Genomic DNA, 513,375 nt, shown 5'->3' with positions numbered 1-513,375 from the left:
GATGAGGTGTTGAGGCCCAGCAGGGGCAGTTGATGCCATTGTTGGTGAAGGTGATGGTCAGAGGGCTCTGGCCACTGCCATAGTTTGTGACAAACTGAAGAAATAGTAAGGGACACAGAGATGGATGATCAAAATCCACTCTCTTCAGGACTCCTGGGATGGAGGTGGCCAATTCCACAGCTCAGAAGTCCATCCTGTACCCAAATCCTTCCCACCTGGTCCCTCAACCTCTTAACCTCCCTTTCCCCCACCCCAGTGAATGCCCCCAAGAGGGAGTCCAAGCAGGTAGGGCAGAAATGGGGAAAGGGCTTGCTGGGGGAGACTTTGAGGGAGATGGGGCAGGGAGGGGTGGGGTGGGGCTATCCCACTGCACCTGGTATTGAGCAGCTGGTGGGGAAATGACCTGTAAACCCTCAGAGGTTAGGATTTGGAAGGATCCCCTTGGGTCAATGTCCAAGTTTGACTTCCCAGTGACAGTCGGTTGTGGTGCCTACCGGTCCTTGATATGCCCTGGGACCCTGATTAACTGCATCAGCTCACCGAAAATCTATTCATGAGGGAGATGCCTGGGTTTATGAAAGCCAGGTAACCCTAGGACCACCTGTCAGTGGCCCAGTCCCCTGTGGGCAACCTGCAGAGGTCAGAGGTCATGCTTTCCCTTCCCCAGCTTCCAGGCAGGCTCTCTTTTAGAGCCCAGGCCAGTTCCCATGTCTGCCCTGGGCTGGGAAGCCCTGTATTTTTCCTAAAGGCAGCCCCCCACGCCTCCTCCCTTGCTGGGGGAATGGAACTTGAATCTACCCACCCCAGAAGGTGATCTGCCAGCAACCCTGGGCAACCATGAGACTCCAGTATCTCACCTGTCCTGCTGGTTGTTGTCACCCCCAAAGGCAATTTCTCTCTTGTCAGCTGTGGACCAGACACAATCATATTTGGGAGGAGACAGCTGCAGGGTGACTGGACCCCCATTTCTAGAGCCCACTTTCTGAATCATCCAGCAGACCTGCCCCCCGTTGCCACCCTCCTGCTCCTCTTGTTCCCCCACAGTCCCTGGCTCAGGGCGAGGCTTCTGGGCAGGCGTCCATAGCCCCTGTCCAGCAATGGGTTGACCATCTGAAGAGTAGAGGAGGACCTTCCCAGTCCTCTCACCTGGAGAGAGGACAGCTGACCACAGGCTCTGGGATCAGGTCCTGCCTAATAAGCTATCCATCACGGGGCAGCCCTGGCTGCGGAGATGGATGAGGAGGACAGACCCGTATCCCATCAAAGTGGACGCCTCCAAAGGTGGTGCCCAGCTCAGTGTGGCTCAGACCAGACTCCTGGGCGGTGATAGTCAAGCCCTGATCTGCTTCTCAAGAGGAAGAAACTTCCCTTGGGGTGGCCCTCAGGAGGCCAGGACCCAGCAGCCTCCCTCAGCACAAAGGAGGCTAGACTCCCAGCCTGCTCCTGCCCTGGCCAGCAGCCTGCCACTGGATGTCACTGGAATCCCAGGACTCTGGTGGGATTGCCAGCCCTGTACTGTAGCGAGAAGAGGTGGCCTCAAGGGGTATGTGGAGGGCTCACTGGGCGGGAAGCTCGTGTGCTTTCCTGTCAGGAGCAAGATATGGACACAGGGCCCCACTCCTTCCCTGTCTCCTGACTTCCACATCAAACCCCACTGGTTTCTGCAATGACCTAAACCCCACCTGGACCAGGGGCAGGATGACCCCTGTGACTTCCCCTCTGGGCACTCATAGCAGCTGGACTTTCATGGGAGATGAAGGGCATCCACAGACTGGCCAAGCCCATGTCAAAGAGGATCATGAAATCCTGCAGGGGCGTCCTCATGCTGATCTCTCCATAGTAATACATCTGGGGAAATTCTCAGTAAGGGAGAGCTGGGCCTTGGGCCCCCAGTGACACATAGCCTCTCGGCTTCACCTTCCAACAGCTCCCTGAGAGCCTGGCTCTGACCCTTATAGATGACCTCCCCATTGTGTGGAGTCTTTAAGGTGTCTTGCCATCAGCCTACTTCTCCCCAAGGGTGGAGCTGTGTCCCCCCTCAGACTGGGGCTCCCAGAGGACAGGGCTGTGTCTCCCTTCAGACTGGGGCTCTCTGAGGGCAGGGGTTGTGTACACTTCCTACTGGAGCAGGAGAGAGGAGGCAGTGTGGGCTAGGGGAGGGTCTGGGTAGGATTGTTGGGGATCAGGAGGGCAGGGAGAGACCCTAGGGGAAAGCTGTAAGGTAGTAGAGTGTGAGACACTTAAAACAAGTGAGCCAGGTGGGGCTGAGGGACCTAGTGTGTGCCCGAGCTTGTGCTGGTAGGCACTGAGGCCCCAGGGTCCCTGGGTGTCCTTGTTCTGGCCAGAGGCCACCAGGAAGTGAGAATAACTTCAGAGCTCCTCCTGGTTTCAGCTTCCCCCATTCCCCACGTGCCGCCCATCCAGTCACAGAGGCTCCCCTGTGCCCTGCTCAGTCCATGTCAGGCCCTCTCATGCAAAGGCCTTTCACACCAACCAGGGGTCTCATTGCGTTAGTGGGTGAGGAAGTCAGTCTGGCAGGCCCTGATGAGGGTTCTTCTCAATGCAACTGACTGGAATAGGCATAGGTCAGAGTGCAGTTCAGCTCTTGGGCTATGCAGGGCTTTATATTTGCGTGTGCATGTGTGTCTGGCTTGGGATACAGAATGCTGAAAGGGCCCTACATTCACAGCTGTCTGGGATGTGCACACTCAAATATACATACACATGGAGCCCCGTGCTTGCACGTATGTGTGCTCCCGTCCAGCCACGGGCTGGGGCATCTGTGTTTCCATGTGCACAGTCACGCCTTCGTCTCGGCAGGGCAGGAAGGAGGACCTCTCCAAGCTCCTTGCCCCTTCTGCCCTTTCCTCCCTTTCTTCCCCCACACCATCCTCCCCTCTCCTCTTCCTCTTCCCTCCCCACCCTCCTCCTCCCCAACAGGGCTACCGTCTCCCCTAATGCCTTGCTGAGTAATAGCCCAGGACCCCTTCTCAGGGCAGCGCTTGGATCTGGAACAGGGGAAGCTCCTACATGAGACTGAATCTGCCAAGGCAGGAATGACGACAAGTGGTCTGATGTCAGCACAGACATTTGCCATTGGCCCAGTCCCGACTGCCCTGTTCGTGGGGTCATCCTGTGGATCTGCACAGCTGCCCTCGACTTCCCCACCCCCACCCCAGAGAACGTGGGCCCCACTTAGCAGTGGGGGTGAGGAACTTCCAAGGAGTCCCTCCTGTCCTGGACCAGTCTCTCCATTAGTCCCCCAGGTCTCTCTAGAGGGGCCAGGAACCCTGCTCTATGCCCCTGTCCTCCTGAGACCCTGCAGGGGCTGGGTGGGGACAGCAGGGGATTGAGTGGGTAAGACAGGCCATGGGGAGGAGGAGTTCGGACTGAGCTGGACTGGGCCAGAGACTTGGTCTCTTTCGGTGGGGCAGCGGGGAGTGTGGAGTTTGGGGACTGGGTGCAGGGAGAGAAGTCCTGTGTCACAGGCTCAGACATATCAAAGGCCGGAGAATCTAATCACCAGAGCTGGATAAGGAGGAGGAACCCAGCCTTTTCCAAAAGTACCAGACTAAACACTGATAATGGATCCAGGAAGCTGTAGGTTCAACCCCTTCACCACTCGAACCCCATAACCCTGGCCTCCAATGCACGTGATTATGGTCCCAGGCCCATGGAACCGGGGCTGGCCCCGGACCCAAGCCTGCCAAGTGTAGTTTGGGTTTTGGAGAGGTTGACCTTTGAGTGACATGTGCAGCCTCCCAGAGATTTTAACTCTGTTCAGGGCCCTCATGTTGGACATGTGGGGCAAGGTGGGGGCCAGGGACTGAGGACAGGGAGCTGGGGAGGGGCAGCATCTGGAGGGACTTCCCTGGGCAGGTACGGGCAGCCACACCAACTCTCCCCAGCGTCACCCCCTGGGGATGGCATTCCCCAGGCCTCCAGCCCATATCTGGCTCTCTTCCCTGCACATTCCTACCCCAACAGTAAAAAGCATCTCTCTCTGCAGAAAAGATAAGGAGCGGGCCCCAAACCTCAGAAAATAAAGCTGTTCACTCAGCTTTCTTCATGCCCTTCAAACTTCTGCCCCAGTCCCCTCCCCACGAGGTCTTCCTTGACAAGGTCCTCCTGGCCGCCCGACTCTCCCCGTGCCCTCAAGCCATCCTGTACACGCTCACTGTACAGGAAAGCCAAGGCCTGGAGCAGGAAGGGAGTACCCAGTGCCTCACGGGGTGGGGGTGGGGGTCCTCATGCACCCAGCAGTGATGGAAGACAAGAAGGGGCCAGAGGCCTGGACACTCCCCAAAGCCACCCCTATTGCTTTCCTGGCTGAACATCCCCTTTTCCAGATTTTGAGGCTGTCTGAAGGGGTCTGGCTGACCTTGGCCCAGCATCCTGGCAAGTCTGGGCATCCTCTTCCACCCCACCCAGATTCCAGGAAGCTGAGACTGCTCCTTAAGCTCTGGAAGGGTTTCTGAGGGTCTCACCTTTGTCCCTTTGCAGGAGAAGGTGTTATCGCTGCTAAGTGCTACCTCAAGGCTCCAATGACTTGCCCCCAGGGACTGTCTGCTTACATGGGCCACCCCTCCATGCTGACCCCCGCCAGGTCTGCTCTGACAGTAACACCCCCTCCCACTGCTGCAGCCTCCCCTCCCCAAACCCCAAGGGTCACTGGTCCGGCAGAGAGCAGACACCAATCACAGGCCCAGGAGTAGCACGGTGAGGCCTCTGCAGGGCCTGATCTGGCCCCTGGGAACATGAGGGTGGTGGCGCCCTCAGCGCTGAGGTGCCCCGAGGCCCCTCCCTTCAGCCTCTGGCTCCAAGATGGCATTCCCCAGGCCTCCAGCTCAAATCGGCTCTCTTCCCTGCACGTTGCTACCCCAGCAGTAAAAAGCATCTCTCCCCGCAAAAAAGATAAGGAGCAGGCCCCAGACCTCAGAATCCTCCCTAATCTTTCTTTTCCTTTTCCCACACCCCACTCCCCCGTCGTTCTCATTGCCAATGCTCTGTTGGTTCTACCTGCAGAACACATCCCAAATCTGTCCTCTTCTCTGCTTTCCTGCTGCTGCCAAAGGGCTTCAAGCCACCAGCATCACTGCCCTAGCTTACAGCAGCAGCCTCCCAACAGGTCTCCAGCACGTGCTTTTCCACCCCTTCCTGCCTGCGCCCCTCTCCACGCCGCAGCCAGAGCCATCCTCTAAACCGTCACATCTCCTCTGCTCCAAACCCTCTGATAATGAATCCGATCACCTCCCCTGGTCCACAGGACCCTGTGTGTCTGGATCCTCCCTGTGCCCTCATCCCCAGCCCTCTTCTCCACTTCCCCCATGTCAGCTATACCAGCCTCCTTTGACCCTTTCACTATTCCTGAACCCCACAGGGTCTTTGCTCTTGCGGTTCCCTTTGTCTGGAGCTTCCTTCCCCCAGCTGTTCACTCAGCTTTCTTCATTCCATTCAAACTTCTGCTCCAATCACCTCCCCAGCGAGAGGTCTTCCCTGACAAGGCCTGCCTGGCCATTCAATCACATTACCCCTTCTGCATTTTCTTTACAGTTATCTCTTCCCTGAACTTTTTGTTCATTTAATCAATTTGCTGGTTAATTGACTCACCCCCAGTAGAGTGTAAGTTCATGAAGACAGAGGCCTGATTTGTCCTGATCACAGTGCCTGGCAGAGCACATAACAAGTGCTCAATAAATATTTGTTGAGTGAGTGGTTGGATGAATGCCCACAACTGGTCTGAGCCCCACAGCCTCCCCGATCCACATGCAAGCACACAGCCCCACTGTTCCACCTCTGCCTTCCTGACCACCACCCATGCAGCAGTTCCTCTCCCCTCACAGCCCAGTGCTTCCCTTCCCAAGCCCACTCCCCCAGACTAATTGCTAGGGTCCACTCCCATTCCCTCCCCCAAACCTCTTCACCCTTCATGGTCCACGTCCTTCTGGAAGCTGCCCTGTATCACCCAGCTGTTGCTATGGCAACCATTACAGAGCTAAGCTTGGGCTCTGTGCCAAGCACCCACCGAGTGCTTTACGTGCATCTTTTTATGTAACACACAGTAACATTATGAGGTAAGTGTTATTAGTTTCCCTTAATTGGTGAGGAAACAGTTTCAGAGTGATTGAGGGCTCTGCCTGAGGTCACACAGCTATGAAATGACAGAGGCACATGTCCCATAATCCTGTCTTATGTGACAGGACTTCTCCAAATAGACTGTAAACTTTGGGGAGTTGAGACTTTGTCAGGACTTAGCCCACACAACCCAGCTTTCGTATCCTGGACCTGCTGTATCCAATCTTTGCTTGGGAAATCAAGGCCCCTATACTTGTATGATTGTGCACCCCATCCCAATGCTGATATATATATATTGATACATCCCTTAGACCCCATAGTCTCTGGGGGAAAGGAGCTCAATAGGAAAGAGGCCAGCACCAGCCCATTGCACCAGAGAGGCAAGGGTCCTCTAAGAACACCCAGGAACTCTTCCCCACCCACCCAGCCTGGTGCCTGCCGCCCTCTACGTCTTTCACTGCCTCTCCCACCCCCTCCAAGCCCTCCCCTGACTCAGCTGCCACGCTCCTGAGCCCAGGCAGCACCCAGCCAGAATTAATGGCTGCACTGCACCACGTGCCTTTCCCCTGGAGTTAGAGGCCCCACTTTCCCATCTCCTCACCCCCACACCTGGTCCTGGCCACTTTCTTTCTGGGGCCCTGTCATCAGAGGGGAACCAGGCCAGGGTAAAAGGGTGGAAGGAGGCGACAGGAACCAAAGGACCATGCCTCCCCAGCTAAAGGAGCAAACCAGAGGGAGAAAAAACACCCCCTACAACCAACAGGCACCCCCACTGCTCCCCCACCCCTCACCTCTCATTGACTCAGTCATTATGTTAATAATCCCTTAACCAGCATATCAACAGACTGCCTCTGGAGCCCGGTGATGCTCTCCATGCCCGACCTCCCCAGCCCCGCTCCACAGGTTCCCACCGGGGCTGTGAGGCTGGGATGTCCATCCCCAGAGAGGCTGAGAAGGGTCCACCTGGTGAGCACGGCAAGGGGCTGGGAGGCTTCCTACCAGTCACCAGCAGGCAGAGTGAAGCTTCCAGAGGAGCCAGGCTAAGGGCTGAGGGCCCCCAGCTGCCTTGGCAGCAAACCCTGGAGACCCACGGCCTGTGGAGAACCTCCTCCCAGGCCCTCCTCTCTGCCACTCCCAGCCCCCATTTCTGCTCTCCCATCACCTCTTTGTTCTTATCAGCAAGAGCTGGTGTCTCTAAATTCCAGGACAGACCCAGACTAACAACAAGAAATGTCACCTGAATGGACAGTTTGGACTCTGATTTAAAGGACTCCAATACCCAAAAGGGGTTGGGGGCAAGGATGGAAGCAGATGTTGATACGGAAAGACCTGACAGTTTCAGGCCAGCTGTCAGGTCAGCCGGAAGGACCAGGGAAGGCAACGGGAACTCGGGCTGCCCTAATGAAATATAATGTCTGGACCAAGGAAGGCATTGGGCTGAAGGAAAGTGAGGGTCCATCTGGACAAACTAGAGCACAGAGGGGTGCACACCTTTCTGGTTATGCTGGGAAGAACTGTGTTCAAGTGGAAATATCTGCCATTTACTGAGCACATACTACTGGCCTGCTGCCAAGGTTCTTGCTGGGAAGACTATTCTCCTATTTGATCTGCACAGAGATTTCACGAGGGAGGGACTGCTATTATCCCCATGTCACAGATAAAGAAACTGAAGCACAGCGATCAAGTTGTTAGTAAGTGTGATGCCAACTGTCAAACTTGAGCACCCTTGGCAGAGAGACTAGACAGCTGAGTGTGAGTCTGGGAGCAGAATTAGGACCCAGGGAGAAGCAGTTTAGAGTCATCATAAGACATGGGGGAGGGAGGTCCTGTGAGGTAATGACCTCCCCATTTCAGGATGTGTGTGAGCAGGAACCTGATAAAGATTCTGTTGAAGGGATCTGTGGATGGTCCTAGCTCAGCTGATCTACAAGATTCCATACTGGACTCTGTGATTCTGCAGAGCCCTGTAGGACCCTCAAAGGGCTGCTCAGCCCTACCCTGGCCTTTCTGGAGTCCCAGGGTCCCTTATTATAAGCCCCCTTCCACCTGTATATGTATGACTCCCCTTTAAGGTATTGGTCAGACAGCCCCCCTGAGCTCAGGGAGGCTGTGGCCTGGCCTGAAACCTCCTGTGATGCTGAAGTGAAGGGGCAGTAGAGATGGGTGAGGTCAGGTGTCCTCCACACACCCACATACAGAATGGGAGTCAGTCAGCCACACCTCAAGAGTAAAGGGCTTAGGGCCAGTGAGTGGGTGGGAGTGGGGCAGGCCCTGGGGAAAAGCGGGTTCACCTTGTTAATGAGGCAAGGCCCTGGCCTGGAATTTAAACAGATTCCTGAATGGGAGAGCCAGAACTTGGTCCTTTCTGACCTTGGCCGGCTGCTACGGGAGGAGCACCCAACACATGCTCGCTGCAGCCCACCCTAGAGCACTATGCCCCTTCAGGCTAGGTCGGGAGCAGTAGCAGGGGAAAGACACACAACTGGCATGCAGCGCCAGCCCAAGCCACCAATTAACTTCATGGCCTGAGGCAAGCCATTTCACCTCCTGGCCGGTTTCCTCCTCTGCACAGTGGTGATAACAATCCGGCCCAGTGAGCCTGAAAGAGATAAATGTTCTGTGGCGCTGGTGGAAAGCCGGCTGTGTTTATACCATTGTAAAGTGCTATTATTACCCAGGGGTGGGCTTGGGAAGGGCCACCCTGGTCTGACCTGAAATGTCACTCCTGGACAGGATGCTGGCTCCTGTCCTTTCCTGAGGGCAGCCCAGGGGGGTGGGCAGGGCCTGTTTCTATAGCAGAGAACTGAGCAGTCAGCAAACATTCACTGATGTTGGTGATGATCTCTGGACGAGGATGGTGATGGAAACAGATTCCGTCCACACACCACGCCCTGGTGTTGGCAGCGCAGGCTCAAACAGCGGAGCCGCGGGTGCCCTCCTGGGCTTCCCTCCCACCCACCCCTTCCCGCCAGGAAAGCTGTCCACTCACACCCCACCCGCCCCACCCGAGGAAATTCCTGCAGTAGACCTTGTGGGTCAGAGGCCGTTACCTGGAGAGGGATGGGGAAGGTGGGTGGCCACACAGGGCTGGGAGCCAATTCCTGGAGCTTATCTCCTGGAGCCCCCAGCCTCACAGATGTGCACACTGAAGCAATTATGACTTGCTCTGGGGGAACCCCAGGGGTCTGATGGATCTGGCAACCCCAGAGAAGGAGGCTAAGAGGTCCTTCTTAAGTGGCTCAGCAAAGGAGCAGCAATTGCCCTGAAGTCTCAGGCACTGAGGAGTTGGGACTTCCAGGTGTTTTGTCCCCTCAGGGACAGTTGGGGTGTTAACACAGCTAGCCCAGGTCTGTCTGCTTTCCAAAGTGGTGTCGTGTTCAGCATCTCATTGGCCCCCTCTCACATCTAGATAGAGTCACAGTGATGATACAGTCAGTAGGGAGGAGCCTGAGCAGACCCATGGGTCACTGACGTGGCCAGGACCCCGGGGCCTGGGTCTGGCACGGCCATACCTGCCCCCCATCTTGGCTCTCCTGTTTGGAGAGACCACCACTCCTGATCGGGGACCAAAAGGAAGAGCAGGGCTAGTGTAGCAGGACATGTAGTGAGCAGAATTGAGCTACCCATGGAGCTGCAGAAAGGACGCCATTTCCCTACCACAGTGGGAAAAGTGCAGTGCATCCAGCTTGTAGCTGGTGACCCCTCTGGTCCAGAGATCAAAAGGAGATGGAGAAGAGGTTTGGTGCCAGTTCTGGGGCTGCAGCTGCTGTGCCCCAGGCCCCTGCCAGGCCCCAGGTGAAGGGCCTCTCACATTTTATTGTAGCCAGTGCTCTTCACCCATTTCACTGACAGCAAGTGACACCCAAGGTCGGGGAGGTCTGGAAGCTGGTCAGTCCAGCCCCCCCACACAGGGGAGGGGGCACCCCCAGAATTGAGGCCCTGGCAGTGGTGTTCTGGACAGCAGTGGGGAAGGAATTGGTTGGGTCTGCCCTGGCCTGTGTCCTTGGTGAGGAGTACGGGTCTGCTCACTCCACAGGGCAGGGAGCTGGGCACAAAGAGTGACCAGAGACCAGAAGGCTTGTCCCTAAGTCTTGGAGAGGCCCTGTTCCTTCTCCTCACCTGGGCCCTGATGGCTTATCACACATGCTGTGTTTCCTCTAGATTAACCACTCAGGCATTTGCGACAGAAATGGAGTCTTGGGGTCAGGGAGGCTGGCGAGAGGAGAGGCAGCCTCAGGACAGGGCAAGGGAGCTCCTGCAATGAGCGCAGGTGCAGCCCTGTGCGGCGCTGGCCCACCAGGCAGGTGTTCACATGTGGTGGCTGTTAGGGCCCCCCCACCATGGTAAGGTAGAGGAACCAGAGTCCATTCCTGGGGGACAGTTCTCTAAGTGTCACTTTGCAAGCCAGATTTAGTTACACGTCACACTGTGCTTTTTCCTTTTGCTGTTCCTGGGCTTTCAGTCATGTCCTGTTTAAAAGGCTGTAGCCTTGGCCTGGCCACGATTGGGGCACCAGAGGAAGATCAAGGGTCCACTTAGGTCAAGGTGTTGAAGACTGGTGCCCACTGAGACCCACCTGCTGGCAAAAGGGTGAATCAGTGAGGGGTTCCAGAGAAGGTGAATCCAGTGTAGCCTACCCACAAATCCCCACCACTCACTGCTAACCTCAGAGTGTCAGGGTTTTATTTCATAAGGGCAGTTTTCCTTACAGATCCCTTTGTGTATCTCGGACTTCAGCTGTCCTGTCACTTTCTTTTGATATAGGATCCATCCCAGGCAACTTTGAAGTTCTGGCCCAGGTCCTCTTGGAAAAAAAAAATGGTCACAGACTTGTCCCCAAAACCACAACCACCCCAAACTTCCCAAAATGAAGACCCTGTCTCTGTTAGGCCTCCCCTACTCCCACCCCAGAACTGTGCCAGAAAACACTCCCCAAGAATTGGACATCATCCAACAAGCCAGAATTTAAAAATAATTATATTAATAATAAATATGTCAAATTACATTTAAAACAATAAATAGAAAAATAAATTGATAAATAAAATCAACAGGTACAAAATGTTTCAAAATTTCAACCAAAAGATACACACAGACGACAGACAAATGGACATCTGGGCAGGTGCTAAATGCAATCACAGGAACCCTTCACAGTTTACATCGAGGCTCCCTCCTCCTCATGGGGGCACCCTCTCCTCTCCCCAGTTGAGACCGGGAGACTCAGCAGCTGGTCTCCCTGGGGACTCTGGCCAGGGCAGGGAAGCATCTGGTCCCACCTCAATTCCCTTCTGCAAAGCAACCCTGAACCCCGGGGTGGCAGGTTCAGAGGACACAAGCGGGAGGCGGGGCGGGAGGAGGGCCCTACAGAGGCAGGTCAGTGCTGTTGTGCCGGGTTTTCCTGGCAGTGCCATCGTCTCGGGGCAGAGCCCTCTGCAGGTTGGACATGGCCACGGTCTTTTTGAGGTCAATGATGGCATAGGAATCTGAGCTGCGGGCAGGGTGGGTGGGGGGCACGGGGGCTCGGGAGACTGAGGGGTTCTGGAGCCCCGTAGGGCGGTCTCCACCCCAGCCCTTCAACTCCACCTGGATGTAGTTGAGCTGCCTTGGGGGATCGGGGCCTGGTCTGCGGAAATCAAAATTAAAGACCCTTGGGGAGCCTCGGCGGCAGGTCAGCGGCACAGGGAAGCTGTCGCGGCTGCGGAGGGCAGCCCGGGTGCTGGTGGGCTTCTGCAGTGGGGTCTCATCCTCCTCACCATCAGGGAAGCCATTGGAGGAGGGTGTGAGCCCATCCCTTGAGTCTCCGTCATCCCCCGCCTCCTCCCCCAGCTGCTGGGTATGGCCCTCCCACACGGGGGGCAGGGAGGGCAGGTTCTCATAGTGCAGCAGGGCCGCCCTGCGGTGGGCAAGGCCATTCCAGCCCGGCTCCTCTGGGCTCAGTCTCCAGCTGGGCCCGGGCCGCAGCCCCCCGCTGGTGCTCTCATAGGTGCACTTGGGCTGCGCCGGGCACTCGGAAGTGCCCTCGTTGTTGTTGTGGGGGGGTGGGTCATGCAGACCGGGGCACAGGCCCTGGCACTTCATCAGGTGCCGCCGAGCAGGGGTGGGGCCCAGCACGAACTTCACTTGGCCCGGCTGCAGGAACACCTGCGGGTCCTGTTGGTCGGGGCCCCAGGCCTGCTGGGGGAAGGGCGCCCGGCCCTCGGGCAGTGGCTGCAGGCAGTGCCGGCTCCTGCGGTGGTCCTCCTCACCGGCTGGCGTGTTGACATAGGTGTGGGACTGAGGCGAAGAGTCCACGTGAAGCAGAAGGGTCCAAGGGCAGGGGGAAAGAGAGAACAGAAGGGCCAGGATGAGGGAAGAGAAGCCCAAGGAAAAAGAGCTGGCATTTCCTCCTCTTCCTTGTCCTCCAAACCTTCCTGGGAAGCTGCCTCCCTTTCTTGGGACAGTGAGGGATCCTACCAATTCTCTTCCCCTCCCCACAGTCCTTACTGGGAGGAGGTGCATGTTCCTGAGGCCCCATACCCACCAAGACCAACGGGGAGGGGCGGGACAGCTGCTTGCTCACCTGCTCATCAGGGGCAATGAGGGCATGGGTGGACTCTTCCCCAAGCGAGGGGTGTTGCAGGCTACTTGTCGAGGGCCGCCGGGGTGCTGAGAATCGCGGGGCCTCTCCCGGGCAGACAGGAAAGCCATTGGAAAAGCTGGAGACATTGTAGCCTAGAGCTGGGCATAGGGGAGACCAGCTCAGGTGAGGGGTCCTTAAAGCACCCGACAACCACATGCACGCAGGTTCAGCATCCTGGGACTTCTCCATTAGTAGGGGGCTCCCTGGGCCCCCAAGGGGGAAGCCCCATTACCTCTCACCTCCCTGTTCTTCAACCCTTGCCTTTTCCCTCAAAGCTCAGCTTGAACCCACTTCCCCATTACAGCCCTATCTGAAACATTGAAGGCACATCTTTTTGTCACTGGACTGTCCTTTCACCTCATTCTAGCTCTGCCAGTGAGCTTGAGGGAAGCAACTCAAAATCAGGGACTGTGTTTCTATTTCTTCTGCCCCCCATGGGACAGCCAGTGGAGTGCAGGGCCCGGAGCAGGTGTTCAGTGTGCCCTCAGCAAATAAGCGAGCAAACTGTAGGAGCCACTCCCAAAAATGGCCATGAGCAGTAATGCCTGCCCCCACAGTCAGGAATGGTATATGGGTATGTCCCAGTAGACAGAAAGAAGGAAGCTGAACAGCTCCAGGCTGCTGTTTCCATGGAAACCCAAGGTCTTCCTGTTTGCTTCCTGACCATCAGTCAATGTAAGGCCCGGGACTCCCCAGCCTCAGCTTGAGTCACCTGACGGGCTCAGGCCAGGACTCCTCCATCCCCAAGTGTCTGATGATGGATGATGGTCCTGGAAGCCTGGCTCCACCAGCCACCCTCCACCTGCCTGCCTGGCTCGTGCCTCCGAGATGTGCTTCCTGGTCCTGTGCTTGTGTGTGCGTGTATGTGCGCACGTGTGCGCCAGGTATGAGGATGGGGTCTCCTCACCACTGGGAGGCTGGGGGGCCCGTGGGAGGTCGAGCTCAGCTGGGTGGCTGTTGCGGGTGATGATGACTGGCTCTTCCATCACGTTGATGCTGTTGCACTGCATCAGATCCTGAAGCAGGTTGAAGATTTCCTCGGCCCGGGAGCACTTGAATGCAAATATTCCTGAGGAAGGAGAGAACAAAAGGAGGCTCTTCTGCCCCTATGCCCAGTAGGGAATGACCAGAGAGGATGAGCAAGACGCACAGAGGTAGGGAAATGTCCCTGAGCTCCTGCAGGGGGCAGGAGAGCCCCCCTCCTCAGCACTCTCCCGGCACACTGGAAAGGGCTGCCGGAGGAGCTGGGCCCTAGCCATTACCATTGTGTTGAGAGCTAATACTTCAGCTTCATTCCTCTGAGGTTAAATCATTTTCTTAAGAGTGTGGGTGTATAAGGGTGAATGGAAGAGGAGTAAAAATCCAAGTGGAAAAGGCTATTAGTTGAAGCACCATTCCATTTCACATGCTGCTCACATCTCCCTCTTCCTACCACCCCTTGCTCCCCAGAAAAATCAGCTCCACCAAGGGCACCAGCCCTCAGCTCTATGACCAACAGCCTCTAAGCTCTTTGAGGGAGTCTGTCCTGTTCATTGCCTGTTCACTAAGCACTTAGCCCAGGGCTTGGCCAGAGTGAGCATCCACTGTGTATAGGCCCCTGACCTCAAAGAACTTAAATTCTGGTGCGGAAAGGATGGGCTCACCAGCTGAAGGACAAATACAGCAAGGCAGTCATGCAGCTCCCCACACGGCCAGCCTTATAGCCCCCTAAACTCCAATGCAGCAACTCGCGGTCACGGGACAACAATGACTGGGCTGAGTACCTGTGACTTGGGGTTCAAAGATGCCCCTGTGGTGTTGGGCCAGCCTGCTTCTGTATCCCCCATTAACAGTGGGGTCCAGGACTCAGGGGAGGCTTCTTGGGGTGTGTGCATACATATATCCACAACAAAGATAAATAAAACCAGGCTGGGAAAGGGACAACTGAGATCAGCGGGAGTTGGGTGGGAAGGATAGAGGGGAGGGGAACAAAAGAGATCTACGCTGGCAAGCTCTGCTGAGGGCTAGAAAAGGCTGGGAAAGCGTGGAGTTTTAGAAGAACCTGTGTTGGGGCCTAGGGCGGCCCTTCTGGGATCCCTAGTGTGAATCAACTACCGATGGAAGCAAGGAAGCCCCTTCTTCCCCTCTCCGCCCAGCCAGTGTACCTGCTCCTGCCTCATGACCTCCAGGGGTAAGGTGCAGGGGGAGGGCAGCTCCCCAGTCAACTCGACCTCAGAGACTCACTGCTGCGTGGGCAGCCTTGTCAGAGGAGCCCCTTCCTTCCATCTCTGGATAAACCCCAAACTGCATTTAACCCAGTCCCATGTGGGGGTCCTTCAGGGCTTATTAGGTCTGGGTCCTAGAAGATAAGCCCAGCCCACACCACTCCTTCAAAGAGTCACGGCTGGCTCTAGCCTTGACTTCACAGAACAAGCCACCACTCCCTCACCTCTGCTGCAGGGAGGGAGGGAGGAAGAATACCTCACCTGCCACTGCCCACAGGTGACGGGAGACAAAGATTAACTGCATGAAGATTACTCAGTACATGAGGGACCCGAGTCCTGCCTCCCCATACCTGTCATTCCCAAGCCACACAGCCCCAGGGCAGCCAAAACCTGCTGCCTGACCTTTCGTTATTCACACGGCCCAGGGTGTATGACTTGGGGCTCAGAAGAAAGTTTGTTCCTACTTAGAGGCGCAACTGGGACTCTTGAAAGTGAGTAACAAAGGGAGGAAGAATCGCTTGCTTTCCTAGGCAGGCTCTGGCCTGTAAGTCCCAGTTTTTCCCTTTGGGCTCTGCAACAAATGTCCCCACAAAGCGACCCAGGCCAGGGTTGCAATTACTGAAGAGAAAGAGCACTGGCCCGGGAGTCCCCTTAGTTCTGCACTAACATGCCATGTGCTCTTGGCCATGACCCTACCCTTCTCTGGGCAACACCCGCAGAGGCACCAGACTTCTCATGGTCCCGAGCTATGACTTCCAGCGCCAGAACCTGGCCCAGATGCACAGGCTCTATCCTGGTGTGGGGCAGGGGCTGGGACTCACCCTGGCCCGTCTGACACCGGCGGCCACTCTCAAAGGAGAAGAGGTTGGAGTCGTAGCCATAGCGCCGCAGGCAGAGGTAAGGCCAGCGGACAGCCTGGCGCCGATGCAGGTGCAGCACCAGCTCGCTCTGAGTCAGCTCCATCACTCCAGAGCCCAGTTCCACCCCCTCATCATCCACATTTGTCACCTGGGGGGCAGGGGACAGAGCATCAGTGAGTGAGTCCAACAAGTGTCTGGAGGGGCCCCTGAGCCACTGGGAAGCCGGCCGATGCAGCGCTGGAGCTGAGGGACCAGGAGGTTCACCTGAGTCCACCAAACACACTACAGAACGTCACGTGATCACTAGAAGCTAATTAAGCAGTTCCACTGACCCACAGCAGTTTTCTGGGCCTCAGTTTTGTCATTTGGACAGTGAGGGAAGGGGTGCTTAGTTGACTTCCAAGGTCAGACGGTTAGATGTTAATGTGGGAAAGGTTTGACTTGAAGTTCAAAATCTTAAGATCCTGGGAGAGTAAAGCCCCAGGCAGAAGAAACCTCCACCACCTCCACCAGCTCCCAAGCTGTAGGAGCGAGCCCAGGGCTCCCTCTTGTGGTGAGCAGAACGTTGTGCCGGGGAGGAGGGGGCTCCCTTAAGGGGACGTGAGGGATGCACAGGTCCACTGGGCCTGGCCTTAGCTTCCCAAAGGAAACAGCTAACACTAACATAGTGCTTACACCTGTTAAGCACTGTTTAAATATTTTACGTATGTTAACTCACAAATACAGATGCCCACTGTTTTTTCCAAAAATGTACGTGAAGTCATAAATTTATACCAACAGGAGTGAATGTTCTAAAAGCATGATTTTCGCTACTGTTATGGCATTTCCTCATTCTTGGGAGTACCAAGAGCCGCAGAAATAGAGGTGGCCTATGCCGAGTCCTCAGGCCACTTCAGAAGCCCTGATCTCAAGAAGTCTTAATAAAGCCGCAACCTTGGCCTGTCATTTCACCTTCTCTAGGGAGGCTGAGGCAACTCGGCAACTGAGCCCAGGAGGTCATGTCGGGAACTCAGAATAGGATGGGGCTGTGTGTACCTTGAACTTGGTAGGGTGGTTGTCTGGGACGCTATCTTTGTTCAGGCAGCTGCAGCAGCTCCCCATGGTGTCAGAGCAGCCAGCCCGCCCTAGGGAAAAACATAAGGGATAAGAAGGTCATCAGGGTCAGCTCCAAAGAGCCCTTTTTGGAGAACTCTGGCACAACCACCTTGCTGTGATCATCTACTCTGTCCAAGGGACTTTATGACACAGTTACTCGGTCAAGAAATTCCTACTCTCAACCCAGGGCCAGACACACACTGGATAAACATTAATTCAAGTTAGGATGTGTTAAGGATCCTAATACACCCTAAGGGGTGGGGAGATGGAGTGCTTCTCAGAGGTAACAGTTAATCTTGAGCAATATGTACAAATTTGAGTGATGTACTGAAAGGGAAGGGAAACCTGGGCAGGAAAAGCTAAGGGACCCAGAAGTGATCTGCATCAGAAGAACTGGCCAGCCTCGGGCCCTCATACAGATTCAGCAAAGAAACTGAACCTGGGGGTCCCAGACACGGGTCTGTACCTTTCTCCCTTTTCCTCCTTTTCTGCCTCACCCTTCCCACATCATTCAAATCCTCTTTTCCTCCCTCGCCACTATCTCAACATTCACCTCAAAGTTACCTTTTTGATGTTCTTTCCATGTTACATTATGGTGGTACATTATGGTCAAAAGATATATTCAGAAAATTGAACATTTAGAAGAGCACAATTTTTATAACCTTAATTAACTATTTCTTCATAAAAAAAAAAAAGATGGCAGATTTGCTCCACTTTGCCCAAAGAGGAGAGCAGAGAGGACTTACTACATGGTTTTTCCCTCTAGGATTATAGCACTCAGATTATATGTCACAATTTGGGCCTGTGCCTAGGATGGAGAGGGTACCACCAGACTTGAGTGACTTAAGGGAGCAAGAAAATACATGGACCTTTCCCAACCAGAAGTTAAGAGGCTGCAACTTGCTGTAAGAAGCGAATCGGTAAGATTAGATATATCCTTCCAGAACTCTCACTGAATGTGAAAAGGCTTGAACAATCCTGACCAACTTGGGAAACTCCAGAAAAGTGGCTCCTATACACAGCTCTCACCTCACCCAGGCCATTGGGGAGCTGACCATGGGAGGGGCATGGGGAAGGACCCCCACTTTATTTCCCCCGTTCTTGGTGGGGCATCATGGCAAGCAGTCTGCAGTCACCTGGATCCTCTGGGACACATCTGGGGCTCACCTAGGACAGGAGACAGAGACCACAGGTTAGTGGAAACCTTCTATCCTCACTGCCAATTGTTAATGAAACTGACTTGCTGTTAGTCCTTCTCACCTGGATATCTGTTCCAAGTCCTAATGGGACAGAAATACCAATGGAGAAAGTGAGATCATGGCAAAGGGACTACACACTCCAAGCCCCATAGCCCCTGAGAGGGAGAGACTCCCTTGGCATCAATGGGTCTGAAGTCCAAGGCAGCCCAAGACCTTTTAAATTGCATCTAGACTCCATCTGAATCCTGTTAAAACCAACACTGGAACCACCACCTTCCCTTTGCTGAGAACTTTAACTCTTCAAAGAGCTTTCTCAAAAGGACACTGTGATGTATCCTTAAGTGCATGTAAGATTCAGGAAACCAATATTCTTGTCTGTTTTGTTGCTACTAAGTATTCAGGAGACTCTGCCAAGTCAGTCCCCACCCCCTCAACTTAACCAGCAAGGCCTTAGTTTTTAAAGGAAACATCTGTGAACTCTGGAACTTCTAGCTTAACCTCTAGTGGTAAGTATGTAGACAATATCACTAAAATCAACATTTTCCTCTTCCAGGACAAGCTCCTTCAATCTCATGTTCTGAAGTGTGGTAGTTTTATTCACCAAACTCTAAAAGGCCTAAAATTTTAGCATAAATGCTAGTAATACACCAAAATTTCAGAGATCTGTGTCCTAGGAGGACAAGCTGACAAGCCAGGACCCTGGAGATCCTTGAAATCCCACTATCCTGCTCTAGAAAAACATCATTTCCCAGGGCCCCTTGTGCTCTGCATCCTGTGACAACTTCCCATGTGAAAGGACCCCCACTCTCTTGTTTCAGCTTATTCTCTGGAAGGAGGAAGCAGGCTGAGGGAGGTGTGCACATCCTAAAGACAGATGGCTGGGAAAATCTGGGGGCTTGAGCCTCCAACAGGAAGTCTGGCTGGGGGTAAAACCAAGAACTACAGGGTGCAAGATGGAGGAAAGCACCTTGCACCTTTTTCTGTCTCCATTCTTTAAGATACCAGGACATATCATGACAGCCTAATGAGGGGGTTTACATTGGGTGGGACTGGAGGAGGGGGCTCTGATCTGGGTTAGGTGTGGTTAGGAGGCTGGAGTTTGCGGGGGGCTCAAAATGTATGAGGGCTCGGGAAGCCTGAGCAAGTTTCTTGAATTTGAGCACGGTGCAACGAGAAAGATCGGAGGAATTTCAGGGAGGTGAAAGCGTTTGGGAGCATCCAGGAGCGAACGGTGGCTCCGTGGGCCTACCAGGGGAAATCGCATGAGTGAGGGGGCTCTGAGGGTTCCAGGACCTGCGAAGGTGTGTCCAGGGGGCTGGGGGTGGGATAATTCTGAGGAATGAGAGGCAGATTAAGGATGCAGGGTTGTCAGGGGAATTTCTAGACACCAGGAAGGAATGCAGGGGTCGGGGCCGCGCGTCGTCCCTGGATCCCCGCCCCCAATCCCGGCGCTCCACCACCCGCCCGCCCCGGGCTTCCTCGGGAAGGAACGGAGACTGCGGCGCGGCCTCGGTGGAGCCACCTCGTTCCCGCCCCGCAGCGCCCCGACTCACATCGCCCCGCGGCCCAGGCAGCGCCGGGCCCCGCTCCCGGGTCCCGCTGCAACAGCCGCCGCCCACCAGGAGATAATACCGCCCTGCCCCGCCCCGCCACCGCGGGGTCGGAGGTCACCAGCAGCACCAACGAGACGCTGCGGGCGGGCCGACAGATCGGGGCGACCGCCGCGCAGCCTAGAAGGTCCCTTTGGAGGACTTTGCAGTCGGGAGCAGGGAGCATGCGCAAACACCAGAGGGCGCTCCCAGCCCCCGCTGAGCGAGCCTGGCGGGGGCGGGGCGGAGCCATGGCGGGGGCGGGGCCGAGGGAACCAGACGTGGGACGGGAGGTTTCTACTCCCCGGATCAGTAAAGGGACGTGGTCCGGCAGAAACACATATCATGAGGGAGGAATCTGAAGGGACGAATGGGAGAAGGGCAGACAAGTGATCCTGGAAAGGGACGAGGGACCAAGGGGACGGAATCGTTGGGGGATGGGGACTCATCGAGGAGTGGGGCTAGGAGGCCAGAGGGCGGGTCTCGAGGGACTTGAAGGCTCCGAAGGTTTTTCCGTTCTGCGAGTGGCTGTGGACCCGGCATCACGGCTCCTCCCGGGTGTCGGCTAGCGCCCGGGGGTGTGTATAGGGGTGGGGCACGCGGTCCCAGCGCTAAGCCCAGGGGAGTGCGGGGGCTGTGAAGTCTGCACCTTTTCCACCCCGTGATCCCACAAATGCTTTCCTGCAGGCTGCAGCTCCAGGCCCCTCCCCGAGCCGTCGCGCGCTACCAACCCGCAGGGGCGGACAGGGGCCGCGGGGGGCGTGGGAGAGGAAGAGCCGTGCTCCCAGGACGGGCAGGGGCGGGCGCTGAGGCCTCGGGGTGGGGACTGGGAGAGGGGCCTGAAGGCGGGGTCTGTCCTGAACTGCCCGGACACCGGCGCGCAGCGAGGGTGAGACCCCAACCGAGTCCCGTCCCTCCGCCCCTAAATTCCCTACAGCCACACTGGGAACCCCAGCAGACCCGGGAAGCACACCACGTCCCGCCTCGGGAGTGTGCCCCGCGGAGTCTAAGAAGAAACTTTGGGGATTTATCGACAGGGCACTTGAGGCCAGACACTTCTCCCCTTCTCCCTCACTGTCCTGAAAATCTTCCCACCCCTTTACCTCCTCAGTCCCTAGGGCCCTTCAGGCTTTGCCCTTCAGGGCCAGGGTGGGTTGGGAAGGTCCAGCCCGGTTGCACCTGTGCCAGCGCGGGAGAGTCCCTTATTTTATTTTTGCGGGTGTGTGTGCTGGGATTCTAGAAGGAATCCAGCATGTAGTAAGGTGGGGTCCAGTGCTAAGGGGAGGTGGAGTTAGGCGACCCTGGCAGGGATGGAATGGTGAGTTGTGAGAGCCGATTTCTGAGTGTTGTTTCTATGTGGTACAATTTCATGCAAACTCGAATCAGATGCGCTTCTTTCTGTGCCCACCTCCTCTCCCAAGCACCTCATGCTGCCTGGAGCAGGGGCAGTGCTGTTAAGGGCAGTGGTTACTCCTGGCCCTGAGTGTGAACAGCCCATCCTGGCTGTCTTCCACAGGAAAGCTGGCTGAGGGACAGAGCAGGAAGGAAGCAGATGGGTGTGGAACCAGGAAGCAGCAAAGGTGGCACAGGACATCTGAAGGGGGGCTTAGGGGTGCTCAGAGCTGGGAAGCAATGTAACTGTTATAGTCCAAATCCTGTCCCCAACCCCAAAGCTGGGTCTCTTAGAGAAAAAGGAGTTTGTCATGGCCCTCCAATGCCCAGATGCCATCAGAAGCCTTCCCAGCTCTCAAAGGCAACCTCCTAAAGCTTCCCTTAGCTTTCTAATGTGACCTTGGGCAAGTTAATTAACCTGTCTGTGTCAACCTAAAAATGGGAAAATAGAAACTCCCCCCATAGTATTGTTGTGAGGATGTGTTACACTATGTGAAATATTAGAATTGTCTCTGGTGCAAAGTAAACTTAGAAAGGTTTGCTGTGGTTATTTTTCTTCCTAAGGTGCTGCGTATACCTGCCCAGAGCTCTGGTCCCATTCTGCCTTTTTCATCTGTCTTATCCACTAGGTAATGATCTCCTTGAGGGCAAGTCCTATCCATTTTAGACTTCAGTAGCCACCTCTCCACCAAGGTATTGTGGTCGCATCCGGGCTTGGCCAGAGGAGGGCCAAAGAGATGCACTTAGAATTATCCAGTGAAATTGCTGCCATAGATAGAAGCTCAAGATTTTCCTCTATCCTAGAGGAGCTTATAGGCTAGATGAGGAGCTGGGGGAGACAGAGGGAGCAGAGAGGAACATGAGGTGCTAAATCCAAGGGCATGGATTGTACTTGCTTTTGGAGTTCAGGGAACGGAGAGCTGGTATGAGCTTGAGAGAGTGAGGGCTTCCTGGTGTAGTGGTCCTTTTGCTTGACCCAAGCCTACAGCTAGAAAAGCAGATCCTGTGTAGGGAGTGGTGAGGAAGCAGGCTCACTGGGGTGCTGAGTACCCAAAGAAGAATGGTAGCATTAAGGCTGGGGAAGTGGGAAAGAAGGCCAGTCTGCTGAAAAACTCACCAGAAAAGCAAAATGCCCTTTCCTTCCACCATAGGGCTCCTCTTTCCTCCAACCCAAACTTGGGAGACCCCAGAGTTTGAGCTTCAGAAACTCTGAAGCTGAAAGACCCAGCCTCAAGATCTAGTCCATCCACTAACTAGCTGTGGGATTTGGCTTAGCTCACCAAGCCTCAGTTTGGCTATGTGTAAAACGGGGACAAGACTACCACCTAACTTAGCTGGGTGTTGGGAGGATTGAAGAAGGTAATACTTGTAAAGCACTTAGCACTCCCTAGCCCATTGTAAAGGCCCAGTTGGTGGGAGGTGTTCTTGTTGTTTTCTGGGTAGACTTTGGGACCAATGTCAGTACTGAACCCTGGCTGGCCCTGCGGAGGGGAGAGCCACACCCCTGGGGAGCCAGGTCCATCAACCAACTCAGACAGCAATCCCGGCCCCCCGCCAGAGGAAGACCCTGAGGACACCTCTGCTCAGGTGGTAGGAGTCCTGCCCTTCCCTCTGAGGCCAACATGCTGTCCATCCTTTGGACCTCCCATTTCAACCATCCTGGAGGTAGTTCGCTTTGTATCTGACCTCTTGCAGCTCTTTGAGGGAATCCCTGTCCCTACAGCCCCCTCAGGATGTGGGGGTTTGACTTTAAACTTACTCACATGATTACACATGACCTCTCCTAGGGGATCTGTGTTGTCAAAGCAGACCCTCAGGGTTTGGCCCTAAGGAGTGTGTGTGTGTGTGTGTGTGTGTGTGTGTGTGTGTGTGTGTGTGTGTGTGTGTGTGTGTGTGTGTGTGTGTGTGTGTGTGTCGGGGTGGAGGAGGGGTATTTTCGAGCATAAGAAGGGAATCTATGTTGGGGTGTGAGGCTTCCCTAATCTGCCTCAATCAGACCACAAATGTAGGGGTGGATCTGTTGTCCTTGGTATCTTGAAGGAGGATCCTCCAAATAGAGGGGGTTGGCAGTGACGAGGGGAGGAAAGAAGAGGAAGGTAGGAAAAACTTAGCTTTGTTCCTCTCCTTCTGCTGTGTCTCCTCAGGATCCTGAAGTTCTGGACGTTGACACCAGCCAAGCCTCCAAATGGCCTGGGCTTCGGAGCCTCCTGCAGCGGCTTCCTCCACAGGACAGGGACGTGGGTCTCCCTCGCCCTGCTCCCCTCTCTCTGCACCCCCCATCTGCCTCCCTCTTACTATGGGAAGAACCTTGGTCCAGAAGTCAGGGAACATGGATTGAAGGCCTAGCTTTACCATTAAGTGGGAGAGGTCATCCCCCTCCTAGCCTGAGACTTCATATCTACATAATGGATACAGTGACCTCTGCTCTCCCCACAAGAGCAAATGAGAAAATGGACATGAAACCGATGATAATGGAATGTACAAATGTAGAGCATATGGTTGTCAAGTATTTATTGAGGCCCCATGTGTGCCTAGCCTAAAGGCTTACAGTTTGATTGGGGAGAACACATGGGAAGTGACTTTGAGCTACACTGGGAGCAAGGATCTATTTAGAGGAGCAAGGATCTATGGTGACCACTTGGGTAAAGTTAGAAAAATAAGCTGGGCCCCCCCAGCAGGCCAAAGCAGATCTCACAATGGTTATCTTGCTTTGTTTTATTCCAGAAGCCCTCACCCTACTCTGTCTAAGCCCATGGCCCCTGTCTCAGCCTCATCTATCTTAAGAAATAAAACACTTGTTGGGCTCTAAAGGCCTCAGCCCCCTCCTGCCCTTCGCGGGCTGCCACCACCCCGCCTTCTATGGCGATCACTCCCCTACTTTCCATGGTCATCTTCAGCGTGGGGATGCTTCCTGCTGGAGGAGCTAATCGAGAGCATGTGACTCCTGGCTGACCCTCAAGCTGGACCTGGGCAATCGGAAGCTCCTCCCCCCTCCCCCGCCCTTGCAGTGTTCTCCCTGCCTACTGTCCCCACAGCGGCAGCTGTTGCAAGGACACAGCCTTGAGAGAGTAGGTGTTGCTGAGACCATCTGGATGGTGTACACGACTGAACCAAATTAAGCCTTCTATATAAGCTTTTAAAATTCTTGCAGGTGGGTGTGGAGAGCTACTCATCCTGCGGCCACCCAAGACAAGCCTCAAAAGTAAGTCCCTTTCTTATTAAACCTGCCACCTACCAATCTGGAGTGGCCTGCCTCTTTCTTCAGTCTTTTCCTTGCTTTCTGTGCACAAGGGTCAGTTCGCAAACTGACACTTCCCTAAACACTATGGTGTAGTTTTGCCTGTTTTAGAATGTCGTTTCAATGGAATCATTTATTAATTTTAATGAAGGTTGGTGTTTTTGTGTCATGAAAAGAAATCTTTCACTACCCTGAGGAGTTCATTCTCCATATTTTCTGTCACCCTCTATCATCTTTTATAATCTCTGTGGTTCTGCCCTCCATATTTATTTATTTTAAAAAATTTACTTATTTTCATTGAGATATAGTTGGCATATAAGTTATATTGGCTTCAGTTGTACAAGATAGTGACTCAATTATATACATTACTAAATGCTCCTCATAATGTGTAGTTGCCGTCTGTAAACATACAAAGCTATTTGCCTTCCAAATTTAGGATGACAGCCTACCTGGGGTTTATTTGTTTATGGTATGAGATGAGGGTCAAGTTTTGTTTTTTCCCCATGTGAACACTCAATCTGCTTATTGGAAAGGCTCCTCTTCCCTAGCTCTTCAGTGCCACATAAATCACAAGCCAAGTGTCTATGTTGACATTAGTTTCTAGTCTTTTCCTCACGCTATCTATCTCTGCACAAATATCACCCGTTCCTAATCACTGTACTTTTATAAAAAGTCTTGATATTTACTAGGGCAGTATTTCCATATTATTCCTCTTCGGGAAGCTATTATTGGCCCTTTCGTTTCCATATGTATTTTAGAGTCAACCTGTCATGTTCTATCAAAAAAACACAACCCTATAAGGATTTTCATTTAATTGCATTGAATCTATAGATCAATGTGTGATTCAACACTGAATCTTCCAATTCTTTTTTTTTTTTTTAAGGATACAGCTGTTAGAAAGAGAATATATAGGATGGGGGGACCTAAAGTAATTTCTTTCCTCCCCAGCTTTATTGAGATATAATTGACATATAAGGTGTATAACATGTTGACTTGATCTACTTATATATTGCAAAATGATTACCACCAGAGATTAGCTAATCACATCTGATCACATAATAATCATTTTTGTGTGTATGCATTGAGAATATTTAAGATCTACTCTCTTAGCAACTTTCAAATATGTAATACAGTATTATTAGCTATAAGCACCATCTGTATATTAGATCCTCTTATAACTGGAAGTTTATGCCCAGAAAGTTTGTTTTCCAATCCTTCAATATGGCATATGGTATATATTTATGTGTGTGTGTGTGTGTGTGTGTGTGTGTACTCAGATGCATAAATTTATTTAATTTAAATTAGTGAGACTAAGCATCTTTTCATATGCTTACTAGACACTTGGATTTGTTCTTCTGTGAATTATGTATTTATATCCTTTTCCTTTTTCCCAGTGGGTTGTCTTTTACTTACTGGTTTGTAGGAACTCTTTGTATAATGTAGATATTAAATTGTCATTTGCAAGATTTTAATTCTTGCATGGCTTTCAAATGGTTTCCTATTCTATTAATTCCCTTTTGACTTTGGTTAAATGATCTTTTGCCACAAACAATTTACAATTTTACATAATTAAATGTGTCTACTTTTTCTCTTACAGCTTCTGGCTTTCTGGGCTGCTTTAAAAGGTCTTTTGGAATAGGTATTTGTATATTCTGAGTATTATTTACATTCATGCTTTTACATCATCTGAAATTTATGTTTTAGTTGGCTGTGGTGAGAGTATGCCTCATTTTCTTCCTGGAGGGATAACCAGTCGAGTCAGCAGCACTTACTAAATAAAGTGCCATTCTTTTCTCACTGAGTTGGAATTCCACCATTGTTATATATTAAATCAAATCTATATTGGGATCTGTTTTTGTGTTTTCTTCTGCTTCACTGAACTTTTCAACATTTCTTGACTCTTCTTGGAAAAGTGTTGGCCGGGGTCAGAGTTCTGGAAAAGCCCATCTTCCCCATGTCCTTGACCAGACCTGAAGGGTGGGTGGCCCAGATTACTGCATACACCTGGCAAGACTCCCCACCCCTGCATCCACAGGGCTGTTGCTGCATTGTGTTTATATACACTTCTCTGTGCCCTGCTTTTCTCCCTGCCAGCCTTGCCAGTCACTCAGCCCCACCACTACTCTGCTGCAGCCGCCAGGACTAATCTCATTACACACTGTATCCCTGTTTACGTCCCTAGTCAGCCACCTCCCTAAATCGAATCCCCATCTGGCCCTGCTTCCCCTTCTCTCATCCTGTCTCCCACCGGCCTGCTAACCACTGAAACCCTCCAAGAAGCCCCCCGAGCTCAGGCGCGGGAAGGGCCCCAGGGTTTGTCCTTTCTTTGTCTTCTGTAAGCAGTTCCTTCACCTTGTAGCTCTTCTGGGAAGCTGGCTCTCCCTGAGGACACGGCTGGCCCACCACAGCTCAAGTGGTGGCTGTCTTCTCTCCCTATTCCTCCTGCCGCTAGGCCAGGCAGTGGGATTAAGTGACCCCCTTGCTCCACTTCTAGAATGTGTTCTTCCCTCTTCCCTCAAAACTCCCAGCTTTAAATCGTGTGGTGTTTACCAACACTGCTGTGGCGGACATCTACTGACCCCTGGGCACTCCTTCCCATTCCTTGAAGAGTTTAGCCCCTGACTGACTGCCCTCTCCGACACCACTCTGGCCATAATTCTGGACGTGTTCCATGTCCATATAGATGGGCCTTCCCGCACCCTGACCTTGCTCTGCCTGTGACCTCGCCCTTCGCTTGGCCTCAGCACTCTCCACCTTGGTCACACCTGAGGCTTTTCTGTTACAGTGACAGGCCTCTCACCTTTGGGCCTGCTCTTTGTTGGCCCTGCCTGAGATCCAGGCTGCAGGCGTCCCATCTCCACTCACCTCCCTGTTCCACTTGGGAGAGTTATCAGCAAATCGAGCCCCGAAAGCCAAGGGGGCTGTGAGACCAAAGAAAGAGGCTGCCAAATCCAGCCTGCATTCAGAGAGGTTTATTGAGGGAATTTATCTACAGAAGCTTGTCCTCGGCGGCTGCAGGACACGTAAACTTTGTGTTTAGGAGACTAATATATGGAAGGAGAAAGAGTCTGTGTGCAGGGGGACCATCTGTGTGTTTAGTCAAAGCAGGAGCTGACATTTTAACCTTATCCTAAGATCTTATCTGAGGAATGCTCCCTGTTTGCAGTACATACAGGATGTGGGGAAGGGGGAAGGGGAGTCAGTGGTCATCATAGTGGATTTGTCAACATGGTTTTACTCTTGCTCACAGACACCTGCCCTGACTCCTCATCTCCGTTGCTGTGGGCACCCCCTTCGCACATTTTGTAGTTTGGGTTTTATTTCCCCTAGTTTTGTCAGAGATGCCCTTTTGTTACAGTACAGGAATCATTGATATGAGATCACTTACCAGCGACTCTGAATGGGATGTGTGCCCCGGTTACCTACTGCTGTATAACTTAGTGGCATAAAGCAACAGCCGTTTTATTTGCTCATGATGATGTGGGTTAGCTGTTTGGCTCTGATCAGTTGGGCAGTTCTGCTGGTCTCATTTGGGTCCATTCATGAGGTGGCGGTCATATGGTGGCTTGGCTGGGGATGAATGACCCCAGATAGTTCGTCTGTAACAAAAATAGGCTCATAAACACAGAGAATGGACTGGTGGGGACCATAGGGAAGGGGTGGTTTGATATCTTGATCTGGGTTTGATGGTTATATGAGTGTGAATACACATGTCAAAATTCATCAAGCTGTACACCAAGGTTTGTGCACTTTATTGTATGTACCTCAAATAAAAAGACCTATATATGTAAATATAAATAAAAATTAATTTAAGAAAAGCTAGTTGGCCTGGGGGTGTTGGCCATCAGTTGGGACTGTCCCTGCACAGAGCCTCTTGTCCTCAATAAGGTCGGCTAAGTCTTCTTACCCTGGCAGGCTCAGGCAGTGAGAGAGGAAGAGAGGAAGCTGAAAGGTTTTTGGGGACCTAGCCTCAGAACACCCACAAAATCAAGTCTGCTGTATTCTGCTAGTCACAGCACATTGCAGTGCCAATGGGGATTTGAGGGGGTGGAGAAATAGATCCCATCTCTTAGCGGTAGTTACAGTAAAGTCACATTGCACAGGGATGTCCATACAGAGAGGGAAGAGATTTGCGGCCATTTTATTTTGCAGTCTACCACAGTTTGTTAGCTTATGCAGCTGGGAGAAGACTTAGCAGTTTGCTTGGTTGATTGACTAAAACTTGGACTCAGTGGTGGTCTCCAGTCGGTGAAGTTGAGGTGCTAGCCCTTCCCTGGAATTGTGGAGAAGAAGGAATCCAAAAGCATAGGGAGGGAGCAATGTGAGGGTGATTTGTCACGTGCAACCTGCACATTGCCTCCTCACTGCATCCCCTGAGAAGTCCCAGAGGATGCACCCAAAACGAGGGCATTAGAAACACCTCAGCAAGCCCTGTGCTGGCTGTTTCCATGGGCCAGGAGCAGTGGGGCGACCCACCCCTGAGACGGGCTCCCATATTTCAGTAGGAAAGCCGGAGTCCTGGAGCAGGAAAGACCAGCTGGCAGCATTCCGTCACCAGAAACACTATGGACATTGGGGAACGGCAGTCACAATGGTTTGACTTGCCTGGTTTTTGAGGGTGGCTAATTGACTAAGGAGTCTCTAGGAATAAAATAGTTGGGGAGCCTATTAAAATATTTCTTGATTTATAGAGCAGACACACAACAGGTCAGGTGAGCAGAAACCTGACTTAGTCCCTGTGATAATTCACATTCTCCCAACCCAGTTTCTGAACCTAAGTTCACAGATTCTGAGCCCCTTAATGGAATTGAGGCCATGGGCCCCTTGAGATAGGATCTTGCAAAATCCTATAAACATACAATGTAACTCTTCTCCAAAGCTTTCCTTAAAGGGCCATGCAGCCATTTACTAGAGTAGCCGTGTCTTGGGGAAAGGGACATTCTCAGACTCTTTGGAGATTTCTAGATAATGGTTTTGAATGGCATTAATTTCCGGGAACTGAAAAAGCTAGTAGGGGCTTATGGTGGTCAGATGATAAATGGAACTTTGGCTAAAGTCTAAATCACAGTGAGCCAAGTAGGACCATAGACCTCTCCTGTGGCTATTTCTCTAGGTCTTGAATGGATACCTGGCCAGTGGCATAATCCTCACCTTTGCTCTATTGAATAAAGACCATTATGGTATGAAGGACCACAGGGAAGGATTCCAGAACTTCCCCTTCTTATCTAGGTAGGAAACCAAAAATGGTGTCATACATTTGGGGAAACTACAGGAATGATACTGCCTGCTTGTCTCCATTTAACTCACCTGTTTGACTTGTACAAAAGGCAGAATGGCTTTTAGAGAATTTCTGTAATTTGTTGTAAACATAACTAGTTACTCAATTGCAGCTACTGTTACAGGTGAGATATCTTTATGGGGCAAATTAGCATAGCCTCTGGTCCCCCCAGTACAGCATTATTGGTCTGACAAATGATATTTTCTCTGTAACAACGTGCAAGTGTTACCAAAAGTGATTTAATATAACTTTTATGTCTTCGAATGCCCCTTCTAATTTATTTAAGGATAGTTATTGATGGCTAATATTACAATACAGTCTATAGATTACAGAATTTTGAGGTAGAACTGTGGTTGAATCTAGAAAAAATTGCCATCGTTTAGAGATGGCGTAGGGACTTTACATATCCTTTTTTGGAGGAAGGGTGAGAATGTTTTGTTTGAAGGACAGTTGCATCTATTTTGTTAAGCAGAAGCATAAAGTTGTTTTGTTATAATATGGAAATTCAAATACAGGTAACTGGGTAGATATGGATGCTGAGCTATGGAAAGGGTGGATCGTGTCGATCGTTACTGCCTTTCAGCTCCTAGCCACCTTCTGTATTTTGCTCTGCCACGTTGGAACTGGAGCTCTGCCGCATTTCTCCTGCCAGTTGGTGTCCTGCCAGCTTCTGTCAGTAGGGGGCACTAGAGGGAGACTGGAGGGCAGCAGTTGAGACCTGTCTTGGGCACCTGCTGGGTCTTTTCAGAATCACATGATCCAAAGGACACATCACCCTGACAGGAGCTGTTGGTTTTAGTCTCCTGCTTGTTTTGGGAGTTCCAGCTCCAGCCTCCCCACAGCCCCTGATGTCTTCACCCCCACTGAGGCAGCGTCTCTTCTCTGGGGAGGCCAGAGCCTCAGTTCGGAGGAGCCCTCTTCTAAGCTCCTGGGACAGCCAAGCTCCTGGGACAAATGTCTAAGCTACAGCCAAGACATTTAAATCAAGAAGGAACGAAGAAGGCAAAAGACAGCCACAGCGGCTGGAAACCCCTCTCCTCAGAGGTCTGAATTTCACCTCCAAGAGGGCCTCTCCAAGCTTTTGGGATCTTTCTTTTGTTGCTTCCTGGAGTGGCACATACCTGTGTGACCTCAGTGTCCCATTGTTTGCTTTTCCAGTGCTCCAGCCCCTGTTTAACCAAAGTCCTTTTTTACATTCTCTCTGTTAACATAACTAGTGTGGTATATATTTTCTTGACTGGACCCTGACTGATACAGTTAATTTCTGGACAAAGGGAGAAAATGCCAACTTTACTGTATTAAAATCAGAAGTCTAGGACACTGTTTTATAAATTTTTGCATATCCACAAAACTGAATGAGGACTCATACAAAATATTCAATAAATGCTTGAATAGAGAATATTGAATAAATCAATGTGCCCATAAAAGATGTCCTTGGAACCTGGCAATGTTTCCTTCTTTATGTGGGGAAAAAAATGTGTGGGAGGGTCTCTTTGAGATGTGATTAAGGATTTTGAGATGGGGAGATTATCCACGTGGGCTCTAAGTGTGAACACATGTATCAGTACAAGAGAGGTGCAGAAGGAAGTTTGACAGAGAGGCAAAGGTGATATGAAGATGGAGCAAAGGGAGACTTTGAGATGCTGGCCTGGGGGATTGGAGTGAGACAGCTCAAGGCCAAGGACTGTTGGCAGCCATGGAATGAATTCTTCCCTAGAGCCTCCAAAACTGGGAGACAGTAAGCTTCTGTTGTTTTAGCCATCATGTTTGTAGTAATTTGTTACAGCAGCCACAGGAAACTAGTACACAAATACTGGATTGGATCAGATGGTTCTTGGGAGCACAGAGTGCAAAAAGCTACAGCCAAGACATTTAAATCAAGAAGGAATGAAGAAGGCAAAAAACAGCCACAGGATGACCCGGGAGACACTTCTCCTAAGGAAAACAGTCCTTCTGGTGTCACACGCCAGTGGCTTCATCAGACAGGCCAGTGTTCTATCTGTTTTGTTTTCACTGGGGCCCCTCATTTTCAACTCTTTGATTTATTTCATATTATAACTTACCAACTACCTAAGAGGATTTGATGTAGCTTATAGGAAAAGACAGTTTTAAGTAAATGTGAAATGAGAAGGAAAGAACTGAAGTCACATTACAGTACTTGTCATTCATTCATTCACTCATTTATTCAATCTTATACTCATTTTAAATATTCTACCCACCAAGTTAACATACCCAGCACTGTGCTTGATTTGATAAAGATGCTCCTCATGATGCAGGGTCAATAAAAATTGAGAAACTGAAATATACCTTAGCAGCTTGGTGTTTGGGCTCAGCATGGGCTCAGCTACGAAACTGGTGGTAGGTCAAACACCAGACTGTTTATGTTCTAGTTCCCACTCTGCTACTTGTCTTGCTACTTGGCCTCAGTTTCCTCCAACAGCCTGGATACCTGAATGACTGTATGGAAGAAGGCTGTTCAGCTGCTCAATACTGCTGCATAACACAAAAAGACACTTCTGTGTATGAGCCTGTCAACCAAAAAAGGCAAAGTTGTAAAATAATTAGTTGTGTTCATTTGGGGGTCTTAGGGATTGCAGTCTGGGAGACACAGTCTAGAGAGCAACCCAATTTATGCTCTGAATTGCTGACAAAGTTTAGTTTTTTAAAGATAATTAGCAAGAAGCATATTCATTTACATAAATTGTTTTGAACATTTTATGATTGGAGCTGGCAGAGAAGTTTGTATGTTATTCAGTTTCTGACTGGTTCTAGAGCTAAGCCAGGTAAGAGTCCATATTAGTCCGTAATAGACGGTTGTTGGGAGCCACACAAAGACAACAAGATGGCCACAGTTCATGAGGTTCCTGCTTCACTTCCTGGAGATTAGCTGCGAGCCCGCGCGCGCCAACAAGGAAGCCCGCGCGCGCCAAGAGATACTCTTCTCCCCCTCCTTCCCCATTATCATATACCAATCAAAATGTAACTCGCTGCGCCTGCAGCCAATCCCCTGCTTACAAGTATCCTATGGCCCACTCTGCCCCTGAACACTGGTGTATATCTACCCCCGTTTTACAATAAAATTTGAAGGCTTGATCAGAATACTGTCTTGCCTTCGCTCTTCTCTCGCCCCCATTTTCTTTCAGGTCGGATCCCCCTCGTCCCCACAAATAACTAGGTCCCGCTGGACGGGACAAGTGGCGCCCAACGTGGGGCTCGAGGCGCGGATCCTTCGCAGGCGGACCCCCGAGTAAGATATCGTCTGGCCAGACCCCTTCTTGATGAAACAATAGGAGACGCCTTTCGCCGCTCACGGAGGTCGTCGTCCCTGGTGAGTACCGGCCGCCTTACAAGAAAATGGGAACTAGATTAAGTAAAGAAGCGGTCTTCATAAGAGACCTAAAAAGTTCACTTAGGGAGAGAGGAGTTCGAGTTAAAAAGAAAGACTTGGTAAAGTTTTTTATTTTTGTTGATGAAGTCTGTCCGTGGTTTATCATTAATGGCCCCGAAATTCATCCAAAAAAATGGCAGAAAGTAGGTAGAGATTTAAATGATTATCTTATCAAAAACGGCCCTGACTCTGTTCCTGTTTCAGTATTTTCCTATTGGGGTCTTATCAGAGATATTGTTGAAAATACTGACCCTGATAAACGTCAACTCTTGTCAGTGGCAGAATATTGCCTCCGCCCCCTATCTCGGGCGGCCTCAAAATCGTCTCTTTCGAGTGATCCCCCTGCCCCAAAATCAGCTAAATCCCCCTCCCCTAGCCCGACACCATCTTTGCTCGGTGCCCTCCATGAAACCCCTCCCAAATGTTGCATTTATCCGCCTCTCCCTCGAGATTCGGACTTTGTCGATACACAAAAAGTTTTCCCAGTCGTGACTAAGAGCCAAAATGGCGAACCTTTAGATCCGGGAGACGCGGCCGAACTAGAAGACGAGGCGGCCAGGTATCACAACCCAGATTGGCCCCTTGCCGCCCCGTCGCTTAACCCCCCTTCTTACACACCCCCAGTTTTGAAAGGAGCCTCTTACACTCCCCCTATTCGGCCTCCCAATGTTTGCGCCCCGGCCTTTTTGCCCCCGTCGGCCCCTCCGCTACCCCCTCCGGCTCCCGGTCCTGTTGGCCCCCCTACCAGCACTGAAGACCTAATAGCACAGATAGTAGAACAAAGAATAACTTGCCATCTCCAAAAATTAGTTGTCTCCCAACCAGTTCGTCCCGCATTATATTCGCAAAGGGGCCTCTCTAAGAAACCGCTTACAGCCACAAAACCTAAAAAACAACCTAAAAAACTGCTCTTTCCTGTTCTTACCCGGGCCTCCGCCCGCTCTGGCCCCACCTCCACAACACATAGCCCGGAAGAGGGCGATCTTGAAAGCGATAGCGAAGACGCCCCTGCTGCTCAGGAAATAGAAAGTGAGGGAGAAGAGCAGGCTGAGCCAGAGCCGGCCGAGCCTGCCGATGGCCCTAGAGAATTTCACAAAATCCATTTCAAAAGCTTAAAAGAGCTGAACGCGGCCGTTAAAGCTTATGGCCCCAATGCCCCTTTTACCCTTTCTGTTCTTGATTCGCTGTCTCGAGGAGGACATTTACTCCCAGGTGAATGGCTGCGTATAGTCCAGGCTGTGCTTACCCGTGGTCAGTTTTTAACTTGGAAGGCAGATTTTGCTGACCGTTGTCAGACCATCGCTGCTGCCAATGTAAAAGACCCTCATTCCCCAACAGCGTCCTGGACTTTTGATAAGCTTACGGGACAGGGCAGATATATCTCTGAAACCAGGCAGCAGCGCCTTCCCCTTGGTCTTTTATCTCAAGTGAAAGATGCCGCTTTGGGCGCTTGGATATCACTCCCTGCTTCCGGGACTGCTAACACTCCTCTAACTAAGATCACTCAAAGCTCGCAAGAAGACTATAGCGAATTTGTTAGCAGACTGTTAGAGGCCGCCGAAAGGACCCTTGGTTCCGCGGCTGCCAATGATAAGATTGTAAAACAGCTAGCCTATGAAAACGCCAATTCGGCATGTCGAGCCGTCCTCCGCGGTAAGACTCGAGACAAAACTCTTGATGAAATGCTGAGAATGTGTAGAGATGTCGATCCTTTTACATCCAAAGTCCAAGCCCTTTTAGCTGTAGGTGCCGCTGTTCAAACTCCCCCGGCTTCTTATCCTCCTTCCTTCCCCAGGGGCGCACCGCCTATGCGTAACTGCTTTAAATGTGGACAGCCAGGCCATTTCGCTCGCCAATGCCCTACCACAGCTCCTCCTCCTAGAGTTGGGTCAGTCCCCGGTATTTGCCCTCGCTGCCATAAGGGGCGGCACTGGGCCAAAGAGTGCCGTAACAATCCAACAAATCCTTTTTACAGTACCACAAATCCTTTCACCCCCCCTTTTCAGGGAAACGGGCTGAGGGGCCAGCCCCGGGCCCCCCAGCCAATTCCATTTCAGCCGGCCTCGGGGAACAGCCTAGCTGTAGCACTCCCGCCCTCTATCGGGCCACACCCGGGAGTGCAGGACTTGACCTCTGTGCCTCCTCCTCAACAATATTAACGCCTGAGGAGGGAATTACAATTATTTCCACAGGAATTTATGGCCCACCTCCCAAAGATACTTATTTTCTAATTTTAGGGCGAGCTTCCACCACAATAAACGGCCTTATTGTCCACCCTTCCTTAGTTGACAATGACTATACTGGAGAAATAAAAATTCTTGCTAGTGCCCCCCAGTGCCCTGTCAGCATTATGAAAGGTCAGCGCCTTGCGCAGGCGCTCCCCCTCCCTTTAAGTACATCTCACCCTGCTATTCATAAGCAGCGAGGCTCCTCTACCCCAGGTTCTTCAGACTTATATTGGATCCAAGCTATTACTAAAGAACGCCCCACTCTTAAACTTAAGATCCAAGGAAAAGTATTTGAAGGAATTTTAGATTCGGGGGCCGACTCTACGGTCATATCTCAGGCTTCATGGCCCTCCAGCTGGCCCTTACACGCTTCCTTGACCCATCTACAAGGAATTGGGCAGTCAAGAAACACCTTACAGAGCTCACAGTTATTAAACTGGGAAGATGAAGAAGGAAATACCGGATTCATTCAACCCTTCGTAGTTCCTGGGTTGCCGGTAAATCTTTGGGGAAGAGATATCCTTTCTCAAATGAAGGTCATCATGTGTAGCCCTAATGAAGTTGTAACACAGCAGATGCTTTCACAGGGTTACCTCCCTGGTCAGGGGTTGGGCAAACTAAAACAGGGAGATCCCAACCCGATACTGGCCACGCCTAAGATAGACCGCTCAGGTTTAGGGTTTGAAAAACATTTTTCGTAAGGGCCATTGCTCCTCCTGCACTCCAGGCAGACAAGATTACTTGGAAAAGTGATGTTCCTGTCTGGATCGATCAATGGCCCCTTACCACTACAAAATTAAAGGCAGCCATAGAGTTAGTGCAGGAACAGCTGGCTGCTGGACATATTGAACCTTCTACATCCCCTTGGAACACCCCAATCTTTGTAATCCAAAAGAAATCAGGCAAGTGGAGGCTCCTACAAGACCTCAGGGCGGTTAATAAGACTATGGTCTCTATGGGCGCATTACAACCGGGAATTCCCTCTCCAATAGCCATCCCTAAAGGGTATGTCAAATTAGTAATTGATCTAAAAGATTGCTTTTTCTCCATACCTTTGCATCCTGATGATTGCAAACGTTTTGCCTTTAGTATACCCATTACCAATTGTGTAGGGCCTTCTCCCCGGTTTCAGTGGAGAGTTCTCCCACAAGGAATGGCCAACAGCCCTACTCTTTGCCAAAAGTTTGTAGCCCAGACTATAGACCCCTTTAGGTTGCTCTTCCCCACTTTGTATATTATCCATTATATGGATGATATTCTTCTTGCCGGTCCTGACCAGCAACAGCTCTATGCGGCCAGTCAACAGCTAGTCACTGCCCTCCGAGATCGAGGACTACAAATTTCCCCAGAAAAAGTCCAGGTCCACCCCCCCCAACTATTTTTAGGCTTTGAATTATTTTCTAATAAAATCCTCACTCAAAAAATTCAGTTAAAGAGAAGCTCCTTAAACACTCTTAATGATTTTCAGCGTCTGCTAGGAGACATCAACTGGCTCAGGCCTTATTTAAAGCTGACCACCGGAGAGTTAAAGCCCTTGTTTGATGTCCTACGTGGAGACCCTGATCCTTCCTCCCCCCGCTCGCTTTCATCAGAAGCACAAAGGGCATTAACCATTGTAGAGCGGGCTATTTCTGAACAGACCATTAGCTACTTCTCTCCACATCTAAGTTTGTGGCTGCTCATTTTCCCTACCCCCTTCTCCCCTACAGGAGTCCTTTGGCAAAACCATCCACTATTTTGGGTTCATTTGCCAGCCTCCCCCCCTAGAGTCTTAGCTACCTATCCTCAATTAGTTGCTGCCCTCTTACGTTTAGGCCGAGAGGCAGCTCTCAAGTTGTTTGGGAGAGACCCTGAAGTTATAACCCTCCCATACAATACATCTCAATTACAATGGCTTATTCAACATGATGATGATTGGGCAATTAGCTGCACCTCCTTCCATGGGACAATAGATAATCATTACCCTGCAGACAGATTAGTCCAGTTCCTTCAAAAGACCCCGGTTGTCTTTCCCAAAAGGACTAAAACCACGCCAATTGCTGGGGCCGTAATGGTGTTCTCTGATGGGTCCTCCTCCGGTATAGCCGCCTTCAGTATTAATGGGCAAGTTACTCGAATACAGACAGACCTCTCTTCTGCACAACTTGTTGAATTAACTGCAATAATCAAAGTTTTTGAGCTTTTAATAGATGCCCCCTTTAACCTTTACACTGACAGTGCCTATGTAGCAACCTCTGTTCCCCTATTAGAGACAGTGCCTTACATACGTCCCTCTACAAATGCTTCCCCCCTATTCGCAAAATTGCAAAAATTAATTCTAAACCGCGATGCCCCTTTTTTCATCGGGCACATAGCGCTCACACTGGCCTTCCAGGGCCGCTTGCCAAAGGCAATGACAGAGTTGATCTGGCGACTCAATTAGTAGCCTCTGTCACGTCAGACTCACCCTTGGCTGCAGCCCAACGGGCTCATGAACTACATCATCTCAATGCTCACACTCTTAGACTCAAATTTTCAATCACCCGAGAACAGGCCCGCCAAATAGTCCGGCAATGTCAAGGATGTCTAACTCTCCTCCCAGAGCCTCATAACGGAATCAACCCCCGGGGGTTGGTTCCAGGAGAGATATGGCAAATGGATGTCACTCATTACCCTCCCTTTGGTAAATTAAAATATATCCATGTGTCTGTTGACACATGTAGTGGTTTCCTATGTGCATCCTTGCAAACGGGAGAGGCAACTAAAAATGTTATTACCCATGTTCTCTCATGCCTGGCATATCTACCACAACCTAAAATCTTAAAAACTGACAATGGGCCTGGATACGCCAGCTCTAGCTTTAAACAGTTCTGTGCGCAGTTAGGTATTAAGCACATAACAGGAATTCCCTATAATCCCCAAGGCCAAGGCATTGTTGAAAGAGCCCACTTAACCCTTAAAAACATGTTATTCAAACTTCAGTCGGGGGGAGAAGTACTCTATCCGAAAACAGGTAATGCAAAGACACTCCTAAATCATGCACTGTTTGTTCTTAATTTCCTTACTTATGACTCCGCGGGTAAAACCGCTGCTGATCGCCTTTGGCATCCCTCCACGGCAGATAATTATGCACAGGCTATGTGGAGAGATCCGATGACCAACACATGGCACGGGCCTGACCCTGTGCTCATATGGGGGAAAGGACATGCTTGTATATATGATGCTAAGGCACAAAATGCCCGATGGCTCCCAGATAGGCTCATTAAACTTCTAGACACAAATAGAGGCAAAAACAATAATAATTCCAGTCCAGGGCATATTAACCCCTGAGAAGCCTTCCCTTTCTGTTTATTTTCAGGAGGCAAAAATGAAGATATGTACACTATTGACCCTCGTCATGACCTTTCGCCCCGTTTGGACCCATCAGATTTTCAATTTCACCTGGACAGTCACCAGTGAAGCAGGAGACGTCGTTTTCAGTTCTTCCACTTTAGCAAGTTCCCCCCCATGGCCTGTTCTTGCCCCTGACCTCTGTGACTTGGCCGCTGGAGCTTCTGCGGCCTGGGGGACCCCAGACATTTACTTTCCTTTTTCCACCTCCCCTGAGACCTACCCTGAGGGACAATCTACCACCTCTCCTGGGTGTAACAACACCCCTAGGAGAACCTACCTCAGAGAAACAGAATTTTATGTTTGCCCGGGAGCTCATAGAGATCGAGCCCTTAACTATAAATGTGGATATAGAGACTCCTATTTCTGTGACTCCTGGGGGTGTGAGACTACAGGAGATGCTAGTTGGAAGCCTAGCTCCACCTGGGATTATATAACTAAGTAGGGCTTGGGATCCCAAGCCTAACTCAACTGTTACCCCAGAATGTCAAAGCACCCAATCCACAAGGGGGCGATGTACACCGCTCTCCATTGCCTTTACTGACAAGGGAAAAAGGGCCCCTATTGATGGATGGCTCAGGGGACATGAATGGGGGCTAAGGCTTTATGTTTCAGGAAAGGACCCTGGGCTCACTTTTAAAATCAAATTAATTCGATCCATTCCAAACGCCAACAAGCACGTTGTCCTTGGCCCTATTGCCCCTAAGGCAAGAGACCCAAGACCTTCTAACCCTTCTCCCCTGTCTACTAGTACTGTTTTCCAGGCCTTGCTCCCCCCAGTTTTACCCTCTACAGGCGAAATCCTTAAAAGCCTGGCTAATGTGACTGCAGAATCCCTTAACTCCACTGGATATAGCGAGTGCTGGTTATGTTTCTCCCCCGTTCCCCCGTTTTACGAAGGGATAGCAGTTTTAGTAAATACCTCAGCAGACCTCATACTTACCAATGACTCCAGCAAGACTCGCTGGTCAGACCCCTCCCGTTTTTCAGAGACCTCTCCGGGTCTCACATTGACGCAGCTTTCGGGAATAGGCCTCTGTATACATAGCCCCCTCTTGCGTCTACCCCCTCAGCTAATACCCATTTGTAACGGCTCCTTCTCACCCCCGCTGTCCTATGAATTCCTTGTCGCGCCCAACGGTACTTATTTTGCTTGCTCCTTTGGCATAACGCCCTCTGTTAACCCGCGCTTGCTAATATCTAACAATGAATATTGTGTTTTAGTCATGCTCATGCCCAAGATTTCCATACATCCCACCGAAGACCTCCTTCCATATTACTCGGGCTCTACTCGCACTAAGCGTGAGCCAGTAACCGCCATTACCTTATCTGTAATATTAGGATTAGGAGCAGCTGGGGCTGGAACAGGCATTGCCTCCATAATTACTTCTAAACAACAATATTATGCTCTTAGTCAGGCTATTGATAAAGACATACAAAATCTGCAAGAAGGTTTAGACAGCCTGAAAGAATCTGTTGTCTCTCTCTCTGAGGTAGTGCTCCAAAATCGCCGAGGGTTAGACCTCCTTTTCCTGAAAGAGGGAGGCCTCTGCGCTGCTCTTAAAGAAGAATGTTGCTTCTATAAAGACAAAACAGGGTTAGTGCAGGATAGCATTGATAAAGTTAAGAAAAACCTAGAAGCCAGGCAAAAACAAAGAGAAAAAGATGAAGCCTGGTATAAAAACTGGACCTCTGCCACCCCTTGGTTAACTACTCTGATCCCCACCATCCTTGGACCCTTGGCAGGATTCTTCCTTTTAGTGTCTCTTGGCCCTTGGGCTTTAAGAAAACTGACAGTTTTTATTCGAGAGCAGGTTGACCAGCTCGTCAAGCCAGCGGTTGCTGTTCATTATCACAGACTTACAGCCTGTGATGAAGAGTCTTACACCGAGCCAACCAATGCTCCCGGTCTCCGGTTCTCAACTTTACAGGCGCCTCAACCATGGTACCATCGATTCTGGCACCGTACTTAATGTGGCCCATATGCTGGTCGGCCAGAACCAGACATACCCCTAACTATGAGGGTATGGGCATCGAGATGAGTGCGAGACAAAGTACCGCAAGGGAGGGTTCTTCCTAGAACCTCTCTGGTCCTCCCTGAGAATACGCCTGGCTTGCATAGAGGTTGGTATCCATATGTACATAAAGCCTTGATATATTAAGATCAATTTGGCTTTTAGCTCTGCCTCTCCTCCCTAAAAGATACCGAGAGCATTTGCGAAATGTTACCCTGCTGGAGGAGCCAGGCCTCTATTCCCTCACTCGATTAAGGCCCACCTTTCTGAAATAAATAGAAAGGGAGGAGATGTTGGGAGCCACACAAAGACAACAAGATGGCCACAGTTCATGAGGTTCCTGCTTCACTTCCTGGAGATTAGCTGCGAGCCCGCGCGCGCCAACAAGGAAGCCCGCGCGCGCCAAGAGATACTCTTCTCCCCCTCCTTCCCCATTATCATATACCAATCAAAATGTAACTCGCTGCGCCTGCAGCCAATCCCCTGCTTACAAGTATCCTATGGCCCACTCTGCCCCTGAACACTGGTGTATATCTACCCCCGTTTTACAATAAAATTTGAAGGCTTGATCAGAATACTGTCTTGCCTTCGCTCTTCTCTCGCCCCCATTTTCTTTCAGGTCGGATCCCCCTCGTCCCCACAAATAACTAGGTCCCGCTGGACGGGACAGACGGTGGTTTCAGGAATGTGGTTTGGCAACAAGCTATGTCTAGCATTCTCCTGAGAAATGAAACTACCAATGTGTGCAGAATCCATTTCCTTAATGGCCTCCCAGCCCCATTTTTGTTGTTTCCCTTAGCCATACTAACTCCATTTTGATTTTAGGTTGTCACATTTTCAAGCCTTACATATTTTGGGGTTAGTAGCAGCAAGCTTGTCCTAATTAATACAATGTTCTAGGGCAATAGATTAGTAATTTCTGGAGTTTATTCTATCTCCAGTAGATTTCAGTGGAAGGCCAAAGGAACCTGTGATATTTTGACTGTTAAGAAATATCTATTTTTCTTACTCCTGTTTCTTCAACAGAGCTCCTAAAATTCTTAGAATTTCCTAAGCACAAGAGCAATTGGAGCATCTTTTGTTATTATATTTGGTCTTTTGTCCTTGGTTTTTGAAATAGCTTGAGAGCCACAGAGACAAAAGGAGTGTCTTGTTATTCATAACAAGCCCTTACAATCATAGCTGAATTCATGTTAATGAGGTGACTTTTGGAAAGTGCCTAATGATGGGGGCCGATTGCCAGGGGAACTAACCACTGATTAGAAGGTCAGAACTTTCAGCCCCACTACTGACTTCTGGGGTGGGGAGAAGGGCTGAGACTGAGTTCAGTCACCAATGGCCAATGATTTAATCAATCATGTATACATAATGTAGCATCCATAAAAACCCAAAAGGATGGTGTCTTGCTGGAGGGGAATTTCAGCTCTGGGCAAGTTCACTCTGGATTCAGTGAGACTGAATAATGACAATGGAATGTTGGGGGTAAAAGGGTTAATACCAAGCTTTATTTTCACAGTGGCAGGTTGAGCACCAGAATCACATCTGCATCCAGGTAGTCTGCAATCCATCTCTGTCTCTGCCTCCAGGAGCTGGGTAGGGCAGAGCACTGGGCGGAACTCTTTATATAGCAACACAGAGAATCATGGCTCATTGCTAACACGTGTGTAAGCACTAGCCTACACAGTACCAATTACATAACTGCACGTGCACAGTAGGGTCAAGTGAGGATCATGGCCATTTGAACTTCCATTTTCCCTACAACCTACCCCTCCAGGATTCTTGCCTCACAATCTAATGCACCCTGCATCTTCCACAATGATCCCTGTAAGAGAAAGCAGGAAAATTGTAACAACAACAAAAATAATAATAATACCTGTCCTCAAGCCTGAGGAGATCAATTGCCACCAAGTGGTCATTCCAGCTGTATTTAAACCAGTTCTGGTTCATGATTCACATTTTCCACGGGAGGCCAGTAGTGAAACTGATAGGGAGCTTTTTGCACACCCAGCAAGCAGCAGATTTGCTAGGGTGTGTGCCCAATCCACAAAGACATTGGAGATTAACCTTAAGGGCAATAAGACACATGTTTTAATGACACCAACACAGGCAAATCTTGTCCATCAGGTAGTGCATGCAAGAGAGGGGTTCTGTGATAGGACTATGGCAGGAAGGAGGTCCCATCCAGGTCTAGTATGCCATACCTTTACCCCTCTCCCTGTGGGGGTTACTGGGGGTGTATGCACTGGCTATAATGATAAAACAAAACTGTCCCATAAGATGCACTTACCTTGTAGCCATTTAGGGTACACTACCGTGATCCATGGGGGCCACTCCGCCATTACTCCAGGAACATACAGGAGGCCAGCCTCCAGGCCTTTTCCCCAAGGTGCCAGGAGAACCAGACTTTGCTAGTCCATGTGTCAAAATACCCAAGGCCACATACACTGAACAGAGTCTCCAACCAAGTTTATTGCATTTGGTGTTGGTAACAAGATATTATTCTGGTGGCCAAACCCTGCCTTCAATTTCTCCTTAGTTTGTACTTGCAGTATGAGGGAGGCAGCAATGTGTGTTAGTGTGTTTACGGGGCTCAGTGTCCTTTTCTGGGGCTTCTCATTCAAACACCATAGCACTGTCCATAAGTGGACTGACCATCCCCATAGATTATTGGTGTCTGACTTCAGGCCAGATTTCAACAAACCATTGTATCTCTATCATGCCTGCTGAAGTGGGATTATATGGTACAAGAAACTTCCATTTGATCTCTAATTGTTGCACCTATCTTGTAGTACATGTCCAGTAAAATGGTGTCTTGATCACTCTCAGTTACCTGTAGTCAGCCATAGGATGCAAAGAGATGCTCCAGGCCTCTTTTGGTCATCTTCTAATCTGCACAGTGTGTAGGAGAAGCAACCAGAAGTCCAGTATCTGTGTCCACTCAAGTCATGGCATACTGGTACCCTCCTGACATGGGCAGAAGCCCAGTATAGTTTACCTCCCACTTGAGGAGTATCAGCCCCTTAGTTATCACCGGTTGCTGTGGGACTCCGTGTAAGTCCCTTTTATTTATTTTATTTACTTTTTAATTAAGGTGTTATTGATATACACTCTTATGAAGGTTTCACATGAAAAACAGTGTGGTTACTACATTCACCCATATCATCAAGCCCCCCATACCCCATGGCAGTCACTGTCTGTCAGTATAGTAAGATGCCACAGAGTCACTATTTGCCTTCTTTGTGCTACACTGTCTACACCATGATCCCCCCCACACCATGTGTGCCAATTATAATACCCCTCAATCCTCTTCTCCCTCCCTCCCCACCCACCCTCCCCCACCCCTCCCCTTTGGCAACCACTAGTCCCTTCTTGGAGCTGTGAGCCTGCTGCTGTTTTGTTTCCTCAGTTTTGCTTCATTGTTATACTCCACAAATGAGGGAAATCATTTGGTATGTGTCCTTCTCCGCCTGGCTTATTTTACTGAGCATAATATCCTCCAGCTCCATCCATGTTGTTGCAAATGGTAGGATTTGTTTCTTTTTTATGGCTGAATAGTATTCCATTGTGCATATATACCACCTCTTCCTTATCCATTCATCTACTGGTGGACACTTAGGCTGCTTCCGTATTTTGGCTATTGTAAAGTGCTGTGATAAACATAGGGGTGCATATGTCTTTTTGAATCTGAGAACTTGTATTCTTTGGATAAATTCCTAGGAGTGGAATTCCCGGGTCAAATGGTATTTCTATTTTTAGTTTTTTGAGGAACCTCCATACTGCTTTCCACAATGGTTGAACTAGCTTACATTCCCACCAGCAGTGTAGGAGGGTTCCCCTTTCTCCACGTCCTCACCAACATTTGTTGTTGTTTGTCTTTTGGGTGTTGGCCATCCTAACTGGTGTGAGGTGATATCTCATTGTGGTTTTAATTTGCATTTCCCTGATGATTAGTGATGTGGAGCATCTTTTCATGTGCCTGCTGGTCATCTGAATTTCTTCTTTAGAGAAGTGTCTGTTCAGATCCTCTACCCATTTTTTAATCGGGTTATTTGCTTTTTGGGTGTTGAAGCATGTGAGTTCTTTATATATTTTGGATGTTAACCCCTTGTCAGATAGGTCATTTACAAATATATTCTCCCATACTGTAGGATATATTTTTGTTCTGCTGATGATCTTCTTTGCTGTACAGAATCTTTTTAGCTTGATGTCATCCCATGTGTTCATTTTTGCTTTTGTTTCCCTTGGTATTAAGTCCCTCTTAGAGCAGACAGTGCACTCCTGCTGGGCTCATCAGTCCAGGCCCTGCTGAAGGGCTACAGCCCACATTGTCTTTTGCCCCGGATGCAACAAACATTTTTGTAACCATTGAATCACATCAGAGTCACGCTTTCCTTCTAGCGAACATACCTGGGCCAATTCATCTGCTTCATCAACTCATGGGGATGCCAGCAGCAAATGGTGTCTGCTCTTTTCCAGAATTTTGACGAGAATTCAGTAAGTTGGTGAGTCCATTCAAGCTACTTGCAGGGGCCCAGCCTTAACTGTCTATGGTCACATGGCCATCCATCTCACAGGGTCTTGACAGGTCTGTCACACTCAAGGCCTAGAAGGCCTTGGCCCATTTTTCAGCAGTGAAAGAAAATGCACGTCTCATCCTAGGCCCACCTGATGCCCATTCATAACACATGGTAGAAGGGCTTCATCATTAGTGCCATGTGTGGGATACACACTCTCCAGTAGCCTAAAGGCCCCAAAACTCTTGCAATAGTGTGATGGTGTGGGGGTAGGAAAAGCCTGAATTTTATCTGTAATCACTGCTTCTGGGATAACTTTAGTCTTGCCCAACCAGACAACCCCCAAGAATTTGACTGACAAACCAGGTCCCTGAAACTTGGTGCTGTTCACAGCCCACCCTTTCTCCTGTACGTGTTGCAGCAGTCTAGGTGCTGCACAATGTTTGTTGCATGCAGGACTTCTGGTAAGAAAATAAGCTGTAAGCATGATACCATCAATATAATGGTACAGCTGCACCATTGGCAGGTTCTCCCATGCTGCAAATCCTGGGCTCCAAGTCCATGACAGACAGTGGGGCTGTGGAGGTGCTCTCGTGGAAGGACAGTGACAGCCCACTGCCATCCTTCCCATGTGAAGGAAAACTGTTCCTGACTGTCCTGTGCTGTGTTTATGGAGAAGAAAGCATTAGCAAGATCCACAACATAATATGTCTGTAGTTCATGACTTAGGGTATTCATGAGGGCTGTACTAGAGGGCACAGCAGCCTGCAGAGGGGTGTGCCTTACTCAGTTCTCTGTAACCCACGGTCATATGCCAGGAGCCATCTGGATTTTTTACCAGCTACACCAGGAGATTAAAAGGGCTATTAGTAGGCCTTATAATGCCCAGTTTTCCAGTTCCTGGAGGGGTTCTCCAATTTCTTTATGCCCTCCAGGGAATTTGTATTGCTTGGCATTAGACACGTGCTGATGCACAAGAAAAGATACAGGCAGGTGCTTCGCATGTCCACTCAGAACTGCCTTTACCACACATATCCTCAGTCTGAACTCACCTGCAGTGGTCTGCAACCATAGGCCCTGGAGGATATCAATCCCCAAAATATATTTAGAGTTTGGAGAGATATACACAGTATATTTCTTCGGGTATAGATGCCCTATTCCTCACAGGATTCAGGCTTGATTAACTCTGGTGGCCTTACCTCTGTATCCAACTATAACAGCGGGGGTCTCTGAAACTGCTCAGGGTTGCCATAAATCAGTGAACATTCAGCTCCTGTGTCTGCCAGAGCTGGCATGTGTTGAACATTCACTGGGTACCAATGAATTGATGTTTGAGCAAGTGGCCTCTGGTCCCCACCTGGTGCCCCGAAGCGGGTGCCTTGACCCTCCACTCAGTAAAATTATAGCCCAATCTCCTTCGTGTGTGGGTTCAGGTGAGGATGGCTCACTGTCCAGCAGGAAGTCTTGCAGGCTCACAGGCTAAGACTTGTGGCTTTGTCTCCATTTCTTGATTCTCAGCTGCTGGAACCACTGCTCTGGCTTCAGTTGTTACCACAGCTCCAATAAAATTCTGTTCAACTTCCCATCAAATTTCTCTCTGTCCGCTCCTGCGCCTCTCAAATCAATCCATATCTGGGTCCTTATGACGTTCACGGGGCCCTTTAAGCCCTTCCTCTCAGTAGGGGACTGCACTCCCTTCTGTGCCTTCATCACTTCAGCTTCCCCCAAATCTGCCACAATATGGGTAACCTCATTTATTGGCTGCCCTAAGTGAGGGGCAAGAATGGCTACTAAGGGCCCAAAGAGGGTTCAGGGAGCAATTTGAAGCACCATACCCTTATCTCCACCATAAACAGCTCCCCGTTTGGGTCATAATTTACTGGGTTATAAATGGTATTTTTCATGCCCAACTTCTGTAACACTTGTTAGAGCTTGGCACGCATCTGCCATCTAGTGGGGAAGATGGTAAGTCACTGGATTGGGCTGTATGTACAGTGTGAAGTGTGGCCATCAGCCATTTGAGAAGGGAATGGGTCCCAGGGGTCTGGTGTACATTCTGCACTGGCTGTTGCAAGGCAGGATGAGTTGTCAGGGGAGCCAGCTTTCCCATCTCTGATTCAGACAGGAGGATACTCTCCACCTCTATTTTCCAAAGGTGCAGGAGCCAGGCTGATATGGATTCTGAGGGTTTCTGCTGAGACTGGAAGCCCAAATCCACCAGCTCTGCCTGTGTCTAGGGGAGCATAGAGTGCACTGTGCCCTGGAGAGCGGGCTGTACCTCTCCTGGAGGAACCTGCAGTTGCTTTCTCTTTATTCACTTGGTTACAGCTGGGCAGGCTTTCAATACAGGAGGGTTGGGGCCTCCAGCACCACCTCTGCCTCCTCATTCCCCTTCAGTGTAGCCTCCTCCACTTCCGGAGCTGACGGCAGCTATCTTGCTCCACAGAGCATGTCCTCTGCTACATCCTTTACCTTCTGCACAGTGTCTCTCAGGAACGCTATCTCAGTGTGGGGAAATGGAAGCTCCTGTGGCCAAGATCCTCACCTGACCCTAAACTACTTGGTTTTCTAATTGGCCTACTGCTAGGCTAGTGCTTGCGCATCCATCGGCAATAAGCTGATATTGACTGAGTCACGATCTAAAGAGCTCTGCCCAGTGCCCTGGGTGGAGGCAGAGATGGAGGAGGATTATGGACCTGGAGACAGTTGGATGCAGATGTGATTCTAGTGCTCAACCTATCACCAGGAGAATAGAGCTGGGTGTAACCCTTTTACCCCAAGAATGTTCCATTATCATTTCTCGGTCTCACTGAATCCAAAGTGAGCTTGTGTGGGACTGAAACACTCAGTCAAGACAACTGGCTTAGCCAGCAGGATTCATTGTAGACCAAAGAATGGAAAAGGCTATCCTCATGGGAGGGTCACTTCAGCGGGATACCCCTATGAAGGGGAGACATTTGAGTGTCCCCCAGTGGGCGTGTGGTCTGAGGTGGCTGGCCTCCTAGAGGAATGGACCCTGTCCCAGGACTTGAGGTAGGTGGAGCCCACAGCATAATAAAGAGGTTCTTTAAGAAATAAGAGTAGCCATTGGGCAGCGGGAACCATGGTTTGGCTGTTTCTCACAGTATTAAAAATATCTACAGATGAGAGGAATGTGCTTCCGCAAGAGATATGAGAAATGGCAGCACAAGAAGGTGAACAGTGAAGGACTGAGGATTTACTGAAGAATGAAACGGCATTGATATGAGAGGAGACAGCTCGAGAATGCAAGCTATAAGGTGCTGTGGAGGAAGCAAAAGATTTGTTAGAAAATGAAACAGTGTTGCTGCAACACACTGTGGAAGAGGTAAAGGCCGTGAAGGAGAAGGACGTACCCCTGCGAAAAGCACAAGAGGCAGTGTGAGAACATGAGTCACGAGTTTCTGTGGAAGAAGTAAAAGATTCTTTGCAGAATGAGACAGTGGTGCTGCAAGGTGCTCTAAAGGAGGCAAAGGCCATGGAGGAGAAGGATGTACTCCTGAGGGAAGCACAGGAAGAGGCAGCACAAGAATGCCAGCTGTGAGGTATGGAGGTGAAGGTAAGAGAGCTGTTGACTGAGCTAGCATTGCTGTGAGTCACTGTAGAAAAGGTAAAGGCAGAGGAGGTACTCAGGGGAGTGGAAAGGAAGGTGCCATCAGCCCTGGAAACAGAGGAGGAGCCTGGGAAGGATGATGGGATGGTGCTGGAGGCATGGACCCCTACTCTATTGAAAGCCCACAGAGTTGCAGTAAAGAAAATAAAGATGCAGCAACTGTGGGTCCTCTGGGAAAGGTGTGTCCCCCTCCCCAGATCATGGAGCACTCTATGCCCCACCCCTATACTCAGGTTATGCTGGTAGATTTGGGCTTCCAATTTTGGCAGAAGCCCTTGGAGTAAATATCAGCTTGGCTCTTGCATCTTTGGGATGTAGTGGGAATGGAATTGCTCTGTCTGGATCAGGGATGGGAAAGCTGGATTCCCTGACAGTTCATTCTGCCTTGATGCAGTGATTACAAAATGCACACCAGACCCCAGAAAGTCATTCCCTCCTTGATTGGCTTATGGCTGCACTTCACCCTGTATGGTCCAATCAGGGTGATTTATCATCCTTTCCTGCTAGATGGCGAAGATATGCTGAGCTCCAACAGGTGTTAAGGGAGTGAGGCCATGAAAAATGCCATCCATAGTCCAGAGAATTATGACCCATATGAGGAGCCTTTTACTGCATGGATGAGAAATATGGTGCTTCAGACGGCTCCCATGTCCCTCTTTGGGCCGCTAGTGGCCATTCTTGTCCCTCACTTAAAGCAACCCATAAGTAAGGTTACCCATATGGTAGCAGACCTGGGAGAGGCTGAAGAAATGATAGCACAGAAGGAAATATGGTCTGCTCCTCAGAGGAAGAATTTAAAAGACCCCTTGAAGGTCACAGGGACCCAGATGTGGGTCGATTTAATAGGGGAAGGAGCAGACAGAGAGAAATTAGGTGGGAAGTCAAATAGAATGTGTGTTTGCAAGACTTCCTGCTAGTGAGCCAGCCTCACCTGAACCCACACAGAAAGATAATTGAAGGACTCGGTTTAACTAATGGGAGGGTTGAAGTACCTGACTTGGAGGGGACCAGAGGTCACATGTTGAAATATCAGTGCATTGGTACCCAGTGAATGTTCAACACAGGAGCTGAATTTTACTGATTTATGGCAACCCTGACCTGATTTTCAGGGACCCCTGCTCTTACAGTTGGATACAGAGGTAAGGCTATCAGAGTGAAACAAGCCTGAATCCTGTTGGGAATGGGGCATCTACACCCGAAGGAGTATACTGTGTGTATCTCTCCCATCCCTAAATATATTTTGGGGATTGATATCCTCCAGGGCCTATGGTTGCAGACCACTGCAGGTGAGTTCAGACTGAGGATATGTGTGGTAAAGGCCGTTCTGAGTGGACATGCTAAGCACCTGCCTGTAGCTCTTCTTGTGCATCAGCAAGTGACTAATGCCAAGCAATACAAATTCCCTGAAGGGCATAAAGGAATTGGAGAACCCCTCCAGGAACTGGAAAAGTGGGTATTATAAAGTCTACTCATAGCCCTTTTAATCCCCTGATGTGACTAATAAAATATTGAGATGGCTCCTGGCATATGACCATGGATTACAGAGAATTGACTAAAGTCATACCGCCTCTGTATGTGTCATCTCCTCTATTACATACCTGATGGATACCCTGAGTCATGAACTAGGAATATATTCACTATGTTGTGGATCTTGCTAGTGCTTTATTTGCATTGAAATAGAACAAGAAAGTCAGGAACAATTTGCCTTCATGTGGGAAGGGCGGCAATGGACTTTCACTGTCCTTCCACAGGGATACCTCCACAGCCCACCGTCTGTCATGGACTTGTAGCCCAGGACTTGGCAGCATGGGAGAAACCGCCAACAGTGCAGCTGTTCCATTATATTGATGATATGCTAACATCTGATTCTCTTTCAGATCTAGAAGGTGCAGCACCTAGACTACTGCAACATGTACAGCAGAAAGGATGGGCTCTCAACAGCACCAAGGTTCAGGGACCTGGTTTGTCAGTCAAATTCTTGGGGGTTGTTTGGTTGGGGAAGACTAAAGTTACCCCAGAAGCAGTCATTGATGAAGCCCAGGCCTTCCCTATCCCTGCAATGTGGCGTTGTTACAGGAGTTTTGAGTCTTTTAGGCTACTTGAGTGTTTATCTTGCACTTGGCACAAATTCTGAAGGTCTTATACCATTTCGTATAAAAGAGTATCGGGTAGGACTGGGATGAGACATTTGTGTCTACTTTTACTGCTGCAAAACAGGCAGCAAAGGCCATATAGGCCTCAAGTGTAATAGACCCATCAAGGCCCTGTGAACTGGATGTCCATGTCACTGAAGATGGTGATGGCTGGGGCCTCTGGCAGCGGCTTGAACAAACTCACCAACCTATTGGATTCTGGTTGCAACTCTGGAAAGGAGCAGAAGTATGGTACACCTTAACAGGGAAACAGTTGACTGCCCTGTACCATGCCTTGCTAGCTACAGAACCCATCACCAGAAATGCCCTGATAAAGTAATAAATAACCACCTATCCCATTGCAGGGTAGGTATGAGACTGGACCCAAAAGCCGTGGAGTGGCATGGCATAGATGCCTACACTCACTAAGTGGGGTGCATACCTACAGCAGTGTAGCACCCTCTTTGCTAGCCCCTTGAGTGAAGAACTCCAATGCTTATTGGGGCCAGTGATATACACTAGTGAAAGGTAGGAAGAATTTACTTTAGAGCCATTAGTAGCAGAGAGCCCTTATTGGGAGGGAAGAACCCCTATACCCAAAGATGCATGGTACACGAATGGCTTCAGCCATGGGCAGCCCCCAAAATGGATGGCCGTAGCTTTCCATCCTAAGACTGAGACAATATGGATGGAAGACAGTGGGGGGAAGAGCAGTCAGTGGGAAGAGTTGTGAGCAGTGTGGCTTGTGATCAGCCAGGAGCCCTCCCAGTAGTTGTCTGTTACTGACAACTGGGCCATCTATTGGGGCTTGACTCTGTGGCTTCGCACATGGTACCATGTCAACTGGTTGGTTGGTCACCAGCCCCTTTGGGGGCAAGAATTGTGGCAAGACTTATGTGCCTGTGGTCAGACTAAAACGGTTACAGTATATCATGTGAAGGTTCATTTGCTGCTGGGATCCCCAGGAAACAATGAAGCAGATGAATTGGCCCAGGTATGTTGGCTAGAAGGAAAGCCTACCTCTGATGTGGCCCAATGGTTACATCAATGTTTGTTGTACGTGGGGCAAAAGACAATCTGGGCTGCAGTCTGTTGGTAGGGCCTCTTTTGACTTTTTAAGAAGTCAGCAGAGCCTAGCAGGAGTGCACTGTATGCTCTAAAAAGGATTTACACCAAGTCCTGCAGCAACATGGGACAATAGCTAAGGGGCCAATATACCTCATCAGGTGGCAGGTAGACTATATTGGGCCTCTGCCCATGTCAGAAGGGTACCAAAATGCTATTACTTGAGTGGACACAGATACCGGACTTCTGATTGCTTTTCCTATGGATTGTACAGACCAGATGATGACCAAAGAGGCCTGGAGCATCTCTTTGCAGCCTATGGCCAACCACAGGTAATTGAGAGTGCTTAAGGCACCCACTTTATTGGACATGCACTACAAGAATGGGTGCAACAATTGGGAATAACAGAGAAGTTTCATGTACCATATAATCCTACTACAGCAGGCATATTAGAGAGGTATAATGGTTTGTTAAAATCTGGCCTGAAGACAGACACCAATAGTCTAGGAGGATGGTCAGTCCATTTATGGACAGTGCTCTGTCATTTGAATGAGAAGCCCTAGAAGGGAGCACTGAGCCCCATAGACATGCTAACACATATTGCTGCCTGACCTATATAACTGCAAGTACAAACCAAGGAGTAATCGTTGAAGCTGAACTTTGGCCACCAGCACAATATGCTGCCAGCACCAACTGCATTAAACCCTGGGGACTCCTTCATGTGGTTGTAGCTTTGGACATTTTGACACATGGATCAGTGATGGCTGGTGCTCCTGGCACCTTGGGGATAATGCCTGGAAACTGGTCTCCTGTGTAGTCCTGGAGTAATAGCAGAGGGGCCCCCAAAGATCACTGTAGTGTCCTAAAGTGAGAAGGTAGAAGCATCTTACTGGGGAGTTTTGTTTTATCATTATGGCCAGTGCATGCACCTCCAGTAGCACTATAAATATAGACCCCTCAGTAACCCCCACAGGGAGAGGGGTAAGTGTATGGTATTTATGTATTATATATTTATTACCCCATTCCTGCCGTGGTCCTATCACAGGGCTGCCCTCTTCATGCATCCTCCCTGATGGATAAGATTTGCTGTGATAGTCCCATTAAAACTTGTATCTTATTACCCTTCAGGTTAATCTTCTGGTGTGGACTGGGCACACATCCTAGCAAAAAACTGCTACTCACTGGGGTGCATGGAGCTCCCTATCGGTACCACTACTGGCCTCACCTGGGGAAGTATGAGTCATGAACTCATCAGAGTAGAACTGGTCTGAATACAGCTGGAGAAACCCCCTCAGGCTTGAGTATTATTACAATTTTGTTACCTGTATCAGAATTTTTTTGTATCATAATTTTTGTTATTATCTGTATGTTATCCTCTGTTGCTGTTGTGGAATCTGGTTACAATATTCCAGTTTTCTCACACAGGGACCACTGAAGACAATTGAGGGCATGTACACTGAGGCGAGAATCCTGGAGGGGGTGGAGTGTGGCAAAAATGGCAGTTCCTATGGCCAGGATCCTCACCTGACCCTAAATTACTTGATGATGTAATTGGCCTACTTCTAGGCTACTGCTTTCACTCAGACAATAAGCTATTACTGACTGAGTCACTATGTAAAGAACTCTGCCCAGTGCTCTGGGTGGAGGCAGGGATTAAGGAGGATTACAGACCTGCAGACTGTTGGATGCAGACGTAATTCTACTGCTCAATCTATCGCCGGGGGAACAAGCTGGGTAATAAACCCTTTCATCTCAAGAAGGTTCCATCGTCATTCCTTGATCTCACTGAATCCATAGTGAACTTGCCTGGGGCTGAAACCCATTGGCATGATACCTTTTACTCCAAAAATGTTCCATTGTCATTTCTTGGTCTCACTGAATCCATAGTGAACTCGGGGCTGAAACCCTCAGGCAAGACACTCAGTCTTCAACAACTCTCTCACATCCTCCTCAAGACCTCTCAGCTCATGCTCTCATGCTACCTCTTGTGCTTCTCATGGGAGTACATCCTACTCCTTCATGACCTTTACCTCTTCCACAGTGCGTTGCTGTTACACCATCTCATTCTTCAAAAAAATCCCTGCCCCCTCCACGATACCTTGCTGCTCGTGTTATCATGATGCCTCTTCTCATGCTTCTCACAGGAGTATGTGCTTCTCATTTATAGCCTTTTTTATTTTTTTAATTTTGATACCATTAATCTACAATTACATGAGAAACATTATGGTTACTAGACTCCCCCCATCATCAAGTCGCCCCACATACCCCATTACAGTCACTGTCCATCAGTGTAAGATGCTATAAAATCACTACTTGTCTTCTCTGTGTTGTACAGCCCTCCCCATGCACCCCCTCAACATTATGTCTGCTAATTGTAATGCCCCCTTTCCCCCTTGTCCCTCCCTTCCCATCCATCCTCCCCAGTCCCTTTCCCTTTGATAACTGTTAGTCCATTCTTGGTTTCTGCGTGTCAGCTGGTGTTTTGTTCCTTCAGTTTTTTCTTTGTTCTTATACTCCACAGATGAGTGAAATCATTTGATACTTGTCTTTCGCCACCTGGCTGATTTCACTGAGCATAATACCCTCTAGGTCCATCCATGTTTTTGCAAATGTTCTTCTTATGGCTGAATAATATTCCATTGTGTATATGTACCACATCTTCTTTATCCATTCATCTACTGATGGACACTTAGGTTGCTTCCATTTCTTGGCTATTAATGTAAATAGTGCTGCAATAAACATAGGGGTGCATATGTCTTTTTCAAACTGGGCTGCTGCATTCTTAAGGTAAATTTCTAGGAGTGGAATTCCTGGGTCAAATGGTATTTCTATTTTGAGTTTTTTGAGGAACCTCCATACTGCTTTCCACAATGTTTGAACTAGTTTACATTTCCACCAGCAGTGTAGGAGGGTTTCCCTTTCTCCACATCCTCGCCAACATTTCTTGTTGTTTGTCTTTTAGATGGTGGCCATCCTTAGTGTTGTGAGGTGATATCTCTTTGTGGTTTTAATTGGCATTTTTCTGATGATTAGCAATGTGGAGCATCATTTCATGTGCCTGTTGGCCATCTGAATTTCTTCTTTGGAGAAGTGACTGTTCAGATTCTCTGCCCATTTTTTAATTGGATTATTTCATTTTTGTTGTTGTTGAGGTGCGTGCTCTGTTATAGATATATTTTGGATGTCAACCCCTTATCGGTTATGTCATTTATGAATATATTCTCCCATACTGTAGTATGTCTTTTTGTTCTATTGATGGTGTCCTTTGCTGTACAGAAGCTTTTCAGCTTGATATAGTCCCACTTGTTTATTTTTACTTTGTTTCCCTTGCTTGGGGAGCAACTTCATGAAGAAGTTGCTTGTGTTTACGTCCAAGAGATTTTTGCCTATGTTTTTTTCTAAGAGTTTTATGGTTTCATGACTTACATTCAGGTATTTGATCCATTTTGAATTTACTTTTGTGTATGGGGTTAGACAGTGATCCAGTTTCATTCTTTTACATGTAGCTGTTCAGTTTTGCCAACACAAGCCTTTGAAGAGGCTGTCATTTCCCCATTGTATATCCATGGCTCCTTTATCATATATTAATTGACCGTATATGTTTGGGTTAATATCTGGACTCTCAATTCTGTTCCACTGGTCTGTGGGTCTGTTCTTGTGCCAGTACCAAATTGTCTTGATTACTGTGGCTTTGTAGTAGAGCTTGAAGTTGGGAAGCGAGATCCACCCTGCTTTATTCTGCCTTCTCAGAATTGCTTTGGCTATTCAGGGTCTTTTGTGGTTTCATATGAATTTTAGAACTATTTGTTCCAGTTTGCTGAAGAATGCTATTGGTATTTTGAGAGGGATAGCATTGAATCTGTAGATTGCTTTAAGCAGGATGGCCATTTTGACAATATTAATTCTTCCTATCCATAAGCACAGGACGTTTTTTCGTTTATTGGTATCTTTAATTTCTCTAATGAGTGTCTTGTAGTTTCATGGTATATGTCTTTCACTTCCTTGGTTAGGTTTATTCCTAGGTATTTTATTCTTTTTGATGCAATTGTGAATGGAATCGATTTCCTGATTTCTTTCTCCTAATTCATCATTAGTGTATATGAATGCAATCGATTTCTATGTATTAATTTTGTATCCTGCAAGTTTGCTGAATTCAGATATTAGATCTCATAGTTTTGGCATGAATTCTTTATGTTTTTTTATGTACAATATCATGCCATCTGCAAACAGTGACGGTTTAACTTCTTCCTTACCAATCTGGGTGCCTTTTATTTCTTTGTGTTGTCTGATTGCCATGGCTAGGAACTCCAGACTATGTTGAATAAAAGGGTGGAGAGTGGGCATCCTTGTCTTATTCCTGATCTTAAAGGAAAAGCTTTCAGCTTCTCTCTGTTAAGTATGATGTTGGCTGTGGGTTTGTCATATATGGCCTTTATTACGTTGAGGTACTTGCCCTCTATACCCATTTTGTTGAGAGTTTTTATCATAAATGAATGTTGGATTTTGTTGAATAGTTTTTCAGCATCTATGGAGATGATCATTTAGTTTTTGTCCTTTTTGTTGATGTGGTGAATGATGATGATAGGTTTTCAAATGTTGTACCATCCTTGCATTCCTGGAATAAATCCTACTTGTTCATGATGGATGCTCTTTCTGATGTATTTTTGAATTTGGTTTGGGGTATTTTGTTGAGTATTTTTGCATCTATATTCATCAGGGATATTGGCCTATGATTTTCTTTTTTTGTGGTGTCTTTGCCTGGTTTTAGCATTAGAGAGATGCTGGCTTCATAGAAGGAGCATAAGTCCCTCCTGTTCTACTTTTTGGAAAACTTTAAGCAGGATGAGTATTAGGTCTTCACTAAATGTTTGATAAAATTTAGCACTGAAGCTATGTGGTCCAGACATTTTGTTCTTAGGTAGTGTGTTGATTCCAAATTCAATTTTGTTGATGGTGATTGGTCTGTTCAGATTTTCTGTCTCTCCCTGGGTCAGCCTTGCTAGGTTGTATTTTTCTAGAAAGTTGTTCATTTCTTCTAGGATATGCAGTTTGTTAGCGTATCATTTTTCATAGTATTCTCTAATAATCTTTTTTTCTGTGACATCTGTAATTTTTTTTTCTGTGGCATCTGTAGTGATTTTTCATTTCTCATTTCTGATTTTGTTTATCTGTGTAGACTCTCTTTTTTACTTGAGAAGTCTGGCTAGGGGTTTATTTATTTTATTTTCTTGAAGAACCAGCTCCTGCTTTCATTGTTTACTTTATATTGTTTTATTTTTCTCAATTTTATTTTTTTCTGCTCTAATCTTTATTATGTCCCTCCTTCTGACTTTGGGCCTCAATTTTTCTTCTTTTTTAGTTTCATTAATTATGAGTTTAGACTGTTCATATGGGATTGTTGTTCTTTCCTGAGGTATGACTGTATTACAATATACTTCCCTCTTAGCACGGCCTTCACTGCATCCCACAGATTTTGCATTGTTGAATTATTGTTGTCATTTGTCTCCATATATTGCTTGTTTTCTGTTTTTATTTGGTCATTGATTCATTGGTTGTTTAGGAGCATGTTGTTAAGCCTCCATGTGTTTGTGGGCTTTTTCATTTTCTTTGCATAATTTATTTCTTGTTTCATACCTTTGTGGTCTGAGAAGGTGGTTGGTACAATTTCAATCTTTTTTAATTTACTGAGGCTCTTTTTGTTGCCTAGTATATGATGTATTCTTGAAAATGTTCCATGTGCACTTGAGAAGAATGTGTATCCTGCAGTTTTGGGTGTAGAGTTCTGTAGATGTGTTAGATCCATCTGTTATAGAGTGTCGTTCAGTGCCTCTGTGACCTTACTTATTTTCTGTCTGGTTGATCTGTCATTTGAGTGGTGTATTGAAGTCTCCTAAAATGAATGCATTGAATTCTATTTCCCCCTTTAATTCTGTTAGTATTTGTTTCACATATGTAAGTGCTCCTGTGTTGGGTGCATAGATATTTATAATGGTTATATCCTCTTGTTGGACTGACTCCTTTAACATTATGTCATGTCCTTTGTCTCTTGTTACTTTGTTTTGAAGTCTACTTTGTCTGATACAGGTACTGCAACACCTGATTTTTTCTCCCTATTGTTTTCATGAAATATCTTTTTCCATCCCTTCACTTTTGATCTGTGTATGTCTTTGGGTTTGAAGTGAGTCTCTTGTAGGCAGCATATAGATGGATCTTGCTTTTTTATCCACTCTGTAACTCTGTGTCTTTTGGTTGGTGCATTCAGTTCATTTACATTTAGGGTGATTATTGATAGATACGGACTTACTGCCATTGCAGGCTTTGGATTTGTGGTTACCAAAGGTTCAAGGGCAGCAGTACCTGCAGGGCCGTCTGCACATCCCTAGGGGGCGAGGCGGTGCGGGAAGCCACCCGGGCTCGCAGGTCTGTGAGAAATTCCAAGCGGGCAGGTCGGCGAGTTAGAACACAGGCGAGGGGGTGGGTGCGGGGCCCACGAGCCTCCTCCCTTCGGCCAATCAGCGGCCGCTGCGGGCACCTGTGGGGCCGCACTTTCTGGTCTGCGCTGGGCGGGGGAGGACGCCGGAAGCGGTGTCTCCTCAGCTCCAGCCGGACTCCTTAGGAGCCACGGCGCTGCGGGGGCGCTCTGGCTGTGGGGCCACTGAAGGTGGTCTGATGGGCATTTCCATGCTGACACCTTCGCCACCACCGCTGTGCCCCTGAGGCCCGCCGGTGCCCATTAACGGGGTGCTCCGTGAGCGCGTGAGGGCCCCAGGGTGGGGGCAGGCGGCGGCAGCCCCTCAGTATGGCCCCTGGGGGGTCCCTGTCCGACTCTGAGCGGCAGCGGTGGCTGCACCGTGGAGCCCGCGCGGCTCCCGAGAGCCCCGGCCCGGACGCGGGGCTGCGCGGCGGGCGGCCGACTCCAAAGTTGAGCGCAGGCTGGCGGCGTGGGTGGTGGCGGCTCCTGACGCTCCAGCTACACTTGGTCCAGGCGCTGGTTCAAGGTAGGACGGGGCGCGGGCACGGGGTCCCCCTGAGGTGCGGGCCGGTGGGTTTACTGGGATGTGGTCGCCAGGTGGCGGGTTCTGTGAGTCTGCTGCTGTTTTTTTCCTTCATTCTTTCTTTGTTGTTATATTTCACAAATGAGGGAAATCATTTGGTACTTGTCTTTCTCCACCTGGCTTATTTCACTGAGCATAATACCTCTAGCTGCATCCATGTTGTTGCAAATGGTAGGATTTGTTTCTTTCTTATGGCTAAGTAGTATTACATTCTGTATATGTACCACCTCTTCTTTATCCATTCATCTACTGATGGACACTTAGGTTGCTTCCATATCTCGGCTCTTGTAAATAGTGCTGCAGTAAACATAGGGGTGCACATGTCTTTTTCAAACTGGGCTGATACATTCTTAGGGTAAATTCCTAGGAATGGAATTCCTGAGTCAAATGGTATTTATATTTTTAGTTTTTTGAGGAACCTCCATACTGCTTTCCACAATGGTTGTACTAGTTTACTTTCTCACCAGCAGTGTAGGAGGGTTCCCATTTCTCTGCATCCCTGCCAGCGTTTGTTGTTCCTAGTCTTTTGGATGTTGACCATCCTAACTGGTGTGAGGTGATACCTCATTGTGGTTTTGATTTGCATTTCCCTGAAGATTAATGATGTTGTGCACCTTTTCATATGTCTGTTGGTTTCTTGTTTTAATTTATTTAGAAGGGAAAAAAACAAGAATTATAAAATTGTATTACTGGCTTTATAGCACATAAAATAACACATATGACAACTATAGTGCAAATGAATGGGGGAAAGAATAGAGCTATACTGTAGGAAAGAAACAGTAATAGATGGTGAGCTGAATGCACAGGAAGAAATCAAGAATAACAGAACTTGTAAATACGTAAGCTAATATAAAAGATACTATAAATATATTTCTCCTTTCCTCTGTTACTGTCCTTAATTGATATAGGATTATATAAAGCAATACTTGTAAAACTTAATTGTGGGGCTTATATGTACAGTGTATATGTGACAGTGATCACACAGGAGCAAGAGGATATAGAGCTGCACCAGAGCAAAAGCTTTTGCATTTTGCTGGAGTTAATTAGTAGTAATCTGACATTGATTGTGATAAATTAAGATGCATATTGTAAACCCTAGCACAAACAACTAAGAAAATAGCATTTAAGTGTAAAGTTAAAACATCAGTAAAAGAATTAAAATGGCATACTATAAATATCTGTTTAACAGAAAAGAATGCCATAAAGGAGAAACAAAGCAACAAAAAGACATGAGATATAAAAAATAAATAGCACTATGGCTGATGTGAATCCAACCATATAAGTAGTTACCTTAAATTTAAGTAGATTGAATACTTTAATCAAAGGCAGGTATTGTCAGACTGATTAAAATACAAGATCCAACTTTGGGGTGTCTATGAGAAACACACTTAGATTCAAAATTACAAATAGTTTGAAAGTAAAGGGTGAAAAATATTCATACAAACAGTAACAATAAGAGAGGTTGAATGACTCCATTAATATGAAAGAAAAATAGACTTAAAGCAAAATTATTATGAGATTCAAAGAGGGACATTTCACACTGAAAAAAGGGCCAATTTCTCAAGAGATATAAAATTATTAACATATGTTCAATTAACAACACAGTCCCCAAATAACTAAAGCAAAACCTGGTAGAACTGGAGGGAGAAATAGTTCAACAATAACAGTTGAAAATTTCAATACACTGCTCTCAAAACTGATAGAACAGCTGGTCAGGAAATTAGCAAGGACATAGTCAACTTGAACAATGCTGTCAATTTACTTGATCTAACAGACATCTATAGAAATCCCACTCACTAATAACAGAATACATACTTTTCTCAAGTGCACATGGAATGTTCTCCAAAGTGGGTCATATGCTATACTATAAAAAAGTCTGAATGATTTTAAAAGGGTTGAGATTACACAAAGTATGTGGAATTAAATTTTAAAATTAGCAACAGAAGGAAATCGGGACCTTCTCTAATATTTGGGAATTAGACAACACACCTTTAAGTAATTCATGGGTAAAAGGGAAATTAGAGCTGAGGTAAACAAAAATACAACATATGAAAACTTATGGGATATACCTGTGGCAGAGCTTAGAGGGAAATCTATGGCTGTGAGCATCTTTTTTAGAAAAGAACAAAGCTCTATAAGCTAGGCTTCCACTTTAGTAAAGTAGGAAAACAAAAGAGCAAATTAAACCCAAATCTATCAGAATCCCAATTATAGACTAATAACTATGCTTTTATGAACATAGTTACAAAATGCTGCACAAAATAAGGATAGATTTAAATCCGGCAATATGTAAAAAAGTGTACTCTATCATGACACAGTGGGGTTTATTCCAAGAATACATGAGTGATATAATTTTCAAATGTCTGATTAAAATACAAGATCCAACTACAACCTACAGAATTATTCAAGTAGCAGAATAAAAGGGGGAAATCATTGAATTGATTTAACCAATATGGTAAATCATTTGACACAACTGAACATACATTCATGATTAAAACTCTTAATAAAATTAGAATAAAAGGGAACTCCCTTAATCTGTTTGTAATATCAAAACCAACCAAATCTGAGGAATGTATTCAAACTAAAACACAACAAGGGGCATTGCAAAGTGGCATGTCAAGAGAATGACAATGAAATAAAATAAGCAAACAGGTATCAATGATTATATTGGTTTTCTCCTCTGCATAACAGATCACCACAAACAGCAGGTTACAGTGACACACTTGTTTTCCCATGTTTCTGTGGGTCAGAAGACCAGTCACAACTTAACCTGGCTCCTCTGCTTGGGGTTTCACTGGCTGTGTTCCTAACTGCAGGCCTGACGGGGGAAGAATCCCCTTCCAGGCTCACTCAGGTTGTTGGGAGAACTCATGTGCTCAAGGTGGCAGCACTGAGGCCCCTGTTTCCTGCTGGCTGCCAACCAGGGGACACTGTCGCCTCCCGGAGGCACCTACAGTCATTGCCTCCCCACCCTCTGGCAGGCCCTCTGTCAACAGGGAGTGTAGTTCAAAGCCAGCAAAGAGTCCCTGGGTCCAGCCTGCTAAGTGACACCTTGTACAGCAAAGCATAGTTCTGACTGACATCCATCACCTTTGCCCTCTAACATCCCAATCACGGGAATGCTGCTCTGTCACCCTAGCCGTGTGACAACCTCATCAAGGACGTGATGTGCCGTAACTCTGCCACATTATACTGGTTGGAAGCAGGTCACAGTGCCCACGAAGTCTTAAGGGGGAGGATAAACAAGGGCGTGCATGTGGGGTCACCTCTGAGTGTGTCCGCCCTCTGGGCCCTGGTGCTCCCCCTGCCTCCCTCCTGCAAAATACACCCATCCCATCCCACGGTCCCCTGCAGTCTCATTCCATTAAGGCAGCAGCTAGAACCCGAAATCTCATCAACTAAAGCAGGTCGCGGTAAGGAAGAGACTCCTGGTTGCAGTCCATGAAGTACAACGCCTGCAGGACGAGTCCTCTCCACGCGTGGACCTGTGAGACCAGAGGCCGTGTCTGCCTCCAGTGCACCCGACTTACATGTGTGGGGCCGCCTAGGAAAGCCGCTGTAAGCATTCCTGTTCAACGAGGGGGAAGTGGAAGGTGACAGGAGTCCCTGTCTGTGGCAGTTCTGAGTTTCAATTGGGAAAACCCCAGCCAGAGTTCCCTGTTTAGCTTTTAAGGACTGAGAATGACCCACACTCTCACCTCCACAGAGCTGGATCTGGGAAGGCCACATTCCTTCCTAGAGGGTGGCAACCTGCCAGCTGTTATTTCCCTGACAAATCCTCACTGGCGCTCGGCTCTCTGCATCTTGGGGCCACCTTGTGAGCTATCCTTCTCTCAGGGATGGTAGCACCTGTTGGCAGCTGGGTATTTTCCCAGGCTGCTTCCTGCTGGGCGCATGTGTGAGTATGATTGCCTCCGTTCCTTTTTTACCTTCTCCTTTTCAGTCCAGGCAACCGTAGTCCCTAAAAACTTGAGGGTCTTTTGTAGACAAAATCCACATCTGTGATCTTTTTGAATCCATCATTTCTCTGTGTTGGCTCTGCTGAGATATCTGAGGGACAACAAGATTGGTGGGGGCACCTTTAAGCTCTTGAGAAGCCCTGATCTCTAACCATTTGAGCTTCCACAGTATGTCTGCCACAGTGATAGGGTGATTTATATAGAAGACAGACAAAGAAGGGAAAACAGTTATATTGGAATCTTAAAGAAGAGAAGAAAGAATAAGATAATGCTAAAACGGTTCATGTAACTTGCTTTCCTTCTTGAAGGCAATGAGGGACCCTCTAAGGAAGGTGAAGCACTACGTAGGCTGCTCAGGTAATGGTCCTATGGTCATAAAAATAGAGCCAGATGGGAGAGAAAGAACAGAAAAAACTGGACCTTTGTTCTAGCTACTTGGAGTCACATTACATTGAGAAAATATATTGAGGAAGTCTTATATTGCAACCTGCAGCTGATGTATAAAAGGCATAGGAGAGAATGTAATGAAAGAAATATAATGAAAAAAACCTTTTCTTCAGTAAAGGGAAGACTTTGGTTTTTGGATGGGTAGGATTCGTGCAATGTAAGACAGCAGGAATTATGAGAATATACAAATAGTTACATACAAATATCACATTGCATATGACATTTTTGGACCACAGGATCAGAAACAAAAGAAAAACAATGATAATACAAATTGCCCCTGGCTTTCAGAAAGGAAATAGAAAAGCTTATAAATATATAAGCTTGTAAGTTTATAAATTTATAAACTAAAAATAGTTTGCACATCAAAGGACTGGAACCAGGCAGGAAACGGATTTCTTATGTGTAATACCAGAAGCCAGAAAACAATGGGAAATAAGGAGGTTAAGAACACAACAAGCTGGGTGCTGCAGAAAAGGCAGTGTCAGAGAGGAGATTTGGGGTAGGAGGTGGGGGAGAGATGAGGGAGAAAGAAGGAAATGAGAGCAGAAGCCTGAGGAGTCGATACTGGGGAAAGGGATTGCCAACGAGGCTGTTGTTTTCAAACCTGCCGTGTGTGGCATGATTCAAGGTTCTTATTGCCTCACCCTCATTGGTCTAAATTACATTTTGAAAATTTTGGAGATATGTATATATATTATGGGGAATTTTTCTGAAGCACATTGATTCTACTGGAAGGTTCGATTCAATTCTCTTTTACATTCCTAAGCATATTGACAGCTGTAAGGAATATAACTGGGTCACGTACACCAGCAGGTGGAGACACTGCACTTAAGACATTCCAGGCAAGCTGTGGCTTTTCTTCTCTTTCACAGATCTGAACTGGGAACCGCCAGCACTCCTTCCTAAAGGGTGGCTACCCAGCCAGCTCTTATTTCCCCAACTATTCCTTTTATGTTTCCAAAGTGTGACGCAATGTGAAATGTGGTATTCCTTGTTTTAGAAGCAAAGAGGCATGAAATGGAGCAGGACTTAAAGGCTGCTTTTGCCTGAAGACAAGGATCTCAGTTTTTCACATGAGCTAAGTTAAGGTAAGAGATTGCTGCTATAAAATTGTACACTTAAAAAAACAAAACAGGGAGGGCTTTGCAACACAGAGAAGACAAGTAGTGATTCTACAACTTACTATGCTGATGGACAGTGACTGTAATGGGGTTTGTGGGGGGGACTTGGGGTAGGGGAGAGCCTAGTAAACATAATGTTCTTCAAAAAAAAAAAATTAATTAATTATCAATTATCAAAAAAAAAAACCTTCACCGTTACTGCTCTGGAGCATGCCAGCCTCCTCCTTCACTTGAGGTCTCCTTATTTTCTCCCATTGTCTAATGCATTCTTGATACTTTGGAGTGAAGTTTTATTTTCTAATTTATATTTTAAAATTACCACAAGTATATATATAGTTTAAAAATTAAACAATAGAGATGTATTTTAAGAAAATGTGAGCTGTTTATGTTTCCATTTACCTCAATGGAACATATCCATATCCATATGTAGTCAAGAAAATATCCATATATCCCTATTTTATTAGGTGGTTTTAACACAAATGGACTCTGAATTATGTTAAATGCATTTTTAAGGTGGGGGGAATCATAGGATCAATGCATTTATAAGGATTAAAATCATACAATGTTTTTTTTTCATTGACCAAAATGAAATTAAATTAGACATAAATGCAAAAATATTACCAAATATTTAGTAAGCAAAAAACAGACATCTTCTGAATAAAACATGGGTCAGAGGAGAAATCAGATGATTAGAAAGCATTTTGAGATGAATAAAATAAAACATAACATATCACAGTTTATGCAATGCATCTAAAGCAGTCTTTCAATTGATTAATTCAATGGACATTAAATGCTTATACTAGAAATGAAGAAAGGTCTCAACTCAATTACTAAAAATTCTGCCATATGAAACTGTAAATAGAATAGAAACTCCAGCCCAAATTAAGCAGAAGAAAGAAGTGATAAGATCAGAGTAGAAATCAATGTCATGTAAATCAGAAAAAATTATATAGAAATTAAAGAAAGAAAAATATAATTCCTTGGTACCGTCACTGAAGTTGACAAAACTCTAGTGAGACTGATCAGGAAAGGAAGAGAGAAAACACAACTTACAAATATCAGGAATGAGAGAAAGGCCATCACAAGAGGTTGTTTAGAAATTAAAGTTCTAAGAGAAAGGATATTTGATAAATGTTATCCTTATAAATTGGACCACTTAGATGAAATGGGAAAACTTAAAAAATACACACACAACTACCAAAAGTCACTCATAAAAATGGAAACCCTCCAGCAGCCATAAATCTAATGAAGAAACTGAATCAGTAGCTACAGTTTCCTGTAAACTCCAGACCCAAGCGTTTTCACTGGCAAACTCTTCCAAGCACTTAAAGAAGATATAACACCATTACGTAAATTGTCCCAGCAAATAGAAAGGGAGGGAATACACCCTAACTCATTCTGTGATGCCATTGTTATCCTTTACCAAAATCAAAGACATTGCAAGAAGAGAAAACTATAGGTCAATATCCCTCATCATCATAGATACAAAAAATTCTGTACAAAATTTTAACAAATCAAATCCAATAATACATACAAAAAATAATGCAGCATGACCAGTGGAATGAATGTGAGGTACGCAAGTTTGCTTTACCGTGCAAAAATCAATCACTGTAATTCACCTGGTTATCAGAGAAAAACAACAGAAAACATTATTCACCCAGTTAATGCAAAAAATGTATTTGACAAAATTCAATATCTGTCCATGACAGAAATTTTCAGAAGCTAAGAATAGAAGGAAACTTTCTCAAACTGACAAAGGCATCTAGGAACCCTACTGCTGACATTGACCTTACTGGTAAAAGAGTGATTTCCCATGAGTTGGAGACCAAGGCAAAAATTTCTGTTCCCACTGCTTGTAGTCAAATGTCATTCCAAAGATTGTACCCAGCAAGTAAAAAACAAGAAAAAGAAATAAGGGGGATGCCAGCTGGAAGGACAGAATAGAACTACCTTTATTACAGATGACACGATTAGCTCTTATAAAATGGGGATTGGCTAGCTAGCGTTTTCTGTAAAGCGCTACATAGTAAACATTTTAGTCCTTGTGGTCTAGGAGACAAAATCAGGGAAATTAGTAGATACTCTCGCTGCAGTTCTGTCAAGCCCCTCGCCCCTTCCCCCCCGGCCCGCCCCCTAGCCCGCCCTTCCCCCGGGCCTCCTCTGACCGCGCTCGGCTTCCGGGGCGCGGGCCACCAGGAAGGTTTCCCGCGTGTCGCGCTCTTCGGCCTCGGGGTCCCTGAGGAACCTGGTGTAGACGGTCTGCGGCGCCCGGGCCTCCCCCTCCGCACGGCTGAGCCGAGACGCGGGGTCAGGCAGGAGCCCGCCGCGTCCGGGGAGGCAGCTCCCCGACCCCCTCTCCGTCGCTCCCCAAGCCCGGGATGCAGCCGCTCGGGCTCCTCGCCCGGGTGGCGGCCCCGCGCTCGGCCTCCCCTGCGACCCCCTCCGCCGCCCCGCCCCGCCGCACTCACACCCCGCCCGCACTCAGCTCCCCGCCCTCGGCCGCCCGGCCACCGCCGGTCTCCGGGGCTCGGGTCCCGCAGGGTCGGGGGACTCAGGGGCCTCGCTCCTCTTCTTCCTCAGTTTCTGTCCCCGGGCGGGTCGCTGGGGGTCGGGGGCCAAGAGGAGGGAATGGGGGGTTCCGAGGGCTGCCCAGCGCCCTGTAATCCCTTGAGCCGCCAGAAATAACCGCGGGTTAGAGGGAGGGGAGCTGTAGCCTCCTCCGTGGGGTGGGCACCGTGACCCCTCCCAGGCGCCATGGCCGCCTCCACTGCTGCAAGCCCAGATTCCTCCCCCGGACAGCCCAGGCGCTCCAAATACCCCTTTCCTAAAGACCCTCCAGAGAAGCCACCCCCGGAGGCGGCTGAGGGGGGCCGGTGGCACTCGCAGATCCCCTGCGTGGGATTCCTGCCTGAGCAGGGGTCACTTACCTGCCTGGGGCGCTGCCGGACCTCTGGGCTCCGCCGGCCTTCCTCCTCAGGTCCGCTGAGGGCAACGAACGGATCAGTCTGCCTTCCTTCCTCCTGCCCCGCCCCAGCCCCTCCACCTGGGCCCCCCAGCGCTGAGACAGGCGAGGTGGTAGCGGTGGGGGGGGGCTTCCGGACCTGTCCGAGGCCCACACCTCTCGGAGGGTGACATCCTGCAGCGGCATGGTGCGCCTGCCTCTCCGCACTGGCCCGTCTGGCCGCCCCGCAGCTCTAGCAGCCTCCCTGCCGCCCTGCTAATCCAGGCTCAACTTCGCCCCACCTTCCCCTGGCTCAAGTGGGTGACAGCACTGTGGGAGGTGTCCTGCCCATAACCCCCATGCCCCCAGGTCCGGCCCGCTGGGGAAGAAGCTGGACTCCCACGTTCTTCTCAGACCTCCTGCAGTGGGAAGCATGGCATCCACCTACCAGCGACCCCTCCCTCACTGGCCTCCCCACACTCTTGTCCCCCCCACTCGCCCCCCTCCACTCCGCCCACCAGCTTGGGTTAGAGGTATGAATTTGTAACTTGTCAGTGGTCAGTGGGCTGTGGGAAGAAAATATTGGATCAGATCCTGTATTTATTTTTCATAAAAATAAAAGAATTAGGGTTTATCAATATTTAATATATGTGGTTCAACAGAACGTGTATATACAGTACTTTATAAAGAAATGTGCCTATATGGAGAAGACAAGTAATGACTATAGCATCTTACTAGGCCAATAGACAGTGACTGCAATGGGGGGGCCTGAGGGCTTGACAGTATAGGTGAGTTTTGAAACCACAATGTTGCTCATGTGAAACCTTCATAAGATTGTACATCAATGATACCTTAATTAAAAAAAAAAAAAGAAAAGTGCCTATATTATGGGTGTACACTTAAAGATATTTTTTTACTGATAAGGGATATACTTTTTTAAAAGTTCAGAGACCAGGGATATAGTGCTAGTGTGGTTAATATCATGGGAGATGTTTGAATAAGTGCTGGGGAAGCCCAGAGGAGCTGCCCAAGCAGGGGTCCTGGAGTCTTCCTGAAGCCTGATGTAGAATTTGAAAGACGAGTAGTTCTACAGGCAAAAAAAAAAAAAAAAAAAAATTGGGATGGAAAGGGAACAGCAAGCTAAAGGCCTAGAAGTTGCAAGTAGCCAGATGTGTTCAAAGGCCCAGCACTAGGAGGGAGACAGTCATCTCAGGCATGGGTCAGCTGTGAGCCCAAGACCTGAGCTCAGCCACTTAAGGGCTGAACGTCCTTGGGTGACTTACTTAGTCTCTCTGAGCCTCCATTTCTTCATTTATAAAATGGACTTGATAACAGTACCAACCTGGTAAGGATATCGGGCAGATTAAGTGCGATGACAGATGGAAAGCTGCGTTCCACAAGCACTTGATATTCGGAAATTATGTGCCTCTTTCAGAACATGTCCACTTAATCTCCATCTCCTTATCATTTACAAAACAATTTGACACATTATTGGGGTTCATTTTTGAATGAGTGCATTCTTTCTTTGATTTGATTCTCACCAGAGTCCAGTGAAATAGGCAGGACTATCTCCGTTTTATAGGTGGAGAAACTGTGGCACAGGGAGGTGAAGTGGCTGGCTCAGTATCAGCCAGGTCATAACGTTGCTGAGCTAGGGCTTGAATCTAGATCTGTAGAGCTTTTGCCCCTAACCCTGCATGTTTTGTACAGTCACAAAGGTTAGAGATGGGTTTGAATGAAATGTTTTTGTTTTTCTTCAGTCTCTTAGTTCACCTGGTCCAGATTTGCCATTATTAATCTTTCTAAATACCATGTCTTCAGCTGACACTTTAACTCAAAAACATTCTTTGGCTCCCTACTGCCTAAGGATCCAGTTTAAATGTGCTGGGTTGGCATTCAAGGCTCTTCCTAATCTGACCCCAGTCTGCTTTTCTAACTACAGGGCTGTCCCAAAACCTACTCTTCATCCAGCCACATAGGTTTACTCACTGCCTTTATACTTTCCTCCATGCCTTCACTCAAACTATTCTGTCCTGGAATGCCCTCCTGATTCCATGAATCCCATCCAACTCCAAATAGCCCTCAAGTCCCCACCTCCAAGATTCCTCAGTTCTCACCTGCCTCTGAATATATAATAATAATAGTATTTATTGTCCACCTACTATGTGGCCTTTGCTCCCATTCTCTCTTTACTCTCCCAATAATACTTATGAGACAGACATTAACACCCTGGCATTAAAAGTTGAGGAAACTCACTGGCTTGGTCAACAAATATTTCCTGGACACCAACTATGTGCCAAACGGTATGCTAAGCACTGGATATCCAGTGATGGACGAAAGGATGTGGTCTCTGTGCTCATAGAGCTTACATTTTTGTGATTCTGACAGATGGTATAGACATAAATCCACAAATTAGTTATGCTGATCTCATTGTTATTAATTGTAATAAATGCCAAGAAGGAAAAGAACTGGGCTCCATGAGAACAGCAGGTGGGATCCAGTCTGGATTTAGAGGACAGACAGGTCTGTCTGAGAGGGGAATTTTTAAACTAAGACCTGAAGAATTTCAAAGACCAGAAAAGAGAACGCTGTCCCAGGCCTCAGGCACAGTTTATGCAAAATGTTTCCAGGCAGTAGGCGCAGTAGAGCAGTACCACTGCCTTGACCACAAGAGCGGCCCTAAGATCCTACATGGTTTCCTGAGTATTTCAAACCCTAAACAAATACATGAGTAAGAACCGCAGGCCCCTGGGACTCTGTGCTGACCGGCAGGCTGGAAACCTAGATGGCTACATGCTAAGGCAACTCAGGGTGCAGGAAAACACTTCTCTGGATCTCTTGCTCAACATTCTCACAACCAAAGGTCGTGCCCCAGACTGCAGGAGAGGTGTGGGGTGAGCTGGAGTGTTAGACACTGCTTTGGAGTGTGGGGCAAATTTGAACAGCAGAAGGTCTTACATGAAAGAAAAGATAAATTCATTCCTCAGATCTTGCTTCTCAGGTTGCATGAATGTGATAAATGTATAACCAAGTGTCCATTTTCTTCTTTTCATGTTCTGAAGGTTCTCATGAGTTAGCACAGTATTCAGAACAGCTGCACATGGCAGCTGAGGGACATTTTATAATACCATAAACCATTTGTATAATAGTTAAATTTATATATATGTAGGTCTGGCCATAATGTGTGAAGCACGATAGCCGTTCTTCATATTGGCAACTAGTGGGACACCAGATGCTGTTTAGGGAACAGTCTTGTTTTTCTAAAATATTTAGTAAGATGGAATTAAAATTTCTAAGACCATTTGAATGCTATTACATTTTTGCTGTTTATTAATATAAAACTATTTGCTATACATTTTAATACATGATTTTGAAAATACTAAAAGAAATCTCTTTGGAAAATGTGAAAAATAATTTTAATTTAGAAGTTTGGCATTTACTGTTACTTTTGAGGAGAATGTATTCAAATGTTGCATGCTTTGAATGCAATTATATTTGTTTTAATCCTCTGAGAATTAGTACAGATCCAGGTCAGGAAAGGAACAGAAAGTAGCAAAGTGAAACTCAGAAAAGAATACAAAGAAACTTCAGGGTTTTGGTGAGGCTAGACGGGTGAAAATGTGTGGGGAACTTAGAGGAAGTATAGACATTCAGATTTGGGTCGGGGTAGATTTAGGATAGGGCATGAAGATTTTGGTTAAAATGAGGGTTGCTTTAGGCATACGATTCAGATGGGGAACACAGATCTAGTACCTGCTGATCTGACACAGTATAAGGCTTTTCTCTAAGGAAAAACAGGCTCGGGGCTCAGTAATTACACCTTGTTTTGTTCTAAAAATGACATTTCAACGCTAGATCACTGGCATTAGTCACCATATTCAACTCCACATGAATTTTAGCTGTTTTGTAAAATAAAATCCATTTTCAGAAGATAAAGATTTGCTACCATCAACGACTATGATGCTGGTAAATAAGGACTCCTACCATGTGCCAGGCACCGTGCTCAGTGTTTTCAGTGCCATTCACAGCACACCTGCGTGGCTGTGGTTCACAGAAGTCAAGGAGCTTGGAACCGTACCATTGACCCAGCAGTTACTATGTACCTGGTATTTTCTTGGGTTATCTGTGATCCCTCTCGAAACTTTAAAAGGGAGGTGGGCCCATTACTCCACCTCTCTATGCCTCTGTTTTCTAGCCAGTGAAGTGGTGACAATAAAATTGTACCTGATTTTATGGAAGTTGTTGTGACAATTAAATGGATTGATACATGTAAGTGCTTAGCACGGTGCCTGGCACAGAGCAAGTGTCTCATCCATGTCAGCTGTCCTCTTCTTCCTCAACTTCTATCCCCAGGTGGGTACCTTTATTTCACAGAAAGGAAACTGAGGCCCAAGCCCCTAAGGAACTCAAACCCAGGTCTCCCTGGCTCAGCCTATGTGGTGCAAAGGTGAAAAGGGGGGACTTTGGAGAAAGCCTGAAGCTAGGCTTAAGAGTTGGAGATTTGCCCAGAAACAGACTCAAGCATCCACCACATCCCCGCCGGGTGACCTTGGGCAAGCTTTCCCCCTGGCTCAGAGCCTCTTGCCCTGCACTTCAGTTTCTCAAGCTGGCAAAAGAAATTTGCATCCCCAAAGGATTCATTCAGGGGGGTTTCTCAGAAACTTGGGATTTCTGCTGCCTGAAGGTGCATCCAGGCTCTTGCAAAAGAGGAAACAGGTCTGAACTTTGGAATGGCCAGTTTCAGTCCTCTTTATTTTGTTGAGGTTGTTTGGGGCCTCTTTCATTCTTCACGGTTCTGTGGGTGTCACATGGCCTCTGGCAGACTGCTCTAAAAGGAAGTTCCTTCCAGGGAACCCCAGACTTCTAGCACCAGAGCCCTAGTCTTACACTTGCTTCTCAGATAAGGCAATGGAGGCTCAGAAAGGGTGAATCAGTAGAGAGGGGCTCAGAGGCAGGCAGTGATCCAGGCCAGCTGTCCGAGCCCAGGGCCCTGGGACCTCACTGCCGCAGCTCTCCGAGGGGGTCCTCAACTGTTTGCTGGTGACGCCCTGGGTGGCTGCCCAAGTGGACGATGGGATCTGAGCTCAGTTTTTACCTTCATGGAGCTCACAGCCTGGGAGATGAGGGTTTGGTGCGGGCACAGAGAATGAAACAAGGGCACTGATGTGTCCTCTAGAAAGGACAATGTGACAAAAGATGCTGCTGGGGACATCCTGGCTTTTCACAGAATCAGTATGAGTCTGAGCTGGAAGGCCCCACAGGTCATGACCTGTGGCCTCCTGTAGAGTCAGGAATCCTCTCAAACCTGTTATTTCACACCTCTAGGCACAGGCTGCTTACTGCCTTCTGAAGCCATCATGCTACACGGGGATAGGAGACCAGATTCATGCCTGCCCACTCAGCCACAGTCACCAGGTGCAGGGGACCCATTAGAGAAAGGGCTTAACCAATGTGAGACGTGGATGAGGCCTGGAGCCAGAGAGACAGGCAGGGGTTATGGTATAGAATGAGGGCTCATTCAAACTATTCATCAAGCCCCTACTGTGTGCCAGGCACCATTCTAGGCACTTGACAGATGGTAGTGAGCAAAATGGACATCCCTGCCCTTTTATCATTGACATTCTAAACTCTCATGCAGGGTGTTTGATACAGTGTAAAAAATAGCAGGAAAGGAGGAAAAGGTATAACAGTATTTGGAGAGAGGTCTGCAAGGTAAAACAGAGTGATCAGGAAAGGTATCACTGAGAAGGTAACACTTGAGTGAAGATCTGAAGAGGTGAGGGGTGAGCTGCATCAATATCTGGGGGAAGAGCTTTCCAGGCAGATGGAATAGCAAGTACAAAGGCCCTGAGGTAGGAGTATGCTCAGCCACATTTGAGGACTAGCAAGGCTGGTACACAGTGAGTGAGAAGAGAGTAATAGGTAAGATTATGGAGGTGCTGTGATGGGGGCAGGGGAGTGAGGGAGTTCTGCTCTGTGAGAACTGGGGACCATGGGAAGGTTTGAGCAGGGTTTAACAAGAGCACTCTAGCTTTTGTGTGGGGAGCAGATTTAGGAGGACTAGGGAGGCAAGGAGGCCAGTGTGAATGAAGGCTGTTGCAGTCCTCCAGGCAGTGGCTAGTCAGAAGGTGGTGGACATGACAGGCTACCCAGGCGCATTGGGCGTGGGGCGCGAGGGATCAGAATGACACCAGGCTTCGGTCTGAGCGACTGGAGGGACAGAGATTCCATTAACTGGGATGAGGAGGACCGTGGAGAGCCAGGGAGGTCAGGAGTGTGGGATATGTCCTGTTTAAAGTGCCAATTAGACATCCATGTGTGATGTCACCAGGGCAGCTGGATGTAAGGTCTGGGCTAGAGATACAAAGTTAGGAGTCATCAGCCCCTCAATCCTGGTTAGAGCCGAACACCTGGCTGCAATGACTGAGGGAATGAGTGAAGTTACAGCTGAAGTTGGGACTTAGGACCGAGCCAGAGGGAGGGTTTGTACCACAGTATTAGGAGGTTCCCTGGAGTTGAGGAGGGACCAGCAAAGGAGCCTGAGACGGAGCAACAGGGAGAAAGGAGGGACTCCCGAGTGCTGGGGGAGGGAGGGAGCGGCCGTGTGGACGCTGCAGGAGAGGGTGACCATGGGGTCTATTGTCCAAGCCCAGACACTTGTGAGTGAAAGGGGCACAGTTCACAATCACATCAGAGCCACAGACATAAACCAGGGCTGTCCCGGTCAGGCCAGCGTGTGCGGTGCCTGATGGCCAACGCGTGAGCAGGGAAACTGCTCGCTGGCCACGGGCCCGTTGGTGGAGTACAGCAAGGGCAGTTTTGGACAAGTGGGGTGGTGGGTTTAAGAGAGAACCAGAGAGGAGGGCCTGAAGAGGGTCGGGGGAGCAGGAACAGGGGTGGTAGCTATAGGGGGAGTAGATTCAGGAGGGAGGTTGTTCTTTTTGTGTATTTTTTTTTAACTTCTTTTGTTTTTAATCATTGTAAGCTGAAGGGACAGGGGAGAAGTGGCAGATCAATCAGCGGGTGCAGTTTCTGGTGAGGTTGATAGGTGGTGGGAGCTGGGGGGTGAGAGGGAGTGAGCTGGCCCAGAAAGTGGGTGGAATGGAACGGACGTCTGGGGGTCAGTGATGGCACAGTGACGATCAAGTCTAGTGGCAGAGGAAAAGTGGATACGGTCACAGGAAAGAAGGCCAAGGAACTGAGAGGCTGGGCGTTGGCAAGGTTTACCTGGCTACGGAAATTCAAGGTTTACATCAAGAATTAGGACAAGAACATGCTGGAGAGTCAGTGAGCCGGGAGCCAAAATCTTCATAGAATGTTACAAGCTGATGACAGGAGATTTGAAACTGAGCTCCTTCTTACGGGTAGGGAAGTAGGGAAAGTGGTCTGAAAGCATCTTGGCTCCAATATGTCTTCTCTCACTTAATAATAAAACCCTGATTTGTAGCTGAGCATTATGGACATCCAGAAAAGGCTATTTTCCAGCTTTCCTTGCAGCTATGTGGCCAAATTTTGGCCACTGGGGTAAAAGTGGAGGTTTGGGTTCCACTTCTGGTAAGTGTCTGTTACAGGAAGGGTGTACCCTTCTTGGTCATTTCTTCCTTCCCACTGGCTGGCAAGAGGGCCTCATGGCTGGAGCTCTAGCAGCAATCTTGGACCATGAGGTAACCTTAGGAGTTTAAGTTGTGACTATGGAACAACTAGCTAGAATCCTTGATTTGAGGGGAGAGAGAGAAAAAAAGGAGACAAACCCATTTCAAGTCACTGTGACATGGGAATCTTCCATCACATGTTCTTTCTATCACATATTCTCACATCAGATCAAACTTAATGCTAATGGCTACACTTAGAAAGTTACGTTTGGTTCATACTGAAGAAAATATTTAATGCTAGTTAGCATTGGTGTTGCTAAGGAGCCTTTGAAGGTTAGTGAACAGGATGTGAGCTGATGGGAACTGTGCATTCAGAAAAGGTGTGGAAAATAAAAAATAAGGAGAGAGAGCTAAGGTGAGGTTGTATAGTTCAAGTGTAAATATAGATTTGCTGAAGATTCGGATCAATGACAACATCTAAAGAACTGGGTCTGGAAGTCAGGTTTCAGGAAGACTGTGAGATCAGTATTAGGTTTAACAAGCAGTTCAGGAAATTGATTATGGTTAGTGTCAGGTTGGGGTGAGGTTTGGGGCTGAAGATTACAGCAGAGTTGGATTTCAAGTCAGAAATAGGAAGAGTGCAATGACAGGGTGAGGGGTCACTGCAGGGGTCTGAAAGACGTAGGAATGGACAAGTAAGGGCTCGGGCTATGCCTGGTGCCAGGATGGGTGTTTGAGGCAGAGGCTCTCAGGCAGAGCATTTGGACCCAGTTGTCACGATGACCGAGGGGAAGGGGAGGGCTGCTCATGGTGTTTGGAGGCAGGGGCTTGGGGCACTAGATACCTTATAATGTGGGGAAGTCACTCTCCTTTCCCAAATGCCACGCCCTCCTGGGAAACACTGAGTCAAAGCAGGATGGGGGAGAAGGGAGCAGTTAATCGGCATTAGGTTTGAATCCCTGCTGCTCTCTTCCTGGGTGGTCAGAGCCCTCAGTTTTCCCATCCATAAAATGGGATGATGGTAGAGACCTCGCAGGACTATGAGCAGATTGGTAACAAAGTTTGCAGATGGCCCAGCACAGGGCTGGCTCAAGGGGCTGCAGCTGGAGAGAGAGATCCTTAGACTCTGGGCCAAGCTGAGGACACAGCCAGGTAAACTGAAGTGCAGTCTGGGTTTGGGTTAGTTTGGGGCTGTGGTGCCCAACCATGGCCGTGCATGAGAATCACTCAGAGGACTTTGAAAAATGCCGATAGTTGTTCTTACCTTCCAGAAATCCTGAGTTATTTAGTGTGGAGTGGGGCTTGGCAGCAGTAGTTTTAAAAGCTCCTTGGGCAGTTAGGGTCTTTTGTGGGGCCTGGAACTCTCACTCTTTAAATTGCTCTTCCCAGTAAAGCAATGGTTCTCAAAGTGGGGTCCCCAGACCAGCAGCATCAGTGTCACCAGGGAACATTAAAAGATGCAGATTCTCAGACCTCACCACTGACCATCAGAGGCTCTGGGGTGTGGCCTGCAAATCAGCATTCTAGCACATCATCCAGGGGCTTCTGAAGCCCAGTCAGGTCTCCAGGAGGTCCTCAAGAAAAGATGGATCTGCTTCATCCTTGAGTAGTTCTCCCCACCTCTCTCAATAACGGAGCCAGGCCGCATGAGCTGTGGAGGGAACTCCCGGGACTTTGTCCACCCTGATCACTGCGGTCTCTCCAGGGCTCTGCCCAGAGCCTGTGTTGAATGACTGAATGTGGAGAGAGAGAGACAGAACTGTCTCGGGTACTGTGAACTTGGAAGGGAGATCCCGTCTTTCTCTTATTCTGTCTTGGTCCCACAAAATGTGAGTCTAGTGTTTCTAGTGTTTACAGATACAGATTTCTGGCACAACTTGGCTCTTAAATACCTGTCCCTCCACCAGGTGCTCAGGGGAAGAGAGAGGGATGCCTCCCACCGCTGATGGAGCACGCTCCCTGGCCCTGGGTCAGCATCCATTTGTGTGTCTCCAGTGTGGTGTGTGAAGGCGGTATGAGTATGCCACTTGACAGGCAATTTACTAGCTTTCTTTTTTTTTTTTTTTTTTTTTTTTTTAATAATTATTTTTTATTGAAGGGTAGTTGACACACAGTATTACATTACATGAGTTTCAAGTGTACAACACAGTGGTAGAACATTTATATACATAATTCTAGGTTCCAGCTATCACCCTACCAGGCTGTTACAATATCTTGACTATATTCCTTATGCTATACATTACATCCCGGTTACTAATTTATTTTACCATTGGAAGTCTGTCCTTCTTTTTTTTTTTTTTTTTTTTTTGTGAGGGCATCTCTCATATTTATTGATCAAATGGTTGTTAACGACAATAAAATTCTGTATAGGGGAGTCAATGCTCAATGCACAATCATTATTCCACCCCAAGCCTAATTTTTGTCAGTCTCCAATCTTCTGAGGCATAACAAACAAGTTTTTACATGTAGAACAAATTCTTACATAATGAATAAGTTACATAGTGAACAGTACAAGGGCAGTCATCACAGAAACTTTCGGTTTTGCTCATGCATTATGAACTCTAAACAGTCAGTTCAAATATGAATACTCATTTGGTTTTTATACTTGATTTATATGTGGATACCACATTTCTCTCTTTATTATTATTATTTTTAATAAAATGCTGAAGTGGTAGGTAGATACAAGATAAAGGTAGAAAACATAGTTTAGTGTTGTAAGAGAGCAAATGTAGATGATCAGGTGTGTGCCTGTAGACTATGTGTTAATCCAAGCTAGACCAGGGCAATAAAACATCCACGTATGCAGAAGATTTCTCTCAGAACAGGGGGGGTGAGGTTCTAAGCCTCACCTCTGTTGATCCCCGATTTCTCACTTGATGACCCCCCTGCGACTGTGCCTGTCTTAGGTTGTTCCTCCCTTGAGGAATCTTACCCGTCTCTGGCTAACCAGTCATCTTCCGGGGCCATACAGGGAAATGTGAAGTTGGTAAGTGAGAGAGAAGCCTTATTGTTTGAAAAAGTTAGCTTTCTTTTTAACTTTTTCTTTCAAAACAATTTCAAACTTGCACATACATTGCAAGAATAGTACAATGAGCTCTGGAATACCCTTGGCCAAAGACCCCATTCAAATTTTGATAATTGTCCCAACCATGGCTTTTATAGGTCCAGGCCCATGCTTTGCCTGATTATTAGGTTTCTCTAGTCCTCTTCACTCTATGAGGGATTGTCAAGAGCAATTTTGTCCTATGTAAATTTAATTTATGGGCAATTAATGTGATTTATGAGTTGCTTCAGGATCCAGCTCCCATGTAGGAGCCACTCCCTGGACATTGTCTCAACTGAACCCCCAGAGGCTCTAGGGGTGAGCAGGGACTACTGATGGTGAAAGGTGTTAGGGGACAGAAGTCAGTGCAAATTAACATAAGCTCAAAAGGATACTGATTGGCCCCAGCCAGCTAGGAGCATTCTCACCTCACACATGGCTGTATCTGGGGGCTCAAAAGGTGACCTCAAGTCTCTTTCTCACACTCTCTGCTTTCCTCTGTGTAGGTGGAAAAGGCACCTCTGATAGCTCCCTGACCACATCAGTTTCTCCAGCCAGGGCCGGACTGGCTGCACTGGGGTCACTGGCTCACCCCTTGATTAATGGGTTTAGTCCAAGAGGATGGGGGTACTGACTGGCCAGCTCCAGTCATGTGCCTGCCTCTCGGGGTGCTGTCTGTGTGGATGGCCCTGCCCTAAGGGAGAATGGTAGTTCTCCCAGGAAAAGGGGTTCTCCTCTCCTGATCAGTTGGCAAGTAGTCCACACAGGGAGCTATTGTCAGAGTCAGAATAATAATAATACTGGCTATAGCAGTAGTGGTAACATTTATTGAGAGCTTGCTGGGTTCCAAGCAACGTTCTATGCACTTTTTCTGTATTAGCTCGTTTAATACTCACAACCATTTTATGCAATAGAAGCTACCTTCATACGTTTTACATCTGAGGCAATTTCACAGAGAGGTGCAATCCTTTGTCCAAGGCCACACAGCCAGAATGCAGCAGAATCCGGGGTCCCACATCTGCAGGCCTCACTCCAGAGCAGGTGCTTGTGGGCCCAGGAGCACCCTCCGCTGATCTCCGTGAAGCAGAACCAGGTCCAGGCCGGGACTGTCACGAGGTCCTCTGGCCCTTCTGTGCACCTGTGAGCCCCAGGGAAGAGGGACACCTCAGCGCAGATAGCTTATCAGAAGTTTGCCATTTTCCCCAGATCGGAGAGCAGAGCCGCAGGGCACAGAGATCTGAGTGGGTGAGTTTAGAGCAGTGGTGGTCACCCTGGCTGCCCACTGGAGTGCTTACCAGAGCTTTAAGAAACCTCAGGGCTCAAGCTGCACCCCAGACCAATTAACCAGAATCTCTGGGCTGGGGCCCAGGCATTAGTAGTCTTTAAGGGGAATTCAAAGTCCAGCCAAGGTGAGGAACCACTAGTTCAGTGGTCTTGTGGCTTGGTGGAAATAGCCGGGGGCTGAAATTCACCCTGGTTTGAGACTTCACTCCATCACTGCAAGCCGTGAGACTTTGTACCAGTCACTTCTCTAAGCCTTAATTTCCTCACCTGTGGAAAATGCCTAAGTTCCTCTGCCTTACACAGAGGTCGCGAGTGCCGGATGAGACGATGTCTGTGAGGTCCCTAGCAGAACTGGCACTCGGCTCTCTCCTTACGGGGACCACCCAGGACGGCAGAGCTGCGCCAAGGACTCACCGTCATTGGGACGAGGCTGTGGAACAGAATTTTGGGGCTACTGGGTCCCTGGGACCCCAGGCCCTCCCACATTGGGTTTCTGCCTTCATCAGGGGGCTTGAGGCTTCTGAATGGGTGGAGATTGGTGGGGACTGGGTAGGGTGGGAACTGGCAGTGTGAGTGCACTGACCTAGCTTTACCAGCAGGTGGCGACAGGAACCCACCCTCTGGAGGAGGGCAGCGGCCGGGCGGGAGAGGACTAGGAAGAGCACAAAGGTATTAGAGGACTTTTTGAGTACTAAGTATGTGCTAAAGCCTTCTTTTCTTTCATTTCCATTTACTTCGTGCAGTAGTCCTTTGGTAGGTGCCATTACCCTCCTTTGTGGGGTGAAGAAAGTGAGGTGGTTCTGGTACCTGGCAACCAGGTGGAACTGAACCTACTCAGTCTGACTGGATTAGTCTCTTAGCCACTGAGGTGATAGAAGATCAGAGCTTCAAGGGCCTTTGGACCCAGGGCACTGAGGAGGTCGTGTGATTCCTAAACTTGTCTGATGGTAAAAATCACCTGAGGCTCTTTTAAAAAACTTCCAAGGTCCTGGGTCCCAGGCTGAGCCCTGAATTAGTATCTACCAGGTAAAGAGGCCTGGGAATATGTGTGGTTAACAAGAGTCTGTGTTTGGAAACAGGGCTCTGCTCTCAGAGAGGGAAAGTGACCTGCCCAAGGTCACACAGTCAATGCCCTCCAAGCTCCTAATACCCTCAAATCCAGAAGCCTGACCCCTGACCATCCCCTGCAAAAAATATGAGACAATATACCATATGATCCAGCAATTCCACCTCTGGGTGTATACCCCAAAAGAATTGAAAGCAGGGTCTTAAAGAGATATTTGAACACCCATGTTCATAGCAGCATTATTCATAATAGCCAAAAGGAGGAAGTAACCCAGGTGTCCATCAACACATGAATGGGCAAGCAAATGTGGTCTGTACATACAGAATATTATTAAATCCTAAAAAGGATGGGAATTTTGACATGCTACAACATGAATGAACTTTGAGGACATTATGCTACGGGGCATAAGCCCATCACAAAAAGACAAACACTGTGTGTGTGATTCCACTGATGTGAGGGACCTAGAGTAGTCAAATTCACAGAGGCATGAAGTAGAACCGTGGTTGCCAGGGGCTGTGGGAGGTGGGATGGGCAGTTAGGGTTTAATGGGCCCAGAATTCAAGCTCAGGAAGATGAAAAGAGGTCTAGAGGTGGCTGGTGGTGATGGTTGCCCAATAACATGAATGTACTTAGTATCATTGAAGTGTACACTGAAAAGCAGTTAAGATGGCCAATTTTATATTATGTGTATTTTACCACAGTAAAAAAAAAACAACTGAAAAAAGGAAGGTGAATCAATCTGTGCCCAGCCCTGGAGGGTGACTGATGAGGAGATGGAAGGTAAGTGTGATTTTCTTCATCTTTTGAATGCTTTGTGAATAAGTATTATCTGGAATTTGAGGAGTATTGCCAAATCGCCTCTGTCCTAAAAGAGGGTTGTATTACAAACAGATGAATACACTTTTTTCCCAATAACTTCACTAACTTTGGGTTTCATTATTTATTTTTTCTACTTAATGGGTGAGAGATAGTACTTCATTATTGTTGAAGTTTGCATTACAATTCATTAGATCTGAAGTGGAAGGTTCAGAATTTACCGAAGTCATTAATAGCCTCAGAATGATTTTACCTGCCATGTTAATTCCCAATTTATAGATCAATATAAAACACTTGATTTTGTTGTTAAAGCAAATCAATAAAACCACTAGGTCTGTTACCAAGAAGAGAAAGTGGCTCCTGCTTGAGTTTCTGCCTTGAATGTTCCTGCTTCTTCGGGAAGTCCAGGTTCTCAAATGGAGGTGAAGGGATGGAGTTGGGGGCCACATATGTAAAAAATCTTGATGATTTTGCTGTGCCACCCGCTGTTCCTCCCGGTGGCTGTTCTTATGTGACCCCTAGGTCGCTGTCCTCTTGCTAGAACAAAAATAGTCAGTGAGAATTTGGGCACAGATGTCCCCTTTCCCCCCAGCCCTCCAAAAAGAGTCCTCTAATTGCCAGCTCAATTTCTCCTCCATCTCTCTTTCCTTCCTAGAAAAAAACAGATTCTTCTGTGTGGGAAAAGCGGTAATGGCTAAGTCAGACTGGGTGTGGAGGAGGAGCATCATTTATTTTTGGTGGGAGAAGGAGTTTGAAATGACCAGCATAGAACAGCTTTAGGTCAAGAGGAGAGAGGAGAAGAAAGGGGGTTTTAATCAGCATGGCTGTGAACTGTGAATCTGAATCCCTCTAAAGTCCTTTGAGAGGTGCGACTAAAGGATGAAATTGCTTGTTAATTACTTTATGCCACTGGGCTGTGTTTCTTGGGTCATATACCTTTCTGAGACTGATCCATGCAGACTGTGTTTTATTAGGGTTCCGCCCTTGTCAGGGAAGACGTGGGCACACGCTGTTGAGCCTCCGACACCCTGACAGCCCTGCCACCCCATGTCAAGGCCACACCCAGGAACCCGTCACCACCCACATCTAATCTGTCTCTGAAATTGTAATTCACGTGTCCCCCTTTCTGATGGCAGTCTTCCCCTGTCGTCTTCCCCCACCACACCTCCCATTTGAGCCCACTGGGACTTCCAGCCCACTGACTCCAGTTCTGCCAGAGCATCTTTTCCCTTTCCTCTTGGTGATGGCACCCACTTTCTCCTTGGAGGAAAACTCATTTTTTCTCCCATATGGATAATATGGTTCAAATGAGGTGGACTCTCCCCTCCGCACCTCCAAAGGTAGGCACATCAGGGCAGTCCTTTTTCAGACCACTGGCCAGAGCGATTGGTCAGGGATGGGCATGTGGTCCCAGGCAGAGCAGGGAGCACCAAGCCCAGGACTGCTGCTGGGATGCCGGAGAAGGACGGTTTCTTCCTGCTCATTTGGCTGGCAGCAGAAAGCCTGGTCTTGCTGGGGGCCTTCCTGGGGTCGGGAGCCTGTAGGGTAATGAGAAAAGATTACTAGGAATCTCCTAATAATCTTGTTGGAGTATCTGGAACTAGCCATTTCTGAAATGACCCTGGGTTTTTCAGATACGTGAATCAATATCTGAGATTGATAAAATGCAAGCCAGGGTTACATTTTATAACCTGAAACAGACCTGACTGTTCCAGTGTCACTCCAGCTAGGCTCTAGGTCAGGGTTCTCTAAATGTGGTTGCTCATCAGAATCACCTGGGAAGATTTTTTTCCTAAAATCTTTATGTGAAGGATAACATAGATACAGAAAAATGCTTAAAACATAAATGTGAAAGTTAATGCATTATTGTAAAGCCAACTCCTGCATAGCCTTGATGCCAGGGTTCTTGTTCATGGAGCTGAAGAATGAACTTCACGAACAGTCAAGGTAGGAGAGCAAGACAGAGGCTTTTATTTTGAGAGAAAGCAAGAGGATAGAGCTGCCGTTGCCTAGGGGTTTTACAGGCGGTTGAGAGACTAAGTGCTAGGGATGTACACCTGCTAAGTAGTCCCAAATACCTTTGAAGAAACACTAAATTTCTTATTAGTCTTCCTGCTTGTTCAGAAGAATTTTACTGCTCTGATTTCCTCCCGGGATAGCAGCTTCCTGGTCTGGGAGCATATCACTCAAGACTGCCTGCTTTGCTCCCAAGGTGGGCTGAGTTATTGTCTTACTTTTTAACTAATTGGGTTTCAAGATGGAATCCTTCCTGTTTTTTACTATGTTGTTTTGGGCTTGCATGCTACATTGCCCAAGTTGCAACAAATCATTTGTTTAGAGCTGGAGGAAGAAAAGCTAAGGGCTGTGGGGTTTTCAGGGCCTGAGTGATGCCCATTCCAGTGGGTAGTGAGACTGAGGTGGACTTAGTCCAGTTTTCTCCCCTCTTTCCCTCTGCTTCTCATGCCCTCCTCTGCCAACATCTCCTGCACCTCTCTGCGGTTCTACAACCTTCCATTGATGCAGCAGCTAAGCCTTCTCTCTCCAGTCAAACTTCAATCTTGCTGGGCACTCCCAGTCATAGTGGAGGCCTGCTACTGCCTGGCCCTTGGGCAGGAGGAGGTGGCTGACTTGCCACTCTTCTGTGTCCAGCGGAGGCAGGAGGCCCTGGGACATGGGGGTACTTGCTTGGTACCTCCCAAGCTCAAAGAATGTGCCTGTGAGAAGGTATGTGGTCTCCCACCCCATATTCCCCGTCCTCTGCTCTTTGCCCTCTCAACTCCTATGGAAAGGACTAGCTTCTGGAACTCCAGAGGGAAAAAGGGAGTTGGGGATTGACCATTAAGCAAACTTTAGGAAAAAGGAAAACGTAGTTTAGGAACTCTTGGTGGGGCCCACAGTGGATGTGGGCTTGACAGGGGTGTGGAGAGAACTGTTAGGTTGGGGTTGGGATGGAAGAGCCAGAAGGGAAGCTAGGAGGGTGGTGCCACCTCTGACCGGCCCAGCATCCCTGCCCAGCAGTGCAGGGAGCTGCTGAGGCCAGGTGAGTATGGAGTGTTCGCAGTGCATGCAGGAGAGCGGTGCTGCTGGCACCAGGCTTGTTTTGTCTGCCAGGCCTGTGGCCAGGCCCTGATAAACCTCATCTACTACCGTGATGGGCATCTCTACTGCAGCCATCATCACGCACAGCTGCTGTGGCCTCGTTGCCCAGCTTGTGACCAGATACAGCCCGGTTAGGAGGGTCTAGAGGGGAGGTCTACTCAGGGTCCAATGTGGCTGGATATAAGGGGATACCTCTCCTAATACTGTGGAGTCTGGAAAGCCAGGAATCAGCCTGGTACCATTGTGTTCCCTGTGCTCTGACTTGAGCTCTGGGCATGTGGGACCCATGCCTTTGTACCCTCCCCCATTGGAAGCCAAGTCCCCCAAATTTTCTTGGGCTGAGAGAATTTCTCCGGAGCAGGAACTCTTGGACAGACGGTTATCTCAGTATGCCAGGTGCCCAGTACCGTGCCTGATCATGCAAAGAACTCCCTTAATGCCAGCCTAAGAGGCAGCGTGGAACCCTGGGTTGGGAGTCCAGGAGACCTGGGTCACACTTATTCAGGCTGTGCCACCTGCTAGGCTGGGGGCTCCTAGCCAAGCCAAGCAGCCCTCCCTGCGTCGGAGAGTGGTTGAATAGATCAAATGAGAATGTGGAAGTGCTTTAGCGTTAACTGGGTTTAAGGCGCGGTTACTGGATGAATGAATGAGTGAGTAAATGAATGAATGAATAAGCCATTCTTCCTCCCTCTCCTAGCTGATCTTCTCCCCACAGCGCACCGAGGCGGAGGGGCTGCGCTGGCACGAGAACCACTTCTGCTGCCAGGACTGCGCCAGGCCCTTGGGCAGGGGACGTTATGTCCTGCAGGGGGGTGGATGGCCCCTGCTGCCCCAGCTGCTTTAAGAGTCGCTATTCTGATGTCAGCTCGAGCCCGGCCCCGACACTGGAGGGTACGGCTTCCCTTGGTAAGGGAGAAGGTGCAGATCAAAGGGGAAGGGGGCGGCGGCTAGGGCTGGGCTGAAAAGAGGGGATTCTCCCGGGCTGGGACCCTCGCCCCGGTCGCACGCCGTCCCGTCCCTCCGGCAACAACCCCGTCTCCCCCACGCATCCCCCAGACCCGAGCCTCGGGGCCCGCAGCTCTCACCGCGCGTCCCTGGCCGGAGCGCTCCAAGGGCTTCCCGAACCCACCCCGGGCCGCGGTTGGGGCTGCAGCTCGGGACTCGCTTCTGGACTGGGGACGCGGCCGCCCTCTGTTGGGCGGAGGAGGGGAGGGGTGGGGGAACCCAGGAGAGGGCTCGCGGCGGCGGCGGCGGCGGGGCGGGAGGCAGAGCCCTAACTGGGACTGGCTTTAGGGGGTCGCCCCGCCCGGATCTGGCAGAGACTCTCAGCTCTGAGATGGGCGTTTCTAACTCGGCCCCCAACAGGAGAGGAGAGGCTCGACAGAAGTGAGAGAGGGGACTGCGCCAAGCTGAACGCCGAGACTTTCTCCCAAGCAGCCCTTCTCGCCGTTGCGGAAAGCTCGGGTCTGCAAACCCAGGGGGCGCTGCGTGGATCGAGGCCACAACAGCAGTGTTAAAGCTGGGGGCAAGGCGGCGGCACCCAAAGGATGGGAACAGGACTGTCTGGAGACGCCCCTTGATCTCAAGGAGGACGCCTCCTGCCCCACGTGTTCCTTTTCCTCTGACTTTTTCTTAGGCTTTTTCTTAGGCCAGCGCTTTCCTGGGCCCTGGCCGACCCCCGGAAGCCTCCAAGCTGAGGACAGCGACACGTCCAGGAAGCACTGTGCCATTTGCTAGTGGCGCAGTCCAGAGATGGGGACGGTGTGTGGGGGGTGATCTGTAAGGCGGTAGAGCGAGGCACTCCTTACCCCATAAAAATCCTACACTGAACGCAGTCAGGGACACCACTGGGAGAGGCGTCGAGATGAGTGCTTCCTCTTAAGCTGGCACATTCTACGGCTTTTTACCGGTACTTTCTTGGTGAACCCCATTCCCCAAAACTACGCACCCCATGATAAACAGGCTCCTCCCAACTTCTGAGCCAATGATGAGGTCACTCGGAGCCCACGTGTGACGGTGACCAGCTTGGCAAGCCGAAGGCGTGGAGGGAGCTGGAGGTGGGACCCCACCAGGGGCCTGAAGAGAGGGGCGGCAGCCCCTGCCCTGGCAGAGTTCGGGACGCAAATGCTCCCTCTTCCGGGCATCACACCCCACGTCAGCCACGGCTCCCTCTGTCGGCCAGGAGCCGACGGAAGTGCGAGGCCGGAAGTTGCGTAATCCGCCTGCGCCGATAGGGTGGGTCGTGAGCGGCCTTGAGGAACCAGGAGGTGCTGTCATGGCTTCTAGTGGGGTTGGTATGAACGCTGCCGGCTCGGCAAATGAAGCTTCTGAAATTCCGGACAACGTAGGAGATTGGCTTCGAGGCGTCTATCGCTTCGCCACTGATAGGAATGATTTCCGGAGGTAACCCAGGCCCGGGAGCTTGGTCCCTCTCTTGCCCCCCACGCTCTTTTATATATATATATATATATACACCTTACGTATTAACCTTTCTGGCTGAGGCTGGGGCCCCTGAGTTTTTTACACTCTCAACATGTGGCTTCTTAGCGGCTCTGGTTGTTTTCCTCAGCTTCTTGACTTGGAGAGTTTAGTGCGGCAAAACCAGTCTTTTCAGTCACCAGGTTATGACTAGAGAATTTCACCCTGACCCAGGGGGACCCGGGAAGAGGCGGCGCCAACACATAAACAGACTTTTCGGCCCTGGACGAATGCTTAATTGGCCTTTGCTTAATCTGATCCTGCTCTTAACTAGGCACAAAAACATGGGTCCTGGGCAATCTACCGTGTAATGATCAACGCTCCTGCAGTTCTAGAACAGTGTGTTTTTTGTGGAGGTGGTTTTACCCCCACTAGCTTTAATTAAGACAAGTGACACAGTGATCAGATGGTTAATATAATACATTCTTTTTCTAGGAACTTGATCCTCAATTTGGGACTATTTGCTGCTGGAGTTTGGCTGGCCAGGAATTTGAGTGACATTGATCTAATGGCACCACAGCCAGGGGTGTAGCCAAAAAGGTAAGCACGTAACCACTGTTCTGCATCTAGGTGCTGGGATAAGCAGTAAATTATATCGACTGTTCACAATATACAGTGAAGAGTCTTGACATAAACCCCTTGCCTATTGATAAACGTGTTTTGAGATGTTGCAAGGGATTTGAGTCTCACAAATTTCCCTCCCAGTGAGTTTACATTCTAACACTGCCTGTTGTCCTGTCATCTGATTGCAGACACATGGAACCTGCCCTGTACTCGAACCTTCCAAAAACAACCTCCAATCTGTGACCATCACAAGATTTACCCTGATGGCAGCTGAAGTTTGATTCACAGGACACCTTCCCTTCCCTGCCTGATTTCCTTTTCTTCCCCATGTCCACTCAGAGCTCCCTTCTCTGGTCAGCAGTCAGGCTGAAGCTAAAGGGTTGTCTTATATTCTATGAAGTTCTGTACATAGTTCCTAAGTTTCTGTAGGGGGTCATCTTTGCTCTTGCCCTGAGGAATAACCCAGTGATATTTTAACACATACTTGAAATAAAAACAGCACACAGACAGTTATTTTATTCTTTTAATAAGAAACTTCTTACAAAAACAAGGTGTAAAAAGTCAAGATTTACAAAAATGATAGAAACATGATTTGTATTTCAGAGATAGGAACAAGCCCCAAATATGGATTGCAACAGAGGTGGTTTGTTTAATATTAAAAGAAAAAAAGAAATGGAAAGTGTAGCCACTGTATGTCGATGTTAACATAGGATGAAGCTTATTCTTGAGGAATTTCCATTTTTGAGTTGCTGTTGCATAGCATTTTAGTGTGCCAGGTGGGTTTTCCAGGCACTGGGGTGGGGGGCTTTGTCATTGTAATAGATGTGAGTGAGCCTGGGCAGTGGGCAGTAAAGTGCTTGAGGAAGCTTCTTCCTTCACAAGGAAATAGATGTTTTCTGACTGTAAAATTTATGCTGGGGCCACTGCCCAGGAGTTTGGGGTCCTTTGGAAATGGAATATGTAAGGAACTGGCATAGAGTCAGAGGCTTAGAAAGATGTAGAGATAGTTTCCCCTTGACAATTTTTTTTCTACTTTATTCAACTCTAGAAGGCTTTTTAAAAATAATGTTTTTCTGTCCTGTATGGAACAGGCATGAGATTAAAGGACATGAATTGGAAAGGATCAGTGGCCTAATTGTTAGAGGTGACAGATGTTGTCTCTGGCAGTCTCTTCACTAAAGTAAGACAAAATAGTCCTTGACCATGCCAGCATAAATCCCTGTTAAGAAAGCTGTTGGGGAACTTGATTACTTATTTTTTAATTTTTTTAAAGCACTATTCCCTTGTTAGTATTAATCAGGTAGGCCCCATCTGTTCAGAGGAAGCTTGTTTGAATTCAGGCCTGTAGCTAGCTTAACATGAAACCAGGAACCTTTAAGAGTCTACACTAGGACCACAGATGATCTGATAGGTTTATATCATACTGAGCATTAAGACAAGAAAGGGTCAGAAACGAGAGCAAGGCTCAGGTTTCGTTTAAAGCATTACCCCCTGAAATGGTGATCAGGAAGGAAACTTTTAACCCATAGCATAGATTCTAAGCCCCTTCAGACCTGCATCAGATACTGCTAAGACAAGATATACCAGCACCTCCTGTTTGTCTTAGGAATGAAACTTCTATCCTTCAAGTCTGCTACCCAATCTACTCAAAATTGTGAACAGTTCTATTTGATAGAATTTCTTAAAGATGAAAATCAAAATCTGGAAAAAATCAAGGCATGGCAGTTTTCAAAAGCATAATTCAAATTTCATGCAAAATGCAATGTTTTACCTTCAAGTGATAGTGTTTACTGTTGTTTGGTTTATAAAACCATAATGCTGATACGGTAAAGTTTCATTTTAACCTGGCTTAATTCCTCTAAAGTGATAAGAATTTAGCAAATGGAGCCACCAAATCTACAATTTCCAAAAATTTTGATGAATAATCATTGTTTCTGTAAATGAATTCCATTTACAGAACTGTGTTCATTCCAACACAAAACATTCTCTCCCCAGGGGAAGTTAGTTTTATATTCTGTCACATTGTTTCTAGTCCTGGTTAGTTAACACAGTATTACGAAAATTTCTTACACTATCTATTTAGATTTTAATTGGAAACATGCTAACAGAAGTATGGAAAGAATCCACAAAAATGACCATTTGCCTCAGTGCTGGAGTGGTTGTGGTGTATTTAGAGCAATGTGTAGATTGAATTGAGTATACAGAAGTTAAAGTCAAAGCTCTAGACTAAGAGAACGGTTAGTTTAAATGTGGAAGATTAAAAACTCACATTCGTATTTAGAAGGCGCTTTTGAGCTTTAGTGCTGACCTAAAAAAGAATCTGAGCCACCAGGGAGATGCATACTTACCTGGTGAAAAACTAAATGGCCACGGGGTTTTACTCCAAAGATACAACCTCCTCGCCAAATTAGGCCAGGAATTAGGCGGAGGGACCTAATTATCAAATGTGCTTTGAGTGGTGAGCTTTTTAAACACCCTTTGGTGAAGTCTCATGAGCCCAGTGAAAACCTTAAGGTCCGAGTAAAAGGAACATGCTGTAAACAGCCCTGCAGGTAAGCAGACTGGGTCTTAACCCCTTCCACAGCCTCTTCACCCCATCCCAGTCAGCATAGACAAGGGGCTGGGGGGCTGGGGGCAGGTTCTTTGAGCCTTCTCTTTTGGATATTACACAGTGCACTGGCTTTCCAGTGTGAATCTAAAGATTCACATACGGGATTGCATTCTGCACTGCTTTCTGAAATTTTGTGCAAAAGAACTTAAGAACTAATGCAAGTATGACTTCAGGAGGAACCATTTTTGTTTGAGTTCTACCCAGCATTAAAAAAACTAACAGACCTTTCCTGAACATTTGTGCTCTCCCAACCAGCTGGAAAAGCAACCCTTCCCCTCATAAGATCTAACCCCAGATAGGGATATAGTATATGTTTAGGAAGCAGTAGCCCCCTCAGCCTGATTTGAAAAGGCCCAAGTTAACATCTGGAAAATAAAAGGGGTGGTGAAAGAGAATGGGGTACATAGTCTGCCTTGAAAAGCAGCCCTTTGTTGAATAATCACAAATACAAAGATTGGGACATTACAGTAAAATTTCAGAATTTGCTGGTAAGAATAATTTGCTTTCACACACGAGACATGAGATGCTTTAAAAAAGTGACACCAAATGTCCTTTACACTATACAGACCCATTTGCCCCTTGAAATGACAAGAAGGAATCCTTTCCCTTAATCTTTTCAATTCCATGCAAACCATAATTGAGTACAAGGCACCAAATTTTATGAATTGTATAAAATTAGTTAACAAAGCTTTGTAAGTAAAACAAACTCCATTTCTCCCTCCCTGCCTGCCCACCCACATCCCACCCTCCGCACCCAACCAAGTTTTCATTCTGCACTACTGTTGACCTCTCTCAGGCTTATGCTGGGCCTTGGCTAGGGCCATGGCCCACTGCCAGCAACCACCCCACTAGTTCTTACACTTGGCTGGCACTGTAAGCTTAGCCAGAGTAGGGAACTCATACAATCACTGACTCTAGAAGCCTTGCCATTAAAAGCAAAAATAAACTCTGCTATTGAGTCCATAGGACACATTAACACTTCTACAGTTTCCAATTTTATTCATGACATTTTAAGAGACATCTGGAAATTCTTTACAGTGTGGCACTGCCCCCCTTAGCCTGACAGGCTGGATCAAAGCTGACAAGAGCTCTACCCACCATTCAATAAGAGCTTCAGTTCTTGGCTGTGAGGCATTCTTAAATTGTTTTTATACTAGCATGGATGCTCATCTGAGAGGCAACCGCAAGTATGAGGGTCAAGGTAGACTGAGGTAAAATCCTTTCTGAGGGCTGGGGTGTATTCATCGTGGCTGGCTACAGCAGAAGGTAAACACACCAGCCAACTACAAAGGGTTCCTGCAACAGGACCCTGTAACTACTTGTCTGTGAGAGAAGCAGGCCCATAAGGTTGTTACGATATCTTGGGTTTGATTTGGCAGCATCCAGTTAACTTCAACAGGGTTCTTATTTTCCTCCCTTTAGAATCTTTCAATTTAAAGTAAGAAGCAACTAAGAAATTCCATATGTAAATAAATTCCAATTTGTTTATATGTAAATAAATTAAAGGCAAAGGGACATTTCCCTCACAATAGCCATTGGCTTAATGCGGCAGGGACTCTTTCCTTTAATAAAATTCTTCAGAAATACTAACTTCACAACAGCGTCTAGTGCTGCTGCCCCTGGGTACCTGACGTGTCTAACCGCAGGGGCATCTTTCAGAGTGTGCAGCTCAGCGAGGACTCTGATAGTGGTTTCAATTCCAATCCATTTTTTAAAATTTTATTAATTTGGTACAGGGGTGCTCAGAAGTACTTATTTACAAAGTCCTTAGACTGCTTAATAATCCTTAATACTATTTGGTATAAAACTATTTCTTAAAATTAAATTTGAAGATATTTTAATTTTCCATTCTATGCTTATTTTTCTTAAGTATTTCCCCCTCAATAGCCTGAGGGATGAAGTAGATGCTCTTTTAGTTCTCCATTTGTAAATTATCTTTTTTTAGAATTATAAATATAGCATTCAATGAAAGATGATGCATTTTCATTCCCTTTTTACTTTCCTTGGTTTTTTCGAGTTAATGGGCTTTTCTATTGAGACAAAAAGTCATTATCAATCATGTCAGCTTAAAAATGTTAATCTAGCAAGTATAGACAGTATCAGAGCCTCTGGCAACACGGGCAGCTGTGACACTTCAAAACAGTGTCCAGGAGAGGGTGGGCCCAGGTCAAGCTTGTACAAAGAAGCCTGCAGTAGACAATATAAACCAAACAGCATAAAAAATGCCATACGCTATCGCTTCCAAATAAAAGCTAAATATTAAAGAAACCTCACAGTGTTGGAAAAAGCAAGTTTTATTCAAAATATAGTCACTCACCCTTCCTTACCAGGGTGAGCCATTTTCTTTCTGAATTTCCCATGTCTCAGTGCTGTCTGGCGGGTCCTATGGGAGAGTTCATCTTAAAAGAGGTCAACAGCAAATGCTACAAACAGATCTGTTTGGGAAATGTGGCTCATCAAATCACTAAAGCTATGACCCTCTTTTCCCAACTTCCCACCCATCCTCAAACTCCTTTCCACATCTACTCCCTTCAAGTGGTAACTGTACTTCTACCTGAATTGATATGTTAATAATGATATACTCAGTCAAAAGATGAGCATTCATAATGACAGGGTGAGGCAGGCTGCAGCAACCCTACAATGACAGTTATGGTTTGCATTCACTTTTACTGGCAAAGTCTAAGCAAAGGATTAAGGAGGGAAGTTCAGTGGTGCCTGCTGGGAGGAGGGTTTCCATCTTGGCAATTTCATTCCACTTAGAAACTAACCCAGTTTAAAAAGAAAGATGTATTTTACTAGCACTGGAGTAAAGGACACGGGATTCTTGCTTTTTTCTCTGATGGACTGAGTGTGGGTGGGCAAAGAAACCGTAGGATTATCAGATTTGGGAGGAAACAGGCCAAGGCCATCAGCAGTAAACTGTTTGGACATACAGGGGGCATATTTGTAAACCCTAGGAATGCAAAAGCTCCCAAACCTTGTGTTGATCAAGAATGTTCTAACCCTCCAGGTGCTAGAAAGAAGTTGCAGGTTAAGAAAAGCTGCACACTGCACCAAGGTAAGAAGGGTGACAGACATTCAGATGAACCTTGGACCACCAGCTATCCCTGCTCACCCTCGACTGCATTCTGAGAATGCCTCAGACAAGTGACCTAAAGACCAATTCAAACCAAGCCATGTGCTTGCCCTAGACCTGAAGCAGGTGTTTGCTAAATAACTGGGCTGAGCCAGGAGTGCCTTTAGGCTCAGCACACAACAGAGAACATGTCATGTACCAGTTAGCTGCTTTCCCTTCTGAATTGCTCCTTTAGAATGAAAGGACGTTCATGGCCATCTCAGAAGATGTGGAATAATTAAATGACAGCAGCAGCCAAGGAGGGTAAGGCAGGTGAAAAAAATCTCCCATTATGCATGGGGAAATTTTGCTCTCTGAATCTCATTCCCCTCTTCAACTGCTCTTCCCTAAAAATGGAAGTCTGCAAGTTTTCAACCCTTGAGGGTTACTTCATTTGTACGAACAAATCCTTAGACTTCACCTCCTGCCTTGGAACCAATCCCATTCAGCAAGCTGCCAGCCCAGGGTCCCTCCTCACGTGCTCTGTCCGGGGCTGCTCACATCAGGAGGGCTCTTCTGGAGGTCTGCAAGGAGGTCCTGATTAGCAAGGGAATCATATAATGGAAAGAAAACATGGCCGCCCTCCTGGCTGGATATGATCAATTTCCTCCCTTTCCTCCACCCAGATCCCTCTATATTCAGAAGCAACTGATGAAAGACTCTTCATAGAAGTTACTCCTTTTGATTTGTTTTATCAAAGGAGGGAATTTCAAAATCCATTCAAACAAAAGTGACTATAAATTTTAAGATAGGACAGGAGTCAGCTGGCACTTTCTGCTCTAGACCCAGTGAGGCAAACCTAGTAATCTGTTCCTGCAGTAAACCTTATCTCCTAGAAGAGGGAAGATATACAGACACCAATAGTTTAAAAGCAAGCCAGTCCTTGATATGTGCCTCCCATTCAGGGGAAGGTCCGTGATCTGCCCTTATCGTTGTTGCTGGACTGCACCTGAGCTTGGAGTTGGGTTTCTGAAATTCTTGCATTGCCCTGAACTGTTCTTTGAGTATAAAAAAGGATGTAGGCTTGAGTTTTGCACACTTCTTCAACACTGCATACATTCAGCTTTGAGTCATTGCAGTGGACCCAAAAACCTAGGAAACCAAAGGAAAGAAAGAGAGAAAATAACTATCCAACTTATATTTCCAATCAGCAGGCAAAACCAGGAGATGAAAGAAAGGCACAGAGGAGTTTGAATAGAGCCAACCCTTGATTACTGGTGGTGGTGGGAGGGACAAGTGAATGAAACCAACAGACCTCCCTGTAACCATTAACTTTTAAGAAAACGCACTAAACCTCATCAAAGTACTGCTTCCAATATCAACTGACTAATTTTTGTCCTACTTTTATTCAGGTTTTTTCATTTCTCATTAGGGCCTTGTACAAAGATAGCCAGGAGATGGCAGGCTAAGAGATGGAAAGAGGAGAAGGAGGAGAGGAGAAATGTACACAGAGAGGAGTGACAAAGGAAAATTTAGAAGGAATGAAAGGTGATTTGTTCACCAGCTCACTCCAGCCGACCCCAGGGCTGAGGGACTCAAGAATAGTATACCACTGAAGACACAGCTGCAGCCCACCTGCCTCAGGGCAGTAGCCAGGAGGCTCTGCTCTAGGGTACGAGGACTGAAAGCTCCCCATACCTCCCAGGGTGAGGGAGGTGGTAAGGACGTGGTAAGCGCTCAGGAAGTGTCCTCAGCTGTATTATGAGCTGAGGCTTGTGAGATTCACACAGTATCTTCAAGGGGTCACACAGGTCCTATAGTTTCTGCATAACCAAGAAGAAAACTGAGGACTGCAGTAGAAGAATTAATAATAGTGATAACCTCTAACCATAATTGAGCATTATGTGCTAGGCACCAGGCTAAGCACTTTCACATGTGTCAGTGCCTGTCAATTCTTGGGACAATTACATGCTGTTACTTAGTGATATAACTAAAATTTGAACCCAACTTTTAATTCTTTCCATTGAATTTTAATGTATGTAATATCCCCCATAGATGAAATAAAAGGAAAGCAGTGAAATGTGGACAAACCAACCCTTTTCCGTGTTCCCCCACCCCACAGAGTAAAGCGCACGCACCTCCCTCTGTGTTGTAGCAATAGGCTGTGTAGTGTCCTGAGCCAAACCCTTTCCCGTGATGCATGACCACTGCGGAGAGATCATAGGCAAAGGTCTCTTTGTCAAGAGAGGAGAGCATGTCCCTGCAGCAGTAAGGTTCCATGGTTAATACCTGGTCAAAGACGACATGGACCCCAATCTTCTCTCGATGATTACGGCCAGACCACCTAGAACATGAATATAAACTTCTTACTAATAAAAAATGGCATATGCTATCAGAGTTGGATAAAACAATGAACTGAGAAAACTTTTCACATCAATAAAACAGTCATAATCAATGTCCACATGTATTTCCTGTGAATGTTCCATGGTATGCTGTGAAACTAGAGATCCCTAAATAAGCAATTCATGCAATAATCTTTCTGTAATTTACTGCCTGCCCTACTTTTCATGGATTATCTCATATTTTATTCTGAAGATGACTTTATAAAAGCCCAAGTGAGACTAGAAGAGTTTCAAGCACTGACACCGAGTATAGGCTATTGGATCACACAAGGCCACGAGAGTGGAAGCCCAGTTCTGGGTCCCAACATCAGCCTGCCTTACTGGGCATGATGCATTTAATCTCCACTGAAAGCAAAGGGTCTCTAGGCAACAGGCTTTCCCTCCCAACACCAAAGACATGCGCCCTCACCAAAGCCTTTGAAGCAACTACTACCCAGTTTACAGCCACCTGGGATGCCCCAGCACAAGCTCACCTGAATCTCTTAAGGTGCAGCCGGAGGACCTGAGGTAGTCTGTAGATCATTAACTGCTTTCTAGCTTCACTCAGAACAAGGGGTTTTGGATTGGATTTTCGTCGTTTGCCTATATGGTTTGGGAAGGTATAAGACATAGATTGTGAGGAATCTCATTCTTTCCTATCTATGCAGAGACAATGACTTGCCACTCAATATGCAAGCTCTGTATTTCTCAGTATTTGAATCTCAATTTTATTTGGGGGCAATAATGTGACCCTCTGTAAGAATACATTTCCTAGCCTCACATGCCTGCATGGTGTGGTCATGGACATTCTGGCAGAGATGAGTGGAATGACTGTGTGGCATGGCTGCATCCTTTGTCCCTCCCACAGTTTGCAGCTGCTCGAATTCCCCTTGGACCAGGAAGTAACCTTGAGGATGGAAGCCTTGAAGTAGGATAGTAAAGCTGAAAGATGGAAAGTGTGGGTCCCCAGGGACCATGCAGCCACTGAGCCAGACTCTGAATGTCTTTCAGACTTCTTTCATATTACAGAAAAAACTTAACCTCTTGTTTTAAGTCACTGTTATTTGAGTTGACTTACAGACAACCAAACCTAATCCTAATGCATCCACTTTCAAATATTTGCAACTTCTAAAAATTGGTATAGTTGAGGATGATATACTCCTGGTATCAGGGATTTATTAATGGAATATAGTGAACATATGATTACTTCACATGCAACAACATGCACATGAAGTAGATGTATATATTCGGGTTCTGTGTCTTTGTATAGGGGTTTATAACTTGAAGTATGATGCACATAATGTAACTTCAGCTTTTTCTTTTCATCAGGTAGGCCTAACTCTGTTTCCTGCTCATAGCTAGTTGTATGCTATTGGACAAATTATCCAGAATTCTGAACCTCAGTTTCCTCACCTGTAAAGTGGGAATTAATGCATGTATTTCAGGCTCAGGAAAAGGGTAAAAGGACACATTACTAGAGGGCAGAGTTTTTAAATGTTTTTTTTCCAGCATGGTTTGCTTGTGGTACATACAAATATTTAGGAAAAAAACTTTGCTCGTTTTATATTTTTATGCTGTACCTAGTTTATGATTCATGTTTCTTGGATAAAAGCACACTGCTGGACCTGCAGGACAAGGCTAACAGGCTGACCAAATTCACACAGTCCAAAGCAGAACCAATGCTGAGAAGCTTTTGTTTCTAAAGCTACTGAATTGTGGGGGAAATGCTTTTCTAAATTACAGCAAATAAACAATGGAAATAAAGTTTTCATAATTTCTATCAGAAGCCTTCTCTGTAACCATTTACTGATGACTGCTGTCATTATATTAATTAAACTGGTGAATGGATGTGAATATAAAATTAGGGGCCTACTGTGGTGCCTGCTAATTATCTTTGAGCTGTTCATATCCCTCTCAGTGTCTGAAGAGCTTGGCATCTGATTCCAAGTCCTGTATACCACTCATGAAAGGTAGCAAATCACAGCCAGAGATGATGTATCATGGAGCTTTGTGACAACAGGATGTGGAACTGTTGCTTCTCATGATAGATAGCAGCAGAATGAGTGTGTCATAGAAGCTTTTATTGGGACTGGCAGTCACAATATGTGGGGGCATGAATAGAAAGGGAATTCAAAGAGGTGCCCGGCTTTATTTTACATTCCTATTCACCAGCAGGTTTTTGAAAATTATTGCAGCTCCCTAGCAGTGACTGCCACTCTCAGCAGAGGGAGTATGTGAGCTAAGATGAAGACAATATAGAATCCGGCTTTGTTCTCTGAAACGAAATTCACAAAGAAAGAGGAATTACTGATTCAACTGAGACCGATCAGTTCTGTCTCCATTTGATTAAGCTGGCCGCACAGAGGTGGAAGACTGATAGTTTTGAAACTTCACAAGCACAGATCAATGCATCTCATCCCTTCACCACAGCTTTCCTTCCCTGTTATTATTTGAACTGGCCTAGAGAAATCCTGGTAAACTGGCAAATCTGGCAACTAGAAAAACCATTTCTTGCAAAAATAAAAGTATTCCTTGCCTCATCTATCATGTCTGAGAATGATGGAGTTAAAGCATCCATCTGTTCCTTATAAGTAAAAATCTTCATGAACACTATTTTAAAATTTTATATTAAAAGCAAAACCTACAAGTCAGGCCCCCTTTGACTCCTGCTGTGACTGATGTTAGTTGTTATCTTGGGAGGCATTTGAAAGTATGGATCCTGAAACGGGGACCCTAAGAATGTGAGCACTTAGCTTCTTCCTTATAAGTAAAAAGCTTTATGAATCACTATTCTAAAATACCAAACAGATACTGCTCTAATATGAAAATTTAAGTTATATTTCAATATGAAACAGGACAGGTGAGTCTACAGTTAAGTACAGCATTTCAAATTTTGTTTTAAAATGGCCAAGTAATATCAAGAATGACTTTTGATTTCTGTCCTGAATCTTCAGCGAGAACAGGTTTCCCACAATTTACTATTTTAAAAAGCTATATGCAAATATATTAAGGGCTACCATAAAATTGTTGTTCCCAAAACTTGCAGTCCAAACTATTATATAGCTGCAAATTAATTTCTAGATCTCTACAGTTTGGAAATTATAGTTTCCAAATCTTTATATGGAAAACACCCAAACATGAGCATCCAAGTATTTGCTCTGCATTTCCTCTGTACACGCCAGGTCCGCAAAAACATTTGTTAGTGTGCCAAGACAGAGGGGCACTGCGTAAAATGCCCACATAACCACAGGGAAAGAGTTCCACTTTAAAATTACGGCTGTGATAGGGAAATACTTCCTTATGACCCCCTCTAAGATGTGGACTTTTCAGGCATGTGAAGGAACAACAAATACAGAAAATAACTATGAAGCTACCACTGAGCAATGCACTTTAGGACTGGCTTTCTCCTTGCTTTCTCTGTGTCGTACCAGTCTTTTAGCTTCACCTCTGACAAACTTTAAATCTACAAATTCAGTATAAAATTTGTGTTATAAAATATTCACACTTTTCTTGATATCACAGCCCTCAAACAGGCTATGCCACCTGAATTTAGACTGAACCACTGTCAGACTCTATATTCATGAATTTAAGCAGGACCCCTGGAGCACTAAGAAGCCAAGTGCTCACATTCTTAGGGTCCCTATTTCAGGATCCATACTTTCAAACACCTCCCAGGATAACAACTAATGGCAACCTCCTTGACAACAGGAGTCAAAGGGGTCCAACTCTTAGGTTTTGCTTTCAGTATAAAATGCCCACATACTTATTTTCAGGAAAATGGAAGAAAAAAAAATCTTTAAAAGATGAGTTTGAATCACTCAGTATCATCAGTGCTATTTTTGACTAATAGGCAAAAGAAGCACCTTAATCTGATATTCCAGTTGCATGCTCCCCCTGTCATGCACCCCCAGCACTCACTGTTACACTGGTCACAAGCGTAGATTCTCCCTTCCAGAGCCTCTGTCTCTGTGAACTTGGCCAACATCTCAGTGAGCAGGCACTCTGTCTGGTTCAAAGGGATAAAGCCCTTTTCTATGCAGTGATAGCGTTCAGGGAATTCCAGGGACAGATCCCAAAAGGGCTCAATGGTATTGGATTTGTAATTGCATGATACACATGTGACCTAGAATGAAGAGATTGAGTTACAGGTTATATAACTTCCATGCTTCCCACATACATTTTTCCTTCCTTTATGTAAGACACATAACCAAAACTAAGTACAGAGTTTTCAAAAGATACTTGATTGCAATACTAAAATAATAAACATAACTTTAAGAGAATTCGACCATAGTACTTGTGGTATATGTTTCTAACTTTGACGCCAGCAGGAACTGGGGAACCACCAGCACTGAGACTGTTGCCCACTCCTTTCCTTCTTCTCTCCCAAAGCAAGCTCTGCCCTTTAGTGCTGCAGGAGTACATCTGGACATTATTGTAGAGTTACTCAGGAATCAGTCTGAGATGGAGATTTGCAGTTCCTGCCTGCTTCTCTCATCTTCACACTCCTCCCATCCCATCCAACTTGCCTCTCTCTTTTTGCCCTTGTTTGTTGCAATATCCCCCTATGCAGATCCCTGTGTCAGAGGAACCTCAAAGTACCTTATGATTAGACCTCCACTCCCACTATAACCTTCGCAGATGCACCTTTCTTCCTATGGACCCTTAGGAGATAGGAGAAGTGCTGATAAATACTACCCTTCTATATGCTAAAAAACAAAAGCCTAAATAAACTTTCTCTTCCCATCTCACTCATCATTCTTTTAACACTCTACATACCAAGACACAAAACTCTATTGGCATAGTGTTGAGGTTAACTGAAAATGTCTTTAGGTGCCCACCTTTTTAAAAATTCTTCTGCATATTCTCACAAAGCCTTATCTACGAGTCTTCCCTTATGTTCCTACATGGCCAAAATTCCAGAAAACAAAAGGTAATGGGGAACACGAGAAGGCTTGCTTAAGCCTTTCACATCCTCCTAGCCACCTCCATGCCTTGTACGTAAAGAATGCCTTGGAAGGAAGACTGCTCTTTCAAACTATCATGAAACCAGAGTTATAGGCAAACAATTCAATTTCCAAACGCTGATCAAAGGATGGCATGCCAACAATGGGTACTTAATCATGACGACTTTAAGACTCTTACATCACCCATATCATCAGTAAAAGTTTAAGACATTCACTGAATATGAAGTGACATGGCAAGTTAAACTAAAAATCTGCCCAGAAAGACACAGAGGCAAGTTCACCAGCAAGGCCATCACAAGTACAGTACAATGGAAGGTACACTGGCCACCTCAATCATGCCTAAGTAGAGAAAATGTTGGCTACCCTAGTCAGCCCAACAACCTAGGCAGGCACTCACAGGAAGCTCAACTCCAACACAGAAGCCTCCCTCCAAAGGGATGCGCAGTCAGCATTAGGGTGGGTACACACCTACCTGACTGAGTAGCTGCCCATGAAATATGGTATTCACCACCTTTAAGACCTGTTTGGTGAGCTTCCTCTGGGAGAAGGGGATGAGGATCCGGCGCGTGGTCCCCTCAGACTCGAGTTCCTGCTGAACTTTGTGCAACAGTTCACAGAGAAATTCCTGCGCATCCTGCTGGTCGTAGCCACGGAAGGCAGGGATCACGCTCCACACCGAGTGGAGCATGGCGAAGGGTGACACCAGGGCCCACTTCCCGGACCACATGACTCGGAAGAGGGTGTGCAGTTCATGGCAGAGGGAAATGTGCTTCGAGCTCGGCTCCTTGTTCTGGATGAGTTCTAGGCTCCTGCTGATGGAGGCCCCGCCGTTCAGGTAGAGGCCCTCCCGCTCGCACGACTTGGCCCGGTCGCTCCTCGCCGCCAGCTCGGTGGCCGAGCTGCTGGCCGGCCTGCCCGAGAGCGGGGCCTTCCCGTTGGTGGCTTTGGGAAACAGTTGTTCCGTTTTGGAAGGGTCGAGGTTCAGAAAACACTCGCGGAACTTCTGCAGGTGGCTGAGCACCTGGAGGATGGAGTTCATGTAGCAGGTGTTGCCCAGGTTGCGCAGGCCCGTGACGCCCGGCGCCATGGCGGGCGCGCGGCGCGGCGTGAGGCGGCCCCCGGCGGGCGGGCGCGGCAAGGCGGGCCGCGGGGCCGCGGCGCGGGGCGCGTGCAGCAGCAGCCGCGCGCTCTTGCGCGGAGGGGCGCTGGCCAGCTCCTCCAGCAGCCGCCGCTTCACTTCGCGCCGCCGCTGCCGCGCCTGCTCCTTCTTGCGCGCCAGCGCCTCCTCCTGCCGCCGCTGCTCCAGCTTGGCCCGGCCCCGGGAGCTCTTCTCGAACCAGAGCCGCAGCGTCTTGGCCAGCAGGCGCTGGCGCCGGTACCACAGAGCCGTGAGCATCTGCGGCTGTCCCTGAGGGGCGCGCTGCGGCGGGACCGTGTCCTCGCCGGAGGCCATGGACCGCAGCGTCCTCCCGCGCCTCACCAGTGGGTCCTGCTCCTGGCCCCTGACAGCCAAGAGGGAGCTTCTCAGCAGCTTCAGGTCCCCCTCGGGGTTATCATTGAGCACGTAGTCCTTGCACAAGTAACAGAACACGTAGAGATCCCGGACCTCCATGGCTAATGGGTGTCCCGTCTCTTCGAAGTGTTTCGTGGCGTGATCCTCGATGTACCGGCCGCAGGCCACGTGGGAGCACTTGAGACAGGCCCACACCGACTCAGTGGTGGTGCACTCCCTGCAGCACCACTTCTGTGGGTTCAGGATGGAGTGGTCCTGGGCCAGTCGCAACCGCCCTACATGTTTGCATCTATCCATGTCTTAGAGAAGTCTCCACTCTTTCAACCTACACGACAGAGGCCCAAGGAGAGTGAGAGAAAAAAAGACCTTTCAGCAAAATATTTTCCTACAGAAAGTTTTGCAACTGGAATTTTCAACTCAATCCTCATTAGTTTCATTCAAAATTGGTTCCTTTGCAAGTTAAAAAAAGAAAAGCAAATTTGGTATAGACTGAGAATTACAGAAAGACAAACTCCTTGAAAGGGATGAATCATAAAATACTATGGGGTGGAGGGGGAGCTTAGCACCAATTTGAAGCATTAATTTTTCTAAGCCTGTTTTAATTCTGGAATATCTGATTTTTATGTGAGGCTGATTTCTGTTCCGTAGGAAATGTCACTACCCTTATTTCGTATTGCACCCAACCAGCCATGAGGGGAAAAACACCTGTATTCTGAACCATTCCTGAACTGAGCTGTTTTAGGAGTGAAAGCCTCTGTATCTCATACTGACCAAAATCCTGGTTGTATGCAGAAAGGGACAGGGGAGAGAAGAGGAGGAGAGACATAGATAGTGTTTCAAGTGCCAGAAGAAGAGATGAAGACCCTCAAATAAAAAGGTAATCTTAGGTGGCTTTCAGTGTATTTAGAAGCAGAGGTAACAGGATAAAATAAAAGACCTCTACAGTACAAAGGATAATTTTTATTTTCTTGAGTTCAAAAAACCTGGCTAAGAAGGTAGATGGTCAATAACATTTTATCTGTCCACTGTGGTCTGAGTTTTTTGCTTCCCCCCCAATTCATATGCTAATATTTTAACCTCTCAGGTAGGTGGGGTTAGGAGGTAGAGCCTTTGGGAGGTGCCTGGGTCCCGAATGGGCAGACCCGCATTGAATGAGTCCTCAGGAACAGGATTAGTACCCTTATAAAAGAGCTCCTTCACTCCTTCTGACATTTGAGGACACACCACAGAGTGAGCCATATGGCTATGTACCAGGAAGTCCTTACCAGACACGCAATCTGGTGCCATAATCTTGAACTTCCTGACCCCTGAACTGTGAGAAATGAGTGTTTATTGTTTATAAACTACCTTATATGCTATTTTTGTTACAGCAACCATGAGGAACTAAGACAAGGTAGGTGTCTTTTTTAAAAGAACATTTACATCTTGGAAAAAGGGTAGGAAAACTGTTAACTTCTTTACTGAAAGGATAGGTAAGTAAAGAATTAGATCTAACTCTAAGAACAAAAGTCTACTGGCTACCGGTATTACAGTATTTAACCAGGCTACCAAGACAAAAGAGAAACAGCAAATCTTCTGGATGATATATGTGAAAATGTTTTTTAAAACGGTGATAACATACTCAGTTTAAATTTTTTTTTATTTTTTGGTCTTCCTAACATTGCTTCTTCAACACTTTTCACTAAAGAAGCCTAATGGGAAATTTCTTCAAGGGAAAGAGGCTAGGCAACTATTTTAAAAGAGAACTTTTTATTCTTTGGGACCTTAAGAAGTTTGTTTTTTTTTCCCCAATACCAATATTTGCAATTCCTTAAAGATAGTTGCTCTTATAAAGTGAACTTCCTTCACCTCTATTTTTTTCTCCACTTTCATTTCTGTGAGCAAATGCAGTTCCGTGATTATGAGGTTCCACACCCAGAGAAGTTCTAAATCCAATGAGCTCTGAGTAGTTCCTTTACTTGGTTTTCCAGATGTCCTTTTTGGCCTGTTCCTATTGATTGCAAAACCTATAGATATACCACAGGACCAAATCAGAGATCCTTCCCATTTCTGACTGCCCATTACAGATGGCATAGGCCATGTACCCATATAAGAAAGCCTGAAATCATACAAAGGAAAGACTAATCATCTTCAAAAAGAAGGTCATATGTTAATTTCTTTCTTCCTTTCCTTTTTTTTTTTAATCCTTTATAAAGATGTTCAACTCTTAGTGGTCAAAGGTATTTTGTCAGAATTACTCTCCCACACAGTACTGAAATAACCATTTCTGTTTACTTATTGTAGGGCACAGCCAAATTAAACCACACAGACATTAAGATGACAATGTCTTAATAATATTGAAATAATATTTATCAAAATAATAAATAAATGAATTTTCTTTTTGCTGCTTATTGCCAATCAAGAGTTCAAGTTGGGTGCATGTGATGCTTACAGTAATTTACTGGGGACACAAAATAATGAAAGAATGAAGAAGGGAAAATCAAGAGATGGGCAATCCCCAAATTTCTCACTAATATATTTTTCAAAATGTAGTTCCTGAACCACCTACCAGAATCAGAATTCCCTAGGATATGTCATATGTACAGATAACTGGTCACAACTCCAAACCTGACAGATCATAGTCTGGAGTCGGACTAACATTTCCATTTTAAACAAGTTCTACAGATGATTGATTTGTACATTAAACGATTAGAGCCACTGTACTCAACTGGTAAATTATATAGGGGTGAAGAACTTATAGAAATCAAGGAAAGACTTATTTCTCAAAATCTTCCACTAGACCAACATTGTCCAGTAGAAGTTTCTGCAAACATTCTTTGTCTGCACTGTCCAATGTTGTACTAACCAGAAACATGCCTGCTGAGTATTTGAAATGTGGCTAGTAAGACTGAGGGACTGAACTTTTACTTTTATTTCATTTTAATTACTGTAAATAGCCACATGTGGCTAGTGCCTGAAGTATAGTTATCACAGACTTCAATATACCAACAGGACATACTATCTTTAGCTCACTCAGATTTTCTTTTTGTTTTCTTTCCTCTGAGAGATTCAGTACTCACTCAATCATACCTGAATTGCCCCTTCTTCTACTCAAAATCTGGCAAATCCCCATGTTAGCCAACAGGGGCTTTGATGTATCCTCAGGAATTTAATTGCTCCTACTGAGATCTTATCACATGAAACACAGCACAGCTTCAAATTCTACAAAGAGAATCTTTTTGTGAATAGGAATATAGCAACATAACACCCTGAACACTGGTGCTTTATGTAGTCAACTCCTGGGCTAGAAAAAATATGCTGGAACAACCAAAAACCAAAATAGAAAAACACCAAAAAACCATTCCACACCCTTTCCATGGAGGTCTGTCAAATGGAAAGGGCACTCTGGAAATTCTTTCTTCCAATTTCATTTTCTGATCTATAAATCTGCTGATCACGCACGTCCTTTCCTGCACAGCCCTTTTCCCATTACAAATCTGTTGTGGTGACTCACTAACCTACCATATGGTGTAGTAAATCCATTCAGGAAAACACAGGGCTACTTTGCACCTCAGCACACTGATTTAAGCTAGGCAGAGTAGCTTCTCTAGAGGAAAAACGTATCTGATCATGAAATGGAAATCACCCAAAAGTGACACAAAGAAAAAAGCCACCTTAACCAATACACAAACTACAAATAAGGAGAGCACAATCTGAAGTATATTCAGTTCAAGAAGGACAATGTGTTTAACTTACCTCTCATGCACACTCTGACCGCTTAAGAACAAGGCCTAACACCCACAGGCATAAAGAGGAATTCTATTTTACATTTTTTTGACATGTATACCTTTTCCTTCCTAATTCCCAAAGGTCATAACGATCCTAACATTTTCACTTAAAACATACATCATCCAGTGTGACATGAACCCAATATCCAAACGAGATAAACATGTCGTGTAACTGGGAAGGAACATGATGTGCCTTAACAGTTCTCCATCATTCAGTAGATCAGCAACTTTAAGTAAATGTTCTGCACACCCTGGATATATATGCATATGGGGAAAGTAAATATAACAAAATATTAGCTTTTGCTTTATTACCATAGTTTTATTTCTAAAATCTTAATCAGCTGAAGCTAAAACCATAATCCAATATTTAAAAGCATTACAGGATAGTTAATATAAGTAGAAATTAAATTAAAAGAAGGTAATGAATTCTTCTCAATTTTTGCCTTTTGTTCTGATGAGAAACTTCTGGATTTTTCACACCATTTTTTTTAAAAGTCTCTGTATAAGAGACAACTGAACATTACAATCATCTTTCAAAAATCTATAGCTTGAAAGCATTATTTGCCTTTTAATTGGACTATTCCAATTATTCTCAAATAGGCAATTTCTTAGCTGATCTCAAATGCATAACTGCATCTCCAGAAATCACCAGAAACTGAGGAGAAAATCAACAAAAACAAAATAGAAAAAAAAACAAAAACAAAATCTACTTTGGGCAGATTTCCATTTCTTCTCTCTCTCATTGTATTGATTTCTTCTCAGTTCTTAACTAAAGACAGTGGAATAATCCTGCCTGGTCTTGGTGAGACCAAGTGGCATAAATTCCAGCTTCAGAGAGAAGAGACACTATGGTAACATGCTGACAGCCTTCATTTACATAAAAGAATACTAATTACGTGGTATCATCAACATCTGCGATTCTGCTCACTGCCATATGCGGCAGCGCAGGGTATTTTAACCCTTCAACTTACTAAATGTACCCTAAATTCATTACCACAGGGCATGCAATGGCTGCTTGAAGAGACACAGTGAATACGTTTTTACAAATAATGTGTTAAAAATGAAATTTATTCTCAACTAACATTTTATGTCCAAGAGATATGGGAAAATTAACATCAATATACAATTAAGTAAAACATTTTTTAAAAACAAGGTAGAAACCACATGTAGATATAGTTAACCCAAAAGGGAAGAATGCTATATTTTAGAGTACTATGCAGAGCTTTAAAAGGCTAGATTGTAAGTACGATGAAACCAGCCTTTTGACTTTTTATATTATGGCTAAAATAAAAACCAAAAATAATAAATAAAAAATAATGAAAACAATGTAGAGTCACAGACTGAGAAGGGTGAGGTTAGGGAAAGAAACTGTTCAGAAGTCCTTTGCTCAAGGCAGTGTCTGTGTGAGGAATGGCTGAATGGGTGGGGGGTCCTCACGAGCCGCTGCACTTTCTTCTTCCCCTTCATTACCACTGTCCCTCTTGTGGGGGGTGGGGGATGGATGGAGTGAAACCCTATAGATCAGAGGGTGGTCCAGAGACTCCTGGAGAGGCTGAGTTCTCTAAGAGGGGTCCTGAAGCTCAGACTACATGTGTTCTTCAGCTCTCTGACCAGGGAGCAGGAATGGCTACTTAAGCAGGGGCTCTCGGCCAGAGACGATGGAGCTTGTGCTGGGGTGCTAGCGTGCTGGGGCCTTGGGAGGTGTGCAACACTCATCCAGCATCAGTAATCAAGTGCTGATGTTCAAGAATGACTTTGTCTAATCAGGAGTTACAACAGCTTTAAAGTTATGCCCGCATGATTATGCCTCTCTCACTTGCATTAGGATCTACTTTCTTCAATGAAAAAGAAGTAGAGTTCATCTAGGGAGTTGGGCCTGGCACATAACCGTGGTTTGCCCAGGGAAGTGGGCCATGCCTGCTACCAAACAGGGAAATGACAAAGAAAGAACAACCAGCACAGAACCAATGCTTTTCTCTGTACCCAACACCAGCTTCTCCAACCATAGTAAGAGCCAGAATTGGGTCTAAGCCCTCTGTACCTCCAGTCTCTGCTCCCTTTCATTTGCCTCCTTCCTCTCTAGCTACATATATGCCTAAGTCTTTCCTGTCGAGAAAGACAGACAGACACAAGGTTGCCCTTCCTTGACACTATTTTTAGGTATTCCTCCTGCCTATTTTATTTCTGGCAAGAGTAATGTACAACTTCATCTTCCTCACAACTCACTTCTTGATACATTCATTTCATGGAACCTATTTTCTCAAAGGTCATTAGCAATCTCCTTATAGCTGAGTTCAACAGCCTGCATTTTAGGCTACTATTGTCTGTTTTTTTTCCCTACGTTTGCAATCACAGCTTCTCTGTTTTCATGTGTCTCTCTTCCTTGAAATGTAGACTTTCCTTTAGGTTCTGTCCTCAGCTCTCTTCTCGGTAGCTTCATCTGTTTCATCCTGAATGTCAAGTATCATTTCTATACAAAATAATGTATTTTAGTTTTCACATGTACTTTTAAAAAACCATACATAATTTACATACCATAAGATTCACTCATTTAAAGCATACAACTCAATACTTTTTAATATATTCAGAGTCCCACAAATACTTTCGAATATAAAATCTTACCACTTCATGCAGGGACTGTCTCAAGTTGTATTTTCACATTCTGATACATTAATAGTACACTATATTAATGATATTTGCAAGATAATGCTTCTGAACATGTTTTGTGTTTTTTTTCTTTGTTTGGTAGCAGCAAAGACCAAGTACCAAGCTATATTCACTGTTTCATCCAGACCTCCTGGTGATCAAGATACCAAAGATGATGGATAGTGGATAAGGAGATGCCATCTGTGGAACACAGCAAAGCTAGCTGGCCTTCAAGGCTTCTCTTGCCAAAGAGGTCTGTGCCCAAAACTTAACCCCTTTTCTAGGAAGATAGTAGACTGGGTGCAAGGTGGTCAAAGAAGACTGCTCATATTAAATTCAGAGAAGTTCTGACTACACTGTGAGAGCACACATACACGCTCTCAGAAATGTCACCTGTGACTCTGTGCAGAGAAGTGGCAGCCAGGAATGGAGGACAACCAGGTTGGCTACATAAGGATTTTGTGGGATTACTTCAGAGTTTAGTAGTTTATGCTGCCTCCATATCAGAGGGGCTTATGGGCTCCAACCTGGGGTGTTTTACATGATCTCCCTGACAAGGGAGTGTTGAGGCAAAGTCCAAACTAAAGTCTCCCTCTTCTACTTCACTGCTACATGTAAAAACTCTATCACTGACACTGAGATAATCAGGTTTTACCTTTCAAAAATCCGACAACAGGAATCAGTTTGTCCCTGTAGTATGCCTCTAAAACACTGTGTTCTTTATAGCAGCTAAGCAGTTAGTCACCAAAAATATATATATATGTCAAGGTTTGTGTATATATATATATATATATATATACACACACCCCAAAACTTCTTGAATTGTGCCTTTTAAATATGTTCAGTTTACTGTATGTAAATTACATTTCAATGCAGATTTTAAAAATTACACAGACACACCCAAAGAACAATTTGCCCCTAATGAAATAATGGATCCAGGCAGCAGCTCCTTAAACTAGTAGGTGGAAGCTGACAGGTAATTTTATAATGGACGGATAAGCCGACAGCATCTGCTCCACTGACCAACTTTACACAAAAAGCAGCACAACCAGACATTATAGGCTTCTTGATATGATGTAATAAAAGGTTCATAGCAGCTTTGCCTATCAAGTACATTCGCTAAAAGAATTGAACCTGAGTACAGAGAAGCCTTTGACTCTAACTACCAAGTTATGGGAGATATGCTACCATAAGGCTGCAATTACCCAAATCACCAGAGTATGACAAATGCTAGAGGATCAATGATCTGGAGTCTTTAGCAAATAAGTGACATGAAGAAAAACAGGGGTGGATGGGTGGATGGATCTGCTACAGATTATAAAAACCCTAGAGACATATCAACCAAATGCAGCTATATAAAGATATTTTCAGGTAATGGGAAAAAATGTTTTAAAATTCTGTCTGTTTCTAGCTATCCCACTGTATTTTTTACAAGTTCACTGAGGTATATTTGACATAAACTGCACATATCTAAAGTGTACAATTTGATAACTGTTGACATGGTATACACTTGTGAAATCGCCACAACCAAAATAACACAACCATCACCTTCAAAAGTTCCTTCAAGGCTTTACATTCTTCCCTCCAGGCTCCTTCCCCAGTTGGAGAAATTTAAACACAGACTAAGTACTATGATAACATTAAATAATTATCAGTTTGATGTGACAAGAGTACTGTAGTTGTATTTTTGTTTAGTCTTTATATATTAGATATATAACTTAAGTACTATAGGTGAAATCTTACAATGTATAAAATTTGCTTTAAAAGATTCTAGAGGGAAATAAGTGGCAGGAAGATAAATAAAACAAGATTATCAAAACTTTCATAATTGCTGAAACTGGTTGATAGGCACTTGGAGTTTATTATACTGCACTCTTTATTTTTGTGTATGCTTAAAAAGTTCCACAAAAGGTACAGCATTTCTCAAGTACTGAAAGAAAAGAACTGTCATATCGGAATCCTGTATCCAACAAAAATGTCCTTCAGGAATTAAAAGGCAGTTAGTACATTCTCAGGTGCAGGAAAACTAAGAGAATCTGTCACAGGCAGACCTACTCTGAAAGAACCAAAAGAAGTTCCCTAAAAAGAAAGGACATGATAAAAGAAGGCATCTTGGAATACCCGAAAGGAAAAGAAAAAATAACACAGAAAATGTTGTTAAACAAAATGCAGTTTCTTTATTGTTGTGAAAAAAAAAGTTCTACAAAAATTTTTAAGACAAAAAAGCAAGTAACATATTCTCTGACAGCAAACGAAAACTTTGAGACACAAACCTATCACCAATTAGACAAGTTATGAAGACACCTTTCATTCCTATCACACCTAGTTTCACTTAGAAATGCATGCTCCCTACCCGATTAACACACCAAATCAAAGCAGTGCAGTTTTTCTCAGCAGTGTTAGTCCCTGAGATTGCCTGTGTGGTCCTGTAGAGCTCAAATATACCCTTTAGAATTGGGCGGCAACTTCTCTGAAGCACCCACATACACACACCAAACCAGCCCTCCCCCACCAGCAAGTATCTTTCAGTAACGTCCCCAGATTTTTGCCCACAAAAATTTATTGAGTTTCTCTGTCTTTTAGGGACAGAAAGCCACTTTAGTCAGTCTGTTGAAATGTTCTTGCTTAGTCTAATCTTTTCTCTCTGCAACTTCCTCCTTTATTAGGAAAGAAAAACCCCCAATGTTTTCACAATTCTGCTCCTTCCTCACCAACTCTGATCATCCACATGGCAAGGAGACCTTTTTAAGTCTCAGGGCACTCTCGGCAAACAGTAGCATAACATTTTATTTTTGAAATTCCAAATATTTTTGTGTTTCTCCGACCCTAGTGAGATAAAGGTTACTCTCAGTCCACGTGATGTTTGGCAAAACAAAACTGGGCCACAAAGATCCAATACAATATTCACAAACATGGATCAACAGCTGTTTTCCAGATGAGACTTTGAAATATGTTTTCTTGAAGAAACAATGTTATGAATAGCACTTGGTCCAGTCAAAAAGCCTACTGAGCCCATCAGGTATCTACACTATAGTACTAGAATGCTAGTGCTACCACTTTGGAAGCTAACTACCAAATATATTATTCTGAGAAAATTAATTCAAAGTTTCAATTTGATATGCTAAGAATTGCTTTCCCAGCTGCAGTCCAGGCAGTGAAATTGGGAATCTCCCTCCTTCCACTTTCCCCACATGGCCTGAAGAGGGCTTTCTACACATGGCCATTTGTATGGAAGACACATGTATACGTTAGGAACTGCCTGCAGAGAAAAAAAAGGAACAATTTCTGTGAATAGAAAATAAATCTGACCAGAATTTACAAAAAGGATCATCAGGATTCAATGACAGTGTTGGTTATTTCTGCAGCTTTTTAAGGAATGGGAACCCCATCTTCCTGATTTCCTATTTCTTAAAATGATAGCACTATATTTAATCCTGTGCTTTTCTCAACAATGCACCAAAGCACATCTTTCAGGACAGAGGCCCATCATATTTTGCATGAATGGAGACACAACTGGAAAGCTCTTTATTTCAAGAGCAAAGAAAACAAATGTCCAAAGATAAACGACCATATATAAAGGGGGTATTTGTTACATACATACAAAAGGAGAACGCTGGAAGCTAGAGACACTCAGGCACTTTAATAGAGATTAGGTAAAATAAATTACAAATTGGCCATGCAATGGAAACCACCAGTTGTTTTTTGCTTTGTTTTTTAAAACAGGCAGGTCCTGTGTGTACAACGATTTAAAATACAGTATGCAAAAAGAAAAGGAGCACAATGGTATATATAATATACCATCATGACTGTTAAAAAATTATACACATCTAATTTCTCTCTTATATGCAATTAAGAGATTAAATAAACTGGTAATACCAGATGCCCTGTGGTGGCAAACTGGGGGTGGAGACTCAGTTATCAACCTTTGTGCCTTTCAGGAGAAAAAACATCATGTGTCATCTCTTTTTAAAAAAGATATGGCGCTGAGGAGACTATTTCAACAGTTTTAACATTTCAGACATCAGCAAGATGCCTGAAGATAAGCACAGAGCACACATAACTTATGGTTCATTAGGAAATAAGTTTTCGAGATGGGAAGTGTGATGAGATTTATGGTGTATAGAGAACCTAAGGAATTCTATCCTAGCAGCACTCATCATTGCAAAAGGAACCCCGCGCCCCCACCTTTCCATAAACTTACAACGAGCAAAGTGCAGCCATGTTCAGCTTATTGCAGAGTGGCAATACAGCAAAGCCTCAGATGGCCAAGTGCCAATCACTTGAAATTTCATATCAGCCAAGGTACCAAGGTAATTTCTACTCTACTTCCCCAGGGGCCACAGCTGAAAATTTCCCATAGAAGTGAATTCCATGGGCAGACTCTTCTTTCTCAACTCTCAAGAGATATTCCTTTCCTTCGCGGAAGAGCTCCTAACATGATTCCAGTTTACTGCTTAGCCAAGTATATCTCTTAACACCCAACCAACCTCTCTGAAGGAGCACGGGTGGTAAGAGTGTGTGTGTGTTAGAGACAGTGAAGATAATGAGCCTAATGGTGGAGGACCCCTCCGCCACACCATTCCAAGTACAAAAGGTACACTATAAGTCTTGGTTTCTCAGTCTGTAAAGTTGGGGAGCAATCATACCTACTTCAAAGAGTTGTTCTGAGGAAGGCCCAAGTGAGAGGGCCATGTAACTGCACTCTGAAAGCGACTGGCTCTAAACAAAGTACTGGCTGATTTGTACCCCTTGTCACCCATCCCTGAAAACTGTTAGTTTTGCCTCCGCAGGGCCTAAAGTTAGTTAGGCTGGCTAATCTAGCAGCTTACGGTAACTGACTATCTGGTCTTGAATTTACCCAGATAGTTTCTTCTAATAACGCATTCATAATAAAATATTCTTAAACAAGAAAATAGAGCACACTTTCATATTAAAAATGAGAAACACCACTATATTTCCAAAGCAAATTAAAGGGTATTTCTAATATTATCTATTTTTCTTAGGTCTTTAAAAGTCCAATTAAGATGTCAGAAACAAACGTATAACACCATAAAATGCAACTGAATTAAAGAAGCAAAAATCAGCCTCAGCTCGCTCTCCAATGGGGTATGCCCACTGAATACTTACAGGTCCAACAGAATGTGCTGCGTGGCGAAAATGTAAAAGGGACCTTCTTTCAAATAAGGCATAGAAGGCATTTCAAAGACGTGAACTGTGCATGAACCCTCATCTCTTGTATAAGAATAAAGCAGAAGTACTTCTGGGAACTCAACTATAGTGAGCAGACACAAGAGAAAAGAGGGCCAGTGCACACTCAGGCAATGAATTTCATGCAGCTTAAATCCCACAATCCCAGCCACCTCTGCTCCTATTTAAAAGATAGTAACCCTCCTGGCCTGCCAGCAAGTCCCACCATTTGGATTAAGACATTGACATCCTCCTTAAAGGCAAAAATACTCTTCTAATGGAAACACACAAAGCCAATCAATTGCTAATAACTAGGTGCATATTAATTTACCATAGCAGGAAACAGAAAGCAGAGCTCCGAGGGACAGGACACTGCAGAGGTAAATGCAATGCAGAAGAAATTATAGCAGGAGAGGAAAGTAGGAATTGCTGCCTGAGACCCCACAGAAGTTTGACTTGTGCCTGTATGGCAATGGACCCAAGGAGTGAGGCCCCTAGGAAAATCTATGAGAACACAAAAAATAAACCTCTCTACTTTCATAATTTTTTCCAGCATCTCTCCCACGTGGCCTGTGGTAGCTATGCTGCGCACTGTACATACTCATCAAGTTATAACAGCAGTGAGGTAAAATGAAACAAGGAATATATGTAATTCATGAAATATACCTTTTAATATGCGTAAGTAAAAAAGTAATTATTCTAAAGGTAAACCTTTCATTTATGAACATGTGTTGTCTGAGCCTGACTTCTCAGTAAACATCAATTTGTTATTTTTAAGTTAATGGTCGCTAACAGCCTATAGCCGAAGGTAAATAAAATGCTAGCAAACCACCTAAATCAGCTGCAGCCATTTTATCAAAAGATATACATCATCACTATACCTACCACTCACACAAGAACTTACCAGAACTAATAAGAACTAAACTGCTTTGAAGGTGCTATCAAAAGAAATCCATCCAATATTGGTAGAAACAAAATAATAGGCATTACATATTTCAGGAGATCAACTAACCTTTGCGTATTTTTTTTTATTGGGTTGTCCTTTTCTTATTAAATGATCAGGGTTATCTATATATTCTGGATACAAGGCCTCTGCTGGTTACATGTGTTGTAAATATCCTCTCAGTCTGCAGCTTATCTTCTGTTTGAGGTATCTTTTGTTGTGGATAAGATTTACAGTCAATGCAATCACATGCAATTTATGATTTTATATTTTATTAAATCCTTTCTTAACTCAATGTAATAAAGATATTCTCTTACAGTTTCTTATAAATGTTTTAAAGTTTTACATTTAGGTTGTTAATACATCTGGATTTCTTTTTTCTATTCTATTCAGCTGAACTATTGATTAGCCCTTTACCTTGACCACACTGTTCTACTACAGAGATAAACTCTGCAAATCTTGTTACCTTACACTGGCCCCCTCTAATTCTTTTTTTCAAAGTTGCCTTAGCCATCTTTGCCTCTTTACTGTATGAAATTTAGAATGAGCTTTTAAAATTATCAAAACAATCCTTCTGAAATTTGGATTGGTATTGCACCGAATTAAAAAAAGTTATTTGGAGAAAATCAACCTCTTTATGATAGTGAGTCTTCCCATCCATGAACATGGTATCTCTGTTCAGTCACATCCTTCAGTATGTTTCCTCCAAAAGATTTACATACTTCTTGTTTAGGTATTTCCTAGGTACTTTATTATGTTTTTGTGGCTGATGTTAATGGGTATTTCTAAAAACATACATTTGCTAAATGGCTATTTCTAGTGTCCAGGAATGTGACTCATTTTTATATTGGGTTGAATCATATGAAACTACTGATATTTGACCATTTTGACCTACAAACATGCTAATTTCATAGGTTCAACCACAAGGTTGCTGGTCTGACATTCAGCAACCTTGCAGAATTCTATTACTAGCCCTTATACAGTATGGAGTCTCTTAAGTTTTCTCTGGATAACCAAATCTTCAAATACAGACAGCTTTGCCTCTCTTTTCTATTTGTATATTTTTCTTTTTCTTGTCTCTGGCATTCACCAAGAACTCCAGTTCATTGCTGAACAGTAAGTTCATAGTGGACACTGTGCAGTGTTCCTAATTTCAGAGAGAATGGGTCCACAGTTTTACCACTGTGACATCTATCATAGTAGTTTTTGGTTCACTTTGAGTTAAGGAACTTCCCTTTTATTTCTAACTTGGTAAAGAGAATTTTAATCAGACTACTATTAAATTCTACCTAATGTTTTCTTCTGAGCCTATTAAGAAAATCATATGACCACTTGTCCATAAAAAGTAATAATTGGATTATATCAATGATGGATTTTCTAATGTTAAACCATCCTTGCGTACAATAATAAAAAAACCTATTTGGTCACAATGCCTTTTTTTCCCCTAATACAATGATACATTCAGTTTGCTAATATTTTATTTAGAATTTTCACATCCATATTCAGAAGTGTGATTGGTCTTTTATTCTCTCCTATTGTCCTCTGTTTTTGTAACAAGATTATATAATTCTATTTCTTCTCTGAAACAGTTTAATTCTTCCACGGTTTATCTGTTCCATGATCTGGTAAAAATGACCTGCAAAGCTGTCTCTTCTAGGTATTGTCTAGGATTGCTATAGTAGTGGATATAGCTAAGTTCACAGCAACACCCATAAATCCTGCAGTGATCACAGCTCTCTAAACCTTGGGAAAGTTTGTCTTGGTTATCCAGTGTCTACTTTAACCTCTACAGAAATTCCATGTTGGCTTATCCTTTTGCAAATATTCAAATAAATAGTAAGTTAATGGTAGAAAGAGAGAGAATAGTGGAGTAAACAGAACAGATTTGCAAATAATTCAAATTTTTGCAAGCATTATGAAGCACTAGTGCCTGCTAGCCAGGAGATTGTTATACACTGGTGCTACTTTTATAGACTGGCTGAACTTGAAAGTATGAGTGTAGGGAAAATAGAAGTTCCATGGCCAGGATTCTCATCTGACCCTAATCTACTTGCCAACTGTGCACATGCACTTGGCCTACTGTGCAGGTGCATGCTTGCACACAGGTTGGCAATAAGCCACTATTGCCTGTGTTGCTATATAAAGAGCTCTGCCCAGTGCTTGACACAGAACCTGGAGCAGAGAGAGAGCCTGGAGCACAGGCAGAGATGGAGATGGACTTGCTGCATGCAGACTTGCCAGAGGCAGATAGGACTCTAGGGCTTGACCTGCCACCGCGAGAACAAAGCTTGGTATAAACCCTTTTTCCCACAACTCCATTGGTGTTATTAAGTCTCACTGAATCCAGAGTGAACTTGCCCAGAAAGGGGAACCCACCTCCAGCCCAAAAGCTACAGACAGGCACCTCCAAATAAGATAACCTACCTATATTATGACTATAAAAAGCACTGCTATTATTTTTTAAGAAAACTAACCATTTCCCTTGATGATTAGCTTTCTTGAGCTTCTAAATCCATACTTGAATTGCTCCAAATTAAAAATATAAAAAGGAAAAAACCCCACAACTACCAACTGTAACAGCTTGCCACCACCCATACGACAAAGTCCAAGTTCCTTAGCCAGACCTTCAGAAGTATTCCACACAATCTGACCCCAAATTAACTTACAATGTTGTATCATACCCTTCCTTTGCATGCAAACAACACAGACTGGTCTATTCACCATTTCCTCAAAAGTCCTGAGAACATTCAATTCTTTGAAACACTATCTGTCTCCCCCATAAAAATGATACACAGCCCAGCTTGGTCCTACCACTTCCACAAGGCTTTTCCTGACCGTCCCACTGCACATTGACTTTCTCTGTCAAAGAACGCCTCATTGCCCACAGCCCTCAGTTGTTTATCTGGCTTCCCAACCTCACTCCTTAAGGCAAAGTCTGTCCACTGTCTACCTACCACTCCTTACCCAGGGCTCTTGATATAGAGAAAAACTAAGAACTTGATCCCAAATCTTTCCTGAGAAGCTTTTTAATCATGTTAGCCACCAGTCTTGATTTCTAATCTTAGGTGAGCTCTTTCACTTTGATGGTTAAACTGGATGGCTTTGCATTAAGCAGAGTTGATTATCTTTTGAAATTCTGGGATACTCACTTCACCTACTCTTCCTCACTTTTGGGTCCTTTGCAGGACACTTTACAGGACTGTCCCACTTTTCTAGCTATACATGTATGTACTGGTAAATGCCTCGGTCCCAATATAAACAAAACTGGGTATGTGCAGGCAAAAAAGTCAAATGTTTAAAAAGAGCTGTCTTTCTAGACAATTCACACACATGGTGTGCTTCTTCAAAGAGAGAAAACAAGCACAGTAAGGATGCCGTTTTTGATGGATCCCAACAAAATTACATATTCGGAAGGAGTTAGTATTTCAACTGGAAACTCATGGTTATTATGAGGACTGTGTTGTTTGCAGACACCAGCTTCCATGAAATAGCAGTTTTGACAACAACTACTTCATCCATTACAAATTAATTTAGATATTTACTGAGAGTCCACCTGTGATATACAAAGCAATAATATGCTTTAGGCAAAGAAACCCGTCAAAATAAGGTTGGCACATCATAAAATCTCAAATAACTCAAATGATCGACTATTTTGATTTCTTAAAATGCTAGAATAAACATAATTCAATGTTTTATTCTTTTGTGACTGAAGATCTTGTGGTATTTCTAGCTCCTTATCTGCCCTCCTTTTTGGGTGTGGGGTTGTACAGTTGCCTTCGACTTGTATTCTAGTTAATGAAAAATTTAGATCTATGTTTAGGGAAGTAAATTTTTGTTTACTGAGCATAAAATGTTCCCTCATTAATTCTCATAGTTGAGAAAATGATTAATAATCTAAGAATTGTAATAGGTGATAAATGCTTAAGCAGTGACATGCAACATTGCTCCAAGGGTTCTTCCATACTTTAACAATGTAAGAGTTTGGAAAGTAACTCCAGTTTGATATTCAAAAGAAAGTGCAAAAATTTGCCCATGAGGGGTATCTGGGGGGGACTTGGTGATGGAGGGAGTCTAGTAAACATAATGCTCCTCGTGTAATTGTAGATTAATGATACCAAAATAAAAATAAAAAATTTGCCCATGAAAAATTTATGAAGGCTTCTCTCTCACTAGTTCCCATTGTGAGTAAGAATTATTTTATATCTGCCACAATTACAGGTGAGAATTTGGGCTCAAATAATGCAGAAATGAACAAGATTACCATAGCATGGGTGTAAGGAAAATGTAAGAAATAGTAGCCAGACTTCTATACTCTAGAACGGGCCAAGTGATGAAGAATGGGCTGACAGTTCATTTGTAAAACCCTATTTAGTAACCTTCCCCAGACAATTCAGTGTCTGATTTTAAAACTGTCTTGGCAGTGTCTCCTAAAAAGTTATTGTAGAATTCTGCCCTCTTGACAAAACACTGCTAGTGATGCCAAAATAAGCACAGAACTACAGAAATATGTCGAACATATTAGCAGGTCCACTGGCATATCAACAAACAGGGTTTTAAAGTCCAATGTCCACATATTTGAATAGCTAAAAATATTGAAACGTGCTTGTACATCTAGAAAGATCTCAAAGTGGGCAACTAATGGAAATGGGTCCTGTCTTAGGTTTTCATGAGTTTCTCTGTAGTATGGAGCATTCTTGGGTCTTCCATGTCCTTCAGATATCTGACCCTATGATTCTCAATTTTGTAATTATCTGCTTCATTCCTTTTACCCTCATACTTATCTCACTCTATCATCACATTGAATACTGTGTAAGAAGGCTCCCATGTTATTGAGAAAATGTAAACAATGGTTACGCAATAATGATTGCAATAGTCATTAGTAAGGTTCACCAAATAACAAGTATTTTTCTTTACAACTTCTTTAGGCCTAAAAGAGCCAGATACTACTAGTCTCATTTCATATACAAGGATCCTGAGGCTCAGCAATATTAGATAACTTTCTAAAAAACACAGTTAGAAAAACAGTTGATCCAGGATTCAAATTCTGTACTTCCTACCTTCAACTTTTCTAATACTTGACTATATTCAAGATAGGAAGGAAAAATGGTAACAGCAAAAATGAGGAGATGGTGGCAAGGGAAAGAAAAGACATGGTGGTGATTCTTGGGGAGATGTACCATCCTAAGACCAAACCACCACTAAAATCTGCAATCTGAGTCCCTACCCACCATCAGAGGGGCAATCCTCACATTGGAGAACACAGCTTACTACATGGTTTCTGTGTCTTACACTTATTTGGTATCTCCCAGGGTGGCAAAGGCTTAATAATACATTTTGGATAGGTGGATAAATAGATGGAAAGATGACGAATACACATTGAGCATGGAAGGGAAGTTTCAGCTAGTTTAAAGAAATGTTCATTCCATTAACACGTCCACTACAAGATTCTGAAATGCATCCTGAAAGCCAACTTGGTAGCAATTTAGTTTCGCTAGGTCACTCAAGTGTGGAAAATGGAAGGCACTGGGATATACAAACAACTGCTGTTTTAAGAACCAGAGAGAGCAAGCTAACAAAAGGTGAGCAAAGAAAAAGTGTATAGAATTATATAAACTGAACAGGTAGGAAGTTAATGAGAGTAAACAGAGTAAGATGGTAGGCAGCTTAAAAAAGGTCTTTTGGCTCACAGAGAACACTATGTCTTTCTTTACAAAGCAGTACCCAAAAACCCTAAATAAAGACAAGCAAATACAAAGTTTTTCCTATTAAAAACAAACAAAAACACAAAACCCATTCTCTCCATTTCTATGAGTGACACAATCGGTTTCCCACTTACCCAAGAATGAAAAGCTTTGCCTCATCAAGGATTCCTTCTTTCTCTCTGCTAGCTATAAACCCACATCAAGCCAGACACTCCATTTCTTAAACATTTGTCCTTCACAATGGAATATAATTTCCACCCAATCTTATCTTTTCCAATAATAACTGCTTCAAAATTGCCCTCAGCACCTGACTACTCTCTGCTTTACATTTAAGACTTTTTTACTACCTGGCCCCTATTGTTCCTTCCCAACAATTTCTGAGTATTTCCATATGCTCCTTCCAATGAAGATAAACTAAATTACTCATTGTTGCCTCCCAAATGCTAAAAATACTCTTGCCCTCTTGCCTTTGCTCATACTGCTCCCCTCTAGGAAGGGCCTCTATGCTCTCTTCTGTTTGTTCACTTGTTCAGTAAATACTCTGACTAACCATTAGGTATTTGGTTGGCCCTGGAAAAAATTCACAGTCCCTGACTTCAAGGAATTTACCATCTATAGAAGCTTATTATTTCTTCAATTCTAGGTTCAAGGCTTATGTACTTACGAAGTTCCACTCTGAGCAACTACTGCATTTATAGGATGGACACTTATTAAATCTACCAATTATTAGTACTTTTAATTTATAAATCTTGTATTCTCAACCAGAAGGTAGGTCACTTCAGGGCAGCTACCATTTCTTCATTTCTCCAATGCCAAGAAAAAAGCATTAGACAAAGATACGATGAAAGAAATAAAATTATGGACCAATATCCCTGATGAACATAGAATGCAAAATCCTCAACAAAATATTGGCAAACTGAATTCAAAAATACATCAGAAAGATCATCCATCATGACCAAGTGGGATTTATTCCAGGGATGCAAGGATGGTACAGTATTTGAAAATCAATCAACATAATATACCACATCAACAAAAAGGACAAAAATCACATAATCATCTCAACAGATGCTGAAAAAGCATTGGACAAAATTCAACATCCATTCATGATAAAAACTCTCAACAGAATTGGTATAGAGAGTAAGTACCACAACATAATAAAGGCCACATATGACAACATCACAACCAAAATTATACTTAACAGCAAAAGCTGAAAGCTTTTCCTCTAAGATATGGAGCAAGACAAGGATGCCCATTCTTACCACTTTTATTCAACATAGTACTGAAGGTCCCAGCCATGGCAATAAGACAACACAAAGAAATAAAAGGCATCCAGATTGGTAAAGAAGGTAAACTGTCACTATTTGAGATGACATGATATTGTACATAAAAAATCCTAAAGAATCCACTCCAAAACTACTAGATCTAATATCTGAATTCAGCAAAGTTGCAGGATACAAAATTAATACACGGAAATCTGTTGCATTTCTACACACTAACGATGAACTAGCAGAAACAGAAATCAGGAAAACAATTCCATTCACAATTGCATCAAAAAGGATAAAATACCTAGAAATAAACCTAACCAAGGAAGTGAAAATCTATACCCTGAAAACTACAAGACACTCATGAGAGAGATTAAAGAAGATAGCAATAAATGGAAACACATCCTGTGCTCATGGGTAGGAAAATATTGTCAAAATGGCCATCCTGCCTAAAGCAATCATAGATTCAATGCATTCCCTATCAAAACACTGACAGCATTCTTCAACGAACTAGAGCAAATAGTTCTAAAATACATATGGAACCACAAAAGACCCTGAATAGCCAAAGCAATCCAGAGAAGGAAGAATAAAGCTGGGGGGATTATGCTCCCCAACTTCAAGGTCTAGTACAAAGCCACAGTAATCAAGACAATTTGGTACTGGCACAAGAACAAACCCATAGACCAATGGACAGACTAGAGCCCAGATATAAACCCAAGCATATATGGTCAATTAATATATGATAAGGGAGCCATGGACATACAATGGGGAAATGACAGCCTCTTCAACAACTGGGGTTGGCAAAACTGGATAGCTATATGCAAGAGAATGAAACTGAATTATTGTCTAACCCCGTACACAAAAGTAAACTCTAAATGGATCAAAGACCTGAATGTAAGTCATGAAACTATAAAACTCTTAGAAGAAAACACAGGCAAAAATCTCTTGAATATAAACATGGGCAACTTTTTCCTGAACATATTTCCTCAGGAAAGGGAAACAAAAGCAAAAATGAACAAATGGGACTACATCAAGCTAAAAAGCTTCTGTACAGGAAAGGACACCATCAGCAGAACAAAAAAGCATCCTACAGTATGGGAGAATATATTTTTAAATGACATATCTGACAAGGGGTTAACATCCAAAATATATAAAGAACTCACATGCCTCAAAACCCAAAAAGCAAATAACCCTATTAAAAAATGGGCAGAGGATATGAATAGACAATTCTCCAAAGAAGAAATTCAGATGGCCTGCAGGCACATGAAAAGATGCCCCACATGGCTAATTATCAGGGAAATGCAAATTAAAACCACAATGAGATATCACCTCACACCAGTTAGGATGGCCAGCATCAAAAAGACTAAGAACAACAAATGCTGGCAAGGATGCAGAGAAAGGGGAACCCTCCTACACTGCTGGTGGGAATGTAAACTATGTGGAAAGCAATATGGAGGTTCCTCAAAAAACTAAAAATAGAAATACCATTTGACCCAGGAGTTCCACTCCTAGGAATTTACCCAAAGAATACAAGTTCTCAGATTCAAAAAGACAGATGTACCTCTATGTTTATTGCAGCACTATTTACAATAGCCAAGATATGGAAGCAACTTAAGTGTCCATCAGTAGATGAATGGATAAAGATGTGGTACATATACACAATGGAATACTATTCAGCCATAAGAAAGAAACAAATCCTACCATTTGCAACAACATGGATGGAGCTAGAGGGTATGAAACGCAGTGAAATAAGCCAGGTGGAGAAAGACAAGTACCAAATGATTTCCCTCATTTGTGGAGAATAACAACAAAGCAAAACTGAAGGAACAAAACAGCAGCAGACTCACAAACTCCAAGAAGAAATTGGCGGTTACCAAAGAGGAGGGGTGGTGGAGGCCGGGTGGGGGGGAAGAGAGAAGGGGATTGAGGGTTACTATGATTAGTACACATGGTGTGGGGGGATCATGGGGAAGACAGTGTAGCACAAGAAGACAAGTAGTGACTCTGTGGCATCTTACTATACTGATGGACAGTGACTACAATGGGGTATGTGGGGGGACTCAATAATATGGGTGACTGTAGTAACCACATTGTTTTTCATGTGAAACCTTCATTAGAATGTATATCAATAATACCTTAATAAAAAAAAAGGCATATGAACCCCTGTGTTTATCACAGCACTATTTACAATAGCCAAGATATGGAAGCAACCTAAGTGTCCATCAGTAGATGAATGGATAAAGATGTGGTACATAGACACAATGGAGTATTATTCAGCCATAAAAAGAAAACAAATCCTACCACTTGCAACAACATGGATAGAGCTAGAGGGTATTATGCTCAGTGAAATAAGCCAGGTGGAGAAAGACAAGTACCAAATGATTTCATTCATTTGTGTAGTGTAACAAAGCAAAACTGAAGGAATAAAACAACAGCAGACTCACAGACTCCAAGAAGATACTAGCAGTTACAAAAGGGATAGGGTTGAGGAGGGTGGGAGGGGAGGGAGGGAGAAAGGGACTAAGGGGGACTATAATTAGTAATCACAATACAGGTAGGTCACAGGGAAGCCAGTACAGCATGGAGAAGACAAGTAATGACCCCATAGCATCTTACTACGCTGATGGACAGTGACCGCAATGGGGAGGTGAGGGATGGTAACATGGGTGAATGTTGAAACCACAATGTTGTTCATGTGAAAACCTCAGAATATTGTATATCAATGATACTTTAATTAAAATAAAATAAAAATAAAAACAAAAATCATTAGGAATGATGGGGGCAATTGCAAATGAGGAAGCTATAGTCTTTTGTTCCTCAACAGACACACTGGATTAACAACAATATATGGACCAAAATACCATTGTGAGAACTCTAGAGATCAGTTGAGAAGCTATAGCATACAGCATTGTAAAATCAAGAGATTCCAGCAAAAGGAAAATTCATAGTATTTTGTGTGGTCATTCATATCCCTCCCCTTTCACAGCATAGTGCCGAGCAATGAGGAGGAAACCTCCTCAAACCAGGACTCCTTCCTATGGACAGAAACAAGAGTGGACAATGTACCCAATGTTCTGGCTTGTCTGGAGTCTCCCTGAGGGACTGATTTCTGTCTCATGTGACTCAGAGCACTGACCAGACTAGCATCAGAGTATCAAAGCCACTGAAACCTGAGGCAAGCAGCATATTACAGGTGTAGTTCTGCAAGCAGACAGCAGGGAGAGCAAGAAATCAGCCCAAATCACTCTGGGCTAAGTATAGTGAAGGTCTTTCCATGCATAAATCTAGTACACAAAGAGTGGGACAGGTGGTTGTTTCATCAAATGCCAAAATCCTAGTAAAAAATTATAAGGATTCAAAGAAACAGGAAAACATGACCCAACAAAGGAACAAAATAAACTCCAGAAACAGACTCTAAATAAATGCACATCTATGAGCTACCTAACAAGAAATTTAAAATAACAGTCATGGAGATATTCAATGACCTAAAAGAAAACACAGATAAACAACTAAACAAAACAAAGAAAACAATGCATGAACAAAATAAGAGTATCAGAGATAGAAACTATAAAATAAGAATCAAATGGAAATTCTGGAACTGAAAAAAACATAACTGAAATGAAAAAAATTCACTAGAGGGGTTTAATATCAAAGTGATAAAGCAGAAGAAAGAATTAGTGAACTTGAAGACAGGTCATTTGAAATTGAGGAGCAAGAAAGAAAAAAAATGAATGAAGAAAAGTGAAGGAAGCTAACAGACTAATGGGAAACTATTAAAAGGACTAATACACACACCATGAGAACCCCAGAAACAAAAGAGAGCAAAAGGGACAGAGAGCTTATTTGAAGAAATAATGGCTGAAAACCCCCAAATCTGAGGAAAGAAATTAACATACACATTCAAGAAGCTCAAGACTCCAACTAAAAAATTCAAAGAGAACCACAGCAAGACACATAATCAAACTGTCTAAAGTCAGACAAAGATAGAGTATTGAAATAAATGAGAAAAACAATTTGTCATATACAAGTGAGCTTCCATATGGTTATCATCAATTTCTCAGCAGAAATGTTGTAGCTAGAAGAAGCGAGTGGGAAGGAATATTTAAAGTGCTGAAAGGAAAAAATAAAATGGCCTCTATTCACAGATACATGATCTCATATGTAGAAAATGCCAAAGGTTACACACACATACACATGCACACACACACACACATACGCAAAGCAAGAATAAACAGATTCAGCAAAGTTGCAAGACACAAAATCAACACAAAAGTTAGTTGTGTTTCCATACACTAACAATGAACAATCCAAAAAGGAAAGTAAGAAAACAATTTCATTTACAAAAGCATAAAAAAGTATACAATACTTAGGAATAAATCTTACCAAGGAGGTGAAAGACTTGTATACTACAAACTACAAACATTGCTGAAAGAAATTGAAGAAAACACAAATATATGGAAAGACATCTCAATTTCATGGATTAGAAAATAGATTCATAGATTCTTGTTAAAATGTCTATACTATCCAAAGTAATCTCAGATTCAATGAAATCTCTATCAAAAGCCCAATGCCATCTTTTTACAAAAATAGAAAAATTTACCCTAAAATTTATATGGAATCTCACAGGACTCTGAATAGCCAAAACAATTCTGAAAAAGAACAAAGTTGGAGGATTCAGTTTCTGAATTCAAAACCTATTACAAAGCTACAGTAATGAAAAACAGTGTGGTACTGTCATAAGATAAATAGACCAATGGACTAGAACAGAAAGCGCAGAAATAAACCCTCATTTATACGGTCAAATAATCTTCACCAAGAGTGTCAAGACCTTCAATAGGGAAGTCTCTTCAACAAACAGTGCTGGGAAAACTAGATATCCACATGCAAAGGAATGAAGTTTAGGTCTTATCTTACACCACAAAAAATAACTCAAAATGGATTAAAGACTTCAATGTTAAGACCTAAAATTATACAACTCCTAGAAGAAAATGGGAAAAGCTTTATGACACTGAAGTTGGCCATGATTTCTTGGATATGTCACCAAAAAGCACGGGCAACAAAAACAAAAATAGACAAATAAGACTATATCAAAATTAAAAACTTTTGTCCATCAAAGAACACAATCAAAAGAATAAAAAGGCAACCTTCAGAATGGGGGAAAAAGTTTTAAACCATATAGCTGATAAGGGGTTTATACAAGAACAACAAAAAATCAAATAACTCAGTTAAAAAATGGGCAAAGGACTTGAATAGACATTTCTCCAAAGATGATATACAAATGGCCAACAGTATATGAAAAGATGCTCAAGATCACTGATCATCAGATAAGTGTCCACCAGTGGATGAAGAGAGAAACTGTGGCATATACATACAATGGAATATTAACCTTAAAAAAGAAAGAATTCTGACACGTTACAACATGGATGAACCTTGAGGACATGATGCTAAGTGAAATAAACCTGCCACAAAAAAAAAAAACAAATGCTGTGTAATTCTACTTATATGAGATATCTAAAATAGTCAAAATCATAGGAACAGAAAATACAGTGGTGGGTGCCAGGAACTGGGGAGACGGGAAAATGGGAATTGTTGTTTAATGGGTATAGAGTTTTAGATTTGCGAGATGAAAAGGTCCTGAAGATGTTACATAACAATGTGAATATACTTAACACTATTGAATTGTACACTTTAAAATGGTAAATATGGTAAATTTTATTTTTTTAACATTAAAAAAAAAGAAAAAGCATTAAAACATTTTGTTCAACACAAACAGACCCTCAGAATCACAATCTCATATGGAAGATGGGAAATAAACACGGAGAACCTGGATAGGCAAGGGCTTTTCAGTGTTGCAAACACTGAAAGCTTTACTAGCAGGGTAAACTACAGTTCAACTAGTATTTTCCTGAACAGGCTTCCAATTGATAGGATAGATGCCATCATTTGGGAGTTCACTGTATTCTATCCAAGGTAATTTATCTTAACTTAACAGGACCTAAACCCACCAGTCCAGATAAATGAATTTCCCAACCACTAATCTTCAGACCAATATTACCAAATATTGCCACTGCTCAGGGTAATACTCCTATCTGTTTTATTATTGCAAAACACTGTTCTTTATTAAGAGATGATATCTCACAATGTTCTTGGTGTTAAAAGCCCTTTCCCTTATGGTGATGACAGCAGATGTACGTGTGTGCAAGTGTGTATTTTACAGGTGCAGGAAACTTTAAAAATCTGGGATCTTTTGTTTTAGATAAAGTCCTCTTAGGACAAGGCCTTAGAGAGCCTTTTAACCTTATGATTCTATGATTCTAAATGTCACAGTTCTCTAGAAAAGGGCTTCCCATAGTAATTGCCAACATTAGTATTGGGCTCTCCCACCACAGTTTGCACCAGTTTTCTTTTGCATAGCATTATTTCCCTAATAAAAGTACTTTGTTTCATTTTGTTTCCTACAACTTTGAAAAATAGTTATAGTACATATTTTTAATGTCATGTGTAAGTAAACAGAGGCACTACAGCATAGTGGTTGAAAGGCCAAAACAAGCTGCCAGGGTTGGAATTCTAGCTCTGTTCTTACTATTGTATATGATCTTGGGTAAATAATCTCTGTGGGCCTCAGTTTCCTCACAAATGAAATGAGAAAAATAGTTGCTACTTCATAAGGCAGTTTTAAGGATTAAATGAGTTAACATATAAATGCTTAGAGCAGTGCCTGGCACTAGAGCTCAAGAAAAGATCATTATATAGAGTAATCCTGAGACTTGCTCCAGATCTCAAGCTGACACTGCTAACAAAGTTAGGACTAAGACTAGCTTAACTGTTAAGATTCTTCTACTTGACCCCTACAAAATCCCCTTCCCATTGGTCAAATACTATAAAGGTAATGTAAAAATTATTACTTTGGGCTCTTATTAGTCCATTTTCAAGTAAAATCCAGCTATTTAATCCCTCACAATCTACTCTTGCCATTTTAATGCTGTAGGTCTGTTTACAATTTAAAATTATCTCCAGACCCCTTTTTGCTTGCACAGCTTAAAACTTGATACACTTAAGGCTTTAAGAACTTGTAATACTACCAATTATAATAAATAAATTAAATTAAATTAAGTAAAACAAAAATAAAGCCCTGTTACTTTCAGTATCTTCTCTCTGAAGCATGCATTCTGGAATTCTCTGCTTTGCATTCTTAAGTAGCTGGTGTGCATAGGGATAATTCAAGCAGAATAGGAAAAGGAAACACTATGAAGACATACTAAAGCAAAACTTCAAATGATACAGCACCACTGGGGACTCAAGAGAAATCACAGTGGCAGACAAACCTAGGGAGTATCGATGAACACCTAGAATATATCTTTCCAAAGAGAGGATGGCAGGTGAAAACTGCACCAAAGTTCATACACGGAGTCTGCTGCTACAATCCATGGACCGGTGTGGGCAGCTGATGTGGACTGCTGACTAGATAGCATTTGCTGGTCAGGGGCTGTTATCTGCAGCTACAAAGCCTAAGGGGTGGCTCTCTACATCTGCATTCTTCAACTGGTTACTTATCTCACTGCTAAAGTGACAATTGGCCTTGACTTATCCATCTGCCTAAAAAATAAAAATAGAAAGAATCACACACAAAGGGAGAACACATAAAGGGCTTAATAAAATTTGCAATGAGCCATAAGATAGGTTATCTCTTTTTCATTCCTCTTTGTACCTTACTACAGAAAAGTCCCTTACCAATCAGAGAACCCATTAGATAAGTTTTTATGAAGTCTGACTGTAGTTGTGTGTGTGTGTTTACCCTGAGCAGCCACTCTTCCTTCACAGGGCCATGTACTTCAGGAGAAGCTGGCCTCAGCACTAGCTCTGCAGAGACGGGAGAGGTGGGGGGTCCTGAGAAGTCCCAGCCAGTTCATGCAAGGTACTCCCTGGCAATGGTCACTAGTCCAGCAGTGGACATGTGGCCCCCTAGGCTTGCCAATCAAATTGAAATAAAGGCATAACCCATGTGTAGGGGAGAGGTATTATCTCAGTGTTGGCATCTGTTGGTTGTCTCCTTCACATCGGTTAAAATTTTCCTATTTTTTTGTAGGCCAAATAATTTTGTATTCTATCCTGTACATTTTTAATATTATGAGACTCTGAGTCTTGTTTAAATCCTATGGAAAAATCCTATGTTGCTATTTTTGTTTTAGCAGGCAATCAAGCTGGTTGGATTCAGGTTACAAGTTCCAACCAAGCTTCTGTGGGGTATGAGTTAAATGTCCATTCCACATTCAAAGCCTTTGCAGAGCTATCCAGTTCTGTCTGGCATGAGTGCTACCCAGTGGCCAGTATAGGACCTGGACAAAGATTTACCTCAGTTCATTTCTCAAAGTTTTGGTATGCTATTTAGGATCAGATCCACGAATGTGCCACTTTGGGGATAAGCCTAGAAATTTTGGAACAATTTGCATGGGGTTGCTTTCCGAGGCCCTCCCTCTCCAGTGTCTCCCAGTACTTTTCAGATCTTTGTAGTTCCCCTTTCTGTGCTCCAGCCAGAAATCTGGGGCTTTTGCTAACCCATTTAACCATGTATTTTGGGAGCTAGGCAGTAGGAAAACAGAAAGAAAAAGCGATGGGAGTTTGTCCCACCTTTTTAGGACTATAGCTTCTCCGACTAGAGAGGGAGGTCCCCCTCCCTCAGAGTTCTTAGGCATCTGTGGGCCCCTGCTGGCTCTCACCACCAGCACCAACACCACAGGGATTACCTAGAGACTGGGGCACGAGGGAATGGAGAGAAATTTGTTAAAGGGGGGAGTTTCCACCTCTCTTTCTCTGGGTGTTAGAAATTTTTTTTCACACTCAAGTCAGAACTAGAGGGCTTATCCTGGAGCTCTCTCTTTCTATTCCTGGTGCCTACTTCCAGGCCTGTGCTGCACAGAGTCCAGGCCAGGCCAGAGAACACTAGAAATAAAAAGGGAAACTCCCAGCTGGATGATGGTACTTTAAATCGCGGTCTCCTCTAATCTACCTGCTACTATGGACTTTTCAGAGTCCTCAAATTGCTGTTCTGTGTGTTCTGTCCAGGTTTTTAGCTGCATTCAGTGGTGGAATATGCTTAGTCTTATCCAGAACTGGGAGTCTCCAGGGGTAAATATTTTTAAATTTAGTACTCATATATTATTTTAATGTGTTTTATGAAATAACAGAAAATCCACAACTCCATGGCTACTTTTTAGGATAAAGTTCAAGTGGGCTTTTAAGTTAGAAAAAAAAACATAATTTGGTTTACAGAAAAATATTAAGTAACCGTACAGATTTTACTGGAATGTGGCAAAAATCACGACAGTGTAAACAGATGTCACAAATTTGAGAAATACTGTTCTAATGGATAGAATCCACTTTATTTACTTCTAAATAGTTCTATTTTTATAAGTTTATTAATTCTAATTATAAATTAATATAAGATAAACTATATATGAACCTGCTTTACACTTGCTTTCTGTTAACTGACCTTGTAGTTGTTTCCTTCTGGCTATTATAGTCTACAGAATACTGGGAAAGAATAAGGAAGGTCACTCAGGGACCCGTAAACAAAGCTTTCCTCAGGAATATGGGTCTGAGGGACTTTGAAAGGACAGAAGGTAGAAGGGAGTGTTATATACATAAGCAGTAAATGAAAAGCTATGGATTCAGAAGCTATTTTCTTCTTTTAGAAATTTACCTAACACAGCCTAGCGCTTAAGAAACCCTTCCTTGGTCTTCCCAAAATACCCTCTTCAAAGCCAATATTATAGCATGCCTAAATGCAATCCCTGGTTTCCTTTGTCTACCTTATTAGACTATGAAGTCCTTGAGACATGGAACAATGACCATGTCATTGTCATCTCTGTAACCCAGGCATCACACAGAGATTTAATGTAGATCATCAGTAAATGAGGATACAATAGATGGATACATCTCCTGAAACCATGTTTAATACAGACACAAAATCATAATGACTTCTGTCCCAATAGAAGCAGCTGCTATACTACTTAACTACATTAATGTCAACTAGGAATGTAGCAGATATCTTAAAGACTACAGATAAGGACAAAATGCAAGTGTGTGTGTGTGTGTGTGTGTGTACACGTGCAGAGACGCACATGGGATGTGATAATGTGTTAGGGGACAATGTACAGTACCCTAAAGGCTCCATCCATATCTAGTGCAGAATTGCTGCCCCATCACTCAGGCTTTCCCCTGGCTGCTGAACAGTCAAATCTGTCCCTAGTTAGAGAACTGTAAAACCAGAGGATAATTGTCCTATGGTGAGAAACCCTTCCCGCTTCATAATGGGTGTAATCGATATTGCCTCTGCCCCAGTGTTGTAATAAAAAAAGATTTGCATGATAATAGGTATCTAAACTTATTCACTCCAGATGCTTTACTCTCTTAAACAAACTAAAAATGTTCATATCACTGTGTTCCCTACCTCAATGATTAAGACTTTTTCCCCTTTACCATATCCAGTCTATCCCCAAACCTTACTCATTCTCTCATTTGAATCTCACTCTATTTCTCTCCATCACATCTTTACAAAGACCAACAAGGCCATCTGACCTCATCACCCCTTATTCTCAAGCTCACGTATTCCGCTTTAGCCACTAGCCTCCTCACTGTTCCTCCAACACACCAGGCACTCTCTGATCTCAAGGCCCATGCAAAACCTGTTTCTTCTGCATCGAATGCTCTTCCCTGGATCGGAATGGCTTGCTTTCTCACTTCATTCAGGTATGTGCTCAAATGCTACCTTCTCAGGGAAGCCCTCGCTAGTCACTCTATATAAGATTGTTCCCCACTTAACATTCCCTTATCCTCATTCCCCTTCCTGATTTATCTTCCTTGCAATTACCACAATTTAAACATAGTGTATATTACTTGTTTATTGTCCTTCTCCCCACTAGACTATAAGCTCCACGAGGACAAGGAGTTCTGCCTATTTTGGTCACTGCTGAATCCCAAGTGCTTGGAACAGCACCTACCAAACAACAGGTGCTAACTAATTATTCTCTTACAGAATGAACAAAACGACTTCCATTTCCATTGCCTCTAATGTAATTTGAACCACCATCAATTCTAGCCCACAATACTGGAACTACCTTTTGATAAGTCTTCCCTCACTCAGCCTAAAATCCAAACATATCATTATCACTGCTTTGGGCATAAAGCCCAACTCTTCATCACGGCTCCTCGAGTCTTTCATGGCCTGGTCCTGCACACCTCTCTAGCCCATCCCTCTTGCCTCATGCTGCAGCTTTGCTCCAGCTGTTCCTAATTAGTTTTAGTTCCCCTAATGAACTGCTTTCTCTTACTTTCAGGCCTTTCCACAGCTATTCCCTCCCCTAGAATATTTTCCTCACACCCCTGGTCACTCACTCTTCCCTTAGCCCAATTCTTACTTATGCTTCCTCTAGGAAACCTTCCACTGCCCTCCCAGACTGAGTTAGGTGTACCTTGCAGGCACTCTTAGAGCACACATGTGTGCCTTCCCTTCCTCAGCATCTACCATGTTGCCCTGTAATTGCCTGCTTGATTGTGTCACAGCTATAACCAACCTGAGGCAGACATGGTGTCAAGAACACAGCAGGTACTTAATAAACTTTGTTGAAGGAAAGAATGAATGAATGAACAAACAACTTTCTATTTTAGTGTTCTCTTTGACAAATTATTAATACTTATGTGTAAGATTCCTTCTACATACCTGCAAAAGGGAGAAAAATATCCTGATGAAAACTGAAAAAGCAAAAGTAATTTTTAAATTGAGGTTTGAAAACACCAATCTGATCAAACAAAGGACTTTAAACCATGATGCAAGGATGCACAGATCAACTAGAATACCAACGGAAAGAGCTGCAGACAATATAAAAAGTTAGGAAGTGTTTAAAATAACCTGTACCTAAATGTTGTATACCCTAGAATACTTAATATATTGGCCAATGCCACAAGCTACTAGCTCCATTTATGGAAGACTTGGATGAATTAATGAACCTAGGCAATGATCATCAATGGCTACTAACATCACACATAAAAAGATAACAAGACATTATGTATCTCCTGATGGAAATATACACCAACACTTATTAAGTACTTCTTCCCCAAAAACAGAACCTGAATTTAATTAGTCTCTAGATTTAACTATAAATCTGTATAAAACATAGTAAAGGACATAATAAAGGTTAACTGACACTACTGGGATATTCACATTGAAGGTCACCAATATTCACATTGAAGGAAACTCTACAAGAAAAATGACTCAGTTTCTTTAACACATGGATTACAATGAAAAAGCAGGGGAAGGCAAGAGAGAAGGAAGCAATCAACTAATAGCAATGTTTGAACTTTATTTGGATCCTGAATCAAACAAGCTATTTTTTTTTTTTTTAGGAGAGCCAGGGGGACTTTTATTAGATATACAGTGAGCAGACAGACAGAGCTCCTGGCTTATGCCAGGAGGGGACAAGAGAGCCGGGGTGATGCACTGTCTAGGGGATTTATAGGCAGTTGAGGACTTTTGGGAACTGAGGGCTTAGGGTGTGGACTTGTACCACCTGCCCTGCCCACAAGGTGGGCTGGGTTATTGTCTGTTTGCTAGGGCTGTTTACAGTGAAGTCACGGGTTATGCTGAGATACCCTTGCGGAACACTCAAACATTCCAAGCCAAGTTGCTCCGGGCCTTTTGACCTTTAACTGATCTCAATGAAGATGTCTATATTCTTAGTCTGGTATCTTTACCCTAGAGAATTAGTGTGACTTTGACTTTGCATAATGTTGAACACAGAGTTCAAACAAGCTATTTTTAAAAATCAAATAATTGGGGATATTTGAATACTATTAGAGATTTGGTGATATTAAGGAATTACTGTCAATTTTTATATGTGTGATGATTATTGTGGCTATATATTTTTTTAAAAAGAATTCCTACCCTTTAAGGGAACATAAGAAAATATTTATGGAAGAAACAATACCTAGGATTTGTTTCAAAATAATAAGGAGTAGGGTAAAGAACAGGGATGAGGTATAGATAAAGCTTGAAACTCTCCATAGTGTTTTTTAGTTTAGCAAAGGGCAGCCAGTTCTTTTATCATATCAATTTTATGTACTTAAAAAAAAATAGTATGTGTACAGAATATAAAAATTTCAAGAGTAAAAACTCTCCATCTGCTTTCCATCCCTGATTAATCCTTTAGAGGTAACTATGGTTAACTGAGCGCCCTACTGGGGCACACTTCCAGGAATATTTTATGCATTTAGAAATATAACTTTCTGATATAAATTGGACCCCATCATCTACATTATTCTACCTCCTGTTTTTTTTTTTAACAACATATCTTGGACATTTTCCCATATATCTGGCTTTACCTCACTCTTTTTAAAGACTATGTCATATTCTATGATATGGACAGCATAACTCATTTAACTAACTCCCCTACAAGTAAAAAATTATGCTGTTTTCATTGTTTTATTATTACAAACAAGGCACCATGGATATTCTTGGGCATATATCATGACAGACTTATGCAAGTGTGTAAGTGAGATAATTTACAGAAGATGAATTGCTGTGTCAAGGGATGTATATGCATTTAAATTTTAGATAGATATCATCAAACTGCCTTCCAAAAAGGTTGCATAAATTTACACTCCCTTATTCACCTCCCACCAGTATTTGAGATTGCATGTTTCCCCAATACTGGGGATTGACACATCTTTAAGCAATTTTCAATCTGACATTTGAAAATTACATATATACATTCATATACTGTTTGTTTCTATGTCTTTAATTATGGTGACTATTGATCTTTTTTATTCTCTTTATGTGAACTGTCAATTGATGTCTTTTATACTAGCTTCTTGTTTTTTTTAATTGATTTGTGAAAACCTTTATGTGCTAATACAATCAGAGGACTTGTTTCCAACAAGGAAAAAAAATGACCCTCAGGTAATAGATTTAAAATTACTAAAGATTAGTTTCAAAACATAAATCTATCTTGCCTACCAAGAAACAACATAACAGAATGAAGACAACTTTGTGTAATAGTGTATAATATGATTACAGGGCATTCAGACAATGTCAAAAAAACAAAGAAAAGAATACCGAAGACATCTCAGTATTCATAGCTCCAAGAAACCATGAAATTCACCTGCAATGTTGTTAAATTACTACTTTACCCATGCACTTCTCCCTACCTTTCTCCAGTCCTAGATATGGCACTAGTAGTCACCTGACTTGAAAACTTCACATTCTCTTTAACTCCTTATTCATGTCACAGTCAAATTAGCTACCAAAACCTATGAATTTGTACTCAGAAAGGAGAGTACCACACTCGTGTCTAGGTTCTTTGTTACAACAGCTTATTTAAGAGAATGGATTCAAATGCCGCCACCCCAATGGCTTCTAAAACTTAATTACCTTCCCCATTGCTACTGCTGCCCTCTCCACATTAATCTAGGCCCTTAACACTAATAATCCTGAATTACTACTGCTTTAACTGCTAGTTGACCTTGAGGCCTCCTATTTTTCTAGATCTACTATGACCTTAAATATTATCACTGCATTAAACAAAAAAAAAAGGATTTTCATCCAGTACTGCATTCCCCTGCTTCAAAACTCACAATAGCTATCAGCCTAATATCCAATAGATAGTTGATACACATGTAGTATAAACCTTATCTTAAACCTGGTATTACCTTTTACTACATCTGTGACTTTAAATTTGTTTCCATATTCATTAAAATGAGGTTTAACATCTATATGCCTTACAGAGCTGATGTGATGATTAAATGAAATCATTTATGTGATAGTGCCCAGCATATAGAAGGTGCTCAAAAAATAATAGGTGAATAACACTAACGTGAATTTTCTAACATCAATAAAACATGAAGGGATTTTTAAATTAGAGAAAAGACCAGGTGCCTAACTCAATTCTTGGTATGTTGCATGCACTCTATATGTTAAAACCTGATTTTCCAATAAAACATGGCAGATTGAAAACACTTTTAGCTCCGGGTAAAAAAGGGCATAAATTCATCAGGTCAGAAAGAATGGGAGATGACACAACAGCAGATGAAAGCTATCATCAGTATTTTGGAATCTGCAAAGTAAATGGAGGAAAGGAAAGTGTAATAGACAAGCGCATGCTAAAACTTCAATGCTGCCTACATCAGGGAGAAATAAATAAGCAAGCTGGTTAGAACTTCAGAATCTGGAAAGGCTCAAAGATTAGAGGCTCCACATGCCTTCTGAAGATGGAGGCAAGGTGTGGGATTAAAAAAAAGAGAGTATCTCTCAGTTTCACCCCCATCAACCCTGAGCAGCCAAATGACTACATCTCTTCCACCTTGGCAGAAAACGGGGGTTTTATTTGAACCTTAGACATTGTGATCTTTGGTACACCAGGAATAGCTTAGAATAGGGTGCCTGACAGGTGGCAATGGTGAATAGGCAACAGCCATTTGGTACATTCTAATTTAAAAAGCTCCTTTCATACCTTCAATGATGGTAAGGACACAATGCTCTCCAATTAAAAAAAAAAGAGCTTCTGTTAAAGTGTATCTTAAAATAACCTTTAGAGATGATTTTTGGTCATTCACATTTTGAATGTCAGTTTCTTTTTCCATTAATATTCTAATGGTATTCCAATTGTCTGCGTTTGGAAATGGCTGAAGTTAGTGAGCGATGTGATAGACATCCAGCCCATGAGCAGGAGTCTGATGGCTGCATTAGTTAACCTTCAAGTCATTATTAAGTGACTCAATCTAATGAGCCAAGTAATCTCTTTCTGTATAAAAGTCTATTAAACAAATTACAGGGTCTTGGGAGCAACTCACCAGGCAAGGAAAATCTCATGCATGTGTGAACATTTTTCTACAAATAATAAAAAACAATTAGAATAAATTTAACATCAGTTGGCATTTAATTCTTTTAAAGTTAAATTTCCTGATAGAAGTGGAACTAACTTTGAAAACAAAACAAGATTAAAATAACCACAACAAGGTGACTGGAAAGGCCCACCTTTAGGTTCCAGGTAAGACTGTAAAACTCCTAAACCATTTGGTGTGTTTTAATAATATAAAATCACAAAATGTCAAACATTTCCCACTCTGTCCTCAGCACTCAGACATTGAGAAACACCAGGCAATGTTCAGTAGCTACAGTGGCTATCATCAACTCTGAGGTTCCCCTGAAGAGAGAGCTGTGACTAGAGCAAAGGACTCAAAGTCTGGAATAGAAACTCCATGAGGGTGGAAGCTTTTTTGCTTTTATTTTATTCATTGACTTTTTTCTAGCCCCTAGAACAGGGCTACCACATAGTAGATGCTCAATTAATACTGTCAAATAAAAGGCTATCCTGAAAGGTCTTTTTGGTCCTCCTAAAGTTGGGAACAAACAATATAAAGAACATTCCAAATTTGGTACATATCAGTGGGGGTCATTGGCAAGGTTGCATGGTGTTCCTATTTAAAACCAAGCTGTCCTTTCTCCAGTTTTCACAGCTCCTTATACTCTAGAATATACCCTCTAGCATAATTATGAAAATGGAACAGAAGTTTCACTTCTCTAGCTTGGGAGACACAGCCCCAGTCTACCAGGATGTCACTAGAATGGAGGAGCTGTGCGGTGGGCACTGCCACCACTCAGTCCAGTCACTAGACAGGGCACTAGGACTTTCTGGCCCACACTGGGGTCATTGTGATAGATCAATGTAGAAACAAACCCCAGTGCTCTCATTGCAAAGCTAGAGGAAGATTTTATATTTTTGCAAATCTTAATGTCTGGATTAAGGAAGACAGCTAGATTCTCCTGTTTCTGTATTTAGCTGGTTGCACATTATGCAGCCTTTGAAAAACTCCACTGCATACTTGTAAGCAAGTAATGTTTTAATACTGTTATGACCATAGTTTTATTCATAAATCTCACAGTTTTGTTCATAAGAAAGAGTCTCAGGGGCCCTGGACCACCCTTTAAGACACTGTTGTAAAGGACATATATACTAAGAGCCATAACTCTGATCAACATTCATAAGGGATTCTCATAAAAGGATATGGAGTTTAAAAAAAAGATGCAGAGAGAAGAAAACATCACCAACTATACGTAGCCACACCTTACAGGAAAGCAAAGACATTTCATCAGCATACTTGCTACTTTAAATGTCACATATTCTTTGTACTTTACTGTATTTCAAAAGGAAATGAAGTGCTGCTATTTGAAAAAAAGAAAAGCCAGTGCTTCCATATGACAAGACAGATCCCAGAACAAAAACCACATACTATAACTCCTTCCAGTTCCTATATAAATGTCGATTGTTAATGTACATTTACTCTTTAGACCATCATTTATAAGTGACATTCTAATTATAAGACCCATAAGTCACCTTTCTCTGGCTTTTTCTTCTCGTACACAACCTTCTGCTGACTGTCATTCAAATATTACTTAACAGGACAAAAGAACAATTTCCAATTACCAATCAGTTCCAAACTGCTGCACAGTTCAACCTTCCTGTCTGCATGCTTCCACCAATAGCAGCTAAATGGAAATCTACAAATCAACTCACTCTAATCCCTTCTAAACATGTACATACTGTCCCTTAAGTTCAGGTGGTTTCTGTCTACTACAAATGATACAGAATAAAGCAAGAGAGATGTATTCATTTAAATAAGGTCAAGAAAAAAAATTATTTATGAATAATCATCTCATCATTTTTCCCAGACTTAAGACATGTGATTTCAAATTTTTCTTCCCACAAGCAAGCAGAAATATATTAACTATGGTCACTTTTTCAGGAGATATTTGGCTATTGTCATATTTAAATTCACACCCACCTTAGCAAACCTTATAAGCATTTATTAACTAGGCCACACCCACTGGCCAATATCATAGGCTCTGGACCACAAGATCTAGGTTTGAATCCTAAAGCTGCCACTTGCAATGTGACTTTGGGCAAGTTATCTGTGACTCACTTTTCTCAGCTTTTAAAATGAAAGATAATAAGAGTATCTGCATCATAAGTGGATGACAGAATTAAATGATAATGAATAAATGAGTATAGCACTTAAAACAGTGTCTGACACATAATAAATACTCAGTACAATTAATTTCTGTTTTTATAAGTTAGTATCTAAAACAGTCATAGCAGATAGAATAGTTCATAATAATCTAGTAGAGCCTCAGAATATAGGAGGAAAATATTAAAAAGAGATGACCTCACATGATCATCTCCATAGATGCTGAAAAAGCATTTGACAAAATTCAACATCCATTCATGATAAAAACTCTCAAACAAAATGGGTATAAAGGGCAAGTACCTCAACATAATACAGGCCATATATGGCAAACCCACAGCCAGTACCATACTTAACAGTGAGAAGCTGAAAGCTTTTCCTTTAAGATCGGGAACAAGACAAGGATGCCCACTCTCCCCACTTTTATTCAACATAGTACTGGAGGTCTAAGCCATGGCAATCAGACAACACAAAGAAATAAAAGGCATCCAGATTGGTAAAGAAGAGGTTAAACTGTCACTATTTGCAGATGACATGACATTGTACATAAAAAATACTAAAGAATCCACTCCAAAACTACTAGATCTAATATCTGAATTCAGCAAACTTGCACGATACAAAATTAATACACAGAAATCTGTTGCATTCCTATACACTAATGATGAACTAGCAGAAACAGAAATCAGGAAAACAATTCCATTCAAAATTGCATCAAAAAGAATAAAATATCTAGGAATAAACCTAACCAAGGAAGTGAAAGATCTATACCCTGAAAACTACAAGACACTCATGAGAGAAATTAAAGAAGATACCAATAAATGGAAATACATCCCATGCTCATGGGTAGGAAGAATAAATATTGTCAAAATGGCCATCCTGCCTAAAGCAATCATAGATACATTGCAATCCCTATCAAAATACCAACAGCATTCTTCAACGAACTAGAGCAAATAGTTCTAAAATTCATATGGAACCACAAGAGACCCTGCATAGCCAAAGCAATCCTAAGAAGGAAGAATAAAGCTGGGGAGATTATGCTCCCTGACTTCAAGCTCTACTACAAAGCCACAGTAATCAAGACAATTTGGTACTGGCATAAGAACAGACCCATAGACCAATGGGACAGACTAGAGAGCCCAGATATAAACCCAAGCATATATGGTCAATTAATATATGATAAGGGAGCCATGGACATACAATGGGAAAATGACAGCCTCTTCAACAACTGGGGTTGGCAAAACTGGATAGCTACATGCAAGAGAATGAAACTGAATTATTGTCTAACCCCGTACACAAAAGTAAACTCTAAATGGATCAAAGACCTGATTGTAAGTTATGAAACTATAAAACTCTTAGAAGAAAACATAGGCAAAAATCTCTTGAATATAAAACATGAGCAACTTTTTCCTGAACGTATCTCCTCAGGAAAGGGAAACAAAAGCAAAAATGAACAAATGGGACTACATCAAGCTAAAAAGCTTCTGTACAGCAAAGGATACCATCAGCTGAACATCCTACAGTATGGGAGAATATATTTGTAAACAACATATCCGACAAGGAGTTAACATCCAAAATATATAAAGAACTTACATGCCTCAGCATCCAAAAAGCAAATAACCTGATTAAAAAATAGGCAGAGGATATGAACAAACAATTCTCCAAAGAAGAAATTCAAATGGCCAATAGGCACATGAGAAGATGCTCCACATCACTAAGTATCAGGGAAATGCAAATTAAAACCACAATGGGCTATCACCTCACACCAGTTAGGATGGCCAGCATTGAAAAGACTAAGAACAACGAATGCTGGTGAGGATGCGGAGAAAGGGGAACCCTCCTACACTGCTGGTAGGAATGTAAACTAGTTCAGCCATTGTGGAAATCAATATGGAGGTTCCTCAAAAAACTAAAAATAGAAATACCATTTGACCCAGGAATTACACTCCTAGGAATTTACCCAAAGAAAACAAGTTCTCAGATTCAAAAAGACAGGTGCACCCCTATGCTTATTACAGTAGCCAAGATATGGAAGCAACTTTAGTGTCCATCAGTAGATGAATGGATAAAGAAGATGTGGTACATATACACAATGGAATACTATTCAGCCATAAGAAAGAAACAAGTCCTACCATTTGCAACAACATGGATGGAGCTAGAGGGTATTATGCTCAGTGAAATAAGTCAGGCAAAGAGACAAATACCAAATGATTTCCCTCATTTGTGGAGTATAACAACAAAGTAAAACTGAAGGAACAAAACAGCAGCAGACTCACAAACTCCAAGAGTGTAGCACAGAGAAGACAAGTAGTGACTCTGTGGCATCTTACAATACTGACAGTGACTGCAAGGGGGAATGGTGGGGGGACTCGATAATATGGGTGAATGTAGTCACCACACTGTTTTTCATGTGAAACCTTTGTAAGAGTGTTTATCAACAATACCTTAATAAAAAAAAAAGAGATGACCTTTAATGTCCTTCCTTCTTAAAATAGGTAATGGTCTGTACCACCTAAGTGTTGACAAGTCATGGAAAAGACATCAACGACATTTTCAAAACTATTAGGATTCTGTGAAACAAGAAACTCAAGAAGATTTGTCCTTCAAAATAGACTGAAGGACTTTTAACAAAAAATTTGACATACCTATCTAGAAACAAGAGAATTGTGCATCCTGCTTTGACATAGATACTCTTATGGGTAAGATGAAATTATCATAGACTGAACATAGTTGTTTATTCATTCATACCTGTAAGTATCATATACACCATAACCTAGGTAGAAGAGCTGAAGGTATATAACCATTCTCACACATAATCTAGCAGCATACTCTGAGAGAAATGAAGCTTGAAGCCAAAAGGAAACTTTCATGAAAAATTTAAAAACCCTTCTACTAGGGTTTACCTTATCTGAGATGATTTAACTCTTGGAGTATATCAGGAAAAGATTCAACTATGGAGGGGTGGTACATAAAAATGCCAACTGGATATATGTGAGAACTACAGCTAACTTTGACTAAATACCTACTATGTTCCAGGCATTATTCTAAGTTTTCTTATAAGAACTAACTAATCCTCAATATCACTATGAGATAGATATTTTATTCTCCCCACTTATACCCAAGGAATTGATGCACAGAGAAATTAACTTGCCCAAATGTCAAGTTAATAGTGGCTAGTCAAAAACAGTCTGGGTCCTACTCACATTTTCAGCCACTAGGCAAAGAAGGTTGCACAAATACACATCATATACTTATACACTCTGGGAGGGAGCTAAGATACAGGTAGGGGGTTCTGGTTATCTCTAATGTTTGAATTATTGATAATAAGACTGTATAGAATAGTGTAATAAAAAATTTTCATATCTCATAAATGGAGTCACATCTTTTATTAGGCTTTCTGTGGAACTCTATTTGATTACCACTTGGCACACAACCTACACTTGCCTAAATGAATGTGATTCCCCACTAAGCTTAACATCACAGCAGATGGCAGTGTTTGGAAAGTGAGAAGAGGTGGTTAATACTCTTGACAGGTAGTGACAGACACCATTTCTATCCAACCATCAGGAATCTTCCAGATCTACCCGCAACTTCTTTTAGTATGGTGGCTACTCTCCAGGTCCCATCTTCATCTTCATACATGGCTGTGTCCTCTTTTAGCTCAAGTTAATTCATACTACTGAACAATTCATAATGGTAAGAAGGAAGAAGGTGGTGAAAGGTCAGAATGGGGATAAGAGAGAGCTAGTGACTCGGGGACAGTAGGACAGCTTGGAGAATAGTCAATGATTCTGTAACATCTTTCTATGTTGATAGATAGTAACTGCCCTGAAGGGGGTGAGGATTTAATAATATGGGTAACTGTTGAACCACTGTGTTGTACATCTGAAATCAATGTAAGATTGTATATCAACGACACTTCAATTAAAAAAAAAAGACAAAGTTAATGACTGATCACATACTAAGAGTACAGCGACCTATGGCAGACTGGCCATACATAAGACCATGATGAATGGTTTTCATTAATAACTTTTTATCATAGCTTTATTTCTTACCCATTAAACAAGTTTTTTCTATCTTCTTCCATATTATTCCACAATCATTGGTTAGGTTTCCTCTTCTCTATTACCTATGGGGGGAAACAATCTGTAAGGTTGAGCTAATATATGGCAAGACAAAAGCAATTTCATGAATCTTCTTCATAAATTCAAAAAAGGATCAGCATGTTATGATGCAGTTTAGTGAACTCCCTACAGTCCTCATAATTCGTGTAAAACAGTGAAAAAAACTGTGACTTTTTTTTCAGCTAAGGGCAATCAACAATTCAGTTCCTTGTGAACAGACTGATCCATAAATGGAACATATAAAGTTTACTTCCTGAAAAATGCACTTCTGCATTTGTTTTAGGATTTAAAAACTTGCACACAGTCTTTGCTTATAACCTGAAACTGTCACAAAAAACAAAAACATATTCATGGTAACAAAAATACTCAAATATCAAAAGCTAAAATTATTCTTGCATAAGTGAAATTTACAGTGAAAGATGCCAGGAGGTGACTCCTTCGTTTTAGGTGGGATCATGACTTTTGGGCAAGCACCCTGCTTCTTTAAAAGCAGCATACATTCTACACACAGGACTTTATATTAATCAAAGATGCCTGGAATGTAGGACTGGACAAATTACATGTATAATAATTTTTTAGGTTTCTGACACTTTATTCAGGAAGCAGGACTCAATAAGCTTGAGATTAGTAAACTGTCAGTTGCCACATAACAAGATAAAAGTTCTCTATTTTGTTATCTTAATAACTAACACAAGCATTCCCCTTAGAAGGAACATTCTTTGTGAAAATATGTTCCCCCAGTATGGGTCCCCCACCTCTCATGTCCTCCAGTCCCCTTGGGGTGAAAGGTTCCCTGCAGAATCGCTGTTGACATCCCAAAATGGTTGTCAAGAAAAAGAAATTGTTTGCTCTTCATTAAACAAGAGGAAGAATTTATTATTTTACCTTTGAAAAGGACAGAGAGAATCATGAGGAGAAGGAAAGGAAGAGAAGAAAAGAAGAGTTAGTATAGAGGAGCAAAGCTGGGATTAGGTAGCAGTGAAGTTCTCAGGTCAAGGAAGGTCTGAAAACATTTTAAGAATGGGGATGCCTTACTAGGGAAGCTGCATTAATGCAATGTAAGGCTCACCCCACTTCTATTTTGCTTTCTTTATTCAGTTAGGTGTACTAGACCCATAAATACCTTGTGCTAACAGGGCCTTTCTGAAAATCAGAGAAAGAGCCAAGTGCATACTGGAGGCACAAGGCAAGAAAGTGAGGGCCCAGGAGGCAAAAGCCACTGCAAGATGATATAAGCCACAAATATTTTTAGGAAGAGCTTACAGATTCCGAATGGTCTAGGCTGGAGGTTTGAGGCAAATCTGTCCAGAAAGCTAAGCTGACATTGTATGGATAGGGGTTTTTATATCCATAAAATTTTCCTCTTTGTTATCCAAATAACCCTATTTTCAATATAAGAACACAAAAAGATTAAAAGTTAACTTAATTACACTTAAATCCAAGTTATGTGAATTAATGTTGGATGCTCACCAAAAGCTGACTACAATAATCAGTTTTATATGAAATAAAATCTAGATATGTTACTACATAGAGTTGAGGCTTCAAAGCCCTATGAAACAGCTATTAATTTGAAGAGTAATGACTTCAATAATTATGATGGTGATCTTGAAAACAGGGAAATCATAAGTCATCTTAATTCTGAAAACTATCAATAAAACTCTACACATTCAAATACATTCCCACTTACATCATTTAAACTACTGCAATATAACATTTTTTTTGCAAAATAAATGTATCTACACATATTCCAGAACTTTTTGTTGTTGTTGTTATCATTAATATAAAATCACATGAGCAACATTGTGGTTAATAGATTCCCCCCATTATCAAGTCCCCACCACATACCCCATTACAGTCACTGTCCATCAGCGTAGTAAGATGCTATAGAGTCACTACTTGTCTTCTCTGTGCTATACTACCTTCCCCGTGCCCACCCACCCCACGTTATGTGTGTGCAATATACTTTTGAAAGGAGGGGAATGGAATTACAGATAAATAAAACAAATCACTACAAGCAGGAACAAACTAAAAGTGTGGATGACATCCATTTAGATGGTCATTTAATAAAGATTATATATTTAAAATATTGTTTATATATTACATATATCAAAATATTTTAATATATTATACACATTTTATAATATTTTCAAAAGTTTAAAAAGTTGACCAAGAGAATACTAATACATTTAAATCAGGAAACAATTCAACCAAGATTATACCTTTCCAACAAGGTCAGTCATGTGGCACACTCCAAAATACAATCATTTATTATTCTAAACTGTATTTTGTAACTGCGTTCCCTTGTAAGTTCCTGGAGAACAGCAATAGCATCTTGTCTTACTTAGTGAACGTCAGTGATACCTAAAAATGTTCCTCTTCCTTACTAGGTGCTCAGTAAATATTGATAAAAGAATAAGAGGCTGGCTATTAAACAAAGAAAAAAATTCAAGTCCATGTGTTATTGCCATTCACATTTTAAGGCACTAATGCTGTAGGCTTATTTCCCACCACCCATTCACTCTGGAATTTTACTATCAATGATGTCTTGCTGGATTTAAGTGTCTTCTTTGACCCAGTCACATTTTTAGCCTATTCCAATCTGTAAGCTCATGTAGGAAAATATCTGATAACAAAAAGTCTCAGGTATACAGATAATCAGAAGATTCATGCATGAATGCATGCATGCAACATGTGCTTTCACACATACCTCTCAGCTGCCTCAGGATAGCCCTGAGAGCAGAAAAGGTAGGTATGATAACCTAGGTAGTTCCTTCTAATGTTGATTGTTCTGGAGTAGAAACAATGTTCTCATTGTCACTGCCAAAGAACCAGTGGCTCAGAACCTGAGTTAGATGCTTTCTCTGTAGTTGGATAGAAAGTCTACAAAATAACATACTTTTAGGTTGATGTCATAAGTAATTACTTTAACCATAAATGATCACTCATATCTAATCAAAGAAAAAACAGCCAAAAGCCTTGGAAGATACAAAGGCAGAAGACACTCTTTCAACTAAATATGGAAAAATTTTTCATGCATCCAAAACTAAATAAAGAAACCTCATGTAAAATTTTAAGAAGACCACAATTAAATCTCTGTTGGTCACTAAGTTAGGAAGCCCATCGTAGAGTGGTAGGAAGAGAGCTGGACTAGGTTCAGGAGGCCTGGGTTTCAGTTCACACTCTGCCACTAAGGAGCCATGTGGTCTCCAGTCCCACTAAAATTTAAATTCCAAAATTTTGCAGATATCACACAAAGTAAATAATAATGCAAAAAGAAACATGTTACATTTCTGTGCACAGCATGGACAGCATGAACAAAAGTTTCAAGATCTGCTGACTTTACTGTTCAAAGATTCTAAGTTCTTAGTTTGCCATCGGTTTTATCCACTAACAGCTCTGAATAATGGCATTAAGTTCAAATTTAGGATCTCTGCACAGAAACTGAAAAACAGACAGATTTATGATTTTATGTGAAATACAAAGGGTGCTAGGATTGCATTTACATACTCTGACTCATCTGGGTGGTAAATATAAGTTCACTTCCAAATGAATTGAGCTGTTTATATAAATATAAGCTGTTTATTAAAATGCTTTTTCACCATTAGACAGAAATGTGGTCCATGGGTTTATGAAGCTCTGTTATACAATATAAATGAAATGACAACCTAGACTGTGAGCTTCCTGAGGACCAAGACTGTTTGTCCTTCATTTTTGTGTCCTGTTGACTTAATGTATGTTGTTGGTTGAATGAATCACTGATAGAGAGGACCTCCCTCTTTTACATTTATTTCAGATTTTACTTCTTAGGCAATGTGTATTCTAACATTTATAAAGTATTTTCAGTTGAAAACTTCACACAGCAATTACCACTGTAAACTGCAATTTTATCACCTCTCTACACATACACTTTTGTATTAGAACAAAACATTTCATATTGTAAGTTGGTCATGAGACGGTAGTACAGCATGGTGAATATAGTTAATAATTCTGTAACATCTTACTACATTGATAGATGGTAACCGCACTAGAGGGGGTGAAGATTTAATAATATGGGTAACTGTTGAATCACTGTGTTGTATATTTGAAACCAACATAAGATTGTATATCAAAGATACTTTAATAAAAAAGCATTTCAGATTGTTGTAGCCTTCTTAAATAAGAACAATTTGGGATCGATATGATGATGTGTAAGAGATCCAGAGGCTCAGACTGAAAGGTGGTCAAGCCCCACATTAAGAATCTTCTTCCCTAAATGCCTGTGTGGAAGTTAGAACCAAAATGATTTTAGGAATGCATCTGCCTCATTGATTAATTTCCACATCTAATAAGACACAAGATGGGTCTGTTAATTTATAAGGGACATAAGACCATGGGAGAGTGAAAAAGCCTTAGATTTAGAATCAGAAGGCTTGGGTTTAAGGTTATCCACTTACTAGCAGTGTGACCTCAGACAACTCACTAATGTCTTGGGACCTCTACATCCCTCACTTGGAAATGGATATCACGTCAGCTCTACTCCCTTCCAAGCATGCAATGAAGATCAAGTAAGAAAATGTCTGTGTGAGTGCACTATAAACTGACAAGAGCTGCACATGGGTTAGCTTTTCTTTCCTTGCTACCAAAAATAAGCAAAGACTTCAGATCATTATTCTGGTAAGAAGAGACACTGATATTTGAATATTCCAGGGGCTTGAGGGGCATGTTAGGATAAAAGAGCCTGATCATTCAGGTAGAGCTTAAGAATCCTAAAATGTGTTTGGTATCTGGGTCTTTACTTTAGTTAAGTAATACCCTGGTCTTAACTAACAGCTTAATAAGGAATAAAGGGCATAAGCTCTTAGCCAGATTGGGAATTCCTTCTCACCAAAACCTAAAATAACCTAAAAGCAATAGCATAATATTTGCATTCTCCCCAATCACCAAGATAAATATATGCGAACAAAAACAATACCAAATCCCATTTACTTTGTAGGAACAGCAATGCCAGCCACAAAAATGAGCACACACCAGAGCTGCTATTTCATCACTGTGCTTATATCTAATCCTGCTTTTAATATTCCCCACATACCATAAATATTATGAATTGGTTGAGTTCAGTCTGCCAGCAAACATTCAAACTGTTTTAAAGTATTAATTCTGTCATTACCAAGCACATTTTATAAGTATTATACAACAATTTTGTCAGCACAGAGTAATAATTTTAATGGGAAGAGGACATTTATAAACAATTTATTACACTCCTACTAGATACCATGCTGTGTGAGGTGTTTTCACATATATTTGTTCAATTAATTTCATGAGATTAAGAATCAGCAGCATTTCACAGATAAAGAAAGGATATTAATTCCTAGTAGGACCCATCTCCTAGCTCCTAGCCTCAGTTTCCTCACCTATCTCACATAGTTGTTGGAGAGTTATGATGTGGAAAGTGCTTGAAGGAGTCAATGGCTTAATAATGTTAACTATTTTTCTTGTATTATCTTGTATAAAAAAATATACATGTAAAAAAATTGAAGGCCTTTCATTATTGAGCTATTTTTGTTTTCAGGTTTACAATTTAAACACAATAAAGAAAACCCAAATCCTAACTTTCGTGATAATAGTTAGGTTAACTGGATAACGTAGGGTGGGGCATAAGGGAAGATCAAACAGAGAACTTTACACTTACAGGATGGTTACCCCAGCTTTTGTTTTACTAGCCTTTAAAATAAACATGTGTCTTAAAGTGTATTTCACATATGACACATTTCACAATAAAAAATAAAAGTTAATATATTTCTGAAGTATGATGATGAGAAAGCATTGTTTAACCTCAGACGCAGGGGAGAGAAAAAACAATGCTCTATCATTCTGAGTGTTCTAGGTTACTGCAGATGATGTATGCAACAGCTTGGCTCAGTCATTGAAAAATTTCCATTGGATTCCACTCAACCCTAAGGGACATTATTTTTCTTTGCAGGTCAGTTGTTATAAAGGGTCTCACTGATTCATTGGGAACACCTCTTTATGACTGTGAAATCTGGAGGTTGTAAGGAAGCTCAGAGGGCTTCTCTTCCAACATGTTTACTTTCCAGATAAGGGAACATTAGACACCTTAGCTTCCAGACAACAGGATTTCCCCACTCTGTTCCCAGCTGTTACTGCTAGTCACCAATGTGACACAAAGGAAGGGGCAGAACCCACTCTTTCAAATGCTTCACAATAGCGACTACAGAAAAGGTAAATTTATACCAAACCATCAGGAATCTGTTAAAGACCTAATATGTCCCCCAAAGGATATTACTGAGGAGTCCAGAACTCAGTCAAAGAAGGCACTCTGAAAATATGTGTATAAGTGGGTTTATTCAAAAGTATAAAGCAGGGTTTCTGCCCCCAGGATTTCACATACAAATAAAAATAACCAAAGAATTCTATGTCAGCATATAATGAGTTTGGTGATGTTCTGGGGCCAAATTGTACAAAGTTCAAAATATAGAAGGGAAGGGGAAGTAAGGCAAAAGATTTATGTAGCATGGAGTAAAATGGAGAAGGGGTCTTAGAAGACTTGAGAATTACTAAACATTAGTAAAGAAAGCATGGTAGGATTTCTCCAAAGAAATCTGATGACATTTTTTTCAACACCTGTTTCCTAAACAGGCATTCCAATTTGTTCTAAATAATTTTACCTGATGTAATTACACTCAGGAAAGAGTTTCCACCCTCCCCCTCAAAGAACTTTTGATATCCACTGAGAAGGGAATAGTAGGCAGAAAAAAAAAACCTCTTAAATGCTAAATATAAATTCTTCAAAGCAGAAACATCTTTAAATGGTGAGTCACAAATTTTCTCAAGTTTTAAAGTTCGCCAAAATAAAACTACACCCCAAATAATAACAGGAAGAAAAATATAAAAAAAACAAAATTCTGTAACTGCAACTTAAAGCCTATACAAAATTAATATTTGGGTAACATAAGCAAAGGGTAAAGGGTTCTTGTTTTCATTTACTTTAATGAGATACAATAGGACCATACTTGTAATGAAAAGAACACAGAAGAGACTCGGTTCTATTTCAGATAGATAAGTGAATATAAGTAACCCACTTTTGCTCACTGGTCTCAGTTTCCTCATCTGTAAAGGAACATAATGGTCTAAATTTCTATTATTCTCTCTGTAAACTTCCCAAAGCCATTCAGATGTCATTCTCTTATAGCAAGTTATATGTAGGGGTTAATCTATGAGTAGCAAAAAGATAAAATGAATTTGTTATATACAATTCTGCTACTGTAGCAAACATTTGCAATTGCCACAAGCCATTCACCTAGGAAGTCTTATACTGAAACAGAGCATCAAAGAGATAAGCCTGGATTTTCAGTGAAAGATGATGTATTGAACACCTGCACTTACTTCTCTCCTCCCTCTGTAACTCCATTAAAATGGCAGTAAATCTGCAAGTCAGGAATAAGAAACAATTACAACAAAGTTTCTGGAACCTGATAAGCAGCTGGATAAGTTACTGGATTTAGCAGGGTAAAGAAAGTAAAAACTAAGAGCATGTTAAGAGGAAGCCCAGAGGAAAATGAACTGTGCTAGGATATAGCAGAAAATCTCAGAATGCACCTGAAAGTGGAGATAGCATGGAGGGCTTTAAAAAGAATAGGGTAGCAACAACATGGATGGAGCTAGAGGGTATTATGCTCAGTGAAATAAGCCAGGCGGAGAAAGACAAGTACCAAATGATTTCACTCATATGTGGAGTATAAGAACAAAAGAAAACTGAAGGAACAAAACAGCAGCAGAAGCACAGAACCCAAGAATGGACTAACAGTTACCAAAGGGAAAGGGACTGGGGAGGATGGGTGGGAAGGGAGGGATAAGGGCGGGAAAAAAGAAAGGGGGCATTACGATTAACATGTATAGTGTGGGGGGGGACACAGGGAGGGCTGTGCAACACAGAGAAGACAAGTAGTGATTTTACAGCATCTTACTATGTTGATGGACAGTGACTGTGAACGGGTAGTTGGGGGGGACTTGGTGAGGGGGGGAGCCTAGTGAACATAACGTCCTTCATGTAATTGTAGATTAATGATACCAAAATAAAAAAATAAATAAATAAAAGAATAGGGTAAGAGTTCTACTGCAAAATTCCCACCCTGACCCCAAGAAGACCAGAGATCAGAGGATGGGAAGTTTATTATCTGGAAATCAGAAAGACTCTGGACTTAAGCATAAATAGGGGCAGGCCTACCAGTCTAAAAAGATTGTGAGTGAGGGAAAGTTGATACCCTGAAAGGTAGATATCCCCAGCTCTTTCCCTAAATGCTGCAGCCAGGTATATAAGTCAATGATTGGGGCATACTCTCTGGGGAAGAACATAGCCAAGAGAAAAGCACCTACAAATACTGACTGCTAGAGGTGATCCCCCCAAAAAAAGTTGGGTCCCTGGTATAATGAAGACCAACAATTAACTTTTGGAAGTCCCCACTCCAGCAAACCCAGCTTTCAGTTTTTCAGTGGCTGGTTATGGAATAAGAGTAAGACAGCAAAGGCTATACATTTAAGGAAATCTCCTAAATGAAAGATCAAAACAAATGATTAAGTAAAGATATTTTAAAGAAACAGAGATGCTGTGGGAGGCTGAAAAACAAATTAACTCTAATTAACATACTCAAAGAGGAGCTATTCCACCCACAAAACAAAAACAGAAGACTATTAAAAAGCAACATTCAGAGAAAAGGACTCTTGAAAATTAAAACATATCAGAAACATAAAACTAATTAAAAGCATCAGAAGATGGAAGTTCAAGACATCTCCCAGAAAGCAGAACAAAGAGACAAAAAGTTGAGAAATAGAAAAGATGGGAAAATTAAAAGACTCATCAGTCTATACATTCCAAACACAAATAATAAAAGTTCCAGAGAGAAAGACTAGGAAAACTAGAGGCAAAGGGAGAAGGAGGTTGGTTAGAACTTAAGAATTCAAGAAAATCTCCCCAAACTGGAAAATCTGTCTCCAAACTGAAAAGGCCCTTGGTGTGCCCAGTAAAACAAGGCCCATGGTAAAGCAGACTATCATAAAACTTCAGAACATTGGAGACAAAGATAAATAAGATCCTAAAAGCAACCAAGAAAGGAAAAAAAATCAGCATCAGAATACCATCAGATTTTCCATTAGCAACAATAGAAGATAGAAACTAAGAGAGTAATACCTGTTAAACTCAGAGAAAATATTATCCAATTTAGAATTTTATACCCAAGAAAAGTATAAAGCAAGTATGAGAGAAAATGAAGACATTTTCATACATGCAGGTTCTCAAACAAATTTACATCCCATGCATCTTTTTCTTATGAACCTTCTAGAGGAATTGCTTAATTAAAGAGTAAAAATGAAGGAGAAAGATATGGGGGTCCAGGAAACAGGAGGTCCCAACATAGAGAGGTGAAGGAAATTCCTAGGTCATGTAAGAAGGTAGATCTAAGGATGACAGATGTGCAGGTCTAGAGAACAGCCTATACAAACTTAAAAATAGCAGTATGTAAGCATATTATTTAACAACTAGAAGAGTAGAAAATCAAGGTCCCTGAAAAGGCAGAATGTTGAGGAGAGGAAAAGCAAGTATTCTTTTTTTATACTATCTACATACTTTATACTATATACTTTATAGTATATACTATATACTTTATACTATAGTTTTAACATTGCTAAATATTAAATTTCAAAATATTCTTGAAAAGGTTAAAAAGAATATCTTAAAATCACATCTAAAAACATAATTTTCCAAGCAAGATTTCTGCGGGGGAAAAAGCAATTTTCAAGACACACCAAAATCAAAGTATTTGAAAACTCTATACCTTAGCATACAGTGCGACTCCGTTTGAGAAAAATTAAGAACAGGAAAGGTTTTGCTGATAGATGGGACTCTAAGGTTACAACCACAAAACCAGAAGAAAGTGAGAAGGGAAAGGAAAATTTTTAACATATTATGGTATTTTTGGGGAAAGATCATGGTTTATGGCTTCATCAATCACTTCACAAATTAAAATTCCACTTAGTCAAGCAGATGCTAAACCAAAGTCAAAATAGTAACTTGATTGCCTCACATTTGGGTCAGAAATGAAAACACTTAAAAACTGTATTGTTTCCTCCGGAAAGGAAAGTTCAAATAGTGTGAATTTGTTGGAACAAGTCAAGGAGCATTTTTTGTCAAGAGTCACTTATCCTTCCTTGAAGACTGAAACAAATACTGGGATTCATGTGCAAATCTGAAATAACTGTATCCTAAGTTTCTCTAAGATCCTAAGAAGTGGCCCCTCAATTAGGAAACATGCTTTTCTCTCTTCTCAAATATTTTAAAATTTAAAACATATTTTCTATTTCCCTTTCATGCAAAGATGAGGAATATAATATGGTATTTATTCATCATATTTAATACATCTACTTATATTCAAGGAGTGTTAAGATCATAATTATTCAAGAGTCGGGCTCTTCAAGGACAGACAAGTAGAGAAGCTGTTGCCTATTACTCGGTTTTCTGACATCTAGGGAGACTGTACAGGGGAAATAGCTGGATCTGATATTTTTAAAATAATATTCTATTGATTTCTGACCAGGGGAGATTTTTTAAACCAATGTGACAAAGCACTTTCCCCCAAAATCTATTCTGGTAAAAACACTTGCTCTCACAGCAGCATAAATGCAGACAATGAGGACAGATGATCAGGTGTTTTAATGGTGGCCTTCTCTACGGCTTTCAAGTTGAATGCTTAAAAAAGTCTCTTGGAATAGGGAATGAAACAATACTTGAATCATCTGCAAAAAGTACGATGTTCTGTCCTTTTTGAAGTTTGAGAAAATACATTAATACCTTACAAAATACAATGCTTAAACAAAAGTTCCTCCAGCTTTAAGAAAAACACAAACACTGTTCAGGTCTACTCTCTTAGCAATGCAGCAAGAGAAGAGATCTTTAAAGTCCTCACCACAAGGGAAAAAAAAAGATTTGTACTAAGAATGGTGACAGACATTAACTAGACTTACTGTGATCATTTCACAATATAGGCAAATATCAAATAATATTATACACCTGAAACTAATACAATGTTATATATCAATTATACCTCAATACAAATTTTAAAAAATACTATGTTCATTCTTTCATGCTTATTTCACATTAGGGAAACAACTAACTAGAGTATAAGGAAATGTTCAAACTCACTAGTAATGAGAAAATACAAATTACAATGAAATAGTACTAAATAGAAAAAATTAGAACTGTTTTCAATAGCAAATGTTGGGGAGGGTAGGAATGCAATGACTGTGAGGTATAAAATGGTGGTACACCATGCAGCAGCCTGACAATACTCGTGCTACAATGTCACTCCTGAGTCTGTATCACAAAAAATCCTCAAACATGTCCATAATGACACATACAAGACTGTTATTGGTAGCATTGTTTATGGTAGCCTAGGCATCCATCACTATGGGAATAGATGCACAGAACACCAAGCTGCAGTTAGAAGCAATTAAGCTATGTGTACATCCAAATACATATACAGTTCTTAAAACATAGTGTTGAATAAAAAAAAGTAAAAACCAGAGTAAGGTTTACAGCATTTTTTACAGGAAGAATTCTTTTTTTAAAAAAATTTTTATTAAGGTATTATTGATATACACTCTAATGAAGGTTTCACATGAAAAAACAATGTGGTTACTACATTTACCCATATTACCAAGTGCCCCCCATGCCCCAGTGCAGTCACTGTCCATCAGTGTAGTAAGATGTCACAGATGCCTTCTCTGTGCTACACTGTTTTCCCGGTGACCCCCCCACACCATGTGTGCTAAACATAATACCCCTCAATCCCCATCTCCCTCCCTCCCAATCTGCCCTCCCACACCCCTCCCCTTTGGTAACCACTAGTCCCTTCTGGAGTCTGTGAGTCTGCTGCTATTTTGTTCTACAAGAAGAATTCTATAGTCAAATTCTACAACAGTGTGGTATAATGAACAATTTAGGAATTAAAAAATATGTATGCAAAAAAAAATCACTAAGTATTTTAGAAAGATGCATATAGAATCAAGGACATATATCAAACATAATAGAGAGGGTACTTGTGGAGTGGGTGAAGAAAATAGACATGGGAATGGGAGATGAACAAAAAAGCCTTTATACACCAATGATAGACTGTGCTCACATCACAGAGTATGAAGTCCAAATTCAGAATATTTTTCATTCATGCATACATTTATTCAGTAAAGACTTACTGAACACCTCTTAAGTGCCAGTACTGTGCTTAAACATAAATTTTCTTGTTATTTCCACTTGATTTTAGTTTTTTAAACCTCAAAAAGATACATGTTTTAAGATATGCTTTAACTGGAAGTGATAGGGAAAAATAATTCACATTAGAATATATTCTGTAAAGTGAGAAATTCATTGTTCTTCAAGGTTTTATACATTTTTTCATCAAATATAAATACACTTGAAGTTCTATAAATGATAAACTTAAAAGTTGAAACACAAAAAGAAAAGCCCTACAAGTTACATTGTCACATCTCAGCCCACAGGTAAAACACCTTTTCTCTTGGGGTTTCAGAGGTAGAACAACTCCTTTCTTGGAGGATAAATTTTCTACATTATTTGTTCTATATAATTTTCCTCCCAAAGAAGACCTTTCATCTGTTCAGAAGCCCTTCTCAACAGATTTCTGTTTTCTAAAAGATTTCACAAGCAGACTGCTGGCTGCCACTGTAGGTGTTGTAGCTAATATGCTCATTACACTGCACTGCTAACAAAAACTGATTAACATATGCAGTGCAAAGTGACGTATCTATTCCACACCCACAGACACAGAAAATGATGTTCTCCCCAAATTACCTACTCCCCTCTTTTTTAACAAACCCCAAATGTTAACAAGTATACAGGATACTATTCCTAAACAAAACCAATAGTAACTTGTGGGATATCATGTCTAAAGCTCTAAAGTTGTAACTCTCAGGATTTCAGCTTTTGATATTAAGTGTTAGAAGCATCAAAGGTGAAAAATAGGAAAGGATAGGCCAACCATCAATACTACTAGGAAAAAAACCAAGCTACGTGATCTGTCAGTGGGGTCAGCAGGCTTATCACTGCACATGCCAAAAGACAACACATTAATTTATTCAGGCTTACAAAAGATAACGTATTTTTACTCTATCATAATAGCTAAGACTGAACACTTACTATGTGTCACTCTTCTAAACGCTTTGTATGCATTATGTAATTCAGTTCTCACAACAACCCAACGGACTAGTGCTATTAGCATCTGCACCTTATAGATCATTTTTCAAATCAAATGCAGGCTCATTATCACTGCCTTTAAAACCCTCACCAAATGGCTTCAACTTTCACTGTATCTCCTCTTTTTTCTGCCATTCCCGACCTCATTTCTGACTCAAAAACTTGACTGATGTATCTCATAAGAATGGAACAGTACTCTGGCCAACCCCCTGTTCCTTTCTACTACAGAAGATTCCTTTATGAAGATGTTCTCCGTTAACCCCTTTAACACAAGCTTATTAAAACTAAACACTACCGAAGTATATAGAGTAAAATGTGAATACCTCGCAGGCCAAACAAGGAACACCTCAATGACAGTCCATACAGTTTACAAAAATAGAACTATTCTGTACACATTGTTCTATAACATGACTTTTTTCTGTAACATAACAATGGACATCTTTCTATATGAGCAAAAAGAGATTCACTGCATTCTTAACAGCTTAATGGTATTCCACTGTATAGACCCATCATACATTATTTAACCACTCCCTGACAGAAATAATTTTTTTGCTATAACAAGCAATGCTATAAAGAAAACTTTGTACTCATATTTTTCTTGCAAGCATATGAATATTTCTATAGGGCAGATTTCTAGAAGTGGAACTGCTGGATCATAGGATACACACATTTTAAATTCTAATAGACATTGCCAAATTTACCTCCAAGGAACTGGAAACTTATATTCCCACCAACAGTGTGTGAAAATTCCAATTTTCCCACATCCTCACCCACTACTGGCTATCATCAAGTTGTTTAATCTGTCATCTGATAGGTAAAAAGTGATAATTACATGTTTTATTTTGTATTATTTAAATGATTAAGATTACTGAATTTATAGCTTAAATAGATTTTGAATTTATTATTAGTTATAGGCTAAGCTGAACTGCCTACAGAGAAAAAAAATTTCAAGCAGCACATTAACAGTGTAACTGGGGAGACTACAAGGTTTAACCAATCTGGGATTTTGGTGGGAAGCAGACAATGAAACCAACCACAAATGAGTTTCACTCTTTAGTAAAACACAGTTATCTTTCACTTGAAATGCACTGTTATTGGTTCTTCAAGCTCTGCCATACATTTCAGAAGAAACTTTTAAAAGCACATATTCAATTCCTTAGTCACGTATTCGCTTTCTCATCCTTACTTATACACTTCTCTGTATGAAGTCTTCTTTAATGAAATTTTACTTTTCTATACAAAATGTTGCTTATTAATCTTTTAGATGTTAAAGCACAAGAGTATAATTAGAGTTCAGCCATGAACATCCAATATAACTAAGACAACTGATATAAATGGTCATACTAGAATGTGGAAAAAGGAAAATAAGAGAAGTAAATGTTCACAGCGGCATCCATAGGAATCTTCTAGGCACTCTGGATTATGAAAACAAACACTAACACAGCCCTACATGCTCTGCGAATGCTTACATAAATGAAATATCCTCTGTTCATGAATACCAATTCACTGTCAAGATTTGTGTGATTACGATGCTATTAGCAATGATGGCTGAACTGAGGTATTCACACATTTTCTTACCTGGTTTTCTATGTGGCCACCTCCAGATAACAATTTTTGTCAGGGAGACTCTAATTAGCACTAACAGGGACTCTGACCTTACTATCCTGATAAATTAGTGCCCCTAACTGCAAAGATAAAATACCACAAATTATCTAGCATTCCAGAAAGGTTTTAGCTCAAAACTGCTAAAATCAGTAAACCCCTCTTCACCCTTCCTTTAATTCTCAATTAAAATTTTTATTCTTCACAGAATAAATTGCTCCTTAAGACTTTACTTCAAAGTCAAAAGCTCTTGCTACTTTAATATGCCCACATGGCCTATCCAAGTGAGCATGTGACAGATACGCTACATCACCTTTCCCATGTCAGAGACTGGCAGAAAGAGACAGAGTAGGGGCAGAAAAGGGCAGGATACCAATGTGATAAAGTGCTAAAACCAAGCTATAAATTACTTTTGGTCACTCAAAGCTGCATTCTGAAAATGCTGCTGCAAAAGCAGGGCCTACCCTTCCTTTGGAGGGATATGTGCGTCACATGGAAGCATCTTCCTAACTTCCCAGAGGACGTTTCATTTAGTAACAGGGCCACCCTCCTCCCCTCACAGAATTTCCCCAGCAAGAGAAGCACTGGTTGGGTTCTAAGAACAGTGATAAGAAGCTCTGTATGCTGACAAGGGGAGAGAGCAGCGAAGACCAGTTTCCTGGGCATGAAACTATGCCAGACTGCCCTGTTAATCCTCCCCAAATCCCACAGTGTTGGGGTGGGGGTGGGGAGAGAAAACAATACAAAATTGAATCAAGGACAGTAGCTTTGGATTACAGGAGGCTGTAACATTCCTACTTGAGCAGAGGGCAGGGGCAAGACGTACAAAAGCCTATATGTTTATAAAAACACAACACACAAAAAAATTCTATCCCTGATCCTTCTCATGTGGTAACCAACATCTGCCCCCAATCACTTGCCAGCCCAGGCTGCGCAGAAGGCATAGAGTAGCAGGCATTTTCACAGTGAGGCTGGAAGAGATGCTACTAGAGTGTAAATTACTAATTAGCTCAATAGAAGACAAAGAGAGAAAATACCTGTCACAGAATGCTGTTTATAACTTGACATATAATAAAAACAACCCTGAAAATTTCAGAAGAGCGTCTTACTTTTCAGACTTCTATTAACATGTAAATGGCAAAGGAACAGTATTATAGTCTTTAAAAACTGCCCATGTCTCAGAAACAATAATGCATGACTGGAAAGAATGCTTTCCAAATAATTTGTAATTTTCCCATCCTTATGAAAGCAAAATGTTTTTAATTATTACAATCGGCTTTAATAAGGAGCTATATTTCATAGCTTTGATGATCACTTAGAGTGGGGGAGGGAAAGAAACCTAGAACTGCTGAATTTTTCAACTGTCAGAATACAGAATACAGCTTATAGTCCTTTCACTGAAATCAGAGAGGCCTCATTCTGTAGTTAAATCTCTTTATATGACAATTGAAAAGACTCCCAAAATTTAGGTTTATTTTGGGGGCAGGTCATAGAACATCAAGATATTTATATCCATCCCCATACGATAAGGCAAACCTATTTGCATTATGCAACCAATGTTCTTAAGGTGATACGTTTTGTACTTGCATCTTTTCCAGCCCCTGGAAGCTACATGAGGATTTTCAAAACACATATTTCACCTAAATATTTCTCAGTCAGGGTGTTGAACAGTTCCATGGTTCCCTTTTTCACATAATAATCGTCCATACAGCATCAATAGCTAGCATATGCTGAGGACTCATGAGTGAGCGAGCACACCGTGGCAGGTGCTAGGGAGGTCCTCAGCAGGGGGGTACGCCACAACAGTTTTTGCTGATGAAGGAGGGGCCTACAAACTCATTATTCAGATTAAATACACTGAAAACAGTAAGCCATAAACCCACAAAATTCACTCTAAATCCAATCTTGAGATTCTTTTGCTTCACATGGTTAACTAAAATCAAACACATACCAACTTACTGATACACTCAAAACATTCTTCCCTTTTCTTTTTAAAATTAAGGTCTTCATATCAATTTTTTTTTCAAATTTTCTTGCTGAAAAATACTCAAGTGAGAAAAAAATGATAAAGCAAACAGGGCAAAATGAAAACAACTGGTGAATTTGAATAAGGGTATACACAAGTTCCTTGTACCATTTTTGCAACTTTTCTTAAGTCTGAAACATTGTAAAAAAAAATCAAAGTCATGAAAAAATACAGTATTAACAACATAAGCTCTCTCATAGAATTGTTGAGTTTCAAAGAATTCACCTACTTAGCTCATTCTGAGTATTTAGTAAACTCTAATTATTAGTTAGTTTTTTAAATGAGTGGATCAGGTGTACACAACACATGAACCCCTCTGATGCACGATGCTGATAATGGGGGTGCGTAGAGCTATGTATATGCAGGGGCAGGGGGTATATGGGAAATCTGTATTTTTCCCTCTATTTTACTGTGAACCTAAAGGTGCTCTAAAAAAATTAAATCTTAATAAGAAAAAAAGAGGACCAATCTATTTAAAACCAAATTAAGCATGTATAAATGTACTTAGTATTATTGCTTACACAGGCACACATAAAGATAGTAAAAAACCCAGCAAGAGTCTAAACAGATGTTGCTTATGGATATGTGCACTGAAATCTGAATTCATTTTCCTCAATGGGCAATAATCTTTCAACTGCAAATCAATACGGTATATAACAAGTCCAGGACCTTTTTCTAGCTAAAAAGGTAGACAGGTAACCATTTAATCTGCAATGCAGTTAGACATTTTATTGGGTTTGGGGTTGTTTTGTTTTGTAAATACAATTTTATAATGAAAAGGACAGGAACACGTAAGAATCCTGATGTAATCTTTGCATTAGACATAGCCCTTAAGGTGTCTGTCTGTCCCAGGTTCCCCATCTGGAAAGGAACTGAGGAAAGGTTAATAACAGAACCACAGGGATAATTTAAGGACTGGCCAACAAGACCAGTTAAGGGATAAAATAAACCAGAATTGTTTAATCTGGAGAAGAGCATGGTAAGGGATCTCTTCACAAGTCAAGTAGAGGTAGAGTACAGACTGCCTACAAAATGCCAAGGACCCAAACCCATCTCCACCACTTGGTAGAATTCTACCTTATGGACTAAAAAAAAGATGAGATGTATCACTTAGTTACTACTTGACACACACACACACAAAGAACAGTATTATCTGTACTACAATATTATCAACTATCAAAGCAGTAGTTGTAGAAATGTCTGAGTATAACCTTGGCCAAGACATCCAATCTCAAGGAGCCTCTATTTCATCATATGTGAAATGGGAATAGTAAATAATGCAGACCTCACAGGACTGCTGTTGAGGATCAAATGAATTATACTCTGCAAAGAGTTTACAACAGTGTCTGGCACAAAAGCACTATCCATGGGTAGTACTATCATTAAATTTACGGAGAACTAGAATCTGCTGAATACTATAGTAAGCAGATATTTTTACTCAAAAATTGAGAAGGGGCAAAAGAAAACAAACACAACTATAGCATTAAGGGTGTGCTGGTTAGATAGAAGGCAGACTGTCCTTATAGAGAAAATAATTAAATGCTGGAAAAGAATATCTACAAAGGTTGCTGCATTACCTCTAAAGATTTACAAAAACAGGAAAATTTTTATCTACCTGGGATGATTTAAGTGGGATATTGACTGAAGTTGCAGGGTAAACTAGAGGTCCTTTCAAGGTCTCTTCCCATCCAAAGAGTCTATGATTAATCAGAAAAAACATTTAATTATACACAACCCATCATTCAAATCTGAATATATAAGCTTAAAAGTTTTTTGCTTAGCAAATAAGATTATAAAGAAAATAAAGCTGAATTGAGTAAAATTCTATTTGATGAACAAATGAAAATAAAGCTTCAGTTTATCATTGGGGAAATTATTAACAGTATCATTTGAACTAAAAGATTATCCATTTTCAGTTTTAGAAATATCAACTGAGAAGTAATCATTCACAGTGAGGACTGGTGATTTAGCACACTGTGGCAGCATACAGAAACAAAAACAGGACCGAGATTCTTCGGTGGATCTTATACCTATATATTTTTTCTTCATCAATATCAAGACTAAAATAATTTATGTAAAGATACCAAGTATGAGACAATTACATTATAAAAATGGCACTACCATAGAATACAACCTACTAGTAATGCCATACACATCTAGAAAGGAAAGGAATATGCACACACATCTCAGAAACAGGTGCCTCACACCAAAGTTATTCAGCTTGAAAGTTAACATTTCAGGCTATTCCTCTTGAAACTTGGCAACAAAAATAGTAATTTAAAAAAATCTTCTGCTAAACTGCTAAATCAATATAGTCACCTTGAGCACCTGCTTAACAGAATCCAGAATCCATGAACAAAGCAGCTGAATCCAGAAAGATTTAAGATTCTAAATTATTCACATATATTAATAACCAATGTTTGTTATCCACTAATCAAAATTTAATGTTTGCTAACTGTTACAAATGCCATCTACCTAATCTTTGCTATTTGTACAAACACCCACAAATCAGTGGCAATCCAAAATTTACACAACTTTGAAAAAAAAGCATCTTTGTGTATCTTAACATACACTAATGAAATAACCTCAAAAAGAATCTAAAGAACAGTTTGCATTTTTTTCTTAAGTAAATTACTTGCTATCCTTTGGCACCATCAAATGCAAGAAAGCAATTGTCCGTATTCTCAGCTAAATGTAAAAGCTTCAGAATAAAAATCATCAAAATACTCAATAAGAAAAATCTAAATTCTGTCCCAAACTTCTTATCTTGTTTTAATTTCCAAAAGTGTCTTAAAAATCAAAAACTTCTAGAAATTTAATATTAAGATTGCAGTCTTTATTCACAACTGCAAAACAGGAGATGCAATGGAGCTGTCCAAAGCTCCAGCTTGCATTATCATAGAGAGGTTTTTTTCATGATAAAAATTACCCATACATTCATTACTTAGCCTAAAAGCTAAGTCTCACTCCAAACAATCCTCCACTCTTCTACAAACCTCCCTTTCTTTATTCCATTTTGTTAAATGGGTGAGTTACCTACTACAGTATAAAATGTCCCACACAAAGCTAAACGCAGTTCAGGAACTCAAAGCCCTCACAGCCCTGATTTACATCTCTTCCCCAACAAACTTTCCCGGTTGGTTACTTGCCTTTCTCTGAAATGTCTCAATATTCTCCAGCCACCAAAAACTAGGCAGAAATCTGGTCGATGAATCAAAACAAAAAGATATTCATCTTTCTCCATCTCAACAGTGGGCTCTCCCACAAACATGAAATGCTGTGGATAAGGCACTCTGCCGGGTGCTTGTCAGGTACCACACTGCTACCAGACGACACTACCACACAGGCACAACCACAGTGTAAATAAATACAACTTATTTTCCTATTATCTAGTACAACACTAGTGAAATGCAGAGGTTTTCCGCATGCTGACGCTTTATTAATCATACATGAACAAAATCAAATCAAAACGGGTCTCAGCTTTTCAAAGTGGTTGGGAAGTTGAATTAAAAGCAATTCAAGGTGGAAGCAGATTCAAGATTCCTTGAAGAGAAAAAGAGGTTTCTGGAATTTCCTGCTTTTACGGACAAAAGGATTCATAGTTTCAACACACAGTTCTCAACAAAGAATTCCTCTCCCGCACCCCCCCACTCTTACTTTTTAGTTTTTACCCCATCTCTAGGTCTCTTTTCACTCACCATGGTTCCTCCTCTGCTGCTCCAAAAGGCTCCCTACACTTGATCCTTCGCTACAGCGTCTGTGCCCTGACCCAAGCAGACCTTCTGGAGCATCTCCCCACAACATGCGCTTGTGATTCCCAGCCCAGTGCGGTCTACCCCAGTTCTGCATCCAGCAGACTCCCCCAGCTTCCCTTAACCCTGTTCTCTTCCCTTACTGCCCATCCCACCCTCCTAGGTTCCATCTCTGGGGCCCATCTCTGTCTTGCTCCTCTCACCCTCCACCTACAGTCCTGTCTCTTCCCCTCACTCTTTCACCTTGGATCTTGCTGAGCCTCATCAATTAATACGATTCACCACTTACCCTGTCCCAGACCGCCATCACTTCTTACACCTTACTCTCTTCTCCTGTCAGCCTTTCTGGTCCCCGAATTGTCTGACAAAAGCTCCATCTCCCACCTCTATCTCCTTTCACCCTTCCACCACACTTGTTCCTAACTCCACCTAGTACTAGTACAAGAGTCTCATTCACACTCCCTCACTTTCAAGAATTTACACCCACTGCCCACCCACTAACCCATACCTTTCTCAGAACGTCTCAGCTCCCAACCCTCAGCCGGTCCTAGTCCTTCAGCTCATCTCGCTCTACACTAGTTCACACCCTTGTCACGTCTGGCTCTTAATCACTCTCTCTTCTACTCCCAACTATTACCCCAGCTCTGTCCTCCCTTGCCTGCCATTTCCAACTCTTACCCCAGCATCCCTCACCGCACTACCATCCCCTGAGCAGCTTTCCCCTTCAGACCCCTGCTCTCACACCTACCCCCAGGATCCCTCTTGCCAGTCTTGGTCTTCCTAACATCATTCTCTGTCCGGCTTCCTTAATACCCTCCCTGGTTTTTTGCCTCCTTCTACCTCCCGGGCTGGCTTGTTCTCACTCCTCCTCTCCCTGCCTTCTAACCCTTTCTCCCCGTAATCCTCATCTCCTTCTTACACCCGTTCCCCACCTTTCTTCCCCTCTCCCTCAAGGCTCCAAATCCAGCCGTCGCGCACCCGCCAAAATACAGCGCCGGCGCGCCCCGACTGCCGGCTCTCGCCTCCCGCCGGCCCCCGCCCCGGGCGCCCCCGGCCCGCCGGCGCCGCGGTCCCGCCCCCTGCCGCCGCTCCTCCCGCCCGCGAGGCGCGCGCCGCCTTTGTCGCCCCTCACCCGGTGTGTGAGGATTTTGCTTCTTTAAAGGGGAGGGCCAGTGTGCCGGTGACTCCTGTCCCCGCCTCCGAGTCTCAGACTGGGCTCCCTGGCCGTCGCGTCCTCCCCGGCCCCCGGGCCCCCACCCCCTGGAGTTACCCCCTTTGCTGCCTCCCCACCTTCTCCGCCCCCGCCCCCGATCCCCCTCTATTTACCGCCATCATAAGCACGCGCGAGCTGTCACCAAGGCGCGAGACAGCCGGACAGGCTCCGCCCCCTGCCCACCTATTGGCCCGCCCGCCCGGGGCCCCGCCCCCGGGCCCCGCATTGCGCCAACGGCGCAGCGCTGGGCCCCGACCCCGGCACAGACAACCTCTCCCAGGGATCGTGCCGCGGGCGCAAAGTTTAGGGTTAGCCACAAACGCGCGGCCCACTTGAGCTTGGCGTAAGGGGCGGCGGCGTAGAGAGGCATTGTGAATCGCGGGTCGAAGTTTGGTTGAAGCACAGGAGGGTAAATAAGGAGGTTTCCAGACAAAGAGACTCTTAAAGGTACAGACTCTTATGGCTGTCCCTCCTCCTTAAAGGGCCAGAGACCCTACCGAGCCCATCTCAGCCCCCATCTCCCCAGCCCTTCAGCCCGCGAATCAGTAAAGGAATTTTACATTGGTTCCCCGCACTTTTTGGAACTCCTTTAACAGCTTTCCCCCCTGTCAATGGAGAAAGCCTTTCTCACTACCCCTTCTGTTTTCGTTTTCTTCTGTTTAAACAGAAGTTCTGTCGAAACAGTTATTTTTAACTGTGGCGTTCTGAAAAAAGCGGCCTCCGAACCGTGGGGTTTCCCGAGGCAGCGTTTGCAAAAGTTACTATTGGCTCCCAGACGGGTGAGTCCGTGTCTGACTTTTGTCACTGATGACCCAGGCGGGATTCGGCTGTTTTCTATAAATCCCCCCAAGGAAGATGTTCGCCGCCTTAAACTAAAGAAGTTCAGCAGATCGTGGGGATGGAGACCTAGGGAAACAGAAGAACGGCTATCCCTACAAGTCTTCTCTCAGAAAGGACTACCGTTCTCAGAAAAAGCTGCCTTCCCGAGCAGCCTCTTGGGTTGCATGGTCCTGACAGAACCTGCGGGGAGTGACGTTACTCCAAATAAGACCAACACTTAACATTTCCCAACAGATGGCTAAAGCAGGTCAAGGCTTACATTTAAATATAAGCATAGGAATAGAAACGTGCGCTATTAGCTGCTTTAGTTCACGGCTGCATACTTGTAAACATAAAATAGAGATGCACAAAAGCCAAAGAAGGTGGCAACAGCATGTGCTCGCACGTAACTATAATGCCTGGAGACAAGCGCAATTAAGTGTAAGAACACATCCAAAGGGAATTAACTTGGACATTTTAAAGAGGTTTGATGGAAAGAGAGGACTTGGTGATTAATTGATGGTGATTTGGTGAGAATTTAGTATGTGACTCAAGAATTCAGAGATCTAAAATTTAGCACTCCCTTTGTTTTCCATCACCTTTAACATAATTCTCTTTAAGGGATTCTTACCTTACATTGTAACTCCTAAATGATCTATTTTCTCCCCTTAACTCCCCAACCCCCCAAGAAAATTCTTTGAGAATAAAGATTGTATCTTATTTAATGTGAATTCTCTAACAAAGTACCTGACACATAACAGGTGCTGAAAGTGAAGGATTTTGGAGCCACTTAAGACTTCTTCAGGAAAGGATGCTCTCAGAGAGCAATCCAGGCGAAAAGATTCTCAGTGCTGTCACCATGTATTAGATGAGTAGTTCTCAAAGTGTGGCTTGTGAAGTCTTGGGGATCCATGAGACCCTTTCAGAGGGACCCCAGAGATCAAAACTATTTTTCATAAGACATTATTTGACTTTGTCACTCTGATGACGTTTGCACTGATAGGTAACAATGGGTAAAATTCTGCTACCGTAACACAAATCAAGACAGTGGCCCTGAATTGTACTATCAGTATAATTCCTTGATGAAGCACTAAAACTTATATAAGTAGACATCTTTTCAATAATACTATTCTATGTGATGTATGCATAGAGCTCCTTACCTAAGTACAATGTTTTCTTGAGGAAAAGCACTTCGTGCAATTCTCTGAATTTTGTGCTGAATTAGAAACCTTTTTGCATGGAATACCATTTTTACTTGAAAGAACAGCTAACAGATAAACTATAGTTATTCAGTCTTGGGTTTCTGATATATATTCTCAAAAATAAAGTCAGGCTGACAGCATTTGTTAGCAAGGATCAAGCTCACCCTCTCAAGCAAAACTTAGAATTTTTAAAAACTTGTATCCCCCACTGTGAGCTTAATAGCTTCCCAAAACTTTTCTGATGAAATTGGGTAATATTAGCAAATACGATTTTTGATATTATATAATAAAATGTGTCAACATGAAAAGACCTGTAGTATCTTCCAAATGACCAATGCATGATGCTACAAAATCGAGCTTGATAAGAGATCCCCTCAAAGTGCAAAATAGGCTGATGAATGTTAATATGTGAGTATCTGAGATTCCACATTGCAACAAACCTTTAGCAGAGCTGTAATGTAGTATCAAAGACTATCCACAATTATCTTAAGAAATTATTATACTCTTCTCCTTTTCCAACTACACATATCTGTGAGATTGAATTTTCTTTGTATTCTTCAACCACAACAAATTTCAACAGACTGAAAATCCACTGTCTTCTATTATGCCAGACATTCAAGAGATTTGCAAAAATATAAAACAATGCCACTTTTCTTGCTAAATGTTTGGGGTTTTTAAAAAATTATTTTCATTAGAATATTTATGTTAGTATGTGATGGGTTTATTGTTATCTTTAGATGAATAAGTACTTTCATTTTTTCATTATAAGATTTAATAAGATAAATATCAATAGACAGAACCTACATAAACAAAAGCTCTTTGGGGTATTCAGTAATTTTTAAGAGTATCAAGGAATCTTGAGACTGAAAAGTATGAGAATTGTGTATTAGATGGAAGAAGAAAACTATTTTAGGTAACTCAAACATGAAAAGGCTATGCAGAATAGCTAACAAAAAGATTTTATTGTAGCTTCAGAGCTAAGAGCTTCAGTGGTTCATCAATGAGGAGTGGTAAATAGAAACAGAAACACTGAACTTTCTTTAAAGACACAACTGATTACAAATGTGATCACAATATACATGGCATAAAAAAAAAAACCAGTTCAGACACGTAACTAGGGCTTGGGAACCAAGGGAAAACAAGGATAGATGTGTTCCACAAAGAAAATTAGTCATTTCTACCCCATTTGTTTTTTTTAAGCCCAGCCTCTTTTCTTTCATTGTAGAAGAACAAGTAAAATCTCATCACTATGAGTATTAAAAATCACAGTTCCGTGCCCCAGAGATGGTCCATACAACTGTGCTCACTGATGTAGTTTATGGAGAACATACCCGGACAACGAATACTTTCCTTGGACCCTCTCTCCACACTATTGCTTCTCTCTTACAACTACATTCTTCACACTGGGGGAGAATTTTAAATTGCCAGCAAGCAGTAAGGACCCCATAACTCCCCTTCTTAAAGATCTGAACTAAACACCATTCAGCAGCACCATTAAAAAGATGCAAGAGCAAAAAACAGCAGTGGACTCACAGCCTCCAAGAAGGGACTAGCGGTTACCAAAGGAGAGGGGTGTGGGAGGATGGATGGGGAGGGAGAGAGGGAGGGAGGGAGAAGGGGATTGAGGGGTATTATGATTAGTACACATGGTGTGGGAGGCATCATGGGGAAGACAGTGTAGCACAGAGAGGATAAGTAGTAACTCTGTGGCATCTTACTACACTGAGGGACAGTGACTGCAGTAGGGTATGGGGGGGCTCGATAATATGGGTGAATGTAGTAACCACATTGTATTTCATGTGAAATCTTCATAAGAGTATACCAATGAGTGCCTCATATCAAATTTACCGAGTATCATAATTCTTCCAAGTGGTAAAGATACCTCAAGACAAATGCTGGGCATAGAAGCCACAGGGCATAAATATGCAAAGAAGTAAAAAGCTAACTTTTTCAAACAATAAGGCTTCTCTCTCACTTACCAACTTCACATTTCCCTGTATGGCCCCGGAAGATGACTGCTTAGCCAGAGACGGGTAAGATTCCTCAAGGGAGGAACAACCTAAGACAGGCACAGTCGCAGGGGGGCCATCAGGTGAGAAATTGGGGATCAACAGAGGTGAGGCTTAGAACCTCACCCCCCTGTTCTGAGAGAAATCTTCTACATACGTGGATGTTTTATTGCCCTGGTCTAGCTTGGATTAACACATAGTCTACAGGCACACACCTGATCATCTACACGTGCTCTCTTACAACACTAAACTATGTTTTCTACCTTTATCTTGTATCTACCTACCACTTCAGCATTTTATTAAAAATAATGATAATAAAGAGAGAAATGTGGTATCCACATATAAATCAAGTATAAAAACCAAATGAGTATTCATATTTGAACTGACTGTTTATAGTTCATAATGCATGAGCAAAACCGAAAGTTTCTGTGATGACTGCCCTTGTACTGTTCACTATGTAACTTATTCATTATGTAAGAATTTGTTCTACATGTAAAAACTTGTTTGTTATGCCTCAGAAGATTGGAGACTGACAAAAATTAGGCTTGGGGTGGAATAATGATTGTGCATTGAGCATTGACTCCCCTATACAGAATTTTATTGTCGTTAACAACCATTTGATCAATAAATATGAGAGATGCCCTCACAAAAAAAAAAAAAAAAAAGGACAGACTTCCAATGGTAAAATAAATTAGTAACCGGGATGTAAGGTATAGCATAAGGAATATAGTCAAGATATTGTAACAGCCTGGTAGGGTGATAGCTGGAACCTAGAATTATATATATAAATGTTCTACCACTGTGTTGTACACTTGAAACTCATGTAATGTAATACTGTGTGTCAACTACCCTTCAATAAAAAATAATTATTAAAAAAAAAAAAAAAAAAAAAAGAGTATACCAATGATACCTTAAAAAAAATGATGTAAGAGCAGAGATGGCATCTCCTTGCCTACAAAGCACTCTTCACATTTAGTCTCCCTTGAGTCTGTCAATAGCCTAGGAAATATGGAAAATAGGCATGATTATTCCCACTTAACAGAGGAAACCCAGAGTTACTTAACAAGTTTGGAACAATGACTAGCACCCAGCCATCTCTCCTAAAGCAGTATTCTCTTCCTTTTAGTAGGCTACCTTGGAATACCTGTCGCTTCTACTCTCTAGCCTTGACTTTCCTACATGACAGAAGATTTCCAATAGTGAATTCTGCCCTTGGGACAATCTAGGATATCTAAATGTGCTCCCTAAATTCTCTTTTCTTAAGCCTCCAAAGAAAATTCAGTAAATTTAGATTAACCTTAAAAACAGGTCTGTGCCATCTGATGAGGCAAGTATGTGTTGGAAAGTAAGACAGAGAATGCTAGCTAATTAGGGATCTTTGCCCTAATAGATCCAAGAATTTTTTTTAACTTGCTGATTTCATCACAGAAGCAAGGAACTATTTCTCTGCCTCATCAATCACATTTATTCTAAAAAATGAAAATATGATTATGCCAAATCAGATCACAACAGAATAATTTTCAGATCCCACAGAGTGTGTCATAATGGGAGTAGAACTCCTAGGGCCGCAAAGAAAGCTATAAAAATTGCTTTATACATACTTACTCCTATTTGTTTCTAAAAGGCTGTATGTATGTGTATGTAAAGACAAGAAGGGGGAATCTGTAGAAAAGATATGAGCAGGAAAATAGTCCAACTTCCCAGAAACTGACTGAAAGGCCTGAAGGGACTGACTACAAAACTAAAGAGGAAAATCTTCCAGATGAGGGGTCCAAAACACAGGGGAAGGCCTTGCTCACAGTGTGCCTGCCTCATCTTTGTCACCTTGCTGTTTCCCTTCAGGATCTGGTCTCTCTTTAGAGAGATTCTCTTATGGATTATGGATCTTTGAAGTACCCTAATGAACCCTATAAATCCTATTCCCACAAAGCTTCACATATACACAAAACCATGTCCAGTTTCAAGGCATTGTAGGCTTCTTGAGGCTTCCCTCGGCGGTTGACAATCTGCAGTAACGTTGAGAATCCCTACTTTAGAGTCCTAGTCTGCTCAAACTCCAGCACCAATTAATGACAAATTCCCTCATTAATCACAATACACAATCTGGTAGGGAAAGAACAGGAATGTTTTTCTTTTGCTCTGATTTTTGCTTCAGTTCCTAGGCAAAAAGATGAAATACACAGAGAAGGGACATCCCTAAGAGGAAATCAAGTCAAGGCTGCAAGACCTCTGGGAGGGATGGTGTACAGATATGAGCACTGAATGATGGTTGATGGTCAAACTAAGTGACCTAAAGGGTCCCTTCTAATCCAAGTGACTGATTTGGCACTGTTCTACACCATGGCAGAAACTCATACTGTGGGAGAGCCCACTCTCAAGAAAGTCACTGCTCAAAGTCCAAAGACCCCCAGGAGAGGGCCAAACTTGTAATACAACTGGTTTCAGCCACTCCACTGGCACTTATGATTGGGGCTTGTGCCCAAGGAGCCCAAACTGCAGCAGACACAGAGATGGGGACTGTGGCAAGAGAAAGGCCATGTTAGCCTTACAGGTATGGGCTTGCAGGCGGCGGGGCCTCAGTGCTGCCTGACTTGAGATCTACTGTGACTGTCTGTCCTCAAAATGTTCAGCCCATAGCCCTTCCTATATTTTAAGAGTCTCAACTTTGACACCTGGAGAACTTGCTTAGGTGGGACTTTCTAACTGCTCCCCTTACCCTCCAGGATTTGAAGCGAAGTATTTCCCTCCTCATCCTGAAGCCTCAGGAATGAATACTGGACACACGAGGTTGGGGCAGCCTGGGGGTGGGAGGACTGGCCAGTCTCTAGGTATTCCTCCACAGGAGCAGTGGCACCAATAGATGGGGGCTGGGAGGATGGTGCAATGTGACTACTTGGTACTCATGATCTGAGGAAAGCCAGCAGGAGGCAGCCTAGGGACAGGCGTACCAAGAATCAGAACAGCACAGGAGAGACAAGAGGAAAGCACAGCCAGAGTAGAAACCACCAGTGGATACAGGAAATGGACTAGCCACAAAGTAGAACAGTGTGTCCCCAAATCCCAGTATGTGCCTTCCGCCTCTACAGATTTTGCCCTTTGCAGATATCACTGTACTACAACTTAAAAGTTCCCTTTAAGTGGACTCTTGTGAAAAAATTACTCTCACTCTAAGGGATAAAAAGTTATACCTTTCTCTAACATACATTGGAATAAGACGTAAGTACTAATATAACAGTGTTTTCCACATTCCACCTAAAATCACCTGGCACTAAACTGAAGCCCAGGTGCCACACTTTAACAGATGCTGGTAGCTAGGAGTCCTCTCAGTCTGATTTCTGGTCCTGACTCCAGCCTCATCTCTTGGCATGACCTCTCTGGAAGCTACCACCACCCCAACTTATAGGGATTGGCCCTATAGCTTCCCTGCCCAACTCTGACAGTCACAGCTGGCAGACTTCTATGTGGCCCTGGCAAAGGCACCCACTAAGGTGCCATGTTAGCAGCGTCCTAGAAAGTTTCCAGGTTCTAGTCTTTTGGGGGTAGCTATAGATGGGGAGAGGGTTAAAGTATCTGGAAGCAAAGAAAGGAAGGGTAGGAAGACAGTCTCATGTAAAAGGAAGAACATTAGATCTGAACCCAAAAATATGGCATCTCCATTTACTAGCTGAGTTTAATTTTTTTCATTTGTAAAATAAGGATAACAATGCCCTTTTTTCCTTAAATTTATACAAATGCTCAACTTTCACTCAACATAAACTTTCAAAAATTATACACTGACAGTCCAAGACTACTCTTGAAAGCCCATTCAGATTTGCACACAAAAACTGGTGTCACGTGGACCCTTCCCACTAGTTACCAGTTTGGGTTTGGCAACTTGGCTAGTGGAGCTCTATTTGTTAAACAAAGAAACGTACCACGTTACCTGCCTTTCTTGGTGATAAACTTTCTTTTAAATTGATACAGAGGATAAAGATGGATAAAAGTACCTAAAATGGCAGTTCTTAAAGCTTGATCTAGTGTTCACTGGACTTAAGGTTGGTCAAACATGTGCTCAAAATAAGGGAAAAGAACAAAAATGAAGAACTCTGGAAATGTATGAGCCAAAATTCTGTCTAAAAGGCAAAATATGGTTAGGGAGTTTATTTTTTAGTTTTTAAGAACAGAATCCCTCCTTATAATGCATAAATCTAGACTCATATTTACCACACTCAATTTCTCTATATGTTCAGGAACACATTATATTCTAAAGGCTGTCTTATCTCATAAAAGATTTGAGGCAGCCTATAGAAAAATACACACATGAATCTGGACAAGAGTAAATACAAATCAGAAGGCTAAAATATAAGATCTGCACATTTTATTGTGTGTAAATGATATCTAAAACATACCTCAATTTTAAAAAGCAAAAACAAAGAAACAAAAAACCAGGGGGAAGTGAGAACAAAAAAATGCAGATGACAGATCCTGCCCTTTAACGTTGAAGTGCACTTCCTGCCAGCCAAAGCAAACAGGGTAACACAACCACTACCTGATCCCTGTTGCAGAGGCCTTAGATCTGAGCACTCAGATCTCCTTAGGTGCCTGCAGTGAGGGACAGTGTCCTTGAGAATGGTATGTATCCACAGAGATGATCTCAATGTTAGCCTGACTCAACAGTCCTGCAGCCAGAGTGGGACAGGCCAGCAATGTAGGTCAAAGGAGCAACTTGGAGGCTCAAATGAGAAAGAGCTCGGGAAACTATGGAGCACAGCACCAGCATCCATCAACTGTTCTAAGGCTTAGCACTGGCACCAGAGAACTGGACAGGCCTGCTGCTGAGACAAGAAAAGGGCTGGGGAACTGACTTCCTAGTGTGACTAATCCAGCTAACCTGAAAACGGCTCTAGCATCAGCCCTGTCCCAACCCAATTCATAAACAAACAACTTAGTTACAGGGGGTGCTTTCCACAAAACAACAGCAAGAGCACCCTGGGGCACATCCATTGAGCTCCGTGTAGCACAGGCCACTAACTGGGCCCTGCACCCATTTTTCTTTCATCTTTTAGTCACAGAACCCCATGAGTTTTTAACTGGGCATGTTATCACCCAAGTAAGAGGCTCTGTGTCCTGGCAATCCTTCAGCAAAATGCAACAATAGTGATTTGAGTAGCTCCAGGTCATATCCTTTAAAAAAAGAAACTGCTGTGTTCTCTCTCTTTCCCCAGTAGAATGTGGACACACGGTGGATGAGTCTGCTTTGACCTTGTGGGCAAGAACAACACCCTAGGGATGGCTGAACAAGATAGAAGGAAACTGACTTCCTGATGACCTTGTAGAGTTAAATCTGCTCTGGACCTTCTGATTACCCTCTGGACTATTAGAAGTGAGAAAAATAAACTTCTACTAAGAGCCACTGTTCATTAGTTCTCTTGGTTACAGCAGCTTAGCCTGTGGCTTAATGGAATTCACAGCAGCATGGAAAGATGTCAGAGAGACTTTAAAGGACTCAGGTAACACCCAGAAAAGTCAACTCACAATTCACTTCAGCGAATAGATCAGACAATGATAGCCATCACAGAAGTTGTGCCTCCTAACCCTTCCCCAGTAGAGGCCCAACCACACCCTTTGAGTAGAGGAAGAGGCCTCTATTATAGCCTGGCTCAACCTGTCCACTGAGGACCTAGGCCAAATCCTCAATAGTTGATACAGACCCCTTTTCCCACCAAAACTAGTCAGGGACACCCCTGTCCTACCTTTTCCCCCAAAGCAGGAAAGCACCAAACTTCTCTACTCTTCATAATTACCATTCTTGAGGACAGGCCAAGTCCAGTAAGGCGTGCGGTGAAACAGCTGTTGGGGGGCTCTGTGTGAGGGTCAGGGGAGGGGAGTTCAAAACCCCAGAATAAAAACCACAGCTGGGAACTGGGGGGAGAGAGAAGCCTCCTTGTCTGCCCCAGGTTTCCTCAGTTCCAGAGGCCTGAGGGTCCAGCACCTGCTCCTCCTGTGGAGACCCCTGGTGACAGAGCTCAACCAGGCAGCTGCCAGCCACTAACGAATCCCAGCCACCGGCACCTGCTGCTGCTTGCGGATCTTGTTGAAGAGTTCCATGTATTGGACCATGGTATCTGCTGGGCTGTAGACCGCATCGTGTCTGTTCCCAAATACTGCAGGAGCTCCTGGTGTGTGGCTGCCTAGAAAACTCTGGAGGAATTCGAGCAGCAGGCTCCAGCAGTCGCCAGCTATCACACAGGGACCATACTCCACCTGGGGACCAAAGAACTGAGAATGAGAGTCAGTTAGGGCAAGGGCAGATCTTCTTCTCTTGCATCTTTTGGTCCCCGTTCCCACCTTCCTGGGTAGAGACACACAGCTTCTAGCACAGTGTTGCTCCACAGGAAAAACATTCAACCCAAAATCCAGGGATTCAACACACCCACCACCATTCCCTTTAGCGATCTATGGCACTCTCTTCTGGGAGTTATCAACCCACAGCCCTACCCACAAAACCAGAGGGCAGGTCTAGGCCCCTTTTAATTATCTCAGAACTGTTACCTTAGTTCCTACTATGCTGGGTGAAGATTCAAGGAAGACTCGGGAAATTTGAGAGAGAAAATGAAAAGAGAAAGTGAGAGTTAAGAGTGTGTGTGTGCTTCCAATTGTAAAATAAATAAGTAACCGGGATGTAATGTATAGCATAAGGAATATAGTCAAAATATTGTAACAACTTGGTATTGTGATAGCTGGTACCTAGAATTATCATGTATATAAATGTTGAATCACTGTGTTGTACACCTGAAACTAATGTAATACTGTGTGTCAACTACCCTTCAATAAAAAATAATTATCTACAAAAAAAAAAAAAAGAGTGTGTGTGTGTGTATGATATGAGCACACACTGGGGGACCAGCAGAGGACAATGGAGACATATAATGCTTCTAGGTCTCTTCGAGGCCAAACATTTACTCCCAAGGCAGATCCAGCCTAGGCTCTGACCTGAAGAGGTCATTTTCCAACCAATGTGGCAGGGGCCAGAGGACATGGATCTTAGACATTCTCATTCCTCTCTGATTTTCACTAGAGATAGCAGAGATAAATTATTGATAACTATAAGGAGAAACAAAGAAATAGCTGGGGTGTGTTTGTACCACAGAGTTAGAAATGTGGAGGATAAAAAAATGGTGGGTTCCCTGTGGGTCTCAGCAAATGTAAGGTGTATCACAAGTCAAAAAGGGTCAGGAAATCTTGACCCTAGAGGTCCCTGGAGTTTCAAAGCAGTTCATTACCATTATTGCCCTTTTACCTCCACCTGCGATGCTTTCTAGGCCTTACCTATCCCCATGTCTCTACTTTTTAAGTCTCTCCTTAAATGCTACACCTGCCCAAAGTCAGCAGGGCTCTCACTGGCCTGAATTCCCAGAGCAATCTGTGCCTTTTTTGTGGCATTTCTTAAAGACTAACTTCAAAAACAGTTTGTGTGTTTCAGCCTTGCTCTCCTAATAAATCATAAAATTTCAGAAGGCAGGCCCTGTAGCTTACCTAATTTTTATCACACACAGCAGATTGTGGACTTGCACTGGTCTCAAAGCCAGCTATTGTCACACTCCCTCTTTGTCACTGTCAATAAACACCTCCAGAGGAGATCAATGCCACACCCCTCTCCACCATGAAAGCAAGCAGACAGCATGACAACTTAAAGCATACTAAGGAGAGGTGTTTGACATAGGACTTAGGCCCCACCTCCCAAAAGGTTAACTGCACTGGAAGTTGCCTGGTCTGCGCCAGTCCTTCCTGTGATAGGGACTGGTCCCTGCACATCATAATTCACCTGCCTCCCTGGACTCTCCCCTCCTAGTTTCCAGCACGCTGGCCTTCCTAAGCTTTCTACCTGTTGTGAACCCAGCTTCCCTTTCCCATCCTGGGCTAGAAAGTCCATGAATGATTTAAAAAGGGGTACAAGATGCACGGAGAGGGAGCACAGATGCTGTAGAGACAGGGACCAGGTAGGCACAAATATTGTCTGTTTCCAGGGAGACATAGAAATCTTCAGAGCCCTCTACTGAGCAGCCTCTTCAGTACATCTTGCCCCTATTTCACCAGGCTCTTACCTCCACGGAGATGCCTCGGGCACTGGGCCCCATTGTGACTGTGCCCACCTTCACTAGGAAGTCACAGTACTGGTAGCGGGTGCCCCGGGTCTCAATCTTGCTGGCTTTGGCACTCTGGAAAAAGCCCTTGAGCTTCACCATGAGCACATCAAAGTTGGTGTCAGCAATAAGGCAAGGGCCATTCTCAAAGAGGGCGAAGCAGCTCAGGGGGTATTCTGAGTTGTGCATCACGTACATCAGCTTCCCAGTCTGACCTGCGGGATAGAGAGCCCACTCAGCACCATGGCCTTCCTCAGCAAAACCCAGAACAGAGGCAAACACACAGAACAAGGCCAGAAGGAGATCCACCTCACCAGTCTGGAGAGGGCTGGGCGAATCCCTTCACAGTGGCCTTTTCCAGAGAGGAACAGCATGTGGTGAGACTGCTTACAGGAGAAAGCAGGGAGCACATGGGGAACTTCAATAGTGATGATAATGGTTTAATTTTAATTATGTGGAGTGATGGGCTCACAAAGAGAAGCTTAATCATGATGACTAACAACCCACACAGACTTTACATTTAAACTTTTGAATAATCATATCCTACACACTGAAGAAAATAAAAGCAACAGCATTTGAGTATGCCAAACGAAGCAGATGCTCTCTTCTTCTGTCCATCCCTACCTTCCTTGGCCTCCTGCTGTTTGATAGAGAGGAAGTGGCCCTACAGGAGCAGCAAAGGGGAGTATCTGAGCATGAGGCTGGAAAGAGGGCCAGAGTCCCACTGTGACTAAGTCCCATATTACATGCCTCCTGGAAGCCTGGACTTCATCCTGAAGGCAGTGATGAACTGCCTTCATCACTGGAGAATTTTAGGACATCAGCTTCTTGGGAAGCAAGCAGCACACCAGAGCAGAAAGAACGCAGAATCTGGACTTAAAGAATCTAGCTTCAAGCCCCAGATCACCCTTCCAGTCCCTGAGAAGTGAGTTTTCTCACTGAGTACTATAGATTTTCTGTTAGAAGGAAGAACAGGTATGCATATTTGACACAGTGGAAAATGGAAGGCAAAAAATGGAAAGCAAGAGTCCTCTCTCATATGTTATAAGAGTTAATGGATAGAGTGCCACAATCCCAATTACTTATTAAGTACTTAAGCTAACCCCAGCACAGCACTGCATGGGGGTTTAAGAGGCATACAAGTAGAGGACTTAGCCCTTGGCCTCAAGAAGCTGGCATCTCTCTAGAGACAGGTGAAGACTTTCAAAAAGACAATAAAACAAAAGTCCTTACCTGGGATAGACCAGAAGTCTTTTGGAAGGAAGAAAGACTTTAAGAGATCAAAGTGGGCGAGTCAGCAGGAAAAATTTTCATGGAAAAAATAGGACCTGAACTAGGATATGAAGAGAGGGTAGATTCAGCCACGCAAAGAAGGAAAGAAGACATTGTGGGCAGGGAGAAGAGTATAACAATGGAAAAGAGTAAGGAGACAGGTTGGGAAGGCTAGGCAGAGCTGGGGATGTTGTGGCCTGTGGAAAAGCTGGGGCTCCTGTGGCCAGGATCCTCACTGAACTTAAACCACCTGATGTAACTGGCCTGTTGCTGGGCTGCCGCTTCCACACCTGTAGGCAATAAGCTATTACTGCGCTATATAGAGAGCTCGGCCCAGTGCTCTGGGTGGAGGCAGAGATGCTAGTGCTCGACCTACCGCCTGAGAACAAGCTGGGGACTAAACCCTTTCACCCCAAGAACATTTTCTGTCGATTCCTTTGGTCACACTGAATCCATAGCAAACTTGCCCGGGGCTGAAACCCATTGGCAAGACAGGCCTCCATTCTGCTGCCACTTTCTGAACACAACAGGCTCTGCCCAAACCTTTCCCAACATCCCTCCTGGCTGGTTGCTGCCAACTGACACCTTTCACCTCCTGCTAAATCCAGTTCAAAACATTTTAACTCTTAAAAAGAAAAAAGACATCGAAAGCTGATCTGTCATTCTGTTCTTGTGCAAACTCACTATAATTACATGGTTGATTCATACTATGTGAGTCTGCAGGTGCTCTTATTGTTTTGAACATATTTCAAAGTCAACTAAGATTATTTTTTAATGAAGACAGCATTTCCAGTTGTTTACAGACAATACTATTTTTTTAATCACAACAGAGTACTTTCACATCCACACAAACTTTGAAGCAAGCAGAACCAGTGTTACTGTCCCCCTTTTACAGCTGAAGAAAATGAAGCTAATGGGTTCCATACCCATAGCCTTACCATCACCGCCTGGGAACTTGTTCGAAATGCAAATTCTCCACAGACCCCCATACCTACTGAGACAGACTGGGAGGGGGGCCCAGTCATCCCTGTTAACAAGCCCTCCAGGTGGCGCTAACAGTAGCCAGTGTGAGAACTCATCCGAGGCTCAGAACAAACAAGCAGCAGAACCGGACTCCAATCCAGGCCTTCTGACCTCGAGTTTATTGCTCTTTCCATTCTACCTCCACCACCTGCCATGGATATGTTGTCTCCCCAGCTAGACTGTAGCAACTTGAAAAGTAAAGTTCTGGTCAGGAAAACAAAAGCCCACACCAGGCAGTTTCATAGAAATAGTATACCAAAATATATAAAGAGCTCCTACACCTCAACACCAAAAACACCAAATAACCTGATTTAAAAATGGGCAGAGGACCTGAACAGACGTTTCTCTGCAGGTGAAATACAGATGGCTAACAAGCACATGAAAAGATGCTCCACGTCGCTAATCATCAGGGAAATGCAAATCAAAACCAAAATGAGATAACACCTCACACCAGTTAGAATGGTCAACATCCAAAAGACAAGAAATAACAAGTGTTGGCAAAGATGTGGAGAAATGGGAACTCTCCTACACTGTTGGTGGGAATGTAAATTGGTGCAGCTGCTGTGGAAAGCAGTATGGAGGGTCCTCAAAAAACTAAAAATAGAAATACCATCCAACCCAGTAATTCCACTTCTAGGAATTTACCCAAAGAAAACAAAATCCCTGACTTGAAAAGATAAATGCACCCCTATATTTACTGCTGCATTATTTACAATAGCCAAGATATGGAAAGAACCTAAGTGTCCATCAATATGTGAATAGATAAAGAAGATGTGGAACATATACACAATAGAGTATTATTCAACCATAAAAAAGAAATCCTGCCATTTGTAACAACATGGATGGACCTAGAGGGTATTATGCTCAGTGAAATAAGCCAGGCAGAGAAAGACAAATACCATATGATTTCACTTATTTGTGGAATATAAAAACAAAGCAAAAACAGCTGTAGACTTACAGACACTGAGAAGTGACTACAGGAGAGGGACTGGGATGAGGGGGACAAAGGGGCACAAAAATTCTTAATCACAATATAAATCAGTCATGGGATGGTAGTACAGCATGGAGAATATAGTCAATGATTCTGTAACATCTTCCTATTTTGACAGTAACTGCACTAGTGGAGGTGGGTGAGGATTTTATAATATGGGTAACTGTTGAACCACTGTGTTGTATACTTGAAACTAATATAAGATTGTATATATTTTAAAAAAGTAGTATTCTATCTCATCTCAACATACCAATGTTCTGTTTTCCAAATGCTTTTATAACCATTATGTCTTGATTCTTCCATCTTCCCACTGAAGGCAAAACAAATGGTAACACTGCAATGATGACGTAACTCAGTTGAGTTCGTAGCTACCATTTATGAAATACTGATTACAAGACAACCTCAGCCAGCCTGCAGATCTATCTCACTGACCTTGGCTGCCAAGCGTAGAGGCAGCTGTGTGGTATGTCTCACAGTCCACACAAAATGTTCCTTGCTTCTCAGCCCCAAGCATGTCCAATTTCCGGGTGAGAAGCTCCACGGTCTGCTGAACACTCTTGCCCTCAGCCACAGGCATCTGGGACACACTGGAAAGGAAAGGATCAAATCATCAGTATCCAGAGACACATGCTCTGACTGCACCACTCACTCACCCACAGAATTCATCAGGGCCAAGAGTTACGTTAGTTAGACACCACCTACCCTGACCCGCTCATTTTAGAGAAGAGGAAATAGAGGCCCATAGTTACTGACCAGAGGGCAGGTCTCAGGGCTCTCACACCAGTGCAGAGAACTTCCTATCTATCAAACCAGTATTTCCGCAGCGTGGCATGTGGAGCAGTATTCAGGAAATTTTAGGTGGCAGGCAAACTGGGCATTCGGTAACATTGAGCTGTATAAGAGCGAAGGGATTTCTTTTCTGATTCTTTCAGTTCTGACTCTTTCAATCTGGGGTTAGCATGTTTCCACAAACTCTCTTAACACCCTGAACGTGCCCTGTCTGATACAGTAGCCATGAGTCACATGTGACTATTTACATTTAAACCAATAAATTAAAAACTTCTTAGCTGCACATCCCACATTTCAAGGGCTCGGTAGCCACATGAGGCTGAGGGCTAGTGTATTGGACAGCACTGATATAGAACATTCCCATCAGTGCAGAAAGTTCTGTCAGCCCCAGGATCAAAGAGAAAGCAAGCCTCAAGCTTCTAATCTTTGCGAGTGAGAGGCAACAGTATGTACAAGTATTTAACCAAAACAATAAAGCAAAAAATATTATTTCCAAGATTTCCTTCTATGGTGAGTGAAACTGGCTTCCTCTTTAGAATGTTGGGTAACAATCCCCAAGCAGCAACTCATGCCAGGCAGTGTCCAAAGGCCTTTAGATAAATTAACTCTTCAAATTCCCACAATAGCTTGATAAGATGTGCCAATATATCTCCCAGTTCCAAATGAGTAAACTGAAGTACAGAGGGGTTAATTATTCACACAAAGTCACACAGCTTCATGTGGTATGGGCAGGACTCAAAGCCAAGCAAACTGGCTCCATGTCCCCTGCTCTTATCTACTATACCAGACAGCTTCCCAAGGGAAGTAGTTGCCTGTTAGAAACACTTTCAACCAAAATAAATATATTTAAAACAAAATATTAGTAAATAACAGTACAGGTTGTATTTAGTTATATGAAAATCATAGTCTGAATTTTGGGAGATAAATGCATTACCTTATGATCAATCAATTATAAAAGTATATGAATGAACTAGAAAAACTGCAAAATGAAACTATAAAAGTAGAGACTGACAGTTGCTAAAAATTGTCACTATTTTCCAGAAAAAGCACTGATTAGCAATGATGATAATATGCCTTATTCTGAAATATAAGAGAATCCCTAAACTGGTGCTACTGGGGTCAGAAGTCCTAGGAGTCTGAAAATACTGGTAAGGGTATCAACAGAGAGAGAACACATTCCCTCTGTCTGCTTTTGCTATGGAAAGAACAGGGGCTTCCTCTGTGCTGCAAACTTTTCATTCCCATCCCTCACACATCTCCCCTACACTAGAGGACTTAGAGGAGGCTCAAGTATAGGAAACAAAGGTGCAGTCACCAGCAAACAGGCTAGAACCTGGGCTATCAGGAGCAGTTAAGTTCCCACAGAGAAGCTGATAGCCACTGACTTCAGATATCCTGGCCTCCAGCCCACTCTGATTGGAAAGATGCTCACACTTACTGATAAAGAAAAGAAAAAGTCTTGAAACCAGCTCTTTTGGAACTAATGCCTCCAAGATCATTAGGCCCATACCTTGCCCTGCCACCCTAACATATATAACACGTTAGAGACAAAAAGTCCATAGTAACTAGACCAACCATGTAATTGCACATAGTTGGAAACCGGTCCTGAAGAGGTGACATGCCTGAACCCCAACCTCCTAATTGCCAACAGCTTTTTTTTCCCCTCTAGACCCAAGCTAGAACCAGACACAGGCTGGTCTAACCGCATTTAGTAGTCGTAGGGAGATGCAGGCGAAAACCTAAAAAAGATACTATCTCCTGGTTGCCTATCCCCCACCCCGTCCAAACCGGCCTGCTGACAGATCCTGGTCCCGACAGCCTGTTTCCGACTCTAATGTTCCATCCCGGATAGTACTTTAGCCTGTTAGGCAGATATACCAAGGAAAAAAGGAAGGAGGTACAAAACCACTGATGGGTTCCTGGGATAAAACCTTTAACCTGCCGCCTTCCAGGAGGAAGGGGCGCGTCTCCGAGGAAACAGACCCAGAGGATACACGGCGCTAACGCTGTACCCTCACCCACACAATCTTGTTCAGCAACTTGGGGACAGCAACCCTGGTCCCGGGCCTCCTCCCCATTATAGTCCAGGCTCCGAGAACCCTTCATGACCCCAAGCCCCGTCCCACAAAATCCCTTGTAGTCGTACCAAGTCACTCCCATGGTGACGGGCCAGGAGGATGGCAGGCAACAGGCAAAACGCAGTGCTCTCTAGCCGCCCACACTAAGTGAAGCCCTCTAAGGCAAGTTTCGTTGAGGGACGTACTCCGGAAATGACGTGATGACAGAGCGCCCAGTCAGCATGTTCACACGGGGCAGAGGCGTGTCTAGGCGCCCCTTCGGTGGCGCCTCCAATGACGTCACTGACCTACCCTAGTTGGCCGGCGTGCAGCTCGGGAAATCCCTGTTTGGCCGGGCACCCAGGGCCTACAGCCATGACTAGGAAAGCGTGGTTTGGACTTCCACCACTTAAAGAAGCCAACGTTCAATACGATGAGTTTACTCGGGGGTCCAGTTCCAGGCCCCGTGAGCCCTTTCTGGGGATGGGGCGGTGCTGACAGCGTTCCTGGCCTCCGAACGCTGGGGGGCGCTGTGATCTCCGTGTGACCTTTTGGGCGTTCATTGCGCAAGCGCGCTCAGGGTTTTTTTGGGTTTTTTTTGTTTTTTGTTTTTTTTTTCATCTCCGTCCGCACGTGTGAACTTTCCTGGCAACGTTTTCGAAAAAAAATGCCCAAATTCAAGGCGGCCCGCGGAGCCGGGAGTCGGGGAAAACATGCGCCCCTGGCCGAGCAGATCCTGGCTGGGGACGCGGTGCGGGCAGGGGCCCGGGAAAAGCGACGGGGTCGCGGAACTGGAGAAGAGGAGGAAGAGTACGTGGGGCCCCGGCTGACCCGACGGATTTTACTGCAAGCGCGACAGCAGCAGGAGGAACTCGAGGCCGAACACGGGACTGGGAACAGGCCCGCGGCTCCGCGAGGGCGAACCACGCGGCTAGGTGAGCGGCGGGCGTGGGTGCGAGGGCGAGGGAGTGGAGACTGAAAGGTGCTCGGCAGGTGAATAGCTCGGGATTTTTAAAAAGGGGGTCCATATTACACCCTTGTAAAGGGAATGGAGTGGGAGACCCACCCCTGGGGCGGATTTAGGGTGGTCAGAGCCCTCCATGCCCATTCCTAGTTGTAGGCACTCATTTCTAGACACCCCCGAAGTTAGGCCAACACGAAGCGATTGCTCCCGTCATTGAGTCCTCCTAGCATTTATTCATTTCTTCTAAAAATACTTATGAGATGTCTACATGCTTATTGTGCCAGGAATTCACGATTTTTGGTTAAAGAGATAAATAAAATAGGTAAAAGCCTGACTTCAGGATCTTACACTCTAGCCCAGAAGAGAGACAACTAAATAGACAATTAGAATAATACATTCCATGATGTATAGTTCTTGTGGTAACACTAGCGTTAGTCTTGGGGGTCAGCCTGCCCAGATTGCACATTTGTGCTGAGACCTGACAATTGAGTGGGGAATACTCTGAGCAGAACGAACAATATTGTTTAGAGGCCAAAAAGGGAGATTAAGTAAAAGATGGCCAAGATTTTCATATTAGAGTGGGAATGGAGTATTGACCTACGAGTTGCATCATCCATTTCTCAGATCTCATCTTTCATTTGTCCTGAGAGCAAAGTTTGACACAATTGAACACTGGCTTCCTGGCTTCAGTATCATTACTGGGCTTCTAAGACATCACATTCCTGTTTCACTGCTTCCTCACTTCTCAGTATCCTTTGCCGGCTCCTCTTTTGTCCCCAGCTTCTTATCATTGAAGTGCCCCCAGGGAGCTCTTCACTTCTCTGGTGCTGTCGTCAGTTTCATGGTTTAAATACCATCTATTTGGTGACTGCTCCCAGGTCATATTTTAGCTCTGATTTCTTCTATGAAACCCAGATTCTTATTCAGCTACCTATTTGGCATTTCCAATTTGAAGTCTAATAGACATCTCAAATTTACCATATCCAAAACAGAAATTCTACTTGACCAAACCTTCTTCTCCCAATATCTTCCTCATCTGTTAATAGCATGGTTTCCTTCCATTTGCTCAAGACAGAAACCTTGGACTCCTCTCTTTCTCACTCCACATGATTCGTTAGGAGATCCTCTGGACTCTCCCTTCAAAATATATCCAGACTCAGGCCACTTTTCACCACCTTGTTCAAAGCACCAAGATCTTTCACCTGGATCATTGCAGTAGCTTACTAATCAGTGTCCCACACCCCCTGCAGTCCATTCTCAGCTCAGCAGCTAAAGGAGTAGTGCCAATATGATGGCCCCACTGCCAGTGTGACCTCTTCTCCACTTCACCCTTTGCCCTCTTCATCCTCATAGGCTTCATTATTCCTTAAGTGTGGCAGTTTCAGGCCTTTGCCCTGGTTGTTTCTCTGCCCTTGTACACTTGTAGGCTTTACTCCTTGGATTCTTCACCTTCTCAGAGAGACCTACCGTGACCACTCCATTAAAAACTGCCACACTCTCACCTGTCCCCCCACTTCCATCTTCTCTCCTCTGCCCTTTCTCTTTTTTCTTGGCATTTCTCTTTTAAGCTAATGTATATTTGCTTATTGTCTGACTCCCTCGTTACAATGTAAGTTCTTTTAAGGGCCGAAGGTTTTGTTTCTGGTGTTTGCTAATACATTTTCAGCACTCACATATAGTAGGCACTCAGTGTTTGCTGAATGAATGGATTAATGAATGATAGTGAGGCAGATAGGAGACAGTTCTACAAGACTTGGAGGCTGTGCCCGGGATTTAAAACTGTGCTAAAGACAATGGGAAACTATTGAAGAATATGGAGACAGTACTGGTCAGGGGTTGCTAATTAATCCAGACACTAGATGACTGAGGATCTGGGCTTGGACAGGGCTGTCAAGGATTTGAGAGTAATTCTGTTCAGTAGAGTCGAATAGGACTTGGTAATTGGTTGGGTGTTAGGGGTGATGGCAGGTAATGAGGCAGGCATGCCTCCCAGGTTCTGGCTTAGCATTGGGCGGATGGGTGCCATTACTTAGTTGTTCAACACAGTAGGATAGACCTAGGAGGAAAGAGAGTGAGTTGGATTGATGACAGGTGAAGTTTGAAGTGCCTGTGGGTCATCTAAACACCACTGTTAGAGGAGGCAGCTGGAGTCAGGGTCTGGGGTGAAGGGAGATCCACCTTCAAGTACAGATTTGGGAGTTAGCATGTGGAGACCAAATGTCTGGGCCCCCTCCCTCCCCTTACTTAGTTTTTATCACACACTGACTCTTTTTTTAACAGCCTGTTCATATGTAGCATTTTATCTCTTCACTTGGATTATTAGATCCCTTTCAGATGCCTAGCCAGCTGTAGCCTTCCAATAGTCAGTTATTCAAAGTTTGGTCCATTGAGATCTGAACTCCATTTCCTGGCTTCAAGGCCCTTCATAGTCTGGCTTCATTACCCATCTAGCCGTGTTTCTTGCTCCTGCCTAACAGACACTCTTAGAACCAGGCCCTGTTGCCAGTATTGTTACCCATTTCTGGAACAGGCTCCTCCAACCCCCAGACAGCCTAACCATCCTCTGTACTCCATTTTCTAAGTGCTTGGTAATTACCATCTCCACCCCTCATTGGGCATATAATCAATCCTTACCCTGTATGTAGAATAGAGGTGAAGACTGCATATTCTAGGCCCAGACTACCTGCTTTAGGCAAATTACTTTGCTGTGCTTCAGCATCCCCATCTGAAACTGGAGATAATAATATACCTATTTCTTGGAGTTATGAGGGTATTGTGTTTAGAACAGTTCCTGCTACATAACTATAGTGTATTAACGTTGTATTTATTGGCATCATTATCTCATTGGTTCATATGTGCACATTCTGTTTCTCAAGATTGTGAGCCTTGAGGACATGAAGGTAGTATGTACACCATCTGTTTGCACGCATCTGTACCTACTACAAGCACATATGAGGCCTGTATCATACATGATGGCTAAAATCACATTGACTTCTAAATCCCTCACCTATTGCTTTCCTTGCTCATCCATTTCATCTCCCCTCTTCTAGGTCCCGGAGTGCCACAGGATGGATCAGATGATGAGGATGAGGAGTGGCCCACCCTGGAGAAGGCTGCCACGATGACAGGGGTGGGCCACCATGCAGAGGTTATTGTAGACCCTGAGGACGAGCATGCCATTGAGATGTTCATGAACAAGAACCCTCCTGCCAGGTAGGGCTGGCAGGGCCTGAGATTTGGGAGAGCAGGTCTGGGTAGCAACTGTTCACAGGGAAGCATATGCCCTGGCAGAATTTTGATTCCCTACCTTTGGGAAGAGCGTGAGCATTGCTAGTTGTGGGGCACCACCTTGACAAAATTGGCCTGTCCTCAAAGGACCAATCTGAGTGAGAGTGACCCAGACTCAAAATAACCTTTCCCTGCTTTGTCTCCCTGTTCCGGAACTGCCTGGATTGCCTGGGGAGACATCTACAGGGTCTTTGTATATCCCTGGGGAGATCATCCGATTGCATTTGGTCTTGATATGTTCTGTTTTCATAGTGGTCAGCTCATTTCCTTGGCCAGATCTCTTTCATACCCTAAGCCTCATTTTATCCAGGGTGTTTCAGCCTCAGTGCTGTCAGCATTTTGGGCTGGATAATTCTCTTTTGTGGAGGCTGCCCTGGGCATTGCAGGATGTTTAGTGGCATTTCTGACCTCTACCCACTAGATACCAGCAGTGACCTTTCCCCAGGTTGTTAAAACCAAAAATGTCTCCACAGAATGTCAGGTGTCCCAAGTTTGCCCCCAGTTAGAACCAGTAACTTTTTTCTCATCTGTAATAAATGCTAGCTCCAAAACACTCAAGCATTTACATTGCTCTAGGCAAGCTCCTGAGCCCATGGAATTTGGCCCAGGGGACAGGAGGCTAGGATAAGGGCCCCCAACTGGTTCATTCTGACCCAGTGATATTAACCTGATACTGTGCTCGGTTCTTGAGGTTGTTTTGGGTCAGTGCGTCTCTCATTGCTGATGGCACTGTGACAATACAGGCCAAGAGTAAGTCCTGTGGTAGCTTATGTGAGACCACAAAGTGAAGCAGTGAGCCCCTCTCCTGCACTGAGGCCCAGCAGCTGACACAGGTGTCACGGGTGTGCTGGTACTTGCGTGCTTGTCCCACCAGAGCACCTCTCGGGTTCTCACTCAGCGCCTTATAACTGCTTTTGAACAGAGGAGTATGACAGGCTCAGCAGAGGGCTTTGCAGCTTGCGGGAGAAGCTATGGGGACTCCTGACAGAGACAGGAGTCGAGTCCTGTCTTGAGAAATGACAGCTGGCCTCTTCAGAAAGCAGGCCTGACCCTAGATGGATTGAGCAGTCAGGGGCACATTGTTGTGTGGTACCGTACCTGAACTTCAAAACCTGAAAGACCAGGGTTTGACTCTTTTCCCCTAATTAAGAGCTGTGAGGCCTGGGGTGAGTTACCAGACTCTCTGACTGTCAGTTCCCGAGTCTGAAGGTGGCGAATACCACCACCTCACAGAGGCACTGCAAGGACAGATGTGATAACATTGGGAATGTCCCACACTCAGTGCCTCGCACTGAGAAGGCCCTCAGAAAACAGGCCATTTTAAATACCCTTTAGCATCTTCTAAAGGCACCTTTAATATGCCAAAGCCCAATGTAGTGATAATTCTGAATTCATACAGTGAGCTTGTTTGATATACTGTTTAAGGAGGCTGAGAAAAATATCATGAGTCTTAGAAATATTTCCATAAGTTTTGATAAAGTGGGGGAAAGTTTGTGCCATCATCTCTGCCCAATGATCCCAGCTACTTGAAATCTGTATCAAGATGTGTTTGGCACTGGAGAGGTCAGACTGGAATTTTTTTATTGGAAAGCCCTCAATGTATCACCAGCATATGATGGTCATATTTGTGATAGGCAACACTTCCTCAGCACTTGCTATGTACTAATAGTTCTAAGTAACATCTGTGCATTGATGTGTTTAATCCATGTGTTAACTTTGTGAGGTAGGTACAATCACTATCCTTATTTTACAGGTGAGGAAATTGACGCATAGAAGGGCATAGTAACATGCCCAAGGTCACACAGGGAGTGGAAAAGCCAGGGGTGGAAGCTAGGCAGACTGAGTTCAGAGTGCTCGTACTAACCCACACGTGACGGTCAGCTTTGTCCTCAGCTGAACTGAATGGTTTTCAGGGCCTTTGCACTCTGCAGCAACTCTGTGGTGGGTGGGTGGCCCCTGAAGGGGACTGAGCCCACACAGCCTGGCAAGATCACAGGTTTATTGGTGCTCACAAGGGACCGTGGGGAGGCTGAAGCTTCCTGGGCTGTGAACACAGCCCCCCCCTCACCCTCCTCTTCCCTGTGCACCTCCCCTACTCCTAGGCGCACCCTGGCTGACATCATCATGGAGAAGCTGACTGAGAAGCAGACCGAAGTTGAGACAGTCATGTCAGAGGTGTCAGGCTTCCCTGTGTCCCAGCTGGACCCCCGGGTCCTGGAGGTCTACAGAGGGGTCCGGGAGGTAAGGGCTGAGAGGGGAGCCATGTTTACCTATTACAGACATGACCAAGCAGTACCCTCTCAGGGGCTATGGGCTCCCCCCAAGGCTTTGGGTGCCCATCTCTCACACAAATAAGGCATAGTGGTGCGCAGTCACTTAACCATTTAAGAGGCAGTGTGTGGGTTCAGAGTCCTTCTCTGTCACTTAGTGATCTGGTGCTTTGGGTAGGTTACTTAACTCTCTAGTTTCAGTTTCCCCATCTGGAAAATGAGGATGATAATAGCCTCTCCTTGCAGGGTTGTTGTGAGGATTGAGTTAACATATGACAAGCACCTGATACAGCAAGCAGTATGCACGGTAATGGCCATGACGATTTTACTCCCTTGTCCCCAGGTGTTATCCAAGTACCGCAGTGGGAAGCTGCCCAAAGCATTTAAGGTCATCCCCGCACTCTCCAACTGGGAGCAAATCCTCTATGTCACAGAGCCAGAGGCCTGGACTGCAGCTGCTATGTACCAAGCCACAAGGTAGAGCTGATGGCGGGAGGGCTGGGCCTGGAAGCACGAGCCTCGCCTGCCTTTGCCACGACACTCCAGCGTTGCCCCAGAGCTCTCCTGTGCTTCTGCCTGTCGTCATACTCCCAGCTTTGCCTTTTTCATGTTTGGGGGCCAGGACCCTGTTGAGAATGTCCTGTGATGAGAGTCTAGGGCAGAGGCTTGTAACTAGTAGGATATACAACCCTGGTGTGTTCGCCTCAGCAGCGTGGGGCTCCCCAAGGAGGCGAGGTTCCTCGTGACAGCAGGTAGAGAGGGCTGTGATGGCGAGAGGAAGGGGAGTAGCTGAGAGCTCTGGCTCTCCCGGAGACAGTGTCTACCCTGTTGGGGGTATCTTATAGCCCCTTCACTTCCCTCTCTAAACTGACTTGGGTGCTCACTTCTAGACACCCCTCATTTCTCCTGCATGTCCCATCCAAAGTGATATTTGCAGGGCCAACCCAAACTCAAGTGACCTGTGATTTTTTGCCCCCCAAAACCAGGATTTTTGCGTCTAACCTGAAGGAACGTATGGCCCAGCGCTTCTACAATCTTGTCCTGCTCCCACGGGTGCGAGATGACATTGCTGAATACAAACGCCTCAATTTCCACCTCTACATGGCCCTCAAGAAGGCCCTGTTCAAGCCTGGAGCCTGGTTTAAAGGTGGGAACCCAGGAGGCACTTAAAAAGGAAGAGTTGGGAGCTCCTGCAGGTGAAAGCTGTGAGCCTGATTTGGGATGGCTGTCTCTGGGGCTGGCGGGGTGGTGGCGGGGGTGGGGAGGAGGTGCTTCCTGCTATAGCTCCTTTCTCACCCTGGGCTCAAAGTGACGGCTCCTCTTGACTCTCCCCAGGCATCCTGATTCCACTGTGCGAGTCAGGCACCTGTACCCTCCGGGAAGCCATCATCGTGGGGAGCATCATCACCAAATGCTCCATCCCTGTGTTGCATTCCAGGTAGTGTTGGTTGGGGGGAGGACAGCTGGTCAGTGGTTATCCAGATGGTGGAATCCCAGGACTTGGAGAGGGATGGGAGAAGAGGGGGAAGGAGCTAAGAATAGCCCTGAGTTTGTGGCTTGTTTAAGCCAGTGGGTATTTCATTACTCCCACCAGTAATGTACGTTTCACAACAACAGGGTCCCAGTGCCTGGCACATGATAGGTGCTTAGTAGTTGAATGACTGAATGAATAGGAACATGGGAAGAGTATGTTAGGAATGGAGATCCCGAGACGTTTGGACATACTCCAGTCAGGTACTGAGACAAGCAGCCTGGGCCAGACATAAGGATTTGGGATGAATCAGCTGAAAGCTGGTAACTGGACTCAAGAGAGTACAAAATTAGGTAGGTGGGAAGGTGGGAAGGTGGGAAGGTGGGAAGGCCTGAGATGGCCCCCTTAGGAATGCCACAGCGAGGCACAGACGAGAAGGAAAGGGAGAAGTATAATCTTCAACATTCCCCCCATCCCCCTCCACTAGTGCAGCCATGTTGAAAATTGCTGAGATGGAATACAGCGGTGCCAGCAGCATCTTCCTGCGACTGCTCCTGGATAAGAAGTATGCGCTGCCCTACAGGGTGCTGGACGCCTTGGTCTTCCACTTCCTGGGGTTCCGCACGGAGAAGCGAGAACTGCCTGTGCTCTGGCACCAGTGCCTCCTGACTCTGGTCCAGCGCTACAAGGCAGACCTAGCCACAGATCAGAAAGAGGCCCTCCTGGAGCTGCTCCGCCTGCAGCCGCACCCACAGCTGTCCCCCGAGATCAGGCGTGAGCTTCAGAGCGCAGTCCCCCGAGATGTGGAAGATGTTCCTGTCACCATGGAGTGAGGACACAGCCTCTTGTCCTGGTCTGAGGTGCATGGAAGGACACTGGGGTCCCTGTTGGTGACGAGAGGTGACACTGAGCTTTTACAGCTGAAGACCCAGTCAGGACAGTGAGAGGTCACAGGCATCTGTGGTTCCCTGGCCCCTGACTGGGAAGACTGAGGGTCTGGCTTGCTCCCTTTCCCATTCTAGGCCTTTGTTCCCACTCAGTCCCGAGACTGACTTCAGATCCCACAGGCCAGCCTTCCTGGTCCCCAGCTGGGGCTTGAATAGGTATTCCCCTCGGTCTGTTGTGTCATGTCACTGGGATTTGGATAAAAACAAAGGCAGGTATTTACTGAAATTCTGTGTTTTGATGTGACCAGTGGAGAGCTTTCTGCTTTTTCTTTTCAGCTGGAGGTGGGGGTTACTCTTCCCCTTTCCTGTCTAGGAGTGATTCTTATACCCAGTATCCACAGGAGTCCCCCTTATTCTACAAGTTACTTTCTCCAGGCTGTACCCACCCTGTTTGCCCCTCTGCCTTCCTTTGACATGGGTCACTTTGGGAGACTGCCAGCAACCAGGTCTTGTCTCAGATGGAATTGCTAAAGGAGAGAGCCCTTAGAGGGAAGTGTAGATTCAGAGGCAGGAAGGGTCAGAGTAAGGTCGGGCCCAGGCATGATTAGATCTGGGGTCACTACCAGACAGGTTCACTTCCTAACCTTGACTAATGAAAGCTTCAGACCAGGGGTTGGCAAACTAGGGTCATATGTCCATTTTCTTATGGCTCATGAATTAATAGTGTTTTTATAACTTTAAATGGTTTGGAAAAAATTAGTATTTTGTGATAGGTGAGAATTATACAAAATTCAAATCTGTCTGTAAATAAAATTTTGTGGGGACAGCCATGCCCCTCCTTACTTTCTATAGCTGCTTTTATGTTGCAGCAGCAGGGTTGCATGCAATACTGCTGGAACCCTTACTGTTTGCTTTTAGAAGTGTGAATTTGTTCTGACCCAGTTACTACATTTGGGGATTTGATCATAAAGCAAATTTTATGTTTATATGTAGTTTTGTTGTTGAGAAGCACTAGAAGAAAGCAGAAAACTAAGCTGAGCCAAGCCAGATAATACATATTCTTGAACCGTGTATACCTCAAATATGCATATACCTCAAACATGCTTATGCCTTAACCAGGCTTATGCCTCAGACGTACCTCACCTCACCTTGTGGGTGGGGAGCATCCCCACATCTCATGTCTCAGCTCACCCTCCACATCCTTCTGACTTCTTTTTCCACAAGCAAACCTCAGGTTTTTTTCAAGACAACTGCCATATTTGTTATAGTGTTGATGTGTTTAACAATTATGTAAAAGCTCTACTATCCACTTTCCTCTTTTCTTTTTTTAAATGTTAAGTTTTTGAATATTGAGCCTCCAAACCCCTTTTTTCCCATAAGCCCTGTGGTTTTTATTGCGCAATTTTGCATGGTGCAGTCATTTTTGGAACATGCACGTCCCATTATAAAACAGAACTGACTATATCTGGATCTGAGACCAAATGGCCCACAAAACCTAAAATGTTTATGCTCTGGCCCTTTATAGAAATAGTTGGATGACCCCTGCTTGACACCACTAATTCCCACCCTCCTTACCTCATGCATTCAGATATGTATGGGCTTTTACCCATACCACCATCCCATCCAAGAAACCAAAGCCAATTTTATTCCAGAATCTTTATTAAAGTAGCATGATGGTCCCGGGCCACCAGCCTGGACCTTGTGGCCTTAGGAAAGGCCTGTGTTAACAGGGCTTGTTGCCTCCCTCTCCAGACGGGGTTTGGGCACCTCCAGGTCATCCCTGCTTCATCCCCCACTGGATGATGGAGCAGAGGGCCTAAGGGAGAGGAGGGCATGGCCCCACCCCAGGCTGTAGCAGCTCCTTGGCCACAAAGATCCTCTAACCAGTAGCAGGGGGAAGGGATGCAGCAACCTCCAGGGTTACCACCTCTTGTGGGGTAGATGGGCCCCACCACACCCTCTTACAGTTGTATTCAAAGCAATAAATTAAAACAACCTCTTCCTTCAGCACTAACCCCCCTCAATCACACAGGAGAAGCTGAGCGGAAAGCAAAGCAAGGAATTGGTTGGTTCTTGCCCCTCTGACAGAGGCCTGGGCCCCTCCCTCTAGGAATAACTGTGAGCACAGATTATGCAGGGACTTCCAAAATGTGCTGAGAGGTGCTGTCCAGACTATTTCCCCTCACACGTATCAGAATATCTGAACTGTCCTCAGAAAGACCCCAATCCAAATGCAGTAATTCTAGAAGGTGCAACACCTTTTCAAGGCACTGGGGCATTTTGGCAGTTGAGAACATGAGAGCCCCAGATATGGCGGGGAGCCTCAAAAAGGAATGCTGGCACATATATTTTACCTACTTGAATTTCAGTCCTGACCAGCTTGGCCTACACCCAGTTAGAACTGGGAGGAGCCGAGCTGGTCAGATGCAGGAAGAAAGAGAAGCCTGACTAGCCACTCAAACCTGGCTGGCCAGGCCCCTTAGTGCACACTGAAGGGACAGGTAGGACCTGACCCCTCTGGCCTTTCGAGGGGTGGATAGGAAGGAGCCCCCTCGGGCTTCAGATGTGGCGCGGTTCATTTCTGCAGGCAGGGAAAGGGGTGGCAGTGTCCCCTCCTCTGCTGTCAGTGGCCACGCGAGGGGGCCTCTCCGGGGCTACAGGTGGATGGCTGTGACATCTGTGGGAGTGCTGGTCTGGCTGGGCCCCTGGCTGCTGGAGCCCCTGGGAGCTTTGGGCCCTGGGCTGGGGGAGGTGTGGGCAGCTTCCCTGAGGCTCTCCCTGAGCGCAGCTTCAATCTGCTCCTGACAGGCCCGCAGGCAGTCCTGGGAACATGGGGGAACAGTGAGAGGGGCTTGCTGGGTGGAGTAGAAGGAGGACGTCCCCTTTAGGACCAAAGGTCCACTTCCCTCCCCCCACAGCATCTGGAAGCAGGTGCAGGGGAAGGACTCCTCCCAGCACACGGGGAAGTCTGGGGAGGTTAGGCCACAGCCCAGCCCCGGGAATCCGCCTTCAATTCTAAGAAACTGGCAAGAGGATGTGGCAAGAGGGTGTGAGAGCAGCCCTGCATCTGACACCAAGCCCCACTCCCACTCCTGCACATCTGACAAGACAAGGGTGCTCAGGGGCAGTGCCCTTCAGCCCACCCGAGACACTTGATCTCCAGACCAAGGCAGGAAAGAACACCACAGAGGCCCCAAGGGTGGGGCACCTGACACCAGGAGTCAAGACTAGGTTAGGGACGGACACCTCCCCCTGCTGGAGGCGCAGGGAACAGTGCTGCCTCCTGGATTAGCAGGCTGCCGCCCAGCTGCCCAGCACTCACCACCTCAGTGCCTGTGATCCCTGCCAGCAGCTCTGTGAGCTCGTCCCCAGATGTGGAGCATGCACCCAGGCCTTGCACTGCAGCCCCGATGCTGCCCGTAGCAATCATGGATGGCGGGTACATGGCAAAGGTGTAATCTTGGAAAGAGGGAGAGGGAACCATGAGGCAAGGAGGGCAGCCAGCAGGGACTTCCTATTCCTCAGAAAGTGTCAGGCAGCATGAACAGAGCAGGAGGCATACTGGGAAACCCCAGCAGTAAGTGGGTAAGACAGTGGCAAGGGAGAGAGACAGGCAAGGGCCTCTTTCCTAGAGGATCAAGGTAACAGCAAACCCATAGGTCAGGTCCAGGGTGGCCCATAAGCGATCCTGGTCAGGGGGCAGAGAGGAAGCCTCTCTCTCCTTGATGTGGAAACAAACCTAGGGTGAACCTGGGTTCTGCCACCAACTTAATCACTGAAACCTTGGGCAGCCTCAGTATCCCCACCTCCATACTGAGGGTCTCTTAAGATCCCATCCAGCAATGATTCTGTTTGCTACTTTCCTGTATTGAGAATGGGGCTCAGAGGGGATATAATTTTCATAAATTTTGTGCTGAGTATAAACCAGAATCTCTAGTTGCCTCTCACCCTTCCAAATCTTCTGACTTTCCTTATGTAGCAAAAATATGTGTAAAGCTCTTACCTGTAGCACAGAGGGCCAAAAAGGTCTGGGCATGCTTTTTGACTAGGGCCTGTCGGTCATGGGGCAAAGAGAGCCGGTGCAGAATCAGGGCCAGGAAATCATGGGCAATCACAGCAGCCAGATCCCACTTGAGCTTCCCGAGGACCAGAACCTCCCAGTCCTGGAGATGGGGGAAGAGGGGTGGGGTCAGTGGCTGGAGGTAAGGGGAAGGAGTAAAACAGAAGTCTCCTGGGGAAGGTAGCCCATCAAACTTGAAGGTCAAGACCCCAGTACTGCTTCTAGGTTTAGGGACTGGCTCTGTGGAAGAAGGGGCTCAGGGCAGGGAAGAGCTGAGAGCATTTGCTAGGAGCATCCATTAATCGATGATTTACTAGATGCCAGAGCTAAATGCTTTACACAACTGTCTCTCCGATCCTGTTTGGTCATCTTTCAGGGGCTAACAATCCAGGCCTTCTCCTGTCTCTGGAGGGCTCTCAGCACTTTTCCAGCCAGGGTTGAAAGAAAAGACTGCAGCAGCAGGTACCACCAGCATCACCATGAACTTGGGGCTCCTCTGGATAAAGCAGAGAGACTCCATAATCCCAAGGGTTTGTGAAAAGGGACATCACCACTAGCCTCTCCAATTCTGCATCTCAGCCAAGTCCACACCTCTTGAAGAAACCGGAATGAGCATGAGGCCACACCTCCTGTGACACAGCCACTGAACCAACCCAGGTTCCTCAAAGAGGAGGTTACCCAACCCAACCCACATCCCCTTGGTGGGACTTCAGGGGTGGGTCCTGAGATATGGTGCCCTACTGCATCCCCTTTAGCCAGAACCCATAGTGCCTAGGGCCATTTGAGTCTCAGGAAGAGACGGTGGAAGCCAAGCCTGATGGGATGGGTACAAATGATCCCTGAGGGACCAAACCTCTACCTGTCCAAGGCTATGTCCTGGATGGAGGCTGGGAGCCCCACCCCAATCTATGTGTCTGGGGCTCCTATCATTGGCCCCATTTTTGAGTTGCACACATGAGGATTTCTTCATTGTTTTATCTCAGGAAGGAACTCATGGGTTTGACCCTTTACTGAGGCAGAAATGGCAACCCCACCCAGCCTCTTCCAGGCCTCTAGTCACAGCTGTCCCTTTCCTGGCCCCTGCCTAGGTGGCATCCTCCCAAATCAGCACGACCCCACAGACAACAAACAGCCTGGCCTGGAGCCAGAAAAAGTTGGGCAGAGAAGATAACATTCTACTCCCTGCACTTCTCACAGTGGTCAAACTCATAGCTCAGAAGTAATCAGAAAGCACCTAGCTCTAAGGGAACACCTGAAAGGCAACATGGAGTGGGGTACTCCCTGTGGGGAAGCATGGGGTCCTTTGTGAGGGAAGGCAGACACCTTCCCATGGATCCGGGCAATGCCTGAGCTCGGCAGAGAATACAGCTCTGGGAGCAGTTATCGGCAGTGGCTAGTAGCTCCCATCACGAGACCCTCGCCTTTTAGGCCATCTGAGCTCACTAGAAGAGCCAGATCCTCCTCATCCCCTCAGTGCCAAGCTGAGGCAGTGCCCTTCTGTCCTTCTCTGGGCCTCAATCTCTGCTGCACACGGTTTGGACTGACTGGAGTTCTCTGAGGTTCCTTCCAACTCTGACCTTCTAGGAAGTCATCTGTGCACTCCACCCCCAGCTCAGTCAGCAGTGGGGGAAGAGCACTTTTGGCCTTTTCTGAAAAACTCCCCTCACACAACGGCACACAAACCATCCCAAGCTCTTCACAAAACGGAAGTCCCCTTATACCTTCCAGTCCAAACCTCCCCAAAAACATCTTGCTCACTGGCCCTGGAAACCAGCTCCACCTTCAGACTTGCCAAAAACTACCAGATTCATCACAAAGAGCTGTGGGGCCTCCCGGATTCCCAGCTCTGGCCTCCTACTCCCATCTCTGAGAGCTACTTGGCAGGAAGAGGAATCCTGTTCCTCGACCAGCAGTCGGGGGCCCCAGTACCCTGGCTTCCTGGCCAGCCAATCACAGCAGCCTGCATGCTGCCCTCCTCCCCGGGAGATGGGGCCCAGAGACTCCTCTCAGGGTCAGGAGAAGACTTGGCTGCTGTACAGCAAGGTGGAGGAAGGTGCCAGCTCACCCACCTCTCCCTCCAGCCCCCAGGAGATGATCTGCGTGCCCTGAAGTTTAACCTCTTCCAGATCCAAGCAGCCCCTCACGTCCTCTACAGGCTCAGTGGGGAAGGAGAAGGGTGACTCTTCTGCCCTGCCTCGGGAAGAGCCAGGCCCAAGTTCCCAGCAAGAGGCCCAGGGAGCCACTTCCCAAACCACAGCAGCTCCCACAGGGTTATGAAAGACCTTGGTCAGAGTGGGTGGGCCAGGGGAGGGGGCATCATTATCACATCGGAAGCAGCTGCAGTTTGGCTAGTCCGTCGCTCAGCTCTGGCTTTTGGCTAAGGGGGGAAAGGGAGAGATGATTCCACCAGGCCCAAAGCAGCTGCTCAAGTTCCTCAGAATGAGGACAGGGACTGGAGAATTAGGAAGAAGCTGTCTCTTCTGGGATATAAGGTGAAGGAAAGAAGGTGAGATGAAACTCCTTGGCCCTTCCTTAGAGCAATCAGGGCCCGACTTTAATCTGCTCTGGGAGGCTTTTCAATCAAAGTCCACACTGGGATAAAGACTCAACCAAGGCAGCCCCCCTCCCCCACACGAAGCACATTCCACTCCCCCACTCCAGTGGGGGTGTGCAGGCATGTCCCGCTGCCAATAAATAACTCATGGTGGCTGTGTAAACCCAGAGGCAAAGTACTAGTGAGGGTAGACATGCAGTTTGACTTGTTGCTATCTAGGGGAAAGACCAGGAAGGAGTGGCACCCCCTGGAGGTCAGGAGAAGGGGATTTAGTTAAGGCCGGCAGCTCAGGCCTAGGTTTGAAGCCACCCTGACCATCACAACGCACTGCCCCATCTTTTGTCCAAAATAGCCTCTGCTACCCTCCGAGGGGTAGAAAGCCTCTGAAGTCTTAGATTTCCTTTTCCTGGTAAGTGGGAGGTAGTAGTACATTTTGGGGTGGGGAGAATTATGCACGCACCCGCAGCTGGCGGGGAGAGACAGAGTGGTCCGTGTAGATGCACAGTTTTTCGATGGTCAGGGGCGTAGTCTCCCGCAGCTTGGAGGCCAGCAGCATGCAGACCGCACCCAGGAGCTGCAACTGCGCCTTGCGGGTGGGGACGCAGGACAGGTAGCGATCCAGGTAGTTCATGGCCAGGGGAAAGACTTCCTCCTCACAGCGCTGCTCCTCACACACCTGGGGGAGGGCGCACAAGTCAAGGCTGGGGCAGGGGCACGGGAAACGTAGCAGCCTAAAGGAGGGAGGGGTCGCTGAAAGGAAGTGGAATGCGGAGCAAAAATGGGACAGGGGTAAGAGCACTTACAATGGCAAGGACTAATACCGAGGAGGATGCGCCTTCCCCAAGGTGACGCCCCCCATTTCCTCTGCGTTGTCTCCTTCACCCTCCCCAGGGCGGGAAGGGGGGAGGTGAGGGGGAAGGCCAGAGATTCCCTTCCTTGGGGATTCCAAACTGAGACTGCCCTCCCCCCACGGGGGTCCGGGAGAGTCACCCACGATAGCCAGAGAACAGGGACCTTACCCCCATTACCACCACCCACTGCACACACCCAAAGGGAAGGGAGGAGACTCCAGCCGCTGCCTCCCGCACTTTTCATTTTCCTGACTGCCGGAACAGCGCGCGCACCACCCCCACCGTTTTCCCCGCCAGAACCCCGCGACAGACACAGGAACCGGCTGCGGGGCGGGGGCGGGGGCGGCCGAGCCCAGGTTTTTCCAGGCGCGCTCTCCGGAGAGGATCGGGCGGGGGAGGGAAGCAGGAGACGCGGAGAGAAGCTAGAGGAGAGAGGGTGGCCCTTGTCCCGCTTTCCCAGTCCGAAGAGAGGGTTAGTTAGGATGCCAAACGACTGGCAGTCAGAGTCAGGGTTGGGGAAGGGGAAGGGAAAGGGACGCCACGGAGGCAGGCGGCTGGCTAGGGTGTCCGAGCGAAAGGCCAGGCCTCGGGGGTCTGGGGCCCCTAAGCATCCTGCTGATTGTTGTTAGGACCAGATGTCCCGACAGGGCGGCCCCGTAATGTCCGGAGCCGGGGGCACAGGGGCAACGGGGGAAGGGACACCCGTCCGGCGATACCTCCAGCATCCAGTACGCCAGCATCTTCCGCATGTGCGGCTTGATCTCCCTTTGCACACACTGGAAGTAGGAGGCGCGCGGCACGTAGCGCTCCTCCAGACGGAGCAAGCTCTGCAGGACACGCTGGTCCCCCAGCAGTCGTGGGTCCGGGCCAGCCCGGGGCGCGTGCCGGGTGCCCTCGCAGCACAGCAGCTCCATACTCGGGCAGCGCACGGGCAGGGCGGGAGTGAGGGTTCACGAGCCAGAGCTCAGGCGGCGGGCCGGAGAGCGCTGGGCGCGGGTCTGGTGCTGGCGCTGGCACTGCGCGGCGGAGCCCCAGCCCGCCCGCGCCGGCGCGCGCGCCGCTTCCCTGACAGGCGCCCCGCCCCTCGCGACGATGTAGCAACCGGGAATGCTCGAACGTCGCTACGCTGGGAGGGGCGGGGCCTCAGGGCCCGGACGGAAAGGGCTGGCGGGCGCTCCCCGGCTCGGGCGGACGCATTGGTCGGCGCCGCGCGGGCAGCCGGCTTCCGGGCTCTCCGGGCCCTTCTGGTTGCCCTGGGAGAGAAGTTTCTCGAGGCGGGCCTTTTCCCCACCAGCGAGCCCTCTCATTTTGTTTCTCTAACTCTAGCGGCCCGGGAATGAGCTTTTCTCCAAAGATAATACATTCATTCGTCAAACCCTGTTTCACCCGCTGCTTGCTCTGGCGACTGTAAATCTTAATAGCTAGTTCTAGTGAACACTGTTCTGAGCACTTCCCGTGTAGTAATTTACTAAATCCTCATGGAAATCCCACGAGTTTAGGTGTACTCATTTTGGAGATGAGGCAACTGAAGCCCAGTAACTACAACAATCACATGGTGTAGCCTGTGGCAGAGCTAGGATTGGGAAGCAGAAGGCTGGTTCCAGACTCTGTGCTCTACACCTTCGCTACTTCAACTCTGATCCCCTGCCCAGCAACCTGGGCCTCGCCTGAGTTGGGAAGAAATGCAGACTCACCGGCCCACCCTTGACCGGCTGGATCAAAATCTGCATTTAAACAAGGTCCGAGGTGATCCAATACGCGTTAAAGAGCAGGGCTGATCCAAATCAGTATATTAACAGAAATGCAACAGGGCAGAAAGGCCACGGATTCAAGGCCTTACCTGGTCATTAAGTTGGCTGTGTGGCCTTGCACAAGCCCTTGAATCAGCCTTAGTTTCTGTTTGAGGAAAACGTGGATGGAGAAAAGATCCTCTCTGAAGGAGTTTGTTGCCCAGACTATAAAATCTTCCAGTTTTCATTTCTTCTACCTCCTAAGCCTTGGGTTACCTTGTAGTTTCCCCAACGCTTGGATTTCACATGACCAGGAGACTGATCACAGACTAGTAACATTCCAAATGGGAGGAGGCCTTGGGGAATCATCTCTGCCTCTCCTGGGGTCCTCCTGAGGGAGGAGCCACTAAGGAAGTGAGTTATAGATATATAATATATTATATATATATATTATATATATATATATATATAATATATATATATATAAAACATATATATATATGACACTTATGTAAGAGGCAAGTTCAATGCTAAGCATTTTCTCAATGAATTGTTCTTTTTTAACATAGATTTTATTGTTTGCATGTCAGGGAAATATTCACTTGCACTGTAGAAAACTTTACAGGTAAGACACAAAAAAAGGAAATAATTACTTGCAATTTCACTATCCAGATATAACCCTTTAAAATGTCAGTGTTTATTCTTCTAAAATTGTTCTGTGAATAAACATTTTTGTCAAAATAAAACCATTGCAAACTTTCATAAGCTGTTTTTTTCTCTAAGAAATATACTGTAAATGCTTTTCCATGTCATTAGATATTCAACATTATTTTTAATGGCTACATAGTATGTCCTTGGACTACATAATATGTCCTAGGACTACACAGTATGTTCTATGTAGTATTATAGTATGTCATAAAGTACATAATTTATTTTACCAAACCTGTATTGTTGGAAAATTAAGTTGTTTATAGTTCTGCCCTATTAGAAATTTAGAAACAATACTGTAAAATATTTTTGTGCTAATATGTGCACACTCATTATTTCTAGAAGTGAATTAATTTCTAGAAGTAGAATTTCTCAATCTCAGGTTATCAAACATTCTAATGCTTTTGATACAGTACTTATTACCAAATTTCCCTGCTGAAAGGTGAAACCAATCTAATGAACAAACATGAGATACCTGTTGATTTTTAAAAACTCTACCAACTGGGGAGATTAAAAATGGTTTATTAGTAATAAGTATATTTTTTAAATCCAAGAGCTGTTGTGTAGATGTGAATGTGTGCGATGTGCCTTGTCTGATCTCATAAGTCCTTTATTCCTATCTTCAAAAACAGAAACATGAAGTTTCTTTATCTAATTAATCATTGCATCGTACTTTTTCATTACAGAGAACAATAAATGTAAAATGATAAAGATTCGGTATGAAATTATGGGGAGGCAAAGACATTGAAGTGCAAAAGGCTTTTAGAGCATAGGAGTACTAAAAAATATAGTTTCTGAAGTACATAACCAGAAAGCAGTTCTGTCCTGTAAGAAGGTGTTTCTTTGCCTTCAGAATTACTGAGTGGGAATATTCAGGTAAGATTATATATCTTTGATGAGTAAATCATTATTTTCAAAATGTTTTCCAGTTTTATTGAGACATAATTGACATATACATCAATTATATTAGTTTAAGGTATACAACATAATGATTTGATATGTATATGTTGCAAAATGATCACCATCCATCATCTCACATAGTTACAGGTTTGTTTCTTGTGATGAGAACTTGTAAGATCTACTCTCTTGGCAGCTTTCAAATACACAATAGCATATTGTTAACTACAGTCACCATGCTGTAAATCACATCCCCAGAACTTATTTTATCTTATAACTAAATGTTTGTATCTTTTGACTACCTTCAGCATTTCTCCCACTCCCCCACCACCACCTCTGACAGCCACCAATCTGTTCTGTTTCTGTAAGTTGTTTTCTTAGATTCCACATATGAGTGAAATCATACAGTATTTGCTTTTCTCTGGCTGACTTCTTTCACTTAGCATAATGCCCTCAAAGTCTATATATTGCAACAAATGGTAACAAATGGCAGGATTTCCTTCTTTCTTTTCTTCTTTTAATGGCTGAAAAACATTTCATTGCATATATACATATATATATGACTGTATACATATATATGTGTGTGTGTGTGTATATATGCCATATTTTTATGAAGAAAGAAAACTGGAAATGTGAAAAGTGGCTTATTACTAAATAAATGAAAAATAACCTTTTTCACTTTTTTTCTTTGTCATATGTTTAACAATTTTTTTTAGTGCATTGTTTGCCTTTCATTTTTGGTTCATGGTAGATTTCTCTTCTGTTAACAAATAAAAGGTTTTCATTTTTATGTAGCCTTACCTACTGATATTTTCTTTAATGATTTCTATCTTTGAATAATGCCTTCCCATCCTAAAGTTATACAAGTACCAGACGAAAATGTAGGAAATATTTATAGATGATTTTTTTATCAGCCAGGGAGCTTGTTGGAAATGCAGACAGACTCCTTGGCCCTGCCTCAGGGTTTTCATTCTTCCTCTCTGTGGTAAGGCCCAAAAAATCTGCATTTTCAGGTTCGTACTATAAAAGTTGGTTTTGTTTTTTTAATGTGTAGATTGTTACTTTTTTTTCAGTGTATCATATTATTCAGTGTATCATATTAAGTGGGGCTCTGGTCTTATTTTTGCCAAATTAGCACACAGAATGTCCCATGGCACTGATTTAACAGTATGTTCTCTATTTTACTCACTTCTCTGTTGTAAGTACCCCTGAGCCTGGTTCTTTTGTCTTAGATGACGCCTTATTTGGGTCCTTCATTGTCAAAGACTTTCACTGGGAACTGGCTGTCAGAATTCCTGCTGCTTTTGCCTAAGCAAAATCACCTGGTCTTTACCCCAATATCAGACACAAAGGTGCTTAAAAAAAGATACGAAAAGCTCATTTAGTCTGAAATAACATAGTTCTCCACTTCTACAGAAAACGGGCCTTCACTTACAGCAAGAGGCATGTAAATTAGATAGCAGGGAAAACTCCAGTTAGACAATGATATGGGAAGGAGGAAGGAGTAACAATCTTCTCTGCAGACCTCTAAAAACATGACAGGACCTCTCATGGCCCTCCCCATCTCCTCAAATCCCCTCTCCCATCACTGGTCAGCCTATTAGCCTCTCTGCTCAGTTTATTTACTCTTCCTTCCAGTTCCAGCACAGGTCCAACCTCCTGCAGGAAGCCTTCCTGGAATAATCTAGCTGAAGAAAGCAACCCTCTGGCCTCCAAACTCCTGAAGTTCCTACTGCACATGCCTGGCTGGTTCTGGACCTACTCTCTCTCTCTCTAGCCAGGGTGTGAGTTCCTAGAATCCACATGTATTAAGATCTAATGTGCCACACACTGGGCAGGGTATTTATAATCTACCATCTCACCCTCTAAGAATTATTTTCTGATGAGAAAACTGAGGTATGGTGGAATTAAATAACCTACTAAAGGTTTATTTAGCATCTCCCAAACTGTCCTTTTTAATGCTATATTGTATTAAATAATCTCATTTTCACATCAACCTATGAGCAATATACTGTTATCCTCCCTGTCCCCTACCCCCCACAAACTTATTGATAAATAAACAAACAAGCAGAGTGGCTAAATAATTTGCCCAAGGTCACATAGGTCACATAGCTAGTAAGTGGTTAAAGGCAGGATTCAACCCAGGCAGTCTGGCTGTTGAGTCCATGCTCTTAACTACTTCATTCTACTGCCTCTTGGGCTGTTCCATGAGCCTGTATTGACTTATTAGCATTGACTGATTGAGGAAGGGCACAGAGCCTGCCCAGTCCTGGAAGCTGGGGGTGAACCTGCTAAGGGAGCTCCTGGTGAGCAGGGCGTTTCCAGGGTTACATCTGCCTCACCCCCAGCTGGGACTGCCATGCCCAGAGCCAAGTCACCCTGGACCTTCAGGGCCAAGGAGCTGGTCAGCTACAAGCCAGCTGTCCCCCAAGGAGGCAGGTGAGCCCAACACAGGGCCAGGGCAGAAGAGTTCCTTGAAGATTGGCTGATTTGCCTGGGAACCTCACCAATCACCTCCAGCTCAAAGGTATAGGGGCTCCCCTTGTTTTGTTTTGTTTTGTTTTGGTATCATTAATATACGATCACATGAGCAACATTGTGGTTACTAGATTCCCCCCATTATCAAGTCCCCACCACATACCCCATTACAGTCACTGTCCATCAGCGTAGTAAGATGCTGTAGAGTCACTACTTGTCTTCTCTGTGCTGTACTGCCTTCCCCGTGCCCCCTTGTTTTTTATTAAAATAAAAAATAAATAAATAAAGCAATGACCAGGGCCAGAACTGGGGAGGAGTTTCTGCCCAGGTGCATTCAATTAGGAAAAGTTACTCAATGAAATGGCACATTAGAGGAGGGGTGGGAATGGAATGTCACAGTCTAGCTGAAAAGCCCCGAGGAGGAAGGAGGCCATGCTTTCTCCTTCCTCCCACTCCTCCTCCTCTTCATCACTGAAATCAATGTTCCATCTGAGAACTGAGGGGGGGAAACAAGGTGAAGGGTGAGCCCATCACCCCGCGGTCTGCATTCTATGGCTCAGTCACCTTTAGACCCATTGAGATGACAGGCAAGGCAGCTGTGGGTCTGGGGAAAGGCCCTGGAGTCAGGCTGCTTGAACTTAAAGCTGGGCTCCATGCCTTACAACTTCAGGGGAGTTACTGGAACCTCTCAGTCTGTTTCCTCTTGTGCCCAGTGAGGATAATAATAATAACAGTTTTATCCCACAGAGGGGTACTAAAGACTAAATGGGCACAAAACCTGCCGTGTGTGCCTGGTGCATAGCGAGCATTCAAAGATAGTTTCTACTGCTGCTGTCATTATTGTTCTCTCTTTCAAGAAGGCCCTTTCTGCTATGGATGTGCACCCAGCACCCCTCAGAGAAAAGCAAAAGTTTGAGGGGCAGAAACCGTCCTATAGCAAACTTAGATGATCCAGCTCAGGATGTTAAGCGGGTGGTCAGCAGGGTGGTGGTAAACACCGCAGGGCCCGGGGCCCATCACCCTGCCACTCTGCACTCCCCCACTTGGGCAAGTGAACTGCCTCTCTGTGCCTCAGTTTCCTTTTCCGAATAAAGGGATGATTGGAGTATCTCCCAAGTGGCTGTGAGGATGAAATGGGCTCATTTGGGTAAAACACACAGAACAATCCCTGTTCCATGGTGAGCCATTAAAAAAAAATTGTGATTGTGGTACTTAAAAGCACAAACGTTTTTATGTATTTGGACCATTTATGAAGATAAATGTAATGCAATGGATGTGGAGGCCTAGAAAATAAAAAATGCCAGGCATTACTTGAATGGTGGTGAAGATTTGGCAAATTCTTGCTTCAGAAAGGGTGTTCCAGCATACTAAAAGTGGCCTGATGTACCATTATTGGATTTCCTGATTTTCTGAGAATTGGGGAGAACTATATGAATACCGTTTCACCCAACTTTTTACTTTGAAATATTTCAAACCTGTAGGAAACCTGCAAGAATCAGAGGGCGAACACTAACATACCCTTCACCTAAATTGATGCATGTTTTGTTGAAACATTTGAGACCTAATTACAGATATCATGACTCCTCATCCCCAAACATTTTAGTCCAGGTCTCCTAAGAATGCAACAGTCTCCCACACAACCACAAAACCATGATCACAAACTAGAAAACTTACACTAACACAACACCATCAACACAGTTCCCCAGGCATTCCAGTAATATCCTGTTATAGCTCTTTTCCTTCTCAACCCAAGATCCGATCAAGGACCAGGTTTTCATTGTTACCCTAACTCTTTAATCTCCTTTTACTCCAGAACAGTTCCTAACCCTTAAAAAAAAGTCTTTGATAACATTGATCTATTTGAAAGCCAATTGTTTTACATAGTGTGCTCCAATGTCAGACTGTTTTCTCCTGATTAGATAAAGATTAAATAAATGATGTATCCAAATGTATATTTTCTAGCAGAAAAAAAATCAAGCATTAAACCAAACTGAACGTTATTTTGATTCTTCTTTAAGGATTCAGGAGACACTTCAGGGCTTACAGTATTCCAGGTCACTATTTTCCATGTGTTGTACCATATTTCAAATCAGTAATTTCACAAGTTTTTAAGACTTAAAAGTTAACTGAGGATAACTCTTCCAGTGTATATAATACCTAATTTATAAGCTAGGTCCATCCTTGCTCCTCTAATACATTAGGTACATTCTAGAACATATTAAGAACTTTTAAAGAGTGAGAAATAAATGCATAGAATAGAAATTTTCACATTTTCTTCCACTCTGCAGTGGAATATCCTACACCCAGAATTTGCCATTACTGGTCCATCCAGCTTCCAAGACAGGTTTCACTATTGATCAAGAAACCTCCCCACCAAGCCTAGATGGGCCTTAAAAATCTCAACAGCACGCCAGGCAGTGCCACCAAGTTAGAGCTGGCACATAAGTACACCTGTTCTTGCTTCTGTTTTACACAGGAGGCTGCCTTCTCAGCAACCCCACCTGGGTGTCCAATAGGCACCTTTAAAACTTAACTTCTCCAAAACTGAGATCCTAATCTTTCCCCCAACCAACCTGCTCCTCCCACAGGCTTCCCCCTTTCAGCAAATGGCAACTCCATCCTTCCAACTGCTCAGACCGAAATACTTGGTGCCACTCTTGACTCCTCTCTTTCAAATCCCACATCTATCCATCACCAGAGTATAGAGACTCTACTTTCAAAATAACTTCAGAATCTACCCTCTTTTCTTTTCCTCCTCTGCTAACTCCCTGGTCCAAACTCAGTTCTTCCTTGTCCTTACTGGTCTCCCACATCCAACCATTACCCATTTCAGGTTTGACTCTATGTCCACAATACACCTGCAATCCTTTCTTCAAGTTTCCACTGCTAGCCCCTGGCACGACTGCATCACCTGGACTACAGTGGCAGCCTCCTGATGGGTATCTCGGACCCACCCTTGCTCCCTCCAGTGTAGTCTCAACCCAGCAGCCCCCTAGTGGATCTCCATGTCACTCCTGGTGATTGCCAAAGTCCCTGTGATGCCCACAAGACCCTGCAGGATCCACACTGCCTACCATTTCTCACTACGCTCTCACTCACTTTACTCTGGCCACATTGGTCTCCTCGTTGTTCCTGGAACACACCAGGCATCCATGGTGCCTTTATATTTGCTGTTCCATCTACCTGGAATGTTCTGCCCCCAATATCCACCTGGCCCACTCCCTTACTTCCTTAAGTTTTAGCTCAAGTCACATTCCTCACCTCACCTCTCCTGGCATCTGCCCCACCCCAGTCCTACCTAGGCCTTTGCACCTCTCTCTTCTGTTTACCACTAATCACTACTATACTGTATACTTACATATTCAATATATAGTTTGTTCCCACACCACTCACCAAAACAGAGTGGTGTCTGGTTCATTGTAGGTGTTCAAAACATCTTTTTTGAATGAATAAATGAATGTTGGACATTAAGAAAAACACCAGCACAAGCCATAGGATAAATGGCAACTCATTTGTGTAAGGGGCCCAGCGGGGAGGGGTGGGCCTGGGCATAGTGGACAGCACATGTCCCACCCCAAGCCAGGAGGTGCCGATCAGCTCCAGCCTTTTGCTACACCATGGTAATGAGTGTTGCCATACTTTCCCTTTGTTTCCAAGGCACACATAATGTCTATGGACAGGATCTGGGGGCAGGGAGCAGTTGGCAGCCTCTGGCACATAAATTGCTGTGAAATGAACCCTCAGGTACTGGCCTGAACCTGCCAAGTTGCTCCTTACCATAAAATGAGAATACAACCCACTTATTTGCACACTTGATTTTCCTCCCTCTTTCTGACTGCCCGGATTCTGTCCAAATGAGGCTTTCTTGTCCTGAGATTTCTTACTCTGAGATTTCTGTTCCACAGCTAAGGATGAGGTGAGCATACAGGCCTCAGGTGTGGATGGGCAATCTGCTAGAGTAAAACCCTAGCAAAGACAGATATGTCTTTAGGCTCTCAGCTGGGAAGCAAGGAAGCCAGCATTCTTCATTCTAGGCTCCAGATAGCCCAGGCTTCGGTTTGACATCATGATTAAGTAAAGTGGGCTCTAGAGTTAGACTGAAATCCAGCCCTGCCATTTGCCAGCTGTGTGATCTTGAGCAGGTTACTTAACTTCTCTGTCCTAGGCCACTCATCTGCAAACTGTGGATAGTAATAGCACTTAACGTCACTGGGCGAGTGCAAGGGTTAGCATGGGAAAAGCATTTTGACCAGGCTCATAGTAAGTGTCAATAAAGGCACCTGTCTGTAATCATTACCAAACCATATTTATCAAGTGCCTTTCCTGCCTCAGGCCTCCAGCAGCTTTAGGACGTCCTGAAAAATACCGGACACCAGTCAAACAGGAGAAGGCTCATTTTAAGAGCCTCATGTCTACAGTGGATGACTCTGATGATCTAGCATCATGGAAAACTCATGAGAGGGCATTAAGACAGAAGACTTTTGCCTGGGTATTTGTAACACCCACCAGAAGTAGGCAGGGTGGCTATGTGATGGGAAGGGTAGGCTGCACTGGGAGTGGTGGTGGTTGGTGGTCCTGGTCTGCTGATTTCCATGAGACAGCCTTTGGTGGAGTAAGTGGGGCACAGGAAGGGAGAGGCAGGGAGGGGTGTATCCCAACTGTGGGGCAGGTACCCATGGTAGCACACCAGATAATTTTTAAGTAATAATAATAATAATAGATTGCACTTGCTAAGACTTGTTCTTAGCCAGGCACTGAGAACTTTACCACATTTGTTCTCTGAGGTATAGGTGCTGTTATTATCTTCCTATTACAGATGGGAGCAGAGAGACAGAGAAGTTAGGTTTCGCCGACCTCATACAGCTAGCAAAAGGCTGTCCTGGCTTGGGCTGCCCGGAAGCAGACTCCGAGACAAGGATTTAAGTGAAGTAATTTACCTGGGAGATGATTCCAGGAAACACCCAAAAAAGAGTGGGGAAAGGAGATGGGAAGGGAAGGAAGCCAGCAAAGACTGCTTTATTGAGTAAGTTACCACTGTGGGCAAATGGAACTCAGCCCTGCTGAGGAACTCAGGGGCACAATGGGAAGCACATGCCTTGGAGTGACTGCACCGGGGTGGGGGGGAGGGAAGTGGGGATATTTCTCCAACAATCCCAACGCCCATGGTTGAGGGCTGCTGGGGATGGACGAAGGGCCTGGAATTAATGACCCAACACTTCCAGCCTTCCTGTGGGAGGGCGCAGGGGCCTCTGACAGCCCAAACAAGCCATCCAGCAAAGTCACAGGGCTGGCGCTCGGAGGTGGGGTGGTGCACTCTGGAATGGGGCGTGCCGTGGGCATCTGAGTGGAGACCGGCAGTGTGTGTTACATTGGCAGAGTCAGGATTCGAACCCAGTCAAGAGCCAGCATGAGCCTAAGCCTAAATAAATATTTTCAACAGTTTTGCGCTCATTGTAAGGGGGTGTGTGTGTGCGTATACATACCAGAATATTAAACCTGGGACTTCATAAGTTTCCTTTTAAAATAAATTCACTTAATGAGAAACTAAATTTTAAAAATATTAGATGATAGCAGAGGAAAATGGATGTGGTGGTTGTGAGGGTAGCATGTAAATGACAGACAACTGGGAATTCATGGAAGAGGATTAAAAGGGCAGACTTTGCATCTGAAAACCTCGACTTGAGTCCCAGGATCTGGCTCTGTCCCAAACATATACATACAATCAGGCAAGCACCTCAACTCTGGGAAACTGTTTCCCTGTCTGTGAAAGGGGAAAAAAACCCAAACTATTTAGAGGGTGGTTCTGAGACTAGACAAGATAACGGATGAGTTAAAAACAGTGAGTAAACCGTGCAGTGCTAAGCAAATCTAAGGGCTAATTCCAAGGGCTCCCGTGGAGAACCAGAAGGGGTGGGGACTCCTACTGTAACACCCCCCATGCATCATCACCACCCCAACTGCCTCCTTGCAAACAACCCAGCTTTTGTTGAGGAATCAGGCGGTCATGTTTTTCAGGGGAGACCAGACAGTCATATCAGAGGTTGAATCTTTTACTGTAAACCAAATCATGGTAATTCCACAGCTGGCTTAGGAATGGCACTCGCCATATTCTAGCCAATAAGATGAGAAGTAAATCTGCTAAGGGGCTTCAATAAAGGGGGTACAAAGGAAAAAAAGAGTCATTTCTGCCCTGTGTAAGGATGAAGATATGCTAATATTTACTGTATACTTACAATGTGCCAGGCACTATTCTAAGAGTTAAAAAAAAACACACTAGTTCATTTAATCCATATAATATGAAACTTCTTAGATAAAGTACTATAATCACCCCCATTTTCCAAAGAGATTGAGCAATTTACCCAACATCATAATAGCTATGGGATTTAAAACCAGGTTTAACTGCAAACCCACACTTAACCACTGTGCTCTGATGCCTGAGGCAGCTGCAGCCATCTTGTAATGATGAGAGAAGGAGCTGTTACCAGAGAATGACACAGCTAGATCAGAACACATTTTATTCCCTGATGATATTGCTGAACTGCTGAATTAACCAGTCCTGGAAACCACCAACTTCTGGACTTTTTGTGGTGTATGAGGTAATAGATTTACTTATTAATTAAGTTACCTTTACTCCCCTAGTACAAGTCCTTTTTCTACTATCACACATGAGGAGACAACCTTCAATAGCAAATAGACAAAGAGTTCTAACAAAAGTTTAAGAAAAAATTTCAATCTTACACAGTCTTTCAGAGAATATAAAAAGAGGGTTCACATCTCATTTTCAGTATAACTTTGATGCCAAAACCAAAAAGACAGTATGAGAAACAAACAAAAAGAAGAGAATCTATTATGAACATGAATGAAAAATCCTAAGCAAGATATTAGCAAATTGATTCCAGCAAAACATATATATAAAGGGTAACATAGTATGATTATGTTGACTTCATACCAAAAATGCATGGTTAGTTTATTATTTTGAAAAATTATATATAATTCATCACACTAAAAGATTAAAGAGGAAAAAAATCATATGATCACATCAAAGGATGCCAAAAAAGGCATTTGATAAAATTCAACATCTATTCACAATAAGAAAAAACTCTTGGCAAAGTAGGGATATGTGGGAACTTCCTTAATCTGATATAGGGCACCTACTAACACCCCACAGCAAACATCTTATTTCATAGTGATGCATCAGAAGTGAACCAGGCAAAGTGCCAAACATCCGGGCCAGTAGGCAAACTTCTAGGGCCTTAGCAAAGGCTGGGAAAGACCAAGAGGTGCTGGTTCTTGTCTGTTACCAACCTGGCTAGTCCTTTCCTGAGATGAGCAAGGCTACCAGTTCCCAGCGTTCTCCAGGTAGGACCGTCATCTTCCCACCCTCTTTCAACTTGTACGTTTTTATGAACAGCACCATCTTTCTTCTGAGTCCTCAGATTTCAAACCCTGGTGCCATCTTGGATTCCTTCCTTTGGTCTCCTAACTCCAGTCAGTTACCTGGCCCAACAGAACCACTCCCTGAAACTCACTTAGATCCCCCCTTCCTATTCATCCAGTAGGTTTTTAGCAAATTTCTCAAAAGTTGCCACCAAAGTAAACTCTTTACAGCAGACAAGAAAGAATGCATCTCTCTGAGGGATCTGGTAGCAAAAATCTAAAATTGCCCTCTGCTAACCTGAAGTTTATTTGAAGTCTAATATTCTGCCTAATACATGCTTATATACACTTAGGATTCTGGTCCATAACTGTTGTAATATCAAAAGTAATGGTTTAAATTACTTAGAGTTAGGAAAATTAAACTCTAAGAAAGCCATGTGTCAGTATAGCACAGAGAAGATAAGTAGTGACTATATAGCATCTTACTACATTGATGGACAGTGACTGTAATGGGGTATGGGGTGGGGACTTGACAATGTTGCTCATGTAATTGCATATTAATGATACCAAAAATTTTTTTAATTAAAAAAAAAGAAAAGAAAAAAGAAAGCCATGTGTAACATTAAGACTGGCAGAAGTTCCAAACCCTCCTTCGAAAGGCTGGGCTTACATGACTATTGCAAAAGCCTTCCTAAGAGCCTCTGTCCTCACACTGCTTCCAGATAGATCCAGATCAATGGCCCAGTGCCATCAGATTAATCTCTCTTAGACACTCCTTTCATCTCCAGTCCAAGGACCTGCTTATCGAGCCAAATTTAAAAGTCAACCAGCCTGGCTTTTAAAGTTCTCCTTCAAGAGGCCCCAGCCACCCCATCCAATTTTATCTCAGCCGGAGCACTCCAGTCCACCTCAAGGCCTTATCTTCCACCACTGGCATCTGCTCCTTTCTCCAAATCCAGCTCTTTCCTTCAAGGTCTAGCTCCCGGCCCACCAGTTCCATGAAGCTTCCAGGGCTGTAGGATTCAAAGATGGGGGAAACTCATAGCCAGAAGGATCGATGATGCCCAGGGCACACAGCCAGTTAAGGATTGTTTTAAATTATTCTCATTGTTTCCTGTGGATAAATCCTGTTTTCTCCAAAAGACTAGGAAACTCCTGGGGGTAGATACACATCTTTTTTCCCTAAAGTTGGTTAACCTGATGCAGGAGGTACTCAGCATAAACATCTGTGCCCCAGTTGCAGACTCTCTGCTCAGGCAATTCCCCTGCATGGAAGGTCTTCCCCCTACATTTTCTCAGCCAGCCATACTTCCAAACTATAGTTTAAGGTTTCTCTAGTGGGAGCTTATTTACTTTTTCCTTTTAAAATTGCCATTAGTGTTATTACAACTGAGCAAAAACATAGTTCTTGGAAAAGAACCATTATTTCCCCCAAACTCACAATCCATGCCAGTGGCTCATTCTATTTTTTTCTTCTTCTTCTTCTTTTTACATTCCCTCCAGGGGAGTTTATATCATACCTCCTCTCACTCATTCATTTACTTCTCAGATCTTTATTGAGACCCTATCAAATGCGAAGATACTTCTGGGGCCATGAAAAATATAAACATAAATAAGATAGTTCTTTTCTCTGAAAGAGAATACAATCTCCTGGGAGAAATAAAATGTGATTTGCTTTCCTTCTTAATAATTTACCTTTACTTGATTCTTTAATTGACTCAACTATGTGGGTTTTCGGGCTTTGACTGAAACCAGGAATTGAATCTTTTAGTTTGGGCATCTAGGTAGAGTAAGAATAGGTCCCAGTTAGTACTGACTGTCCTGGTATACTTACTAATGGTGCACCCTTTCAAAAGTATCCCGGTTTGGTAGAACAAGTGTTGGTGAGGATGAGGAGAAAATGGAGCCCTCATAGCTGCTGGTGGGAGTGTACAATGGTGCAGATGTTTGTAAAATGGTTTGGCAGTTCCTCAAAACGTTAAAAATAGTTACTATATAACCCAGCAATTCCACTTCAAAGTATATATCCAAGAAAAATAAAAACATGCACCTATGCAAAAACTTGTATACAAATGTCAGAGCATTATTATTATTCATAATAGCCAAAAAGCGGAAGCAATCCCAATGTCTATCAACATAGGAACAAATATAATGAATATAATGTGGCTGATCCATATAATGGAATATCATACAGTCATTCATAAAAAGAAACGCAGTACTGATACATGCTACCACATGGATGAATCCTGAAAGCATTACGGTAAGTGAAAGAAGCCAACCGCAAAAGGCCACACATCATATAATTCTATTTATGTGAATTATATGAATAGGCAAATCTATAGAGACAGAAAATAGATTAGTGGTTGCCTAGGGTAATGGTAATTGGGAGTGACTGCTAATGGGCACTGAGTTTCTTTTTGGGATGATGAAAATGTCCTAAAACTAGATCACGGTGAAGTTGCACAACTCCATAAATATACTAAAAAAAACACCGAATTGTGCACTTTATATAGGTGAGTTCTACGATATGAAAATTATATCTCAGTTTTTTTAAATGCATTCCAGTTTGGATAATAAATTATATGGTCACCTTCTACCTAGGGAGGCCTTACCATGAGTGACTGAGAATATAGGGTCTTTTGAGTTAGATGTGGGCCTGAATCCCACCTCTCTACCACTTCCCTTGTGTGACCTGAGAAAAATTATCTGATTCTTCATCTGCAAAACAGGCTAGTAATGCCTACCTCAGACACTTGTTGTAACGCAAGATAGTGCATGAAAAGTGCTGGGAGCCCCCCAACCCCTAGTTCAAAGTACTCAACTTCCAGTAGGTATTACACTCACCAAAGTCAGATAGAGGGTAGATGGACAGATGAATGGACCAGTGGACGGAGCAAGCCTGAAGCAACTCAAGATTCAGAGAGCAGATTACACCCATTCCATAAAATGAGATATTCCCCTCAAGAAGGAACTCAAGGAGAAGCAGACCCAGTTCCCAGCTACCACCCATTCTGCTCAGTCATTCCACACCCCTCACTAGTGTTCTGAGCCCCACAGTGTGCAAAGCTCTAGGCAGAGTTTCTTGGAGAATAATGAGGGAGAAGTCAGGATCCCCACTTTGAGGAATTTCCCCTCAGCAGTGGGAGGCTGGACACGTGTGCAGGAAGAAGACCATGCAAACAACCCCAGACAGACCAGAAACACCCCTGGTCTCTGAGTGGCTCGAGATAACCCAGACAAGGCCAACTGTGTCTCCCCTAGAGATGTGGCCTCCACTGTCTCCCATCAGATGCTGAGGTATGTCAAACAGTCCCATTGATGCCTTAATCCAAACATTCCACAACTCCTTCCCTGGCTGCTCTTCCCCCACCGGCCCCAAGAACTATGAACATCTTCCAGGGCTTATGCCAGGACTCTTGTTCTCTCTTCTCACACACACCAGAGACCTCACTCTATTCCTTCAGTCTCAGCTTTCATGCTTCTCCAACTCTCACCTCCATCCCAAATTCCCAGCCTATCCCCACCTGGATGTCACAGATGCCTTGAACTCAAGAAGCTCAAAACCGGTCCCTCCTCTTTTGTATTTTGTGTCAGTTAACCATGATCCACTGAGTCACCCAAACTAAAAATGCTGATAACATTCTTTCTCAGCTCCTCCTGCTCCAAGCTTCTACATTAACCTGTGAGCAGATCCTGTTACCTCTGCTTCCAAAGTGTCTCTGGAATCTGGCCCCTCCACTCAATGCTCAGGCGCTCCCTTCTAACACTTGGACTGGTGCAGTACTCTCTCTTCTCCCTGGTCTCTCGACCTCCATTCACCCTCCCAAACCTATGCTCCCCACTACTGCCCAAGCACCCTTTCAAAAACTTCAGGAATGTACATGTGCTTCTTTTGCTTCGTAAAGCCCTAAAATCCCTAAGTCTACAGGATAAAATCCAGACCACTTATCTGAAAGGGACATGCAAAGTCAGCCCTTAAAAAAAAATGCCGCCATGATCTAGCCTACACTCCCCCTCCAGCCTTATCTCCCTCCCCCAACACACACACCCTCCGCGTACCTATACTCCAGCTCCACTGAATAGTCCAGCATTGATGCTTTTGCTCGGCTTACACACTCCTTTCTGCTTAAACCCCCGTGCCCACCTCTCTTGAAATACTCCATGTCCTTCCAGGCCAGCTCAGATACCACCTCCGCAGACACTTGCCTGAGTTCCTCCTGCTGAAGTCTGCAGGAAACTGTGGGGTGAAATAGAGTGGCTGCCCACAGAGACACTCTGACTATTGACCAGAAAGGGGACTTGACCTTGGCCGAGTCGCCACATTTCAGTGCCTGGTCCTCTGCTTTGCATTAGAGGCTTGTTCTTTGAGGCTGCCTGGAGAGTAGACATAATCTAATTGTTTCCAATAAAGGCCACAGAAATTGATATACAAAACAGAAAAACAGAGCCACCAGGTGATCACAAATACCAAGCCAGCTGATCGGCCCATGTTCTTCTTGATGTGGGAAGCAAACTCCAACCAGAAGGCCGTGTGGTGAACGCAGAGCCAGCCTGCCCTCAGCCAAGGCACCCGCTGTGTGCCACAAAAGACAGCATAGAGTAATAGCTGGCAGTGGGAGTCAAGTTACAGAACACGGGCTTGAAACCAGCTCTACCACTTACTCTGTGACTCCAGACAACTTACCTAGACTTGGTTTCCTTGTCTGTCCAATGTAGCTAATGATCTCCTTTAGCTGTTCCCTCAGCCTGAACCACTCTTCCACTGGACATCCACATAGCACTCTTCCCCCAGACTTCCCTCAGGTCTCTGCTCAAGTTTCGTATTTTTAGGCTTTTCCTAATCATTCTAGATAGAACAGGAACCCCTGCCCCCACTTCTAGCACTCTGCATCCTCCTCCCCCCGCCATACCCCCAGCGTCTGGAGGGAACAGTCAATAATTACAGCAGAATGGATGAATGAAGCATCCCTGCCCAAGGAGTTGTGAGGATGTTAAGTGTTTAGAACTGTGCTTGGCCCATGTCAAAGATCCGTAATTGTTAACCCTGTTAGGAAGAGCCTCCTACCAAGGGCCTGCCACCTGTGGGCACTCAGAGTTGGGGACTCAGGGGGCTGAGAGTCTGGTTAGAAAGATAGGTGAGAGCTTCAGGAGAGAGGCTTCTACTCCAGCATTTGTGTGTGTGCGTGTGTGTGCACGCACGTGTCTTCTCCTAGAGAGGACTTAGTGTTAGTGACGCAGTAAGGTGTGAGAACCTGCCTTATTTGGTGTGTGGTTCAGCACTGCTAGCATGGAGGGTGCAGGACAGGATGGCAGCAGGAACGGGGGCTGGACAAGAAGACAGAGCAGATCATGAAGGGTTCTGGGGCTGCAGTAGAACTTAAGTTGTGCCCCAGAGGCAATGGAGCTATTAGAGGGTTTTAATCTGAATTAGAACTTGAGTACGTAAGCATTTGAAGTTTGGGGAGGAGTAAGTAGAGAAAGCAGTTAAGAGGTTCTTGCAAAAATCTAGTGAAAAATTCCAAGGGCGGCTTAGGACAGTAGAAGAAATGCAGGAGAATCTCTGTAAGGCTGTGGCCATTAGGATGGTATTGGAGAGGTAGTCCTGGATGACGCTGCGGATTCTGGCTTCTGCAGTTTGATGGAAGGTGTTTCCATTTCCTCTGATTAAGAATTAAAATGGAAGAACAGACTTAGGGGAAAAGGTTCTAAATTTCACATGGTGTTTTTGAAGTGCCCATAGACATTCAAGAGAAGTCCCATGCCAGGTGTTTTACAATAGGGGCCATATGTAGTTCTCACCATGTGCTTGGGATGCCTATTGGCTATTGTCATTCTCACATCAATCATTTAAGGGAGGCACCTCTACCCCATTTCACAGGTAAAGAAACTGAGTCTAAAATACAATGTCCAGAAACTCCTAAATCCACAGCCAGCAAGGGATCAGCTTGGATGTGAACTTCAGGTCGTGCCTGACGACTTACTCTCCACTCTCCACCTTAACCTTGAGTCCTTGAGTCTGGACATCTGGACGTTTGGAGTACTGCTTCTGCAAGGCCTCGGCACAGGCGGCCGAGCCCTCAGACTGGATGCTGCTACCTAATGGGGAGAGTGGAATGCAGAGAGCACCCACATTTAAGGGTTAGGTGGAGAACAAGGTGCCTCGGAAGGAGACGAGTCAGGGAAAACAGAACTCCAGAAAGTAAGAGACACCAGATCACAACACTGTCAGGGGTTGGCCAGGCCGGGACCCCTCCCTCAGCCAAGTAGAGTCAGACTTGCGGGCCCAAGCACCCTTTCACCCCTACTGAAACATTCTTTCTTTAGATATGTTAACAGCGGCCATGGTTAAGGTTGTGCCTTCCTGGCTGTGGGAGCCTGTGTGTCTCTTTAAACAGTTTGCATATCTTTGCTCTGACCCATTATATACCAATTTTATAGTTTACATCAGAGAAGACAATCTTAATTTCAGTTTCTGGGAAGTTTCTTCCAAAACTGACCTCCTGCAGTGTGGAATGTAGCAGAATTCTTTAGGCCTTTAGACTGAGACATAGATTAAAATACGGCTCTGCTTCATGACCTTGGCCAAATTAAGGAAACCTCAGTGTTCTTACCTATAAAGTGGGGAAGATATAAGCTGCCTTGTTGGGCTGGTATGAAGGTAAAGGAATAATACCTACAATGACATAGAGTTTATTATAACATGCTGTTATTATTACATGGTCTCCATTTACTGCTGGGCTTCATTCCTGAACCTGGTGTGCTTGTTAAGAATTCTGATATGCCTGGATCTGGACATCAGAATCTCTAGAAGTGGGGTCCAGGTTCTGCCTGTTTATCCCCAGGTGATTCTGAAACACAGCCAGGCTGAGAACCACAAGTCCTCCTCTAGCTAGGAATTATTCTCTCTTCCCCTGTTTTTCTGCAGACCTTCATACTAAATTTATCCATCTATCAGTAAACTGCCTGTTAGCAGGCAGGCCTGTCCATACTATGGTTGGAAATTCTCAGAGAGCCACCCCTCTAATACATTGAATGTGGTTATTTCCAAATCAACACTCCATTGAGTCATGCCTCTTCATCCATTAAAATAATCTCATTTTCAGAAGGCAACCCAGAGCTTTCTAATTTATTAATATATTACTCATTTGCAGTTGCCCCCCTTACGCTCTCTACATCATGAATAGTTGAGAACTCACTCAAATTCTGGGGTGAGGCTAGAAGAAATGGAAAGAGAAACAATTTAGCACTAGTTCACCCAAGCCTCCTCTGGGTATTACTAACTGCTCCATAGTTAGTAACAACAACAAGAATAGATAGCAATTACTTTGTTGGGTGTTATTCAAAGTATTTTACATAGATTAATTATTTTAGTCCTCAAATTCATTGTTATTCCTACCTTACAGAGGAGGAAACTGAGGCAGGTGAAATGACTTGCCCTAGGTCACACAGCCAGTAAGAGGTAAAGGCAGAATTTGAACCCAGATGATCTGGGTCCAGAACCAAGATTTAATGACAAGCTAAGGAGACGGGCTGGGCAAGCCCCCAGCGGCCCAGAATCAGACACCGCAGAAGAAGGCCTGACGCTGTTCCCAGGCCTGGGCAGGAGTGAGGAGAAGGAGGGATGAGTCCTGGACAAATCAGACTGGGGTCACAGCTGACCACAGGCCAATGGCTTCCTGGATTCCCTGGCAGAGAAATGAGCAACATGAAAGGGAAATTCCTCCAGGAAAAGAAAACATTTTTGAGGGTTTTTTGCCTCATCTCTGATTTCATACCCATGGTTTCTTTGCTGATTCACGGAGGACATTTTGAAAGGGGTGGGATGGTAGAGCACTGTCACATCCCCACTCGCAGAGCAGCAGAGCGGCCAGGGCTGGGCAGGCTGGGGGCTCCTGGGCAGCCCAGTTCCCTGCCTCTGGAAAGCTGACACCAGACAGCTCCTGTTCTAAAAAGAGGTCAAGAGGAAACAGCTTCTATGACTCGTCTTCCCTAACTTTCCAAGTCTCTTCAGTGAGTGAATAAGCATATAGCACATGGTTGAATGATCCTTTACTGAAGGCTTTGGAATCAGACACCCCCAGATTTGACTTCCAGCTCTGCCACTATGACCCTCAGCAAGAGATGAAACCTCAATTTCTTCATCTATAAAATGGGGATGATTGTTTCAGTCTGCAAGCTTGAGGTGAGGGCCAAATGAGGTAGGAGAGGTGAAGCTCTTGGCACCCAATGGGCATTCCATAAATGGTACCTCCTGTGTGCCAGGCACTGTGAGCTTGGAAATCAAATACCTCTCAACCCTCTAGGAGTTCACAGTCCAGTAGGAGGGGAAATAGAGATGTAATGAATCAACACAATGGATGGCTGCCTGAAGTGAGGCCAGTTCCCAAGGCTAAGGACACAGAAAGGAAACAGACCAACTGCCAAGCTGGGGCGGGGCATATCAGGAGGTTCCTGCCAAAGTCCTAGTCCAGGGCTTCTCAATCACCTGCACAGGAATCACTGGGAACTTTGTGAAAATGCAGATTCCTATTCAGCAGTCCTGGTTGGGCGGGGTTGGGGGGGCTGTGGGCCGTGGGCGGGGGTGGGGGAGGATTGTGGTGCAAGAATCTGCATTTCTAACCAGCTCCCACACCAGTTACAGGACCATGTGTCCCACTTTGAGTCCATTGTGAGGCAGTTTTGAGCTGTTCTCACACATAGACTTTTCTATTATTCTTTGTATCCATTTTCGGGCAACCTGTTCAAAGTGACTTGCAAAACCTATTAACTAGGCAGCTACCTGAGGCCCTCCCCGGTGACTCTAATGCCCATGGGTTCATAGCCTTGAAGGTTATGAGCAAAGTTATTTATTGGCATCTTGCAGCCTTCTGCTTTCTCGCCAAATCATCCAATTGCTGCAAATGTTTTCACATCCAGTATTTTGTAATGAATTCCATTTAAAAGGTCATAGACTTACAAGAAAGGAATTTAATTATGAGTCTTTTATTAACATAACCCATCTTCATTCCACCTCAAGTGGTAGGAGAGGGAAGTTGTACTGGAAAAGATGAGAATTTCTTGCAGATTTGACACAAAATACTGATATCAACAAAGATAACATTTAGCTAACAGCTAATGGAGTAACAAGAGTCGCCAATTAGGTTATTTAGATGAATCACTGCGCCAGAAAACATGAGATGCCTTAAAATCTTACGGCTCTTATAGGGAGGAAACTGATGGAGGTTTTTCCCACAGATGACAAATACCCTAATATTTACATGACATTACCAATAATGACTTGGGAAGCTGAAATAAACTTTTCTAAACACTCGAGAACAACAACTAAGCCTTGTAATGAGCCATGCTAGAGGAACACTAGATTACCTTTTTTATTTTCTCTACAGAATATATCACAAAACCACTGTCATATGGCAGTACAGCCAGAGAGGATGCAGCCAAAAGTTGTCAGAACAAGGTATTCTAGAACAGTATCAAGCCATTAACACAGATATTATGTTACTTTTCTGGATTTTGTGCTATTTCAGCTTTAACAGTTTTCTTTAATATGTTGTGATTTCACTTCAAAATCTAAATAAATATTCACTTTTGTATCTTTAATATTTGCGCTTTTACTTTTTTGTTCTTAAAGAGGGCCTCCCAGATTGCATAAGCTTTAAACGCAACACAGTCTGGATCTACGCTGGGTATACTAGAAAGCATGTGGGCTTGGGGGTCAGACCCAAGCTTGAATCACAGATCCGCCACTTGCTGGCTGTGTGCTGTGCGGCCTTTGACACATTACTTAACTTCCCTGAACCGCAGTTTTCTCCTTTACCTAAAGTGAGATGATAATACCTGTCTTGCAGGCCTGTTGGAATTTTAAATAAGATACAGCATGTAAGGTGGTCATTATGTGGCCATCTCCATGACCTTATGGTAAAGAGACAATTGACACAGTGAGAGGTTCGTTTGAGGTCACACAACTGAGGAAGATACACTTTAGAAAGACTCTAGATTTCAAGTTTTGATCTCTTTCCTCTCTATCTTCCACCGCTTTCAAAACAGGAAGTAAAACGCAACCCTGTCTGAACCCTGAGCCCAGTAAATCTAACTCACCCCTCACTCATTACCAAAGAGAGGTCACAGACTTCTCCCCGCACCAGCACAACCTGCCTCCCCGTGGGGCAAGGGGAATGAGCCACCCCTCTGACAGTGTGCCTGGGAGAAATAATGAATCAGATGAAATTAAGAAACACTTGGTGTTTTGTGGAAATCACGTATTTGGTTTCCAGTTTTGTGTTCCCTTTTTTTTCAGCCAATTCAAACAACCCTATGATTCTTCTCTTTTTCCACGTGTTGGTCTCTTTACAAGCATTTTCTCATTTCATCCTTACAGTGGCCCCACACAATAAATAGATGTAACCCCCATTTTGTGGATGAAGAAACTGAGACTCAGGGAAGTGAAGCACCTTGTCTGGATGGGAATCCCAGTCGGTCCAATGTCAGAGCCCAGCTTTTAATCACTAGGCCATGTTGCTCTCCTGCCAACTGCCCGGGCTTGTATTTTCTGTACAGGGGGATTGGGACTTAGGTGTGTGCTAGATTGAGGAGTGGAGAATCAGAGCACTCTTGTGGTTACCTATTTCCCTTGAACCCTAGCATTGCCCAGCCTTGCCAAACTACTCCTGTTTCTCCTAAGCCTGCCCTATTGACACATGCTTTTGCTCCCAATACTCTTTGCAGAGCAGAGTTAATTTGCCTCTCAAGGGGCTATAGGGTGGGCATCAGAAGACCCTGGTTCTAATCTGGCTGGGCCACCATCTCACCCTTAGGCAATTCAGATGATATCTCTGAACCTCATTTGCTACGCTTTAAAACTAAGAGACGGAAGATACCTCCAGGATCCTTTGCGGTTCCACCATTCTCTAAGTGAGCTCCTCCAGTGTACACACATGCAGATAATTGCAGCTGCTCTTGCTGATTTTCTGAAAATTCCCTTCCAAAGCAACAGCGGCCTCTGTTTAGAGTGCATGAAGAAGGTTGCAAAGTAGACGTGGCAGGTAACATGATGTGACCACAGAGTTTAAATGGCCCTGGCTCTGAATCCTGGCCCCACTAGGCTCTGGCCACATGGCCTTGGGCAACCCCTTAACCTCTGGAAGTTTCCTGTGCCTCCTCTATACAGTGGGGCAACAGTCCCATCCCCTAAAGCTGTTGTGAGGATAGAAGCGATGGGGCCTGGAAGCGCCCAGACCATGCTGGGGACTCAGGGAATGAAGCCCATTGTGGTCGTAACTATGCACCATATACTCTGTCCTACTCGTCTGTTTTCCGCCTGGGACACAGAACTTGAAAAGGCTAACTTCAGAGGCAGACGGAGCTGGAGAGGGGCAGAGAAGCAGGGGACATGGGATGCACTGGATGATATGACTCCAGATGGCTGCACATGGCTGCGCTGGGGAAGGGAATGTCTCACCCTCTGCCCAGCCCCACCCACGTGTATCTGGGCAATGTCAATGAGATGTTGGGCTGGAAAATGCCAGAGAATACTGAAATATCCAAAATGGGAATTACAGATATGTCTGAAATGCATCCCAAATTTTCTGTCTCAGCAGGCAATGTCAAATCCCTGGGCTAAAGCCTAGAGTCTGTTCTTTCCTTCTCTCCACATTGGCACCCTGCCTAATCAGAATTTCATTCTCCATTCAAGCAGTCAACTCAAAGCCTCCAATTCTTCTAGCCTCTGAGAGCTCAGTCCATCTGCTCTAAATCCTTTAAAACAAACAAATAAACGGATACATGAAACAACATTCCTACAATTTCTCTTTCTAAAAAATCTTGGCATTTATTTATGATAGTGAAAAAATGGAAACAACTGAAATATCCAACAATAAAGGACATGTTAAATAAATTATAACCTCAGAATAGAACATTATACTGTAATAGAATAATGTACTATAATAGGATATTGTATATATTATGCAGAATACTGTATTACATATTATGATTGAATATTGAGAGCAACCATGGATACAGGACTGACACAGTGGTGGTTACCAGTGCGAGCCCAGGAGGGGAACTGACCTGGGTTTGACTCCCAGATCCACCACATAGCAGCTGTGTGACCCTGACAAGCCTCTCTGCCTTAGGTGTCCATCGGAAAAATGACAACAATAATAAAAAGAGCTCTGACGCCACAGTCAGATTTCCTGCCTGAGTTAAATCCTGGTTCTGTCACTTCCTACAGCTTCACAATCTTGGGAAGGCTAACTAAAGCTTCTGTTTCTCAGTTTTTCATCTGTAAACGGGATCTACCACACAAAGATTTTTGGGGTAAGAATTACATGAGATAATGCATGTAAAACCCTTAAAACAATACTCAGCACAACTAATATGACACTATCATTCTGCCACTGGCATGCCACCTCTCACCCTCCAAGTGATTTCTAAATATAAATGCACATCCAAGGTGCCTAGAACACACCACCTGGACAGGAACACCTGAGGCACTACAGATATGCAACATGGACCTGCATCTAGCCCAGGTTCTAACCCTCTCCCGTCCAGCAGAAGTGGCTGGGGCTGCCAGGCTCACTTTAGTAGGAAAAACAACAGCCTGAGCTCAGGGTCTGGTGAGTCTTGTGATGGTGCACACAGCCCTTGATCTTTACTGGAAACTCAGTGGCTGTCTGCAGAGGGCTCCTGATGGAGGGTCCCAAGTGCCGTTGTTACCACTCAACAGCAGCCCGACAGAGCTGGGGTCACAGAGAGGCAGCCACCTGTTGAACCACAGCATGGTTCAGTTTCCATCTCAGTTCTTCCTCTGGGTAAACTCTGGTACTATTATCAACTTAACCCTGAAAAGGGGGTTAGGGGACTGGGTGGTCAATCTGCTGCTTCTCTTGACCTTACTGTCAATTTCACACAGTTCTTGGTTTCCAACAAAATTAGGGGAATCCATGCTGCCCATTTGTCTTTTCATGGAGTTCAAACACACGATTCCCATTTGAAAATGATGGCCATCTTTTATATGTGTATGATGCTTAACCATTTTAGAAAGTGCTTTCTCCTCAACTAGCAGATTTCATCTTCACGAGAACACTGGGAACTGAATTGGAGAAACTCAAGGGAGGGGAAGGGCAGGTCAGTGGAGGTTCAGAGCTTTGCCTGGGGAGGTGAGCTCCAAGCCCATTAGCAATGGCATGACCTCAGCAAGGGCTGCCTGCCCCTACTTCTCAGCCTCTCAGGCTCCAAAATATGACCTACCAGTACATCCAGAGGGGCCTCCACTCATGCAGGGCCCTCAGGTAACCAGTGCCCTAAGACAGAGGCACATCCCACACAGCCAAGTATAAACTAACAGTGGGAGACACAGCTCCTGAGTGGACACGACAGAGGCATCCAGGGACTCCGGTCGTCACATTCCCTCCTTATAGGCCCTTCCCCAGGGGCACCCAGAGGGGACTCAGGAGAGGGTTTGGCAAGTAAGGGAGCAGAACTAAGGGAGACAAAAACTGGGTTTGTTTGTTGGGTGCATGGACTGGGAGTAGTGACTTTTTCTAAAATAAGAAAAATCCCTTGGCCAGGCCAGGTTACCTCTCCATTCTCCACTGCACTCTTACCTTTCCCCCCCACCCAAATATCAGGGCTAATGGACCTTTCTTGGTAGCTATGCTAGTTTCCGGGTCCAGTGACAGGTCTCACTGATCTGGAGGCCATGCTGTCTCGAAGGTAACTGCACACCTCTGCTCCATCCATTCTGTTTTGATTCCATCGTCCATCTCTCAGAGTCTTGCCCCACTTTTCAGCTCTGGGTGGAAGTGAGGGAAGCAGGGAGAGATGCATCTCTGTGGCTGTTAGATGGCATGATCTTATTCTGATTTTACATATGAGGAAATTGAGGAAGTTATGATAAGCTGTCTTTTGTATATGAAAGATGTCAGACTACATGCTCCTTGGAGTAGAGAGCCTGCCAGACTGACCTCCGTGACACATCCTGGCCCCACAGCATGGAGCACAGGGCCTCCCCATCAGCAGCCTCCACAGGCTTGCTGGCTTCAATGCCAGGATGCCTGAGGCTGCTGTTAGCCCAGGGCTACAGGGCAGCTGTTCCTCACACAGACTGGTGGCCAGGAGGTTATGCTGGAAGAACTGTGGAGAGCTGTAGAGGCAGAGCTGTGTGGACGCAGTCACATCTTTACCCAGGCCCCCATCTGAAATGTGCAGAATGTGCAGAATGACTCACTGGTGAGGGGTCTAGCCTGTGGCCCTGAGATGAGAAAATCTCAGGGTCAGAGGGGGATTCAGAGGCACCTGACCAAATTATTCACTTTCCCCACAACCCTAGTTCCCAGAAATTTACATTTCAAAGACCAATAGAATTTCCCCCAAAATTTTGGAGACCAAAAAGTAAGACTGTTACCAAGTAAGGTTATTAGGGAAAAAACCTAGGGTCTATATATACCGTATTTCATTAAAAAGATTACCTGAACACCAAGCCCTTAGAGGGGCTCAGAATAAAGGACAGTATACTTTCCAGGGCATGAATTTAGTTACATAAAAACCCCAGGACATCTTCTGAGGAGAACTAGTTTGGAATCACAGCCCTGGACAGCCCCCATGATCCACACAGCACTTGTTAGAACTTTGCCCATGATTGGAGCTCACCATATTTTCAAAATAACCATTAAGATTTTTAAAAATGATTAATATATTAATTATTCCTACAAAAATAAAATACTAGACTGTTAGGGGTAATGCTTGGAAAGCCTTTGTCCAGCCACTCCACCCCATGACAAATTCTGCATTCATCTCCAGCACCACAGGCACTGAGGTCATATAAGGATAGTTAATATATAGAGTGCCTACCACAGGCTGAGCACTGCTCTAAGTGGCTCACACATATTCACTCAATTACCTCCTAGTACTACCTCAGTGAGCTGGTACAACTAAAAAAGCACAAAGAGTAATTTGCCCTCGTAAGTGGTTAAATTCAGATTCTAACCCCAGCGTGCAGGCTCCAGAGCCCACCCTCTTAATCATCACACCTGCTTGTTGGTAAGGCTTCCTTACATACACAGTTCAAAGGCAAAAAAGATTCATCTTCTACTTCCTTCCTCCTCCCAAGGCCCATGCCCCAATCTCTCCCTCCATTTCTATTGGACTACTGCAATGAACCTAACTGATACCCTTGCCTCCATTCTCTCCATCCAATGCATGCCCTGCAATCCTTCACACATTTGTTAGGTTAAACTTTTTCTCATTAGAAAAGTAGTTATACTCAGTGAAAGAAAATTTGGAAAAGACAGAAGGAGAAAGAATTTTAAAAATTCAACCTCTTCATAGTTTTACCAACCACCCACATCATCTCTGTTAACAGTCTGATAATATTCCCTCCAGTTTATTTTGTTTTATACACAAGGCTGTTTCTTTTCATATGTGAAATTTAAAACAAAAAACAAAAAACTTGGCTCCAATCATACTAAATCTAAAACTTTCATGAAAATTATCTCCTGGGCATTTTTCATGTTATGAAACAGAACTGTTAATGTAAAGTTAATCTCTAATCATATTAGTGATTGCTCAAAACTTTCCAGTAGCTCCCCCGATGCCTACCAAATAAATTTCAAATTCCTTAGTTTGGCATTCAGCCTTCTATAATCCATTAGGGTGTTTTAACTCCCATTTTTCCATATCCTGGCCTCTGCCCCAACACATATTCTTAGCTTATGGGATTTCTATTGCTCGAACACTTCCCACACACACACACTCTGGGCCTTTGCTGACACATGTATTCTAGATTTTAGAGGACACACCCAATTTTGATTGGTCTATGCTTAAATCAAATTCTTATTTCCTTCCCAAATGTATTTCCAACTCCTCCACCCCCATCATCAAGCCCCACCATCAGTTGCTCAGGGCAAAAATCTTGTAGTCATCCTTAACTTCTTTCTTTCTCACACAACCCACATCCACTCCAATGGGCTTTGCCTTGGAGTATCTCTAATGAATCCGAACCCTTCTCTGCATCTGCCCCATGACCTCCCGAATCCAAGCTGCCTCTATTTCTCACCCATGCTAATATAATAGCCTATATATGGACGTCCTGGCTTCACTCTGGTCTCCATGTAGACTGCTTCCAATGCAGGATCCAAATGGTCCTTTGAAAAAGTAAATTAGAGCAAATGATTTCTTGCCTTAAAAGCATCTAATGGCTTCCCATCACACTTAGAATAACACCAAATGTTAGGCCCTGACTATCTCTTTGACCTCATTTATACTACTCCCACTTTCCTTTCCTCTCCTCCAGCCACATTTGCCTCCAATAGTACCTCAAACTCAAGAATCCATTCATCTCTGAATACTTGCATACCTGCTATTTCCTTTGCCCAGAAAGCTCCTCTTCTAGAACTAGTGCTGTCCAATAGGATGTCCAATGTATCCGTTGAACCCCTGAAATGTTGTTGGAGTGAATTGACATGTGCTTCTGAATTAAAAATATACACTAGATCGCAGACTTAATACAAAAGATGTCAAATATCACAATAATGGTTGTTATATTGATTATATGAAGACATAATATTTAGATGTATTAGGTAAAATGTTATTAAAATTAATGCCACCTATTTCTTTTTGTTTTTTAAATGGGGCTACTAGAATATTTAGAGTTACATATGTGGTTTGCATTGAATTTCTGTTGGACAGAGCTGCCCTAGACCCAGGTTCTCCACCTTGACTGCACATCAGAATCACCCAAGAAACAAAAAATACTGGTGCCTGGGTTCCATCTCCAGAGATTCTGATTCAGGTGGGTTGGAGTGTGGCCTGGGCATGGAGATCTTTTAAAGCTCCCCCAAGTGATTCTCTTGTCCAGCCAGTGATGGAACCACCACAGCTCTAGATTTACTTACAGCTCCTCACTCAGGTGCCTCATAAAGGCCTTCCCTAACCAGCCCAGTTAAAATGGCACCATCATGCCCAGGCATTCACTCTCCATAGCCAGACCCTGCTTTACCTTTCTTCATAATTTTTTCATTGTCAGATGTTATATACTCTTCTGTTTATGTGTTATGGTAGGGTTCTCCCCTCAGAGCATAAGCTCTCCAAGGACAGAAAGTTTGCCTATCTTTGCAGTATTTGTAGAACCTAGAACAATGCAGAGCAAGAAGAAGGTGCTTAATAAATATTTGTTGAATGAATAAATGGATGTTCAGGTCATAGAACCATGAAGCTGAGGGCCCAACTGCTGGAAGGAGCCACCAGATATCAAGACGGCCACTTCTCAGCAAGTCACCATAAATACTGGCCATGTGCTGGGCATCAACTAGCTTTCTTATTCTCTTTCCCTCCCACACCCCCTCCCCATTAAAATATTATGTCTAGAGTATACAATTGATGTATTTCTGGAAGATGATTGGACAATAAGTACCAAACATTTAAAAACTACTCATATTCTTCTAGGAATCTAGTCTAGGGAAGGCAGAGGAGGATACAAGCATTTATACATACTTCAATAATCATCCCTAGATTATACAGAACTTTTAAGGATATTGAGAAATGCTCACTATATTAAGTCAGAAAGAAAAAGAAAAGAAATGTGAGTAGAGAAAAAATGATTAAGATGGTTAAAAACAAAAACAAAATTTTAAAACCTGGCTTGAGAAGATGATTTCTAGCATATTAAAATATCAATGCATGATTGGGGGGTGGGGAGCACTGACATGTTCTATCTCTTGATGCTTTGTGATTGTCACATGACACCTGTAATTTGTGCTCTGTTTTATGCTCAGAGGGAAAAACTCTAAAACATTATATTGGCCATCTCTACATAGTGGAATTATGGGTGATTTAAAGTTTTTTCTTTAAAAAGTTCTTCATCTCCTATAATAGCATGTTATATTTTTATATTTAGATAAAAAGTAGAAAAAATTTAAACCTCATTCATATTAGAAATGATCATGCCTTACTACAGGTCTTTGGAAAGCAATTTATCACTAGGTATCAAGGACTTCAAAAATTTCAAACCAGACATAGAAAATATTTGGAAAAATCCACAGCAAATCAGTAACAGTGATCAATTCAGTGGAGTCCATCTGGGGAAGGGGGGGAGGTATTAGAAAATTTTTACTTCATTATTTGGTATATTTCTGTAGAATCTACTTATTTAATAATGAGCACCTGCTACTTTCAGAGTCACAGACATACACATATATACACACAAAGAAAATTACTAATAGAAAATATGAATAGGCCTATAAGTATAAAATAAATTGAATCCATAATTAATTACCATCCCAAACAGAAAGCACCAGCAAGATGGGTTCACTGGTGAACTTTATCAAATATTTAATGAAGAAATTATACCAACTCTCTACAGTCTCTTTCAGAAGACAGAAGCAGAAGGAATACTTCCCAACTTATTCTTTGAGGCCAGCACTACCATAATACCAAAACCGGGCAAAAACATTACGAGAAAACTACAGAGCATATCTCTCATGTATATAGATGCAAAAATTCTCAACAAATCCTTTTATTAGTAAACTGAATCCAGTAATACACCAAGAGCAAGTGAGATTTATCCCAACATGCAAGGCTGGCTCAACATTCAAAAATCAATTAATGTCACTCACATCAACAGTTTAAGGAAGAAAAATCACATGATGACATCAAAAGATGCAGAAAAAGCATTTCATAAAATCCAGCACCCACTCATGATAAAAACTCTCTCAGCAAACTAGGAATAATAGAGGGGGAATCCCTCAACTTGATAAAGAATATCTACCAAAAGCCTATAGCTAATATTATACTTAATGACAAGAAACTCAAAGTTTTCCCACAACTATCAGGAACAAGGCAAGCATGTACCTTCTCACACTGTTTTCAACATTGTACTGGTAGTCCTACCTTATGCAATAAGAAAAGGAAATAAAAGGTATACAGATTGGGAAGGAAGAAATAAAACAGTATTTGCTCACATATGACATGTTTGTTTATATACAAAATCTGAAAGAATCAACAAAAAAATCCTGGAATTAATAAGCAATTATAGCAAGGTCTCAGGATACAGGTTAATATACCAAAGGCAACTGCTTTCCTATATACCCACAAGTGGAACAAGTAGAATTTGAAATTACCATTTACATTAGCACATCCCCCAAAAAGAAATATTTATTTATTTTTGTTAGATGTATATACTTAGGTATACAAAGTATGTTCAAGATCTAAATGACATAAACTACAAAACTCTGACAAACTATACCAAAGAACTAAACAGAGAGATATTCCATGTTCATGGATAGGAAAACTCAATATTGTCAAGAGGTCACTTCTTCCCAACTTGATGTGTAGATTCAACACAATCCCAATAAAAATCCCAGCAACTTATTTTGTGGATATCAACAAATTGATTATAATGTTTGTATGGAGAGACAAAAGACCCAAAATAGTTACCTTAATATTAAAGAAGAACAAAGACAGAGGACGGACACTACCCAACTTCAAGACAATGTGGTACTGGTAAAAGAACAAATAGGTCAATGGAACAAAATACAGTGCCCAGAAACAGACCCACATAAATATCACCAACTGATCTTTGACAAAAGAGCAAAGGCAATACAATGGAGCCAAGATACTCTTTTCAATAAATGGTGCTGGAACAACTAGACATTACAAGCAAAAAAATGAATCTAGACATAGACCCATACCCTTCATAAAAATTAACTTAAAATGGATCATAGATCTACATGTAAAACACGAAACTATAAAACTTCTATAAGCTAACATAGGAGAAAATCTAATTGACCTAGGGTAAGATACAACACAAAAGCACAATCCATGAAAGAAATCATTGATAAGGGGTCAAACCATCTTCTCTGCAAAAGACAATGTCAAGAGAATGAGAAAACAGACTACATAGTGGAATAAAATATTTGCAAAAGATACATCTGACAAAGGACTTTATCCAAAATATACAAAGAGCTCTTCAAGCTCAATACTATAGATATTAACAATCTGATTTTAAAATGGGCAAAAGTCCTGAACAGATACCTCACCAAAGAAGATAAACAGATGGTACATAAGTATATGAAAAGATACTCAACATCCTATGTCTCCAGAGAATTGTAAATTAAAACAAAAATGAGAAACCATTATACAGGGAACACCTCACAGTCCTCCGGTATGTCTCTCTCCTTTATTCTCACACTACTGCCACACTCACAACATTTCTGATACCACGTGTGTGGGGTTTTTACCAACACCAAACAATTCGGTGACACCAGCTGAGTGTCCTATAATTTAATTCAATTCTGGCACTATCTACCAAGAGATCCACAGGTATCAGTCCCATGTGACTGCCCTCCACTTCAGATGCCAGTTTTAAGTAGTAGGGCCCCAGGTTAGCCTCAACTTTAGTCTAACTTGTCTACAAATCAGAGGTTCCCATGACTTCCTCCCCCTGGGATTTGATTAATTTGCTAGAGTGGGTCACAGTACTTACAAAAATATTTACCAGTTTATTAAAGGATATGATAAAGGATACAGATGAATAGCCAGATGAAGAGATATATAGGCCAAGCTCTGGGAGGGTCCAAGGGCAGGAGTTTCTGTCCCAGTAGAATTGGGGTGCACCACCCTCCTGGTATGTGGATGTGTTCACCCACTTGGAAGCCCCCCCAATCCCATACTGTTCTAATTTTTATGGACAATTCCTCACATAGGCATGATCAAGTATTGACTCCATTTTCAGCCCCTCTTCCCCTCTACAGAATGGTGAGACAGGGATGAAAATTCCAGATTTCTAATCATGGTCTTTCTAGTAACCAGCCCCTATCCAAGAGACACTCGGGATCCTACCCTGAGTCATCTCATTAGAACAAAAGACATTCCTACAACCCAGGAAATTCTGAGGGATTTAAGAGCCCTGGGTCAGACTCCTGGGTCAAAGACCAAATATTAAAACAAAAGATGCCTCTAGGGCTGTTATCGCTTAGGAAATTACAAGGGTTTTAGGATCTCTGTGCCAAGAACTGGGGACAGAGACAAATATATATATTTTTTCTACTATCTTACACCACTACATAGCTATTAGAATGGCCAATAGTCAGAACACTGACAACACCAAATGCTGACAAGTTCATGGAGCAACAGGAACTCTCATTCATTGCTGTTGGAAATGCAAAATGGTGCAGCCACTTTGAAGACAGTCTGGCAGCGTTTCATAAAACTAAACACACTCTTTCCATATGATCCAGCAACTGTTCTCCTTGGTCTTTACCCAAAATGAACTAAAACCATGTCCACACAAGACCCTGCACATGGATGTTTACAGCAGCTTTATTCACAACTGCCAAAATGTGGAAGCAACCAAGATGTTCCTCCATAGGTGAATGGATAAACTGTGATATATCCAGACAATGGACTTCTATTCAGTGCTTAAAAAAAAAAGCTATCAAATCATGAAAAGACATGGAGGAAACTTAAATGCATGTTACCAAGTGAAAGAAGCCAATCCGAAAAGGCTGCATACTATATGATTCCAATTACAGGACATTCTGGAAAAGGCAAAACCATGGGAATAGTAGAAAGATCAGTGGTTGCCAGGGGCTAGAAGGGAGGGAGGGATGAATCAGCAGAGCTCAAAGGACTTTTAGGGCAATTAAACTATTCTATATTACAGGACAGTGGTGGCTACATGTCATTATACGTTGGTCAAAACCAACAGAATGTACAACACCAGGAATGAACCCTCATGTAAAACCATGGACTTTGGGTGATAACAATGTAATGATGTAGGCTTATCAATTATAAGAAATGTACACTCTGGTGTGGAGCTTCAAGAATGAGACTGGTAGCAGGACAGGTTGTGCATGTGTGGCAGACAGTGGATATATGAGAACTCTCTGTACTTGCCACTCAGTTTTGCTGTGAACATAAAACATGAAGTTTATTGATTTAAAAAATCAATATTCAAGTGTAGGAATGCACAAGGATTATTTATAATAGGAAGAATTTGTCAATAACCTTACAGAGCAATGGACAGAAATGGCTATATGAATTACATCCCACAACCACTCAGTTATATTTACGAAGCATTTATAATAAGCAGGGAAAACGCTGAGAAGTTGAAAAGAGCAGGTGTACGTAACAGTATGAATGGAATGACAAAATTATTCATCGCAGAAAGACAAGGAGGATAACATACTGAGATGTTAGCACTGAGTTGTCTTTGGGTTTTAAATTTGGTTTTTACAAATGTGTATTTTTTTGTATTGTAAAACCCATGATAGAAAACCTAAAAATACAGAAATGTATAGCAAACAGAAATCACCCATAAGCCCATTATCTGGAGCCAACAGAGGTCTCCTTCAAAGACTTTTCCCACAATTGGTGATTTTCTTTGCTTTCTGTGTTCTAGTATTTGCAGATTTTTTAGTATTTGTAGAAAATTCAATATACTTAAAAAAATCCTTTTCAGGCATCCATCCTAAGCCACCATCAGCTTCTCCACGGCATCTTACAACACCTCCAGTTTGCATGGATCTCTCATTCTTGTCTGTACTCTGCTTTGTGTCTGTTTTAGCATGTGACATAGTTTACTCAGCACGCTTATTAATTGTGCACTTGCATTTCCTTCACTCCTTGCAGGCAGGGCCAAGGCTTACCCATTTTTATATCCTGTTCCCTCCAGAACCTAGCTCTCTGTCTAGAAATGTATTGATTAATGTCCCTGTCATGTTCCCCTGGCATGTCCCTGCCAGTACCTCACCTGCCCCCTGCTCAGCTAAGATGATGGATGCTCAGAGAGGATCTGTCTTCTTTTAGAGGAGGTGGATGGCCTCAATCTCCCCCAACTTTTCAGCTTGAATGCCACCCCACCTCTGCCTCCCACAGACCAGGACACAAAGAGCAGGGCATTTTCTCCTAAGGGCCCCAGATATAATGCACCTTTGTATGGAGCAGCAACCTTTGCACCGTCTCCAATTAGTACTTTCAGAGAAATCCGTTTATCAGATTAGCATAGTTGGCACTGACATGCAGAATCTGACCCTGGGACAGAGCTACAGAAAAACTAAGATAGAATGGAAAGGGGGTTGCTGAATGAAGATCTGGTGGTGGGGAACAGTGTGGGTTTTCTGGTAGAAAAGGCAGAGTAGGGGTAAAACAAGAAAGGGGGCAGGGTTTGGGTTAGGGCAGCCCGTACTTAAGAGGCCATTAAAAAAATTTCGCCTGCTTTACCAAATAGTTTAGAGCCAAAGGGTGAGCTGAAAACTAGGAGCAGCATGAGAGTCTGACTGGGCACCAAGAACAGCACCATGGTGCTCTGAAGATTAGATACAGTCACCTCTAAAGGCCCTCCCTTCCAGTCTGTCATTTTAGGATTTCGGGTGACCTTTTCTTTTCTGTCTCTAATGATGACAATATGCATAATTCTACAGCACTTACATTGTGCCAGTCATTGGTCTATGCTTTTTACTATATTAACTTGCTTTATCTAAAAGCCAAAGGAGGTAGATATGATTATCTCCAAGTTACAGGTGAGGAAACCGGCACAGAAGGATGAAATAACTTGCCTGGGATCCCACAGGTCCAAGTGGCCACGCCAGAGCATGAGCCCATCAGAATCCGTGAGCCCTCAGCCAGGCTCGGCTGGCCCCCTGAGTGCTAGCAGGGCACAAGGAGAGCTTCCCTTCCACTCCAGTCCCGTGGGAGCTCTGCTCTGCCTTGTCACTGTTCCTTTCTGTTCCTACCAGAGGAAGCAGAAGGCAGGACACATCTCTAGCACAGAGGTAATTTTTACTTGCCTGCAGGGGCACTTTAGAGGTGATCAGTAAACAAATTCTTTAAAAAAAGAAAAGGACATTTCCCCATCCCTGATGGTGTAGCATTCAAAAGCTCCCTCCTCTGCCATCATTTTATCCAAACCACCCCAGTGCTGAGTTTAATTTGGCCTTGCAAACAACTTCTAAGCAACTCCTGGAGCTGGGAGAATTCATGTATTTAAAAAATATTTACTGTATGCCTATTATGCACCAAGCACTGAGGTAGGTGCCAAAATAATTTTTTCTTGGCTGGAAGGATTACTAAAGTGACAAGATGGCAGAAAAATTTGAGGGTCTCATGGAGCAGGGATGGAAGACATGGGACTACTGAGGTGATTCCCCTCTGTTCCATGGCCCAGGCCTTTACAAAAAGCAGCAATAGGAATATGTAATGAGCTGTTGTCAAGAATGTCTTTGAGGCAGCTATGGCCAAGATTGGGTAGAAGTCCCTTTTTTTAATCATCCTGGATACACAGGAAAACTACAATTCCCAGCTTCCCTTGCAGGTAGGCTGGGGCTATAGCACAGGATCTGGCCAGTGGAATGTGGGCAGCAACGATGCAGCTCTTCAGGACTGGCGGTAAAATGCCTGGCACAGTTTCTAAATTCTCTCAGCTAATAAGAATAGGATAAACTAGTGGAGGGCTTCCAGGCCCTGGAGACTGTGTCGCTACGGACGTAAAGAGACTGGATCCCTGAGTCACTGCTTGAAAGTTGCAAAGTGAGAAAAGCTGTTTAATTTTATGTAACCCAGTCTGCTGTGTTGGGAGAATGATGGATGATGGTTCTGGTCTGTTGAGTGGAGATGGAGAAATGAACTTGTCTGGGAAGCTTTGCCTGACTTGCTCACCCTTCTCCTCACAGGGCTCATCTCTTCTGTAGGGCCTCCTGAAGCACCTTGTATAAATTCCTACAATGGCACTTCTGGTGGGATGTTTGAGGGTCAGTCTTCTGTTAGATGGTGAGCTCCTTAAAGGTAGGGCTTAACAGAAGCCCATCATTTAGGTGCTCAAGAAGCTGAAATAATTTGGTGGGGAGAAAGGATGAAGACTTTGGCTTTGGACAAAATGTTTTAAATTGATGGTAAGACACCCAACTGCTCCTACTCTGCTGGCATTTTAAGAAAGGGATTCAAGATTAGGTAAGAAGTTAAAGATGATGTGGGATGTCAGAAAGTGTCAACATTTAGAATTCTAATGCAGAAAAGATCCCCAAGATCAAGATCATGGCAACAGGCACAGTGCCAAGCTCTTTTCATCATTATTTTGCTTCATTCTCAGAACAGCCCTATGAAGTAGTTACTATTATTCCAGCTTCAAAGATGAGGAACCTGAGGCTTAGGAGAGGTTGTGTATGCATGGTGTGGGGGGATCACAGGGAAAACAGTGTAGCACAGACAAGGCACATAGTGAATCTGTGGCATCTTACTACACTGATGGACAGTGACTGCAATGGGGTGTGAGTGAGGACTTGATAATATGGGTAAATGTAGTAACCACATTGTTTTATCATATGAAACCTTCATAAGAGTGTATATCCATAATATCTTAATAAAAAAATTTTTTTAAAAAAGGTTGTGTATGGTCATACACTGGTAAGTTGAGGCACTAGAATTCAGGAAAAACCAACAGCAACACAAAAATCGTAAACAACAAAATGTTGAATTACTATTTATTGAATACCTCAGATAACCTAGTATTTTTAATACATTTACATCTCACAACCACCCTATAAAATAGTATTTACAAATGCAAAAACATAGCTCTGTTAACCAACTAAGCTCTTAACTACTACGGCTTTAAGCAAGTGTTTAGGGACACTCACTGTTAAATGGCTAGAGCAATAATAATTTGCAAAAGAGTTTTCGGTTTGCAAATCTCATTTGATTTCCACAACATGGTGAAGAGGGATGGGCAAGGCAAAGGGTTTTTACACCCAACTGAAAGATGACAAATTTAAGACTCCAAGACACAATCAAGACTAGAATGGAGGTCTTCTGACTTCTAATCCAGGCCTCCTTAAAAGCCTAGATAGAAGAAAGGAAATAATACATAGAGGCTGAAATTTAAATGAATAAAAAAATATACTAAATGAAAGGAAGCTGATGCCAAATATTAACATGACATAAAATAGGCGCTAAGGTAAAAAGCATTATAAGAGATAGTTACTACATAATGATTTGAAAATTTGCTACAATACGAATTTGGTAGAAGAATAGACTAATTCTAAATCTACATACCCCAAATAACAAAGGTTCAAGATATAAAAAGCTAAACTTGACAAAACTTTAAGGAGAAATCGATAGATTCACCACTGGGGAGGAGAATCTAATCTTTTTTAGTAATTGATAGATCAAGCAGACAAAAACAGTATATGTATATGTATATGTGTATACACATCAGACTTTTAAATAAATATATATGTGTGTGTGTCTACGTGTGTGTATTAGATAATACATATTTTTAAGCATACAAATTTACTACATATTAGGTCATAACACAAGTCTCAAAACATTTAGTGTTATAAAGACTACAGTAACTGACCAAAATGCACTAAAGTTAGAAATCATCATCAAGAACAACATGAAGTCTCACAGATGGATATTTTCAACCACATTTCCAAGTAACTTGCAAGAAAAAAATCTTATTGGAAATTTTTTAATAACTAGAACTAAATTAAAATGAAAATACCATATTGAAAAACTTACAGGATGCCTACCCTAAGACCAAGCTTTTCCATGCCTAGGTTTCTACCTAAGAGAAATGAAAGCTTATGTTTGTCCACAAAAACTTGTAAAAGGATGTTAATAGGTGCTTTATTCCTAAGAGCCAAAAAACTGGAAACAATCCAACATCTATCAACAGAGAATGGATAAATAGTATATATCCATCCATACTATGGAATACTGTTGACAATAAAAGGAAAAAAATTAATCAATACATACAACATGTGCTGAGTGAAAGAAGCTGGACACAAAAGAGAATATACTATATGACTCCACTTAGATGAACTTCTAGCCAAGTATAGTTGTAACACCGATTAGCTCTGATGGTAAAAGGGAAGTCGATCCAAAATGGTCCCAAAGAACTTTCTAGGATGATGGAAATGTCCTATATCTTGATTTGGATGATGGTGTTTACATTTGCTAAAACTCATAAAACTGTAGACTTAAGATCTGTGTTTTAATGTCCCAATTAGAAATGTAAAGAAAATTTAACATAAAAATATTAATGCAATTTGTAGCATTGACATGAAAAAAGAAAACTCATAATATTTCACTACATGTTGAAAAAGCAATTGACAAGATTTAACAATAAATGAGAAATAGAAACTTAATCTGTTAAAAAGTACCTACAACAACCTATAGCAACCATTATTATTAGTGGGAAACCATCAGAAGCATTTCCTTCAGATTCAGGAACAAGTCAAGGACACCTGCTATTCTTGACATTATATTGGAGGTCCTAGCAAAAGCAGAAAGCAAAGAAAATAAATTAAAGGTATAGAATTAGAAAGAAACAATGTCATTGTTAATAGATTATATGATTGTCTAGATAGAACCCCTTCCAATCCAAAAATTATTAAAATTGATTAGGAGAATGACAAAGTAAACAAATTTCAGAGTATTTGGGGTTTATTAGCAGAATGACCCAGAAAGGGAGACACAGGAAGTGTCCATGGAATCATTGATGCCGTGTTTCTTAAATTGCGGGGTAGGTATATTATAGGTTTAGTTTTATTACACAGCTTCATGATTATATATATATATATATATACATATTCATATATATAAGCATTTATATTCTTTTGTATTACATAATTCATAATTCAATTTAAGAATTAAAGTCTATTTTTACTTCCTATATTACACATTTATTAGTTGTTTTATTCTTTTACAATGAAAAGGTAAAAATGTCTGTACTTAGATGAACAAAAGATTAAAGAAACTAAAAAAACGAAGCCAATGAATGGAGGCTGGAATTTCAGAAGGGACTGAAGGATAGGCTGGTGGGTGGCAGTGAGGGTGGTTAATAAGGCCAACTCCAACTAGAGTCAGGACAAGGGCTTAGTCAAGGACTGAGTAGAGGCTGGTAGATTTGGAGGCAAGACTGATAGCAGTGACCTTTAAGAGGGCAGTTTTTATAGTCTGGCAAGAGGCAGAGCCCAAAAGCAGAGGGTTAAATCATGAATGAATAAATAGCAAAAAACTGGAAACCACCCAACGGACTAACAATAAGGGCCTGGTTAAGCAACCATAGTACCATTCATAGAAGAAATGATGCTGTGCCCATACAGAGACAGGCCTACAAAATTAGGTGACGTAAAAAAATCTCAGGACACAAAATAGCATTTGTGCAGATTACAATTATGAAAGGACGTGCGTGTGTAGTGAGAAGCAGATAGGATTGGACATGATCTAGTCATGTTTGAGGATGCTCTTTTAAGGCTACGGGATTTTTGGGGGGGGCAGGGGGAATGCTGGCAATCGGTAAACAAAAACATGCAATGCTTTTTTTAAAAAGAATAGCTGTTGGAGAAATGGAGGCAGCAAGTGGAGGTCACTCCGTGGAGAAATGTGACGGTGACAGGAAGGAATGAGATGGCATAGCAGCTGGAGGAGTGTGAAGGGCTTGGGGCAGCAGCTGGTGGCAGGGAGAAGAGGGGGAGCCTGTTTCCTTTATTGCCTTTATTTCTTTTTTTAATTAGAAAATTAATAACCCTCCTTTTAACAAATTACAGTCTAGAAGCGTGTTGTGTGTGTGTGTCTTGTGATGGAATCAGGCCCACCTCCTACTCTCTGCTCTTAATAGTTGAGAGGGTACCTTTCCAGACTTGCTATTATTAGTGGTTCATTGGCTTTTAATTACAGATTGAGATATGCTAGTTGAAGGACTGCATTACAGAAAGCAAGGGTCAAAACTCTCTCCTCCAGAGCTAACTTCTGTTGCAGATCTGGAAAGAGTTCTTCCAGATGTTTTTGTCTGTGTGCATGTAAACACTTGGGTACATTCATTTATGGCTTTATGGCTGGTTGTTACAACAACAGGCACATTTTCTACCTATCCTTAAGCAGTTTCACTCTACAATGTCACCAGAGATTAACCTCTGGCTTCTGAAGAGCTGCCTAATATTCCATAGCATATAATGGTAGGTAAGCTTCAGAGAACACAGGCGTTATCTCTTTCCCTACAGCTGGCAGGGAAGGAGAATTAGAAACCAAAGATTCAAGATGGCAGGAGGCATTGCTTGGAGGGGACCGGGCATCGAAGTGAGGAACAAGCAGACAGAGGGGGTCTTCTTTCTGCCCTCTTAAATGGTAGTCCCATCCAAATCTGGTTATAAACCACAGACGACTACAGGCAGAGAAGTGTGATTTGAGTCCCAGTGATAAGGCCACCGCTGGGGGCCCAACTTCCTTGAGTGACCTGTTCTTCCCCCAGCAGTGGCTAGGCTGAGCCCACTTATCAGAAATCTTCAGGGGAGCCCCAGAGCAGTGGTTCTCTGAGTGTAGTCCCTGGGCCAGCAGGAGCAGCATCCAGTGAGGAACAAATGAGAAATGCAAATTTTGGGGCCCCACCTCTGTCCTACTGAATCAGAATCTCTGGGGGGTGGGGGACACAGTAACAAGCCCTCCAGGGGTTGCACAAATATGCTCACCCTTGATTGAGTACCTTTGTTCTAGAATGTGCCTTTGAGTATGATTCAGCACCCCCCACCCCATGCCCTTTCTCCTAGGACACAGGGAGGAGTTAGAGCTGAAGGGGGATGGGCTGGCCAACTCTGTAACTGGTCTTAGAGGCTATAGGTGAAACTAGGAACCGAGGTAGGCCCACTTCCATCTCACAACCTCCACTTCTAAAAAAAATTTTAAAGCACCACAACAGAAAGAGAGGGTGGCAGCACAAACCCATTGCTTTCCACTTTCCCTTAGCTGTGTCCCCTCCCCCAGGGCACTGCCCTTTGCTGGAAGGACGGAGGGCAGAGTGGGGAGAGAAGCTTTGAAAGTTGGGGAGGAAATGGGATGTGGCTTCAGTGTGGCTGCGTTGGTGGCGGGGAGCTGGAGGGACAGGATAAAGGAAGGGAGAGAAGAGTGTCCTCATTTCACCCAGCTGCTTCGGCCTGCACCTGTTCTGCTGAGGCCTGAGGAAAGACATCAGTAAATGAAACGCAGCCCCACCCGGTCTAGAGGGGCCTCTTTCCACACTGCCTTGGGGCTGGGTTAACTGACAGGAAAACTGTGAATGGGTTCAGGTGGCTGAAATGAGGGGCTAGGGGAAACAGCTGGGCTCCTCTGGGGGGTGGAGCAACTGTCTTCTGTCACCCCCAGGCTCTCAGAGTTTGGGGCAAGGGGTGGGGGCGGAGGGAACCAGGTCAGTGCCCGCTGAGACTGAACTGAACCGGACATCAGACATCGCTGGAGCAGAAATAGTGCCTGGCTGAGGAGGTGCCCTGTTGTTAAACCCTACAACATTCCACAACACTCTTTAGTTGCTCTATGGGCAATAACCTTCATTTAAAAAAAAATAGACTTCATTTTTAGAACAGTTTTAGGTTCACAGAAAAATTGAGCTTTGAAAATTGACAGGAAATTTTAAGTTTCCTCTTGCTCTGTCTGCCACAGAAACACACCTCAGCAGTTCATCCAAGCCATCAATTGGTTAATCAAGCGAGCACTTTATAAGCACCAATGAGGGCCATCAACGGCAAGTTTCAAAACTTAGGAGAATCACCAGGTAAGTTTATTTAAAAGGCAGGCTCAGGTCTCTCCACCACACATTCTGACGCAGGACGGCTGCTGTGGGGCACCGGGCCCCACTCTGAGAAACTCAGATTTGGCGGAAGGTCCAGGGGTCAGAGGCTCCTGTGGGAAGGCAGGAAGCAGTGGACATAAAAAAATCCGACCACCATCTCCCACCCCTACTCGAGCACTGAGAACAGAGTACGGACCAATGTAAACTGAGGCAATGGGGGAAGATGGGTGCTCACAGGTCCTGAAAATTTCAGATGGGGAGGCCACCAACTGGAATGTTCACCAGCACTGAGATCCCACTTCAGCAATCAGTTAAGACTCAGGGTGAGGAAGAAATAAGCCAGGAAAATGTCAGAGAATCATCTTGTGAGGCCTCAAGCAAGTTTAACCTTTCTGTGCCTCCATTTCCTCATCTGTTAAATGAAGCCCCTTATGGTCCTTTAAGGGTGCTATGTGTAGAGCTTAGAACAGTGCCTGGCACACAATAAGCCCCAGGTAAAGGAAAGTTGTCATTTTTAGGAAAAGATGTGGCCCTATGGGCAGAGTGGAGTGGAGGGGGCCAGAAGAGAGCCCTAAGGCTTGGAGAAAGCGAGTGGTCCCCTGAGGATGATGAATGTGGTTGGAGTACAGGGACCCCATAGGAGGAAATGCAGGATGAGGTTGGAAAGATGAGGTGGGGGGTGTTATGGGTTGAATTGTGTCCCCCAAAATGATATTGCTGAAGTTTTCACCCCCAGGACCTCGGAATGTGACCTTACTCGAAGCAGAAGTTCTTGCAGATGTAATTAAAATGAGGTCACATCAGAGTAGGGTGGGCCCTTAATCCGACATAACTGGTGTCCCTATAAGAAAAGACACAGAGGGAAGAGGGGGCCGTGTGAAGTCAGAGGGAGATTGGAGTGATCCAGCTACAAGCCTGGGAACACCTCGGGTTGCTAGAAGATCAAAGAAACAGTTAAGGATCCTCCCCCACAGGCTTCGGAGGGACAGAGCCTGCTGACACCTTGATTTTGGACTTCTGGCCTCCAGGGCTGTGAGAGAACACATTTCCGTTGTTTTAAGCGACCCAGTTTGTGGCCCTTTGTAATGGCCACCCTAGGAAATGGATATACAGGTGTTTGGATTCCATGTGATGGGCAACAGGGAGCCACTGTGGCGTCTTCATCAGGGAAATCATTCTTGCTGGATAAACCAAAGGCACTTCAGGATTCATATCAAAGCCTTCTCCCTATCTTAGCTCCTTTTTTAAAGGGATTTTGCTTAAAAGGCCTTTGCCCACCCTTCAAAAATGTTGACGTCATGAAAGACAAAAAATTAAGGAACCATTTCAAGAGACTTCTAGAGATAAGACAACTAAATAAAACCTATGATCCTGGTCTTTTTTTTTGGCTGTAACGCGTATCATTGGGACTACTGTGGCACATGTATGAATAAGGTCTGTAAATGAGATACTAGCATTGTTTCAGTGTTAATTTCCTGGCTTTTATCATGCTACTAGAGTTATGTAAGAGGAGACCTTATTTTAAGAATACACCCTAAAGTATTTAGGAGTAAAGGGATAATATGCAACTTACATTCAAATAATGTATGTATTTGAGACAGAGAGATAGATGGACAGAATGATAAAGCAAATGTGATAAAATGTTAACATTTCAGGGAATCTGGGTGAAGAGAGCATGAGGATTTTTTGTACAATTCTTGCAACTTTACCTGAAATTGTAAAAATACAAAGGTAAAGGGGCAAAAGTCTATTGGCCAATACTGTGGCTCTCTTGCTGAGCTTTCTCTAACCTTCTGAAGTTTCTGGAGCCCAGTTCTGGACACCAAGCTAAAACAATGAGTGAGAGTTTTGAGAACTTCTGATTTCTACAGGTTGGGATTCTACTTATCCTCTTGGTGATTGTTGGCTATTTAAAATGTGGTTAATGTGGAATTATCTATGTTACAAGTTATTTGCAGAAAATCCTTTTCTCTTCTTCTCATGCGCAGTATGCCCCAGAACTGGAAAGAACCATACATATTTAATCCAAACTTCTACCAAATTCATTACATCCTTCATTAATATCCTAAAACAGGTGAATCCAGGCTCTTTTTAAAATCTTTAAAGATGGGAATCTCACCCTCTCTCACACCACATTCCATTACAGGTCAGTTTGGCCATTAGAAAATTCCTCAACCTACCGAGCTGGAACCTACCTTCCTAGAGCCTCTACCCACCAATCCTGGTCCTATCTTTTGGATGGTGTTACAGCACCCTCCTATGCCCTATGATCTTAGTTATTCTCCGCTGAACCAGTCTGGGTTTGTCAATGTCCTTCTAGAATGTAAATGCAATAATCTAGGTCCAGCCTGACAATCAGAAAGCAGAGGGAACACGACCTCTCTAGGGCTGGGTGTTCTTTTCACAGCCTAAGATGGAATTTTTGGCAACTGCATTACACAGTTGACTCATAATGAATTTGGACTCAAACCACAGTTTTCTCTTGTGAACCAAGGTTAACTGCAATTGGTTTCAGCAGTTATCACCATCCAATGTCACATCATGTATCTGAGTCTGCTCAGTATCAGTTTCTGCCCTATAGGATGTCAGGTTCATGAAGGTAGGGGCTTTTTCTTGTTCTGAATCCCCTGCGCCTACAAGTCAGGCCCGTAGTAGACATTCAATAAACATATGTTGAATAAATGAATTCAGTGTACCTATAATGTATAAGCCATATCTCACTTACCCTGTACCTGTGCAATTTATTTCTAATTCACACCCAGTCTATTAACAAGAGGAATTTGAGATGACTTGTTTTACAGACGACTTTTTGTTAACTAAAGAGCAAACTTTCTTCTTGTTGAAATTTATATTTTATTAAACTTACATCATTAGTTACAGCCTGTTCAGATCTAATTCCTGGCTCTCTTAACCAACATATGGGTTAAGCCACCAAGTGTCAAGCCATTCGTTCAAGAATGACTCTCCACGGCAGTCACACTGGTCCCCTTGCTATTCCTCACACTAAAGAAGGTTATAGTCCTAGGAGTGTGTCCCAGCCAAACAGTCCCTCTTCGGCTGTTCCCTCTGCTGCACACCCACCCCTTCCCAGCTACACTGCCAATTCCTCACCTTCAAGTCACTGTTCAAATACTACCTTCTTCTCAGTGAGGCTGACACTGGTCATGCTATCTAAAACTGCAAAATGTCATCCTCTCCAGTACCATCCCCTGACCCAGCTCTCCAATTTTGTTTTTTCCTCAGTGCTTATCACATTTTAATGAGCTTTATAACTTTGATTATTTATTATGTGTATTGCTTGCTGTCTGTCCTGCCAGTCCTGCCCCTGCTACACAAGAAAAAGACCTTTTGTCTGTTTTGTTCACCAATGTATCCCAAGTACACAGAGCAATGCCTGGCACATAATAGACACTCAATAAATACTTGCTGAATGAGTGAACAAACAGCTACTCTGGACCCAGGAATGTGACACCAAGATGAATAAGACACAAAGGTGCCACTGCTCACACACAATCCAAGTTATGTCCCAAGTCAATGGTAAAAATAGGCAATGGGACAGACAATCTGCACCTCTTCAAAATGGCATCAATCTATGAATCAGCTCCTTCAGGGTAGTCTTTCAATCAGTAAAACAGAGCACAACAAAACACCATCCATAACCCTATTTCAATCAATATTTTAATGGCATTGGAAAATGCTCATTTTCTACCCAACCAGGTCAGTGGGGGACACAAAACTGTAATACAGCACATGATCTCAATTATAGGAAAATAGCTGTCTATACAGAAATTAGACTGGAAATAAATAAATCAAAATGTTAACAGTGACTATTTCTGAGTAGTGGGACTATGGTTCATTTTCATTCTTCTTTATATTTTCAAAGTTTCTCCAATAGGCAATATTTCTCTTATAGGGAGAAGAATTCAGTATGTGGATACTTATCCTTGTTGTTATACCATTATCTGGACCACTTGCCACACATGTCCTTCCTAAGGCACTGGGAACGCAGGTGACACCTTCCTAAAATTGACTCTGTCCTCAGAAAGTTTCCAGTCTAGTTAATATCAGTAGTAAAAGCACACACATATTCATTTTAATCTTAAAACAACCCTATGAGGAAGGTACCATCATAACCTCCAAATTAATGAAACTGAGGCACAAAGAGGTTAAAGTAACTTTCCCAAAGTCACTTACCTGCACCTGGCCATGAATGTGAGCCCAGGCAGTCCAGCTCCAGAATGGTTGCTCTTGACCACTCCACTGTGCTATCAAAACTCAAACTGGCAGCTCCAATGAATGATACAGAAGGAGTGGTGGTGATGGCTATAATGGGGAGGGGTGGGAGCTAACACTTAATGGTGCTTGATACACATTACTTCATTTAGTTTTCAAGACCACCCTGGGAAAAAGATAACTATTTCATCTCCTTGTGACACCCAAGAAAACCAAGACTCAGACACAAGGGTCTGAGCCTCTGCTGTGGTATTTCAAGCTTACTAACTCCTTTGCCCTTCAGTTTCTTCCTCTATAATGTGGGGATAACAATAGTTCCTACCTCTCACTGACTGTTGAGATGTATTAAATGAGAAAACAGTCCCCAAACCCTCATCTGGGTGCCTAGCATATGTCGAATGCTTCGTAAATGTTAGTTGCTGCTACTATGATTCCTGATTCCTGAGTTCACTCTTTCAGTTGTAACAGGTAGCCTTGTTAAGTGAGCAAAGGAAAGGAATGAATCCTGAAGGAAGCCATCAGGAAATGTCTGATGAATGAGTGGAGTCACAGAGGAGCGGGTCTCTCTGGGAAGAAGAGGGCAGGGGCACGCCCTGGAAGCACAGCCAGCCAAGGTCTGCTCCTGTCCCTCACCCTGGCTCTCCCCGCACGGCACCCTGCTCCTCTCCGGCGATTCTCTGTCCCTCCCTCACTGCGGCCTCTGGTTCTCTCAGCCTCTCTGCCCTGGGTCCCTTGCCTCAGCTGTTTCCTTAATCAGGGCCCCACAGCCTCTGCAGCAGGGAGTGGAAGTCCCTGGCCCTGGGATGGCCCCTGATAAACAGCTGGAGCCCTGGGTTGCAGAATCTGTCATCTCCAAAGGGAAAGCAGAAACAAACCACCAGAGCCAGGGGGACGGCTGATAAGTCACATTGCTACTGGGGGCCCCCCACTCTGTCCTCTAGCCTTTGCATCTGCGACCTCCTGTTTGTGCTTCAGGACCCAGTGCGACAACCTCTCTTCTACACAAAGCCTTCCTTGACTGCACTCCCAGTGCCTCCGCCCCTTGCAAATTCCCACTGCACAGAGCACAGAATCCATTCCTGCCCATTTATTACATTAAGCAGAAACTGCTGAGATGTTGGGGTCCCGACCATCCCAGAAGCTCTAGAAGGCAGACATTTTGTCTCATGGACCTAGCACGAAGCTTAGGAAACAGCCATGGGAATCCTGCAACGACTGAGTAAACTATGAGTGGACTATAGTACACAGACATTCAGAAATCTATGTGTTGACAGAAAAACTATTAAAATGTTATTTATGTAAGTAGAAGTCAAGGCCTGGAAATTATTTTATTTTTCCAGAATTATAATTCGCATTTTACATTTTAGCTATAAGATGTTCACTTGAAAGGCCATTTTCATTTCATTTGAGAGAGCTAAGAATGCCTAGCTCCTTTAGTTTGGTTTTTTTTTTTGGTATCATTAATGTACAATTACATGAGCAACATTATGGTTACTAGACTCCCCCCATTATCAAGTCCCCTCCACATACCCCATTACAGTCACTGTCCATCAGTGTAGTAAGATGCTATACAATTACTACTTGTCTTCTCTGTTTCATACCGCACCCCCGTGCCCCCCACACACATTATGTGTGCTAATCATAATGCCCCTTATTCCCCCTTATCCCTCCCTTCCCACCCATCCTCCCCAGTCCCTTTCCCTTTGGTAACTGTTAGTCCATTCTCGAGTTCTGTGAGTCTGCTGCTGTTTTGTTCCTTCAGTTTTTTCTTTGTTCTTATTCTCCACAGATGAGTGAAATCATTTGATACTTATCTTTCTCCACCTGGCTTATTTCACTGCCTAGCTCCTTCAGTTTTATAAACCCGAAACAAAAATAAAAACATGCTTTCAAAAATACTTTAACTACATATTAAATGTTAAGGTTTTAAAGTCACTTTGATTAATCGTTGAGATATTTCAGTCATGTTCTAAAACGTACAGATTTGATATTCCTGTGTTTTCAAACAAAGTACTCCATACTTCTAAACAGTTGTTGTAAATTGCAGTCCATAACTGTATCATGCATTGATGGTATGGATTTGTTTTGTGTAATGTCAGATATTTAAGTAAATTTACATAGCATAAAAAATGTTATGTAAAAAAGGGAAATGCAACATGCAAAATGACCCTCACTTTGTAAAAATAAAAATGATGCATATGAACAGTATCCTATGATCTTATTTTAAAAGAATAAACTAGGAGTATATATATAGACAGGGGAAAAGGTTCAGAAGGTTTTTTCTGTGAGATGGGGCTTAGAGGTAGAGTGGAATTTGCACCTTTATTTTCTTCCTTTCTATGAAGTCTTTTAACAATGATAAAGTTTTACTTTTATACTTACAATCTTTTTACCATTCAATTTAATGCATTTAACTTTAATGAATAATATAAAAATAAAGAATTATTTAAATAGCTGTTTAAATAACTGCATGAAAATAAGGATAATAAGTAAAATAAAGAGATAAGATATAATAAATAATGAAGATATAAAACTAGAAGGAAACACACAAAATGTACACTAGGGCTGCCTTTGGGGTGGTAAGAACTATGAACAATTTTTTAAACTTTTTCCTATTTTCACATAACAGCAGCAGACTCACAGACTCCAAGAAGGGACTAGTGGTGACCAAAGGAAAAGGGTCGGGGAGGGTGGGTGGGGAGGGAGGGAGAAGGGGATTGAGGGGTATTATGATTGGTACACATGGTGTGGGAGGGGGTCACAGAGAAGACAGTGTAGCACAGAGAAGACAAGTACTCTGTGGCATCTTACTACACTGATGGACAGTGACTGCAATGGGGAATGTGGGGGACTTGATAATATGGGTGAATGTAGTAACCACAATGTTTTTCATGTGAAACCTTCATAAGAGCATATATCAATGATACCTTAATAAAAAAAAACTTTTTCCTGTTTTTCTATATTGACCAAATTTCCTATACTGAGCAAGTATTCATTTTATAATTTTTTAAAAACCTAAAAACAATTAAAGTCTGAATAAATGAATGCATGACTTTCCCTGTGGCCACATCTGAGCCAACATGCAGGAGACTCCTGGCTGTCTCTCTGTCCTCCCTGGCTTCACTGTGGGAATCAGGTCCTCAGGACTCTGTTCACAGATGTACACAGTTCGAGCCTTCCTCTGCAGTGCCCTGCTCAGATCCGGGCACTTGCGTGGGGTGATGGCCCAGAACAAGAATCCCTGGCTCTGGTCAGGATGCTCATGGCTCCTGCCTTGCCCTCACCTCCACCTCCCAACCCTCCAGACTCCACCTGTTCAACTCCAAAGATGGCTCAGCTCTCCCTCCCTGTCCCCCAATCTTCCCTACCCTCCCTTGCCTTGGAACGCCCACAGCCCAGAAAGCCTCTACCCTAAGACTTCCCACTCACGGTCTGCTGTTCTGTTTCCCCTCATTCATTTGTTGGACCAGCATTTATTGACTGCATCATATGCACTGATGGAGAAACAAGTACCGAAGCCCAAAGGCATCAAGCACAGAACAGTCATTCTTCATATGGGTCACAAGAGTGAAAGCAGCGTGGAGGCCAACGACGACACAGTGCCTGTCCTCAAGGAGCTCAGCCTAGTAAGGACAAGAAGCTGTGCCACACAGAATATATGCCAGCACATGCTCTCCAGGAGGCGGGATACGTGGGGGCAGCGGCCAGGTGGATTTAAATTGGACCTGGAAGAATGGCCCAGGTCATACAGACAGGGCTTGAAGGGAGGAGGATAGAGGGCCTTCCCAGAAGTGGGGCCATGTGAGCAATGTAATGACAGCACGACACCCAGGATGTGTCAGGCATTCTTACCAGCAAGAATAAGATTATCAAGGTTGGTTGTGGGTCGGACGGTTGGTTTTGAGCACAGATGCTAAGAGAACCAGCGCACCGTAAGTGGAATTTGTTCTCACAGGCCCTGAGAAGCTGCTGACAGTCTCTGAGCAGTGGTGCTGTAGGAATGCACAGTAATCCAGGTGGCGCTCATGAAGGTCTGGAGGTGGCTGGCAGCCAAAGGGCAGGGGAGAGGCGCGGAGGGAAATGGCAAACCTTGTACAGAGCACGTCCTTAAAGGAAGAAAGGCACACACATAGAGTGCTGACCGTGAGCAAATCACTATTCTACTGACTTCAATCCTTGAAACAGTCCTGTGAGATGAGATAGCATGGCCCCACAAATTAACGTGCCCATGGTCATCTTGCTAGTAAGCAGTCCAAGCGATTAGAATCACATCGGCCTGAATCCAAAGGCCAGAGCGCCCTTTCCCAAATTACTTTCTTCTGTAATATCTGTTATATTCGTCAGCATCTGGCTCTAGGTTGCTTTGGTACACACTAGAATGAGTGCATGAAGAAATGAATGAACAAATGATTGGATCCCAGGCTGGCAAAGAAAGCTTCTGGGCACACATAGAAAGGGTGGGGGTGATGAGATGTAAGGGCAAATGGAAAATAAAACAAACCACTTCCTCTGGGGCTGGGTCACAGTTTTTAACAGTGTGTAGCAGGCACACACTGTCTGGCACGAGCACATCCACACAAACACACAAAGAGCTATTTATTTACTTCCTATATGAAGGGTAAATAAAGATCAGATCAAAACAGTCTCCCCCAAACCACCAGGGGGTCTTCCCCAGGTGTTGATACAGCACTTGGTGTAGAGAAGTCACAGGTGGTCGCCTGTTCGTGTCACCCCACCTCCCTTTATGCATGTGTGGCTCTGGTTCACCCTGGAGGCCTCACGTGCAGTGGGGAAGTAGGAGGGGGAGGATAGAGGGCAAGGCTTCCTCACCCCTCCTCCAGGGTGGGCAGGGCAGCAAAACTCACCAACCCACCCAAAAGAGTCAACAAGTGGTATGGCATGGATGCTGGCCCAAGAGCTGGCACAGGGTGCTGGAGGCCCCTGCTGGGCCAGGCACTCAATCCTTCTTGTTGCCAGAGGGCTGGGGGAAGGGGGCACCTCTGAGCAGCTGATATATACCAACCCATGTGAAGGCATAGTCAGTCCTCATTATTTGTGGATTGTGTATTTGCAAATTTGTCAACTCACTAGAATTTATTTGTAACCCCCGAACCAATACTCATAATCTTTCCTAGTCACTCATGGACCTGCATAGTCACCCGACATGCATGTTCTCAGCTGAGGTCGAACAAAACATGCTCTGCCTTCTTGTTTCAGCTCTCATGTTGTAAACAAGTATCCTTTTCAGTCTATTTAGTGCCACCTTTTCTGCATTTTTGGCCTATTTGTTGATTTCGCTGTGTAAAACAGCCCCCAAGTATAGGGCTGATATGCCTTCTCGCTTCCTAAGTGCAAGAAGGCCATGATGTGCCTTACCGAGAAAATACATATGGTAGATAAACTTCATTCGGGCTTGAGTTCCAGCACTGTTGGCCAGCAGTTCAATGTCGACGGGTTAACAGTACTAAATAAGGTGACTTTAAGCAGAAACACACACAAAAACAAGGAAAAACAAGGTATTATACTGATCGATTAGTTAAAATGTTGTGACTAGAAGCTCAAAGAAACCAACCCTGCACTCCCCCAGGAACGACGGTTCAGTAATCATTAATTTAGTGTTCGCAAAACCTTGTTGGAACCTAACTACGATGAATAATGAGAACTGATTGTACTCCAATATTATGATTGGGCAGTAGTATCTCTGGGTACCTGAAAATGCCAGTTTGCATCCACTCATTTATGCACCACCCAACATCTATTGAACACCTGCCAAGAACAAAATCCGACACTAAAATATGGAATGCAGGCAGGACCCCTGCCTGCTCTCTGACTGCAGAGATAGGGACATGTGACTCTCAAGGTCCTCTTTATTTATTTGGCATAGATCCCTGGGTTTATATACCAGTGTTAAGCCTAAAACTTTTGCCAATGTTTCTGTCATACTGGCAAACACCTGTATCGAAATAACAGCAGAACACTTACTGTGTTCTAGGCACTGTTCTGAGTACTTCATGAACACGAAGCCCCCTATGATCCTGTAAGAGAGGTGCTATTATTATCCTCATCCTACAAGTAGGAGCACTGAGGCACAGAGATAGACCTGGACCACACAGCTACTGGGCAGTAGAGACACAGGGGTTTATGTCACCACCAGTGACACGAAAGGGAAGAAGACAGAGTGCATCCGGGAAGATCTCGGCCCTCTGATGAGCAGCGGTCCTGCTTCTTTGCCACGCCCCTGGCATTGTTCAGTAGCAAGAGAGCAGGAAGTGACACTGGGAGACAAGAGGTCAGGCGCTAGGCCATGCTGCAGGGAATAACGAGAGAGACCACGACTAGGCAGAGGGGCTGGGATCCACCGGGAAAGCAAGCACGGAGTCAGGGCGGCCCTCCTAGGAGGCAAGGGCATGGTGCCTCTCTTCCCGCACTAGCTGGGGATATTGCAAAGCCAAGAGGGGCCCAGAGAGGCACCTCAGAGACCAAAGGCCCCACAGAGGAAGTGTCCCCACACAGATTTCCACTTCCACACCACCTCCCTTCCTGGGGCAAAGAGGTGCAGTTGGTGAACTGGGGTCACAAGTAGTGGGAGGAGGGAGCCCACCAAACTGGAGTGCCGGAGGGACAGTCAGGGTGGGAGGAAGGGGGGAGCAAAGACATCTCTCCTGAGTGTGATGAGAAGTCACAAACCTCACCAACTGAGAAAAAGCAGATTCCACGCCTGGTACATGAGAGAGAAGTGAAACTGAACTCCAGTGCCTGCTCCACCCCCTCCCCACTGGCACCCCCACCCACCCCTGGCTCACCCCCTGCTCTGCCGCCCCAAGACAGCAGGCGGCTCCAAGGCCAGGGTCTGCCACCTGTTTTCACGGGCTCCCCTTGGGCCTCTGAGCTCTGAGCCACAGGGCTGGCTCTCAGCGGTGATGGCCTGGTCTGTCCTCTATAGGGACGAGGGAAAACAGGGCTTAGAAGCTCCATGAGGTAAGGGACTGTGCCTGTCCTGTTCTGTTCTCTTTCATCCACACTGAGCACAGTGCCTGGTACATCCACGGTAGGCACTCAATCAGCAGACACCAAATGGGTGGGGGGGGTGGATGGATGGATGGATGGATGAGGAGCAAGCACTGGACCAGAAAGAAGACTGCTTGGCGGCATCCAGACACCTAGAGATTCACATTTCCAGAAAGGAGAACCGTTCCCTCAGTTTTGACAAAGCTTGACCTCCTGCTTCAACTCTGCTCACTGAGTTTCAACTCCTGCTTCAACTCTGCTCCGAGACATAGACGGTCTGGTCCTGAGCGCTCTGGAACTCTCCGTCTGTCTCTCACCCTCTCCGTGTCTCCATCTCCTGTTGCCGGCAATGAGGACGACCTCACTGAAGTGTGAAAACGGAGGCCCCTCTCTGCCATCCGAGGAGAGCAGGACCTCCCCCGGGGGTGCACGCAGCGCTCTGCCGCGTACCTCATCTACTGTGCTCCTTGGACAAGGGCTCCATTCAGACCTCCGAGGGGCTGCAGGTCAGGGTGAGGGAGAATCAAACCCTCCGCCTTTGACCAGAGATGAGGCAGTCCAGGGAAGACAGCAAGAGCCAGTGGGGTGCTGGCCCCTCTGCCCGAGGCCTCCCCAGAAAGAAGTCCATAAGAGAACCCTTCTCCCAGCTGTCCCCCATGGGAAAGCCATCAAGACCCACACAACACAGGTTCTTTTGGTCCCTGCCCACCTAGCTCCTGTGCAGAGATTGCTCATTGCCCCCAGAAGCCCCTTCCTCTTCTGGTGCCTTTCATACTGGAAGCCCCAGCATGGATGACCCTCAAACTCCCTTGTAGCTAAGTGTGGCAGGTGACCAACTTTTGGCCAAAGGGATACATGACCTGGCAATTTTTAGATCATGTGTCCTTTAAAAGAAGGGCAGTGCCCTCTCCTTCCCCCTTGTCCCTCCTCACTGGCAGGGTCATGGACCCAGGAGACACGGTGGTGCGTTCCCTCAGCATCCATGGGCATGGGGGGAGCCACGTCACGGGAGGACTGGGTCCTCAACAAGTCCAGCTGTCAGATCACCCACCCACACCTGTACGTGAGAAATTTCCATTTTGTTTAAGCCCTTGATTTTGGGGTCTCAGTTGCAGCAGTTTAACCTCCCCCAGTGCCTATCACAGTGCATTCTTTAGGGCAAGGATGCCAATGGGTAAAAGGTGTGCGAGAGAGCTTTCCTCACCATCCCTGTCCACAGCCCTAGAACTCCCTATCACCTAAGGCCACCAGGTCTGCTTTCCCAAGTGTGGGAGAGGGCCTTCCAGGTGGGGAAGATCCCTGAACCCCACCCCAGCTAATGCAAAATGGACACAGGAGGTGAAATGTCTTCCTCAGTCCCAATACACAATTTATTTGTCACTCAAATTGACCATTTGTCAGCCTATCAATCTCTTGTGAAATGGGGCTCTCCCATGCTCAGGGAACAACTGCACCTGGCCAGGCCAACCCTGTGCTATGGAGAAGACAGTGGACGAGGGACAGAAAACGCCTGGGCTTCAGATCTGAGCCCATGTCTCCTCTTTACTCTGTATCAGTGATGTAAGCCTGGACAAATCTGCTCTCCTGGCCTCAATTTCTTCCTTTATAAAATGAGGGTAATAATAATTGCTGATGGGTTTGTAGAGGTAATTCAAGATTATACACTCGTAAAGTCCCTAGCAGCATGTCTGGCACACAAAAGGTGCTCACTAAACCCTGGCTGTTGCTACTATGGAGATCAGCGTAGGGGTATGGAGGACATGGCTAGAGGACGCCCTGAATGTCCTCCCCGTGGGAAGGGGTGGAGGAGAGAGGCAGAGCTGGAGGCGATACCAGGGGAGGGCTCAGAGATGCCCACACTGGGTGAGAAGGCGGAGGGCACAGCTGTGGTGCCTATCAGCTGCCTCCAGCTCGTATGATTCCTGTGCCCATCTCACAGTGTCCCCACCCAGAGCTTCTGTCTGGGTTGGCCACCCTCACCACCATTACCATTACTGCCGCACCGTCAGCTGCTGTTTCTTGCCTCATCTTCCTTCCTGCCCCCGATAAGATAGAGGGCCTGGGAAGCAGCTGCCTTGCCCAGCAGCCTCCCTTCCCTTGTAAGCTGGAGCTGCCCAGGTTGGTGGTGCAGAGCCCAGGCTCTGTGGACAGACAGGCTGGGTTCCATCCCATGCTCCAGTCCTTAAGAGCTGGTGACCTCGGCAAGTTATGTGGCTTGTCTAATCCTTCAGTTCCCTCATCTTACAATAAGGACAGATAATGGGGCTGCTGAAAGGAAGGAATGAGATCACGCATGGTGAGCGCCCAGCACAGTGTCTGGCATGGAGCGAGTGTTCGATAAATGTTAGCTATCTTCAGGGCTGGAGTCTAGGCATGTGACCCGTTCAGTCACACAGAGGCCTGTGCTTGGAAGGGCCCCACATGTGCTAATGTTCTGTTGTTACCATCTTGAAATTCTTATTTTTGCATGAGGGGCTCTGTAAATTACGTAGTCAGTCCTGGCTATTATTAGCATGCATTTCTGAGTCTGCAGGCTCAGGGGATGGCTATGCAGGGGAGGAGATGCCGAGCAGTCTAATGTGGGACATCAGAGGGCCTGGGGGATCTCAATGGAGTCAGTGAAGTACAGTGATGTGGGGCCCTGCTAGGTTGCCAGCAGTTAGAGACTGAGAGGATAGGAGACTCCCATATACTCCCTCACCGGGTATTGAGGTTTGGGGGTGCCCTCCTTTCAGACAGCCGGGCCAACGGGCAGCCTCTGGTGCCTACCACTATTCTCCTCTTCCAACCATCCTCCCACCAAGGGCAAAGGTGCCCAACATACCTCAGGGCAAACACCTACCCATCTGCCTCTGGATTTGATCCCCAGTCTGCCCAGGACAGAAGCCATATACAAGCTCAAGGGTATAGGAATTATGTCCAGAGACCCGGCATCTTTAGGATGTGGTAATACCACATGGTGGGAACTGGTGCTGCCCTGAAGCCCCTTAGTACCCAGGTCCAGCTGAGTCTTGCTATCCAGGCTGGAACTGATAGGGGAGTTACACAGAAGAAGTGGTGTTAATCACTACTCCTGGTAGCCCAGCCCCAAGAGATGGGAAATACCTGCTCCTTCTATCTCCTTGATTTTAAAACCCCATGTCTAGAAAGCAGTCCAGGGTGTGTGGGCAGACTTGAACCCTCAAGAGATATGAAGGGGTTCCTTGGTGCTAGGGGTTCCCCTCGGCACTGTGAGGAGAAACAACCTCCCAGAGCTGTCATAAGCCACCTCAGGAGGCACCCCTTGTACCTGGGTCTCCCCTATAGGACTGTGAGTTCCCAGAGAGCAGGGCCCTCCGTGAGGGCTACCCAGATGTTTGATGTTTGCAGACTGCTCCTGAGGACCCGTGCACACCCTCCTGCCCAGCCACCCAACACTGCCCCAGGTGCTGCTGCAGCTCCCCGGACTCGCCACGACAGCCATCTCTCTTCTGTTCCTGGGCCTTCCAGGAGTATCCCATGTGGGAGTCTGAGGGTGGCCCAGCATGGCAGGTGGAGCCTGGCCCCGGATGAGGCCCCTCTCCATTCGCCTCCGGCCACCTGTCTGAGTACTCACTCCCTTCCAGACAGCTGGAGGGTGGCCCCAGAGCCTCTGGTAAGGGGGGGGTCGGTGTGGGAAGGCTCTAAGGTTGCTAAGCCAAGGCCAAGGGAGGCCCTTTTAGCTGAGGGGGGTGCTGACTATGCATGTATGGGGGTGGGTTGGGGCAAGGCACTTGGGAGAAGTGGGAATTGGGGGTGGGATCACAGAATGGAATGTGAGTTCATCCTCCTGGGGGCACAGCTGTTTATGTTGATCTTCCCGTCAGCTGTTGCATATTCCTTATCTTGGGGCTCAATCCAGACTCCACCCCCTTCTCTGTTGCTTAGCTGGGGAAGGCAGATACTGTGGGACACAGTCCTGCCCCCTGCTCTCACCACCTCAGTTTCCTGCTGCTCTAAGCTGAAAAGGGACAAGAAGAAAGCAGGCCCCCAAAAGAAATGCCTGCCCCACCCTTCACGTCCACTCTGTGCCCTTCCATGGGTAACTGAGTCTTGACAATGAGTCATCTAATATCAAGACCTACCCCCAACTGCCATGACAACCTTAGTCACCCCAGAGTTGTCTGGATGTTTCAGTATTTTTGGTGCCACAGAACTTGAAGGACCAACAGCAGTGGCTTAGCTGGGAACCTGGGGCAGAGGAGCAGCTGTCCCCTCCCTCCCAGGGCATGCCAGGCTCTCCTCTGGGCTGTCACACTGTACTCCCCATGCCAGCTTCTTACTTGGCACCTACTGTCCCCAGTGTGATGCTATGAGAATAATAAGACTGATTTTCTATATACTTATGGAAACACGACTCATGACCTGTTTTGCATTTTTTCATGTTATTACAGAACTGGAACATTTAGAAAAAGGGAAAAAAGTAGAAAAAAAAATCACCCACAGTTCTCCTGTCCCCCAAAACAACCCCTGCTAAACATTTTCGTATATTTTCTTCCAGGCTTTTTTCTTTCTAAATGTGTGTGTATGTAGGAAATATATAGTTGTAAGTATATTTAAAATACAATTTTGCATCCTGATTTTTTTCTGAATGTTACCATATGAGTAATTTTTGTGATACCACATATTTTTGTAATTGACATTTTAATGGCTATCTAATATTCCATTACGTATATATGCACACACACTATGCTTAACCATGCTTTATTGTGAGGCATTTCATTGTTCCAAATTTTTGTCACTGTACACAGCACTTTGGTGACAGCCATCTTGGACAAAGGTTGTTCTAGATTTAGAATTATTTGAATCAGGATAGAGCCTGAAAAGTTGAACTACCAAGCAGAGGGTCAGCATGTTTTGGAGGCATCTGACTGTGGTAAGTACAGCCAACTGCTTTCTGAAGGGAGGACAAGGCCATGAGCAGAGCAAAGCACATGCCCATTTAGACCCACTATCGTGTACAGACACCAATGTTAGATATCTTTTTAGGCACCTAAGTTATGGTACCTTTTGCAGACTATTCTTTTTTTGCTGCTGAGCATCCACTCCCCTTTCCAAGAGCACTGCCAATTCCTTTGGGGAGATTCCCTCTCCCCTAGTGCAAATCCAGGAGCCAGCTGCCTGACCTGCACCACAGAAACCAGAGGGGCCATTCCCACCATGCCAGGCCCAGGCAGAAATGACCTGCCAGCTGCTGTCACATCCCTGTCACTCTGCCTGACCTTCCAGCACTTTGTCAGTTTCTGCCAATTTCCAAACCTGGTTTTTCAGCCTTTCTGGTGAGTCTGAGCTCCCAAACTTCTTCCCATAAATTCCCTTTGCCTTATATTGGACAATCTGTTTCTGTCGCTAACAGGACCTTGAGACTACTAACTGATAGCTCGCCAACTCAGTGTTTTTCAAATTGTAAGTCAGGATGCTTTAGTCATGAAGCTAATCATGACCAGGATTTTTTAAAAAATGAAACAACAGAATAAAGAAGAAAATATCAAAAGCACATCTTCTGGAGTAAGGGTAAGTACTGTTTAGTGAAACATGTTTGTTTTATGTATACATACACGTGTGTTTTGTATGCATGTGTATAAAATGGGGTAAAATGAAAACATTTCTAGTTCTGAAAAACATTGCCCTAATTGAACTTAAGTTACTTGAGAAGAAATGGAGCAGTCTCTCCTAGATGTTTTTTCTATTTCTTCCCAAATCTTTTGTACCCAGGAAAATGTATTCCCTTGCCAAGAAAAGGGTATATTTCAAGGTCTGCCCACTATTTTCTCCTGATTCACAGCCTGACATCTCTTCCTACCCTTTAATTAATGATAATTATAATGGACATCTTTTCCTCCTTGTCTTTAAATTTACGTTAATGCCACCAAGATTCTGCCAGCCACCCAGGCTGAAATATTCTGAGGTAGTCCTTGATTACTTCCATTCACTGATTTTCTGAGCACCTACTGTAGCTTAGTAGGAGAGAAGGTTTGCCAGCAGCAAAGGGCAACATACAGCAATATACGTCATCTTAGAAGTATGCATGGTGCCTAGCAGATGAAGGGCAGAGCAATTTCACAGGACAGATGATTCTTCATACCTTCCTACCAACTAATTACTCAGTTCTGTCGCTTCTACCTTCAAAATATTTTGCCAAATCACCCCTTTGTTTCCATTTCTACTGGCGTCACTCTAGTTTCAATCCTTGTTATATTTCATGTCAACTTCCTCTTGCCAATTATATTATTCTACCACTGTCCTAGAAATCATCTTAAAACAGTTCTGAGCCTGTCACTTTCTTGCTCCAAAGTCTTCAGTGGCTCCAAGACCTATTAAATAAAGTCCAAAATCCCCAACCCAACACTGTTGATTTGGCTTTTTCACCATGGCCCCCAAATGTCTTTCCAGCTCTGAGTCCCCTTAGGCCAGCTACCCTCTAGACCAGTCCACAAGGTTCTCCCTTTCCAACTGCACATCTGTCTGAGGACAGATTTTCTTCATATACATCAACCAAACCAACGGACTCCAACAGACTGAGGCAGACATGATAACCCAGCTGTCTTCTATTAAGCCAGCCATTAAAAAGCTTTGCAATAATGTAAAACAAGGCCACACTAATTTGTTTTTGTCTTGGAAGATACAGTTAATATTTTATTAAAAAAAGATGCTATGTTAACATGCAATGAGGTTTTTATTGTTACTTTAAAAGAAATTAATATTTTTAAAATTTCTCATTTAACATTTTGATTAGATAGTAAGCATTAAAAGCGACAACCTTCAAAAACAAGCTCTTTGGGATCCTCAATAGTTTTTAAGGGGACCAAGTTTTCCGAAGACAGGAAGTCTGAGAACTGCTGCCTTAGGTCTAACAGGCCAGTTTGAGCAGTCAACAAAGGGTACCTGAAACACCTCAAAAGCAATTGTCACTTCCTCCAGAGTCCCACAGCACTGTCATGCAAACTTTTCTTGTGGCCCAGGGAGCCCATATGGGAATCCACACTGATCCTAAATGTGGGATTACCTATCCTAACCCTATATATATATATCTCCACTGGAGGAGACCACCAACCAACTACAGAAACCTACCTATTGTTTATATAATGTTACATTGTGGTCCCTTAACCCTAAGCTCAACAGAATGTTCAGGCAAAGACATGGCCCACAGTTCCACTGGAAACTGGCTATGCTGGAGATTCTTAGACTACAGATGTTGGAGGCTATACCACCGGGCTGAGCCAGGAGTCCTAGACCTAGGCAGGTCTGGCTCCAGGACAAGGTATAGGCACGCACCCCAGGCCAGGGCAGCTGCCCATTTCTGGGTACAGTATCTGGAAGGTGAAGTTTGCAGGTCCAGAACGAGGACTCAGCTTAACCACCAGCTCCAGAGGTGTGACCTCAGCCACTGCCCTGGTGCCACACCCTGCCAGAGCCTTAGTCTGGGGGAGAGAAAGGAGAGGAGAGGAGCATTGGAGGGGGAGCTAGAGGAAAAGCCTGTTTGCACCATCACCTCAGTTGGGGCTGCTGTGGTCAGGTTGATTCATCCAAGACTCCCCAGATAGGTCAGGGCCCCAGCCCCACCTAGCAAAGCTCACACCACCACCCACTCCTGCTTCCTGGGGCTTTTGCGACACCTGATTTGTCTGCTTGCTCCTTCCCTTCCACCTTGCTTTGCTTAGTGGACAACCCTGAAGCTCTGGCCAGGAGCACTGAGGGATGGAGGCGGCTCTGGGCTTGCCTGGGGGACTTGTATCCACACCATCACACCTCCACGCAGATGTGCATGTCATACACAAATACACTCAGAGGCAGCTCAGAGGCCTACCAGCCCGCTCTACCTGTCTTGGCACTGTAAGGATAGTGTCTCAACAGGGAACCTGGTGTCATCTCATATTCCCCCTGATGGGTGGGTGCAGCATGCATGCACACACACACATACACGCACATGCACACACACACAAAATGTGCATGCAAAGTCTGTCCCAGGTCAGAGTACTTGCAGCCACCAGGCTCTCAATACTGACTAGCTGTATGACCTTGGGCAAGTTACTTAATATCTGGGCCTCTATTTCTTCCTCTGTAACATAAGGAAATCTCAGAGGATTTTTGTGAGACATAAATGAGAAATGAGTTAATAAATATGCATATTTATTATAAGCTTCCTTATCTATAAATGGCACTTACAACAGTCCCTGGCACAGGGTAAGTATTGTGCAAACATACGCTATTATTATCCCCAACATCTTCTCTGCCATGTGCCTGGGAAGCAATGAGATGTGGAGAAAAGCCACACCATCAATCCTACAAGGAACACCAAAAATGACTTCCAGAAGGGGTGTCAGAGGAAAGGCAGGGAAGAAGCAGTAAAGCGGAAAGACTTTCTGAAGACCACCCAGGAGGCACAAGCTCAAGTCCAGGGGTTGGGAAGAGAGTTTTGAGTTAGAACCCAAGAGGCCAGGCCCAGGCAGAAAAAGACTGTTTCCTTGAAGACCAAGAGACATGACAGAGACCAGCCTGGGCCTAAACATGGAAGTCAAGTCCTTTCCAAGAAAGGATAGAGGCTGCCCTGCCTGAGCACCACCAGGGACTACCTGTTGGGACTGTTGGGAAAAAAGAGAGGGCTGAGGAGAAACTAGAATATTCTACACCCTGGCCTATGCTCAGCTACCCAGTACATCTGAGTGTTTGTAACCCCAAGATCCTCTCTCTCTCTGATGAAAATAGATCCCACATCTGAACAGTCTCCAAGTGTGTGGTTCTGCAACAGATATGGTTTAGGGAAAGGGAACAGAGCTGGGAGGAGGGGACAAGTGGCCTTGCCGCTCAGGGGGATGGGGTTGGGAGGAAGCAGCACTCCTCTCCCCACAGTCCAAAGACAGCTTGTGAGAGCCACTGCCAGAGGGGAGTTATAAACCCTCCCCTGGCTGCTATTCAGGGCTGAGTCCTCAGCACCCAGCAGAGTGAGCTTAATAAGCTGGAGTTAGGAGAGAGTCTGTGCAGAGGAGATAGACGCCTTCCCAGGGGCCCTCTGTGCTCCGTCCTCCTCCCCTGGCCTGCCCCCTCATCCCATGGCCCGAACACCTCCAGCTGGAGCCCAAGGTCTGCATCTGTCTGAGGCCCTGCTCCGGCTTCCTTTCCCAGAACTCAGGGCCCCCACGGACGGGGCAGGAGGGGCAGCCTAGAGGGATGCAAACAGAGAACAGGAGGGAGAGGGAGCTGGAGCAAAGCTGGGGCCAGAACTGGGAGTTTCTGGGTCAGTCCCAATTTCAAGTACAACTGTCTGACCACAGGCCAGAACTTGTGGGCTGATTTTTATTTTAGGAAAAAAAGATGAAATGAAGTCAGAGGTGGGATGGTGAGGAAAGAAGCCAGAGCTGCCTCCTTATTTCTGGATAGCCCCCATGCCCACCCCAAGGAGCTGAGTCTGGGAGGTGATTATGATGATGGTATGAAGACTAAGGTATGGCTTGTAAGGACTTAGGGCGTTTGGCCCCTGGCAGTGCTGTGTATTATTTCATGAGTCGACTGAGGAGTGTGGGCTCTGAAACCTCAGCCCCTTACTCTGTGCAACCTCTCTGTGCCTCAGTTTCCTCATCTGTAGAAGCATAGTAACAGTGGCTCCCTCAAGGAGTCGCTGTGAGGACACAGAGAGATAATGCTCGTCCTAGAGTGAGCATTCAATGAACATCAGCCACTATTAACTCTCACCACGAGCAGGTGAGGTAGGGACTATAGTGACGCCCGCCTGACAGAAGAGGAAACCCGGTTCACATGGCCAGGAAGGAGTTAAGCTAGACCTCAACCAGGCAGTTTCTCTACTGAGCACAGGCTCTCTTGACTACTCCAGGAGAGAAAGCACAGGTTAGTGGTTATGTGCACAAAATTTAGAGTAAAATGGCCAAGTCAGACCTCCTGCTCAGCCGCTGACCAGCTGTGTGACTGAAAGCCAGCTGTGTAACCCTCCGTGCTTTGGTTTGCTCATCTATAAAATGGGTATCCTGCCTCTTAAGGTTGTTGCGGGGAGTATGTGAGTTACTAAGGGCTGAGAACAGTACTAGCTAATGACCTTTTTCTCTGGACCCGCCCTCCATGGCGCCCTCTGGCCACAGTGCTTGTAACTGCACTCTCTGTCCTTGCTCATGCTGGGCCTGGCCTGCTGGGTTCCTGAGGCCCCAGTGGTTCTGGGACTTTATTTTTTTGTTTTTTATTTTTTGTTATTATTATTATTATTTTCTCATTTCTCTTTTTCTGGGACTTTCTAAGGGTTTGAAAGGGCAGCAAGCAGACCTGGGCCAACAAACTTGGGACACCAAGCAACCCCCACCCCTCTCCTTCCTAGAGACATACCTGGGCCCCTGCTCTCTGGCCTTAGGAGTGGATGTCCTGGGGGAATTTCAATCAGGGTGTGAGAACTGGTCAGGCCACAGAGGGCAAATAGTTTCAGAGAGGTGTGGCTTTTGAGGTCTTTAAAGATGACATGGATATCATGCCTTTGAGAAGTATAAAAGGCCATGTCACATCAGGTACCCTGTCATGCCCATGAGAACTGCCGGCCTTGCCCTCTCCTCCCAACACATGGGCCCTTCTATCTCAAGGGCAAAAGAAGGTCAGGGAGAGGAAGGGAGGGGATCCCTGACCTGGGAGAGGGAGAGTACCAGGGGCAGAGGCCTGCCTGTCTGGTGACCTGAGCCCGTAGGAGACCTATGAGCACATTTATAGGGGTTGTGCTGGGTCAAAAGTGGTTCTCTGGGCCCTGGTATGTTAGACAGCTGGGCACAGGGTCCGGGAGAGGCCCCATGAAACTAGTTGGCAGCTGAAGGACCAGGTGGCGCTCTTCACCAATCCGGCAGCCCCTGGAGCAACACACTGGGCAACAGCCCCACCTGGTGGGCAGATGGGGACGACCATGGGCCAGAAAGCGCAGGGGAGGAAAAGGATGACGTGGAAGGGGGCAAGCAGGTGAATAATCACAAGGCAGGTTTAGAGTGGAAGGGGCTATGAGGTCTTCTCTCTAGTAGAAGCCCCTCGTAAACATGTGCTCTCGACTCCCTTAGATGAGGAACTCATTTCTTCTGAAGGGGATCAGGTAATTACTCATTGAAAGTTCTTACACTTTTTGGAAATCTGCTTCCATCAGTCCCCTGACCCTCTACTTGGAGGCTTCCAAGGGTAACCTTTCAAATATTCGAACACAGCTACTATATCCCTAAGTCCCCATTTGCTTCAGCCTTCCAGCGTTGACTTCAACCTTTCACCCACTACATCTTTTTTCCACTCAATTATCCCTTTTTAATCTATTAACTTCCGAGGAACTTCCAATTCTATACCCAAGCCATCCCCTCCCCACACTAGCAGCAACATTTTTAAAACGCCTCTGATCTCAACCTCATGCTGTTCAGGGTCTGATATTTTGGGGGGTTGATGCTCTGATTTGGGGGTCAATTTAGATGTCCAGAGCACAGGCTCTGAAGTCTGAAAAACCAGTGTTCAAACCTGGGGTCTGCCACTTACTAGCTGTGTGACCTCAGGCAAGTTTCTTAGCCTTCCTGAGCCTCACTTTTCTCATCTGCAAATTGAGGATAGAGGTATTTAATACCTGGAGTTGTGGTGAATATGAAATGAGATAAGGCAGGTGAAACACTTAGGACAGCTCTTGGCAACACCATTCAGCTCCTAAGTGGCCATTATAAAACCACATTCCTCTGAGTTTTGGGCTGTAGGGAGTGCTTTGGAGAAGAAAAGGTGAAAAGGCAGAGAGAAGGGAAAAGGAGACTTTATGAAGTTAGGCAGCCTTTTCCAACCAGCACCAATCCCAGGTGAAGTCCAAAAATGGCACCTTGTTCCAGCCCCATTTCTAGGGGTGTCTCTGGACAATCCCTCTCCCTACCCCCACTGTAATGAGCAGGCCTTGACAGCTCTTAGAAACTGAGAGGGTTTAAAATTTAAACGTCTTTGGGGGCAAGAGAAACACACCAAAATAAATATACCTACCACTCAGAGGAGAAAGGGAAACTTGGCAGGGGCCCCAGAACTTTCCCCACCCCCGGCCCTCCCTAAACTTCCTCTTGTGGTTTCTCAAGAGTACAACCTGTTCTCCCCAGCCAAGAGAGTGCCTGGGGCAGGGGGCTGGGGCATGCCAAGGGTTCCATCACACCCCACCCTAGATGATAAGGGGAGGAAGGGGTATATGTGACAGAGCCTGGAGGTCTGCATAGTTCTGAACTTAGTTTCTTGCTTACTTGTTATCTTGGGGTGGCTTCCTTCTACCCTCAACAACCATGCCCCCCCCCCAACACATACCCCTCTCTTAAAGGCAGATGCACAGGACAGTTTGACTGCAGGCAGACAGGGACCACTTCAGGCCTCCCCAAATTTGCACAGAAGGCTTTTGTGAGAAACCTAGAGTTTCAGAAAGGTGAGGGGAAAATGACGGGAGCCCACAGAACCCCTGTCTGCAGCCCGCATGGCCTCAGTCGGCCAGCAGTCATGGGGTCAAATACACACATGCAACTGTAGGCTACAGCAGCTGTGGGGAAGAGAGGCAAGCATCTTAAGACTGCTTCCACTTCCTGACCATCTTCTTTACTCAACTACCGAGATGGACTATTCCTCTTGAAATCCAAATTAGGAGGGTCTCTGCTATTCTTCAGGATTCCCAAAAAAGAGGTGTCTTGGTTTCCCACATCCCCAGATGCTGGCACATCAAACCTGGGTAATAAAACACACACACACACCATGTCCCTCCAACAACCCTACTCTGGGCCTGCTGGAGCTCCTTATAAACAGGACTAACACCTATGATCAGCTAAAAGGTTGCTCTCCTCTGTATCACCCAGGATACAGGCCTACAGACTCCCTTCCAGAAAATCCTAGCTCTTGGCTCAAGCGCACTTTCGATGTGTTCAGTCAAGGAGGCAGGCTAGCCAAGTGACCTGGGTTTAATTCCAGCTCTGCCATTTATTTTTGGTGTCCTCTAGCAAAACTACTTCTCTTCCAAGTTTGTCATCCATATAATGGAGATAATCCTAGTATTTACCTAATAGGACTGGTAGAAGGGTTAAATGAGACATTACCTAAAACTGAAGAGTACCTGACAGTACTCTAGAACATCAGCCAGTATTCTGAACCCTTGAGGGAAGAAAACAGGAAAGAGAAAGCTCTTGGGACCACAGAGGTCATGGTCTCAAGGACTCAGCAAAGGCTGGGATCCTCCTGAATTCTCAAAGCTGCTTTTGATTCTAAATTCCAGGGCGGTAGGGTGGGAGAAGCTCTGACTACCTAGCCTGTGCAGGCAGATATGGCCACAGCAAACAGGTGTTGACTAAATTCATAAATTGTTGTGTGTCATCTCTCAAGGAAGTAAAAGAACAGTAGAATTTCCAGGAAGGCAATGAGAGATCCAGTTCTCTTCACCCATGTCTGGTCCCCAAGAGAACTGAGGTGGGGGTGATGGGGAGTACAGATCAAGATTTGCTAGATGAAACAATCCTAGAGTCCAGAGATGAGGAAAGGGGTGCCCCACATGTGGGAACTGTCACATCACCCCGGGGGTGGACCCTCCCAGCTGCACACAGCTGGGAATTTCTGGGTTCTTGGGGACTAGCCCAGAAACTTCTTTCCCTGAATTCATTCTTTTCATTCTCACCTCTTCTTGGTGCCTGGACAGTGGGTTAAAGAGAGCAGGTACTGCTTCTGGGTCCCCACTCTATCTCAATGCCCAATGCCACAGTCAAGGTTCAGTACAGCTCTGCAGAATGAATAAGTGCCCCCCAAAGTTTCTCCACTCCTCTGCCTGGTGACTATTCATCATTCAGAACCCTACTCAAATGTCGTCTCTGAAGCCTTCCCAGCCAGCCCAACTTGGCATGGTACCTTTGCTGTTCTATGACCGCCTTCCCACACCCCATCCACAAACTAGCTATTGATTAATAACATCATTGCACCCTCAGCATCCTACACAATTTCAGACACTCAGTAGGTGGTCAATGCTTGTAAATGAATACATTAATACTCCCTTAGTAACAACAACCAATTTCTTCAATTATTCCTCCAGTTCACACAATGGAAGGCACAGAAGAGGCTAAGGCCATCGCTGGTGCACCCATCTGACACCAGAGGGACGAATACGAGGGGTCCCTGTTTCCAGCCCTGTCCTCTGGCCTCTCACCACCTGGCTGGCAGCAGGACCCGAAGGCTCCCTGCTCGCACTGGGTCTGCCCTCCTGTTCATCTCCCACCCCTATCTCTTGAGGTATGAAGGACGACGGCAGCCCAATGAAGCCACAAGTCTGCTTAGAGGGTGGCTGCGCAAAGGGCTCAGGGCTTTGTGGAGGCTCCTCTGCCTTTCAACTACGTGCAGAACAGCTCGTTCAGACAGAAAGTGAGCCGAGCTTTGGGAGACATCGGGGAAGTAATGGGGAGCGCGGTTAATTCCTTAGCCCTCCCACCCTGACCCCCTACTCCGGCGCATCCAGCGTGAGCTTGGAGGCCCCAGCGACGGGGGTTGATGCTGACACCCCATCTATCTTGGTTTCCCAGACCTCGAGCCTACCTCCTTGGCAGGTGAGCCCCCGGAGCATCGACTGTGGCAGCAGACTTTCTCTCCCACCGCCGCTGGCTTGTTTTTGGGAAGGTCGGGGTCGCCACCTCCAGCCACCACCGAGAGGGGCGTGCACACCTCCCGTAGGCGCCCAAACAGAACCAGTCTCCACCCCCGCAGGCGCGGCGTGTTTACAAAGTCCGCGCCGCAGCGCGGATCCCGGGTTTAAAGCTGGGCAGGAAGTGGGGAAGAGGGGGCGGAGGAGACAAAGGGGCTGAATTCTCCGCTCAGCTAAGGTTTGGGCCGCAACTGGTCGTGGCGCAGCCCTGCGGCTCACCCTGCGTTGCGACCCCAGCCTGCTGACCCCGGCCACGTGCCTTAGGTGAGGGGCCGCGGCGCCTCCCGGGCCCAGGTGCGAGCAGCGGGGCAGGCGCAGCGCAGCTTTCCTGACTTGTGCCTTCTGGGCTTTTGCGGCTCATCCACGCGCCACCCAGGAAATTAACAAAAACCTTAGGCGCTGTTTCGTGACCTCTTACTATATGTCTGGCACTGTGACAGACGGTTTGTGTGTATTAGTTCATCTTTTCACCTGCTATCAAATCCACCCCAGATTCACAAAAGAGGAAACTGAGGAACGGTGAGGTAATGTGTTCAAGGCCCCACAGCTAGCGAGTGTTAGGATTCAAACACAGTATCTCCGTCCTGCCAGGCACCCACAAACCTGGTGAAATGAGGCACGGTGCGGCCCCAGTCCCAGCAGGAAAAGACCCCACCCAGAGCGGCTGACGGGTGAGTGAGCCACAGAAAACCTGACACTGCGTGGACGCAACGCCCCGGGAGTGAAGCGGACAGGGGACAGCCTCCCGCCGCCTGCGCCTCCCGGCTCGCCTGCAAATATCTGCGGACAGAGCGGGAGACGGCAGCGGGACGCAGTGGAAGACCTGCAATAGGTAGTTGCTAGGCTTAGTTCCAAGTGGGCCATTGGCGGGCTGAGGGGCCGTCAGCCCAAAATAAAGGTTTTCCAAAATGTGCGGTCTTGGAGAATCACCTGGAGAGCTTTAAAATACAGGTTCCCCGGTCCCTTCCAGAGAGCGAATCACCAGGACTGGGCGGTGGGAGTGGGCGATGGGCGGGGCAGGGCTCACTCAGGTGTTGCTAACAAATCAGGCAACTTTGGAGCGTTCCAGAGGTGTGCTCTTTATGAGAAACGATTTCATCTTGAAATAGGTGTAAACCGAGGATGCGTTTTCCTGGCCAATTCCGAGGCTCGCTGGGGTCCTAGGAACCGTTAGCTCTCAGGTCACAGGAGCCGAGGTCCTCAAACTCACCCACTACCCCGCAGGGATTTCGAAATGCCCAGAGGGGTGAGTTCCGCCCCGCCCCTTCGCGCCCTTCCCAGTCCAACGACTACATGTCCCATCCTGCCCTGCGCTCGCGCACACTACGCAAAGCAACATGGCCGATACAGCGGCTACTGCCGGGGCTGGCGGCTCCGGAACGGTAAGGGTGCGAGGCGCGAAGCCGAAGCCGAGAGAGTCTGGGCATTATGTAATTTTCCCTTAGCCTGGGCAACAAGCTCATACGAAATCCAGCCCCACTATGAGCTCCGAGTGGAGGAGGGTCTTTCAGGCCGTACATCCCCCCTCCTTGGGACTTGGCGGCGGCCTTCTGAGTTGGTAGACCTATGTACCTAGTGGCTCCTTCCCTGTTGGGGTTTGGGAACCCGGAACACCTTCTGATTGGGCCGAAGACCCCGTTTTCGCCTTCTTATTGGCCAGCCAAAGTTGGGAGGGATTCGCGTTTCAAAATATTTAGCTTTCCCACTTTTCTGTGCCTCCCTTGCTCTCTTTTCCTCGGCGTAGTTTGTAGTTGCTTTAATTTTCCTTGTTAGTGAAATGGTGTGGAGATGGGAGGAACGAGAGAGATTTTTCTGGGATATAGGCATGAATTCAATCCCATCATGCGTGTCTGTCTCTTCAACTGTATATTCTGATAATCTGCTGAAGAGAAAGTAAAAAACAGCCCGTTTGTGTTACGGAGTTTTAAGATTTTGGTAGAGAGAAAAGCGATCTCCGTATTTAGAGCCGCTTGGATGCTCAATGATTACTCAGTTGGCCAAGATCTGTAAGTCTGAACATCCGAGGCTACCACATTTTATTAAGCACTGATAAATATTTAGCATTGACAATATGGGAACTATATGATTGCATCCTTGCCTTGTGGATGGATCTCTCTCTTTCTGGCCTGCTGATTCACAGAGATCAGGAAGTAAACAGTCCACTAACCCTGCTGATAACTACCACCTGGCCCGGAGGCGAACCCTGCAAGTGGTTGTGAGCTCCTTGCTGACAGAGGCAGGGTTTGAAAGCGCCGAGAAAGCATCTGTGGAAACACTAACAGAGATGCTGCAGAGCTGTAAGTACCAGGATACAATAGGCCTTCTTCGAGTCAGCCAAACATCTGTTCTGCATCCTGCGTTGTGATAGTGTTAGAGCAGATTTAAGAAAAAGAACATCCTAAAGTGACTTACAGGTGTTAGAATCAGATAGACCTGGTTGTAAGTCATTGTGCTGCCACTCAGTAGCTTGGGCAAGTCACTAAACCTGAACCTCAGTTTCCTCATTTGTGAAATGGGGTAATAATTAGTACCTCATGGAGTTATGAGTATAAGTGAGATGTAGACATAAAACATTTGATGCTGGGAACATTTTAAGTTCTTGATGGCTTGTAGGTGCTGTTAGTATTACTGTTCTCCGTGCTCAAAGAGTTTACAGTATTGTTGGAGAGCAGGATTAATTCCCTTGAAACAGATGCAACACATTAGATAATTAAATACTATCTTATGTGATACAGAGAGTAATTACAGAGATGAGAGTGAATACATTTTATAGAATGGGGAAAAAAGGACAGTTTTAAACGGAAATGTCTTGGGGTTTAGGAGCCTGGAATGGTCTCACATAGGCTTTCTGCGTGTATAATATATTTCCCTGTTTGGACCTTTTTTGGGTGGGAGCTGGTAGGATGGGATGAGGGATGGGGTTATTTAAGGTGTTTTAGGGAAAGGAGTCAACACCTATCAATGGAAATGAAAAAACGGTTTAAGCAAAGGAGAAGTTGAACTGCACTACAGACTGAACAGAGAGTTAGCCAACTCGGTGGGAAGCTCTGGAGTGGTTATTGCCAAGCAGAGTGCCCCACCTCAGGAGCAGAAGGCCCTGCCTTTGTATTTAGGTCTTGATCAGTCGGTAGAAGTGAACTGTCCCAGGAAGGGTGTGATCTGGGGTGAGGTGACTCTGCAGCTTATGTTTAGAATTTTTAAGTACCATAGTTTTCCTAAAGCAGCAATCTCAAATTTTTTGTTCTTAGAAACCCTTTAGACTCTTAAAAATGGAGGACCCTGAGGAGTTTTTGTATATGGGCTTTATATAGAGAGACTTTTGCCACCTTAGAAAATAAAACTGAGGAAATTTTAAGCCATAGTAATGCACAAGCACATGTTCTATTATCTGTAAGAGCCGTGATATCATCACAGGTCATAGAGTCTCTGGAAAACTGCATGAGAGAGTGAGAATCAAAAAGTCAGAGTGTCTTAATTTTATTCTGAAAATAGTTTGACCTGTGGACTTTGGAAAGGTTTTCAGGGACACCCAGAGATTCCCAGACCACAGGTGGAGAACTTTTGTCCTAAAGGAATGGCCAGTAGTTCCCAACAGATGAGGATTCAGTTCCTTAACAGATCTTGGAGTTCAGTGTTTAAAGGTCCTTAGAGTTGAGGGAGTTTTTTCTCATACCACCAGACAAGAGGCCTCGTTTCTCTCAGAAGAAATGGTTGCCACTGACAGGGGTGGAGCTAAAATAGTTGTGTATGAAAGCTATGAGTATTAGAACTAAAGATTTGGAAATAGTGTAAAAGTCTGCCACTTCTAGCAAAAGGAAAACAAGGGTGGATGGCTTACACTGACGGCCTGTCAAGGCTTGAGCAGCTCCATGTTGTCAGTCGCCCTGGGTTGTGTTAGGATTTGTGTTAGTTGTAAGCATCGGGCACATTTGTTATACTTGTTGACTACAGTCACTTTGCCTCTTGGGACCCCAATCTTAGTCTGGGTTCAGAGCGCCATCTCCATATACTTTTCTACATTTTGTATACATACCTTTGACACCCTAGGACCTGCTGGCATGTAAGAAAAAGTCCTATTGGATGAAGATATCTTAACTGCCACCTGACTTATTTCTAAGATGTTCTACCAGGATTCTAATTAGATTACCCCCACAGTACACACATGCTGCCCACCATGTCCCTGTGTGGTGGCAGTGTTAGTGACTTGCTCAGCGTAGCGTGGCAGGTTGGTAGTAGGTCTTCAGTTAGACAACTCCCTGTTACACAGAACTTGCTTTTATCTTCTGAATCTTTAGGCCCCTACAGCAGGGGTTCCTTACCTTTTGGGACCCCTTTTACAAATCTGATGAAATCTGTGGATCCATCCCCACAAAAAGGCTCTTTTGGTCTATAAAATTTAGCACAATTTCAGAAATCTCACGGAACTGCCTATCTGCCTCTGAAACATGGCCCATTCATGGAGCCCAGTTTCACACTTCTCCTTTTCCCTGAAGGACTTTAGCATGACTCTAAAGTAGAGGTTCAGCTACAGGCAGAAAAAACAAAAACTTGCCCACCAGAGAATAAGACTTATTATTATTTTTTTTTTGGTCGCAAGTATATGTAACATAAAATTTACCAATTTAATTATTTTCAAGTGTACAATTCAGTAGCATTAAATACATTTACAGTGTACAGCCATCAACACAACCATCAACACTATCCATTTCCAGAACACTTCATCATTCTAAATAGGAACTCTGTATCCATAAACAGTAACTCCCTATTCCCCCTTCCTCTCAGCCACTGGCAACCTGTAATCTACTTTTTCTCTTTATGAATTTTCTTCTTTCTGGGTACCTCATATAAATAGAATCTTAAAATTTTTTAGTTTTTGTGTGTGGCCTATTTCACTTAGCTTAATGTTTTCAAGGTTCATCCATGTTGTAGTGTGTCAGAACTTCATTCCTTTTGAAGGCTAAATAATAACCCATTGTCTGTGTAGACCACTTGTTTATCCATTCATCTATTGATGGGCACTGGGTTGTTCCCACCTTTTGGCTATTGTGAATAATGTTGCTTTGAACATGGGTGTACAAGTATTTGTTTGAGTCCCTGCTCTCAGTTCGCTTGGGTATATATCTAGGAGTGGAATTGCTGGCTCATGTGGTTATTCTTTATTTAACTTTCGAGGAACTGAGAATAAGACTTTATGCCTTTGATTCTTTCCTAGATATTTCAGAAATTGGGAGGAGTGCCAAGTCTTACTGCGAGCACACAGCCAGGACCCAGCCCACACTGTCAGATATTGTGGTCACACTTGTTGAGATGGGTGAGTACACCTCCAGTTTCCAGTTCTTCAGTGCAGCTGAGTTGGAGTTACAAGAGAGAGAGAAGAGACTCCCAGGATCAGCTAAGTATTCTGAGGGTTCTTGAATTCCCTCACAAGTCTTCTAGTTTGCTTTGAGCTGGACAGAGTTATCAAAAGAGGATTCCCCTGAATGCATCTAAGAGACCTGCTAACTCCCTGTTGAGGGTTTCTGCTGGAACTTCTACTGAATGGTAGCAAAGTGCTTGCTTGAGCTGGGAGTTTAAGCTCTCTGGCCACAGCACTACCTGTCCCCTTCTGTGTTCACTATCCAGTGGTCTGGGCAGTGATTTTTGTTTTCCTCTTTCTTAGGTTTCAACGTGGACACTCTCCCTGCTTATGCAAAGCGGTCTCAGAGGATGGTCATCACTGCCCGTAAGTGACTTTGAACTGAGTCCTCCTGAATGCTCAATTAATGCTTGGGATGAATGAATTAAAGAGGGCAGGGATCAGTTTGTAGCTACTTGTTGTTGCAGGCTCCTTTCCATTATTTGGGACTATTTATAATAAATTCTTTATTTGGGCTAATAGGGTTAGGATGTGAAGTTCAGTCATCAAAAACGTAAATAGTTTCTGAGGTGTTGCTGTGGTTGTTTATACATCAGCCCTCGAGGAGCAATCGATACCCTTTGAAAAATTTTAAAGTTCTTGTTCTTCCTTAGATCAAGAGTCAACAAACTATGGTGTGTAGGCCTAATGTAGCCCAAGCCCTGTTTGTATAAATAAAGTTTATTGGAACTCAGCCATGTTTATGTATTATCTGTGATTGCTTTAGTGCTTTCATGGCAGAGTTGAGTTGTTGTGACAGACAGTATGGCATGCAAAACAATGTATTTACTCTCTGTCCCATTACATAAAAGTTTGATGACCTTTGCCTTAGGTAAGCTGAATGCTAAAAATTGAGTTGGAGGTAACTAGTTTGGTCTAGTAGGACCTGGGGAGAATTTGCTAAATTTTTTTTTCCTATCACTCTTTTCATGCTTACATCTTTAGGAACTTCTCTCTCAAAGTAGCATCAGAATGTGCCATTTTCAGTCCCTCTAGCTATCATTAACCCACACTTACTTCCCCTGGCTCAGTGTTTGTTACCTGGGTTCTGTGAAAAGAGTTAACAGTCCACCTAACTTACTTATTTGAGCCCCTCAGCATGCCCTTTTATATAGTAAACTTGTCACAGCCTCCCAAGAGGCATGCTAGGCAGATAGTCACAGATGGAAATGTCACTCCAGGTCATCCACCCAGGCTGGGCATTGTGGGGAGGACCTTCTCAAGTCCTCAAGCCATTGAAAGTCTTTTCTTGAAAGAAATACAAAGTGTGCGTTATGTAGATCATTGAGGTTCATCATTTGCTTTAAGAAAAGGAGATCTTGGGTAGAGAGCCAATATCCTGGGTGGAAGAATAACTGATTGTGACTCTGTTGCAGCTCCAGTGACCAATCAGCCAGTGACCCCCAAGGCCCTCACGGCAGGGCAGAACCGGCCCCACCCGCCGCACATCCCCAGCCATTTTCCTGAGTTCCCTGACCCCCACACCTACATCAAAACTCCGGTGAGTGACAAGCCACTAGGGGGGCTGCAACTGATGGAACAGCAGAGTCAATTCCTACTGACTGTCAGACTAGAGTCCTAAAGTTTGTTGGTAAAAGAACTCAGAAAGTCTTTCCTCATTGAAAAACAATTTGGCAAAGGAAAATTGTGTTCTCCAGTTTGCTGACAAAAATATAGTTAACAAAGAAATCGAAGCCAGTCAACAAATAAAAAAATAAAAAGAAATCGAAACTGGTGTGATTTTGCCTATCTCACCAAAACACTTAAGTACCTAGCCACGCAGAGAAAAGACAGAGTCTGCAAAATGTTTGAAGTAATTCTTGGTGTAATTATTGTTAACTTGTGTTGTTTTTTGTATGCTTTTCTGGGTTTTCCAAATTTTCTGTAATAGAATAGAGTTATTTTTGAAATCAGGGAAAGGAAATACCCCACAATGTCCAGATTATTTAAAACATACTTGTTGAAATCATGAAATGGGACTTACCATAACTCTTCATTCTAGGTCTGTTATGAGGACAAGTTGAATTGTCCTCCATGGTTTGAATGTGCTCTCGTTTGCCAGACAAGCAGCCTCACCTTCCCTTGGGAAGGTCTGATGTGCATAGGAGTGTCCCGAGGCCCTTCCACACCCTTCCTTTGTCCCTGCCTCCCCACCGTGTCCTGGTGCAGATAAAGCGTCATGCAGGCTGTTGGGGCAAGTCCTCCAGGACATTCTCCACACCTCAGGACACGGGGTGGGGACAGGAATAGATGGTCACCCACCATTGCAATACAGCCATTGCCTTTGACCAGTGGTCTCTGTGTTAGTGTCCTGGTGCTGTTGTAACAAAATGCCACAAACTAAATGGCTTAGAACAGCAGAAATACATTCTTAAGTTCCCAAGGCTAGAAATCCAAAATCAGGGTGTCAGCAGGCTCCCTCTGACACCTCGCCCCTTCCTAGGTTCCAGTGGTTTGTAGGCCGTCTGTGGTGTTCCTTGGCTTGTAGATGCATCACTCTAGTCTTCGGTCTTCACATGACTTTCTCTCTGTCTCTGTTTTCATGTGGCCATAAGAGCATCAGTCATATTGGATTAGTACCACTTTACTCCAGTAAGACCTCCTGTTAACTGATTATATCATTCAATGACCCTATTTCCAAATAAGTTCATATTCTGCGGTGCTGGGGGTTAGGACTTAGTATTTCTTTCAGGGGGACACATTCAACACACAACAATTTTGAACTCTCTTATTGTGTATTTCTGTCAGTCAGATATTAAGCACATATTCCAGTATCTGTTTGCTTATTTACAGGAATATTATAATATAACACTATGCTAAAATGATGTACATTACAAGATAATCTGACCCTTATTAAAAGTTCAGGAAACCTGTTCACTCCTTTTTAGTGGCAACTATGTGATTGCCTCTGCTTTTTATTTTTTTAAATCTTGCTTTAATACTTGGGTAGAATAGTTAAGTTGGAGATCTGATTCTAAAATCAGTTTATTCTGATACTTTAATAGCTCTCATGCTGGAAAATTATAAAATAGGTGGCATCACTGGATGCCCTTAATAAATCATAAAACTAGTTTTTTTATTGTCATCTACCAATTATTTGAATAATTTTGTTTAAAATTTTCTATCAAATACCCAGCTTGAATATCAAACAATTGTCTTAAAAATAATTATTTTTAACAAGTATCTTCAAAATCTACTCAAATTCTTTACTTGGGGAAGATATTAACCACGTCATAAAATTCTTTAAGCATGGATATGGGAACTGTGTAGCTGACACACTTGAATGAACAGTAGAAATGTTTCTGAGCATCTCCTTTAAAAATCCTATCTACATCATGAAGAGTAGTTACTTTTTGGTCATTGTTAAAGTGTCACCTTTAACCATTATGATTTAAAATGTTTTGGCTGACTTCTCATTCTGATTAATTTCAGTCATTTTTTGCTCCATAAGGTGATTTCAAAGAGCCCACAATTTGGATTGGGGGGAGTGTCAAGTGTGCCATATTCTTCGTCACTTGCACTTACGTTAATATCTTTAGCCTGCATTTCCTTGAGGGACTTGTTTGGGACATGTCCATTTTGTGAGGGTTGGTTTAAGAAACAAGACAGTACAATCTGAAATTTATACAAGCAGCCGCTCGCATACTGCAGGATGTCACATTGCCCTAATGGAACCAGTCGTCCCTGGGAGGGCTTCCCTGGCGGATACCCACTCTTCCTTCAGTGTGCATCTCTAATGCCTGAGACCAGCTGTCATGAAGCTAAATGAAGGCCCGTGGTCAATTGCTGTAGTAAATATTTGTGTGTTTCTTAATTTGGGGGATTAAAAATAAATACAGATAATAGTTACATCATTTTCTTTCTGGCCCTTCCATTGTCCTTGGGGAGCTCTGCCTTAAATGACGGTAGGGGGTCATTTAAGGCATGAGAGGACATAGCAACAGCAAGGCAGGCACCTGAGGAGAGCAGAACAATCCATCGGTATTACTCCAGTGTCTTTGCTGTTCTCTTTTTTAGACATACCGTGAGCCTGTGTCAGACTACCAGGTCCTGCGGGAGAAGGCTGCATCCCAGAGACGAGATGTGGAGCGGGCACTCACCCGTTTTATGGCCAAGACAGGCGAGACTCAGAGTCTTTTCAAAGATGATGTCAGCACGTTTCCATGTGAGAGTCTCCCGGTGTGGGCCCTGAATTGCCAGTCAGATTATCAACTGTCTTCCCTTTCTCTCTGCATGGTAGGGAGAAGCGACTAAGCTTTGTCCTTGTCTGGGTTACAGCTTATTCTTCAGATTTCTGGCTGCTTTTCCCAGATCTTTAGGGCCTGTCCCTACCTGATGACTCCAAAACAGTAATGACCTCTGTTGGCATTTGCTGCTTGGGGTACCTTGAATTTAGGCTACTTCAGGGGTGACTGAGCCCTGGCATCAGTGAGTCTCATAGGGTAAAAGTGGCAGCCCCAGTAGTAGAAGGGACACTGGCATCAGGGGGCAGGGCAGTCCCAGAACACCTGCCAGGCTTTGCCCTTCAGGATGTCCTCTCTCTGGTACCACCTCTGCAGCTTTTCCAGAGGTGAACAGGGAAGACTAGTTTGCCTGATTCAGTCAGCATGCTCCTATTGAATGCTCAGGTGTGGCCTTGGAATACTAGCAGGTAACAGTTATTAAGTGCCAGACGCTTGTACTCATCATTTCCCCTGCATTATCTCATTAAATCCTCTCTTGAGCCTAGGAATCGGGAACTATTATCACCACCATTATAGGAGCCGGGGATTATAGACAAGAAATGAAGTAACTTGCCCAGGGTCACACAGCTAAAAGATAGCATTCAAACCTAGCTCTTCCTGATTGCAGGCCCCCACATGCGAGCCTCAGTTACAGTAATCTTAACTCCTGATAATCACATTCTACCAGAGAAGTGTGCAGACTTTCTTTTAACTTACATATATATATTTTAAATCACTTTCTCCTCCCAGCCTCACTGCTTTTTGAAAGAACTAGAGCACTCATTTACCTGGAGTGCCTCCAGCTCAGTGGCTATGCACACATGCAGAGGGTCCAGGCTGAAGAGATCTGTGTCCTTGCTCAAGAGATGAGGCTGGCCGGGGTTAACTGACCCAGGACACAGGATCATTGAGCTGATGCTTTGCTAGGATTCAGCCCCACTTCCGTGTGATTTTAGTGGTATTTGGTAGAAGTGGGCTCTGAAGTCATATTGTCTGAGGTCATATCTCCTGCTGCTGCTTTCTGGTGCTTGAAGAGCTCATTTAGCCTCCCTGGGCCTCAGTTTCCTCATCTGTAAAATGGGGTTGGTAATTGTACTTAGTAGGCTAGAGGCAAGGATTAAAAGTAACAGGCATAAGGCGCTTAGGATGTTGCCTGCCCACAGTAAGTGCTTGGAGCATGTTAATCATTATTGTCGTTCTGGGCTGCTTACTGATCTCTCATAAGGCTCCAGGCTGCAAGGACTCTGACAGTGGAACTGTGCCTCTCTTCCAATTCCCCAGTGATTGCTGCCAGACCTTTCACCATCCCCTACCTGACAGCTCTTCTTCCATCTGAGCTGGAGATGCAGCAAATGGAAGAGACAGATTCCTCGGAGCAGGATGAGCAGACAGACACAGAGAACCTCCCTCTTCATATCAGCACGGTGGGTCCTGCCTTCTGCTGCCTCAGAGTACCCCCGAACTAGCCCATGCTGCCCTCAGCCTGTCACCCTGGGGATTGGACATGCGTACCTCAGGTCTCTGGCTTTATATTAGGGACTTGCTTGGTGAGCTCCTGATGATCCAAGTGTACAGGATCACTTGAGAGACAAGCCTGTGTCCTGGAGTTTCATTCATCAAATCAGCGAATATAGAATGTGCACCTGCCAAAGCCAGGCACTGTTCCAGGGGCTAGGAGATTAGTGGGAGACAAAAGAGAATTTCCTGCTCTCATGGAGCTAAGGAAAGATGATAAATTAGGAGATAGGAAGTAGGTATAGGTGTGGGGGAATGTAATATTAGGTACAGGTCCAGGGGGGTGTGACAGTTGAGTAAAGACCTGAAGGGATTAAAGCTTGAACATATCTGGGAGCAGAGCATTCTTTGCAGAAGGAATAGCAGATGCAAAGGTCCTGAGGTGGGAGCTGTTGGGTTGAAGAACAGCAAGACATCAGCATGGCATGAGCGGCATGAACAAGGTGGAGAGTAGCAGGGATGAGGTCAGAGAGCTCAAAGGGAGTCATATCTTAAAAGCTATCTTAAGCACTTGGGCTTTCTTTCAGTAAGATGGGAGCCACTGGAAATGCTGAGTAGAGGAGGGTCAGGATCTGATGTACGTTTGTTAACAGGATCAGTCAGGGTGCTGTGTTAAGAGTAGACTCTAGAGCGTAAAAGCAGAAGCAGAGAGACCATTTAGGAGGCTATTACAGTAAATCGAGAGATGGTACTAGAAGCAAATGTTTTTAAGACATGGTCAGATAGATTATTTGGTCAGATTCTAGATTATCGCCAGAGCAGAGTGAACTAATGGAGTGGATATGAGAGAGAGAGTCAGAGATAAATGCAAGGTGTTTTCCCTGGACAACAGAAAAGATGGAGTAGCCAACAGGCAGAATACGGAAGACTGTTGGGTCGAACAGGTGTACAGGGCCAAGCCAGGAGTTCAGGTTTAGGTGAGGTTAAGTTCGAGAAGCTTATTAGACATCCAGATGGTGAAATCAGGCAAAGTGGTGGGTGTATGAATTGTACTTTGAGTTGCTGTTAAAGCTAGAGATGCAGATTTTGGGGTCATCTGTGTGTAGCTAGTTTCATGCCAGGAGACTAAATGGGCTCCTAGGGAGGGAGTGAGGATAAAAGAAAGAGAGGTGCAAGGCCTGAGCCCTGGGCTCCCCACTGTCCAGAGGATGAGGGAGGTGAGTCGAGTGGGGACCAGCCACAGAGCTGGAGCTGAAGAAGCCACAGCCAGAGAGGTGGGAGGGCCCTGGAGAGTGCGGAGTCCTAAAGGCCAAAGGAAGGATGTGTTTCAGGGAGAAGGGAGCGCTCAACAGTGTTGAAGGTTGCAGTTAGTTCTGGTGACATGAGGACTGAGAATTTGCCCATTAGATTGGGCAGTTGTAAATGTGATGTGTGACCTTGACAGAGCAATTTCAGGAAGAATGACAGCAAGGGCCTGCAGTGAATTCAAAGAGAGTGGGAGAAGAGAAATTGGAGTCAGTGACAGACTCATGCTGTCCATTACAGAAGCCACCAGTCACATGTGCCTGTTAAAATTTAAATTAATGTAAATGAAATAAAACTAAAAATTCAGTTCCTTAGTCACATTTCAATAGTCACCTATGGCCAGTGGCTCGAATACTGGGTAGTGCAGATATGAACATTTATACCATCATGGAAAGTTCTGTTGGACATGGTTATGTAGATAATTGTTTCAAGGAATTTTGTCTGAAGGAAAAGAGAGAAATGGCGTGTTAACAAAATAGGGAAATTAAGGAATTAAGAGAACTGTTTTTTTAAGATAAAAGAAGATGTTTGTGTGCTGATAGAAATTATCTGGTAAAGAAGGAAAATTGGTGCAGGAGAGAGAGGCATCTGAAATGATGTTCTTCAGTGTGAGAGGGCACGGGATCTAGTGACAAAGTGGAGAGCTTGACCTTATTACAGACTCCGCACACCCAGGATAGGAGACCAAGCCTGTGCAACAGAGATGCAGGTGGCTGAGGAGATGTGCCCATTGGGACTTATGGATGCCCTTTTCTGGCTATCAATGTGTTGTACTTGGCAAGTAAAAGGAGGGTAAGACCCCACTCTTGTGCCTGCACCTTGGGAGAAAGGGCCAAGTGGTAACAGAACTTCTGGAAGCACTTAGGCCTGTCACGCTAACAGGACCCTTAGTGTTGGGTGCCCATATTGATCCATCCTGGCCTTGGCTTTTAAGCAAAGAATGCCGAGTGGGCATTATTGTTGGACCAGGTGTTCCTCATGTGTAAGGTGTGAGGCACCACATGGCACCCACAGCTCGGTGCCCGGTGGGGAGTGTCAGTGCTGTCTCTGTTACTTGCTGTCAGTCTTCCTTGCTGGAGCACCATTCCTTTCTTTTTTTTGAAAATTAAGTTATTGATACACAATCTCATGAAGGTTTCACATGAGCAACATTGGTTTCAGCATTCACCCATATTATCAAATCCAACCCCCCAACCCATTGCAATCACTGTCCATCAGTGTAGGAAGATGCTATAGAGTTATTACTTGTCTTCTCTGTGCTATACTCAAGCACACATTTCTTTAATGTTGAATTATTCCTTTCAGAATTAGGGCTGGGAGTCCATGGCTCTACATAAAGCAAAGGAACTTGTTTTTCTACACTTCTGTTTTGTACTCAGTTAATTTGGTCTGAGATCTGGTGACCTTAGGAGGTTCACCTTAGGAGGAGGAATCTTCTAAGCAAGTGTCACCATCCCTTTGTAAGTACAAATAGTTAAGGGGCTCGCAGATGTGTTATCTGACACTGACAGAATGACATAGGCGAGGTTGTGGCAGTGAGTGAAACAAGGCAAAGAGGATGCCGGGAGCTACCGGAGGACTCCTGGATCCTGAGAGGCCGGGGAGCAGTGTAGACCTGGCCCTTGGAGTCAGGCTGGCCTGGCCTCAGTGCCGGGTGTGCTACTTCCAGATATGGGGCTCTGGCTGCCTTACCTACCATCTCAGTCTGTTTGCTCACAGTACACATAGGAATAGGAACACCTACCACCAGGAAGCAAGGAGCCTAAGACAAAACAAGCTAATGTATATCAGGTGCCTGGCACCTGGCAGTTCATGGCACCCACTGCTCCCTCAGGCTGTTTCAGGCTGTACAACCACATGCTCATCTGTAAATAAATAAAAAAATAAGACTTCAAGTAAAGGATTCTAGCAGCAGTTTGTGTACAATCGATTGGACTTGTTAATGTGATTTTGTTGGACTGGCAAATACAATCTTATGTTTCAAAATTCAGAATATAGAGGAGGATGTATGGTGACAATTCTCTCCCCTCCTTGTTCCCTGTCATCCACTTTCCTCCTACAAAGCAGCCACTGTCACCAGTCTGTTGTGTATCCTTCTGGAGACATAGTTTTTTATTGTTGCTTTAAATACAAACAGCAGATCACAAACTGTTTCCCCTTGTTGCTTCCTTATCCGTCTCCCTTGGTGATCATTCCGTGTCTCTGCAGAAGCAGTTGCTTGCTTCTTCCCTCCTCACAGCCTCACCAAATTCTACTGGATGGACGGAACACTTGGATTACCCAGTCCCCAGGGGACATTTAAGTAATTTTCTATCTGGAGCATTACAGACATTGTTACAGTGAATTAAGTAACTGGGATTTTTAATTATTCTTTCATCTGTAGATGGCAGCACATCTCCTAAGGACTATTGCCAGTAGTTACTTTGTCTAACCTGGTTCTCCATCTGCTTGAACATAAAGGGACTATTCATTTTTAATTGGTGTGTAATAGAATTTTTTTTCTTCATGCCTTTGAGCTAACTGCCTTCTGCAGACAATCCCAGTGTCTAAACTTTTGTTCTTTTATGAGCAATGTGTCATTCATTTACTCAGGTATTTATTTAGTTCCTGGTATGTGTTAGATACTGTTCTGGGTACTTGGGATACATCAGTGATCAGAACAAATAAAAGATCTGCCATTTAAGAGCCTATGTGCTGGGAGTGTGGAGACATGGCATGAATGTAATATATAAATAAGTCATTACATAGTACATTAAAGATGAAAGTGCTACATGGTGTGGCAGGATAATGGGGAAGACAGTGTAGCACAGAGAAGGCAAATAGTGACTCTTTGGCATCTTACTATACTGATGGGCAGTGACTGTAATGGGGTATGGGGGGGACACGATACTATGGGTGAATGTAATAACCACATTGCTTTTTCATGTGAAACCTTCATAAGAGTGTATATCAATAATACCTTAATAAAAAAAAATGAAAGTGCTATTGTGGCAGATGGGTAAGGGAAGGTCCAGGGTAAAGGGTGGAGGTTTCAGTTCTAAGTAGAGTGCTCAGGGTAGACATCACTGTAAAGGTGATGAGCAGAGACTTGGAGGAGGTGAGGGAGTGAGCCGTGTGGATATCTAGAGAGTGTTCTGGAAAGGGAGTAGCATGTGCAAAGGCCCTGAGGAACAGCATGGAGGCGAGTGTGGCTGAGGTCAGATCAGGTAGGACCCTGTAGGCAGTTTTAGGAACTGGATGAAATGGGAGTTGTGGGAGTGTGTGGAGCAGAGTAGGGACATACCTGAGCTGCTTCAAGGACTGCCAACTGTCGTGACAAGAATGGAGCTCAGGGGGAGATGAGTCAGGGTGCTGTGGCGGTTGTCTAGGTGAGAGATAGTGGCAGGGCCTAGCAGGTGGTTGCATTAGAGGTCGTGGACGTGGTCAGATTCTACCTGTATTTTGAAGGAAGGGCCAGTGGTTTCCCTGAGAGGTTGGTTGAGGGATGTCAGAGAGAATAAAGCAAGGATGACCGTGGAGTTTGGGGGCTTGAACAACTGGAAGGATTGAGTTTGCCGTCGCCTGTGAGCAGGAGTCTTGCAGGAGGGCTGTTTATGCACAGGGGAAGGTTTCAGGCACGTTAAGTTTGAGATGCCTGCTTGACACCCGTGGAGGTGCTGAGCGAACAGTTGGCTGTGCAAGCGTAGAGGTCAGGAAGAAGCAAGAGGCACACACGGGAGTCACTGGCTTGGAAATGGCACTGGAAGCTGTGGGCCTGGGTGCCACGCAGGGTTCACTGGAGCTTGCGCAGGTTGCCTGAGCCTAGTCTTCCCACGGAGCTCCTGACAGACCCTTCTGCTTCCTCCTTTTTTTTTTTTAACAAACCTCAGCCAGTTGGATACTTCACTTCTTTTATCTACTCCTCTTACCCCTCCCCTTCTCAAGGCTGCCACCACCTGAAGGAGGCAAGAAGGTGGCATTTCTACCAGCTCTGTTTGGGGGAAGAGAAGCTGTTGTCCCAGACTCAGGCCGCACGCCTGGCCTTGTGAGACAAGTGAGCCGAATGGAGGGAGCCTTGGTCCCCTCCAGCAGGGGTCCCACGGCTGACTTTTCAGCACCCCTGACTCTGTCACCTCCATCCTTATTATCTCCGGAAACACTTAAGGCACAATCGAAGTGAACCTTCAGTGACTTTGAGGGTCAGGGTAGGCTCACTTATTTCTCTACACTTGGTGTAAAGAAATGATAGGAGGGACTTCGGGGGTGAGTTACTAAATGAAGCCTTAAGTTAAGAATGGTTGGAGCCAGATACCTAAGGCAAGTCTGGTTGGAGCCAGAGCTTGTGTTTGGCATGAGCTGGGTTGGTCTTGGGGCACTCACTTTCAGGAGAGCCTCCAGCAGTTCCAGATGGCTGCAGGCCACCTGTGGCCCTCCCAAGTTGGGTTAGGGTGTTGGAGGGATGGGTGCACAGGGATGGAACTGGGGCTTTGGAGAGAACAGAATTGTTGGGCAGTGAGAAAAGGCTTGCCAGGGAACCTAGAGGGGAGCCAGTTTCTGGAGGCTCAGTAAGCCAGAGACCAGTGTCCTCAGCCTGGGCCTGCTGTCCCTTGTGGAAGAACCTGCTGTTCATTTCATGCCATCTGATGTCAGCACCTACTCTGGGGTCTTTTAACATCAGAATCTCCCTGATGAGGTCAGGTCCTCTTGCCTCCTTACAGAACAAAAATCTCAGTGAGAGAACCCTTGGCCTGTCACCAGGGGGCGCAGCCCAACCAGTCCCTTCTGGCACTGAAAGTCCCTTAGGGCCTGAGCTTCTGGATCCAGTTCTTCATGTGATCTTCTCCCCTCCCCTGCAGCTTCTGCTCGTTTTAAAGAACTTGGAAAATAGAAGAGAGTGTAAATAAGGAAAGGGGAATCAGTCACCTGTATTACCTGAACCAGTTTTAAAAATTTCAACTCACTACTTTTTTCTATATCTACACACAAAGGTGATTTGTAAAAATTTCTAAGTGGGATCATATTGAATATATGTAAACTTATAAACTTTTCTCTAAAATCACTTTCCTCAAAAAAGAAACAGTATAAGACCTGACCCACAGGTTGCAGGTGGAGATGATCTGGGATGTTCCCATGTTGGTACCTCGATGGGGGACCCTCAGGGCTCAACAGGGGTCTGGACTCCACTGCAGTGTGGTCATTGGTACCATGTTACAAGTAACAGATATTTCAGAATTAGGGGGGAAATCTTTTGTGATTTCCACAGATTTGGCCTAGGAGAGGCCCCGAACACGTAATGGTTGTCACTCTGTGCCTCTCAGTCCTACAGGAAGCATCGAGGGTCACTTCTTCTTCATCTCCCCACAGGCTAGGCTTCCTCTTTGAGCATTTAAATTTTAGCCCCTCACTCCCTCCCCCTCCCGTCTTTCTAACTCACATCCCTGCCTTCTCAAGAAGTTCCAGGTTTTGTGTTCTGTGCTCCACTGTATCAAAGCCATTGCTGTTGCTGTCCTGTGATAGCCAGCCACCACCTGGACCTCATTCTGTCTGGAGCTGAGATAGGCACATGGGAGAAAAGGTGCTCCCTGGGCTTCTAAAATGTCATAATGAAAGGGATGCCAATAGTAGTTCTTATTAAGGGCATGATCTCTTTCCTTATACCATTGGTGTTGTTTTGCTTTATTTCGGCTTCTGCTCAAAGGATGATTCTGGAGCCGAGAAGGAAAACACCTCTGTCCTGCAGCAGAACCCTGCCTTGTTGGGAAGCCGGAACGGGGAGGAGAGCGTCATCGATAACCCCTACCTGCGCCCTGTGAAGAAACCCAAGATCCGCAGGAAGAAGTGAGTTGGAGGCTGGGGTGCAGAGGTTTCTCCGGCCAGCTGAGGTAGTCGCCCCTGCCCCTTGGCAGAGAAGAGAGGCTCGCCAGTGGGTCTGAGCCTTGGGGAAAGTCCCTCTGGTGAGAGCAAGTATTTTCCCTTTCCTCCCCTTGCCTCCCATATGAACCTCTTGTTGCAGAGAGGTTGGGCATTGTGCAGCCTAGGACCAGCCCTCACAGCCCTGGAGTTGTTCCCCCTAGAAGGGGAGCAGGTGGGACCCCCACCAGGCAGGCTCCATGGATTCCTCTCCTTTCTAGGTCCCTCTCGTGAGCGGAGGAAGCCTGCCTTGTACAGAGACACGGACACCACCCTCACTCACCCTCCAGGGGGAGTTAAAGACCCTCAAGCGAAGAAGAGAGGGTGGCCTCTGTGTGGTTGAGCCAGGGTGTGACAAAGTATGATTTTAACAGCAGACTCTATATCATAATTACCTGTTTTCACTGGATGTTTGGGTTGAGGAAGATACTCTGGTAATAATAATGAGGCTTTCTTAATCAACCAGGCCATACTATGGCGCATGGGAGCACTGGGATATGATGTTTATCATAGGACTTAATTCCTGGGAAACCTGGAAGATCGTGGAAGATGGCAGGAAAGAAAGGGTCGGTGCCTGCTTTGCTTACTGCCAGAAGACTTGTTTGCCTAGTTTGTATTTCAGAATATGTGGAGCCCTTGTATTGATGCAAACAGTTTGTGGCACCAATTTATTGTCCCAGAACCTCATTATTTCTCTCATCTGGGCTCCACCTGCCCTGTTGAGCTGATTGAAATGACTTTGCTCTTTCTCAGTTTAGTGGTAACAGGGAGCCCACACAGTACAGGACCTGGGGTTGACGTCAGGGGGCATGAGCAGACACGTTAACGTGGAGGAGAATGACACACGCATGCAACATGGATTCTCTCATCAAGACAGCTCCCTAGTGCAGGGCAATGCTCTCTCCTGAGAGATTTGTCATTTATTGTTTACCTCAGGAGAATGTTTGCTTGGGAACCACTAAGCCCGGCCCCATCCTGGAAAAAGGTTTTTCTGAACAAGGGCCTAGATCAGTGGCTTAATCATGGAATCACCAATTTTGAACTAACTGGAAGAAGATTTGATGGGGGCATGGGGTGAGATTTTGAAAACGGCTTGGCCTTGTATTCTGAAAGCTGAGAAACCTGACCGGCCCACTGGAAGGCTGGTAGGGACAGAAGGCCATGTCTTCACCTTACAGCAGAGGTGGGCCGAAAGCAGCCTGCCAGCTAAGCCAAGGTCTTCTTCCAGAAACACGTCTGAATCTGTTAACCTCTTTGCCTCCTGGGGACGGAAGACTTGATGTATACCCTACAAACCAAAAAACAAGTGTTTACAGAAGGTGCTGCGTAAGCTGAAACCCTTTGGTCGCCAAAGGAAAAGATTTAAAAACCAAGGCCAAGGAAGAAAAATGCCAGCAACCCGGAAGTTAACACAGGATGAATAGCGTTCCCTGGGTTAGCATCCTAAGGCCCATCCTGAACTTACACTTGGCTTCACAGTCATACCTTCTGTGTTCTTGGAGAATTTGGTGACTTGACAGCAGGTTGTGTTCCTTGAGCCTCCCTGTTCTCTAGGACACTCATCCCATTGCCTGGAAGGGAAGAGCTGCTTGTCAGTAACTAACGAGGGGATGTTACAAAATTACATTTCCCCACCTCTGGATCCAGTAAGAGTTTTCCTTGTTTGTAGTGACCTGAAATTCTTCCAGTTGAAAATAGTCAGATTGGTCCTGTGCTGACCTCAGAGTTGGTGATTTGGTTCTTGGCGGTTTTTAGCCCGTTGAGTTTAAACACAGTCCCAGGTTTGAGCCATGATGGATGCAAGGCTGAACTGTCCTCAGGGTGCTCGTCCCAGGCAACACGTCTACAGTTGCTCTTTTTCCATTTACTCTCCAAGCAGCTGTTGAATGCTGTTATGGGATGAGGTGGGGTTTGGAGAAGAGTCGCCATTCCCTCTGTTGCGATTTCAGAGGCTGTACTACTGTGATTCTGCCCTGGATGAGAGCCCGTGGCAGATGGTGAGACCACTTGAAAATTGACATGACTATTGTGTAAAAACTGTGCATAATTCTCAGTGTATATTTACAAATTTCTATTTTGTATAACTTTGGGAGACTTCGTAGAGGGAAGAAGTAATAAAGCCAGGTTAAGGATATGATTTATGAGCTCTTAATAAAGGTCATAATAAAAACTTTGTTTTTAAAAATGCGTTTAGATTCAAATAGCTACCACCACATACATTCAAAACAGAATTGTATGCTTTGAACTTAATCTGTATTCAAACATTACAGCAGTAAGACTGTAGACAGATAAGTAAGTTTTTTTGTTGGACCAAGTACCCCCTTAAGATAAATTCTAGCCGAAATAAGCAGGCAACGAGAGGGAACAAAAGGCCAGGCAGTTTATTTGAGCACAATTCCCGGGTGATATTCCTCAGTCTGAAACACAGGCCGGGGAAGTCACACTCAGCAGGGCAGGCAGCGAGTTTTTAAAGAAGGTAAGGGGAGGCAGAGCTTAGATTTACAGCAGTGCAAGGATTGGCTAGCCTAAGGCACATTTTTCAGGTTGGGAGGGGGCAGCAGCCGGGGACTTTGGCACATCATCAGTGTCCCACGTGCTCACCCCTCCCCCCAGAGCCTTCAACCTTACACTCCCCAGGAACTGTCTAAAACTTTCTATTTGAGAAACTTTCCAACAAAATTAGAGAGGAAAGTACATACACTTTCCCAATATACCCTTCACCTGGCTTCAGCAATCACCAACATCTTTTCTATTCTGTTTCATCTATTTCTCCCACTTTTTAGAAGAGAAATCCAAGACCTACATCATTTAATTTTTTAAAGCAAGTTCAAGATCCATGTCACTTAATTTGTAAATATCCCATTATGGATCTTGACAGAATTTTTTTTTTTTTAATTGTAGATCCACAGGATGTTGCAAAGAAAATTGTCACTAAGTTCCCTGTACCCTCCACCCAGTTTCTCCCAGCGGTAACATCTTGTATAACTAAATGCAATACCAAAACCAGGAAGCTGGTACTGGTTGTGATCCACAGAGCTTTGTCATACCTCACCATCTCCCGTGTGTGTGTATAGTTCTATGCAGTTTTGTCGCGTATAGATTCAAATAGCTACTGCCACATACATTCAAAATATCAGAACATTTCCGTGACCACAAGGCCCCCTCTCTTTACAAGCATGTCCACCTCTCTTCCCCATCCCAAACCCCTGACAGCCACTGCTCTCTTCTCCATATTTATAATTTTATTTAAAGAATATTATATGAACAGAGTCATAGAATTTATAACCTCACAAGATTGGCTTTTGTCACTCAGCAAATTGTGAGAGAACTGTCCAGGCTTTTGTGTGTGTCAGTCTTTCTGTTGCTGAGTAGTATTCCATGTCTGCTTAGCCAGTCACACTTTGAGGGACATCTAGGCTGTTTCAAATTTGGGGGTGTTACAAATACAGCAGCTATGAACATTTGTGTATAGGTTTTTGTGTAAACTAAGTTTTCTCTTCTCTGCAGTAAATGTCCAAGAATACAGTAGCTGGGGCCTATGGTAGCTACATGTTTCATTGTAAAAGAAACTCCAGGTGGAGTTGGCTGTACCATTTTGCATTCTACTTACACTATATGAGTGATCCAGTCTCTCCATGTCCTCACCAATATGTGGGGGTCAGGGTTGTTTTTTGGGTTTTTTTTTTTTTTAGCCATTCTGATAGCTGTGTGGTAGTATCTTATTGTGATCTTAATTAATTGTGTTTACATAATGGCTAGATTTTGAACATCTTTTCCTGTACTTACTTGATGTCTGTGTATCATCTTCAGTGAAATGCCCATTTGAGCCTTTTGCCCATTTTCTAATTGGAGTGTTTGTTTTGAGATTTCTTTATATATTCTAGATATAAGAACTTTGTCAGATGTGTGGTTTGCAAATACTTTCCCATTCTGTAGTTTGTCTTTTCATCCTCTTTACAGAATCTCTTGCAGAGTAAAAAAGTTTTAAGGTGGATGAAGTCCAGTGGATCAATGTTTTCTTTCATGGATTGAGTTTGTAGTGTCAGGTCTAAAAACACTTTGCCAAGCCTTAGGGCCTGAAAATTTTTTTCTGTATTTTTTTCTGATTTGATGAATTTATGTTTTATGTTTTAGTCCTTGTAACTGTTTTGAGTACATTTTCATATAAAACTTGAGATTTAGGTTGCGTTCTTTATTTTGCCTGTGGATGTCCAATTGATGCACCACCATTCTACTTGTCCATTGAATTATGTTTATGTTTGTATCTTTGTCAAAAATGAGTTTTTTTGGGGGGGAGCATATTTTGTGGGTTGATAGACTTTTTTTTTAACATAATCACCATGTCATACTTAACAAATGAACAATGATTTCATAATATCCCCTAATATCCCTCCAGCCCGTATGCAAATTTCCTAGTTGTCTCTAAGATGTTTCTGTTTTTAATAATTGACTTGTTTGAATTAAGATCAAAACAAGATCCACACATTGCAGTCAGTTTTAAGGTCTCAGTGTGCAATAGTTACTCTGATATTTATTGAGGAACCCGCCCTTTCCTCCACCTCCCACCTCCCACCTCCTGAGTCGGCAGCCCAGTTCTGGCCTTGGAGATGAGAATTCTCAGCAGGCTTTTCCTTTGTTCCTGACTAAGAGGCAGTTAAGTGGTCATCTGCAGAGTTAACTGAGAAACCAGTAACAGAGTGGCCTAGCTTTCAGGGGAGAAACAGGCTTGTTTTGAGCTTTGTTTTTTCTGGAATCCTGAAGTTGCTCTACTTAGAGGCCATGTGGTTCAGTAAAAGAAAGCTTGGTGACGTTTTTATTTATAGTCCCACAGCTTACCAGCTGCGATATCTTGGGCTTGTCACTCCAATTTTAAACCAGTTTCTATAAAATGGGATAATTATGATACCCCATCAGGAGGATTTCATAATAATGTAACTGTGTGTTATAAAATACAATGTTGTTCCATTATCAGACCTTTTTTTTCTTTTCTGTTACATTTTAAATTACATTTAAAAACTAATACTAATTATGAACTTAATATGAACTTAAGTGTTTTACACATGTTGACCCATTTACTCCTCACAGTTACCTCAAAAGTGGATTTTCTGACTGTCCCCATTTGCAGCGGAGGACATGGAGGCCCGGGGAGGTCAGGAACTTACCTGGGTCCCCTTGGCGGCTGAGTAGCAGAGCTGCAGTTTGTACCCAGGCATCCTGCGCCAGAATTCATGCTTTTTACCTTTCATGCTATTGCTTCACGACTGTACACACCTCTGTTCCTCAAATGCACTGAGCCCTGCTGTGTGCCAAGGTTCTCACCACACCCCCTCTCTGTCCTGGGCCTGCGGGTGGAAAAAGGGAGCTAGAAACAGAGCCAGCAATGGGGAGACAGGCTGAGGCAGCTGATTGCTGCTCTTGTTCAGTCCTTGATGAAGCAGATGAAGGAACACACATTTTTATAAAGGATTTTGATCAGTGTATGAATAATGGATGGACTACAGACTAACGAGGAGACTAAGGCTTTCCTTCTGTGTATGCCAGGCTCTGAAGATACCACAGAACAACGCGACCTTTGCCCCAGGGAATTCATTCTAGTGGGCAGGCATAGGAAAAAAACAAAACAAAAAGCCCAAAGTTTTGCAGATTGTGGATAAATGCTACGAAGGACACAAACAGGCGTCTGCTTAAAGGAAGAAGGCTGTTCTCATCACTGGGGGCCTTCATTCATGCTCTTCCTCCCATCACCTTCTAAAATCCATGTGACCAGCCTCCATATCTTCTCTCCAGATGACACTGATCCCTTCATTCATTCATTCATTCAGCAAACATCTATTGAGAAACGATGTGCAGGAGCTGAACCAGATGCTGGGATATAGCACACAGTATAATAAAGTTGCTACCTTCTATGACATGTGGTCCAGTTGGGGGACAGAGAGCTCACAAAGACATGTAATGTCAGGTCGTGAATGGGGATCCTGAAAGGAAAGCAATAGTGTACTTCGGGTAATTTAAGGAAGGTTTAATAAAGGGATTACCTCCAAAGGTATGGACAGGGTATGGGGAACTCCACGGGTAGTGTAGTACCTGGGTAAGTAACCGAGAGGGCAGGGAGCAGCTGCCAGACCCTGAGGAGAGGCCTGTGTGAGGCCTTCTGCCCAGAGCTGAGGCCTTGGGTCACTGAGCATGCAGCAGCCCTGCAGGGAGGGCGCCAGAAGGGAATTAATGCAACCTCCCACCTTCCCATATCCTGCCCCGTCTCTGCTGAGAGGAAGCCAGAGTGCGAGGGGCTGTCCACACGGGCAGTACAGGTACCCCGGGGAGGAGGCATGGAGAAGGAGTGGATCTGGAAGTGCAGATGAAGAGCTGGGTGCCCAGAGGTGCTACCTTAGTGAAGGTGGAGAAGGAAAGCTGTCTTTGAGCAGGGCCTTGGAGGCAGTGATGGGCCAGCCATGCAAGAAAGCATTCCAGGGAGAAGGAAAAGCAAGCCACAAGCTCTGGGGCAGGAGTGTGTGCCCCACAATGGGGAGAGGCAGGATGCCCGGCAGTGTTCGGAGAGGAGTTCGGGAGGGTCAGGGTCCCTGTGCACAACCTCGGGGGCCTGAGTAAGGGTTCTGGGTGTTACTCAGAGTGGGATGTGAAGGATGACAGGAGCAGACTTCGCTTGTCAAAGGATCACGTGGGCTGCTGGGCGGTGTTCTGGCTGGAGGGGGCACGACACTATTTGTCCTCAGTTCACGTAGTTCGACTTTTAACAAACAGGATTCAACCAGGAGCACAGTCAGCCACCCCGACCCTGGAAAGTTATTCCTGGCCCCTAGAGAGCCCATAAGCCTGTGAGTCACTGCTCCCTGCAGACGGAGCTCTGTAGGAAGGGTGAGGGAGGAAGCCACTCAGATAACTCCCTTCCCCTGGGGCGTTTGCAGGGTTGTCAGGGAGACAGACACACACACAGAAGCCTGTGAACACCACGTACTGAGACAAAGGAGCACCTGTCAGTACAAGGTCTGGACTTGAAGACTTGAGGGCTGAGGGCTGTGCTGAGATCTGAATGGGGTGGGGTTCCCAAGTGAAGCTTCCAGAAGAGGCGAGTAAGGGACATGGATGGGAGGGCTGAGATGGCCTAAGGGAGGCTGGGAGGGCAAGTGACCCAGCCCCAGAGGACTTAGCACACTTAGTGGCCAGATGCCCATCACCTGGGAGTCCCCTGTGCTCCTCCTGTTAATGTCTTTTCTTTTGAGGCTGGTTTGATGTCCACTGTAACCAGCCCTTGCAAAGATGGTAGAGCTCCCGTCTGTGGCATGCGCCCTTGGATACACCCTGGCAGGGAAGGCCGGGTTCAGGCCGTGTCTGCCAGCTCCACACCAGGGTTGTCCCAGGAAAGGGGTCATTTGAACTGGTTCGGTCCTGGTTGGAAGGGCTCTGCCCCAGTTCCCTTACCCATGTGAGTTCTTGATGATCTGAAAGGCTTTTGAATGGAAGGGCCAGGGTCCTCTCAGCCTCTTAGAAGTAGCTGTGGCGTCATTATTTTGCCACCATGAAAGAGCCCTGGGGCCCCAAATTCTAATTTTATTTCTTTGGACGCTGTTACGTATTCATTTATGAATTTTCTTCAACCATTGATAATGGGTTTATTATTATTCTGTTTTACTCAGGTTCATACTGAAACAAGTTTTTAATTCCTTTAATGCAATTCACAGTGCCCAGGTGCAAGTCGGGGGGCAGCTGGCCTGAGGGTAAAGATTTCCCATGGACATTCTCACTCCTGGAAACAAATTCAAGTTATTTTTTCCTCCTCCTCTTAGAGCCAGTGGCTCACCCTCAACTCCGTTTTATTATGAGCTTTTCTTTTCCTTCTTTACTAAGAAGTTATTTAATTTTGAATAGATGATATACGTTCACAGTATAAAATTTAAGATAGAAAGGTATGAGTGACTATAGCATCTTACTATGCTGATAGACAGTTACTGCAAAGGGGGGGTGAGGAATTGATAATATGGATGAATGTTGAAACCACAATGTTGTTCATGCGAAACTTTCATAAATTGCATATGAGTGATATTTTAATTAAGAAAAAAAGAAAAAGAAAAAAATATGAGTGATAACTGAGAATCTCCCTCCTCCTCTGTTTCCCAGACTCTGAGTTCTCTTTCCCAGAGACTATCAGTATGTTGGTATCAGTATTACCTTATATATTCTTCTGGAAGACAGTCAATGCCTCAAGTGTAAATGCTTGTATGTACTCTCTCCCCTTTCTACACAATGGTTTACATGATATAAACTATCCATGCTTTTTTTCTTATGTCTTTTTTTTTTATTCAAGTATCATTGATATACAGTCTTATGTTTGTTTCAAATATACAACACAGTGGTTCAAAAGTTACCCATGTTATTAAATCCTGACCTGCTCTAGTGCAGTTTACTATCTATCAAGGTAGTAAGATGTTACAGAACCATTAACTGTATTCTCAATGCTGTACTACTGTCCCCGTGACCAGCCTATATTGTGATTGTGAATTATTGTGCCCCTTGATTCCATTTCCCCTGCCCGCCACACTCCCCAACCCCTCCCTCTTAGCAACCATTAGTCCCTTCTCGGGTATCTGTGAGTCTACTGCTATTTTGTCCCTTCTGATTTGCTTTGTTTTTATACTCCACAAATAATTGAAATCATTGTATTTGTCTTTCTCCGCCTGGCTTATTTCCCTGAGCATAATGCTTTCTAGATCCATCCATGTTGCTGCAAATGGGAAGATATCTTTTCTTTCTTTTTATGGCTGAATAGTAGTATTCCATTGTGTTTATGTACCACATTTTATCCATTCGTCTATTGGTGGACACTTAGGTTGCTTCCATATCTTGGCCATTGCAAATAGTGGAGCAAAACTATCCATCCTTTCCTCCCCCACTTCTCAGTGTATCTTTTGGCAATGGTTCTATGTTAGTAATAAAAAAGCTTCTAAGTTCTGTTTCATGGCTGCATAGTGTTCCATTGTATGGCTCTACCATAGCTTATTAAGCCAGTTCCCAGCTGATGGACATTTAGGTAGTTCCCAGCCTTCTGCTATTGCAGGCATGATGCAAAGAGTGGCTTTGTAAATATGTCGTTTTGCTATGTGTGCCTACTAACTGTGGCAGTCATCAACCACTTCTCCTCAGCTCTCCTGAAGTGTAGCAGTTTACACTCTGGTGTCACCACCTGCTGACTTATGCATTTGCCTCCTCAATATCTCAAAACGTTGAGGTTTGCCAGTGTGATAGAGAATGGTATCTTGTTGCAGTTTTGTTTGAACGTCTTTTCCTGTTATTGTAACAAGCAAGTGTGTGTGTATCAGCCAGAATCGGGGACTTCATCACCATGCAGTGTGATGATGCCCCACCCAGGTGCTCCTCAGGTGCTCTGCCATCACTGAGGAAGGAACACAAGCTCCTTCTGGGCTGGGACTTTAGGAAGAGCACCCCAGGGCTGGTGACATTTGAGCTGGCCCTTGACGTTGACTAAGTCAGTCAAAGGAAGGAAGGTCATTCCTAGCAGAGAGAACAGAGACCACAGCATATGAGATCAGCCAGGCTGAGTGGGAACAAAGGCTGAAGATGGACCCCACGGGCCTCATTGGCCTTGCCAAGGACTTTGCGTTTTAATCCTGTGAGGATGAGGGTTCAGATGAGAAACCAAGATGTATTTTGGAACAAATCCATTTACTGAGCCCTTGCTACCTGCCATTTCACAGAGATTAAGTCTGTTAATCCTCACGATCGGCTAATGAAGGGGTACACTTGTTATCCCCATTTACACACATAACATCTCATTTATGACTGGCACTATTGTTTTCATTGCTTAACAGAAGAGGAAACAGAAACTTAAAGGTTCAGTAACCAGTGCTAAGTCCCAAAACTATCAAGTGGCTAAATGGCTGGGCTTCAAGCGCTGCTCTCTCCTAACAACTGCCTGCCTGCCTCCGCACATTATGTTCATTTCTTGAATGTGAGGGATCCAAAGGGGACTGAGCCTTCACAGGGAGCAAAGGATTTTCTAAGACACCAGACCCCCTCCCAGCAAGCAACCTGTGATACCAGCTTCCAAGGTGTCTTCTGAAGAGCTCTGTGCACACTGGGCAAATACATGCTATTTATTTATTTTTTACACAATTGGTAGCACATCACACATACTCTCCCGTGTGTTTTTTCCCACTTAATATCTCTTGAAGTCCATTCCATATTGGTTCATAAAGAGCTTCCTCATTTGTTTAAATGACTTCAGAGTATTCCATTGTGTATCTTAATTTATCACCGTTTCTCTACTTGGAGAAACTGAGAATATTCAGAAGATGCAATGCTGGAATGGCATGATGCCATTTTGCTGGCATATCAGTAGGCTAACTTCCTAGGAGTGGAATTTCTAGCTCACAGTATTTATTTCACATTTTGGTAGCTACTGCCAAATGCCCTCCATAGAGTTGTACCATCTCGGCCTCCCTCCAGGGAAAAAGATCCCATTGCCCTGTACTCTGGTCAACACAATGTGTGATCAAAAGTTTGATTTTTGCCAATCTACTAAGTGAAAAATGATATTTTAGAATAGCTTTAGTTTTCATTTCTGTTAGTATGATATGGTGAACTTTTGCATGGGTGATTTTAAAATACAGTGATCCCAGCACCACATCACTGCTGAGGCGGGACCAAGTGTGGTCTCTGGAGCACGGCTTTCTCCTGTCCCTGAGGTGCTGTGGGCACCAGCTAGTTCTTTCAATTCAGGAATTGTCCTGGTGTGTGGGGAGTGAGCATTCCTTCTGAAACTCTGCATTGTCAGGGGGAGAAATACACCCTGTAAGTCATCCCAACTGCTCCCTACAGTGTCAGAAGCTGCCCCCCTCCTTGACCACCCTCCCCTGAAGATCCAAATAGAATTGTAGTTTTTCCTCCCCTTTCCCCATGTTCCTTAGGCGAGAAACATTCTAGAGAATTGTCCTCAGCTACAAGTGTTCCCAAGTGGGCCAGTCCCCAGAGGAACAACAGAGAATACATGTAAGCAAGCCCAGCCCAATTTTGTACTCCCCTCAACCCCTTCTGGTGCAGGACGCTGCCCCACAAGCTTGTCAGTGGGCCTTGGGCCCCAGCTTGATCACCCAGGTGACAGGGCCAGCTGCAACCTTCTGGAAGGTCTTTCAGCCAACCCAGAGGATGGGGAGCCTGTCCTCAAGGAGCCCAAGGCTAGCCCTGCTGTGCCCCCTGAAGTATTTTGTCCCTTTCTCAGAGGCCCTCACTGCACAGCCCGAATGTTCCAGGTCTCTGGTCTCCCCTGAAGTCTTCCTCTGGCTTCACGGAATGCTCTGGAAACTCTGGGATCCTGCATGTCCCCAGCTTGTACAAGGGATGCCTGCATGCTTCCCAAGCTCTCAGAAGCCCCCAGGCCTCTTCTTGCAGGGCCTGGCTATACAGCTATCTCCAGCCCGTGCATCTGGACTGGGTCAGACTTGTTCCCACCCCAACCCCCAGCTCAGCTCTCACTTTCTTCCCAGGACCTCTGTCCCTCAGAATAATTTTATATGATCTAAAAAGAATAATAATACAAATAGCTGGTATTTATATAGCACTTATTATATGACAGATACTATTTTAAATATTGATACTAACCTAGTATGTTAAATGGACACAGTACAAAATTCAAAAGGTACAAAAGGATAAACAGTAAAAACAAAGTCTTCCTTCTCATGCCAATTCTTCAGCTGTCCCATCCCCGGCCCCAGAAACAACCACCAGTGCTGGTCTCCTGTGTGTCCCTTCAAAGCTCTTCTATGAATAGGTCAGCTCACAGGGATGTGTTCTTCCATCGTTGTGACACAGGCAGTGCCATATAAAACCCATGTTCTGTATCTTCAGGGCTTTTTGTTGATTTGAGATTCTTACTCCCTTCCTGCCTCTACTGGCTGAGTGTGGTGATGGGGTGAAATGGTGACTGCCTTTGGAGCCCCGTCAGTCCCAGGCACACAACTTGAGTAACTTCAAGTGACTGAGTTGCCCTGAATCTCACCTTCCTCATCCATAAAGTGGGCTAATGCTGCAAAGGTATTAGAGAGATGTGATATTGTTGGAGGGCAGGGTGTCTGGGGATGTCTTTCCCTGCACGCTAGGTGAAACCTCAGCCCAGGCAGGGGAGGGTTCTTGACTCTGATCAGGAAAGAATTCTCAATCAGGTCAAACAAATGCCAGCAAGAAAGGGATTCATTAAAGCAAAAGTAGAAGTGAATGTCAGGTGCTGCAGGCAGTAGAGAGCAAGGAAGAGCAGAGGGAGGAAAGGGAAGTTCATGGAACTCCTGCTTGATGTAGGGCAGATCCCTGACCAGCTCCTAAAGCCTGGGACACCTGGTGCTCAGTGTCCACTTGATCTGCACGGCCTGGGGATGATATCCCTACCACACCAGACGCTGGGAGAACTGCAGAGCGCTGGATGGAATGTAATTATATTCCCTACTGGTCTGGAATAAAACAGGGACAGAAAAAAAGGATTGTGTTAAGACTACAAAACTGACAAAGGCACTACTGGAGGTGGAGGTCCGTGAGTTCTTGTCTTTATCATGAAAGAGTTCATAGATGAAGTACAACAGGCTTATGCAACAAGAAAATTTATTTGGTAAGTCAGTGCACACTCAGAGGGGAGGGTGGGCCCCCTCAGAGACAAGGTGTGCTTAAGTGTTTAGGGCTTGGGGTTTATAGGGCCTTTTGGGTAGGGGTTGGTATAAGGCATGATGTACACAGGTGATTAACAATTCCTTTGAAATTTTGTCTTAAGAATAGGGTTATTTAGGTGACCGTGTTGATCCAGATCTTAGCAGTCTTAACCCACGTAGGTTCACTGACACTATGGAGGTCTGTCTCTAGTCCTGGTTACAGTTACTTAATTGATTAAAGGGCTGGAAGAAAGGAAGAACAGCATATAGATTAAGTTAAAGAATAAACTGGGCCTTTTTCGTATGCTAAGTAGAGTTTACAATGGCATCACCCTTGTCCCATGTCCCTGCTCTCAGTATCAGAGATGATATGTGTGACACTCACGGCTGGTATTGACCTTATTCCCAGGGGAGTAACTTTCCCCTCCCCGAAGAAATGTGGTCACCTGATGGTAGGCAGGGGCCAAGCACTTATCCTGAGGGTGAAAGTGACATAAGGACACAGGAAGTGTTAGTGAGGTCGTGGCCTGCCCTTTCACTGGGTTTCATAGATGCCTCGGGGGAGGGAGAGGCGAGAGTGAAATGGGAGGGCTGTGTTCTTGACCTTTGTTTCCAATGTTAGCACTGATAAGCTCCTAGCTCTGCCCTCTTTTGAAAGTGTGCATGAGCACCCTGAGCACCCCAGGAGAGAGCAGCCCTAGAAACATCCTGGGCCTGGACACTGTAGAGATTTTTGCTGTCAGAAGACAGCTAAGCCTGAGCAAACTCCGCTCTGAGGCCTGTAGGAGCCATCACTACCCTTGAGTCTTCCCCCCCTCACCCACCCGTGGGCCCTGACAGTAGCTCAGGCCCACTCCCCATTGGAGCATCTGTCCAGCCATCCAGCCCCTCTGTCCAGCTCCCACCGTCATCTTCTTTTTTTCTACATCCTGGCTTCTTCCATTCACCCGTATTCAGAAATAAAGCCCATTGTTAGGTTCAGCCTGATAGGAGCAAAGAGTTAACAAACCCTATCCCTGCAGGAAGCTAAGGGCACAGAGCTGCCGGATAATGTCCACTGTGAGTCCCCTGGAGGCAGGCGCAGTGTGGGGCAGCACCGGGAGCCCTGGGACCCCAGATCGGCGGAATGGCTCAGCTGCCGCTTGTCACCTGAGGTACCTGGTTGGCGGAGTTATTTTTACTTAAAAACTTTGAGGAAGAAGTTTTATAGTTGACTAAGTATAAATACATTAGGAAATAAAATGAAAAAAAAATATTCATAAAAAGTAAAACTTCAAGGAAATTTTGCTTTTTAATGGCAGTTTCAGGCTTTGCTCCTAAAGCTTGAGGAGGTGGGACAGCATGTTTGTCCACTTTGCTATTTGGAAATCTTGGCAGAAAAATATTAGAAGGACTAGTCTAATGAATGGTTCCTCCATGAACCAGGCGGTCATGAGCCAGTTCCTTTTATCCTGCAGTGGATTATGGCAGCTTATAACAAAAACAATAAATGATAAAAATACATAATATTTAAAAAGCAGGACCAGTAGAAATGATAGTAAACAAATCAGTTTGGGGGTAAGGAGGAAGAGGCCCAGGGATAAACAAATAAATATCGTGTACGTCAGATGGTGATAAGTACCAAGGAAAAAAATAAAGCAAGGTGATCAGAGTAGGAAGGAGGAAAGGTATTGCCTTTTTATCGAATAGTTAGAAAGGTTTGGCTTCCCCAAGACGATAACATTTGGAATGAGACCAGGTAGCTGGAAAAAGCCTTCAGGATGAAGAAACAGCAAGTGTAAAGGCCCTGAGGCAGGAGTGGACTTAGCATGTTAAGGGGTACGGTGTGGCCAGCTTGAAGTGGAAACAGAGTAACAAGGGTTAAGTCAGAGGTGAGGGATGAATGGATCATGTGGGGTCCTGTAGCCTTGTGATTTTTCCTTGAACCAACTCAGGCCTGCTGAGCTGACCTGTTAGCTTATGAAAGAGGGAGAGGGAGTCTCCAGGGCCACTAGGTCTCTCTCTTTCTCACCACTCATGTGACTTCTTGGTGTTCCAGTTTCCCCACCTGTTAAACTGGGATAATACTTGTTCTTCAAGGATTGCAAAGTAGGAAGTTTGCCTCCCAAACCCTCTCACCACCCCCGTGCTCAAGCATCTCAGACCCACTTGACCAAAGCCTACTCCCAAGTGGCCATCACATTGGGACTTCAGGGAGACAGAGCTGAACCTAGTAGATTGCAGGGTTTCTCAGCTTCACATTTTGGGCTGGATTGAGGAGGGTGCTGCCATGTACTTCGTAGGACATTTAGTAGCATCCCTGACCTTCATATACTAAATGCCCTTGGATCCCCCCAGGTAGACAACTAAAAGTCCTCAGACTTTGCCAAACGTCCTCTCAGGAGAAAAATTGCCCCCAGATGACAACCACTGAGCTAAAATTAGGCACCAGGGTTGCATGTGCAGGCAAGAGGCTGGTGGGAAAGAACTGGGGGCAGCAGAGATTTTTACCCCATGCAAATCAGAATATATCTTCAGCTATTTCTATTGTTTCATTTCCCTAAGCGTAGACCACAGAAATGTTCTAGAAGACAGTGTTATGTAGTATTCAGCACTCCAGAGTCTCAGCACTTGCCTAAGAATCCTGGCTCTGCCCCTTGCTAGCTCTGTGACCTTGGGCAAGTTACTTAGCCTTTCTGTTCCTCCATTTCTTATCCATAAACTGAGGATAACAAAAATACCTACTTCCTAGGGCCTTTGGGAGGATCACATGAAATAATATGTGTAAATGCTTAGAACATTGCCTGGTATATAACAAGTTGTTGCAGGACAGGTTCCCTGGGAGACTGAGATTTGTGTGCAGGAAGTTCACTTGGGAGTGCCTTCCAGATGCACACCCGTGGGGGAAGGGAAGGCAAGGAAGAGGGCAGGGCAGAGGGAGAAGCTGCACTGCCTGCATTTGCAATAGAGGCCATGGGGAATCCTGAGGGGTGTGATGACCCTCTGAGTTGTCCTGGGTTGGGGGGAGGGACCTGTGGGAAATGTAGGCTGCCCCCAGGGAGCAGGCATGACTGTGGGTGGGAAGGTACTCTGGTGGAAGGGATGGTCCCGGGGAGGAGCTCTGATGGGAGCAGGCAGCTGCACTCTCTCAAGCCACAGGGGCGGCCAGAGCTTCCATCCTGCAAAGGGAAAGGGATCAGGGTGGCAGTGTGAATGCTTATTGGCCAGTGTTATGAGGACAGATTTAAATAGAAGCAAAAGTGCTTTTAAAATACAATGGACCCCCAAGGAATTACTCCCAGCCTAACAGTGCCCCTGCCCAACTCCTGGTACCCTGTTTGTCCTAAGCCTGCAATCTCTTCTTACTGTGTCCCCCTGAAACCGAATCCAGAGAGGCGCTGTCACACCCACCCCAGTCACGCTGCCTGTGAGGCGGAGGGCAGGGGCAGCGTGCACAGTTCGTCTCCTCACAGTTACTCCAGCCCTGTGGCCTACGCAAGGTCACTTGGCCTGTTGGGACTTTATTGGTAAGCTGGGAGTGGTACTGCCTACCCAGAGTGGGGCTGGATGATTAAATGGGATACAGCACAGCAGCAGTTCTCAGAGTGTGGTCCCTGGGCCAACAGGACTGGCAGCCCCACCTGGGAACTTGTCAGAAATGTGAATTCTCAGGCCCCACCCAAACCCACTGAATCAGGAGCACTGGGAACAGTCCCAGGAGTCTGTGTTTTGACAAGTCCTCCAGGGCTCAAATTTGAGAATTATTGGTGTACCGGAGAGCACTTAGCTGTGTGCCTGCCCTCTAGGAGGAGCTGTGTCAACTTCTGCTGCGTCTGGATCTGAACCTGAGCTCCACTTGCGGGGCTTGAGGTCAGGCATCTGTGATCAGAGCGCCACCTGCTGGTTGCAGTTGTGCACACGCAGGGATCACACCCAGGGACTCAGGGCGAGACCCAGGAGCAAGGACCGCAGCGCTGGACACCACGGAAAGTTATACAGATGTCCTCTCCTCTCTCCCCTCCACTCTCCCTGAAGAAATCAGGTTAAAGTGAATGTCACGGGCAACTTTAAATGGCCAAAAGATAACAGCACGGTGTGTGTTTGAGTCAGCAATAACAGGTACTCCTGCCGTGGGTCTGGGTGCCGGACACTACAGGAAAAGCAAGCAAGCAAATGGCAGCCCTCCTTCCTCTCCCCTACTCGTGCACGTGCTCCCCCTGGGGCCTCAGGGGCGACCGCAGCCTTGACCTGGTCACAGGCCAGCAAGAGGGGCCAACCCTGGTGCTAGGACAATGGTGTCCCAGGTGGTCTCCTGCTCATGTGGCCACCCAGCTCTCCTGGGTGGGAGAACTTTGTATTCTCCTGCTTTATATTCCAGTTGAGTGTGTGTGTGTGCGTGTGCGCATGTGTCGTGTACTCAGCTGTGAGCCTTTTACGTGGCTCCTCAGCTTGTACTGAGTAGCATCCCCCTAGCAGTGTTGAATTGAATTAATGGAGTTTTGTGCTGCCCTTAGGTATTTGGAACAAATGCTAGAAAGTGTTGAGCCAAAAGGCAGGAAACATAGGGTAGTAGAGAGGGTGGGGGGAGAGGAAGGGAGAGCGAATGAGGGAGAGGGGGAGAGAAAGCAGAAGCCTACCAAGCCCTCTCGGGTTGGCTCAGAAAACAAACTATGTAACAATGAAAAGAAGTGGCAGATGTACTTCTGCAGTGAGGGAAGAGGAAAGCAGTGGGGAGGCCTAGTCTGTGGAAGATGAGAAGGAAGAATCCCGTTGTCAGGAATGAGAAGGGAGCGTCCCACAGATCGGGTGCTGGCTACATCCTGCTCCTGAGGTACACTGGAGTGGAAGACATTGAAGGCAGCAAGTCTGTTGGGTCTGCACCCTGTGCTTAGATCCCTCCCAGGCCTTGAGAACCCTGGCTGGGGAGCAAACTGTTTAATGAAACAAGACCCAGAACACTAAGGCTTTCCTTGGGAGGGAGGGCTTCCAGAAGGGAGGGTTCTTGGCAAGGAGGGGCAGATATCAGGTGGGTCCTGACTGGCTCTGTCGCCCTGGTGCTTCTCATTCTCTGTCCACATGTGGCAGGTTTCCCCTTGGTCCCTGTAGCACAGGTAGGATGGGCAGGAACAGCAAATACCGTTGCTGAGGACTAAGGGAGATCAAAGGGGAGGCCAACACAGACCATGAAGGGGAGCTCACTTAGATGGTTGGGGCTGGTGGCCCTGGGCGGCTGGCTCACTCCCAGGGTGCACAGACCCTGACCTGATAAGGGGGCTGCCTGAGACCCCGCACCCTAGCCCTTTAGAAGGAGCAGAGCAACCCCACCTGGTACACCCCCCTCCCAGCTCCTGCCTCCACTCAGCAGGCAGTGTTTCAGCCCACCAGGCAGGAGCCCCTGCACGGCATCCTGACACCTTCATGATGAAACCTGAGAGGTTCATCCCTAAAACCATAACCTTGTGCAGCTGAGAACCTCAGCAAAGATCAGGTTACACACATCTCGAAACCAGAGGGTTATGTGATCATAGGTCCATGAGGGAATGGTCTTGTCCCTCAAGGAAATTAAATAGTGCTTGACAGTATTTCATTAAATACTAACATGTATTCATTCAACACACACGCATTCAGTGTCTGCTAGTGCAGAAGCAGAACTAGAGGCGGGGGAGACCGTGATGAGTAAGACAGGCAGTGGAGCTTACAAGCTGCTTGGGGAAGATGTGGGGCAAGTAACACTAATGACAGGGGGGCCAGGGGGCCATGGAGTCTTTAGCATGGAGCTGGCATGGCCTAGCAGGTGCAGGGTGACTGAGCTGAGCCTGAATGATGAGGTAGAACCAGCAAGGGACAAGGGTGCAAAGGTGTGGAGGGAGGGGTCCCTGAGCCGCATAGAGCTTTGATTTAAGCTGGGCCTTGAAGGGTGAGTCAGCCGTGAGGAAGTAGAGGGACAGAAGCAATGAGGCAAGAATGAGTATTTAGGGGTTTGGGGCCATTGGTCTGGCTGTTCTGGGCTCCCATTATGTGGGAAGTTAGTAAGGGCAGAATAACCTCTTTTGGGGGAGCTGATTTGAGTGGCTGACTAGACATCTTTATGGAAATGTCCAGGGGGGTACTTTCAAGTTAGAAATGTGGTGCTTGGGTGCAGCTGAGAAGGGGTGAAACTCAGTTCTCCAGAGAAGCTATAGAGAAGGAAGACTTCGGAAGACAAAGCCTGGACGCAGAGCCCTGGTGGAGGAAGGGAGCCAGCCAGGAAGACAGGAGCCAATCAGAGTACAGAGTGCTCCTGGAGCCGCTCAGAAGCCAGGGCTCCACAGTAGGAGGGTGAGCGGCTTGTCTGTACCAAAGGTCAAGGAAGCCTCTAGTGCTCTGAGAACTGGGCTAGGAGCACAGGATTAGCCCTGAAAATGAGGGCGCATTCATACGCATTGCCCTGGGCTTGCTTTGTTCCTCTCCCAGAAGTGCACCTTCTCTAGCCTTCCTGGCCAAATCCCCCCAGAGGCCCCACCAGCAGGTCTGCAGCAGCTGGCCATCCTTGGAGCAAGGGGGCCCAGGTTCTCTGCCTGCCATCAGTGGCCACCCACCCTGCACAGCTGACGAATGACGGGACGCCAGCATTGCCTTGGAGCTGTGGAGATGAAAGTAGCCACAGGGCCGGCAGGTGGGGTGGGCAGGCAGGGGCAGGCTCAGCGCTGAGGTAGCCTCTCCCTCACACCTCCAGGGTCCGAACTCACCTGTCCTGCAGCTTCCGCAGATAGGAGCGTAAGGCTCACCGGGAGGGAGAGCAGCCCCTCTCCTGTAGTAAGTGGGGCCCTGAGGAAGGCTGAGCGCCATGCTGGAGTTCTCAGGGCCCCTCACACAGTGCTAACCACAGGCCCCGGGCTTCCAGCACAGCCTGCCCAGGACCTGCCGCAGCTGCTGCTTGGGCCAGGCTGGGCCTCCCCGGAGAGGTGGGGTTCTGGCTGCTGGGGCTTGGGCCATGCCCAGGGAGCAGCTGGGAGGCTCCAGAAACCAAGGTGTGGCCGACCTGATTCGGGAACACCCATGCTACCCACATCCATTAACCTTTTCTGGCTCCCGGTTAGCTTTACCCTCCTCTGCCCTCCCCCGTCCCTACTCTGATAAAAGGATATGAAGTTTGGGGGCCTTATGTCTGGACAAAGGGTGAAAGGGTAACAGCAGCTGCAGCTAAGGGAGGCGGCAGTGATGAAGTTTGCAGAGTGTGGAGGCAGCTGGGCTCTTCTGAGCCATTCACTTTTTTTCTTGGAGTCTTAATTTCCTCATTTACAAAATGGAATTTGGGGCATTTGGAGGCCGGCACATTTTAGAGGACTGTCATGAATAAACGGGGGAATGAATGAACTTTCTAAACCCTCAAGATTAAGTAAATGTTGGTAGTTATACCATCAGTTTTCACCGTTAAGTCCATGGAGCCCAATTTGGGGGGAATCTGTGGAGTGCCGAAACAATGTGGGAAAATCCATGTGGGGCATTACTCTGGGGTGAGGACCCACAGCTCTCATCAGCTGCTTCAAGAGGTCTGGGACCCAGCAAAGTTTAAGACCACACATAGGACAAGTCCATCCCCGTCGCTTTTTAGAGGAGTTAGTCGAGACCCACATATTGTCAGAGACAAAGCTAGCCATGGAGCCCTGATCCCCCACCCTCTATTCCCAATGTTCCCCCATGTCGGGAGAGGGCAAAGGAGAGTTAGGAGGGGCCAGGGAGGGACAAGTAGCCAGAGGCAGGGCTCCAAGTTCCCCAGGAGTCAGGGCTCCTATCGTCACTGTCATCAGAATGAGGGCACCACTGCAGCGGGCAGGGAACTGTAAGTGACAGGAGAACGAGGAAGCCCCAGGATGGGAGAGGCCCGGGAGGCCCTTCCTGGAAGCACAGGTTGCTGACTAAGTGAGTCACCTTCCCTCTCTCCCTTTCCCAGCAAGCCCCCACAAAAGACTTAGGGGAGGAACTCAACTCTGGCGCTGCCTGTGAGGACTTCTCTAGTTGTTTCCTCTCTGGGAAAAGTTGAAGATGCCATGTCAAAGCTTCATGGAAAACTGAAACGCCCCACGCAAATGCAGTCATTACCCCAAAATGCAATTTATTGAGCAATGACAGAGTGCTGGACATGGAGGGGAATGCTCTGCCTAAATCAGTATAAATGCCATCACTTCCAGGCCTTCTCTGACCACCAGGTTAAAGTAAATCCACTCTTCTCCCCCAGCCTCCAGTTTTTCTCACACTCACCGTTCCGTTCCTTGCTAACATATATTATAATACACGATGTTTCTGTGTGTTCTTTTTATTCTTTTTTCTCCACTAGACATGGGCAGTTGTGTCTGTTGATTGTTGTACAGCCATGCTAAGCACAGGGACTGTGACCTAGTAGTCACTTAAAATACTTGTTGAATGTATGACTGTCTTTAATCTTCACAACAGCATTATGGGCTCCTTGTATGGAAGAAACTGAGGTTCCAAGAGTCAGAAAGACTTGCTTAAGGACAGTTTGTTAATACCAGACTTCAGCTCTGCTCCTTCCCCTTGAAAGCTCTGGGGAACAAGAGAACCTAAGGGTCAGAAGAGAAAGTTTGGGCCCAGCGAAATGGCTCCCACCCTGTGCTCTGCCTTCCCCAGCTGCGCTCTCCCAACCTCGCATCACACCCTGGTAACTTCGAGTCATCAGTCCACAGCCACAGAGCTGGAGGCCAGCCCAAACTGACTGGTTTATTTCCTAAGCTGAGGGAAAGCCAGTCCTTCCCCACCTACGCCAGAGCAATATACAGCAGGGAGTCCACATCCCATCTCTCAAGCCTCAACATAGCAGATAAAGTAGTGAACTCTTCTATAAAACAGTGTATAGAAAATACATATATATAGAGAGAGGCCAGGGCTGGTGCTGGGGGAGATGTCTACCTCTTAAATGCAGGTAACTGGAGCCTGCCACATCAGGGCACCTGCCCACTCCTGGACTCTTCCCCTGAAGTGCTTCACCTGCTGCCCCCACAGCCTGGGACTTCGGCTGGTTACCTCAAATCCTAAAGGCCCAGCATCTTGCCCTCAAAGGCAGCTTCTTCCTGGCTGCCTCTATAGGCCTGCTCCTGAGGTGGGTCACTCCCTGTCCTTCCTCCTTACCGAGGCAGCCGGGCAGACAGACCAAGGAATATTGTTTTCTGATATCTGTGGCAACCATACATCATCCAAACCAGGACTTTTTTTTAACATGAAAGGGGGTCTGACTCACTGGCAAACAGGCATAAATCTGGAACGCCAGGCAAAGCATGAACGGTCACCCTACCAATAGGTGTCCCTTGCTCTGAGCTACTGCTCTTGACTTTCCAAAACACGTTCCCTGTTGGTAGCAAACATCTCTCAGACCTCTATCCCCATCTCACCTGCCTCCCACCCTCCTAGGCCTTCCAACACCTCGACTACATATTTCAAAGCCTCAATAGTATTGGGGTAGTTAGCAGGGTTGGGAGGGGGGGTTGGGAATGATGCCCCGTCCAAACTCAAATGGGTCCTGGCTATGTACGGACCTTGGTGTCAAGCCCCAGGCCTTCTGGCTCCTTGGGTCCAATCCCCCAAATCATGGCTGCCTGGGTCTGAGTAGAAAAGCAAGTCTTAGTCTTTTGTCTCCTGGCCCAAACTTGACAAGACTTTTCTCTTTAGGCTTCCCTGTAGCTAATGGCCAGAGCCAGGGAGAAATGAACCATCAGTACCCCCACCCCCACCTTTGGCCCATGCAAACTTCTCTAAATGTTCTGTTTGCATATTCCTGGTTCCACCTCCTGTGGCATTTATGCTACGAACCCCAGGATCACCTCTTGGAGTGGCAATTGGTGGAGGCTAAAGAATCAACCTGTAGTACCCTGCACCCCTACCCAGATGGGGCTGGGCCTCAGCTCTTTGTGAATGCCTGGCAGGCGGGTGCAGCCTTGCTGATAGGTTCCCATTCAGAGTTGGTGGCCCACCCCTTGCTTGCTTGTAAAACTGCTTTAAATAAGTCTTGAGAGAGCAGACACTCAGGCTGCAGGCCTTTGAGGTTCCTCCTGTCTTCCCTCCTTCCCTCCCACCTCAATCAGCAGTCCACAGCCATGCCAGTGCTTTGGGAGACAGAAGCCCACTCTTGCTGCAGTTTCTCACTCATTGTCCATCTGTCTGTGTTCGAGGAACAGAATCCTCATGTTTGAGTCAGGTTGCCTAATGCCTGCTGTGTCCCCCCTACCCCTACAAAAACAAATGCCCAGATCTGATCCCTTGGAGTAGAGCTGAGAGCAACGTGGGCTCAGGACAGGGCCTTCCAATGGGCCCCTGAGTAGGTGTAGGAGATGGGATGGCGGGTCCCAGGCCTCACAGTGAACGTGTTGATGGGGCTTCCATAGTGGGAGGCATTGTGGGGAGACCTGGGAACAGGAAGGAGAGACGTGAGGTTAATATTTGCAGCTGGTTAACCAGTAGCTCTCCCATCTCCCCCAAGGCACAAGAGGAAGAAGTGGCTCAGGGCTATGGTATCTGCCACACAAGTCCTGGTGCACAGGGTGGGACCCCCAGTCTACCAGTATTGCATCACCAGACACAGGGCTCCCCAATCTGTCGAGGCCCCGCTGGTCAGAGTACATGCCTAATACCCTTCTACTCAGAGCTCCTCACTCCTTGCCTGGGTCTGGATCCTTCTCTGTGTTGTTGAGAAATCCCTGCATCCAAGGATCACCCAGATCCCCCCATCCCCTCCCACTCCCCCACCACACACAGTTAGCCTGAAGCCCTGGGCCTCCAGTGGGTAGGAGAGAGAGAGAAGAGGGGAGCCTGTCTCCCACCTCTCTCTGCTCTGAGAACCGGAGGGGAGAAAACCAAACGTCCCCTGGCAGGTGGCCGTGGCCTGCCTGGTCAGCTCCTGCGTGCTCCGAGGGAAGAGGCTGCACTTCCCCTGGCTTCCCGCCCCGGGTCCCTCCATCAGCCCGCCCTGGGCTCACCTGCCGGCTGGCGGGACGCAGCCGCAGTCGCCGCCCGGCGCTTTGTACTTGGCCTCCCCGCGGCCGGCGCTCTCCACGGCCGACCTCCGCGCGTGCAGGCCGCTGGGGGGCGGGCGGCCTGCCGAGTTGACACGCCGCATCTCCGGGCCCCCGGACGCTGCGAAGGGCCCCCCGGGGGGCGGCCCGAGGCAGTTAGGGGAGCTCAGGCTTCGGCCCGTGCTGCCGCGGGGCAGCCCGGGGCTGCGGTGGGGCTCCCCCACGTACAGGCGCTTCTTGATGAGCGAACGGCCGCCGCCCAAGGGGCGCTCCAGGCCCCCGGCCCCGGCATAGCGCGCACCCGCCGTGCCACGAGGCGCCGAGGCCGCGGAGTCCGCGGCCGGGAGCTGCCCCAAGTCTGGGAAGTTTTTACGGGGAGGGGATCCCCGGCGCCCCAGATACTGGAGCGCCGGGGCCGGGGGCTCGGGGTCGTTGCTGAACTCGGGCGGCGGTGGGATGAGCTCAAAGCTGAACTTCTCCTCCTCCTCCTCCCGCTTGTAGGAAGGAGGGGGTGACGAAGACGACCTGGGCAGCAGGCAGCCCTGGGGCGGGTTGGAAGACGCTGGTTGTTCCCGGGCCATAGGGACCGGAGGCTCCACCTTTGTCCAGCAGTCCCTGCAGCCTGGCGCTGTGCCCTCTGGGTCTCTGCGGGGCTGGGGCTTCCACTGACCGGGTACAGTGGGCTGTGCTGCTGAAGCCAGCTGGGTGTCGTCAGTCTCCTTGGGTAACTTGGGGACCACAGTGAAGGAGTTGGGTCGGCCCTCGTTGTAGAAGATGCTGTCAGAGCCTGCCTCTGGCCGGCTGCTGTGCCCACGGAGACTCCCTGGCAGGGAGGACCGGCCCAGGGCAGTGCCTCCGGGCCTCCCCCTTTGGGCCCTTTGCCTGGCTGCAAGGAGCAGGGCCATCGGGGAGCCTGGTTCCACCACCTCCCCGGTTACCGGATGTCTGAGCAGTTTGTCAGCAGTCTGGGCTGAGGCTGGGGGTTTGGCTGGCAGCTCCTGGGGCTCCTTTACCTTCACAGGCTCTCCTGATCCTGCAGCCTCTTCTCTGGTGAACCTTGGCATCACCATAGCAACCTCTGGGCTGGGGCTGTTCTGGCTGCGATGGGGCTTGTAGAGAAATGTCCTGTCTTCTCCTCGGGGGGTTATCTTTCCTGGGAGTGCTGGAGATAAGAGGGCTCCCTGTGTAGGAGGCTTACTGGCCTCTGTGGGGCGCTCTTCTGCCATTGGCCGGAAGGGCACTGCAAGTTTTTGAGGTTCTGGCTTCTCCCACTGCCCAGCTGAGAGCAGGTTCTTCTCTGCTGTCAGCTGGGATGATGTGATGGGCACTGTGGCTGCGGGTGGCATGGCAGGCCCAGCCACCACCTTGGGGGGTGTGGCTGTCCCAGGCGCCACTTTGGGGGGTGTGGCTGTCCCAGGCTCTGCTTTAGGGGGTGTTGCTGGCCCTGGAGTGGTCTTGGATGGTGTGGTTGGCACGAGGCTGGCAGACAGAGGTGGCACATTCTTGGCCATCGGCTTCGAGAATTTGCCATTCTCAGCCCTGTTTTCAAAAACTCTTGCCCCTTGTAGCCGAGGTTTGGGAGGCAGAGACCCTATGCTTGGTTTGGCTTCCTTCTTTGCTGATGAGGAAAGGCGGGCCTCCAGCTCACTCCGGATCTTCCAGACACTGGGAGCTGGGGGGTCTTGGGGGAGGTAGTCCACGGGGGGTAGGGTCAGGCCGGTGGTGGCCTCCTTTTCTGGCAGGCTGCAGGGACTCTTCTCAGGAACACTTAGGGGGACCTCCTTCCCTGGCAGGCTTGGGAGAGCCTCCTTTTCCCGAGGGCTGGGGTCCTTGTCCTCCTTCCCCTGAGAGGTGGCCCTCAGTCCTGGCCTGTGACTGGAGACTCTGTCCTCCCTCCTGGAGCCACACAGATAGGCTGCCAGCTCGCTCCGAAGCTTTTCCATCTGGCTGGGATCCCGCCAGTCCACAGGCTCGGAAGAGGCTGTGTCCTCTGGGCTTGGGGGGTTGGGTTTGGGTTTGGGAGCAGGAAGGCTGATTTGGGGGCTTTTTGTAAATCTAGCAGGTGGAGAAGAGGCTGTCTTCTCAGCAGAAGGCAAAGGAGGGGCAGCTGTGGGGAGAGGGGGTGCTGGTGGAGGGAGCAGGGGTGCAGGAGGGGGCAGAGGAGGGGCTGGGGGCGGAGTCTCAGCATGTTTGTTTGTCCAGGATGGGGACTGGTCTCCCCTTGGGCTGGCTGGTGCTGCAGCCTTGGGCTCCCTGGGGTGCTCTGGCTCAGGGGCCCCATCCGGGTAGATTTGGGACACAGGGCGGATGTGGAAGCTGGGAGGTAGTGGGAGTCGACTGGGGGCTGTTTTGATGGTCTCTTCTTCCTCTGCAGGACCCCCCTCTGCTTCCTGAGCTGGGATGGATGATGTCCTAAGTGGGGTTGGGGGAGGCACCTTGAATGAGCGGGGGAAAGTGAGGTGGGGCTCTGGCTTATGTCCCAGGGGGCTCCCCCTTGGCTCAGCAGGGCTCCGGGGAGGGCTGGTCCCGGGGGCCTCTGGCTGCCTGCCGTTCAGGGCTGCCTCCGATTTCCACTTGGTGACACCCCCAGAGGGAAAGAGGCGAGTCCCCAGTGTGTGAGGATACACTGGAGCTGGGGGTGCTGGGGCTGGCAGAGGGGGTGGAGGTGGGGCCAGAAAGGCCAAGGGTGGGGCAGGGGGAATGAAGTCAGGAGGGGTGGGTGTGGAGGGGGGGGACAGGGCCCCCAATACTGGTGGTGGGGTTGGGGCCATGCTGGGCAGGGGTGGGGGTTCCAGCAGCAGGGGAGGTGGTGGGGGAGCCATGGAAGGTGGAGGTGGTGGTGGGGACTCCCCTTGAGGTTGCAAAATGTCTGGCGGTGGCCTTGGGGCTGGGCCTGGGGGAGGTGGCGGGATAAGTGGGTCCTGTCCATAGTGTCCAGGCCTTAGGTCCCCCACAGAGCTATATAATCGGAGGTTGCCGTTGACCATTGAGCCGGTGCCTGAAAGAAGGGAGAGGGAAGATGAGGGGGTAACGAGGCAGACCGGCCTTACCAGTCTGTGTGCGCCCGAGAGAGGAAATGGCCAGTTTCATGCCTTTCCTCCTGAACACCTAGTAAGGGAGCAGCCATGTCCCCAGTCCCCTGAGTTGTCCTGGGAGGGACCCTCTCCTTCCTGAGAAGAGGCCCTTCCCTTCCCCAGCACAGTCTCTAGGGCCTATAATGAATGTCTCCACTTGCTCCAGAGAGCTCTCTGCCCTGCTCCCTCTGAGCTTCTGTCAGCTAGCCCCGGAAGAGTCGCAGTTCCCACTGACACGGCACTGGGGTGACACTGTCCACTTTGGTCCCGCCCTTGTATGGCCCCTTTACCAAACTTTCTTTAGTTATTCCCTCTGAATGTGCCGTCTGTTCTTTACAGGGGGCCAGAAAGACCAGGGTTCAAATCCCAGCTCCACCACTTAGCAAATGTGTGATCTTGGACGCCCTAATTAACCTTGCTGAGCCTGTTTTATCATCCATAAAATTGTCATAATATCAGTGCTTACTTACCTCATAAAGTTGTTATGAGGATTAAATAAGAGAATTCATGTAAATACATGTAAAGGGCTTATCAGGGTGCTAGGCACTTAGTGAATAGTAACCACTCTGATTACTACAACCTGTGCTTAACTTTTCTGATTAGGTAAGACAGGGATAGTGGGAGAGAGACAGAAGTCATGCATCAGGGTCAGGGGCCTGGAGACCCTCTCAGTGAGGAATTTGGGTGGAAGACCTGTGAGGGGGGTGCAATTTGTAAGAGCAACTCCTGCTTTATAAAAACCCTGGCTCTACCAAGAACCCAGCTTTCCACCTTGCAGAGAACTTCTGGAACAGATTCCAGCCTGCTGGCTGGAATGGCAGTACGTGGAAAGATGACCTGGACAACTGGGCATTAGAGAAATGCTGAGCAACCCTGGCCCCAGCAGCTCACATCCCTCCCTTCTTGGATCCGGTCCCCAGCCACCCTCCATAGAGTCTGCAGACCGCCAGGATGTCCTGGCTACTTCTGTCTTAGGGGACTCTGTCCTTCACCTCCTCCTTTGCTTCTAGCACAGAGTATAACAAACCTGGGGATTGTGCAGCTCTGAAGAGCTCCTTCTAGCTGTCTGACTTCAAAACAAAGGACAGAAGTCATTGGGGATGGGAGGGACTAACATTCATTGAGCACCCAAGTGTTTATTAGGAGCTGGGATACAGCAGTAAAAAACAAAACAAAAAATAGTCCAAATACTGGCTCTCCTAGAGCTTATGTTTCAATGGGACAACGAGGCAGATAGTGAACGTAATGCCTAAGTACATTATTGCCACATTAGATGATGAATAATGTGGGGGAAAACCCAGGAGGGGTGCTGGGAGTACAATTTGAATAGGGTGGTCAGAGACAACCTCACTGAGAAGGTGACATCTGAGCAACGAGGGAAAAGGGAGGGAGAGAGCTGTACATATGCTGAGGGGAAGAGTGGTCTAGGCAGGGGCACTGCAGTGCAAAGGCCCCGGGGTAGAAACATGCCTGAGTATTAAAGGAGCAGCAAGGAGACTGGGATGGCTGGAGCGGTGTGAGACGAGGAAAGAGCAGATGAGGCCAGGTGGTGCCAGCCTCTGGCAGTCCTGGCAAGAACCTTTTCTTTGAGTGACATGAAAAGTCACTGGTGGGTTTTGAGCAGAGGTGTGACAAGAAGTGACTTTTGTTCTATCCAATATTTCATTTACTCCCCCAGAACTGGAATGGCCTTTCCTACTGCTCATTTGAAGATCAGAGGTGCAAGGGGTCAAGTGACTTGCCCAGAGGTGGGATTCGAAGCCAGGTCTGTCTAACTCCAGGGTTCTTTCTACCACTTCATGCTGCCCTTGTTCCTGCTCTGACCTTGACCCCTCACTAGCCCTCCCCTACTAGAAGCAGGCTTTAGCCAACCTGGCTCTCCTCAACTTCCACCCCCTGCAGCCAGTGGCCAAAGGCCTGAGGACTCCAGGAGGTGGGCCGGATGCTTGGGCCTAAGTAGGAAAGAAAGATGGACAGCCCAAGGCCCTCTTACCTGTCACTTTGTCTGCAAAGTCTTCTGGGACAGAAGGGGTGGGCACAGCAAGTCCATGGTTCTCCTGGGCACTCTGAAAGAGAGAAGAGACACCAGGGAATGGGGAAAGACAGATAATTCTTGCTTTGTGAGACCATTTTGTGCTTGAAAATGCAGTGATGGTGACAGTGGCACAACCTTGGGAATATACTAAAATATAGAAGGGCTAATTTAAAAGGGTAGGCTTTAGGATACAGTTGAGACTTTTTATTCAAAGTAGTTATGGTCTATAAAGTTGCTGGGAACACTGAATTAGCCAATACTTAGTCCATGCCCTGAGGGAAATAGAGAACTACATTCCTGCAAACCTGGCCTACAGTATTTTCACCAACCGATCAATACATAACTGCTTTATGTATGTTTCTGTTTAAAAACACCTTATTTAATATGTATTGTTGACTCACTAACATTGAACTCATGGCCAACAGCACTGTAACTCAAGCCTGAACAAAGCCTATCTAACACATGCATTTTCTCACCGAGGCACATCATGGCCTTCTTACGCTTAAGAGCACTGTGCTCGGGAGCCATTTTAAAACAGCAAAATTACCAACAAAAAGCAAAGAAATAAGAAACGTGACATTAAACAGAAAAGGACATTTATTTACACTATGAAGGCTGAAACAAGAGGCAAAATGTCTTGTTCCACCTTAGTGGGGACCATATGCATCAGGCAACTGAAATTTTTCACCACTCTGCACATGTCTGTAAAGTGTCTCGTGTAGTGCTTTGGGGGTTATGAATACATTTTCATGAGTACGCAAATCTGCAAGTACAGAATCCACAAATAATGACAATTGGCTGCATGTGAATCATATCTCCATCAAAACAAAACAGAACACACAAAATATGCCGTGACTCCCCATGGATGTCCACAAGTTAAAAGCCAAACCCCTCAGCCTGGCCTCCTTCTCACTCCTGGTTTTCATTGGGTATTTCCAGAAAAATAAATAAATAAAAAGCAGTGAAGTAGAATATTTATAGCACTTCAGATACCCTTCTGATCTCTAAGCTTAACAGGCCATAATGTGTTTACATGGCTGTCAGTTTGTACACACTGTTTTGCATTCTATTTTGTTTTCCTGAACACACATTTCCACATGTCAATAAAGTCCACACACCTGTGCTTTGAAGAGCTGTAGAGCATTTCACAATAGCTTTCAAGGTCCTCAACAACCTGGCCTCGTACTTCTCAGCCAACTTTTATTTCCCACTCACCTGGTATACCCATCCCACATTCTTTCTTTCCCCCATCCTTTCCACCCATACACAGAGTTCACATTCATCCCTGATGCTGGGTTTTGGTCAAATGCCCCTCTTTCCACCCTCCATTTCTGACAGTAATAACCCTTACTCTATGCTCTAAACACATCCTCTCAGTCATGCCACTCTCTGAGAAAGATGCTCTCCCCATTTACCAGATGAGGACGCTGAGGCTCAGAAACCTGTGGTAAGTTGTCTATAGTCACAGTCAGGACTACCACACCCAGGTCTGCTGAGCTCCCTCCCCTTGGTATTTTGCCTCTAAAATCTCTTTCTTCAAGGATTAGTGGAGCCCCTCACAGAGGATAGTAGAGGGGAAGAGGCTAAGACCATCAGTGTTGGAGCCAGACTGCCCGGATTGGCATTCCAGATCTACTACCTACCAGCTGTCCGATGACTGTGCCAGTTGCTTAAGCGCTCTGTGCCTCAGTTTCCCTGCCTATCAAATGGTGATATAAACAGAATTTACCTAGTCCAGGGAACTTGTGAGGAATAAATAATAAAATACACAAAAAGCACTTAGCTCCTGGCATGTAGTGAGAGCCTAGTATATGTTGGCTGCTTTTATTACCCAGGAGCCCACCCTGAAGCGACACCCTTCCGAACAACCCCCAGCCAAGCACCACAAAGCAGGACTCAGGTTTGCTCTCTAGGTATTCCACAACTTCCACCAATGAGATGTGGTTGCCCCTCAGAGCCCAGGGGCCATATCCTATGTGAATATGAAGTTGGACACCTGGTAAGCCAAGTAGTTAGTCGTTGATGGGTTGATGGCGCTAACTATCTGGACTGAGTGGCCTAATGGCTTAATAAAAGAAGGGGGATTCAATGCAGATGCTTCAGAAGCATCCATGAAACTGGGTTACCAAGGGCAATCTCAGAATTACTCTTTGGGCATTTAGTGATAACAAACAACTCATTCTGTTTTTAAAGAATTCTGAAGTCTGAATGGCCTTGAGCCACTGTCTTTCTCTGCTTCAACTAGATTCACATGGCTACTGCACAGCTGTTTGTCACATCTCTCAGACCCAGTGATTCTGAGTTGGGGGCAGGGCCAGGGCCAGTCTATCTGAGGAGTGTCTCCCAGGACACTCTGAGATGCGGCATGTGCATGGGCTCACACACACACATACACACGCGCACGCACACACCACTGTCTGATAACTTCCATCAGGTATGTACACTGATTTTGAGGAGATGGAGGCCAGGCCTTCAAAAGCCAGGGTTGAGACCTCTGATGACTCTTTTCAACATAATTGGAAGGTAGAAAGACTTCGCGATTTAGCATCAAAAGTCCTGGATTCCATTCATGCTCTGAATTTAGCCAGGGCAGTGACCCTGGATGAGCAGTGGTGATGGTGATGTTAAATTGCCATTTATGCACCTACTGTATACCAGTACTAAACTAAAAGCTTTACCTATGTTATCTCAGATCCCTCAATAGAGCCAGAGTGCAAACCTAGGCCCCTGACTTATCTTTTCTACACAGCACTGAGACCCATTTTCTTCATTTATACAATGGAGAGAATATTTCTTACTGCAGGGCCATTATGAGGATGAAATGAGGTAATATGCCTAACTCAGAAAACCAGTGCTAGTTGAAGGATTCTGCCTTCCAATCCTCTCCTCCACAAAGATGAAAAATCTGTGAATAATTAAAGCTAAGTTGCTGGGCATCCTAGAAGCATCTGCTGGGTCACCCTGAGTACTTAAGAATAATTATGTTTGGAGGAGGAAGATGGACAGACTTTATGGGCCAGACGTAATACACGGCCCACCCCACCCTTTTGATCTTGAAGAACTCTGGAAACACATAGACTCCCAAGACCACAGGATGGAAATCTGTCCCCTGAGTGGCCTTGGAGCAGCAGACCAGGCAGAATTCAGGCTTTTCAAGTTCTCCCTATAGAAAAGGGGGTCCCAGGCACACCCACCACCTCACTGTGTGCCTGAGATGGCTCTCCACCGCCCGCCACCCTAGGGATAGGTTCCAAAGTCCAGTATTGAACTGAACATGGGCGCATATCCCAGCTCCGTCCTGCTCACACCCACTTGGCTCCATGGCTCATGCGGCTGTCACTCCCATGGTGCAGATCCAGGGAAGGCAAACACAAACTCTTTTTGACATTCGTCCTAGAAAAACAGACCTGGAAGGTGAGCTACCCTCCCTCACTATGGAAACCCAACGGCTGGCACTGAGGGCACTGCTGGATAGTGACATATTTCAGTGAGCAGGTGCACAGGTATAGACAGGGAACATCCCTTCGGTACTGAATTTCCTGCCCTGCTTCCCTGAGCCTCAGGGAACTGAGGAAAAGCCTCCTTAAGAGGGCTTGAAGGTGACTCAGAAATGTAATGCGTGATCCTGGGATGGGGGGAAGAGTGTGCCATGAAGGACATTAGCAGGACATCTGCCAATAATCAAATATAAGCAGTTCAATAGATAATAATATGGTAGCAACATTAAATTTCTGAATTTGGTTATTGTGCAGTTTCTGTTCTTAGGTGACACGCTAGAGTATTTAGGAGTAAAGGAACAGATGTCTCAACTTATTTGCAAACAAGATAAGGGAGGGAGGGAGCAGATAAAGCAACAGAGCTGAATCTGGGCAAGGGCTCTACAGAGTTCTCTGTAAAATTCCTGCAACTTTTCTGCACATGGGATTATTGGTTAAAAAGGAAAAATTACTTAATGTCATTGAGCTGTACATTTTTAAGTGGTTGCATGGGTAAATTGTGTTTTGTGTACCTTACAATTTTAAAAAGTTTTAAAAAACAAAAGATAAGAACCATCCAGAAGACAAGAAATAGCAAGCGTTGGTGAGGATGTGCAGAAAGGTAACCCTCCTACACTGTTGGTGGGAATGTAAATTGGTGCAGCCACTGTGGAAAGCAATATGGAGGTTCCTCAAAAACTAAAAATAGAAATACCATATGACCCAGTAATCCCACTTTTAGGAATTTACCCAAAGAAAACAAAATCCCTGATTGAAAAAGATATATGCACCCCTATGTTTATCACTCCATTATTTACAATAGCCAAGATATGGAAGCAACCTACGTGTCCATCAATAGATGAATGAATAAAAATGTGGTACATATACACAATGGAATATTATTCAGCCATAAAAATTCCTCCAAAATTTGCAACAATGTGGATGGACCTAGAGGGTGTTATGCTCAGTGAAATAAGCCAGGCAGAGAAAGACAAATACTGTATGATTTCACTTATTTGTGGAATCTAAAAATAAAACAAAATGAACAAAACAGCAGTTTTGACATTGAGTCATAGACACTGAGATGTAACCAGTGGTTACCATGGGGAAGGGGTTGGGGTGGTGGGGAAGGGTGAGGGGGACAAAGGGGCACAAATATTCTCAATCATAATATAAATTGGCCACGGGGATGGTAGGACAGCATGGAGAATATAGCCAATGATTCTATAACATCTTCCTATGTTGACAGAATAGGAATCACACTAGAGGGGGTGAGGATTTAATAATATGGGTAACTGTTGAACCACTGTGTTGTATGCTTGAAGCCAATATAAGATTATATAGCAACGATACTTCAATTAAAAAAAAAAGACAAGAACATCAAAAGAGAAAGTCTGTTGAGGGTGACGTAGAGCTTTGTCCGCCCGCAGGACCTCCACACCCATGTCCCGTGCTCCCCTCCCCAGGACTCCCAGTCTTAACAATAATAACAGCTGCTATGTTCCTAGCACTTACTCTGTACCAGGTACTCTTTCTGGGCTTTCCAACTCTTAACTCACTTACTTTGTACAACTTGATGAGATAGGTGCTGCTATTGCTATCTCCATTTTACAGGTAAGGAAACTGGGGCACAGTGGTTAAGTGACTCGTCCAAAAGCCCACGACTAGTTGTATATCATTGTCTGTCCAGGCACCTGGTCATCACCCACACAGCCAGCTTGTCACCCAGTTCTGCCAGGCACTTCCTGGGTCCCTCCCTTCTGACCACCCCTCAAGCTCAGCCCTCCTTCAGTCCTCAGTGTCTCTTACTCAGACAGACAACTGCCATCAACTCCAGACACTTCTCTGGCCCCTGCAACACTCCCATTCTTCAAACCTGATGCCTGGATGCTCTTTCTGAAATGCATCTCAGAGCAGGTCAGTTCCCTGCTAGGAATCCTTCCATTGGTCCAGAGGATGAGATTCAAATACCATCACGTGGTACTCAAGACCTTAAGCTGTCCCTCGGCGGCTCCTGCCACTTCTCCCCACAAGCTCCACAAACGCTGGACTCCAACTTGTGCTTTTCGTCTCTCCCACGCGAGTGTTCCTGGGGACCTGACTCAGGAGCACGTGGGCTCCTTGCAGCAGGGGCCGTCAGTGAGGAAGAGACACTACCCCTTGGAGGGACTGTTTGGAGGTTCTGGGGGTGGGGAAGTACCTCGAAAAAGCTCCTAGATGAACCAGCTGCACCCCCTCCCTCCCCTCAAGCACCACTGCAGCTGTCTGGGATTCATTCCTGCAGCTTCTCAGGCCTCCACAGCTGTGCTCTTGTTCCTACTCTGCCTAGGATGCTCTTTGCCCAGCAAACTCCTAGTTACCCCTTTAGCCCCAAGTTAAATGCCCCTCGTCCATGAAGCCCTCCTTGGCAACCCCAGCCCGGGTTCACTTCTCTTCCTGTGTGTTGCTCACCCTGTGTGCATAATTATTACAGCTGGTGTTTGATAGGTGCCTTCGATGTGCTGGCCCCATTCTAAGTACTTCACATGTAGCAACCCAGTTAGTCCTCAGAGTGACCCTAGGAGGCAGGTTGCTTTTATTTTATAGAAGAGGAAACTGAGACACAGAGCGGCCAAGTAAACTGCCCAAGGTCACACAGCTAAGTGACAGGGCCAGTACGGGAACCTCGGAGCCTGCCCTCCTGCCACCACGTATCTGCCCTCACACTTCTCTTCCAGCACAAACTGAGCCTACTGTAGACTGTCGTCTCTGCTGCCCCAGTCAGCCTCCTTGTGGGTCAGCTGATGGCTGATTCTCTGTACATACCTGGCACAGACTGGGCAATTCAACAAGTGTCTGTTGAGCGATAAATTCTGGGAATGAGCGAATGGGAGGTAGAAAGAATACAGGACAGGGAGGTGGGAAACCTGTGCTCTGGAGCCAGGCCCACCACCGACTAACCCAGAGCCAAGTCACTTCTCCCTCTGGGCTCCCCTGCCTCTCCTTCTCCTATAAAGCCTCAACAAGGGTCACTCCAACTGTGGTGCTCTGTGGGCCCAGGCACATAGAGTGTCTTGTCTGTGACTCGGCTCTCCTATGCCCTGTGGGCAGTGGCCTGGACACTCGGAGCCACCCCTCCATGGCAGGGTGTGAGGGTCAGACATCTACCATTGTCTCTGGCTTGTTCTCTGCCTCAGAGAGGGGAAGGGGCAAATGGGGTAAAGGAAAAGGAGAGCTGGGAGGGAGGAGTTCGTGCTGCTTTTCTCGGAGCCACAGGGTGAGGCCAAGCGGGCAGGGCTGAGCTTGAGGAGACTGCTGGCCTCAGACATGGGACGCTGACTGCCAGGCGGCGGGATTGCTGGCAGTGCTCCGCCCTCAGCATGCTGGCTCCAAGAAAATGACAGACCCTGGTGCCCCAGGGCGCTGTCCAGAGGTGTTTGTGTGTGCCTCAGACATACTCAGGGAGAGGGGCGTGTGGCCCCTTGAGAATGGCAGCCCACAAGATGGGTGCCCCAACCTGTGAGCAGTGAAACCGAGGAGGAACATGCAATATGAGCATCTGACTGCTTCTGCTGGACGCCAGCAGGTGCCTTGGTCTTGGGGCCACTGGGCAGCCAGCCACAGCCTCAGCCACACCAGTCCCTGCCACGCTGCTGCGCAGCAGTCCCTGCTCAATGCCTGGGGCAGAGTTCAGCCCTGGCCCTGCCAGGTGGGGCACTTCACATGAAACTGGGCCTCAGCCACTCCCTGTCCCCACACCCGGTCAACACCCAGAAGCTAAGATCATTGGTCTCCTCACTCACAGAGGGGTGCAAGGCAGCTCCCCAGCTCCGTAAAGCAGTCCTTTAAAACCCATTGCAGCCGAGTGTGTTGAGAAGTTACCCAGCCATGATTAGTTGCAGGGGAAGGCTAGGGCCTGGGACACAATTCCAGGAATCTTTATATATTTTCTTCCTTATACCTATCTCTGTTTCTCAGTTCTTAACAATGAACTTCTGTTTCCTTCACAATTAAAAAACATCTAACACAATAGTTATTTTTAACAAATTCTTGTGATCCAATAGAAAGACCATGAACTTTGGAGTCAGGCAAACTGGACTGGCAATCTTAATTTCACTCCATCAGAGCAATCAAAGCCACACCTGACACATGGTCAGCACCCAGTAAGTGTGCCCCTCTCTGGCCCTCCAAGGCTTAGTTTTCTCATCTGTAAAATGGAAATGATCCCACTTCTCTTGGGTGTGTTGTGAGCCACTACACACCTAAAGACCCTGGGCTGTGGTAGCACTTAGGGAAGGTCAAAGCTCAGAGGTTAGCAGTGGCCCAAGTCCTTGGAGACACTGTTCCAGGCACAGCCCCTGGGATGTGTCTATCTTCTTGGATCTGAAGAGATGGGTGCTTCCCTAGGGTTGGGGTCAGGTTGCTGGGAATGCCCTAGTGCCCTTTGACTACAAACATTTCAGAGAAGGAGGGAGGGACACGGTCATTTGAAGTTGAGGTCATCTGTCACTTAGTTGTAGGGGGTTGAAGCCCGATGCTAGCCCACGGCTCGGGGCTGAGGCTTACTGCGCTGACGGCTCCAGCCCTGTCCAGTGGCTTCTTCATGCTGGGACGGACACATCCTCATGTCTGGGATTCCGCAAAACCCAGCCAAACCCCAAGGGTGGGTCACCAGGGGTTGGGCCAGTGGACAATACCTGGCTGACCTTGGGCACAGGCCAGCTGTAGTCTTAGCTGCGCACTGCGGAATGCAGACCTCCTCACCAGATTCCTCCTGGAGCCTGCTTGTGGCAGCTCAGGGTGGGGCGCGGAGCTGCAGGGGGGAAGGGAGGCGACCCTGAGCCACAGCCAGAGCCAGGTATGCTTGGCGGCACCACTGTGGGCTGGGTATGGGACCCCAGAGTAAGAGCCGCAAGGAAACCCCTCCAGGCACCCAATGTTCCCGGCTGGATGAAGTGTAACCAGTTGTCTCCCTGGCTTTGAAAGTCATGTGAGGGAAGGGGGTGCTGGCCATGGGGACGAGATGGAGGATCAAGAGGGCAGCTGTGTGCTCCCCACTGAGCAGCTTCTCTGGAGTTGGGAGCCAGTGAGCATTCACCCACCCTGGCCTCCACCCTCTGCCAGGGCTCATACCCACTCCCAGGGGCCGGGGGCCATCTTCCACTGTATCTACCTGCTATCCCAGAGCTGCTCTTCGACTGGGCTACCAGGGCCTGCCCTGGACTCAGTGCTACGGTGAGCCCTGCTTTAGTTCTCTACAGGGTGGGAGTTCATGGGGTCAAGGGGACACGCCTTTGGAACCCACCCCCACCCCCTTCTGGACCTTGGTCCATGTACCAAGGCCCCGTGAATTCCCTGCTTAAATGGCCATGAGCTCACCTCTAGAGCCTCTTCCCCTGGCCTCCTCCTGCGGACAGCTCGAGGTGGGGGACATACATCTCTGAGCCCACAGGGTGGCCGAGGGGTGACTGGAGGTAGGATGAGGGCATGGACAGAACTTTGGAAGTTCAGGCTGAGGCCCTCACTGCGAGGGAGGGAGCCATGGTGGGGGTGGGGAGGTCCCTCTCTACACTCACTGCAGGCCTGACACAGAGCCCCTTCACCCTAAAACCCTTGCAGCTGAGGTCAGCCACATGAATCAGTCAACAGCCAATAATGACTACCTTGCCCAGCTCACCCTAAGGAGCTCAAACCCAAACCCCAAAGGGAGCCCGGGCCTTAACTTCAGATATGAGCTCCTGGGGCAGGGGATGGACTAGGAGGCAGAAATCCAGCTGACTTAGAGCTTCCAGGCAGCAGAGGATCAGGGGTGGGTCCAGGGCAGGCTGGCTTCCCGCCCTAAGCCCAGCCTGCCACCTCCTCAGGCAGAGCCAGGCCAGCCTGACTCAGAGGGTGGGGCGACCCAGGGAGCTCTCGCCACCTGGGGCACCCCTGGGGACCTGTCCAGCCAGTTTCCCCATATTTGCCACATTGGCATTTAATTTTCAATTCCGCACAAGCATCACCCTGGGACGGTTTGATTCAGACCAGGGGAGGGGGAGGGGGAGGCCACTACAGCTCTTCCATGGACGCAGCTTTTAAAACTAGGTACAGGCTTGGCTTGAGTCCTGGGCCTGGATTCCCCTCGGAGGTAGAAGTGGGGTGAAAGGATCCTTTCCCCACTCAGCCCAGGCCCACAGTGGCGTGGACAGGCCTGGCCTGGGATGGGGTTTCCATCTACGCCTCTGTTAAGCTATGACCTGGGTAGGACCCCCCACTCCCTGGGCCTCAGTCTTCTCATCCTGATGTGCAGGAGGTCCCACCCAGCTCTGAAATTTGGTGACTCTGATCCAGTTCCTCAGAGCTCACAGAGCGGGAGGCAGGGTGGCTCTGGCGGCTGGAACGCTGCCCTTCTCAGAGGTGGAAGCAGAGCTCAAAGAGTGATCTGTGTGTTGTGAGGGGCCTGGCTTCTCTGGGGGCCATCAGGTTGCTGACCCCACCTCCTGCCCCTTGGGGAGACCCTGGTGGACCATCGGGTGGAAACCTCACTGATGGGTGAGGCCCAGGGGCAGGAAGGCTCACTGGCAGAGTTGGGACTGGGCCAGTTACCTGAGGATCAATTGGATCCCGTCCCAGTCACTGAGGGATCCTGAGGTCCTTTTTATAATTGGCCTTTGGCTCCTGGCTGCCAGAGAAAGTGTCCCTTAGTTCTCTGCACTTTCATCTCCAACAGAGCATAGAAGCTCCACAGAGGGGACAGAGGTACCTGCTGGACCCCCTCATCTTGGCCTCCCCTTTTGCACCCACCCCTTGCAGGCTCATGTCATGTTCCAGAGATGGCCCAGGCCCAGAAAGAGTTCAAGGAAGAACATGGACCTCGCTGGGCCTGTCGCCCGGTTTCTCGAGCACTGCCGCCTTGTGCCTCCCCTGCCCCAGGGTGGCGTGGCCTAGGAGGTGCCCTCTGAGTGTGAGAAGGGAGGACAAGGAAGGATGAGGCCCACTAGCTAGGATAGTGCCAGGCAGGGCTTGGGCACTAGCCTAGTTCCCTACCCACCCTGACTCGGTGGGTCTGGGGAGCAGGTGTTCACATGTGTGTACCTATGTGAACCCACACACATGTGGAGATGTGTCCTCCTGCTTCTCCTCATTTTAATGGCATCCTATTCTAGCTGGAAGAAAGCAGAGGACCTGGCCCAGAGCCTAAGGGAGAAGAATCTGTCCCCTCAACCCAGGAGCAGGTGATGAAGGATGTTGTGGCTGCTCTGTACTTTGTAACCTCAGTCAGGAGCACAGGGATATGGGCCATCTGGCCAAGGGCTCCTAATCTAAAGGTGCATCAAAGGTGGGCTTCTTGGGTCCTGAGAGCCCTCTGCTGAAATTGTAAGCAAAATTGCATATATGTGCAATACTGCATATAGCTTCATCGTGGTCTCAAAGGAGTCTACAACCCAAAAGAGGCAAGAGAGCCTATGTCTAGCAGGTCCCAGTGCTGGACAGGGGTTCACAGAGGCAGACAAGGGAGATGAGGGTGGTTCTGCAGGCTGGTGTGAGAGGAAGAGAAGAGCTCCTAGGGTGGGTTGAGGGAGAGTAGGACAGTCTGAATGGGACTTGGATCCGGAAGCCTGGCTGAAGGGAGGCAGGGGGTTCAAATCCCAGCTCTGCCACTTACAAGCTGTGTGGCTTTAAGCAAGTTACTTCCCCATTCTGTGCTTCTATTCTTCCATCTGTAAATGGGGATTAATGACAACACCTTCTGGATAGGTTTGCTCTGTTGACTGTTAACATATTTAACATATACGAAGGCACTCGGCATAGTGCCGGACACACCATAACTGATCCATACGTGTTAGCCATGATCACATGGTCATGCCACTGGATGGGACCTTGCAAGCCTCTCTACCTGCCTTTGCCCATTCTGCCAATACTGAAAGGAAGGAGTGAACTTCACCTTTCTGGTTCAGTTCCTGCCTTTGCCAGATGAGGCTGGTGTGGACCTGAGGAGGCCCCTTTCCATTGTCAGCTCACCACATTTCCTTCTGGTGCCCTCACCAATAAGAGGGTATGAGAAGCCCCCATCACCTGGGACTGGCTCTGAGGCTTGCCTGTAAGGACTGCTCCCAGTAAGCAGTGTTGGAACTGTAGGCCAGACCAGCCAGCCAAGCCTCCCTACCCTTCTGCCCCGTCTTCTGCCAAGCATGCCTGGGGTCTGCACAGTCCCCCAGTCACGCCCTGGTTGGCTCAAACAAGGACACAAACCAGAGGGCAGAAAACCTGGGAAGAGTCCTGATTACAGAGGTGTCCAAAGTGGGGGTGGGGGTGGGTGGGGAAAATACATGATATCAGCCAATCAGAACAAAGTCAGCTGAGCTGCACTAAGCCTTTAGTTGCTGGTTCAGATCTGAGGGAGGGGCCAGGACAGCAAGAGCCACTCAAGGGGCCACGCCATTTACTTAAGATATTTTAACAACCAAAACAGGTCTTGGTGTGTCAGCCCCAGGCCCGCACTGCTCTACTTCTGAGTATGTGTGTTACAGGAGATAAAGGCAGAGAATCTAATTCACCTCCGGCAGTAGAATAATCTCAAAATTATTTCATCTGTATTTATGGGGGCAATGACCCCTGGAACTGTTTTCTGCATCTCTGGAAAAATAGGCAGGGGCTGATTCATTTGCTTTATACCTTTTTGCTAGTGGTGGTGTACTTTCTGTATTTGTCTAAAATGTCCACGAATTGCTTTTCTAAGGAGAAAATTAATTTTTTTAAGTTGTATTCCTAGAGGTCTGTGTGCTCAGCCCCCCACATACAATGTAGTCCTTGACGATGCAGCAAGGAGAATGTTAAGACTTGGTCTCTCCCATCTAGAATCTCTAGGTCTGGTTGGTGAGGTTGGACAAGCCAGACAAAATTGGTATGGAGAGAGGGAGGTGGTTGTCCCAGGCAGTGCTGGGCAGAATTTGCCAGGGACTAAGGCGAGGGTGCCACGAGGTCTAACAGGCCCCTGTGAACTCAGACCTGGATTGGTGCCTCGTCGGCCTAGGTGGTACAAAATCCTCGTGGACCCCGGTGACAGTACTGTCCCAAGCAGTATCCGGGTCTGACAGACAGGAGTGAACCTAGAACTTACAGAGCTGACTGTTTAGGATCCAGACCTGGGCTGTTCAACATAGTAGCCGGTGGCCACAAGCAGTTACTGGGCACTTGAAATGTCACCAGTTAGAAGTGGGAGGCATGTACTCTAAGTGTAGCACCCCAGATTTTGAAGACTAATGAGAAAAAGAATGTAAAACATCTCATTAGTTTTTGCATTGATTAAATGTTTATATGATCATCTTTTGAATATACTGGGTTAAGTAAAATGTATTACTGAAACTAATTTTTATTAGTCTTTTTTGCATTGATTAAATGTTGAAATGATAATCTTCTGAATACATTGGGTTAAGTAAAATATATTATTGAAACTAATTTCACCTATTTCTTTTTACTTTTAATGTAGCTACTGGAAAATTTTAAATTACATATGAGGCTCATACATTTTTATTGGACAGTGCTGGGCTAGACCGTCCCAGAAAACCCAGAACTCTCATCCCAGGAAACAGAACCAGTTCACAGGGCGTCACAGTCTCTCTTCCTTGTCAAAGAACAAAAGCCCAACGACAGGCTCCAGAGGGAGTTTGGTTTAGTGCAGTTTCAGACACACGAACTAATCTGTTCCAAATGCTCTCCACCCAAGGATCACTGCTATTTGTCCTTCAAGACCACACAGGTGTTACCGCTTCCAGGAAGCCCTCCTTGACTACCCACTGTGGCTGGCTCAGCTGCCCCTGCTCTGGCCTATGTTCTAATAGTCTGCTTACTCATCTGTGTCCTGCCTCAGGAGCAGCAATGCTGGCTCAGTCATCTCCACATGCCAGTATCCAGTACGGACCTGGCACGGAGTAGGCAGCCGTCAGTGACTGTGGAATATGAATCCTACTTGGCCAGAAATACCCATCACTGTGTCACCTCTGCATAAAAGTTCCCCATAACCTCTCCTTGGGTTTTGACCCAGAGGAGCTGAAACCCCTAATCCCAGCCTTTCTGCCGTGAGTCTCAGTCATGCCTTCTCCCCGTAGCTGCCCTTGGTTGGCAGCAGGAATGAAGGGAACGGATAGAGGTTGAGGCTTATGTCCAGCTGGGGCTGCCTCCCCAGTGCCAGACAGGATGGCCCGTCCAGAGCAGACCTTTAGACTCAGAGCAGAACTGTACTCACCAGTGGAAGGAAGGTCAGCAGGGGCCGGACCCTAGGCCGGGCTTTCACCGTGGCTGTTCCCGACTCACTCACTGTGTCAAACCGATTGTCTCCGTAACAGATCCCATCTAGAGGAGACAAGTGAGGGAGACCATGAGTGGGGCTCAAAGGCCTGTGGGCCCGCCGAGTTCCCTCGGCCCTGCGGTTCCCATGAGGAAAGCCAGACCTTGCACCTGGCTCCTGTTTGACTCGGCTCAGCACCCGCGATGGGGTGTGCGCTAATGCGCACACGAAGGAGGATTGGGAGGCGCTCCAGGGGGCAGTTTCCTGGGCTCCTGCAGTGCTCCTGGCATTAAGCCTCCCACAGACATCTCTCTCCTGATCCTTCCTTCCAGGACAAGTTGTCCCTCCTTTTGGGGCCCTGAGAGCTTGGCCCTAGCTAAGCTTATCTCTGAGGGAGGGAGGAACAACACAAGCTGGCTTTCCTCTCAAGTGTTTGACTTTCTAATCTGGAACAAGCAGAGCAGGTGAGGGCACCTGCTGTCCCCGGTGGCCCAACACCAGCCTCCGGCCCTCCTCTAAGTCGGGGTTCCCTTAGCCCCGAACTACAGAGGCTTCCATGCAGGGTTCCATTTGCTGCCTCCATGAGGGCAGAGCAGGAGGAGCGGGACAGCAGGGTCCATGTGACATAGTACAAAGCCCTGCTCTGCCACTGACTGTCCATGCTGCGTAACCTCTCCAGGCCTCAGTTTTCCCATCTATACAATGGGAGTGCTGACCTCATAGGACTGCTGTGAGGAGTGAGCGTGGCCCACAACTAGTCAGTCCTCAACAAACCTGAGCTTTCTCTGTACAAAGATGATTCAAGGACCTTTCTCTTCCTCCAGTTACTGGGTCTATGCTCTGGACTGTTTCTATAGTAGTGAGGAAGGTGTGAGAACTCATTCATATTCTCTCAACCAATTTTCCTCTATTGATGAAAATTTCACATCCTGTTACAGGCTCACACTGTCCCCTCCTAAAGGCAAAGGTCACTGTGGACCTCCTACTGTGTTGGTCATGAGCAAGGAGGGCTTTCGTCCATTTAACAGGCATGGACCATGCCCTCTATAACAGAGGGGGAAGAGAAGAAAGGTCAAAATCCTCGGCTTGTGGTGGTCAAGGTCCCTGCTCTGCGGCTGAGCTCTGAACTAAAATCCTCCTATCTGGAACATTGAACAAACTGTGATTACCTTTCCCCTGGCATGTGACTTTAGGGGAAAATTCCAAGAAAGCCAAATGATTTAATGAAAAGAGACAGGGATTGTCCAGGAGGTCCTGGAATCAGAATATATTTACCCAAATTCCTACATGTACAGTCACAGCTTCTAATGAGAATCTGGGCATTGTATGTGACATGGAGGCTCCTGGATACGCCCCAGGAGCCGCATGCAGAGCGCCTGGTGTGCTGTCCTACCAGGCAGAGAGCCGGCTGCTACATTTAAGATTCTCCACCTTTCAAAAGGGGCCAAACAGGTGAGTTCTCCATGTGCTCTGCTCCTGTGCACTCCACTCCTGGCAGAGATGATCGCCCACGTACCGCCGCCAGGCTCCACACCTGAGGCTGGAGACCAAGATGCCAGGGGCCAGGGTGGCAGTGTGGTTATAAGAGTGTGGATTTGTCCCAGTCAGTGCCAGTTCAAAGTAGAGATGACTGGATACACCCAACAGCTACCACTAAATTCTACCAGTAAAGCCTGCTTGATACTTGCTGGCTTCTGAGAGTCTGTGTGTTGGCACCAGGATCTCCTGGGACATTCTCTAGATAGTGCTGTGTGGTCTCCAAGGCCCTAGACCCGAGGTGACAGAGCTGATGGGCCCTTAGCAGGACTGGGCAGGGGGTGGGGTGGAGGGGCAGTATTAACGCAGGCACTGCATAAGAGGCTCACTCCCAGGTAGACCTTCTATTTCATTTGATCTGTACTAGTTTTGGTGTCTAGAGCGCCTCCTCCCCACAACTATCATGATATTAACGGCTACTGTTCTTGTGAGCCTAGGAGCTTTAGAAATGAGCAAGCTGACAGGGTGACCATTATAATAGTAGAATAATATAATAATAGGTAAAATTTACTGAGCAATTTTAATAGGCCAGGCACTGTTCTAAGCATTTTGCACATTGTTAACTCACCTAATTCTCAAAACAGCTCCATGCAATTGGTACTATCATCATCCCCATTTCACAGTTGAGGAAACTGAGGCACAGAGTGGTCTAGTAACATGCCCAAAGCCCTAAAGTAAGTGATGACACCAGGGTCCCTGCTCTGGGGCGGAACTCTGAGCCATTACATGCTCTGCTCTCAAAGTGGGGAATCCTAATCCTGCCATTTATAGGACACGTATGGGAGGATGGGGGTGCAAGGGCCAGGGTGCTATTTGAGGGTAAGGGAGGGTTGGCTGTTGCCAAGGAGCAGTGCTGGGGAGAGGCAGGAGGTGAAGCAGCTTGCCCTCGGCCACACCCAGGTCAGGGCAGAGCCAGATCTAACCCCCACGCAGGTGCTCTAACCATCGCACAGATCCCATGACTCAGCGCTGACTCCCAGGCACTGTCGTCTCAGTTTGGGGTTGTTTTCATCAGAGGAAACCTTTCTAAGAATACAGCTGTCCTCTGGAAAAGCTGTCGGAGGTGAACAGCTGTGGATGAAGCAGGGTGGAAGGCCCAGGGGGCTCCCTCCACATGGGGACACCTCTTGGAAACCCAATTTGATTTCCCGGTTCTGAGAGGTGTGCCTCAGAATCAGGGATGGGAAATGTGATGACAGAAGCAGAGTCAAAGTGATGTGATGTCAGAAAGACTCGACTGGCCCCTGTTGGCTTTGAAGATGGAGGGATGCCACAAGCCAAGGAATGCAGGTGGCCTCTGGCAGCCAGACAAGGCAAGGAAACAGATTCTCCCCTAGACCCTAGGGAGGGACAGTCTTGTTGACACTTTAATTCTAGCCCAGTGAGACCAGTGTCAGACCTCCGACCTACAGTACTGTAAGATAACACATGTAGGTTATTTTTAGAAAAAAGAAAAAGAAAGGAAGGCGAGAAAGAGGTGTGGCTAGAACCTGACAGACTTTCCCTGGCCCTTCAGACCCGGGCTCGGTTACTGACTGGCTAAGGCTCACCAGCAGCTGAGGCAAAAGTGGCCACCACCACAAGCTAGGTCCTCCAGGGTTCAAGGTCAGGACTTGGGCTTTCCCAGCCTCAAGGTCAAGGTCCAAAACTAAAAAGAAAGACAGTAGAGCCCAGCCTTGGGGATTTTTCCTTTGGAAGTACAAGAACTTGGCTTAGATCAGTGTCAGGGATGCTAGAATGGGCCCTCCTGAGAAATGTCCCTTCAGTTGAGGAGATAAAGGAGGGCCTGTGAGGAAGGGAAAGTGAGGAGGCGAAGGGGTGACAGAGAGGATGCTGGGAAATTTTCCCTGAGGCCACAATGAGACTGTTCAGTTAGAAAAAATGGGTCTATCCAAGCATCTCATCCTCCTGGAAGCTTGGAAACTCCCTCTGTGCCTGCCTTCCTACTTGATTCCTTCCCCGCTGGAAGAGTCCTGGGAGTCTGGGGGGCGTTAAGCCTGCCGCACGCGTCAGAGAGGCAGCCGGGGAACATCCAGGTGAAGTTCAGAAGGCAGTTAAGTGGAGAGAGCCACCAGGAGCTTCCAGAGAGAGCGGGCACCTGCAGGAGACCCTGGGGGCACTTCCAGCAGCCTGGAAGCCTTGGGAAACCCCACGTGCCGGTTCTGAGCAGAGCCTGACCCCCAGGTGGGCCACAGCCCCACCAAGATACAAACTCAAGCCTCTCTGTCTGGCAAATTCATCTAAAAAGTACCACAGAGATAAAATAGGAGGAGGTCCCTATCTGCCTCCATTTACCCAAACCTGATCATTAAAACAAAACAATCTCAGCTCCCCACCAGATGTAATCCTCTTTCTGACAGGACTGTATCCTTTATATTTGGGCACATTTCTCCCTCACACACTCACAAGAACGAAAGCGTCTCTGCTTTCACTCACACTTCCTCAAGGATTCGAATTCACGTATGAAAATACCATTTAATATCCCAAAACCCAGTCCAAAAATAATTATTGGTGCCACACCTGTTTCAGCAGGAAGGCCGCACCTCAGATGTCCAGGTGGGGACGGCAGCTCCCTTCCTGACCCCACCGTCTGCTTGAGGGACCTTACACCGGGGCTGAGGCTGCCTGGGCTGAGACTTGGCCCCAAATCAGAGACACCTAGGTAGGCCACCACTCCTCAGCTGGGAAGGGAGGCAGGATGGCACGGGGTCTAGACTGTGCATGGGCTCAGAGCCCAGACAAGCCTGGGTTCCATCCCTGCTCCACAGCTTACTGAGGGTGGGGCCTTGGGCATGTTACGAGACCTCTCTGAGGCTGTTTCCTCATCTCTGCAACATGAGCACTGGTCTCTACTGGGTGTTGGTGTGAGGCTGAATGAGACTAAGTGTGCAACAGGTCAGCATAGCACCTGGAAGATAATTTGGGTCCAATAATGGGGAGCACTGCTTAATGTCATCATCTCTGGGCTCTCTAAGCCCCACCTTACCTCACTCCACCAGGGGTTTGGGCTCTGAACTGAGTCAGATCATTTCACTGGCAAATTATGGGTCAACAACTGTCCCCATGGGGGACAGCCATGGGGAGGTAGGTGGCCCTTTGCTCTCTAGTCCTTGAGTGGGCGGGGCTGGCCCAAGACTGCAGAACCGTGGTGGTGCCAGGGCCCAGATGAGGCGCACAACTTGCAGTGCTGGGCTCCAGGCACAAATAATGCAGTGCCTTACACTGGCTTACACAGGGCTCGCTGCCTCTCCAAACAGGCTGACCTGGTTCTCTTGGTCTGGGGCTGTGTGTGTGCATGTGTTACATATGTGTGTTACATGTGCATCTGTGTGCACATATGTAGTAAGTGTGAATGGCCAGGTTTGGGGATTCTCCCCAAACTCCCACCAGGTCTCTGGCATTTCTTTTCTCATGGAGTTCTGGGCTGGAAGCTTGGTAAAAGGCAATTCCTCCCTGAGCCCTGAAGCTGCCCGTGCTGCTCTGCGGAGGCTGAGGTGTGGGATGGTTATCCAGCTCTTTCCTAAATCCTAGACAGGTCCCAGCTGAAGAGAAAACTAGTAATAAAACCCAGTATGTCTAACATCTGCTAAGCATGTATTATGAACTAGGCACCATTCTAAGTGCTCTTTACACTCCCAGGCATACCAGTGGGAGGTACTCTTATTATTCCCTTTTGCAGATGAGGAAACAGGCTCAGAGGGTTAATCCCATGCCCAAGATCCACAGCGGGTAAGTAAAAGGGGCCAGGATTGAAGCCCATGAAACCCACTCTAGAATCCAGTTCCCCCTGGTTAGAGCCAGCACAGCAGAGAACTGGTGCAGATATCCAGAATTTCTTCACTTGGTCCCCTGTTTTCCAGAGTGAGACTTCGAAGTTGGTAAGACTGCTTGGAAGAAACAAGTGGCTCTACGGATCCGATCCAGGGTCACTCCCCAGCTCCTTCATGTAATACCTGAGGACTTAGGGGCACTTTCTCAGGCTCTATTTCCCCACCTGTCAAATAGGGATAATTACTCCTATTTTGCAGGAACTCCCCAAATTTGGGGGGTGAAAGAAGCAAACAGGGGGAGAGGAGGGAGAGGACGGCTGGGGTGAGGGTGCCGGGCCTCCAAATGGCCCCAGTATGAGTCTAACCGCATTCCAGGGGCTTCGGTGGGGTGGGACTTTAGCTGGGGGAGTTTGTCACCTTGACCCAGAGTAACCCAAAACCCAAAAATAGACCCCTCCACATCTACCCCACTGAGGTGGGCCATCCACTAGGGGAGCCCTAGCCTTTCATGGAAGCAGCAGGGGGCCCCAAGTGAATGTAACCCACAAATGGCACTAATGAGGCCCTTCCTTGCTAATTAACAGGTCCACATGACAGAAACCTGAAAAGGCCAGTCTGTCCCAGCAAGCCCCAGCAGGCCTGACCCGTGCCTGAGAGAGGCCTTTGTCCAAGGGCAGAGGAAACACATAGGTTGGGCTGGGCTGGAGTGGGGAGCCACAGAGCAGAGGACGGGGGAAGAGAAGGGAGAAACCTTGCGGGTGGGTACTGGATGGGGACAGTGCAGCTAAGAGGGCCCTCTGCCCCCTAGCTGGGATGTGCTACTCAGAGTATGGTCTGCAGACCTGCGGAAGGACTTCACTGGGGAACTTGGCAGCAGAGCAGTCTCCGTCCATCCCAAATCTACCACATCAGAATCTGATCTTAACAAGGTCCAGGTGATCGGATGCATGTTAATGTTTGAGCTGCCTTGAACTGAAATGACTTTGAGACATTGAACCTGTCTGAGCTTTCTGAGTCTGTTTCCTCCATTAAGAAATGGAATTTTTAGTTTTAGCACAGTGTCTGGTTCAATAAATACTGACAGTAATAATGATGAAGATATTATCATTATCGTTGACTTATTGGCTGGGAGAGGAGGGGCACCCTGTGGCTGGTCTGCAATGGTCAAGCAAGGGCCTGGCTTTCTGGATTTGAACTGCAGGGACAAGAGCAGCTTATATAATGGGGCAGTAGAGAGGGTGTGTATGTGTACTGAACTGCCAGCAAACCACAGCACACCTCTAGGGAACAGGACTAAACAATTTCCTTCACACCCCTCAATGCACAGGTCAGCTTGCGAGTAGCTCCGTGCCAGCTGGGCTCTGGCCGGAAAAACGTGCTTGGGTAAAATCGTAATATTTCCAGAATATCTCGCCTGGCTTTAGTATATCTGCATTATCAATAGGCATTCAGAGGTGGAAAGAAATATGGCTTTAGTGCATTTGCATCATTCCTCAGGGGTGGAGAGTCGTTCATCTCCATATCAGTGGGTAATTACCTGGGCAAGGAGGGCTTCTCTGTACCAGAGAGGGGAGGGGAGGGCCGGTTTTGCTTCTGCAGGAGCAGGAAAGAGAGAAACGGCCCTGGACTGCAGTTTGTAAGCAATAAACGGATTTTAAACTTTATTTTTCCCTTTGACTGATTTCAGTTTTTTGGGGTATTTTGCCCCAGGATTTCCTCTTCCCGGACTTACAACACCCCTCAATGCACAGGTCAGCTTGCGGGTAGCTTGGTCTGGCTGGAAAAATGTGCTTAGTTCGGGGGTTCACAGCTTCCTGCACCTTAGTCTGGCCTGGGACACAAGGTCAGGGGACCCCAGAAGCAGTGATATCAGAACCCCTAGGGAGAACTGGGTCCTCCTGGTAAGGATCTGGCCACAGTCCCCACACATTTATTTAGAACCTGCAGGAAGCCCTAAGGGGAAAGAGAATATCCCAGCTCCATCTGGGGAAAGAAAGCTCAGGATTCTTAAATCTTCCAGTACAGAAGAGTCACCTAGGATGTTGAAAATCTAGACCCTAGGCCCTAGCCCGGGGATTCTGACTTCCTGTGCCTGAGGTGGGACCCCAGGAATCTGCATTTTAAGTAAGTATCCTACATGGTTGTAACAAAGGTGATTTATATTTGAAGGAACAAGGCAAGAAAGAGAGTCCCCCAGCAAGCAGGGCATCCCAGAGCCGGGGTGAGGTGAGGTAGGGTGGTAGCAGATAAAGAAGCATAGTTCAGTAAACCTCAGAGGCAAGGTAGGAGTCCAGAGGGGCTCGGCAGCCCTGTCTCCGACTCCTGCAGCCTGTCTCTTATCACAGGATTTGTAAAGATCCACGTCTCGGCTCTCTCATCCATTTCAAAACAATTGTGAGGCCTTTTAAGACCTTTGTTGGGCTGGGGGAAGGCAGGAGGCTTAATTAGGATTGCAGTTGAATTAAATGAAGCCCTCCTACTGGTTACCGGAATAAATGTTAGGGAAATTGCTTAAAGAAAAATTTCCCCCCCCAAAAATTTGCCCGTCACCACCTTCACATGACTGTTTGCATTTTACCTGCTGTACCCAGCCTACCCTTGTGCAAACAGATTTTTACATGGCTGTAGCCACAGAGCAAGCCTTTCCTCCTTAATTCCCTAACATGCCCCTGCATTGATTTCTCCCACCGCCACACACAGCTGTTCTCCAAAGGCTGGATACTGCCAACATCTCAGAGAATGTCAGACTCAGGGACCCTGTGGAACTCTAATCCTAACCCCTTGAGACCTTTAGACGGCCTCTTCATGTCTCAGTTTTCTCCTGTCTACAGCAAAGTTAGGAAGAGGAAATGAAGCAGGCAAGGGCAGGAAGTGCTCAGAGCTGGGAAAGACCTGATAATAATAAATTATTCAGGAGTCAACACATTTTTTCCTGAAAAGGGCCAGCTAGTAAATATTTTTGACTTTGTGGACCATACATCTGTGCTGCAGCTACTCAACTCTGTTCTTACAGCATGAAAGCAGCCCTAGACAATATTAAATGAGCATGGCTGGCTGTCCTAATAAAACTTTATTTACAAAAACAGGCCATGGGCCAGACTTGTGCCAGGGCCATAATTTGCCAATCTTTGCTTTAGGGCTTTTCTTTTTAATGATCTTCAAAGTTTGTAACTGCCATATACAATCTCAAGAAGCAATGCTGTGGGCAGTCTGGACACCAACCCCACTTAACAGAAGGAAAAACTGAGGCCCAGAGAGTGGCTAGCTCCCACATTATTGATTGAGGCATGACTCTAAGGCAGGCCTGGTATCTCTGTGACATCACAGAATCCCCAATACTAGTCCCTCCCATTCCCAACCCCAAGCACAAGTCCTCTTCAGCAGGGAGGAGGACCTCTGCCACACCCACTGGCACCCTGGGGAACACCCCGGAAACAATGAGGAGCCATCCTGCCGGATGCAAGTCTTCCACCCCTCCAAGTGCAGGGTGCAAGCAGGCTGAGTCAGCTGGAGGGCCAGCCCTGCCCTGGGGAATGGGAGGAGCTGCCTGGGTTGCAGCTCTGCCCAGGCTGGTGAAGGCTGCAGCTGGCTGGACGTGACAGGGCACCGTCACCGGAGGGATTGATCCCTACCAACAGTCTTCCTGGGCACAGGCAAAAATGTCTAAGGCATGTCTGACGTCTTCCCTTGTATGCTGGGGGAGGTGTTCTCAGGCAGATGCCCCTCAAGTCAAATTCACACTTGAATTACCTTACACAAAGTTAGCAAGCTGGCTAACAGTGTGGTCTGGAGCCTGACTGCCTGGGTTCAAATATTAGCTCTGTCTCACGAGGGAAATTTTGGGGTAATGGAAATGTTCTACAACCGAATTGTGGTGATGGCTATACAACTCTCTGTAAATTTACTAAAAATCACTTAATCGCACAATTAAGAAAATCCTGCCTAAGCCATTTAAAGCTTTGTGTTCTTGGCCACATTACTTAACCTCCCTGGGTCTCGGTCTTCACATCTGTCATACAGGAATAATAGTACCTGCATCATAGGGTAGATGAGGATTCAATGAGCCAATAACAGAGGACTTTGGAACCTAAGAAGGGGTCAATAAATGTTTGCTACACTGGCAAGGAGAGATCAGGCCTCACAGAGTTATACTTGGCAGCACACGTATATTTATTTCTAAGTTCCTAAACCAAGTCTCCAAACTGCTCTGCCCCAACTAGCCTTTGAGCCTGTTATTTGCTCTGCAAATTCTGGATGCCCTTGCCTCTCAGATCAAATGCTAGTTCCAATCAGAGGTCATCTCTCTTCTCTGCTCCTTGTGCACTTAATCTTTCACAGCACAGGCTCAGAAAGGGCTAAATGGCAGATAATTAGCTCTGCTCACCCCTGGGTCTCAGATCCTTGGGACAGGGAGAAGAGACATTTTGTTTGTCCTGCCCCTGTCCAGGTGACTTGTGTCCCAATTGTGACAACCTGGGCATTGAACTGAATCCAACAGCAAGGGCTGAGACAATCACAACCTCTATGGGTCCTGGCAACGTGGCCATAAAGATTGGTGAAGGTAATGGGGTGGCAAGGCAGGTTTGCCAAAGCAGGGGTGGGTGACCCTCCTTAGACCCAGAGCCTTGGATCACACATAACAAGTGAATTCCTGTTTCCGTCAGTTACAGAGGGTACAAACTGTGCAAAGCTGCAGTAATAAGGTGACCCACAGCCAGAGCTCCAGGGCTGGGCAGGCATGGTGTTTTCTGATGCCTGCAGAGGTTACCACAACGTGCAGTCAGGAGGGGCTTCCTGGACTTCCATTACCCATCTCCAGCTCCTCTGTCTGAGCCCTTAGACAGCCTAAGCCTGAGGCTGACCTGGCAGAAACCTGTGACCCCAACAAGTGACTGTGTCTTGCGCAGGCTGGTATCCTGCTACCAGCGGCCCCTGTTAATATTGCCTGGGCCTTTCCTAGCACAGCCCGGTGTGTGGGCATCCGCAGAGCAGCCCCTGCTTGCTCTTTGCCTATGATCCTGGGCCAGGAGAGGCCGGGGCTGGAGACTGGGGGAACCGAAGAACTGAAAGGGTGACGGCTGAAGGGACCATCCCGTACTCCTCACTTTAGGAGAACACTTCTGATTCAACCGTACTGCCAGGGAAGGGGGGACACTGCAACCCCCAGGAAGCCTTTCTGGCAAATTATTCGATGCCATAACCAAACACAACTTCCACCCAGGAGGGAAAACAAACGCCTCAGAAGAAGGACTAGGATCAGAAGCGGGGCGGCAAAGGTCCCCGCACTTCTCTGCCCCCACGGCGCTTTCCCGCAGACGCCCCGGTGCGGCGCCGCCCTCCTATCCCGACCCAGCCAGTTCGCAGGTTCCAACGTGTCCCTTCCCCTCCGCGCCCGGCCGCGTCCCCGCCCTCCCGGCCCGCGGAACTCTCGGAGCCCGGAGGAGGCAGCGCCGCCCGCAGCCCTCGGGGCGGAGGTGCAGCCCGCGGCAGCCCAGCGCCCTCCCCGCGGGCGCACTCACCGAAGTCCCTGCGCCCCTCCGCCGGGGCCTCGTGGGTGAAAATCCAGGGGGGATTGGTGGCGTAGAGGGAGGTGCCGGGGGGGTTGGCATGCTTCCTGCCGAAGAGTTTGCTGAAAGTGCCCTGCACCGTCTGGTTCTTTCTCATGCTGCCGCAGGCCGCGCGGGCGCCGGGGAAGGACCTGTCCGCCCTCGCCCTGCCCTGCCCCGGACGACTGAACCCCGCACCGGCTCCCCAGGGGCCTCTACCAGGCCATGTCCCCCGCCGTCCTCCGCGCCCGCGCACCGGGCGACAGGTGCTGCGGGCGCCGCCGCTCGCCTGGAAATGCGAGCTACCTGGGCAGGTAAGAGGCTGCGGCTGGGGCGCGGCCCCGCCCCGCGGCCGCCACCGCGGCTGCCGCCCCGCCGCCCAACTCCCCCGGCCGCATTCCTGCCTGCCTCCTTCTACAACAGGCCATTGTCGGCACGGCCCCGGTGGGCTGGGGACCTCGCCCAGCCCACGCCCAGCCGCGGAGACGAGCCGCCCCTCCCCCAGGTAGGCTCCTGGCCCTCCTCCTGCAATCTCCTCTCCCCGGGCGGGAGGAGGCGGGCAAGTCCCCTGCCTCTGCGGAGGTTCAGGTCAGGAGCAGGTCAATACGGGACCTTTGGAAACCACTCCTGCGCCCAACACCGGGGACTTGAATGGTCAAAGCTAACACGCGGAAGGGTTCTTTGGGCCCTCAGGAGTGGGGGCTGTGGGCCGCCAGTGGATATATGGAAATGCCCATGAGAAAGAAAAGGAGGAAAAGCAAAAAACTAGTATCCTTTCTGATGACAAGGGTGGAAAGCCTCCTCCTTGACAGAGCTCCCGAGGGAAGGTAGGATGACTAAATCTTGGCATTTTTTGTACATCAGATTATTATTTTCTCTGAAATTAAGTGAATGTAATTTTTAAAGACTTATGGTCGAGTCCACTTAAGGGTTCATTCAGTTCACTGTCCAGGGAGACCAGCTGTGAACCGCCGCCCTAGCTGGGCCTGGGAAGGCGGGGCCAGATGAGGACCTGGGAGACTATGAAAGGTGCTGGAGGGGTGGGGAGGCGAGTGGAAGCAGGCCGAGGGGTGAGATTTTGATGCTTTCTGGGCAGCAGGAGTGGAATGCTGGGGGTACTGGTGGCGATGGGGTCACAGATAGTTGGGGCACATCCCCTTAAAAAGGCCAGGTGGTAAGGTCAGAAACCTCCCAAATTGTCCACTTAAAGATGACTGGTTAAATAAATTATGCACATTCACACATCCTTTTCCCTGGATTCAATTATTAACACATTGCCACATCTACACGCTCAACCTCTCTTCACACACACACACGTGTTTTTTTTAATACATTTTTATTTTGCTGAAGGTTGAAAGTTGTCTGTATCATGGCACATCTCTACCCCTACCAATGCTTCTGTATTCATTGCCTGAGAATAGGATGTTCTTCGAAATGACCATAATACAAAGTTATCACACTCAAGAAACTTAACATAGAGACACTATTACTCTCTAAAATATAATCCATATTAAAAATTTCCCAATCATCCCCTAAAATATCATTTTAGGTTTTTTTCCCCAATCCTTAGTCAAGATGCACACATTGCATTTGTTTTTCATGTCCCTTTAATCTCTTAATTTAGCACAGTCCCTTGCTTTTGTCTTTCATAACAGTGATATTTCAGCAAAGTCCTCTTTACTTGCTCCAGAGTTAAGAGACAGAAAGAGTGGGGCCTCCAGGGCTTGTGGCTGTGAGATCATTTTTTCCCACCAGGAGGGGAGGGACTGAGGAACAGGTGGTGTGAGGGTGAGGGGGGTAGACTGGACCATCTTTAAAAACACTGTGTTCCCCAAATGATTTTGGTTGGAGTCACACCTGTGGTCAACCCTGCCCCACCCCACTCACCACCATGGCACTCCTGGAACCGATTCTTGGTTGTTCAAGGAGTATTCGTGAAAGCTCTCTCAGTTGCCCAGTGCTGTGCTGAGGGTTTGGAGTACCTGGGGATACAGGAGAATTATAGAAGTCTTATTTCTACCACAGAGGATCTTCGGCTCTCATCAGGGAGCTAAGGTTTACAATGATTCAGGTGGTGGGCCCTGATGACAAAGTTCAGAACAGCCATTGCAGTCATTAATACTCACAGAAGGAATTCAGAGGAGGGGTGGTCGTTGTGGGCTGGAGAAGTCCAGGAAATCTACTTAGAAGAATTGCAATTTGAGCTGGCCCATGAAGGATGACAAGGATGTTAACAGAGAAGGGGAGGAACCTGTTCTAGGGCATGTGCACATACCCGTGCCATCTAGCCCTCCCCCCTCGTATCAACACATGATTTCTCCCATTGTCCCCACAGGAAGGACACAAGAGAAGCTCTGATGCCACATCGTGCCCTAGACCTCATCACAACCCACCCAAGAGCTCTAGACACTCAGTCACAAGATAGGGGCTTCTCTCTTGGAGACCTCTGCTGCATGAAGTCCCTCCCACCTTAGGTAGCTCCCAGGCTCTTACACCCTGAACCAGCCCCAGCAGAACCACCATTGAGCCGCTTCATTCATACGCAGCTTCCACTATATGACTAGTGTTCTCGAGAACGGCTGTGTACCCAGCTCTGGGCTGTGAAGGATCCAGATAAATCAGACATGGTCCCGAGTTCAGGTTGCTTTAGTGTCTTTGGGGAGACAGGGAGACATATGGAGAGGGGAAGACTAGGGAGGTAAATGAAGAGGAGACTAGCAGTGGGACAGCAATCCAGAGGAGATGCTTTCAGGGTGGGCTGGAGAGTCTCAAAAGGTCGTCAGAAGGTGCAAAGGCCCCTGCAGAGACTCAGGGTGGTGGATCTGGGAATTGGGGGGTGGGGTGGGAGGTCACAGCAAGGTTGGCCAAGGTATGACAGCCTTAAAAAGACCAGCTGGTAAGATCAGAAACCTCCCAAATTGTCCACCTAGAGATGACTGGTTAAATAAATTATGGCACATTCACACAATGGACTAATAATACAACTCTAAAAATTAATGAGTCAGCTGACTGTGTCCTTATCTCTAAGATAAAGTGATACACTGTTGACAAAATGTTGTATGTAGTATGCTACCATTTGGGGCAAAATATGTATGATCTTATTTGCTTGTACTGGCACAGAAACTTTGCAAAGATACGTCAGAAACTAATAAAAGTGGTTACTAGTGGTGGAGGTGGGGGGAACTGAGCAAATGAGGGGATAGGAATGGAAGGGAGTTTTCACTTGCTATTTAAAAATTTTTACTTTAATACTTGCTATTTAAAAATTAAAGAAAAAATAACTAGGCAGGAGAGTTTAGTCTAGAAGCATGGTGCATAAACCAGCAGCATGTGCATCACCTGGATCTTACTTAGCAATGTAGAATCTCTGGCCCCATCCCCGACGTTGGGCAACCTCTGTGAACCTGTTTGTTCATCTGTAAAACAGGCTATTAATTTAAGGTGGTTATGAGATTCAGTGGGCTGATGGATCCAGGCACCTGGCAGAGGCTCTGTGTTTAACAGGATCCCTAGTTGATTCAGGAACATGTCTAGGTTTGAGAAGCTGTGGCCTAGAGGCAGTGGTCACCAGGATCAGGCCCTGGTGACTGAGCAGGCAAGGGTGACAGCGGGGTCTTAAGGATGTTCATCTAGCAGCTGGGTGAGGATGATGAGGAGAAATGTAGGCTTTGGGATGGACGTGAGAAGCCACTTAATGGATGGCTTAATTGATACAAGTTGGTCAATTGATACAAGCAGGAGGGAGTGGGGGGCAGGAGTTCCATGCTGGTGGTAGAAACAAAAAGGGCAAAGTTGTTAATTTGTGGAACATTTCTAGGGAGAGAGGAAGGGCTTGGTAAACAGCTTGCATGGGGGAAGTAAAAAAAAACAAGAACTCCAACACTGAGCCATTTTCCTGTCTGTAGCATGGGAGCAGTGACAGCACCCATCTCTGGGGTGATTCAGTAGATACTGCATGTGAAGCACCAGCACAGGGCCGGGAAGGAACACAGGGGGCACTCCGTACGTGTTCATCAACTTCTCTCCCTTTCTGGTTCCCTTTGCTTTGTGGGTTCATTTTGTTTGGAGACAGAGGAAATGGGGAAATGAGGGTGATTTCTGACACCAGAAGGGCTTGAGCTGCAGAATCTGGATATCAGGGCTCTCTCTGCCCTCACACCACCCATTTCACCCCTATTCCATTCATGTTTGGGTGGGCCAGAGGAGTCTCAGGAAGGCTTGGGCTTGGCGGGGAGCAGCACCCCCCAACCACCTCCCCACCAGTTTCACCCTGTTACCCTTTGAGGCTGAGACCCCTGGGGCAAGGCCAGGGCCTGATTCTCTGTCCAGCTCAGCACCCCATACCCCACTCCACCTAATAGCAACACTTCACACCTGCTCCCCCAGTAAAAGAAAGCCAGACAACAGGCTCCCCTTAAAACAGCCAAAGCCCCATCCTTTAATTAAGTCTCGGCTTGGCAATTAGCAACTTCTGAGAGCAGACTTTACACGTGGGGTAGGATAGACGTTGTAGTCACCGCAGTGATGCAGCCAGGCCTTTGTGAAGTGCATGGCCCTTCCTCCTGCAAAGCCAAGTGCTCCTGGCTGGGAGAAGGGCAGGCTGAGAAGTCCTGAGAGTCACCTTTGTCCCCACCCTAGGTCTCCTCAGCCATCTCTTTAGGGTAAAAGTCAGAGCTCCCATCATCCCAACCCACATGCTACTGAACTGCAGCTCCTCTTTCCAGCCTCTCACTCCAGGCTGCAGACAACTGATGCCAGACCAGCCCCTGAAACTTTCCTCCGGCCTGCAGGGGAGGATGGGCTCTGGTGCTCGCTCCCTCAGCAGTCCTCTGGACTGGGCAGGTGTCAGGAGATGTGCGCAGGCTGAGAGAAAGTCCGGCTGATGTGGACTCCTCCACCCTGGGAGGGGGTTCAGAGAAAGTCACTGCCGTTGTCTGAGAGTGTGGGCAGCAGTGTGTTCTGGTGCTGGGGACACCCGTTCCCCTTTGTAACCATGGGCTGTGTTGATGGGACCATGACACAGTGGGAAGGATGCTTGCTGGAGAATAGGTTTGAATCCTGACTCTGCTGCTTAGCAAGGGTGTGACCATGGCTGAGTTATCACCTCTCTGAGTCTCAGTTTGTTCATCTGTGAAACGGGGGCTATTAATGTAAGGCTGTTACGAGATGCAAGAAGATAGTGGGTTAAGGTACCCAGAGAGTCTGACTCACAGTAGATACTTAGTGCCTGCGTGCTCCCGCCCATTCCCTACCCTGATTTTGGGCATGGAGAAGCTAACAGAGACCAGCAAAGGCAGAACAGAGGTCCTGAGAGGCTGCGAGAGGGCTGTGCCAATTCAACAAAGAACCTCAAGAGGGGAAATTCCCCGGGGACCCAGGAAGCAGGGTGGGGCAGGGTCCACAAGGTCTCCTTGAAGGCCAGGCAAAAATAGCCCCTTGCAAAACATATCCCACAATCTGAAACTGTGTGCATGTATAAAAAAAGAGGATTAAGTATGAATCTACAAGATTCCATGTAGATCACAGCTGTAAGTAAAGTGTATTCATGAATGGCCAGGGGTTGGAAGGAAACAGGACCCTTGAGAAGGTTCAGTTGGAATGGCAGGACTACATGTGCAATTTTTTACTTTTTAGTAATGTGCTGTGTTTGTTGGTAGATCATTTAAGTTAAAACTTTACAAATAACAAAGAACATAATTTAACATGGAATGCATTTACTTTTTTTTAAAAGGCACTGGAGGGGGGCACCTGGATGTTGGTTCTAATGCCACTTCCACCACGCACCTCCTGTGAGAGTTCGGCGCCTAACTGAGCCTCAGTCTCTCCACCACTAGGATGGGATGGTGGGACCCAATGCTCAGGTGTGGTTTCACACCTGGTTAAAAAGCTTGTTGGCTGGCAGAGCGGAAGCAGAACATTAAATGAAGCTGTCTGGCACTTCCTGTGTGAGAAGGCTACTTCTGGCTAAGGAAAGGGATGATAAACGGGTGGCATCAAGCATTTCCCGGGCACAGCCATCTCCTCGGCACTGGGCCCAGTGCTTGGGCAGCAGGAAGTTCTGACATTCAAGATGAGTCTGTCTCTTCTAGGAACTGCACTGCCCCCCCCCCCCACAACTCATGTGCAGAGACCAGCCCTAGAACTGGACTTCTAGCCCTGGGTGCATTTCTGTGTGAGTCCTCCTGGGTCTGGCTAATCTCTCCCTCTCCCTGAGAGCTGGAAGGAACACCAGCCACATCTACCATTCAGTGAGTATCTCTTTCATGACCGGCGGGCCCGAGTGGATTGCACGCATTAACCCACTACTGTCAAGTCAGCCCTGCAAGGGAGGGAGTACTACACCCATTTTATGAATGAAGAAGAAAGACTTCAAATGATGTTTTCTCATAATCTATGGCCAATCGGTTCTGTTCTCAGGAATACACCCCAAAGAAACCTTCACCCAGTTCCTTAGGGCACACACAAATGTGATGTCATGGCCCTGTCATCCGTGGGGATGAGGAGTTGAAGACTCCTGGGGGCCCTGGGGAGACATAAAATGTGGTGGGCACAGTCCCTGGACTACACAGCCACAGGACGCAAGAAACTAGACACTGGTATGGCAACAGGGATCTTAAAAAGAGTCAGAAGTGATCAGAGCAATCAACAGAAACAGCTCTAAACACAGTGCCATTATGTAAATGAAAGCCACCTGCACACAAAACAACTACATGTATATATTTATATGTATTTTGCAAGAACACCTATGAACAAGAAGATGGTCATTAAGCACATTAGAATGTTTGGCTCCAGCTAGGGTGGGTGGGGAACGTGGTTGGAGACTAGAGATAAAGGCAGGGACGGGGGTGGGGGGTGGTAATACAGCAAGAGAGGAGACTTCACAGGCCAGTGATGATAATGCATCATGAGGTGAGGTGTATAAATAACTCAACTATTTGTACTTGAGGGCCAACAAAGGAAAAGGAAGTAAGGATCAGAGAGGTCAAGTAATCTATCCAAATCACACAGCAGGTAAGGAGGGATAGAGAGAATGTCCAAGTAAGCAGGCCTGCTTAGAGCCAGGCAGTGGCAGGACACTTGAAACCATCTGCTTGCACCTCAGCAGCAGAGAGGGCAGGAGGGGCAGAGGCTGTGTGTGTGGCAAAGTGCCAGGGGGCTTGCTGAATCTTCCTGAGTCTCACCAGCTCTCCTCATCCTTCCCAAACACCCGTGGAACACAGTGCAGATACAGATCACAGTCTACCTCCTGGGAACTTTGATAATGAATGAAATGAGGTCATGTGTGGAGTGGCAGAGAAGTCAGAGAAAGGGGGGCTTCCAGGAGGCAGGGCTGCGTCAGTGTCACCTGTAGTCTAGAAGTCCTCCAGGCAGGAGGCAGTGCTTTCAGCTCACCTAGTCCTCACAACCAGCCTTCTGGGTAGATTGTGTTTCTATACTCGCTTTGCAGATTGCAAACTGAGGCACTGAGAAGGGAAATGCTGCAGCTGAGAAGTAGCAGAGCTGGGATGTGAACCCAACAAGAAGGGGTTCAGAGGCCCTGATCTTAACCGTTCTGTGATTTACAAATGAAGTAAGACAGATATGGCTTGACTGGCCAGGCCTCCCTAAAGGAGGTCTCCCCAGCCACTATCCCCTCTTAAAGCTCCCCCAGTGAGGGTGGCACAACCTGGGCTGAGGACACTCTTGGCAGTGCCCAGTCCTGTGGTCACTCAGGAGGATTCCTGCCTGAAGTCCTTAGGTTATGACTTGATTCCCCCTCCTTCAAATATCCAAGATGGAGGGACCCAACATCTTCACTGTGCTCAGGCCCAGAGAGGGGATAGGGCACATTTCAGGCCACCTGACCTGACAACAGCCCTGCACCTCATCCCCTTCGGCTGAGACAAGGTGTAATGTGTGCTAAGTCATGGTGCCCTGCTGCCCCGGGCCTCTACCACCTCCTGGGCTCCTCCTGACAGCTCCCCAGGCCCTGGGCTGGGAGCCAGGCCACTCTTCCCAGAGTCAGAGATGCTGGCCACTCTATCCTGAATGCCATGTTCCCACCTGCCCTCCCTCTCCCAAGCAAGGTATCATCGCCCCAGAACCTTGATGACCCCCGGATAAGAGGCTGGCAAGGCAAGCCCTGACTGCTGGCTCCTCCCTGCCCTCATCCCTGACAGCGCCCCCTCCTGGCCCCTCCAAGCCTCCTTGGAAATTAGGGGTCATTACCATCAGGGTGTGAGATCTGAGTAGAGCTGCACAAGTCATCAACACGCCATCTCCCAGCCTGTCTGTGGCCCCATAAACAACAGTGCTGACACAGTGCCAGTGAGGAAACAAGCTTGCCAGCCCAAGCCGGTGTGGCAGAGGGCAGGAAGTCACCAGCTTGCTCTCTCCCCCTCTTGCTGGTCCCCCCTTTCCTCGCCACCACTCACCCCAGAGAGAAGCCCAGGTCTCTTCTACAGGAGGGATTTCTGAAACATCCCTGGAAGGTATCTACCGAGTCTGGTGTTGGGGAACTGGGATGCTACAGAGGCGGGGGAGGGTCTGGTTTTTGAAGGTGGGGACAGCCCATTCAGCCACCTACCCATCAATCCAGTTACCCACCCACACATGATAATAGCTAATATTTATTGAGTGCTTGCTCCTTGCTACGCACTGTCTTAACTGCTTTGCCCAACCCTATCAGATAGGGCTCTTTAGCCCACCCATTTTACAGATGAACAAACAGAAGTATAATTACTTGCTCAAGGTCACACAACTAGCAAAATGGTAGAGCCAGGATTCAAGTTCAAAGAGTCTGATGCCTGGGCCTGCAATCCTCTATAGCATACCACCCACCACCTATTCTTTCACTATCATCTATTCAGCCACTCACCCAGCCACCTGTCTATTCACCTATCCATCCATCCCTTTATCTCCTAATCCACTGTTTGAAGGAAAGAGAACAGCATATGCAAAGGCTCAGAGGAGAGAGAGCAGGGCATGTCTAAGAAATTAGCCACTGCACAGAATGAGAGGAAAGAGCAGGAGATGAGGCTAAAAGGTGAGCAGGGCTCAGATCGGAAGGGTCTGTCTGACTGTCCATGCACGCTTCCGTCCCTCCATCCATCATCTCTGTAATTTGGAAGGAAGGGAGGGGAGGGGAGGGAAATGGAGAGCTGGCTGGATACATTTCCTCCCTGCCAGCGATTTCTTAGGACATGTTGAGGGTCTGGGGGAACATTAGGACTTCTGGAAGTACCTGAATAACTAGGATGATTTCCTCCTCTCTCCACTTACCCCCCTACCCACAGTTCATGTGTGCTGGGAGATCACAGGAAGAATGATATATAGAGCAGGTCAGTGACACTTCAGCCTCTAGCCCTGCGCCTTGTCTCCTTAGGGAGACAGAAGGAATTGTGTTGTCTAAGAACCACCACAGTGCCCCTGCCCACGTAAGTTCTCCCCACCTTGGCCTCCTCAGAGTCCCTTGCAGGTGTCCCAGGGAGCCCCTGGAGCCCCTGGTTGTATCTCACCACCAAGGAAGGCCCTGGTCAAGGATGTCCCAGGTGGGACGACATCATAGGGCTGCATCGGTGCCACCGAAGTTTGATTGGCAGGAAGGAGGAGAAAGGCCCCAACCCCACCCATCTGTGTGGCCCGGAGCTTGAGGGCCTCTTACAAAAGGCTCTGGTGCCAGTCCCACGGCCTGTCTTACTCTCCAACTGCAGTGCCACCGTCATCCCCCTGGGAAAAGGGACTAGGAAGTGGGCCACTATCCAACTCCTCTGGTTCCTCTGCCCCTTCACTTCCTAAGATGCTTCCTGCAAATGCTTTTGCACATCCCATCTTCTAGGCAGTGACAGATAAAGACAGCTAAAGTTTACTGAGCTCTTGTGACGCTGAGGCCCTGTATGTAGGCTATCCCACTGAATCCTCATGGGAACCCTACAAGACAGACTGTCTTGTTATTCCTACTTCATATGTGGGAAACTGAAGTACAGAGTATTATTATCAAAAGGTCAGGCACCTAGCCCGGGAGGTGGAGCTGGCATTTGAACTCCAGGTCCCCATGCTCCAGCAGCCTCCCCATCTGCAGCCCTCTGAGCCCCTCTCCCCTCCTCTGCAGGCAAACACACTCTCAAAGGTGCAGAAGAGCACATTCAAAACTGAGGTGTAGCCGCTGGATGAGGCTGGTGATAATTGCTACTTGCGTTGTGCCCATGTCTCATCACACTCCCCCCACAAGCTGGAGGAGTAGATAGCCTTATTATCTCCATTTTGCTGATGAGGCAACTGAAGCTCAAAGGGGCTTAAGACCTGCCCAAGGTTGCCTGACCTGTAAGGGCAGAGGCAGGCCCTGAGCTTGGAGCTGCAAACTCCAAAGTGCAGGCTCATTCCTCTGCTAGCTGCCGCACCCAGTGCCATTTGCTTTGCAGCAGGACACAGGCCTCCCATCAAGGAGTGAGGTACTAATGGTGGAATGTCAGGCATGAGCTAGGCTAGCGGACGTGCCAGTCAGCCTGGATTATTTGAGAGGACAGAGTGTCTTCCCAGAAGACCTGTAGTAATACCACAGAAAACCCGTCCTACTCAGAAAACCCCACTCTCGAGTCACCCTCTTCCCATTGTAAATCCTGGTATAAGAGACAAAAACATACACTTGTATATCTAACAGGTCTCGGAGGGGTCTGCCTGTTGGGGGGGGTCATGGACAGAGGGTTCCATTCAGGTTCCTTCTCTTGGCTGTAGCTCCAAACCCAAGTGAAAAGAGGGTAGTGAGATTCAGGAGGGAGGGGAGGGGCTCGTGAGACTCCCTACCCGCTCTGTAAGCTTCACTGCTCCCTGCGGAATGGGAGGCTTCGGGGAGGGCTGCAGGGAGCAGGTGGGGTCTTCCTCAGCCAGCAGCCCAGGCCCCTCCACCCCGGCATCACGGACCGCTGGTGCTGACTGGCCCTTGTTGTGGGGCTGCCCTGGGCACTCTGGGATGTTTAGCAGCATCCTGGCCTCCACCCATTGGATACCTCCAGTTGGGACAACCAAAAATATCTCTAGGCTTTGCCAAATGTCCCCTGGTGGGAAAAAAGTCCCCATTGTGAACCGCTTCTCTAAAGTCACACATGTATCCACACACAAGCACAAACAACCATTAGCCCCCCCGCCATGCTCCCCCCCACCGCATATGGAGCGCACTTGACAGGAAGGACATCTCAGGATGTGACAAGATGATAAAATGAAACCCAGAGCTAACCTGAGAAGTATGCAGCCCGACCCCACCCTCCCTGTAGAGCTGGCCGGGCGGGCCCGGGGAGGGGTGGGTGTTCTCAGCCCTCTGAGGTTGGTCCCTGGAGGCTGGCAGGCCTTGGAAGGGGCAGGGCGAGGCTGGAGCTGCCCGGGCTTCTTCCTCCCCTGCCCCTTCCCCCTTCTTCCCTCCCTCCTCTCCCCCCTCCTTGCCCTACGTCTCCTCTTCCTTCTTTCTCTCTTCCTCCTCCCTCACCTCTTCTTCCTCTTCCCAGGGACTGTCCCCCTGCCCCAGTTTCTCAGAGAGCCTCATCCCTGGGGGGGCTGGGGCCCTGGGTGGTGGGGCAGCAGCAGCTGGGCATGGCCGACAGGCCGACCCAGGGCAAGAGGGCCCAAGCCTGGGCCTGGGCTGGGGCAGGGAGGGAGGGAGGTGTTCCTGTCCTGGTGCCCCCACCAACGAGTCACTAGGGGCCTTCGGCAAGGACATGCCACCTCACCAACTTGGATAATGCTTAGATGCCTCTGAGCCTCAGTTTCCACATTTGGAAAATAGGAGTAACGTCCCAAATGACTCTTAAGAGCTTTGGCCGAGCTGAGCGCAGATGCTTGGCACTTGGTACAAGCTCAATCCTCTTAGCAAACTGTGTCGCCTTTCCTTCTGTGGGGTCTCTGGTCAGACCCTCCAGCTATCCTGAAAGCACCTGCCTCTCTTACCCCTGACATCAGCCACCCAAGCCCGGAGCGCTGGGGCCAGGGGGTCAAGACTGAAGGGCAGGGGGGATGTGGGGCCTCTGAGGTTCCCTCATCTCCACGGCCACAGGTGAGCCCTTCTGCAGTGGCACTAGGACCTGAACCTCATATCCTCACAATCATACTTACTATGAAGAAACCGAGCACTTCTGTGGCCCAGGAAAGGAAAGTTCTGCAGGTCAGGCTGTCAGCCTCAACACCGAGGACAGAAGTAGTCGCAGCTCATTCTCACTGCCTGCAGGAAGCGCTGGCAGGCCTATGGGCATTTTTGGCTCTCCCAGCTGGGAGGGGATAGAGTGGGCAGAGACCAGGGTGTTGCTAACCCTGCCACGCACAGGACAGCCCCGGGACAAAAAGAGGTATGAGCACATGATGTCAGGGGTGCTGAAGGCGCGAGCCCTGCTCTATGGGGCTTCAGATTGGTGCTCCTATTTGCGCTATCTTTGTTACTTGAACACCCAGAGCCTGGCATGCAAGAGGAATAGTTTAGAATGAATGAATGAATGAATGAAACAACTAATGTCACATCTTCAGCTCTGCTAAGAGATGGTAATTCATAGAATAAATCTCCCACTGTGCCACCCTGAAGAACCCAGAACTCAAACTGAGGATTCCCTACTGTGTTCCTGCCAAACTGGAAATCTGGCTTCCTGTCTGTCCAGTGAGCCTGGGGCCTGTGGAGGGCAGCCCTGGCTACTTTCCTGCTGCCCAGCACTCCTGACAGGAGCTCAGGAAGTTGACAGAATGAAGGCACAAATGAATTGGCAGGCCCAATCCCCACAGTGCTGTCGACACCAGATGCATCAAAGAGTATAGGCTCCGGGTCTGAATCAACTACAGATGGAGCTAATAATAACACCTTTCTTAAAGGGTTAATGTGAGGATTAGAAGAGATAATCCATTTAAAGAGTTTGGTGCTGTGCTCCTAAGAAAACCATTCGATTACCACCATCACAGCCCATTTCCAGTGCCTGCCCCTCAACCTGTAATCCTATGCCCCAGGGCTGAACCTGGAAATCTGGGAAGACTCTTGTCTGCCAAACACCTGTTCGCCCCTCTCTCTAGTTTGGTTGTGTGTCAGCACTAGGTTAAGCCCCGAGGACACAGAAATGAGTGGGATGTGGTTCTGACCACTGGGAGCAGTTTGCAGGCTGTTAGACCATTAGCAGAAGCCCCAAAGAACCATGAGTTGGGACCAGGATGAGGACAGCAAAATGTAAGGAAGCACTCACAGTGCCCTGGCAGGACTCTGAGAGTTAGCACTTCCTTAAAATGTATGTGTTTGCCTTGCCCTAGTCCCAGTCCAGCAAAGGACCACATCTGAGTGCCTGGAGGCACAGAGAAGGGTGAGACGGGGGCAGGGGCTCTAGCATCAGAGGCTTCCTGGAGGAGGTATCAAGAGAGCTGCTGGCTTGGAAGAGTTGGAAGAATTTCAAAATGCAAAGCCGAGGGCACATGTATTCCTGGTAGGGAACTATGGGAGCAAAGACTGCCCCGAACAAAAGCCTTGGGCAGTTTGAGTTGGGCAAATAGTTCGTAAATTAAATGCAAAGAAGAGTACATTATGACTTGAGTACTGGCTGTTTCTTTTGTAAGATGGCAGGGGCTCAGCTTCCAATAATTCTGTAGCAAGGGGTTCCCTCCCAGTTCCCTGAGGCCTGGAGGGCTGTGAGGCCGGGCGGAGCAGGAACAGTTGTAGCTTAACGGGAGCAGAACAGAGCCAGCCTGACACACAGGCACCTTGTCCTTTGGGTTGGACTGTCCTAGCCATGAAGGTACCTGGTTGCTGGTGTGGGATCAGAGGCGAACAAGACAATTCAGTCACAGGACGATGTGATAAATGTGGCCATGGGGGACCCCTCCAGGGGTGGTGGACTTCCAAGGCCCATCAGCCAAGAGTTCTGGTTATGAAGAGCGGGCATTGTTGGGTAGGAGACACCCTTTGTAACAATGAGAGATGTTCTAAAGTAGAATGGTCTGACTGGTTGGAAGGGGAACTACCCCTTAAGAGTCCAGTTCAGTTGAACCAACATTTAGTGAATACCCACTAAATGCCTTGTTCTGGAGTGAAAGAAGGAATTGGATTTTGGAGGCTGTTATGTCCAGGGTAAGGGTGGAGAGCACTGCTCCTAAGGAGCTCCTGGCCAAAAGGGAAGACAGGGTCTCCCCGATGGATGGGAGGCCGGGCACGCCAGGCTGGACGAACAGCCTGAGCAAAGGAGGGCAGCCTGAAGGACAGGATGTGACCAGGAAATAACAGGCAGGTAGTTAGGCCAGAGCACAGAGAGCAGGGAGCCCCATCTTTAGAGGTCTGCCTTCTAGGTGAGGGATCTTGGGCTTTATTTTCTAGGCAGTAGAGAGAGCAAAAGATAATATGAGGAGGCAGCCATTCGATCTGCCATTAATACAGAAGGATTAATTTGGCGTGAGTGTGAAGTACAGGCTGGAAAGGCACGAGACTGGGAGGCAGGAGACTGGGTAGAAAGCTGGGATGGCCCAGCAGGAGAGAGGACGGGGCCTGATGGGAACAGTGAGCGCGAAAGAAAAGCAGACAGCTTCCTGTGTAGCTACTAGAATTTCTGTTAAATATGCCTCTTAACTGTTCACTTACTAGCAAAATGGCCTCGAGTGTCAGAGCTGTAAATTATCTTAGAAGTCACTCAACACCTTTATTTGACAGAAAAGGAAAGGAAGGCTCACAGAAGGGGAATAATTTGTCCTAACTTGTCCTGTCGCTTGGGAAGTGCATGGCAAAGATAGCACCAGAAGGCTTGTTTAACACAGTTACTTAGATTTCAAGAAGATGGTACATGAAACTTGAGGGAACGGAGTTTTCGGTAGTAGTTGAAGATGGGCATATGGTAAAACTAAACTCCAGATCTCAGCTTTTGAACTTGCTGTGACTTTGATCAAGGGACTTAATCCTTCTAAGCCTCCACCTGTCCTTAAATAGTAGTACCTATGTAAAGGTTCTTGGGTTGTAAAGTTTATAAACATTTAGCACAATGCCTGGTTCCGTAAATGTAGTGGTTTTTTTTTTTTTTTGGTTATTGTTGTTATTGAGATTCACAAGTGCCTCTCAGATAGTTAACCTTTGTCTTACATTGACCTTTCATGTGAATTATATACATTACGATAGGAATTCCTTTACATGTGAGTTTGCTAGTGCTCCTAGCTAACTCTCACGTGTGTAGCTGTCCTATCCACCCACCAGTTAGCCTTCAAGGAATGATTCCCAACTCCTCACTTGCACTCTCTTCCCTTGGGTGTCAGAATGAGAAGTTTTATTGTTTCTGATATTTCAGCATCACTCAGTGTATGATGACCTGTTGTGTACAGGGCTTTTTCTAATTCTAGTACATTCCCCCATTCCTTCCTCTGGGAAAGATGTTTTAGTCCTAGGGACAAAAGAATAAAAAGGTTATCTCACCTCTGGGAGGGAAGAACCCCCTCCCCTAAGGTTCATCTCCCTGGGCACCCATTTCCCATTGACGATACCAAGTTCTAGCCCAAGAAAGTTTATTACAAAGTAAAGAAACGAAGTGTGAGAAGTGTCACTCATCATAGAATTGCGGCAGCTCATTTCCCAGGATTACTCGATGGTCCACACCAGCAGCTGTAATAGTGACCAGGTAGATGACACCCCTACTAGAGCCATCCCTGCTCATGGCCAGAGCAATAGCTGCAGAGGATTTCAAGTTGGAGAGAGGGAGAGACAATGGCTTATCTTCAAAGATCTTTTCATTTTCATCTTGTCCACACGCCTATTTTCACTTTCAGACCTCTAAACCCATCTCCTCGAGATGAATATTTAGTGGTGTTCACTCATATGTAGGTTCATGTGCGGCATCTCCTGATGTCCATGGTCTCAATACTCCCACCCTGATTGATTTGAAATGCAGCTCAGAAATCCTTGAATATTTAACAGTTGGCCCCCATGAGCTGGCCCGAGTTCCAGCACAACACTGGTTCTTACAGTAACCAAACATGTGTCTTAATTTGGTGTACTCAGAACAACCCTGGTTTATGCTTTCTGTTCTGAAGTCCCATCTAGTTTAGCCTTTCTCCCGCCCGTTTTGCTCTGAAAAGTGTCCCAGTTTGGACATTAAATTAAAAGGTCACCCATGTATTCCTTTTCTTAACTTTACTCCCTTCCCATGTTAAAAAACCCTCCCCAGGCACCCTTCCACTTGGCTAGTTACCATCCGTGGTGAAGCACCTGCACTCCTCCGGGGACATGCCTGGTTTATATGCTGTATCCACATAACCGTAGATGTAGGTGCTGCCAGAGCCACCAATGGCAAAGGGCTGTCAGATCAGCATTCCTCCCAGGGTGCCATATACCTGGGGGAGGTATCCTCAGGTCAGACTGTAGAAGCATCAATCCGCTCCCTGCCACTGAGACAATCAGGTGGTCTGCACACTCTGCAGTGAAGCCCCCCTAGTTCATGGCCCCACCAGTTGAAACTATACTTGTTTTTAGAGGCAGTGTCTTTAGAATTTATTGCTAGAATGATGTGTAACCTCCATCTCCCTCCATAAGGGAGCGGGGAACCCCAAGGGAAGCAGTGCATTAGGAGAGACTCACTTGGCCCCCTTCACATTGTCCCAGGCAGGTACCATAAGATGTGCAGATAGGTCCTCCTGGTATTTATAAGCGATATTCTTCAGCACGTTTGCAGCAGCCAGAACAAGAGGAGGTTCTTCCAGTTCCAAGCTAAAGGAAATGTTAGTAACAGAGGTCAACATAAATTCCTGACCTTTCACCCTCCTGTGCCATTCCCATTATCCCTGCCAGGTGACACCTGAAACTGACAAGAGTTCAAACCCCAGCTCTCCTCCCACAGGTGCAGGGGAACTAGAGTCTCACGCCACTGATTGGTAAGAAGATTTCAACTGTACCCCTCCTTTACTCTGTCCCAACTACCCTTTCCCCATGGCCTTGTGACATAACTCTGCTGCAGGGGCCCTGCCCATGTGGGTAAAAGCTTCACTTCTACCCCAGTGACCTTGGCTTCCCCCTTGGTAACCGCCTCGTATTATGGTGGGCCACACCATCATTTTCTGCCTCATTATTTATGTGAGGACAGTGACTTACAGTTCTCAAATCATTTTCACGTGTTATCATTTAATTCTCAAAGTAACCATCTGGCGGGGGAGGCGAGGTTGGTCCTGTTCATTATCTCCAGCCTACAGACGCAGAAACCAGCTTTGAGAGATTCAAGTGCCAGTTCAAAGCCAGGGAAAGCAGGAGCCCAAACAAGAACTTTTCATTTTGCACTGCAAGGCTCTTGGAACAGGACACTGTACAGGGGCTCCCTGGCTGGGGGGCGCTCTAGTAGGTGTGCACTGAAGACCCCACAGCTTCATACCCATGGAGCTCCAGCTGGTAAGTGGCCATGTCGGCCACCGCCTGGGCATCAGCAGCCGAACCAGAGAGAGTACAGTAGATGAGCTGGTGTAGGGGGGACAGCTTGTCAGACACTCGGTTTACCACAGCCTCTCTGTTGGGAAGGAGCCAAGAGTCGTCAGCATTAGAGCTGCCAGAATTGTTGAGGTTCATCATCCAGTGTTTCTCAAATTTATTTGGCTAGAGGGCAGCCACAGACATTTAATGCTTAGGTGAAAACAGGAAGCAAAAATTCATCTCAAATAAGCAAAACACTGAAAATAATGATCAAAATTAGATTTATTTTCAGGCTTAGACTTCCTAAGAACAGAAAACACACTAAATTAAGAATTCTGTTCCTTTTATCAATTTTCTTTGCTATTAACCATCTGGAGGAGGTTACATGTTGTATGGAACATAAAGCAAGTCATATTTATGATCTAAGCTCATATACTTATTTTGCTTGCGAGGAAACTGGCCAAAGGGAGGAAGACAAAATTGGTTCAACGTGTGATGGATGAGAAACCAGAATATCTGCTTGGCAGAACTATATTTTCTCTATCTAAACATAGATGTAAGGAGGCCCCTCAAATCTCTGTCTCCTATCCACTTCTCAGCCCCTATTCCTTTATACCTGTGCACTACAGGGACAGGCCACATAAGTATTTGGGCCCCAGATTCTCCCCCATGAATTCAGAGACTCAAAGCACCCACCCAATATCTTATCATAACGGTTATAAAGGTTATATATTATATAACCTTTCTGAAAGGTTAATTCAATTTCTCCAAAGCTCTAGTTCACCAACCAGTCTCTTCATAAATGGCAAGAAAAACATGTATTTGGGGCCATTAGCGTCCTTCCAAAAGCATGCACCTTCCCCAGTACTTACCCGGCAGACACTTGGGAATCAGAGCCCACCACAATGCCCCATCAAACTCTACTGCCATGATGCTTGTCTGCAGAGACACAGAAGGTGGGATGTCAGTGCAGGAAGACAAGTTACAGATGAGGAAACACTCCCAGAGAGGGGAGATGACCGGCTCAAGATCCTACAATAATTCAGGCCAGAGCTGAATCTCAGTACAGGATTTTTTTCTCTATCTTCCCATTTTCTCTGTCACCTCTCCTAGCTGCAAGAGAATGTCGCAGCATGGCCATGGCACAACACAGAAAGAACTGTATCCCTAAGCCCCAACCTTCCTAGGTGAAATCCTTTCATTGTAAGGAAAGAGGTGGGGATGAGACTCCGAGAGGTTGTAGGTTTGGCTTGAGGGCACCTCCAAGCACCAGTAAGGCAGCCACATAAGTGAATCACCTCCAGTACAGGCACTTGCTGTGTGTCCAGATGCAGTACAGTGCTGACGCAGAGCACGTTACTGTGACCTTGGGAAACAAGCTCATGTCTTTTTTTGGCCCAGAATCCTCCAACCCTCACCCCACCCCTTAATCTGAAGCAAGGTCTTTCAGTTTATTGAACAACAGAAAACATGGAGGGGGTCGATGATTAGCAGGGCCACATGTCAAGGAAGGAGGAAAGCAGCACGGAACATGTGAAATGGTTTAAAATAAAGGTTTCATTTATGGATTTCTCATCAAGAGGTAAATAGATATCTCAGTAGCCAGGGAACAAGATCAATACCAAGAGAGGATTTGACTAGGTAGTTTACGCTGACCTTTCTAGGTCAAGAAAATAAATTAAGGAAGAGCAAACGTCTCTTACTCTACTGTTCAGTTGGGAAGAGCCATAGAGCTCCTTGGTTCAAATGAGGAAACAGCCTCAGAGAAGGCAACTGACTTGTCCAAGGTCACAGAGAATTAATAGCAGACCTGGGGCTAAAGTCCTGGTCTAGCTGCCCTCCCTTGTTTTGGCTTCCACTTCCTACCTTCCACGGCTCATCTGGCAGTAAGGGACTTTTTCTACTTATAAATGGTTTTATTGCTCTTTCCCACCACCCCATAAGTTACGCTGGCCCCCAGGGATATCACCCTGAGTGTGCTTTCTGACGTACAGACTTATCATGAATGGAGGGCCAGAGAATAGTGACAACCCCATCTTAGAGGTCATTCCTCAGAAACAAATCTGCCCCCAGGCCAAGCGTGGTGGCAGTAAGTCTGGGAGGTGAAGCCAGCCAGCCTTGGGCTGCCATCTTCCCCAGGTACCCAGGTTGGGCACAATTCCCCATCAGGTGCTGGGAGTGGGTATCGAAGACTCAGGGAAGGGAGAATGGCAGCACATTGGCCAAGCAGGAGCCTTCCTGGGCTGAGCTGGGCCAGGGCACCACATGCTCACATGGAACCCCCATTATCAGGGTGCTGTGAATTGCTCAGTGGCCAGTTTATCAAAGGTCTGTGTGATGAGCTGTCTTGTCTCAATCAGTGCCCGTATTACACTCTCCCAAGGGCGGTCCTACTTCGCCCAGGGCACCATTTCCTCATCTCTCTGCACCTTCTCCACCCCTCCCTTGATTTAACCAGCCCCTCTCTCTAGTCCAGAGAGAAGGCGAAAGCGCTTTAGAACAGCTTCCCCTTGACGCTTCCAGCTAAAAGCCAAAGTACCCCTTCTCCGCCAGCCTCACTTGTCCAGTCCCTTCTCGGACCCCTAGGTGATCCCCTGCAGAGTACAGACGCCCTGTACTCATTGCAAGCTCCGGCTACTACAAACTACCTCCTCACTCTTGTTAGTCTCCGCATTTACTTCCAGGCGCTTCTAGGGTACCCCGTCGTTCCACCTCCTCCACTCTTCTGCTAACGCTCAAGCCCAGTCTCATTACCCCAGTGTAGACTTCTCTAGCCCGAGGTAAATCCCCGGTTGGTGCTCCGGTCGGCAGCATCTCTGCGCCGCGCTCCTCCTTTGGGGCGCTGGTTTCCGACCTGGGACAGCGCGCTGCGCGCGGCCTGCAGCTCCGCCCCTTCTCCACGCCCGCCAGGGGGCGCCCGGGTTCTCTCCGCCAGGCCTGACCCCAACCGCTGACCCCGGCCGCTAACCCGAGTCTGGCATGTCTGCCCGGAGACGGGTGACGAAAGAATCCGCCCCAGGCTGGGGTAAGCGGGTTCCGACAAGTGAATCTTTGCAGGAGGCAGCAAGGAAAGGAGGGACTGGTGCGTAAGATGGACGAAGCTGCTTCCCAGAGCCTCATATCTGAATTCAGTGCCGTCGCCCAGAATAGTCTGGGTTGGCCACTTCCCGACGTGGGCGGATCTAGCCAGCCTGCGGCTGCTTTCGTTTTCTTTTCCCTTACGCGGCTCCCTTCCAAGTAGCGCGACCAGAATCGACCGGTTCCCGGGACTTCCCGAGCGCCCCGCCTTGGCCCGCCCATTTCCTTCCCCAGCCGCCCTTTCCGCGCCCTCTCCAGCTTACAAGGGCCTCCAGCTCGGCGGGGACGCCAGGGAGCACCAGGCCTGGGCGCGACTCCGGGATGCGCGCGCGCGCCAGTGGCAGGCTTAGGGTTCCCCGCGCCTAGCGGGTGCCTCTACCTCTCCCGAGCTTCCCTGCCGTGGCTGGGGACAACGCTGCTGCTTCTAGCCGACTGGGTGCGGCTCCGGCCGGAGCTGCCCAGAATATTCTCCTTGTTGGTGCCCTCCACGCTGCCGGGGCTTCGGGTCTGGGGGGTGGACCTGAGCCGCTGGGCTGTGCTGGGGCTGGGGGCCCGCGAGGTCCTTAGGGCGATGAATGGCTCCAAGAGCGGAAGCGCAGGAGTCCTGGGCTGGCTGGCTGCTTCGGAGTCCCTGGCGGCAGCGCTGCCGGTACTTGCCGTGTTCCGAGAGCTGGGCTCCTGGGGAGTCCCCAGGGACTCACAGCACTGGGGATGTCGCCTCGACGCCTTCGCCCTCAGCTACTTTGCAGTGCTGCCCGCAGCTGCTCTATGGCGCAGGCCCGGGAGCCTTTGGGTACGCGGAGGTCAAGGGGAATCTGCAGACGCGGTGCGCCGGCTTCTAGGCTGCCTGGGCTGGGAGATACGGCGCCTGCCGCTCGTTCTAGGCCTGTTGGTCCTTTCCTGTGTCGGTAAGGGGAATGCAGGGGGAGCAGGAGGAACACTAGGGGACTGGGTAGGAATCAAGAGTAATGGTCAGTGAGATAGGTTAATGTGGGTTCTGGAAGATGTGGGTCAAGGGAAGGCCATCCAGCTCGGGTCTTGAGCAGACCTTTCCAGGGTAGACCTTTCCACTGGACTCAGTGCTGTCAGGCGTTGCTTCATTGGCCACCCAGTTCTTTCATTGGACTCAGAACACATCCTATGATCTCCAGCCTCCCTAATTAAACCCCTAAAGGTCTGGTGGGGCCTCAGGGTTGTGAGTTCCAGGATGGCCTGCTGAGGTGCAAGGTTGTGTCCCTTGTGTCCGCTTTCTGCTGATGCCCTCCCTGATAATGGCCAAGCATGAAAGAGAGGGGTGGCCCAGGAGCAGTGGGGTTGGAACCGCCCTGCTTAGACTTGATATTTGTGCCTGACCCATCTCTTCTATCCCTTCCCAGGGGAGATGGCCATTCCGTTCTTCACTGGGCACCTCACCGACTGGATTTTACAAGATAAGGCAGCCTCTGCCTTCACTCGAAATGTAACTCTCATGTCCGTTCTCACTTCAGTCAGGTCTGTGGGCTGAGGGTGGAAGGCTGAGAAGTGGGGACCCTGTGCACTTCCTTGGGGATGCCTAGGACCTTCTCTCTGTCCCCTGAACACATGCTGACCCCCTTGTCTCCATCTCTAATGTAGTGCTGGAGTTCATGGGTGATGGGATCTACAATGGCACCATGGGCCTCACGCATAGCCACTTCCAGGGAGAGGTGTTTCAGGCTGTCCTGCAGCAGGAAACAGAGTTTTTCAAAGAGACCCAAACAGGTATCTCATGAAATTCATTATATATCCATGTATTGTTTGTATCCATATGCATACATCTGCTTTTACTTATAATCTTCGTCTCTCTCTTTCACACACACACACACACACATTCTCATTTCTTAAACCTCAAGAGCAAAATATTGTATTTTATCTTCAGAAAAACTTAACTTTTCTATCCAAGATTTTTCCGTAAACTTATCTCTGTATGTGTATTTAGACAGAAACTACAGAATTTCAAACCTGGAAATTTTGAGATCACAGAGTCCAACTGCCTTATTTTGCAAAAAAGGAAATAGGCCTAGACCCTAAATGCTGAAGCCTGTATAGTCACTCTTGGGTAGAGGTGAATTTGGGGAGAGTGAATCTGTCTCTTGATTCCCAATCCAGTGCTTGGCACAGTTTCCTGGACAGCCTTCTAGCAGCACTCTCTGTTTTTCCCCTAGCTCTATTAAGTGACGGGCGTGAGCTCTTCCTGCTTATGAGTATGGCATGGGGTATATAGGCTCTGAAAGGAACAAAAATCTGCCAGAGCATTAATTCACATGGGCGTCAGTTAAAATGAAGGCCTTTGGCCTGGCTCTTCCTCTCTAATGTTATTCTCCCTGCACTGAGATCCCCATCGTCCCATCCCCTGACCTTGTTTTCTGCAGAGTCCTCAGAGCATGGGGACACCCTTTGCCAGCACAGCTCAGCTCACTGCTTGTCCCTCCCATCAACTCCGAGCCTCTCATTCACTCCACTCTCTTCTCCCCAACGCCTGGCAGGTGCCATCACATCTCGGGTTATAGCGGACACGTCCTCCCTGAGTGAGTCTCTGAGTGAGAAGCTGAGCCTATTGCTGTGGTACCTGGTGCGTGGGCTGTGTCTGCTGGGGCTCATGCTCTGGGGGTCGCTCTCCCTCACCATGGTCACCCTGCCTCTGCTTTTCCTTCTGTCCAAGAAGCTTGGAAAATGGCACCAGGTACGTCCAGGGAGTTGCCTCGATCTACACAAACCCTTGTCTCTCAGACACAATGGACTCATTCCTCATCGATTCCATATCTTCATGGGGCGCCCTATCCCTGTCACCTGTGTCCCCAGATTGCTCAGTGCTGAGCTTCATATTCTCTGTGTCTTCTCTTCTAACTTCTGCCCATAATCTGTCTTTAAGAATATGATCACCAATCTCAAGAATATGATCCCCTGTTCCCCTTCTGAGTCATTGCATTCCCTCTGTATCTCTTTAGTAGCCAGGAAGTATAACCACGCCCCTTTCTCTTTTCTCTTTCATCTGCTTCTTTTTACCTTTAATCTCCAACCACATAACTCAGGTACCAGTGCCCTTTACAATTTGCCAGCCCTGTGTGACGTCTCTTGTCCGTGTCTCCTCAGGTGCTGGCAGCACAGGTGCAGGAATCTCTGGCAGAGTCCAGCCAGGTGGCCATTGAGGTTCTGTCAGTGATGCCTACAGTCCGGAGCTTTGCCAACGAGGAGGGTGAGGCCCAGCAGTTTAGGCAAAAGCTGTAGGAAATGAAGACACTCAGCCAGAAGGAGGCCCTGGCCTTCGCTGTCAGCCTGTGGACCACTACTGTGAGCACTGGGAGATGAATGCCTTTTCCCTTGTCCCTATACACCTTGACTCCATTCCCTTCCCTGACCCTGCTCCACACTCCTCCACTGGGCAGTGGTTGGTCTGGTGTTCTCAGCTAGCAAACTGAGGCTCGATAAGCCTACTTGGTGTTCCTGCCTGCCTCCCCCTTTCTGGGCACGCTTGATGCTTCCTTTTACTATGGTACCCCAAATCCACCAAACCTGCTTTTTAGCAAGATGCCATGTCTTCCAGTCCTAGGGCCTCTCCTGGAGCACTCAGGGAGCCATAAATCCCCACACCCTGGCCTCCTTCATGCTCAGAAATATGTGGATGTGCTAGTGAGGGCCATGGGAATAGCAGAAGCCAAGTATGAGGGGCATCTGTGATGTAACCGAGAGTTAGGCCAGGAATCAGAAGGTTCTGGCTTGATGCTGCCATTTATTTACTAGCTCAGCACCCATGGGCTAGTAACGTACCTTCTCTGAGGCTGTTTCCTCATTTAAAATAATATGAGTAGTATAGCTTTGTTTATAGGGCTCTTGATATGAATATCAGATGACATTACATTGAGGAAAGCCTGTGGTGAAGAGCAGAAAGCTCCCGACAAGATGACGATGGGGATGAGGATGATGAGGGCTTCAGCTGTGTGACCTAGTAAGACTCCATGAGGTCTCTGATTCATTCTTCTTTTCTACCTGTTGCTCTTCTTGCTGTAACCCAGGAGAAAGGGACTTTATATCTCTTTCATGTGAATGATTCTTGTTCTTTGCACCCACTCTGGATTTTCCTTCCCCAACCCCTTTTCTCTCTGGTCTCTGCACAGATCTCAGGGATGCTGCTGAAGGTGGCGATCCTATACATCGGTGGGCATCTGGTGATAAGTGGGGCTGTAAGCAGTGGGGACCTTGTCACCTTTGTTCTCTACCAGGTCCAGTTCACTACAGCAGTTGAGGTGAGGCCCTCCCAATGCTGTTCCTTCCCGCCTCCCATCGCACGTGTGTCACTTCCCTCTGCTCTCCACCCTTTTCGCATCACAGCCCTGGCAAGCAGATCAGGCCTCCCCGCCTCACTGTTCATCCCAACCCTCTAGGTACTGCTCTCCACCTATCCCAATATACAGAAGGCTGTGGGCTCCTCAGAGGAAATATTCGAATACCTGGACCGGATCCCTCGCTGCCCAGCCAGTGGTGTGTTGATTCCCTTCAACTTGAAAGGCCTCGTCCAGTTCCAAGATGTCTCCTTCGCCTACCCAAACCGTCCAGAGGTCCTCGTGTTGCAGGTACAACCTACCAAACCTTGCATTCCATCAACTTCATTCTCAACTCTGTCATCCGAAATTTTCTTCCTGCCATCAGCTTGCTTAACAGTGGGTGCAGACAGAGCCTTCCTGACCCTTCAAAGGCAAAGATGAACATCATCTCTTCAGTAACTTGGCCTCAAACTCAAGAACTAGTTTGGATTTTAAGAGGAATGGGAGAGGCAGCTCTCAGGGAGAGGCTCTCACATTCTGGTGAGTTGCTGAAGAAGAATCTGTGTCTCCAGTTTTCCAGCTTTCCTTTTTCTTTCCATTTGGGGTTTGGAATATGAGTTTCTGTTTTCTCATGGTCCTGGTATCAGGCGTGTGGCCTAGTGCTGCTCAGTCTGCTCCTGTCTTCTCTTCCATCTCTACTCCTTAGGGAGGCATTGTCACTGAGACAACAGCAGTCTGTGCACGTGGGAAGGTAGGAGTTGCTATTTCCCTCTATTTGTGTCCTTTCTTCTCTGGGGTAAGACTTCATGCTATGTAACAAGACAATGACAGTCCCAAGTTAGAGGCCTCAGCCTGCTGCTTATTGTGTGATTCTCTAAACGTCAGGGGCTGATGTTTACCCTCTGTCCTGGGGAGGTGACAGCACTGGTGGGACCCAGTGGGTCTGGGAAGAGCACAGTGGCTGCCCTGCTGCAGAATCTGTACCAGTCCACCAGGGGGCAGCTGCTCCTGGATGGGGAGCCCCTTCCCCAGTATGATCTCCGCTACCTGCAGAGACAGGTGAGCAAGAAGGTGGCATGGGAGGTTGGGGAGCATCAAGTTAGAAGAGCATTCTTACTGAGTGCACTGAAAGGAGGGTTAGGGGACAATAGGAGACCCTGGCCGAAGGGGTGGGTGTGGCAGGAGAGAGGGTGTATGATTTTGTGATATGAACTTAATAAAGACTTTGGGTCTTCAGTCTCTAGGTAACCTTACTTCTGTGTTCCTTATTCTATGACTCACTGTCATATTCATTCCAGGTGGCTGCAGTGGGACAATAGCCACAGCTATTTGGAAGAAGTTTTCAAGAAAATATTGCCTATGGCTTGATCCAGGAGCCAACTATGGAGGAAATCATAGCTGCTGCAGTGGAGTCTGGAGCCCATAGCTTCATCTCTGAACTCCCTCAGGGCTACAACACAGGTGCCCTCTGTTCACACGCCATCCACCCATCTTCACCTTTGCTGAAACCCTGATAGGCTTGCATCAGGCACCTACTCAGCAGTTCTTCCTGCCTCACTGACTTCAGTTTGAAGTTGTAAGATCGTACTCCTATGACTCCTTCACCCTCCCATGCTCAGAACTCCTTTACTTCCCAGAACCTTCCCCTTGCAGCTGCATCATCCATCCTTGGTGAGGGGGAATGCATGTGCACGTGGGCACACATGTGCTCACCCAGCTCTCTCCTTGGCTCTCGTCTCTGCAGAGGTGGGTGAGGCTGGGAACCAGCTGTCAGGTGGTCAGCGGCAGGCAGTGGACTTGGCTCCAGCACTGATCCGGAAACCTTGGGTGCTTATCCTGGATGATGCTACCAGTGCCTTGGATGCAAACAGCCAGTTACGGGTGAGTGAGTCATCTTCTTAATGCCTATATCCCATCCAATCTTCCTTGCTGCACTCATCCTGTTATGCTAACATCAGTCCTTGCAGTTCTCAGTTCCCATTAGCTTCTCCCCAAGATGCCTAGAACCAGTTAAGAGATTATATACAAACTGAATCTCTGAAGCCAAACATAAGGAAAAGACCATCCTAACAATGTTAACATTGATATTAATTGAGCTTTTACTATGTACCAACATGCTGCTAGGCCCTTCACATGTACTGGCTCACTCATTTCCTCATCCTGAATGTGTCTGAGTGGGGCACTATTATTATCCTCATTCTACAGATGATAAAGTGGAAGCTAAGAGGAGTAGTATAACCTGTGTCATTCAACTGTTGAGTAGCAGAGCCTGGACCTAGAGTCAAGTCCACCTGACCTGAATGCTCATGCTCCTTACCACTAAGTTAAATGTCTTTAAAACAGAATATATAAATCCCCACTCCAGAGGTGAGAGACTACTCGATACCCTTCACCCTTCAGGGGTTTCACTATAGGGCTCTAACTTTTATTTCACTGTTGCCACCTCATGTAAACAGTCTTTAACAAATCAAGGTTTGATAGAGAAGCACTCAGAATGAGAATCTTTGATCCTGGGGTTGCTGGCAGAGGCGGCAGCGGTCCTGGCAAGGCTGTTGCAGCTCTGGGCACACAGATGCCCCCTGAGCTGGGAGTGGTCCCCAGCTCTGACAGAGTCTCTGTCTCTCCTCAGGTGGAGCAGCTCCTGTATGAAAGCCCTGGGTGGTGCTCTCGGTCTGTGCTTCTCATCACCCAGCATTTCAGCTCAGTGGAACAGGCTGACCACATCCTCTTTCTAGAAGGAGGCACCATCTGTGAGGCGGGAACCCACCAGCAGCTCATGGAGAATAGGGGATGCTACTGGAACATGGTGCAAGGCTGCTAGCGGGTCAGATGCTCTGGAATGAAACACTTGTCAGACCTGCACGCTCCATCTTTTTTTCTCTTCTCTAGAGTGGAAAATTTGGGAACAGAGATCTTACCAGAGCTGTAAAGCAGGCAGCTACTTCTAGGAGGAGTGACACCTAAAATTAACTCCCTTGGTAATGCATTAAAGTCTGCCCATGAGTGTTACCCTCTCAACAAGCTCCTCTTGATAATGCAGATTTCCTGGAAGAAAATAGGATTGATAACTCTTTAGTGTAAACTGGGTTTAGAGCCAGGGTTGGTATGGATAGCACCCTGAAAATGAGGAGAAATATTTAGAATATACCAAAAGGGAAGATCAGCTACTTTCCAGTAGGACCAGAGGCATATGCTGGATCCTAAATGCCCTGTGGGTTCTGATACTGGTAATAAAATCAGTTTTGTACTGTGGTTTCTTGTGTTTTCAGTGCCCTAAATGGCTCACCGTTTCGCAGCACGCTTCTCAGGAATCAGGTGTCTTTCCCTTCAGCATCCTCAATGTTTCACAGCCCCAAGCGCGCCATCTTCCCTTAAGTTTGCCGTTGCACCCTCCACTTAAAACAATCCCCAGCATCTACCCCCAAGGATGAGCCCGACAGGGAAACAGCCCCCTCCAAGGCACAGCCACTGCAGCTCGGAGCCCTGGCCCTTCTGCTGTGTAAGATGGAGGGTGAGCGAGGCTGGAGGAAGCGCAAGCGCGTGAGCTGAGTCGCTCAACTTCACCAGCTCGCCCGCCCCAGTCCTTTCCTGCAGGGTTCATCCGGCTCAGAAGTGGCACCTGCAGGGGTCACCTCAGCGCAGTGGGCGGGGTTGCGTAGTAAATCTTTCCCATTCAGGAGGGACCATGGCTATGACGTTAACAGTTGCAGGGCAGATTAGGCCAACACGGGTTGCAAGGAGGCGGGGTTAGAGGAGTTAAACTCGGCGGTGCTCAGTGGAGCAAGAATTATGAGAGGAGGCGCGGGCAGAAAGGACAGTGCTTGTGGGTGGCTACAGGTTAGGGAGACCGTTTAACGGGGGAGGCCTCTGAAGGACCACGTCGTAAGAGTCAGAGACCGCGCCCGGCTCCCTGATGCCCTCTCCCCCCCACGCTGCGGGTATATTCTGTGGCGGGCTACCACAGGACCTGTCCTCAACACTCACTGCCCGCGCCGCCCACTCCCATACTCCTATTCCTCCCCTACTTTAATAAAATGATGCGCATATGAACACCCCCCCTCCCCCCGCGAGGTGAAACTGCTCCCAGCCGCTTGCAGACGTTCCCCTTTCTGCCTGAGGCTGCGCCTTTCGCTGACAGGACCCCTAGCCACTCGGTAACGGTTCCCAGAGGATGCCGGCTGTTGGTGTATCTCACTCCAATGTCATCGCCAAGGAGGCTTTCGAAGTCGCTCCCTCGTTTTTATTCCTTTCTTTTGACATTCTATCACCATCTGTTTCCCCAACCTCCATGGGGCAGGGGCAGAGGCGACTGTCCGCTCCGTGATACTAATGGTAGTCAGACAGCCTCCGGCTTCTTCTCGGAAAGGGCAGGGGGATGTGGAAAAAATTCTGGTCCCTCCCCTTAAGGCTGCGGGCTTTCGCTTTCACTTCCTCCTCATAAGGCGGACAGATCTCCGGGTGCGAGACGGCCATGGCGCTGCTGGAGGTGTGCGGAGCCCCCCGAGGGCAGCGGGAGGACTGGGCTTTCCCTGTCCTGGGAAGCCAGCTTCGCTCGGAGCCCGGACACTACAGTTTCTCTGTGCTATCTCCGGAGCTCGCCCTCCCCCGGGGAATGCAGGTCAGGGCTGTAAAAGAACTCGGTGGAAGGCGAGGAGCAGGGCACAGAAGACTGGAGGGTCGGCCTGCAGAGTGCCCGGAGGCGCAGGAACGCGGAGTTGGGGCATCCTTTGGTTGAGGAGAGCCACATCCCGGGCCCGCGCCAGGAAAGAGGCCACAGGGGAATCGGGGCTGACCACCTGGGGGTTTGTAAGTGCAGATTAGGTAGAGTTAGAGGTGCGGTGGGGGCTCCCATCGGAAGACGAGAGAGCTGACCTGCCTGGTCTCCATCACACACACATCTCCAAGCCTTTTCCATGGGGCTATCCCGTGATATAGGGGCTGTATAGTGCATGGAAAACCTATGAACTTTGGCCATTAGCCTCTCCTTAACCATTCACTACTTGTGGCTGGATTAAGTCAGTGTAGGTCTCTCAACTTCCCTCTGTAAAATGGCATAGTAGTAATAAAACGTGTTTTGTGAGGGTTAAATGACCAATGAAAAGAAAACACATTATAAAATCACCCTTAAAATTTTTAGTTATGGTAACGTTCTTTCATTTCTTTCGTGCTGGATGAAGGAAAAGGTTGGTTCTTTTCCTTTCGCCAAGCCATTTCCTTGGAGAGACTGGTTATTAACTGTTCCATTTAGTGATGGTTGGAGAATTTCTGCCTGTCTCCTCACTCCCCCGCTCCCTAAAACCCTTCCCTTGCAGTCTCCAACTTCAGAAGTTTTCAGAGCCCCTTCCTCTGCCTTTTCTCTTGCATTAGCCCACCGAATTCCTCAAGTCTCTGGGTGGGAATGGAGAAAAGAACGATAAGATTGAGATGGCCCATGGCACTACCACGCTCGCCTTCAAGTTCCAGCATGGAGTGATTGTGGCGGTGGATTCTCGGGCCACATCCGGGAATTACATTTGTGAGTATGTGTGCTCCAGCAAGCGGGTTCCGCGGGGGGCTGGGCCCTCCTCTCAGCAGGAGCCCAATGTCTGCACAAAAGCAGAAGCAGATAATGACGTAGGAAACACAGGGAGAGCTGTGGGGTCATTCCTTTCCTCTTGAAACACCGTCTTCCAGGCACCATAAGGGCGAACAAGGTGATTGAGATTAACCCCTACCTGTTGGGCACCATGGCTGGTTGCGCGGCGGACTGTCAGTACTGGGAGCGTCTGCTGGCCAAGGAGTGCAGGTAGGTGAGGTCTCTCATCCGCCTTCTAAGCCTAGTGGTCAGTTCTGGATCCTGGGTCCTCCACATCACTCCTCCTTACCCTTTCCCCCTGTTCTAATGTAGCATCTTAGTGCTAATGTAGTATTTCACAAAACAGCCTTTTGATGATTAAAACAACAAAAAAAATCCCTTCTCCCAAATCTCATCTTGAGCTCCTGCCACTAAACCAGATAATCTCTCAATTATTTAGCGCTGACATCATCCACCCTGGTTGGATAGTAGCATTTACTACGATTTCTTTATGTGGTTTAGGTTTAAATTCCAAATCTCTCCCTGATCCTGAGATCCTACAAAGCCAATCCTTTCAAATGCTTTCCTCCTCAGTCATTTCCTACCCATTGAGTGGGCTGCTCAGAGAGCTAGCCTAGTCCTGACACCTCTAAGGCCTCTCCCCCCACCACCTTGTCTTCACCCAGGCTGTATTATCTGCGGAATGGGGAGCGTATCTCAGTGTCAGCAGCCTCTAAACTGCTCTCTAACATGATGTGCCAGTATCGCAGCCTGGGCCTCTCCATGGGCAGTATGATCTGTGGCTGGGACAAGAAGGTGGGTGCCCTCCATTCTCCATATTCCACCGCTGTGGATGAGAGGTCAGTTTTTTCATCATACCTTCCCCTCCCACTCCCTCCCTTAGAATTCTGGGTTATAGAACTTGTCCAGCATCTCCAGGGGCTATTTCTGGTCCAGATGTGGACCACTGTTTCATAAGCTTGTCCTTTTCAATGAAATAGTTGATTCCAAGTTTGTTTTTTCCATTTTCCCCTCAAGTTCTATAATTATTACCAAAGTGCTGTCCTACTTCAATTATTCCTGTGGCAAGTCTTACTCTCTTGGTCACTTTTTATGGTTCATACTTGAACCTGTATGTTACCAACATCTCCCTCTCCAATTCCAACCTGGAACTTTCTTGCATCCTACAGGGTCCTGGACTCTACTATGTGGATGACTGTGGGACTCGGCTCTCAGGAAACATGTTCTCCACGGGTAGCGGGAACACCTTTGCCTATGGGGTGATGGATAGTAGCTATCGGCCAAATCTTAGCTGTGAAGAGGCTTATGACCTGGGCCGCAGGGCTATTGTTCATGCTACCCACCGAGACAACTATTCTGGAGGAGTTGTCAATAGTAAGAGACCAGTGCTCCCACCACCATGCCTGGCTCCGGAAGGGCTTCTGAGATTGGGTGACTCGGGGGAGGTTTTCAGTCAAGTCCCAGTAATAAGGGTTTCCTTCAGTGTAACATCATAACAGTGACTGGCTGAAGGGAAAGGTGCATCCATGTTCTTTCTCATTGGCCCACAGTGTACCATATGAAGCAAGACGGTTGGGTGAAAGTGGAGAGTACAGACGTCAGTGACCTGATGTACCAGTACTGGGAGGCCAGTCAGTAGCAGTGGCAGCGGCTGGGCAGGCCTCCCCTGGGAAAGCCTGGCTGACTCAGGGACCTGAACCAATTTTTGCCCCGGGAGAAGAGGGCCCTCCCTACCTTGAGCCCTGGGGGAGAGAATTGGCAGCTATGGGGCGGGGCAGAGTTTACCCTTTTGTGTGTTCTCTCCTTCAAGGAACACTCACCTATGGCAACCTTCTGGGTGCCCACTAAGCACAATAAAGGAAAACGGTTACAAATGTGTCTGTGTTCTGGCTGACTGGGCTTGGGGCTGTGGCTGTTGAGGGGAAGGGGGCAGGAAATAAAGAGGGGCTTTTCCTGAGAAGACACTCAAACCCTGCCTAAGAAATGGGCCTCACCAAATATTTCTCCTGGGTTTTCCTTCCACACTCATCTCTCTAGGGCCTCAGGAAGGCTGATCATTGTTGTCTGCAGACACTTATTTCCAATTTAATTTAAGTTGGAGTGCTTTACTTGGGGACACAGGTAGAGACTTCTGTGTAGTCCACTGTTAAAAGTTTGGGGGTCTGGGAAAAGGGTACCTATAACAGCTGGTTCTGACTTTGTAGAGTCAGATGAAAAAGCTTTCACCTCACATGTATGCGGTAATTGCAAACACAGTATCATTTACCTGAAATAACAGTTTAGGGATATTGGATATTGAATACAAAGATGGACTGTAGGGGTTCAATTTCGTGATGCAGCTCACTCAATTGTAAGATGACAGGACCATGACCGAAGAGGAAGAGGAGACGAGGAGGACGCCTTGATGTGGGGAATATGAGCAGAAAGTAACCCGGTGAGGAAAACGAGACCGACTTAATGAGATCTTCTGAATCATCTGGAACTGCCTGAAGGAATATGGATGATGTCACCTCTCAAAGGAGAGTTAATCAAAGGAAAAACATAAAAGTGGGAAGCAGCTGAGCATGGAGTAATATTCATTAGAGAGAGGACTTTAAATTCCCAGAATGGACAGGGTTGGAGAAATTGTAGTAATCTCCCCCCAACCAACTGTTTTGAGCTTGAAGTGAATCATTGGTAGTCACACCAATAACATTTCAAAAGGGTGGTTTGGAATTCAAGTGATCCTCCCTCTGGGAACTGTGAGTTTGGGAGGCGGTTTCAACCTGAAGAGTTATTTCTGGAGTAAACAAATCTGCATGTTCCACAGATAATCTCTGAGCTGTGCTGAGGTCAGATGAAGACAAAGGCACAAGGCCTTCTCAGCTCAAAATCTGTAAGTGGAAACCTGCTCAGGCTCTGGTGCAAGTGGCTGGAGCCTTCTATGTAGGAGAGGTCCTGTGTGTTTCTCGCTCCGAATCTGGCTCTCTTTTTACCCCAGGACCCTAAAACTGGAGCTCCGATTGGGGAAGGAGGCAGTTCTCAAAATAGGCTCAGAGTTTGAGGTATTAAGAGTTTGCCATAAGAAAATCCAGTGGCTCTTTAATTACAAAACATCCCAATCCTCGAAACAGCTTTATGCTACTTAATGACAATTAAAAACTGCGGTAGTTTTCTACCCCAGAGCAAGCGTTGCTAAGGGTAAGCGACGCCCTGGGGCCCTGGGAAGTGCGAGCAGGAGTCGGCGGGGCTGGGCGGGCTGCAGGGGGCGCGCGCCCCCTGCTGGTCGTCCCGCCCAGCACAGTCGCAGTGGCCGAGGAAGCGAAAGCGAAAGCGAGCGCCGGTTCGCCGTGGCTTGGAAAGAGTCGCCAGCGCTCAGAAGGGGGAAAGCAAGTACATACCGCGCGCGAGCACTTCAGAGGTCGGACCTCACCACTTAATGCAACGACCTCCGAAGCCGCAGTGCCGGGGCCGCCGCCGGTGAGTTCGTGCGGGTGGGAGCCTGGAGCGCTAACAGGGACCACCCCAACCTGCCACCCCTTCCGAGCTCCCTGCTTCGCGTCCCTGTGAACAGCGGGTAGTGCCAGGGAGGAGAGTCCTGGGAAGTTTCTTAAAGGATGTGGCTCCAGATGGTCAGCCTCCCCAGCTCTCTGACAGGCAGAACGCCTTCTGTCCTGGGAGGGACGTGCTGATGAGCAGGGGGTCCAGGGGATCTTTACTGGTAGGGTTGGATAAAATTAAAATCCGATGGACAGGTTGGGCGGAGTGGGAGTGAGGACAAGGATTGTGCTCCGCTTCTATAATTTTTCACTTTTGACCCATAGCTTTCACCATGTGGCTCCTGGACCGGAGACCCTGGGCCTCCCTGCTGCTGGTGGTCCTGGCCTTACTCTGGCTGCTTCACGGCAGTCCGGGGGTTCTGCTTCCCCGAGGGCTTCTGGGATATATGGGAACACTACTGCCCCTGCTCTGCCTGGGGACCACCGTTTCTGTCCCTGCGGGCCCTGGTGACGGGGCCCTTGAGTGCTCCCCCAGTCAGAGCAGCTTCAGCCCCTTGGAGCTGGCTGCTGGTGGGGTATGGGGCTGCAGGGCTCAGCTGTGCAGTGTGGGCCGTGCTGAGCCCCCAGGAGAGGGACCAGGGCCAGGAGAACAGCAAAGCCTTGATGTGGAGGCTGCCGAAGCTCTCCAGGCCAGACCTGCCTTTCCTCTCTGCCGCCTTCTTCTTCCTCATAGTCGCTGTGTTGGGTGAGTTAGGACAGGGTGTTGTAAACTGGAGGTGGGAGGAGGCCCTGGTCCCAGCACATTCACCTGTTCTGCTTCCTGCCTCTTTCAGGTGAGACATTTATCCCTTACTATTCTGGTCGTGTGACTGACATTCTGGGAGGTGATTTTGACCCCAGTGCTTTCGGCAGTGCCATCTTTTTCATGTGTTTCTTCTCCGTTGGGAGGTAGGTCATGGGCAATTGGGCCCCTTTGCTAGTCCCAAATCTTTACAGGGGCCCTCACTTCCTAACTCTGTTTTCAGGTCCTTTTGTGCACCAAGCACAGAACATTTAAACTGAACTATGCATGGATTTGTTTATTCACTCTTCTATTTCATGCATCTGTTCACTCATTCCTTCATTCAGTTTTTACCCAATATCTTCGAAGTCTAAATGACATTAGTATAGATACATGTGTGAATGAGGGTGGTACAAAAGGAGGGTGGGTGTCAAATGGACGGTCTCTCGGTCACCTCTCAATGTTTTCATCACCATGAGAAATTCCATGTGTCTTTTCTGTCTTCTACCTCCCACCCTAAGTTTATTTCCAAAATTATCCTCGTGTTGGGGTGGGCATGTTTCTCTCTCCTGACCCCTTTTCCCTAACTCATCTTGCCAATCTTGAAGAACTTACTCTGGGGCTTATCACTTCTTTCCAGCAGCTTTACTCTTTGCACTTCATTTGCCTGTCCCTCTTTTTAGACATACCCAGGAGTCTGCTGTCTACAAAAAAACTAACTGCTTGATAGGGTGGAGACTGGGAGGCAGGTACCTGGGCTGAAAAATTTAAGGAGGGTTCACTCTCTGGGGTGTGCAGGTGACTCCCTTGCCACAGCCTATGCCAGCCGGCTTTGTGAGACTGGCACCTTTTTTTATGGTTGCACTTCATTTAGAAAGTCTCAAGAACCAGTTCTTCATTATGCCTGCATCCCATCTTTGCTGAAATCAGTTACTCAAAAGTGAATTTCTTACTGATCAAGCCACTGCTTTAAAAAAAAAAATCAGTCCTCAGGTCTCTGCTTCTTTAGCATTTGGCATTCATCTCTTATTATTGATCTCTTTCTTCAGTGAGCTTTTATGAAGTCCCTTTCTACTTCCCAATCCACCCTACCTCTTCTGGAGACCTTTCCTCTTCTGGGCCCTTAAATATGGCCTTTCCTTGACTCAGTTCTTTGATTTTTAAGAACATATTTCCTTTTGGGTTCATTCAGTTCATCCCTGTGGGTGACGCCCAGATCCATATTTCCATGCCCAGCTCCAGCCTTGTAATCCAGCTGCCTGATTGCCATTTCCATCAGGTGACCCATCCACATCTCACACTCCAACACACAGAGCTCCGAATGCATCTCCCTCCCTCCTGGTCTCCCTGGAGGTGGTTCCCCCTTCTTATTCCCATGAAAGCATTCGTATCCTTAAGTATCAGCATGCTGATGCCTTTCTCACAGTCAAACACTAGCCCTGTCATTTCCTACTTTCAGAATGTTTCTCTTATGGCTCCTTTCTCTAAATTCTCACTGTGATCACCACAGTTCAAACTCTAGTCATTTTATGTTTGACCATGCCAACAGCCTTCCAAACACAGTAATTTGTATTGGATGTCCATATTTTGTAATATACCCACTTTCTATGCTTTCACATTTTTAACTTAAGTTTTATCAGAAAAATTTGCTTGGTCTAAGAGGAATTCCTAACTCCAGGGACAATAGAGATGGGAAACAGCATGATTCTAGGGCTTCAGAGAATGGGAGAGTGGGGAGTTCATTACTGCAGTTCCCACAGTAAAGAATCTGGGCCTAGGAAGTAGGATTCTGGAGGCAGGGAGGAAAGAGACCAGGACAGAGTGGAAGGCTGGGTGGGCAGCATGGAGCGAGGCCAGGTCAGAAGTAAGCCATAGGCTATTTATTTTCACACCTTTTCATTTCTATTGTGTTCAGCATAGTAACCCACAAATGCTCATGCATTTGTACTTGTGATTTTGTCCCCTCACCATGTCTCCTTCTTCCTGTTTATTCCTGCCCCTCTTGTCTCCGTGTCTCTCTTATTTGTTTCTCTTCTGACTCTCATGGTATACTTTTCCCAACTTTGTATTTCTTTGCATTCCATGCTTTCTCCTCTGCTTCTCTCTCTCCTTCCTTTCTTCCCTGCCTCTCTCTCCCCCCTTCATCCTCTGGCCCCTCCCTACCCTTCAGCTCACTGTCTGCAGGCTGTCGAGGAAGCTGCTTTCTCATAACCATGTCCAGAATCAACCTGCGCATCCAGGAGCAACTTTTCTCCTCCCTGCTGCACGAGGACCTCGGTTTCCTCCAGGAGACTAAGACAGGTGGGGCCTGGAGTCCAGGTCTGGGCTTCCCCTGGACATCCCTTGACCCGCAGTTGCCCTCCCCTGCCAGGGCCTGGAGCTGCTTTGCCCTCTTTTGGGGCAGGGTGGCAAGGCAGCCTCTCCTGGGCTTCCTGCAAGTGAGGGAGGGTGTTAAGAGGAGGGCCTGTATCAGAAGGCCAGGTCAGGAGGGAGTCTCCAGGGGTCCTCCACTGCACGTGGTTTCCTCACCTGTTCTGTCCTCCCCAGGGGAGCTGGCTTCCAGGCTGAACTTGGATACCAAACTAATGAGTTGCTTGCTTCCTTTGAATGCCAGTGTGCTGTTGTGAAGCCTGGTGAAAGTGGTGGGACTGTATACCTTCATGCTCAACCTGTCACCTCGACTCACCCTCCTCTCCCTGCTCAAGTTGCCTCTTGTAATATCCACTGAGAAAGCAGGTATGTATGGATGTCAGGGAATCCCCAGGGAAGAATAAAGCTTTCCTAGAGGTCTTCTCAGCCTTTAAAAGCAGCAATCTGACAGGCTTCAGAAGGTCCCTGAGCCCTTGGACTTTATGCGTGCGTGCGTGTGTGTGTGTGTGTCTGGGTTTCCCCCTTAATATCAGCAGAAGGAATTTAGATGGAGTGTGGAGAGAGTAGAACAGGCAGTCAGAAAGTCCCAAGTCTGAATGTCAGCTCCACTTACTCTCTTTTAAAAAAATTGTGGTAAAATATAGACAACATAAAATTACCACTTTAATGTCATTTCACTGGCATTAGAACATCCACATTTGCTGTGTAACCATCACCACCATCTATCTCCAGAACTTTTTTACCTTCTCAGACTGAAACTCAGTACCCATTAAACAATAACTCCCTATCTGCCCCTCCCCCCAGCCCCTGGCAACCACCATTCTACTTTGTGTCTCTGTGAATTTGACAGCTTTAGGTATCTAAGCGAGATTGTACAGTATTTGTCTTTTTTGCGACTGGCTTATTTCACTTGGCTTAAGTCTTCAAAGTTCATTCATGTTGTAACATGTATCAGGATGTTCTAACTTTTCAAGGCTGAAGAATATATTTCATGCTGCAGGGCCCACATTTTGTTTCTTTTTATCGGTTAATGGACACTTGCGTTGCTTCCACGTTTTGGCTACTGTGAATAATGCTGCTGTGAACATGGGGGTGCAAATATCTGTTGGAGTGTCTGCTTTCAACACTTTTGGCTATCCCCAGAAGTAGAATTGCTGGATTGTATGGCAATTCTATTTTTAATTTTTTGAAGAGCCAACATATTGCTGTCCACAGCAGCTGTATCATTTTACATTCCCACGAGCAATGCAAAAGGGTTTTCTTTTTTTAAAAATTGCATCTGTAGTACTTATTTATTTTATAATTGGAATTTTGTACCTTTGGGCCACCTTTATCCAATTCTCCTCCCCCCCACTCCCCACTGTGGCAACCACAAATCTGTACTCTTTGTCTATGAGTGTGTTTTATCTTTTACTTCCTACATATAAAATGAGATCATACAGTTTTTCTTTCTCTCTGTTTAACTTACTTCACTTAGCATAATACCCTCAAGGTCCATCCATATTGTTGCCAATGGCAGGGTTTCCTTCTTTTTTATGGCTGAGTAAAATTCTGACATGTGTACACACACATACACATACCCCGTTTTAAAAAAAATAATAGCCACCCTAATTACTAATGGTTGTGAGGTAATAGCTCATTGTGGTTTTTGCATTTCCTTAATTAGTGATATTAAGCACCTTTTCATGTACTTCTTGGCTATTTTTACATCTTTTTTTGAGAAATGTCTATTCAAGTCCTTTCGTTTTTAAATTGGGTCGTGTTTTAACTGTTGAGTTGTAGGAGTTCTTTATATATTCTGGGCATAAACCCTTTATCAGATATATGATTTGCAACTGTTTTCTCCTATATTGTGGGTTTCCTTTGCACTCTGTTGATGAAGTCCTTTGAGAACAAAAGTTTTAAATTTTGATGAAATTCAGTTTATCTGTTTCTTTTTTTTCCCTGTACTTCTAGTGTCATATCCAAGAAATCATTGTCAAATCTAGTGTCAGGAAATTATTCCTGTGTTTTCTTCTAAGAATTTTGTTTTAGGTCTTTTAGGGCCACACTGTGTGGCACTGAGAGCTCAGTAATATTTTGTTGCCTCTCTCCTTCCCTTTCATTATCCCTTCTGGAAAGAAATGTAAGGAAGAGGGGAAGAGGACAGTTTGACATTTGTAGGTAGATTTGGGGAGCATCCCAAGGGCTGGAAGGAGACATGGGGATCTGCTGCCTTTGGCTGAATCACCCCCTATGTCGCCGGCCCCACCTTTCCAGGAAGTGCTTCTGGAGATCCAGGACGCAGTGGTGAAAGCAGGGCAGGTGATGCGGGAGGCAGTTGGAGGGCTGCAGACTGTGCGTGGCTTTGGGGCCCAGGAGCAAGGTCTGTCGCTATAAAGAGGCTCTTGAAAAACACCGGCAGCTGTGCTGGTGTTGAGACCTGGAACATGCCCTTTACGTGCCCCTTCAGAGGGTGAGAAGGCTGAGGGGCTGGGGTCGAGAGGACAGGGATGGCGTGGGGAAAGCAGTGGGGAGCCTGTAGCTGTTCTGTGGCCGCTGGGGTGCTAGGAGGGGAAAGGATGGGGACTTTCTCAGCCTCGCCTTTCTCTCCCCGCCCAGATGCTGAACTTGGCGCTGCAGGTGCTGATGCTGAGCTGCGGACTGCGGCAGGTCCTGGCCAGGGACCTCACCCGCGGTGGGCTGCTCTCCTTCCTGCTCTTCCAGGAGGACGTGGGCTCCTACGCGTGGACCCGTGCTTGCTCTTTTATTCCCCTCTGTCCTTCTCTTTGGCCTCAGGGCCTCAGGCTTTATTTGTTCTCCTTAAAAATAAAATACAAAGCAAAGCAAAACCCAACTCATTGTGTCAGGGAGTATTTCACATATATGCAAGGAAAAAAAAGGACAAACTGTAACAAACCCCATGTGCCCATCACCTGCTTTAACAGTTATCAACTCATGGCCAATCTTGCTTCACCTGTCCCCCTACCCATATTATTTTGAAGCAAATCCAAGGTATAGTTTCATCGGTAAACATTTCAGTATCTCTAAAATATCAACATTAAAAAATAGAACTGCAAAGCCATTAATACCTGAAAAATTAATAATGATTCCTAAAATTCTTCAAATACAGTCAGTGGTCAAATTTCCACTTGTAGTATAAATGTATGTGTTGCACCTCATACATATCTGTGGTGGCATCAGTCATTGATGCTCAATACCCCGATCCACTAAATTATTAGGGATTGAAAAACACTACCATTCCTTCATTTATTAGGTGAAATACATCCATCAAGGTAAACTTCCCCTCATGTACTAATTCAGGCCAAAAAATTGAATGAGACAAGAAGGCACTTTATAATGTAAAATTCGTCATGGACACTTGAGAACTTTATTTAAATTCTAAATAGCATAGAAACAACTCTCATGAAGTAGAAATTAAGGGAGATCCAGAGAAAATATAAATATATTAGTTGGTGACTTTAATTCACTTCAGGACTAGACAGGTAAAGTGGACAAAAATTAAGTATCAATATAGAAGATATTAATAGCATTATAAAAAGTTAGATATTATGGATCTGCATTAAAATTTCTTCATTGAAAATAGAGAGCACATCTTTTCAAATGCCAACAAAACTTTGATGAAATGGACCACATATTATGGCACATGCCAAGTTCCCAAAAGTAGGAATGATATAGATACTATTCTCTGACCATAATGGGACAAACCAAATAATAATAAGAAAATCAAAAAAGATAAATGTTCCTCCACATGGAAACTTAAAGAAACCGTCTCTTTCTTGTCCAGAGGAAAAAAAGGTAACTGAAAAATTTCTAGAAAAATGATCATTAAAAATCACATATCAAAACTTGTGAGATATAGCTAAAGCAGTGCTCAGAGGAGGATTCAGGGCCTTGATTACTTTTATCAGTGAAAGGAAAGAATGCAGCTAAGTGAATTTGCTGAAAAGAACAACAAAATCAATAAAATGAAAGCGGGAACAGCTAAAGAAAAGAGCAGAAATTAGAAAATGGAAAAACAATGTATTAATTCAAAGGTTTTACAATTCTTCAATAAAATAAATCACTGAGAAAACTAATCAAGAAAAAAGTAGAAAAGCTGCAAGTAAAGTAAATGATGACAAAATTAATACAGGAACAGAGGAAAATAAAGTATTTTTTTCAATTTTATGGAAATAAGCTTGTTAACTTAGATTGAATAAATAATTCCTTGTGCAGTACAATATCTATATAGAATAGTCTCCATAGATGAAATAGAGCAAATTTTAAACTCCAGGTCCAGATATTTAGGGCAATGTAAAAAAGAAAAAGATAATTCCAATCCTAATTAAATGGCTCAATAGCATCAAATGCATTCCTTTAATAAAGTTAAGTGTAATATTGATGTTAAACTATGACAATGAACAAAAAATAAAAACTATGGGTAAATTTACTTATTAGTATTGATGCAAAAATTATACAAAAATATTTCAAAAAGAAACTAGCATAAATCAAAAAAACCTCAATTGGGATCAATTTGAGTTTGTTCTAGAAAACCTTCTGAAGTTCATAATTATAATTTCAGTGGGTATTTCTTAGGAATAAGAGTTCATATGAACAAATTAGCAGACCAAAAGATCACCAACATTCCAGAATTAGACCATAGACAAAATCATCAGGGTAGACTTTTTTACTCTGTCATGATTTCCTAGGAGAATAAATTATTCTGATTGGGCCAGATTCCAGTGCAGGGCTTGTTTGCTAAGAGTGGGGGGTTACAGTTCATTAAAAGGTTGCATAGTTGCATTTCACCTTTCTTTTCTGAATCCTGTTTTGCCATTTTGATCCAATCATTTTTCTTCTTCCTGCATTATTACTCATACGCTTGGGAGTTCTTAATCCTTCCGGATTGCAGTTGGCTAGTGGTACAAGTGGGAGTTAGGAAGGAATGTGAAATCTGGCTTGAGGGTCTCATGCTTCAGAGAGGCTTGCCATAAAACCCTCTATTGGGCTATTAGGGAGTTGACCAGCTATTCATAGAGTAAGCCTTTGATTTACAATCTGATATTACTACTTATGGGTAGAGCTTTACTGAGTGCCTCTCAGCATATTGGTAAGACAAACCAAGCAAAGTATGTTTTCTCTTAGGGAAGTGAAGAACTAAATAAAATTCTGTTCACCTCTTTATTCAATGGAATGCAAATATTTACTTATTGTGGATAAGCTGAAATTTTTAAGTGATTCCAGATAAACTTTTGTTTTACTGTTTATCTCCTTTCTGTTGTCCACTTGTACTTAGTATTCCTATTTCTAAAATTCTCTGCTTGTTAGGCCACTTGTGTAAAACACCCACTTTATCACAAAATCTTTCTATACTAAGTCATAATTCGCTTATCTTGTGTGTCCAAACATTAATTGCCTTTGTCCTGACTTTACAGTGCTTGGTATCCCTGTCACTCCATGTAGGTGATACATTTCTTGAGGACAAAGAATATGTTGGTTTCATGATTGCATGCCCATAATATTGGGTGTGGATGGCTCTATGCTAAATAAATAATGCACTTACCACTCTGGTGAAAAAGGAAACTTCTCTCCATAGTTGTCAAATATATTTTCTTCCAGCTCCTTTTTAGCAGAAGTTCTTGCCTTGTCCTAAAAGTGAGTCCACTGAAGCCATATAACTGGAATGTCCTCATCCCCCTTTCTCACTCCAAATCTCCCTGTTCTCATTCTTGTATCTGAAGAAGTGTTTCTTTTTATTGCCGAGTCTGACAATCTCTCTCATTCTTTGGATTCCAGTAAGCATTTTGTGGGTAATTTATCTTTTCTTCTTTTTTATCTTGAATTTCTTCTATCTACATATGTCTTCTGCTTGACTCAGAAACTTGTTAAGGTCTTTCATATCTTAAAGTGACTTTCCCTTAGTGGTGCTTTTCTCTCAAATGAGAGTCTCATCTTTTCCTTTGTTTTCATTTCCAAAATTCTCGATGGACTGTTTACATCTGCTGCCTTCATTTCTAATTCACTCTACTTTTTTGAAATACAGCTTCTACCTTTAATGTTCTATGTCCCATTGAAGGTTACTGGTGCCCACTAATTTTAAAACACAATAAAACTTTCTTATATTTCATCCTCTTGAATGTTTTTGCAGCACTTTATTATTTTGAGAATCCTCTCTCCATGTTTTTTGGTGGCTTTCTCTCGGTTGACAGGAAATCATACTCTCCAGGTTATTTTCAGTCTCTTCTGTTTCTTCTCTGATGGTCCCTGAGGTGTATGATTAGAGTGCTATCTACTTCCTTCTTTTTCACACATTCTCTGTTGGCAATGTCAGTCCCCCCATAGGAAGGGAGAACTATTGGTTAGAACAGGCCAGGGACATTGCTAGATGAGGACAGATAGCTGGATAAAGAATAAACAATCTGTCTAGTTCTTCTAGGACCACACACTATGGAGAGGTTTTCTATTCTTCTTTTTCTCTCAGCTCATTTCCCACATACCTAAACTACTGTCAGCGATTCTCCAGGTAGACAGTTCTTGAGTGGCATAACACAACTCTGTGAAAGTATTCTACCCAGCAACTAATGATACAAAACTCTTCTATCTTGATTGGTTATCAGTGTGAGGACTTTCCAGTCCTGGGGAGGATAGAAAGGTATTTTAATTCTTAATGAATATATTTTGACTGAGTTAACAAGCCCCATTCTGAAGAAGCTAACCATTTTACTGTCGCATTTTTTTTCCTTCCAGAATGGGTTCTGGGTGGGTTCCTTGGGTGTTGATTCTGTTAGTGAATCTAATCAGGCTGGATTCCTCCATGGCCCGAGGCAGAGTCTCTCCAGGTAGGAAGAGCATGATTTTTTTTCAGGGGTGTATGCCAGCACTGGCACGGGGAGGAAGGGCTTTCCCCCTAGGTCTGGTTTGCAGACCAGACTGGAACTGGCTTTTGGCTTCAAAGGGTGTCAGCGTGGCGGTGTTCTGGTGAAGGCTCTCCTGGTTCTCAGCTGGCACTTTCTCCCTGTGTCCTCAATGGTAGAGGGGCTGGGGACTTCTCTGGCGCCTCTATTATATGGGCACTAATCCCACTCATGAGGGCTCCACCATCAAGACCTAAGCACCTCCCCAAAGCACCTCTTACTAACACCATCACCGTTAGGGGTTAGAGTTTCAACATACGAACTGGGAGCACAAACATCAGGGTGTCAGCGTGGCGGTGTTCTGGTGAAGGCTCTCTCCTGGTTCTCAGCTGGCAGTTTCTCCGTGTCCTCAGGGACCATAGCACTGTGTGCTCTACAAATGAGAATCATACTTTGTCTTATTTATGAGGACTGATTAAGTAACTGGAATACTAAATTACTTTGGAGAACATGAGCAGATTAATGAAGAACGTTGTATGAAAATATATAGCTCAAACTAATCGCTAGTAAAATTAGTAAGGTACTTTGAAAGTAGAAAATTGTAGCAGACAATGGAGATGGTTTCCTTTGATTCCACTTTGTGGAGAAAGGGGAACCCTCCTACACTGCTGGTGGGAATATAAATTAGTTCAACCATTGTGGAAAGCAGTATGGAGGTTCCTCAAAAAGCTCAAAATAGAAATACCATTTGATCCAGGAATTTCACTTCTAGGAATTTACCCTAAGAATGCAGCAGCCCAGTTTGAAAAAGACATATACACCCCTGTGTTTATCACAGCATTATTTATAATAGCCAAGAAATGGAATCAACCTAAGTGTCCATCACTAGATGAATGGATTAAGAAGATGTGGTACATATACACAATGGAATATTATTCAGCCATAAGAAGAAAACCGATCCTACCATTTGCAACAACATGGATGAAGCTAGAGGGTATTATGCTCAGTGAAATAAGCCAGGTGGAGAAAGACAAGTACCAAATGATTTCACTCATATGTGGAGTGTAAGAACAAAGAAAAACTGAAGGTACAAAACAGCAGCAGAATCACAAAACTCAAGAATGGACTAATAGTTACCAAAGGGAAAGGGACTGGGCAGGAGGGGTGGGAAGGGAGGGATAAGGGCAGGGAAAAAGAAAGGGGACTGAATGCACCAATAAAAAGACACACGAGTGCCAGAATGGATGAAAGAAAACAAGACCCATGTATATGCTACCTACAAGAGACTCATTTCAGACGCAAAGACATACACAGATTAAAAGTGAAAGGATGGAAAAAGACATTCCATGCAAATAATAGGAAAAAAAAGTAGGAGTAGCAGTACTTGTATCAACAAAATAGATTTCAAAACAAAGAAAGTAACAGGAGACAAAGAAGGACATTACATAATGATAAATGGGTCAGTCCAACAAGAGGATATAACCACTATAAATATCTATGCATCAATATGTAATAACAAATACTAGCAGAATTAAAAGGGGAAATAAATCACAACACATTCATTTTAGGAGCCTTTAACACATCACTCACATCAACAGACAGAAAATAAATAAGGAACCAGAGGCACTGAATAATAGATTAGATCTGATGGACTTAACAGATATCTACAGAACATGGTATCTACAGAAAATCTTCCACCTAAAAGCAGCAGGATTCACATTTTTCCAAGAGTACATGGAGTGTTCTCCAGAATAGATCACATAGACCACAAAAAGAGCCCCAATAATTCAAAAAGATTGAAATTGTATCAAGCAGCTTCTAAGACCACAATTGTATAGAAATAAATTGCACAAAGAAAATAAAAAAGCCTACAAAAACATGGAGTCTAAAAAACATACTTATGAATAATCAATGGATCAATGAACAAATTAAAACAGATATCAAGCAGTACATAGAGACAAATGAAAACAAAAATTCAACAGCCTAAAATCTGTGGGATGCTGTGAAGGCAGTTCTAAGAGGGAAGCACATAGCAATACTGGTCTACCTCAAGAAACAATCCCAAATAAACAGTCTAAACTCACAATTAAAGAAACTAGAAAAAGAACAAATGAAACCCAAAGTTAGTAAAAGGAGGTACATAATAAAGATCAGAGCAGAAATAAATAAAATTGAGAAGAATAAAAAAATAGAAGAAAGAAACAAACAAACCAGGAGCTGGTTCTTTGAGAAAATAAACAATATAGATAAACCCCTAACCAGACTTATCAAAAAAAAAAGAGAGAGTACAGAAAAAAACAAAATTAGAAATGAAGGAGTAATCATAACAGATGCCACAGAAATACAAAGAAATTATTAGAGAATACTATGAAAAATTATATGCCAATAAATTGGACAACCTAGAAGACATAGACAAATTCTTAGAAAAGCACAACCTTAAAAAAGCAGAAACAGTAAATCCGAACAGACCAATTACCACCAAGAAAATCAAACTGATAAGCAAAAAACTCCCAAAACAAAATTCCAGGTATACAGATTCACAACTTAATTCTACCAAATGTTTAAAGAAGAGCTAATACCTATCCCTCTTAAAGTATTCCAAAAAGTGGAAGAGGAGGGAATATTTCCAAGTTCATTCTATGAGGCCAGCATCACTCTAATACCAAACCAGACATAGACACCACAAAACAAGAAAATTACAGACCAATATACAAAGAGCTCATGCACCTCAACAAACAAAAAGCAAAATCCCAATTAAAAAATGGGCAGAGGAGCTGAACAGACACTTCCCCAAAGAAGAAATTCAGATGGCCAACAGGCACATGAAAAGATGCTCCACATTGCTAATCATCAGAGAAATGCAAATTAAAACCACAATAAGATTATCACCTCACACCAGTTAGGATGGCCACCATCCAAAAGACAAACAACAACAAATGTTGGCAAGGATGTGGAGAAAGGGCAACCCTCCAACACTGCTGGTGGGAATGTAAATTAGTTCAACCTTTGTGGAAAGCAGTATGCAGGTTCCTCAAAAAACTAAAAATAGAAATACCTTTTGACCCAGGAATTCCACTCCTAGGAATTTACCCTAAGAATGCAGCAGCCCAGTTTGAAAAAGACTATGCACCCCAATGTTTATCGCAGCACTATTTAACAATAGCCAAGAAATGGAAGCAACCTAAGTGTCCATCACTAGATGAATGGGTAAAGATATGGTACATATACACAACAGAATTTTATTCAGCCACCAGAAGAAAACAAATCCTACCATTTGCAACAACATGGATGGAGCTAGAGGGTATTATGTTCAGTGAAATAAGCCAGGCAGAGAAAGACAAGTATCAAATGATTTCAGTCATCTGTGGAGTATAAGAACAAAGAAAAACCTAGAGGAACAAAACAGCAGCAGACTCACAGAATCCAAGAATGGACTAACAGTTACGAAAGGGAAAGGAACTGGGGAGGATGGGTGGGAAGGGAGGGAGAAGGGGGAATAAGGGGCATTACGATCAGCACACATAACAGGGTGGGGGGCACAGGGAGGGCTGTACATCACAGAGAAGACAAGCAGTGACTCTATAGCATCTTACTATGCTTATGAACAGTGACTATAATGGGTACGTGGTGGGGACTTGATAATGGGGGGAATCTAGTAACCACAATGTTGTTCATGTAAGTGTGATAGGGACAGCCTTTGTCTTCTCACACGTTTGTAGGCAGAATGGGAAAGCACCTTCCCCCATGTCTGAATGAAGCATGGGGAAGCACCAGCTTGAGAACAACAGGTGCAGTCCTTGGACGTTATCTGCCCACGAAAGCATATCTTGTCCTTGAAAACGAGCCAGGATGCCTCACGCTGAAAACAGGGAGACCTTGAGGATGTGTGAAAGCACCACCTCTGCTTACTGGGCAGATTCTAAGAAAAATCAACAAAGTGTTCTCGCCTGTGCCCCCTGAGAAGGGAAAGATGAGTATAGCACTTGGCTGAGGTCTGAGAAAGGCAGTAGAAAAATAAAGGAGCTGTGGCCACATCAGGGCTACAGCCGTTGTCTGTCTGTCTGTGTTGTCTGTGTTTTCTGTTCACCCCCATTTCACCTGTGCGAGCGGCTTGCTACATCTGGAGCCCAGCGTGGGGCACGGATGACCCCACAGTGGGGCAGGACCCCACAACCCTGAAGAAATTGGAGATAGGACGCCAGGGGTGACTTGGGACCCAGAAGGGGGCCAACTTCGGGTAAGCTGACACTGCGATAGTTGAACTTCTGGAAGAAACAAGGAGTACTAATGGGGAACTCTCCCTCCCTTGAGAGGGAGTATCAACAGCTCATACAGGGACTTCTGCATTCTCTTGGCATAACTGCCAAAGACAAGCTGTTGAAAGATTTATTTGCCAGGGTCCGGAAATAATTGCTTTTGGTTTCACTTTCAGTCAGAGGTGCAACTAAATAATGAAGCCTGGCATAAGGTTGTTAAAACTCTTCACCAGCCTCATCAACAGGGGGACACGATGCCTGCTACTTTGTGCTCCCTTTGTAGCTCTGTTTCTCAAGCTTTGCAAGTGTTAGAAACGGACTCTGAGAGATGCTTGCTCTGCTGTCTCTGATAAGTGTAGTCCTCTATATGATGATGTTCTGCAGGTTTTGAGTTTGCCACCTCCCCCTGATGAAGGTGGGGGTGAGTCTGATCAGGAAGACAATAGTTCTAGTGTGTCTTCTGCCTCTCATTCTGATATTCAGAAGGTCACTTGTATATTGATGGAGTTTATAGAAAAATTGACAGTAGCTACCACTCCCCACAAGCTTTCACCCTCTGTTCTGCCACTTTCTGCTTTTCCCACTTTTCTTCCGCCTCCGCCGCGCTGCCGGCGGCTGGACGCTCCTTTACCGTTCCCAAGGGTCCTGGTCCTGGTGCTTGTGATGAACATCTCCTGCCACCTCCTGATTTTGTCCCTCCTTCTGCCTCTCATCATACATCCACTAGTTTTTCTGTCTTCCCAATCACTAGACGAGCGATCCCTCCTAACACCCAATTCCCTCAAGGAGGACTTGAGGTAAATTATCTCCCAGTAACATATAAGATCTTGAAAGATTTAAAACAAGCTGTCCAAAATTATGGCCCCCGATCTCCTTTTGTATTAGGCCTACTTAACACTGTTTCTGCAGAAAATTTGCTGCTACGCTTGGATTGGGAAAATATCTGTAGAACTGTTTTGGAAGGGTCACATGGTTACAGTTAAAAAGTTGGTGGTATGAGGAAGCTACCTCACAAGCTAGGAGGAATGCAACTTGGCAACCTCCTGGTCCAGTGGAGTCTGAACTCACCGGGATCGGGCCTCATGCCTTCTTGGAAGCTCAAGCTGGGCTTAGTGATTTGGCCTTAACTCAGGTGAAGTCCATAGTGTTAAAAATCATGGATGAAAACTGAAATCTCAGGAAAGATAGCCCCTTCTTTCAAAAAAACCACCCAAGGTCCTTTGGAACCATATACTGATTTTTTACCTTGTTTAAAGGATGCTGTTTTCTGCAGCTTAGGAGATAGTCCTGCAGCTAACATGCTTCTTCAGGTATTGGCGTTTGAAAATGCGAACCCGGAGTGTCAGAAAGCACTTCACCCATTAAAAGCTAGTGGTGCTCCGGTTGATGAATTTTTAAGAGCCTGTGCTGGCATAGGCAGAGTTGCTTATCAAGCTGAAGTTCTTGCTGCTGCAATTCAGAAAGGTACTCCTAAACCAACTTGACTAATTGTGGGAAACCTGGACATATAAAAACAGACTGCAAGAGCAAAAAATATAATTCCTCACAAAAAAGCGTCTAAGATGCCTTCAGGGTTCTGTAGACGCTGTGGGAGAGGGAGGCATTGGACTCAGACATGTAGATCCAGCACTGATACGGATGGCAACCCTCTCCCCCCACCAGGAAATGGTGGGGCGGGGCCTCAGTCCTGGGCCCTGCAGAACAACAATACAGGATCACCTCCCTTCCCTGTCAGCAGTGGGGTGGCCCACCAAACGAGCAATTTTCTGAATTAACGGTGTCCGATCTTTGGGCAGCCACCCTCGGCAGTGCGCCGCTGATCTTAGTTCTGCTCAAAATTATACTTTATCGAGGGGTGGAGCCAAGAAGGTGGCGTGAGTAGGACAGTGGGAATCTCCTCCCAAAAACATATATATTTTTGAAAATACAACAAATACAACTAATCCTAAAAGAGAGACCAGAAGACACAGGACAATAGCCAGACTACATCCACACCTACAAGAACCCAACGCCTGGTGAAAGGGGTAAGATACAAGCCCCGGCCGGTGGGACCCGAGCGCCCCTCACCCCAGCTCCCGGCGGGAGGAGAGGAGTTGTAGCGGGGAGGGAGAGGGAGCCCAGGACTGCTAAACACCCAGCCCCAGCCATCCGCACCAGAGCGCAGACACAGTGCATGCGTGGAGGGCTGGAAACTAGGGAAACAGGACAGTAAGACCCGTGAGAGGGTCCTGAAGCCAATGACCCTGTGACAAAGAAAAGTGAGTGCTTTTTGAAAGTCTTAAAGGGACAGGGATGCCACAGCTGGACGGAAACATCCCAGGTCACAGTCCAGCAGCTGGAAATTCCAGGGAACTCCGGGCACACTAACCCCCTAGGCAACAGCTCTGAGACCCCTCACGGAGGTAAACAGCCAAACAGCCCCCTGTCCACTACCCCTCCGGCGCCCCGCCATAGCTGAGCAGCAGCCTGAGGCTGGCCACACCCACAGCAAGGGAGCTTCCTCCATACCAGCCCGGCAAGATACAAAGACCCAGTCTACACGCAACTGCCCAACACAAGCCACTAGGGGTCGCAGTTGTCCCAGTAAAGAAAGGCCAGGAGCCAAGTGGAAAGCTAATAGATGTGTCAATAGCCCTCCACTGCACCTATCAACATGAAAAGGCAAAAAAAATTTGATCCAGACAAGACTAACCCAGACAGCTCTGGCATCTCCTACATCTTCCCCTGAGAAGGAACCTGGGGAGATAGATTTAACCAGTCTTCCTGAAAAAGAATTCAAAACAAAAGTCATAACCATGCTGATGGACTTGCAGAGAAATATGCAAGAACTAAGGAAGGAGAATACAGAAATAAAACAAGCTCTGGAAGGACTTCAAAACAGAATAGACAAGATGCAAGAGACCATTAATGGACTGGAAAACAGAGAAAAGGAACACAGAGAAGCTGATGCAGAGAGAGATAAAAGGATCTCCAGGAATGAAAGATTTCTAAGAGAGCTGAGTGACCAATCAAAATGGAACAATATCCGCATTATAGGGGTACCAGAAGAAGAGAGAGAAAAAGGGATAGAAAGTGTCTTTGAAGAAATAATTGCTGAAAACTTCCAAATAGGGGAGGAAATGGCCTCTCAGACCACAAAGGTACACAGAACTCCCATGACAAGGGATCCAAGGAGGGCAACACCAAGACACATAATAATTAAAATGGCAAAGATCAAAGACAAGGACAAAGTATTAAAGGCATCCAGAGAGAAAAAAAAGGTCACCTACAAAGGAAAACCCATCAGGCTATCATCAGACTTCTCAACAGAAACCCTACAGGCCAGAAGAGAATGGCATGATATACTTAATGCAATGAAACAGAAGGGCCTCGAACCAAGACTCCTGTATCCAGCACGATTATCATTTAAATATGAAGGAGGGATTAAACAATTCCCAGACAAGCAAAAGTTGAGGGAATTTACCTCCCACAAACCACCTCTACAGGGCATCTTACAGGGACTGCTCTAGATGGGAGCACTCCTAAAAACAGCACAGAACAAAACACCCAACATATGAAGAAGAGAGGAGGAGGAATAAGAAGGGAGAGAAATAAAGAATCATCAGACCATGTTTATAATAGCTCAATAAGCGAGTTAAGTTAGACAGTAAGATAGTAAAGAAGCTAACCCTGAACCTTTGGTAACCACAAACTTTAAGCCTGCAATGGCAATAAGTATATACCTTTCAATAATCACCCTAAATGTAAATGGACTGAATGCACCAATCAAAAGACACAGAGTAATAGAATGGATAAAAAAGCAAGATCCATCCATATGCTGCTTACAAGGGACTCACCTCAAACCCAAAGACATGCACAGACTTAAAGTCAAGGGATGGAAAAAGATATTTCATGCAAACAACAGAGAGAAAAAAGCAGGTGTTGCAATACTAGTATCAGACAAAACAGACTTCAAAATAAAGAAAGTAACAAAAGATAAAGAAGGACATTACATAATGATAAAGGGCTCAGTCCAACAAGAGGATATTACCATTATAAATATATATGCACCCAATACAGGAGCACCAACATATGTGAAACAAATACTAACAGAACTAAAGGAGGAAATACAATGCAATGCATTCATTCTGGGAGACTTCAACACACCACTGACTCCAAAGGACAGATCCACCAGACAGAAAATAAGGACACAGAGGCACTGAACAACACACTAGAACAGATGGACCTAATAGACATCTACAGAACTCTACATCCAAAAGTAACAGGATACACATTCTTCTCAAGTGCACATGGAACATTCTCCAGAATGGACCACATACTAGGCCACAAAAAGAGCCTCAGTAAATTTCAAAAGATTGAAATCCTACCAACCAACTTTTCAGACCACAAAGGCATAAAACTAGAAATAAACTGTACAAAGAAAGCAAAAAGGCTCACAAACACATGGAGGCTTAACAACACGCTCCTAAATAATCAATGGATCAATGACCAAATCAAAATGGAGATCCAGCAATATATGGAAACAAATAACAACACAAAGCCCCAACTACTGTGGGATACAGCAAAAGCAGTCTTAAGAGGAAAGTATATAGCAATCCAGGCATATTTAAAGAAGGAAGAACAATCCCAAATGAATGGTCTAATGTCACAATTATCGAAATTGGAAAAAGAAGAACAGATGAGGCCTAAGGTTAGCAGAAGGAGGGACATAATAAAGATCAGAGAAGAAATAAATAAAATTGAGAAGAATAAAACAACAGCAAAAATCAATGAAACCAAGAGCTGGTTCTTCGAGAAAATAAACAAAATAGATAAGCCTCTAGCCAGACTTATTAAGAGGAAAAGAGAGTCAACATAAATCAACAGAATCAGAAATGAGAAAGGAAAAATCACGATGGACCCTACAGAAATACAAAGAATTATTAGAGAATACTATGAAAACCTATATGCTAACAAGCTGGGAAACCTAGGAGAAATGGACAACTTCCTAGAAAAATACAACCTTCCAAGACTGATCCAGAAAGAAACAGAAAATCTAAACAGACCAATTACCAGCAACAAAATTGAATCGGTAATCAAAAAACTACCAAAGAACAAAACCCCCGGGCCAGATGGATTTACCTCGGAATTTTATCAGACATACAGAGAAGACATAATACCCATTCTCCTTAAAGTTTTCCAAAAAATAGAAGAGGAGGGAATATTCCCAAACTCATTCTATGAAGCCAACATCACTCTAATACCAAAACCAGGCAAAGACCCCACCAAAAAAGAAAACTACAGACCAATATCCCTGATGAACATAGATGCAAAAATACTCAACAAAATGTTAGCAAACCGAATTCAAAAATAAATCAAAAGGATCGTACACCATGACCAAGTGGGATTCATCCCAGGGATGCAAGGATGGTACAACATTCGAAAATCCATCAACATTATCCACCACATCAACAAAAAGAAAGACAAAAACCACATGATCATCTCCATAGATGCTGAAAAAGCATTTGATACAATTCAACATCCATTCATGATAAAAACTCTCAACAAAATGGGCATAGAGGGCAAGTACCTCAACATAATAAAGGCCATCTATGATAAACCCACAGCCACATCGTACTGAACAGCGAAAAGCTGAAAGCTTTTCCTCTGCGATCGGGAACAAGACAGGGATGCCCACTATCCCCACTGTTATTCAACATAGTACTGGAGGTCCTAGCCACGGCAATCAGACAAAACAAAGAAATACAAGGAATCCAGATTGGTAAAGAAGAAGTTAAACTGTCACTATTTGCAGATGACATGATATTGTACATAAAAAACCCTAAAGACTCCACTCCGAAACTACTAGAGCTAATATCGGAATTCAGCAAAGTTGCAGGATACAAAATTAACACACAGAAATCTGTGGCTTTCCTATATACTAACAATAGACTAATAGAAAGAGAAGTCAGGAAGACAATTCCCTTCACAATAGCATCAAAAAGAATAAAATACCTAGGAATAAACCTAACTAAGGAAGTGAAAGACCTATACCCTGAAAACTATAAGACACTCTTAAGAGAAATTAAAGAGGTCACTAACAAATGGAATCTCATCCCATGCTCTTGGCTAGGAAGAATTAATATCGTCAAAATGGCCGTCCTGCCCAAAGAAATATACAGATCCGATGCAATCCCTATCAAATTACCAACAGCATTCTTCAATGAACTGGAACAAATAGTTAAAAAATTCATATGGAACCACCAAAGACCCCAAATAGCCAAAGCAATCCTGAGAAGGAAGAATAAAGTGGGGGGGAATCTCATTCCCCAACTTCAAGCTCTACTACAAAGCCACAGTAATCAAGACAATTTGGTACTGGCACAAGAACAGAGCCACAGACCAATGGAACAGAACAGAGACTCCAAATATTAACCCAAACATATATGGTCATCTAATATTCAATAAAGGGGCCATGGACATACAATGGGGAAATGACAACAGATGGTGCTGGCAAAACTGGACAGCTACATGTAAGAGAATGAAACTGGATCACTATCTAACCCCATACACAAAAGTAAATTCGAAATGGATCAAAGACCTGAATGTAACTCATGAAACCATAAAACTCTTAGAAAAAAACATAGGCAAAAATCTCTTAGACGTAAATATGAGTGACCTCTTCTTGAACATATCTCCCTGGGCAAGGGAAACAAATGCAAAAATGAACAAATGGGACTATATCAAGCTGAACAGCTTCTGTACAGCAAAGGAAACCATCAATAGAACAAAAAGGTATCCTACAGTATGGGAGAATATATTTGAAAATGACAGATCCGATAAAGGGTTGACATCCAAAATATATAAAGAGCTCACACACCTCAACAAACAAAAAACAAATAATCCAACTAAAAAATGGGCAGAGGAGCTGAATAGACAGTTCTCTAAAGAAGAAATTCAGATGGCCAACAGACACATGAAAAGATGCTCCACATCGCTTGTCATCAGAGAAATGCAAATTAAAACCACAATGAGATATCATCTCACACCAGTAAGGATGGCTACCATCCAGAAGACAAACAACAACAAATGTTGGCGAGGTTGTGGAGAAAGGCGAACCCTCCTACAGTGCTGGTGGGAATGCAAATTAGTTCAACCATTATGGAAAGCAGTATGGAGGTTCCTCAAAATGCTCAAAATAGACTTACCATTTGACCCAGGAATTCCACTTCTAGGAATTTACCCTAAGAATGCAGCACTCCAGTTTGAAAAAGACAGATGCACCCCTATGTTTATTGCTGCACTATTTACAATAGCTAAGATTTGGAAGCAACCTAAATGTCCATCAGTAGATGATTGGATAAAGAGGATGTGGTACATATACACTATGGAATATTACACAGCCCTAAGAAAAAAACAAATCCTACCATTCGCAACAACATGGATGGAGCTAGAGGATATAATGCTCAGTGAAATTAGCCAGGCAGAGAAAGACAAGTACCAAATGATCTCACTCATATGTGGAGTATAAGAACAAAAGAAAACTGAAGGAACAAAACAACAGCAGAAGCACAGAACCCAAGAATTGACTAACAGTTACCAAAGGGAAAGGGACTGGGGAGGACGGGTGGGAAGGGAGGGATAAGGGCGGGAAGAAAAGAAAGGGGGCATTATGATTAGCATGTATAGTGTTGGGGGGGCACGGGGAGGGCTGTGTAACACAGAGAAGACAAGTAGTGATTCTACAGCATCTTACTATGTTGATGGACAGTGACTGTGAACGGGGATGTGGGGAGGACTTGGTGAAGGGGGGAGCCTAGTAAACATAATGTCCTTCATGTAACTGTAGATTAATGATACCAAAATAAAAAAAAATTATACTTTATCCCCTGGGGGAGGAGTGTACAAATTATCAACAAGCGTCTTTGATCCCATCCCTCCAAAGACTGTGGGACTGATTATCGGCTGTAGCAGTTCCACCATGAAGGGATTATTTGTACATGTAGGAGTGATAGATGAAGATTACAATGGAGAAATTAAAATTATGGCAAATGTTTCCCAAACACTACACGTTCTCCCTGGAGAGCGTGTAGCCCAATTGTTGCTTCTTCCTTATGTAACCTTCCCAAAGATAGAACAGTCCTGAAGTGGTGGTTTTGGTAGTACTGGGAAGAAAATTTTTTTGGAAACATTAATTAATGATCAGAGACCCACTCTGATCTTAAAAATACAAGATATAGAATTTCTAGGACTAATTGACACAAGGGCTGATGTCTCCATTTTTTCTTTAAGTGCATTGCCTACACCACGGGACAAACAAAAAGTACAAATCACCTTATCTGGGTTGGGAAGTACCCGAGATGTCTTTCAAACCTCCTCCCCATGACATGTGTCAGGCCAGAAGGACAAACGGCTGTTGTCTCTTTTTATATAATGGATATCTCCACCCATCTATGGGGCCGAGATGTACTTAAACAATTTGGAGTTTTTCTTAATATCCCATTTTTGTCCCCACAAGCCAAGAATATCATGATGAATATGGGATTTGATCCTTTCACCTATGCTGATCCACCACAAATAAATCTCACACAAAAACCTTTAAACTAAAGGCCCTACCCACCTGTTTCCTCGAGTGTTACAGCTAGAATGGGTCCAACATAGACCTGTCTGGGTGGAGCAGTGGCTGCTTCCAAAAGATAAACTCGAGGCTCTAAAATCTTTGGTTCAGGAACAGTTGGAACTTCAACATATTGAACCGTCTGTCTCCTCTTGGAATTCACCAGTATTTGTTATAAAAAAGGATAGTGGCAAATGGAGGCTTTTGACAGATTTAAGAGAAGTTAATAAATGTATCAAGCCTATGGGTCTTCTACAATTAGGAGTGCCCTGCCCCTCTATGGTCCCTAAAGACTGGCCCTTATTAGTGATTGATTTGAAAGATTGTTTTTTTACCATCCCTTTACAGATAAAGAAAATTCACTTTCACTGTTCCTGAATATAACCATGACAGACCCACAGCCAGATATCAGTGGCATGTCCTGCCTCAGGTATGCTCAATAGCCCAACCTTACGCCAAGAATTTGTAGACAGAGCCCTCTCACCAGTTAGACAAGAATATCCTCAAATTCTCTTATATCATTACATGAATGACTTTCTTTTAGCCGCACCTACTGTATATCTATGCAACAGGAAGCTTATCAATATCTATCTCAATTGTCCTTACATAACTTATGTATAGATCCTGAAAAAGTACAGCAAAGCCTTCCTATACATTATCTTGGATACATCTAGGTGATGCACAAATCAAACCTCAAAGAACTTCGATTACACGTGACAACTTAAAGACCCTGAATGATTTCCAGAAACTTTTAGGTGACATTAATTGGTTACGTCCCTCCTTAGGTATCCCTACCTATGCCTTGCAGCATTTATTTCACACTCTAGAGGGCGCTCCACAGCTGGATAGCCCTTGCTCCTTATCCCCTTTGACTGAACAAGAACTCCAATTTGTTGAACGTGTTTCAGAAGCCTTTCTTTCACACCTAGACCCCTCGTATCCTCTCTCATTATACATTTTCCATACTCTTCACTCACCTTCTGCTGCGCTAGGCCAACCTCACGGTCTTTTAGAGTGGATTTTTTTTTTACCTAACAAACAAAACAAATGGCTGGTGACATATTTTGATAAAATTGCTTGCTTAATTCTTAAAGGTTGTCATCAGTGTCGTCAACTTCAAGGTGTCGATCCTTCCCAAATTATTTCTAATTTATCCTTCTCAGAAATTTCTCAGTGTCTTGAGTTCCACCTCAATTGCCAGATCGCCTGTGATTTTCAAGGTACATTTGACAATCATTATCCTCCTAACAAACTATTTTTCTTTTTAAAGATTCACCCAATGGTGCCTCTCACCATCATTGCTTCAATCCCAGTAACAGGCCCTACGCTTTTCACTGATGCCTCCAGTTCTGGAAAAGCTGGATATTGGTCAGAGAATAAACAGAAAATTGTTTTCTCTCCATATGCCTCCGTACAATAGAGCAGATTGTTTGCTATTTTCTTAGCTCTTCAAGATTTTCCCTGCCCTTTTAATATTGTCAGTGACTCTCAATATGCTGTTTATACTGTGTCCCTGTTGCCTTTTACACAGTTGCCCCCTTCATTTTCTTCACAACCTACTTACTTCCTTCCTGTCACTCTTCTGTGCTGTCCAGTCACTTATTCTCCATCGCCTTTCACCTTTTTTCATCACTCATGTTCGGTCACATTCTTCTCTTCCCCTTAGTTATGGAAATGCTAAAATTGATTCTCTCCTAATAGGTACTATCCAAGCAGCAACAGAAGAACATGCCCTGCATCATACTAATGCCCATGGTCTACGTTCTCGGTTCCATATCACGTTCCAACAGGCCCGTGATACCTTCCGCTCTTGTTCTATTTGTCAATCCCTTAACACCCCTTCTCTCCCACCAGGATGTAATCCCTATGGTCTTTAAGGGAACCATATCTGGCACATGGATGTTTTTCACTTCCCTCCCTTTGGGAAGCTGCGCTATGTTCACCACACCATTGACACTTTTTCTCATTTTCAGTGGGCGACCCCTTCATCTTCTGAAAAAGCTGATGGACAGTATTGTTATCCTGCTTTGCTGTTATGGGTCTCCCCTAAACTTTGAAGACTGATAATGCCCCTGCATACACCTCTAAAAAGTTATCCACTTTCCTACAACATTATTATATTCAACATATTACTGGCATCCCCTTTAATAGTCAAGGTCAAGCCATTATCAAACATGCCAATACAACATTTAAAGATTATTTACATAAACACCAGGGGGGAGATACAGGAGATTCCCTTATTACCATGACCCCACGGACGCTTATATACAAAGTTTTATTTACTCTCAATTTTTTGATCACTGGGATGCGCTCCCTAAAGGTTTGGCAGCAGAAACACATTTTACCCCCTCAACTACTCATTCTTCTGTTTACCAACCTGCCTTTTACAGGACTCTGGAAGGACAATGGCTCCCCGGACATGTTTTACATTGGGGATGTGGTTATGCTTATGTTTCCATAGGAAAACAGTGTGAGTGGCTACCTAGCAAACGCCTGAAATTGCGCCATGACCAAACATAGTAGGGATGAAGATCTTTTACAAGAATTATAAGACCTCAATGTCAGGGCTCAGATCCATACTAGGGGAACTAGACAGGTTTCAGTCCCCACCTGGGGGCAGTTAAAGAAGCTCACCCAAGAAGGCAATGCATTGTTCAACAAGCAGGCCAAATGTGGACACCTTCGTCCCTCTTTTTGGTGATGATGGCCATTGTCACATGTCAGGTAGGCGCAGATCATGTATACTGGGCCTATATCCCAAACCCCCCTCTTTTCCAGGCTGTCTCACGGGGAGACCCTGAGGTTTTAGTGTATATAAATGAAACACAATGGATGCCAGGACCTTTTGACCTTCTTTTGACTGCACATCCCAACGAAGAGGGGAAACCCGCTGAAGGAAATAACAATTCTTGTTCTTTCCCCTTAGGGGCAGAGGGTATCCCCCTCTGCATTGGAAAGGGATCTCATTGTCTTCAAACGTCACATGAAGCCTGGGGTCTCAGATATAATCATTCTTATCTCACTGTGAGCACCTTTTTGTTATCTGTAAAAAGCTTTAAAGTAGGAAATAGTACCACAGAGAGACACCCCCCTACACTTGTCTCTCTGTGCCTGATTCCTGAAATAAATGCTGAGATGTGTCATTTTACATGGATCCGATGTAGAGGGCATAACCCCAAAATATTAATATCCAGTACAGAAGCAAATAATCAATCTTTCTCCATTATTGATTGGAGTCCTCATGGTGATTTTAGAACAAAATTTTCCCAAATACCTCTCAAGTGGCATAAAGAAAATCATGGCATTTCTGCCCAGGCTAATGAAACTATTATTTGGCATGAGGCAGGGCTGACTCCCCCTCTGCCTCATTTGAATGAATCGGTGATGGTTCAAGGACATATTTGGAAACTGCTTGCAGCCCTTGAACCTAGTAAGACGTGGAGAGGAAACGGTTTGTTTTCTTCGGTTTCACCAGCAGTAGACTAGGAGACTAATTATGTTATGAGAATAACTCCATTAAAGTACCTTTACATACTAACACCACTAAAAATATTCAGGCATACGTACGATTCCCTTTTCTCCTTCTAGTTCCGTGAACTGGCACCCAGAGAATGGATCTTTAAATTGCACCTTGGAGGTTCAGCTTTTTAGTTGCATCAGTGCTTCTCTAACTTTAAATTCTAGTTCACAGAGACTTTATTTGCTTCGCGCATGGACAGAACTCTGGCTCCCGGTGAATCTCACCCGCCCTTGGAGCAAGTCTACTGGAATAACACAATTATACCAATTAGTCACTAACCTCACTCATAGAACAAAGCGCTTTGTAGGAATGCTTATAACTGTAGTTTTAGGACCTACAGCTATCACTTCTACAGCAGCAGTAGTAGGAGTAGCTCTACAAGAAAGTCTCCAAACAGCAGATTTTGTGCAAAATTGGCATTACAATTCCCACTTATGGCAGCAACATGATATTGATATTCAATTGGAAACTGATGTTCAAAATCTTAAACAAACAGTCTCCTGGCTTGGAGACCAGATTCGTGTACTTACTACGCAGTCCTTACTGAGATGTGATTGGAATTCCACTCAGTTTTGTGTGACCCCAACCCCATATAATACGTCATCAGAATGGGCTAAGATAAAAGATCTTCTTTGGGGGCACAAAACACATCCGCGAAAATACGAGAACTTGAAACCCAAATAATCAATACCTTTACCTGAGAACTTCCCAAATTAAGTGGAGAAGATATTTTTAAAGGAATAGCTCAAGGGCTCTCAGACCTTAACCCTATATCACAGATTAAAGGTGCTTTTGCTTCCGCTATGCTTAGCTCAGGAACTTTGTTCTTACTAATATGTTTCTGTCTCCTAGTCTACTGCTGGTGAAACCGAAGAAAACAAACCGTGAACCAAAACGCTCAACTTATGTCTGTCTTTTGACATGTTCAATCTCAGCCATGCAATATTTAAGGAAAGGAGGAAGGCCTTTGTCTTCTCACGTGTCTGAACGCAGAATGGGAAAGCACCTGCCCCCAGGTCTGAATGCAGCATGGGGAGGCACCAGCTTGAGAACAACAGGTGCAGGCCTTGGACATTATCTGCCCACGAAAGCATATCTTGCCCTCGAAAACGAGCCAGGACGCCTCACCCTGAAAACAGGGAGACCTTGAGGATGTGTGAAAGCACCGCACTTGCTTACTGGGCAGATTCTAAGAAAATCAACAAGGTGTTCTGGCCTGTCCCCCCTGAGAAGGGAAAGATGAGTATAGCACTTGGCTGAGGTCCGAGAAAGGCAGTAGAAAAATAAAGGAACTGCACCACATTGGGGCTACAGCCATTGTCTGTCTGTGTTGTCTGTGTTTTTTGTTCACTCCCTTTTCACCCGTGCAAGCAGCTCGCTACAAAGTGTATATTAATGATACCAAAAAACAAACACAAACAAACAAATAAATAAGAAGGAACAAGCTAAAACTAGTACTCCTAAATCATGTGACGTCACCAATACTGATCCAGAAACATGGCCTGGGGTACACACACTATCAATAACACTGGGCATGGATACTCTTCCTGTCACTAAAACTCCAGACACAGCCCATCAACTCACTGAACACAAGGGCCCTAAAATACCACCATCAGGACTATTGGTGGCTATGCCCAGATGTGGGATGAGTTTATGTGGCTTACCCCAGGTTATGGACATTTGAGCCCCAGGTCACCCTTATGTTGGGTGTTGAAAAAGAAAAAAATCACTCTAAACAAAACCAGCACAATTATACCAAAAATCTGGGATGGATATTGCTGAACCTAGGCAGTCATTCTGTCACATTAAGGGATGGCAACTGGTTTGGGGCTGACTGATTGCACTGCCCAGGTATATACTAGGTAGCCCCAAATGGGACCCATGGTTATGTGGCCCAGATCTTTGCCCGTGGCCTCCACCTAGGTGGTTGGGCTGCTGTACCCTGGGTTTTCCCTGGGCATAGGGGAGAATCAACCCCAGTGTAACCACAGTTGCCAAAGTCCCTCTCTTTTAAGCTAGATGAGCACAATCTATCTTTCACTGGTATGTATGATCATTTGGCCTCTTTGCTCCACACATTGGCCATGGAGGATTTATAGCATATATAAAAGCTCTTATGAAATTTATTCAACAAGCCTTAAGTGAGAGCCAACAAAGCCTGTCCTTACTGAACACTGATGTGTCCCTAAGAGCTAAGCTGTCCTCCAAAATGGGATGGATTTCCATATTATTAGGGCTTCACAAGGAGACACCTGTGCCATTATCCAAGCAGAATGTTATGTATTTATACCTGATGAGTCTACTTTATCATCTTTATTAAGGACATTTACTGAGGACACAGTTGAATGCCCTAAGTGATCCAACACCCAGCCTAAGGGATTTAATAGATCAGTAGTTTGGATTATGGGGCTCCTGGTGGAAAAAACTGTAGCTGATTTTGGGAGTCATTGTCCTAATCTGGGTTTTTTTCTTGCACACACCTGTGCTGTTGCTGCAGCATATGTCTCCATTACAGCCAGACAGTTGTCAAAGGAGCCCCCTCTGTGCTGGTGAAACCCCTTGCTGACCACTCAGGGCACAATGCAAGGGGCAGGGGAGGGGAGGGAGCATATGAGATTATAAGAGCCAATCACAAGGGATGGAGGGTAGAAGGAAATCATCAAGAAGACATGACCACGAATTGATCTGTGACCCAGGCAACTGGAGGCTCCTCACCCCTGCCCTGTCCTTAAAATGTGGGTTCTGCCTGCCTTCTCTGCTCCTAGAAGCTGCCTGAAGCTATAACCTTGAGATCGATGCGGGTTTGATACCATCTGGACTGTATACATGACCGAACCCAGTTACAGATTCTATGTAAACTTTAAGATTTGGTGGGTGGGTATGGAGATCTACTCATTTTGGGCTGCCCAAGACAAGCCTCATCTGTAAATTCCTTTGCTTATTAACTTTGCTACCTATCATTCTGGAATGCCTGCATCTTTGTAGGTCTTTCCCTGCCCTCCAAGTACGGGACTATTTTCAGATTATACCTGAGAAGATCCCAAAGAGCTGTGAACCAGCATACTTGTATGTGGAATCAAAACAAAAAACAAAAAGCAGAACTCACAGATACAGAGAACAGGTTGGTGGTTGCCAGGGACAAGGATGGAGGGGGCTATGAAATGGGTGAAGGTGTGCAATAGGTATAAATTTCCAGTTATTTATAAATAAGTCCTGAGGGGTCATCTACAGCATAGTGACTATAGTTAACAATATTGTATTATACATTTGAAAGTCACAAAGAAAGTAAATCTTAAAAATTCGCATCAACAAAAAAAATTGTAACTATGTGTGGTGACAGATGTTAATTAACTTATTAAAGTAGTGATTTACATATATAAAGATACTATATAAATTTACATAATGAATACAGTAAAAAATATATACATGTATATATATCTACACACTATATACATATATATATGTGTCATCATTATGTTGCACATCTAAAACTAATACAATGTTATATGTCAACTATATCTCAATAAAACTCTCCCAATAAAGAAAAGTTCTGGATCTGACTGCTTCACTGGTAAATGCTATAAAACATTTAAAACATTTAAACGGAAGCTAATACCAACCCTTCTCAAATTTTTCCAAAAAAAAAGTAAAGAAGGAACTCTTCCTAACTCATTCTGAGGCCAGCACAACACTTAATGCCAAAGCTAGACAAAAACATTACAAAAAACTATACCCCAATATCTCTTATGATCACTGATGCAAAAGCCTCAAAAAATACTAGCATACAGAATTCAACAGTATATTTAAAGGATTATACACCATGAGCAAGTGGGATTTATTCAGGAATGCAAGGATGGCTGAACATATGAAAACTGATCAATGTAATATGCCACATCAACAAAATGAAGGAAAATAACCTCATGACCATCTCAGTTAATGTAGGAAAAAGTGTCAGTCCCTCCCTGCTTCTGACCCACAGATAAGGGAGGAGACACAACGAGATATCGAAGATCTGAAAGGACCAGCCAGGGGACTCGAGACTTAAGAGCACAAGAGTGATGCTGAGAGGGCACCCTTCATATTTACCTAGCAAATACATGTTAAGAAACTGTTTTGGTCTTATTTGTTCTGTTCTTGATCACATATCAGGAATTACAGGAAAAATAATCAAGTTATATATGAACATACATTTGTTGTCAGTAAAAAGCTTTTATTAAAACTTATCAGCAACATTTGAAACAAAAACCACAAAATCATTTTCCTTAGTTTACTTAATCCTATGTAAACAATACCTGTTCTTCTGAAATCTAGTTCTTTACTAGTTTAGGGGTAATAAAACAGTTACTATAAATGGCAAAAGACTTACAAATGACAATGGTGAAAGAGCTGATGAGAGCTTACTATAAGACAGTTGACATAAGAAAATTTGGATATTTCTGTAACACAAAACATTCAGTAACAAAGTTTAGCATCATTCCCTTTGACAGTGCTTTCCAGGTAAATATATACCAGTTAAATAAGCCAAATTAGCCAAATATTTTCCCTGATGAGGAGAAAAAATTCCTCTGATGTGTTCCAGGGGCCCTCTAGAAAATATCAGAGTTAACTAGAGGTAAAAGCATCTTTTTGAATTTGATTTTGGGAAGTTGTCAGAAAAACTTTCTTTGGCACTTCCTTAAATAAGATTATAGGTTGCCATGAAGCAATACTTATCCATTTAGCTAGAATGACAACAAAATACTTCAAAGGCAGATACAGGTTACACAGTTGTTAGCAAAGTTTAGCTTTTAGTCCTTTTAATATTGAGATCTCATTTTCCTAAATACTTAAGACAATTCATTGAGACTTTAAGCATGAGAAACTGCTTTGATAAAATTAGAAAACTTTCTAAAATTTTTCAACATTAAGCACAAACTAACAGTTTGAGAAAACTTGTCCTTTTCACTGAAAACAAAATTCTAATTTGCTGTTAATGCTAAAAAATTGCAAAAAGTTTTCTAATTCTTCCACAAAGTTTCTACAATATTTTTTTTACATTTAGAGTTCATCCTCCTTAAATAAACAGCTGTACTTCAGAATAATTACTTTCTTTTACCCTCAACAAAACAAATCTCCATTCCTGATACTTTGTCTTATTAAAACACACATCTTCATTTTTTTCTCAAGATAGCGGCATGCGTAGGGCAGCAGAAATCTCCTCCCGAAACCATATATATATTGAAAATACAGCAAATACAAGTATTCCTAAAAGAAAGACCAGAAGATACACTACAACAGCCAAGCTACATCTACATCTGCAAGAACTCAGCATCTCGCAAAAAAGGGTAAGATACAAAGCCATGACCTGCTGGAACCCAAGCACTCCACCAACCCCAGCTCACAGGTGGGAGGAAAAGAATCAGAGTGGGGAGGGAGTGGAAGCACAGGGCTGCTAAATAACCAGCCCTAGTAATCTGCACCGGGAGCACAGACACACATTGCATGGTGTATTGGATATTAAAGAAACAGAAAAGTAAAATCAGAGACTGAGACTGCGAGCAGGTCCCCACAGGCGGCTCCCCTGGGACAAAAGAAAAGCTGGCACTTTGAAAGTCTTAAAGGGACAAGGGCTTAACAGTTGGACAAAATCATCTTGGCACACTCAGCCCAGCAGGCTGGGAATTTTAAGGAACTTCAGGCGCCCTGACACTCCAGGTGGCAATGCAGCTCCAAAGCCCCTCACGGTGATAAGCAGCCTGACATTCATTCCTACCTGCCGGAACTGCAAGCAAAGCAGCTGACCCACCATTGCTGCGGACCAGCCAGGGAGCAGCCCTGCCCACAGCAACCACACAGAGTTTCCTCCCAGTGCACAACTAACTAGGCCAGACCCAGAGGCTGCTGCCTATGCACAGCTGCCCGGCACAAGCAGAAGAAGCCAGTGCAGGGTACAAAAGGTATGTCCCCTGTCACGGCAGCTCAGGGTATTGACCCAGAGACTGCTGCCTGTGTGCAGTTAAATGGCACAGGCAGTGGAGAAGGACAAGGTGAGCAGCAAGCAGGAAAGGACTTTGTTCTCCCAACTGACACATGCGCCACTTGCCAGCGATCACGTCCATCACCATAAAAAGACCGAAGAACCTAGTCCAGTCCAAAATCACTCAAACACCAGAGAGAGGGCCTGGTGAGACAGATATAACCAATCTTCCTGAAAAAGAATTCAAAATAAAAGTCATAACCATGCTGATGGAGCTGCAGAGAAATATACAAGAGTTAACAGATGAAGTCCAGAGGGAAATAATAACAGAAATGAAACAAGCAATGGAAGGACTAAAGAGTAGACTGGATGAGGTGCAAGAGACTGTTAATGCAATAGAAATCAGAGAATAGGAATACAGAGAAGCTGATGCAGAGAGAGATAAAATGATCTCTAGGAATGAAAGAATATTAAGAGAACTGTGTGACAATCCAAATGGAACAATATTTGCATTATAGGGGTTCCAGAAGAAGAAGAGAAAAAGGGATAGAATAGAAACTGTCTTTGAAGAAATAGTTGCTGAAAACTTCCTCAAGCTCAGGAAGGAAATAGTCTCTCATACTATAGAAGCCCACAGATCTCCCAACACAAGAGACCCAAGGAGGACAACACCAAGACATAATAATTACAATGGCAAAGATCAAAGACAAGGACAGGGTATTGAAGGCAGCCAGAGAGAGAAAAAAGGTCACCTACAAAGGAAAACCCATCAGGCTATCATCAGACTTCTCAACAGAAACCTTACAGGCCAGAAGAGAATGGCATGATATATTTAATGCAATGAAACAGAAGGGCCTTGAACCAAGACTACTGTATCCAGCAAGATTATCATTTAAATTTGAAGGAGGGATTAAACAATTTCCAGATAAGCAAAAGCTGAGGGAATTTACCTCCCACAAACACCTCTACAGGGTATTTTAAAGGAATGCTTTAGATGGCAGCACTCCTAAGGCTAAATAGATGTCAACAGAGAAAATCAAATCACAGCAAAGAAAGCAGACCAACCAAAAATTAACTAAAGGCAAAAAATAAAATCAACTATCCACAAAAGCAGTCAAATGAAACACAAAAGAGTACAGAATAAAACACCTAACATATAAAGAATGGAGGAGGAAGAATAAGAAGGGAGAGAAATAAAGAATCATCAGACTGTGTTTATAATAGCTTAAGAAGAGAGTTAAGTTAGACAGTTAGATAGTAAAGAAGCTACCCTTGAACCTTTGCTAACCACTAATTCAAAGCCTGCAATGGCAATAAGTACATACCTATTGATAATCACCCTAAATGTAAATGGAATAAATGCACCAATCAAAAGACACAGAGTAATAGAAACAGATAAAAAAGCAAGACCAATCTATAAGGTGCTTCCAAGAGACTCACCACAAATGCCAAGACATACAGACTAGAAGTGAAGGGATGGAAAAAGATATTTCATGCAAACAGAGAGAAAAATGCAGGTGTTGCAGTATTTGCATCAGACAAAATAGACTTCAAAACAAAGAAAGTAACAAGAGATAAAGAAGGACATTACATAATGATAAAGGGCTCAGTTCAACAAGAGGATATAACCATTATAAATATATATGCACCCAACACAGGAGCACCGACATATCTGGAACAAATACTAACAGAATTAAAGGAGGAAATAGAATGCAGTGCATTCATTATAGGAGACTTCAACACACCACTCACTCCAAAGGACAGATCAACCAGACAGAAAATAAGTAGGGAGACAGAGGCACTGAAAAACACACTAGAACAGATGGACTTAGCAGACATCTACAGAACTCTACACCCAAAAGCAGCAGGATACACATTCTTCTCAAGTGCACATGGAACATTGTCCAGAATAGACCACATATTAGGCCACAAAAAGAGCCTCAGTAAATTAAAAAAGACTGAAATCCTACCAACCAACTTCTCAGACCACAAAGGTATAAAACTAGAAATAAATTGTACAAAGAAAACAAAAAGGCTCACTAACAAATGGAGGCTTAACAACATGCTCCTAAATAATCAATGGATCAATGACCAAATTAAAACAGAGATCAAGCAATATATGGAGACAAATGACAACAACAGCACAATGCCCCAACTTCTGTGGGACACAGCGAAAGCAGTCCTAAAAGGAAAGTATATAACAATCCAGGCCTATTTAAAGAAGGAAGAAAAATCCCAAATGAATAGTCTAAATTCACAATTATTGAAACTGGAAAAAGAAGAACAAATGAGGTCCAAAGTCAGCAGAAGGAGGGACATAATAAAGATCAGAGAAGAAGTAAATAAAATTGAGAAGAATAAAACAATAGAAAAAAAATCAACGAAACAAAGAGCTAGGTCTTTGAGAAAATAAACAAAATAGATAAACCCCTAGCCAGACTTATTAGGAGAAAAAGAGAATATATACACATAAACAGAACCAGAAATGAGAAAGGAAAAATCATGAAGGACACCACAGAAATACAAAGAATTATTAGAGAATACGATGAAAATCTACATGCTAACAAACTGGATAACCTAGAAGAAATGGACAACGTGCTAGAAAAACGCAACCTTCCAAGAATGACCAAGGAAGAAACAGAAAATCTAAACAGACCAATTACCAGCAACAAAATTGAAGTGGTAATCAAAAAAATGTACTCAAGAACAAAATTCCTGGACCAGATGAATTCACTGCTGAATTTTATCAGACATTCAGAGAAGACATAATATGCATTCTCCTTAAAGTTCTCCAAAAAATAGAAGAGAAGGGAATATTTCCAAACTCATTCTATGAAGCCAGCATCACTCTAATACCAAAACCAGGCAAAGACAGCACAAAAAAAGAAAACTACAGACCAATATCCCTGATGAACACAGATGCAAAAATACTCAACAAAATACTAGCAAACTGAATTCAAGAATACATCAAGAGGATCCATACACCATGACCAAGTGGGATTCATCTCAGGGATGTAAGGATGGTACAACATTTGAAAATCCATCAACATCATCCACCACATCAACAAAAAGAAGGACAAAAATCACATCATGATCATCTCCATAGATGCTGAAAAAGCATTCGACAAAATTCAAAATCCAAAAGGATTCACGGGAGGGGCGGAAGATGGCGGCATGAGTAGAGCAGCGGAAATCTTCTCCCAAAACAACATATATCTATGAAAATATAACAAAGACAACCCTTCCTAGAATAAAGACCAGAGGACACAGGACAATATCCAGACCACATCCGCACCTGAGAGAACCCAGCGCCTCGCGAAGGGGGGTAAGATACAAGCCCCGGCCCGGCGGGAGCCGAGCGCCCCTCCCCCCAGCTCCCGGCGGGAGAACAATAGGCAGAGCGGGAGGGAGACGGAGCCCAGGACTGCCGAACACCCAGCCCCAGCCATCCGGGCCAGAGTGCAGACACAGTGCGTCCACGGGGGGCCCTGGATGCTAGGGAAACAGGGCAGCAAGAACAGTGAGCGGGCACTGGAGGCCGGGCGCCGGAGGACATAAGAAAAGCGCGCGACCATTTTTTTTTTTTTTGCTTTTTTGCTGTTTTGTTTTGGCAAGCGCTTTTTGGAAGTCTTAAAGGGATAGAGACCCCAATACTAGGGAAACAGGGCAGAAAGACCGGTGAGCAGAGGCCTGAGGCTGGCACTGGAGAATAAAGAAAAACGAGCGACCACTTTTTTTTTTTTTTTTAATTTAAAAATTTTTTTTTTTTTTTTTTTTGGTGGTCGTTGTTTTGTTTTGGCGGGTGCTTTTTGGAAGTCTTAAAGGGACAGGGCAGGTCACTTAATCCAGAGGTAGGGAATCTGGGGATCTCTGGGCACCCTAACCCCTGGGCTGCAGGGAGCAGGGAGGCCCCTTACGGAGATAAATAGCCTCCCAGCAGCTCCTGCTCCAACGCGACTCCACCATCTTGGAGTAGCTGCCCGCGCCAGGCCACGCCCACAGCAACAGCGGAGATTAACTCCATAGCAGCCGGGCAGGAAGCAGAAACCCTGTCTGCGCGCAGCTGCGCAGCACAAGCCACTAGAGGCCGCTGTTCTCCCAGGAGAGGAGGGCCACAAACCAACAAGAAAGGAAGTCCTTCCACCTGTCACTCATCCCAGCTCTGCAGACTATTCCTATCACCATGAAAAGGCAAAGCTACAGGCCGACAAAGATCACAGAGACAACACCAGAGAAGGAGACAGACCTAACCAGTCTTCCTGAAAAAGAATTCAAAATAAGAATCATAAACATGCTGACAGAGATGCGGAGAAATACACAAGAGAAATGGGATGAAGTCCGGAAGGAGATCACAGATGCCAGAAAGGAGATCGCAGAAATGAAACAGACTCTGGAAGGGTTTATAAGCAGAATGGATAGAATGCAAGAGGCCATTGATGGAATTGAAATCAGAGAACAGGAACGCATAGAAGCTGACATAGAGAGAGACAAAAGGATCTCCAGGAATGAAACAATATTAAGAGAGCTGTGTGACCAATCCAAAAGGAACAATATCCGTATTATAGGGGTCCCAGAAGAAGAAGAGAGAGGAAAAGACATGGAAAGTATCTTAGAAGAAATAATTGCTGAAAACTTCCCCACACTGGGGGAGGAAATAATAGAACAAACCACGGAAATACACAGAACCCCCAACAGAAAGGATCCAAGAAGGACAACACCAAGACACATAATAATTAAAATGGCAAAGATCAAGGACAAGGAAAGAGTGTTAAAGGCAGCTAGAGAGAAAAAGGTCACCTATAAAGGGAAACCCATCAGGCTAACATCAGACTTCTCAACAGAAACCCTACAGGCCAGAAGAGAATGGCATGATATATTTAATACAATGAAACAGAAGGGCCTTGAACCAAGGATACTGTATCCAGCACGACTATCATTCAAATATGACAGTGGGATTAAACAATTACCAGACAAACAAAAGCTGAGGAATTTGCTTTCCACAAACCACCTCTACAGAACATCTTACAGGGACTGCTCTAGATGGGAGCACTCCTAGAAAGAGCACAGCACAAAACACCCAACATATGAAGAATCGAGGAGGAGGAACAAGAAGGGAGAGAAGAAAAGAATCTCCAGACAGTGTATATAACAGCTCAATAAGCGAGCTAAGTTAGGCAGTAAGGTACTAAAGAGGCTAACCTTGAACCTTTGGTAACCAGGAATTTAAAGCCTGCAATGGCAATAAGTACATATCTTTCAATAGTCACCCTAAATGTTAATGGGTTGAATGCACCAATCAAAAGACACAGAGTAACAGAATGGATAAAAAAGCAAGACCCATCTATATGCTGCTTACAAGAAACTCACCTCAAACCCAAAGACATGTACAGACTAAAAGTCAAGGGATGGAAAAACATATTTCAAGCAAACAACAGTGAGAAGAAAGCAGGGGTTGCAGTACTAATATCAGACAAAATAGACTTCAAAACAAAGAAAGTAACAAGAGATAAAGAAGGACACTACATAATGATAAAGGGCTCAGTCAAACAAGAGGATATAACCATTCTAAATATATATGCACCCAACACAGGAGCACCAGCATATGTGAAACAAATACTAACAGAACTAAAGGGGGATATAGACTGCAATGCATTCATTCTAGGAGACTTCAACACACCACTCACCCCAAAGGATAGATCCACTGGGCAGAAAATAAGTAAGGACACGGAAGCACTGAACAACACAGTAGAGCAGATGGACCTAATAGACATCTATAGAACTCTACATCCAAAAGCAGCGGGATATACATTCTTCTCAAGTGCACATGGAACATTCTCCAGAATAGACCACATACTAGGCCACAAAAAGAGCCTCAGAAAATTCCAAAAGACTGAAATCCTACCAACCAACTTTTCAGACCACAAAGGCATAAAACTAGAAATAAACTGTACAAAGAAAGCAAAGAGGCTCACAAACACATGGTGGCTTAACAACACGCTCCTAAATAATCAATGGATCAATGACCAAATCAAAATGGAGATCCAGCAATATATGGAAACAAATGACAACAACAACACTAAGCCCCAACTTCTGTGGGACACAGCAAAAGCAGTCTTAAGAGGAAAGTATATAGCAATCCAAGCATATTTAAAAAAGGAAGAGCAATCCCAAATGAATGGTCTAATGTCACAATTATCGAAATTGGAAAAAGAAGAACAGATGAGGCCTAAGGTCAGCAGAAGGAGGGACATAATAAAGATCAGAGAAGAAATAAATAAAATTGAGAAGAATAAAACAATAGCAAAGATCAATGAAACCAAGAGCTGGTTCTTCGAGAAAATAAACAAAATAGATAAGCCTCTAGCCAGACTTATTAAGAAGAAAAGAGAGTCAACACAAATCAACAGTATCAGAAATGAGAAAGGAAAAATCACGACGGACCCCACGGAAATGCAAAGAATTATTGGAGAATACTATGAAAACCTATATGCTAACAAGCTGGGAAACCTAGGAGAAATGGACAACTTCCTAGAAAAATACAACCTTCCAAGATTGACCCACGAAGAAACAGAAAATCTAAACAGACCAATTACCAGCAATGAAATTGAAGCGGTAATCAAAAAACTACCAAAGAACAAAACCCCCGGGCCAGATGGATTTACCTCGGAATTTTATCAGACATACAGGGAAGAAATAATACCCATTCTCCTTAAAGTTTTCCAAAAAATAGAGGAGGAGGGGATACTCCCAAACTCATTCTATGAAGCTAACATCACCCTAATACCAAAACCAGGCAAAGACCCCACCAAAAAAGAAAACTACAGACCAATATCCCTGATGAACGTAGATGCAAAAATACTCAATAAAATATTAGCAAACCGAATTCAAAAATACATCAAAAGGATCGTACACCATGACCAAGTGGGATTCATCCCAGGGATGCAAGAATGGTACAACATTCGAAAGTCCATCAACATCATCCACCACATCAACAAAAAGAAAGACAAAAACCACATGATCATCTCCATAGATGCTGAAAAAGCATTTGACAAAGTTCAACATCCATTCATGTTAAAAACTCTCAGCAAAATGGGAATAGAGGGCAAGTACCTCAACATAATAAAGGCCATCTATGATAAACCCACAGCCAACATTATATTGAACAGCGAGAAGCTGAAAGCATTTCCTCTGAGATCGGGAACTAGACAGGGATGCCCACTCTCCCCACTGTTATTTAACATAGTACTGGAGGTCCTAGCCACAGCAATCAGACAAAACAAAGAAATACAAGGAATCCAGATTGGTAAAGAAGAAGTTAAACTGTCACTATTTGCAGATGACATGATACTGTACATAAAAAACCCTAAAGACTCCACCCCAAAACTACTAGAACTGATATCGGAATACAGCAAAGTTGCAGGATACAAAATCAACACACAGAAATCTGTGGCTTTCCTATATACTAACAATGAACCAACAGAAAGAGAAATCAGGAAAACAACTCCATTCACAATTGCATCCAAAAAAATAAAATACCTAGGAATAAACCTAACCAAAGAAGTGAAAGACTTATACTCTGAAAACTACAAGTCACTCTTAAGAGAAATTAAAGGGGACACTAACAGATGGAAACTCATCCCATGCTCGTGGTTAGGAAGAATTAATATCGTCAAAATGGCCATCCTGCCCAAAGCAATATACAGATTTGATGCAATCCCTATGAAACTACCAGCAACATTCTTCAATGAACTGGAACAAATAATTCAAAAATTCATATGGAAACACCAAAGACCCCGAATAGCCAAAGCAATCCTGAGAAAGAAGAATAAAGTAGGGGGGATCTCACTCCCCAACTTCAAGCTCTACTATAAAGCCATAGTAATCAAGACAATTTGGTACTGGCACAAGAGCAGAGCCACAGACCAATGGAACAGACTAGAGAATCCAGACATTAACCCAGACATATATGGTCAATTAATATTTGATAAAGGAGCCATGGACATACAATGGCGAAATGACAGTCTCTTCAACAGGTGGTGCTGGCAAAACTGGACAGCTACATGTAGGAGAATGAAACTGGACCATTGTCTAACCCCATATACAAAAGTAAACTCAAAATGGATCAAAGACCTGAATGTAAGCCATGAAACCATTAAACTCTTGGAAGAAAACATAGGCAAAAACCTCTTAGACATAAACATGAGTGACCTCTTCTTGCACATATCTCCCTGGGCAAGGAAAACAACAGCAAAAATGAGTAAGTGGGACTATATTAAGCTGAAAAGCTTCTGTACAGCAAAAGACACCATCAATAGAACAAAAAGGATCCCTACAGTATGGGAGAATATATTTGAAAATGACACATCCGATAAAGGCTTGACGTCCAGAATATATAAAGAGCTCACACGCCTCAACAAACAAAAAACAAATAACCCAATTAAAAAATGGGCAGAGGAACTGAACAGACAGTTCTCCAAAAAAGAAATACAGATGGCCAACAGACACATGAAAAGATGCTCCACATCGCTAATTATCAGAGAAATGCAAATTAAAACTACAATGAGGTATCACCTCACACCAGTAAGGATGGCTGCCATCCAAAAGACAAACAACAACAAATGTTGGCGAGGCTGTGGAGAAAGGGGAACCCTCCTACACTGCTGGTGGGAATGTAAGTAAGTTCAACCATTGTGGAAAGCAGTATGGAGGTACATCAAAATGCTCAAAACAGACTTACCATTTGACCCAGGAATTCCACTCCTAGGAATTTACCCTATGAACGCAGCAATCAAGTTTGAGAAAGACAGATGCACCCCTATGTTTATCGCAGCACTATTTACAATAGCCAAGAATTGGAAGCAACCTAAATGTCCATCGATAGATGAATGGATAAAGAAGATGTGGTACATATACACAATGGAATACTACTCAGCCATAAGAAAAGGGCAAATCCAATCATTTGCAGCAACATGGATGGAGCTGGAGGGTATTATGCTCAGTGAAACAAGCCAAGTGGAGAAAGAGAAATACCAAATGATTTCACTTATCTGTGGAATATAAGAACAAAGGAAAAGCTGAAGGAACAAAACAGCACCAGAATCACAGAACTCAAGAATGGACTAACAGGTACCAAAGGGAAAGGGAATGGGGAGGATGGGTGGGTAGGGAGGGATAAGGCGGGGGGAGAAGTAGGGGGGTATTAAGATTAAAATGCATGGGGGGGTAGGAGAAAAGGGAGGGCTGTACAACACAGAGAAGGCAAGTAGTGATTCTACAACATTTTGCTATGCTGATGGACAGTGACTGTAAAGAGGTTTATAGGGGAGACATGGTATAGGGGAGAGCCTAGTAAACATAATATTCGTCATGTAAGTGTAGATTAGTGATACCAAAAACAAAGCAAAACAAAACCAAACAAAAAAAAAAGGGCAGTTCCTGTGTGGTAACCTCCAATGAGGTCTACACAAGGGTATAAAGGGCATATAAAAGTGTAGGCAAAGGGTCTGTTTGTGTTTATACAGAGGATCAAAGCCTAATTGGGCTACCCTGAAAATGAACTAAGATACGATATGAAAGAGAACTTCCAACATCAGCATTCTCTGGAAGACTCATGCCAGAAGATGATCATCAAAAAACCCCAACAAAGATCCACGCACTGCTACAGCTGTAGATGCACTCATCCCACCAGTTCCTGGACTTGCCATGGGAATGAGGAAGGAGATATCTAAGCTGGCCTGTGCATACAGTAAAACAACAAATTTGACTGGATCTATACTGTTGGAACTCAACCAAGAATTTGGAGAAGTGCAAATTGTAGCGCTCCAAACTCTTACAACTACAGACTATTTACTGTTAAAAGAACATATGGCATGTGAACAGTCCCCAGGAATGGGCTGTTTTAATTTGTCTCATTTCTCTCAGACTGTTCAAGTTCAGTTGGACAATATCCACCATATCATAGATAAGTTTTCACAAATGCCTAAGGTGCCTAACTGGTTTTCTTGGTTTCACTGGAGATGGCTGGTAATTACAGATATGCTTTGGTTATGTAACTATATTCCTATTATGTTAATGTGTGTGCGCAATTTAAGTAGTAGCTTAAAACCTATCCATGCTGAAGTTACTCTACAAGAAGATATGTCAAAGAAATAATCAATCTTCCCATGTTTTCTTCCGCCTGCTACTTCTATAGCTTTTCTTCTTCCTTCCTAATTACAACCCTTAAATAGAATTCGTGCCTCATATCAAATTTACCGAGTATCATAATTCTTCCAAGCGGTAAAGATACCTCAAGACAAATGCTGGGCATAGAAGCTACAGGGCATAAATATGCAAAGAAGTAAAAAGCTAACCTTTTCAAACAATAAGGCTTCCCTCTCACTTACCAACTTTACATTTCCCTGTATGGCCCCGGAAGATGACTGGTTAGCCAGAGACGGGTAAGATTCCTCAAGGGAGGAACAACCTAAGACAGGCACAGTCGCAGGGGGGCCATCAGGTGAGAAATTGGGGATCAACAGAGGTGAGGCTTAGAACCTCACCCCCCCTGTTCTGAGAGAAATCTTCTGCATACGTGGATGTTTTATTGCCCTGGTCTAGCTTGGATTAACACATAGTCTATAGGCACACACCTGATCATCTACATTTGCTCTCTTACAACACTAAACTATGTTTTCTACCTTTATCTTGTATCTACCTACCACTTCAACTTCAGCATTTTATTAAAAGTAATAATAATAAAGAGAGGAATGTGGTATCCACATATAAATCAAGTATAAAAACCAAATGAGTATTCATATTTGAACTGACTGTTTATAGTTAATAATGCATGAGCAAAACCGAAAGTTTCTGTGATGACTGCCCTTGTACTGTTCACTATGTAACTTATTCATTATGTAAGAATTTGTTCTCCATGTAAGAACTTGTTTGTTATGCCTCAGAAGATTGGAGACTGACGAAAATTAGGCTTGGGGTGGATTAATGATTGTGCATTGAGCATTGACTCCCCTATACAGAATTTTATTGTCGTTAACAACCATTTGATCAATAAATATGAGAGATGCCCTCAAAAAAAGAAAAAAAAAAAAAGGACAGACTTCCAATGGTAAAATAAATAAGTAACTGGGATGTAATGTATAGCATAAGGAATATAGTCAAGATATTGTAACAGCTTGGTAGGGTGATAGCTGGAACCTAGAATTATGTATATAAATGTTTTATCACTGTGTTGTACACTTGAAACTAATGTAATGTAATACGGTGCATCAACTACCCTTCAATAAAAATAATTATTAAAAAAAAAAATTCAAAATCCATTCATGATAAAAACTCTCATAAAATGGGTACAGAAAACAAGTACCTCAACATAATAAAGGTTATATATGACAAACCCACACACAACATCATACTTAACAGTGAGAAGCTAAAAGGTTTTTCACCTAAGATCGGGAACAAGGCAGGAATGCCCACTCTCTCCACTTTTATACAACATAGGACTGGAGGTCCTAGCCATGGCAATCAGACAATACAAAGAAATAAAAGGCATCCAGATTGGTAAGGAAGAAGTCAAACTGTCACTCTTTGCAGATGACATGATATTGTACATAAATTACTCTAAAGAATCCACTCCAAAACTACTAGAACTAATATCTGAATTCAGCAAAGTTGCAGGATACAAAACTAATACACAGAAATCTGTTGCATTCCTACATACTAACGATGAACTAGCAGAAAGAGCAATCAGGAAAACAATTCCATTCACAATTGCATCAAGAAGAATAAAATACCTAGGAATAAACCTAACCAAGGAAGTGAAAGACCTATACACTGAAAACTACAAGACAATCATGAGACAAATTAAAGAAGATACCAATAAATGGAAATGCATCCCATGCTCATGGATAGGAAGAATTAATATTGTCAAAATGGCCATCCTGCCTAAAGCAATCCACAGATTCAATGCAATCCCTATCAAAATACCAACAGCATCCTTCAATGAACTACAGCAAATAGTTCTAAAATTCATATGGAAGTACAAAAGACCCCGAATAGCCAAAGCAATCCTGGGAAGAATAAAGCAGGGGGGATCTTGCTTCCCAACTTCAAGCTCTACTACAAAGCCACAGTAATCAAGACAATTTGGTACTGGCACTAGAACAGACACACAGACCAGTGGAACAGAAGACAGAGTCCAGATATTAACCCAAGCATATACAGTCAATTAATAAATGATAAAGGAGCCATGCATATACAATGGAAAATGACATCCTCTTCAACAGCTGGTGGTGGCAAAACTGGAGAGCTACATGTAAGAGAATGAAACTGGATCATTGTCTAACCCCATACACTAAAGTAAACTTGAAATGGATCAAAGACCTGAATGTAAGTAAAGAAACCATAAAATTCTTAGAAAAAAAACATAGGCAAAAATCTCTTGGACATAAACATGAGCAACTTCTTCATGAACATATCTCCCTGGGAAAGGGGAAAAAAAAGCAAAAATGAACAAGTGGGCCTATATCAAGCTGAAAAGCTTCTGTACAGCAAAGGATACCATCAACAAACAAAAAGGTATCCTATAGTATGGGAGAATATATTCATAAATGACAGATCTGATAAAGGGTTGACATCCAAAATATATAAAGAGCTCACACACCTCAACAAACAAAAAGCAAATAATCCAATTAAAAAATGGGCAGAGGAGCTGAACAGTTCTCCAAAGAAGAAATTCAGATGGCCAACAGACACATGAAAAGATGCTCCACATCGCTAGTCATCAGATAAATGCAAATTAAAACCACAATGAGATATCACCTCACACCAGTAAGGATCATCACCATCCAAAAGACAAACAACAACAAATGTTGGCGAGGTTGTGGAGAAAGGGGGAACCCTCCTACAGTGCTGGTGGGAATGTAAATTAGTTCAACCATTGTAAAAAGCAGTATGGAGGTTCCTCAAAAAGCTCAAAATAGAAATACCATTTGACCCAGGAATCCCACTTCCAGGAATTTACCCTAAGAATGCAACAGCCCAGTTTAACAAAGACAGATGCACCCCTAGTTTATCGCAGCACTATTTACAATAGCCAAGAAATGGAAGCAACCTAAGTGTCCATCAGTAGATGAATGGATAAAGAAGATGTGGTACATATACACAATGGAATATTATTCAGCCATAAGAAAAAAACAAATCCTACCATTTACAACAACATGGATGGAGCTAGAGGGTATTTATGCTCAGTGAAATAAGCCAGGCGGAGAAAGACAAGTACCAAATGATTTCACTCATATGTGGAGTATAAGAACAAAGAAAAAACTGAAGGAACAAAACAACAGCAGAATCACAGAACCCAAGTATTGACTAACAGTTACCAAAGGGAAAGGGACTGGAGAGGAGAGGTGGGAAGGGAGGGATAAGGGGAGGGGGAAGAAAGGGGGCATTATGATTAGCATGTATAATGGTTGGGGGGGAGACACGGGGAGGGCTGTGCAACACAGAGAAGGAGTGACTCTAAAGCATCTTACTACACTGATGGACAGTGACTGTAATGGGGGTTTGTGGGGGGGACTTGGTGAAGGGGGGAGCCTGGTAAACATAATGTTCCTCATGTAATTGCAGATTAATGATACCAAAAAAACAAACAAACCAGAAGGAACAAAACAGCAGCAGACTCACACGACCCAAGAATGGACTAACAGCTACCAATGGAAAGGGACTGGGGAGGATGGGTGGGAGGGGAGGGAGAAGGGGGTAAAGGGGGCATTACGATTAGCACACATAATGTAGCAGGTGGGAGGTGGAGGGGGTCACAGGAAAGACAGTATATACAGAGAAGAGAAGTAATAATTCTATAGCATCTTTCTACACTGATGGACAGTGACTGTAATGGGGTATGTAGGGGGGACTTGGTAATTGGGGGAGTCTCGTAACCACAATGTTGTTTAAGTAATTTTACATTAACGATACCAAAATAAAAAAATTAAAAAGGAAAAAGACCTACAAACCCAACTACCCCAACATAATACACTTTCAATCAGCAAAATAAAAACAAATAAGCAAAGCATCTGTCATAGATAGAGCTCCAAGAATTTTCTAACAAATTTAGTTTCACTTTATGGTATCAAGACTGAATGTGTTTGGTGGTAGATCTGGATTTATATTCTACACATTTATTTAGTTTAGGAGAGAAAAACCTCAGAAAATAAACAACAGGCGATCGACCACACCATTCTATTTTAAGTGAAGCCAAAGTCCAAGAACTTTTGGGGGAGAGAGAATATTTAAGACTTTTCCCCTTTTTCTTAAGTATACTTAAGTAGTTAAGAATAATTTGTGTTCTATATTGCCATAGCCCTAACAACCTCTAGAATACATTACAGTGGGGCGGAATTGAAAATGATCAGAGGGAAAATCCCGACTTGAAAACGGACAGGCAGGACAATTACAAACCTAAAAGAATTTTGCGATTAACTTCATGTCTTCCCTCCCTCACTCCCCACGCGCTTCCTCCTCTCCGTCTGTGTAATGAGACTCACGACAAAATCTTTTTTAATATAGACACACCCTCTGGGTTGAACTGACATAATCGCCCCACCCCACCCTCCCCCGACACGCGCCCCGCTTCTCCCATGGGCCGCTCCTCCCTGCGCGCCCCGTCCTCTCCCCTCTCCCGCTCCTAGACCCTCTCGGGGTGGAGATGCAGCAGGGCGGCAGCTGGCTCTCCGGACGGGAGCCCGGAGAAGGGAAGGCTGCCTGAGGGCCGTGCGACTCCGGGGGCCCAAGCCGCAGGGGACAGACCGCGGGGGGCGCGGCGCGGCGGCGGCCGCGGGCTCCCCTCGCCCGTTTTCTCTTTCCCCTTCTCTGGGTTTCTGCCACCACAGCCACTTCCTGTTTCGCAGCCCGACCCCCACAGCCCGACCATTAGCTCTGCCCGCGGCTGGGGGCTGGAGGCCGGGGCAACCCTGAGGTTAGGGCAATCCCCACCACGCCCCGTGCGCTGGTCACCTGGGCGCCGGCGCCGCCCGCACGCCGCGATCCTCACCTGTGTGCAGTTGATTTCACAGCAGTCCGCCACCCGGGTCTGGTTCTGGTAACTCTCTATCAGCGATCTCTTGCCAGATGGGATCTCCTCCTCTAGTAACATCTGCAACTCTGCCATTTCCCACCCTCTGCATCGCTGCCTCTCGCGTTCAAGACACAGAGGCAGCAAGGTCCGCCGAGGCGCCCAGTACCTCACAGCCCCGATTCGAAGCGCCCACCGCCCCACTCCTACTATTGCGGGCAGGCACCTCCTTCCCTTCCTCCGCACTCTCTCCGCCCACTCCCTCCGCGCAGCCTCCTCAACCCCGTTCTCTCGCGAGTCTTCATGCCTCTCCCTCCTCACGCAACCACGGAATTTTTCTCTTTGACGTCATCTTCCGGGAGTTGTAGTCTCTTACTGACCCGGCTTCCGGTCAGGAGAGCAGGTGTCCAGGGAGCTCCGAAAAAGAACCCGGACTAGTGTACTTAAAGAACAGGGACAACGGAGAGTATAAATTTAAGCCTGGAGTTTCCCGACTGCTCCGGGAGACTGCGCCACCGAGAACGCCGTGAGAGTTGACCGAACTTGATTTTAGGAAAAGGTCAGTGAATAAGAAATGCAAATTCTGATAAAGAGGCTAGAATATGGAAAACAACGAATCTTTACTTCTTCTCTGTTCTCAAATAGAAAGAGGCTCAGGCTTTACTTTCTAAACTTCCACCGGCCTCCATTCGTTCAACGTTTAACAGACATTACCAGCTCTGTGCCAAGCAATGTACTAAACATTGAGGGTCAAGCTCAGTGAAGGTACTGTTGTGTACCATTAAAGATTTACAATTTAAAAATAAACATACATCACTTCTAGTGCTATCCCACCCTCCTTTTTCTTTGACTCTTTGCATGCATTTCCCTACACTTCTGAAGTTATGTACACATTGTTTCTCTACGTTGTGTAAGTCGTCTTTTTTTTACATCAACTAAACTGCTTTGGAATAGTCTAAAACGCCCTATATTTCAAGTTTTTAGTTTCAACAAAAGTATTAAGTGTTTTTGATATGAAGGGCTATGAAAAGTCCAAAGGCCAAAAAGTAAACTAAAGATCATTTAAAAATCTGTATTTTCATCTTTCCATATAGACATTTAGAATCACAGTAACTATAGGAATAGCAACATGACTTGGCTAAAGTTTTAAAAATTAACCCTTCAATAGGTATATAGATACTGCAAATTGCCTTTATTAGGGGCCATAAAATGTTCTTCCTCTACAAGGAAAAATTTATGTTTCCTACCTGTAAGGGTAACTATGCACAGCCACCAGATTCCCAATCAATGATTCCAAGGTCTATAAATAAATTATTTACTCTCCATAATCTGCAATAGACCTGATAGTCTTTAATACTTACAATTATTACAAACATTATTTCTTATTGAAAGGTGAAATATTTTTGAACTTGGTCTTCACAAGAGCCAGATATTACCGTGAAAAGCACTAAGCTTGCTTATACCTAAGTATTGCTACCTTTCAACATTTCCAAAGTGGTTAGAAAGGTTAGAAAGTGGTTAGAAAAGCTGCTTTACTATTTCAAAGTACTACCAGATTTCTTTCATGCTCACAACTCAGAGATACATGACCATGATCCTTTCTTATCTTTACCAAATAAGGCAATTTAAGCTTAGATTAAACAATTTAGCTAAAGGCACTGAAAATAGTAATCAAGTGCTTTCACTTCTAGATCACTGGTCTTTCCACTATTCACTTAAAACTGTTAAAATACTTGTGATTCATCTAAAATCCATCCAAGAAGTTATCCCTCATACCCTTAATGTGATAGAGTTGAATATGCTACCTTTGTATTTTTGTTTTTAAAAAAGGTAGTTTCCCTGATAATTATAGTCTGTAATCAAACAATATTTCTTCATTAAAACCAAATGGTTTTAACAGGTGCAGGAGATAAAGAGTTGCAAACTTCCAATGATACAATAAATTAGTCACAGGGATTAGAGTACAGCATAGAGAATATAGTCAGTAACACTGAAATATCTTTGTAGGTTGACAGCTGGTAACTACTTTTATAACAGTGAACATTTAGTAATATGTGCAACTGTAAAATCACTACGTTATACAATTTTATGTTAATTTTTGTTGTATGGCTATAAAAAAAACTTTAAAAATGGGATTTGTGAGGACAAACCATAAAACACAGTATCATGCTATAGTTATGGGCTGTCAACATTTTTTTGACACAGTTCAAAATAAGAAATAACATTATACAAAATGACCTAGGACATAGATATCTGTGCTGGTATAAAAGTTTCATAAAACTCAATATGATACATCGATTCATGATAAAAACTCTCAACAAAATGGGTATTAAGGGCAAGTACCTCAACATAATAAAGGCTATATATGACAAACCCACAGCCAACATTATACTTCACAGCGAGAAGCTGAAAGCTTTTTCTTTAAGATCAGGAACAAGACAAGGATGCCCACTCTCCCCACTTTTATTCAACATAGTACCGGAGGTCCTAGCCATGGCAGTCAGACAATACAAAGAAATAAAAGGCATCTAGATTGGCAAGGAAGAAGTCAAACAGTCACTCTTTGCAGATGACATCAAATTGCACATAAATTACCCTAAAGAATCCACTCCAAAACTAGTAGATCTAATATCTGAATTCAACAAAGCGTGGGATTCAAAATTAATACACAGAAATCTGTTGCATTCTGATACACTAACGATGAACTAGCAGAAAGAGCAATCAGGAAAACAATTCCATTCACAATTGCATCAAGAAGAATAAAATACCTAGGAATAAACCTAACCAAGGAAGTGAAAGACCTATACACTGAAAACTACAAGACAATCATGAGACAAATTAAAGAAGATACCAATAAATGGAAACGCATCCCATGCTCATGGATAGGAAGAATTAATATTGTCAAAATGGCCATCTTGCCTAAAGCAATCCACAGATTCAATGCAATCCCTATCAAAATACCAACAGCATCCTTCAATGAACTACAGCAAATAGTTCTAAAATTCATATGGAAGCACAAAAGACCCCGAATAGCCAAAGCAATCCTGAGAAGGAAGAATAAAGCAGGGGGAATTACACTCCCTGAATTCAAGCTCTACTACAAAGCCACAGTAATCAAGACGATTTGGTACTGGCACAAGAACAGACCCATAGACCAATGGAACAGACTAGAGAGCCTAAATATAAACCCAAGCATATGTGGTCAATTAATATACAATAGGGGAGCCATGGATATACAATGGGGAAATGACAGCCTCTTCAACAGCTGGTGTTGACAAAGCTGGACTGCTACATGTAAGAGAATGAAACTGGATCATTGTCTAACCCCACACACAAAAGTAAACTCAAAATGGATCAAAGACCTGAATGTAAGTCATGAAACCATAAAACTCTTAGAAAAAAACATAGGCAAAAATCTCTTGGACATAAATATGAGTAACTTCTTCATGAACATATCGCCCTGTGCAAGGGAAAAAAAAGTAAAAATGAACAAGTGGGACTATATCACAGTAAAAAGCTTCTGTACAGCAAAGGACACCATCAATAGAACAAAAGACATCCTACAGTATGGGAGAATATATTCATAAATGACATATCCGATAAGGGGTTGACATCTAAATTATATAAAGAGCTCACACGCACCTCAACAAACAAAAAGCAAATAACCCAACTAAAAAATGGGCAGAGGAGCTGAACAGACAGTTCTCCAAAGAAGAAATTCAGATGGCCAACAGGTACATGAAAAGATACTCCACATTGCTAATCATCAGAGAAATGCAAATTTAAAACCACAGTGAGATATTACCTCATGCCAGTTAGGCTGGCCAACATCCAAAAGACAAACAACAAATGTTGACAAGGATGTGGAGAAAGGGGAACCCTCTTACACTGCTGGTGGGAATGTAAATTAGTTCAACCATTGTGGAAAGCAGTATGGAGGTCCTCAAAAAACAAAAAACAGAAATACCATTTGACCCAGGAATTCCACTCCTAGGGATTTACCATAAGAATGCAGCAGCCCGGTTTCAAAAAGGCATATGAACCCCTATGTTTATCACAGCACTATTCACAATAGCCAAGAAATGGAAGCAACCTAAGTGTCCATCAGTAGATGAGTGGATAAAGAAGATGTAGTACATATACACAATGGAATATTATTCAGCCATAAGAAGAAAACAAATCCTACCATTTGCAACAACATGGATGGAGCTAGAGGGTATTATGCTCAGTGAAATAAGCCAGGTGGAAAAAGACAAGTATCAAATGATTTCACTCATCTGTGGAGTATAAGAAAAAAGCAAAAACTGAAGGAACAAAACAGCAGCAGAAACACAACCCAAGAATGTACTAACAATTACCAAAGGGAAAGGCACTGGGGAGGGAGAAGGGGATTAAGGGGCACCATAATTAGCAACCACAATATAGGTAGATCACAGGTAAGACAGTATAAGTACAGAGAAGACAAGTAATGACTCTATAGCATCTTACTATGCCGATGGACAATGACTGCAATGGGTTGGGCGGGGACTTGATAATGTTCATCAATGTTGAAAACACAATGTTGTTCATGTGAAACCATCATGAGATTATATATCATGATACTTTAATTAAAAAAAAAACTCCTATTATCTAGTTTACTACTTCTGGTGTGGTGGACAGAACATGGCTCAGAAGACCTGGGTTCCCATCCTGGCATGACCCCTAAATGAGCTGGTCCTATCAGCTCTCTGAACCATATTTCTCTTCAAATAAAAAGTTGAGTTAAACACTCTCTAGAGGCTTCTAGACCTAGAGGACTCACAGTTTTGATTTTTTTTTTCCCTACTAGTTTGTCCAGTGATATCCTACCTCTTCTAAGGCCCACCAGATCACACCCTTAACTATCATCCTCATACAAGTGACAGCCTACTAGTGGTATTGCAACATCTTCATAAGGCAGTTTGTCTTCTCGCCAAGCATCGTCAATGAGATCCAAGATCCTTCCATTTCTCTGTACCTCACTGTCCATTCTCCTGCAGCTTTGATCTTACCACATCTGCAAGCCAAAGAGGTTATTCCTAAACACAAAGTCTGAGGAGATGGCGTAATCCCGCACCAAGACTCCCCACGCTTTTAGCCTACATGTGTCTTTTGGCTTAACATCACTGTAGGAAAGATGCATCTGGGTCGGTGACAACTTATTTATATGATCACAAGTTCTCCCTTCTGCCCTCACTCCTACCCCCACCCCCAGCTGATGGATGCTTTATAGGGTATTTTGGACAGACCTCAGACATAGCCCAGTGTCAGAGTGTGACAGCGTGTGTTTGAAGGTTTCATTGAGAGGCCACAGTACATCTAGAAGGGAGCTCTTCTCTCCTAACTTGCACATTTACCTTTCTCTGTTGGGGACGCCTTTGTCAAGTCTGATTCATAGCTAAGACTCCTCTCTGTCTCCTCTAGCCTTTCCTGCACTATTTTTACAAAAATCTCCAACTGCCTTGCCTCTAATCTTGTCATTCTTAGGCCCAGGAGCTCAATGAACATACTGATAAGATAATGAACTGGGCTATACAAGTGACCGACTACAGATCTGACAGACATATCCTCAGTTGAGCTTGTAAAGGAAACTGCCTCCTTCTTTAAATAGTGCCCAACCTGAGCTCTGGAAGGAGCACCTCCAAGTCAACAGTGGCAGGACCCCATGCTGCTCATGTCTGCTTCCCCTTGGGGTTCCTTCCTCTCCTTCTTAATGCCTTACTCCCATCAATGCTGGCCCAAGTGGTGGGGATGCTTGCTTCGCTCCTTGGCTTACTCCCCATCTTTTTCCTACCCAGTTTGGAGAGTACCTCAGGATACCCTGCTTCCAAGTTTGGGTTCTGCTGCATCATCACAGGCATCAGCCTACTGTACTCCCTGCTATAAAGCAGCCATCCTGACAGCCTGGAAGCCAACAGCACCAAAGGCACTCTAAGTCACTCCCAGATGCCGAGACTAGGAAGATTCATACAAGACAATCCTGAGGGGTGGGGTACAACTTCTGCATACAGGCCTGTCCTTGTTCCCAACAGTATGATTGCAAGACAGGCCTAATACCTGGGTAATAACTATACAGTTTGGGGTGGGGAAGAGTTTTACCCCCATGACAAGGATCCAGGCGCCCAGCTACTTCTGTCAGCAGTGAACCAGGTGAGGCCTGTTTCACTCTAGAATTAATCCAGGACTACCCAGTGGATAACTCAAAATAAACTGAAGGATCCTGTCTTTAGGAAACTTACACATAAGCTCTTACTCTCAGTTCCTTATATTTTCGGAGTCCCTGTCCTAACAGAGACCACCTTTTTCCTGCTGCCAGTTCTTGTTGCTCTGTTCCCTGGGATACCCACCTCACTTTTCTCTGTGATCAAAACCAGGCGATTTTACAATCACACACAGATTCTACCTCTGTGAAGTTTTCTCAGATCACTTCAACTTCACAGGTAGGCTCCTTGTGGACTCCCCTGCAGGGTGTGACCCTGGGGTGTGTACTGATGCTGCGGAGTGAGGTTAGCTTCTTCAGAAGTGCAATGCCAGCGAGGCTCTTTGTTAGGAGGAAAGGAGCGCTGGGAGGCTATTCCTAGGTGTCCACTGCAGAGACACAGACCTGGGGCTTGAATGTAGTGCTCTTTGTCCAATTCCAGGGTGCTGTAATCCAAATGATGCGTCCCTTAAAGTTGCTCTCCCCCAAGCAGTGTCTGTTGAGCCTTTACCATCAGCGTTGTTCCTCAGGAAGCACCGGCCTTACTCTGGGTGGGGCATGTCATCGCCTGGGAGTATGACTTTGCCCATAGCATCTAATTGTTCAGAGGCACAGTATGCTCCTCTCTGAAGTAAGGGGGTTGAACAGTATGAATTCATCCCATGTTTATTAAGTGCCTATTATGTCTAGATCTATGTCAGGGGTTGAATTTACAAACATGCAATGTACACATGGCTGCTGCCCTTATAGGGAGGGCTATTGACTGTTGGGACAAAGAGGCATTAATTAAATGGTGAAAAATATGTCATATGGGGCCTCTCACATATGCCTGGCCATTAGCAAATAGATAATGAAACAAACAGTCTCCATTTTGATCTGCTATCATTAACAAATATATCATTTTAAGTTCTGCCCAGTGTTCCTGTGGGGAAGCACGGAGCACCCCCAGGGAGGATTGTGGGGACTGGGAGAGGAGCAGGATGGGCCCTGGGGACGCCCACACCCAGGGCCTGGGGCGGGTGTGAGGGGCGGGGCGGGTGGAGGCCCCTTCCAGCCCTGAGGGACACTGATCTCCTCCCAGCCCCGGTGTTTCCCGGAGTTAGTGGTGGACGCTGCGGGCCCCTTATGCTCCTCCTGTGTCGGGGAGCTGGGCGGGCGGGACACACACCTCTGGAGCCCTGCAAGGGGTTCATTCATGTTCTTACACTTAGTGATTTTCTACTCAAAGAGGCTCTTTATGTTAAATAATCCAGATTTCAAAATGCCTTAGAAATAATGACCCTTCAATGGATAAAGGTGTGTGTGTGTCTCTGTGTGCGTGTGTGTGTGTGTGTGTGTGTGTGTGTGTGTGTGTGTGTAATGGTCTATTCTTCAGCCATGAGAAGGAAGCAAATCTAGCCATTTGTCACAACGTGGATGGACCTGGCGGGCACTGTGCAGAGGGAAATAACTCAGAGAAAGGCAAATACCATGTGGACTCCAAAAAAAACAAATTCATAGAAACAGAATGGACATTTCTAGGGGCTGGAAGGTGGAAGGAATGGGGAGATGTTGGTCAAAGGGTACAAACTTTCAGTTACAAGATGAATAAGTTTTGGAGATTTTGTGTATAGCACAGTGATTCTAGTTAACAACACTACTTGAACGTTCACAAAATAATGTTCCTTGTTTCTCCAAACTTTTTTTTTTGAAGCGGTTATTTAAAATTTTTTATTAAGGTATATTGATACACAATCTTATGAAGGTTTTGCATGAGCAACATTGTGATTCCCACATTCACCCATAAAATCAAGTCCCCCTCACACACCCCATTGCAATCACTATCCATCAGTGTAGTAAGATGGTAGAGAGTCATTACTTGTCCAGACCTTTTAAATATTGCAGACGGTTCTTCCCTGTCACAGGTATACTTGGGGTGGTCCGAGCCCCACCCAGTGCCTCTTCCCGTATCCCCCCTCCCTCCTTGAGCTAGCTCATGGGGCCCCTTCCTCTAGACTCCCAGCCTTCTGGTTTCAGCTTCCCCTGGGGCATGTGTATTCTCAACCATCTTCTCATTGGTCTTTCCACACTATTATAAGTAATGATGACCAGGAAGGAAGACAACAGGTTTATCATGTATTTCTAGAACAGCTGTCACCACAGATTGCCTGGAAGAAAAACCTGTGCAGTGTGAACAGGAATGTTCCTATTTTCCTGAAAGGAGACACATAAAGTCTGTACCTTTGCAAAGATTCTAGGCTCTGTTCTGCTTTGAAACACTTCTCATTTCCTGGAGCACCCGTTCCTAGCTTATCTGCCACTACGCCATCACACACTTTCTCTTCTCTCCTACCCTCTTAGCATTTAATCTTTTTGGCAAAAGAGTCTTTCAAAAGCAAGTTTGAGTAGAGTTACCATAAATGAGTGCGGTATCTCCACAGTGAGTCATAACCGAAGTAAGAAAATGGTGTCATGACAAATTAGCTTTATTCTGGTTTTCCTTGTGGCTTATTGATGGTGGCCGTGCAGCCCTTCCACGAACAGCCCTGGAGCTGTGCTGGCTCAGCGGGGATTCGGGGATGACTTCAGGGAGCAGCTTCCTGTGTGTGTTACTGTTTTTCTTCTATTGACTGATGTGTGGAGGAAAATTGGGAGTGAAGAACAGTACATTTCTTTGCTCTTCCTTCGGTAAATTGCTTCTTACAAGAGTGATTTAAAGTCGTGGAAAACAAAAGTTCGCAGTCTTCCATGGAAAAGGAAAGAGGGAGATGGTGGGAAAAGGATGGTTAAAAGGGTGGGAAACGTTTGTAGTGAGGCAGCCTCTTGGTGAGCTTACATTTGCATAGTACGTCTTGCTGCTCTCTGTGTGTGCACGGATGTATTCTTTCCCGAGTTTTCTGCCAACGTTCCAGGCATAGCAGAGGCTACAAATCTTTTGCAAATTGGCATATCCTTTTTCTGCTCATGTAAATCAATAAGGAGCAATTGTTCCCTGTTCTTGGACAGAGGCCTCAACTCCATATTGCTGTCTGTGCACTGGTGAAACGTAATCATCTCAGAACCCTGGTACAGACTTAACTGGGTGTGCATTGACAGTGCCTTGTTCCGACTGGGCACTCAATAAATAATAGTTGAATGATACCCAGAACATCACCTCAAAGCTGAGGACCTAGACCAATCCTGTCAGTTCTTTCCACGTCCTTTGGGGAGCACCTGGGGAGGACTTAGCTCTCTGTGTGCATCCCAGGTCTTTGGATTTTATTTCCTTTCTATAATGGGCTGGTTCTGTGAAACAGTAAGCCAGACGTTCAGGCAGGACATTAGGTGGGGCTGGAACATTCTGGAAGAGTAGAAACTTGATGAGGGAGGGGACAGCCATTTCTGCAGCTGCTCTGATATGGGGTGTGGGTGGTCGGCCTGGCTGACTGTGCGGCAGGAGGGAGGCACTGACTTGAGCTCCCTGCTCTCTTCCACCTCTGAAAGGGGCTCTTTCCTGACCGTTTGGCGGACAAAGAGGAGGGTTGCTGCAAACCATGTGGCTTTATTGAAATAGATTGTTGCTGGGGACTTCCCCTTTAAGATAAAGCCAGATAGTGGAGCTGTGTTATAATGTTTCAGATAATAGAAAACCCATATTCACCTGGCTGATCCGCCTCTTTGTTGGACTCATGAAATGGATTTAAAAGTGTGGAAGAGACTTTGTGATGGTGGTTGGTTGGTTTTCCCCTTGATGTAGTAGCAGCTATTTGGGTTCAATCCTCTGCTTTTGTCATACTAATTTTGGTTATTTTGTGTCTTGCCCCACAGTTGTGAACTAGTAAGACATTCTTGAAAGGAGTGGAAAGGGAGGTGCTGTTCCGAATGGCTTCTGGGAGACAGTCTTGGTCACATCACTTTACTTAAGGTTTGCTCTTTTTGTCTAGTCGTAAGGACAGGAGAGAGGGACCCTCTCAGTGATGCCGGAGTTCTTGTTCACGAAACCGAAGAATGAGCTTCAGAAACAGTCAATGTAGGAGAGCAAGGTACAGGCTTTTATTTAGAGATAAAGGGAAAGGACAGAGCTCCCGGCTCAGGCCAGGAGGGGACAAGAGAGTCCGTGGTGGTGCGTTGTCTGGGGGTTTTATAGGCAGTTGAGGATTTTTCGAGAACATGAAGAAAACTTTGGGGTGTGGACTTCTTAGGTGTTCCCTGAATATTAAAGATTAACTTAACGTAATGAATTTTCTGCCTTGAATTCTCTCTGGGACATTGGCTCCTTGGTCTGGGATAACATCAAAAGGCTGCCTGCCCAGCCCCCAAGGTGGGCTGAGATATTGTCTGTTTGTTAAAGAATCCTGCCTTTTGAATTTTCTGGGTGCTAAAATGCAATCTTATCTTTAAGATGGAGTGCTTCCTGCCTTTTACCATGTCGTCTACCACTGGGTCTGCATGATAAGTTAGTTGCTCAGTTTGCAAAATCACCTCGTCAGATCTGAAGGAGGAAAGACAGCACATAGGCCTGGGCCTTTCAGTATGCCAAAGTGAATCTTACACATGGCTACAAATGATTAGCATCACTGAACATGTGCCACTCTTCCCCGCCTGGGGAACATCAACTGATCTGTGGAGGTGATCATGTGGTTTTTGTCCTTTTTGTTGATATAGTGGATGATGTACAATAATCTATTTTTGTTAGACCTTTGTCTTAAAGCTTTTGTGAATCCCTCAACTCCTAATAGTCCTATTAATGCGTAATCTTTGCCATAAAATACAGTAATGTAGACTTTAAAGATTATGAAACAGTTTATTTGTGCTTTCCCAAGGACGATCGTTTGTTAGTCTTTGCTTTCTCCTTTTCCAACACCGTCTTTATGCATTCACTAACTAGTTAAGTCAACAGTTCTTCATATCAGTTTTGTGACTCAGTGTGTCACAACCAATTGTAAGGACTGTTGAAGTAATTAGCTAGTAATTTCTGGTAAAGGTCCTAAGCTTTGTGGCTGACCTACGAGCAAAGAGGAGGTGAGGTGATTCCTGTGAGATTGCTGTTCCCCTGTATGCCTTCCAGTGTGCTTTGGGTGGGGCACAGGGAGTGGAAGTAGAGCGAGCTGCTGATGGGGGTGCACACGGTGGTGTTGGGTCTCGGCACAGGGAAATGGGGTTGCGCAGCCTTGCCTGTCATTGTGTGTGTGTGGGTTTGTGCATGCACGTGTATGGAGAATCGCTTGGCCCTCGTGAGGAACTCCAAAGAACCGCAGCTTATGCTTTAAGAAAATGATAATTACCATGAATCACGGCCATGGATTTGCGAAGGGACTGCTCAGTGTCTAATTCTAGAACAGGAGAGAGAGGGCCCAGCTTAGGGGAGCCAGGATCAAGGAGGCTGTGTTGGAGGAATTGACCTTTACGAGTTGAACCGGATGTGTTGAGATGCCCAGGAGGCAACACCTGCCAATGAGACGAGTGGAGACCCCAGGCCTCCAGAGCAGGAGTTCTCATCCCTATCTGTGGACTTTGTGACAGTGCAGAGAGCTCCGCCTTCCCTTTCAGAGGTCCTGATTCTGCATTCGCAAAGAACAGTCTACTTCCCCACCCCAAATGAACCTGATGTACATGCTGGGGTTGATTCCACGTTCCTTCGAGGGCTGTGGAGGGATAAGAGGCATCACAGTTTCATCACTGGGCCTCTGAGGGAACAAGCAGAGTGTCCCCCGTGTCCTCTCCCACGCGCGCATTCAGACACAGGCAGGTACATGCACACTGTCATGTAGCATATGTTTGACTATAATCAGGTCTCACGTGTAAATGTAGCTCTAAGAAATAAATACTGAAATTTTTAATGTGCTGTCTCAGTAGTCAAATGTGTTATTCAGCTCTGCAGATTAAAGTGCTTGTTCTTGAAGCCTTAAACTCCTAATAGTCGTTGTGGGGTCTTCAAAGAGTGCCTAACTCCTCTCTAGTGAGCTCTGGTATTACTTGGATGTTTTCTAGTGTTGTTTTTTTGTTCTTCATAGGATTGTGTACCAGGAGGGTGGGAAGGAGAGGGAGGGCGACAGTTCCGACCGTGGTGTTAATTTTCACGTGGCAGCTGGGCTTCGATGTCCCCTCTGCATAAGGGGCATCTCGTAGTCGTAGCCAGCCACTGGTCGATGCACACTCGATGAAAAATGTGCATGCACGGAAGACGTCTATGATAGGCAAAAACAACAGAAAGCACAAAATTAATCTTATGACAACTGCACGTGGTATACCTGTAATAATTCAGGAGTGTTTCAAAGTTACCAGACATCTATCTCTTTTATCTGTAAAAACATTCAACAACCTCGAGGCCTCTCTAATGACACTCACACCTACATTAAATCAACACTGGGCAGAATAAGGCATAAATACACAAGATGACTAACTGTTTCAGCTATGGAACCAAATCATGTAAAACCTCAAGGATTTTAAAACCTACACTGGCAGTTATTCCAGTTTTGTTTCTGTACGTGAGCTGCCAATCTGCTGAGTTGGCAGTATGTCCCTGTTACCTAAAATTGCAAAAATATGTATTTTCCCTATCAAATAAATTTGTGAAACACTTTGAGAAATGTATCTCTCTCCCAAAAATATCAGAACTCATTCTAGCATGACTTCTAGTCACACTAATTAAGAAATCTTATATGTAATATTATTTTCCATCTAGAGGATCTTTATAAAGTACAGATAGATTGAAGGTTAATAAGGGTTTTGTGGGTAATTGTTACAGCCACTGAATACTATGGCACTCTTTTTGAAAAACAGCTTAATCCATTTTGTAATATATTTGCAATATCGAATCATGTACACTTGAAAGTAATATATGCCAATTATATCTCCATGAAAAGTAATTAATGGCAAAGAAAGTAGCTTCAAAGGAGATATTTACTGTGGTATAGTACACTAAATCATCACTTAGCAATTGAGAAATAAAGAAAGCATCGAGGCAATACAGGGTAAATCTGAGTGAAGAGTGTGATGGAAGTATGCATTTCTAATCCACTGCTATGAGCTGTCACACATTTTTAGACTTCCCAGTTCTTGCTAAAAAGAAATGCTCCAATTCCACTTTGAACAATATTACCACTACTGTAAGAAAAGTTAGCTTCCAGATTTATAAATTTCACTGGCAACACAGTGTTCAAATAACCTGTATGTGGTATGGCAGACAAATGTTTATAATTTTTTTCTCTCTCAGCCAAGTGAAGACATAGGATAAAGTTACCCTTATCAATTAGGGCAACAGAGTTAGCATACGGTTCTGTTACAAATGTTATAGAACCTTTTTCACATGGGATTATGTACTTTGGATCAAAACAGAACAGGTGCAAAATAATGAAGAGAGTATAAAAAGAAAATCCCTAAAATTAATATTGGGTTAGTATAACATTTTCTAAATTGCAAAGTTGTAAGAACTGAATAGTCCCAAGAAGTAAGAGGGCATTTTAGGACAAAATCAATTTATGAGAAGATGCTGTCTAACAGTGCATGGAGTTAATCGAGTTCCCCCTCTTTAAGCCTCGGAGAATACATTGATTTGACAGTCTCTGCCTCCAAAGCCTGTCAAGTTCTCCTTTCTGCGAGATTTAGAGAAGACAATTTGACCACAAAATTTCCCTGCCCAAGTATATTTCCCATCCCAACCCACTGGTAGCAATACAGAGACTTAGATCTTTTTCTTTCACTCACTATGGGAAGGCAATTCTCTACCCGTTGGAGATTGGTAACCTGATATGCCAGGAGTGATCTTTATGTGGCTTCTAGTCTACTTTCACATAAACTCTCTCATGCACAGTTTTGAGAATGGATTTTAGAAAATTCATGTCTAGTTACCTCACATCTTCCCCTTCCTCTAAAGTACAGAGGCAGATAGTGCACTGCTCATCGGTGGCTTCCTGAGTCGGTGCTTCGCCGGCTTGTTGGTGGGGCAGGTCCCTCTGTGAGAGGCGATCGGGTGTCACCGTGTTAGTGGGATGACATTATTGAACAACTGAGTAAAGTCTGTGTTTATTTGACAGACAATGCCAAAGAAAACTACACATTCGGCCACAACTTATCTCCCAGGTATAACTGTGATGAGTTAATGGATGAGTTAAGTGACTAATTTCAACTAAGTTATTTTAAGACTTAAATAAGCAGCATCAAAAGGAAAATAAAAAGTAACTAGTTCATTACTTGGAAAAAGTACTATTTTTAATACACTGTTAGGATGATTACAAACTCTATTTTTGTCCCATCATAACACATAGCCTTTACTGAGGAATTTTCAAATAATCTCCAAATAAATTAATCCGATGACATAGTCTTTAGCTTAGACAACTGAAAGGACTTAAATTTAGTGGTAATAGCTCTTTAATACTCTTAGAAAACAGAAGAAAAATACAGTGATTTTTCACTTTCTTGTTACTAGTCTGCATAGCATAGTTGTTTGTTGGAAGAAATCTATATAACATGTCTATTGCACAACTTCTATAAATAATACTATAAATTGAGGGTACAATGTAAGAAATGTAGGTTAACTAAATGTCAAAATAAGTGGCCAGTTAAATTACAGTATAAGTTATTCAAGAGAATATGGGTGGCATGTGGGTGCTGATCCAGAATGAAAACATAATGCCCAAAAATGGTGCGCTTGTCATCCTCTTTGTGTTATTTTTAAAAGTGGAAGGGAAAATATGTACAGATGTACATTAGTAATGCCTAAAAATGCCTAGATTATGTAAGAAACCCTTAACTATGATTTTTCTTCTGGGAAGAAAAACTTGGGTCTTCAGGGTAAGAAACCTCAGAAGATATGTTTTTAAACTTTCAAATTTTTAAATATCATATGCATGTGTTGCTTTAGTAATAATGTAGCTGAATTCAGAGGTCCATAATACTAAATCTTATGCATTTCAATAATGTAGACATCGCACAGAATAAATTCTTACTTTTTTGTATTTATGTGGGTATGTGCATCTCTCGATCGTCTCCTGAGATGCTCCGCTGTTGTCATCTTCTGTTTCTTGTAAAGGTTCCAGTATCTGAAGGTGAAGAATAACTAGTATTAAAAGCCAGGATGACTATTCCTTGAATAGCACTGTCAATACTGTAAAAGCAATAAAGCTCCATATTTATAAACCTGCAATATAAATACAGTGTTTGCAGTATGTTAAGGCAAATGGTTGTCTGTACTTCTTTTCTCAGCCCGCTGAAGTGGTGCTACAAAGTCACCCTTACATTGCTCAGTGACTCCTACTGCCCACCTCTTGCTTCTGTGTCCTCTTCTCATGTTCTGCCTTAAGCCTAAACATAGCTTCAGGTTTGTCCCCAAGTGTCATCTCCTTAATCCTGGAATAACTGCAGCCCTGTTTCCTGCTTTCCCTTCACAGCCAGGCTTTTAAAGCAAGCAGTTTATATTCACTGTTCCCACATTTTTACCTTCCTCCCTGTAATCTAAGAAGGACACCATCCCCATCCTCACCAATAACCACTCTATAATGCATTCAACATTTTCCCAACTTTGTATTTTTGTGGTGAGACACTAACGACCATACTTTTTTGACATTGTTCTCATTTTGTTTCTTCTCAACTCCTCTAGCCAGTGCTCAGAATCCTTTCTTTGAAGAACAGGACTACCTTTCAGATATAGTATTATCACTCTCCAAGGTTTTTTCAATTTGTCAGTCTATACATTTTTTTGTGGCAATCTAATCCTCTTCCGTAGATTTGTGTTTTATGACAGTATGTGGCTCATATATATTGACAAATCACAACATATCTTTAACTCAGGTATCAGTTTATGGTTTTGAGGTGCAGACTATAAACTTAAATCCCTAGTGGACATTCTACCTTGAAACCCCCTTATCACAGATTCAGTATGTCTGAAACCTAACTCACCTAACCTCTTGCCTAAACCATAATCTAATACTCTGCAACTCAGTGAAAGGCACCAAGCTAGCATCTAGGAGTCATCCCAAATGTCATTCACATGTGTCTCATCATTACTACACCAGCTGCCACTGTCCTTGTTCAGGTGTTTATCAACTTTTACCTCTTCTACTATGTCTTAACTAACTAGATTCCATGCGCTCACCTTCACGTCTATTTTTCGAAACAAGTGAGGAGGTGGTCTTTCTAACTACAATCTGAGTAAGTCACTCCAAAAGCATAAGTAAGACCAAGTCATTTCGCTTTCAATGGTTCCCGAGTTCCAGTTTCTTGGCAGGGCAGCTTTATTTCCTGTTGCTGAGTGATCCCCACTCCTAAGATCCAGAAATACCAGCGTATTTGCAGTTCTTTGTGTGTATGTTATTTGAGATCTCTTAACATGCTGTAATCACTGCAAGAGCATCATTCTCAATTCCAAAACCTGCTGATAAGTCACATGCATAATAAAGCATCTCGGAAGCCTTTCCTACAGTACATCCACCTCCCAAGGTGAAGCCCCTCCCTTCTCTGTCCTACTTTTATAACTAGTATGTATTATGAATTGCAACCTCAATGAATTTACACCTTAGATTGGTATCTAGAAAATGTTTATCTGCTCAAATCAGATACAGAGAATAAGTACAGTCCTTTGGCAGATGAGTAGAGTAGAAATGCATAGGAACAGACCAATTACCCCTTGTGAGAAAATCAAGCTCATGTCCCACTGACAGTGGATCAAGACTGCTGTCTTCGTACAAAAGAAAAAACTTGTAATGACGAGAGAGAAATACAGTACATTTTACAGTGCAAATACAAATACAGATTTTAATCTATCTAATACATTTTTATACCACAATTTCTATTTACTAATTCTGAAATTCTACTAAAACACCTATAACAAATACGTTGAGAATATTTGCAGTAAAATAAATTAGAAAAAGAATACTTTTAAGAAGAAGAATATTTCAGCATTTTGAAAAGTTTTTATTTTACCAGTATAGGAAGAACTAGTACAAATACGAAGTCAAGTCGAAGTGCTACATGGTGATGGTCCAGGTGGGGATGCGATGCCCCAGGTGCCTCAGCGGCCGCAGCCCCTCCGGCTTCAGGTCCCAGGCCCCTGACCAAGGATGAGAGCGCTTTAGCTTGTAACCATCTCTGCAGTGTCTTATGATAATCAGTAGGAATGGGGGAGTATGTTTACATTTTTTAAAGTTACCTAAAGCTTCTTAACTTACACAGCTGAGACAAATTTAGCCCCTAAGATATAACTAACAAAAATCTCAAATTCAATTCAGAAAGTAAAACTCAAAAATTCAATTTTGTCATTACAAGGAGCAAAGCACTGTAGTGAGTTTCATTCACATCCTACAAAGGAAACAAAATGCATAGGTTCCTTCCAATCTAAAAGTCTGATTCTACTTGAGGAGCACACAAATTAGGTGTTTCTGTTTGTTTGTTTATGTGAATGTTACAGATGCTCCCAAGACTTTTGTTTGTTGAATAGTGTCTCTGCGTTGCTGGCTTCAAAGATAATTACAACAACAAACATATCTGTACCTTACAATACAAGGGTAAACAAAATTTTCTAAAGAGGAAAACTGTTAAATGCCAAATCTCCGTTTATTTATTCTCACTTTATGTTCTGCCTCAAAAGCTGCTGTAGACCAAGATCTCAAAGACTTCCTAAGGAAAATGAATTTCATAGAAAGTTAATGCACATTTAGTTCCATTTCTCTGGTAAGCACCGTAAGACTAGGAAGGCACAAGCTGGTGTTCTCTTGTCAGTAGCCAGGGTTAGAGGCAGTCAAGCAGATGTAAGTGCTAAGAGCGGGGAGGGTGTATCAAGAAGTTGTGAGAAGCAGGGTGTATTTAGCGAGCTGGCTTTCATGGCAGACACCCCTGAAGGACAACGGAACAGCTTACTCCTGTGTGACAGGGCCCCCTGCCCCAGAACTTAAGTTCCCTCTGTTGCTTCTCCAGGTCTCTAACTTGCCCAGAGGCAGTGCCTCACAGCTAAACTGAATTCAGTTTCTCCACAGCACCGCCGTGGGTGGCATTCCACTATAAAGCATTGATTCTGGCCGTTTGAGCACAAGCTACTGAGCATATCCCTGAAACAGACAAGATACTGATGGAGCCGATCTCTCTGGAGCCTACCGAGGATGTAAGGACATAGTCCCAGGCACAGGATGTCCGGGTCCACTGTAGGGGTGCATCCTGTGTGTGTGAGGTCGGGGGCGCTCAGGTCCCAGCCTGGAAACAGAACACAGAAAGACCACTGGAAATACTTGAAGAATTGGTTATTTCTTAATGTAGAAAAAATAGCCTAGTATTAATATTCAAATGTCTATAGATTAGTCATGAAATTCATTATCTAACAACAAATTACAAAAATGTAACATAGATTTAATGATTACTAAATCAAGGAATCATAACCCCACAAATTCTCACTGCTCATTTCTTACAATACCTCCAATTCAAATTTATCCAAGGAAAAAGACAATTTGAATGTTTTGTTGTATACCTTCTTTACAGCAGGTATTTTAAGTAAAATAACAGGAATTTGAATGGAAATAAAATTGTTAAAATTAAACACCTCAGCAAATGCTATAGGAGCAAGTAAGACACATCTATAAAGACGTAAGGCAGGAAAATGGAAGTGTCTTATTTTGCTTTACTTTTATATTGTGACATTCAGCCATTTTAAAAGATAAATCTTTTAAGAGAAAAAAACGTTAACCTTGTGCATTTATTTCAAACACATGCAAGAAGACGTTCCACATCTGGAAACTGATATTAGCTCCATTCACACTCTTTATTCTGTATTCCAGCTTAATATTTTCTCTCTCGAGTCAGTCAAATTTACAAATAGAAGCACAGTTCTGAACAGAGTACTTCAAAAAAAGTTCTAGTGATGCCTTTTTATACTCCAATTCTTATTTCCTATTAGCTTGTAACACATTTTCAAATTTTGCGTGTTTAATCTTTTTTTTTTTTATTAAGGTATCATTAATAGACAGTCTTATGCTCAGGTTTCACATGAGCACCGCTGCGATTACGACAGCATCTTTAATCTTAACAATTTAGAACAGGTAATCTTCTAGATACTGGAAAATATTAATGTTACATTGGCAACTTTCTATATAAAGGGTTACTATATTACAATGGCAACAAGAACCAGAGATTCTGGATATAATAAAAAATTATACAACTAAAGGAAGAAGTCACAGAAGTGGTAGATCATTAATTATTTCAAGAGATTTGCAAACATCTCTGTAAGGGCCAACTACTTCTCTGTAGGCGATACCCAACTAGGTCTTCCTAAGTAGTTACTAAGTCTTTGTAATACTCAGGTTAGTCTCCGTAATGTGAAAGAAGCCACAGACGCCACAGACAAAATCAACCACATGAAGATGCTGCGGGATTGGTGCAGCTGTACTGGCTAAACGCATAAATGAGCAAGGGAAGCTGTTTTCCTGTTAAATTGTATTTACAAAAACAAGCAGGCAGGATATGAAGCACAGAATTTGCTGCCCTAAAGTAGAAAACCAGATACTTAATTTTCAAAGAAAAAGCAAAAAGTTCAGTTGGTCTTCCCATGTTAAGGTAATACAATAATATTTAAATTAATAAATAAACTAAGGTAAAAAGACATTGAAAAAAGCACAGCTGGAAAATGCTAATACTCTTCTTCCGTCTGGCCGGTAACATATAATAAGTCAGAGCATATATTTGAGCACTGTATCTTGTTTCTCAAGATCATCAATTTTAACATTAGCCTTTACTATGGAAACTGAAAAAAGAAATGAGACTGGTTTGCAAAAATAAATGACCCTTTGTTGCATCCTGAAAATGGTTTGGTTTCGTTAAATAAATTTGTTTGGTCAACTTGTTTTGTCAACACCTACAACTCAGGGTAAGACAGAGGAAGATTTTGGTTAGTAAAGAATAACCTAGTGAACTGGTGGTTTAGTATACTTAAATTGCTTCTACTGATTTTATAGTGTTATAAACCAATGGGAATAGAAGGAAAAGGAATAATGTGTGATTATCTTTTTAAAAACATGAAACAGACATTGTATGCTGCATCATCATCCTTCGGTCTTCCATCCTCTGCGCAACTTCATGACGATGCAGTCTCAGTCCTGGAGGTGCAGTGCCTGGAATGTAATACGGAATTGGCTGGTTTGTGGCATGAGGATGCTGCGGGATTGGTGCAGCCGTGGTGTCTAAATTAGTAGGGGGTGGGGGTGCCACGGGGTGAGGTGGGGGTGCATGACAAGACATGTTAGAATGGGAGGCATGCACAGGGTGAGGAATAACAGGTGGAGACTGAGCCTGAGCAGGTGGGTTTCCGTAGGAGTTTGGGCCGGCAGAGGCTTCATGACGCCGTCTTGTCAAAGCAGCATCTGTAAGGAAAACAGAGGCATCGTGCAGTTGAGCGTACATTGCTAGTATAGATTCCTACTGTATTTTAGAAATGTATTAGCATATGTTTAATTTTTTATGTGTGCTTTAGCAATGCTTGAGTCTTCTCTGTTCTATTTGCAACCTATTTTCTTCTTTGAGTAATCTTAGATATCTTCCCATGTCAATGTACAGTTTTACTTCATTCTCAGCTTCACAGCAGTCTACTATAGGAATGTACCAAAATTTATCAAAGAAATTTCCATTGATGAAAATTAGAAACAACCCGAATGCTCCAATAAATATCTATCTGTATGATCCCTCTCATGCTAGTCTTCTTTTGTACATTCACGTGCACGAGTGCGTGTGCAAACACACACACACACACACACACATCATTCATGGACAGTGTTTGTAGCATAAGTTTCCTGTAAGTAGTTCTGAGTCTCAGAAAATAATTTAAACTCAGATACCAGTTGACAAAAGACCCTGCCCAAAAGGTAACCATAATTAATACACCTGTCACCAGTACACAGGAGTCCCTGAGGACCCCCACTACCACTCAGTCCTCACATGCCAATCTGAGAAAAATCTTGTATTTATTAGGCACTTACATTTCTTCCCAGAAATACCTATTCACCTTCGTAGCCTATTCTCCTTTTTCTTGCTGATTTATAAGTAGTTCATATACAATGGAAGCTTTTGTCATAATAAGTGTAAACATGTTTCCAAACTGTCTTTTGTTAATTTTATTTTGCCATACACAGGTTTGTTGGCTTCTGTGTAGTCAGCTGTATTAATTACACATTTATAAACATATAAAGCTCACTTTCCTTTATAATTTCCCAGTTAAGAGCAGTATAGAGAAGAAAGGAACTTGTAGTCCTTCTGGGCAAGACTGTGGAGACGTCCTTTTCTTGCTGCTCCTCTCCCCCCGCCCCAGGCCGTTTTCCCCACACTTCATTAATACGATGACAGGAGCATGTCTGCCGGGAACCGGCCGTGGACATCAGCCCTTCACACTGATGCCTTCACCCCATTTTTTTCATTCTAAATCTTTATGTGTCAAAGTAACTGTTGGAAGATCCTTCTGCGGAATACACATCCCTCTTCCTCTACAAAACATGCATCTATTTGAGGTAGAAAATATGTTTATAGATTTCAGTCTGAATTTCATTTTATTTGGAAGAATTTCTTGGTAGTCTGGTGTAGGCTATGGGCAGTCTCTAGTTTCATTATAGAAGGATTTCCTTCAAATTGTAATTCTTTGGTTCATTCAGCTGGGGTAAAAGGTAGGTAACCATGAAAACATTCAGCCATATTTTCAAAGGAAACCTTGCTATCAAGTATCTTAAAGAAAGTTTCACTGAGCTCAATAAGTTGTGAGAAAAGTTTTAAACTAATTTTCTAAAAGTTGTTATCGAATCAATATTTTACTCCAAGATATCACAAAGCTCTGTATTTCTTGGTGGTAAAAATGATCACAAAAAAGCAAGTGTGTCTGTTTTACCAAGGTCAGCTATCCTTCCTCAAATTTACAGCATTTTTCCCAGTTTCACTTAAAAATTTTCTATTTCTATATTCATTATGCAAGAAGTAATATTCACAAGTATAAAATTTCAAAGTTTCTTTTCAGGATGAATCAATTTATTTAAGTCTTCAACAATCATTTCACTTCTTTCAGCTTTATTGAGGTATAAGGAACAAAATATTCCTGTGTAAAAAATAGTTTTCCATAAATAAGTAAATAAAGAATGAAGACATGTTTGGTAAATTGAAATCTCTGTAAATAAGAATGTGATAGTGCCACATTCTTAACATATATATCATATAATTTCAGGCAGCAGTCTTCATTGAGATTTTCCTGAAAGCCTGAATTCTTTAGGAGCCTCATATGTACCATGACATTTAAATATGGCAGTAGATCATCTTCTCCTGGGCCATAACAAGTGATTTGTTTTTAATGCATTAAAAAATTTTTTAATATCGAATGAGTCCTTCTATTATATGCAATAAAGCAAAATTCTCCTGCACTCCAGGAACCCCTAATACCACAAATCATTCCTACATAATGCAGACTGTGTGTTAAAAATCTTATCTTCTGAAGACATAACCACCAAACCAGAGCCTGTCTGGCTGCCGTTCTAACCTCCAACGTCTCTTCCCTTCCTATGGTCTCTAAACTCAGACCCAACAGAATGTAAGAAATAAAATTCTAATCTGTGTAGAATTAATGGTGTCATAATAACCTGATTTCTGATTTCCCAAATCCCCTTGATCAGTAATGAATTAGAACTTTCAGACAATCCTAGAGACTTAATTCAAAAAAGAAATCACGGGCCACTAAATTAGACCATCGTTGCAAGGGCGATAAGATAAATAACTTACTTATTACATATGATATATCTGAACTAGTGAATTAGTGCTGAGCAGTGTGAAAAAAGCATGGAGTCAAATGGGCCTGAGTGTGAATCGTGAGCCTGTCTAATCCCGAGCAGTGTGACCCTAGGAAAGTCATTTAACCTTTCTCACCTATTAAGTGGAGCAGTCACTGCCCTGCATCGCTGTTGTTAGAGAAGATGATAATCTGCTAGGTATGAAATGCACAAGTTGTGACTATGCTCTCTGCCCCATGCCCATAGTTATTTTGGAGGTATGCCCTTCCCTGCCCGAAGACATGCAAAAGTGCCCCCAGAAGGCCTAGCACAGTGTTTCAAACTCATCTAAAAGACAGCATTCTTTCCTCAAACTATTATGTGGGAAGCAGGTAAAAATATAGGTGAAATTTTTTACTTAAAAAATAAACACAGGAGGAGTGGAGTACCCACAGGTCTCTCCTCCCCACCCGGCCCGTGTGCCTCCTGAGGCCTCCCCGCAGAGTCCGCAGGGTTCTGGAGCAGCACCGTTCCAGTCTGAGCTCTAGAGTAGCCAATACCAGAGTTAACCTGCTCCTGTTTGGCTCATAGGACCCACCTAATCTCTTCTGGGCCAAGGTACCAATCAGGAATCTCATGGTTACTTACAAATAATAGAAAAATCCAATCAAAACTGGCCAAAACAGTGAAGGGAATTAATGGGGTCACATAAAAGGATCTGGGTGGAGGTCCTTTGGGCTCTGGTTGAGAGGTCTGAAGGCAGGTGGCAAACCTCCCTGTCTTTCTCCTGGGCTGCCTTCCCATACACGTCCTCTCTTGTCTTTGCTGATTCTCTCCGGGGGAAGGTCTGTGATCTGAATTCTGCTACAGAGTGTCTCTATTCTAAATCTCAGTATATTGGTTTTCTCCAAGCTTCCGGGTCTGGCCTATTTGGGCTAATCTCATGAACCCAAATAAAGGTAACCCGAGAACTAGATTTAGGAGTCTGTGGACTTGGATAAAAAAAAATTACCAGTTTTTTCTCATCTCTAATTGCCTCCTGGCATTCATACCACCTTGTTAGCATCAGTTGAGAGGTTAAATATTACAAGTGATTTGTATCAAAAAAGAAGGAAAATAAGTTGGTTACTTTGAAAACATAAATTATAACGGACTCAAAGTCAGTTATAATTCTATAACTCAGTGTATCATTATATCATTTTAATTCACTTGGATTCCAAATTTTTTAAATAACTTGAGCAAAGTTACAACTAGCATATGAGGAAATGACCATCACCAAAAGCCTATAAGGAACTATTTTCTATATGCTGTGATATATGTACAATAATTCATTACTACAGTAGCTTTATTTCCTGCAACATTTTCAGGACTTTATCTCAGCCCCCATGTCAACATGTTGTACAAGTATATGTCATTTAGGGTGAAATTACTTCAGAGAAAAGATTGAAAACCTTTGCGATGAAATCCAGTCAGTGGGTGGACTAAACGACCTTCATGGTTGCTTCCAACTTGGATGCTTTAATTTTACAGATCCAGTTATTTGAGGATTCTGGGCAACCCTAAGACTCAGGAGATGAATTTGAAAGCACAGCAAGAGCGCTGCGGACTGCTGCGGCCATGACGGAAGTGAGAGAGATGACCCTTATCTGTTCAGAAAGAACTTGCCCTCATTATCTTCAAATATCTCAAATACAAAACTAAGAGTGAGAGAATAGGAACCACCACTGAAAGGAAGGAAAGGGAACTGACTGAGATACATTACAGTTTGGCATCTTACTACCAAAACCCACGTTAGGTACCCTAAATTCGTGAGGCACCCATCTGCTTGCTTCTACGATTCTAACCAGCCCTGTGCAGCCCCATTGAGGAACCTGGTTGAAGCTAGATGGCTTGAGTGCTTCAAGGTTGGAAATATGCAATGTGCTAAGTAAGGATAGGATGTGAACAAAATAGGCGAAGGATGTTCTACAAAGCATTTAAAAGAAATGCAGCCAGCAGAACTGCTTCTCTCAGGTTTATTCTATACAGGAACAATCTGGCCTAGAACAGTGTTCTTCTCCTAATCTAGGGAAACACAACATAAGCAAATCTGTCTGTCCAAAAGGTCGTCATCAATATAGTTACAGTAACACGGTGAGAAGGGCATTCAAGTAGTCAATTGCTACCTAAGAGATTAAATGTGAATCCTGACTGATCCGGGTACTAACAAACAAATAAGCGGTTTCCACAGCAGCTGCTCCGATTTACATTCCCACCAAATATTCATAAGGGTTCCAGGTTCTCCACATTCTTGTCAACACTGGTCATTTACTCTTTCCAGTGTTTCGGTTTTTTGTTTCTAATTATGATGGGTGTAAAGTGGTTTTCATTTGTATTTCCCTCGTAATTAATGAGGTTGTTTTCATGTGCTTCCCATTATTTGCATATCTTCTTTGGAAAAATATCTATGCAAGTCCTTTGCCCATTTTTAAACTGGGTTCTCTTTTTACTGTTGAGTTGTGCAAGTTCTTTATATATTCTGGATACTCGAGCCTTATCAAATAAATGATTTTCACATGATTTTCTCCCATTCTGTAGGCTGTCTTTTCACTTTCTCAGTAATGTCTTTTGATGTACAGAAGTCTTAGATTTTGGTGAAGTCCAATTTGCCTATGTTTTCTTTTGTTGCTGCTCATATTTTTGGTGACAGTCCCTGATCTCTTTCAGTTGTGCTATGATACTTCAATAACATACAGCACCTCCAATATGAAATCTTAGTCTAATAGAGACGACTTTCCTCACATATGATGTTCAATCTAAGATCACACTTTTGCTAACATAGCTAAAATCCTTAAAACAATACTTTTTGTAACAAACGTAATGAAAATTTCCTTCTCCCCAGCCCGTTTTTTTAAACGTACCTCCTGTATAAGTCCCAGTCATTCTGTTGCTTGTACGAGGAGCTGACGTCTCTGACCATTCGCTGCTGTCGTCAGTTGATTCACTGTCAGAGGCCTGCTCAGAGGCAGGTGACTCTGAGTAGTTGTGAAGCGAAGGGCTCGTGCTCGGAGATTCCGTTGTTGAACTAGTGAGCGGTACTGCAGTAGGTTCTGCAGAATGTAAAATAGTTATTTACCATTTCAAAACAAATTAGGTAATGGACTATATTTTAACCTAAGCTAACATTTTATGGTATTTAAAACCAACTTTAAAACTATGAACTCTAGTAAGTACAACATATAGTTTTACAAAATGCTTTCATAAATCCAACACGTGCATATTCCAATAATTCAGGTTATTAAAATAGTTTTTTGAGTAAACACTATGGAAGTTTTGTGAACTTCTACCAAGCAGAAGAGAGGAAAAGGAAAGAAATGTGCTTCCGCTATGTTCATATACATTGTCACAGGCTGTAACAGGGTTAGAAACTGTCCTTTCTTTGGTACAGTATGGATTCTAGAGTCAGACTGCTTGAAAAGCAGTTTTAAATTCACCACTGACAGTATGGTCATGGATAAGTTACCTAAGCATCCCTCACTTTTTACACGGCTTTTTGTTTATTTTCAAAAAAAAATGCAAATATTAATTCCATCAGTGTTTTATAATAAAAGTGAAAAACTTCTGTAGTAGGAAGTAAATTTGAGGCAGACATTAACTTCTGAATGAGCTATATTTTAGACTCTGATTATAAAATGGCTGTTTAAAAATTAAGAAGAATAGAAATAAATCTGTCCAAAGCACAGTCACAACAATTTGATTGAAAAAGAAGGGATTATCTTAATGTGTTTCAGATCGAGAATACAATGTGTTCTATACAGTGCAGAGCGGTAGGCTGATTTCTGAAATGCAGACAGTACCTGTTGTCCTGTATGGGAGACTACTCTGGATGCTTAAACATATTTGCTACGTATAAAAAGGGCAGGGAGGAACCTCTGTGTATTTGCAAATGACTTATCTTAGTTTCTCAACCTTGGCAGTATTGACACTTTTGGCTGTGCAATTCTGTGTAGGGGAAGGAAGTGGGGATACAGGGTGGGCTGTCCTGTGGATTGTGGGGTGATCCGTAGCATCCCTTGCCTCTACCACTTGGGTGATGGCAGCCCTCTACCCCAAAAGAGAGACCTGAAAATGTCTGCAGACATTGCAGATGCCTCCAGGAGACTAAATGGCTGCCAGTGAGGAAGCAGGGGACCCAGACGCTTAAGCTTTGGATTTATTTTTAATAGGTTAGAAGCTTTCCACTGAGAGAAATCAGTGGGAGAAGGAGGCATCTACTTATCACTGGCATTCTTTTAACGTGGTAAAATTATTCTGCCTGAACTAATTCCAGTGGGTTAGAAGGCTGTTCTGTCACCTTCTCCTACTTACTGGCTGGTAGGTGTCGCATGGGAAAACACACAAGAAGTTTCCAAAACAGTTGTCATATATTTAATTAACTCTGAGCAATGTTAAATTATTCCCTATTATATTAACCACTCTCTTACAGATAATTTGTGGTGCTTCAGAATAAAAAGCAAGACACTGCTGAATGAAATGCACTTGGTAAAAATAAGGGATCTTTTCATACACATAATCCCAGAGCCCTGGTGCTCTGAGAGTCATGATCACCCAGACTGCAGAGCGTCCGTGGGAGCCGAGTGCCCACGGCCTCTGACGCTTCCTCCCTCCCTAATGGATCCTTTCTCCAATTTATAGCTAACTCCCAAAGCAAACAAATTTATATATGACTTGCCTTCATCCTTTAAGAAAATCATGACTGACCATTCTGAGATGTAACTGATAATTCCTGAAGATAATTCTCAATATGTGGGGAAACTTACAGATGTATTCAGCTAGTCACACGTGCTACCGCGTTCCCTCACCTGTTTCCAATTCTAGTTTGCTTCCTCAGTTCTGGAGTGCAGTTCTCAGCGAAAACAAAACGCTAAAGCTGAGCAGCACAGAAGGGAAGAGGAATATTATACTAAAGGGTAGCAACTTTTAAAAGTAAATTAGTTTGCTGCTATTTTGTTCCTTCAGTTCTGCTTCCTTACTCCAAGAAGGGACTAGCGGTAACCAAAAGGGAGGGTTGGGGAGGGCACGTGGAGAGGGAGGGAGAAGGGGATGGCGGGGTATCATGACTGGTGCACATGGTGTGTATGGGGTCACGGGGAAGACAGTGCAGCTCAGAGAAGACAAATAGGGACTCTGTGGCATCTTACCACACTGACGGACAGTGACTGCAGGGGGTATGGGGGGAGGCTCGATAATAAGGGTGAATGTAATAACTACATTGCTTTTCTTGTGAAAGCTTCATAAGAGTGTATATCAATGATAACTTTAAAAGAAAAAATAAATTAGTTATTTCAAATAAATAGTATTAACCATTTAAGTCAGTCATACTGGCTTTCTGCTGTGTGTAGTTAAAAAGTGCCATTTCAGTTCTTCACAGCAAAGTCAAAGTACGACAATAATATTAGAAATGAAATTAGCAGGAAAGTATGAGGATCGATTAAACTACCACTTGTCAAAATATTTTTTGTCCAAGAAGATAACGGCCAAGTAATGAAGCAATAACCAGAAAGCACTGTAGGCACAATTTGCAAACCTCAGTTTATGTATCAATTTATGGAATCAATTAAAAAATAAGATTAGGATATTTGACAACTTCCCTGTACTCTAATAATGTACTACCAGTAAGCAAGAGTAGAAGTATCTAACATTTTAAGATATTTCATTTTATCAAATTCTCCTCATAGTTGTGCGCTGCTGCTCCTCCAGCTTACCGTCGTCATCGTCGTCAGCAGTGAGGTCCACAACCTCTGCTGGATTCGGCCTGAAACGCTGCATTGCATCGGAAGCCCTGCTGCAGATGCTTAGCTCCTGTGGCCGACGAGTAGGGGAGCTTGGACGTTGGCTCCAGAGGTATGTGGAGCATCCAAGCGTTGAAGGAGACCTTAAATGACATCAATATTAAATTAGTAAATATAAACAAAGAACAAAAATATTAGTTACCCAAGAAATCATAAGCCTTTCTTTCAAAATGCACAGTAAAGACCTTCATGCAAGGTATCTCCATAGAAATAATGTAACAGAATTCAAAATCATGACTAGCACAATGCCCAGCACTCAATAAACATGCTGAATGAAATGTTCAGCAAATGTTCTCCACAATCAACTGACCTCAGGATGTGAGAAATGATATGCCAGACTAATCACTGGTGTAAAATACAGGATTCTGGATCAAGAATGCTGCACTCTTTTCAATGGTTATTTTGAATATACATCTGGGGTTATAATCAAATGTTCACATTTTCTGTTAGTACCTGAAATTATGCACAGCCGTGAAGTAACAAAACTATCAACACCCTGAACATTTAATAACATCTGCATGATCTTGTATATTTAGTCCAGATTGAATTTGTGAAACACAGCTTTGGGAGTTCTAAACCAAGCTATGTTTCTGGTGCTGCCCTAAAAGAGATCGAAGGCACAGAGAAATTTCCTGGGATCAGCAGAGGCGAGGAGAGCTGCAGCTCGTTGACCGGTTTGGGAGCCATAACAAAACATCACTTGTTTGCGCTGAACATTTTTATCATCTTTTTATGATGTGTATGGCATTGTATTGTATTGTTACTTGCTGTAGGTTTCATTTTTTTTTTAATTTTAAGGGATTGTCTGTAATGATCTAGACTGAGGGTTCAGAGGAATAGCATGTAGGATACACAGTCAGTCCTAAAGCTCCCAGAGAAAAATGAGTGTTTTAGAAAGGTGGGGCTTATGAAAATGTCTTTTTCTGTTTTATCCAAACTGAAAGTGAAACTGACTGTGAGCTTATCATCAGCTTGTGTGGAAAGGGTGAGCCAGACCCACTGACATGCAGTCATGGGGGGCACAAGCTCGACCCCTCAGGAAAGAACCCCAGCGTTCAAACTGGGCTGTGGATGGCCTCAGCAAGTGTACAGCCTAAGAGTTCATAAAGAAGTTCAAACTCTAAAATGAAATCCTTGAGTTATCAGGAGTAAAAAAATTAATTCCTGAGACAGTGAAGAAAGGGCAGCTCATTCCAGCAAGGACAGTACAGGCTGAGGCACGAGAGTAAACAAATGTCTCAGGATCACAATGGCTTTGAAGGAGGACGGAGGTCACCGTGTGAAATCCTTGAGAAACAAACCCAGAGTCTGTGATGAGAAGTCTGTCATTCATGAAAAGCTGTTAATAGCTACCAAAAGTTCCAGGTCCATTTTGTAGTACTTTTGTGAAAGCTTCATAGGATGTCCTAACTCCAATTTAGTGGCATCTGTCAAGTCTTGACAGCAAAGAATCTGAAATGCAGATGCAGTGTCTCTAGGGGCCAGCTAAACAGTGACAAAGCTAATACCCCCAGTAACAGTAAGGGAAGACACGCGTCAGGAGCCCTATCCGTGTACTATGGTAAATGTATCTGCTTAAATATTCAGCAGCTCCATGGCCAGAAAGGTATCCAGTTCCACAAAGAAAAGGAGATCCTTAATTTCAGCAGTTCTTGTAGCTCATAAAAACTGAGTCACTGTTGTACCAGGCACTGTGCAAAGTCACGGGATAATGGGGCACAAACTGGGGAGTGTCAGTTTTTCTCAGTGTGTGAAAATCCTTTAAAACTTAATCTGGGGATATATTCTAGAGCGCTCTCTTCCAGGCCATGAGAAGCAGCGCTTCAGTGGGACAGTGGCAAGTGGAGAAGCACATGCTCTAGGTGTGTTTTGACATACTCCAAAATTAGAATGTCTGTTTTTTCAACCTATAACAACACACATTAAAACATCATCAGCAAATGCATTTCTCAATTCATTCCAACACAAAAATTGAGATTAATCCAGAGCTTAGTATGATGAATCAAATGGAAGAGGGACAAATGGAACAGAGGGACTCTTACCAATGTCTGTAATCATCTAAAGCACAAGATGAATGCAGTGTCAGGTTTTAGTTTAGTTTAGTTTCTTGCAGGGGGTGTCAAAATGATTCCCAAAGGACAATGTCATTTCCAGTTATTTATCAGAGCAAATGAGGGTTTTCATTCATTTTTTGGCAAAGGGGTTAGATGAAATTACTGAGTGAAGGTCAAAAGAATGTTTCCTGCTATGCTGCCCTAACATAATAGCACAAACTTCCCTGGTAGCACTGCGATCTTGTGATGAAACAAATCAGAACAAAAAGTCCTACTTCAGCATCAATACTCCTTTAAAGTTTTCTTCACTTTTAATTTTAGTCCATACCCAGTATTCATGCATTATGAACATCTAAACTTCAAAGGAGCTCATGAATTCCCTTAATCAGAAAGCAAACTGAATTTTGTAAAACACTAAGTGAAATTACCTTTTACCTCGAGCAAAGACTCTTAACTCTGACTATACACTATTTTCAGAAATAGTCACCCCTATGATTCTGGCACAACTGGTGGGGGATACAATCCAGGCAACAATGTATCTTTATTTTATGATCTTTCCAGGGGAGTGAGTCTACAGTAACCTGGTTTGAAAACCACTAAAATCACTTATCTGGTATAAACATACACAAACTAAATCTCAATAAAAGAAAAGAAAAGAATGGAAATATCTGCAGCATAAAGATGTTTAAGTTTACATTTAAAACTTCAAATGTTAAATTCTTTCAATCTTACTGATGGCTTTCTCCATCTGTCACAGTCTCCACTTCAGTGTCGCTCAAGGTGACATCAGTCTCTGCATAGTCACTGTCCGTCAAGGTGACAGCAATCTCTGCACGGGCAGTGACCTCCGCAGTGGAGGAAGCTTCCTCGATTTCATCGATATGTGCTAGAAACAAAAGGAAAAAACTTGTAAAGGGCGTCTGCTTTTCAACTAATTGATAGACAAAATGTTTTACTTTGAAGACTATGAAATTCGTTACAAACATAAAAATCCTATGTGTCTAAATGAAAATTTCTAAAAAGCAGCTCAACACACATAGTGAAAGCAATACTTACTCTCTGGATCTGTACATCTTCACGTATTTCCTCTTGTATGATTTTTGTTTATAAATTTAATAGTTTCCATAAGAATTTGTATGATCCTATATAGTGATATCAATCCTGCAATTTCTAAAGGTGTTCAGATCTTATGTGCTCGTATTCTTTAAGATATTAACCCTTTAGTTCTAAAATAGGGTACATTTGTTTTGTGTTTTTTCCAAAGTTATTTTTAACAAAATGATATGTAATTCTTCTAAGAAATACACAACAGCTTTTCAGTTTTATGCTATGAAATCTGTAATATCTGGGGCATGTGTTCTTTTCCAAAGTATTGTAAGTTTAGAAACTGCTTCCTTATTTGGATGATGGGTACATATTATGTTTGGTTCAGTATGTTTCCTTAATGATTTACTTCATCTAGAACTTATTTCTGTTTTATGGTATCAGATAAGATTGTAAACAGAATGCACTCTTGTTCCTCCGTGGCTAACTGGCTATCACCAAACCACTTACTGAAAAACCCTTTCATTTCCCTCATTAGGTTTTGGTACCTCCCTTAAATATTCTTACATATTTTAGATTACATTTTGAAGCCATCTATTGATCTTCTTCGATATGCAGTGTGTCAGGGTGATTCTTTATTTTTTTACATAGCTTTTCTGAGGTGTAACTTTCTACTTTAAAATTCACATTTTTTTTGTCTTACAGAGATATTTCTGTACCCATGCTCTTGGCCAAGAGATCAAAGCAACCCAAATACCCTTCAATGGATAAATGATTTTTTAAAATATGGTATATACACACAATGGAATTTACCCAAAGAAAACATCTTCTCAGACATATGCACCCCTGTGTTTATTGCAGCACTATTTACAATAGCGAAGATATGGAAACAACTGACGTGTCCATCCGTAGATGAATGGATACAGAAGACGTGGTACATATACACAATGAAATACTACTCAGCTTTAAGAAACAAATCAATCCTACCATTTGCGACAACATGGATGGAGCTAGAGGGTATTATGCTCAGTGAAATAAGTCAGCCAGAGAAAGACAAAGCAAATGATTTCCCTCATTTCTGGAGTACAACAATGAAGCAAAACTGAAGGAACTAAATAGCAGACTCAGAGAATCCAAGAAGGGACTAGTGGTTACCAAAGGGGAGGGGTGTGGGAGGGTGGGTGGGAAGGGAGGGAGAAGGGGATTGAGGGGGTATCATGATTAGTGCACGTGGTGTGTAGGGGGTCACGGGGAAGACAGTGCAGCTCAGAGAAGACAAATAGGGTCTCTGTGGCATCTTCCCACACTGACGACAGTGACTGCAATGGGGTATGGGAGGGGACTCGATAATAAGGGTGAATGTAATAACCACTTTCTTTTTCTGGTGAAACCTTCATAAGAGTGGGGAGCTTTATCAATGAGAACTTTAAAAGAAAAAATTAATTAGTTATTTCAAATAAATAGTATTAACCATTTAAGTCAGTCATACTGGTTTTCTGTTGTGTGTACTTAAAAAATGCCATTTCAATTCTTCGTAGCAAAGTTAAAGTACAACAATAATATTGCAAACTAAATTAGCAGGAAAATATGAGGATCGAATAACCTACCACTTGTGAAAATATTTTTTGTCCAAGAAGATAATGGCCAAGTAATAAAGCAATAACCAGAAAGTCTTGTAGACACAATTTGCAAACCTCAGTTTATGTATCAATTTATGATATCAATTAAAAAATAAGATTAGGATATTTGACAACTTCCTTGTGGTCTAATTATATACTACCAGTAAACAAGAGTAGGAGTTTCTGAAATAAAGAGATATTTCATTTTATCAAATTCTCCTCATAGTTGTGCGCTGCTACTCCTCCAGCTTACCATCGTCATCATCGTCAGCGGTGAGGTCCACAACCTCTGCTGGATTCGGCCTGAAACGCTGCATCACAGCGGAAGCCAAGCTGCGGGTGCTTGGCTCCTGTGGATGACGAGTATGGGGGCTTGGACGTTGGCTCCAGGGGTATCTGGAGCGTCCAAGTGTTGAAGGAGACCTTAAATGACATCAATATTAAATTAGTAAATATAAAAAAGAACAAAAATTTTAGTTACCCAAGAAATCATAAGCCTTTCTTTCAAAATGCACTGTAAAGTCCTTCATGTAAGGTATCTCCATAGAAATAATGTAACAGAATTCAAAATTAGGACTTGCACAATGCCCAGCACTCAATAGACATGCTCCCCCTACTTTACTAGAAATCATCTCAGCTCCTGCAGGAACCCTTCTGGCTGCCCCGGTGGGCCTGGGTGCACAAGGGTCCCTTTCAGGCTCTTCTGTGTCTTTGGGCATCAGGAGGAATCTCCCTCTTCACATCCCCTGATGAGGTATAGGGTTTGTTATATTCAGGAGTCCGTTGAGAGGTGGGGAGCTTTATCAAAGGCCTAGGAGACATAGTTGGATATTTACAAGATTGTCAGTGTGTTTTATCACACTACTTCACTGAAGAGCTCTCAGATTCCACTGACAACATCCCTCTAAATAGGGCAAAATGGCCTTTTCCGCATCAGGATATAAAGTTGCTGTCATGAGTCATTTCACTGTTCTTATAAAACATTTTTCTCTACCCATATACCAGATTTTTACAAATACAGTAAAAATCACAGAACGTAAGCCTACTTGAAAACTTCTATAAACCAAGAACTTGCCTTACTCTATTATCTTCCTACTTTTAGCAACATATTTGATCAAATTCAAATAATTTCTTCAGAAGTTACTATGGTGAAAGTAGATAAAAGGATTAGAATTTGAAAGACTTTCATTCATCAACAGTGTTTTTTCTCCTGTATTCACATATTAAAGTAATTATATTCAATATTTTCTGCACATCTAGATAATTACAATGTTAGATGGATTACTGTAAATCATGAAATAGTATGAATTCAGTGCTGTATCTAATATCAGCCATCGCAGCCTGCCTGGCGTTCAGTAAGGTCGGCAGTAAAGGAGGACCACAAAGCTGGGTGAACATGTGGGCACAGCCATGAGGAAATGACAAGAGGCAGCCAGCCAGGCAGACAAGAATCACCACAGGTAAATGCAAGAAAACAAGTCACAATGATAAGGCACAGGTACATGGGACTTAAGATTCAAGAGAGACCCACTAGGATGCCTATAATAACAAATACAGATAATAACAAGTGTTGTTAGCAAGGATGTAAAGAAACTGGAACCCTCACAGACTGCTGGTGAGAATGTAGAATGGTGTAGCCACGAATATTCATAAACTTTTTAGTCATAATAGCCAAAAAGTGTAAGTAAGTATCTGTCAACTGATGAATTAATAAAATCCAATAGGATATTACTTGTTTATTAAATGAAGGACTGATTTAAACTACAACATGATACCAACCTCAAAAACAAACCAGTATACTAGTTTACTTAGTATACTAAGTAAACAAAATTGGTCACAGAGATCACATATTGTAAGAGTCCCTTTAAAGCCAATGTCAGATTAGTGACTGGCTTGGACTGGGGCGAATAGGAGGATTGAGCTGTGTTAGCCAAAATGTGTAGAGCTTATTTTTGGTGAACTGATAGTGTTTTAAAACTGAGTGCAGTGATGGTTGTTCTGAATCGTACACTTAGAAAGGCAGGGTTGTATGGTATGGTATGGTTGCACAACGAGGTGAATGTACTTAATGACAAACTCTGCGCTTAAAAATGGTTAAAATAGTGTATTTTGAATTATGTGTATTTTACCAACAAACGAAAAAAAACCCACCTTGGCATATTTAATACTGTTGTGGCATGTTTCTCAGAGGACATGAACTAACACACACTCCATTTAAAGGACCAAGTTTTGCCATCTCTCAGATCACGTATTTTTGGCAGGTACTTGACTTTCCAGTGAGTGAAAATTTTTCCTTAACCTATTTATTGTATATTGTACAAGTCCCTTTACTAGAATTCAAGTTCCAAAAAAGCAGTAACTCTAAACTGGCTCTTTTACCAATAAAAAGCCATACTTTAAAAAAAAATACACAAGATAAATAAATACCACCATGTCGGACATGTCAGACCTTTAAAAACATTTTGAAACACTGTAATTTTTTCAGATATTCTGAATACAGAAACCTAAACAGTAATTCAAATTCATATTGTTTGCATTTATTTTCTCATCGTTTAGTTCACTGGAATGTTCAAAATAAGGAATATTAATTTCAAATAATAACTACAAGTTTTATGGAGAACTGAGCAGGACAGAAGTGATAGGGAAAATTTGAACTCAGGTGATTTTTCCTTTTTGTAAATCAATCTTTCATTTTTACAAGAAAGATAAAATTACCATATACTCTAAAACTGCTAAAAAATGCTTTTAAATGAGGTAGTTCCTGTACCAACTGATAGAAAGTACAGATAATTTGTAAAATAATAGTGCAAATAAATGTTATAATAGGATTCTTTTTTGTAAAACAACTTATGTTGATATACGATGGGGACAAACAAAACATACCCTTAGTTTGGGATTGAAATTATAGGGTAGAAATTGACAGCACTGGGTTGAGAGCTTTCATCTTTTGCATTTGAGGTTTCTGTATGGTTTGAGTTTTTTAGAAAGCAATCATTTACCACTCGAAATCAAAGTACAAGAATTTCTTAAAGGTATTAAAAATGAGAACGGAATATACTTTCTTTTTTCCAGTAGGACCGAACTTTGTTAGTAACGGATCACTATACAAATCAAACGCATGCTAGTATGACTTTTACAGGCATCTTGGTGAGGCATGAAATCCCTCCTTAGTAACTAGAAATGACCAGCAGTCTCTGAAAAGTGTCAATACTTTTTGAAAGAAGAGGGAAGCTGAATGAAAGAAGAGGGAAGAAACTGACAGATGGCATCTGACTGTTGTCCAATTTGAATGGACTTGTCAAATTTGAGAGTTGAAGAAGGCATGTTGTTTCTGAACTTACTTAAATTTCATTCAACTGTTTCACAAAATCTTTCATCACCATAATTAGTGTTGCTGGGTTACCTGAAAAGTGTCCGTACAAAGTAACAAACCTGGGTTAACTGAAAAGTGTCCATACAAAGTAACAAACCCATACAAGGGAAACAAACCTCCGCAAGCTCTCGGTCTTGATCCTTAAGTAATCAATTAGCCAACTTTGAAAGCTTCCCGTTTACAAACTACTCTCAGAGAGGAGTTCCCGCAACGTCCAGCTTCCACAGCTGAAAGTCAACTGAACTGGCTCGAGGCCCCCTCCTCGAGATTGGAACTCAGGGCTTGAGAGTTCTCTCTTCTTAAAGAGACAGAAGCCAAATTAAAGATTCACATTAAAAAATTAATTAATTTATTTTTATTTTGATATCATTAATGTACAATTACTTGAAAAACATTATGGTTACTAGATTCCCCCTATTATCAAGTCCCCACCACATACCCCATTACTACAGTCCATCAGCGTAGTGAGAGGCTATAGAATCATTACTTGTCTTCTCTGAATATACTGCGTTCCCCGTGCCCCCACGCCCCTACATTCTGTGTGCTAACAGTAATGCCCCATTTTCCCCCTTATCCCTCCCTTCCCACCCATCCTCCCCAGTCCCTTTCCCTTTGGTAACTGTTAGTCCATTCTTGGGTTCTTTGAGTCTGCTGCTGTTTTGTTCCTACAGTTTTTTCTTTGTTGTTATACTCCACAGATGAGTGAAATCATTTGATACTTGTCTTTCTCCGCCTGGCTTATTTCACTGAGCATAATATCCTCTAGCTCCATCCATGTTGTTGCAAATGCTAGGACTTCTTTTCTTCTTAGGGTTGAATAATATTCCATTGTGTATATGTACCACATCTTCTTTATCCATTTGTCTACTAATGGACACTTTAGGTTGCTTCCATTTCTTGGGTATTGTAGATAGTGCTGCTATAAACACTAGGGTGCATATGTGCTTTTTATTTTGAACTCTGTTTCAGGCAGATTGTTGAGTTCAGTTTCATTTGGGCCTTTTTCTGGGGTTTGTGAGATTTTGGTGTGACCCGTGTTCTTTTGACATTTAATATTTCTGTGAGGTGCCCACTAGCGCCCACAAGCTCCAGTCTCTGGAGCTGCTCAACCTGTAGAGTGAGGTTGGGGGCCGTAGGGTCGCGGAGCTGCTGCCTGGGGGAGGAGAGATCTGTTTCCTGATTGCCGTCTGCGCAGCCTGTCTCTGGTGTCAGAGCCAGTGGGCAGAGAACACAGGTGTAAGCCTCGGTGCTCTGCGTCTCTAGCTGTGGTGGGCGGGGCCTCCCTCTGGCTGTCCCGCCGCCAGCACAGTGACTGCCTGTTTCCGAACAGCCCCGTGCTAGGAAGGAGGCGCACCAGGGTGTGTGTCACAGTGGGGGGCCTCGAAGGTGAGCAGGCAGCCAGGGGGATGGAGCGGCTGAAGCTCCCCAAAGTTCCCAACCTGCTGGGCAGAAGGCGCAGACAAGCTCGTCCAGCTCTCCCCTCCTCCTGCACAGCAAGCTCCTCGCGAACCCCGCCCCTTCGACAGCCCTCTGGCTGCAAGGAAGCCTCTCAGACAGCCTGCCTCTCCCGTGACCCAGCGTGGCCCGCTTGGGATCCCATCCTCCACTAATGGCCGGAATGTCAAATCTCTCAAGCATTCTGCCTGTCCGAGCTGCCCATCCTCCCGAGACCCACACAAGGTAGGTTTCTGCTCTCAAAGCAGAGCGCCGGGCCGGGTGTTCGGCAGTCCCAGGCCTCCACCCCCTCCCTCCCTGATTCTCCTCCTCTCGCCGGTTAACTGGGGCGGGGGAAGGGCTCGGGTTCCGCTGGATCAAGGCCTTCTTTCATTTCCCTTTTGGGTGAGGTCCGCTGTGTTCGTGAGGTCGGCCTGCTGTCTGGTGCAGCCGTCTTTCCTGTTGCTGTTTTAGGGTTAGTTGCCTGAATTAACTACATTTTCATGCTATTTGTGGTTTTGGGAGGAGTTCTCCGTCTCACCTCTCACGCCGCCACCTTGAATCTTGAACTTCTCTGTGCATATTTAAGAGTTTATGATTTTTCCAGATTACAAAAGTACCACATATGAAAAATATAAAAAAATTTAAAGGTCATGTGTATATCATTACGTTGCAGATAACTTGGTAACATTTTAGTGCAAGTATATACATAAAGCTGTAAAGAAACGTTTCCCTACAATAAAATTTGGATATTTATAATTACATTTTGTTCATATTTATTTTTTGTTTTTCTATTAGTATTAACAATGCTGATGTTATTTCATACTGTGTAAATGTAGTTTAAATAGATAATTTGTTATGTGGATATAGGAGAATTTACCTAATTATTTCCTGTAATTGTGGTGACAGGAAATTATCTTGATTCTATTGTGGCCTCCAAAGATACTGTCCTAGAAGACAAAAACAGACACACTGACCAAATTAAGCTGTTAAAATTGACATAATAAATGAGTCAAACACCCTAAGAAGCAAGGGAAATTAGACAGAGTAGGTGAATATATTAGACTATAGTATTTGGATCCTGGCTTGGGCAACATTCATGTAGCCTGTCTCTTTCTCTCTGCCTCCACACTATTTTGCATGTATGTAAATTTATAAGATTAATTCTTAAAAGTTGCTGGTAAAAGGAATATAAATTCAAAAAACTGGTATATTTTGCTAAATTTCTCTGTTGAGGAAAGATTTAAGAGAAGTCTTGTTTCCCCATTCCTGTGCCCAAACGGTTACACTTTTTGATCTTTGTCTTTACAAAAAATGATAGAGTATTGTTTTAATTTGCATTTCTCTTATACATGGGGTTGAGTGTCTGTAATTTATTGAATGACTGCCTTTTTTCCTGACAATTTTTCATACTTTTCTGCCCTGTTATTTATTTATTATTTATTTCTTTTTAATTTTGGTATCATTAATCTACAATTACATGAGGAACATTATGTTTGCTACACTCTCCCCATCACCAAGTCCCCCCCACATACCCATTATAGTCACTGTCCATCAGCATACTAAGATGCAATAGAGGGACTACTTGTCTTCTCTGTGTTGTACAGCCCTCCCGGTGCTCACCCTGCCTACATTATGTCTGCTAATAGTAATGCCTCCTGTTCTTCCCCCTTATCCCTCCCTTAACACCCATCCTCCCCAGTCCTTTTCCCTTTGGTAACTGTTAGTCCATTCTTGTGTTCTGTGAGTCTGCTGCTGTTTTGCTCCTTCAGTTTTTTCTTTGTTGTTATACTCCACAGATGAGTGAAATCATTTTCTACTTGTCTTTCTCCGCCTGACTTATTTCACTGAGTATAATACCCTCTAGCTCCATCCATGTTGTTGCAAATGGTAGGATTTGTTTTCCTCTTATGGCTGAATCATACTCCATTGTGTATATGTACCACATCTTTGTCCATTTGTCTCCTGATGGACACTTAAGTTGCTTCCATTTCTTGGCTATTGTAGATAGTGCTGCGATCAACATAAGGGTGCGTATGTCTTTCTTATTTTGAACTCTGTTTCAGGCAGATTGTTGAGTTCAGTTTCATTTGGGCCTTTTTCTGGGGTTTGTGAGATTTTGGTGTGACCCGTGTTCTTTTTACATTTCATATTTCTGTGAGGTGCCCACTAGTGCCCACAAGCTCCAGTCTCTGGAGCTGCTCAGCCCGTAGAGTGAGGTTGGGGGCCTTAGGGTCGCGGAGCTGCTGCCTGGGGGGAGGAGAGATCTGTTTGCTGATTCCTGTGAGCGTTGTCTGTCTCTGGTGTCAGAGCCAGTGGGCCGAGCACACAGGTGTAAGCCTCGGTGCTCTGCGTCTCTAGCTGTGGTGGGCGGGGCCTCCCTCTGGCTGTCCCGCCGCCAGCACAGTGACTGCTGGTTTGTGACCCGGTGCCGGCAGGCTGGGAGGGGGGCGCATCAGGCTGCGTGTGACAGTGGGGGAACTCGGAGCTGAGCAGGCAGCCAGGGGGATGGAGCGCCTGAAGATCCCCAAAGTTCCCAACCTGCTGGCAGAGCACGTGCAGACAAGCTCGTCCAGCTCTCCCCTCACTCAGGCAGACATGCTTGTCATGCTCTTCCCTTCCCCACGCCGCGAGCTTCGCGCAAACCCCACCCGTTCAGCAGCCCTCTGGCTGCAAGGAATCCTCTCAGACCGCCTGCCTTTCCCGTGACCCAGAGCGGACGGGTGTGGATCCCGTCCTCCTCAAATGGCCGGAATGTCAAGTCTCTCAAGCACTCCACCTGTCCGAGCTGCCCATCCTCCAGAGCACCACACAAGGTAGGTTTCTGCTCGCAAAGCAGAGCCCCGGGACTGGGTGTTCGGCAGTCCCAGGCGTCGATCCCCTCCCCTGCCCAGTTTCTCTTCCTCCCGCCGGTGAGCTGGGGCGGGGGAAGGATTCGGGTCCCGCCTGATGAAGCCCTTCATTCATTTCTCTGTTTGGTGAGGTCCGCTGTGTTCGTGAGGTCGGCCTGCAGTCTGGTGCAGCCCTCTTTCCTGTTGCTGTTTTAGGGTCACTTGCCTGAATTAACTTCATTTTCATGCTATTTGTGGTTTTGGGAGGAGTTCTCTGTCTCACCTCTCATGCCGACACTTTTAATCTTGAACTTCTCTGTGCATATTTTAGAGTTTATAGTTTTTCCAGATTACAAAAGTAACACATTTGAAAAATATAAAAAAATTTAAAGATCATGTGTATATATATTTACCTTCGAGATAACTTGGTAATATTTTAGTGCATTTCCTTACGTATATACATAAATCTAAAGAAACGTTTTCCTTCAATAAAATTTGGATATTTTTAATTACATTCTGTTTGTATTTATATTTTATTTTCAATTAATATTAACAATGTTTATGTTGTTTGAAACTGTGTAAATGTAGTTTAAATAGATAATTTGTTATGTGGATATAGGAGAATTTACGTAATCATTTCCTGTGATTGTGGTGGCGGGAAATTATCTTGATTCTATTGTGGCCTCCAAAGATACTGTTCTAGAAGACATAAACAGACCCACAGACCAAATTAAGCTGTTTAAATTGACTTAATAAATGATTCAAACACCCTAAGAAGCAAGGTAAGAAGACAGAGTAGGTTTATATATTAGACTATAGTATTTGGATCCTGGCTTGGGCAGCATTCACATAGCCTGTCGCTTTCTCTCTGCCTGCACACCATTCCCTGCTGCTGATGTGGTCCTGAGGACCAGATCTGGGAATCGGCATCAGGACTCGGGAGATGGAAGGGGCCCAGAGCCCATACACACACGCTCTGTTGGAGAAGTGCAGGGGCAAGCATGCCTGGCTGTAGGTCTCTTGTCAAAGCCCCTCTTGGGTATCAAGAGCTTGTCTCCCCGGTTCAGCAGATGCTTTGATCCAGAATGGGTATCAGCAGTGGGTGGCCAATTTTGGGTGCTCATGAGTACTCGGTGACCACTTGGTTCTTCGATCCCTTCCTGTCTATGTTTAGACCATATGTGTTCTACTTCATTTATGACTAACATGTCTTGCAAGCTCCATGCTTGTTTACAATCTGTACTTGACATGTCCTAAGTTCCATCCATCCAGTTTTCTTGTTCTGTAGAGCAGAACTGAGGATTATTCTTTTGTTGTTGTTGTTGTAAACACTTGATTTTATTTTAAGGAGATTTAATAGTGAGATTTAATGTTTATATAGTTCTTATCCTCATCATTCCTTTGTTTAGATAGAAATTTTCATGTGGCCTCACTTTTGTGTTACTTGAAGGAGTTAACATTTTTTGTAGTGGAAGTCTACTGGTGAATTGTTTTAGCTTTTGTATGTTTCAAAAGTTTTCCTTTCACACTACTTTTTTTCTCTACCAAATTCTGCTTATTCATTCTTCATCTCCGTACAATTCAAATTTCCAGAGACACTAATGCTTTCATATTCATTATTTGAAAGATATTTTTAATGGGTAAAAAGTTACAGGGTGAGGATTTTTTCTTTCATCACTTTAAAGGTGTTCCTCTGCTGTTCCCTGTTTATAATTGTTTCTGATGAGAAATGTTCCGCCATCACTATCTTTGTTCATCCACATACAGTGTCTTTTTTCTTTGGTTGGTTTTGAGGTTTTCTCTTTACCATTTGTTTTAAGCAGTTTGATTATAAAGTGCCTTCATGTGGTTTTTTTTGTTTCTTGTACTTGGGATTCATTGAGCTTCTTGGGTCTGTGGGTTTATAGTTTCATCAAATTTGGAAGATTTGGGCCATTTTTTTCTTTAATTCCCTCTTTCTCCTCTCTTATAGAGACTCAAGTAAAATGGGGCTGTACCAGAGTTCACTGGAGCTCTGCTTCTTTTATATTTTTTAGTCTCTTTACAGTCTGTTTTTCATTTTGGACAGTTGCTGTTGCTATGCATTCAAGTTTATTAATTTTGTGTAAGTTCAAGTCCACTGTTAATCCCATCCAGTATATTATTCATGTCAGAAATGGTATTTTTTTAATCATTAGAAATTTGGTATGAGAGTTTTGTTTGTATATTCCACATCTATACTTATCTTCAACCATTCCTGTAGCTTCCTGAACATATGGAATAAACATATAACGATCATTTAAATCTCCTGTATACTAAGTTTGTCACTTGTGTCATTTCCAGTTCAGTTCTGATTCATTGCTTTTTCTTATTATGTGTCTTATTTTTCTGTTTTTTGCATGCCTGGTAATTTTTGATTGGCTGATAGACTTTATGAATTTAATCTTTTTGAGTGCTAGATATACTGCATACCTATAACATTTTTTGAACTACTTTTAGGATATGGTTAAATCACTTGGAGACAGTTTTATTCTATCATGTCTTGCTGTTAAGCCCTGTTAAGTGGGACCAATCCAAGGCTGTTGTTTTTCTTCCCTCATACTACTGAAGCAAAACTCTTCTGATTTTTCTATTGAGGGCCTCAAATCATGAGGTTTATCTTTCTAGTTGTTGATAGCAGGCATTTTGCTTGCACCTGTATGAACTATGGATATTATTCCTTCTAATATTTTCTTTTGGCATTTTCTTGGTAGTTGCCTGACATACATGCATTGGTCATTACTCAGCTGAATATTCAAGAGCCTCTAAAGATCTCCTGGGCTTTCTTTCTGAGCAGCTCTTTTCTCTGTGGTACTCTGCCCAGAACTGAGGATTATTAAATGGCACAGCCAACACACACGGTACTTGTTTCCAACTTTTCTTGAGTATAGATAAGTCTTTGGACACATGTGAACAGAAAGCTTTTTCAGTACTTCAGGATGGATTACTAGAAGTGGAATTACATGGGCTGCAGCAAGATTTTTAGGGCTTTTAGCACAGACTCTCCAGCTACTACTGAAGAGGCAGGTAGGGGAGAGCGCTCACTGCAACTTCACACTTAGTTGGTTTCTTCTCGCCCATCCCGTGAGTGTGTAGACAAGCATGTGTGTGTGTGTGTATTTGAATATAATTATTTTGAAGTACAAGTGATAGCATACTACATTTACTTTTAGTATTTTGCTCTATATTTTGTCAGTTTTTGTATGTAAGGTCATATAGAACAGCCCATTTTTTAAAATGGCTTCTTGGTATTCTGTCACGTGTACACACCATAACTTATTTGCCAAGACCCAGATCAATAGATATTTTTTGGACTCTAATACTTTGTTAGCCAAAAAGACTATCCATGAACAAGTAGCATTTTGCATATATATGTGAATTTATAAGATTAATTCTTAAAAGTAAAATTGCCGGGCAAAAGAAATATAAATTCAAAAAGCTGATATATTTTGCTAAATTTCTCTGTGGAGGAAAGATTTAAGAGAAGTCTTGTTTGCCCACCCCCGTGTCCAAACTGTTACACTCTTTGATCTTTGTCTTTATAAAAGATGATAGAGTATTGTTTTAATTTGCATTTCTCTTATAAGTGGGTTGAGTGCCTCCTAGTTATTGAAGGACTGTCTTTTTTCCTGACAATTATTCATACTTTTCTGCCCTGTTATTTATTTATTATTTATTTCTTTTTAATTTTGGTATCATTAATCTACAATTACATGAGGAACATTATGTTTACTAGACTCCCCCCATCACTGAGCCCCCCCCATAAACCCCATTATAGTCACTGTCCATCCGCATACTAAGATGCTGTAGAGTGACTGCTTGTCTTCTCTGTGTTGCGCAGCCCTCCTCGTGCCCGCCCCTCCTACATTATGTCTGCTAATAGTAATGCCTCCTTTTCTTCCCCTTTATCCCTCCCTTAACAACCATCCTTCCCAGTCCTTTTCCCTTTGGTATCTGTTAGTCCATTCTTGGGTTCTGTGAGTTTGCTGCTGTTTTGTTTCTTCAGTTTTTTCTTTGTTGTTATACTCCACAGATGAGTGAAATCATTTGATACTTGTCTTTCTCCGCCTGGCTTATTTCTCTGAGCATAATATCCTGTAGCTCCGTCCATGTTGTTGCAAATGCTAGGATTTGTTTTCTTCTTATGGCTGAGTAATATTCCATTGTGAATATGTATCACATGTTCTTTATCCATTCATCTGCTGATGGACACTTAGATCACTTCCATTTTTTGGCTATTGTAGATAGTGCTGCATAGGGGTGCATCTGTCTTTTTCAAAATGGGCTGCTGCATTCTTAGGGTAAATTCCTAGGAGTGGAATTCCTGGGTCAAATTGTATTTCTATTTTGAGCTTTTAGAGGAACCTCCATACTGCTTTCCACAATGGTTGAGCTAATTTAATATTGCCACCAGCAGTGTAGGAGGGTTCCCCTTTCTCCACAACCTTGCCAACATTTGTTATTGTTTGTGTTTTGGATGGTGGCAATCCTTACTGGTGTGAGGTGATATCTCATTGTGGTTTTAATTTGCATTTCTCTGATGACTAGTGATGTGGAGCATCTTTTCATGTGTCTGTTGGCCATCTGAATTTCTTCTTTGGAGATATGTCTGTTCAGCTCCTCTGACCATTTTTTAATTGGATTATTTGTTTTTTTGTTTGTTGAAGTGCATGAGCTCTTTATATATTTTGGATGTCAACCCTTTATCAGATCTGTCATTTATGAATATATTCTCCCATAGTGTAGGATGCCTTTTTGTTCAATTGATGGTGTCCTTTGCTGTAGAGAAGCTTTTCAGCTTGATATAGTCCCACTTGTTCATTTTTGCTTTTGTTTCCCTTGCATGGGGGATATATTCATGATGAAATCGCTCATGTTTATGTCCAGGAGATTTTTGCCTATGTTTTTTTCTAAGAGTTTTATGGTTTCATGGTTTACATTTAGGTCTTTGATCTATGTCGAATTTACTTTTGTGTATGGGGTTAGACAATGATCCAGTTTCATTCTCTTACATGTAGCTATCCAGTTTTGCCAACACCAACTGTTGAAGAGCCTGTAATTTCCCCATTGTATGTCCATGGCTCCTTTATCATATTTTAATTGACCATATATGTTTGGGTTAATGTGTGGAGTCTGTATTCTGTTCCAGTCGTCTGTGGGTCTGTTCTTGTGCCAGTACTAAATGGTCTTGATTGCTGTGGCTTTGTGGTAGAGCTTGAAGTTGGGAAGCAAGATTCCCCCCACTTTATTCTTCCTTCTCAGGATTGCTTTGCAGATTCAGGGTCCTTGGTGGTTTCATATGAATTTTAGAAGTATTTGTTCCAGTTCATTGAAGAATGCTGTTGGTAATTTGATAGGGATTGCATTAAATCTGTATATTGCATTAGGCAGGATGGACATTTTGACAACATTAATTCTTCCTAGCCAAGAGCATGGGATGAGTTTCCATTTGTTAGTGTCCTAATTTCTCTTAAGAGTGTCTTGTAATTTTTTGGGTATAGGTCTTTCACTTCCATGGTTAGGTTTATTCCTAGGTATTTTATTCTTTTTGATGCAATTGTGAATGGAATGTTTTCTTGATTTGTCTTTCTGCTAGTTCATCATTAGTGTATAGGAAAGCAGCAGATTTCTGTGTTTTAATTTTGTATCCTGCAACTTTACTGAATTCAGTTATTAGGTCTAGTAGTTTTGGAGTGGAGCCTTTAGGTTTTTTTATGTACAATATCATGTCATCTGCAAATAGTGACAGTTTATCTTCTTCTTTACCAATCTGGATGTCTTGTATTTCTTTGTTTTGTCTGATTGCCGTGGCTAGGACCTCCAGTACTATGCTGAATAACAGTGGGGAGAGTGGACATCCCTGTCTTGTTCCCGATCTTAGAGGAAAAGCTTTCAGCTTCTCGCGGTTCAGTATCTTGTTGGCTGTGGGTTTGTCATATATGGCGTTTATTATATTGAGGTACTTGCCCTCTATGCCCATTTTGTTGAGAGTTTTTGTCATGAATGGATGTTGAATTTTGTCGAATGCTTTTTCAGCATCTATGGAGATGATCATGTGGTGTTTGTCCTTTTTGTTGATGTGATGGATGATGTTGATGAATTTTCGAATTACCTTTTGTATTTTTGCCTACTTGCAGTGAAAGGCTGTCAGTGCATACGGCGACACAGTGGTTCTGTCTCTCCTCTGTGGGCCATCTGAGCTCGTGGTAATCCCGCCGTCAGCCCAGCAGTGGGCCCTCTTCTCAGTGACGTCGTCAGGCTCGTTTGTGCTTATGTTGCGGGAGTGAGGGGAGCGATGGCTGCACTCTGCCTGGGCTTTGTGGAGGCTTTGTGAAATGCTTTCCTGACTGACCTGTTTCCTAGAATAGGTACTGTAATTGTAGTTCTAAGAGGGTGCTTTATAAATAAGTAGTATTCAGGAATACCTTCACCTCTAGGACTAACAGCTCCTGGATATTCAGGAGCTAAGGGCTCATCTCACTGTGCTTATTTAATCTACAGGTTGAAAGATTTCACCCAGAGGTGCTCAGCTTCTCAGGTGGTATAATGCCAAAAAGCTTTGTATAAAGTTACTAAAAGATCCTTATTTAAAAAATTATCTCATTGGCTGCTTAGAACAATCCCATTTCATGGATAAGGAAGCTGAGCCTCAAGGGAAGTGATTAACTGAGTTGCTCAGTCGGTTCTTACTCTGAGCCCACTTGAGACAATTTAATCAGGACACTTTTCCTTTTGATGGTGTTCAGGAGCCTGCTAAATTGTCTAACCCACTTTCTCTCGTCACAACAACTCTGCTCCTCCTAGGCCTTGAAGAACACCAGCCTTCTCTTTGTTTTCACTATTCTAATACCACTGCATTCTTTCAAGAGGTTCCGGCTAACAGAGTAATGAATGGCTATTTGGTAAGGAGCATCTATGAGCATTTCTGCCTCATTAGCCCAGATTTGTAAAGGACCACTGCTATGAAGGATAGTCATCAGTATTTCACATGAGATAAAACAAAATTTGTCTAAGGCCTCAGAGGTGTTAGAGTGGAAGTCATCTGTGTCAGATGAATAAATTATTGCAAAATTTTGGAATGAAAAGTCTTTTCAGGGACATATACTTACAGAAATAAATTATGTTGTGGCATGTCGGCTTGAGGGTCCCTTAGAATGTCCTTCCTCTTTGGTTATAGATTTGGAATCTTAGTTGATTTTTGCATCACAGGGTTCCATGTATAATTCCTAAAAGGCAAAAAAAAAAAAAGGTTATTGCTACCTGTAAATTAGAAGGTTAAATCCTCCCTTTAACCCCTTTGTATGCGAAGAAAAATAACCCTACTTGACAGAATTGGGTCATTTGTGAATCAATAAACCCAGGACCATCACTGAACAATTGTTACAACTTCTGGAACAAATGAAAGGCCTTAAAAAAATAGCTGGGGGAAGATATATCTGATTTGATTTACTCTGGAGAGAGGGTGAGTGCTTGATAACCTGCTGATTACCATAATAAAACATCTTTATTTTTCAGGGGAACATAAAATGACAATAGAACTCAAAGTACAGGATCCTGTAGCTTACATCTGGTGGGGGATTTAGGACGATTCAATTGTGATTGGCAAAGAGAATACTAGTGGAATCTAACTTTTAAGGCTTACCTCAAAGCAGAAACTGTAACTTGACTGCAGGGAGAGATCTGATGACTCCCCCTCTCTCTCGTGGCTGCCCCCCACCTCCCAGGCCCCACAACATACCTTAGTCAATACAAGTAGACCAAGTCCAAGGCAGTGCTAATATTGGTATGGCGTTTCTCAAAGCAGTTTTGTTCTTAAACGTGAAGAATGTTACAAGATAGATGTGCCAAGATTGGGTGGTGGGTGGGATTGGTACCTTGACGCACAGTGCTTTGAACAGTCCTCATGGCGGTGATGTGGCATTCCTAACAAATCCATGGCTGAGTGGGCCCAGGCCCAGAAAAGGCTAGCTCTCATGATTGGGGTGATAGTGCGTCCTGAGCAGGAGTGGGGTGCTCCAGAGAGTGGGAGTGTGCGGACAGGGTCACACAAGGGCCTGATGGAAGGGGTAATTAAGTCAGCATCACCGTGAAGGGCGCGGGCAGGGTGAGCACATGCTTGTCTCTCCAGTAAGTGAGCATTAGGATTAGTGGAAGAGGAGAGAAGGATTAGGAGAGTTGGAAGAAGTTCCAGTGCTTGGTGGGCAACGGACCCTAGGGGCTTATTACCTGGGTGGGTCAGTCAGACACCTAAGCATCTACCAGCCTTGAAGCCCTCGTGAGAGTCTTTACAAAGTGGAAGGTGTGCTCCCTGCTATCCATCTGGCTGTCGTCTTACCCTTCCATTTCCTTGTTTTGTTCAGTAAACATCATCTGAAGGCCTATTATGTTCTGGGTCCTTTGTGAGGCATGGGAAACTAAAAAATGAGCAAAAGTATATTTCTACTTAGCTACTAGATCTCCAGCTCCTTGTGCAGATATTCATAAATACTCTTACTTGGACTCAGTCCAAATGAACTCACTGTGTCCTGGGTTTCCATTAAATACAAAAAAAAAAGGGATTAAAAAAAGAGTAAATGCTCAAGGAGTGCTGCATAAAATGGGCAGTGGGAGACCTAAGGACCAGTCAGTATAAACAGTGTGGTAGGTATGCAGAAAGAGATGTACAAGGCATTATGGGAATACAGAGGCATGGTTCCCAGCTCAGTCTTGGGATAGCATGGATTATCACAAAAGGCTCTGTGAAGGTAAGGAAAGGAATGTTAGGCATAGCCAGACTGCATGGGGACCCTGGCAGGTGGCATTGAAGAGGAGGACATTTCAGTCAAAGGGTAAGAGGCGGGAAAATGCTTGCCGACAGCTGGAGCTGCACATTAGAACACGAAGATCTTCCATGTCCTTGGGGTGTTAGGAGTGGTGACAAACTAGGGAGATATGTGAGTGCCAGATGTGGCAGCCCTTTCTGCCTTTGATCCTGAAGAGGTTTAGGCAGTGGACTTACAAGGTCAGAGTGCATGATCTGGTAGGAAAGACAAAGTTAACATACTCATGAGGAAAAGAACCAAGGAATTCAGTCAGCATTAGTGTCCCAAGAGGCAAAGGTCTGTCCTTAATGAAATATATGGAGAATGGGTGGGATTTGTAGATCTTTCCCTCATGTTTTTAGATGTGGCAGTGTGGGATTCACATATAAATCAAGTATAAAAATCCAATGAACAATCATTTCTGACTTGATTGTTATAGTTCGTGTTGTGTGATGAAAACCGAAACAGTTTTTGTGATGTGACTGCCCTTTGCAATGTTTACCATGTAAGAACTTGTTCCCTATGAAAGAACTTGTTCGCTATGCTTCAGAAGACTGGAGGCTGTTGAGAGTTGGGCTCGAGGTTGATTAATGATTGTGTGTGAAGTCCCCTGTACAGAATTTTATTGTTAACAACCATTTGATCAATAAATATGAGAGGGGCCCTCTCAGCACCACTCTTGTGCTGTTACGCGTCGAGCCCCCTGGCTGGTCCTTTCAGGTTTCTGATACCTCATCGCGTCTCCTCCCTTGTGTGTGGGTTAGAGGCAGGGAGGGACCCACATGGAAGCACAACTGTGCTGTCTCACTGGTGTTTTCTGGGGTCACTGCTAAGGACAGAGCAGAGATGGAGCCTATTCCTACCAGCGAAGGGAGATTCACGTGCTTTAGAAGCCAGTCCATAAGCTTATGAAGTCAAAACTATGAAGTTGACTCAAATTTTTGCCTGAGCTTGCTGACATGTCTTGCTGGTGATTTCTTGGTACTGAGGGTGAGAACAGTGGTGAGAAGCAGGTAGAGGAAGTACTGATAAATGAAGAGTTGCCATAGATTACTTTCATAGTTAGCCATTACAGATAACGTTTCATGAACTGCTCTCTTTACTACTATGTGTGATATAACTTTTCCGGAAGTTTAAAAACTGGGAGAATAATAGTTTCAAGGGTTCTTGTGAGAATTGAATGAGATCTGTAACACAAGTAAAGATCTTAATGGTGTTGTGCTTAGTAAGTATTGACTATTGGTGATATTGGCTACTGTTGGCTGAGTTTCACTCTCCCTTCCCCACTGTTGTTTCTTACCTCTGACTTCCTTGGCCCTTTCTCCCCTGTCTGTCTTGGACTTTGCCCTGTGGAACTGAGGCAACCCGGCTTGTCTGGCTTTGCCTTTGGATGGTTCTTGCAAGGATGCGTCTTTATCTCCTTTTTCTGTCTTGTCCTGCTCGCCTAGGGAACCCCCTATGCTGAGTGCAGCAGTCTTGGGGTCAGCCCACTTGACCGGAACCTTATTTGTCCTGGTCCCTCCGTGTGTACTGTGCGTGCTGGGAGGTGGGATGGGGAGGGAGCAGGGTGGGCAGGGAGGGATCCAAACGCAGCCCAGCTGATCACGGCCCCCTTCAGGCAGCGAACGTCTTCTTGTTTTGTAAGAATTAGATTTTCATTGATTCACATTTTTGTGTATACATGGGTATATGTATAATAAAGCCTGTGACTCTGTGCTTGTAGACATTATGTAGATGTTTATTATAACTTAAGGGGTGTTTGTTTCCATTTTGCATTGAGCTTCAGTTATCAATGACATTTAACCTTTTTATGTGTTTATTTTTGGCTGCTCTTGCTACTTTGCTGAGTGTAAGATCACTTGTAAATCATTCCTTTAGTGTATTGGGTGAAAAGGCTATTTAAAGGAACTTGGTGGTGGAGCCTTCCATGGAAGTAAAGAATATTTAGGGCTGGTTAAGTTCCAGAGATTGTTTTAGGCCCTTTCTTGTCCTTCATTGATCTACAAGATGTCCTTTTGAAGTGAAAGTTCTCTCCATGTTTACTTTTCCAGTGTTAGACATCTAGTACATACTAGGATTTTGTTTTGGCTGCACGCAAAAGAAAACCCTCAGACAGGCTTAAATAATAAAAGGAATTTAGTGGTTCTTGTAACTGAGAAATCCGCCATGGGATGGGCTTCAGGTATGGTTTGATCCAGCGCTTCATGCTAGTGTTAGGGAGTTCTCAGTCTCATGAATGAGTGCTACATCGATGGTTGAAGGACCATCAAACAGCATCAGAAGCAGAGGTCTTGACATTCACTGAGGCCGACCTGGGTGAGTGTGTTGGTTGGCTCTGCATTGGTCATTCTGCCCTTGAACACTTCTTGTCCTTATGATCCACTAAGCAAGTGAGGTCACCTTTGTGACCATTTGCTCAGGTATTACGGTCTCCAATTGTTAGGTGTAAATTTTTTTTTATTTTTAGATAATTATTTTTTATTGAAGGGTAGTTGACACACAGTATTACATTACATTAGTTTCAAGTGTACAACACAGTGATAAAACATTTATATACATAATTCTAGGTTCCAGCTATCACCCTACCAAGCTGTTACAATATCTTGACTATATTCCTTATGCTATACATTACATCCCAGTTACTTATTTATTTTACCATTGGAAGTCTGTCCTTTTTTTTTTTTTTTGTGAGGGCATCTCTCATATTTATTGATCAAATGGTTGTTGACAACAATAAAATTCTGTATAGGGGAGTCAATGCTCAATGCACAATCATTAATCCACCCCAAGCCTAATTTTCGTCAGTCTCCAATCTTCTGAGGCATAACAAACAAGTTCTTACATGGAGAACAAATTCTTACATAATGAATAAGTTACATAGTGAACAGTACAAGGGCAGTCATCACAGAAACTTTCGGTTTTGCTCATGCATTATAAACTATAAACAGTCAGTTCAAATATGAATACTCATTTGGTTTTTATACTTGATTTATATGTGGATACCACATTTCTCTCTTTATTATTATTATTTTTAATAAAATGCTGAAGTGGTAGGTAGATACAAGATAAAGGTAGAAAACATAGTTTAGTGTTGTAAGAGAGCAAATGTAGATGATCAGGTGTGTGCCTGTAGACTATGTGTTAATCCAAGCTAGACAAGGGCAATAAAACATCCACGGATGCAGAAGATTTCTCTCAGAATGGGGGGGTGAGGTTCTATGCCTCACCTCTGTTGATCCCCAATTTCTTACCTGATGACCCCCCTGCGACTGTGCCTGTCTTAGGTTGTTCCTCCCTTGAGGAATCTTACCCGTCTCTGGCTAACCAGTCATCTTCCGGGGCCATACAGGGAAATGTAAAGTTGGTAAGTGAGAGAGAAGCCTTATTGTTTGAAATGGTTAGCTTTTTATTTCTTTGCATATTTATGCCCTGTAGCTTCTATGCCCAGCATTTGTCTTGAGGTATCTTTATCACTTGGAAGAATTATGATACTCAGTAAATTTGATATGAGGCACGAATTCTATTTAAGGGTTGTAATTAGGAAGGATAGGTGTAAATTTTATATCAAAGATCCACACATCTTTCCCTGTTTGATCTCAATATTTTTTCACCTGTCCCTCTCCTGAACACCTCTAACTCTGTCATACTTTCTAGCCTTTGCACTTAAAAGACGATCTTCCCATCACTAACCCGCTTACTTTTCCTTTCAATCTCAACTTGGGCCTAAGCTCATGCGGGTCAACTTTCCAATTACTGAGTCTGGTGTTGAAAGGTGTCTTCGCTCTTAAGGGTTTGGAAGCATCAAGACAGGCCATGTCCAGGACACAGCGACTGTCCCACGCATTTGCCACACTAGACAGCATGAACCACTACCAGTTTTCTGGACAAACCTTTTACACGTGTGACAGTCCCAATTCCTGGGATGCTCTTCCTTTTTTCCAGCTAAGCCCCAGTCTACAACACTTAACCTTCGGGCTCGCCTTCCGTAGGCGGCAGTCCCGTAGACCGAGGAGGTACGCGGTACCCACCCCTCCGTGGTCCCCCAGTTCCCTGGGCTCAATGAAAGGTCCCCATTGGGAGCTTGAAAACTGCCGGTTACATGGTCTTCCTGTAACGGCGGGTGAGTTCTCCGGGGCAGGGACACGTTTCACCCACCTCTGTATTTTATAACTCTTGAAACGTGTAATTAACAAGATCAAAGCAGAAGGCCTTTTCGCGAACTAGAAATGGCGGACGACGGTAGCTGGAAGTCAGATGCGAGGGCGGGGAAAGCTCGGGACCGCGCTCGCGGCGGCCCAGTAACCGTCAGGACTGCCGAGGGGCAGCGATGTCTTGGTCCGGAGGCAGCCCTGGCTGTGGGGTGCCGCGGCTCGTGCAGCCCCATGGCGCTGGGCCGGCTTCCGCAGCAGCCTGCTTCCCACTTGCCCCTCCCCCACCGGCCCGGGCCCGCCCCGGCGCCCCGCCCCTCGGCCTCGCCGCGTCTGCGTTGCGGACTCGCGAAAGCAGATGTGGCTGCTGCGCCCGGCGTGCAGCTCCGGCCAGCCAGGTGCTCAGCCCGTCTCCCCGAGGCGGGGCCGGCGGAAGGGCGGCGGGGTGGGCCTGCTGCCCCCAGCCCTCGTCTTCCCGGGCGCCGCCAGATGCGGGCCGGGCTTTGTCTGCCGGGGAGGAACCCCCGGTACAGCCGTCTCGCCTTGGCTGCCGCTTCTGTCTGGCTTCCTAGCCGCGGTGAGACCGGGTCATTGGTGCCAGCTGATACCGGTTCCCTTCTGGTGGGAAGTTGAGCAAGTTTTTTTTAAAAGAGTGAGTGGGTTTAAAAACAGTGCAGGGGGTGTGGACGTGGCAGAAATCGTGAAGGACTGGCGTTGGGGAACCCTGAACTTATTAATTGCTCTATACAAGTCAGGGATGGGAAATAAATGACAGGGACGGTTCCTTAGGAATAGTAATCATGAAGATGTTTTAAGACTGTAAATGTAGGCTAATGAAGAGGTTTTTCTTTTGTCCCTTATATCCATGCGTAAAGATGAGTGAACTCCGTCACGGCTTCGTCATTCGTGAAGTACACTTATTTGCACAAAGTAGCTTTCCTTGAGTCTTACATTCGATTCCTTAAACCAGTCTTTATATTTTATTCCTTTAATAAATCAGTATTGTAGGGTAAATACTCTGTAGTTCTACACTTTCCCACATGCTTGCATTTGCCTTATAGATAATGAAGAGAAATCGTGATAGGGTGCGCCTATCACCTACCTTTATGTTACCTTCAGTAGCTTAATGATTCAATAAAGGGGTATGCATTTTCTTATTTTGAGTGCAGTGCCATCTTTAGATATTTATCCTGAGCTCCTTGACCTTTGACTATGTCTTACTGAGACAGGGACCATGGGCTTAGACAGTAGGGTGAGGGCCTCCGGAAAAAACAAAGCAAGATAATCCATTGTGGGATTTGCTTTGGCCTGCTGGGGGGCCCAGCTTTTTTTTCTTACTCTACCCAAGTGCTGCTTTTCTTCCTCCAGCCCTAAACATGATTTGCAACCTGAGCTATGTAGCAAGCAAACCCAAAACAATGTAGTAAAAACAGGAAGGATTCCATCTTGAAAATAAGATTGCATTTTAAAACCCAATTGGTTAAAAAGTAGGTTTCTTAACATACTCAGCCCACCTTGGGAGCAAAGAAGGCAGTCTCAAGTGATGCTTCCAGACCGGGAAGCTGCTATTCTGGGAGGAAATCAGAGCAGTAAATTTCTTGTAATAACCAGGAAGACTAAAAGAAACTTAATGTCTCTTCAAAAATAAACCTTTTTGGGACCACTTAGCAGGTGTACATCCCTAGCCCTTTGTCTCTCAACCGCCTGTAAACCCCCTAGACAATGCACCACCCTGGGGCTCTCTTGTCCCCTCCTGGCCTGAGCCAGGAGCTCTGTACTCTCACTTTATCTCTAAATAAAAGTCTCTGCCTTGCTCTACCTTGAGTGTTTGTGAAGTTCATTCTTCAGCTCCGCGAACAAGAACCCCGGCATCATTTTCAGTCAGTATAGTAAAAAAGACTGAATTTAAAATGGGTTAGAGATTTATAAACAACAAACAGTCACACTGCCCCCTTAAAATGTAAGAAGATTCAGATTTTAAAAACAATTTGTAATGATTGTGTTACGTTCATTGTACTGATGCCGTGTTCCTCCCATTAGAAGGTAGAAGACCTTTGTTTGCTTGGTGCTTTCCGTTCTTTCACGATGGTGGGTGGTGCACCATCAGTCCACGCTCTCTGGCCTCCCTACTTTAAAAAAATGTCAACTTGATTTGAAATTCAGCTGAAGCCAATATTGACAGGGATTTGGGGAACTGCATTGTTTATTTTTATATTTAGATTGTTTCTTCTGCAGGAGCTGTTTCTTTTTTCATTTTTACAAAATCACAGTACTGACATCACACCTGAGAGAATCACAATGTCAGTATTCAGTCTGGGTTAAGATTTCCCCAGCTCCCCATGTCTTTTTTTACTATTAGCTTGTTTGGATCAAAATCCCATAGCAATCCAGATGTTTCATTTGGTAAACTTTTTAAATCTATTAAAATGTAGCAGTTTTCATCCCTCTGTTTCTTCCCATTACATTCTAGATATAGCTGATTGTATGTGCATGGTATCCTTGAGGTCTAGAATTGCACTATCCACTAGAGAGGCCACCAGCCAGCTGTAGCTATTTTAATGAATTAAAATTAAATAATAGTTCAGTTGCCTAGTGAATTAGCCACATTTCAAAGCACCCCAGTCACAGGTGCCTGGTGGCTACCTTTGGAATGGTGTAGATAAAAAATAATTACTTAATTGTAGAAAGTTCTGTTGAACAGTAGTGATAGGAGATCAGATTCAACCTTGATTTTTTTGGTGGAGGGAGCAAGATGATTTCCTAGGTGGTGCAGTACTCTCCTGTTGCATAAATTATCCCAGGGGTTCACAATGTCTGAGTTCTCTCTTTTTGAGATGTTAAGACTGAGCAATGTAGTGGGTTCTGGTGTTAGCCCAGTCGGCCATCATGAAATTCCCCATCAGCCTTTCACTAACTGGTGAAATCTTTTCATGGATTTAGATGACTTCTATCTATTATTGCATTAGGTGGTACAAAATGATGATTTTCTAATTTTGTCATTCCTTCAGTATTTATTAGCTGGAAATCTTTTATGAAGAAGAACTGTCCTCCACCTGCTTATCTGATTACCATCAACTATTTGAAATACAGTTTGTACAGGAAAGGCAAGAAAAATGCTGAATTTTTTCCCTCTAATTTCAGACTACAGTGGCCTAGCAACTGTTAAAGGTAACCATGAAGGTTTTTGCCTTTTTAAAATTATCATGAACTTACAGAGTTTAATGTATTTTAACTGTTTCAACCTATTAGTCTTTTTTTTTTTCTTTTGATACTCAAATTGTCCTGTCTTTGGCCAGTGATAGCCCCTTTAAGCTGGTTTCTATTCACGTTGATATGACCAGTATTGTCTCTGATAATGTCTTTTTTGGGTAAAACGTGTTCCTGGCTCATTTGTACATTTCTGGCCACCAAGAAACCCTGGTTTCTTTGAGGAGGAGGTGGCATTTAGAGACCACCATTTAGAGCTAGAGGTGTTCTTGCTGCTAGATTGGTCATTGGTTCTAGGATTTACAGTGGCCAGAGTTAGGAAATATATTTTAAAGAGAAATATACAAAACATATACTGATATTTCCAATTTAACTTTATCACTTTTTTTAACATTTGATTTTATATTTGTATCTTCTTGCTGAAAATCTTGGTACCTAAGGTCATTAATATAATTATTTTTTTCTTAATCTATATTATATATAATGGTTTCAAATACCAATTTTACTAATAATGTGATTCCTTGTTCACAATGTGAGTGTTCAGGATTTCTTGGCAGATCTTTTGTTTCCTTAGTAAATAGCCCACTTGGGATATGGACAGTAAAAGAACTGCATTATTTTTAAAGGTATATGAGTCAGTCTGGTATGTGTGTAGGCTGTCAACTGATATCTAGTTGATCATTTATTTCATTTCCAATTTTTCAACCCTCCTTTTTTTCCAACTGGATTTGTTTTATTATATGTAAAATATTAGCATAGTTCCTATGAAACAAGTACCTGTAAAACAAGGTATATCTAGATAAGCTTTTATCCCTGTTCTCTTGACCCTATGTCCTTCTCTTATAGATGTTGTATTTACTAGTTTTGGGTTTATCCTTCTATAAAAACAAATGTACTATATATGTATGCATACATATATAGACAGGTATACATGTATGTGCATATACACATGTGTATATATGTATATATCAATGTGCATATATGTGTATATTTCTCTTTTTTTAAAGGTAGTATTTCCATATATTGTTTTGTATCCTGCTTTTTTTCACCAAATAATGTATGTCCTGTAGACCCCTCATAGAAGTATATATTGTTACCCCTTTTTGCAGCTTCTTAGTAGTAGTCCATGGTGAATAAATACTCAACTAGTCCTCTCTTGATAGGCATTTGTGTTGTCACCTACTGTTGCAAATAGTGCTGCACTGTATATCCTTATGCATATATGATTTTGTAATCTTGCCCGTGTATCTTTGGGATAGCTTCTTAGAAGTGCCATTGTTGGGTCAAAGGGTAAGATCCCAAATATCACTTGCTAGGTATTGCCAAAATCTCTATAGTTGTGCTGTTTTGCATTCCTACCTACAGTGTATGTGAGGGCCCATTTCACCAGAGCCTTGTCATCAGAGGATGTTGTCCAACTTTTATTGGACAACTTTTATTAATCTTTGGTTCATCTAATACAGAAGAAAGGGCAACTCAGTGTAGTTTAAATTAATATTTCTCTTATTGTGAGCAAGGTTTAGCATCTCCATATGTTTAAGGTCATTTGCATTCCTTTTTCTGTGAACCACTTGTTAATATCTTCTGCCCATTTTTCTGTAGATTTTTTTCCCCCTCAATTGTAGAGGCTCTCTATATTTTGGATAACCTTTGTGACAAAACTTTCAGATACTGTTGTCTTTTAACTTTGCTTATGTCATTTTTCCTCTGTAAAAGTGTATTTTTAATCTGCTCTGAAAATCAGTCTTTTCTTATTCTTTCTGGATTTTGAGACATAGTTTGGACAATGCTTTAAGTTTCATTTTTATTTTGGAAAATTTCTTTGACAAATTATCTGCTGATTTTTTTCCCCTTTAAGTTTAAGTAGGAACCTTTCTCAGCAATGGTAAATTATATTGATTGTTTATTGGAGCAGTCACAGTTATCAACCACAGTATCTCTGATACTGCCATAGATCTTTCTAATCATAGTAAAATCAAGGCACGTAAGGGACAGAGCATTGCTGTCCTCCTTTAAACAAGACTTGATGAGTAGGCATATCCCTTTTGTTAGTACACATTTATTCATAATTCTATTCAGAGATTTTACTTTCTCCCTGTGTCCCATTTTCTGAGAAATTTGATTTTGGACATATACTTTGGATATTTTTCCTGATTTGTAAAATGAAGAGGTTAAATGGGAGGCCTTTGAATCCTTTCTAGCTTTTAAATTCCAACATGTTAGTGAATTTCAAATATTTGCCCATTATAAGATACTCTATTTGGATTCTTTTGCTTAAGATTTAAAGTATGTTTTCCTTGTTTCTCAGACTTGGTGAAAAAGCTTGTATTTCCTTCAGCCATCCTATTCCAGATTTCACTGATTTGAAACATCCTTCATTCCAAAGAAAAGTTATAATTAATAACTTGTGTTTGTTGATATGTTGGTCTCACTAAGAAATAGCTGAGATTGTGTTATAACAATTGTAGAGCTACACAGTTTCCATTTAATCACATTAGCATTTTGTTAGTGGCAAAGAGGAGCAGATTATCAAACAGTAATTATTTAAATTTCTATTTAATATTATGAACAAAGAATATCTAACTTTACACAATCATCACATGGCACAGGCAAAGAAGAAAGCAATATGACATCGTGCACAGAGTTTAATGAGGGTCAGGTTGGTTAGGAAAAGAGTTAGTGATGTAGCTGTGAGAAAAACCTCGAGGAATTCTTGGTCCTGTTAACTTACCTGATCCTAAGGAAAAAGAACTGATGGTGTTTGGCAGCTATTCAAGGAAATGGTGAAGGTAGTATTAAAGAAATACGCTGCACATTAATAGGATTACTGTATTCTCCACAGGGAATGTTTCTGTCCCCCTCACCCCTTCTTTTTTTTCCCCCCTTATTTTAAACTGGCATCTCTTTGTCTTAGTCTTAGACCATTTGTTTGATTCTGAGATGGCAGTTTTCCCCTATATGGGCTATTTTCATTGTTGTGCTACTGCCACCTGGTGGCCATGTTGGTGATGTCATACTTCAGTTTATGTTTTTTCCTTTATCTAGACTTTCTGATCGGTTTGTTTTTGTTTATTGACAAGAACATGCTATTAAACCAATAGAAGATATGAAGGTATTTTAAGGTCTAAAATACTCTAAAATATAGGAAGATTTCACACTGGCTGGGACTTGGGAGTCAACAATGCCGAGGTTTGAATTCTAGGATTATAAATATGTAGTTTACTATAGTCAAGTTATTTTACCCTCCAAGCCTCAGTTTCCACAAAGTCATATTATCTATCTTTTATGAATGTTGTGAAGAAGGAGTTAGACAACATATACAGGGAAGAACAGTTGAGTATTCAATGACTAATATTCAGTAACTTTTATTATATTAAGTAATAATATCATCCAGAAAATATATTAGTGTATTATCTATTACTAAATGTGTATCACTAATATATATTACTAAATATTAACGTTTAATGAACTAAGGATGTATAATTTTACTAATGATAATTTCAAATAACTGTAGCAGCACTGTTCTCAGAAATAGCACTTTCCTACATATTTTAATAAATATCCATGTGCAATTGTAAGGAGCATGCTACTTAAAAGTGGATACTTAATTAGCTATTAGAAGTCCATGAAAAAGCTGGAGGAAACCTGGGACATTATAGTTCATACCCCTTATTTTACAGATGCAAAAACTGAAGTCCAAGGACTAGAAAGCTAGTTAGTTGCAGAACAGGACTGCTGGGTTTCCATCGGCAAGGTACTGTGTGAACTGTGTGCTGCTGCTCAGTTCCCTAGAGTGGACCAAAAAATGGAATCTGGGTTGCACTGTAATTGGCCATATCATGGTTTGAAAGAAAGTGGAGTAGAACATGAAAACCTTTTTCTTTAGGTTTTTATTTTGTTTCATTTGGTGTAATATGAAGGATAAACCAAGGAAGAAAGCCCCTCTGCCGTATTTGTGCATAAATAGTTTGTTTAGTATTCCTGTTAGAAATAGATGTAGGTAACATGCAGTGGTTTATTCCCCAGTCTTCTCATTCTCCTCTGTGTCTCCAGAACATGCTCTCTATGCCTGTCATTATGTTTATTTGTTACACTTGGGGGAACATTTTTGGTTAATTTTTTTCTTTCCCATACTGGACTATTCCTTAAAAGGCCATGTCTTTCATCACTGTTTATCTAGTGGTTGGTATAGCAGTGAATTCTTTATTGAATAAAGGAATCCCCTTCTCAGAGCAATAAATTTATAGATGAGGCATTAGGACAGTGGGGCCGAGCCTCCACAGCACAGTCTTTGGGAAGTACCTAGAGACTCATTCAGCGTAGTCTTTGAAGGCCTGGCAGAAAGAAATCTATCAGGTCTGAGAAGTGATAAGAGGTGAGATTTTTGAAGATTTATGGTAAGAGGTGAGAAACTTAGAGCAGGTACTATTTGTTGGCACTTCCAAATTTTAGGGGGGCCTTTTTTCTCTCCCTCTCACCTTCCTTTCTTTATGATGTGTTCCCCTTTCCATAGCAGTCTGTTCTGTCTCCCTTCCCTGCTCGCTTTGCTGGACACTATTCTCTGTAGTTCTCCAGCTCTGACCAGTTTGCATAGGAGGGTAGATAAAAGGAGGGAGATTGAGAGAAGTTCAACCCAAAGCATGCAGCATGTGCCATGTTGGAATGCCATAGAAGGCTCTGGAACTGCAGGGATGCATAAAATCGGTTTTCTGTCCTTGTGGGATGAATAGTAAGGAAAAAGGGTGGTGTAATTTCCAGTGTGGTGTAACTCCTCTGAAAGAGCCCAGGAGTAGGAGCGATGATGCGCAGAGGAGGGAGGGTCCACTAGCTGCCTTTTAGGAGAGGGAGGGTTGTTCTAGGAAGTGTCATGGACCTGTCACCTACAGGGTGAGTGGGATCTCCATGATGGACCAAGGAGGTCAAGCTCAGGGCATTTAATCTTTTTATAATATCTTTTGAAAATGACGAAGAGCTACATCCTTCCTCTGGCATGTGTGACCACTAATTTCTTTCTCTCATTTTGTAAGGGGGTTTGTGACAGTGTCCCGCAGCTTCTAGCACCTCATCTCCACCCCTAGCCCACCCTTACGTTAGGAAGTAGGGATACAACTGTGAAGTTGGTTTCAGTCACACAGGGAGCTCATCAACAGCAATTCTGATCATTTTAAGTTATTTTAGTCTGAAATGTATTTGGTTCTAATGTCCTTGAGATGATATCCCGTGACTGCTTCAAGCCACTTCTACTAAGAAGTGCTGCAATTCTCAGTGCTACTTGTGTGCTTGCATTCACATTCTTAAGTTTGTAAGTTGGAATGTTATTGCTTGGAAAATGAAATTTATCCTGACTCAGTTTTTGCTTTCCCAGTTGCCAGAACAAAGGGGATGGAGGCTTTCTTGGAAGGAATTCAAAATTGGGGATCTGATGAGTAAGTTGGCTTTTGACCCCAAGCTTCTCACTGAGTTAAAAAAGCATATATCTGAGTTATGCCTCTAACCATCTTGTACTTTGGGTGCAGAAGCAGAAGTGTTGAGCAAAAGCTAAGCTGATGCACGTCATGTTTGTGGACAGCATTGTTCTTGGGGTGTTTGCCTCATCTCAGCAGTGTCAAGCTGAATGCTTGCTCTCATCCCACTTTAAATTTTCTCCTCTTACCAAGTGAAAGTAGAAGTACAGAGGTTTTGTGACACTAAGAACAATGCTTTTTTTAAAAAGTATGTAAGCCATTAGTTACAACTCGCTGTGGCCATTCCTGGAAACCTCTTTGAATCCAGTACATCCATGTCTACTTCTGTTTCCACCTGTGCAATGTCTGGCATCTCCTGAAACTTGGAAGGACATCAGTTAAGTTTATAATAATAAAGTAGGCTACAGTAAGTTTCTAATAATAAGGTGGGAGGAAATGGTTGAAATAATTCTGGCTTAAGCATGAATTTCTTGGAGCAGCTCTTAAATTGCATTATCATTTTCCCAATAGCCTACTTGCTTCCAAGGCTTTTTGTTTTGGCTAGCTGAGAATGTGATGAGCTTGCCCGGATTCTTCCTGAAGGTTTCCTAAACATTGCAAAAGAGCTAGTTGTTGGTTGTGGAAGTCTCACTTATAAGCCAGACTCAAAACATCATGTGTGTTTGACCATGTGACTTATGCTTTAGGCTGCCTATTAGAAGACGACAGAATATTCTGTGGAATAAGTAATCACGTTAATATGAACATTAAAAGGAAAGGTTCAGAAATCCTATTTTTTGCTTCTGATAGTTTGTTAACTATGTTCTACCTCAGGTAGGTTTACAACTGCTATATTTTTACATGTGAAAGATGGAAAGCCACTTGAAGATATGTTCTGTGTTTTTAAGAGTCTCTTCTTATTTATAGGGAATTTTTGACATCCTGTGAGGCAGAACCACAGGAGCTCATGAAACAGATTGACATAATGGTGGCTCATAAAAAGTCTGAATGGGAAGGGCAGACGCATGCTCTGGAAGCTTGCTTGGATGTCCGTGAATGGGAACTTAAAACTCTCAGGAGTCAGTTGGACATGAATCACAAAGAGGTAAAGCAGTTGACTGATTCCTCTTCCTGATATTTTGACCTTGCCTTTTTATATTAAAAGTGTTTCTTTAATATTTGTTGAAGAAAGTATTTGTGTGTCAAGTTCATTTCTACAGTTGACCCTTAAATATCATGGGAGTGAGGGGTACCAACCCCCTTTGCAGTTGAAAATATGTATATGATGTCTGACTCCCCCACAACTTATCTATTATTAGCTCACTGTTGACCAGAAGCCTTATTGGTAACATAAGTGGTTGATTAACACAGTTTGTGTGTTATATGAACTCTATACTGTATTCTTACAATAAAGTAACAATAAGGACAATATTATTAAGAATATTATAAGGAAAATGCACTTAAGAGTGCTGTATTATTCATTGAAAAAAATTTGCATTTAATTGGACCTGCACAGTTCAAACCTGTGTCTTTTAATTCTGGTGGTTTCTTTTTGAAGAAAAATCTATTGTGAAAGTACGTAAGGTTATTAATATTTATCTCAGGGCTGCACTGCCTTGCTCACATATTATACATGCATAACTTTTTAAAGAAAATGTAATGGTTGTCACATGATCTTTGTATGGCCTTCATCTGTTACCTGTCCATATTAACTTTACCAAGATTAGCGAATGGTGATTTTGGCCTCATTGTATGGCGTGTAAAAAAATTAAGCCCCAAATTCAATAATTTGCCTCTTTTGGTTAAATACAAAACAAAACTCAGGAAATTCTTTCAAAAAATCTGTATTTGCCTCTGTTGAAAATTAGGGGAAAAGAGGAAAATAAAAATTACTTGTAATCCCATCACCATAGTTATTGGTGATTTCAGAGAAACATTTAATAATATATTCTGACTGACTTCTCATAATTTAGCTGGGACAGTACAAAGTACACTGACTATTGGAAAGGAAACAGGAAGCATTTATATGCACAGGAACTGCTTCTAGATTTCTGGCATGAATATCAATCTCATAAGAGCTGGAAGAATTGTGGGGGAACACCAGCCCCAGGCCCTGCTCTTGGGGCTTTCCTGCCAGTAGGCTCCCCACTTAGTAGTGCTGTTACTCAGCTCATTCGAGTACATGGCCCTGAGCAACCCATGTGAATGTTGTGAGGGTCATTTACAAAGAAAGTTTAGAAATCTGTCATGTAGGGAAAGATGGAAGTTGGATAAAACTGTTTTTATGCTTGTCAAGAGAATCTCTCAGTGGTTGGCCATTTACACTTTAGGTCAAAACAGTACATGGTAATATTGACTGTTTCAAATTTAGGTTTTTGTGAATGCCATTTGATAAACTAGGATTTATTTTAAAATTTGGGTAGACCTTTTGAGACAAGGGACAGTGAGTGTAGTCAGAGTAGGATGAGGGCCTCCAGGAAAAGCAGGGCGGAATATTTACAGTCAGAGCAATGTAACAATAGGCAAAGAGTCCCTACTGAAATCTGTGCTAAGCATTATGCAAAGTCAAGGTCACACTAGTTCTCTAGGGTACAGATACAGACATCTTCAGTGACAACAGTTAAAGGTCAAAAGGCCAGGAGCAACTTGGCCTGGAGTATTTGAGTGTTCTGCAAGGTTATCAGCATAACCCGTGACTCCGCTGTCAGCCCTGGCAATCAGACTATGACCCAGCCCACCTTGAGGACAGGGCAGGTGGTACAAGTCCACACCCCTAAGCCTTTTTTTGATGTTCTTGAAAAATCCTCAGCTGCCTATAAAACCCCTACACAATGAACCACTAGGGGCTCTCTTGTCCCCTTCTGGCATGAGCCAGGAGCTCCATTCTCTCACTTTATTTCTAAATAAAAGCCTGTACCTCGCTCTCCTACCTTGAGTGTTTGTGAAGCTCATTCTTTGGCTTCACGAACAAGAACCCTGGCAACATCTTTGGGGGCTCGTCCGGGATAACTTCAGAGGTGAGTATTGGCATCCACGCCTGCCTTTTCTTTCACTGTCCTTATAGAAGGAAGCCGTCTGCAGCACACAGCATCAGGCGCTTGTCAGCCACTTAAATGGGACTAGCCTGGCTGCTGATCTCAAAGTCTCGAGCGACAGGTTCCCCTGCGTCTCCCTCAGTGGATCCCCCATCTCCCTTGGGAGCCGGGAATGTCAGCAGAGTGGAGGCCAGGATTCCCTTTCAGAGGCATCTCCTTGGATGTGAGGGACTGAGGAAGGCTGCGGGTACCTGCAAGAGTCTAGGCTGAGGCTACACTTCAGCGGCTTCTCAAAGGCCCACGTGTCTGGAATCAGACCCTGACAGCCTGACTGGGCATCCGTGAGGAGTGTCTCTCTCTCTGTCTCAGACTCCCAGCCTGCTTCTTCAGGCCGCCCTGGCCTCTGAGTGAGGCAGGGGATGTTCCTAACTCCCTTCTAACTTCATCAATTTCACGGAACCCGATGCTCACCACCGCAAGGTAGGAGATCCACACTTCACTCTTATTCCTAACTAAATGCTGTACTTTTTATCTCATAAAAATGTGTCTGGGCACCCGTTAGCCACTTAAAAGATGATTAGCGTCGGCTACCAGTCTTAAGTCTCGGGTGAAAGGTTTCCCAGTGTCTGCTGCTCCTTGATCCCCCGCCTCTGGATGGATGGGAATGTCGGGGAGTGGCTGAGCCGATTTCCTACTTTCCTCTCCTAATCTGCGGACTCCGAGGGCAGACCGGTCTAGTAGACAGTGGTCCTTGAATCTTGGCTCTGGCTGATTGATCCGATGGTACTGAGTGAACCTCTGGCTAGGCTGCTACCTATGTGAGAGTCGCAGACAACCCCCCAACCTTTTGTTTCACAGATCAGATTTGTTATAGTGGGTGACTGGCTAAATTCCAGGCAGTGGCAGAAACTGCTGTTTGAGTATAGACACCTCTCTCCGTAACTGTACATGTAAATGGCCCTGTTTAAATTCTAGCCATGGCTCTATTCTATTGATCTCTCTTCCTTGGAGGCAGTCTTCCTGGGGCTAGGCATTTCCTTATCTGCAGCCCGAGTGGACTATGCTAAAGCCTGTGCAGAGAAACTAGGGTCTGAATCAGGACTCCCAGAGGCATAAAGTTAAGAGCATACTGGTGAGGTCCCCACTAGATCCAGGGCTCTGAAGCAACTCTTGCTTAGTGTGGGAAGGCAAGAGGGAAATCGAGGCAAGGTACAGGCCACGCTGGTAAGGAGTGGTTAATTCCATCAGGCCGGCAGAGAGGGTGACTAACCACTGTCACCTAGGCTCCCAGGCGAGGGGACGCCCTCACAGAGAGAGAGGCTGATCAGGTGCCAGACACCCGTCTTTCTCTCTCTCTCTTTCAGATGGGAGCATCCTCTTCAAGTCTAAAGCCATACATGCCTCTGGCTTGCATTCTAAAGAACTGGGAGCAATTTTGATCCCCAGACCCTGAAAAAGAAGTGTCTTATCTTCTGCACACAGCCTGGCCTCAATAACTCTAATGGAGAGGCTTGGTCCCTGAGAGAAGTATACAATATAATAAGGTTATACAGCTAAATTTATTTTAATGCAAGGAAGGGAAATAGTCAAAAGTCCTGTGGACTACTATAATATGAGACAAGTTTTCTAAATTTTTTTGGTGAAAATCTATTCTACTTATTGGGTTCATTATCTTCAAAAATTGGGAGGTTTTTAAATAAGATTCCCTGAAACAGAAGAAATGTATCTTCTGAAATATAGCCTGGCTTTAAATGACTGGAGCTAGAATTGTACTTGCATTTCATTTCCAGCCCCCTGGACACACACAGTCCCTATCAGTTCAGAGCCTTCATCAACCGTGTTAGTCTGGGGCCATCTAAACCTTAACCCAGTTATGTAAACTGCTCACCCGTAGAGTGTATTCTTGAAAACTGAGATACTTTTAGTCAAATAAACTAAAAGGAAAGGCAATTGGATATCAGTAACTCAAATCTCTGTATGATTTCAGTTACTGTAATGATTTCACCCATTGGTGGAGTATAAGAACAAAGAAAAAAGTGGTGGAACAAAACAGCAGCAGACCCACAGAACCCAAGAATGGACTAACAGTTAACCAAAGGGAAGGAGACTGGGGAGGGTGGGTGGGAACGGAGGGTGAAGGGGGGAAAAAGGGGCGTTACGATTAGCAGACATAATGTGGTGGTGGTGGGGCACGGGGAAGGAGAAGACAAATAATGATTCTATAGCATCTTACTACGCTGATGGACAGTGACTGTAGTAGGGTATGTGGTGGGGATTTGATGCAGGGAGTCTAGTAACCTTAATGTTGCTCATGTAATTGTATATTAATGATACCAAAAAAAACATTGAACTTCTTGAAATTGCTTTAAAATTCCTTCTTGTATTTTTGTCAACATACCTCTGTGAGACCAGTTTTCTGTTATGAGAGTTATTAAAATAAAACATCAAAACAGTGTCTTTCTACGTTTTCCCTGAGGGTTCTGGTATCATTACTACCTACTCAGATTAAGTAAGTTAATAAGCGAGGAGAATGTTCATTTGTCACATGAAAATCCTTGAATGTCGATATATAGTGTTTGTTTCAAGGTGCATATTGACATTTAATATGGAACATTGCTATTCCAGTTCTAACTCCTTGCTTAGTTATGACTGAGAGACAGCAAAACATTACAGGTATAATGTTAAGCCACTATATCAATCACATATGAATTTTCAATGAACAATCATGCAGTTTTTATAACTGAGCTTTTCCCATCATGTTAGGTGTGTTCTGATGGTGTTTGTTGAAGTGTTATTTTATGTCTGAGAAATCTAATAAGCATTTTGGGCTTGTATTTGTATGTTTGTCTTTTCTCATTTTCTTTTTCTAGTAATTCACTTTTATTCTATTTTACCAAAAAATAGTCATTGACAGATTGGAGATTTTTTAAAAAGTTCCTCCCCGACTATCTTAGCCTGCTCAGGCTGCCTTAACAAAGTACCATAGACTGAGTGACTTATAAACAACAGAAATTTCTTTCTGACAGTTCTGGAGTCTTGAAGTCAGAGATCAGGGTGCCAAGCCTGGTGGGGTTCTGGTGAAGGCCCTCTTCCAGGTTGGAACCTGGCAGAAAGAGGAGAGGGCGCTCTCCACAGGAGATCCCTTTTATAAGGGCTCTAATTCCATTCATAGGGGTCCCACCCCCATTACCTAACCGTCTCCCAGAGTCACTTGCTCCCAATACCATCACATTGGGGGTTAGGTCTTTGACATATGATTTTGGAGGGGTTCGTGGGGACACAAACGTTCAGTCCATTATACGCACAGATGACTTTGAGAAGCTCTGATCCAGACTGAGGTTGGCAAACTTTTTGGTAAAGGGCCAGGGAGTAACTACTTTCAGCTCTGTGGGCCATATGGCCTCTGTCACAACTACTCAGATCTGCTGTTGTCGCATGAAAACAGCTGTAGACAATATATAAAGAATTGGGCTTGGCCGAGTTCCAAAAAATTTATTTATGGACACTGAAATTTGAATTTCCTATAATTTTCACATGTCATGAAATACTACTTTCCTTTCAATTTCCCCCCAACCATTAAAAACCATCCTTAGTTTTCAGACCCCTGATCTGGGCCAGGGGGAATGGACAGATCAACATGATATCAACATGGTGGGGGGTAGTTTGTGGCCAGCGGACACACATTTACTGAGTACCTAGTATGTGCCAGGTCCAGGTGCCTTCTTCCAAGATGCTGGGCAGCCTTGGGTTCCCCCGTGGCCAGGTCATGCAAGTTCAGACTGTTCAGCATACTCAGCGGATCTGTTTGAGCATCTTTGAAGAGGTTTGTAAATTACCAAGACAGACTGTGTGTGAGGTGGGTGTGTGCGTGCACATGGGCGAGTCCCTCCCTGGGGCAAGTGTTCCTGACAGGCTTCCCAAGACACGGGGCTTGGGGGAGGGCAGGCTGGCTCCCAGGACAAGGGAACCAGGAGGCACCAAAAGGGGGTGAGGAGCCCCCAGAGGGGGGTGTTCACCTGGAGATGGACCTAGAGATGGAGCTGCTGGAAGTGGGGTAGGTTCTACACCAGGAGCATCCTGAGCTTTCCTCCTGCAGACCGGTCATGGTGACAGTGAAGAAGCGAGCACAGGTTGTCCCGTCTTGAGAATCCAGAGGCTTGAACCAGTGTGTGGGGAATGGAGCTTGTGATTAGCCTGGCGCACTTGAACAGAGAAATCTCCTTACACCAGCCCTTCCCCTCACAGGGCCAGCCCTTGGGTGGGTACTGGCACCTCACAGAGAGTGTTTGCCCTGCCATTTTGTGAAGTTGCTGAGCCTTTGGTAGTACCCATTGTCTTGGAGAGCAAGACTGTGGGTCAGGGCCATGCCAGGATGAGCCCCACAATTGGCCCTCTGGACACAGAGCCACTTGCTCCATGGCCTGCTGTCCCTGCAGTCCCCGTCACACCTCTCGCCTCTGCCCCATGCTGTTCCCTTCCTCACCTGGGAACAGCAGCAGCGATGGTGGGAATGGGGCTGTCCAGGCCATAAGGCCCTTGTCCTGGGTGCTGGTGGGAGGGGACATGTGGGAGCTGGGAGAGGAACCCAGGAGCTGGGCCTGCTCCTTCTGGGCTGTTCCAGCACCTTGGAGAGAGACAAAATAAGGAAGGCCAGGGCCTGGGTTGGGGAGTGGGAGGCCTGGGGGCGGGCTGATTCTGTGGGCAGAGGGAAGGCGGGACCTCTAGCTGCAGGCATGAATCTGGACCCTGCTCAGCACATGGCTCCCAGGTCTCTGGAGAGGCTGCTCCTCTCCTCTGTGCCCAGCTGTCCCTTTCCCTGCATGGCCTGCCTGTGGGGGAGGAGCTGCAAAGTCCAGGAGGCCACTGCGGTTGGTAAAGGACAGCCCACTCTCTCTATCCTCTCTCCCTCTGTACGCTGCCTGTAGGGCCTTTGCCTTGGCCCCTCAGCAGGGAAAGTCATGCTGGAGGTGGGTGACAAGCTGGGGGGAACTCAGAGGTCTGAGCAAGAACCCTAAGCCCCCAGCCCCAGGGATGGTGAGAAACTTCACGCCAGGGCCCACCAGTGACATGTTTCCACCCTGGTAGGTTTTGTGGGCACTGGAGGAGAGACAAGAAAGAAGGCAGAAATTCAATCCCAGCATAGAAATGTAGGAGGCAAGGGAAGGGGAGTGGGAACCTGGGAGCAGAGAACAGGGATCCCCAGAGGGGCTGGTGGGATGGAGGGATCACTGGGATTGGGGAGCACAGGAGCCTGGATCTAGAATCATCTCTGCATCCTTAATTCCCACTGCCTATGGACACTAGGGCAGTACAGGTACACCTCGAAGATACTGTGGGTTCAGTTCCAGATACTGCAATAAAGCAAGTCAAATGAATTTTTTGGTTTTCCAGTGCATATGTTATGTTTATACTGTAGTCTATTAAGTGTGCAATAGCATGATATCTAACAAATAATGTAGGTACCTTAATTAACAAATACTTCATTGCTAAAAAATGCTAACCATCATCTGAGCTTTCAAAGGTTGTAATCTTGCTGGTGGAAGGTCTTGCCTCAGTGTTGATGGCTGCTGACTGATCAGGACGGTGGGTGCTGGAGGTTGGGGCGGCTGGGGGCAATTTCCTAAAATAAGACAACAGTAAAGTTTGTTACATTGATTAACTCTTCCTTTCATGAGTGATTTCTCTAGCGTGTTAGGCTGTTCGATAGCATTTTATCAGCACTAGAACTTTTTTCAAAATTGGAGTCGAACCTCTCAAACCCTGTAGTGGCTTATGAACTAAGTTTATGTCATATTCTAAATCATTTGTTGTTATTTCAACAATCTTCACGGCATCTTCATCAGGAGTAGTTTCCATCTCAAGAAACCACTGTCTTTGCTCATCCGTAAGAAGCGACTCCTCATCTGCTTAAGTTTGATGATGAAATTGCAGCAATTCAGGCACAGCTTCAGGCTCCACTCTTAACTCTAGTTCTCTTGCTTTTTCCACCACATCTGCAGTGACTCCTCCGCTGAAGTCTTGAACCCCTGAAATCATCCATGAGGTTGGAATATTCTTCCAAACTCCTGTGAATATTGGTATTTTGACCTGTTCCCATGAATCATGAATGTTCTTAATGGCATCTAGAATGGTGAATCCTTTCTGGAAGGTTTTCAACTTACTTTGCCCAGATCCAGCAGATGACTCACTGCCTATGGCAGCTGTAGCCTTACAAAGTGTATTTCTTATGAAATAAGACTTGCAAGTTGAAATTGTTCCTTGGTCCATGGGCTGCAGAACAGATGCTGTGTTAGCAGGCATGAAAACAACATCCATCTCATGTACACCTCCATCAGAGCTATTGGGTGACCAGGTCCATTGTCAATGAGACCTTCTGAGCAGTGGGTCTCAATAGTGGGCTTAATCTTACATGCCACTTTGAGCCATGCACAGCTGAGCCTCAGCCAACCCACAGATGCATGAGCAAGAATAAAATGCATGAGCAAGAATAAAAGAGTAAATGAAAGTTGTTTCAAGTCTTGAGTTTTGGGTGGTTTGTTATGCAGCATTACTGATAGCTGACTGAAGCAGCATAGCATTTTTATCAGTCATAGGTTCATTTGGGAGTAACAAAGAATGAAAAAAAAGAAAGCTAAACATCAGTTTATCTTTCAAAAAATGTTCAGAGATACGGAGTCTCAGGAGAGCAGGATAGCTCCAGAATCCCAGGGGGTTTCCATTCGATTTCTCTGTCATGCAGGGCATCCAATCCTAACTTCACTTTGTAGCTCTTGACGGCTGCTGGGGCTCTAGTCAGCACATGTTCACATCAGGCAGCAGCATGGAGGAAAATAAAGATAAAAGAGGTTGTACCAGTGATGTTTTCATTGCTGTTTCTGAGATCTGAGGTCGGGACTGCCTCCAGGATTTCATCCCAGAGACTCAAGGGCAGACCAGGACCAATGTGGCTAAAATAAATTCATCTTAAGCCAATTCACAGAGACCAATATACCCAGAGGCACTAGCAGTGCACCCACAAAATCGGACAAACTTGATCCTCAATTCTGTTATCTGCAAAATGGAGAAGATAGTATATATCTCACAAAATTATTATTTTGTGAGGATTGAGGGAGACATTGTATGTAAAAGGTGGTGCCTAATAAATACTAGTTATTATTATTAAAAGTAAAGGGACTCTAGCTTCTTTTCAAATATTTAAATATTTCAAAATACTTAAAAAATATTTCATTCTGCACTGAAAAGATCAATAAGGGGGTTATAACATCTCAACGTTTATTTGTCCTTAAAGGGGTCATCATTTAAAAAATACAAATAGTAAGAGGGTCACATCAGACTATTTCCTCTGATCCCAGAAATTGTCCCCACAGGGGAACAGGAGGGGTGTTCTCTGGAGGTACATCAGACTCATATATACACATCTTGAATTTTCAATGTCAAGTCATCTAAGTCATAAAATCATGGTGTAAAAAAGTTGGGCTCTTGAGATACACACCCTGTTTGGGGTATGCATCTTCCGGGTATTTGAAATATTTGAGGTATCTGAAATATTTGAGCAGTTGCTAAGCCTCTAAAAGGTCTCCATTCCTCCTTTCTCAGATAGATAATAATATATCTGTAATATGATTATTCTCAGAATAAATTAGTAAATCCTTCTAAACATTTGTAGAAGTTTCTGTGGCATGGTATCTCCCCAACTAATGTCTGTCATCATTAATAATCAATATCCACAATGTCATGTTTGCTTGACTTTTAATTTTACACAAACACACCAATACACACACACGGAATAGCAGTACAGAAAAGTTCTGAAAGAAAGGCAAACCAGGGCGGTCAGACACTGCCTGGGGGCGGTGGGGAACGAGGCCCCGCAGTCATGCGGGACACTCATGCAGCTCTCCGCCGGCAGTGCGGCTGCAGCCCCTGTACTCGGCCCTGAAGGCCTCAGTTCCAGCCTATCAAAAGAAGCCTTGACTAACAGACCGTGGGATTATAAACTGACATCTGTTAAATGTCAAAGCAGTGCCTCACCCTGAGACAACGGGCCCGAACACATCAAGAACGATTAATCATTGTCGTACATCCGAACCTCTGGACCTTCAAAGACTGCCTTCATAAACCCCACACCAGCCCCTTTCCAGCGGGCCTGACCTCTCTGTCTGCTCCCCTAGTATGCAAGAGATCTCCAGTAACCTCCACCTGCTTTCTTTCTTTTGAATTCAGTGTTCATTTCTGTAACATGGAAATCAAGAACCTGGTGTTTGCAGGGCTGGTAACAGTCTGATAGCCTTTGATTCTTCTCATGTCCTGAATATCAGGGTTGGGGGAAGAAGGCAGGTACTCTCTAGGGGGTCAACAGAGCGGGATTCCAGAGGTGACGGAGGCCACCAGGGCTTTTCCTTTAACAGAGCCACAGACTGTGCCATTCCCCGACAGTGACCCCTAACCCCACGTTTCCTGGGGACCTCCCAGAGGCCCCTTCCCACGGAGCCATGTGCCCAAGTTCCTCCTGGCAGTGCTGCACCAGCGAAGACGCGGCCCTTCTCAGGACTGGAGGCCAGAGACTGATCTGGGGCCCGCTCTCTACAGTTCCCTATCCCGGGGATCCCACTGAGTTCCGGCACGACTGAAGGCCTGGATGCTGCGCACTGTCCGCCCTCACGGAGGGTGTTCACTCCACAGTTCAGTTCACAGTTCACCAGTTCACACTGGTGGGGGCGCAGCGCAGAGAAATGGCGACTCCACCCTGCAAGTGTTCACTGTGTGCTATGAACGGAGGATCCCCGTTGCCACACAGCGAAGAGCAGGTGAGAAGGACGGAAGGCCGCAGGGCGCAGAGTGTGGGAAGAAGGAAATCTTGGGATGCTCTTGGGGAAGAAGACAGAACCAGAAACTGCGGCGCGGGTGGCACTGCGCTTGCGCAGGCTGGCGGGGCCCGCGCCATCCCGCCAGCAGGGGGCAGGGCAGCCCGCCGTCCCCGGGTGTCTCCCGGAGGGCTGCGCTCGGGCCCGCCGCTGCTCTTCGGGGGCGGCCCCGGGCGGCCCCTGCGGTGGGAGGACCTCTGTGCCAGCAGGCCTGGACCGGTGAGGCCACCGATTCACTGGGGAACCCTAAGGGAATCACCGGGTCTCTTGTGCCTCAGTTTCCTTACTGTGAAAGTGGTAGGGACGACTGCTTCACAAAGATTTTGTGGACATTAAATCAGACAGTGGTTCCCAGACTTGTCAGCCTACTGGGATCACATGCGGAGCTTCAAACACGCTGGTCCCACACCCCCGGGCTCAGGTCATTGGTCTGGGTGGGGGCCTGGGCGTTGGCATTTTTCACAACCTGCAGAGGATATTCTAAGGTGCAGACAAGTTTGGGAATCCCAAAGTTACTCTTATGACCAGGCTTTGTAAATCCTAAGCTGTGAATGTGACTTTACTTCCTCCTAAGATTCCTCTTCCCCTGCTTTATGTCCGTGAAACTAAAACCCCATCTCCTCTCTCCTTGCATCTCCCAGCTCCTCTATAGCCTCTCAAAGTGGAAAATGCGGATTTCCCTCACAATCCGAGCTCGAACTACTTAAACATTCACTCCTACCACCTGCACAGAGTTATCCAAAGTGTGCTATTAATTAAAAAGCCTGCTTTGACAAGCCGAGGGAGACAGTCAGGGCGCCTGAGTCTAGGAAAGAGGGGTGGGTCTCAGCCCTCCTGCCTCTGCTGTTCTCCCTGGGGGCTAGGCAGTTGGGGGAGGAGGGTTCAGGCACCTGGAGCTCAACCAGCCCAGGCCCAACTTAGATAAAATCCTTGGTAGCTTTAACTCATTATTTCATGTTTATTTATATCAACATCAATGTCTACAGTGTAGAAGGGAAATGTAATTTGTGTCTCAAACCACATAGAGTACATGTATTCTACATACAAACCTACTTGCTAGAGACATTAAACATGAAATAATGTGGTATTTAGCATTCTGGTATTTAATACTGTGCCACATGCCTGGAGCTGGTAACCAATGTGTGAGAGGGCGCAGTGGTAAGTGGGGAAACGGCCTGGGGGCTGAGTGGCCTGGGAATGTTTTACCGTGGTTCCTGTTTGCTGTAATGAATCCAGACTCCTAGTACACATCTCAGGGTCAGTGAGAGTCTGGGAGTAGGTGTCATCTCAACCATGCACCCTCCAGGCTGGGAGGCCTCTGCTCTCCCTGGGGACCAGAGGGGCTTAAGGGCTGGTCAGGCCTCAAATGGTCCCTCCCTGCCTTCAGCCAGTCCTTTCCTGGGGTGGTGGAGATGGGCAGAGAAAGCCAGGACTCCAGAAGGGTGAAATGAAAGGGAGAGAGACTGAAGTAATTAGGGCATGTTCTTCCTCCACCTCCCTCCCTCCTGGGCCTTTCAGTGGGTCAGTGCTGAGTGGTGGATAGAGTGGGCAGGGGGAGCCGAGCAGTAGACACAGTGCCTGGGCTGCCAGGCCCCTGCAAGGCAGAGAGGATCCCAGAGCGGGAGGTTCCTCCAGGTGGCGCCCATCCTCCTGCTGCCCACGGAAGTCACCCTGCAGGCCTCTTACTTACCCAACCAAAGGCTTTCCTTTCTCAGTCTTACTCCTCGATGTGCTGGGGCATCTGGACAGTCAGGCCCAGCTTGTGGTCTGTCTGTCCTGTAACCATCTGTAACCCCCACTCCATGCACCCTAGTTCAAGGAGAGGGCAGTATGACATGGGAGGCCCCACACCTGCTCCTGGTCCTGATGCTCCGGGCCTTAGGTGAGCCTGTCCAGGGGGACAGGGAGGGAAGGTGGAGGTGAGGGGAGGTGGGCTATGGGACAGTTATTGGTCACACTGCTTTTCTAGTGACAACCAGTCCAGACTCCGTCAGTGGCTTGAGCACAGGTAAGTCTGGGGTTTCACCAGAGGGAGGGGTCTGGAAAGGTGGGACAGGTGACTTGTAAGGCCTCTGATTCAGGAACGGGGAGGCTGGGGGGTGGGGCATCGCGGCCTGAAAGGGGCCCACAGGCGTCAGCTCAGAGCTGGGCTGGGCTAGCAAGGGTGAAGGAAAGCTGTACACCTCCGTGAGATGCCGCCCAGCAACAGCTGCTCTCTGGAATGAAAGAACTTTCTGGGCCGATTCTCAGGTGAGGTACATGTGGCCTGTCCAGAGTCCCTCAGCTCCTTCAGGCCTGAAGCAGGACTAGGACCCAGGCCTTTGGGCTCTTGGTCCAGAGCTCCTCCTGGGCTCAGAGATTCTCTGTGGGCACCACTGGGTGGCCTCTGCCCAGGTTTGTCCATTGCAGATCTGGGGGCTCATCCCCTCTATTTTTTGCCTTGGGACCCGAAGACCTTCAGCTCCCTGTCCATTGGCGCTTCACGCTGTGGCCCCCGACAGTGTCTCCCGGAGAAATGACAACTCTGATTTATTTTTCTTGGCAAAACTCCCTCCACCCAGGGAGCCTGGGTGCCCGTGACCTTGTTCGGGAGGCCCCTGTGGTCTGGCCCATAAACAAGCTCCAGCCCATGCCAGGTCCAGGGGTTGCTCTGCAGGCCTGGAGCCTCCCTCCCTTCTTCTCCGTGTTCCCACAGTGGGACCAATCTGCCTGCCGACAGTTTCCTGGTGCTGTTGTGTGGACCTCTTGTGACCAAGGTCCTGGTGCTGATAGCCATCCTCATGCACCTGACCTGTAAAGCCCTGGGCTGGCCTGGGGCTGGGGGAACAGGGGGAAGCTTCTCTCCTAGGAAGGGACCACAGGATGGGAGTAGCCAAGCATCACACAGGTGGCATTCTATCAGTTGCAACTTACACCAATTTAAATTTTCTTTTACCCCTTCTGTCTCTGCACACTTCATTTGGTCATTACAAGCCAACATCTCCTTTGACCTTCAAATTCATGCCTTTGGGTCATGTCCACCTGCATCAGCTGGGTTGTCCTGCTTTGAGGCTGGCATCAGGCAAATGAGACACATGCACACTTACGGGAATTCATTTCCTCATCAGGGTCAGAACTGCACACTCAGAAGAGTGCACACTCCTAAGAGTCCCCACTAGCTTTGAGCCCTTACTGAACCTTTAGAGCTGCCACCCCAGGACGATCGTGCTGTCCTGAAAAAGTGTGCACAGGAGGGAAAGGAGGACAGAGTCTGCTGAGGAGGACAGATGCTAAGGGATGGAAAGGGAGGCGCGGAACAGCCCATGACTATACTCTGGGGTGTAATGTGCTCAGGCTGTGGTGCCCAGATTCCCTTGTGGGCAGAGGTGGTCATTTCAATGAACTCTGCCAGTGTGATCAAAGTCCAAATATTTGGAAGGAATTCCATGTTATCTCAAGAGAAAACGTTTGACTTGCTCTGTGTGCTTTTCTCCCGTGTAGCAAGCTATTACTATTTTCTTTTCTGTATAATAGTTTGTTTTAATTGGAATTTAAATAATTCCAATTAAACTTCTTATTTGTTGTTATAATTCAACCCCATATTCTTGGCCACTTGTCTGAATCTCCTCTCAAGACATTCTGACATATCAGGAATTCTGATGATTGTCTTCCTAAGAAGTCAGTCCTGCAGCCCTCTGTGGCCCCAGGGTGGGCCTGCGGCCTTCCATAGCTAGCATTCAGCCATTATCTGGGGTGTCTCTTCCCCATGATCTGGGGGCTCTCCTTTGTCTCCCCTTGCACCGTTTTTCTGTTTCTTGCACCTTTGCTTACCTCTTCGTGCTGCTGGAACACCTCCTTCAGCAGCTACTGGAGAAAGGGAGAACAGAAATACATTTTGAGACCATTTATATTTAAAAATGTCTTCTTTTTACCTTGACACTAGTAGTTTGACTGAAATATTATTTTGACTTGGAAATTATTTGTCCTCAGAATTCTGAAGGCATCGCTCTATTACCTGCCAGCTTCCCCGGTTGTTAAAAAGTCTGCAGCTGTTATGATAACTATGATAATATGTGATTTGTTGTTTTCACTTCATTTGTTTCTTTGTGTTCCCAGGGCCTGGATTGCCACAATGAGGAAACTCAGAGGGTGTCTGTGGCCTTTTCAATGTAGAAATTCATGGGAAAACTTCGTGGATTAGGTCATGGATGAATTCTCTCTCTCTGTTTTCTTTGTTCTTTCTTTCTAGAACTCCTTTTATTCAGATACTAACCTTTTGGGCCAGCTGTTTTTTTTTTTTTTTTTTTTTCCCTTTCCTGTTTCTCTGCTGCTGTTTTTCTCTCTCCCTCTCTCCTTCTCTTTTACTCTTATTTTCTGGGAGATATTCTCAACTTTACATTCTTATCATTTCAAGGAAATTTTAATTTCTGCAATCACATATATTTAAATTTCCAAGGGCTGCTTTGGTCCTCTGAATGTCTGTCATAACAAGTTTTCCTGTTTTTCTTAATGGGTCCCTGAGAGGGTCCCCGTTTCCTCCAATTTGCTTTCCCACTGTCGGGTTTCCTTCGCTTCTCTTGCACTTGACAGCTTTATATAGATAAAAGGCGGCTATCTGCTCAAATTCCAAAGACCACTGGGTGCCGTGAGCTGCTGGCAGGGCTTGTACGCCAGGAGGACCAGGAGGCTGATATCCTTGGTGGTCTGTTGAGGAGGCATTCTTGTCATGTGGTTCAGCCTTCCCCCTCGGGCTGCTGGGCTCCCTGGGGAGACTCCCCTTGTTCCTTGTCTGGGGGAACTAACTTGTCTCTTGTCTGGCTGCCAATTTTCTGGAAACCAATAGGAGAAGAGGGCTGGGGTATTTCTCAGACTCTGGTCTGCATTCTTCATGTAAGCCCTTGGTTTTCAGGATGCTCTCATCATCTTTAACCATGTCTATTATCCACCTCCTTCCCACCACCCCTAGAGACCTTCGTAACCACTCTGGGGCATTCAGTACCAGTATTTTGCTAAGGTGGGGAAATGTCTACCATCCCTTTGCAAAGATCACAGAGACACTGCCTGCAGGCCCCAGGAGATCTCTTGATCCCTGATGGCTCCTCTATCACCATTCCCTATCAATCGGCCAGAGTCTTGGTGGTTGCCACCCTGCCCCAGGACTATAGGCATATTGTCCAGCAGCTAATATACATCCTTCTCTCATTTAGAATGTTTTTGTTCCCTCAGTTTGCAGAAAATCTCCATGAACTCAATCCATTCTCTGTGGACTTCAATCAGTGTTCTGCTTGAAGCACTGAGAGTAAGAATATAGGAACACCTCATACATATGCCACATATATCCACTTGTGTGCACACACACTGTACACAAATACACGTGCATGCCTACGGGCTGTACACAGATGCACACTGACAAACACATCCACACACCTGTCTTCATTCAGTATTGCTATGCATCATATATTATTCTACTATATCCTTTGCTTTTCCCGTGCATATTCCCTTCCCTTCCCATTTTTACATGTAGGTTTGAATCACACAATGGGACAAACATTCATGGACGACCTTTGCAGGCTGAGACTGCAAGATCAGATTGGATGGAGCATTCTTCAAAATCTTTAGAGGTTTTTCTCCTTTGCAGATTCCCTGCTATTTTCTTAAAAGAGAGTAAGAGGTGATAAAGTTGAATGGTGGGTGGGGTTAGTACTCAGAGAAAGCAAGCTATGCCAGAGATATAAACTTATTCCAGAGGCAGTGAGGCTTTATGGTGACTTGTTTAAAGTTAAATGCACTTAGAAATTAGGACTTCTGGTATCCAGTCTAGCATGTAAGGAGCTTGGAAGTTGTCATTCATCTTAACAAATAAAAAACTAACTGAAAAATCAATAACTCTTCTTAGATCTGTCAGAAAGTGAGGTCACAGGGTGAATGCTGCTCACGGATGGGAGAGACATATGGGCAGATACAGAGAATCACAACTCACTGGAGTAAAACCCATGAGCAGAAACCTCTGTGGGGGCCAGTGCCAGGGTAGGAAAATATGAACTGTCATTGACAAATTATTGGCAGCTCAGAGTGGACACATCTGAGAGAGAAAACCTCTAGGGGTCCCCACTCACGGGAAGGGAGCCACACATTTGTGAGTTTTACCTTCTGGATCTGTACCAGTTCTTGCAGTGAATATTGGAGAGCCCCACCCCTGCCCTGTTTCTGGGAAACAGGAGCATTTTGGAAGGTGTCAGAACACTTCTTCTTAACAAGGTCTGCCCTAAGGAGAAACTGTTTTAGCAGAGCCTGACCTGCTGCAGTTTTATCAAAGTACAAATGACCTGGGAGAAGGAAAATACCTGACTCCAGCCAGCACCAGGCTTCTCCAGGGAATAAGTGAGAGACACAGACGTACCCCCTCCAGCCATTCGGTCCCACTTAAGGAAGGGGGCAAAAAACAGAATCACATGTGAGGGTCACAGTCTAGGGGCACAAGCTCATTAAAACACTGAGACCTAGTCAGTCTCCTGCTCCCCTTGCACCATACCACCATGTTACTAAAGACCTATTTACTGCACTTCCTTTACCCAGTATATGGTCCAGCTATCGAGAAAATTTACAAGGTATACTAAAAGGCGAAACACACAGTCTGAGGAGACTGATCTATGTCAAAAAATCTATGATGAATATGCTAAGAGAAAAAGTAGATAACGTGCAAGAATCATGGGACAGGTAAGCAGAGAAATGGAAAATCTATGAAAGAATAAAAACTGCTAGAAATAAAAAACACTCCAACAGAAATGAAGAATACCTTTGATGGACAAAGTAGACTAGACACAACTGAGGAAAGAATCTGAGTTTGAGCATACATAAATAGAAACTTCCCAAACTGAAAAGCAAAGAGAAAATAAGTGGAAAAAAACAGAACTGAATATCTGAGAACTGTGGAACAACTACAAAATGGGTAACGTGTGTAAAAGAAATACCAGAAGGAAAAGAGAGAAAGGAATGGAGAAAAAATTTGAAGCCAAAGAAAGCAGTATTAATTTCAGAGCAGGCTTGGAAGCAAGGGAAGTTCCTAGGTATAAAGAAAGTCATCAGATAATAATAAAGGGGTCAATTCTCCAAGAAGACATAATAATCCTTAACGTTTATGTGCTTAACAACAGAGTGGGAAATTACATGGGGCGAAAGTTGATAGGACTACAAGGAGAAACAGATGCATCCACTACTGTAGCTGGAGACTTCAGCACCCCTCTCTGAGAAATGGACAGATCCAGCGGGCAGAAATCAGTAAGGACATATATGAACTCAAAAACATTGATTAATCAACTGGATATAATTAGCATCTGTAGACTACTTCACCCAACAGCAGAATACACATTCTTCTAAAGCTTGCAGGCAACATTCAGCAAAGATAGACCACACTGTGGCCCATGAAACCTTAATAAAATTTAAAAAATATGAATCATATAATGTCTGCTCTCAGACCACAATGGAATTAACCTGGAAGTCAATAACAGAAAGATAACTGGAAAATCCCAAAATGCATGGAGATCAAACATCACACTTCTAAATAACACGTGGGCGACAAAGAAGACACCTCAAGAGAATTTTAAAAATATTTTGAACTAAATGAAAACAGAACTTACCAAATTTATGGGATGCAGCGAAAACAGTGCTTACAGGGAAATTTGCAGCACTGAATGCATGTATTAGAAAAAAAGAAAGATCTAAGATCAGTAGTCTAAGTTTCTACCTTAGGAAATTGGAAGATTAAGAGCAAATGAAGCCCAAAGTAAGCAGAAGAAAAGAAATAATAAGAATTAGAGCAGAAATCAATGAAATTGAAAACAGGAAATCAATAGAAAACATCAATAAAACCAAAAGCTGATTTTCTTCTATAGTCAACATTATCTTTGAGGAAGGAGGCAACGACAATACAATGAAGAAAAGATAGTCTTTTCATCAAATGTGCTGGACATTCACATGCAAAAAATGAATTTAGACATAGACCTGACAACTTTCACAAAAATCAATGCAAAACGGGCCATAGATCTAAATGTGAAACATAAAAAACTATAAAATTCCTAGACCATAACGTAGGAGTGACCTTGGGTGTCGTGATGACTTTTTAGGTACAATATCAAAGATATGATCCATGAAAGGATAATCGATAAGCTGGACTTCATTAATAAATATGTATTTAGAAATTCATAAATAAAATTAGAATTAAATATAAATTACAAATATGAATTAAAAGCTTTTGCTCTCTGAAATACACTGTCAAAAGAATGAAAAGACAAGCCACAATCTATTGAAAAATATTTGCAAAAGACCTATCTAATAAAGGACTTTTATATAAAACATACAAATAACTCTTAAAAGACAATAAAAAACAAACAACTTGATTTTTTTAAATGGGCACAAGAGCTGAACAGACATATCCTCAAAGAAGATATACAGATGGCAAATAAACATGTGAAAAGATGCTCCACATCATTTGTTATTAGTAAATTGCAAATTAAAACAGCTATGAGATACCACTACACACCTATTAGAATGGCCAAAATCCAAAACATTGACAACATCAAATGGTGACAAGGATGTGGAGCAGCAGGAACTGTCATTCATTACTGTTGGGAATGCAAAATGGAACACCCGTTTTGGAAGACTGGTGGTTTCTTACAAAACTAAACACACTCTTACCATACTTCAGTAATCACACTCCTTGATACTTACCAGAGGGTCTGAAAAGTTATGACCACAGACAAAAAAAACCTGTACATGAAGGTTTATGGCAACTTATTCACAATTGCTGAAACTTGAAAGCAACCATGATGTCCTTCAGTAGGTAAATGGATAAATAAACTGTGGTGCCTCCAGACAATGGAATATCATTCAGGGCTAAATAGAAATGAACTACGAAGTCATGAAAAGACATGGAGAAAATTTAAATGCATATTGCTAAGTGAAAGAAGCCAATCTGAAAAGGCCACCTATGGTATGATTTCAGCTATATGACATTCTGGAAAGGGCAAAACTATGGACACAGTAAACAAGATCAGTGATTACCAGGGGTTAGGTGGGGAGGGAGGGGCCACAAAGGATTTTTAGGGCAAGGAAAGTACTCTGTGTGATGCTATAAGGAGGATACATGTTATTATACATTTGTCCAAACCCACAGAATATACAAGACCAAGAATGAACCCAGTGTAAACTATGGACTTTGTGTGATAAATAATGTGACAATGTAGGTTCATTGGTGTGGGATGTTGATAACAAGGGATGCTGTGAGCACCTGGGGTAGAGGGTATATGGAAACTCCCTGTGCTTTCTGATCAATTTTGCTGTGAATCTAAAAATAAAGATTATTTAAAATATACATGCACCTGGTAACAACAAATCCCAAGTGGCTTAGAAGTAGCAAGTGAAAAGTTAAAGTCTTTCTTGTCCTTCCTTAGCCTTCAGCTTCTTGCCTCAAAGATAACCACAGTTAATTGATTTCCATGTATCCTTTCAGAAAATGTCCTATATTAAAAGCACATGTATTGCTATCTTTTAACATTTTTTCCACAAAGGCACCACATAATAAATATAGTCCTGCATCTTTTGTCACAGGAACTCTATCTTGGGGATTGCTCTTTATAGAGATCTGATCCAACTCATTCTTTTGTTCTTTTTTTTTTTTTTTAGCACAAAATGTTTATTAATAACAAAGAACTCATTAAACTTAAAAACTCCCTCTGCTCAAAATACCTCCTTCTTCACCTCAAGTTCATTAATCTTTAGATTTACCTCAAAAGTCAGCTTCCCATTGGGACTTTCTCTCAGATCCACATGAGCTAGATATCCTTCCTCTGTTTCCAGTTATCCTGATAAAACCCTGTATGTATGAATTTATACATGGAATCTTTAAGAGTGCAGTCTTAAAAATTTAGGTCTTAGATTTGCTGCACTGGCATAATAAGTGTTCATTCTTTTTTTCCTAATAGTTCTTTTTTTTTTAAGGTGTCATTGATATACACTCTTTTATGTTTTACATGAAAAACATTGTGGTTACTACATTCACCCATATTATCAACTCCCCCCCAATACCCCATGGAAGTCACTGTCCATCAGTGTGGTAAGATGCCACAGAGTCACTACCTGTCTTCTCTGTGCTACACTGTCTTCCCTGTGACCCCCCACACCATGTGTACCAATCATAATGCCCCTCAATCCCCTTCTCCCTTCCTCCCCTCCCCCTCCCCTTTGGTAACCGCTAGTCCCTTCTTGCAGTGTGTGAGTCTGCTGCTGTTTTGTTCCTTCAGTTCTGCTTCATTGTTACACTCCATGAATGCCAACTCATCCTTTCTAACGGCACTGTATTGCAGTTTACTCAAGCTCTTCCTTAATGATTGCGAAAGTTTAACAAGAAGCTGACTAATAGTGCTGCAGTAAACTTCTTTGTACCTAAATTGGTAATTTTTAGGCACATCTATAGGCAAAGTTCTAGCTGTGGAATTGCAGGGTTGATGGGTAGGTGTATTTCCATTGATTCTGTCCAAGTTGTCCTCTTCAGGGGTTACACTAACTTGTACTCCTCACAACGAGCAGTGCGCTAATGCTAAAAGTTATCAGTCATTTCAGTTTTTGCTAATCTAATAGGTCCAGATTATATTTCATTGCTGTTTTGTTTCGCATCTTTTCAGTTCTAAGGAAGGGTGATCCTCTTTCTGAACGGCGACGGACTGTTTCAATTGCTTTGTTTCTGTGACCTGCTGTTCATGTCCTTTGTGCATTTTTCATTAGGTTATTGGCCTTTTAGTAATTGACCTCTTTGGATTTCAAATGGTTTCAAGTAACCAAGTAATGCAGAGATGTGCGTCAGGAAAACTGATCTGAAAACTGTGAGCGGACTGGATTGAAGCAGGCGGAATACGAAGCAGTATCAGCTTCTGGCGGCTCCGACAGTGATCTGGGGAGAGGTGGCGAGGGAGTCAGTGGGAGATGGGACCAGGGAAGGGGCTGGAAGGTGCAGGAGCATTGGGCTGAGACAGAATTGACTGGTCTTGGCAGAAGCGGGATGTGGGAGATGAGGGAGAGAGCCAGGAACCACAGCTGGCCCCGGAAGTAGCTGGGGTGACTGACAGATTATGGGGCCGGTGATGACAGAGGGACACTCCAGAGGAGGAGGGGGAGGTCTGGGGTGAGGAAGAGGTCTGAGAGTCCTTGGCCTGGGTGAGGAATGCACCACTGCTGCCGGGCAGTGTTCTCCATGCACAGTGTCAGGGTCCTGCCCTTCGTGAAGGCTGTGTGGCTCCCTGGCCAGGGGCGCCCCAGGAGGCATGCACAGCAGGGGAGTGAGTACACATGCAGGGTGTCCAGGCTTTACTACAGATGCCATGGCCCCTGTGGTCCAGACTGAACGAGAAGCAGCACCACTGATGCTCTCCTTTCTTTCTACAGGCCCTGGGGAGAAAGGAGGAGGAGAAAGGTCAGAACTTGGAATGAAGCCATTCCCTGACTCTGTCCTCAGAGCCCCTCAAGCCTGCCCCTCCCCCCAGGCCTGCCCCTTTCCTCTGGCCCTTCCCTGTCACCTGATATTTCTCCTTCCTGTTTTGCCTCTATCCTCTTCTTTCAGCTCAACTGTCCACGAGCAGAGATACAGAGAGGAAATCTGTCATCCTGTCACCATCGCCCTCCCAATTCTCTGGTTATTCTCTCCTGTGCCCTCAGGGTGCTTGCTCACTGTCCAGAGATCCCCCTGAGAACACCAGCTGTGTCAATGTCTAGGAACATTTTGGCCCCTTATCTCAGAGTGGGTCTGGTGGTGGGAGGCTTGGGAAAGTCCTGGGCACTAGCCCTCCTGCGGGGAGCAGTGGGAATCCCTTTGGTCTCCCTGATGACTCGCCTAGGTGACTGTGAAGGACGGAGCAGAGCAATCAGGAGCATGCATGGAGGAGGGCTTTGTGTGAGTGCTAGCAGGACGGACACAACTGATGACGGGTGGAGTGTGTCTCCAAGCCTGGGAAGGTGAGCAGCCACTGCTTTGATATCCTTTCAGATGCTCCACACTCTAAACAGGAGGAGAGAAGAGGCCCTGGTCTTCTGTCTCCCCGACCCCCAGGTGTAAGTTCAAGACTAGATCATTCTTCTAGACTTTGAACCACAGCTCCCAGAAGCATGGATTCCTCAGACTGATAGCATTTCACAAAATACGTTACAAGCTGATTTAAGGCCAAATTTTTACTGTATACAAAGATTATTTCCATGTTCTTTGACTGTCATTTTCTTTAAAGAAAAGGCATTTTGACATCACAAATGTTGCCTCAGATCATGAGTATAAGAATCACACCTGATGATGGAGCACAGTGATCTGGAGGTGGCCTCGGGCCTGAGACCTTGGAGCACAGTCCCCAGGCACCTTTGAGACAGCATAGCTCTGCATTTCACAGGAGATGGAAATAAACTCCTAAGCTGTGTTAAGCGCTGTTGTTTGGAGTTTTTCTATTCCTTATAGCTGAACCTAATCCTAATGAATATAGCTTTCCTATTGAGAGCTTTGTTAGGTATACAATTTTAGTTTAACAGTTATTTTTCTTAAGCACTTTGATGATATTTCACTGCTTTCTGGCTTGTTGCTGTTGAGAAGTCTGTTATTTAAAGTTTCTTTGTAAGTGATGGCCTCTTCCTCTCTGTTTTGTGTTCTGAAATTTCTAGAACAACATGTCGAGATGAGGATATCTTTTTGTTGATATTGCCTGGTTTATGATAGCCTGTATCTGTGGCTTAATGACTTTTGATAACTCTGGAAAATGCTCAGCCATCACATCTTCACAAACTGCCTCTCAAGGTGTTTATGTCTAGGATGTAGAAAACTAAAGCAAGTGCTTCTCTCAACTGAATGAGAAGTAAAAGCCGGGCAAACTACAAAGTTATAGCTTTCCCTGAACCCAAGAGAGAGCCAAAGTTGTAAGCTAAAATCCAAGGGAAGACAGGCCATTCCAAGTAGAGCACTGGCTCGCCTGTCTCACAGAAAGGGAGGAGAGAGGCAGAATACTCAGGAAGTGGGTGAGAACAAGTCGGCTAAGATTTTAACAAGTTGTCAAAGATAAGTGCATGAGAGCATAAAACTCCTGGGATCCCAAGACACAAGAGACACCCACTTGCAATCTTTTGTCCAGGTGCTCATGAGAAGGATTAAGATAATCTCCTTTAGTGATGAGTCCTCGCCTGAGAAAGGATGGGGGAAATAGACCCTTGTCCTTTATGGAACAAAAGCCTCAATCACTGGAGTAGGGGCATCAAGCCCTGCCCTCCCCAGGGAGGAGGTGAAGACCCACTGAAGCTAAAGAAGTGTATAAGTAAAACTCTCTGACTGCCTAGAACACAAATGTGATGGTTGGTGCTCCAGCAGCCATTTTGGCCCATAAGAAGACAGAATTTGGAGGCCATGGGCTGGAAGGTGGGGCAGAGAGAAGGAACCAAAGTCCCTGATGATGCAGAACTACTGGACCAGCCCTGAGCTGCCTATCTCTGAACTTTCTGGTGAGAGGTAATGAACTATTATCTTGCTTAAGATGTTCTTATGCAGTTTTCTGTTATGTTCAGCCAGTTAGTTCTAACTACTCAGAACCAGACCTACAACCCAATTATAGAAGAACCTCATGACTTTGGGACCCCTAGAGCATAAACACTGTATGTAAACCAAGATTTGGCTAGGCCAGAAGGCAACCTCATGTTTCCATGGGTAGATATCCTTGCAAACTCCAGCTGCTATAATAAAAATTCTTCTTGGTTAAAATTATTTTAGTGTGAAACATATTACTAGGAGGAAACTTTTTGAATGTTGAGGCCTGAGGATAAGGAGTCTAAAAACTACTGCCCCTTAGAATGCAACCCTCCCCATGTGAAGTTATAGAAGCTTATCTAAAGATAAAGTGGATAAATTGTGTCCTCTAGTGGTTACTTTGGATTTACACAAAGTTGTGACCTGGTGGTTTGGTTTTGTTTCAGGACAACAACAAAAAAGTCTGAGTTTGAAACTTCTTAAAGTGATTTTTAAACTTTTTTATTTAAAAAGTGAGTTTGTGTTTCTTCTGTTTGATAATGGTGCAGTTACTGTGGGATGAATGGCATTTTTTCCCCCAATAAAACTTATATGGCTAAGGGTTTCTGATGTTATTATTAAAAAAAACTGAAAGTTGCCATTATCAGACTGGTTATTGTATACATAACTAGCACCTATATAAGTTGGGTTTTTGTAATCTGTATAAAATTGAAAATTGTGTGGACCAGTGCTATCATTCCATTTGGACCTTTTGGTAAAGTTCTAAAAGCATAGTATTTCTATGATAATTCTTCATATAGTTGAATTGATTGCTGATAATAATCTAGTTTTATGATATTATTAATAAACTTTGGACTAATACAATGCTGGGGCAATAATATTATCTAAATATTTTTGAAAAATAGGAGTTCAAAATTAAAATTACTAGTATAGTTGACCCTTAAACAACATGGTTTGAACTGTGTCAGTCCACTTATATGTGGATATTTTTCAATAAATATATCAGAAAAATTTTTGGAGATTTGTAAGAAGCAGCAAAAAACATTTTATCTTCTCTAGCTTACTCTAGGAACACAGTATATAAATTATATAACATACCCAATATGTGTTAATCAACTGTTTATTTTATCAATAAGGCTTCTGGTCAACAGTAGGCTTTTAGTTGTTAAGGTTTTGAGGAGTCAAATGTTGTATATGGATTCTCAACTGCACGGGGGTCAGGGCTCCTAACCCTGAGTTGTTCAAGGGTCAGCTGTAACTTTATATATTCGGGGCTGAATCTAAATTAAAGGTCTGGTATAGGTCATACATACATTCATATATATAAAATATACATACACAGTGACACACACACCCATACCTATATGTAATTTTGATCAATGGAGTAACAAACTAAGAAGACTTTAGGTAAATCTTCACAAACTTGTTCTTGTCTGTATTCTCCATTTCATTTGTCACATGAAATTCTCCCTGAAGTTATTAGATACTCTCCCTATTCTCTTCCTAAGGCTAAACCAGAAGTGTTCCTTCTCAGTTCACTGTCACTATTCTGTGGTCATGCTAACAGGAGAATGCTCCAGACAAATACCATGTAAAATAAATGCCCAGCTATTTGGACTAAGAATTATGAAGAATAACTGTACAATCCTCATGCAGTTCCCATGAGTTCTATACCTATGTATATGTGTCAAAATATAGAATGCACTACTTCTTTCTAAAACCCAAAAGGAAAAAGTAAGGAAACGATTCTATTGTGAACATTATCCACAATAGACACTTGGCCAATACAAGCTTCTAAAGGAAGTGCTTTCTTAATTTCACTTTCAAATTGTTCACTGTTGTGTATAGAAATGCAACTGCTTTTTATGAATTGATCTTGTATCCTGCAACTTTGCAAACTATTAGCTCTAATAGTGTCTCTTTATTCCTTGAAATTTTCTATGTAGAGGTTCATGCCATCTGTGAATGGAGATATTTTTATTTCTTCCTTTCTATTCTGAATGCCTTTTATTTCATTTCCTTGCTTAATTGCTCTGGCTAGACCCTCCAGGACAATGTTGAATAGAATTGGCAAGAGAAAACATTTTCATCTTATTCCCCATCTTAGAAGGAAAACTTGCAGTTTTCACCGTTAAATATTATGTTAGCTGTGGGTTTTCACAGGTGCCCTTTTTCAAGTCAAGAAAATTCCCCTCTTTTCCTAATTTGTTGAGTGTTTTTTTTTAATCATAAAAAGGTGTTTAATTTTGTCAAATGCTTTACCTGCATCTGTTGAGAAGCAACTCTTTTCCTGGGATTAATCCACATAGTCATGGCATATACTTTTTTGCTGTTGCATTAGTTTGCTAGTGTTTTGTTGGGGACTTTTGTGTCTATATTCATAAGAGATAGTAGTCTCCAGTTTTTTTCTTCTTGTGATTGTTTTTGTCTTTTTTTTGTGTGAGGGTGGTACCAGTCTCATATAATTAGCTGAGAAATGTTTCTTCCTCTTCTATATTTTGGAAGAGTTTGTGAAGTATTGGTGTTAACTCTTCTTTAAGTGTTTGGTAAAATTCACCAGTGAAGTCATCTGGTACTGGAATTTTCCTTTATGGCAGGTTTTAAGATTATTAACCTTGATTAAAAATTTTTTTTCCTGGCTCTTCTTCTGAAGTGGCTTGAGGCAGGGTTACCTCAGTAACTGTAATATTCATGAGAAACAACTAATAGCCCTCACTTGGTACCAGATTTTGGTTTCTAGGATTGTTCTTCTGTTGAAGGCTTCTTGGACCCTTAGAGGGTGGCTGATTCCATGTTTGGATAGGAGAACTCAAAATGATCCTGGGTCATCTTTCTCCATTCAGGAAGTATACATTCAGTAATTCTGTGTGGTGGTGACATGACA

The 513,375-nt window shown here is 44.8% G+C and overlaps 13 protein-coding genes, 5 long non-coding RNA genes and 1 pseudogene across 47 annotated transcripts; 10 read left to right on the top strand and 9 right to left on the bottom strand.

Moving 5' to 3' along the window:
• Positions 1–11,034: 11,034 nt before the first annotated feature.
• FRS3 (fibroblast growth factor receptor substrate 3) lies at positions 11,035–19,740 on the bottom strand. Of its 3 annotated transcripts, XM_036927590.2 has the most exons (8): positions 19,603–19,713; positions 18,111–18,130; positions 17,880–18,017; positions 16,791–16,879; positions 15,717–15,903; positions 13,599–13,760; positions 12,632–12,789; positions 11,035–12,345 (listed from the first exon to the last, which is right to left on the bottom strand). In XM_036927590.2, the coding sequence occupies exons 4-8, from the start codon at positions 16,854–16,856 to the stop codon at positions 11,434–11,436; spliced, it is 1,485 nt and encodes a 494-aa protein (XP_036783485.2). In that variant the 5' UTR covers positions 16,857–16,879; positions 17,880–18,017; positions 18,111–18,130; positions 19,603–19,713; the 3' UTR covers positions 11,035–11,433. The 3 variants fall into 3 exon arrangements, with proteins under 3 accessions (XP_036783485.2, XP_036783483.2, XP_036783488.2); XM_036927588.2 differs by lacking the exon at positions 18,111–18,130 and having other exon boundaries at positions 19,603–19,740; XM_036927593.2 differs by lacking the exon at positions 18,111–18,130 and having other exon boundaries at positions 12,632–12,783; positions 19,603–19,740.
• Positions 19,741–20,777: 1,037 nt separating this feature from the next.
• LOC130681302 (uncharacterized) lies at positions 20,778–26,589 on the top strand. 3 transcript variants are annotated; one of them, XM_057494012.1, is made up of 6 exons: positions 20,778–21,659; positions 22,474–22,695; positions 23,175–23,267; positions 24,182–24,232; positions 25,866–25,893; positions 25,973–26,589. In XM_057494012.1, exons 2-6 carry the CDS (start codon positions 22,486–22,488, stop codon positions 26,041–26,043), a joined length of 453 nt encoding a protein of 150 aa, XP_057349995.1. In that variant the 5' UTR covers positions 20,778–21,659; positions 22,474–22,485; the 3' UTR covers positions 26,044–26,589. The 3 variants fall into 3 exon arrangements, with proteins under 3 accessions (XP_057349995.1, XP_057349996.1, XP_057349994.1); XM_057494013.1 differs by having other exon boundaries at positions 23,175–23,264; positions 24,183–24,232; positions 25,866–26,589; XM_057494011.1 differs by lacking the exons at positions 20,778–21,659; positions 24,182–24,232; positions 25,866–25,893; positions 25,973–26,589 and having other exon boundaries at positions 22,059–22,695; positions 23,175–23,723.
• A 37,654-nt stretch (positions 26,590–64,243) lies between these two features.
• On the top strand, positions 64,244–79,977 carry LOC130681307 (uncharacterized). Its single transcript, XR_008994356.1, has 3 exons — positions 64,244–64,437; positions 76,911–77,002; positions 79,930–79,977. It is a non-coding gene; the product is annotated as an uncharacterized LOC130681307 (long non-coding RNA).
• On the bottom strand, positions 66,967–67,716 carry LOC130681304 (uncharacterized). The gene is made up of 3 exons (XR_008994351.1): positions 67,572–67,716; positions 67,398–67,452; positions 66,967–67,071 (listed from the first exon to the last, which is right to left on the bottom strand). It is a non-coding gene; the product is annotated as an uncharacterized LOC130681304 (long non-coding RNA).
• LOC130681303 (uncharacterized) lies at positions 78,854–86,398 on the bottom strand. Of its 4 annotated transcripts, none has more exons than XR_008994348.1 (4): positions 86,260–86,398; positions 82,545–82,750; positions 81,554–81,749; positions 78,854–79,184 (listed from the first exon to the last, which is right to left on the bottom strand). It is a non-coding gene; the product is annotated as an uncharacterized LOC130681303 (long non-coding RNA). The 4 variants fall into 4 exon arrangements; XR_008994350.1 differs by lacking the exon at positions 78,854–79,184 and adding an exon at positions 79,964–79,982; XR_008994347.1 differs by lacking the exon at positions 78,854–79,184 and having other exon boundaries at positions 81,313–81,749.
• On the top strand, positions 83,231–86,113 carry PRICKLE4 (prickle planar cell polarity protein 4). The gene is given in 6 exon segments (XM_057494014.1): positions 83,231–83,936; positions 84,231–84,429; positions 85,007–85,128; positions 85,130–85,217; positions 85,677–85,822; positions 85,824–86,113. Coding segments are annotated over 6 exon segments (1,044 nt in total). The 5' UTR covers positions 83,231–83,672; the 3' UTR covers positions 86,049–86,113.
• Positions 86,399–86,512: 114 nt separating the features above from the next.
• Positions 86,513–87,862, top strand: TOMM6 (translocase of outer mitochondrial membrane 6). Its single transcript, XM_036927625.2, has 3 exons — positions 86,513–86,714; positions 87,225–87,329; positions 87,542–87,862. Exons 1-2 carry the CDS (start codon positions 86,587–86,589, stop codon positions 87,319–87,321), a joined length of 225 nt encoding a protein of 74 aa, XP_036783520.1. The 5' UTR covers positions 86,513–86,586; the 3' UTR covers positions 87,322–87,329; positions 87,542–87,862.
• A 4,377-nt stretch (positions 87,863–92,239) lies between these two features.
• Positions 92,240–175,288, bottom strand: USP49 (ubiquitin specific peptidase 49). 14 transcript variants are annotated; one of them, XM_057493996.1, is made up of 10 exons: positions 165,482–165,521; positions 162,019–162,100; positions 150,904–150,944; positions 150,600–150,731; positions 143,452–143,525; positions 100,837–102,202; positions 99,319–99,523; positions 95,895–96,003; positions 95,158–95,363; positions 92,240–94,171 (listed from the first exon to the last, which is right to left on the bottom strand). In XM_057493996.1, the coding sequence occupies exons 6-10, from the start codon at positions 102,172–102,174 to the stop codon at positions 93,981–93,983; spliced, it is 2,049 nt and encodes a 682-aa protein (XP_057349979.1). In that variant the 5' UTR covers positions 102,175–102,202; positions 143,452–143,525; positions 150,600–150,731; positions 150,904–150,944; positions 162,019–162,100; positions 165,482–165,521; the 3' UTR covers positions 92,240–93,980. The 14 variants fall into 14 exon arrangements, with proteins under 14 accessions (XP_057349979.1, XP_057349977.1, XP_036783474.1 ...); XM_057493994.1 differs by lacking the exon at positions 150,600–150,731; XM_036927579.2 differs by lacking the exons at positions 150,600–150,731; positions 165,482–165,521 and adding an exon at positions 165,288–165,375.
• MED20 (mediator complex subunit 20) lies at positions 168,326–269,648 on the bottom strand. 3 transcript variants are annotated; one of them, XR_008994346.1, is made up of 5 exons: positions 183,743–183,882; positions 181,240–181,394; positions 177,483–177,736; positions 175,182–175,641; positions 168,326–170,397 (listed from the first exon to the last, which is right to left on the bottom strand). XR_008994346.1 is itself a non-coding variant. In XM_057494010.1 (4 exons), the coding sequence occupies exons 2-4, from the start codon at positions 181,382–181,384 to the stop codon at positions 175,426–175,428; spliced, it is 615 nt and encodes a 204-aa protein (XP_057349993.1). In that variant the 5' UTR covers positions 181,385–181,394; positions 269,530–269,648; the 3' UTR covers positions 168,326–175,425. The 3 variants fall into 3 exon arrangements, 2 of the variants coding, with proteins under 2 accessions (XP_057349993.1, XP_036783519.1); XM_057494010.1 differs by lacking the exon at positions 183,743–183,882 and adding an exon at positions 269,530–269,648 and having other exon boundaries at positions 168,326–175,641; XM_036927624.2 differs by having other exon boundaries at positions 168,326–175,641.
• BYSL (bystin like) lies at positions 184,020–193,376 on the top strand. Its single transcript, XM_036927601.2, has 7 exons — positions 184,020–184,588; positions 187,668–187,830; positions 190,008–190,146; positions 190,519–190,652; positions 191,162–191,322; positions 191,511–191,613; positions 192,134–193,376. The coding sequence occupies exons 1-7, from the start codon at positions 184,321–184,323 to the stop codon at positions 192,477–192,479; spliced, it is 1,314 nt and encodes a 437-aa protein (XP_036783496.1). The 5' UTR covers positions 184,020–184,320; the 3' UTR covers positions 192,480–193,376.
• On the bottom strand, positions 194,175–270,845 carry CCND3 (cyclin D3). Of its 3 annotated transcripts, none has more exons than XM_036927611.2 (5): positions 270,663–270,845; positions 199,608–199,823; positions 196,537–196,696; positions 195,856–195,992; positions 194,175–195,355 (listed from the first exon to the last, which is right to left on the bottom strand). In XM_036927611.2, the coding sequence occupies exons 2-5, from the start codon at positions 199,776–199,778 to the stop codon at positions 195,188–195,190; spliced, it is 636 nt and encodes a 211-aa protein (XP_036783506.1). In that variant the 5' UTR covers positions 199,779–199,823; positions 270,663–270,845; the 3' UTR covers positions 194,175–195,187. The 3 variants fall into 3 exon arrangements, with proteins under 3 accessions (XP_036783506.1, XP_036783505.1, XP_036783503.1); XM_036927610.2 differs by lacking the exon at positions 270,663–270,845 and adding an exon at positions 269,530–269,714; XM_036927608.2 differs by lacking the exon at positions 270,663–270,845 and adding an exon at positions 200,715–201,065.
• A 61-nt stretch (positions 270,846–270,906) lies between these two features.
• TAF8 (TATA-box binding protein associated factor 8) lies at positions 270,907–290,087 on the top strand. 2 transcript variants are annotated; one of them, XM_036927604.2, is made up of 9 exons: positions 270,907–271,017; positions 271,776–271,932; positions 274,848–274,946; positions 275,295–275,357; positions 276,407–276,531; positions 279,048–279,195; positions 280,535–280,677; positions 287,691–287,830; positions 288,124–290,087. In XM_036927604.2, the coding sequence occupies exons 1-9, from the start codon at positions 270,973–270,975 to the stop codon at positions 288,134–288,136; spliced, it is 933 nt and encodes a 310-aa protein (XP_036783499.2). In that variant the 5' UTR covers positions 270,907–270,972; the 3' UTR covers positions 288,137–290,087. The 2 variants fall into 2 exon arrangements, with proteins under 2 accessions (XP_036783499.2, XP_057349986.1); XM_057494003.1 differs by having other exon boundaries at positions 287,691–287,874; positions 288,839–290,087.
• Positions 290,088–308,616: 18,529 nt separating this feature from the next.
• C16H6orf132 (chromosome 16 C6orf132 homolog) lies at positions 308,617–341,418 on the bottom strand. 2 transcript variants are annotated; one of them, XM_036927571.2, is made up of 5 exons: positions 341,209–341,418; positions 330,342–330,448; positions 316,617–316,689; positions 311,514–314,547; positions 308,617–310,943 (listed from the first exon to the last, which is right to left on the bottom strand). In XM_036927571.2, the coding sequence occupies exons 1-5, from the start codon at positions 341,351–341,353 to the stop codon at positions 310,826–310,828; spliced, it is 3,477 nt and encodes a 1,158-aa protein (XP_036783466.2). In that variant the 5' UTR covers positions 341,354–341,418; the 3' UTR covers positions 308,617–310,825. The 2 variants fall into 2 exon arrangements, with proteins under 2 accessions (XP_036783466.2, XP_057349974.1); XM_057493991.1 differs by lacking the exon at positions 330,342–330,448.
• Positions 340,821–369,204, top strand: LOC118933426 (antigen peptide transporter 1-like). The gene is given in 11 exon segments (XM_057494002.1): positions 340,821–341,243; positions 341,364–341,549; positions 363,287–363,412; positions 364,177–364,373; positions 364,784–364,981; positions 365,806–365,934; positions 366,073–366,261; positions 366,838–367,011; positions 367,251–367,413; positions 367,697–367,833; positions 368,582–369,204. Coding segments are annotated over 10 exon segments (1,524 nt in total). The 5' UTR covers positions 340,821–341,243; positions 341,364–341,530; the 3' UTR covers positions 368,774–369,204.
• LOC118933427 (proteasome subunit beta type-9-like) lies at positions 356,696–362,033 on the bottom strand (annotated as a pseudogene).
• Positions 369,205–370,359: 1,155 nt separating the features above from the next.
• Positions 370,360–373,401, top strand: LOC118933385 (proteasome subunit beta type-8). 2 transcript variants are annotated; one of them, XM_057494004.1, is made up of 6 exons: positions 370,360–370,570; positions 371,320–371,467; positions 371,626–371,737; positions 372,193–372,322; positions 372,697–372,901; positions 373,078–373,401. In XM_057494004.1, exons 1-6 carry the CDS (start codon positions 370,424–370,426, stop codon positions 373,164–373,166), a joined length of 831 nt encoding a protein of 276 aa, XP_057349987.1. In that variant the 5' UTR covers positions 370,360–370,423; the 3' UTR covers positions 373,167–373,401. The 2 variants fall into 2 exon arrangements, with proteins under 2 accessions (XP_057349987.1, XP_057349988.1); XM_057494005.1 differs by having other exon boundaries at positions 370,361–370,438.
• Positions 373,402–373,758: 357 nt separating this feature from the next.
• Positions 373,759–380,892, top strand: LOC118933425 (uncharacterized). Its single transcript, XM_036927693.2, has 7 exons — positions 373,759–373,767; positions 374,678–374,986; positions 375,331–375,751; positions 375,840–375,954; positions 377,958–378,088; positions 380,417–380,612; positions 380,759–380,892. The coding sequence occupies exons 1-7, from the start codon at positions 373,759–373,761 to the stop codon at positions 380,763–380,765; spliced, it is 1,188 nt and encodes a 395-aa protein (XP_036783588.2). The 3' UTR covers positions 380,766–380,892.
• A 2,863-nt stretch (positions 380,893–383,755) lies between these two features.
• On the bottom strand, positions 383,756–422,909 carry LOC130681305 (uncharacterized). Of its 2 annotated transcripts, XR_008994353.1 has the most exons (3): positions 422,365–422,909; positions 421,773–421,840; positions 402,907–406,609 (listed from the first exon to the last, which is right to left on the bottom strand). It is a non-coding gene; the product is annotated as an uncharacterized LOC130681305 (long non-coding RNA). The 2 variants fall into 2 exon arrangements; XR_008994352.1 differs by lacking the exons at positions 402,907–406,609; positions 421,773–421,840 and adding an exon at positions 383,756–390,698.
• LOC130681306 (uncharacterized) lies at positions 389,103–402,780 on the top strand. Of its 2 annotated transcripts, XR_008994355.1 has the most exons (3): positions 389,114–389,230; positions 398,194–398,275; positions 402,218–402,780. It is a non-coding gene; the product is annotated as an uncharacterized LOC130681306 (long non-coding RNA). The 2 variants fall into 2 exon arrangements; XR_008994354.1 differs by lacking the exon at positions 398,194–398,275 and having other exon boundaries at positions 389,103–389,230.
• Positions 422,910–513,375: the final 90,466 nt, after the last annotated feature.

Source organism: Manis pentadactyla, chromosome 16 (genome assembly GCF_030020395.1).
Source record: "Manis pentadactyla isolate mManPen7 chromosome 16, mManPen7.hap1, whole genome shotgun sequence".
Taxonomy (NCBI): domain Eukaryota; kingdom Metazoa; phylum Chordata; class Mammalia; order Pholidota; family Manidae; genus Manis; species Manis pentadactyla.
Note: the sequence above shows the minus strand (reverse complement) of the source record. Positions and strands in the feature narration are given on the sequence as shown.

Excerpts from the sequence above, each read along its gene's own strand:
- FRS3 (XM_036927588.2), bottom strand. The coding sequence starts at position 16,856 with ATGGGGAGCTGCTGCAGCTGCCTGAACAAAGATAGCGTCCCAGACAAC. Across the intron at positions 13,761-15,716 it reads CCGGTGTCAGACGGGCCAGG|GAATATTTGCATTCAAGTGC; the intron begins GTGAGTCCCAGC and ends CTCCTTCCTCAG. Across the intron at positions 12,346-12,631 it reads TCATTGCCCCTGATGAGCAG|TCCCACACCTATGTCAACAC; the intron begins GTGAGCAAGCAG and ends TCTTCGCCTCAG.
- LOC130681302 (XM_057494011.1), top strand. The coding sequence starts at position 22,486 with ATGTCAGTACTGAACCCTGGCTGGCCCTGCGGAGGGGAGAGCCACACC. Across the intron at positions 22,696-23,174 it reads CCATTTCAACCATCCTGGAG|GATCCTGAAGTTCTGGACGT; the intron begins GTAGTTCGCTTT and ends GTGTCTCCTCAG.
- TOMM6 (XM_036927625.2), top strand. The coding sequence starts at position 86,587 with ATGGCTTCTAGTGGGGTTGGTATGAACGCTGCCGGCTCGGCAAATGAA. Across the intron at positions 86,715-87,224 it reads GATAGGAATGATTTCCGGAG|GAACTTGATCCTCAATTTGG; the intron begins GTAACCCAGGCC and ends TTCTTTTTCTAG.
- USP49 (XM_057494000.1), bottom strand. The coding sequence starts at position 102,174 with ATGGATAGATGCAAACATGTAGGGCGGTTGCGACTGGCCCAGGACCAC. Across the intron at positions 99,524-100,836 it reads ATGGGCAGCTACTCAGTCAG|GTCACATGTGTATCATGCAA; the intron begins GTAGGTGTGTAC and ends TCTTCATTCTAG. Across the intron at positions 94,172-95,157 it reads TTGCTACAACACAGAGGGAG|GTTTTTGGGTCCACTGCAAT; the intron begins GTGCGTGCGCTT and ends TTGGTTTCCTAG.
- MED20 (XM_036927624.2), bottom strand. Across the intron at positions 177,737-181,239 it reads CTCTACGCTTGGCAGCCAAG|GTCAGACTGGGAAGCTGATG; the intron begins GTCAGTGAGATA and ends TCTATCCCGCAG. Across the intron at positions 175,642-177,482 it reads CCCGAGGCATCTCCGTGGAG|GTGGAGTATGGTCCCTGTGT; the intron begins GTAAGAGCCTGG and ends TTTGGTCCCCAG.
- BYSL (XM_036927601.2), top strand. The coding sequence starts at position 184,321 with ATGCCCAAATTCAAGGCGGCCCGCGGAGCCGGGAGTCGGGGAAAACAT. Across the intron at positions 190,653-191,161 it reads GCTATGTACCAAGCCACAAG|GATTTTTGCGTCTAACCTGA; the intron begins GTAGAGCTGATG and ends CCCCAAAACCAG. Across the intron at positions 191,323-191,510 it reads GCCTGGAGCCTGGTTTAAAG|GCATCCTGATTCCACTGTGC; the intron begins GTGGGAACCCAG and ends GACTCTCCCCAG.
- CCND3 (XM_036927608.2), bottom strand. The coding sequence starts at position 200,912 with ATGGAGCTGCTGTGCTGCGAGGGCACCCGGCACGCGCCCCGGGCTGGC. Across the intron at positions 196,697-199,607 it reads TCTCTCCCCGCCAGCTGCGG|GACTGGGAGGTTCTGGTCCT; the intron begins GTGCGTGCATAA and ends CCCCATCTCCAG. Across the intron at positions 195,356-195,855 it reads GGATCACAGGCACTGAGGTG|GACTGCCTGCGGGCCTGTCA; the intron begins GTGAGTGCTGGG and ends CCATGTTCCCAG.
- TAF8 (XM_036927604.2), top strand. The coding sequence starts at position 270,973 with ATGGCCGATACAGCGGCTACTGCCGGGGCTGGCGGCTCCGGAACG. Across the intron at positions 275,358-276,406 it reads GAGGATGGTCATCACTGCCC|CTCCAGTGACCAATCAGCCA; the intron begins GTAAGTGACTTT and ends ACTCTGTTGCAG. Across the intron at positions 276,532-279,047 it reads ACACCTACATCAAAACTCCG|ACATACCGTGAGCCTGTGTC; the intron begins GTGAGTGACAAG and ends TCTCTTTTTTAG.
- C16H6orf132 (XM_036927571.2), bottom strand. The coding sequence starts at position 341,353 with ATGAGAAAGAACCAGACGGTGCAGGGCACTTTCAGCAAACTCTTCGGC. Across the intron at positions 314,548-316,616 it reads CTTTGCAGACAAAGTGACAG|GCACCGGCTCAATGGTCAAC; the intron begins GTAAGAGGGCCT and ends CCCTTCTTTCAG. Across the intron at positions 310,944-311,513 it reads TGCGTCCCGCCAGCCGGCAG|GTCTCCCCACAATGCCTCCC; the intron begins GTGAGCCCAGGG and ends TCCTGTTCCCAG.
- LOC118933385 (XM_057494004.1), top strand. The coding sequence starts at position 370,424 with ATGGCGCTGCTGGAGGTGTGCGGAGCCCCCCGAGGGCAGCGGGAGGAC. Across the intron at positions 372,323-372,696 it reads TCTGTGGCTGGGACAAGAAG|GGTCCTGGACTCTACTATGT; the intron begins GTGGGTGCCCTC and ends TGCATCCTACAG. Across the intron at positions 372,902-373,077 it reads TTCTGGAGGAGTTGTCAATA|TGTACCATATGAAGCAAGAC; the intron begins GTAAGAGACCAG and ends ATTGGCCCACAG.
- LOC118933425 (XM_036927693.2), top strand. Across the intron at positions 374,987-375,330 it reads CAGTGCCGGGGCCGCCGCCG|CTTTCACCATGTGGCTCCTG; the intron begins GTGAGTTCGTGC and ends TTTGACCCATAG. Across the intron at positions 378,089-380,416 it reads CCTCCAGGAGACTAAGACAG|GAAGTGCTTCTGGAGATCCA; the intron begins GTGGGGCCTGGA and ends CCACCTTTCCAG.